Genomic DNA, 458020 nt, shown 5'->3' on the forward strand with positions numbered 1-458020 from the left:
AGGCTGATCTATGGACATCTCAGCACGTTTTGCAGAGCAGTCTGCAGTTTTCCAGTTCTAACTGCCCAAGCATATATAAGACATGCACACATGGGCTCTATATTGAGCAGTACCCTATCTCCATGATTGAAAAAGGAATCAAAAGCAAGGAAATAGCAATAAATCCTAGAAAGAATAAATATTGAAATGAAGTAGTTACATTAGAAAATAGGAGACATGATTAGAGGCTGGGTTTCTTATGCCAGAAAGCCATGAGATAGCAAACCTTAAATTCACTAGTTCAAGAGTGTATCGGCCATCCAATACCTTGGGCAGGCGGACCAGAGAAGGAAGGAAACATTCCCCTGCTCTGTTGCTGCGTTAGACTGCCTAGCAGGCAAAAGGCAGGTGGGATGAAATATGTGGGGGAAAGCCAAAGCTGTAAAATAAGTGAGTTGTCAGTGTACTGTTTACCTCAGCTCTTCACTTCATATAAATATCATTAATATTTATTTATTAATATTAGGCAGCACAAATGTGCCGCTAGAGATGGAGTGGATGTAGCTTTGAACTAAACGGGGGCCCAAAGAGGAGCAAACTGCAGCCATATAACCAGGGCAGGAGCTCACACCACATCCACAAGGGCTAAGCCTTTCTCCCTGCCACCTTCCCATCTCTAGAAACCCACACCCAAAGGAAGAAACGCTGCACATCTCTACTTATTCCCTAGACACATGAACTAACCTCCATGGAAACAGCTCCCCATTCCACAGCCCAGCTCACACTTTTGAGGGATGGTTCTGTTCTGCCTTCATCACTACAAAAGCTGGAAATTTTGTTGGAAAGAAATCTAAAATTTTGGCACAGGTTTCTGTGGCAATGGGTGAGCTATCACATGACATTGCAGCTTCTGAGTACAGATGGTAATATCTTCACTGCACTTCTGCAGTACCTGGTCTCCATCCAAACCTCTAATTTTGTTCAGATGAAATTTCATTTCTTTAGGGCTGTAGGAAGCCACAACTGCTGCTGGGGGCCTGGTAGAGGTGTAGGAGGAACCCAGCTGGGGGTGGCGAACACCGTCCAAGCAGCATGTAAGCATCCAGTGGCACTGATTGCCACTCAGGCAGGTTTCTAGCAGAAGGTGGTGACCCAACCTTGTGGCCTGAACCGCTGGTGATGAGGAATTAGGAGCCCCTGCAGTGACCAGCTTTGCTCTGAAATGCAGCTGGGATGACGGAAGAGGTCATTAGCAACAGCTATTATTTAACACCTCATGGAAAATAATATCCTTCTCTGCCTGTTTCATATGCTATGCATGTGAATTTTGGGGCTCCCCAAATCACTTTAGGGCTGACAAGCGCTAGGCATGCTGCAAGTGGGGCCAGGCAAACCCTTCCACACCCCAGGCCGTTAGCATCGTCTCATTCTATTTACTGCCTCCATTCTGGCTTCAGGACTCTGCCAACCCCTTTTAGCCCCTCCCTCTGGCTCCCACCCATCCCCAAACACACCACTGAAGTCAAGTAATCCTTTGGCTCATGAGCAGCCATTAATCAAAGATTTCACTGAAAAACCATTGACCTGGGCAGCTGAACATCATCGATCCAGGCTACATGCCGTCGAGTCCCTTTTGGCTGCTGCAGGTGTGGTTAGCACAGTGTGCTTTTAAATAGTCCATCATTCAAATATCCCGTCAGCCTGAAGTCTCTGTGTCAGCCCTCAGTTTAGCAAGAACAGTGCCCGAGTTTGCTGTGCACGGCCTCTCTGTGCACTGGGAGAGCCTCGGTGTCCGGACCAAGGCAGGACATGAGCTCTGGGATCAAAGAGATGTGGGAAGGAGAAGCCGTCTCACTGCAAGGATGGCTAGACCTTGTGGCACCCCACCAGTCTCCTCTGCTTGTTTGTAAGAGCTGTTTTCACAGCCCTTGGCGAAAAAGAACAGTTTGGCCACATCTGCCCATACAGGATCCCCCGCCTCCATTTATGGAGCTAAAGCATACAACCTCCATATATAGTTTTTGCTGCTTCACCCCATTATTGCTGTTTTAGGACCAGAGAAATAAATCCTACGATTTGCCAGTCGAGACCCCTTTCCTCGCTGTGTTCACCAAACACTCTTTACATCTAAAACAGCGTTATCGATCTCACGGTCAGAGTCTCCTGGCCGTCAGCCAGCATTTTTTCATTTCTCCCCATCTCATCTCTGCAGTGCTGGTTGCACCCTTCAGCAGCTGCTCCCTGTCTCGGGCTGCGTGCGACCCCATCCCTTCAGGACATCCTCCCAGGTGTCTGTCAGGTTCTCAACATATAAATGATCAGCTCTATTAATCTTTCCCTGTGTCAGTCCTTTCAGCTATCCAAACTCTTGTTGCCATCTTCCTGCAGATGAAGGCTTCTTTTTTGGGGGGCAAAATATATATTTTTATTTTTAGTGCTCTAGTGTTCTTTCCCCAAGTTGTTTTTTTGTCAGAGTTTAGCATTAAAGTTGCTATTGCATGTTTTTAAGTCACATTCTGACATCCTTGCATTATGGTACTGGCAGATTGTCCTAAAACATTTTTTCTCCAGTAACAAGGAATAATGCTTTGTGGAGAGCTGTTGTTTCATGCTATTACCATGGGGCAAACTTACCTGGAGTCAGGCTGACCTGGACCACGCTTGCCGAGGGTCCATGCTCAGGGATGTAGCAGACGGACGAGTGCCATGGGCCAGCTGCGAAGACAAGACTTTGTTGTTTGAGCTTGTTCCAGCTCATAGACAGCCCCAAGGAGCAGCTGTGGTGTCTCTGCCAGATAATTGGAAAGGAGATTTTTTTTGATGCCTTAAAATCTAGAAAGAAACTGTGTGCAGTGGCTGGGTGAGCTGTGCTGGTGGGGATTTTAGAAAGAGGGAGCGCGAGGGCAGGTAATGGCATCACCGCTGCAACCAAAACACCTTCCCAGGGACAGGCTGAACCACAGGAGCAGGAGGAAAACCGCATCCATGTCACCTGCCCGGACACTCATCTGTGACCCCGCTTCTGCTGCGTGCCTCCAGCCACGGCTCTGCTATAGTCCTGTCGCAAATAAACTGCTATTCTTCCCCCTGTCCCACCACCTGGTTTCCTGTGTGGTAGGAGAGCAGCTACATTTGATTTTGCCCTCAAAGATGCAGAATCGTGCAGTTTCTAACAGGACCACACAACAGAGCAGATAACCAGGCTTTTCTGAGACTGGGCTTCGTCCCCAAGCCAGTGTCACAGGCACGAGGCTGCCCAGCTCTCCTGGGCTGGGCTGCACGCCGATTCCTGCTGGGGTACTTGAACAGCCTGTTCCCTTGTTTCATTCAAAATTGCACCCTGGTATCTGTCTGGAAAGCTACATGTCTAAAACAAAAAAAGAGCTTTTTCTAGCTAAAACAAGCTTCTGGCAGCCTGAGCGCAGCCCCCCCAGCAGCACTGCCCCGGGGGCCGGGGAAAGCTGTGCTGGAGGGAGGTCTGGCCAGCAGACGGAAGCTCCTGGCATGGTCAAACCTCCCTCCAGCAGCACCCGAGTCCCCTCATTTCCCGGTGCCCTTCTGTAAAGTGACCTGCAAAGCAAAGAAAAAGAGCTTCAGGATTTTCCCGCTCTTTTTCTGATGTTGCCTTACCTGGTTATTCTTGTGCTGCAAATTCAGTCCTCCATCCCAGGACTGTAGCTCTTGGCAGGGCTAGGACATAATCCGCAGTTGAAAATACAATCAAGTGAGAAAGCAAGTCATTTTTACTCTGATTTCTTTAATGTTTTTTAAATCAGGAATAAAAAAATCCAAGATGATCAGGCATTGAGATTCTTCAAGCACAAAATAACAAAACACTCATCTGTGCCCTCTCTGTTGGGAAAAAGAGGTAAAAAGGCCTCAGACTTCTTTTACATCCCAGGAGACCCTTGTGTGAAGTTGCTGTATGCTTCAATATACTCTAAGTCACCTTTCAGGCACTGTGAGAAAAATGAGAATGTGGTCCTCTTGATGGTGGAGAAAATAAAACCTGTTTTTGCTGGGTTGTTTCCCAAGCTACCCATTAGATAAATGCTGCAGGAGGGTATTAGCTTTACAAATAGCCCCTTTGTAGCTTGAGAGGCTGGGAAGGGAATCTGCCAGAGTGATTTGCTCAGAGGGGCTGGTGCAAAAAAGAAGGCAGGGTATGAAATTATAAGGTTTTCATTTGGCTGGTGTATGGACGTATCATACAGACACTTTGTGATCAGGTTTTTTGCATCCACTTTCTGCTCTTTCTTGCAAGTTGGACGTCAATTTTTGCTCCTCTAATCAGGGCTTCCCCCATTACCCAGCTGGGACAGATTAGTTTTCACCTAAAGGCTGTTTTCAACCCCGGGCTGCAACATTTTCTGCCCCCATCCACACGATCAGAGGTTTCTGTTTGCTGCTGAGGGCTGGCTCAGCTTGCAAACTCCTTGGTGTTATCATGGAAGAGAGTTTCATGAGCAGCCTTCTTCCTTCGCACTTTATTTAACATTGACCCTCAACTCAGCTCTTTGTGCTGAGCAACCTGGGGAAATCTAGAGCCTCTGTGTCTGGGGAAGGAAAATACCTAGGAATGTCACGTTCCCCATAATTACATTGCAGAGCAGCTCCCTCCCTGTTAATGCGCTGGCATTAGAGAAGAGCTCTGAGAGCAGAGTGCGGCACCCAGGATAAGCAGCAGCCCATGTATCAAGTAGAAGGGGTAATAAATCAACAGCCTGCGTTTGATCACTCAGCAGATAAGCAAGAGAAGCTACTTAGGATGAAAAAACATCCCCAAGCAAGTAGATTTCCAGATCTATCTCAGACTTTGCCTGACAGGTCAGGAGAGGAGAGACTGGGTTCTCATTTATATGCAGTGAAAAACAAGATTATTTTTCCACTCTCCATTAGCTCCCTCCAAAGCTGAGTGCCACTTGGCCTGCCTGAAGCCAGCACTAGGTGCTTGTTTCCCAGAATCCGCCTAATTTCAGGATGTCCAATTTAAGATGGCATGGCACAGCTTGATTTATATACAACATGACACTCCCTATATCCCTGGGAGCTGGAAGTCCAGATCATCTTCACTACAAGGCAAAGGGATCCAGAAATCATTTTTGGATCAGTTTTGGTGTGTTTTTCTGCAACACCAACATTTTGGCTCTTGGCCTACCTGGAGGGAAGGGTACAGAGAACAACCAGCCAAGGTGACAAGGAGAAAGAGTCAAAGTAGGCTTGGAAGGACACTATCACCAGTTACCCAATTTGCCCTTTTTGAGGAGCATCGCCAAGAAAAGCCCTGCTTTCACAGCTGAGGAATACAAGCCCTGCACAGCGCAAGGGTGAAGCAAGCCCTACGGGGCAAGGTCCCCCTCTCCAGGCTCTGGTCTTGGCACAGCTATGTTATTTAGCTGATTGCAATCACCATTTGAGCACCGCCATCAAAACTAGGGACACAGGGGAAATGAGAGCTCTTCCAGGATTATCCCAAGTACTCCTTACCTGTGGAGGTGCCACCTTTGCCCAGTTTTCGCCCCAAGCGTGGCTTTCCATCCTCCCCCGGTGCTGTCAGGGTGCTGCTTTCCAGCAGCAGCCGGTGGGATCATGGAGGTCTGTGCCCTCAGCCCCCGCCACGCAGCCTCGGATGGGCTCGGGGACCACCGCAGCCACATGATGGGGAGCCCAGTGGACACTCAGCTGGCAACGGGGCAGCAGGAGCCCTGCCGACAGCCACGGTGGGATGGGGATGGAGCCCTATCCTCTGAAAAAGAGAGAGGAAGAGCCCAAAGGGAAACACAGAAATAATATTCGCATTTAAACAGCGAGCAGCTGCTTCAGCGCACAACCTTTTATGCTGCCGGGAGAAGAAACAGCTTGCTTCAAAACCTTTTGGATTTATCAAACTGCAATGAAAGTCCTGAAGTGCTGGGAGCTGGGTTTGTCTTCTGTTCCCAGCTCTGCTTCGGTGTTAAACCATCTTCAGCTGAAACAGCCTCTCTGTGAGTCCCAGCTCGCAGGGGCAGTTGGGGTCTGAGATAAATAGAGCTTGGGGCTGAGCCAGCCTGGCAATTTTATGTCCCTGTGCTGGCACAAACCTGTGATCTCGGCAGCAGAATTAAGTGTTGCTCTGTTAAAAGGTGAGGGCAGCTGGTTTATGTTCAATACATCTAAAAATAGGTTTGTGACAAGGAATTGTTTGGAAGGGAAGCCATGGGGGGGCTTCAGGCAGGGTATGAGGTGCAGCCGGAATGGTGCCAGAGAAAGTGGGAGATCACTGGGGCGGCGCTGGGCACAGCTGGGGTGGCAGAAGATTTTGCGACCCACGTAACCCCATTACCTGCAGACGGGTGGGTCACAGGGCCCGGGGAGGGGCTGGCACTGCCGAGTCCTCCCGCGGGACCCTCGCTCTCCTCTCTCAGCAAAGCCGAAGGGATCCCAGCATCCAGCTTCATCGCCTGGTGGGAACCCCAGCCAGGCCAAGCCGGCACGATCGCAAGGAGAAGACGAGCAATAGCAGGGACATGCCTCATCTGGAAATAACCCTTTTCTTGTAACTACCTTTTTCTATTGCAAAAATACACTCAACTGTGAAATTGAGCCTAGAGGAAACTATTCCTCCTAGATGAACTCAGCATCGCTCCCAGCAGCTGTCTGCGCTGTGGCCATGCCACCTGCCTCTGTCTGGAGCGTACGGCGGAGGTAGGGAGACCTTATAACCTCTCTGCTGTTGAAGCAAAAGCTATTGCACGGCAATTATTATGGGATTTGGGGAATTATTATCCCCCCTCAGTTAGGTAACGAGGATCTCTGGCTCCCTGGGCAAGAGATAGATGGTTTTCTCTGCAGGCTGGGTGCCTTCATTGGCCGTTAAGCTGTTGGAAGATCTCTGATCACATCGGAAAAAAAAGCTCATGATGAGAATGTCTGTGCCTCTTTATGAGCAGAGGTGATATGCACATCCCGAAATCTCTCTTTGCTGGAGCTCCAGAAAATACATCACGTTGCCAGTGAGCCCAGGACCCAGCTTCAGGTTTCATTAACTAAAAGAGAAGTGAATGCCCCTCAAAACGTAGTCCAAAGCCTGTTGAATCACAGGAGGATGGCCTCCAGGGTGGGAGAGCTGCAGAGCAGGAGTCTGGGGTCATGCCTGCCTGCACCCCATCAGTAAATGGGTTTGCTAACACCCCAGCACTGCACATGGGTGCTCCGCTGTGTGCAGCACCCTCCAGTGAGTTGTGCAAGCCCCTGGTGCTGGTGATGCCCAGCAGAAAGGAGCCCAGCCAGTATCTGAGAGCTAAAAATCTTCTCTGTTCTACGGGGAAGCAAAGCTCCTTGAAGACAGAAATTGCCGAGGCAGAAGGTGTGGAGTCCGTACTGCTGCTCCTGGAGAGCCTCCCTGCAACAGCGAGAAATAAGAACAAAATAGGAGCAATAACCAGGGAACTACGCAGCCTCGACTTTTTATACCGATTAACTGGCCCTTCTATCATCAGAGGGAAAGTCACACACAGGCAGCCCTGGATTACACATAAAAATCCAAGGGGCTGTTTTGAGCCCAGCTCATGGGATCTATTGATACCTTTAGATACACACAACCCCAAACCCCCACATTTTTGTGAAGATTTTGTACATAAGCAGAAATCCCATGCCAGAAAGAGCCCAGAACAACAGCGTGTGCCGAGCTGCCCAGGCTTTTCATGTTCGAGCCTCAAAGGAGAGCTGCATTTGAGCAGAGGAGCCATCTCCCTGCAAACAGCAAGTGAAGAGAAGCACAGCGAACAGCAGCCGCTCCACTAACCCCAGCGTGCAGCCCAGCCTCAGCTCTGCCCGCTCCACCAGCTAACTGGGAAGCTCATGCAGTAACACATGCAAGGAACTGCTAAGAAGCCAGCAAGTCCATTTCTTACTTTATTTTCCCCAAAGCGAGGAGAAGGGGGGAGTTCTCCCAGCAAGCTGAAGTTAAAAGAGCCAAGTGTGCTGCGATACAGCATCGTGCCCAGCAGGCTGCAGCCTCAGAAACCTGTGGGCTTTGGTCAGGATGCTGGAGGAGATGCATCCTGACATCTCAACCAGTAGCTGGGATTCCAGGGTCCATCAACCCCACCTCAGGTGACCTGCCCCATGACACAACACAGCTTCCACAGGCTCAGTGCCTCTGTTTCCCCAGCTGTAAGCTCTCTTACATATCACAAGTGGGGTTGGCAACCTTGCATTATGTTTTTAAAGCCCCTTCAGGTCTGCTGACAAGAAGGAAATGCAGAGCATGCCTCACCCTGCAGTTCCAAGTGGCTTGAACCCTTGTGTGAGCATAACAGAGTCATGCAGATTACAGTCCTGACTAAAAATACATTTTATTCCATCCCACTATATCATAAGGTGGCAAAGACCCAACACCTGGGACAGCTGGAAGGCTGGGAAGGACCCAGAACACATCGCAAGACAAGGCAGCTTCTTAAGCTCCTAGTTATTTGTCTCTGTTTTGCAAAACGGAATGTCGAAGCTATAGAAAACACCTCTGTCTCAAAACAGCTGAGGGCCAGCACCACTTTTGGGGCATGCACACGTTACCCTGCCGCAGGAGCCCGCGCAGCATGCCCACCTTTGCTCCTCTGCTTGCACAGGGGGGCTTCGGAGATGCCCTCGGGCTGGAGGGAGCCAGGCAGCAGCAGCCTGCATGCCTTCACGGGCAGGACCTAGCCACTAGTCCTCAAAGCGACAGCAAATGTGCATTTTGGCAAGTAACGAAGAAGATATCTCCAGACTGCCCAGCTTCCCCCTGAACATTTTGGAGAACAACGTGCCTTCTGATCTGGTACAGCATTGCCTTAGCCCTGCAGAGCACATAAGTAGTTGGTGGGAGGCCCTGCTGAAGATGCCTTTAAGAGGTTACACCGGGGGTTAGCCCAGACCCTACCCAGCTGAATGACAATTAAGCTTAATGACTTTGAGCAGTGGTTTCGCCTGGAGTGGGGTCAGTAGGGATGGAGGTTGAAGACACAGGTCCTTGCTATGCCCAGGACCAGTGGTGGCTGCAGGGGACAGTCCCTGGCAGAGCCACCGCTGCAAGGAGCACAGCTTTGTCCTCCTCCATGTCCACAAGACCCCGTCTGTCCCGGGTATCGTGGTGGCCACTGGTCTGCAAAACACATCACAGGCGCTGGCTCATTTGTAGCCAAGGGGCTCCCGGCGGACATCTGGGAGGTGGGGTGGGATGGGGCCATGTCCATGTGTCCCCAGGCGTGCCCGGCTCTGATGACCGATGGGGAAAGGTGTCTCACCAGGACCGGCGGCTGCCCCGAATTGCTATCTCTCCCTGTTGGGAAATGCCAGAAATTGTCAATTTTCATCCCAGCTGGGTGCAAAGGTGTAATAGCATCATTTGGGAGTATAAAAAAATGTGAATGCTAAGACGTTTGGGAGACAACCACGCAGACACCGTATTTGTAGAGTGCTTTGAACCACACACTTCTCCAGGAGGACTGCCAGTACATTACTGGGGTCATCCGTTTATTACTAATGCCCTCGTAGAGGCAGGTGTTCCTGCCATGAGCACCACTGCCCCGCAGCGCAGGATCCAGCATTACCAGCTGCCTTTTTAACGGCTAGACCTGGCCTTTTTGAACAGGAACTGGAAAAAGAAATCAGAAAAATCCAGATGATGATGTGAACACAAGTCTATGGAAAGATCAGAAACCAATCCCAGCTGCCGGTCGGAGGAGATGATCTGGGAGAGATGCGATCAGAGGGAGGCCAGCAGCTGCCGTTTCCACTTCATCCACGTTGTCTCAGCTACTCGGAAATACGTTTTCGTGCACTGGCCGAAGAATTTGCATTTGATTTAAAATTGATTCATTGGGAGAAAACTTCTGGGTTTGCCTTCCCTGCATTTCAGTGGGACAAAATGAAACTCAGGGAGAGCGGACCCAGAGCCAAATGGTTTCTGATGTTTCAGAAAACAGCCTTAGCCTCTGCTGGTGCTGGAGCTCTTTGCAATTTGGCCACAAAGGCCCGCAAAGCCTCCCAAGAGGATTGCAGCAATGGGGAGCCTGTGATTTTGCAGACCCAGCAAATCGAGGCATGACGGAGGGAGAGGTTTTCAGAGGTCAGGTCCAGCCATCGATGAAAGAAGCAGCTTTGGTGCAGGACGTCCGTACAGGAACATCACCACCCCGGCTGCTCTCCTCCGGCCAGCCTGAGCCCCTCCAGCCATCGCTCACGGCTGACGGGGAGGACAAGCGGTGGGGTGCAGGGATGCCTCGGCTCACGCCCCACATTAAAAGGCGAGTGAAAGAGCAGGGCAGAACGTGCTGGCAGGGGGGACTGTCCTGCTCCAAACCCACCTGTAGCTGCCCTGCCGGGGACAGAGCGGGGTTTAGCTGGTGGGACATAGCCACAGCAGCCCCAGCAAACCCCACCTGCAGCGGCCACTGTTTAATCTTTTATTCCTGGCACTGCCAGCCTGGAAACCTGCTCGTGTCCCCTCTATTTCTGGCAAGCAGCTGTGCCCTGTCCACAGGGCACACGGCGGGAGGCCATGCCTCTGCCCAGAGGATGACAAAGATGCTGCCCCTTGCTCAAAGCGGGGGGCAAAGGGATTTTTTTTTTTTTCCCAAAAGGATTTTTCCAAAGTCAGCTTCAGGGCTGTGTTTCACCTTTGGAAAGTCATCTGCATTTCTGCCCCGGGGGCTGTAAATGCACCTGGGCGCAGAGCAAAGCACAGCTCCAGCCCCAGCCTCAGCCCCTCGTTCGTCACGCCCACGCGGGAAGGTGTCGACCGCCCTTATTTCCATGCCAGCGGGTGAAAAGGAGATGCTGCTTTCCCAGGATGTGGCTACACCGTCAGCCTGGCCAGAAAGAGAAGACAGTCAAGTGATAGATCAGGCACAATTCTGCTTAAATAGGTGGTAATAGAAGAAGTTGCAACCAGGCTCCTAATAGGCAGGAAGGAAATAAAAGATGCAGCCTCGTATCTGTTCCTTGAATTCCTGATGCGGGGTGTACAGTGACCCTGACGTGGAATATGGATGCTGCGCTGCGGGCCGAGGCTTTACATATGGAGGAGGGCAAGCTGTGCCCTTCAGCAGAGGACGGGTACAAAGAGTCCAGCTCCGGGGCAGGATGTGAATATAGATGATTTTCAGAGAAGTTCTTGATCTTATCGTTTAAGCCTTCCTGCTTGAATAAGGTGAGAAACACAAAGGAAACTAAAGGGACTTGGTCAGCGTTGAATACAGACCTAGCAACCTGCGTGCCTGGGGGCTCTCTAGAAGGACGACATCTGCTGAGGGTTTCTCTGAGTAAGTGCCAAATTCAATAGTGCCTTTATGAGCTGGGAACAGTCATTTATCACGAGCATGTGGCAACGCTGCGCTGAAGCACCGGCTTGGAAGTGACCTTTGCTGTGAAACAGTGTGGATGGAGTGGGATCCCTGGGCTGTCACTGCCCGAGGGGATGAAAACGGGGTGGAAATGGCATGGAAACGCTGTGCAAAACCCCGAGCTCAGAGCTCCAGGTTCCGTACGACCCCTGCAAGGTGCTGGATTGGGGCACCCTCCAAGGCCTCTCTTAGGATGTGACTTGCAAGCTTCTTCCTTCTCTGCTCAAAAGAGCATCTCTCCCTGCCCCTCCAAAGTCCTTTGTCCCCCAGTATCTCTTGAAACCAGCATTTATTGGGAATAAATGTCCAAGCAGCTGATTCTCTACAAAATCCCCTAACTGGTCCGAAATGGGTGGGATGGCAGCGGTGTTTGGCTGATTTCTGGCTATGGACAGGTTGACATATCATCAATCTCTTTATAATCATATTGTAACAGAGACTGTAGCAATCAGGCAAATGCTCAGGCGTATAATATAGTATTAAATGTTACATTTCTCCTGGTCTTTACAGGAATAAACCCCAAAGCAGCGAATCTCCTGGAGGTGAGGTGTGATGGTCCAGCCCCGTGGTGATGCCCTTGCTGACTGGAGAGACTCTATGTTTCCCAGAAGGTAACTGGGCTGTTTCTCTGTGTCAGAAAGGCCAGACCCACCCCAAACCACCGCCCTGCAGAAAGAGGAAGCGCTCTGTGCCTGGGCAAAGCTCGGGGTCCTTTCTCTCCTGCATCAGAGTTTCAAGCAAGAAACAGCTTTTGCTTGGGTGCAGGCAACAGCTTCCGAAAAGAGCAAACCCTGGGGCAAGCCGCTCCACGCTTGCGTGGGTCTGCCTCTGCATCTCGTCGGGCTGCACTTTTGCAGCTATCTTTAATAGCACCATCTGCTGATATTAAAAATACTTTGCTTTTTAGTATATACAAAAGCCTTTGGTGCACCTGAGCTTACAGCAGCCTCCCAAGTCCGGCAGCAAGCGGTGCAGAATTGATCAGCTGCAATGAGTAATGTCCCTCCTCACACGGGTTTGTGGGCATTCACATGCTGATGAATTTCTCTACCTGGTAACCATCCGGCAGGCTTTTCTGAGAAGTTCACTGAATAATTGCAAGTCAGGATGTGTTGATTAGTATTTCTGTTCTGCGAATTACTTCTGTGTGGGAAGCAAAGCAGCATGATTAGCAAAGTCTACAAGAATACACACGTATGAATTTCCCCATCGGTAATGGCTAGATAAAATGAAACCTGCTTTCAGGACGTGTTTCTGCTGGTAAGCCTGGTAACTGTCCTTGGAGAAAGGGACTTAGCCCTGCGTGGTTGTCTGGTTCGGCATCTAGCCTGTGGTGGCACTGATGGGGGATGCTGGAGGATGCTCTCCTCTTCCTGAGCACCCCTGCAGCTCTCAGGTTGCCCAAGAGGCCCCAATACCTTCAGTGCATGAGACAGGTTGGGGCACTTTTCCCATCTCTAACAGAAAACCCTGCCTGTAACATATACATTTATTAACCGTCTCTCCTCGGTGACAGCCATGCAGCACAGCCAGCATCCCAAAACCCGCCCCAGCAGGACAGCAGCTGTTGGAGAGAGGGTTGGTGGTGGTCTCATAGGGTCTTACCCATTGCACAAGGAATTGGGAAGGTGTTTCAAGCAGCCGTGTCTCTTGCAGAGCTGCTGGGGCCTGGCCGAGCGCAGACAGGTGCTAAAATCCCCATCACGTGCTGATGGGCTGCCAGGATCACAGCCAAGAGGAGGATGCGGATGCACGTGGTCTGACTGCCAAACTGCCGATGGGAAATGCCCGTGCATCTCCCCCAAATGCAGGGCAGCAGTGAGGGGTTGTCCCTGGGTGGGGATGGGGGGGGACACACGGCTGTCCTGATGGTGGGCAGCTCAGCCCTGGGGAATGGAGCACCAGGCTTCAGCACCACGTCCATCCCAGCGATGCTTGGACCTAGATGCTGTCCCAGCCACACTCCCCATGCCTGCGACCGGCTCTGCAGCACCCCACGCTCAGGATCCGGCCCAGGCTGAGCCACAAGTGCTGCAGTCGCTATGGAGACCCTGCCTGAGATGCATCAATATGGAGAGGAACAGCTTGTTCCTCACGTCCCCATTCAAAGGACCAGTGAGCAAATCTCCTCCAGATGGACCCTCCACCTCAGCATGGTCCCCGCCGACCCCGCAGAGCCCTGCAGGGGTCGGCGGGGACCATGCCAGGTGATGATGCCAGGATGTTTGTGGTCCCTCTCTGGGGAATTGCAGCTCTGGCTCGCATACCTGCATGCTGGAGCCTTGGGCTGTCCCCCAAATTCAGCATCGCTGCAGGATGAGCCCAGCCCATGGTCCTGCTGGCATTAGATGGGTTCACGTAGGAACACAGGAAGGTCTACGGGGCAGCATGGCAAAGACACAGGGTGCCCGGGTCTGGGGAGGGGGACATGGCTGGCAGCATCCTCCATAGATGCTCCAGGACCACGTTATGGCTGTGTGGGGCAGGATGCGGCCCTGGGAGAGCCAGCACCAGCTCCGGCCCCGTGGCAAGGTGACATATGGGAGCAGCAGAGGACTCCCTCACACAATTCACCCCGAGACAAGAGTCCTAATCCCTCCAGGAGACCTTGTACAGGAGCTTTCTGACCCGCTGAGCATCCTCCTTGCTCCACATCCATTTGCAGCAGAGGACGAGGCCCAGAGCACAGCAGCCGAGTGATGCCTCTCCACTTTCCCCATCCACACTAAAGCCACCACGTGGCGACGTCAGCCCACAGGGAGAGGGACAAAGCCAGGACACGGCCAGCCGCAGCCCAGCGAGCGATGCCCGAGTGATGCCTGCCGCCTGCCCGGCGGGAACAGGTAGGACAAGAGGTGGAGGAGAAAGAGGAGAATCGGTTCTTTACCTGGAGCGACAAGCAGCCGGGGGAAGAGGAGCCAGGCTGCAAGCGGCAGCGAGGTGGCAGCTACCGACCGGGGCAGGGCGAGCCGGGGAGACCATCTGGAGCTCGGTCTGCAAAATGAGCCACGGAGCTCCGGTGAGTCACACTCGGCTGCCCGCTGTAACGGGGAAATAATAATTAAAAAAATCGCAGCAAAAAAGCAAAGTTTAAGTGCCACCATCTGCAAGGGGCAGCCCCGGACAGTGGTACGGGGGGGATCGGGCCGGGCTCGAGTCCTCATCCCTCTTTGTTTCCACAGGTGCTGCGGGAGGTTCAAAATCTTTGGGCAAAGTCACTTCTCATTTGGGAATTATATGCTTATGCAGAAAGCACTTGTCACTCTGAGAAAAATTTAACTGCCCACCAAGGAGGAAAACCACCAAATCTCCAGAAAAACTCCTTCAGCAGCATGGCTGGGTGACACCTCCTTCTCGTCCCCCTCTATCTCTGCTACTCGGCCATCGTTAGGGATGCTGAGTGATGCCAGCCGTTCTCCCTGTTAATAGTTGTTACATCTTCTTCCAGCAAGGCTGTTATGGGGGGAGAGCGTCTCTGTCCGCACCAGCTAAAGCTGCCTGCAGGCACACATGCTTATTTCTCATCACCCTTCGTGGCTTGTCACCCTTCCAAGGTTTCTCATCACCCTTCCAAGGTTTCCTTGGGGGCTAGCCATGGCACTGGGCTGTGCCCCGTCCCATGCACTTGATGATGCTTGTGCAGAGAAACCCATGGGAAACCCTCTTCTTTTGGGCTGTCTGCTGTCTGGAGGCTTGAGAGATTTCGGTCATGGTCCATCTTCCATCTCCATCCTTGGGGGCTGTCAAGACCAGACTGGGTAAAGCCCTGAGCCAGGTCCGACCGCAGAGCTCACCCTGCTGTGACAAGGGCTGGACTAGAGACCTCCCGAGGTCCCTCCTAGCTGGGATTACCCTACCATCCCATCATCTCCACCTCCAGCAGTGTTCCTCTGTCCTAATCTCAGTGGCATCACTCCCGTGTGAGACCAGCTGCCTCCTGCCACTGTTTCCCCACCTTACACTGAGGCTTGGGCCAGCCAGACCTTCCACAGCCCCTGTCCTTCAGCCAGACCTCGCCGGCTGTCCATCTTCAGTACCACGCACAGACATCCTCCTGCAAGCTCTGCCAGCACCTCCTCATCCCCGGTACCTGGATGGGGCTCCTGTCCCCTCTGCCCACCAGCCTGCCTTTCCTCAAGCCCCCGAGCAGGGACCCAGATGCATGGGTCCACCTAGAAATGTCCTGCACAGGGTTAATACAGGTGCCTAGGGCTTTTCATTAGGAGTTACCAGTTCTGGAGCATAATTCAGCCCAGCTCCCTCAGCAGGAGCTGGTGTCCATGTCCGAGGATTTTGCTACCTTCTGCCCAGGTGTTTCCATGACCTGCCGGGGCCACGCCAGCCTTGGGGTCACACCAACCTTGGGGCCACGCCAGCCTTGGGGCCACGCCAGCCTTGGGGTCACACCAACCTTGGGGCCACGCCAGCCTTGGGGTCACACCAACCTTGGGGTCACACCAACTTTGGGGTCACGCCAGCCTCGTGCCGGGACTTGGCAGGCTGTGGCCTCCCCCTATAGGAACCATATCAATAGGTGCTGAAGGAAACATTGCCATCCTTGGTATCTCTCCTGCAGCCACCCCTGTCTCCAAAGCCCTCCCTCCCAGACCGATTTCTCCCCCCGTTGCTGCTGGCCCAGGCTCCCACGAGTTTTGGCGGGAGGAGGTTGCCTTCTGCTGGGTACAGATGGACACAGCCCTGGGGAACGCAGTAGCTGGGGGCAGATGGCCCTGAAAGAGGGGGGACACAAGGGTCTGCACTGCAGAGTCTGAGAGTTCATCGCTCACAGCTCCTGGACCCCCCAGCACGAGCCCTGCCCACCCTGGGAGGACACTAGAGGGGTCCCAGCACCCAGGGGCTCCCCAGCACCCCGGCCCGCTGTGGAGCCTGCCGGGGGCCAGCAAGCGCAGCAGCGTCCCCGCTGAATGACTCTGCTGGCCCCGGGCACAGGGGAGGAGAGGGCTCAGCCGGGGGTGTCACCCTGGGAGCAGCAGGACAGGTTTGGGCTGTGTCACAGCCGAGCCAAGGCCACGGCCGCCGCACACCCGGGGACACGCGCAAGCTCCCGCAGGAGAACTGGCTCCTGGCACTCGTGCGTTACGTGCTTCCTCAGGCAGAGGCTGCTCGAATCCTGCCAGAAAACTGATTTATTCTCCCAGTCCCCTCAGAAACGCCGAAGAGGCGCATTCCCTGCCTGCACCTACCGGGCAGCTTCCCGGTGCCTGCCCCTGGCCCTGCTGCTGGCGACGGGGACCCTCCGCAGTGCAGCCGCAGGCTGGTGGCTGGGCTGCGGCCCCCGACACCGCCGCGCTGGAGGGCGGGAGGGCAGCCAGTGCCGAGCCCGACGGCGGGTTTGCAGCGGAGATGCAGCCCGTCGCAGCGCGGCATCACCCCAGCACCTGCTTCCCAGTATGAACCCGTGTTGCTGTGAGCACACCAGTGCCCAGATGGGGTGCAGAACCCACGCCTCTCTGCTGCACCCGGGAGAGCCCTCACGGGCTTGGGGCCACTCTCCAGCTCAGCTTTCCAAGCAGGAGGAGCTGCCGGGGTGGAAGGGCCTGCTCCCCATGCACGGCCGTCACACCGCTGAGGGGTGCAAGGGGCTAACTTGCCCTCAAACACCGTCCCCCAGCTCGCCTCCCCTTCCCTAACGGGGCTTTGGGACCCTGCGGACAGACCCGCACCTCACCCGGGGACCTTCCAGCACCAGGGAGTCTCGGAGCAGGCACATCTGGCCAAAACCCACCCAGGCTCCACTCTTTAAATCTCAAGTGCATTATTTTTAGCTGTCCATCTGTACGCGTTGAGCAGGCTCACAAAAGCGCGATAATCTGCTTATAAGCAAACGCACGGGGTGGGGAGGCCCCAGAAAGAGCCCGGTGCCAGCTCGTGCTGAGAAAGGCAGCCGAGGGCTCGGCTTCCCCCAAAACAGCGCAACATTACCACGGGCTGCTCTGCTAACGGGTTATTTTTCACTCAGAATAACTAGACACCGCTCGCTTCGCTAGAGCAACAGATGCCACTCCTGACCCATCTGAATCGCTGTATCTGCTCTGAGCCCCCTGGAACGGTTGCGGGGTAAACATCCCATTTTTGCAAAATAAGTGCATTTTCTGATGCGTTCAGCCAGCAGCAGTTTCCGGGTATAAAGCGGGCATCCCGGGCATCCCACTGCGGGCAGGGCCAGCGCGGCCTCGTGGCACACGGCGGCTCCAGGCGCTTTTGCCCGCTGTGGCAGAGGGAGGCACGGCCGCGCTGGAAGGGAGCTGGGAGTCTGGAGGGGCTCCGCTGCTGGACTCTGGAGGGTCCCCAGGGGCTCTCAGGGAGGGCTCGCCCATCCTTTAAACCCCCTCCACCGGCTCCACTGATAGGAAAACCTCCTTCCCGGCCCGTCACCAGGCTGGACCTGAGCCCTGCCCTGCGCGGCGGCGGTGGGTCGGCACAGGCCCGCTCCCTCCCTGCTGCATGGACGTGGGGCAGCCGGGGAGGCAGCGGGACCAGGGCCACCAGGCTTGTCCCGCGGCTTGTCCCTGCCCTTGTGGTTTCCCCGCTGTCGGGGCCGGAGAATGGGACCCGTGTCACGGGCTGTGTCCCTGTGCCGGATCCAGCGCTGTCCCCAGGGCCACCTGCTCCTTGTCCCCAGGGGAGGGTGGCCCCCGGCAGCCCGTCCGGCCTGTGCAGGGCTCTGCACGGTGCGGGGCTGCCACCGTGCCGGCACCCCACAGCACCCAGCCCGGGGGACAGCCACCAGGATGCCAGACCTGGAAGGTGAAGGACCCCCGCGACTCTCCCTGGGGCTGCACGGCGGAGGGGTGCGGGGGGGGCTCTGGGAGAGACCGGGGGGCTCTGGAGCCGTGTTCCCATCCCTGTGACCCACAGTTTGCGGGCTGGCCCCTCATCCCCGTCCCCGTCCCCGTGTGATGCAGCCGGGGACCCCCAGTGGGGCTGGACCCGGACCCTCGTCCCCGTCCTTCTGTGGTGCCACGGGGGTCTCCGCGGGGGCCGTGCCGGAGCTCCGCGGGGGCGGGAGCGGCGGCGCCCGGGACCCCCCGGGCCCGTCGGGGCGGCCCGAGCCCCGGGAGGCGGTGCCGGCCCAGGCCCCCCCGGCGGGGCACGGCGCTGGCGGGAGGCGGCCGCGCCGCAGACGCCGCTCGCTCGCCGCCGCGCTCAGGTCGCGGAGCCGGGGCTGCCGGTAATAGCGGGGCTGCCGGTAGTACCGGCGCTGCCGGGGCTGCGGAGCCGCCGCCGCGCAGGGTAAGCGGGCGGAGGGAGGCGGCGGCACAGCCCGGACGGAGCGGGACCCCCGCGGGCACCGAGCGGGACCGGCCGGGGAGCCCCGGAGGGGCAGGGAGCGGGGAGCATCCGTGCTGGCCGGGGAGCACGGGTGGGCACAGACCGGGGGGTGTCCGTGCTGGAAGGGGGGGCCCGGGCTGGGCCGTCCAGCCTGGAGCGATGGGGAGAGCCCCGGGGGGCCCGGGCTGGGGCCGTCCGTGCTGCCCGGGGGGGCCCGGGGGGCCCGGGCTGCTTCTCCCTCCGGAGCCCCCCGGCTGGGCTGTGCGGGGCGGGGGACTGCGGCGGTGGTCTCTGCGAGCAGGAATGGGGCCGGGAGGTGATGGGGCGCGGCTGATTTGGGGGGTCCCCTCCTGGCTGGCAGGCAGCGGGGCGGGGGGAGGCACGGCGGGTCCCAGGGGAGCCCCCGGAGGGGTCCCTGCCTTCCCCGGGGTTGTCCCCGCAGCCCTGGCCCCTTCCCGGGGCTTGGTGGCACCCATGGGGTGCCGGGTGTCTGCCAGGGGGAGCAGCGGTGGCATGGGGGCTGTCACATCGGTTACCGGGATGGCTTTTGCTCCTCTCCGACTTCAGCGTCACGGGCCCTTCGCTTGCCAGCTGCGCGGGGGGCTGGCAGCGGTGGCGTGGAAGCTGGCAAGGCTCGGGCGAGAGGTGTGATCCAGTTATGCCCCCGCTCCCGGCTGCTCTGCCTGCTGCTTCCCGAGGTTTTGGCTCTGGCAGGGAAGTGACCCAGGGCTGTGGCAGCCCAGGACGTGCCTCTGGCTGGCACTCACACCCCAGTTCTCCACTGCCTCGGGGAGCACGCTCCTCATCCACACCGGCGTGGGCAGCCAGCAGAGCCATGCCATCCTCAGTTCTACACCTCTCGCCCAGGATCCAGGTCCCCGGCGCAGCCTGGAGACGCACCCTGGCACTGGGAGCACTGGCTGCAGGCCGGCGGGGGCAGCTATGAGGGACGTGCTCTGGTCTGGGTCCCGGCGGAGCCTCATCCATCTCGCCTGGATGTGCTTGTTCTCCTCGGTGCCGGTAAGGGGCAAGCTGGGTCCAGCCTATGGGGCAGTGGGGTTGGCACTACCGGCTTGGACCCATTGCGAACAGGCTCGGTCCTGGCTTCGTCGCGTGTTCATATCTGTCTCGAGGAAGCCGGCACACAGCAGTTCATCGGGGGGATGCAGGCAGCTGGCTTGGGGAGACGCCGGGTGCCGCGGTGGGGCGGGCAGGCCAGCACGGGCTCCGTGCCCTGGTGTGCAGCAGCCAGCCGGAGGCTCTGACCCAGCTCTGGGCTTGCAGCACGGCGGGGCCAAGGTGCTGGAGAAGACCTTTGAGGAGTGGATGCGGTACCGTGACGAGTGCTTGAGGAGGATGGCGAGTGAGCCCTACCCAGCAGGTACCTGGCTGTGCCCTGGCTCGGGATCAGACGTGGGGACATGCAGAGGCGGGCGACGGCCAGGGCTGGGGCTGGGGCTGGGTTTCATCCCTCCTCCAGCATCCTCTATGTTGGTCACCTGCAGAGGGATGAGTCGGGGGCTGCTGCGTGTCTCCACATCTCAGGTGGGATGCCCAGGGCGGGGATGCCCTAGGGGGCCGAGGCTGGCATGGGGCACCAGGGCCCCGTTCAGGGTGATGCCAGCCCCCTTGGAGGTGCTGGCAGCTGGCTGGGATGGCGGGGATGGATGTGGCCGTGCTGCGAGCGTCTGAGCATCGGCTTTTCCCCCCCTTGCTGCTGTTGGAAGGGCTCTTCTGCAACCGGACGTTCGACATGTATGCCTGCTGGCCCGACGGGAGCCCCGGCACTACCGTCAATGTCTCCTGCCCCTTCTACCTGCCCTGGTTTGAGAAAGGTGATGATGACCCTCTGCCACCCCGGAGCTGGAAGCCAGGGCTGAGCCATGCTGGGGTGGGGGGAGAGGCTCTCAGGGTTTTCCCTCCTGCCTGCTGCCAGGGGGGGAGGGACCCACGAGCAGACCGGGGGGTAAGGGGACATGTGGGGCATGGAGCAGACCCAGCTCATGCCCCGCTCACGCCTGCCCTGGAAGAGGGTCTTTGGGGCTGGGCAGAGTCCGACCCATCGTCCCAGGAGAGGGGTTTGGGGGAGCCCAAGGGGAACGTGCCGGTGCTTCGTGTCCGCAGTAAAACACGGGCTGGTGAGCCGCAGGTGCGGTGCCGACGGGCAGTGGGTGACGGTGAATGGCAGCCAGCCCTGGCGGGACTACTCGCAGTGTGAGGAGGCGATGGAGTCCGCCGTCGAGGAGGTGGGATGCCCCGGCCTGGCTGCTGGGCAGGGACGGGCAGGGGCACCCCGGCCGCGCGGGTGGGTGCTGGTCACCTGGGCTCACCGGCACAGCGATCGCCTGCAGGAGGGTGCCCGCCGGCTGATGGTGAGCTTCAAGGTGCTCTACACCGTGGGGTACTCGCTGTCGCTCCTGACCCTCGTCTCTGCCCTGCTCGTCCTCACCGTCTTCAGGTAGGAGAGCTGGGGGGGACGCAGTCCTGCCCCTCACCCTTCCTGGCTGGTGATGGCTGAGCCGAGGGGTGCCTCCGCCACCCTCCCGGCCCCCCGACACCCTCACTCTTGGCAGGAAGCTCCGCTGCACCAGGAATTACATCCATGCCAACCTCTTCGCCTCCTTCGGGCTGCGGGCAACCTCGGTGATGGTGAAGGACGCGCTGCTGGAGAAGCGCTGGGGCATGGAGGTGGTGCAGGTGGCCGACTGGGAGGCTCTGCTGAGCCACGAGGCAAGCGCTGGCCCCTGGGGGGGCCCTGCTCGATGCTGGGCTGGAATCAGGGGGCACCCTCGTCCCGGGGAGGGGTGTGCAGCCGGGTGCCGGTGCCCATGCAGCCCCAGGCACCCAGGGGGCAAGCTCCTGGGGTGCCCGTACACCTGCTGGGCAAGCTCTTGGGGTGCCTGTGCAACCTGTGGATGAGCTCTTGGGGTGCCTGTGCTGCCCATGCACCTGATGGACGGCGTCTCGGGGTGCCTGTGCAGCACTGCACCCAGTGGGCAAGCTCTTGGGGTGCCCATGCACCCACTGGACAAGCTCTCGGGGTGCCCGTGGGCGCAGTAGATGAGCTCTTGGGGTGTCTGTGCTGCACCATACGCCTGATGGGCAAGCTTTGGGGTGCCCGTGCGTGTGCTTCTGGCCTCACGGCGGGTCTCCCTCTCGCAGGCGGCGCTGGGCTGCCGGGCGGCGCAGGTGCTGATGCAGTACTGCATCCTGGCCAACCACTACTGGTTCCTGGTGGAAGCCATCTACCTCTACAAGCTGCTGATCGGGGCCGTCTTCTCCGAGAAGAATTACTACAGGCTCTACCTCTACCTGGGCTGGGGTAGGGGCCACCCAGGCGTGCGATCGGGACGGTGCCCGGTGTCGGCCCGAAGCAGCCCCAGGAGGGTGCGGGGTGGGGGCTCTGCTGACCCTGGGCGTCCCCACGGTGTCCCCCGCCCCGGGGCCGGTTTCTCAGCTCAGGCGGGTGCTTGGTTTTACAGGGTTTGCTGTGTGACTTGCAGGGACCCCCGTGGTGTTCGTGGTACCCTGGATGGCTGCCAAGTACCTGAAGGAGAACGTGGAGTAAGAGGGGAGGGATGGGGGGGTTCCACCGGGATGCTCAGCCCCGGGCTGGGGCTCGGGCGAGGCTGGGGAGTGGGACAGAGACTGCTTTGGGTCCCTGACCCACCTGGCTGGGGCTGGCAGGCTCTTGGCCACATCCTGCACCCCCTGGCACGGCGTGATGGTGTTCCTCTCCCTGTGTCCCTGGGCAGGTGCTGGGCGCTGAACGAGAACATGGCTTACTGGTGGATCATCCGCATCCCCATCCTGCTCGCCTCCCTGGTAGGGGGGCACCCGCCAGCCCCACACCTTTTCGGAGAAGAGCAGCTCAGGCCCTGGCTCCCGGCCCTGGGGGGGAAGGGGCAGCGAGCCCCAGGGCGGCTCCCAGCAGAGCCCAGGAGGCAGGGCTCGGCCCCCAAGGCACCATGCTAAATGCACCTGGGGGGGCTGTTTCTGCACCAGCTTGCTAACCCCCGGGCTCCGGGGGTCCATGCGGGGGGGGCTGTGCTGAGCCCCAGAGAAGGGGGCTGAGGGTGGCCCCCGCTGCTTCCTAGCCGGGATTTTGGGATGGCGGGAGGGGAGGAAGGGCAGCTCTGGGCACCCAGCGCCGTTGGGCTGCTGCAGCCTTGGCAGTACAGGGGGGTGTCATCTCTTGCAGCCCCCGAGGGTGTGTATCACGGCCAGGGTGGGCTGCAAGGGGTGGGGGTGCTGGGCTATGTGTGCCCCTGCACTGTCTCCCCCTCAGATCAACCTGCTGATCTTCATGCGGATCCTCAAGGTGATCCTGGCCAAGCTCCGTGCCAACCAGAAGGGCTACGCAGACTACAAGCTGCGGTGAGCTGGGAGGGAGAGGGGGGCCGGTCGTGGGTCCTCCCTGGTCCTGGGGCTGCTCTACTGCCACATCCACCCCACGCATCATTAAACGACCACCCTGAGATTAACTAAGAGCTCGTCCCTGCCTGCACCCGTGCCCCAGCCCTTTAGTGCTTGCTGCCGGAGGGGTCCCCTTATACTCTTTCAGGCTGGCCAAAGCCACACTCACCCTCATCCCCCTCTTTGGGATCCATGAGGTCGTCTTCATCTTCGCCACCGATGAGCAAACCACGGGCATCCTGCGCTACATCAAGGTGTTCTTCACCCTCTTCCTCAACTCCTTCCAGGTGAGGTGGGAGCGTGACATGTCCGTGCTCTGCCCTGAGCACAGCATGGAGCAAGAATTAGGGGGTCCCTCTTCCAGCTCGCTCTCCCCACCACGCCCCAGCCTGCGGCTGGGCTCAGGGAGGGGGACGCCGGCTCTCCCACCCCCAGCCCTGTTGCTGAGTGCGTGATGGTGCCTCCTGTGCTCTATGAGGCAGTGGTGGCAGGGGGACCTCGGCCCTAAAAGCGCCCAGAAATTGCCTGGCGAGACTAAGCCCAGCCCAGCCCCGGGAGAGGGGGTGGCGGTGGGGGCTCACTCCCCTGCTCTCCCTCCAGGGCTTCCTGGTGGCCGTGCTGTACTGCTTCGCCAATAAGGAGGTACGTACCGTGCCCGCTGCAGCTTCTCCTGCCCAGCGCTGGGGCTCAGCCCTGCCTCGGCCGGTGGCTTTGCCATCCCACCCCTTGCCTGCTCGGTCTGCAGGGAGCGCACGGCCAGGGAAAAGCCCACGCTCTCTCCTCCACCATGGCAGGTGAAGTCAGAGATGAAGAAGAAGTGGCAGCTCTGGAAGCTCGACCACCCAGTGCTCTGCTGCACCCAATGATGCGGCGACCGGCCCCGCAGAGCCAGAGGAGAGGGGCTACTGGCTGCGACGGGCACGGAGGCCCAGCCTGGAGGGCAGGGGGCTGCGGGGAAGCCGTGCTGCGGCAGCACCCACCCGGGATGGCCAGGCTGGGACCAGCGCCTCAGCTGTGCCGCAACTGAGAGCACTGGAGCTGCTGGAGGGAACGTCCCCCGGCTGCGGTCCGAGGGGGAGGCAGGCACCCTTGGCTCTTGCCAGACATCGCTGCCCCCTCCGAAGAGCCTCGCCTCGCGTGGGCGTGGTGAGCTGCATGGGGAGGTGTGCTCGCTGCTTTCTGCCGCTGCCTGAGCTGCCTGTACACCGTCAGCTACCGCTGTTGGCATCCACCAGACGCGCTCATGGGAAACCCCCTTCCTGCCCACACCAACCTGGGCATCTGCAGGAGGGGATCACGGTGGCTGGGGAGGGAGCCTGGCCATCACCATCAGCAGAGGTCAAGCAGCGGGGAACGGGAGACACTGCTCAGCCCGGCACCGCTGCACAGACCTGCTGCCCCACGGCCCAGAGGAACAAGCCCACCTCCTGCTGCGCCCGGGGCCATGCCAGCACTGCTCCCATCCAGGGCATCACCTTCACGCTCTCCTTGCCCTAGGCAAGGACCATCTCACCAACATCCTGAGAGCTCCGAGACATCCATCCCAGAGTTGTCCCGCAAAGCTCCTCTTCGTGGCGAGGTGCTGCTTCTGCACCTTCTCACCACCCTCATCACTGATAGAGAACATGGCAGCAGCACCTGCCGCCCTCCTCGCCGCTCTCCAGCTGCACAGAACACCAGCGTTCCTCCTCTCCGAGCTCCTCCTGCAGTGCATCCCCCCAGAGCCCCCCTTCGCAGTGGGCAGAGGCACACGTGTAGTCTCCCGCAGCGCTTGAGCACTTTGACTGCTGTATTTACCCTATGCGTTAAGGGCAGCATTGCTTCTCCTTTGGTGGCGGGGGGGGGGAAATCATAAGGGAGAGCGAAGGACTTGGGAGCATCAGCCAGCCTACAGCTGAGCTGGGAGCTGAGCCCAGCCTCCCACGTCCCAGGCCCCGCGTAGAGCCCAGCCACCTCCCCCTTCGCAGCAGGGAGAGCTGTGAAGTCCCAGGCGGGAACCACCCTCGGCTCAGGAACCGTTTTGCTGACAAAAGGCTGGGCATTTCTAAGCCCGGCTGTGGTTCGAGATGTTTGCTTTCCAGCAGGGTGCCTAATCACCAGCTGCCCGCCCTGGCCAAGCGGCCTGGTGAACCCTAGGAAGCCCAGGAGCATCTACACCTCTGCCGTTGCAAGCGAAGCATCCGAGGCTGCGCGGTTCAAGCAGGGCTGTTCACCCATGGCTGCGTGCATCTGGCTTACTGCTCCCGCGCTGGGCCTGGTGCTCTCCAGCAAGAGCCGAGCGCAGCAGCAGGTGCCACCACCACCCCGGCCCCCTTGCTCTTACCTTCGCTAGCAGGACAGACATACTGCCGAGTCTTGTTCCTACCGCGCAATGCTTTACCTTGCAGAAAAGGCCTCTCCAGGAGGGAGAAAGCAGCTTTTACTCTCCGCTACATGCGAGCGGACACAGGTGGTTCTCCATCTCCAGCACCCTTCGCTTACGGGCTGGGGGAGAGCCTCTTGCAGATGCAGCGTCTCAAGGAGGGTGGCCTTGAGCACAGAAAGGAAAGAGGCTGCGCCAGGCTCAGCGGCAGCTGGGTCCAAGGCTGGAGATTCATGCAGGAGTTTTCCTGGATCGATGCAACCCCTGTGAGACCATTTTGCACATTAACACTCTCTTCAGATGTAAATAAACATCTATTTTTCAGCAAGCAGAGCATGCTGCTTCTGTCTGCTCTGAGGGAGGGAAACAGCTCTCCGGCTGCGTATGTGAGGGTACTAATTTGCGCTTGAGCACATACACTCCCAGTTACAGGGGCATTAAACAGGTACCCAGAGCCCCTGGCGTGGATAGCACCGTGTTCCCCTCCCTAGGATTACATTACAGGTTACACAAGGAGGGAAGTAGCAAAATAAAACACTTAACATGATACTGATAAGTAGAAACAGTGACCCAAATCACAGGCCAGCTCTGGCACCAGCAGAGCCGTCACACACAGACCAAGGGAGCAGGCAGTTTCTCCTGGGCAGGAGTCGGATTGCTGTCTGGATTCTCCTCTGCTTTTCCCTGGGTGCTGCAGGCTCCAGCCTAGCACCGGTGTGTGCGCTTGGGGCACTGCTACAGCAGCTGATGTCAAAGCTGTAAGAGGCCACACTACCTTGGGAGGAGAAAGCAGGCCCTCTTCTCCAGATCCAAGCTACTCTCCCTGATGGATCAGTGGTTCCTGTGCTTCCAGGTACGCTCTGAAGTGCTGCTGCGTGTAAGATGGAGCTGAGAAAAGACAAGTAACAGTTCTCAACACAGGGACCTTGAATCGCAGCATGAAAGGGGAGCCGTTTCCAGTTCTCTCCCGGCAGTTTCAAAACTGGGTACAGAGACAGAAAGCCCTGGCTGCACCCTGGCCCACCGCTGCTGTAGGACACAGCAGGACTGAGATGGCAGGGATCCGAGAGTGACTCTGCTCCACTCCCACCAGTCCAAACCCCAACTCAGCTTAATTTGTGTTGAGATACACCAAGAGCTTTAGTTTTGACCAGAAAGAGATTTTTGTGTTGCCCTATTTAAGCTTTGTGATAGCTGCTGAATGCTGCCCTCTTGACCACCTGACTCTAGCAACAGATCAGAGGTTGGCTGAAGGTTTAGAAGAGCACAGTCACACCAACAGCTCACAACAGCCTCAGACCAGAGCTGGGCACAAGATCAGTACTTCATCCCGAGAGGAAAATACCAGCACACAGCTCAACGAGGCCTAAACTCATTTCTGAATTAGTGCAGAGACAACTTTTGTCATGCAACCGGGACCTTTTAGGGGCAAAAGTAGCAAACCCCAACCAGGAAGGAAAGAGCTGAGCCCTCAGAGGAACACACACTTTGCTACCTATGCATGCTCTTCCTGTGCAGCTCTGGCACTGCCTGACCACACGAGTTCCCACATCAACTACCCAGCTAGTGCTGCAAGGTGCCACCTCCGCCAGGAGCCGGGCAGGGCTGGGAAGCTGTGGATAAGGCAGCCCCAGACCTCTCAGCATGCGACCACCTGGGAGAGGAAGCTGGAAGGCACTGTATGTATTCCTGATTGTCCTGAAATAAATCAGTGAGGTTATTCATGATTCTACAACCCCAGCTCCCTCCAGAGAAACCCACACGCCAGAAACAGGTTTTCAGTTTTTATTATTTTATCCAAGTCAGCAAATACTATTTTATTCAGACAGCTTGCCTTAGGGTAGCACCAGACTCCCTGCTGCCTGCACAGCCACCCTTTCAGCAATGAATGCTGTTTTAAGTCCTTCATTTAAGGGATTGCCTCCTCAGGGAAACACTATTCTATAAAATCCCCTCCCTGGTGTCCCCCTTGGGCTGCCCTAGCACCCCTTTAAGCCTTTACATCTGGGCTCCTGCAGCACCTTTTCTGTGGGGCTCTCCTTTTCCTTCATATGTACACTGCTGTATCTCAAAGGATGGAGCCAGAATGGATTTTTGTATTTTGGCATCTGTGATCAAGGTCCAAAAAATTAAAGTCAGAAGGAACACGCAGTTTCTTCCCCTTCCCAGCAAAGAGAAGAACACTTTTCCAGACTCATCAAGGCCATCACTTGCAGAGTTCAGGGTTTTTGTTTGGGTTTTTTTCCCCACAGGACTCAGCAATACCCAGGAACAGAGAGTCACTGGAAACTATTTTACATCAATGTAACTGTCACCAGAGCCCTTGCGGCTGCTCGCCCAGCTCCAAGAGATGGAGCAGTCTCTCTGGGGAGGCAGCCTCTGCCTGCACCATTTGTCTGCCCTTTGAAGACACCCACACTGCCAACACAAGAATGCCTTGGCAGAACTATTTCCAAACGCTAAAGCCCGGAAACCAAAGGCAGGCAGTGGTTGAGGACCAAAGCTTTGCACTGCAGCTACATCTGGGATGTGATTTCTTTTGCCCGGCTCCCACTGCGGGACAGATCTGTCCCTCAGTTCTTGTTCTGCCTGCCTTGGCACTCTGCTGCCTGCCAGAGGCACAGGAGACTGAACAGTTCGAGCTCTTCCTTCTCTCTCATGTCCTTCCAGGGGAACATCTGCCTTGCAACCACTGTCAGTGTTGGGATCTTGGCACTGACAAACCAGACTGAGAGTCTCTGCCATAAAGCATTTACCACAAAAATGAGTTCTTTGGGACTGAATAACGTGATCACAAACAACCCTGGGGGTGGGGGCAAGAACGTGAACCGAACCAGGGTGGGCTGGTTGGAGGGAGAGGTTTCTGAAGCACACATTTGGGATAGCAGTAGGGCAGACATTCCTGCTAGAGATTAGGGCTGCATGAGTTTCGCTGCAGCTCAGTGAGCAGAATATTACAAACTCTACTCATCCACAATAAACCTGCCTTCCTTATTGCCTCAGATACATTTTCTGGGTCAGCTCCTGAGCAATCCACATGGCACAGAAGGGGCCAGGGCAGCCTTGGGGAGGGTAGGATGTGGAAAAGGGTAATTGATTGCTGTGAGTAACTGTCAACTTTCTAACACCACACAGCCCTGAATGACAAGGGCTGTGGATGCATAAGGCAGATAAACCTTTTGGGCTTGATGCTCCTCCTCTTAACCTAACCTTTTGGTATGAACAACAATGATCCTGGGAACCCAGACAACAGTCAGGCCCAAAGAGCTGCTGGGTCCTTGTCTTCTGCTGTCCCTCGTTCTCCCAGGGACGTTCTCTGATGGCTGAGACCTTCCACGCATCCACCAGCTGCTGCGGCACTCTCAGCAGAGCTGCGGTGCTGCCAGCACAGCCCTTGCGCTCATTCTCCCAGGCACACTCAGCTTCCGGGTGGAACAGTCACCCGACGTCAGTATTCCTGCAGCCACCAGGAAGAGAGAGGACAGTCACTCTTTCAGTGGGGCACAGGGACAAGGGGACTAAGGATTTTCCAAAGGGAAAACCAAGCAGAGGGCGCATAAGGACTAGTTAGAGTACAGCCTCAGTGTGCAGGCTATGAGCGAGCACTGGGCACAAGCAGCAGATGGCTGCTACTTGCTGTGAGGAATGATGCCCCCCTCAATGCCACAGCCCTCCGTGGCTGTCATTAGTTCCCACTCACCCTCCTGCTTTGTTACGGCTCTAGCCAGCTCTGCCCACTCTGCCCCGGGGCTTGGAGCCTTTGGAGGTTTTGAGTCACAGCCTGCAGAGCTTTCCCTGAGGACAAATCAAAAGGAAAAAAACAGTGTTAGCAATAGGCCAGCAAGCGGTAAAGACCAGGCTGCAGTCTGCATTCAGCCACTGTTTTCCTGCCTCCTCCCCTGCAGCTTCTTCCAGCACCCTGAAAACAGGAGCATCTCTACTCTCTGACTGCCTGTTGCTGGCATCAGGAGAACAGGACACAGGCTTTGGGAACCACTTCACAAGCAGCTCTGACCACTGAGCAGGAGAGATGCAGGGGAGCACATACCCCCTGCTCTCAGCCTGGACCTGACAGCAGAGGATGAGGCAGAGCCCAAGATCTGCAGTGAGATTAAGTGCAAGAAAATGCCAGAACCAACTTCAGAGCCTGGAGACTCCCCTGAATGAGGGGGAATCGTTAGGTCCCTCCAACCTACCACTGCCAAATCATCAAAAACCTGCCCAGCCATGCCTCCCCTCCAGCACAACAGTCACTTCATGTGGCCAGGGTCCTCCCCCACCTTACCCATTTCTCCCACACACTCCTCTAGGACAGCTGACAGCTCAGGCAAGCTCAGAGACTTCAAAGAAGGTGGCCAACCTTCCAGCACTGCAAGAAAGAGGAACCACACGTTTAATCAATCTGCATGCTCTCTGTGACAAAGCAGAGACAAGGGTTTGGTGTTGCTGTGAAGCACTCACACCCAAAGCGGGTCCAGTTAGGGGTTCTGAGTCACACAGGAAGAGAGCTGGAACTGCTTGTGACAAACTGAGGGGTTTTTCTGGCAATGCTACCACTTAGGAATTTTTTTATACTGGCTGGGTCATATATTAAGAGAATCTCAAAAAGATTAAGTGTAGTGGACAGAAATCAACAGGATCTCTACTTGTCTCACTTTTAAAACACACGCAGCAAAGAGCACATTTCTGGAAGCGTGTCATGGGCAGCAGGATCATTTGCTAACTCCTCGTGATAAGGAGCTGGTGGACCAAGCCTGCCCAGCCATGTACAGCAGTTTGCCCCACGGGCCAAACAGCACAATCCCCCAGAGTGGGTTAGGGAACCAACCATGGCCTGCGATTCAGACCTTGCTCTAGTGCACAATGCAGTAACACACCCGAGGTGCCCACACGCCGCAGCATGGGAAGGGGAAGCCACAGGCCCATGAAGCAGGGCTGTCACTGGGTGCCTGTGCCACAGCTTTGCATTTTTAGCCACAAACACCTGCCAGACCCCAAAGCTTCCCACTTGCTAAGAATCAAGAGTTGCTGAGAAATTCTGCTGCAGTTAAAGTCCAAACGCCCCAAGTGCTTTAAATGCTTTCCCCGAGCAAGAATTTTTGCACTAAATTTAAGGGTTTGGCTGCTCATCTGTTTCCAAATCAGTAACTTCATCCTTTCAGCAATGAAAGGCAAGCACGTGGCTTGCTCTGGGGTGTCCTGCTGTTTACCCACCCCTTGCACCCATTTGTGTAGTTTGATAAGCTCTTCCTCACCCGGACGCTCACCAGGCCGCCTGCTCTCACCGGTTCCCAGCTGCACCTTTGTGTCCAGCACTCTGCTGACTGCCTGCTCTTGGGTTAGCCGGGAGGACAGCTCTGCTTGACAAGATCTGCCAAACAAGAAAGCCCATCAGAAGTGCACAGGGACACTTCTTGGAACAACATGCCGGTCTGTGCACTCCTACATCCTGCAAGTACCTGCTTGGGGTGCCGAGGGACCGCATCTAACGCCCTGGGTTACAAACTGCTCCTTGTTCCTTCCCAGGAAGAGGAAGACGTGCCCCAGACAAAGCTCAGGGCGCTCTCCACTGTGCCCCATCTCCACAGCAATCTCTGCCCCTGTCCACAGAGGAGCTGCGGGGGGAGAAGAGAAGGAGGGGGCGGGGTGAGCAGGAGAAAGCCCAAGCCAGGGGCTGCACCTGGTTTATATGAGAATCAAGCCTGATCCAAGGTGTCTAACGGGCAAATGAAGCTACCTCAGGACCAGCATCAGGTTAAAGAGAGGCACGCAAAGTTCTCTGGCTAACATCATCACACCATCAGTTCAAACAGTGTATCCTCAGAGCATGGCAGGGCCCTTCTACCAGACAGTCTCAGCTCCTCAGTCAGGGGGAAGAGACAAGTGCTCTGCCCCTCGCAGCTGGGAGTATTGCTCTGCTGTCCTTCTGGAAGCCAATCCCAGTTCACCCTGGCTTGGTAGTGAGCAGGCCCCATTCTCTGTTGGGCCAGGAACTGTAGCAGTAGGATTAATGCCACCTTCAAGGACGTGTCTGTTCTATCAGGGGACAGAACAGGGCCCATGACAGGAGTCCAACTGGGGCAGGGAGAAAAGCACCACAAAGGCAACAAAAGATATATTAGGAGGTGGGGGAAGACAGAACTCAAAGGCAGTGGTGTGAATGAACAGGGCAGGTTTTTCTGTTAGGTGTCAGAGTTGCCCTGACTAGTGAAGAATACTTTTCTTGCAAGACATTGCAAGTCCTTTGATATGGTTTGGAAGGTAGAAACTCTTTCCTGCATTCACCCCATCACCAAGTTATACCCTGGTCACTGGGTCTCATGTAAGCACAAAGCAAGCACTTAGCCTTTTGGTTCCAAAGGAGCTGAGTGCCTTCACCTTCTAGTTGAAACAGGAGCGCTCAGCATCTCTGAAAAGTCAGGCCATTTATAGCTCATGCATCTGATTAAGGCTTCACATCTGCTCACGTGGCTGTAGCTTTCCACTAGAGAAAGTCAGGCAGGATCCAAATGGGTTCAGATGCCTGGCGAGCTCTCCTGCCTTACCCTAAGCATCACCTGTAAGACTGCCAGTATGACCTCTGATCTCTGTATGGCCCAAATCCCATTTCCCAGTAGCCTCAGTGCCATTTCCTGGGAATGACTTACTTGATCTGATCCAGTAGGACTCCAGCATCCTTGGTGATGGCCTGCGCCTCTCTGAGCTGGCACTGGATAGCATTCCAGGTCTCATCCCGCTCCATCAAACAGCTCTCAGCCACTGCACGCAGCTTCTGCTCCTGGCATACCTGGCCCTTCATCACCTCCACCTCTTCACACCTCTACAGAGGAGCAGAACAGAGGATTAGGCTGGGAGCACTGTACATCACTCTCATAAGTGCCTGCTCTGACACGTCCCTGGAGTCCCTGCTATTTTAATGGCTTAGGCAGCCAGAGGGTTCCTGCAAACTTGCACCCAACCCAGTGGGAAAGGAAGCTGGATAAGGCTTGTACACTGAATATAGTTTCTCTCCACACCAAGACCAGCCCCCCAGTTACAATTCCCTCTTCCTCTCCATTTGCAAAGATACTCAGTAGGCCCAATTTCCCAAATCAACGGAAGTCTGTTCACTAATGGCTGCACAACTTCACCATAAAAATTACACTACTGAAAAAGAGTAGGTATTCAATTCCTCCCACTCGCCCTTTTAGTTCTCGGGTGGATGGGAAAGAGACATAAAGGCTTCACAAGCATGGAGCACAGATGATGAGGAGTGGATAAGCTGCACTTATGGTGATCCTGATCTACTTGACACCAAGCGTGTCCACTGAAAGTTTTGTCTTCCCCTTTACCTCAGGCCATTAGAGGCACAACATAAAAATATGCTACCCACCACTTATTGCAGTGTGATAAGGCATGGAGCAGCTCATGGCAGACGACTTCTTACCTTGTGCAGCTGAATGGCCAATTCCTGCATCTCAGCCTCCAGCCGATCTGCATAGGCCAGCTCCAGGGCATCACTGGGCGGCCGAGCATTGCTGTGCCATCGGGCAATGGCAGAAGTCATCTTCCTCTTTGGTCCAAAGAGACTGGTGGGAGAATGGCAAACTGTCAGGGACCAAGCACTACACCATCTGTCCCTAGGCCCAATGGGATGCCATGAGGACCTCTGCAGTCTCCTGGATCCTTCAAGGCACCTCCAAAAACAGGAGCCTGTTGCAGCCAAGAACTAGGGGATATAAAAATTGTGTGGGAGACTGCCAGAACAGAAAAACATGCACTAGCTAAACTTTCCTGACCAGGTTGTGTGCATGGTTTATAAGAGGAAAGATGAGAACTACATTACAGACACTCACGTGATGCCTATTTCCTTCAGATCACTCTCTGTGAGCGTCAGGAAGATCCGGAGGTCAACATCTTGCTCCTCAAACACTTGCAGATACTTCAGGCACCCAATCTGCTCAAGGAATGTTGCCAGGTCCTGCAGCCCATCCAAAACAAACTTATTTATAACTTCACAAACAAAAGCACTGCCATGCCTCTTCATCATAAACATCTACTCCCTCATGTTGCTGTTATGCCTTCCTGGGTTCTAGCAGCAGCCATGACTTCCCCTGGTTAACTGCCCTTCTCCAGAGTCACACAACACAACAGGACTGGCCTGTCTGCTGCAGCCATTACCTCTCGTGACAAACACAGAGCAGACAGACACACCAACATCTACCCTAGCCCCCACCACGGACATGTTTGGTAGCACATCCACAGGCCTGAGGGTCTAGAATACACCTCCAAGCAACAGCAACACCTAAGCAGACAGTTCTTTGTACAAGAAATTGCTGTTTCACAAGCATTTAAGTTTGGGTGGAGGTCTGGAATCAAAGGTGTTTTGGTGACAACTTCCCTTTTATCTCAGAATGCCAAGAAAGCAGCTTAGGCAACCTTAGAAAAGCCCCCAAGCTTGATACAGCGACACGGTCTGCATTACTTCAGAGACAACCTTCTGTGCATAGTTACCTGGGGCCCTGTATAGGCAGGGGGCTCAGGAAGGATAAGGTGCTGACCAGAGCCCCCAGCTTTCCCTGGGCAGTGGGTCCACTGGCTATCACTGTTGCTGTAGCGATTCTTGATCTTAAAGCTCTTGGCTTGTTTCCGACTAGGGGGACTGTTTGCATGGTCAGAATCCTGAAACAGAAAGAAAAAACCCACAAAATGTAAAGGTCAAGGATGATCACGCAAAGATGCCAGGATCACTACGGCTAACAAGTGCAGACTCCTCCAAGTCCCAAGCTCTAAATCCAGGTAGTGGTCCACAAACACAAGCAAAGACTAACAAAGCCCTTATTAGGAAGGGCTCAGTCAAGTCACTCCCAAGATGGCAGCTTTGTACCATGAAATGGTATCAGGCTCTTGCAATCCCAGTTAGGAAGCAACATGCCAGAGCAAGCCAGAGCGAAGAGCAATGCTGAATCCTCCCTGAACCAATACAATGCACTGAGATTCCACCTGTGAAAAGCGCCTCAAGATAGAGGACTTTTGCTCATGTTCAGCTATATCACCCTTCTGTACATCAGCCCCAGAGCTATGTCTTGAACCACACAAGCTGTGACTTGAACTATTGAGTAACCTCCAACCTCTTCCCCTTTCTGTACTTCAGAAATGCCAATACAGCACTGCTGTGCTTTCCTAAATCTTACTATACTGCCTGCTATCTCACCAAGCTCAAGGACTGACCCAGCTCTAGCAAGTCACATCCTTTCTTGTCCACCACCTAGCTAGAAGTCTGCAAAGAGTTTGGAAGCTGGAGAGAACTTAAAAATTACTGACTAGCCATCAACAACCTGTTCTAGAGTGAATGTGCTCTGAGAGCTGGCTACTAGCCAGAGATCAAACAAGCCAATCCATAATCTTCAAAAATGGAAATTGGTTTTCTTGTCCCTGTAATACTACCTTTCCTCACCCAGCCTGGTACTACAGCCTCCTGTGGAGGCAGAGTCATAGCAGGCTGTGGAAGGGTGACAGCACTGGCCAAGCTGAAGGCAGAGAAAGGAAAATTGAAAACCCCACCTCATTGCTTTCCAAGGAGCCTTCACTGCTGACCCCCAGGGCTTTGGTCAGGCATTCACTGCTGCTGCTGCTGCTCCTGACAGCAGCTAAGTTGTTGGTAAAGAAAACATTATCCTCTGGAAAGGAATATGGAAAAAAAAAATTGAGGTTCAACTTCCTTACACTCAGTGCTGGTTTTGCTACACAATTACCAGCAAAACCTGCTGGAGGAGAAAGGAAGGAGAAACCCAGAGCAAGGCTTCATATGCAGCACTCATGACACAAGACGGTTCTGAGACAGAAATACCACATGTCTGATCCCAGGCACTAATCTTTCTCCAAGTCTGTTTAGTACCACAGAGAGCAGGAAGGCTGGGTGTGTGCGTTTCTGTGAGACTCTTGGTTATGGGGTGGAAAAGTGGGTTATTACTACCAAGCCTGTACTCCCCTTAAAGTTCAGGAAAGGCCTTTCCTTGCGCCCAGAGCCAATACAGAGCCACATTATCCTTTATTAACTTAGGAACTGTTGACAGATCCTTCCTTTGTGCTGCTTCACAGAATCACAGAATGGTGAGGTTGGAAGGGACCTCTGGAGGTCATCTTGTCCAAAACACTGCTCAAGCAGGGTCACCTACAGCAGGTTGCCCAGGACCATCTCCAAGGATGGAGACTCCACAACCTCTGACACCCTGCCCCAGTGTGCGGTCACCCTCACAGTAAAAAAAAAAAGGCACTTCCTTATGTTCAGGGGAAACCTCCTGTCTTTCAGTTTGTGCCCACTGTCTCCTGTCCTCTCACTGGACACCACTGAAAACAGGCTTGCTCTGTCTTCTTTACAACCTCCCTTCAGATTATTTGTATAAATTGATGAGATCTCCATTGAGCTTTCTCTGCTGGAGGCTAAACCATCCCAGCTCTCTCAGCCTTTCCTCATGAGAAATACTCCAATCCTCAACATCTTAGTGGGAAAGGAACATGCAAGCCAGGGAGTTGGTCTCACATCCAGGTGTGCACTGCAAGCCAGACTATTTTCTGAGACAGTACTTACCCCTGCTGCTGCTGCTCTCCACATCCTGCTCATTAATTGGAGAGGTAACATCCCTGTTCCGGATATCATCTGCTTCACAGCTGCCATCATCATTGAAGGTAACATAGCCCTGAGGAGGGACCTGCTCTGTGTGCAAGAGGAAGGGAGAACCAGTAAAGATTAGGATGCAAGTTACCAGAGAGGCTCCAGCAGGAAAAGCAACCACTCATGAATTTGAAAATAATCAAAAGAAGAGACTGTCTTCTCAACTAGCAGGTTCCATTCTAAAAAGCCCACAGAAAAACTGAGAAATGCATATGCCTACAGTCTCCCTCACACAAACACACATCAGCTGTACTTGATTTAGATGGTTGCATTGAAAAAAGTCAGAGGAAACAGCCTCATAGCAGAGATGCACCTTAAATAGCAGCTTTCAGCACTTCCTCTCCTCTTCATACCCAAATTATCAAAGGGGAAAAACATCTGCTTAAGAGAGCAAGGTGCCAGCTATGTCCCATCCCCAGCCAAGCACACCCTGTAAAACCAACCCCTCTGCATCTGTGTTAAAACACTGGTAGCATCCCACTATTGTTTCAGAAGCTGACAGTATTATTTCAATACAGCCACTGCCTGTGGGATAGTATGTATCTGTATTAAGAGAATGAACCGAACTTGGAACATGCTTTTCAGTCTATATTCTTGGCTATTCTAGACAACTAGGGAATCAGCCTGAGAAATACTTACAGCTAGGACACACGCACAAGAAAACAAGACTCATACCACTGCAGCCAGGGGCTGATGTCTGAACTGGGATGATCTTTCTCTTGGCCTATTGCAAGGGTTTTATAATCTCATTTTCAGTAGTATTTCAAGCATCAGGGAAGACAAAACTGACAGGTCTAGGAGCAGCGAGTTCACTTTCACGATCAATGACTTCTTGGCCTGTGTGACCACTTCCTCTGTCATCAGCTTGAGAAGGGTTCTCAAACTTTTGAGCCTACCTCAAAAAGGGAAGCTGGACTGTTCTCAAGAGTCAGGGGAACAGTAGTTGAGGTAAGAGCAGTATTTGTTCCACAGAAATGTTCCACGCATCAGTATCCTGCCCCAACAAGAGAGTTCAGGGGGTTTTCTTTTTAAACCAGAGATTGGATAGCTTTGTATGATGGTGTTCACTATCTTTGTTTCTGTACAAGTCACACATGAATCCCAAATCAAAAGAAAAAAAATGTTGGCACAGAAATAGCTGCAAAGCATTTGAAAAACCTCAAAGGACTCTCAATTAGACTTCTAACTATTCTCACCATAGCGAGACTGCTTCTTTCCCCCAATTCCAACCGCTGTTATCTTAGCCAAAGCCTGGGGTCCATCATGGATGCTGGGACCCTTGGTCCTACGAACTGGTCTCTGTCTCTGGGGAGTAGGACATGATTCATCTGAGGAACTCAGCTCTTCATATTTCCCTGTAGTTTAAACAAAGATTGTTAGCAGCATAGTAATTAATTTACCTACTTTATTTGCTACTGGTCCTATAAATGCAGTGGAAAAAAAAAAGGAAGTGTTAAAAGAGGGAGGGTGAAACAGTTTAACCAGGTCAGAAAAGGGCCAGCAGACAAAAAAAGTGTTGGATCCATGCCTCTTCCATCCTCAGAAATGCTGGAATTTCCAGGACAGACCAGCTAGTACTACCCCACACACATAGTAACATACTTTCAAAATATCAAGCACCTCTCTTCAGATTCTATCTTAAAATGAACAAGCTAAAACATCTGGTACCTGGACCCCTGCAGAAGACCTTGGGCACTGGGGCTGCATGCAAATCTATCAGCCCCACAATCTTCGTATGTCCATACTTCATAGCCAGCATCCGTGCTGTGGCTCCAGTGTTATCTCTGACATCGGCCTTCACTCCCTATAGAAAAACACATGTTTAAAATGTACATAGCAGAGGGCACTACATACAAAAACTCAAGGGAGCCAAAGAATTGTCTTAGTTCCTCCAAGCCTATCAGAAATACAGGCTCACCTTTGATAGACCGTTCAAGCTCCACTAATACTTTGTTGCCTTTCTAGTTATCCACAGTCTCTCCAATCCCTGAATGCCAAGTAGCCCAGGGACATGGCTTTTGTGCATTGCCACAGGGAACTAGTTTGTTTTATCTGAAAAATGTTTTACATTGCTGCCTCCTTCTGGAAGTAAGCTGGACCAACTAAATGGGATAAACCAAATTGTTTAACATCGGTAGACATGCACGCTCATAAGCTTCTGGAGGTAGAAAATGCCCACTAGCCCAAGTATGCAAGCCTGTGAACAATATGGAGATTACTGCATTACCTGTTTTCTAATTCAGTCATTATTCAGTTAAATCTGGACAGTGAGACCGCACTCCTATTCATGCAAGGCCGGTGTAAAATCAGAGTACTAGCCTTCAGAAAGCAGATACTTTGAGAACAGTCCTTGGGAAGTCTGGGACTTCAGAGGTGACTGTCATCAAGGATCAAACATAACACTGTAAAAAGTCTGGTGTCAAACTTGCAGGTCTTCCTCTCTAAGGGCTGGAACCACAGATTTTCAGCTTTACAGAGAACTGTCTAGACACTTACATGATTGAGAAGGTACTGAACAATTATCTCATGGCCAGAAGCAGCTGCTTCCATGAGAGGTGTATATCCATACACAGGCTCCCTAGAGAGAGAACAAACATGCACACATGGACTAATCAAAGCTGAAATATGCTGCAGGCTTTGCCATACCCTAATAGGGCATCTCTAGCCTCTACCCTCAGCTGATCACCAACTGTTCCATGTATTGGCTGTTCTTCTGTGCTCTGGTCTATCTCAGTAAAACTCCCCGTGGAGATTTAGTAAGTGTTACTCTATTGGCTGCACAGCCACAGATTACTCTTCCAGTTGCAGATCTGCCTTTCAGTAGCAAAATCAGTTTTGCAGGAGCTAACAAAGCAAGAACCTCTTGTTGACCTCAGGCAATTCAATATGCATAAATGTATAGGCAGTTCCCAAGGCACGGGAATGCACTGCACACTTCAAAAAACCAAAGTGAATTCCAAGTACACAGAAAATTCAATAGAAAGACTTACAAAGTGCACTTGAGTTCAGAAGGCATTGCACCTGCTTGCTTTCAGAGTTTAGCCCATGATTAAACAAGTAGTAAATCTAATTTCTCTTGATCTTAGTTAAATAAGCAGTGACAACACGGGCAGACTTCACTGTTCAGTTTGCAGGTCACCTACCCTTGTATTAGCTAATAGAGTGTGCCATACTTCCTAAGGTACAGGAGGAAAAAGACAAAAGCAGGCATCTTCTCCCTGACCAAGTTCAAACGCGTTCATAAGCCAACTGCTCCTTCTATATCTGAAATAAGAGGTATCTTTTGAGAAATGAAATGACAGATTCCTCCTTACTTGCAGTTGGCATTTGCTCCATTGTCCAGTAAGAACTTGACCATCTGCTGATGTCCGGCACTGGTGCAGTGAAATAAGGCAGTCCAGCCATGAATGTCCTTCATCTCCAGCTCTGCGCCTTGCTTCAAGAGAACAGAGAATGTTCTTTACTGTCCCCCCTCTGCTGGGTCTCTTAGCCACTGCCCCTCTGCACTGTGATACCAAGAGTTTAAATCCCTGTCAGAAAGCTGAACTCACAACAGAACATGAATTGCACACTTTGGTTGCAACTGGTGGAGAATTTAAACTATGTGGTGTGGCTTTACCTATTTATTATGGGATACACACCTGTAGAAGAAAGTAAGCAACACTTTCATTTCCACAGCTGGAGGCCAGCATGAGCGGCGTCTGCCCTTCTGGTGTTGGGATGTTCACATTCACTCCCGCTTCCAGCAGCAGGTGCACAATGGTGTCATGGCCAATGTACGAGGCATACATCAGTGGAGTCCAGCCACCACAATTCCTCTTATTTAAATCCAGATCTCCACTAAATAACAGAGAAAATAATTCAGCTGAACTACTGTCCTGGAGCTGTAGATCACAGTAGATTCCTGCAGCCTCTTGCTACCATCACTGTATTGAAAGAAGGCTGAAAAAAATTCTAGCACTGAAGCCTGCATAGGAATTCCTACCAGCTCGAGAACAACTTCCACCGAATCACTAAGGAGATAAGTTTTATCAGCAGACTTTTCCTTTGAAACTTTGTGCTTAAGAACACTTTAGGAGTTCCAGTGATGTGCCCCCATTGCAATGTTAGACCGACCTGTATAGCAGCCAGTGAAAAAACATAACTGGCAGTAACCATAGACCTGTGCCCTCCCCAGCCCCTCCTTACCGCTGAATACACTCCTGCACCACTTCATACTGGCCAACGGAGGAGGCTGTATGCAAGTCCAGGGGAACATCCAACTCTTCCCAACAGATCATCTGACCAACCCCATGCCACATGGAAAGACTGCGGCTCAGCAGCTCCGACTCACTGGCTTCATCACTCAGCTCCGACATCCCGCCCTGAGTAACCAAAGCAAAGCAGAACTTTTAGCTGATCTCCATTTTCTACAGAATATGGCATCACCCATTGGCGCTACAGCTCCAAGGTGCCACGGGCTTGGAAGGTGAGGTCATCTCGGAGGTATAGTGTTTCAAATTCCTACCTCGACTTTGATCGCCTCCTTAGCCTGAAGCAGTAAGACTTGCTGAGGAGTTTTTGCTGGCAGTTCTTTCTTGCTGCAGTGGACTCTGGGATTTGAATACACTGGAAAAATAAAAGCCAATAATGCTAAAAACACATCTTTCAAATCTCATTTTAAGACTTCAGAAGCACCGGCTTTATTTCCTCCCCTTCTAATCAAAACATGCCTAAGGCAGCTTTGGATACCCTCGTCAAGAGAAGACTAAACACCTATTTAAGTGCTGATGGCACGCTTAGTGTTATACAAAAGGATGTAATTCTTTGTCTGCATGTTTTATAATTCAGAGAGAGAATTAAGAATTCATGTGTCGGATGTTCCTGGTCTTTCTCCATCTGTCTTAATTTAAGCAGGGCCATCCTGTAATATAAGACACAGGCATTAATAATGACAACCATCCACTGCTCTCAAAAGTGGCTAATATCACCTGAATAGAGGGCACACTTCGTTATGTCATCAGGTTGTAAGTAGGTTGTTTCTACCATTTATTGTTTCAGCACTTCAGAAGCAGCCCAGTCCTGTCTCTGTGAATCTTTGAAATTGCTGAAACACTTTGAGCAGCAGTGCACCTGCCCATTCATTATCTGAGCATGTCCACCATCCTGCAGACAGTAACTTAATTACAAAGCTAGTACAGTTTCATGACTGTCTGAAAGGTTTATTTCCCATCCCTAGCCTTAGGGAGCAATTGCATATTAATCATTTTAACCACTCACAGGAGAGTGATCTTGTTCAGCACTTCATAAAAAGCTGTTTGACACAGCTGCATCTATCATCTGAGGTCTTCAGCTGCAGTTTCAGGCTACATCCAAGTCAATCCAACAAGAAGCACTTTCCCCTCCCTGTAGTCTCATTGCCCACCAAACTTCTGGTGTTTGCCTGGTCCCACTACATATTATGTTGGGCAGCTAAGGCAACATAAGGTATTCTTTCTTTTTCCTGATAATTTCTTGCCAGTTTCATTCCTCAGACTGATTCATTCTGGGGCCATGCAAATGCCAAATTTGTCATTGGTGAAGAATAAAAGAGAGCAGGAACACGCTCTTCAGCAGCAGTTGCTCTTTAGATTGCCTCAGCTGTAACATTTCAAAACAGTACTTGTATTTTCTAAAGAACTGGGAGTCTTTGTCTTGCAAGCACCAGCCCCTTTTCTTATAACATAAGCAAAATACCTTTAATTCCTACATCTGCACTCCCCATCTGGATCCTTTCTCCCACACCTTGCTTTTTTTCCACTCCTCCTTCTTCGGTTTAAGACTACAAAAGCACCATCCATTCTACCTAATCAGCGTGTGCTTGTAATAAATGATTCCTTTCTTAAGATATCTGCAAAAGCACCTATTTTACCTAATAGCAGCAATTTGTATTACACTGGCAACCCAGAGGCCTCAGGCAAGAATATGCAGGGCAGAACACAAATGAAAGACCTGAACACCTCACAATCAAAATACAAGGCAATATAAATAGATTTAAGTGGATCATAAGGGGGAAAAGTAGGAGTGTTTCTCACTACAACAGATTAAAGCTGCCCCTGGAAGGCAAAAAGGCATGTTCACAGTTAAAGGGGGTAAAATCCAGGACAGTCTGTAGAAGCACATTCAGATGAAAGCAAAGCTCACTGTTCTCTCTGCAGATCTCCTTGTTAATTGGATACATTAACCATAAAACACACAGACGTTTGGTCTTTGTCAGAATGAGCCCCACATCAGGTACTAGTTACCAACACAACTTTGGCAAGTTGATCCACAGTCAACAGGGCAATATTGACATGACAGAAAGGTTATGCTTGACTCCAGAATATTCAAGACTCCCAGCCTCATTCCTACCACCTGCACCGTGCTCTAACTGCCTACATCTTTGGGGTTTTTTGTTTTGGTTTGGGGGGGGGGGTTGTTTGTTTGTTCTTCACCCTGAGATTTTACCACAGACTGAACTGGAGCATGATGTCAGCTCTGCACCTGAGAAAACAGAGAGGACAGCTGATCACACTCTACAGGAGAACAATAAAAGTGATCAGAGCCCTAAGGATTGAAGTGAAAAGACTGGGTGAAATGAAATCAGGGTTGTCTGGTCTGAAGTGGAGATGCCTGGAGGGGACACGGTAACAGCCTTCAAACACATAAATAGTTGCTGCAGAGGGGATGACAAATAATCTGTTCCTTGTGGCCATGGCAAATATGACAGGACATAACAGGCTTAAGTTGCAGCATGGCAGATTTTTGTTAAAGACCAGAAAAAATCCTTGTAAAAGTAAAACCAAGAGTACTGTGATGGATTACCAGCAGAGGTTCAGTTGCTAAAAGTAAGCTAGACAAAGACCTCCTGAATATTTACAGGCTGTTCTCTTGCTTTGAGGCAGAGCAATTAAGCTAACATTTGTTAGAGACCTTCCTCAGCCCCGAGAGGCTGTTATTAATTATATTTACTACATCAACACCTAGTAATTTCTCAGGATCAGAACTCTACAGTGCTGAGACTCAGAGCAGGTAGCAAACACCACACTGTCCTGGACTCAGAGTTTGCTATCTGAACAGATGAGAAAACCAGGAAGCAGAAAAAAGAAAGATACCATAAAAACTTAGTATGAAAACTGCAGCAAAAAGCACCTTAGTATATCTTGTTGGAGGATAAGCCTAAGGAACAAATGACAGTAGATGAAAGAGTGACAAAAGAGCCATACTAAAATAAATGGGAGGCAATTTGAGAAGCAACTGAGGCAACCAGTCCCCAACACAGAACAAATCCAACACCGCTCATTAATCACCACTCCTCAGGCACCATCAAGCTGCACTGGCTCTGCTAAATTCATTCTCTCGCATCCTCTTCCACAAGCACAGGTAACATCCACACAGGTCCTTCTGTCCCAAAAGACACAAGACACCCAAGACAGCACAAGTGTGGAGGTTGTTGGAGGTTCCAACTGAGCCATCAAGCTGATAACATGCTTCACTGACTTAGTTCTATCTCCACTAGATTCAGCAACAACCTATTGGAGGAAATAAGAAGCCTTGTTACATCCTTGTATAGGTACAAAGAGTTGTTACCAGCTCAGTCACAACAACAAGCACTCCCAGAGACAGAATATCTCATCTTCACACTACTGTTGTCTGCTGACTGACCAGAGATGGACACACGTTACAGCTGTAGGAACCACATCAGGTTCCACAGGATAGCGATGTGTAAGAGAAAGTATTCCTGCAGCACGAGCTCCAGCTGAGGACCTGCAACACCTAGATTCAATCCTACACATGCCTGTTGAAAAGACATCAAGCTCTTCATCTGTACCGCGAGCCTGGCACTCTCAGGCATGTTAAAGCACATAATATGCTCCCCAAAAAAACAAGATAAGAGGCACAAAAGCACTTCAACAGCCACATTAGGGAGCGCATTTCCCAGGACAGGGGCTATGCCAGACAAGGCACAGCACTCCAAGGCAGCCAGACACCACAGCCGCCAGGGCTCAGTGCCGGGCAGGCTCCAGTCGCACAACGATGCGCCTGAAGAGAAGCGAGCCTGGTTGTAGCTGTCAAACCGGTAACTACATGGCTGTTACCAGAAGTCTCACAGCAAAAGGGTTTCGAGGCACGTTATCCCTGCACCTCACCGGGCCACAGTTCCCCTAAGGCCCTCCTAGGAACTCGGTCTCGACCCCGCGGCGGGGTAGGCCGGGGCACGCCAGAGGCGCGGGACCCGCGCCGCCTCGGGTGCCCCGGCCTACCCCGCCGCGGAGCCGGCAGACCTCGGCTAGCGGACTGGAACCGCTCCGGCCGTGGGCCCACCATCAGCGGCGACCGCCGGGGGACAGCACCGTAGGCGGCTGCGCCCAAGCCAGCCCTCCCCACAGCCGCCGGCCCGACCCGCCACAGGCCCCGCCACCCCTCACCTGCACACCCGGTGAGCTCCGCTACCGGAAGTCGCCCCGCCCGCGCAAGGAATGCTGGGAACCCTCCGCCCATCCGAGCCTCCAGACTACAAAGCCCAAGAGACCTCGCGGCGGAAAGGACGGCTCCGCCCCCTGAGGCGCCAGGCCAATAACAGGTGCCTCTGTGAGGAGGCGGAGCGAAGGTCAGCCAATGGGATTCGGGCCCCGCGGGAGGGCGGGCGGTTCTAGCAGGCGGGGCGGACCCGAGCCGGTGGCTGAGGTACGGGGGAAAATAAAGAGTACCAGAAGTGATGCGGGCGGGCGGAGCGACGATCGCGGAGGTCTCAGAGCTGCGTTCTTGCTGACTGGCCCCTCCTGTTTTATTCTTCGTCTTATAAGTCACGTCGGTTCGCTTTACCCCGCTGCCAGGACCGCAGGCCGGGGCTGAGGGCGGTGGGGGGGGCTCGGAGGCGCCCGGGTGGGCGCTGTGAGGGAGGGGAAGGGGCGGTGCAGGGGCGGGGGGGCCGCGGCGGGGAGCGGCAGCGGGCCGGGAGCGCGGGCTGCCGCTGGCCGCGTTGCCATGGCGACGGGGGGCTGCCCGGGCCGCCATTTTGGTGGCTGTCAGGGAGTTCCCTCAGCGGTTTCCCTCAGGGTGTCTGTCTCGCACTGCGGGTCCCCAAACCTGTCGGTGTGGTGTGAGAAGTGCCGAGGGCAGGGGTTAGCGCGTCCCCCGGTCTGCGGCGGGCTGCGCGCCCGTGAATACCGCCCCGAAGCGAAGGTGTGTTTCCCGCCGTTGCCTTCGTCTTCTTGGCTTCTCCCTCGTTGCCATCGCCCCCAAACAGCGAGGCTCCTGAGATGGACGTGACAGGAAATGTCAATTCTAGTGACAGGGAGAAGCTCAGGATTTCATGTCTCGATTGGCCCAAGCTCTCCAGAAAGCGCCTGTTGTGTTACAGCTGTCTAACAAGTCTGCACTTTGTGTTAAACATAGAGTACTGCTTGCTCCCAGAGAAGATGCTGGATTAGATGACTGATAAGTCAGGTCCAGTATAACATTCTTCACCTTGGGAGACACCTCTCCAACCTTCTCTCAGGTTGGCAGAGGGAGCCACAGTAGCCAGTTTGTTGTTATCCCCATGGGAGTCCTCTTGCCCATAGCAACCTCTGCTTACTGTCAGAGCATAGTACTCCAACCTTTTGGTTTTCCCTCCACTTTACCTAAATCAGATTCAGGGGTTGTCTCGCATGAACAAAGCCGCCACTGTATGGATATAGCATATGACGAACTATTTGCAAAGGCTCTTTGGAAGTCGTAAACTTCCCAGGTCATGAAATGAGTTTCACTTTATGCTTAGAGGAGTGTTGTTGATCCACGCCAATGCAAATAATAGTGACAGTGTAATCATATGAACAGTTATTTCAGTACTGAACAACATACAGTCACAAACCTCTTAACCGTTCTTGCTGCACAGAAATTATTTACTCTCACATTTAATTCCCGGAGAAACCATGCAATTGTAGCATAAAATTTAAAAAGCAAAGGTTTTCCGTGAGGATTAATTATGTGACTTGTCAGTACAGCAGTAGTCCCTACTGTGTTGTCTCAACTCCTCATGCACATCAAGGAAATCATGAGGAAAGAGTACACATTATAAACACTTTTAGAGGTCAAAATCCAAGAGTGCACCTACTGTCAACTGTTTTTATACAAATCCAGTGGAAAAAAGCAAACATAAATAATTTTATCTATTGTTGGAGCAGTGAGGAGGAGAAAGTGAGGCAAATAGGAAAGAGGAGAAAAGACTGGCTGAGAGCAGAGGTGTCAGCCCTGCCTTCGCTGCGTACCTTCCCTCTCCCTGCAGGCAGTGAGAACGTGCTTTTCTGAGAACACAGTTACAAGTCAGTCAGACTAAGAATCCCAAAAATGCTTTATAAATGAGGGGCTAAACTGGCCCTGGCGTGGCCCCAATTGTGGGTGTATATGGTGAGCAGGGCAGAAAGCTCTCAGCCTTCTGCACTCAGGTGGGAAGGAACGACTTCAAAAGTGCAGATTTTATCATTCACTGCTGACAGTGAAAACCCTGGGAGTGCTAAGAATTATGCTGACCCTGAATGCGTATGCTTTGTTCTTGCTTTGTACTGATGTTATCCCTTGTGTTCTTTCGTGAGGTGTATTTAAGCTCATCTTTCATTTGATTGAAGGGAAGCTGTTCAAATGGCCTCAGAAGGGCAAGGTGAGGATACAGAGCATCCATCTGAGCCTCCTGCAGCTCCTGTTCAGAGTAACAGAACATTTCAATGGGGAGCCATACTTGCTGCAGTGAAAGATCAGCTCCCATCTCTGGACTCTGACACCTCCACAGTAAGCACTGGAACCTGCCATTCTTTCTCACTGTGTTTTAGAAAAATCTCTCAAGAGCAAGAGAAAGTCACCTTAGCCAGGCATTTCTGAGGAGCTAGGATGGTATCCTTGATGGGCTACTTGTTCTGACTATTGTAACACTGCATATTAATCCACAGCCTTCTGGATTATCTCTAATTGTCAGAGTATAATTGCTATTGCCTCTCGCTGTATTCTTTGGAGCCTGAAAATGGGAGTCATTTTTCCAGATGATAAGTATTCATAGGTTGGGAAGGGGAGGGTAGTGGGCATCCTGCAGAATGAGCCCGCATTTTTTCTTCGTTTGTTCAGTCAAAAATACAGTATGAAAGAAGCATACTGCTGATTTAAAAATGAAACGATAAGGTTTTATGCTTGAGAGTATTATGCTATTTGTTCCAATGATGTACTTGCCAGACAGTAGGCCTGTTAGTATGTTTTTCTGTGTATGAGGATCACAGGAAAGTCATATTCCGGAAGACTTTGTGGTCCACTGGAAAAAGGATTTGTCAGATATTTCAATCTTGGATTCCGCATTTTTCCCTATCTGCAATTCTCTGCAAGCCATGTTGCCTTTTTGTGCTTCAATTCTACCTGCAAAGAAGCATAATGCCACTGACCCTTTTAATATAAAGCATAAGATTGATAGATATTGTGCAGTACTCTTCACCGTTACAGGTTTTTTACATGTTAGTGTCTGGGACAGGCTGCCTCTTGGCTGCTGAAGATCTCTGTTCACAGGACAGCAACAATCTGGTGGAAATAATAAAACCACCTGCCTCTCTAGTCCAAGATGCTAGCTCTGGCATTGACTTTTCCAAGGTGATAATGTGTGTCAAGACTCGATTATTAGTGGCCTTTTGTCCAAATCAGAATATTTTGTTACTTTTCAAACTTGTATAAACTTGAAAAAATATTTTTGAACACTTAGAGAATATATTTTATTCTTAGTGTGGCCCTTAATGATACAAAGGGAGTCTTGTGAGCAGTGAAGGAGCCAGAAATGCCTCCATGGGGTACTTATTATTTATTATGAATCAATCATCAGAAGCAGTGTGATCTAGTGAATAAAGTGTTGATATGGATTCCGTGACTTGTTTTCTGCACCTGGCTCTATTACTAACATTTTGGACAAGTTATATTGCCTCACTGTTTCTCAGTTCCCTTCTACCTACATTCTGTTGCAGTTACTTAAAACAACCACTGCATTTTAATATTTGTATATATAGTATAGATTAAGGCCCAACACTCAGAAGTTATTTTTAGGCATTCTTGTTGTATAAGTGTACAATAAGATTAAGACAGAGAGATAGCTTTGTACTTTGGTGCCAAATGCCATTCTATAACTCTAAATCATGTTGAATATTTTTTAACTTATAAACATTCTCCAAATTCTCTGTTTCTACTACGTGTGGAAAAGATTTCCTGCTGAAGGAACTGAGGCAATCTATTTGGCTCTTACATTTGCATTCAAAAGACCTGGCTGTATAATCCCTCTCCTGCTTAATGTTAAACAGTAGCCTGCTGAGCCTGCAGTTTCACTGCTGCACCTTTGTTCGAGCGGTTTCCACTTGTGTGAAGATACATGTATGCATTTGAGATCTGTAACCTCAGCGGGCTGTGCTCCTGCATTCAAAAAGGGCACTGACAAATGTGTTTTATGCCCTGAAGTACTTTCATTACGCTGATACGCAATTTATTAGGAGGAAAGAAGTTCTGTTGCAGTTTGCTTCATGTTAAGAAAAATTAATTACACCAGACAGAGAGAATTCTCCGAAGTGTGAGTTACTGAAAATGTACACTTGCAAAGCAAAGGGACAAGCAGGATGTCCTGACTGCTGAGGAGGTGCCTAATCTCACTTTGGTGTCTGTGCATAAGGATTCATCTTAAATGCATATATTATGTTCAGAAAAGAGATTTTCAAAGCTATTTAAACTCTGTACAGCCAAATATAGATACTGCTTTGCATTCTGAATAGTGAATGTCAGGGTCCTGATTTCAATAATAAGTCTTCATGGCCCTGCCCAGCGTCAGCTGAGGCTCCCACCCACATGCCCAGCAGCTCTATTTAAGCTCAGCTCTGGACCTTCACTCTTTGTCTGAGCTATGTTGGAGGAGTATTGGTTTCTAGCTATGGCCCTGCTTGATCCAGACTTTCACCTGTGATTTGACTTCCAGGCTTGATCTCTGACCTGCTTCATCACCACAATATTGCCTTATGATCTGGATTCTTGACTCAACCTGGTCACTACCTCTGGTCTGTCCTGCTTACTCCTCTTAGGTACTGTGGGACAGGGCTTTGGCTGGTGAGGCCCTTGCCTTTCCAGTTAAGTGCTTCCCCTCCCAGCTCCCCTTCCCTTAGGGAGCAGCCCTGCTCTTGCTATTCTGTGATGGTGAATGAGGTAGTACAAAGAATCACTTGGGAGTTAGAGAACTTGCCCACTCTTGTCATCACTTTGCTCAGAGGGGTGTTAGTCATCAACCTCCATGGTAATTCAGTGTTTTACATGGTTTTTATAATTGTAGCTTGCTCAAATGTTAGGCCACTGTAAGACCGCCTAGGTTGCTGAGTGTTGGGCTATCAGACTGTCTAGTGAAGATGCGACTGCAGAGAAAATTCTTGTCTCTGAACTTCAGTCAGTGGTGACAACATAGGATTTGTCACTGCAAAACAGATAGTTAGGTGAGTATTATAGTCTCTCATTTAATTTCTCTTTTTTTTTTTTGTTTGCAGTCTGATTGTGAGAGTGACGGGGAGCTTTTCATCTTCCAGCGGGAACAGCCAAACTTAATTCCTGACCTGTCAGAAGAACTGATGGAGTTTTCCCTGGAAGACTCAAACATGCAGGTTGTTGACTGTTGTGTGCAGGCTGTACTACTGTAACCCCACTCTTCTGGTTGTCTCCAGTGTGGGTAGCTGCTGTTATTTGACCTATTTGACTGAATTGTGTGATGGAAGAGCATAGTCCCCAGTACTTTCTCCCGCTAGAGACTAGATTTTTCTTTCTCTTTATACAGTGACCCTTTAAAGTTTTCTCTGTTCTTGAGATTTTTAGACCTTTTTTGTCCCATCTCCTTGCAGTTTTTATTATTGTCCTTTTACTGTTTTTTTCCTGTGCACTAACAGTAACGCTGTGCAGTGACTCCTAAACTTTTCAGGTTCGAAATAGTTTCAGCCACCATTTTATGTATCTAGACAATGCAGAATTAGTTAGCACAGTGGGTCCTAAGTAAGGAGGATGAGTATGAAGTTTATCCCTTGAACAGCTTTTCTGAGATAAAATGATTACATTGTGTCTGCATTGATGAAGACTAGCCATCACAGGAAGCTGGCAGAGAAGCCCCCTGACCCTATTGTTTCATTATGGGAAGACTAACTTACTGTCCTGCTTTTCCATTTGTTTATCTCGGTGTAAGAAATGTCATATGATGGGCAGATGTAAGGGAAATTAATTTCAAGGATGTTTAATACTTCCTGAAGTTAGACTTTGAAAAGTAAACAGTCTTACTGTTTTCCATGATGGATATGGTGTGTGCTGGTTACAAGATGGTGTCTGAGTTGGAGCTGCTATCTGCCAATCACTTTGTTTTGCTTTACTCTCAGTTTCTAAAGCTTAAGGAGATGTGACTTTCTGCATGTGTGTATTTTCTCTACCTGTAGCAACCCCAGGAAATAGAAAGACACCCATGGGAGATCTGGAATGAAGATCTGGAAAGTTTTGGTGTTCAGAAAAAAACAGATGGTGCTCAAATCATTGCAAAAGATGATGTACAAATGATTAAAGATGAGGCTCCCAGTCTCGCCAGCCATACTGAAGACATTCCAAGCCAAAAGGGAGCTGTTCTTGAAGAGTCTCTTGCAGATTCCACAGATCACCTTGAAGAGAAAGAACTGGGCAGGAAGCAGGCCAGGGAAAGAGGTAACTCTTGGCTTAATACAGCATTGCCTGTGGAAGTGCTGGACAGTCAAAAAGAGAGAAGAAAGCTGATAGAGACAAAGATACTCTCCAAAATAATTCTGGAGCCGTCACCAGGCCACCCAGAGCTAGATGTGAAGCCTCCCTCACATGGCATTAGCAACAGTCTAGAAAGAATTGCTAAGGAAGAAACCTCCTCAGATGATCATCTTCAAGAACTAACCCATTTGTCATTGCAGGTAAGTGGCCCAAATAAATGGTTTTTGGGAGTGCTGCTTGTGGGGTAGAGGACACAGTGCATTGCTCACAGAATCCTACTAAAATAAAGAACTGAAGTGCCAAATTCTGCACGTACTGCAGCTGCCTTTGTTGCTTTCATTGTTGTCCTGAGTTTGGGTTTTGTTGGATCATGTGCTATACGAGCTACCAACAAACTATCTTTGTCTTGTAGAACTGTCATTAAAAGCCCATAATGGTAGCAAAAGCCATGGGTCAGCAGCATGGTTCATGGTCTCATTCAGGGAAGCTAACCACAACATCTGTCCCCGGGAAGGCAGGGAACTCTTTTGGTCCCAGACAGACTGTGCATTAAAACAGTGAGCTTTCCAGCCTTCCAGCATCTTTGTCTTTTCTGTAGCACTGTGGTAATGCTGGAGGTGAGAAGAGAAGGTGGTTAGGGTTGTTCCTGAAATCTTGAATCTCTTCCACCTCAGGCAGGTGCTTAGGTCTGTGGGATGACCAGCTCATGTGTGCTTAGCTGGAACATGGCCCCAGCATGGAGAGGTTGTTCTCTTCAGAACTGTAGTTATAGATCTCTACTTCCTGTATTGATTTTTAAGGTCATTAGGACTTAATCAGCACAGAACATAAGCCTGATATTTCTGTTCAAAGCCTTCTATAGAATCAGAGTACAGATGTTTCCTTTCCCCTTTCATCCACACTCACAAAAATAAACTTTTTGGTGTTAGAGCAGTTCTAGCGTAGGCAAAGAATGCAGGTGCTTGCCTGTTTTTTTTTAAATTGTGCTGCATCATTTAATCATGCCATGATTGGAGGGGATCTTTTTCAAGTGGTTCTAGGTTTAATTCCCATCTCGCCTCGTATAAGTCAGTTGCTGTATTAATTCAGGAGGCATGATTTTCCTTTCAGAACTTGGTTGATATCGCTGACTTCAATGAACTGAAGTCTGATCCTTTGGGGTGAGCACTGAGACCAAGCTCAGTGTATTCTCACTTTCATAAAGTGAAGGCAAAGCTGTATCCTTTGTGTGCATGGTGCGTGTGTCTAGATTTGAGAGCTGGTTATTACTTCCCAGCTCAGCACGGTGCCTCAGTTTATGTCAAGTAAAGATGTTAAAACTAATACACGGTTTCTTCTTGATTCTAATCATATCATAGTTCATTTGAAAATGATTTTTTTCTTAAAGTATATTTAAGTCTCTTTCTGTGTTAGAAATGGAATTGTGCAAATCTTCGTTTCTTTTTCTTCTGGACACTGTATAGTACCTTATGACAGTGCTGTTCCTGTTAAGGGTTAGGAGGATAAAGCCTTAATACAGCAGGTTAGATGGTAGTTTGATCTTTTTATTATAATGGTTTGTATTTAAGCGCTATTATTGAAAAAGAAGCTTAGCACCAACTGCATCATAATTAAAGCAAATGCATATGTTGTCTTTCTTTTCAGGGTGTTTGATAAAACAGCATCTGTACTGGCCTGTGACATGGTTCTCATTGTAGTAAGCTCAGTTGTCACTCATTCTTCACTTTTCCAGACCAATACATTTCAATGACATTGTTGAACCAGTATTAGCTTTGTGTTGGTGTGAGGGACTTCAGTTTATGACTCTCATCAGGCTTTTACCTTTCATCAGCTGCAGCTTGTAATATTAGAAAAGATCTAATCATGGTTCAGGTATGTGTGAAAATGTATTTATTGCCCTGGAAAGAGTGACAGCCTTCTCTCAAATGGGGCAGATGGCAGACGGGCAGATGGCAGAGGTTTTTACAAGGTGAAACAGCATGTTTTGGAGGCTGTATCTGCTTTTCTAAAACTCTTGAGTGGTCAAATGAAATGCATGTTAGTTGTAGTTGTGACGTAATTGTCATAACTGACAGTCACCTTCCTTTAAAAAAAAAAAAAGAGTAATTCTAAGTTCTGGTGATGATATTTCAGATGGATGTGGATATTTTTCATTAAAACTTTCATTTCAAATAATATTCAGAGGGGAAAGCAATCAGTGTTTTAAATGCATGTGAACTTTTGTCATCACAGACTGATTCTCATACCGAAGTTAGCAGCGTGCAGTGCAAGCATACCCTCAGCCAGTGCATGTGTGATTCATAGCAACGAAATTGATGATCCTATCTTCAGTGTGGGATAGATTGCAGCTGATTCTGACTGTACCTAGAGGAATGGGAATGTGCCATGGTCGGAAGTTGGAGGGGGAGGAAAAGGCTGTGGGCCTCATCTCAAAGAACTGAAAAGCCAAAAGTCCTTCTCATTTTAGTGGCAGTAAGAAATTCTTGGCATTATTCAGGATCAGAATATGTATGCTTGGTCTTGTATCAGTCCATCTTTTAATCTGTTTTACTATCTCCAGTGGTTTTCTGTAGCTTATATCAAAAGGGTTCATGATTCTCAGAGAAAAAGCCTCAGCAGAGGTAGATGAAGCAGCTGGATAGATGCACTGTCCACAGAGATACAGTAAATGCATTCCTTCCATGACAGCACTTCCTTGTAGAACTGCTTAAAGCAAGTTGGCCATATAGTTAGGGGCATCATATTTTGGAAATGGTGAAAGGGTGAGGAAAGGTACTTGGAGGGATGGACAGAGGGAAATAAAATATGTGGGGATCTTGTACTGTTAGTGAGTTGGAGGGATGAAGGGGAGTACTTGCTGTTGGAAAGACTCCACCATGTGAATGCATGTGAAGGACATAACATGAGTTAGGTCCCTGCTTATGGAGGGAAGGGTCAGGTGCATATTTAGGATGGGCTTATGTTTCTCCTTTAAGGAGCTGTCAGTTCAGTCCATTTGAGAAACATCTTCTATACTTTGCAGTTTAAGTGGGGAAGAAGAAGGTACTCTACCTTTGTTATATTTGAATGAACATCAGTTAATCCTTCACTGGTTTCTCTTAGTAATTACACTGCACTTGCCTATGCTAGATGTGCAGAACCTTGGAAATGACATGAGGCAAACAGTGTTCAAACAGTAAATACCTTTTTGTTAGTCATGCCAATTGTTGAGGCTCACGCTGAAGCAACTGTGTCCAGAGTGGCACACTGGTTCATCTACTGGCAAGTAACAGTGGCGTAGTACTGGAGATAAGTAAGGTGAACTTCCATGCCATTTGTGTATTTCTATGTGCCTGAAGAATCTGATGGAGTTACTAGAATGTGAGTCAAAGGGACTTTATTTTGTAGCAGTCTCTTGAGAGTGAATTTTCCATCACAGTTCAACTGTCTTCTTTCAGAATATTGGGAAATGGGATCTAGACAAGACTCTTGAGGAGCTGGAGCAGCAGAAAGATAACACTCATGCAGAAGTTGCTTTCTCCTCAGCAGATCATGGTAACACTGCTAAATTAATAACTTTGCTGAAAGTGTATAAAAATAAATAAAACTCAGGTTCCCGTGTTTAAGTCATTCCCTGCAGCATCATCTTGAATGTTGAAATCATAGTGGGTTTTTTAATGCCTCTGTAAAACACATTTTTAATTAATTAGTTTCCCTCAAGATTTCATCTTGCTTTTGTAGCTTGAAACTAGTGCTCTGTGGCCTGTCATGGCCTAAGGGTGAATCAGACAAGACGAATGAAGGTTTGAAGTCAGTTTGTCAGAGCCAGATGACAATAGTATCTTTATCCTTCCCCTTTGACAGGCTGTAAAGAAAGGGACAATGTGAAAATGGGGAAAGGGTATATTGGGTGATCCCATGGCAGAAGACCACAACTGGTGATTCTTTTTGTTGCTCTTCCATAGAGACCTTCAGGGGTAGGTCTGAAAATCAGCTCATGGAAAAGCTAGAAGAGCTGTGTGCCAGGCAGTCCAGGACAGTGTCTCCACACTGCAGGTGGCCATCAGCCAAGCTCTTCTCCTTTCAAGAACAGCAAGAGAATAAGAAGTAGGTCCTTTTCTGTCATATACACTAGGGAATCATGACTGCCAGTAGGGATATCTGGAAACTCGTGGTGTTGTATAGGTGCTTTTCTCTGTAGCCTCTGCAGAAAGCTGATAGTGTAGTTGGAATATGCTACAGGGATGTTAAAGGGAAAAACTAAGACTCAGTCATTCCTGTACATTTGATGATAAACAGTCAGTATCCTGCCGCCTTAGCATTCTCCATCAGCCACCACCTTTGTCTAGACCTTACCAGACACTTGGGACAAATGGGAAAGGCAGGAAAACAAGGCTAAGCAAATTATTATGGCCACATTTTTTTGTCATCTAGGGTACCAGGTTCTCTTACTGGTACCTCAGTTTAGCTAAAGTATACAGGATGATTTTTTTTTTTGTGGGTATCAGTGGAGGTGTCTGTGCATCTTGGAGGGTTCTGTGTGAAGGAAGTGGATTTCCAGACTGTTCAGAGGGAACAACATCAGTGGTGGCAGCACAGAGGAAACAATAGTGAAACAAGTCTGTAAAGGGGAAAGTGCAATGAGGATACTTTTCCAGAGCAGGGAGAGCCATGAAGATGATTTGCACTTTGGATGCTCTGAAGGATAAAATACAAATGCCAAAGGAGGCAGAGAGGAAAAAAGGGACCTGTTTTAACTGATTGACACTGGGCTTTTAAAACTTGCAAGCTCTTTGGTACCATAACTGCCTACCATTGTTCTACAGGATGATTTGACATTGTCAGTTTTTAAGAACTAAATATCCCTCCTCATGCTTGCCTGTGATCTGTGTTCCTTGGGGGAAGATGAATCTTTGAGCTCAGCTTTTAAGGTGGTGGATAGTAGGCAGAAGCAGAGTTTGAATCTGTACAGTAGCCAAGCACAAGGCTCCTTTCAATCCAGTTTTGATCATAATCCACACCCTGCAGGAATTCTTGTCTGGATAAGGCGGAGGACATGCTGAAACAGTGTTTTCTATACTTAGGGATGTTGCCTTCCGATCATCTTCACGAAGTCCTCTAAGGATGGATATGATGAGATTACAGTGCCCGCCAGAGCCTGTAACTGTGTACATAGATTTAAGAGATGCTAAACCACAGAAGTCAGTAACATCCCCTGATGAGAAACAAAGGTAAATTCTGGCTTTGTTAGTGAGAAGTAAGTAACAAAAAGTAGGAAACGGAAACCTTCTCTCTACATCTCATACTTGTGCAATATAACTTTTAAAAGTGTTCTCTTCTTCCACACCTCTGTGACCTTAGTAGGAAGGCATAGCCCCTATCTGAGCACAGACATATTCTCAGGAGAGAATAACTTGTCTCAGGACAAGTAAATGTGTGGGGATGCAGGCAGCACAGAAAGGACATGCAAATCATCCAGGGAAATAACATTTAGAAAGTTTCCACCTATAAAGGAGTGGGCAGTGACTGCAAAGCAATGCTTGCAGCTGTCTGAGTTGCTAGCAGCTGTCTGAGTTGGGCTAGCATTCTGACAGCACTGTGTACCAAATGGACATCCTTGACTACATTCCTGGCAAGAAACTGTAGGTGCTGATTTCTGTCTCCTGTGTGATAAGAGTGCCTTATATAGTCAGTTATGGGAGGCTAAATTCTTCTCAATCTGCAACAGATTCTGGCAAACATGTCCTTTCCCTGAGAGCTAATGGTGTCTGAGGTAGCTGTTTGCTCCCTTCTCAGGATTTGTATTTGCTGCAGCAAGGGGTTGAAGAAAACAGTCACCAGAAGAAACCTTGTAGTTAATAAACAGCTAACACATCTTGATGTAGTTCCTTGAATTTTTTTTCCTAGAGTAATAGTGTGAAGAGCTATCCATAACACCAGGAAGTATCTCTCCCTTTTTCATAATGGTTCTAAATTTGCATCCTAGAAATGACAAAACCCAGTTGGAACAGAGTTAACTAATATGCTCTAATTTGTTTCACAGTGCAAGCGACAGCTCCACTGAAGAAGAGGAGACAATGACAATTAAGGACCAAGCAGAAAGGAGAATGTAAGATTCTTTACCAGGACCCTAGTTCAAATGATACGATGTTCATTTTTTCTGAAACTAAAATAATTGCCTTAACAGTGATTAGAGTGAGAGCTCGTGTACTGAAATATCTCCATTCCTGGTCTTCACAGCAAAAAAGCCCAATAATGAAAGTGCTTCAATCTGGCCCCAGGAGATCACTCTTTTCTGTTGCGTGGTGAAGATACTAGAAAGTAGTTGTTGATCCTGGAGGCAGTATAGCACCTTGCTCCTGTACAGCTGCGTGGAAACAGCTCAAAAGACGAATAGAGTAGACCTGGGTGGCTGGGAAACCTGACTCTTTCTCCAGATGTGTTTGAGTGACATGAGAACTGTTTTTTAAATGACTCAAACTTTGAAAATGTTGTAGGGACTTGACTCAGACAAACCTTTATTTTTAGAAATAACAAAATAGGCTACAATGGATGTTGATTTAAAGAGAATATTGAATATACTGTGTGGGCAGGGATGCTCTCAATTCTTCTTAATTGGGGGGGAGAGGAAGAGGGGAAAGGGGGGAGATTGTGATGGATGGAATCCTAAACTGTAAATTCTTCAATAGGCGCAGATGCCAGCCTTTTCCTGTTGCTAAACTCGGGGCTTGATTCATACCCATAGGTTGTTAGACATTTGTTTAATGTGAAGCAGATATGTCAAGCTTTAAACACCTTACTGCATTTATGCTCTGGATTATATTTAGAAGTCTGATGCATATAAGTTCACATTACAGCAGTGCAGAGGACAAGCAGAACATTTGTACTGTTGTGCCAGCCAATTACTTTTTTTTTTTTAATGGTTTGAAAGAATAAATGATTTGACAAGGAACAGAGCCTCAACGCTCAATATAATTTAGAACATCTAATCCAAAGCCAGCATAAAGCAGGGACAAGATGATGCCTGGGGAACTCTCACTGGCACTGATACAAATGCAGAAGTTGCATCAGTGTAAATCTGGAGTGATAGAGAGCAGAGCTTAGCTGATTGGATTTTGATTCGTTTTAATGTTGCTAAAGAACATACACAAATGAAATGCCTGGCAAATGTTATTCAGTTCTGTTTTTAAATAAGAAAATCTCATAGTCTCAGCAGGGTAAGATTGTGATCTCATTCACGAGGGGTCAATGCCAGTTTCACTCTTATCTGGATGGAATTATTAAACAGGGCTACATATTCTGTACTACAATTATTAAACAGGGCTAAGTATTCTGTAGTACAATATACCTACATATTAGGGCCTTGGTGGTTAGTTGTCTTGATCTCCAGGCACTTCACTTAGAAAATACGCTGTTGGTTTATCCCTGGAGTGCTCAGGTAGCCATCTCTAGCACTATACCATAAGGCTGCTCTCCAATACATGGCGCTCTCCTAAAATTGCCACTACTTAGGCATACTCCTTAGTAGTCCAGCCATCAATGTTAAATGTTGATTTGATGGTTCTGGACATGATGGCAGGAGATGTGAGATCCTTAAGGAGAAAGAATCCTGAAGCATAGGTTTAGTTTAGATAAGTACAGCAGTTTGATGCTGTGTACTCATACACACCACCTAACCACATCACTAATATCCAACTCAAACAATCTGTTACTCAGTCCATGTACTTTTCAGCTGCCACTAAAATAAGGTATATTATTTGCTCATAATCACCAGATGAGCTACAAATTGATGGTAGTCTTCCTGTAGCAGGTGGCTTGGGAGGCTCCTCATTGAAGAGAACTGCAAAACAAAATAACAATATCTGCCCATTATGTCATGATAGGACATTTCACAACAGAATACTGTCACAATATATTGGGGTGGCTGACAGTTTATCAGTCTCATTAACCTGGAGGAGACATGGGTGAAATTAAGCCAAATACTCAAAAATCCTAAAAATTATTAGAAGAACTTTTCTTCTGTACATATTTTAATCCTAGCCCCTGTATCCAAAGGGGACAAAAATCTGTAGACTCTAATTTCCATGCTGACGTTACATTTGTTCAGGGCTCTTCTAGTAGGTGTGTGTTGTGCTTGAAATGTGCAAGAGGTAAGTAAATTACAAGTAGGATCGGTTTCATTTTCTGTCACTGTAGTGTTTTATGTGTTGCCTGTGTGCTAGTGCTGCTATTACTAATAGCTATTATTTGTGTAGGTGCCCAGTCCTTGTTTTGAGCTGTCGCTCATATGAGAAGTTCCTCAGAGTCTGAATTTATTCATATAATGCTCTATCTTGATTAAATCAGGTTTTTATTTTCTTTGCAGGAGGAATTGCTCAGGGAAAAGCCTGCTACTGCAACAACTCCATACAGCCCGAAAAGAAGCCTCAGAGCTTCTTCATAAAACGTCTACCCCGGCTGAAAAACTTGAAGGCATAAAACAGGATTCAGAAAGTCTGGAGGAGATAGGTTCCTCTAAAATAAATCAAAACCAATATTTTAAAGTGAGGCAAGAGACAAATAAGGTGATTCCCAGGAAACGGATGAGATTGAAACCAGAGAAAAGAAATACCCCCTTGTCAAACCGTGGGGGCAATGGAGCTGACACAGAAAAAGAAGGCAGAATGGAAGCTGAGAAAGTTCAACATTCAGGAAATGCTCCAGAGTCTCCTCTACCTACCACTGAATTGCCAAGGTATCACACAAAAAAATAAAAATAGTATCGATTGAGGAAATAGCAGAGTTATTTGGGCCTCTGCCTCCTTGGGCTTAGTTCAATGTAGTGTATTCTGCATAAGGTCTAATTTTAAAGTGAAATCAGGTGGTTGCCTTATGCACCTACCCAGCTATTTGGGAGAGCTCCATTATAGTGCCTGTTCAAAGGTTATGTTCTGCCTGCTATTTTCAGAGTGAAATTTAACATTTTGACTTTGACATATGAGCCCTTGAAAGAATTAGAATCTGCTTGCTCTAGAGACTATTACTTTTTCAGTGTTAAACAGTTGCCTACCCTGACACTTAGACACTTCAGCTACCGTGTACTTGGTTTAAATGGCAGATGGTTGGTTGCAGGTTTTTTTTCTCTATGGGATTCCTGACATTAAAGCTCGTTGCTTCCATCAGTTCTATAAAACTCCATTTTTGTCTGCCTATTAGCCTGCAACATAGATGGCAGACCATGGCTTGGCAAGAATCTGGGTTATTTATTGTTGCTGAGTAATAGCTCACAATGATTTTAACAAATTTCAGTTTTCTTTCTTGCTATTCGATTTATTGTTGGGGCACCTGCAGCTTGAAGAATTCAGAAGAAATTGAACTTAATATTTGCCATGGAAATGGCAGATGAAATGTTTCTGCAGACATCAAAATGTAGAAAGATGGAAGGCCTTGGATCAGGGGGAAACTTGTCACTGTATTATAGCAGATAAGAAAGGAAACGGAGTTCATCTGAGAATTTTTGTGTGGAAATGGGGAGTGAAACATCACAAACACACCTCTGCTTAATAGAGTTCTGGCCTCCAAATAGGTTGTCACCACTTGTCAGAAGTTTGAGGTCTGCTCCTTTTGTTTTTTTAGAGATGATTTCATCCAATGACAACTTCTTGTGTGTCCCCCCAAACACTGTAAGCGTTTTCTAAATCTATTTTAGCCTTTCATGTCATGATTCACCCTCAAGTGTGTGGTATAAATATAAGAAAAAATAAATGCAAACAGATGAACAAGGGTGCTTTTTCTCCCAAGTGAAAAGCTTAAGTGAAGCAGAATCTGTATATTTTTCAGGACAGAAGAAAGTAAAAGAGAGCTATCCCAAAAGGAAGAACAGATGAAGGAGAGACACAGGAGACACAGATTCCAGGAGCAGCTGGAGAGATTGCAGCCTCAGCGGTCAGTTACTGGAAAGCAGCCCATGGCAGAGAAAACCCCCGTTTTGTTCCACATGGTTAGTAGTTCAGTGTAGGACTGTCCCTTTCAGAATGGCTTCCTGGCCAAATGCATATGTGATCCTAGAAGCAAAAAGCAATTTTCATTGCATTATTTAAAATGTATTTGTTATGGAGCACCATTACCTGATGCAGTCCTACAGCTCTTGTTTCATGCTAATAATATTTTTCTCCCTTTCCTGTATGGGGAGTACTCCCCTTACAGCTGCCCACCAGGCTTGATGTGTCAGGGTATGGCAGGAGTCCTGGCTTGCTGAAGTCAGTGGGCTCAGTGTCATCTGGTTCACAGGAGCCAGATTTTCACACATGATTTTTCATAACTTTTTCTAAAAAGTGAAATATTTTTACTGCCATACTTCTAAAGCAAAGCCTATGCTGAGTCCTGTCTAGTTGTCTGCCCCTAGCAGCTTTATATTTCAGTTTTGTGGGTAGGTTTTGAGGATTGTGGTTTTAGTAATAGGTTTTGCTTTTGGCTGATGCTCTGATTAAGGGAGTATGAAATTATCCTGATTTTTCCCAGAGCCTAAAATATGGCTCAGAAGACAGGGCTGTTTTTCCTCCTGAGAGGATTTGTATATGTAGTGCTAATTCATCCTTGCACTGATTTCACTGAACACAAGGCCAGCTGAGAAGGTAAGAGGAGATGAGAAACTCCAGAATTTGTCCATGGGTCCACCGTCATGACTTATTTGCGCTAATAGCAGTAACAAAGCTCTTCTGTCAGTACAAAAGTTGAAAGACCTTACAGCCCTAACTTGGGGGATGGACCATTCAATTTGTTTGTTTTGTAAGCAATTGACTAGTGTGTTTCTGCAGATTGAAAGCTCACTTTTGTAACACTGGATTAATCACTGATGAGAAGTAAAGGACTAACAAACTCACAGCTGAATTTCCCTCTGTCAGCCTGCTCTGGCAAGGACAGTGCACTGCACAGAGCTCTGTTTTGAAGGTTGCAAAGGTTGTGATTCTAGTCTTCAGACTTGCTCCTTTCTCAGTCTGCTGGGAGGTACCACCAAATTCCAGTTAGCCCTTATTAAGATGCAGGCACTTCCTTGCTCATCAAAAATATACCTGAGCCTTGCTAACTCACCCCTGACAATGCACCAAGTGATTGCTGAATTGTTCCGTATCTTGGTCATTTCCCGTATTTGCTGCGCTGAAGCCAATAAGATGAAGATAATGCCTTGGTAACGTGGTTTCTCTCAAGTACAGCTCAGGGTGTATCTACACTGTAGTCTTGCTGTAACTGAATCACAGTGCAAACATGCCTGTAATAGCTTTAATGATATGCTAGTCATGGCATATCATAAAGCATAATAGCTTTAATACTGCCAGCTAGTCATGGCAGCATGGACATTGGCATAAGCTAACCAGTCCAGGGTTTACTCAGCTTCTGATGCTTGTAGAAACAGCTAACAGGTACCTAAACTGACAGCCTGCTTGAGGGAAACCTGCCCCAACTTACAAGGCAATATTGGTAGAAACAAAATCAGCACAATGTGTAATAACTGTGTTCTGTGGGCAACTTTGCTCTTAGTTCTTCTTCAGAAATATTCATTATTAAAATTAAGAATGAAAAATGTATCAGCATCATCTATCAAATACAACAGTCAGTTATAAGATTACTTGAAATTCATCTTGACAGCAGCATTTTTTCTTTGAATTAGAACAGGTTTTTCTTTTCTTTCTTTTTTCCTTTGCTTCACATAGGAAGATAGAAAAACTCGAATGTTTTGACATTTAAAACTAAAGAAGCTGTAATTTGGCAGCTGTGTCTCTCAGTGAAAATATCTGGTATCTATATATAAACATGTATATTCAAAGAACAAGCCACAGTGTTTGACAGAGTAGCACACTTTCAAATTCGTTTTTAAGTCCTTTGTTTTGGCAATGATAGATGTTCAAATCTGGAACACTTGTCATAGTTTCCAGAATTCCTCTGACCATTTATAATGCACATAAATAATTGAATTGAATAATAATCAGAGGGAAAGTTTAGAAACTCTGCAATTACTGTAACTGAGGTGCTAGGAAAGAAACACAAAGGAAATTTAAAAAGCTTTAGGGTGCATTAGGGTTACATTAGAGTTCTTGTCTAAAATTTAAAAGCAGTGAAATTCAGACTTAATGCTGCTGCCTTTTTTTTCTTAACCTAGTTCAGTCAAACTCTGTACTCAGCTTCACTCTGTGGGAAGCACTACTATAAATGAGAATCAGGTTTGGGAAGAACACTTTCAAAACTGCAGGTAACTTAGGAGACTAAGAACTAACTTTCACAGGTACTTAAGCATCTAAAGAAGGGGCTGATATCCAGTAGTATTTTCAAGACATGCAAGTACCAAGTTCCCCTGGAAATCAGTGGGTTCATTCTAAGAATTCTGCCTGTCAAGTCTGTGTCTTTAGGTGTCTGAACACTTTTGCAGTCTGGCCCACCTCTTAATTTTAAAAACGCATGGAAGAACCTGATTTCTTTATGATTTTTTTTTTTTCCTGCTCCCCTACACCACCCAAACTTTCAGTAAAACTTAAGACTGGCATGAGTTGATCTCTTCTGAAAATAGGCCCCTTAACCACGTTTTAACCTTTGGATCGAATTCAGAACTGATTCAAGCACCTATGGTTCTGCTGAAAGCCAGCAGAGTGGGGATGTGATCCATGCTGTAAGGTCAGGAATTAATAGTTTAGAGTAACATGCATAGGGTTTGTTTCAGTATTTGAGCAGAGTAAGTGTTATTGACAAGGGAGACAGAGCAGGAATGCTGTGCAGTATTTAAAAGAGTTAAGTGGAGGATATAAAATGAAGTGGGTTTGAAATGGGATGGTCAGTTCATTCATCTTGTGTATTATGATAGAGTAACTTAGTACTAATGTTGATTTCCATATTACATTCCCATTAGATGGGATCCAGATAATAGTTGTTACTTTTGCCAGGCTCATATCTGAGTTTTATGTCAGGGAGCAGCATGAGCAGGTTATTCCATAAGGGAAGACAAGCCAGGAGCTACAGGTCACAGCAAGGCAGGCAGGGGCAGAGACCTCACCAGCAAGGAGTGCAGTCTCACAGTACCCATACAAGAAAAGCAGAGCAGGTCTGTTGAGGGTAACCAGCTGGCAAGTCTGTGGTAATGAGGTAGGTCCAAGATCAAGGCCAGAAAGTCAAGTCAGGGACAGGACTGGGTTCAGTGACACTACGCAGGGTCAGCCAGCAGCCCAGTGATCACCCAGGAAGTCTGTAGTGATGAAGCAGGTCTGAGGTGAAGCCACAAAGTCAAATCGGTTAAGAGCAGGGTTCAGATGAGTGAGGTACGTGGCCAGGCAGAGGTATAGCTGCAGTGTAGCTCAGTCAAGGACCAAGGGCAAGTGTCTCAGCTTAAATGCAGCTCCCAAGCAGAGGGGGAAGGGCCCAGCAGAGGCTTCACACAGCTCTTTTCACAGCAGTCTCATCTGAAGTTATGTGCCTGAGCTCGTGTCAGAACTGGCCTTGAACACAAGCAGCTAAACCAGTGCAGGGGGTGGTGCTCATGGCCCTGATACTTTACATCCAGCTATGGAATTAATTTAACAGACAGCAAGCAGCATTTAGCTTTTATTAAGCTCTTGTATTATTGGGACAAAATAGGTGTTTTCAACAGGGCTTCAGCTTGCTTCTCTCTTTACCTTTATTGCTTTATCGTGATATGGCAGAACAAGATAATGTAGTTTGAAAGCTATTGCAAACCACCTTGTTACCAGTACCTTATAAACATTGTTTTATCTACCTTGTGCAGCCAAACTGTTTGGAAAATGAATGTGTTGACTCATACTGAGGCGTCTAATTTTTCTTGGCTACACAATCACTTTGGCTAGCCTTGTATTAGTAATTATATTACCACAATCATCATCTTATTGCAGCTTAGCCTTACAGCTGGCTTACAAAACAAAAACATTCAGGCATGCAACCGAGTCATTCTAGCTTAACAAATATATTATGTGGATACTTTCTTTCCTATCTTGTAAACATAGACTCTATAACCTTTCTGTCAAAATGGGTAGGTTTTTTATATTAATATACCGTTGACTCAGCTTATTGATGTCAGGTAAAATTCTCAACCAAAAGATTTTCTGCTTGTATTCTCACAACGCTAAAATTAGCAATATACTACGGTCAAAATCTTCCTTGCCCTTTTACTGCCTTGTTCTCACTTCGATCTGCTATCAGTTCTATACAAAAAATCCCTGACAAAATTCCTGGGTTGTACTTACCATCAAGAGTAGTGCTGAAGCATTGTATGTTCAGTTACTGTGACAGCTACCCTGGATTAACACAGTATGACTGAAAGTAGGGATTGATTTCCAAAACTTGTAGAAATCTTTTTAGTTCAATTACTGGTCCCATATGGATTTTTTATGTAGTAGGTGCCTTGATCTGCACAGTTGTCAGTGAAATGCTTTTGATTCTTTACCTGTCTTACTAAAATAGGTGTCTGTGATTCCCATTGCTATTGTATGGGTGTCTTGATCTTTTTAAGGCAGTATGGGTGTCTTGATCTTTTTAAGGCAGTAGTGCTGGCATCAACATTAGAAATTGCCTTTTTCTTACATCTTACCAGAGCACCAAGGGTTGTTCAAGGACATTGACTGTGGGTCCCAGAATCCCAACCTAACCAGCTGGACCATACTCTTGGGCATCTCACCAACTCCATTGTAGAGCTGCTTACGTGAATGCACCTAGGTGACATCCTAAGCAGTATTTAAAAATTCTCCATTTTTATTGCTGTGTGGAAAATGCATAAAGGAAAAGAATTGTAAGAAAGTGAAATTCATGTCTCAGTAGAAAGAAGGTACAAGGCCTGATCCACCAGTTATGAAAGGACTGGTTTTGTGCTAGTTCTGTACAGAAATGCCAGTTTATCTCTAACAAAGTGGTGCAATATACATATTTGGAGAAGCTGAGGAAAACAGTTAAATCTTCTTTCAGTTATAATGATCTTGTAATACAGTAACTAAATTTTTCTATATCTGTATTACTCTAAAACTGATCTTGTAAGTATAAATCACCCTGTGACCAAATGTTTTCAATTACACTGAAAGAAAGCAACCGCTGCATTTGCATGCATGTGAACATAACTGAACCCACCATTTATCCCTTACTATTATTTGACTATAGTTAAAAAAAATTAATTGTAAAAATTGCAAAATATTTCCTACACTAAATCTTATTCTGGCATCAGAGCTGAATTTGGCTTGTGCTTCACTCTAGGCCTTCTCACTCTCTTGGACTGACTCTGCGGGGTTGTGGCCAGCAGTGATGTGCCAAACAGCCAGCAGATGGCCCCTGAATTCCTCCCTTTTTTTACAGTGAGGTATTTAATGAGTTCCTGAAACAAGATTAAAATCTCTTGTACTTAATGAACCTGCTGCCTCAACTCAAGAAAGGCTTAAAAATAAACTAAGGCAATTAGAGATTGTAGTTAAATTTAGCGTGCAAAAACAGAAGGCCAAGATTCCTGTTTGTACCACCAGTCCAGCACACAGGATTCAGAATAGCATGGAAGTTCCCAAGAAAATGTTTTTCTAGCATAGGCGACTTGACTGGCACAGAGCCTGTATTTCTGGCCTCCTCTTCATCTTCCCACTTGGTACCAGTGAAAGCAAATGGGGGGGATTTGCTGGCACAGTACTTTATGCTCAGGTTGAGTTTAGGTGGTTTATGGTCTCCTTGGCTGTAGTCAGCAAGCCAGAGGAGCTGAGGCTGATACTGCCTCTGCCATGGCCCAGGATGGCACAGATCTATCCTAAGGATTTGCCTTAATAGGCAAAGCAGAGAATCTAGGCCTTAAATGTCTCTGTTACAAACAACTTCCTTTACACAAGCAGAGTCTGCTTGCTTGCTTGCTCTCCATGTTCTCTGTGTAAGAGATGTTATGGAAGTGTATGCTTTGGCACTCTTAGGGCACAGATTAAAGCAAGTCAGGAACTTCACAGACTGATGACCCTTCCTGGTAGTTCTGCTCACACAACCAGAGTAGTTAAAAAACAGCATACAGTAATCCTGCTTTAATAACCTGTTGTCTGCTTCAATAGGTTTCTTGGCCAAATTGCTGCATATACACTCAGAACCAGGAAACTCACCTTCCGTACTGAATGCATCAGGACCACCAAAAAGCCATAGAGAAACTTCCATTTAAACTTCTGCATCGAGACCCAGCCTGATGGTTTCACAGGGGCTCCCACCTTTGTCCATTGCACCTTCCAGCTATGGAACAAATCGAATGGTCAGGTCTTTACAAAGAAATGACTGCTTTCAGTGCCGTTTCTTTGATTGGAGTTTGAAATGGCCCCAGGAAAATGTGAAATATTTAATCCTTTATATTCCTTGGCATATCTTGGAAGTGATTAAAATGAGTTTAGGCTTATTCTTGAATGTACTTATGCATGATCTTGACAGATGGGAACATTCGTTGCTGTTGCTTAAGGGAAAGGTTAATATAAGTAAAAAGAATATAGTTTCCAGAATTACATGCATGAACTTGCTGCCAGTAGAGGTCCTAAATAATCCTCCATTCACATTAGAGGGATGGTTTAGGTTGAACTCAAAGAGAAGATAATAACATAAAATGTCTATGGGCTAACTTCTATTTCTCATTTACAAGAGGGCAGGAGGACAAAAAAACATTTCTGTACCTTTTGTCTCCTTGGCTCTTGCTCTTTGACAGGTCCTCTGTGTGTTGGCAGCAGGAATAGCTACCATAAGTTTGCAATGCATATGAACAAGTGCTGGTCACATTTAATTATATAGAGAAATACTTTCTGCCATGCGTCTCTTTCTTGGAATCAGAATAGAATTCACAGCTCCTGGCCTTACCTCAGAGCTGTGATCAGTGATGCTATTTGTAGATGAAAGGAGGCTGAATCTGTCCCTCTGTTTTTTGAAGGGGCTGTACAGGCTTATCTGACACAGCCACGCTACCGTTAAAAAAGCCATATAATTTAAACTGTATTCCTAGTTTTTCTCATGCCTTCTTGTTTAACATTGACTTAGGCTGGACTACAGTTCCAAATCTTAACACACTGGGGGATAAGCTTGGTCTCAACTGGTAAACACATTATTACACAAATAATCATAGAAGCATTATTCTAGTGGCAGGGGAATGGAATTCAAGGCTTTATCTGAAATTGTGGAGAGGAAGTATCGTGCAGTTATTTTTATTTTAAAAACATAGGGATCTGTCCAGCTATGGGCCGAGCACCTGGAGTTCCCACAAGCTTCAGTCAACATTGTAAGCATTTAGCAGTTCTCTGAATCACAAAACCCCCATATTTACTGCCTTGCAGAATTCACAGGTCTGAAAGGTTATCCGCATAGTATTTTGCAGCTGGACACAAGATCACAGAGCCTGTATGACAAACTGGATACAATCCATTCTTAAACTGGAAGATGATAGTTTGAAAAGCAAGCCACTTGAGCTCTGGTAAAACTTCCTGATAAAGCAGCTGAGCATAGTTTGTACCCCCCACCCCTTTTTTTTTTTTCTTGGGGGATTTCCATAGAGTATCAGGGGAAATACATTAAAAGATAAATAGATTAAAGACTAGAAAAAATAAGGCTTTATCCAAGTTGATAAGTATATGGTGAATCTCCTGGACTATCAACTAGAGCCATTTCAACAGTATTTAAAGCCAACTAGGAGTATGTGCCAAATGCCAGCCTAGTTTTCAGATGGCTGAAGGCCAATTCCATGCTCTATCGCAGCATTTCAAAGTGACCGTGTACAATTTCCTTCCCTGCTGTGGGTCTGGAAATCATGGCACGTTTTATTTGTGAGGCAGTTGGAAATTAATTGAAGAACAATGCTATGGAAGATACAGATACTACTTGTTGGGGTTTGGAGGACATGGTACTGTTTCAGGAATGTCAAGAAAGGGAACAGATTAATATTGAAAGTTTATTGATAATCTTAGATTGTTCCTCTTCAGAGTGTTTTACAGGCTTTTGATAATTAATCCAGCTACTCAGGGACTAGGATAAGGAAATATTATCCTTACTTTACAGTTTCACAGAGAAATACTCCATTCCAGAGCCAGGACTGAAGCACAAGTTCCTGATTCCCAGTCTTGTGTTCACATTAAATGTGTAATTAAACTTCCTTTACTTATTTCAGCTGCTTCTTGTTACCCAGAGTATGAACTCATTAGAGAAGGAACTTTTTGTTACACGTGCTCAGAACACCAGCACAATGAGGCTATGAAAATCCTTCTAAGCCTCTCTAAGCGTTACTGTAGTGTAAACACCAATCATGGAAAAGGCACTTCTCCCTTTTAATTATTATGTCTCAGAAAGCAAACAAAATCAAATAGGACGTAATGTTACTTTGATTTAAATTTTTAAATTTTAGTGCAATTTTCAGAGCAGTTCTTTGTTTACCTGAGGAGTTGAGCCTTTGTCAGAAAATTTTCCCACTTCTAACAAATAAAGAAGAAATGGTTCCCACTTCTAACAAATAAAGAAGCTGCTTGTTACCAGTTATTCATGCCAGTTATTTGAATGGGGTTTTAGCTGCACTCAGACTTGTTGCTAAATAGCCTCAATTAACACAATTTTTCTTGAATGTATTTGTGTGCAAATACCCATTTTCAAACATTTGTGGTTTGTTAACATAGATCACAACCATGTGACCATTCTGTGTTCTAATGAACATTAGAATTATGTTGGGATTGGTCCTTAGTCATCTTAAAGCTAGGCTGATATTTGACACATGCTCCTAGCTGGCTTTAAATACTAATTAGAACTTTCTGTGTCCTAATGAAGTAATTCCAGAGCAATTCTATCAAGTAAGTCAGCATTGCTTTAACTGTACATGCCTATCAGTGCTGACTGATAGATATTCTTGTTTCATTCATAGTATTCTGGTCTAGTGAACTCAGACTGACTAGAAAGATAGTGTCCAAAAAAGAACATTAGCTGGTTGTGTAGGACTCTCTAATAGTAATGATGTTCCAGGCCCAGGACAGGAGAAAGCAAGAGGTCACAGTAAGACACACTGGCATATACAAGAGAGACAGAGTGGCAGGGGCAGTGCTGTGTACTCATGTCAGGAGTACTAGCAGGACAAGCAGAAGTGAGCAGGTTAGGAGAGGGAGAACACTCTAGGGTACAAGATTCTTCTTATTCAGGGGAAAATGTTTGATGCTGTGGAGGTGTCTTTTTCACTGGAGATAGCAGAATAAATATATGTTGAACTTTGGGCCAAAAATACTTTCTGCCTGTGTGATCCTGAGTGATCACACAGTGTCTCTCTGCTAACATATTCTATGGGCCAGATCCTTGACTCTTGCCAGATGGGTTATGCATATCTCTGATAGCACAGATGAGCCATTAACTCTAGTGAAGCAGTTGAGAATTCCCTTAATGCTGGCTAAAGCAGAAGTGGCTTAGAACAGTGTAATTCACACTACATGGCATCTCTTTCTTGTCTTCATTTGTGTTGAGAGGGATTATGGATAGGATGGAGAGGGATTGCTGTAGAACACTGACTGTCCTGAGCCAGAAATGTAACTGATCCTAGCTATCGTTAACTGCCTGCCAGTGTTGTGGTGGTCATAAAGCTACTTTAAATTGCACTTGGGGTTGACCGTGGTCAGCTGGCAACAACATGAAAAGGTATACAAAGTGAATTTTGCTGTCCTTGGTTCCTGTGCTGAGCAGAGCTCAGTTCCTTTCTGTGCGTCACATCTGAACTGCACTCCCATATTCAGTAATTTCTGGTGACGAGCTGACGTTTCTCTTTGTCACTTGCCCTCTTTACGCTCCAGCAGAGACGCTGTCTAGCTTTAGCACACTCATGCTGCCAGAGATGGAAAAGTGGTTTCTTCTGAATCAGGAGAGGTTATCTTCTTCATGCCCAAGACTAAGACTAACTGTGCAGAACAAGAAGATACCTTTCAGCAAAGAAATTTTCTTTATTGGTTTTTTTTTTTAATTTAAACTCACATGATAGGTAACGCCCTAAATGAATTGGGGAATTACAGAGTTCATAGCAAATAATGCTTCCATTACACAGCTCTTTGAATTCCTGCAATCTTACTTTGGCAGAGTTATCTGCTTTGGAGGATCGTAACTCCCCCATTTTAGTAATCTGAAGCTCAGTTCAGATCAGAAAATTTCAATAACATCTTGCCACCATCATATTTTTCAGATCCATAACCTCGGCATGCTTGATACTCAGAAAGCCATTGGTGCTATAGAGAGTGAATCTAGTACAAAAATGCATTAACAGAAAGACCATTCAGACCATTAACATCAATTGTACTCTCCTTTTTGTTACTAAATTTTGCCTTCCTAATTACAGTACGTTCTGTCAGTTGCATGCAGGAAATGCAGATACTTTCCTCATTCTTATCCGTTGCTCCCACTTTGCAATGATAAAACAGTTCTTTGAATGGTTTCAGGGTTTATTCCACAATTTAATGTGGAATTTCAAATAATCTAACAGATGGTATTGTCATCATTTCTCCTTCCCCACAGAATGAAAATGAACAAACACTTGACATTTCCAATATGTCTTCATCTAATGCAAGAATTTTTAGAAGCCATGAAAGAGTGTTATCTGCTCTGCCTTAGATGGACAGACTTGTTAAATGTGTCCTAACCATCTCCTCTCCTACATTAGCAACATGAATGCATGGAAAATAGATGTATAACCTCATAATCAACATGCTTGCATTTTGTACTGTGAGCTCTGTCTATAATGAAGCATGAACATGCAATGCTAGAGCTATTTCAGCATAAGAGTATAGAATTTTCATTAGAGAAATTAGCTAGAGCTGCTAGAAATCAGTAAGTACCTAGAAATCAGCTCACATTTACAAGTGTACAGCAGATGCATCATTTGGCAAAAGATTTCTGCAGTCAGTAACTTGCCATTCATCAGGGATTGCCTCTTAAATCTGTGATCCAAGCTAGGGTGCAGATGACACAGAAGGATAAATTTAGGCATGGCTGAAAACAATTATTTTGATTGAGCCTCTAGCCAATGAGAGTAAGATTCTTCCTATTCCTCCCCTTCCCCCTCACCCCCTCCAGTAAAGAAGGAGGAGACTGTGTGAGTATAACTTATCTTCATTTTACATGTGGTGGATGTTTTGATTTAGCTCTCACTGTTGCAGAATCTGCTCAATGTAGTAGAGAGTGTTTTTTGATTGAATGTGATACCTTGCTTCAGTGTTAGTGTCAGTTTAGTTAGTATTGGAAAAGGTGCTAGAAGGGAAATATCAAAGTTTTTTTTTTACCTGCAAAAGAGAGACCATATCTAGGAAAAAAAAAAAATTGGCTTTTCCCTAACCTATATCCTTCCATGGGGAGAAACCCTCAGGCTGGGTGAGCTGATTCTGCTCGGAAATATTAACTGCTTTCTTGGGTCTATGTGGTGACGTGAACTTTCCAAACATGTAATGTAGTGTGGTTCCTAAACAGCAGTTGATAGCAACTGCTCTCACTTGCTATTGGCCTTGTACCTAGCTGGAAACCAGTAGCAAAGTTGTCACCTGGCCCTCCTGGCTCCTGAGCTGCTACTCGATCATCCCAGCCTCTAACAGTTTTGATGATGTTTCCCAGTTTTAGGGCAACAGAGCTGTTTGTCCAATCTAGTATGCAGGCATAGTAAAAGCAATGCCAACTAGTCTTTTAAAAAAATATCAACAAAAGCATCATTTAACCAATTAGAGCTATTTTATTAGAAACAAAATGACAGTAATCGTGGCTGACAAACTTGTATCCGCTAAGCTTTGGCTTGCTGTGATCATAAACAGCTATGTTTTTTTTTTTTAAATAATAATATGGAGGTAAAATGCCACTTTTTTAATGATTGTCTGTAGGGATGCCTTCACACTACGGGGTTTTTTATGAGTAGTTGTTTCCTTTGGGGCTATGCCTCTGTGTGTATAACTTCAATCCTGCTATAGCTGAAGGCTAGAATATATGGCTATCCTTAAGTTGTCTTGAAATTCTTTTTTCCTCATTTCTTTTTTGGTGTGGATTTGGGGGGAGGTTATTCCTTGGCTGCTTAGTGTGGTTACTGCTTCTACTTGCACTGTCATTACGTTAGAGTGGAGAAAGATGGCCAGGACTGGGGGTGGAGAGGTGGTTGGAAAATTGAGCTGAAGGGCTGCAAGTTGCAATATTGTAAACTAGAATGGCAAAACAAAATAGCAAGCACTTTGGAAATAGGACATTTTATCTTATTTACTCTATCGTAATTGTTGGCGTTTGACTACAATCAGTTGCAAGCCTGTCTGTGATTGACAGCACAATTCTAGCCAGAGCAACTGAAAATAGCCCAGCATTTGAGTAATTTTAGTCTTTTTATAACCTAATACCATCACAAATAAAAGCCAGCATAACATGTACGCACATTGAACTCTCTTCATAGGTAGACTAGGGTAAGTTGGGCAGTGCTGTGGGAAGGCATACTAAGAAAGCATTGAATGTGTCTTACTTCAGCAATTCTTTCCCAGAATTAAATAGGATTAGCTCCTTTTTTGTTCATTAGCCTTAATATTTCTGAAATCAGTTAAGTTCTATGCCTAGATTCTTGTTGGGGTAAGGAGGCTGGCAGAGGGAGGAGAGGGAAGGACCAACATTGATCAAAACCTCGCTCATTCTCAGAAGGAACTTTAATAAGTAAAATCCTAGCTGATCTTGGTCAGAAAACCTATTGAGCCCTCCCCCCAGCTGCTGGGCCAAGCACATTTGGAATAGTTGGAAATTTCCTGCTGAAGCATTAGTAGATACTGGTTTAATCTTTAGCTTTTGAGTTACCTCCTGTCATTGATCCCCACACCCTTGTTAAAAGAGGAAGAAAGAATATTTTCCCCAATGTAGGGTATAGAAGAAGGTAATCTTTTCCTGAAAGTCTCCAAGTTTCTCTTAAGGCCTCTTCCTCAGAGAATTATGATGGTAGGGTCAAAGCCCTGATCAATTCTGTTGGCTCCCCAGGACTACAGTAACATTAGTAATGCAGATCTGCAGCATCAGAAACTTTTGCGTGACTACTTTTCCTTTATTACTAATTGCAGTTTTTATTTGGTACTTGCAGACAATGCTGTGTCTGTGGCAGATATTTCAGCACCAAAACACTGGATGACGCAATAGATCTGCTTGGGGCTTTCTATTAGTATATTTTTTTGAAAACCATTTTAAGGAATTGTCTGGTTTGAGGACTGGCACGGCAGTCAAGCTACATTAACTTGTCAAGTGGATTAGTCATTAACCACCTTTGTGGACATTTTAATTAAGAATTAAAGTGGCTTTAATTGGATTTAGCTTACTTTGCTTCCAAAGTAAATTCAGGTAAATCAAATTAAGGTTAATTCGGTGTAAAGGCATGGGCAGACATCCTCATTTAGGGCTACCTGGAGCAACTGAAAACATAACTGCTTATCTGTTCCTCAACACCCTCCTGCTCCCATTGTGTTCCTATGGTGTTCCACAGCTCAGCTCACAGAAAGGGGTGCTTGCTAGTCTCATACTACATTAGGTTATTTCAGATTAATTCTGCTCACCTTAATTAGCAGTTTAGTCTGTTGGCTGATTGCGTTGACATGTACGGGGAAATGCAGTCATGTTGCACTTTGCGGACTCTGCAGTGGGGAGCGTAGCCCTCAGCTGATGCTGTAACAAGTAGCTTGGCAAAGTTAACCCCATAAACAGCTCCAGCTATTTGCAAAATGAATGTGCATCCATGCCTGTAGAATATATGCACTCAGGCTGCCTTGCGGGGAGGGCCCTGAGGGTCTTTAGTAAAGGATCATAACTGTTGAGGAGTGATACTCTTATGTCTACTGAGAGAATCTTTGCGATTTTAGGGACTAGCTTCCTAATTGCCAAAAGAAATGTCAAGGGCAGCAAATTGAATATAGATAGGAATAGCAAGCCAGCTAATAATTACAGCTGTGGCTACTGCATCTTTGGAAAAACAACAGATATCCCATAAACTATAACCCCACAGTTCAAGCTTGGAGTTGTTTCTTAAAGAACAGATCTCTTAAAGGAGGGGGAACTTGCATCCTAAATAATCAAGATTCAATACTAAAGTGAAGAAAGGAGATGACTTCGCTTAAATCTAACATCATCTATGAATGATGTATGTTAGATGAAGCAGAAAATAATGAAAGTTTTGACACTTCTATCAGGCTTGTTTTGAAGACATTTCACTGATTTAAAAAAATAATAATAATGCTGAATCTTAAAGAATACAGAACAAATTCCATCATACTATTTCCAGCTGTGACCACGTAATCTTCATTCACTAAGCAGTGTTTGACTAAATGAAGACCCAGGTGACAGCTCTCCAAGAGAAACTGAAGTGCTCCAGAAGGTGTCACTGATATAATGACCTAGCTTTTATGGCTCATGCTTCCTCTTTGATAAATGCTTGCTAGATATTAATTGCCCCTCCTGTGACGGCAATGAATGTAATTCATTCATTCATGATGATGAATACAGTTCCAGTAATCTACATGACTTCCATTTTCATACTTTTTTTTTTTGACAGGAAGCCTCTTATTTGCCAGATATTGACACATTGCCTAGGCCACACAGTATGAAAAATGAGGTGCTGCTTATGACCATTTGGCTGTCAAGTTGTGGCCAAGTAGCTACAGATCAGTGTGGTGGGCAGGTGCCTAACGTGGTGCTGAGAGCAGCCAACATCTACCAGGCCCTTGTGACGTGGCTTCTCTCTCTGGTGAGTATGTGCAGTGACAGTGCACAAAAGGTTCTTCATGATTAAGGCTGTGTTTTGCCCTCCAGTGAATATATAATCATTCTTGAACATTCTTCCAACAGCTGTAAAACAGTGGCTGAACAAAGGGGAAATTATGTTCTAACTCACCTTAAAGTCAGTAAATAAAAGTCTTGCTGAAGTCAGTGGGAGCTGGATTGTGCCAGTAGTTTGCGAAGAACATGGCACAGAAAGTAAAAAATTGTTGACCCAGACTCACAGTAGTCAGAAGTGACTACTGGAAGTAGAGGGCTAAGTATTATACTTTGTCCTTGGCAAAAGAAGTGAACGGACACAGGTGCCTATTTCTTACCACTTGTTCTAATTAAGAACAGATCCTTTCTGATAGTCAAGGGGGCTATAAACAAGTGGCGGTCTGTTTTATCTTAATTGCCCTTTGCATCATATATTTTTCTCCTCTAAAGAAAACACCTTTTTCTCACTCTTCTCATTCATCCCATATTAGCCTTTTCCTCTAGGAAAACAGGCAATGTGTATTTTTTCTCCCCACCCCGCATGTTGGCCTCATTCTTTTCCCTGGTTAAAGACATTGGCATACCAATAGCAATCTGCACACTCAAGGTAGATTTCGCCCCAAGTGGACAGCCTGCACAAGGCTTTTAAATCACTTAACTCCTCTTAAACAGTATTAATTGTTAATGATGTTCACACTTCCATTAAAACATTGCTAACATTCTTTAATGTTAGTTCAATGCTAATGAAAATTGCTACTTGAACAGGCCCAGAGTCTGAATCTTCCATTCAGAAACTAGTTAGCTCATGACCAGCTGCAGTGTGAGCTTTCTTCCCTTATGTTATTCCCATTTAAAAAAAACTGAGCTCTGACTTGTAGCAGCTCTCTCCAAGCCTGAAAGTTTATCTCAGCTCCCAGGGCTCAGTGTCGCTCTACTGAGACTCTAGAGTCAAATGTTGTGGTGGACTTTGTGCCCAATAGAAACTGGGGTAAAATCCACCAGTTTATTTCGCACAGGTTCTCAAACAGGTGTTGGATAGCAATGAAAAAGTCTGCATTTCTTTAATTTAAAAAAGTGAAAAGGTTGAGGCATTTTTAGACCAAATTCTCATCTGGTCATAATCTATGTAATTCCACTGATGCGCTGGCTTCCTGGCTTGTGTAAATCAGCATATCTTTACTGATTTCATTGGAGATATGCTGATTTCTACCAGTGGAGAACATGATGCTCCAGATGCGAGCATTCCCCTGTGGCAGAGCTGCTACAAAATTTCCCATGTGAAACCAGTGTTCAAAGCAGTCAAAGACTTGGTAGTGCTATTTTGAGTGATACAGCTGACCTATGCAACAGTGTGAAAATCCACTTGGGGCCTGTGTTGAGAACATATTTCTAAAGGCATTTGTCTCACTGTAAATAGTTTTGGTTTATATATGCAGTAAATAGCAGAGCTGTTAATCCATCTAGAGATCGTGGTGATGGTATAAACCATGAGAACAAGACTTAGTGGTTTCTGTATTCACCAGAATCCTGGGAAGGAATTATAGTCCTGTAATTCAAACTTGCCTGTCTCTTCATCTAGTGTGTGGTCTGGTTCAGGTGTCTCTGCCTCACGTGGCTGCTATTCCTTTCTCTTGGCTTTGCTGGTTGCCTGTGTCTGACATTCCTATAGCCTTTTGCCCTCTTTCACAGCTACCCAGGTTTCAGGATGCTTTGCAGCACTACAGTGCCTTCACAGTCTGTTTCACGTATCTTTCCTGTCTCTTTTCTACCTTGTAATAAGGTTTCTCCTGTATTCTGTATGCTAAAATGCATCACGTTTCAGCATACTTTGAGCAGCCTTATGAACCAATGAGTGAGCTATCCTACTGGAACCCTACCTCTGGAACTAAACTGATATTCACGATAAAAGATGTCCAGTGTTCATCTTGAGGTTGGCAGAAGTCACTTTTTACCCTTCTTGTTTTGGATCAGATATGTATATTGGAAAATAGAATGTTTGTCTCCCACACACGTGTGCACACAAAAGAATCCATCAAAAAGAAATCACCTCAGCCTAACTAAAAGGTGGATTCACTGGAGAGGGATTGATGGGGTTTTGGCTATTAGTGATCTATTGGTTTTGGCTATTACTGACTATTATAGAGAAGACAAAAGCTTATTAAAGAAGCCTGCACTGGCTCCTCAGAATGGTGTAATCACTTAGCATTGATTTTTGAACTGAGATTGGATTGATCTCATTATCATTAATAAAGGCAGCACACGGTGCCACTGTGACAAGAACATGCAGTGCAGCGTTGACAGGGATTCTGTTCTCATTTCTTGCTAGACTAGGAAAGTAACGCAAGTTCTTGCTTTTACATAGTGAGACTGGTGGAAGTCAGAGCTTGCAAGTCCTCACTAAGAAAATAAATCCTATGACTTATCAAAACCTACATGTTATTCCTATTTAATTTGGTCTATTGATTTTTCTACTGACTGAACCACATCTAATCCACTAATCAAGCAAGAGTGCTTCCTGGATTATTGTATGTTATGGGGCTCTACTCAAAAGCAACAGAGCAAGATAAAGGGTTATTTTCAGTCTCTAAATACAGCCTTCTAAAAATGAAATTATGTTCAAATGGATTTACAGGTGCCTCCTGTGAAAATGAAAGGTGGACCCACAGCTCCGTTTCAGGTGGTAGGGCTGCAGCAGGCCTGGCGAGAGGATGGCTTGGCCCTATATGCTTGTCTAATGCCAGCAGATGAGCCTTCAGGCCAGAACAGCACCAAGATCCAGAAGATAAAAGTGAGTAGCAGCATTTACTCTTGCTAGTCGTGCACAAGTGCCATAGGCAGTTATCACTGTCTTTTACTAAGGACCAGGCTTGGATATGCCAATGCAAGCTCAAATTTCAGCAAGCCAGGATAGAGCAGCATAAGTGCTGCTCTGAATTAGAATGGGGGAACAGCCCAGTACTGTGGGAACTGAAAGATTGCTTACAGCTAATTGCCAACTCAAGCTGTCCTCAGTTATGCTGAATTTAGATTATGTGCAGATGAGAAACTAGCTCTCTGTGGTGTAGTCTTTTGTCTGTGCTGCTCATTAGCTGTTAATATATTTTTGGTGGCTGTAACCCCACAGTGCAGAAATTTGACTGGATTCAGAGGATACATGTCTTTGGTCTATATTATGGTTTTTGCTCTTATGTTTTATCCATGTGAAGAGTGTGGCCCACGAGAGGGAATGTCATCTTGCTATTTGGCTCCCAGGAGTCAGGGCCTGGAGGCAGGACCTGAGATTCCGTTCCCTCAACTCTGGTAGACTACAGAGTCTGTGTTGTGCAATAAAACGCCAAGCTGAAAGGTCTAGCGCGCAAGCTGAAAATCTAGCACATGTAGGTGGCACAGTGTAATGTAGGGCATGATATGAGCTTGTGTCCTGAAAACAGCAGAGCTATGAAAGAGCAGCTCTGGGCCCTGGTTTGTTGGCTTTGTCTCTTCACAGAGCTAATATGGTACAGATTGATACTCTGAGCATCTTGTTCTGTTTTCATTTTTGGAGACAGCCTGTTAGGTGGTATTGCTACTCTTGCCTGGTATAAATACCTATCCTACCTATGCAGTATAGCTGACTCTTGCTGGAAAATGTACCCAGGTATATCTGGGGAACAGTGGTCCTTGTGCACCCCAGATCTTCTGTGGGCCACTTGCTTGAATAACTATCCTGTTATTGAATGACCTTTGAGATGCCTGCCCTGTGCTCCGTTGAGGCTGGTGAGTTTCTCTTGGGTTGCTCAAAGCAACGCTTGTGGCTTTAGCGAGCTGGTAGTGGATTTTCTACTCTTTTTGCCTGCCTCGCTCCTGGTAACGTTCACAGGAATGTGATGATAGACATGCTCATTCTTGACACTTCCTCTGTGCTGAAAAGACCCCATAGGACCCAGTAGCAGGTGGTCTTAGGGGGCTCCCCAGGTATCTAAGTCGCACCTGCTGGACATGTCATGTGAACTATAGATGGAAGAGGGGGTGTAAACACGTTTTAAAAAGATGCTTAAGCTTCCCCTACTCAGCTGCAGCAAGCATTTTTTACTTGCAGCTGCCTGCCTACGAGCAGTAAAGATTAAATTTCCCATGATGTATCATAAAGCCTGGAGTATGACAGCTGTGGCTCCAGTGCTCCTGCAAGTAAATGATTGATGCTGGCAACAAATGTCATGATTAAAACACCACCAAAAAAATTCAACCCCAAAACAGTAAGCAACCTTTCCGTTAGTGTTTGGGTACCCGTCAGCAGAAGCAGCATGGCTAATGAGATGAAGCAGTCTGCTAGACTGGACAAGGGCTTAATGTTGATTTCTGTCTAAGGCAACTGAGTTCAAGATGTTTGCACTATGGAGCAAAGAAAATGGAAGAAGAGAGACTGACCTGCCTTCTGTCCACTTGCCTTGTTGCTCTCTGCTGATTTCAGCTGAAGAGTTGGCCAAAGCATCAAAATTGCTGAGCACTGAGTGTGCTCAAAATATGTATCCAGTGTCATGTAATTGAATGAACTTTGGACGCTGCGGGCTCAGGCTGCTCTGAATATTTGGTTGGAGCTGGGAAGGGTTGCATCACAGGTTGGCGGGACAAGCCATACAGAGTTTCCAGTCCGCATATAAACTGCAAATGCTATTCTGCTGCCCCATTTACAGTTGCTGTAATGACACTGACATTGACACTGCTGTTGAGTTCAGCTAGTGTGCACAGCAGTGAACATACAAGGCATTTGGACATGTTCCTCAAAGCGAGACTATGTGTAACTGAGATTTCCTCTCCTTAGAGGCTCTACCGTATGTCTTTGTGGTAACAATGGCTTTTGTCAATTTTGCTTTCCTCAGGCATTTGTAAAGCGGCTGCTCTTTCCCCAACAGAGATCTAAGCTGATAGGAACAACAAAAGTCTTTCAGAAATATCAGCCACAGCAGAGACAAGGAAAACAGCAGCTAGTCCTATCTCCCCATTCCTCCCCTTGAGCAGTTTCAACTATTGTTGGAGAGAAATGTGGTAGATTTTACTCTTCACGCTTAAGTCTTAGTTTCTTGCTGTAGTGTTAATGTACAGTATTTTAATGGTTGAATCAGATAACAGAATTCTGTTGTGGCACTTATTGGTTCTTGTTCCAGTTGTCTCCTATGGGCACAAAGAGAACCACTTGTCAGGGCTTACCCTCAAAATATGACTGTGTTTCCAGGCATTTTTGTTGCATCTATTTGCTATAAGAATGTAGGGAAATCTTAGGTACTTTTTTTGGATTATGTAAAAAAGACATACCAAGTAGTGTAAATGTTAACCAGAAGCATTGTGACAAATTGATATTTTAATGTTCTTAATGTGTAAAGTCCAGAGTCCATTTTCAGTGCCAAAGATGGGTATGTACAAAACTACACAACATATTAGGTACAGACTTGTGCCTGCTTGATGCTGGGAGGGAAATGCCCATCTTTCTCTGTGTATCTGTACTCGTATCTCATAATAGCAGCAGAATGACAGTCATCCATGGATTTTCTGCAGATTGTAACATGAATATGATTTTTGCAGCAGACATTGGATTGCTAGTCTAAGAGGCTGAGGACCTGTCTGTATCAACAAGGCAAGGTTTCACTTTCCCCAGCTTGCCCCCCTGTTAATTCCCAGCCCTGGTGAGATCGAACATGCTGAGTGCATTTGTCTCGTTGGCTTTGATGTTATTTGATCCTGTGGCTTGTTGCCTGCTATGGAGTCACAGCTCTAATGATGGGGTACAGTTCATCACCAAGAACTGGACCAAGGCAGCCTGCTAGTTTCATGTTACTATAGGTTGTTGCTGGGGGGGTTTGTTGTTTCAGTTTGGGGTTTTTTTCCCCAGTTGTTATTAAATGGAGCTGAGCTATATTCCAGACCTCGAAGCCATCAACTTTTATTTACTGACCACTTCACTGTCATCTCTGTGTCTTTTATTGTTTGTCACATTTTATTTCTCCATCCCAAGGTCTAATGGTTATGAATACAAACATAATAGTGGTTTCTCAAGGCAAAATCTCCTGCTCGTAGCAGATCAATAAGCCTTTTGGCTTATTCAACTAGGATGGCATCTATTTCTATATCAAGTGGTTCTGCTATGTTTCCTGCTAATTTTGTCAGGTTTTTGGGGTTTAGTTTGGGTTTTTTATTTCTGTTCTCCTCCAAACAACTGATAGAAGTGAGGCAAATTTGAACATCCCTGCATGGTTTTGGTTTCTTGACTTGTTGTCAGAACAAATGCTTATACACTCACCTCTTCTAATTCCTGCATGCTGATAGACAAGCTGCACTTACAAGCATGTCTGATGGGAATTAGATTTGTACGGAGTATGCTTTCTAAGAATCTACTAAGCATTCCCAATTAGGCACACTAGCACTGTGCAGAGTAACGTGGTTCTTGTCTGTGTGCTTCGATCACTTAACAATTCTTTGGTGGCTCAGAAGAGCTTGCAATCTCTGTCATTAGATTTGGGGCTTTTCTGCAGACCTTTCCTGCTTGAGCTCTGCTTTCTAGGTGCAATAATAGCTGGTGTAGAGAAGATGCTTTGCATAATTGTTGATTCTGTTCATTTTGAATTGGGTCTCATTGAGGTCACCAATTTTGTTCTCTGAAAGTCCTGCTAATTAAGAACTGACTTGGAAGAACAAAGGGGCTTAGTGGGGAGGTTAAATGATGGAAAACTGTAAATTAGCAGTGCAGTATTCAATATTAACATATCAATATTAGTCTCAATCTTAAAAAACCTTGGAATTAATAAATCTTTTCATTTATATCCCTATGAAACCCTTTGCAAATTAATGTTTCATTGTATTGAGCTGTTTTATGGTCCTGTTTATGGCATTTTCTCCCTCTTTAAGTGTGGTATGTAATCTGCTTTGGAGTAATAGTTGTGGGCTGATGGATGTTATGAGCCAGTTATTTTATACCAGCGTCTTGCAACCAACTGACGATTGCTAATAACTTGCCAGTCGTCATCTGTGGTGGAGTTTTGTAGCTGAGCAGTCTGAGTGTGTCGAGAGCTCTGGTGGAAGGGCAATGCTGCTAATCTCCCTAGTGCCTTCACCAAGGGGCACTTTGAGTTAAGTCTATGTGGACGCATGTCCCCAAGTCATGGAGTGAGCCCTTCCACGCAGCTGATGGGCGTAACTGACTGTTGCAGACAGCATCTGCTCTCAAGTCCCACCTCCTAGGTCAGGAACCCCAACAGTATCAGAACCTTCAATTCTGTCTTTGGACCTGGGAGTAGAGATTTTGTGGGGTGATACCAGATTGTGGGAGGAGTGTGCTTTCTGTGGGTGAGAGGACAAGTTTAGAACTCTGGTTGCAGGGATGGAGGGTGTGATGGTTTGGGAGGATGAGAGGTGTTACATTAGGGGTTTGGTTTGGAGAATCTGAAGTGCAGCTGTATGGCAGATGTGTGAAGCATGAGGCTGGGATGGTTGCAGACAGAGAAAGAGCTGCTGCAGGTGAATGGTACAGAACAGAAAGTTTCTGAGGCCATCATCAATGCTTTTTAACCATTGACTCTTTGCAGACTAAAGATGATCTACGAGGAACATCCATTTCTTACCAGAAGATTTCTGCATTTCTAGCCCATACATGGCTTCCAGATGTTATCTGGTGGAGGGCAGAACTGGCCAATCACTTCCAAAACCAGCTGTGTCCACTCCTTCCTGAAACTCCCTCTGTCCTGCTCAGTGACATCACTGCTGTTAATCCTGATCCTCAGGTACTGTACAGAATTACTTGGACTTCTGGTAATTTTTTTTCTTATTAGGTCCAGTAAAAGTTGTTGTTCTTCCCATGTTAACAGGTATTCTCATTTGCTTTAGCTAAGGATTTAAACAGAGTTTTAAAACAAATGCTTCTAAGCAGTGTAGATTTGCACCAAAGTGTATGAGATTATAAGGACATAGCACCTCTTAAAATCAAGTGCTTAAAATCACTTGCCTGCCTAGAGACATCTGCAAGAACATTCACCTCATGCTGTCATAAGTAGAATGATAATTAACTTTTGCACTTCTGTCAGGTTAGCAAGTGCTCCATAACAAATATTCAAGTGAATTAAATGTTACAAGAATTCATTATACTTATTGGGGGAGTTTATTCCTTGAGGGCATCTAACGTTGCTTTTAGGCCTTTAACAGCCTATCCTACCTTAGTGTAAATATTTAGACCAGGTTTTCAAAGAAGCACTGAATGTGACCTGATTTCCATACCTTCTGAGGGAATGTTCTACTTATTTCTTTCCTATGACATCAGCAGCCTTTGGAAAATCATGGTCTTTTCCCAATATTTCTAAATCAACAAAAACCTTGAGACACAATTCCAGGGAATGGTGAAGACTGCAATTCTGGTTCACAACGAAGTTTAGTTCTGAAAATAATGTAGCATGAGAACTTTTCTGCAATTTCAACCAGATTTGGGGATTACTATTACTCTGTGAGAATCAATGCCATGAAAGCTTAGGGGCTTAGCAGTGCACTAAAGGTTTATCCCACTTCTGTGGAGGAAAAGGAGGCTTAATGCTGTTGATTTGCAGTCACCGTAGCTTTCAAGTAGAAGCAAGTGCTATAAAGCAGTCTGACGTACTTGTAAAAGATAAATCTGCTGTACGCTTTTAAGGCATAAAATAAGGCATCATTTAAAACAGTCAGGGCTTTTATGCAAATCCCTTATTAGGGGAATTATAAATCATTAGAAATTGAACAGCAAGATAGCAGGCACTTACTGGGGGTGGATCTTTGCCTTGATGCCATAGAAAAACTGGAGTCAATTTAAAGAGCACGTTCTCTTCCTAAGTTCAAATGCTCTGTGCCACCCAGGTTCTCAGGCCTGAATTGAACCGAGACCACTATGTATCATGGCTCTTTGATAGATGTATCTTGTAGTTAAACAGAAAGGCTGATTTTGCAAAGCAAGGCTCAATGAGCCAGACTCTCAGCAGGCAGCAGCTAACCCTGTTGTCTGCCCTGAAGCTTTACAAAGTGGTACCAACTGAGAATGTTCCCAAGTGTCATTAAAATACAACCAAAAAGTGCTGCATAGAAAATTCAATATCATATTCTTTTAACTTCATAGGTTTGAAGATTTTGTACAAGGCCAGTGATCCATGCTTGCTTTTTATATATTTATATTTATATTTTTGAGGTGGTGTATACAAAACTAAGTAGATCAAAGAACCTGCTACTACGTGTTGGAAAAGCGTGCAGTGAATACCTATTTTTGCTCCAGGTAGCTTACAGTCTGAGACAAAAACCCTGACAGGTTGATGAAACAAATGGGTAGGAGTGGAGGGAGAGGGAACATCAGGTAAAATTGCTGTCTGCTGGTGTACTGACTAGCTCTGTGTATGACTTTATGAGCAGTTGTTAGCAGTAATTGTGATAACCTTTAGGCACGTTGTTTGTTAGTGCATGAGCCAATGTCTTGTTTTCAGTCAGCTGGTCTAGTGTTTTTTCAGTCTGTTCTGGATCCCAAACAGATTGCTTCTCTCTTGCTATTTTTCTTTGAGGCTTTCTTATTAATGCTATGCATACAGCCTATTAACCTGTAGTAATTCATTTTTGATATGAAGAGTAAACTCACAATGCAGTCATTAAAACCCCAGGTTAGGTTAAGAGTGACATAATCCCTGTGGAAGTTATTAACTGCAATGTCCCTTGTCAGCAAAAAGAGGATTGCTTCATTTTAACATAAAATAAAAGTACTTTCTCCTGTTAAGCCTTAGGATGCAAGCATTAACCTTAGGGATACGGACAACATACATAGCCAGTGTTGATGCTTCTTTTCCTGTGCCTGTGTGTTCCATTAAGGCACTCTGACTTTCTCTTGCCCTCTCTCAGTTGTTCTGGGCACTGGGACATTTGCCCGAAGGGTGCAACCCCTAATGCTCACCATCTTTTTGGTCACCTTCTAGAGCATCTTCTTGAACTCCCAACCTATACAGGTGCCCGCCATGACAGAGGAGTCAGGGCATAGCAGTAGTGCATGGGTGATCGTGTCAGTGAAGTTTCAAGGAAGAAGGGGAACCTCCATCCCTAAGTCAAGGTGAATGAGATTTTTTTTTTTCTTTTAGTTCCAGAAAATTGATTTTGTTGCACCTCTTAGTGATCAGTTACCTACTTGCTGCTCCTTTAGTTCCTTTCCTTGCTGACTTCCAGCGCAAAGGTTGTGTTTTCTTTTTTGAGACCATAGTACTGATTAAGGGCAGGTCTACACGAAGTTCTCTCCTTGCTTTTCACTTAAGCAAAGAACCTTTTTTTTTTAATGCAGTTTTGCCTAAGCATAGATAAGAATTCCAGAACTGGGTCCAGGGAGCTAAATTTGCCCCAATGTTGTAACTCAATGCTGCCAAAAACTTCAAACAGCACAGACTGAACTAACAGGAAGTTTGATTCGCAGAAAGTACAGCAGTTCTTTAATGTGGTATTTCAAACTTTTGGGATTTCCCTGCTAGAGAGTTGATGGCAACTGTTACCAGAAGAGCTCTACACGTACACAAATACATACAAGGTTTGAAAGTTGCAAACTTTTTTCCAAAGACTGAAATAACCATGTAGCAGAAGAGCTATGCATTGCTGATGAAATTAGACATCGCTGTTTCATGCTATGGAAAAGCAGTCCGGATGCATCACTTGTTACTTTGTGCACTTAAGGCACCTAATTTAGATACGTGATTGCCCTAGCTCTGTGTATAGTCTCTGAAGAGAGAGAGGCATTTCCAGAGGATCTTTCAGATCTGTGAATCTGTGTTTTAGTGTGGGCTCAACAAGAAGACTGTGAGCTTTAGAGTTTGAATGCTGTGATGTTATTTCATTGACAAGCATCATGGCCTTAGCCCTGCTGAGTGGCTTCAGCATCTTTCACTATCTTTTACTCTAGCTTCTTAACCTCAATGCTAATGAGAGGCTTGCTCAGAGAATTGCTGCTTAGTACCACATCAGCTTTTCACCTAACTCTCTTCAGGCCCTTGGCTGTGTGGGCATTGCCTTTCACACATCTCAAATTGTAATAACTGGCAGTATGCTGTGGTTCAGTGCCTCATGGTGTTGGCAACTATGCTGTTTTGATTTTAAGTTATTGCCCCATGTGTTCTCTCTTTCCGTTCATGCTGCGTGAGAAGAAGCAAACTAGCAGCTTTAAGCAGTACCTAAGCTCGGCCATGTAATGTTTTGTGGGTGGAGAGCACAGACTGAGCTACCTGGAGTGCACGGAATTTGTCCAGCTGTTAGACCTGATCCACATGTTGCTGTAAGCTCTCAGATTTAGTGTATGGCTCAGGGCTGTGCTTTTCTCCTCTGAAGCTTCTGCTGAGCCTGATGCCAAAGTGTGAAAGACTTGATTGTTGAGCAGCTGAAATGGGTATTAGGGTGGGATAAAACACCCAGAACAGCACCTCTGCATCTGCTTCCCCAAACCAGAGCCAGTAGGATGTTGAGACTTGCAGCATGGCAGGTGCCGGCCCCTAAGACCAGAAGCTTGACAGTTTGAAATCCAGGCTAAAATTTTAAAACAGGAGGTTCAAAAGGACAGGTTCATCCGCCCTTTGCTTTCCAAATCTTGCTCGTGTCTTGTCTTTGTCTGAGTTGGTGCTGTGGGCCAGGCCTCACATGTCTGGCACCCTGAGTCTGCTGTGCAGCCTGATAAAGCTGTATCAACAGCTTTGACGAGAGCATGTCATCTGACTGATGATTCCACATGGATACGACTCATCTATTGGTGAGACGTTTGTCCTGGGGCCTCATCTATATGCATTTACAGAAATTAATCCATAGCTGCAGACACAGAATAGCTGCGTGGCTGTATCTTCATGAAGCAGAAGGGAGAAGGTGACATCCTGGCCCTAGCTGAGTCCCATTGGAGTTTGTAATTTATTTTAGTGGGGCCAGGAGTTCAGGCTGTCATTGGTATTTGTAACTAAAACCCCCTAACCTTTAAAAGGAGAAAGGACTAAAATGATGCCTACCAGAGTTGGCACAAAGATGAAGGCATAGCTTGGGGAGGATTAAACCATTATAGTTTTTCATTCTTCCTAAAATTTGATAGCTCACATTTAAATTGTGGCCATTGCTAATTATTCCAGAAAAGACCAGCTTAAAAGAACTATCAAGCTAATGGGCTTAGCCATTAGTATTGTGCATCATGGGCAGAAAGGGTGGAAGTTTTTGTCTCATCCTTTCTCCTCTGTGTTTTAAGATATCCCTATCCAGAAGGGGGCCAAGGGAAAGTGAGATACATCTTCAAACCACCTGAAATACAGTCACCAGAATTGCACATCTTCAGTGGCAAAGCTCTTAATTAGCCCCCTCTATCCCCAGCCTTTTTGCTGCCTGGGATCTTCCTACTGTGCTTCCATGTTTCCTACACTAAATTCTGCAACCATCTGAAGTGAGCACGCATGATGGGGAGGGAAGATGTGCAGGAAACATTCAAATTTGTGTTAATCTGGATTCCACAAGGAATACTACACTAACGCATTGGGATTCATGACATCGGGGAGAGGAGAGAGTTTGAGGATAATGCTGCCTAATTTAGGGGCATGATTCAGTGAATCACAACAGGCATGAGCCTTGCCTGTGTGTTAGCATCGAGGCCTTTGCTAGAGTGAGAATAGTGCTTCCTCTGCTGCCACCGATGTGGTCAGTGGAGTTGAAGGGGAGAAGTTATATACATACAGAATTTACAGTCTGTCTTACAGAGGTAGTGGAGGATGCAGCACCTTTCTCCAAGGGATTTAGGTGTTGTCTCATAGTGATAATGGCTGAGCAGATCTTTGCATTGGAAAGTACCTTGCACGTGAGGAGATGAGATTGTGGAGTACATAGAAATTCTTCCTGCAGTTTCTGTTTTCCTGCTGTGGCTGGGAAGCAGTCTAGAAGACTTGTTGCAACTTAAAAGACTCTCTTAGATCATCTGACAGCAAAAGCTATTTCTTTGTTGTCGGAAATGAGAACAGAATACACTGTAAGCAAGAAGAAGAGATATTGGATTTGGTCATATTTCTGTATGACAGTTAAAGATTCATGGCTTTGCTGCATGCAGCTCCAGTCTTCTCTAAAATGTGCTTATTCTTGTTTCTGCTCAGTATTTTACAACACATTTTTGTTCTGCTGTGAATTTCCTTCCCATAACTGTCTGCTTTCATCTTGGTAATATTGTCTGAAACAAAGCAGTAGCTCTGGGTTTCTTTTCAACACTTTTTGAAAAAATGGTGTGCATTCAATCCTAGCTATGGTACAAATTGGTCTTTTCCAGTGTCTTAAGGTAGCAGAAATCATAATTTGTCTCCCAAAACAAATAAGAAAAAGGATAATTGACAAAAAAGAATAACTACAAACGGAAGGTTATGGACATGCCCTCCCTTCCTGCTCTTTCTGGTCATGGCAATATGGATGAAGAGGATATCAGTGCTGTAAGAAACCCTGCTTTCTTACAGTGGGGGCATGGGGGAGACAGTCATGGGCATGGTTATGGTTAAATGATTCTGGGTGTTGAAGCCTGTCACAGCATAAGTCAGAGTATCCTGGGGGCTGCTGTAGCTGCCATTGACCGACTGTAGGGTACCTTTCCTCCCTGGTATAATGCCTTTACCATGAGATGTGAGATTATTGCAGTGCTCTGAGTCTGCAGAGCCTTGGAGAAGAATTTTTAGACAGGTATCGAAGGTTGGACTGCCTCTTCACCATTCTGTGCAGCGCATGGGGAGGGAGTCTCCTCTTCTCCCCGCCAAGAGACAGGTCAGCATTCAGAGATGATGTATCAGCTATCCTGGAAGAGACTTTCTGAACTGCTGTGTTTGCACAGAAGCTTTATGGCTACTGTAATGTTGGAGGCGTAAGAGAGGAAGCAGCTCTGAGGTGAAACCAATACAATTCTCACGCCTACCCTCTCTCTCATTGTGGAACATTAAAAGTAGCACCAAAGTAGCACAAAGATAAATAGTGTCAAAATCACTGAAATTATTTCAGTAAGAGTGGGGTCGTGCAGCTGCCTGCAGAGACTCACTCTGCATTATATGTCAGATAGGGCTCATCTCAATGTTATTACAACTGACTCGATGCAATTCTCTCCTGCATGCATGGGAAAGTTGCTTTCTTCCTATTTTTCCTGTGCATTGCACAGGAAGGCAGTGTCGGGAGTTCTCTTCCACTAGTACATTTTAGCTAGACTGGAAAAAGCAGGGGCTGTCATACTGCAGCCATCTATGTGTATTTTCTTACCCATGAGGAAAAGGACTTTCTAGGAGGACTAAGACTTTTCAAGCTTCATTTTCTGTTGCTTTGTGAAATCACTCAGGTTGGCTGCTAGAAAATAGAATCTGACAGGTCACAGTAACAATTTTCCACAGGCCTTGATTCCCTGATAGGTGTGGACAGATCCCTGCTCTGGTGGGGAGGGAGGCCGACCACACAGCAGCGTGCCTGGGATCACAGCTGATCCACAGCTTACGCTATGGTACTTCCTAAAGGTCAGCTTTTTACCTTGGATTTCCCAACTTGTGTCCTCTGTGTCCTAACTGGGGCTGCACGATTTAATGAAGGTTTCTATGGAAATGTAGGCTGGAGTTGGTTTGACCACATTTGTCCGTTCTCTTTTCCTTCTTCTTGAAAGTTCATAGAGTTGAGGATTGTTCAAGGAACAGCTTGAACCCCAGATGACTGGGGTCTTGCTGCGTTTCCGTTTTATAGGGCTTGTCTGTGCTCACTGCATTGTGCTAGTGCTGTATGTAGGAGCTGGCAGCAAATATTGGAAATGGAGAAGATCTTCTGTTTTCTTATATCAACGATTTCTTGCTTTTCCTCTGACTATATTTTCCACAGCAACCAAGTGTAATATCACACGTGGAGGCTGCTGAATGATGAATTGCAGGATAAAATGGACAAATCTCTTGAGAGACGTCCAAGCTCTTGGTTTGATGTAGTTGTGTTGACTGAAACCGGGTGAAAAGTGAAATCCCCAGTTCTGCTTTTAGGCAAATATCTCATGAAGCACAGGAAACAGAGGAAGGGGAAAACACAAAAGGTTGTTGAAGCAGAAAGGCAGATGTCAGAGGGGTCTTAACATTATTCAAATTAATTTCACTTTCTGGTTGTTGTTTTTGAACATCTGTAGAATGATATTAAGGGCCTATCATTTGCCAAGCAGTGCAAAAAAACCCAAACCTCTCAGGTGATTACACAATTAAACAGCATTATATGTACCTCAATCCAGAATGGATGCTTCTTCATGCAGTGTTAGTCCATTTTCTATCCATAATAAAAGTCCTGATGAGGCCATGTTGAAATTTAATTCCTTTTTTTCTTTTTTGAAAGGTTCTGTCTATATGAGATGAGGACAGATTAATGACTGCTTTGAATCAAAGTAGGGTCTTTAGAAATAGTGAAGCTACTCTGATTTACACCACCTGAGCCTATGTCTCAAAAGTGACAGTTGGGTTTTCTTGTGTTTTGTGTTGTGGTGTTTTTGTTTGGTTTTTCCCCCCCCCCCCCAATATTAGAATGAATCCTGTCCAATGTGAACTCTGCCTAAATGCATCTGTATTTCTGGAATGCTCAATTGTGGCATGGCTACGAACATCACTTCTTCCCAAACCAGAACTTGACAAACATGACTTAAAAGCTGCGTGTGTTCCTGGACTATGGCCTTGCTTACTGAGCATGCAGTCACAGCAAATTCTCATGAGTGACACGTCCTTAAACTTGCACTTGTAAAAGTTGCTTGCTTGGCTGCCCGGAAAATGTATGAGAAACAAAATAAGGTGCTGAGATTGGGAAATGCTACACTTCTGTAAAGCTGTGACCTAAATGCCAGAGTCTTTTTGCCTATCCATGAGTATGTGGCACAATAAGACTTACAGATATGTGTCACTTGTGGTGACATGAGCACAGGAGAAATGTCCTATTTTGGTTACAGGCATGTAGAAGTTCATGCAGTTCTTTCCCTACCCTTCCGTTTGATTAGTTAATTAGAGCGTTCCTTTAACAAAGCCCTTTTCTGCTGGATGCTTAGCACAATCATGGACAATCAAGGTCTCGAGCTGCTCAGCCTGATCCTGCAGTGCCTTTGCATGCAACTTCTGTTCATGTCAGGGGGTATTCTGCATGTTGGAGGGTCACTGGATTGGATCCTGGGAATGTTCAGTCTCTCAGGAAGCAGTGGCAGATTCATATTCTTGGGATATCACTTAATTGGAGGTAGCGGTACAGTTGTAAGAAAGCAAATGATAGATTAACGACACTGGACTAATAGGTTTAATCCATTAATGTGCATCCTTATGTGCTCTCTGGCCATAAAATACTTTTTTTTTTTTTTCTAGCCCTTTATTTTGAGGGATCAAGATAACATGCAGGTAAAAGATGTCCTTTTGTGCATTTCAGGCAGTGGAGAAGGTGTTTGCGGTGCCAAATGGATTTTACTGGCAGACAGTTGAAACTGATGAAAAATACTTCCCTAATAGCAGCGACATTGAGGCTTGCAGAGATGTAGACACTGAGGTAAAAAAAAAACCCAAACCACTCCTTTCTGACTTGTGGGATGATGTGGGAAGTTGAGAGGCGATTAAGTGACCTGGAATATTTCAGTCTTGAGGTTTGGTACAAATACTGATCTTGACGTATTTCTCGTTCAGACCTAAATATATCATCTGAGTATTTTGTCTCATCAGTATTGATGTGCTGATTGCTCTGAGCCACAGAAGATTAAACTATGAAATGTGCGGGTTGAAGAAATTGCTACCAACCAGGTGCAAATCAGTGACAGTAGACAAAATTTTGATAACCCAAAACAACTTGACTGCAAGCCAGTATACAACACAACTTTTTTTTTTAAACTTGTGCTCAGAGACATTAAAAAAAATTTCTGAAGCTTCTGGTACTACCTACCTGACCTACAGTAACTGTGTGTGTGTGTTGTATGAACAAGTAGGAAGTAATTCTACTTAGTTTGCCCCAGAAGGAGAAGGTTAAGGTAACTCAAATTAGCTGATTAGGAGTGCATACCAAAATGTACTGGACCTCCACCCATGTATGATAACTCATTAACTATGGTAACTCACCTTTCTTAGCTCTCGTGTAACACAAAACATAGCATGTTTGGTCTGACAGAGTTCAGTTTCCTGTTAGCATTGATTCAGGGAGATGCAGATATATTAAGTTCTTTCTGAACATGCAGCAAGCCTGACCAGTTGCTGAGAGTATACCAGGCTCGCTCCTGGAAGATGCTTGAAGTCCACAATTGGGAGCTGAAGATACCTGACACTCGGTGCAGTCAGGAAATGCCTCATGTCTCCATTACAGTTCCTCAACTTGCCTCAGGAGTGCTGTTAGTGGGTCCATACAGCCCTTCTCACAGCAAGGGCAGGATGCTCTGGAAGGGAAGGCAAGCCGGGAGCCGAGACTGACAGCAAGGTGGGCAGGGTGCAGTCCCACATTACCCAAGCAAGAAGAGCAGAGCAGGTCCAGCAGCAGTAACCAGGGTCAGCCAAGAGGTCAGAGTGACAAGGCCAAGCCAGAAAGTCAAGTCAGCAGGTTAGGGTAACAGCCAGGATCAGTGACACATGAGACTGGGCCAAGGCATACCTGCAACAACGCTCAGATGGAGACCAAAGCCAAGCAAAGGAGAGACAGGCAGTTACTGAGGTTTCTCAATGCTGGACAGCTGCATTATCAAAGTTGGCTCTGAGCCCAGGCAGCCAAGCCTCAGGGACTCTCATAGCAGCTACAGAAAAATACTTCCTTTACTGGCTGCTGTGAATATTGGGTTAATATCAGGAGAGCTTGAGCTAGACGAACATAAAGAAATAGAGCTTTTATTCCTAATTAGACCACTTTTTTATGATTTGACTAAATTTATATCTTCATTTATCATGATGGTATAAGCCTCATAATGTGTTTATGGGGGAGTAGCATTTCATTTAAAGTGTCCAATAGTGATGAATTCATTTGGCGTTCACTGCAGCCATAAAGCTTGCTGCTGGGGATAGCGTTGTGTTGCTTTACATCCAGGAGAACCATGCACAAATTTGAGGCCAGTACAATCATGCTTGTCTGATCTACAGCTAGACAATTTATTACCCACAGCACCACACAACTTACTGTTGTAAAGCACCTGCTTTTTGAAACAATATGTTTCTTCTGATGGGAAAGTAATAGTAATTTGCTTCCCTTTTGGGTATAGACGTTCAGTATGTGTTGGTGTATGTCTTCCTACGTGCCAGGATGGGCTGAACTGGATTAGTCTGGTAAAGAAGACTTCAAAATGTAAATCTGGGACAGTACCAGTGATGTGTCTGCCTTTTGATATATTTTTTTTTAATGTTGATTTTGGCACTTTTGTAGGTATAAAGAAACAACCAGTTGGTCTATTATTATTTAACCATCTTTCTGTAGTATGTGAAGTCAAACAGCAGGAGTGATACGCTTCAGTCTCTGCCCCAGAGAACTTGCAGGTTTTTACTAGTAGGTTTATGTGACAAAAGGCACAATTATATGAGCAGAAATAGATTCAATCATAATTATCTTAGGTAGTCATGATTCAATCTGAAGCTAAGAGCCTACTGTGCTGAACTGTATGTAAACATAAAATAAAGCCTCTTTGTAGCTCTTACAATGTAGATAAAGCATGGGAATTAAAGGTGAGTAGAAGAGATACAGCTGTGTGGTCACTGAGGGCTTGGAAGCATTTGGCTCATTTCTGCAATGTGCTCTTGCTGTTCAGGTTGCCATGGTATTGCTGTTTGAAACTCTCTTCCAAAGTCCCCTAGCTACCCATCACACGTTGCAGCTGGTACTGAGTTCTGGTCTGGATATCTGTGGACTCCGCCTGCTCTATCCTCAGCAGGATGTGCTGCTCTCTAGCTCAGGTGAGATCTAGTTTTCCTTCAGAGATTCCATCATGTGATGATACTGAGGTGAAGGCAAAGACTTGTAAATGTACTGAGGTGAAGAGTGACGTGGTGCTGTGGGCATGGGGGAGAGGGTATCAGATTTACATGAGTGTTGCTTTATCAGTTCTTGTATCTTTCCCAAAAGAAATTATAAAAGATCTTGGGCTGTTTCTTCCCTTCTATACCCAGTGTTCAATATCCATGAGTTGAATTTTTAACCCTTGATACGTTTTTGTGTCTCAAACCACTCTAGTTGTTGTTCCTTTGCAGCGATCTTTCCCAGATTGTAATGCTCTAAGCCCCAGGGTTAGAGTCGTGTTAGTTAAATATACTAAATTAGTTCCCACTGATTTTCCTGAAGGTTTTAGCTGCAGAAAATTCAGTGTCCCCCTTCTACAATTCCCCCCATCCCATTGCCTATGGCACTTCAGAAGCATGGGCAAAAGTACTGATCTAACCGTCCTGTAATTGCATTGGCTGATAAGCCATTATCAAAATGTCACATTTGCTAACAGAGGATGATCTGAGATGGGAGACCAAGAAGATAAGGTAAACAAAACCAATATGGGTCTCTGAACTCAAGTCACTAAGTCTTTAACATTAGACACCAATGTTTTAAAATATTGGCATGTACCACTTAAGTCTTTATTTTTTCCATTCGTGAAACAGAAATAGTGAAGCCTGTCTTAAAGCGTGTATGGAATATTATTAGTTGCTAATGCAAAATAACTCTAGAACAACAGGCGTTACATTAGCTGCAAAGTATAGAGATTGCCTCTGCAGTATAGTATGGCTTGTAGTTTCTTTTAAGCCAAGAAGTTCTCCTGGAAGGTTGTATGTGACACCATCACGAATACAGGCAATCCATTTCTCTTGGGGAAAGGTATAGGCAGGCTGAGAGTGAGAGAAATGGGTTTCCTTTTCCTCAGGCAGAAGGTGAGTGAAGACCAACTTAATTGGAGAAAAATTCTCCAGTCTCTCTGCCCCGTTTTTACATTTGAAAACAATAGGAGCGGACTGTCTTAGAAATGGGATTGCAGTTGCAGTTGTCTCAGTGCTGTGCATGTTATACATTCATACTGATAGCTGGAGAAATGAAGAAGGACTCCAGAAATGAATAAGAAAACCATAAAATCACCAGTCATTAGGAGATGACAGGCAGCAGATCTGCTTCAATGCTCTGTACCATGCACCATTATTTAGGAACATTTTGTATGAAGAGACAATTCATTTGAGCTGAGAACTGCTATGCAAGTTTGTAAATTAGGTTTTTACCCTTAGCTTGAAAACTTTAAAATTATTATTTTAAATATTTACAGCCTGTTTCTCCATTATCTACCTGCTCTCGAGACTTATGTTCTGGCTTCTGATTCTTCTGCAACAAATAATGTAATTGAATATGTTTTTAAACCTCAGGGAAGATAATGACACACTTCTTTTTCTACCATCTGCAGTAAGAACTGCAGAGGAGCCAAATTTGCTCTTTTTCTGGGGTTACTTACTGCACCCCAACTATGCTGACAGTAGACATGGAGAAAGGTTTTCCAGGGACATAGGGAACAGTTGTTGCAGGAAATAAGGAAAGCCACAGTTCAAGTCCTGGCAGGGAAATAAGGGCAGCTAATCAAATACTTGCCTGGATATGTTATCTTACAACATGGTACAAAATCTATATTTGATGCAGAAGGAAATAATCTAGAAAAGAAGTCTATGGATTTCCAGTTTGTGATCCCCTTCCCAGTTTTCCCATATCTGATAAAAATTACAGAAAACCTCTCTCTCCTCAGGCCCATGTTCTTGTCCTGTCTCCCCTTCAATGCCCCCAGCCTTCCTTGTGGGCATGAACAACATACTGCACAAGAAGTTAAAGTGCTGACTTCTCGGGTATCAGCTGCTCCGTAGTAACTAACCCTGTGCACACTCCTTTCCACAGCAAATATGAGGCAACCAACTCTTCTTTCTTTAACAGACCACCTTGACTAATCTCAGATTTACTATTGCATAAAAATGTGAAGATGGTTGCTAGCATGTCACCCACAGGACAGGTAGCCAGTAGGTTACTTTGTCTAAGTCTGGCTATGACAGATCTGAAAAGAGCACTTGAGTGGAATGAATGACCTTGGGGCGGGTTGTTTCATGGTTTAGTCACACGTATGTTTGTCTTTCACAGAAAAGCTGCCTTCTTCCTATACTTCAAAGACTGACAAGGTGCCACCAGTGCTGGCATTAGGCGTGAGAGGGCCTAAAGCACGTAGCACCTTGCAGAATATCATTGGGCCATCTGATCCGCAGCTGGCGAGCGTGACAGACTGCCGTTCCATCAATGCCATCTACTGCAGGAGCCAAGCAGAGCCTCTTGTCTACCTGCCCCACCTGGACAGCCGTGTGCACAGGGAGCTGTGCCTCTGGTTTGGAGGGAGGGCTGCAGATGCAGCACTGCATGCTGGTGTCCTGAATCCAGCTTCCCTATGCAACAACAGAGCAAGGTGATGGCCCTGGATGTTTTTGAACTATGGTTGTTCTCACAGGCAAAGTGTGACATGGAGGCCAGGCAGGCATGCAGCTAGCATGCTTTGTCTTTACATATCAGTCTTCTGCTAAAGGTTTTAGCGAACAAGAGCGCAGGGTGGGAGCAATCTGCCTACTTTTATATTGCCAAATCAGTTACTAGAGTCTGCAAAAGTCCCTCTCTCACAGGACTGTCTCCTCTGCAGCACATAATAGATGTGTCAAGGTGTCAGGTGTGGGACTTTTGCAGTTGCTTCCCATCTTGTTCCCTGGTAGCTAGGCCTGTGATTCATACACTTGCAGCACCTGCTCTTGGGCCCTCTGTGCCTGAAACCTCTGATCAGACTGTTTTGAGACCTCTTCCAGCTATGCCTGGTGCTGGAGAAGGGCTGCAAGTGTGTGCCACTGAGTGGCCCTTTGCTAGAAAGCCTGGTCTAGCTTTGCCCTATGTCCCTTCCATATCAACTGATTAGAGATAAGGGGCTTCAGATGGAAAAGGTTCTTTGGAGGATTATGACAGAAGTGTGTGAAAATGAAGGGCGGCTTATGAACTTTTAACTGTAGCAAACAGCATGAGAAAAGCAATTTAGGAAATGATGGCTTAGCAATGGGGTGCCAAAAAGTGGTGGGAACAAGTGACATTCAGGAGTCTGGAATCTCACTCTCAGATGGGTCTGGATATGGCTGCAGAGGGAACTGGGCTTTTAAGCATCTATTAATCCATCATGCAACCTAGCCTGTCTGGGCTCTGCTGTGTAGTGCTACAGGGAGGGGGGACTACAGCTCCCAAAGACTCGCTTAGACTGTCTTGGACAGAAATGGATTTACCTAATGTTTTTTAATCTTAAAGTTGCTTGGTTCATAACATTGATGTTAGGCTGTTAGAACGCCTGCTATTGGCCTTACTCAGCAGAGCAGAGGTGTGTGAGGGAAAGGGGTGGGGGGCAGGGAGCAAAGCTTCCAAAGTCGGCACTGAGCAGCCCTTGCACACCACCTGCACCTGCAGGGAGGCAGAGGGAAGGCTGGATCAGCAGCCTGGACTCTCTTGCACTCCTTCTCAGCACTCTGTTCCCAAACCTCTCTGCAGCTTTTCCTTGAAGAAGATGAGTACTTTCCTCAGCACAAAACAATCACTTCCCTTTCTGACAATCTTGCAACTTCCTAGACAGAGACTCAAGCCTAAGGGTGCAGGAAGCACATTTAATCCTGTGTGTGTAAACGAAGGGCTCTGCTGCACTCAGAGGTCCCTTTCCTCTGGAGGAGCAGAGTAGACTGGCCTGCAGAGGGAAGAAGAGAGGCACATGTCTTTTTTGGCTGCTGAAAGACATCCCTGTGGTTGTTCCGAGCATAGGTAGATCTGTGGCTTGAAGCATTTGTTTTACAGTACTTTATCAAAAGATTTGGCTGCAAGGAATTTCCACCAACCAGGACAATATCAAACGACAGATCTCCTCTCCCTGGCTGTCATGCTTGTCACACAGGCCTGTGTAATCACATGGGATGCCAGCCTCTACACGGGGGCTTTCGGGCCCAGGGCATCTCCTTTTAATGTTGCTGAACTAAATAAATGATGCTGTGGTGAAACTCCCCTGCAGAAAGCTCAGATAAGGCGCTGCACCTGCAAGTTCTGGACAGGTTTTTAAAGATCCCTTCTGATCCTGGATGCTGGGTGCAGTGTGGCACACTGCGTCAGTGGCAGCAGGCTAGAGGTGAGGTAATCTGCAGTCCTGGCAAAGTGCACCCATGTAGAATTAATCTGATGCTCGTGGAGGGACTGTGTGTCAGAGTTCAGTCCTGCTTGGCCAGGAACAGTAACTCTCATCGTTTTTACTTTTAAGATTTGAAAAAAATCAATTTGGCAAAGTTTCATTCTCTTTATTTATTTGTTTATTTTCCTTAGGGATGCTTTGTTCTTCTTAAAAATATGATGAATTCTGTTCCTCTGGTATAACTTAGCCAGTCCAGAGCAATGCTACATTCTAAATAATGCACTTGTCCTTCTCCTAATGCTGGTAATTTGGTCCATTGGGAGACAAGAATACAAACTGCAACTCAGATTGCGGTTTTCAGATTATACTTGCAAATTCCATGGGCCCCTGGGAGTGAACAAGCAGGATGTATTCCAGCCAACTCAGTGGTGGCAGGGGATGAGGCAGGCACGTTTGCCTGAGCAGCCTGCACTTCACAGACCTAGCCAAACTGTTTCACAGACTGCAGTTTGTGTTGCTGTCAGTCCCTGGCTTTCAGAACCACACCTTATGTTCACCGCCCGTGATTTGGTCCTTTTGGGTATGCAGGAATGTTGTAGAGGTTTCACTGCCATGAACATCTCTGCCAGACTTGATTGTGCTTGTTGCCCAACATGAACCTTTAAAACTGGTTAAACTCTGGCTAAAGAACCAAAAGTGAATAGCAACTATGATGTATCTGTGGGTAGGAAAGGCTCTGGTAATACAGCCTGACGTATTTCTTGATTCCCAGATTTCCTTGCCAAGCTGGCTACTTTGCATTAGCTACTTTTAATTGAACACAGAGAGCCTCAGGGGAGTAATATAAAAAGATGTTCAGTCAGAGAGACCTTGATGCAGCTCATGCCACGGACAAGGGATTAAAATGGCTTTTCCAGTAAGGCAGTTTTACCAGAGAAGCTTCTGTGGCCCTGGGTTTGCTGCAGAAACTAGATTTGAGTCAGAACCTGGCATAACAGCTTTTAATATTTATTGTTTTTCTGTAGCTCTTGGAGTCCTTCATCAACTAGGGCAGAAGCAGATGAAGAAAAGGTTGATCTCCAGGGCATGATGCTGTCTCGACCTCCAGCAATGCTTGTCTCAACTACCAAAGGTCAATGTTAGGGAATGAATCTTGACGTTTTATGGTTCTCCTTTACTGACAATATTATGTTACTCCAGCCCACCTGTTTCAGGAAGTTCTGCCTCCCTGGATTGCTCAGTGCTGTGACCTGGCCAGCTCTAGAGCCAGGAATTAATTTCTAGTGCAACACTGTTGCCTAAAATGAAGTGACAGAGGAATGTTATCACCTCATCCTCCTCACAGGAGTAGCTGCTAGAGTCCTGTAGGTTGCTTAGATTTCACTGAAGGGTAAAAAGAAAAAAAAAAAAACAACCACCCCATGGGAAGTCTCTGTACACAGGGGTCTGTTCATCAGAGAAACAGTCATGTGAAGACCTAACAGTGTCCTTAAACTGCATGTTTTTCTGATTAGAGATCATCTACCTCTACTGGTGAAGAATTGAATATAATAATCGTGGGTGTGAAATGGTTAAAACTTCATTCAGGGCAGGACTGACCACACAATCAGAAAAGAAAGCACTTCATGGAGCTAATAGTAACTGGCTATCACCTGGCTCCACCCCAATCCCTCTTTTCCCTTTGTAGGAGTAGTCTTCCAGCTTCTGAAGTTGTACCTAGCCAGCAGCAAGCTTACTGTGTTCAAGGGAAACCTGCCAAGGCATGCAGGCCTTATAAGCGGCTAAGAAGGATCTGTGTGGTATAGGGGTGTCTGCTGTAGCAGGCCAACATGCTGACAATCTTCTGTAGTGGGGCCTGGCACCGCAGATCTCAGGCACAAGTGGTTTTTAGACAATGCTGTTAGAGCATTGCTATCTGGCTTCTACTCCCACAATTGAAGATAGTTTCACAGGAAAAAAACCTGGGGGGTGTGGAAGCCTAGCAGCTGTCAGGGACAAGATGGCAGAAGGAAAGCAGGGTTGTACTGATATAGAAAGAAGGCATGGAAAATTATAATGCCAAAGGAAAGAACGTATGAGAAAAGAATGAAAGCATAAGCCAAAAAGATGAAAGGAGCAGAAAGTGACAGAGCGGGTGACAGAAAGAAAATGGGAAATGGGGAAGGGAGAAAGGGGAAAAAAAAAGTCTCGCCTTTGAGATACACTCTTTCGTATAACTGGGCATGTTAACTCAAGTAGCTTGGCAGACAGCCATTGGCTCTGTTATTTGGGATTGGTATTGATGGCAGCTGGTTGCTGCTGATGGAATGAGTCACATTTTCTGCCTCCCCTTCCTTTTATGGCCATTAATGATTCACATTTGATGTGGGCTGCTGAGTTACACCACACCACGTTCCATCTGTATTTGGGCTCAGGAAGTCACTTTCAAGCTTTGCTCCTCAGATAGATGACTGTATCATGACTCTCAGAAGAGAAGCTGAATATCTACTGTGGGAGCAGACACCCTATGGGGTTTTAAGGAAAGGAAGCATTCACTGACTCCTTCCCTCAGGTCTCCAGCAGCTTCTCTTGGAGACAGGAAGATAAACCCCCTGCAGAGCATGCAGAACAAATATACTGCTGCTCCCCCCAGGTATATCTGCTCCTTCTCAGTAATCAAAGTTTTCTTGACCCTAGCAGGTATTCTTGGTGATTTGGGATAGGTGCATGTGAAAAATGTTTTTTTAAAAGTGTTATCAAGTAGAGAGGAACCAAAATCTTGCCACTTGCAACCCTAAATTTTGACAGTTCACATAAAATGAATGTGGCACTCACTAATGTCAGTCTGGTTCAAAGTCTGCAAATTTAAAGCCATAAAGCCAAATAGAAATTTTAGGCAAAGAAACACTCTGCCTGTCCCATCCTTAGTAATGAACACAAGCTTTCCCTTGTTTTGTTGCCATTGCTTTGAATTACCAGGCTGAGCCTTGGTCAGATTCTTGGGGGGGACAGATATCCATATCACAAAGTCTAGAACCAAAAGAAATATTCACCCCCAAAGTCCTACCCCCAAAACCAAGTGTAATTGGGCACAGAGACTAAAATACTTCTAACCCCATTATATCATTCGGTTGGAGCTAAGAGAAGTTAACAGGGCAGTGTAGAGGAAACTGATGTAGAAGCAATACTGAGGATTTGTCTTCCGAGCTCACCCTTGGCAGGTTATGGAGATCTGAATGTACATTGTGTACAGGAAAAAAAAGCTGTATTAGGACTAGGACAGTGTAATAATGAAGGTTATGGTAAAAGCAGAGACCCAAGATAAGATCGGAACAAAGCAAAGACCTTAAGCAGATCAGAGACTTCAGGGAAGAGTCTTGAGCTTGTCCTGTAGTACCCAAGATGGGGCTTAGACACTGCTCAGGTGGTCTTGTAGGCTTTCTCCTGAGCTTGCTCATAGCATGTGTTTCCACCCTCTTGGCAGTGAGCTTGGGGTTCAACTTAGAAAACAGGAGTCTAAAAACTCAAGGTTCTAACCCAACATAAATTCCAGTTGCTTCTACAAGCTTATCTACAGGGTTGAGGTATACAAGGAGAGCACCAGCAGCCAGACCTAGTGAGTGAGAATCAGGTAGGAGAGAGCAGGCTGATACCATTATGATGATAGCCAAGGACAGGAACCTGTGAAGCCACAAATGGTACCAAACCAAAGAGTGAAGTCAGGTCATGATCACAGGCTGGTCCGAAGATTCAGGAGCCCGTGCCACAAGGCAAGCTCTGGGATGAAGTTTAGACAGGACTGAAGAAGGGAGAAGAGGAAGCAGAAGGTAGTGCTGAACAAGATTGTAGAAGCTAACTACAGGCTAGGACCACCAATAACAGCAGAGAGGAATGGCTGGAGTTGCTTCATACGCTTTTATAGTCGACAAATCGCTAATTGGTCTTGTTGACCTTATTTAGTTACTCATCAGTGTGGCCAGGCTTATCAGGTCCTTAGCCCTTGAGGGAAGTGACTGCTGTTGGATTGCCAGCTGTAAGGGTAACAGCTCAAACACAGCCTGGCAGGGGCTGACACACAACTAGCACGTGAACTGAGAGTGTAGATATCTCAAAGATAGATAAATAGCTCATAGATAGCTAGATAGGCCTGATGAGACAGACTATCCTGGGGTAGATGACTCATAAAGATATTACCGATGATGCCATAAGCTTTTCCATTCTAGGTTGGCCTCCAATAGCAGTCATTATGAGCTGGATAGAGCAAATAAACCGTAAAATACAGTGTCACTATTTGGGATGCGCTTCAAGTTGGAACTAACCACTGTGAGAGTTGCCTTGCATTGATACCACAGCTTCTGTGGAAATAATACGCTGCTTTTCTTACCTTCTTTTTCATCTAGGGGACATCATTTTGATGGTGTCACCTGTGGTAACTCCTCATGCCTACGGTAATGTGATTTCAGTCTGTACTCATCGGGGGTTTGTTCTGCAAGGAATCAGACAGCTGCAGCTTTCACCCAAGCAAGCCGTTGTGCTGAGCTTGACAAGAAGTCAGGTACTGGACAGAACCCACAGCTCAGTTGTATACCTCAGGTTACCAGTTGTTCTGAAACTAATTATGCTGTGAGCCTATGGATGTGTGAGCCGACACTCCTCTAGTAAGTGTTCTCAAGGACACTCATTCTCTCTGTACTAGTTAGCCAGCACTTATGTTCTCTGTATTCCTGTGAGTGGTAGTCCGGTTGCTTTCAGTCATTTTTGGGTTTTTTGTTTTGTTTTGGTTGGTTGGTTTTTTTTTTCTTTAGTAGGAAAATCCCACCAGGCCTCAGCCTCTCACTGAGAACGGAAATGGAAATTCATAATCAAGCCTCCTCCTACTAAGGCAAACATGAATTTTACCATTGATCTCAAAATAAGCAAGAGCAGGCAGTAGCCACATAAACCAAAATAACAATTTCTGATCTGCAAACCTGTATTCAGGAGAATAGTCTTCATCTAACAGACTGATGTTTGATTATGTACTTCGCAGTCCCTCTGGGATTGCTTATGGCCTTTCAGCATGAAGTCCCCTGGTTTAATGCATTCCAGATGGGTTGCAAAAAGAGCTTTCCTATTGTCAAAAACAACAACTTTTTTTTTTTCTTTTCTCTAAAGCTCTGTCTAACATGATGATAGATTTGAGTTAGAGTGCAGTTGGCATTTTGATAAGTCAGCCTAAGGAAACAGCAATAATCATAAATGCAAGATTTCAGGCAAACTTACATATGCAAAAAATCCAGTTCTGCACTTCTTACATGATAAATCACCCAGGAATCGTATGACACTTTCTCTTACAAAGGAGTGGACCCCTTACTTTGAATTGTCATGCTTAGGATCGTTTGCTATGTCAATCAGGCAATGTGTCATTTTGCAAATTAAACTGTGTACAAAGCCCCTCTTTTCTGCTTGTTCTGTGATCAAGCCTAAGGAATAACACTTTCCCTGCCCATAATATTTTGTAGAATAAACATAACTTACTTATGGAATACTGCAGCCCAAATAGCCAAATATTTGGCGCATGGTCCTAAATGGCCACTTAAGAAGTTAGTAGCAACTATTGCTTCGATGTGCTGTTTGGAGCTAAACATTTCTGAAAAATCATCTCTTTGTTTGGGACTCAAGATCATTTTTGCATGAGTGACTTAGGATGGTACCACATATCAGCTGACTTACAACTGTTGTGGTCTTAGTCCAGCCCAGTTGCAGGGCAGAACGTGTTTATGTTAAGCCTCTTCCCTGAGGTTTAAATTAAGTTCCTTTGTCTCATGAATAGATGATGCATGAACACCCAGTTACTGGAAGTTACTGTGGCTCAGCTGGTGAGCTGTATCTTGTTATGCTATCGTAACTTAACTGTTTGAGCCCTATAGTGATTACATCTGGATTTAGTAGTCTAATCTGGCCCTCATTATTTCAGATTGCTGTATTTTGCCCTAGCAAGATGTCAAGTTCACCTGATACCAGTTCTGCAAGAGGAGAGCTCTCTGCTGAACCACGCATGCACTGTCTCATTTTGTTGCTGAGAAAGGAGAACGCTAGTCATCACATTCCTGCATTGGTAAAAGGTAATGCCTTCACTGCTCAACAGCCTCAGAAAAGAAGGTTTGCATTTCAGTGCGTGTGAGCTAAACATTAACAGTCTAACCACAGCTGTTACATTGCAGGAAAAATTTATTGAGAATATCAGGGCCTGATAGTTTTGCTATATGTATCTCCAGACCCACGTGTAAATCAGTCACTACTACATATCCAAGGGAGCAGGTTGATCTTTGTCAGTTGTTTGATCTTTAGCACTGGAGTCCTCTTGAACTTAGAATCATAGAGCAATTCATGTTGGAAGGGACCTCAGAAGGTGTCTCATCCAACATCCTGCTCAAGACAGCATCAGCAACAAATTCAGATCAGGATGCTCAGGGCTTTTTTCAGTCAGGTCTTGAAAATCTGCAAGGATGGAGGTTCCCCTGCCTCTCTGGGCCTTTGTTCCAATGCTTGACCATCCTTATGGGGAACTGTTTTTCCTTTATGTCAAGTTGGAACCTCCTCTGTTTGAATTTGTGAGCCTTGTCTCTTGGCTTCCTAGTGTACACCTCCATAATGGGCCTGACTTCATCATCTCCATAACCTCCTCTTAGGTATTCTTAATGCACGGAGCGGTAGGGTAGCAAAAATACGTATGTGCCACTGAGCCTGAGGATAGCATCTGATCCTATCAACCTCAGCCCTGAGTTCTGCATACTTGTGACTTCCAAGCATCTGAACTGTAACTCATTTTATATGTAGGGACTGCCAAAAACCAGATGAGGTGCTGCCCCAAATCTTCTTACTTGAGTCAGACTCTGTTCTGTGGCTCTGGTTCAGGAAAAGCATTATTTGGTTTTCTTAAGGATGAGCTGACATTGGTCTCAAGTGGGGAAGATCACAGGCAACAACAGTGATCAGTAGGGAACAAAGAACCTGCCCTGCCTGCTGCTTTCTGCTCTGGCAGTGGGCGTATTGCCTGCAGCAGGAGAGTCCATTCCTGCATCTGTTTTCCTGCAACCTCCCCTTCAGACATCACCACTGAGAGAAGAGGATCACTGTTGCTGACCCCTCCATTAACACCACCACAAATAGCTCTTGATGGAGACATGCATCCACTGCCCGGTTGCTTCCTTTAATCCATCCACAATAGCAATGAACATTTAGAGGCTTGGAAAAAAAATGACAATTCAAAAAGTCCTCTGCTTTTTCTACTGAGACTATCACAGAATGTTCTGAAAACATGTACAGACACAGTGGATTAATCATGGCAGACTAATTACAGCACCGTGTCACCTGCTGCCTGTAGACTCAAGGAAAGTTGCTCATTAAAGAAGTACAGTTTCTGCTGCTTTTCTCACAGAGTGCCACAGATTATGTTTACAGTGTTCATGTTTTGCACGGGGAAATTTCCACTAGAAATATATAGGTGGGCACTGGAACAAAGGATATTCCAGAAAGGTAAAATGTTTTCCCTCATTGTAGTGAACTCTTTTTTTTTCTCTTTGTTTGTAGACAGATTTTGTGAATACCTCTTGCCATGTGTTCTGTGATTGCTTCAGAACTGATCCAGAGAGATACCTTATTCCATATTCCAGAGCCCTGGAGAGGGGAAGCTGACATTCTTGCCACATAAGCTTTGGTTTGGCCTCTCAGAAGTGTAGAATAGCACTAGGATTGGAGTAGGGTAAATACCATGCTAAGAAGTTTTGCATTTGTAATCAATACCCCTGAAAAGCAGTTACCCCTTCAAGGTCTTGAACACTGTTCAATTTTCAAAGCAAGAAAAAGTTCAACAATCATTCCTGAAATAGAGCAGGTAGACAGGTGTCCTTGGGTAATGGATCTCTGTCTTGAGGACCAAACACCATAAACTTTTGTCCAAGTTTTACTTTTTGCCATGCATTGAGTTTGAATAAACAGCAAGTAATGCTGCTGTGGCAGTGATGGCACATTTTTTGGTTACTCATGCCACCTGAATTTTGAAAAGCAGATAGGTGATTGTCAGTGCTACAAGCTCGAATCTCTTGTCAGTGCCACGTTTGATGTCTGAGGTTTGCCATCAGCCTCTAGCGCTAATAATCCATTTCCCATGCTACACTACAGTGAATTTTTGACAGGCTTGTATGGTAGAAAGCAATGAAATGTATACTAAGTAATTTAAAAAATAACAAGCCTTTAAAACTGTGGTCTGAAATATTATTACAGAAGGCTGAACCAATTGTTGTGGAAGTGTACCGTATGCCAGTACCTTAATGCACTGCCTGTGCATAGCCCAGCCTTTTGGAGGAAGAATGGTAACTGAGAGATTGCTAGTTTCAAGCACTTAGTCTCTGTAAAAGTGGCATGGAATCGGATATTTTCCAGACTGGGAGTTACATGAGCAGAACATGATGTTTCTGTTCAGGTCTTTAATCTAGCAACGCCTCTGTGGCCACATGGTGCTGTGTAGCATGCAGGACACTGGTCTTGCTGCTCACCTTGAGGGCCTGCACTCGAGCACTGGGCTCAGGATTTGTGACTTCTCTTCCTTCTGGACACCAACTTATTTAAGACGCTTATTATAATTCAAGAGCTGCGTAGCATCTTCTACGCATATGTGCCACATTTCAGTTCACAGCAGGAGTTAGAAGGTAATAGAAAGAACTGGGGTGCTGGTCCCAAAACAGAGATGTCTCCAGAGAAAGCTGTGGCCAAGCTTCATTTTTCAATAGCTACTTGCCCCACTGTAAGTGAATATGATTTGGGGGGAGAGGGGATGATTGAGTTGCATTTCATGTCTCTTGGGTAAGTTCAGCATGGCCCACATTAATGTCTCTGTAATAGGACTGTGGTCAGATGAATCAAAACATTTGATAAGAAGAGTGTTTTCGTGTCAGACTGCATCACAGAGTTCTGTATTCCTCACGTTTTCCTTTGTTCTGTGCACAGGACTGATGAACGAACTGGCAAAGCAAGGCCTTTTTGGCAACCGGCAGAGCAACGTGCCCGCCATTGCTGGGCTGGACCCCTCACTGTGTTTTCATGTGGCTCCTTACACCGAGACCTTGCTGCAAACACTGGGTAGGTCAAAGCTATGGGGAATGCTTTGTTCTGGCTTTTATAAGGTCTGACAACCTTATTAGGGGATTTTCCTGAATAAGAACATCAGGAATATGCATGTTGTGTATAGTAACTCATTTAGTGTTCTGCTGTCCGTCAATCATATTAATGGTCATTGGATGTCTTCTGCTGCTGGGTGATGAATGGAAGAATTGATAGAAAAGTGAAATGGAAATACCTTTTTCGAAGAAAATTTTAAAAATATATGAAAAAATAAATTATTTAAATGTGGCATGATAACAACGAATTAAGCCTTAAACCTACCATAATTAAAAGATTAATATTCAATCAATACATATTTATTGCCATCGTTTCAAGAGAAGTCAAAATATTAAAATGAGATAAATTGGTGGTTAAGCATGTAAAACTAGAATTTGCTGAAGTGATAAATGTTGGCAGCTGTAGTTTCTTCTGTAGGTGCAGAGAAGGCACTTTTTCATTTCACTTTACTGAAATGTTCTTATTTTCAGTTTATACAGTTGAATTCACTTCAGTAACTCATTCATTCAAAGCTGGGAAATTGATAGGACTTGAAAAAGCAAGTAAACATGTTTTCACATTCACTATGACTCAAATGGGTAGGAGAGTTTAAACCTACTAGTTCTATACACTTGGAGGTCATGGTAATCAGATGTTTATTTCACTAACTACAGGTAGTGTTTTCTTATGTATTCAGGAGGTTAAGATAATTTTATTTAATTAAATTATTTTAAATGTTGGATATCAGGATTTTTAAGTGAAGTATATTGCTCTCCAAAACCAAATTCACACTAAATCATAAGGAAAAATAATAATCAAAATGCATGTCATTCACCATTTTCTAGCATTATGAAATGTTAAGATGTAGGAATAACTAAGTAAATCAATGTTAATCTGTACAATTGCTTGAATAATCACATAGTGAAACAGCATGGAATTGAACCTAGATTTCTGATGGGCCAGGGATTCTGCAGGCCTATGCTGTTCCAGATAGGACTGTGGATATATGCATGGTATTATAACAGTCCCCCATTTAGCCCTCAATTGTATGCTGTGTGATCTCCTAGAAAGTAAAATGAAGTATCAATTTAATGTGAAGTCAGTCATTAGTTATCAATCTGAAATTGATGCCTTAAATCACTTTGGTATAGGTCCACCAACTCTGCTTAATGGTGTGAATAAGGATATAAAAATTAGGATTGAATATGTTTGCTTTACATGGCAAAAAGTAATTCCAGTTAAGGAGTGTGACTAATTAGCAAGGTTTTGCTGTGATACTGCTCCTCGTGCATGATTCTTTCTGGCCATGCTGAGCTGCAGTGTGAGGAGCAGTATCACAGCAAGGCACTGGCCTTTGCTTGATCAAGAATTAGTCAATTCCTTCACACTAAAAAGATTTGAGATTTGTTTTCGTGGGGAAACTAGTTTTATTTTTATGATCTCCCTGGCTAGGAGGAAACCTCAGTGCAGTGCCAGACCGCCGTAACATTCCTCTGGATCTTTTCTGCAATCGAACATATGCTTCTGATCCTGAAATGGAGCAAGTCGTCATGCTGACACTGGTCGGAGTGGATGCTATGAAGAGTGCTGGAGAGCTCCTTCACCAGATTATTCTTCCTGGGCACAATAATCAATTTGAGAGTGCAGGTGATCCCAGCTCTTGGGGAAGGCAGCAGAAGTTGGTCAGGAAAGTTTACCCTGTCTAGCTATTTTTTATCATAGCAGGAACATTATGAAAAATGTGGTGAAAGGGGCTTCAGGAAGGAGGACAGGTTTCTTTGCTTACCTGCCTAAAGAACTGAAGAATTTATCATAGCTAGTTAGTCATGGGCAAAGCCACTTTTCATATTGCAAACAGCTCAGGTGGGCATAATTTTCTTCAGAGAGTGTCAAATTAGTTCAAAGATGTGTTTAGGCTTACTAAGCCTTTTATGTAATCCAGCGCATTGTGTCTTTCTTTAAGTACTGGGAGTTAAAGCAGCTGTGTAACTGGGGCACAGCAATAGGAATTCAGAAATCACAAACTCTCTTCTGTCCACTGCCATCCTTTGTGATCAGAAGCAAGACATTTCACCACTTCATGCTTTGTTTCCTCACGCGTGCAGGAGGAATAATGACACTATCCCCCATATTAAATGCTTACAAATGCATGAAGACTGCTGTCAAGTGCTAAGCAGGGTGATGATTTTATATAATTTCATGATACAGATTGCACTGAAGTTTAATAATACAGGAAGTGTACTAACAAAGGGTAGAAGTCTGGCACCCTGTCTTACACTATGTTGTTTCCTACTGTCTTGAAACAATACTAAGGAGTAAGTTCTGTATCACAGTAGGTGAGGAGAAGAATCATGGATCGAGCCCCTAAATATTGGAAGTAAGACCACTTTACAAACACAACAACATTTAAGCTACTTTAGAGACAAGTCGGCATTAAATTGTAGCTTATTACTATAATGAATATAGCTTAAAATGGAATGCTATGAGAGGTGGTAAAGGATCTGTAATTATGGGCTATACTGTGTCAAACCACATTGTTATCAGTGTATTCTCAGTATTTCCCTTTCAGCTCCTCTCTATTAGCTGTGTTCTCTAATCAAATCATGGCACTTATTCTCTGTGGCTCCCTGTTGATTTCCCAGATAGGCCATTTTTTGTTTTCACTGTAATATAATTTCCTAGCATTTGTATCTTGTGGTTTTTCCCAGTATATTCTATATCTGCATTACAGTCCATTTTGGATGCAACAGGGGGCAAAGTCAAAGAAGCTTTGGAACTTGTTGTCTTGTAAAAAAATCAATGTGGATTTAGAACACTTGTCTCCAGAAGAAAACACAGCTTCTATGAAACACATGCTGTCAACTGATGCTAAACAGATTTCTCTTGACTTGCAGAAGAACCCGATTCGGGATTTGAGCTCCTAGGTCTCAAGTGGTTGCCCCGTCTCACTCGATGTCAGGCCAGAGAAATAACCCCTTTTGAGGTTGGAGATACTTCCTGGCAAAGAAGCCTTGATACACTAATGTCAAACCCAGTCCTTGTGTGCGCATTGCGGCGGATCAATGCCTTCAAAGTTCTTGCAGATGCATTGAAGAGATTAACACAATGCAGGGAGAAGCTAAGCAAAAGTGGCAGTCTTCTACAGACAGTAATGGCTTTGACCCCAGAGGTGACAATCAGACAAGCCATCCTCTTCTTCACAGAGACGGATTTTGTAACTGGTAAGACTTGTTTTTACTGTTTATAATGTCCTCAGGTATAAGGTGTTTGGGAATTTATTGAACTTGGACAAAGGAATACAGTGCTATGGGTTTTTCTCAGGCACAGAAAAACTTAATAATTTGGGGTTAAATTCTGTGCTTGGCTGAATAATGATGAGGGATATGAAATCAGCAGGAGCCAGTTGAGGTCATCTACAAGTTGGCCTATTAATTTAATGTGGCTATGCATGGCCTGGTGCCCTTTCTGAAGATCTTAAAGTACTCCATATATGCTAAATAGATATTACAGCAGTTGTCAGGACCAGTAAATAATGCTATGCATTTTGCCTCTGTATATAAGAGAAACTGAGAAACAGAGGCCAAGATCTATCTCACCTAAATGTGGGCACCTAATTGCAGTGCCTAGCTTGTTGAGGCTAGATGCCCTGGCCTTGCCCTGTGCTCAGGGAGATGAAGGTATGACCAATCTGCAAGAGCTGAAGCTGCCTTTTTATCCTGGAAGAGAATGAACAGTTCATGAGGAACGGAGACCTTTGTTGTCAAAAGCTTCTCAGACTTCAGTGATCTATGCTAGCACTGATCTTTCAGCATAGTAAACTTGCTAGTTTCCTCCTGTAGCAAGAAATGTATAGCCATGCCAATTTAAACTAAATCACTGTGCAGATTATGGTGTTATTGATATTGGATGCTTTGGAGCAGCAGAGTATGAGCTCCTGCTGTTTTCTGCTAATGTGAAATATATTGGCATATCACCTCTGTTCTTGGGGATGCCTGACTCCTCAAACCTAAAGATAAACAGTTCTGAGCCTGATAATTTCTGATTATTCAGAAACAGAGAGAAATCAAGGTTGTGGTAACACCATGTATCAACTGAGGAGGAGTGATGCAGTTCCATAAGTGCATTCATGCTTTGTAATTTACAGCTATCTTTTCGTGGGGAAGGAAGGTCCTTTGTTGTCAACGCAAACTTGGACGCTTATGTCAAACACACAGCGCTTATGTAGTGCGGAGTAACAAATTGGCTTTACTGAACAGAAGGAAGAAAATGTGATGGTGTCTGGAAAAAGACACTCATTTTAGTCTCACAAAAAGTTAGATTTGACAGTGAACTACAGGGATGTTTTATGTGAGATTGGAGAGCAAGAAGAGGAGGCCTTCAAAAAAGAAGGCATCAGACATCCCAAATTAGTGTATAAGACTGTAAGAATTCATGCATTGCTGGCCTTCATTAAAGTTATCTTGAGACCAAAAGGCAGGATAAGAGGAAAGCAGAACTGTGAGATCAGTTTATTGAGGGAGGTTGTAATCACAGTGCCAGCCTTTCCCACCAAAGGCATTGTCAAGAACAAAGGAGCATAGCTGAAGCATGACTTCAGCATCCTGCACTACCTCTTTTATCAGGTCATTACGGTTTTTCCTCCTGTTTTTGTTGTTGTGGGAGGAATGGAGATGTCTTTGTGCTAGAGAACAGCTTTTCAATATTTTGCAGCTGGTCAAATGTCTGCCATTTCCCCTGCTAAATGAAATTACCTTTGCCACCCCCGCCCCCTCAAAACAGTGAAGGTCCCCCATCTGTGAATCCATAAAAATACATCTCCTTCCTTTTACAGATGCAGAACACCGTCCTGCTATGAAATACCTACCACCACCTGGCAAGAGGTCCAGGGCTGAAGGTAAGACCAGAAGTATGCACCAGTTGCATCTTAGATAGAAACAAATAATTTTATAATCTTAAAATAGATTGAAGAAAACTATAACTCTATGTCCTCTGTCAGAGTCATTAAAATGGGATTAGTAAACCTTTGGTTAGACATCATAATTGCAGGCAATTAGGAAGAAAAGGCCAGATGGGTCCTCTTGGTACTGGGGGAAGGTGGTAGTATTGCCAGATGACCTTTCTTCTACACAGTTCTTCTGTGCATGCCTGGGTGACCTCTCTAGCGCTGGTGTGGAATGTAGGCTAGAAGAGTAATTAATGCCAGCTCTTCTGTAGCCCTTTTCAGTTGTAGATCTCAAAGAAGGTGAGTTTCATTATGTTTTACAGAGGGGGTAATTGAAGCCTAGAGAAGTGAAATGTTTTGATCACCATTGCCTGACAGGTGGGTGACAGAAATCAGAGCAGAATGCACATTTCCTAAGTCTCAGACAGGGGCTCTGTCATTTGCATTACAGTGCCACCCAAGTCACCACGGAATTCACAGATCCTAGAAGTTCTTTCAAATAACCCCAATACTAAAGAATAAAATTGGTACTGTGAGGAGGTGAGTTTAAAAGTTACAAGGCAAGGACCTCAGAGCTGGTTCCACCTTTTATAGGTACTCTTATTCCAGCAAAATAAAAGACAGACATGTGGAAAGAGAAAGAGGTCTCACTTAAAAGAAAATAACACTGTGGCTAGATACCTTCCAGATACATTGCCCTGGGAATTAGAAACACATGGATTTCAGACAGGAATAAATACAAAAGAAGGGTAATGATTTTGTTTTGATGAACAGATTTTAGTTTTCTATTATCTATCTTGCATGTCACACTGGTTAAACTTGCCAGTCACTGGAAAAGGAAGTCCTTTATCAATCTGATGCAAGCTTCTCCTCATTGTGCCCCAGTCCTAGATAACTTCTCAATGCACATGTGCCTTGATGTGCCTTAAATTTTCCTCATCTCTCCCGGTCACTGCAGGTTTTACATTTTTATATAGGCTTTTGTCATTGTCGTGGTTTAAGCTGGCAGGCAGCTAAACACCACACAGCCGTTCACTCAATTCCCCACGCAGTGGGATGGGGGAGAGAATCAGGGTGGGCAGGGGAAGTAAGATTCGTGGGTTGATATAAAGACAGTGTAATAGGACAGAAAAGGAAGGCAAAATAGTAATAATAATAATGATAAAAGAGTAAGTGACGCACAATGCAATTGCTCACCACCTGCTGACCAGCCAGTTCCTGAGCAGCGGCCCCCCGGCCAGCTTTCCCCTAGTTTCTCTACTGAGCATGATGCCATATGGTATGGAATAGCCCTTTGGCCAGTTTGGCTCAGCTGTCCTGGCTGTGCCCCCTCCCAGCTTCTTGTGCATCTCCAGCCTTCTCAGTCGGCAGAGCATGGGAAGCTGGAAAGTCCTTGACTTAGCGTAGGCGCTACTTAGCAACTACTAAAACATCAGTAGGTTATCAACAGTATTCTCATCCTAAATCCAAAACACAGCACTATACCAGCTACTGGAAAGAAAATTAACTCTATCCCAGACAAAACAAGGACAGTCATAAGTTCTGACTCACCAGACTCCTTTTATACTGCTCTGCTCTTCTGAAGAACCACTGAAGTGACCATTCCTGGCTGCTTGGGGAATGTCAGTGAGGTTTTATCAGCAGAGCTGAGGAAAGAATTGAACAACAGATCTGGGCTCAGTAGATGTGCAGTCAGAATACACAGCCCTTCTTTGCTTCCAAGGGCACAAGAGAGGACATCAAACAAAACACCTGAGATTCTGGGACTTACACCAGAAACAAGGCAGCTTCTAACTTGACTGTGAAATATTGGGAGCACAAAGGTAGCTTAAAACCACCATTAGCCACTCCCTGAAATACACAGAAAAGGTAACCAAGAATCCACATGATTTAGTACTTGCAGTCCTTTTCAGCATATGCTATTGGGCTGACTGGAGGAGTGGTAAGTACGACATCTCCCAGGGTGTCCCAATACATCTGAATGTCTGAAATCAAGCCATGCATGTCCCAGTGTAACACTTTAAAATAAGTGTGTCATGGCAATGTTGGCTGCATTATGTAGAGATGATGGCAACGTTCTCAAATTATTGTCCCAGAACATGCATACTGCTTACTCAAATCTATCTGCTTTTCTTATTTAGTGGGAGAGAGCCAGAGATGCCATGCAGAATCACTGTTTAGCTACTTGCAAACAGGTGAGAGAAGAGCAAATGGAAAAATGTGGTTTGATAAGGACTTTGTGGAACTAACTCGTCTAGGTGTACTAGCCAAAAATAAGCAAACGGATTATACCAACTTTTTCCTTAGGCTTCAATACAGGCAGTGATATACACTTTCATTTCTAAGCATGCCAGGAAATGTGGTATTTGCTTCTCTTGAGTTTACACTTATTTTAAGCCACACACGTATCTAAAGTATTGTATATAAATAGTATATAAAATAAACAGTAGTTTGCACAGTTACACTATGAAATCAAAACCTATGTAATAATTTTTTTGGGAAAAAAAATCATTGGCTGTGAGGAAGGGATCTAAAAATATTACAAAGCAGAAAAACGTAACAAAGACCAGGTAACTTGGGCAAAACTGGAAAGGCCACTAAACAGCTAGAACTGGAGATGGAAATCAGGCATGTTTGAGGGCTGCCAAAGAGGTGCCTCTGGTAATTCATGATCAATAGACACTGTTCCATTGACAGATAGTGGTATTTTCTCTAACTGTTGTCATTTATAATCACTGAGGAGAGAAAACCAACTCTAGGTGGCAAGGTGTCCCACCTGTTTTCAACACTTGTCTTTGACCAAACCAAGATAGCAAAGTGACGTAAGACACATCCCTCCTGAAGTGTCTAAAGTACATAAATATGCAGCATGTAGTGATTCACATACCACAAGAATGAGAATGTTTGCCCAGAAACATAGCAGATGGTGAGTAAAACATCTGGAGGACAATGAACGCTTATGTAACAGTATACAGGCGAGATTGCTGTTCTGTATGTGAGCAGCTGAGTGGATCCGAGTGGCTTGCTTCTGCACTTGCCGGCTGTTGCTATGGCATTTAAACCTTTCTGTTCAAGAATGATGGGAAGAAAATAGCAGATCTTTAATAGGAGGGCTCCCTGCACGATAAGGGTCAAGTTTCCATATCAAGTCAGGGGGCAGTAATCTTGCTTTTTATTTTTGATCCCATATTTCTCTGTCATCAATCAGCAACATGCTTCTTGCCATTTGAAAATAACAGTATGCATTAAATTATATGTAGCCTTGTTGACGCTTCGTTGCATTGACATCTGTATAATTAGTAGTGGGGTGTACAGGAAACATTAAATGACATTTTATGTACACAAACAGATAATCATGGATCAATTTTAGCAGCCTGCAGTACTGTTACCTCATGCTTCATGCTAATTGACATAGTTAGGCACCACCAGTTAATGGGTCCTAGCTGACTGGTTCCAACACTACAGTTGCCAATAAATCTTCAAAGGATGTTATTAGGATAAAATCTTAACTATATTCCTAGTAATAAGGTACTTTAGATTAACAAAACTAATAATTTGAAAATGCTGTCATTTAAAAATGAAATTCATGTATTTTCTGCCTTTTAATACATTTTGTATCATCAGACAGCAAAACTATGTTGGTCTGTTTTGTTTTCTGTTTCTCGTAGCACACCGAGTGCTGCACCTAGCTGGCAGCTCTGCTGGGAGAGCTTTGTCAGAAGCAAAAAGTTTTTGCTGAAATTTCAATTTTAGTAAACACAACTCTATTCGTAATAGGTTTATAACATTAATTGGGACCTGTCATACTTGTTAGTGCCTCTCTGAAACATAGTTCTTACAGAGAGATACAGAACACTGAGAGATAAACTGTGAGGAATAAGAATTTAATAGCTGTCTTAAGGATTATATCACATAATCACTACAGTTCACATGAAAAATGTAAAAGGGAGTATTTTATCCCTCTTAAAACATTCATATATAATATAAAGGATTGAGTCTTATCCTACAGACCTGCCACATAAACTTTTTGGACTCAGAGCAGATTTCGGGGGGGGGGGGGGGGGAGCGGAATCTACAAGCCTAGACTGTTTTAGATATATCTTTAAACTAAAAATCAAACAAAACAAAAATCCTATATGTACAGGGTTTTTTATGGCCTTGTTTTGTTCAAATTTTTATGAACTTCATGCCAGCTTTTAGATAACCCTCTTCTACAGATGTCTGTCCAGGCTGGTAAACAAATATTGCTGTATGTTTTACCTCCTTTTTTAGGAGCGGCTTTGGGTTTCACTAGTGTGCTTTGTTACAGGAGCCCAGATTCTATGCACAGTGCTGCTGATCAAACCTGGTGCCTGGAGCCATAGTCTTGCAAGGATCCTCCGAAAACTAGACCTAGAAAAATTCAGTGTGGTTGGAATGAAACACATAAACCTGGAACCAGACATTGCCTTAGGACTCCTTTCTTCTGAAGTGAAACAGGTTTGTTAAGAAACTGGCAGATCTGTGGCTACGCTTAGGTTTAGAGCAGGGAAATATGTTAGCTAGTGAATAATCCATTCCTGAAAAAAACAAAAATTCCCATCCGGGATTTCCGAGTTGTTAGAAGTGAGCTATATAGAACAATCAGATCTGTACCTGTATCAGACACAAAGAAAGCTGACATGCTGACTGTTTCTTTTATCGCATGCCATAAAGAAGCAGACCTGGTTTCTCTAAAACAAAAGTTTGGAGGATATGGGCAATACTGACCTCCTAGGAATCTGTTTAGTTGCTAATTTATAATGTTGACTCTTTAACTGCAAAACAGGTGTCCTCTCTTTCTTCCCCAAGGTCATTCCAGGTAGGGCACATCTAAGGAGCATACCACACCACCTGCATGTGTGCCTGGTTTTCCTTCCATGTGTTTAAACCTGGGAGCTGGGAAACAATCATTGCACTGCCAGAGAATACATACCTCTGGAGCCCTGTTACCTTATATTACATTACATATACAGCAGAATCTCTGTTCCAGGAGCATGTGTTCAAGAGTCTGTAAAAATGGCCTGCAAAGAGAGAAAATTGAGTTACTGTCATTTCTAATGTCTAACAGACAATAAAGAGGGTTCTTAAATCTTGGGGTGTTACAGGTTTTTGTTAGTTAAAAATAGATTTATGTTTTAGCTAAAAATAGATTTATGTTTCTGCTCTTTTATAGCAGTAGAAATTATTTTTTTCCCAACCTGAAATATCCTGAGATGAGTGTAAAGATATTGTGAAAGCCAGGAAACTGAAAGCTGAGCATTTTAGAGGAGTTAGATTTTTTTTTTTTTTTTTCCCCCTCTTGGGGGGGGAATCCTTGTTGTTTGATTGCTTTCATGAAGACATTTAACGATTTAAATTTTAGAGAAAACAAGCCCTTATAGTCGATATTGCTCTTGGGTTAAGTTGGGGGAGTTTATAGCGCTCTCTTGTAGAAATTCTTAATAGAGTCTTCCAGAAGAAGACAAGAACATGCCAGGACAGTGCTCTAACATAAACATCAGTCAGGAACAATTAATACCTTCTGCGTGACAGCAAAGCAATGGAGCACAAGCATGTGATTTTTAAATATTTACAGACCATTGGTAAGAGGGATATAGTGGCTATTAGAGTTGATGGGGAAGTGCTTTCCAAAATGGTTTTTAATCATACAGCTAAATACAAAAATGCTTGGTTGATCATCTGAAACAGAAAACATTTCAAAAAATCCAAATCTCTGCCTCGGGGAAGTAATGTAGATACATGTGGGGTCAATTTGAAGAGAGGTTGTTTCATTAAAATTTTTGCTTGTTTTTGGCATTCTCTAACACACTAGAGCAGCTGTTGAGCATTGATTTAGTTTCCTTGAAGAGCTGGTGACTAATGAGTTTAAAAATTACAGACTATTGGGTTTTTGTTCATGGGGAAAAAAAAAGCAGGTTTTCAAAGTGAGAAAGCAGAGATAATGGACTGCCTTTGGCAAGGGGGAATGGACAGTAGGAAATGCTTTCTGTTGTATGGGGGCTCCTTCTCATTTTTAGAACACATCTGAAAGTCTTTCACTCAGGAGGGCTGAAAAAGGCTGAGCTCCCAAGTAGGTAGATTTTCAAAAAGCCTCAGCATGCTTCAGGGACTGGGTTATTTTGAAAATCTGGCTTGTAAGTGTTACAACGGCAGCTGGTGGGGGCAGAACTATTTTTCACAGCTGAATTTCATATAAAGCATTTGAATTGGAGGGATGTTCGGTTTTGATCAGTTTCTCAGTTTAGGGGACAACAGGATACAGTGCTGTATTTAAAATGAGGCTCTGAATATGGGAGCAAATTGCTGAAATTTAGTATCTCCTGTTGAAGAATGCGGAGCCAGTGTGTCTGACCCTTCTAGAAATTCTGTACAGGGCTTTTTATCTCCTTCTCACCTGCAGCCTGATCCAAAATCCATCCCCAAAAATCTCTAGAAAACTCCTATGTGCTCTGCAATGTGCCAGTTTGTTTTGTGTACCTGGTACTTGATAGCAGATTTGGGTTTTATTCACTGGTAGCAAGACTACCTAGCATGTCCTTCCTCTTTCAAATGTATTATTTACATGTATGTTGACAAATATCCTCAGCAACGTGATTTCAGACACATGATTGCTTTTTTCAACTTAAATACTAACATTCAGCTTCTAAGTAGCTTTTGGCCTTTGGCATACAATAAATAATGCATTGGTCTGCCATTTGCTGAGGTTATCTAATCACAGGAGCCATGGTAATACTTTTTATCTGAAGTTTAATAATAATTTAAAAAAATAAAGGTCAGGTAAATAGATCTGACATTGTCTTCTCAGTTCCTAGCATGACCTGATCGTGTGGAGACTGTGAGAAGCGACTGCTCCCAGAGGGAGTTCTGCCTGTGGAGGCTGTATCTCCTTTCTGTGCTTATCCAGCAGATCCAGTCCTGCAGAGATTCGTGGTTTTGGATGCTAGCTAGAAAGCTTGATTTTACAGTGAGACCTGATCATTCTGTTGGGGATTACCTGATATGATTGCCTGCAGTAGCGGGTCACTGGACTCAATAACTTGACAGATTCCCTCCAGTCCTATCTTGTGATTCTAATGGTAGAGGCAGAAGGAGAATTTTGCTGCTTTTTAATCCTGTTAGTCCTCAGAGCCCGTGCACAGCTGGAACTTCCTCTCCGTGTGCATCAACAAAATTGCTCACTGAATTCAAGTCAGCTGCACATGTGCAATCTCACCGCAGCTGCTCGGGTATCAGCAAGGACGTGGTTTGAAGACGGTGAGGAGGCAGGATGTAAATAACGGCATCATTTGGCTGGCAGAGTCTAGAGCGGATGTGAGGATCTATCAGAAGGGAAGAAGTCACCTTGACTCACTGACACTGTTGGTGGCAATTAGAAACAATGTTGTCTTTAACCCACAGTCTGCACGTTTGGTGGGGAACGACTGAAAGACAGAAACCAAGATGTAAGAGTTCTGTTATGTAGATCTAAAAGCACTCTTTAGAAGCTCTGGAACAAAATCATTTCATTTATTATGGTCTGCTTAATAGAAACTATGTCTTTGAACAGTTTCTTTTGCAGATGTTTCTGACATGGATGAATGTTGATATGTTATATCCAGTCCTTTTGAAAGTTTTCATTAAGTCATCATCACTGTTTTTCATCTCCCAAAGAGAAGGCCCTTAGAAAAGTAGATTATATACATATTTTTTAAACTAACAAAAATTTTCAAGCAAAAAAGGTTTATTTTGTATTATACAGAACTGAATCCATTTCAGAATTTTGCAGTATACTGTGACATGCTGAAACTCTTCATCCTCATCTAAACAGAGCTCTCTTATCACAGGAGAGCCTGTGAAACTTTCCTGTACATTTTGCATGTGCAGTCATGCGATGGGACTGACATCCCAGGGTTTCCTTTGCCCTGTATTTCCGTGGGGTGGCAGGACTGACAAATATCACAACTTGTATCAAATCCCTTACATAACTAACCAATTTAAAAATAGGGGAGCTTTCTCATGGATCATTTTGCATTTTCAAATACAGGGGAGAATATCAGGATTGAGCCCATGGTTTTCAATTTATAGCCTACTTCTTAGAAATGCAGTTTAGGAGGAACGCGAGTGAGAGAAGATTTGGGTCAAAATCAGTGAATGGTTTCATATGATAGAAAAGCAAAAGAGGCCTTGAAGTATTTTATCTCTGTACTTTTAAATGAAATGATGGGATTTTCTTTTGGAAATGTTTTAGCTAGAGAATTGCCATACTCTGGTGCTTTTAGAAGATTAAAAAATAGAGGAATTAAAACCTTTAGGGGTCTGAATGATGCGATTCAGCTGAATCAAACGGTGTTTTTCCCCCTTGTTTTCACTTCCTCAGAAACTGGAAAAAAGTAAATAACCATGGGTTGGTTCAGCCAGCGAGCTGAAAATGCTGTTGTTTGTAAGCTGTACAGAACATACAGCGCTGGCATGGAACCCCTCTGCAGCACGGGTGTTGCTGCGCTGTGGAGTGCAGGGAGGCAGAGCTGGGTGCTCCTGCCACTTTATGAAGATGAAGGAGGCAGGAGCAGACAGCCTGCAGCTGCTGTGGGCACGCTGACCTCATGCTCAGTGGAGACATCTGCAACAAGCCTGGCTTTCCAAGGTTTTGCTTAATTAAAACAGTCAGCAAGGCTGTGAGTTTACAAAGTAAAGCAGAGCAGAGCAGCAAGGCTGCTCTGCTGCCCCTTGGTAGTCTTCTGCCCCAGGCACTTGCTACCTTTCCCCCTGCTTCTCAATCATTATGTCTGTCTCCAGCCTACAAATCGGACTCTTCTCACTGGTGCAGTGGTTGCTAGTTATCATTACCACTCATCCTTAGTTAAAATAAAGATCCCAGGGTGTTGTGACCTGCATAGCTACAAGAGGAATATCTCTGCTCAAGAGTGCTCACAGGCTGAACTGACAACACTTGGAAAAGAAGCAAAGGTAGAGAAATTTGTCATGGAGCACAATGCATCAGTGGCAAAGCCAGGAGGGCAAACTGTCTTCTTTCAGCCCCCCTCTAGTGCCCTGTCCTGAGCCTCCTTGTTTTAAGCTTGCTATTTCTGTAGTCCTGATCCTAACTAGTGTATGAAATTCTACCAGCCTCTGGGAGAAGCTGGGCTGTAGCAGCAGGGTGGGTGTGGGGGTCCTTCCTTTTGTAAATTCAAAAAGAAAAGTTCTAGTATTTGTAATCCCTCATTTTATATCAGCAGAAGAATTCAATGTGGCTCCTTATCCCAGAGCATTTATGACCCTGTTGATATTGCTAATGTCTGTTGGTTCCACCCTATCCATATTGTCATACTGAAGGTATTGTGAAAAGGGTATTGCATAAATCAAAAGTTCAGCAGTAGACAAGTAAACTGCCAAGTAGCAATTTGTTTTTGTCCTTGCCCCTAAAAATGAACTCCACCTCCGGTACCTAGTGTGTACAGATATGCAGAACAAGTCACAGCACATGGCTTTTCTGTCTTTTAGAAATAGGATTTTGTTTCCTTTCTTACTGAAAGATGTTAGGAAATTACTGCTAAAGTTGTCTGTATGTGTAAAAACTACCACTGGCTGATCTATGACCATGGGGACTAAAACCACGAGCTGCTATGTCTTAAGCTCAGTGCTTAACTTTTTCATTAGCTCTGTGTGGACTCAGGGTGAGAACTAGACCTCGTATTACCTGGTGGATGTCACAACAAATACTGCCTTGGTGGCCACGGTACATACTCTTGAAGCTGTGCCTGCAGAGACCACTAGCACATATATTACAAAGAGGAGAAAAAGCAAGGGTAATGGCAGATCTGTTTGCTTCAAACAGAGATGGGTCTAACCAAAGGAAAGCTGGGATGTACCCAGCGCTCACCAACACTGTTCATTATAACCTGTTCCCTCCCTGTTATTTCTTTTCAGGATCCTGCTGTTTTAGAAGCTCATTGTACCTACCTTACCTCAGGCACTGCCCTCGTGCTGTGTCTTCAGAGGCCAAATGCTGTGAAGAAGCTGATAGATTTACTGGGGCCAGAGGATCCTAAGCTAGCCCAAGCGCTAGATCCATTCCTCTGGAGGGCTCAGTATGGCATCAGCACAGTCCAAAATGGATTTTATGGTAGGTTTTTGTAAAATAAAAGTCTGAAGGCTCAGATATGCCAATGGAAAAAAAATATATTATGTACCGTTACCTCCTGCATTGTCAATACAGATCCAGCCTTGGCAGGCAGTAGAGACCATTATTCCTTAGAAAGCTTTCATTGTTTTCTTGGTGGCTGAGCTGAGTATGTCTCAAGTTATGAAATATTCTCCCAGAAGATATATTAAAGAAAGGTTTCTTCCCAGAACAGCCTTAGATCTGTCTTCCATGAGAACAGATTTCCTTTGATCTCTTCACTGCTTGGTCATTTTGTACTTTTAGCTTGGTTATTTTGTAATTATCCCCAAGAACCCATTTGTCTTCTGTCTGCTTGTGGGTGCCCTCCTGATAACTTCATAACCCACTGGCCAACTGCAACCAGATTTCACAGAGGGATAAAAGACTCCAAGATACAGAGTTCCTGTAATGTCTCAAAATGTTAATGACTGGCTAGAGAGAGGTGATCAAAAGTTGCTCTCACTGAGGAAAGCAGTTTTCCTCAGCTGTTTTCCATTCAGAAAGGCTCTTGCCAGCAGAGGCACACCAGCTAGTCAGCATCCTCAGTGTGCTGAACCAGTCACAGTTCATCTGCCAGCAGGGAGGGAACTAGGATGTTGCAGTGTGTATGTTGGGTGGGATGGGAGATAGCCAAGAGTGTGGGTGAAGGATGGGAAAATGGGAAGTATTGCTGGAGAGAGTGGCCTATAGGGAACCAAGGGTATTGCTGGAGGGGGCCTGGGCTATTGCCACAAGGAGGGAAGGATGTAATTCAAAAATTCCTGAGGAATTAAGCATCATTAGTTCACTACCCATGAATAGTGTTTTTTAGTACCTCAGTGTGGTACTGATTGCGCTGTATGTAGTTAAGGGAATATAAAAATAACAAAAGTAATAGTTTCTATAAACACAGGTGAGCTAGCAGGCACTGAATGCCTTCAGGTTCCAAAAGAACTTTCCTGACAAGATCCACTGCACTATTTGGCTCTTTCTATTGTATTCTGTGTGGTCAAATCACTCTGCACTATTTGGCTCTTTCTATTGTATTCTGTGCGGTCAAATCACTCCCTCTTTTCATCCATATCAAGTGGTCTTTTGAGGAAGAACTGGTAGGGAATGAAGTAGCCACCATGTACATCTTGGAGAGGAGAATCTACCCCTTGATGTAGAATCTTTTTTTATCAGATATGATCATAATCCTTAGGACCAAGACTAAACCAAGAGAGATCTGTCATCATGATTACTCACAGGATCCCCATTTGTGGGAGTGACTGAAGAGCAGGATCTACCTACACAAAAGAAATGGTCAGGGCTCTTCAGCCAATATTTTTCCACTATCAGCCTCTGCTTCCTCTTAAGATTAATGGATTGTGTATCCAGCTTGCCTTGAGAATGAGAACTCATCGGTCATGGCTAAGGACGGGTAATATATACCCATGATACAGTTAGAGCACCCCTGGCATAACTCAGTTAAAGATTAGCTTATATTAGCAGGAGAGGCTGAGTCCCATCCTACCTTTTGTTGGGAGTCACAGAGAACTCGCTGTGTTAGAGAAACCCTCAGACGTCTGCTTAGGGATTCCCTTCAGATCCCTGCTTCCTTCTGAGACTGGGCTGAGCACAGAGCTGAACTAGCTGGCCCACCACCTGCCCTCTGAGACCAGACTGTGTATTATGTTGGAGCCACCTATGTAGTTGGCTCACAAAGCCATCCTTGCAGACATTCAAGGAAAATGGATGCAGCTGTAGCTAATGTACTTAGTAATTCTGACTCAAGAATCTGATCCAGCTCTTGTGCCAGGGAGGTGTCTGTCCATAAGGAAAGGAGTGTTCATAGCCCCTTGCACCTCCAAGAGCTTGCCCTCCAATAAGGGTGAAACATTTACCTACAAGTTAAGCAGGAAGAGCTCAATCATTGCATGAGTAATCCTTTAGAGGACTGTGGAAGACCATCTTAATTTCCTAGGAGGGAATACCAAGTTTTCTCAGTTTTGTTCCAGCTGAGGAAGATTTCTAGTTAATGCTATATTGCTAAAGTAGAGTAAACTCCAGCTATGCATTTCCTCCCGAAGTGACTGGGGAAATTCAAGAAAAATGAAGACCAGGTTCTAGTGATACAGTCGAACCAAATAATGCAGTTTTAATACTCTGAGGCTCAGCTACAGAGGTAAACCTGCACTCCTCTCATCTCTTCTGGGTCTTATGAAGTCATTGTATAGTGCTTTTTCTTGAACCCAAAGAGCTCTTGCACATGCATCTTATACAGTCTTACACCTTGAGCAAAGTGAGAGTAAAATGTTGCTAGCTTTGGGGGCATTTGTGTCCTCTGTAATGGCATCAATGATTTAAACAAGGAAGATTCGACATAAGGGATGCACATAAGGGATACAGCACGACTTACACGCTGGTGACTTATGCAGTCTTAGGACCGTAAACTACTGCATTAAGGACTCTGGCTATACAATACCTAGCATTATGAAGTTCAAACAGGGTTGAGTGCTTTAAGAGCAGTAAGACATGATTTGTTGAATGGGTAGCCTGCAAAGGTGGTAATATTTCAGAGGATATTTGCATTTTGTGTATTTATCCCAGGAGTATGGATCTGTGCCAGCACATTGACAATCTATCTGAACTCCAGTTATATAATAATAGCTTTTCCTTCGCTAACATTTTCCACCCACAAATCTCAAAACATTCTGAGCAGTGCTTTATAACACTGTTGCTTTATAGGGAAATATGTAGATGCTAAGCCTGGAGGGACCTCTCAAGTCACTGAGTTCAGTTAATTCTCTCACAGATAACCCCATCATGTATTCTCTTTCATAAGCATCCACCCCAGTTGGATAGTCGTTGCAGAACTTCACTGCTCTGATAGCTAGAAATCTTCTTACATTTTCAAATTTAAATATAGCCATATACAGATTGTATCCATTTGTTCTTGTGCCAGTACCTGTACTTTAATTTTAAGTAGTTCTTTTTTCTTCTCTGACCTTTTCCACCCTGATGTGTTTATCAGAAATCAGATTCCTTCTCTGTGTCATGTTGGGTCAAACAAGCCAAGGTCTTTTAGTTTTAACTCTTCAGATGATTCTCTGTTCCTTCTGTGATCCTCACGTTCTTTCTCTGTACCTGTTCCAGTCTCAATTTAGCTTTCGTGACTGCAGGTGAACAGGAAAATATATTGCTATCAGCAATGTCTCATACTAATCCTGATTTCTGTTGTAATTGGAGCCCCCAGCACATTTGAGACTTACGTTATTGTTACTAAGCACAGTTGTTTTACTAACTAGTAGCTCCTTCCCATTCAGTAAGACCAGACTGATGCAATCCAGGAGCAAGGAAACAACAATGGGGGATTGCAGCTGGTATTGAAGAGTTTCACAGGCTCCTTAAATGATTCCCTTGACTACACTGTTAGGAAATAGAAGGAGTCTTGTTTACATGAAGAACAAGCTGAGCGATAATAGGACAGAATCAAAATACCAAGAAGGCAATGGAACTATTCTAAATATAATGGTTTTAAATGTTTGCTATTACTGTACAGAACAGCTAGCCTTTAAAGCAATTACTTCAGCGAGTTGCACATCATCAGTCTCTCAGAAAGATGAGTGTGAGTCTAGAGAATGTTTAATTCATGGCCTGAGAGAATCTTCTCATTGTATTTATCTCTCAGGCTCCAAATCCTATCAAATAGCTGTCCGGGATATGAAGCTGTTATTCCCAGAAGGGCTGTGCTGCGCTGAGTGTCAGACATTAGAGGAGGAAGAGGTAAGATTCTGCCCTTTCCTGAGAAGTATCCTGCTGTGTCAGAGCAATGGCTTTGGCCCCGCTATGGCATGACTTCTTTCCTATTACGCTTTAGATAATGCTTTTTTTGCTGTGTTTCACCAGCTGCCGAGTTTTCCTTCTCCTGTGGATGTTCCTACCACAATGTGCTAACTTTGTATTGACCCAGACAGTCTCGGTGGAAGAGTGCTTTTTCAGATATGTTTGTTCAGTAACCTGTGCTGTAAATGCAGGAGGGCTCAGGGCTCATACTTCAGAAGCAAAGTTCTCAGATAGTCAACACTGCTTTGGAAGCAGGTCACAGGGAGGGATAGCAACCATCGATGATTGCTAAGACACAGTTGGCCTAGAGGCTGGTTTTTTACCAGCTTTTCTCATGTAGTGTTCAGAAATGGAGATGAAGTGGGATGGCTGATAACGTAACTCGCTGGTTGCCGAATGTCTCCCACAGAGTCTGTATACATCCACGTGCGCACAGTGTGGAGCACTGCCCTATTTGTGTGACAAGGGTGTTGTCCCTTGTGCCCTGCCAGCAGAGGTACCAGTCCACAGCAATGAAAAGGGTGGGGCTGTCTCGTGTAAGACATCTCATGCTATAAAGTACAGGCAGTTTACGGAGCTGCTGGGTGCCTGCATTGTTCCCTGCCCACACACAGAGGCCTAAAGACTCGGACTCTTGCCTCTTGGCTTGCATTGTAGGCAGTGCCGAAAAGCCTGTCAGTACTAGTGTGGTCTGCTCCAGCTCATCTGGCCCTTCACACGATGTAGCTGCTGGTCTCTGATTCAAACCACTGTAATTTGCCAATGACTAAAATGGAACAATAAGTCTTTCCTGTTCAACTAGTTTTGTATGTCATTTCTACTCTGATCATTTTCTTCTCAGAACCAGAGTTTGAAATGATTGGGTTATGCCCAACGAAGGGACAGAAATTTTTGAGCCTTGCTATGTCCACATGGCACAGAGGTGACCCAGCTGAGTTAGTGCAAGGAGATTAGCTCTGGAACTGGAAGCAGCTGGCCACATCTGTAATATGCTTCACTAATGTGGATGCCCTCCCTGTGCAACTCAGTCTGCATCATGACTGCACTGTGCTGGGACGCGTGGATGTGCCGGTTCATCAGAGCCAGAAGGGAGCCGCTACACACCATTGTGGCACTGCATAAAGTTGTCAGAAGCTCACAGTCCTTGAGTTTCTGGCCTTGAAAATCTGGGAGCACAGACCTTAGAAAGATGTCTGGATGTAGGACCTTTAAAAGGATGACAAGCTGCCATACTGAATTAAGCCTCAATAAAAAAAGAATGCATGCAAAATGTTCTTGCATCTCCAGACAAGCAGGTGTTTCTAGGCTGGCAATTACAGAAGTACACAACACCAACAAAAGCTTCACAGCTTGCCTGAATCAATACTTAGGAAGTGTTACCCTTCCTGATTAGGTAATGGTGTTCACATGACTTGCCTCTCTGTTCCTCCCTTCTCTCCTGCAGATCTATAACCTGAAACGTGACCCCATAGTCAGTTTGGAAATCCACAAGCAGCGCAAGATCATAAAACGTGAAAGAGGAGGGCAACTCAATTTATTGGGCTCTGAGCAACCATGCAATCTTGGTAAGGAAATGCGTAACTCTTGTTATAGATTGAGACTGTTATTGATTAAATGGACAGCAAGACAAACCATCTGGTGGCAGCAAGATTTGGTATTGATGTCCTTTCAGAAAGGAGAGACAACTCTGAGCTGCAAACAGCTCCAGTGGAGTCCAGCCATTTAACTGTTTACCTGCCAGGCCTTTCCACTGCCAGTGCTTTCATGGGTGTAAATATAGGGCTGTTCAGAAGTGCTGACCTTATCACCAGCAGAAGAACAAACACTGTTAATACAGCTAGCGTAAGCAACAGTGCACATTTCTCTGCTGAACTTTTACAATGCATTTCAACACCAACTTGGCCACGGTGGTTTGCATGTCCATTCAAAGCCTGCCACAGGAGAGGCCAAGACACCGTGGTGATGGGCGATTGTGAGACATTTTGTTTTGTGAGTAGATAAATAACAATTTATGTAGGGAGTGCTTTTGGCAGTGTGGACATCTAATTCTCAGAACTGGTCTGAGATCTCATTCAGTTCCCACTAGCTGCTGAACAGCTGCCAGCTCAAAATGACTTCCAGTTATTACTGGTCTGACTTTGGTTTGAAGTCGAAGCTTCAGCAAGCCTGTTGGTTCCCTCAGATGCCTACCGTTTCTCTGGGCCTTTTCTGTTGATTTTACTTGATAGGCATATATACAACACAGGCTGTGATGCAGTGTCATATATGTCAGATGTAACTAACACATGAGGATGCTTCCATTTTGGGGTATTGTGGATTGATCCCAAGCCTTTACAAACACGCAGTGACCGACCAGGTAAAGCATCCCTGTGGTGTTCACTGGGGAGCAGACATGTTTGGAACTGGGTCATTCTCATTCCTGTAGCTTGGGTTCTGATGTGATTGGCGAGCAGGAGGGTGGGCAGCTGAGAAAATGTTCCTGCGCTACACCCGATTGCTGCAGTTGTTAATCCCAGCAGTAAAACCACAAGATTGTTGTGGACTGGCAGACAAGTATGATAAAATGCTACAGAATTACAGACTGTCACCTCCCACCTTAAACCCTTACTGATACAGGACTTTTGGGCATTGACCCCATACCAACAGGTGCAAGAAGGATGGTGGTAAGTCAAGCCTTTGCCTTAATGACAGTATAGCTGCTTGGTAGGCACCAAATCATTTTTGTGTAGGGTGTCTCTGAAGGAGGATTTTTCCTAAGGTAATTATCAATGAATGCTTTCCACTGTCTTTTATGTTGGCTTTGGCCTATGCCCTACACATGCTTCGTGATAATTACAAAAATCACAAATCCTCAGGCAGGCAAACTCCTTTTCTTATATTGCACACTAATACATCAGAGACTGACTGCATGAAGGTTTAAGACTTAACTGATGCCTGCGGTGAGGGGTGAGGCCTATCTCTAAACGTTACTGACATTCCCAAGCCATTGTACGAGTCCTGAAACGAGATCGGCAAATGTGTGTATGTAACAGCAGCTTTTTGAGATGACCAGACTGTTCTGCACGTAGCTCTCTGACCTTCTCGTCTGCGTAGCTGCAGATATGCGATCACATCATTGTGTTTCCTGTGGGGTATGTCAGCTCAAGCTGTGTTCAGAGCACAAAGCTGCAGTGAGAGGAGACTTGCAGGTGTTCCTAGTCCAAAATATCCTGTGTTGCTATTGCCAACAGGCAGGGTATTTCTCCCAGCAACTTGCTGCATGATGAGAAAGGACCAGGCCTGTACCACAGGTCTGCTGTGACTGAAGTGCTTCTTGGTTTTTCCAAGAGATTGCAGAAAATAAAATAAAATAAACAGCTTCTTGTGGACAGAGCACAAGTATTCTGCAAGCTTTGTACAGCCCAGTGTTGGGAGCAAATCTCAAAATATGTGCCCCTAATTTCCTGCTGCATGAGGATCTCTTTGCTTTGAAGATGTCTAAGCAGAGTAAAAAGGAAACCAATGTACAGCACTGATGTGTTTGTGTCTCAGAAAATGTATTTCAAAGAGTGACTGTCCTGGAAAAGCAAGTACACGTGATCTCTGAACTGTCAGGCACAATATAGTAAGCGCCTCCAGCAAGCCAGACACATCATTCACTTTATGGTCTCATCTTGAACACTAGAGGTAGCTCTTGCACACAAAGAAACCTCTCCTTTCAGCAAATAATTATCACAAAGCTGCTGCCTAATGGACAGACAGATTTATCATGAGGAAAATATGAAATACATTAAGTCTTATGTATGCTGATCAGAATTACATTTTGGATTATAAAAGCAGCTGCATTAACAGATTTCTTTGCTTGGAAGAAATTAAATGGAATAGTATCTCCTGTAGCAAACCAGCAGCTGTCCTTGTCTGACTCCTGAAATGGGGTCACTACTGCTGTCTTGTGATCTCCAGACACATACACGTAGGCATACGCAGCTTGACAGTTCAGGATGAACAATTGCTTCTGTGAACATCCCAAATGATATAACAATGCCTGAGTGCCTCTGATCTTCCAGTTACTTCTCTGTGGCAGGGAAGAATTACTTAGAGGACTAGCAGGTGAGGGGGGTAGATACAAAATAAGCATCTGTTGTGTTTTGATCTTTTCCCATCAGATCGGCCATTGCTTGATAACCTCTGCCAAACCACTTGCCTCGTATTGCCTGGGATAATCCTTCGGGGTTCAGAGCACCCACCTTATGTCGAACTGCTTGATCAGCTTATTGGCAAAGATTTCACAGTGACTGGAGTACGCCTCACTGTCCTGGATGCACCACAAGCTCACTGCATCTCTGAGACACTAAGCAGGGCAAAGTGCAGTGTTGCAGCAAAGGTATGAAACAGCTGGAGTTGTGCTTTGCTTCTTTTGCACAAAAGAAGAGCCTTTTAATGCCACGCTGTGCTAACATATCCAGGCTAGCTCTGAGCAAACTTGCTTTGGTAGCAGTGTTAGCACAGCACTGCATCTGAGCTCTAATACCACTGGTAAGTAATGTGGGCGACGGTGCCTTGCTAGCTAGTCCCTACCTTGTGTTCCTGTATCTCCGCTAGCTGACTGACACCTAACCTTGACATCAGTATGTGTGAATGGATCCTTAATGTGAACGGCACATCCCCGTTAAATATTTTATTCCATTCGCCTATCAGTGCACAGTTGCTGCTATTATGTATGTTCTGCTGCTGTATCCTGTCTTGTTTTTCCAGATAAATAGTTTCTATTTCCCTTTCTCTAATCGCACCCCATTAATCCTCTCCTACAATGCTAAATAACCCTTCCACTTTTTGGACAGTGCCCTGGAGTCCTGGGCAGAGATTTCATTTTGCTTCTAATTTAGTTGGTGCTGACAGCTCAAGCCGCACTCCAGCATGGGGTTTGAGTAAGTGCTCCCGGGGCTTAAGCATGAGATGTGCTTCTGGGTGAGCGGGTACATTGCTTTACATCAGCAGAGTATCTGGCCCAAACTGTTTCTCTCTTTGCACTTGATGTAGGAGAAGCCAGGAACCTTACTAGGGCAAAGCAGTAAGGTAGAATATGCAAGAAAGTGCTGTCAGGAGCACAGAATAAACAAGGGGGGAAAGTACTTATACTGGAAGTAGCAATCAAGAAAGGGCTGTCAAGAGCCACACAGCAGTCCCTCTGAAAAAATACAGACAAACATTTGTGCTTCCAGCCTTTCAGTTATAAGAGTGTTATCTGTAATAAGAACAGGTAAGATCTTTTCAGGTTGCAATTTTTTAAACTGACAGCATCCCTTTGAAGTACATCTGTATAGAATAGCAATTACATCTAGCATCCAGTTAGTCTAAGCACTACTTTCTTCTCCTGCGGTTCCCCTGAGGGTGCCACCCCTCTGCACACGGGAATGTGCAGAGCTATCTAGGAAGGACAAAGCGAATCAGCGTGTGGGAAGGAGAGCCATGGCAGTGGCACTGCTCTCCTGGCGATGGAAACACTTCCTCCTGTCAGAGATGAATTACTCTGGGCAGAGCTGGCATGTTTCCAGAAGGGTCTGGCACTGCTGAGCCAAAGGTGAACATTACAGCATTTGCTTTTCCTTGCCAGAAGGGAGATGGGCTCCTTCAAGTAATAAGTGTTTCTGCTACAATATCTCAACATTTACCGTTATCTCCGTATTCCTGCTTCCAGCAGACTTAGTGACTGAATAACACACCTAAGCAACCTGCTTATTTTCACTCTGGGAGAAGGGAACAGGAATAATAGTATGCCATAGGAGTGGGATAACTAACAGTTCAGACATGATACTCTTTCAATTTGAAAGAGTCTGTTACTTTGTGACTTTCATCCCCTCACACAGCACACAAGCAGTTATCTGTGCTGTCAGCGGTTCATCAGTGAGGCTTACAGACTTATTTCAGTGGATAGCAACACCAAAGCTCTGTTCTTCCCTCTCTTGTAGTGTTCCCTCTTAATGGATGGTTTGTGTCTGGTGCTAGCAGCGCAGCGAGACAATGCAGTCATTTGCTTTGACTCCCTGCTGGACAGGTAAGTGAGGACAATATCGCTTTAACAGCACTGTCTCAGCCCCCTGCTAGAGAGCTTGTGATCTGAAGGAGGGCAGCTGACTTTCTTCCCTGTAATTCACTTCCAGTTCAGACTCCCGTGAGGTCAGGTGCCACTCAAAGGCAACCCATTCTTCCTAAGTCATGTTGTTGTTAATGGGTCAATACCTCAGAGTGTTGCCCAGTTTCAAAATCATGTGTCCTATACTCAAGACCTTAAATACTGAGTTGTGTTGTTTGTTAAGGACTTGGAGTGTCTGTGAGGCCTGACGGCATGGTTCCGCTAATACAGGGAATTCTTTGAAATAAGGGCTCACATTGGGAATAGATCTGCTGAATCAATAAAATTCCTAGGAGAAATATCTTAGCAGATTCTATGTTTGCTATGAAAAAAATATTTAAAATAAATGCCAGAGAGCAAAATAAAAAATTAGCCTTTTAAATAAATCACCAGAAATGCTGGGTAGAGGATGTATAAGCCTGGTAAAACAAACAGAACCCCTCTACAGGGACTGATTAGTGAAATAGAATGATTATCAGGCCAATTAACCCACTGTTCCCCAGAGGGAAAGTTTCCTCGCACAGGGGCTGGTATTTGGCAATGCAATGTGTAGTTCATGCACATGGTTTCCTCTGGGAAAGGAAGCCAAGAGAGTCTTTTTTCTGACACGTTCGGTATAGAGCAGTCCAGCAGCCACACTGATAAGGCTGTCGTGACTTTGGCTGTACCATCTGGAGGACTTCCAGATAACACTGTCAATGGGACAGGAATAAGGGATTCAAGGATGGTGGCGTTTACAAGCATCAAGGGGATCAAATCTGAACACCCAAGTTGGTAGACACCTTGGAGTTCTCATACTTTGATGAAACGTTATGGTGCTCAGTCACGAGGCCACACCTGGGAAGAACAGTTGGAACAAATTTCATCAGTAACTTTTCAAAAATGTTTTTAAGCTGATGACAAAATTTAGACATTGCTCCCATTCATTTAAAATCACACCCTTAGGAGCCACATCCCAAACCTTTAACCTGCAAGGTACAGCACTAAGGGGAAGCAAAGATCAAGTTACCCAAGACCTTTCTAGTGAGTTTTCTCCCACTCTTTCCCTGGTTTACAGGAAACAAGTGAGCTGTTGGGAACCCCAGAGATCACTGCTGAAGGTAGTTCTGGGAGAGTGGCTGCCAGCTCTGCTGACAGCCAATACAAGATCCCCCACCTCTTTATTTTCCCTAGGCTTTTGCTCATCAGAGTCATGGGTGCTGCATAATAAGATCAGTTGCAACCCAATGCTTCCCTCTTCTGTAGGCTTAACTCGATATGTTTTAAGATTGCCTGTCTCAAGGCAGCATCCCAGAGCAAACCTCGCAGTGGCTTCTCACTGCCATTCACAGTGAGCCAAGGGGCTGAGAAGGAAGCAGGGAGGAATAGGTGCCAGTCTCAGCTGCGTGTTTCACCCCTCATCCTGGTCTGTGCCAGTATGGCTGTCTGTACAAAGGATGAACTTCCTTGCCGGACTGCAAAATACATCTGCATAAATTATGGCTGTTAGGAGGCACTCCCAAATGGCAGGATCCACTCTGCCTCTTACCCTAGTGCCAGAACTAGTGATCGTGCAGCCATTTAAAACCAGCTCTACAAAAAAAATATTTGCCTTCATGATCGATGATGCTTGTGGAAGGGAGGGGCAGCAAGGTGTGCCCAAGGATGGGGAGGAGGGGAGGCAGTGATCCTCGGGTAGATCAGCTTTAGCCAACAGTAAACTCATACCCTTATTGTATCATAAGCCATGATACTGTTTAAAATCAGCTTTGCAAATATCTTTGGAAACCTAGCCTGACTTAACTAGTGTCTCATAAGGACACTTCATGCTAAGACATCTTCATTGCCTAGTTTATAAACATTTCAGAATAACATCTGAGGTTAACTTATGACTTATGAGGTTAACTTATGACTCCATCAGCAGGAGCCACGTGACCTTTCTTGTACTGAGTAAATCACTGTATATTTATTTCACTCTTACTGCCATGGCCCAGGATTCCAATACCTGCACAGGTTCTGGCCTGCATTTCAGCTGCACTGCTGAAGCTCCATGGTGTAAAAGATTATTTTACGGCCCTGGGAGTTGATTCACAGCTGAGCCACATTACTTAGGCTTCATGCCATGGGGAGAAACATTGCCATCTCTATGGAAGCCTGGGATATGATGTCAGAGATGGGCTGTAATAAGAAGGAGGAATCAGGTGTTGAGAGGAACAATGCAGGCTTTGCTAGTGTAACTGCTCCCAGTTCAGAGCCTATTAAAGCTTCCCTAAGCCAGCTCTAGCAGTGGCACATCAAGGAGAGACATGCAATCACTGGAGGATGTGCTGTGCAGAGTAGTTGCCTTAAAGACAGACACAGACCCTCATAACTGGTAGTGATTATTGTTCAGCAGCAGCAGTGCCCACTCTGTCTGTTCTCTGGACATCTATGAAGGCATTATTTCTGCACCAAAGGGCAGGAAGAACAGAGAAGTGGGAAAAATTTATGCAGGTGGGGGCACAAAAGCAGCCTGTGAGCTTGATTGACTGCAAAGAGCGGAGCCAAAGTAGGAATCTGGGAGGATGCCAAGGGCAACTCATAGGGCAGAGTGAAGTAAGTGTTTGGAAGAGGTGAGGGGAAGCTGAAGCACAGCCGAAGAGCAGTGGGGACTGGGGGGAGAATCCAGAGGAGGAAGTGACACAATCCTATTCACAGACAAGGAAAAATGATGTGAGACTTACCTTTCTTGTTCTGTCAGCATCTGGTTGCCTGGATCTCCAGTATAAAGCATTTGAATTTTCCCTGTCATAACTTGTTTTTACAGCCAGATTTCCTAGCTGCAGGGTGGCAGAGGGAAGAATTTACAAGTAGATTCAAAGCAGCTCCTGGAAGAAAGGCAGGCTCTGCTTTTTATGCATGACAAACTAGATTTAGCTACTTTAATAGGTGATACTGATTTAATAGTGATTACTCCTCTATGGTTATTTGAGCTTTTAAAAAGTACTTTCAGATGCCCATAAGGTTGTTAGGACCTAACTATATTGTGCACGGTCTTTAGGAACTCACGTAGTTAACGTTGTACTGAACTCGGTAAGCAGTGTTTGACTAAAGCACGTCAAAAACCTTGCTGCATCAGAAGAAAACTGGGGTGTAGACTAGGCCTTACACCTTCCTGGTTTTAGACAATGTAGTGCAATCAGAACAACAGTCGAGTATTAAGGAACTTAGCTGGATGTTATTCTCTCTGATGAAACATTCTTACCAAGTGTTAATTGCTGTTAGCAGGGAGTGATGTTATCCCTATAGGAAGCTCATCTCTGGGAGCTTCAGAGGGAAAGGAGGTGCAGAAATCAAAAAATGAACACACGAGATGTAAAATGTTGGAGCTGTTGAAAACCACTGAAGGGAAAACTGTTGCCAAGCACAATACCTGGATATGGGGGCAGGGAGCAGGGAGTGGTTTCCAAAGCCTCTGGAGAGTTTTCAAGCCTAAGACTCCGAGCATAGAGTTAGTTTAAAAGGCAATTTTGAAATTTGTATCTTGCCTTTGAATTTCTCTTGAATATGTCTTGTGGTCAACTCATGTGCGGCTTGAGGTGGACCAGAGCAAAACAGGGTCTAGTGAAGCAGACCCTGTTGCTGAAGGCAGCTTAGAAAGTCCCGGGTTTTGGGGAAAACACACACATTATCTTTGTTGAGAAAAAGACCCCTGCACAGAGCTACCTATCTACATTTATGTGTATTTCCCACTGCCCCAGAGACCCCATTATGCAACAGGTCATTACGGTTTGTTTGAAGGCTTATATTTTAAGAATCCAAATCCATTTATACAAAGCTTTGTAAAACCCAGGATTTATCTGTGTAAAGAAGTTCAGTAACAGATGCACATGGCCAGAGCTGCTGGCACAGAGCATAGTCCTCCTCAAAGCTAGGTCATCTGCAGTCTCTGACAGCTTAGATGGCAAAGTAATGCTGGCTTCTGTTTTTCTTTACCCCCAGTGTCTGTTGGCAGAAGCAGTCAGTCCTGGACACTGCGCAGCATCTCCTTTATCCCCAGAATGAGAAACAGGCAAGTAGAGGAGTTTATGGTACAGATATGTGTCCTTTGTGCCCCTGTGATGAATGAAACTTGTTGAAATTGTTTGAATTTTAGAAGGAAATTTCAATTTGTATGAGACAGAGGTGGTGCCTCATGACAGCCCCAAGCCTTGGCTTATACTGAGACCCCAGCACATGGTGGAAGGTGGGACCAAAACCCTATCAAACTGTCTTCCACATTACACCAGTGGCACTACTTCGAATCAAAATATTTTGAGACTTTGATAAAGATTCAATATTTTCTGTAGATGTCAGTTACTTTTTATGAAGAATCAACACTTAGTAAGATATCTGTGATACTTGTCAAAAATAAGTGACAGGAAATGTTCATTCAGCCCTACTGCCAAGCTGGCACATGTCCTATGTTTGAGAAGTTATGTTTCAGAAGCCCAAGTCCAAATGGAAGATGAGAAATTAAGCCATCAGCCATTCCAGGGATGGGCTAGCTAAATATTTTCTCAGTAGCTCATCCCAAGAAAGGAAACACTAAGCTCTAGGTTTTTAAAGACATGTGGGCACCTAATGGAATAAACTGCACAAACACCTTTAAAACTCTGGCTGTAACCATCAAAATTTAGTACAAAACAAACAAGAGATTTGGATACAGGAGGCAGTGCTTGAAGAGTTAGAACTAGGAGGTGTAAAAGAATTGGGGAGAATGAGAAACAGTAGCAAGTGGACAAGCCTCTCCTGTGGATCCCTTTTGCTTCCCAAGAAAACCCAGCCCGGGAGGGAGCATACTGTTACAAACAGTAACCTCATGTAACATATCAGAGCTGCTGCCTCCAGTACCAGTACTCTAAGGACTGAGCCTTAAAAGCCACAGAGCCCTCTTTGAAGTCTGTGTTCCTGCTTTTAACACAGGCAAAACTACCCCAAACTTCCCAAAAGTCGTACAGCTGCTGTTTTCAGCAGCTTTCCCTAAGGCGCAGTAAAATTCTCCCCGGGCGTAGCTGGGATTGTATGCGCTGCAGTGCCTGGGAAGGTCTGCCTGCACAGCTCTGCGATAGCTGCAAGGCTGTCATAGCACAGTGCTTACGGCTGCCAGGGTGCCAGGCTGTTGCCAAGTAATGTGACAGGGCAGCAAGTCCAGGCTGTCTTCTGATTTGCTTTGAAAAGGACATTACATATCTCTGGCTGACATAAAATCCCTTCTGCTTCTCAGCTATGGGGAATCAGCCTATCAGAAAGAGGCTTATAGTACTTTCTGTGATAGATAAGAGAAAAAGCAAATACGCTCAGCCCTCCTCCCTGCTTCTGGCAGCCTGGGCCACTGAATCAAATCCCTCTGGTGCTGGTGGGAGCAGGGGCTACTCACAGCAGTTCAGAGTTTAGACCATGAGTCTAGTCCTGGGACAGTGGTGGGTGCTGTGGGTTACAAGAAGTCACTGTGGATTACAAGAAGCACAACAGCAAGTAATGTTTATTTTCAAATGGGCCTTTTGCTCCAAAGTTCAGGGTAGGTTTAGAAATCACAGAGCAAGATCTGTGGAGCAAGCTCACCAGGGAATGACTGTACCTCAAAGGATGTCCCTAGAAACGATGTTTGATCCTCTGATCTCTTGCTAATGAGTTTACGAAATGTCAGCCAGGCTTTCCAGGTCAAAGCTAATGAGCAACAACATGATATCAGACAAAGTTCAGGAGGGTTAAATGAACATGGATTTCAAATCCTCACAGTCTGAGCGGAGCTGCAGCGTTTACTGGTGGAGTCGAGCCATGGAAGTGAAAAGGAATTTCATACTTGCTCCTTGTGTGATTTGGGACTAGGTAATAAGATGAGAAATCAGCTTTCCAAATGTGGACTATTTGAGTGCTGACATCTGTGTCTGGGCTAGTTGTCTTGCCTCCTTCTGCAGTCACTGAGAGAAGCAAGCATTTCTACAGCACTTTTCACCTGCCCTGTTTGAAAGATCTGCCTTAGGAGCAGATGAATTAGTGCTTTGGAAGTTCCTTATTCTCAGTCAGTGACCCTGCAGATGCCTGCTCCCCATGCAGGCTTCTCTTGGGCACACACAGAGCAGCTCACACTGGAAGTGATAGAGCCACATTTTGTTGATACCACCATGAGGGGCTGTTGAACTTCCAGAGGGCCTCTGTGAGGCGGTCCCAGCTGCCCCTGCACCTGGTCCATACCCAGGCTGGAACCTCCCCAGCAATGAGGGAGCTGTCAGGGAGTGCTGTGCTCAGCCTCGTGACTGGGATGTCCAGTGGCCGAACAGTTTCTCCCCACATGCAGCTCTGCACTGTGGCTGGGATGAGATCATGAGGCTGGGATGGCCGTCCCACCATTAGCGGGTCAGAGCAGGGAGACGGCACGGTCTCTGCACAGCCGTTCCTCAGTAAGAGCCCACGGATGTGCAGCTGAACCTCCACTGGCAGGCAGCGCTAATCCCTCCACTCTGCCTGGAGCCCTGAAGCTGTTCCCAGCAGCCGCAATGGCTGCTCCAGCATCTCCCTCCTTGCAGAGACAGCTGAAACCTGGGACTGGAGCAGAGCAACACAGGGAAAACACATCCCAGCCATTCCTGGCATGATCCTTAGCCCCTCAGCAGCAGGCAGAAGGGCTGGAGTCCTATAAGAGAGACCTAAAAACGTATGAGGAGAAGCAGAGTGCTGACAGGAGGAGGGCCCCAAGAGCTGTGTGGGGTGGACTGTCAGCACGGCATGTATAATGCTTTAGAGGAACACAGTGTTCACTAGCGCAGCCAGAATTACAGACTGGTCCTGAGGCCCTTGGCGCGAAGCTGGCCTCCCCATCTCTGAAGCAGTCACGCCAACAGCACTGCACAGGAATGAGGTTTGGGAAGGAGAGGCAGAGCAGCCAGGGGAGGGAGTTAGATTTCCCACTTGGCACTTTGCATGTTGTTGGTTTTCTTCAGTTCCTTGAAAATGTGAATCTTGAGAACGCCCAAACAATGGTTACAACTAGCAGACATTTCCCTGCTGTGGGACACTCATAGCCACCTCTGTGCTGGGATTAATTCAACCTGGTAAACGTCCTCACTATGCTGCCTGCCTGCAGCATGCATGAAAAACCTACCTCTGAAAAGAAGTTTCTTTGCAATACAGAGAAATCACAGCTCTCCCCCAATCCCTTCCTTCTTTTCTCCCCAGGCCGAAGAGCTGCTCTGTTGCCTTTTTGAATCCCTGACATCTGAGAGCATCCACCAAATTGAATCCCAGGATTGCTAACCAAGATGGTCAAGGGCCCCAAGCAGCCCATGGGTGGATGCCGCTGCGGGTATCTGTGCGGATGGACACACAGGGGACTCCCAGCCTCTAAGAGCACTGATATTTGTTTGTCATTAAAACATAAAGTCTGAAGTATGGTATTAGCATCAGTAAGATAAATGAGAGCAGTGGGAGGAAGGATCAGTGCCCAGAACAAATCTTTCTGAACTGTAGTTGTGGTTTCTAGTGGAATGCATTCAGAGACAATCTGCTTGCGTTCATGGAGCAAGGTTTGGAGCATTCATCTGGCTGGGAAAAACTCGGCAAGTAAATAGGGTCAGGGGTTTGCTGCTGTCTTTCTCTCAGGTGCTTGGGGACTCCATCTTCCCCAGGCCCCAAAGACATTATGGAGAGACTCCATTTTCTGCTGCTACTATGTTCTTTGAACCAAAGACAAAACCACAGTAAATAAAATGGAAATAGTCTGAGGGAAGGTTGGATCCCTGGAGAGTTCAGTACACCAGGTAGAACCGTTGAATAAGATTAAAAGCTGGACAGCTTAATGTTCACTTGCCTCTGCTCCGGCAGCCCTGTTACCACTGTCTCTGCCCAGCCCCAGCTCACTGCCCTCCCATGGGCACACAACCCTGCCTCTTGTTCCTCCTTCTACAGCAGCCGCTGATCCTAGTGCAGTTCCTCCTTGGCCAAGTCCTTTCTGTGAGCTCTCTGGCAAGTAAGCTGGCCTTAATACAAAGGTCCTCAGTCTTCCTGGGACTCACTGGGCAAATTCAGCTCCTTTGGAGAAGACTCTTCTCAGCCCAGGAGGCCTCATGTTCCTGTCTGCCCTGCTAAGGCAAAGACTTAGACATGCGCGTGCATCCAGTTCCAGACATCACAGACGTGGCAAGAACGGTCTCTGTGCATTCACCAAGTGGTATTAAGGCAGAGCAGTGTGCAGCTGGCTGGCCAGCCCACCTCTGGGTGCTGCTGGCAGGGTGAACCCCTTCTGCGCACGGCCTTTCCCTCCATGAGAGCCTGGTATGAGTCCTTCTTCTCCCCAGCCATTAGCTCACACAAACTGTGAGAATTCAACACCTCTCAGATCTCTGTCCCCTTTCAGACTAGGCTGAAAGTGTCCAGTAAGTCCAAAAGCTGTTAGAGGTCTGGCCTGCAAGGTCTGCTTGCTCAGCTGGTAATAGTCCTGCCTCAGTCTCTCCCCTTCTCTAAGCTACCTTGAAACAGCAAAAAGAGATTGTCGTGGTCAGCTGGGTGCATGGGGGACACAGACAACCTGCCCCAACCTCGCACAGCAGTTCGGTGTCAGAACTTGGAAGGACCCTCCAAACCTCTGCTCCCCAGCACTGTTCTGCCTGGACAGGCTGTTTGGGCTTTATGGTGGGACCGAGCATCTCCTGAAGAGAAGCTCCAGAAATGTGTGCCCGTGAGGGAAGCAGGCAGCTGCCCTGGTCCCCCGGGAGGATGGGGTCCCAGGAGTCAGCATGATGGAAAAGCCTGCTCTGCTCCTGCAGCTAAGTAGGCCATTTCCTGCACTCCAGGCGCATTTCTGTCATGCTTGTAAGCCATGTACGGCTTTGAAACAAATGAAAATTAAAAGGATCCACCCCCAGCACTCAGGGAATTTGATCTGGAGAAGGAGCGTGTTGGAATAAAATGCAGCTGAAACACAAGGCCTGCAGAGCTACGTGCAAGAAGGGGGCACACAGGGCCAGCAGCAGCCCTGCACCCAGCCAGCGTAGCAGCACGTGGGCTACCAGTGCTGTGTCCAACTCGCCTGGGCCCTTGGATCTGTGAAAAATGGGATCACAGGGAGCTGGACATCAGGAGGTGATGCTCTGGTGACTGGCAGCAGTCAGCCTGGCCAGGTGACATCCCGTTCGGGCACCCCTGGCCCAGTCTGTGCTTGCCAGCAGGCAGGAGCTCTCCAAGCTTCGCAGCAGGAGCTGAGGCTACGACTCAATTCGCCATGTAATAAACCAGGGCCTGGCACAAAAGGCACCCCGTACCACGTCCCCTGGCAGACAGCCCCACCGCTGAGGCTTGTCCTTTGTGAACCTCCATCCCCCAACAAGCAAAGACCCATGCCTCAGTTCCCTATGCATGAAATAGAGGTAACAGCTCTGCCACGTCCCCCAGGTGCACCAGCAGCGTCATAAAAATGGGGCAGCACCCAGATATTTTTGAATGAGAAGCTGCTGCAGTGTCTCCCATTCCTATTTTAAAGCCCAGCTAATTAGTCTCGGCATAACAAACCAGCACGCCCTGCACAGAGCAGGGGAAAGAATCATCCTCTGATATTTCCAAAATGCCAGGATTCCATAAATAACCTCGCCAGCCTTTCCTCCCAGAGCACCCCACTCCTCTCCGGAGAGCTGACAACCAGGAGCACCACAGACCCTGCAGAAATCAATCCCGTCACCCCGCTGCCAGCTCCAGCTCTGTCAAAGGGAGCTGCAGCTCACACACTGTTTTTCCCTGCAAACTGCCACAAGGCAGCCAGGATTAGCTAATCAGAGCTGAGGAGCAAATTAATGATTGCTAGAACTAGGAGAAAGGCAGATTTGATCGGAGATTGCCAGCTTTGCAGCTGGCTCCTACTTGCAAACAATTCATTTAGATTATAAAAGCAAGAAATTGAGTACAAAACCCCCTAGATTGTTTGCTTCCTAGAGAAAGAAAAGAAAAGAAATGGAATTTAGATTTAAAATTATGCAGAATAGTATTAATTCCCCACCCTCTTGTGCCTCCCCTCTTGCTGGAAAACCAGAGCTAATCAGAATCTAGCATTGTTCTGCTGCCAGTGTCAGAGCTGCCTCAATGGAGGAGAGATAAAATACAGTAGGTGGCATTTTGTGTTAACTCCTTGGGGTCCTGTGGTAAGAAAGATAGGAGCGCAGCGCCCAGTGCCGATCTCCCATTTTCCTGGCATGCTCCGGCCCGATCATCACCTCCCTTCCATAGGCCTGTGCCTCGGGGTGCAGAGCAGCTCCTCATCCCGTGCAGAGCTCATTGCTGCACCCCAGCACCAGGGTGCGGGCACGTTGTATTTATTTGCTGCACGGAGAGCTCCGTAGCTCTCACACGAGCCCTTCGCTCCGACTTAGAGCAAATTAGTGTCCCGAGGGATGCAGAGGTGCTGGGTGCTCTTCCCTATCACAGGCAGCGGAGAGCCACACTCACGTCATGGCTTTCTAGCTCACTGTGTTCTCCTTTGTGCCAAGGACAGATTTAACTAATTATCAATTAGGCCTAGAAATCGCTACCTGGCTGCCGCCAGCAGCAGCAGGACACTGATATCAAGCCGGGTGAGCAGAGGAAGGCCATAACAGTTCCCTTATCAGCACTAAGCCAGGCACACGCACGTGACCGTGCGATTCACAGGTGGAGGAGCTCAACTGGCAGCTGATCCGCTCTCCCGCTCCGCTCTGCCAGAGCAGCTCCCGCCCGGTGAGCGTGCACCGGCTGTGCCCTTCTCCAGGCGTCCCTGGGTCAGCATCAGCATCCAGCCGCTGCCAGGAGAGGTGGGTGACATCTCTCTGCTGACCCTCTTTTCAGCCATCAGTGCAGACTCAGCAGCTGCTCAGAGGTTTTGCAGTCTGGCCAAACCAACTCTTCCACACAGACCCCCCCAAATTAAAACAAGGAAAACCCCAAAATAAAATTAATCACCTCAGAGCAAAACTTGTGGGTATTTCACTTTGATGTCCCACATCAACCTTACTCCTCCTGTATTAAGCAGATTTGAAAACGTGCGACACCTGGAATTGAAACAACCCCCTAACACCAACATGTGGATTTGATTTGGGCCAGAATAGGTCTTTTCCTTTTTTATTTTTTTTCTTAACATCTACATTCACCCCAAAAAATTGTTTCTGCTCCAGCCCTATGCACATGAGCCCTGCTGAGCACCGGGGGTGTCTCACATCACTGCTCAGACCTGCCAGCCCAAAAACCGCTGCACAGCAAACAGGATTTACTGCCCTCCCCGTGAACTGCATAGGCATAGCCTAGAAATTGGGCGCTGGTTTTCATCTCTGGAGGCCCATGGCTGGCTCAGGAAGCAGGAGGAGCTGACGGACCTGCTGGAGCTGTCACCGGATCGGCCGTCCTTGCCAGGCTGAATGATCTTGGTCCACACAGATCCCATGCTCACAAATATTTGCCTTGCTCTAGCTGGCATAGCCATAAGCACCTCTCCCTTGGCCGAGAGCTGCCACTGTTGGATTTCCAGGTGTCTCTGCACCTAGAGGGCTTGCTGGACCACCACACAAGAGACCTGGCCATGCCCGAGAGCTGAAATGCTCTTGGGCATTAGTGAGGGCAGCGGCCAGGATGCGGGATGGCAGGGGTAGTGGCTGGTCCCCGCCGGGAGAAGCACGTGCCTCCCTGTCACCGTCCTGGGGTGGGATCAGGACCCAGGCTCTAGTCCCAGCTCTGTCCCATCAGGCGGGCAGCGGCCCCTCTCGTTCCTTGATCTCCATCTTCCTGGAGCACCATCTCCCAGGCCCGTCACAGCAGGAGCCGCTAATTAATTGGTACTTGGCAATTCCCCATTGACAGGGGCTGGAGGAGGACAAAGGGCGGTTTGTCTGCAAGGCTGCAAGCTTTGATAAAGCGGGGCTGGGGATGACTCAGATGTGGGTAATTAAACTGCTTGGAACAGCGGATGGTGCAGGCAGAAACACCAGCCCGGTGCACCAGGAGCTCTTTGAGCTGCTCTAACTGGGTCATGCAGGAGACCGGCGCTGGCAGCGCCTTGTGCAGGTTCACCTGGCCCCAGCATGGCCACGACCCAACAGCAACACTGCTCCCCGTCCCAAAGAGCGGTCGGGTTTGCTCCGTTAAAGCAGGGCAGAGGCTCTGGACGCTTTCACACGGTGCAGGGTTAAGCTGGGGGCTGCTGGTACTGCAAGTGTTCCGGGGAGCTCAGCGGAGGGGCTGCAGGGTCGGTTGGTCGGTCTCCATCCATCCATCCATTCAGGTCCTGCAGGAGAAGACCAGCCGGGCTCTTCCTCCCTGTGGCTCAAGACCCGTCGCAGGCTGGGATTGGCCTGGGACGCAGGGACTCCTGACCAATCCCCCGCTGCCCAGCTGTCTCTGGCCAATCCCAGATGTCCCTGCTCCTGCCCTGGCCAATCGCATGCAGCTGCTGCTGCCAGCAGGGGTATATAAAGGCGCAGGGCGGGCCAGGGCTGTGCTGGTGGGGCTCTGCTGGGCCCAGGGGTCCTGGGCCTGCCTCTACCTCGGGGCTGTGCCTGGCAGCTCTGCCAGGTGAATGGATGCATCTGGAGGTTACCTTGTACACTGACCCCCTGGAGTCCGCCTTCTTGAAGACCTATGTGATGTTTGCTATCTGCAAGCCATCAGGAACCTCCTGAGATCTTTGTGAGCTTTCAAAGATGATTTTGAAGATGAAGACTCTTGTCTCCAGCAAGATCACCAAGTTGCCACAGCTGATCAGGATCCTCACGTGGTTCCAGTGGACCTGCTTGTGACCAGTTTGCCCAAGACCTTCCTCCGCTGTGAGTGATGCTCCATGTTTGTTGTCCACATGCCTGTGCACTGTGGCAGACCCTGTTATGCTGCTAGTGCTGATCTAATAGAGGAGATCTCAGTGCTGCGGTGTCCTGGCTGACCTGTCTGCGGCTGAAATCTGGGTGACTTCTTCAACTGACTTAGGGAAGGAGGGAGCAGGGCAGGGCAGAATGGATGTCCCTGCCCCTCTGCCTCAGCTGAATGTTACCCTCAGCTGGCAGCCACTGCTTGGGGCCTGGAGAATGCATTTAGCTCATGCTATGCAGCTGCAGGTACTCACATGGCTGTGAAGCTCTTACTGGAAGACAGCTGCATTTCCATGCTCTGAGCAGTGACTTTGGGTGTGGGACTCATCCTTTCCAGAGCTCTGGCAGAAGATCCTGAGCTGTTTGTGGCTGTGCACTGAGATGCTGACATCCTCTCAAAGCAGACTGGCCAGTGAATGTCTACCTGAGAGCTGTGGAGCAGCTGTTCAGACCTGCAGATCTGGTCTGCAGTGGACTGGGCTTACTCCATGGTAGAGCAGAGAACGCTTTGCCATGAACAAGTGGCTCCCAAGAATGGCTGTGGGTTGTCTCCAGTCGAAAGCTGGGTAATGACTCAGAGCTGGATACTTCATGCTGCAGGGGGTTCACTATAAGACTAATGTGACTGTTGTGCTGGTTCCAGTCTCTGACCCCATGCCTGTCCTTCCACAAGATCCAGCCTCCCTTGGGAAGCCTGGAAGCCAGCCAAGATGATGTTCAGTTCCTGATCCTGCAAGCAGACAGAGAATCCTGGTCTGCTTCAGCCAGCTAGAGCTGATGCCAACCAAAGTGCCCCAGGTCCTGCAGAGCTGCTCCTCTCCCCCAAAGGGAGATATCCAGACACATTGACCTGAACATACTGAACAATGGTGCTATGAAGCAAATTAAAGACCACCAGGAAGCTCCTGGCCACTAAACTACCGCTGTCTTCTGGATATCTGCTGCTGAACTTCTCAAACACCCATAGACTGTATTCTGATGCCCAGCCTCCAGAGTGTGTCAGGCAGCATGTCTGGCAGCCTCCAAATATTGAAGTCCACTTGGACTTGAAGCCAAGCAAGTGTCCCAGGCATCTTGTGGGTCAGCCAGTCAGTCCTGCTCCATACAAGTTATCCTGGCCAGCCTCAACAAGCAATGCCCACGAGGGCAGATGTGACCAAGGAGCTCTGCAGAGCAGTACACCATGGTGCCCTGTCTGGAGCAGGCAGGTCTTTGTAACTAGGGAAAAAGATCAAGAGTGGAGGAAACATCTGGAAAGAGAACAAGAACATCCTGTGGACGCTGGGTCAGGCATAGGAGGAGGACTGCGGTCCCATTATTGAAGGGTGACTTCAGATTGGATAACATCTGAAAAACTGCCCATTCTTCAGGGAATCTTTGAAAAGGTGCTTGAAGGAGAGGAAGATCCATCAAGTTTGATCGATGAGGCAGCGGAGGACTACTATTCGTGCCTGTTTATGAGGTCCACTGAGTTGCAAGCCAGCCAAGGTCAGAAGCACCAAGGGGCCTGCAGGGCTGCTCCTTCAGAACAACCAAAGGAGTGGATGAAGAAGAGGGCCAAGAAGCAGGGGCAATTCCTACAATTCCAGCAGCTGTTTTACCTGGATAGAGGGAAACTTGCCAGTATCATCCTGGATGACGTGGAATCCCTGAGGTGCGGTATACCGCTTGACAAGGTGCACAAAGTGTTCAAGTTGAGATGGGAATCGCCGGGAACATTCAAGGGCCTAGGTGCTTTTCGAACTGTTGGTCAAGCGGACAACTCCATATTCGAAGCCACAGTCATGGCAAAAGAGATCTCCAAAAACATCAAGGAGATGAGTAAGAATGCAGCACCAGGACTGGATGGGCTTAGTTTGAGAGAGCTCATTGAGAGAGAGCCTCACTACACCCAAATAATGGAAGTCTTCAATCTATGGTTGGTATCTGGTACCATACCGGACATGGTAAGAGAATGTCAGACTGTATTAATATAAAACTCTGCATTACCAGAGCACCAGAATGACATCAACAATTGGCGGCCAATTGCCATTGGATCAACCACTTTAAGGTTGTTCTCAAGGATTTTAACAGCGAGGTTGACTAAGGCATGTCCCATTAATCCATGACAAAGGGGGTTTATTAAGTCATCAGGATGTGCAGAAAATTTGAAGCCATTACAGCTTTTAATTCGTAATGCTGAAAAGGAGCATCAGCCCCTGGGGGTAGTCTTCGCTGATTTAGCGAAAGCCTTGACACCGTGAGCCATTCTTGCATCATTTTGGCTCTTAAACAGAAGGGCATGGACAATCATATGATTGCCCTGATTATGAATCTGCATCATAACATCAGTACTCGTATTGACCTGAAGAATGAACAGTCGGATCCCATTGGGATTCGGATGGGTGTGAAACAGGGCGATCCAATGTCCCCAGTTTTATTTAACTTCTCTGTGGACCCCTACTATGCAAGTTGGAGGAGGAGGGTAGTGGGTTTCAACACTGTTTGAAAAGCATAACAACTACAGCCTTCGCAGACGATTTGGTACTGCTGAGTGGGTCATGGGAAGGAATGCAGAAAAACATCGAAATTTTGGAGGTCTTTAGTGAACTAACTGGCCTCAAGACACAAGGGGAGAAGGGCCACGGATTTTACATCCGTCCAACAAGACTCATATACAATCAATGACTGTCCTCCATGGACAATTAACAGCACCCCCTCAATATGATTGAACCCGGTAGCTCTGAGAAGTACCTGGGCCTGCATATTGACCCATGGACTGGAATATCGAAACTGGAACTACTGGAGAAAGTGAACGGATGGTTACAGTGAATTGGGAAGGCTGCACTAAAGCCATTTTGGGAGGTTGACATCTTGACAGGGTGTACTATTCCATGATTGATCTACTTGGCAGACCAGGCTGATGTGAAAGCAACACACCTGGAACCTCTTGACTCAGGAATTTGAGCAGCAGTCAAGGAATGGTTACACCTTCCAGCAAGTACTTGTGATGCCATCCTGTATTCCAGCAGTCGGGATGGAGGTCTAGGTATTACCGGGCTGTCGGGTTTGATTCCCAGTGTACAAGCCCGAAGACTACACAGAATTGCGCAGTCCCCAGATGAAACAGTAAGAGCGGTGGCTCGGCAGGAAGGTATCAAGAAGAAATTTGAAAGGTTGTGGATTGCAGCAGGAGGAGATAAGGACAAAATTCCATCTATATGGGACCTGAGAGCAGTTATGGTGATATCAGAGGGACCGGGCAGGGAGGAACCAGTCTCAGAATGGGAGATGCCCAATCCAAAAGTCATCTTTCCGAGGCCCTGTAACTGGTGAAGACAAGAATTTGTCAACTGGACCAAGTTGGTTTCCCAGGGCCGTGGTATTTCCAACTTTGAGAATGATAAGATCAGTAACAGCTGGCTGGAATTTTAAAGGGGGCATTCCCCATAGAAAGCTCATCGAGGCATTACAACTGAGAGCTGATGTCTACCCTATGAGAGAATTTTTAGCAAGGAGAAGACAAGAAACTCAAATCAAATTGTGCTGACATTGTCAGGTGGAAAACGAGACCTGTTCCCATATCATTGGATATTATCCAGTGGTACAGGACGCCAGGATAAAGAGACACAGTCAGTTACGCGAACTATTGACAGAGGAGGCCAAAAAGACTGGATGGTATTCCAGGAGCTGCCAGTGAGAGATGAACAGAATGAGTTATATAAGCCGGATTTGGTATTGGTGAAGGAAAATTGAGCTATAGTTGTGGATGTCACAGTGAGGTATGAAAGCAAATTAACATCATTGGCTGATGCAGTGGTGGAGAAAGTAAAAAAAAATCAACATTTAAAAGGCTGAATTCAAGAACTGACAAACACTGGTACTATGAAATTTATAGGATTTCCATTAGGGGCACGTGGAAAATGTGCATAGAGCACAAGTCCTGTGAGGAGCGGCTGAGGGACCTGGGGCTGTTCAGCCTGGAGAAAAGGAGGCTGAGGGGAGACCTTATCGCTCTCTACAACTGCCTAAAAGGAGGCTGTAGAGAGGTGGGGTCGGTCTCTTCTCCCAGGTAACAAGAGATAGGATGAGAGGAAATGGCCTCAGGTTGTGCCAGGGGAGGTTTAGACTGGATATTAGGAAATTTTACTTCACTGAAAGGGTTATCAAGCATTGGAACAGGCTGCCCAGGGAAGTGGTTGAGTCGCCATCCCTGGAGGTATTTGAAAGATGTTTGGATGAGGTGCTTAGGGACAGGGTGTAGTGGTGGTCTTGGTAGTGTTAGGTTTACGGTTGGACTCAATGGTCTTAAAGGTCTTTTCCAACCTGTGCGATTCTGTGAAAATGGTATCCAGGCAATTACGAGTTGTTAACAGAACTGGGACTCTTCTCTTCCCAACAAGATAAAGTCGCCTGGCATCTATCGAACTGGGTGTTATTTTCTTTGGTAGATATTATACATATGTTTCTTAGTCAGAAAAGGACTATTGTAAGATCTTAAGGAATTACTGAATTGTAACTGTTATTTAAAGACCTGTTAATAAATTGATCTCTCCTATCTAAGGCAAGAGCTGAACCCCCCCAGGAGTGCCAGTGGTAATAAAAAAAGGTGCCAAGAACTGCTGAGGGTCACAAAAGCTTGTATTAGGGTGGTGATCATATGTAGGGATGTTAGGGGCTCGGAGTCATGATGTGCCATCTGTCTTGCCTAAAGGCATTAATTGCCAGTCTTTACCTTGGTCCTTGGGACAGGGTCCTTGCAGGGCTCCTCAAACCGGGCTGGGGAAGGGTCAGTCCCTCGAGTGACTGCAGATGTGTCACAAGCTGGAGTGAGTCCAGCAGAGGCTGAGGGAGCTGGACCTCCTTCACTCTGGAGAAGAGGAGGTTGAGGGAGGGGATCTAAATTGCTCTCTGGGATTATCCAGTGCTGGGAGCAGAGAAGATGGGGAGGTGCAAAGCAGGGGGATGGAGCGGTGGGTGCAGGCTTCAGCAGGGGAAGTGCTGATGGGCACAAGGACAAGCTGTTTGGGCGGAGTGTGATGTAGCCCTAGGTGAGGGACCTGAGGCCAGCTTTGGTGTTTGCCCTGCTCTGAGCAGTGTCCTGCTACCCCTCCAGCCCCTGCTCCCTGGCCAGGACAGGTGCCCTCTCGTGGGGGTGGGATGGGGCTGTCCCTGATAAACTGGCCTTGCTTTTTTGTGGGGTTCTGACCCAGCTTCAGCCTTGGGGGGGCACAAGGATGACCCAAATTCCTCTGCCTGCCTTCATGCCAGTGCTTGGACCGGGGCAATGCTTGTAAATTAAACCATCTCTAAAGCGGCTGGAGGGATGAGGCAGTCCTCCTGTCTCATCTGCAACCTTTTATCCTAAAGTTTCTTTCCGGTGTGGTGTCTTCAGGGCTACAAGGTGATTAACATCCATTTTAAGCATGTTCCAGACATGTTCTGGATGCCTTTAAGCCCCTGAGGTGTTACAGATGGCTTACAAGTTGGGCTCCATTAGCGGTTGATTCACTGTTTATTAAAGCCTCTATTAATCTTGTATTAATGCTTTTCAAATGAGACCTTTCTGGAGCTGTAGCAGCATCTGAGATGAGGAGCTTAGTTTCTCCCCAGCCTGGTGCCACCGATGTCAGTGAGGGTTTAGCTCAGGATCTCGTCAGGCTGAGAGCTGAGGTCTTGTGAGGCTGCTGAGAGCAAGAGCCGCCCGTGGTGAGGCTCTAATTAGCGTGGGGTAACATGGGTCCGTGGTGAGGCTCTAATTAGCGTGGGGTAACACGGGTCCCAAGGCCCCGGCGGCTCTGCTGCCTCAGAAGCTGGGGGAGCAGGGTCTGTGATCCAGGAGCCGACCACCCACCCTGTTCCCCCCAGGGAGGACGGGAGGGGTTTGGGGGAAGCCTGGGGACATTGTGTCTCGCAGAAGGATGCTCTGCCAGCCGGGAGCCAGTGAAGCCAGAGCGGGCAGGAGCTGCCGCTCTGCAGCTGGGCGGCTGGGGGAGAGACCTGCCCGCAGCGGTGCGAGTTGTGCACCGGCTCAGTTAGGGCACACGCTGCCTGGCTGCGGAGGGGTTTTGAGTGGGCAGATCCTCATGTGAGAAGCAAAAGCCTCTCCTGCCCCCGCCAGCCCTGTGGCTTTCAGAGGGATGTGAAGGAAGGTCTAAATCCAGAGGAGTGTGGACCAGCACCTAGGAGCCAGCCTAAACAGCACCTTACGCTCGGCCGTGCACTTGGGGTGCTGCCCATGCTGGCATCCTGAGCCGTGTCTGGGCGAGGCAGTGCTGGGGATGGCGGAGATCTCCTGTCCTTGCCGAGGCTGGGATGCTGCAGTTGTCATGGCAACGTGGGATGCCTGCGGAGCCAGAGCCTGTAACCCAACTGTTTGGGTGGCGGGGGGGTATGCAGGGTTGGGTGTGCTCCCCGTACCCCAAAATTGTGATCAAAAAGCTGACAAACCCACCCGTTTTTCAGCAAAAATACCCTGGTGAAAAAAACTGGGTTTTCCACGGGAAGAAACACCTTTGTGTGAAAAAAAAAATGAGTCCAAACCCGTTGCAGGGAGCATGCAGCCAAGTCGGAGACACCAGCAGCCTCCTGCCTTCCTCTGCCCCATGCCGAAATCCTCCCAGCCGGCTGAGGCTGGAGTAAAGGCATTTGGCACCCGGCAGAGTTTGGCCCTGGAGCCGTTCCCTGTGGGATGCTCGTGGGGTTGTTTCCACCGAGCAGGGACCTGCCCAGGAGATGGGCTGCAGACCATCTGGATGGGGATGGAGGTGCAGCGAGGTGCAGCCAGCTCCGCTCTCCCTTTGTCCGAAGGTGGCCGGATCTGCCACACAAGGTCACCTCTCCCTTCTGCCACCAGCCGTGGCCCTGCTGAACCATCCCATGTGGCACTGGGCTGGATTTTTTTTCCCCACCTCAGGACAGCTTTTGCTGCCTGGCTCTGGCACCTTGTCCCCACAGGGGCCCTCTCAGGCCATCAGGCTTTGACTGACATGTGTCCATCATCTCCCTGGCAGCTGGAAATACAGACAGCGGAGGGGCCCTGCGGGAAGGACAGGCAGGGGACAAGCCCAAGCTGCATCCCCGCCATATGCAGCTCCACAGCCGCCGGAAAGGGCATCAGGTGCCCTTGCGCGTCCTAAAGCAGACCCCCTTCTCGGCAGCACCCCTGCGCAGCAGCTCCTGCTCTCGCTGGGGTTGCTCACTTTGCACGGCGGCCTCGAGCTCGTCCGATTTTGCTCAGGTGCTGGGTAGTACATGAGTCACATTTCCTTCCAACGCCCATCTCAGCTTGGTGCTGTCGCTATTTTTGGAAACTCTTGAAAGCGGATCAGCCCTAAGCAGCACATTTAATGAATACTCTCGCCACACCGGGCTCGCATCCCCCTGACGTCTCTGTGTGGTGGCTGGGGAAGCTGCTGGCAGCCCAGACCCTGCGCTCCCCCCTCTGCTTGGGGATGCACAGGAATGCCTGCGGTGGGCCTCATCCTGCAGCCCCTCCTGAATCACTGGGGAGCTGAAGCGGCATCTTCGCGGCAAAACATTTCCTTTTAAAGGGCTTGTTTGGGGTTGGGATTTTTTTTTTTTTTTGGCAATGCCAGCTTGGCATTGATCATTTGTGCTCCAAACGAGCAGATCATTCACAGTTATTTTTACTCTCAACCTCCAGTATTTTAGCTGGGACTGCTGTGGCTCACTTAGCATCTCTAAGCAAAACCAGGCAAAATTCAGCTCCAGAAATCGAGAGTTGGATGAAATCAGAGGCGGGCAGGCTTTGCTGTCACAGCCAGGACCTCCTGGCCTTCCCAGCTCAGGAAGGACCTGGTTTTACGGGACACTGGTGGGGTCAGACCTGCCGCACCCATCCTGCATCCAGCACCCACGCCATTTTCACACCTGCCACCCTGTGCCTCTTCCCTCCAGCCTCGCGGCCGGCTCGAGGATCTGCACAAATCTATTAGTTATTTTCTTTCGGAGCAGTGCCCGCGCTGCTCATCCATCGCTCGGGGACTGCCCAAGGTCAGCAGCCGTGGCACCGGGGCGGCCGCCTTCCCAGCCAGACCCAGGAGCGGGGAGAGGGGACGCGGGCAGGCGATGGCTTTGCTGAGCCGCTGCTTTTGCCACGTTTTTTGGGTCTGAAGGTTTCACCCGGAGACAAGCAGCCCCCACCCGCCCGGCACTGACGGGCTCTCAGCATCCCCGACCTTGCTGGGATAAAATTAGCCATTTCACTTTGAATTAAAGACAGTTCAGCTGAAAGCAGCCCGAGTGGTTCATTTTGAAGACGTCAAATGGCAGCGTTTCCTTTTTTGTCTGCGATCAGGGAGGGGAGGGTCCTTCCAGCCAGCGCCTGGTGACAATGACATTGATTTCCCAGACCTTTTGGCGTGGCCAAATCTGTATTTTTAGCTGGGGGAAGAAAAAATAAATCACGTGTCAAAGAAATGCTTTCCCTGCCCTGATGAGAAGGGAAATGAGATGAAAGCCTTCGCTGCTGAAGTCGGCAGCTGAACAGGGCTCGCTGCCTGCTGCCCTCGTCCCCGGAGCGGGGATGGAGGTGATGGAGATGCACTGGAGGAGCCGCTGCCCCATCTTCCCGCGGTCTATCCCGGGATCTATCCCGGGCGCTGCCCCGGCCACGCCGCGCGCCTGCCCCACGCAGCCCCCGCCTCTGGGCTGGGGACCCTGAGCCCTCCCGCGATGGGGGCCGTGGCAGGGAGCAGGCGGGGCCCCTGCTCCCGAGGGATGGGATCCCATCCCACTGGCATCCCCTGCAGCCATTCATCTTCCAGGGCAGGCAGTGCCTTCATCTCGCCTTCCTCGCCACCTCCTCCTCCTCGCTCTCCCCCACCCTGTTCTCATTTCCCCAAGAAGACTTTAATGAAATCTGCCCTTAATTAAATCCACATTCATTTGCATAATTACCAGGAAATTGAAATTAGCCTGCGGACGTGGCTGGAATACATTTGGCGGCAGGCAGCCCTGTCTGTTTGGAGGGGGCTGCACCGAGGGCGGTTGGGTCCCCCCCACCCATGGGTGCTGCCACCCCGCCCCACAGCCCCTCCCCTCCCGCCCCGGGGGCCACGGCAGCCGGGCATGGGGGGACAGGGTGAAAGTGGGGGGAGAGCGAGCCCCAGGGCCGCGGCAGGGCAAAGGCAGGCCGTGCCCCTGCCCGCCCGCAGCTGCACAAGCAGCATCACGTTTGTTTTATTTTAAAAAAAAAAGTCTTCGCCATTGAGAATTTTTTTTGTTGCTTTTATAACTATGTATTTTGTCATTTTTTACGGTTTTAGTTGTGTTTGGTTTTTTTTTTTTTTTTTATCCTTTTCAACAGTGACAAACTGAGGTAACGTCTGTGACACTACAGCCTCTCCTACGGGAAGAAGGTCCGAAACCCGACAGCCGAGGGAATTGGAAATAAAAACCCGACAACCTACCGACACAGCGACCTCGACGGGAACAGAAATCACACCCGGGCACCCCCCGCGGGACAGACACCCGGGGAGGTACAACCGAGCCCTCCCAGGGGCGGCCGGGATCCCTTATCTACATTATTGCACGAAAGATCGAGGACATCGAGGGACCTAAGGCAAAAAGGAGAAAAAACCGCGCCTAGCATCTCTACATCGGGGCAATGCTACTTCTAAAACCGGCCCTCGGCCCTGGCACCGTGGGCGGGTGGTGGGCAGGGGTGGGTGCCGTGGGGACGGGGGGCAGCGGCGGTGGCGGGGGGTCCGGCCGGGCGCCCGCCTGCTGTGTAAACTGCTGCTGCTGCTGCTGAATAGCGTTATAGCCCTTTGTGCGGGAATTGGGGGGCCAGAGGGGACGGGGGGGGTCCCCACGGCACCCACCCGATGGGAGGGAAGCCCGAACCGTGCCAGGGCTTGGGTGCCGCCGCCTCGGGGTGCCCCCCAGCCTCCCCGCCCCAGCAGCGGGGTGAGCACCCCGCCGCTCTGGGTGCCCCAAAGCAGGAGGGGGTTGTGACCCCCACCCCATGACCTTGTCACTAAGGGGCCACCAGCGGCCGCTGCCACCACCTCCCGCCTCGCTGCAGCCAGCCCCGGGGAGATCTACCCAGCTGCCTCCTCCCCGCCAGCCCCAGGGGAGGGGAACCGGGGTTTGGGGAAGGGGTGACAGCAAGGAGGGTGATGGGGACAGCGCAGGGAGCCATGGGGACCTTCAGGAGGCCACGTGAAGCCCCCTCCCCTGCTCCCCTGCTCCCGCCCTGGGGATGTGCCACCACCACCTTTTCCAGTCCCTGGATACAAAAAGTCTGCAGAGGGGACGAGGGGACACCACCACGGCAGAGCCAACCCGTCCCCGAGCTTCCGACCTGCCGGACAGCTGGCACCGCGGCTGCCGGCCGAAGCCTGGAGCACAGCTCCCGGCTGGCAGGGGACCGGTCCCTCCTCCGGGGCTCTGGGGCCAGCCCGGCGGGGCAGGGCAGGGGGACAGGGGCTGCCAGCGGCTGCGGCTGGGACACACGACGACACACAGACAGGGACACTTGCTACATCGATGGCTGCCAGCACCTCCCGCGGCAGGGAGGCAGCCGGGGCCGCCGGGGGTCCTGGGCTGCCGGCAACCCCCCGGCTCCCCATCACCGGCCCGGCGCCCACCTCCCCATCCCCTCCCGGTCCCCACCAGCGCGGCAGGGACCGGTGGAAGGGGGAAAACCACCACCCACCCAAACCTCCCCGAAGGCCTCCTCCACGGTGCGGGGTCATCGGCCTTCCCTCGCCCCAGCCGGCGGCCGAGCGCGGGGCGGGGAAGAGCCGGTGGGCACTGGCTGCCCGGGACCCTCCCACCCCTGGGCAGCGGCCCCCGCCCACGCAGCCCCCCTGGCTCTTCCTCCCCGTGTTGGGAGACCCCTCTTCATGCCACCACGGCGGGAGCCTTGGAGGGGGCAGCGCGGCCATGGCAGGGGCCAGGGACACCGACGTCCGCCCTGGCAGCGAGTGGTGCCCTCGGCCGGGCTCCTGCCACCGCCCTCACCCGGGCGGGGCGGGGGGATCAGCATCCTCGGCGCTACGGAGCGCAACCAGTTTTGTCCTTTTCCTCTTCGTTTTTGTTTCTTTTCTTTTTTTGCTTTGGGAGACCCGGGGCCTGGTCCCAGCTCGCGCCACCACCACGAGCAACCCCCCCATCCCTGTCCCTGGGGCGGGGGGACGGGACAGGCGGCCGCCATGTGCCGCCCCGGCGCCGTCAGACGCAGATCTCTATTGCTGTGGCCAGGACCATCTGGCCTTTGCCTTTGTCCTGCCGTCCGTCTGTCCTGCTCGCCGTCCCCGGGGGGGCCGCGCTCGGCTCGGGGCCGCGGGGTCCGCTCCCTTCGGTCAGGACGGTCCTCTTGAGCGGGGCGGGGGTGCAGGAGCCGGCCGCCTCGTGGCGATGGGGACCGGCCGGGAGCTTGTCCCCAGCGTGCTTGCGGGAGCGGTAGGAGGGTCGGCGCCGCACCTCGGCCATCAAGTCGCACTTGATGAAGTAGAAGACCTCCTTGACGGGACAGCGCTTCTCGGGGTCGAGGGCCAGCAGGCGCTGGAACATGCGCAGGGCACTGTCCGTGAAGCGCCGCCACTGCGAGGGCAGCCCCCCCAGCCGCCCCTTCTGCCACCGCACAAACTCCTCGAAGAAGGCGTCGGAAGCCGCCGCCGCCTCCCAGGGGAAGTTACCGGTGAGGACGCAGAAGATGAGCACCCCGAAAGCCCACACGTCGATGCTGGTGTCCACGGCGAAGCCCTCCACCCGGCCGGCTTGGCAGACCTCAGGCGCCGTGTAGGGAATGGTGCCGCTGATGCGCTTGACCCGGCAGCCCACCTTGCGGGTCATGCCGAAGTCGGCCAGTTTGACGCGGCGGCAGTCGCGGTCGAAGAGCAGGACGTTCTCCGGTTTGATGTCCCGGTGCACCAGGCTCTTGCTGTGCATGTAGTCGAGGGCCAGGCCCAGCTGCTGCACGCAGCGCTTCACCAGCTCCTCGGGGAGCCCCACCTGCGGGCACGGGGACACGGCGTCAGCCACCCACCACCGAACCCCGTGGTGATCCCACCCAGCTCGGGGACCACCATATCTGTATGTCGTTGCACATCCGACGCAGTCGCGGCTGCTTTTATCTGGGGTGCTCTCTGCAGCAGGTAGACAGGTGGTGGGTCCTGGGCCACCCTAGGGATAGGTGATGGGTCTCAGGACCTCCAGGGGATGCGTGATGGGTCCAAGGCCACCCCAGGGATGGGTGATGGGTCCCAGGCCTCCCAGGGGATGGGCAATGAGTCTCAGGCCACCCAAAGGATGGGTGATGGGTCCCAGACCACTCTAGGGACACGTGATGGGTCCCAAGCCACCCCAGGGATGGGTGATGGGTCCCCGGCCACCCCAGGGATGGGTGATGGGTCTCAGGCCACCCTAGGGATGCGTGATGAGTCCCAGACCACTCTAGGGACAGGTGATGGGTCCTCCCAGGCCACCCCACGGATGGGTGATGGGTCTCAGGGCACCCAGGGGATGGGTGATGGGTCCCAGACTTGCTTGTAGGTGCTTGTGGTTGGAGTCGACCCATACAGGGATGCCCAGTCTCCGTGCATGGAGCCCCCTCCCACACCGAAGCACAGCAGCAGCTTTGCTCAGCACCCTGGCGATGCTGAGCCCCCACAAGGCTCCCACGGGAGGGGCAGGGGCTCCCACCTGTGGCGGGATGATGTCGAAGAGGTCCCCGCCGGGGGCATACTCCTGAGCGAAGACATAGCAGTCCTCGGTCTCGAAGACCACGTCAAAGACCTTGATGATGAAGGGGCTGGAGGAGAGCGTGTTGGTGATGCTGAACTCCCGCAGGAAGTTCTTCAGCTTCGTCTTGCTCTTGTTGACGAACTTCAGGGCCATCTTGGTGCCTGCAGTGGGCAGGGGATGGGGGTGAGCCCGGAGCACAGTTGGGACATGCCGGGCACCCTGCTCCCAGCGCGGCCACGTCCCCCGCGCCCCCCCCGCTCCCCTCACCTGTGCTTTTGTGGGACACCAGGTCCACCTTGCCGTAGGTGCCCTTGCCGAGCTCGCGGATGAGGTCGTAGTGCTTGCTGATGTCGGTGCCCGAGAGGGTGCGGATGGCCAGGGACTGCATGTCCTCGGTGATGAGGGGCACCCCGCAGCAGGCCAGCTTGCGCGACGGCTCTTGCTCAATCGAACCCGCGCTCATGGCTGCGCTGCAAGGCAGAGGCGCGTCACTGCTTTTGGTGGGTGCTGCAAAGCCACCGCGCCCCGTCCCATCCCAACCCGTCCCATCCCCAGGGCTGGGAGCCACGGTGCCTTGTAAAGGGGCACGCGGCTGCTCGGAGCAGTGCTGAGCAGCACCCGCTGGGTGCCACCCTCTGTCCCCAGGGGCCACCAACCCAATGGCTCTGGAGAAGATGCTCCAGACTCCGCAGGGGCTGCAGCCGTGCGGGGCAGGGCTGGGAGGTGCAGTGGCCCCCAGGCCTCCAACTCGGGGGGATGTCTGGGGACAAAGTGAGGGCTCGGGGCATGGCCGAGCCGGGAGGGCAGGGCCATGGACACACACACGCTTCCTCAGCCCTCCTGCATTCACAGCCACCACGCAGGACGGGAGCTGAGACTCTTTGGGGCTCCCCACTGCTGCCACGGTCGCCAGTGGAGACCACAGGAGCTGGCCCTGTCCCCTCCACCCTCCCATCTTTGCAGAGCACTGGAGCCCCCTCCAGAGCCGAGTCCGCCTGCGAGCCAGCGATGCTCTGGAGCGGGGCCGGGGCCATGCCAAGGCACCGAGCGGGACGCAACAAATCGCTCCACCATAACCCTCTGACCATCTGTCAGCACCAACTCTCGGCATTCCCCTACCACGGTGCGGGACACCCTGGTGCAGAGCCCAGCCTGCGGTGCAGACGACGGCGCCGACGTTCGTCACTCCCAACAAACCGGTGGCAGTCTTTCCTCGCCCCTGCCGTCCCCGCAACGAGAGCCGAGCTTGGACTCACCCACCACGCCGCCGTGGCAGCGAAACCACCCCGGGATCTCCTCTGATGTCTTCAGGGTGCTGCATCGCCCTCCATCATCCCCCAAGAGCACGAACCCAGCGCCCCACCGAGCCGCCCCATGCTGCAAGCGCGCACGAGAGCGCAGCACAATCGCCCTGCGCAGAGCGAGCCCCAAGCGGGGACACGAGCCCCGGGCAGAGCTGGTGGGTACCTCGGCAGATAAATCCGGCTGCTTTTGATTTTGTAGCAGATTGACAAAAATCATGGGACAGCAGCCGAGCGGGCACTGGTTTATATTTAGATTTTTAATGCGGTGCCTCACCGGAGGGGAAAAAAACTCCCGCTCAAAATGAATCCCACTTGCCTCTGGGACCAACGGCGCCCGGGGGTCTGATCAGCACCAGGACGGAGCCGGGAGTGCGGGCGGCCAGGAACGCAGCGCAGGTGCTTGGCGGCTGCAGCCGTGGGCTCTCCGCCTGCGAAACACCCGTACGGGCGTTTCATGGGCGGCGAGCCCACGGCTGCAAAAGACGGAGGCTGAGAGCAGCGTTGCCGGAGGGTGTGCACAAGCCGCCCTGCCGCAGGAGGGAGCCCAGGCGATGCTCGCGGGCTGAGCCCCGTGCCATGGCCATGCAGGGGCTGTGACAGCCACCCCAAATGGTGCCGGACACCCCACGAGCACCCACGAAGCACCCGCAGCACCCTGGGGTCAGGATCCTGCCCAATGCACGAGCATCCTCCCAGCCCTTTCCCAACAAGGCTGAGCCTGGTCTCCAACCTCTCCCTCCTTTCTTTCCACCACTGTGCTGCCTCTCATCCCAAAGCAGAGCTCAGCTTCTTAATTTATTATTTTTTTTTTCCTGGGAAGTTGGGCAAAAAATAGAAAAGGAACTTCAACATCATGATGTTCCAAAAATGTAACGGCTTGACTCATAAGATCTCCAAAGCAGCTCATCTCCATAGTGTTTTATTGGCCTCCTGGAAGAGGAGCACCATTTCAGCGTCTGGGTGCTGGAGGTGGAGGTGGATCAGCGCAGCAGCTCGATGGATACATGACTAAAAACAGCTCCCAGCATCCTGCAAGAAGAATTCTGTCTACACTTGAATTTACAATCATGCTCGTCAATGTCTCTTAATTAACTGGTGTTGAAATGCAATTATTCAAGTCGGCAAAGTTGGGGTTTGAGAAAAAAAAACCTGCTGGTGGGATGGGAGAGAGGAGGTGAAGGGCTGATGGCTGCTTTAAAGGGCTCTCCAAGTCAAGGGCTATTTGCTTTTTCCCTTGGCTAAACCTGTTGGGTTTTCCAGGCAGCTCCTTTCTGACCGGCAACCGAGAAATGCCCATCAGACACGGGTGTCCCACCACACAAGGTCCCCTGCCTGCTGCCTGCTGCCTGCCTGCTGCCTGCCTGCTGGGCTTTCACAGCCGCCCCAGGGCTGTGCCTGCTGCGTCTGCCGTGCTTTACGGAGCAGGCAAACCTGCTGCGGCGCAGGTCGGCAGGGCAGGTGCGGGGACGCAGGCGCTGCCGGGATCCTGCCGCAGTGCCTCCATTCCTGCCGGCTCGGTGCGACGCACCCCACTCTGTCAAGGTTAATGGGAGCACGGAGCCAATGTTGATCCCAGGGAAAACCAAACAGCGACGGTGGCCAAAATACCAACAGGCTGAGGCCAAAAAAAGCGTAAACACATAAGTTTTCATTAAAAATTGAAATGCTTTTGAAAACATGTTGGTTTTGATGTAAGCAGCAAAGCGGGGCAGCAGCGGGGAGAGGGCTCGAGGGCTCGTTTCCAGCACGCTCACAGGGGACGGGGGGACAGTGGGACATGGGGGGGATGGTGCCAATGCACCAAGAGATGCCGCCAGCCTGGCGTGGGGTCGAGGTCCCACGTCGTTGGCTGCTTCCTGTGCCCATGCCAGTCATGCCGACACAACCGCCCGTGCAGCCGCCTGCCAGATCAGGTCAAACCAGAGCAGAAATGGGGCCTTTTCCCGGCACACCAGCTCCTCTCCTGGCACACCAGCTCCTCTCCCGCCTCCATGGCGTGGCCCTGAAGCACCGGAGGAGAGGAGCCAGCGCCACGCCCGAAGGAAGCCAAAGCCGCCCTCCCAGCACACAGCCCCCCGGCTCAGTTGTTTCGGGTGTTCTTGAAGAAGGAGCTTTTAAAAGCAGGGAGGGACGACGCGCACCCTGGCTGAGTCCCGGCAACGGCCCCCGTGGCACAAGACCCCGGGCAACGGCAAAGGGGCAGCAAAGATGCTGCCAAGCGGCACCAGGACCCCGCCGCTCACCGCAGGCGGTTCATGCCGTCATCTCCGCATCCTGAACCGTTTCTCCTACTATTCAGACTAAAATTGTTCTCTGTTTAAGCTTCAGAACCATTTATCTCATTGAGTGAGGAGGATAATCCACCCACCTCTTCCTCGCTCCCTGGCAGGTATTTATAGGCAGCCACTCGTCTCCCGTCGGCAACTGCCGCTCCTCTCCCCAAACCCCCCCGGCTCCGTCCCCAACACCGCGGAGCAGCTCCCGGGAGGATGGCATCCGTACCCGCAGCCCAGCGTCCCACTGGGCACCGGGGCTGGCACCGCCAACCCGCTCCCACCCCGACGCCGCTCCCTGCAAGGGGATGCTTTCCCCTGCTCCGCATCCCGCTCTGCTGCACGCCCAGCCCTGGGCGCATCGGCTCTGCCAATAAGTAATTGCAAACTCATTAAGAGCTCGTTGAGAGGAGCAAAGGCTGCCCGGGAGAGCTGCCCCAGGCACCCGGCAGAGGAGGCTGCTGGGGCAGCGGCTGCTTGGAAATTAAGAGGGGAAGAGGGGAAAAAAAACCCTCCAGCCACATCAGAGACCGACAGGTCAGGAAAACAACCCAGTTATTGAGTGGGGTCAAAGGAAAAGGGTTTCAGGCTGAGCCCAACACAGGGGTCTCTACGGTGAGGTGGCATGCTGGAAGCCCGGCGAGGGGCCAGGACTGGCACCATGGGCTGCTCTGGGGCAAGGAATTGGGAAGACGAAGGGAAAAACCGCGCGGGGCAGGGTTAGGGTCTCTACAAGATAGATTTCTCTTTAGAGAGGGGAGAAATGAGAAACACCCGGCAGCGGGGCGGGCGCAGGCACACGCTGCTCTGCCCCTGCGGGTGCCCTGGCCGCACCACGTGTATTTTGCAGAGCTTTGATTTCTCCCCATCCCCAAACCCTCCTGCCGCTGCGACGCTCACTACAACAGCAGCGTGCTCATTAATTATGGTGTAATTGGCATTAGCAGGTAACACTGACTCCCCCCAGCCGGGCAGGCAGGAGGCCAGGGCACCCGTCGGGAGGGAGCTCACTCCCTCCACACCCCAGCCAGCTCCCAAACGTCCCCGGTTTTCTCCAAATCACCCGCTGAGCCAGCAAAGTCATTTCCAAGAGAGCGCTTGGCCCTGCTGGGGCCATCCCCGCTCCCGGTCCCCCACCTCCCGCACCGCCCCGGTGCTGCCCGCGCAGCGGCCGGGTGCCGCTGGGGCGAGGCGGGCAGGCGGTGCCTCGGCCGTGCCCTGCGCCAAGCCGCTCCCTCCCAGCGCCCCGCTCCATTTCCAGCCTCCGCCGCCTCCGTTCCTGCCTGACCCCGTTCTGGGGACATCCTCTCATCTCCTCCGTGCCACTGGGACCAGCGCACCGGTGCGAGGCGTTATTAGCTGCGCTTCCCCGGGGCAGTGGCACGCCGGCGCCCAGGGAGGGCTCGCAAAGGCACCTTCACCTAACGAGGCCGACATCTCCACGGGCACGGGGGAAACAGGCATCTCGCAGGGGCTCAAAGCCATGGGTACCCACCGCATCCAGACATCCTCTGGCCAGGCAAGGGGGCTGCCTGCAGGAAGCGCTGCCCTCCACCCAGGCCAGCCACTGCCTCCCACCCCACCCAAGAGCAGTGAAACGCAGGCGGGGAGAGGGTCCCTTCACCCACGCATTGCCCTAGGGCCGTCCAAAGCCGCTCAAGACAAGCCGAGCGTGTCCGGGAGGCGGCTGGTCACGCACGGCACAGGGAAACCGGCCAGCGGCTGCAGGCGGGCAGCATTTCGGGAACAGCCCCTCTGCCAGCACCCCGCGACCCAGGAGGAACGGCCATCCCCCACAGAGGCGATGGATGGGGCACGTCTCCAAGTCCTCTCGCCTCTTGCCGGCTCCGTGCCAGTGGGAAGGCACTGGGAAATGCTCGAGTGCCACTTGCACCACAAGCCTGAACCAGCACCAAACCTCCGCCGAAGCGCCCGCAGCAACGGCGACTTCCCAGTGCTCCCAGTTTGGGACACTTCTCCGCACGATGGCACTGAATTCCTAGTTATCCGGAGTTTCTCATACCGGCTCCTTGCCCGGACCAGAGCAGACTGCCCAGCACCAGGATCGGCTTGGGCAAAGCCAACAAACACCCAGAAGCGTGTGGGCTCCCAGCACGCAGGAGCCGCCCTTCCAGCGGGGACATCTCAGCTGCAGGGCAGGGTCAGGCCCTGTCACACCCATCAGTAGCATCCCCCGTAGCAGGAACCATCTCCCATCGCAGCCGTGAGCCCGTGACAAGCTTCTTCAGCCTTTGGTCCCAGGATCTGGGTTTCACGGACAGCCTCCGCAAGAAAAATCTGGGAAGCGCAGATAAAGCGGCGCCTGGGCTCCCTTCTCCAACAGCCCTCGCCGGGAGGGCCACCGCTCTCCCCTCCCGCCGCCATCCTCCGAGCCCTCCGCACCGCTCTCCCGAGCTGCCAGCGGCATTGTCCCTGCCCTCGTCTGCACCGCGCCGTCTCCGTCCATCGGCCCCCAACGGCAGGACCTTGGCCGCCTTTCAGCGCTCGGGCCTCCCAGGATTTTTCCTGACGAGCGGGATGGCTTCGTTAGGACCTCAGCTCCTCCAGCCTCCAGCTCCTCCCGCCTTCGCCGCGCCTCGCTGCCGGCACCGGGGATTTATGATTACTTCATTGTTTGATTGGTTTCATCAGCCCGTCATCATCTCCCTCCCAAAACTCTTCCACCAGCGCCGGCAGCACCGCACGGTTGGGATCTGCAAAGACAAACGCCCCGAGCGGGGAAGGCCGGCCGGCCCCTCGGCCCCCCTCGCTCTCGGGGGCGGCGGGGCGCGTCCCCCTGCTGCGGAAGCCAGCCCCGGCTCCCCTCCCAGGGGCTCCACGGCCTCCCACGGCGGGGCTGCCGCGACCCCGCAGGCCGGGCATCGCCCCGGCGGCCCCCGCCCCGGCCCCGGCCGCCGCCGAGGGGGACGCTCCCCGCGCCCCCCGGCCGCCTCCTCCCGCAGCCCCCGGGCCGGGCTGCGGAAACACCCCGCGCACGGCCACGCCGGGAGCCGGGCGGGGCAGGGGGCCGGGCGGGCGGGCGCACCCGGCCCCAGGCTTCGCCGCCCGGCGGCCGACGGCCCCGCGCCCGACCCGGCGCAGGGGGTGCCCACACCGAACCGCCCCGGCCCCCCGCGCCGCTCACCCGGCCCCGGGCTGCGGCAGGGCTCCGGGCTGGCGTCGCCCGACCGCGGCCACAGCGCGGCGGGGCCGGAGCCGGAGGAAAGTGGGTCAGCTCCCCCTTCCCGAGCCGCAGCCGGCGAGAGGCGGGCGCGGGCTGGAGGCCGGCTCCCGCGCCCGCACCGCGCCGGCGACCAGGGGAGGTGACGGGGGAGGCGACAGGGGAGATGGCCTCAGCTGCCCCCGCGGCCGCCGCCCGCCCGCCCCTGCCTCCGGCCGCTTTCCGTCTCAGCGCATCCCCCCGGAGCCCCCCCCCGCACCCACCGGCACCCCCTTTCTGCCTCGGGAACCGGCCCCGCCGGCGGCCCCGGAACAAGTGCAGGCACAAGCCCCCCCCCGCCGCCGCCGCCGCCCCAGCCCCAGCCCCCGGCTCCGGCACAAACTCCTTTCAAGTGCGACTCACGCCGCTTCCGTGTCCGGCCCCGAGTTCGTCCCCGCAGCCGCAGGGCCGGGGGCCGGCCCGGGGCGCAGGTGGCAGCGGCGGCCGGCGGGACCCCGCGCTCCTGCCGGGGAGGCGGCCGAGCCCCCGGGGGCAGCGCCCGGCGACCCCCCCCCCCCCGGCTCTGCGGGGAGCGGCGGGAGGCGACCCCCCCGCCCCCATTCACCCCGGAGCCCCGGTTGTACCGCGATGGTTATTTTGGCTGGCGGGCACCCGCCGCCGCCGCCGCCGCCGCGGTCCCACGCCCCCCGCGCCGTGCGGGCAGACAAAGGGCGGCCCCGCCACAAAGGCGCGGGCCGGTACCGGAGCGGGCGGCGCCCCCGCGCCCCCTCCTCCCCACCGCCGCCGCTTACCGGTGGGGCGAGCCGCCGCGCCCCGTCCTCGGCGGGGGAGGAGCCGCCGCCGCCGCCCGCCCCCCGCGCGGGGCCGCGCCGCGCCGCTCGCCGCCCGCACCGCCGGGCTCATGCCGCGGCCCCGCCGCCGCCGGAGGAGCGGAGGAGCGGAGGGAGCGCGGCGCCCCCCGCAGCCCCCGGCAGGGCCGCCCCGCCCCGCCCCGCGCTCCGCCCGGCACCGGCGCCGCCCCGCAGCCCCCGGGGGGGGGGGGGGGTGTCTCCGCCGCCGTTGCCCCGGGCGCTGGGGCGGGCGCGGGGCGCTCCCCATCCCGGCCGCTCGGACAGTGCCGCCGCTTCCCCCCCACCCCCGGCACCGGCACCCCTCCGGCCCGTGGGCCCAGGCCCACGCGGGGGTTGCGGGTGGGTTTGCCCCGGGTGGAGCCGGGGATGCTCGGTGCGGGGAGCAGCGGTCTGTCCCGGGGCAGGAGCCGGGAGCCACAGCAGAGCCTTCCTCCTCCTCCTCCTCCTCCTCCTCCCCGGCGGCCTTCGGAGCTCCAAGCACCACGGGGTTCAGCCCGGCGGAGCCACCCCACGGGCGGGATGTGGTGCTGAGCAGAGGCTGGGAGAGGTACCTCGGCGGTTACCCACGCAGGGATCGGGCTCCTCACCCCTTCCCCACCCCACTCGCCATTGCACACGGCAAAAAAGATTCCGACAGCCCCAGCTTGGAACGCCTGGGGTTCCCCGCCATCAGCGCCGTGGGTCGGCAACGTCCTCCCCCAGGACCGCATCCCGCCGTCGGCAGGTTCCCCGTCTCCTGCTCCCCCGAGACTTCGTATTTCTCCTCCGCCAGCGCGGGCGATGCCCACCGTGGCGCGGGCAGCGCCCGCCTCGCCCCTCCAAAGTGCCGCTCCTAAACACCTGCAGGACACGTGGCTTCCCCCCACGCGCTCACGAATGGCGGGGCCGTTCGGACCCAGCCGGGGAAAGCCGGCCGAGGCAGACACGCCGCACGGGCTTCCTTTCAGCCTCGTTAAAGTTTGGCAACACGTTCAGCAAGCGATGCCAGAGGTGGGCACCTCCAGCCCAGGGGCCGGCGGCAGCTCTCCCGGAGGAAGGCGAGGGGCAGGCACCGCGCTCCTCCTCGCAGCATCCCTGGCCCCATCCAGTCTTTCCGGATTTCCTTCTGTGCTCGCCGGGGCTGAGCAGGGACGTTTTAACACAGGTCATGGTTTGCTTTGGGGCTTCCTTGGCTCTTTGCTGGGCGCCGGGTCCCTTCGCTCCCACGATGCCACTTTGAGGCGACCCACAGCCGTGGGGCTGCCCCACGCTCTGAGGGGTGACAGGGGGTTGTTCCCATGCACCGCGTGGGCTGTGCGAGCCGGCTGTGCCCGCTCCGCTGGGACCGGGGCCGTCCCGCTGCCACCCGAGCCCCCCGCTGCCAGGGCGGGCCGGGCTGGGGAGCCATCACCACGGGCTCACTGGCGGCTCTAGTCAGCTTCCAGTTTAGCACGCGGAGCAATTAGGCTTTTAATGAATGACTCTAAAGCAAGAGGCTGAATCACATTCGGACGCTTCTCTTTAATTCGGTGCCAGGCGCTGCCGTGACATTGCCACCCTTCTCCCGTCCGGCAGCCGCGCGGGGCATGGCCGGCCTGGGCTCTGGGCAGCGGGAGAGGCTGCTGTGGCTGACGGTCCCCTCAATCTCCGCTCACCGGTCCCTGCCACAGCTCCTGGCACCCGTGACTTGGATGCTCCGAGTATGGACGATCCCCACCAGGATGGGAGCATCCGCGTGGCACAAGAGGAGAAATGCCACCCCCTGCGTCACCGGAGCCCAGTGACCCAGCAAGCCAGGGCAGGCTGGATGGGTGCTGGATGGGTGCTCAGACCAGCCGTTGTGGGGCTGGGAAAGGGGTGGCACAGGGCAGGGGAGCATCTTAGGGGCGAAGGCGCTGGGAACGGGCACAGTGTGGGAGATGGGGCAGAGCTGGGGTGCTCCCTGTGCTGCCACGTCAGCGGGACACGGGCTGGTAAGAGCCACCGCAGCCTTCCTCGCATGCCCCACTCCATCAGCCGCTGGGGACAGAGTGGGTCCAGCCTCGTCCCTTCCCATAGTACCCACACACGGCACCCGTCCCTCCGTGTCCCCTGCCTGCCCTTGCCTTGCCGTCCCCCGGGTGCGGCTCCCCGGCTCCCGCAGCCTCCCGCTTGCGGCGTTTCAAGCTGCGCCTCTGAGCTCTCCTTCGGCTCGCCCTTTTTATAGCTCGGGGCTGTTTCTAGGTCAGGCGTGAGGCGCCGGTGCCCGGGGACCCTGCGCAGGGTCCACGGGGGGCTGCAGGGACGGCGTCGCATGCCCTGCACGCGGCTCGGCTCCTGGTGTCACCGCCCCGGTGTTGGAGGATGGGGCTGTGCCGTGCCCCAGGTACACAGAGGCCGAGCTGTCGGTGAAGGACCAGCCAGGCTGCGGCAGGGCTCCATGGGGCTCCGTGGGGCTCAGCAGGGCTCCGTGGGGCTCTGTGGGGCTCGGCAGGGCTCTGTGGGGCTCCGTGGGGCTCGGCGCCTCACTTTGCGGCTGCCAGGCTGCAGACCAGCACATTGCCGGCACATGGGTCACACACAGATTGAATAATAGTAACACCAATAGCACCAGTCAGTGTTTGCATCGAGCTCGTGGTCTTCAAACCACTTAGAGAATATTAATAACTATTTAAGATTAGCGAGATGAAAGGAGCTGGATCAAACATGTTTATCACCTAGCTCGATCCCAAACCACGCGATGAGCCCACAGCTCCCCAAAGGACCGTGAACGCCCCCGGGATTTCTGCCCGGAAAGGAAATACCCTGGCTTGTGCCACAAGGGATGTGCTCAGACAGGGTGAGCGGCGGGGAAATGACCTGAAAAGCCCCAAATATTTCTAGCAAGCCCAGTCCCCTCCAAATTCAGTGAGAAGGTCGCTCATCCCTTCGCCATCACTTGGTCCCCCCCAGCAGAGTGGGAGCCAAGGGGCTGTGCCCCGCATAGCACACGGGTCGGGGTGCCACGGCCACCTGCAGCCTGTCACGCTCCGGTGACATGAGCTAAAACCTGCCTTAAGATGCTGGCAGGGATGCTGGGAAGGAGCAGGCGGGGAGGAAGGAGGGAGGGCGACGCGGGAGCAGAGCACGCCGGGAGCCGCAGTGCCAGCGGAGGGGACGCGCTCAGCCCGGGGGGCTGCCGGCGGCGTCCCCCAGCTGTGTTTGGATGTTCCCCCCCACCCCACAGCATCCACCAGGCTCCGAAATCTCCTGCCCCTGCAGTCGGGCCGGCCCTTCGCTCTGCCTCGCCGCTCGGTGCAGGCGCTGGCACGACCTTCGCTGCCCGCCGTCCGTCCCGTGCAGCCAGGGCTGCTCGGCCGGCACCCCTCCGCACCACCAGCCCGGGACGCACGGCCCATGTTGGAGGGGCTGGGCGTCCCCTCGGTTCCCGGGGACAGCGCCCAGCCAGGGGGATTTCAAGGGGAAAGGGGGCCGGTGGGAGCTGGTTCCCAGAGCACTGGCGTGGGGGTTAAGTGCCCCCACCTCGGTGTTCAGCCGCATGCTGCCATCCCCTGCTGGGGCTGCCGGGACAAGGTTCCCAGCGGCTGCTCTCAAGGTCAGGGAGGAGACACAGCCCAGGTGCCGGGGGGCACAATCTGCAGCTCAGCTACGTGGTGGGGACATGCCAAGCCGCTGCCAGCGGCCGCTGGGGTGCTGCCTGCCCTCCCGCAGCCCCCCCGGCCCCATCCCGAGCTCCTGGGGGCACAGGATAGACCCAAGCCAGCCGGGCCGGGGGCACGGCGTGCTGTGTGCTGGCCCCCCCAGCACAGGCTGGGTCAGGACCTAGAGCACCATCTGCCTGCGGCCACTTGCAGGGACGTGGACATGGCGTTGACTCTGGAGCATAATGATGACTATTCCGCTATTGGGTTGAAAGGAAACAGAATGGTTTTCTTTTGAATGGGTTTCTTCTGAAAAGAAGCAGAACGGGTTTCTTCATGGGAGAGGTGGGATTTGGGGGTGTAGCGGGCTCACGGCACCGTCCCACTCCCACCCCCCATCTGGGTCTGCAGCCACAGACACCGGCTGAATCGCTGCTTGGGGCCGCGGCACAGCTGTGCCCACAGCTCCCGCTTGTGGCATTTCCTGTCCCATCACCAGCCGGGGCCAAAGCAGCAAGCGGGAGTGAACTGGGAGTACGGGGAGAGCCATGGGGCCTGCCCCGGCACCCCGGCCAGCCTGGCACCATCCGGCACCGCACGCCCGCCGGCCGCCTCCGCTCGCAGCCCGTTCTCCTGGCACCATCTAGCGAGGCTGCGGGGACAGGCACGCTGCCTCCGGCACCCATGTGCGTGGGCCCACGCGCTCCCTCCGGCTCAGGGTGACAGGCCCAGGGCCGGGTGGGAGATCGGTGGCGGAGTGGGGAGCAGCCGGTGGGTCGCTCTGCCGGTACCCCCCCTGCCCGGGGCGAGCCCACCCTGGTGGCTGCTGTGCCGGCGGTGGCAGGCAATGACAGCTCTGTCCCCACGGGCTGGAGGCAGGCTCAAGGAAAGGCGGCCAGGGACAGGCTGGTGACAACTAGGGGAGTGTTCGGGGACGGGGAACCCCACCCAGTGCAGCCCCCCTTGAAGCAGGGCAGGACAGGGAGAGGTCTCTGGGGACAAGCCACAGGTGTGCATCCCTCGCCATCACCCCGCACAGGGAGGGGTGGTCCCCGCAGCCACCACGCAGGACCTCGGGCCACCGCACTGCCACTCCGGGCACTCCCCTCCCTGGCTGAGAACGGCAAACTCGTGCCACCTGCGGCCCAGCACAGGCTGGATGCAGCCGGTCAGCTCCAACCCTGGGCTGGGCTGCGAGACGGGAGCCCCGGGGATGCTCCACACCCCTCTCCAGCCAGCAGCACCCACATCCAAGGCCCCTCTCTCATCCCCGGTCCCCCGGTCCCCCCCGCCTCCTGGCGCCTCCTCAGCCAGCACCGAGCTCGTGGGCGGCGACTCACGGGAATCAAGGCTCCAAAAAACGTGATTTACACCAAAACAAATCCTACGGCTTCTTGTGCACCTGGAGGAAGGACAGACTGCCTGGACTGGCACGTGCCCACAGCCCAGCCGATAGCCCTACCTGGCCACCAGCTCGGCACCGCTGCCCCCCAGACCTTGCCGTGGGCAGCCAGTGCTTGTGGGGGGCTCCCGGCCGCGGCGGGGCAGGAGCTTTGCTCCAGGGATGGCGGCGCGGGACAGGAGCCGGCAGTGGCTCGGTGCCACGGAGGAGCAGTTGGGCACCACATGTGCTGGCGTTCACACCTCGCATCCCTGCTGGCTGCCTGGCTAATTCCGGCACCGACACATTCGCCTTGGCTGCCACTCAGCAGCACGGATGGGAGAGGAGCTTTTGGGGAGGGGGGGAGGCGAGCGCCGGTGCTGCTGCCGATAGGGCTAGGCCTTGGGGAGCCTCGTGGCCCTCCTTGGGGACCCCCCAGCTGCCCTGGCCCCCGGATCCCCCAGCCAGCCCCTGCTCCAGGGGCGGCAGCAAGGGCCTGGGAGCAGAGTCTGGCCAGGGACCCCGTTCAGGTGAGCAGGAGCGGGCGGGACGGCTCCAGGATGCCGTGGGTTTGCACACCGCTGCCAACAGCCCCACTCCCACGGGCACACCGGCACCACTCGGCACGGCACAGCATGGGACGGGACACCCACCCCATGCCCTGGAGAGCTGCTGCCGGGGAAGCACATGCCAGATGCACACACGTGCTGTGCACGCAGCCTCTCCCTGGCGTGGCACAGCACGGCACGGCACGGCACAGCACGGCATGGCACAGCACCGGGCCCTGGTCTCCTCCAACCAGGAGAGGATGCACCTGCTCCAAGGGAAACTTTGGCACAGCCAAGGCAGGCGGCTCTCATGGCAGGCATCGTCCCCCAGCCCGGCTCGGTGCCGTGCTCCCATGCCTCTCACGGGCTCACGCTGTGTCCCCACCAGCGGCATGCCGCCCAGCCAGACACCGTGGCACTGACCTGTGCAGGTGCAGGGGCTGCAGCTCCTCTTTCTGGAAGCAGACGAAGCAGAAGGAATCCATTGCTCAGCTCCGGCGGCCGCCGTGCCCGGGCGAGGGGGACCGCAGGCCAGGCAGAGCCGGATGGGTGTTGGCATCTTCCTCCCCCTCACCAGTGCCACCGGCAGCCGGAGGCTCACGCTCGCCCGCCCGGGGCCATGGTGTCGGGGAGCCGTTCACGCGGCCGGGCTGAGTGCTGGGGCCCGCTGCTCACCGCGCACGGAGGCAGCGCCAGGCTGTGCTGTGTCCCGCGTTGCCCTCGCTCCGGGGCCAGCAATGCCCAATGCCACCCCGGCACCCATCATGCAGCCCGGCCGGAGGCAGCACCCGTCCTCAGGGGGTGTGGGCAGGGACCTGGGGTGGCATTGCCCGGGCTGAGGGGTTCGGCAGGGCAGGATGAGGCCCCGGGCAAGCCCTGCAGTGCTTCAGAGGCCGGGAGAAGCGGCTAGCCCTCTTCGGTGCCCAGCGCCCATGTGGCACCGGGCGGCAGAGGACGGTGCCCGCGGTGCTGCCAGGGAAAGTGTCCCCTGCGCAGGGGCTTGCAGCAGGTGGGGTCCGGCAGGGTCTGGCAGGATCTGGCAGGGTCTGGCAGGGTCTGGCAGGCAGGCGGCCGGGCCGGGAGCCCTGTGCGCTCACGGAGGAAAGTTGTGTCGTCGGCGAGCTGCGGCTCCGCGGGGCTTGTCTCACCGGCAGAGCAGCCGCTCGCTCTGACAGCTAAACCAGCGTGCGAGTATTAATAGCTCCAGATTCATGCGGCGAGGCTGGAAAGTTAACTCCTCGCCTGCCGCCGCCAGCCCTGCCCAGGCTCCAGCCGCCCTCTCCCAGCTCTGGGCTGCTGCCTCGGGGGTCACCAGCGCCGCAGCTGAGACCTGACAAACTCAGCCCACCCACCCGGCACGCCTGGCACCCCATCCTTCCCCTTCCCCCATGTGCCCCTTAGCACGGGGCGCATGGCACAACCAGGGCGGGGATTTGTCTTAGCCTGGGTGCCCGTGGGTGCCCAGGGGTGCCCTGAGCCACAACGGTGGTGGAGAAGGTGGCCTGGGAGCCATTCCTGGGGGGCTGCTCCCCGCTGCACGGCTGGGCACGGTGGGGCACGGCAGGGCACAGCATGCCAGTCCCGGCCGGGCACGGCAGGAGCACCATGGTGCCTTGGGAGGGGTGTCCCTGCCCCACAACACATGTCCCAGCTCCACAAGTGGTGTCCCTGCCCCACGAGTAGCATCTTTTCCCTACAATGGGTGTCCCTGCCCCACAAGGGGTGGCTCTGCATCATTGGTGCCAGCCAGGGCAGCCATGCCAGTCATGTCAGGCTACTCCCAGGGTGCAAGCCATGGCAACCATGCCTGTCATGTCAGGCTACTCCCGGGGGACGAGCCAGGCCACCTCGGGGGCAGCATGCTGGGTCAGGAGCCCCCTCGCCCATGTGGCCACATGCCCTCGCCAAGCAGCTCTGGAGTCTTGCCGTTCCCCATCTGTTGGGACCAGCTCCGGGACCAGCGCAGGCCCCCCACGTCCCTGAGACCAAGAGCTGTGCCAGCCCCTCGCCCCAGCCCACGTCCGACGCCCTGGGGCAGAAGCAAAGGCCGTGTCCTTGGGAGGCAGCAGCAGGAGGACACGCAGAGGCTTCCCCAGCCTGGCCACGGGCTTCGTCATCTCTCCCTGTGAATTATTCAGTGCGTGGCTCCGCTTGCAGTGCATCTGCTCCAGCCACACCCCCTCTAATGGCAAAAATTGATGGCTTTTTAATTTCTTATAGCCAGAAAGCTCCTGGCCATGCTGCTTGAGGGTCCCGTCCTCGCTGCAGAGCTGCCCCTGGAGAGAGGGGACCGAACTTGGAGGGTGGTTTATCCCAAACTCCTTTCCATCACCTTCTTCCATGCACCTAGAAGGGTGCTGGGCTAGATGGTCCCACACGTGAGGCTGCGAGGTGCCCGCACTTCGCAGCTCTGGCGGGATTCAGCCACCCCACACTGGTCCTGATCCAGGATGGGGGCTGGGGCTCAGCAGAGACCCCAGCCCCACGGCCAAGTCCTTGGCCCTGCCTCCAGCGGACCTGCCTCCAGCGCCTGCGGCCGGCCGGAACGGGGCAGACATGCCCCCAGGGGTGCACAGGGAGGAAACCCAGCCGCCTGTGCTCTCTTGCCATGGTTGCGGGTGTGCTTACACGCGGGGCTGGCTGGAGTCGGTGTACGTCTACACGTGCGCGTGGCGGTGCTCAGTGCACGCCCAGCTCTGCTCCGTGTGTTTGCACGTGCACAGCTGAGCTCCGTGTACACGCGTGTGCACGGCCGTGCGAGGCAAGCGCATGTTGCCCAAAGCCAGGAGTGGCGGGAGCTTCTTGATTCAGAGCAGGGCTCGTCCTCGAGCCATCCACTTCCTTCAGCTATTCCAAGCCTGGACATTTCTCCTGCCATTAAGCGGAGCCCGTTACCCCAGGGCACTTCAAGGACTCACGTTCTCCTTGGACGTGCCCATGGCGAGTGCAGCTCACCCCGTGGGGCACGCGCTGGAGACCCACAGCAAAGAGGGGCTGGGGACGGCTTGTGGGGCAGGGTGGGGAGAGCGGGTCCCCTTTGCACGCTCCTTGGGGTGGTTTGCACCAAGGGAGCCGTGGGGCAGCGAAAACCCCCCGGGGATCAGCAGCCGTGGGCTGTGCCTGCAAGCAGAGCTTGCTGTTTACTGGTTCCCTACCTACGCTGGGCATTTGGCGAGGGCTGGGGGCATCGGCAGGGGCACAGGGTGAAGCTGGTGGGCGGTCAGGGTCAGGGACTGCTCCTGCGGGGCACGGGGAATGGCAGGGCCGGGCAACAGGACGGTAGCCCATCCCAGAGGTGATGTGGGAGCAGGCAGGGTTGCAGGCAGCATCACCCGTGGGCTGGCCATGCTGTGGGTGCTCGCCTGGCTGCCCTTGCTGGCTGGGCTGATGGGGGGGGGTGCCGTCTTGTCACCCACTGCCACCGTGGGGAGCTGGCAGGGACGTCTGTCCAGGACAATGGGCTGTGCAGTGTGCCTGCAGGGATGCTGCTGCCATGCCGGTCCTTGGGAGCTGGGAGAAGCATCAGCATCCCGCAGGCATCTGGCACTGGGGGAGCCCTCTCCAGCCCGGGGGTGCAGGTGGGCACCCCTGCCACAGCCAGACTCCCATGGTCCCCCAAGCCCCCTGGGTGCGGCGCTAGGGCCCTGGCACCCACCCAGGCACCCACTCACCAGGAACACACTGCAAGGAGCAACAAAAAATGTTAAAATTTAATGCCTCGGCTAATGGGCCGAGCGGAGAGCAGCAGAAACCCGGAGAAAAAGGGCTGCTCTCCCACAGAAGGAAAGAGCCGAGTGCGCCCAGCCCCGGGGAGCCCCTAATGGCTTCTCGCTTCGCAGCCCCCTCCACACCCACCCTTCCTGGAAGAAGGGGCGACCTTGCTGGTCCACGGCGGCACCTGGCTGATGGGACCCCACTCCCCCCTCACTGCACTCAGCTCGATAAAAACCCATTAGCTGCCTTGCAGCGCCCGCCAAAGCGTGGGACCGAGTGGTTGGTCACGAATCCATGTGGCTCCTGGTGGATGCCCCACAGGAGCTCATGGTGGGTGACAGACCCCTTGGGGTGGGACCTCGCCCATGGGAGCCTGAGCTCCACCGTCCTCCTCTGCCACCACCTGCACCTCTGCCAGTCCCCTCCCAAAATCGTGGGAGGCTGAGAACAGGGAGAGGCGCAGAACGGCAGGTCGGGACATCTTGTTGCATTGCCTGTGTGGTTTTTTGAGGTCTAGGAAGATGGCAGGGACAGACTCTGAACTTTGTGTAGGCTTAAAAAAAGCCACAGCCCGAAACTGGTCCTTTCTCCCTCGCCTGTAACAGAAGTGGGGTCTCTTATCTGAGAGAGCGAGCTGCCTTGGCTGCCTGCTGCCCCTCTCCCACCCTGCTCCTCTGGGTCTGAGGCTGTTGGAAGGGGCGACTTGGACACCGGGATGAATATCCAGGCCTCCCTTTCAAATACACTCAAAACACCAGACCTGCAAGGCCTCTCTGAAGCATGGTCTTGTCTGCGCTCCCCCCCATGCCTGCTTATTTGGGGACCTCCTGTTGTGTCTCGGATCCCTGGTCCCATGGGCTTGTTTTGTCCCAGCCTAAAGCAGCTGCCCTTCAATGGGAATTGGGAAGCCATTCCCAGCGATATAATCGGTCTGCTGAAAACACAGCACCCAAGAACCCAAACAGTCCCAGATGAATCCCAACATGGTGCGGAGCACAGCAGGAGTGGAGGCAGGAGGACCTGTCCAGGAGCCACAGTGGCCACAAAAGACCCTTGCCCACCACAGCCACCCTGGCCGGGACAGATGGTCCCGACCGGGCCGCCCAGCACGGGGATGCGGGACGGTGCGGGATGACAGCCCCAGCTGATGGCCCTGCTCCCCTGGGACACCAGGCTATGGGTGCCCACACCCAGCACCGAGCGATGGCAAGCGGAGGAGGGACACCCATCATGGGGAAAGGTGTCTCGGGAGCACCCCTTCCCTGGAGCAGCGGGCTGCAGTGGTTTTTTAAAATTAATTACGCATATCTGTACCTTCCACAGGTATTTGTAGTCAGGGCCTTTACCTGCTGTATTTTTTGTAGCTTGCTAAATAAGCAAACTTATTGCCAAGCCACTTGCGAGACACAGGGAGTGGTTGGGGTTTGCTGCACAAAACTTTCCCTTGCATTTCAAAGTTGCTTTACTGTACTTATAAAACACAATTTAACCCTTTTAATCAAATTACTTTATCCTAGGTGGCAAGGCAGTGAGATGCTCATTTGTACATCGCATTCGGAATGAGTTACAGCTCAATTTGTGGTAGGAACAATAAAAGGAGATGGAAACAGATACGCAGCAAAGCGTTGCCAGCTGCTGAGCGTTAGGCTCAGACTAACCCTGGAGGCAAAACCCAAACTCTGCAAAACTGGAATAAAGCAATTAAATGTGGTGAATATTTGAATGTGTGATTGAACGGGCTGGAATCAAGGCTGGAGCTGTGCAGGATGCTTTGATAAAAGGGCTTCAAATCATGTTCCAGTGCATTTCTGTGCGTGTTTACAATAAAAATTGAGGGATAAACCATGCAGTAACTAATGATTTTCATAAATTCTGTTCCCTTGGTCTCCCAATGCAGCCGTTCAGCTCCATGGTATTTCCCTTCCTTCTGTTTTTTTAAAACATAAAGTTACAAAAAAAAAAAAGGTTGATGGCTTCTCTCATCTCAGGGTTGATTCAGGCGTAGTCTGAGCCTTGCTGCCTTCCCCTTTAGGAAACAGATGGAGCAGCCCCACATGAAGACATAAGGGCTGCAGCCAGTCGGGGTGACTATTTATTGTCTCTAACAACCAGCCCTTCCAGCAATGGGCAGAGCCCCAGAAATCGGATAAAGGAGGCAGGGGGTCTGGCACAGCAGCATTCCCGAACACGCTCCTCCTTACACTCCAGTGATGCTGGTGGCAGCCGCGGCCCTCACACCCGGTTTTCTCCCGGATCAACACCACGAGGTCCCAGCCGGGGCTGTGTGAGACCCCTTATTTCCACAGCAGTGCGAGGCACAAGGACGCCTTCCTTTGCCTTGGGGCACATGTTTCCAAAGCGGAGGAAGGCTTGCAAAGCTTGGAGCTCACTCTCAGCCCCAGACCCCGTGCTAAAAGGAGTTGCACCCCCTTGGGTTTTGCAGGGGAAATAGGAATAGAGGAGAAAAGCTCCCTGTAAGGATCCAGCAGTTTGGTGGAAGGTTCCTCTTCTTTCTTTTGGTCCTCGTCAGCTTGCCCTGTGCCTGCAGCACCCCAGACCCCTCCCGCCCCAGCCCAGGGAGCTGGAGCTGCTTCTGTTTTGGAGAGCCAAAAAAAATTCACCCTGAAAAACACAGCGGTGGAAGAAGCAGGTCTCCACGGCTTTGGAGGCAAGGTGTGCATGGCTCAGCAGATCCGTGTCCAGCAGCTGGTTTTTCCCTGCCTGGCTGGCAATGTGCACCTCGGAGCACGTGTCAACAAACAATCCCGTTGGAATAACAAATGGCGATAATAAGATTATCCTTTTAATAGTCACCATGGTAACCTGCCTTCTGCCAGCGCAGCTGCAATATCTTGATGTAACCATCGCTGAGGTGGCGTCTCAAGGCAGTTCCAGCCTCTGGTAAACACACTGGCGGGCACGGCACGTAGCTCGGCTTGGCCTGGCGTTTTGGAGGTGTGGGAGGGGTTTTGGAGGTGTTGGAAGGGGGTTTTGGAGATGTTGGGGAGATTTTGGAGGTGGTGGAGAGGCTTTGGAAATGTGGGAGACTTTTGGAGATGTTGGGGAGATTTCGGAGGGGTTTGGAGGGGTTTTGGAGATGTTGGAGAGGTTTTGGAGGTGTTGGAGAGGTAGGTTTTGGAGTCGGTGCTCTGCCTGGGGGTGCATACAGTCATTCACGAGCACATGGCAGCAAACAGACGTACCTCCCACGCGTCCAGGCAGCGTCTGCTTGGCTGCAAGCTGCTCGTCTCCTTCTTGGTGAGTTTTTATCAGTCTGCGTGGCCCAGGAACAGCGTTTCCACCCACAGGGAAAGGCTGATTGGGGCGAGCGGGACAGGGGCCCATGGGGTCAGCGCTCTGCTGAAAGCGTGGAAGTGGAAGAAAATCTGCCGTGGAAAAGACACGGGACTGCTCAACCATAATCTTCTTGCTGAGCCTCGTGGTTAGTTACAACCCCATGGAGGGTTTATTTTCTTCCCTCTCTTGTTTTGTTTAATCCTCTAATGTCACTGCAAGCATTTGCAATATCCCCATATGTATATTGTCCCCTCTAAAGCCTATTAAGCTGCCGGTTTCAGCAATCTCTTGTAACTGTGACTGTCACAGGAGAGTTTGGGAACCGTAAGAAGTATTTTGATCTGTATTAACTTCATTGGTTTGGGTCTCCGGTTGGTCCCGGCTCCTTCATTTTGTCAGGCAGCAGTTAGGGGCTGGATTTCCTTTTTTCACATTCACCCGCTGTTCTGGATCTCTCCGTTAGCGTCTTCTGTCCCGGTCACGTCAGGCATTGGAAAACCGCAGGCCACAAAGAGCCCCAGGTTGAGTTAAAACTGGGGGATGGGAATAGGTGTTTAGGAACGGGTTTCTACGCCATGTAGCTTCATTATCGTTGCCGACGAGGACTTGCAGGGTTGGGGGTCTCCCGCAGTTCATTTTAATTATTTAATTAGTTACACGAGCCTGAAGCCAGTAAACGCAGATAGTGCCCTTGTACCTCTGTAACTCTCTTGGGAGGTCGGGAGGAGCCGGGAGGCTGTACGGGCGTACAGGTCAAGGCCCAGGCCCAGGCCCGGGCCCGGGCCCGGGCCCGGGCCCAGGCCCGCGGCTGCCCCACCGCGTTGCCAGGCAACGCCTGCCCCTCTGCCATGGCCGGCAGCGGACAACCGAGCGCGCCCAAGCCCCGCCTTCAAGAGGCGTGGTCAAACAGAGCCCCGCCCCCAGGGTGTCTCTCTCCCCCCCCGCCACGCGCGGGCAAAGGGCGGGCACACACACACCGCCCCGACCGCCGCTTCCTGCCGGGCGGGAAGCGCCCTTCGCGCATGCGCAGCCGCGCCGGGGCGGGACGAGGCGCACCTCCGGGCGTGCACCTTCCCTCCCTGCCCCCCGCCCCCCACCGCGAGGCACCGCGCCCTTCTCCAAGATGGCGGCCGGCGGCGTGCCGCGGCGAGGTGCGCATGCGCCGGCGCCACCGCCTCGGCTCTGATTGGCCGCGGGGGCCCGGCGACCGCTTCCGGCGGGAGGGCGGGGCGGGGCCGGCAGAGCCGCCTCCCCGGTGCGCGGCAGGATGCGCCTGGCGTAGCCACCGGCCGTACCGACAGCCGCCGCGCCCCGCCGCGCTCCCCGCCCGTCCCTTCCCTTCCGCCGGCGAGCGCCGCGCCCTCCCGGCCCGCGCGGGCCTGCCCTCCGGCGGCCCTCCCCAGCGCCCCGGGGCTCCCCGTCCCCGCCGGCCGGGGGAGGCCCGGGGGCTGGGAGGCAGCGGCAGCGGCGGCGGCTCTCTCTCTCACCTCCCACCGCCTGCGGTGCCCGGGGCTCTGCGGCCGGCGGGGGCTCGCCGGTGCATGGGCGGGGAGGCCCCGCCGCCGGCAGCCGCCGGCCATGACATGAGCGGAGCGCGGCGCCCTGCCTAGAGCCGCCCCGCGGGAGCCGCCGGCAGCCATGGTGAGTGCGGGCGGGGAGCGGGGCCGCCTCGCCGCCGCGGAGCCCCCCCCAGGGCGGGGGGGCAGGGAGGCTCTGCTGCGCTCCGGCGGGGCCTGCGGCCTGTCCCGGGCCCGCCGGCCCTCAGGGCCTGCCCCCAGCACGGGCACCGAGCGGCCCGGGGTCTGCTGCGTCCTGGGCAGCGTCCCGGCCGGGGCCGCGGGCCCTGGGGACCCTGAGGGGCCTGCGGGTGTTGAGGGCGGCCTTCAGCCCCAGAGCCGCCGTGGGAGCGAATGGTAAAGGCTGCGGAGGCCGGCGTTCTTCCGGGCAGCGTTCGTGCCGGGGCGTGCTGAGAGGCACCGGTCTTCTGCAGCGCCGGCCCTGGGCGCGCCCCGCTCGCCTCCAGTTCGGCCTTGGATAAGCGGCAGAAGCGGCCCGGGTTCCCTTCTGTGCGGAGCGTTGTTTCATTCTGCCGTAGATCCTGGTCTTCCGGCAGCAGCGGTCGCAGCTATGCGCAATGCTACCGAGAGATACAGAGCTGAGATGCGGCATGCTTTGATTTGCGTGATCTTTTTTTCCCTTGATAAGAAGCAAGAGAAGACATTTTCAATTCACTGGGTGCACGCAGTCAGGCCTGCGGGGCTGGTAGGTGGAGATCCGTCTTCAGGGGATCGTGATGTTGCTCACTGTCGCCGTACCAAGCGCTGGCAGTGGTGTGCTAAGTAACAACTGCTTTTCTTATTTTTCCCTTGTTTTACCTGCAAGGAAACCTTATGTCCCACAATTTACTGGGTTGACAAAGGAAAGCCACAAACATGTACTTTGCACTTGATCAGTAAGTAGAGATGTGTTTGGCAGCCCTGGATCTGCTCATGGAAAACTGCCTCCTGTCCTGTCTCGCCCAGAGAGTCCCACTGGGTGCAGGCAGTAGTCACTGATCTACTTTTCAACCACTTTCTAGCTTAAGCTGTCTTAGATAAGGGGTGCAAGGCCTGAGCCTGCATTTTCTTCGGGAAGTTGGGATCTTGGTTTGCAGTTGTGAATTTCTTCACTCAAGAGCTGAAATAATCACACCTGCACATTGTTTGCTGTATTCCTGGTACCATCTATTGCTAGTTTAGTGAAACCTTGCTTTCTGTAGCCCTTTTACACTGAATTTCATTAGTCCCTTTGAGAGGCTTTGCTACTCCATACAGTGTCTGCTGGGGTGGGATGTGATCTCCTCGATAAATACAAGTAGCAGCCTGCTACTACGGGGTCTGCACGCACGTTGATTAGTTGGAGGGATGTACCTGCGTGCTCAGGATGGACTCCTGACCTGTCTGCCAAATGCCACAGGTCCTTCTGAATTTACCTTCAGCCAAAGCTAGAACAAAGGGTGATATTCTTGAGGTGGATTCTTTTTAGTGAATACCCCTGGCTCACAAAGGTGAATAAATACTGTGGTTAAGTTCAGAGAATTTGGTAGACCAGTCGTATATAACAAGCTGTAGCTCTGCATGTGGAAAGAGGTTACAGGGTTTTGTAAAGGGTGTGCAGTAATAATTGCAGGTGGCAAAAGGATTTCTTAGTTCTTCCCTTGCCTTCATACAGATATGCACATTTAGCCTCCTGAATTACATCTTGTTTTCTTTTTCTCCTTGAACATCCAATATTTGGTTCAGCTACAAGCCGAGTACTGGCTTTGGAAGTTGAGAAGCAGTTATCAGGCTATACTGCAGAATTTACTGTTGTAACTCATCATGTGACTACTGTGCAAGATTTTCCTTATGCTCCCATTTCCTTGGAGCTTACAGATGGGCATGTTCTGCTGCTAGTGTACCCTCCTTCCTGGAAACAGTTGGAAAAGTGTGAAGATGAGATGCTGTAAGGCATACTGGGAATCAGTAAAACATAATTAAACTCTGCTGTCAAAAATAGAGTTGTGGGAGCAGATTTTATTAGTTGAAGTTGAATTGGGTTGATATGGAAGGGAGTGAGCAATGGGAGCAGTAATGAGTTAGAGCTTGATTAACTGGGAAGGAATGTTGAGAACAACAAGTTGTAAAGTCAGAGCACCCATCAAGGGAGGAGGGGAAACCAGTGATGTGCAATGTGCTCAGAAACTGCACATGTTGTAAAACAGGTGCCAGTTCAGTGTGCTTAGATGCCACTAATGGCTCAGAAATCTTAAGCCACCATTAAAATACTATTTAGTTTCACGGGAAGCTTGAATCATTCTTTTGCTTTCTGAGGTATTCGTTAAAGAGCAGCCCTGCTGTGTCAAGCTTTCTGGTCGTCGTACCTTGCGTGGTGGTTATTACATGCTTGTGGCCTGTCAGACTATTAATGCACGTTGCACGTCTGCTAAATAGTTCTTGTACAGCACCCAGTTTGTGGCTTTCTGTGAAGAAGATGTGTCAATGTTGATGATGTCGTGATATCTTTGTAGAGAAAATAGAGTATTGTAAAATACAGGCTTCTCAAGCAGATTTCTGTGGAGTCAAGTTAACCTCTAAACACAGAGTAACTAGCTCCAACTGACGCGCTCGTGTGGCACTCTTCAAGCTTTTCTCTTCTTTAATAGAGCAGAAAGTATTAATATGGTTTCCTGGTCAACCTTTAGGATCCTTCTAGATGATTTTAGTGAACAGCTTCAAAATAAATATTGTTCGTGGAACTAGTCCTTGAATGCGTGTTTGTTTTGCATCCTAATAAGCTATGGATTTGTCTCATCACTCATTCTTTCACCTTTTTTTCTGCTTCCACTAGCAAAGATGGAGCGCCTCTGAAGCCATCAGAGCTCAGTTATGATCTCCTGAGCCATATCAGTCACCTGGCAAGTGCATTCGTAACTCCCATGTGGGGTTGGAAGTCAGGTGATTACCTCCTAGTGAATGTATTCTTCAATTATCTGGGATTTGTATCCTGCCAGCAACTAGAAGAACAGCTTAGGAAAAGGGACTTCTTCCAGGAAATGCTATTGTGTTAGGCAGCAGATTTAAAGATGAAGTCAACCCTTCAGTCAGAGAACTGCAAACAGGCTTCTCAAACGTGTTGGCTTTAGTTACAAAACAAGTCACTCTTCTTTCAGGTTATCACTAGGCCTCATAAGTGTGTAGCAAAGTGGGAAGCAGACAATAGAAGCAGCAACATTAGATCCAAAGAAGCTTGTGTCCCTGTTCTGCATGAAGCAAATATAGCTTGCAGAAATGGAAGTAGGCAGTGGGCGTGTGTAGCTTGAATCTTTCTAAGTTTTCCACAGCAGCATCCCAGCTTTTATTTTATAGCCCCTATTATCACCTTCCAATTTTTTCTAGCAGTAAGTGCTGTCATTTTCTTGTGCTTAAAGCTTCCTTTGGAGACCTGACGATGGTTTAAGCCTTCCATTTGCTAAGGAATAAAGTATGTCTGGACTGCACCGTATCTAGCCAGGTATTGCCAGTGAGCCATAGGTTGCTCTGGCGCTCTTGGTTACCAAGGAGCTTGCTGCTGAATTACCAAAATAGCTCACGTTTATCACGTATGTCGGTGTGGCTAGCTGGTGGCCCGAAGGCTAGATCAGTTCTGTGGGCTGTGAACTGTGTTTGTGGGCCCGCTCCTGATGCCCACTGCACAGGTGGCTGAGGACATTGTTATGGCAGGAGGCAGCAGCAGCTTCTTGCTTTTGCAAAACCACTCTGCCTGGCTGTCCCGTCGTGCTAGGGACGCTTAAATCACCTTTGGGCTGCTGCCGCCTGATGCTGAAGCAGGTGAGCTATGAGGATGTCTACCCGTAACAAGGGATGGAGAAGATGGTAAAGCTCCCTGTCGCAGAGCGTGCTGCCTGTGCTGCGGCGGGCAGGAAGCGCTCGCGCATGGCGAGGTGGCCTCTGCTTGTGGAGGTTTTTGAGGCCAAGAGGGAGCTGGAGCGTGTCGTCCCCTCCCCCAGGCAGCTCCGACACTGCCAGCTGATGTGCAGCATCAAAACTAGACTGCTGTGGTGTAGTCCGAAGTTCTGTCAGCTTTCTGTATATCCCCTTAAAGTGCATAGTTTAAAAATAAAAGTAAACCCTTTTTAAAACCATTCTGACTCACTCTACTGACTAGAGAAACAAGAGAATAGGAACTTCGAAGTTCTAGCCTCAGCTCCAACATCTGGCTTCCTTTTTTGGCCTTCAAGTCACGTCGTAACTTTCTGTGCCCCTTCGTTATCCCTGCTTTATTAAATCATGAAACGGGAGCTGAGACTTAATGCTGGTGAACTGTTTCACATATTTACTAGTTCTGCAACAAAGCCCGTGTGGCTGCGGAGCGCGGCACGGTGTGGTGCGTGGCCGGGTGGGCAGCTCTGCCTGCTGTGACACCCTCGGCAGTAGCATCTGCCTGCGGTGGCCCTGGCTGAAGGCTGAACCTGTGCGTCCCTTTTGGCAGAGTTAGAAGAAAGAGGAATCGGAACTGAGTTTGTAGCAGGAAAGCTGGTCTCAACTGTGGCTGTTAAGGATCCTTCCCCCAGGAAGAAAGCTTTTTCTCTGAAGAAAATAGCTAATTTAGCGGAATGGTTATACATAATACCTTTCAGGATCTATAACTACAGTACATATGCCATATTTCAAGCTAAATGTAGGCTGTACTGTCTCCAGACGGACTAAAAGGTATTAAGGCAAAATTGTTGAGCCTCAAGGTCTACTAAACTAGCTCGAAAAGCCTCTTTCTGCTAGATGATGATTGTGGCAATCTACTGATAGATGAGTGTTGGTTGTTGGGATTATTACAGTAGAAAAGCATTAAAACCTGGCATGTAGGACTGAGCTCATGCAGTGGCGTTCGGCACTGCAAAGAGATCGCTCAGTGTGCGGATACCTAAAAGCTCCAAGGAATTTGTGTTCTGTTTGGTTATTTTAATGCACATTGTTAGGTGTTGCCATTCAGATCAGGGAGAAGGAGCTGCTGTTGTTATTTCTTAACGGATGTTGATATATGCAAAATAAAAAAATGTAGCTTTTATGTGTATAGACTGATACCTGGTGGGTAGAATAATATGTCCTAAAAGCCTTACAAATCATTATCCTCTATCAGTCAGCAGATATTTCCTGTTAGTAACTATATTTGTATTTGGGTCACTGCTGCGTCCCAGGTGTTAACCTGGCAATCTTCTACTTTTGGACAAAAAATAAAGTGTTTGCCTGCTTTGTTTTGTCAAAATGAAATGCTTGGAATACCATTTATAGAGGTGAAGTGTGTAGCAATTGGCTTTTTCCCCTACTGATGACGATGTTCAAGAAGTTGCTTACTCATCCAGGCAGCCCCTGGGGTTTCTTTCCGTGGTCAGAAATGGAGTGGTCCTCTGCTGAGAGCCTCTGCCCTCTGGAAGGTCGGGGACAGTGCAGCTTCTCTGAGCCTGGGCTCAGGACCACCTAACGGTGGTGAAAGGTGTTTCTGCGGTGAAGCAACTTTTTTCCAACCATACCCCCTACGCACACACACGTCTCTTACTGCTTTCTTGATCTAGTTTTCTGTTTTCTATTTACAATCAGGATAGGAAGCTTTCACTCCTCCTGAAGTGTTTCAGGCTCTTCTAGCAACATTACAAACTCCTTATTTTTTTTTTCCCCCTAATCTTCCCTGATCCCTCTCCTATGGTGATCATGCCCAGAAAGAAATTTCTTTTACCATTTCCCAGAACTTTGCATTCATGCTCCAAATTATCTTTTATTTGTTTCAGCATCTCCAAGTTTGTGGCTGGGTCTGCAAGTCTGTGTGTATTTTTAGCAGTTTGACTTAATATTTTATTACAGCTTTAATTGCAGCATGAATTTCTTCCCGAGAGGGATTGTTGTGATTTGTTTTTGTCCCTTCTTTTGAGAAAGGAGCGTACTCATCTGTTTTGTATACTGGCTTGTCAGGATGCCAAAGTCAGCACTGAATGCAGGGGATGCAGCCTTCCAGAGGAAAGAGTGGGGTTTTTTTTTCCTTACAAGAGATAATTTTGTCTGAAAAATCTGTGTTGTGCTTGGTTGATTCTCTCCTGCTTCAATGGGTAGAAACAGCACAGATTTCTTCTGCGTTGCAATACCACTAGTCCTTTTCTTTGGGATTGAGCGCGGTTTCTTCCACTGAAGTTTGTCTCAGTGGTTGTTTTCTTGGAGTAGTAGCTGGTGTCAAAGAACAATGTGTTTAAAATCAAGGTCTAGAAGGGATACAGTAGAGAGCACTACGCTGTAGTGATTAATTTGTCATTCCCCCCCATACCATTGCCCAGTTCCTTTGCTTATGGAGAGAAGATTGAATTTTCTACAATTCCTTGGCTTTCCTTTTGCAAACGTAGAGGAGAAAAAAAGAAAGAGGAGGACGATGCGATCCATAGCCTATAATCTCTGTTGTGCAATTGCGAGGTAGGTGCTCAGCAGCAAGGCTGTTCTGCTCCCATCCGTGTCTGAGGGCTGCACCAGCTGCTCCTCTGCTCCCGCCAGGAGACCGGGAGAAATAATTTGTGATGGGGGAAAGGTGAAGGAGGAGAAGGCTGCTTTGCAGCAGCTTGCAGCAGAGTTTCAGCTGCTTTTTCTTGTTTCCTGCTGGCACTTGATGAAGCGGGCCAGGTCGTGTTGACTGAAGTCTGGTTGTGTGTTGGCCTGTCGGAGCCCACCGGTCCTGGGGAGGAAAGCCCCGCAGCCTTCCCCGCGGGCGGCATGCGAGGCTTGCCCCAGAGCTGCAGGAGATGCAAGGGTGAGAAACAGACTGCTGTTGTGAAATACCCCAAAGTGCAGAAGCATCGCAGGTACCAACATCTTGTTTTTCTTTAAGTGGACTAGAAGTTCTTCCTGCATGTGCTGTCCTTTGGAAACATTTAAAATTTAAAAAAAAAAAAAAGACGACTTGCAGAGTTATTCCCATGGTACATGTTATCCGTGATAGTTTCATTATACACTCTTAAATGCCCAACACAAGTTTTAATGCTCTTGCCAGGAATTAAACTTGCAATATCGCAGTCTTTTTTCCTTCTCTTTGACAGGGGGTGAGGGTCTTATAAAATACTGTATTTTTGTGTAGTGTAATCGTACCTCCCTGGAAATCGGGTCTGGCTGGTGTAATATATTGGGTAAGGTATAATCCTTCTCCCAAGTTTACCATGAACCTTTCACTGATGTCACTTTGCATAGTCTGGGGCTGGGAGAGTTTTTCCCCAAGGTAATGGGCTTAATCCTGCCAGGCAGCAGTGGATGTCGGAGAACTACCTGGAAAATGAGCAGCTGGGATGTGTCAGTGCAGTTAAAATCTCAGCGGGGGTTTGCCTTTCTGTAGATGGAGCTGCATCTGAATAGAAGTGCCACTTTAAGAAATATGCTGAATAATTGTTTTCTTCTTGCATTTGCTTTCTTTTTTGCTTGTCCTAGTGCTTTCCATTTCCAACTCTGCATATGTGCATACTTTCAGAGACTCCTTAAGTTAGGATTGCAAACAACTGCAGTTCAGAGTGTTTGTCCGGGTATTATTGTGAGTTGTCTGCAGGTTGAGATAAATAAGGGCTTATTTATGGCTCTGCAGACAGTAAAGTATTTGAAGTGTTTTTAAAAATCTGTTAATGCATCTTGGATGGCTTAGTGCTGATATGCCAGCATGCCAGGTTTATGACTCCTATCACTTATGCGTCTTTTCTAGTCTCCTCTCTGGTCAAAGGAGCTGCCACATTTGAACAAGTGGTGAGGAGCAAGCTTTTTAGCATTTTTAATTGTCAAATAACCATCTGTAAGAGCAAGAATAGTGTTCTTTGTAGAAAGACTTGGTTAAAACATGAAGATAGGTGTGTTGGGTTTTTTTAAAACTGACTTCAAATAAAAAGGCCATGCTGCTGCTCATCTCTTGATTGTTCTGGACCATTTGAGTAAGAAGATGCAAGCATTTTCCTTATACCTTTTTCATTTTATGAATAATTTTTATAAGGAGTTTTTTATTCCCTCCACAAATACCCTCCCCCCAACATACTTGTGTCCAAACTAGTATGGCCTTGGGATCTTTTTCCCACCTGCCTTTTTAAAACTCAGGTTACTTCACCTAAAATGGCAGGGGAAGTGTTATCTCAAAATTAGTTAAGTTGCATGCATTTGTTTGGGCTAGCTCTGTGGTCCTGTTTGTGCAAGCCTAGATTTGCTTATGCAGAGAAAAGGGAAGTGACTTGTACCCTGTGACCGTGGTCCCGCAGCTCCTGCACGAGCATCGCCTTACAAGAAGGGATGGGATCTCCCTCCAAGGGGTCGCAGGCTCATTTGAAGTGTGGCACATCCCAGGGAACCCAGCAAAGGGGGAGGGGGTGAGGTGAAAGGATGGACCCGAACACTGAGATTGCAAAACTGTTCCCTTTAGAGATGAGTTTCTAGACTTCACCGGAAGAGTTTAAGTTAATTCTGTACTCTGGAAGAGAGCCAGAGTCACCTTGCAGTGTTTTAGCATTCAGAAAGGGGCATGTGCCCAGCTGACCAGCCTTGGCAAGTGGTCAACCTTGTGTGGTGTCCATCTGAAGAGCGTACTATGACTTTATGGCTTGTTTTTTCTGATAACACCCAAACTGAAAAATTGTTATCAGTTTTGGCTGAAAAAGTGGTGTACAGCAGCTGAGAACTGCCTGAGCAGAGTGTCTACTGAGGAAAGTCTGATGACTGTAGCTGGATTGTCAAATTTAAGTCGTAAGTCCAAAAAATGGCTCTAGTGCCAGCTGTACCCACCTGGGACCCCCGTGCTATGGTGATGTGCAGTCGTATGATGCAGAGTATCGATCTCGAGTGGTCTGCTTTGGATACTTCTACGCTTCTCGTCCGTAGATCATTATTTTAGCAATTACTTTTTTGGGGAAATAATGTGTTGCTAAGTCTCTTCCAGCAGCTAAACCACAATAAATCAATTGGCAAGTCATCAGCACGTGACCTGCCTGCCATCCCCGGGCAGCGGTGCCCTATAAATCGCAGTTTGATGGTGGCTGCTCTTGGGCTCATCCTCAGCGGTACTGCGTCTAAATCTTACTTTGCTTATGCCAGCTTGCTATGATTATTTTATTCCCTTGGTGGGTTTCTAAGAGAATTTGTAGATGTTGAATTTTAATGCTCTATGGTTGCTGTGTTTCCATGTAATGAGTGTTTTGTAAAAAGCAAAGCAAATGCAAAATGCTTGGTAGAGGACATGCTGGCTGCTGGACTTGATTATGTCAGTTAAGAGTTATCGGTTTAGAAAGAATCAGACTCGGACACTTGAGCCTGTTAGTCAAAGTTCAGCCTTAAAACCTGAAGCCTGGTTAACTGAACCTGCCTGTACAAGAAGATTTAAGAAATAAGATCCCTTAGGTATTCAAAAAGGTGCCTGGTTATTTGTGTAGCAGGCTGTTTACAGGTAAGATGATCTCTTTATCCTGTTCGAGAAATCAGATTATCGCTGCTGGCTCTCCATAGCCTGTTCCACGCAGTAGTGTTCAGCCTGTGGTCATTTTTAGTCCTTTTTAGTTTAGTCCTTTAGTCATTTTTAGTTTAAATAAAATACCTTGATTCCTGAAGTGCAGTCTGGGGTGATGGGTTGTATAGGCAGAAGGGCCTTGAGCAGCTCTGGTGCCGGACATGAGCTTCATCACAGCAGGGAGATGGAGAGTAGCGTAGTGCCTTTATTCCTCCATCGATTGCCTTGAGGTAGAACAGTAATTCGTTACTTTTATAGTAGATTTTTTGCTTAAATTGTAGTATAACAGAAATGGGTTTGCAAAATCTACGTCTCATTAGTGAACTGTCAAAGTTGTGGCTCTTGAAACAAATGAACCAGATAAGCAGGCTGTATTCTGCAGCCAGGAGATCTCTTGAAATGGCACCAGGAGCCTGAGCTGTTCTCAAAGCACAGACTGAAGCCGAGTCTAGTTTCTATTCATTAAACCACAAAAACATCTCTGAAATGCAACAAGGAAACTGAGAATAAAGGCTGAGCTGTGTCTTGATACCATCAGCAGCGTACTGCCAGGGAGCACGTATGTCGCAGGGTCTGCGTGCTGTCTCCTAATTTAAGACCTCTGTGTGAGTTATACTGGTAAGGAGACCCTGGGAATAAGTGTGAAACCCCAGACATCTAAAATCATTAGTTGGAAATGATTAAATGTAGTAAGTAATACTGCCTTTGAGCTGCCAGGCTCTGCCTCTCGGTAGTGTGCATTCATCCTTTCTAGAGGATGCATTGGGTGTCGTACAACCTTTAAAACACTTCATCATTCTGCTTTTGTTGCTAAAAATAATACTGTGCTTCAGTTCTTTCGTGAGCTTCACTGCATCGAGTGACCCAAGGCTGTTCCAGGGGTTCGCTGAAGTGGCTGGTAATATCTGTGCTTCGCTGACAGCTACAAAAGGAGGGCTTTTGTGTCCCACACAAGTAGGCTTGAAATGACCCACCATCTTTCTGAGAGTGTAATTACTAATTTACACGTTCATTATGTTATGTTAGGGCTTGGGCAGGGAGGGGCTTTGAAAGACAGCCTAGTAATTCTTAAATGAGTAAATTACTACCTTAGTACATATGTACGTTAGGTATATGTGTTATTAAATTAGCCTCGACTGAGTTTCCTTAAAAATTATCTGCAACGCTAAAAAAAAAAAAGATAAAATAATAGGAGGAAGAAAATTCAGCAGCTAAGTGTAGTGGTTTGTATTTGTATGTATGTAATTCTACTATTAAGTAACTGCACAAAATTGGAAGCAGAAGGCTCTGGGTTGGAAGAGGATGGGGCAGTGTAATTTAGCAAAGGCAGGGTCATGATGAGTTATTTTATACTAGCAGCTGCCGTTGTGGTGTGGGCATGATTTTTCTTTTCTCTTCTTAACCCTACGCGCTGGCTTCTTGGGGGCATTATAGCAATTCCTGCTGGGAACACTTCAAACAAGGGGGTTGCACGTTGTGTGCTCTCCTGCAGGAGTTGCCAGTTAAGAGCACAAGCTGGTAGATGCAGCTGATAACTCATTTTAGCAGAGCTGGGTAAATGAGATCCAAACCTTGATAACCAGAGGGAGGCTGAATTGTGCTGGGCTGTGTGTCTTGTGCTGCTGATGGTAGGAGACATGGTGGGTAGGAAGGGGATGTAGAAGGAGGCCCCAAAACATTAGGAGGTCAGGGCTGCGCTGGAAAAATACCTATGTTTGCTGTCAATATATGGTGTAGGGAGGCTTTATGGGCTGGTAGGTGTGAGATACAGGGTAAAAAGTGCTTCAGCAGTGCAGGCATTGAAGGGAGGGATGGAACAAGAGTGGGTGTCTGAGTTAAAAACATGATGGGGTGCAGAGGGGTGGTGAATAACAGCTCCCTAACAGAGAGAGATCCCATCTTCAAATAACGAGTAGAGACGTTGCAGTGAAGGCTTCTGGGTTCAGCGGTGCAAGTGTGTTTCCTACCTGCCACTGTGGAAGAGGTGTTTTTAAGATTCAGCTCTCCTGGTGTAAAATCCATTCTTTGTTGGAGGAAGGTGCTTCCACTGCTGCCTGAAGGATGGTTGGAGTCACCTTTGTCACACTGCAGCTGCAATTAACATCTTACTAAAAAAGCCTTTGTAGAGGGATTACCTTAATTTTGTCTGGGAGTGATACCCATTTCCAAACACATTAGAAAAAAAATCAACAGACATAACCCTCCTCTTGCAGTTGTCATCAGCCTGAGTTGCCATATTTAGAGCACCGTTTGTATGATCGATACTCTACTGAGCTGTTAATAGCAAGCATTAAAAGGTTAACAGCTTGTGTTTTTATGGCAAAGCATTAGAGGAAAGCTTTCCTCTAAAAGAAACAATCGCTTTAGAGAACGTAAAATGAAATAAAAAGATAGGAAGTGAGCTCTAAATGAAAGCACTTCTGGAGAAAATGGAAATGGCTTTTATAAAGCACTTTCATATCTTCCAGAACGATCAGGTACTTTTTTAAGGGGGTGGGGGGTTGTCTTTGGTTATATGCAAACTAAAATTAGTGTTGTATCTTCTATTAAAGTAAATGTGCAATGTCTAAATTGCAATCCAAAAATCATTGCTCTGTTATTCGCCAGAGTTGGATGAGTAACTCATCCTACCCGAATGCTTTAGTCATAGGCTACAGGCTAAACCGAACTTGTTATGGAGTCCTAGTTTAAGCAGCAAGGGGCAAAGATTTTGCTTTTCCGGAGCCTTATTGAGGTGCAGTGAACTGGATTTTGAACAGCCTAAAATGCAGTGAGTTAGCTATTAATATTTTTTCTTTAATCAACAGGAATCAGTTAATGGCTCATACATCTTAAAGTGTAATTGAACCATAGCCCTGAAATCAGCTGGTACATCCGGGTTTTGTAGATCCTTCTTTTGGTACTTTGGGGGATGGAGAGTGTCTTTGAACATGCAAGTTCTTGGTAGCAAATCTCTTAATTTCTGTTAAAATAGGAAGCTGTAGTCTCAGCTGTGAATCTGTCATTTTTCTGGTTGTATGAGACTGCTATTAAAGGTTGGAGTTCAAAGATAAATGGTATGAGTAAGCAGCTACACGCCTCTAGCTTGATAACGGTTAATGGAACACCTTTAGCAAACTTAATGACACAAACATGGGGATGGTAAGGACGTAGATTGACAGTGGCTCTCTCCCACCCTGATCCATGTCAAGTCAGGCTCAGATCAGACGGGGCAGTTCCAGGAGCAGCAGACTTGGGGCAGACCTGACGCTTGCCCGATCCATGCAGCGCGGACCCAACATAGCACAGCAGCAGTTAACAGCACCTATTTGGGGGAGAATCAGCTATGACGCATCTCCTGAGATGCTATCTTGGAAACAATTTCTAGGTTGAAGTATGGATGTCCTACTGGAACACAGGAATCTGTAGCTGTCGGTGCACTGGCGTTTAGACTCACTTGCTTACTTTCACGTATCACTAACTTGTTCACCTAACCAAGCTGTGACTGAGGACATTGTCTTTGGCTGGAGGATCTGCTGAATCTGGCAGCTGAGATCCTCCCCGCAGCAGCCTGCGGGCCTGAGCTCAACCATAGCATTTGGGCAATCGGAAGCAGTGGAGCTAGTGTAGATGGTGGCATGTCAGATCTTACCTTGACTGTTTTTAGTGAATTGCAGAGATTTTCATGGTAAAAAGCTCACATTACCTGCTCTCCAAACGGGGTTCATAGAATTGAGTATTTTTTTTCTTAAATGGTTGACAGAACAGAGCAAACTGCATTTCCTGGCAGTTTGATCCAGCCCTGAGTAGCCTGAGACGTTGGGGGTGTTTTTTTACAGCGGTCAGATTCTATAACTCGTGAAAATGAGTGGGAAGTATTCCTGGTTTAATAGTTGAATATTTTGTAATGCCTCAGGAAGGTGAGGCAAACTGCCAGCCCTTACCCAGAAAGTCTGTAGTAAATTCTGCTAATGATGGTCCAGACGTCATGACTTTCCTTGAAAACCTTTAAAAATGAAATTTGCATATGACTCAAATGGCTGAATTCCAGACCAGACAGAAAGTGAAGTGAGTGCTGCTGGTTCTGACTGCCTGTGGGGTTTGATCTTGTCCTGACCGTGCAGGACTGAGGCAGTCGTTAAAGTCCATGCATTGCTGGTCGGTATCAGGATTCATTGGCATTTGTCTTTGCAGACCCTGGTGATGCTTTCCTGTTCTTTTCTTCAGTGCAGAGTAACCACCGAGCCCTAGAAGAAAGCAAACTGCATATTAATGTGAGCAGTAATACTGAGGTGCAGCTGGAAATATTACAGACATGTACAGCCGCCGGTCCTACAAACAGCCTACTTTTATTATAGCCTCACTAGATAATCTACTTTCTGGGGTGTCTGGATATAGGTACAGTAAATTTCCTCCACAGCTCTCCAACAGCATGTGTCCTCTTTATCTCAATGACCTAGTTATCAGAGCCTTTGCTTGAAAGGTGGGTGATTACTGCATGCTCCAGGAACTTGAGGAATACCCAAAGGCATTAGCAAATGCAGAACGCTGCTCTCTACCTTTTTAAGTCCTGCCAGCAGCTAGAAGGGGGTGCGCTTGGTGTGGCCATCAGATAGCACCTGGTAGAAGACCTGGGAGGCTCTCCTGTTTGTGGAGCCTGTCTGGGCTGGGTTTTGATTACTTCAGACAATTTGTGCTACTCCACCTTCCTTTGGCCAAACCCCTGGAACAGCCAGGAGAAGTCAAACAGGAGAAGAAAACAATCTCGGAGGTCACGCTGTTTCTTTCTGCCCAAGTTGGCCTTGGATACTGGCCAGCCTGGGCTTTTTACATAAAATGCTTGCGTTTTGCTCTCTGTTTTCTGTTTTGCTTTTGACACGTTGAACATTGTGATGGTGGTGTTTTTATATAAAAGACTAAGCATGTTCCTAGGAGTAGGCGCTCTCATGTTCAAAATCTCAGTGCTGAGGCAGTTTGAAGTCAGTGGAGGACATGTCAGATGTTCAAGATTTATGAAAACTCTGCAATTTATTTCCAAAAGTAGGAAATAAATCTTGAATCTTGGAAAAAATTGACTTATCTCAACTACTCTTCCTAAAGGATTGAATTAACTATCCGAAAACGATTGAGCCCTGCCATTCCTGTGTGAAGAGCTAATGCTTCTCTGTGAATTGAGGTCATCTTGATCTTGGCTGGTGGAGGGGTGGAGTGGGAGAACAGTGCTTCTTGCAGAGGAATTTGCATCAAATTGATCTGTCCAACGTTCAGAAACTCCTCTTTGGGGGTTTGGCATCAGAAACTGCTGGTGAGACTTACTCCGTGTTGAGCAGCAGGGAAGTAAACTGCAGGGATTTACGAAAATGTTGGATATGCACGTCTGGCTCTGGTTGGGAGGAACTTGCAACAATGTGCAATGTCCCAGAAAGAAATGCATAGAAATGGCAGTGTGGCTATATGCTCATGTCATTAAGGACTCCGCTTAATCAAATTTTTTTTTTCAAGTGAGGCTCTTATCCGCAGTGTTGCTGTTATCTGGGAAATGGTGACTGGCAGGAGGAGGAGACTGTTCTTGAAGCAAGGAGGAGACTGACTTGAAGCCGGCTAAAGGGCCAGCTTCAAGGGGAAGTTTACGGTGCAAGGGACTGTTTGCAGAGGCCATGTATAAATGGATTAAAGAGGTGATAATGGGTGCTTGATTTTGCTTAAGCTGACAAAGTGGCTTTGATTTGATTGTAGGTTATTTTAAGCCAATTTCCCACTAACAGTGTTTCTTGCTAAAATAGTCCTTGCTTTCTAGAGCAGGTCTTTAAAAAGAAAAAAAAAAGAAGAAAGGGGGGGAAGGAATAGGAAAGGTAGGATGAAATTCAGTATTCCTTTGCTAAGTAACTGAAAATGCACAGTGTCCTAGAGAGCATCCATTTCCACTTGTTTGGAGAACAGAGCAGAATTTCTGTTCCCACACTGTTGTGTTGAGCTGTCGGTTCTCCTGGGGGGTTAATCCAACCCCCGGCTGTTTGAGGAGGGTCTCCTGCTGCTTGGCCCTGTGGTGGTCCTTGGGGAAGCTGCTGTACGTGGAAATAGGAACTAGCAGAAGCCCGTAGTGTTTCTGCAAGTTGTCTCGCTTGTCGCTTTGCAGAAGACTGCCAGTCATAATTTTTGTTTCAGTTTTTATTTTTTTGAGGCAGAACTTTCAGTTTTCTTTAATAGTTTACTTTGTTTCTGTGCAGAGGAAGGTCGGGGCTTGAATCTTGATGCATTTATTATTGATAGCATGCGCTGAAAACGTTGGAGGAATGACTAATAGCATGGTCTGTACTGTTTTCTAAGGCAATCCATTATCAGGCTTAGACCGTAAGGGAAGTGTGGCGCAGCTAGAGAGGCTAAGCTCAGTGGTGAGCTGTTATAGAATAAAATCATCCCAACTCCAGAGAGTTGCAAAACTATAGTGACCTTGCAAGGGCTGTATACTAATTCTGGTAATTTTTTTTAGGACTTGGAAACAATGAGCTATAACTGATGAATTCCAATAATAAAAGCTAAATGTGGAGGTGGGGGGATGTTCTTCTGGAATCAAATAGCTGAATACTTGTATATTGCTTTTCAAAGTGCTGGAAATTCTTTAATCTTTCAAGCTGCTGCTTCCTGAGCACCATCAGTGTTGCAGGTGGCAATGTGGTGCAGTGTGGCACCGAGACAAAGACAGGAATAGGTGTCAGGAGTCCTCTCATGCTCCCTGTGCTATTGCTGTATGTATTATCTCTAAACATCTGAAAGCATCTTCACTTGAACTTGCTGTCTTTGTGAGAATTATTTGACAAGGATGAGCTAACTTAAAATTACTAAATGCCACCAAAAAAAAAGGAAACTTCTCGTACTGTTTTTGTTAGTTAATGCAGCTGAGCAAGTGGTCCTTCATGTCCAAAGCTTTCACTTGCAGAGTACAAATCTTGTTGCTACTTGGCACCAATGAGCAGTTAAAATTCCAGATTATTTTGCCCTCCACCTGGACTTCATGCTCTTGTTGGTTTTTGGGTGCATCTGTGATGTGAATGATGCTGACCTCCTGTGTGCAACTCAGAGGGGAAGTTAGTTTTAACTCTTTCCTTTAAATGTCGTTCCCAGGCATCTGAAGAGGCCTCGCTACGGGCTTTGGAGAGTCTCATGACAGAGTTTTTCCACAATTGCACAACGAATGAGCGGAAACGCGAGATAGGTGAGTTCATGCCACTTCTAAAAGGTGGTCCCCTTTGGTTTCTGCTGCCTGCAGGACCTCAGCAGAGGTGACTTGGTTATGTTAAACAAATATAGCAGATGAAAGTGCTCTAGCTGATAGCGAACTGGCATCCTAGCCTCTCCTGCTTACGTATGAACTTGAAGTAAAGGCTTCTGTAGTTGGAGTTTCAGAGATCCCATGGCGGGTCCTATAGATGATTAATATGTCAGTAACTGTCTGCTGCTGTGAGCATGGAGATGCAGTTTTTTATCAAGGGTAGTAAGTTGGTTAGGGTGGGAGAAGGATGTTACGTTTTTCTCTGTCTGTACATGGTTGAATTGCACGTCCTGGAAAACCTCTACCTTCTGCCTCGAGATGGAGCATGGACTTCCGATTTGTTCAGCATTAAGAAGGGAAAGCAGAAGACTGTCCTAGTTAATGTGAAATGACAAATGGGAGTGTGGTTTCATTTTGGCTGGTATTATTAAATATGTCCTTCTGAAAACCAGCAGAGATCTTACAGGTGCTCTAGATGAGCTTCTTGCATCTGTGGTTAACGGGTGTAAATAGGCTGTTTGCTTTTATTCTCAAAATTCTGTTGTCTCTAACTTCAGTGCCAAAAGTATGATCAGCATGAAAGACTTCTCCCAGAAATCTGGTAAAATAACAAATAAGCAACTAGGCAAGTTTTTCTTTTTTTTTTTTTTTTTTTCTCCTGTTGTGGAGATCTCCTGCTGTGGAAAAGGTAAAAGCCTTCAGCATCCCCTGTTTTCCTGCTTAAGTTGCAGGAAATAAACCAACTGAATAAGGCTTAAATTTGACTAGCCTGTAAAACAGCCCTTGCAGCTTTTCCCTTTGCCACATTTGGTACATAGTCACTTGATCCTGTACCCGAGTGTTTGGAGAGGTTTTTGATATGCTGACCTACAGCAAAGTCAATGGCTCTTGGAGCAATTGCAGTAAGCCACGGGTGTGTTATAACGCTGTGTGTGATCTGAAGTACTCCTAGTCTTTCACAGTGACCTGGTATCCCAACATTTGGCTTTTATAGATAAAATGGTAATGCTCGTAATATAATTTGTGATTTGTTTTAATATTCAGCTATTAGTCTGGTGTAGGATTTATGTCAAAACTGTATTTGAAAATGACATACCTATTTTGTTTTCATTAAAGCCTATTGTTAGATGGCTTTTAATGCTTTGGAGTGTGATTTTATTTTTTTTCCCTCCTCCAGATTGAGTCATTCCCTGAACATGGGGTTTCTTCCATGCTCAGTGTGTTATTGTGCTATCAGTATATGTTGTTACGGATTTGTTTACAGCTTAAGAATTTTAATGTAGTTTTTTAATTCTTTATTTTTTCAGAGGAGCTTTTAAATAACTTCGCCCAGCAGATAGGAGCCTGGAGATTCTGCCTCTATTTCCTGTCAAGTACAAGAAACGACTATGTAATGATGTACAGTTTGACCGTGTTTGAGGTAAGATGTGTAGTGTTGCCTGCTTAGTGCATTTTCTGTCTGGTGCAGTTGTATATGGCAATCGATTTTATTTGAAAATGTTTGTCTAAAATGACAGTCCTAGTAAGTACGGTGATAAAGGATGCTTTTATTGCTGTCTCCTAGAGAGGTTGCTTAATGGCAGGCTAAGAGTAGGAGAATATGAATCTTTGTACACAAATTGAAGAATTAATTTCCTGGCATCTCTAAGTACAAATTACCTACAGTTTCAGAGGCTGCTTGAGTTTTCTGCACAATGCTTTTAAGAGTGCTATTGCTTTTATACTCTTTTTATGGTCAGAAATACGTGCACAATTACCTGATACTAGCTACTGCAAACTTTAATGCTAAGAGGGAGGACAAAGTTGCTTTTATTTTTCTGACATCTCGTGGTTATGGTTGATGCTCTTGAGCTACATCCTGCAAGCTTATGTGCTAGTTGTAGACGTAAGGTCTCTTTTAGAAGACCACATCCCACTCTTTACCTATTTATAAAAGAACAAAGTTATGGTTAAAAGCCTAAATATTGATTTGTGTATCTACTGGAAGAAACAAAAGTATTCTGTGAACAGCTCTGTTTTATCAACTGATTTCTCTGTGACCAGTGCAGTGTCTTTCCCTGTCTTCTGGGGCTTGGTCAATGTCACGCCTCACCCGGGTCCATTTGTGGCCTCTGTATTGTGTTCTTGGCCAGGTTGGCAGTCTGAGCTGTGCTCCTAAATCAGAGGGGGTTTATATCCTTTGCAGTGGGCCACTTTTTAGATAGAGCAAACAATGCTGTTCTTAAAAGTTATGTTGTTTTGACAAATTTTCCGCACCGTTGTTGTTGACTTCTTCACTTAAAATATTCCCTTTATTTATCTGGGGTTGCATAGGGAGTCTGGACTCGATCTGCAAACTGAATCTGGTTTGCCTTCCTCTCAAAAAGGGGTAATGGTGACAAATGGTGTGGGAGTTGTTCCCTGCTCTGGGGATGGGTGTCACGCAGCAGCAGCTTGCAATAATCAAACTGATTTTTATGAAGAGGAAAACACGTTTGAATACTGAGCCTCTGCTTGGGGGGGGGGGGGGAGTAGTACTGAAAAAACAATTGTGCCCAGAACTAAGCAAACAAAGAAATCACTGTCCAAGTGTAAAGTGAGGGACGTGAGTCCACAGCTCAGCTGAGAGATTAGGATCTCTCCCCTGAGGAGCTTGAATTTTCAAAGTTAACTGCTGTAGTCCTGTGCATTTGACTGGTCCTCTTAGCCGTAGTCTGTCGTAATCTGCAACTTCATCAGTCTTCAGCTGTCTGAATGTCAGTAAAAGCGTGTATATAAACACAAGGATCATTCCCAAAAGTTCCTGAGAAGGTTGTATTTTCTAGAATGTCTAGGAAGTTAAAAGTGGATCTGGAATAAAAATCCTCATGGCCCCCTTCCAGATGAACCGTTTTCACTTCTTGCCTTTGGAAGAGAGAAAATCTTCCCAAAAACATTTCACAGGTGGAGAAAGCTGCCACATTCAGGTCAAATAAGTAGGACAAAACTCGGTGGGCATTAAAGCATGAATATTTAAGCTAAAGCATCTTCCAGTTTTATTGGGGCTTCTGAAATTCTCATTCTAGATTTGCATTGAGGAACTCTCATTTGGTTGGGTCATCGTTGTTTTTAAGCAATATTTCTGGATCTTCTCTGCAAAAAAAACCCAAAAGCAGCCTCTTTGAGGCACTTAAGGTGTAAATATACCTCTGTACCTCTCCACTGTGAACCGTACTCTGTACAGTACGTCTGTACTGTGAATTGGATCTGCTTTGACCATAAATAATCTTCCATTTTCTGCAACAAACCACTTTGCAGTATCTCCTGCTTTTCAGTTCTCTAAGCTATATGCCTGCAGATGGGTACAGACATTGCCTCAGTAGCAGGCCTCCTCAGTAAGTTATCCTGAGAGGCTCAGCTCCTAATGCTCCAGAGCCCCTAAATGGGATCGTAGTGTGGCAGGAAAGCAATTTGCACCTCTGCCTTCTTATGGATTTTGTCTGGCTTTAAGTGGACTAAAAGCTTTCTCTTAAAGTGGTGCCCTGTCACTGCAAGGCAGTCACTCCGACAGCAACCTTCCAGCTTGGCTTCAGGAGACCCAGGTAGCATCAGAGTCATCAAAAAACAAACTTGCTTCCCCTCTTTTTTTTTTTCCTGCTTCATACAGGCTATGCTTCCCCTTTAAAGAGGAAAATTTAGGTGTCCAGGGTTAAAAGATAGTGGAAATACTTTATATGCATGCCAACTAGTTGTGCTTGACCCAAACCCAGTTAAAATGGTAATGTGCTGGTTGCTGTCACTTGTCAGTTAATAGAAATGCTGGTGTGTTCAAAGAGATATTGGTAGCAATTTCTGGGGCGTTGAAACCCATCCTTTGTGAAAGTCTGATATTGGAGGGCTTCTACAAATCTGATGCTATTGTGGTGGGGGTGGGGTTTTGGTTTTTTTTGTTAGAACTCATCCCTGTACACTATGTGGCTTGTAGGAGACAAGTTCAGTGAGTTTTGTTCAGCAGCTTGAGCCATCCCTGTCTTCGATTGCCCGAGTATCCCATTAGGTAGCAAAGCTTATTCGAAGTTAGTTACTGATGCGGGGTTTGCCCTCCAAGCTGCTCTTGTTCTGCCGAGCTTAGTTTGCACACACTCACCTCTACGTGTTGTTAAAGATGTCGGGGGTGGTACTGGACTGCTGAGCAGTTAAAGCATCTTAAATTTCAGCTCTTTGCCCAGCGAGCTTGTGTCAGAGCTCTAACGAGAGAAACATCTTCTATTTAGCCTGCTAATACCTGCTTCTTTCCTTATCTACAGGTCTGCCCATGGTAGCAGAGAAGGTTGAACTACATCAAATGTAGATGCTTAAGTTGTTAACTGACCATGCTTGGTCAGTGGGAGGCCTGGATAGGTTTGAAAGCTATGGCCTTTTTCCTGTCTGTGCATTGTCAGCCCTGGGGCTTAAGATGCAACAGCTCTGCCTGGTGCTCTATCCCTCCATTACGTGTCCATGTTCTCTCGCTGTTTAACTTCAGTGAAGCACGTTTAAGATGAGCTCATTTGGGAGGTCTGTTTCTTTTCCAGAACCTAATCAATAAGATGTGGCTTGGGGTCCCATCACAAGACAAAATGGAGATCCGCAGCTGCCTGCCCAAGCTCCTTTTAGCTCACCATAAAACTCTGCCTTACTTCATCAGGAACAAACTCTGCAAAGTCATTGTGGATATTGGCCGGCAAGACTGGCCAATGTTCTACCATGACTTTTTCACTAACATCTTGCAGGTAAGAAGTTTCTGAAGGGAAAACTTGGTTTCATTCAGAGACACATTATTTTGTTTCCTTGAGTAGTGACTTCCCTTGACGAAGATTAAATAAATACATGAAAAACAGAGTTGCTTTTTAAATTCCTTTTTCTTTAACTTTGCAGATAACCCCTAGCTTCCTACATGTTACATTTCTTCCTGGTGTTATACCTTTTTTGACAAAGGAACAATACTGTGCAACAAGTATCAACTGCACTTTGAATTTTAAATATTTAGGAGTAATTGTTGAAAATGTATGGGTTGTAGGTTGTTCTTTAAAGAAAAAAGTCAGTAAAACTCTGGATTAATCACAGAGTGATTGAATGGGATGATTCTTAAAAGCGAAGTTTCTGAATGTAGCTGTTGGAGATTTTTCACCTAATAGCCAAAGATACCCTAAAATCTTTGGTACCTCATCATGTAAAGTCACTAATGGAATGTTGTTGGGGTGTTTAAGAGGGCTCTTGCAGGAAGACTAGAGTATGTATTTGAGGATCCTGGCTGAGACAGTGCCCTTAGTTTGAATGTTGGTTGTAATTCAGCACCTTCACAGTGAAGCCTGAGCCAGGCTAACAGCTCACTGCTGCTGGAGCCTAACTAGGCTGGTGCAAACCTCCTCTTTTGGTTTGAGTGCTTTGTTTCCAGTTCTCTCAAAGTTGTTCATAATTGGCTTAAAGAGGCTGCGTGTAAACTGAAGTGCTGCACGGTCTTTTTCTGCTGACATAATTACATGATTTGAATGCAGCTATGCCCACAGGCAAGCCACAAGGCAGTTATTTAAGTAAAAGTCCTTGAGTGTCAGGAGTTTATTTGTTAAGACAAATAGATCTAGTATTAATTACAGAATTTAAAAAATGACAACTTGACCTACAGAGCTTGTTACTAACTGGTGTAACCTCTTTTCAGATAGCTTTCTGTAGTGATGTAGTGTGACATGCTGCAATTTTTTCCTGAATTGTCAATTTGACAATAAGTACTCTGAGACAACTGTCTACACTTACAGTTTGGGCTTTCATTTCACCTGGATCTGAACTGAAATGCTTTCTGAGCTTCTTCTTGCTTTTCTAGCACTTTGGAGGTTATCTTAATTGATTGCAGAGCCCACTTGGGGTATCTCTTTTTCCTTAAGCCTCTCCTTGTGAACTCAGCTGCGGATGGAAATGTTCCTATAAATTAATTTCTATAGCAGACACCTTCCAAAAATGTTCAGAGAAAGTGGAAGAAAAACACTTAATACTGAACTTCAGGACCTCAAAATAATGAAGAGTAGCACAGGAGCAGAATGACTTGCTTTCAGAGTTGCAGATGAGTCCTGTCTCAAGACTTTCTTCTGAGATCATTTGAAGCAACTGTTTGATTATTTAGCATTAAATTGTATCCCAGTACTCTAAGTAGTCTCTAAAACTTTTACTGAACCATTGGAGGGGTGAAGAAGAAAAGTAACTTGAACTATTGTATTGTTATTATGCAAAAACAGTAATTCTACATAGAAAGCGCTACTTCCTTAGAGGTATAAAATTTTTTAACATTACCAAAGTGCCGGTGCATGGTATTGCTAAACTTCCTGGTATTGTCAGAAAATATTCTGAGAGATGTTCAGTCTCTTTGCAACTTGTTAATAAGTTCTGTATTTCATTTAATTCTTTAGCTGTCTGCTCCTGTGCCATTGTGCTTCCTTTCTGAAAGCCAAGCTCACGTACATTTAGACTGAGAGCTTTTGGATGGGCTTTTTTACCCATGTATTTCACCAAACTGTGTGGCCTTAGCAGTGTTAACTCAGCCTGTCTCTCATTTGGTGGGTCAGGGAGATTAGGACCAAAGTCAGCCTGTATTACAGAATTTATGACTTCAAGGATTAGTTGTAGTAATTGTGATTGGCTTTAGACTTTTTTTCTCCCAGAGGGAGTAGTGCATAAATCGTTTTGGATGTTCCAGGTCAACAGTGAAGAGCAGTGTTGTCTTTCAGCTGAAAATAAAACTTTGTTCCACTTGAATGTGTCTTTAAAATATCCCAGTGGCTAATGAAGGCAAAAATCATTGCTTTCTCCAGTCCTATTCCTGCATGTGGTGGAAGTTACTCTCTTTAGGGTAAATGTGATTTGCAGTTTGAGATGCAATACAGATGCAAGGAGAGGTAGGATCCCTTAGCTGTGTTCTGGTGTCATCTGATACTGGCTGCAGCTTTTTGTCTGTGTGGGGAGGGATGGGCTTTTTAATGGGAAACTGCTTGGCTGGTGGTGCAGGCTCCCTACCTGAGCGTGGCTGCAGTGGCAGCCCTGTTACATGGTGAAACTGCTGGTGCTGAGGCAATTCTGAGAAGTGATGATGTCAGCAGAAAGCAGTAAACAGAAGGAACAAACTATTACTGGTAAACATGCTGCTGGAACAGAGAATGTGTGCAATGACATTATGAAAGCTCTCTTGAAACTCCAAGGATTCCCGTGGTACTTGAACTGTTGCAACATCGTAGAGTAATGTCTCGGGAAATCAAATATTTGCAGTTCTCTTCCCTCAACATGCAGCACCGCAGACTGTGGGAACTGATATTCCCTCAGTCTTGAAGCACTTGTAAACTGCTAATAGTGTTACTAATCCCCTGTTTGTCAGCTGATAGCTTTGCAGGATGTTATCATCACATGTTACATTCATGTCTTTTCCTCTCAGTTAATTCAGTCTCCTGTGACCACTCCTCTGGGACTGATCATGTTGAAAACTACTTCGGAAGAACTGGCATGTCCACGGGAAGATCTTAGTGTAGCCCGGAAAGAAGAGCTACGCAAGCTGCTCCTAGACCAGGTGCAAACAGTGCTTGGGCTCCTCACAGGTATGAGTTACAGCACTTGCAGGATTGAAACAAACGTCCTCCTTCACCATCCCTACCATGCTAGCAAGCTTGCACATTCTGGGTTCAGTGAAGCAACGTGTGGGCGATGTAGTGGCTGCTTCTGCAGTTTGAACGCTCAGCTCTACCCTTAAGTTTACTATGAAACAAGCTTGTGTAGCAGAGCAGCTGTATAGCTACATATGTCCTCCTCTTTATGAAGAGGAATTGGGATTGTGTGGATAAGCACTTGGTAATTTCTTTGGGCTCACTAAGAGAAGACAGTGTTCCTTGTCAGTGCACTAAAGATGTGTTCTACTGAAGTTCCCTTGCAGTCTCCAGTATGTTTGTTAGATCAATCTGTCTTTTAGCAGACTGTTCTGAAAAATATCTCTTTGGCCAGGTATTTTGGAGAGCATCTGGGACAAACACAGCGTTACTGCTGCCACTCCACCACCATCCCCAACCTCAGGAGAAAGTGGTAAGGATGGCTAAAGCTACAAGATATTATTTCCATATACTTAAACTTGCAATATCAGATGTAGATTCCTTCCTTTACTGTCTAACCTCTTGTAATAACCCTTTCCTAGAGCTTTTCATAGGCCAAGAAATTTCTGGTTTGAAAGACAAACCTTACATGAAGAAGCAATTTCCACTGCAGGGGCTGCCTCACTGAAAATGCCACCTCACTGAAGAGTGCACATATAGCTTCTTGTTGTCCTCAGATGGCAAAAAGCTTTCTAAAACATCAATGCAAAATGCTCTAATGTCAGTGAGTTGGCATTGTCCTTTATGAATTTCAGCTGTAAGCACATCAAAAGCCAGAGTGGAGCAAAACTGAAGCCCTAACTAAAAAAAAAAAAGGTGGCTAGGGCCTTGTGCATATATATTGTGAAAGTTTGTTTTCTACCTATTCCTGTTAGTCTTTTGCGTGGGTGTTTATCTGATCTAAACTCATTTACATATACATTTCTTAGTTACCTTCAAAATATTTCTATGTCCTTGCACTTTGCATACATTTCGCTTATCCTGTTATGGCTAAATAGGGGATACACGTATAGGGTCACCCCAGGCATAAAGCTGATCTTGATGACTACCAGTTTCTCTTGTGCCTTGATGTAACACGGGTCGCTGTTACATTCAGCTCGCCCAAGCATTGTCCAGCAGATTGTGGTGCCCTTGTTCTTGCTTCTTGGAAAACAAAGTGAGAAGAAATACCATGATGCAGTGAAATCAATGTGTTGTCTGATCTTGGCTCTGTCTGCTTTTAACAAGGAAAAAGAAGGGCTTAGGCTCTGGGAACCCGTAATACGTGGTTTTACCTGCATAGGGAGAAGGTGAAGCACTTGTGGATCCAATATTTCTTTCTCCAGGGTCATACTGGTATCGAGTTGTGCTTGGTGCAGTGTGTTCTGTGAGTTAACGCAGTTGTATCATGTACCTGTGTCTCACTTGTCTTTGGGACCTTAAACAGTTAATTGAGAGTTGTAGATCACTTCCTTGTGGCCAGATTGCCCTAGTCAGCTTAAGACAGCTGCCTGTGATAAGCTTTTGTTAATGTTTTGGTTAGTGTTAAAACTTTCAAGTTTAAGTTTGAGTTGGAGCAGAATTTCAAGTGCTGCTTTCCTGTAGAAGAGCTTAAGACACTTTCATGTTTATATACAAAACAAACTTAAATGGGAAGAAATATTTCCTTAGTTTTAGGTGGGGGGTGGATTTTGCTGCAGCTAGCACAAGGTTGGGGCGAAAAAATGGATATTAACAGAAAAGAACAAAACTTGTAGTATCACTTGGCAAGAGTGAACGTGCTGTTTGGAGAGGGCAGGAGTGCCAGCTTCACCCACCCTGGCAGCAAGAGCCTCAGTACTCTGGTGTGACGTTGAGTAAGATTGGGGTCTTCCACGGTAAAAAGCTGATTTATGTTAGTATCAACTGTTGGTAGCAAGTGCCTCCATGGCCAAGAATGATGCTGTGTTTGTACAAAACAGCTTGAATTGCTCGGGGAGCCCAGGTGCACACTAGCAGATGCTGGTTAATGCCGGCACATTTGAGGACATGCCTGCAGCAGGGGCTACTGCACTGGGAACAGCAGGTTCCAGAATTATCCTGGAAAAAACTAACACTGGTTTGTTCTGAGGTGCTAGCAGCTTAAACTGATACAACCCAGAAAATCTGTGGTGTTATCTAGAGTTGTAATAAAAAAAAATGACCAGTGGAACAAATTCTGGGCTGATTGTCAGTGGAAGCCTGTTTGAGATGTCCTCTCAGTTCCTTGGTGAGTTGCTGGATGGTCCTTGTGCTGAGGCAGCTTTTCATCCACCTCTGTATTCACCTCATGACTTCAGATCATATTTCTCAAAGTGAAAGTATGCTGCATTTCTGTTCTGGGTCTTTCCTTTCTCCGCTTTCAGGGAAAACAAACAAACTTCTTACACAGCGTATTTTCAAGATAATTGCTAGTAATTAAGACTACACTGACTCTTCCTTTAGAAGTTCAGGCTTAATTTCACTGGGTCCTGCCTGTGCAAACTTGTTTATATGAAACTTGCTCTGTTTTTTTTTTCTGTGCTCTGCCTTAACTACTCTCTCCATGTTAAAACTGGTTGTGCTTCAAGTTCTTGACGTCGAAAAGGAAGAGCACTGAGTGCTTCCCTCTTGACCACGGCTTGCTCGCTTTCTGTGTTTTGTGAAGGACTCTTTTCTTTACTTTCTTTGTTAACCACATGTCCCTTGGGTCACAATTTGGCGGTACGATCAGTCGAAAGATTCGCAGAGTGGAGTAAGAGCACTGATAGGGTTGCTAACGTAGAGAACCTATGGGGCTTAAAGCTGGACACACAAGTCGGTAGCAGTGAGTGGCAGTCTGGGCGTTGCACATCTACTGGTCTTTCTTTGCAGGCAGAGGTGAATGCATGATTGGAAGGTGAACTATGGGACAAACACGGGTTTAGTGAAACCCTGCCATTAAATTCTACACTGGAGATGTTAATTGTTTCTCTGTCCTTAAAATTTGTGAAATCTGTAAGCTGACTAAATCTTTTTACCCACATATTGTTATATTTGAGTCTCATTCATGCAGCAAAGTATTCCTGTTTATTGCTGATGCTTAAACTTTTTTGTTGCTTAGATGAGGCCACCACCATTTTCTCTTTACGTTCAGGTGAAATCAAATGTGTTCCAAAAAGCAAAATAAGCTTCAGAGTCCCTATAAATGTTTAATATCTTCAGTCAGAGCCAAAATCTCTTTAGGAACTTGGAAAACCTATGCTTCCTTTTTTTGTACAGGGAAGCAGAGTAAAATGGTTACTTGCAAGTCTTGCATAGTTTTTAAATAGCACTTGAAGACAATGTTAAACTCGTTTCTCATACCACTTAGGCAAAGGAACTCTGATAATGTCCTGTGTTGGGAAACATTTGAGTTACTGCATCAATATAGAATTTACTCAGCAATAATCTCTCAGCCTCCAAATGTTGTCTTTGTGTGATTTATCGCTTTTTACTTGATGAATCCCTTCCTTAGGCATATTCACTCATGTATGGTAAACAAATGAGTAAGAGAAATGTTTGATGCTTACTACTGCAGAGCTAGTCTGATCCCAGCCCCTCCCCGAGAGTTTTCTCCTTCTGCCTGAATGCAGTTGATCCTGTGAACTTATCACCTGTTTGCAAAGACACCAAATAAAACTCAGAGTTTAAGGGATTTTAAGCTATAGTCATTTAACTGGGTGCAAAGCACTCAGACCAACTGCTCTGAGTTACAGGGACCTAATTTACAGTTTCTGGTGTTGATGGATTAAAAGATGAGAATCTTTGATTCTCATTGATTTTTGTGGAGTTTGCTGGACTGGACATTTGAAAGAAGCATGTCTGCTTCTGTAAAAGCACAATGCAAGCAGCTCTTGCCCTGCAGCATATGTATAGTTGTGAATGTTACCATGGGGGCTGCTTTAGTATTAAGACTAAGTGCAGGGTTATCTAATTCAGCTGAAGTAGCATGATGCCTTAAATTCCTGGTGCAAAGGAGAAAGAAACAGTGATAAGGTATGACAGGGAGTTATGAATTTAGTGATGCAAGACACTGATCTTGATGAAAAATGGGGACTTAAGAGGAATCTGTTCATCATGCATCCTTTTGAGTACTTTGGAAATGGCTCAGTAAATCCCATCTGTTATTTTTGTATTCCTAGTATGTTGGGTCATTTCACTTTAAAAAAAAAAAAAAAATTACTCAGATTTTCTGGGGAGAACTTTAAATTCTGTAATGTAGCAAGTGCCTGTGGATTTCTAAAGGTGAGGAGATAATCTGTACTCAAGGAAGAGAAGTGTATTGAATAATCTGGGGAAGGTGAATAGGTTTTCAGCATGTGGTCTGTGGAAGCATGGGAGTTAGTGAGCAGCTTCTGTGGGAAGGGCAGCCTAGCTGGTGGTGTCTGCTTGGATTTCCATAAAGCTGTCAAGAATGCTTCCTGCTAAAAGCTTTTGAGAAAGCGAAGGCCATCAGAGATAAGGGGAGTCTCTGCATTGTTGAAAAATTGGCTAGGAGGTAAAAGGAAATGGTCCCCTCTTGCCATGAGGGGGGAGGTCACCTGCGGAATACTGCTTGGGGCTGTGCTCGTGGACATGCTTGTTAGAGACCTGGGAAAAGGGCTCAGTAAAGAGACAAGGAGGCTTGCTGGCGGCACCAAGACGGTCAGAATAGTGAAAAGGAGGTATGACTGAAGACTTGCAGGAAGATCTTGCATGTCTCTGGGCAAATGGGAGGTGAAATGCAATGCGGATAAGTGTAACCTGCGTTTGGGCAAGGAGAGCAATACTCATCTCATGACAAATCATGGGCTCCAAACTCACCCTCGGTATGCAGGATTAACTTCTGAGCGTTAGGCCAGATCATTCTACAAAAATTTCGATTGGTAGCAGTCAAAACCAGATAACTGCTATGGTGCTGTATGGAATTAAGGTTCATCTGCGCCTGAATAGTGGCTGCAGTTCTGGCCTTCCTGTATCAAGAGGTGTAGAGTACAAACAAAAGCTTTGCAGAAAGGCAGTAAAGATGATTGAGGGTATTGAATGGCTTCCATGTTTAAGTAATAAGAAAAATAGTACTCTTCATTCTCTCAAAGAAATTGAGAGTGAGGAGCTGCAATAGAAAGCTATTGAGTGACGTGGAGGAAGTGAATGGAAAGAGATTATTTCTTTTCCCTGTTTGGGTACTGGAGGTAGGTAATGAAACTAGCAGCTGCCAGGCCCCAAACGAAAACCATCTTTATACAATGTATAGCTAAGCTGTGGAATGCTGTCACAGGATGTTGCAAATACTAAGTTTATGTGGCTGTAGTTGGAGACTGGATAAAGTCATGGAAGATAAATCCTGAGGCTGTGCAGAATTCTTCAAACCCCACCTGGCTCGGGAAGCCTTTGTAATGTGAGTGGTTGGAGGCTGAGGAATGTGATCTGTGCCTACTGTGGGCTTTTGATCACTGAGAAAAGGTGCCGTACCATGTAGGCTTCTTGGTGTGACTCAGTACCTCTGCTTTTACATCATCCACAAGCTGTCACATACAAGCAGAAGCAGCTCTGCCAAGGTTCAGTGTAACATGGATGTGCCGGAGAACTTGTACAAGCTTACATCAAGGATACTCAACCTTGTGAGGGGAGTGAATTTTATAATAAGTTCCTAAAATGCACCCCATAGCATTGCTGTTATCATCTGAATAAAAGTTCAGAAAATTCCGCAGTACAAAAATCACTAGTTCATCTTGGACAAATCTTTGTACTAACCTGCTGAGTGCCAGAGGCTCTGATGGCCTTTGCTTTATAGCCAGGGCTGGCAGTTGCACCATTTGAAGGTCATTACCTTGATTTATAATGCAGATGTGTCCTTTGTTTCCTAGGTGACCTGTTAAGTAGCCTGTTGCAGAGTCCCAGTGCGGCCAAATTATTGAACCAGCCAATCCCCATCCTCGATACAGAAAGTGAATATATATGTTCCCTGGCACTGGAGTGCCTGGCACACCTCTTCAGCTGGATCCCTTTGTCTACCAGTATCACCCCATCACTCCTCACCACCATTTTCCACTTTGCTCGCTTTGGCTGCGACACCCGCGTTCGGAAGATGTCTTCTGTCAACGGCAGCAGCCAGAACTCGGTGTTGGGACAGGAGCGTGGCCGACTTGGCGTCTTGGCTATGTCTTGCATCAATGAACTGATGTCTAAGAACTGCGTGCCAATGGAGTTTGAAGAGTATTTGCTACGGATGTTCCAGCAGACTTTCTACCTCCTGCAGAAGATTACCAAGGAGAACAACGCCCATACGGTGAAGAGCCGGCTAGAGGAACTGGATGAAAGGTAAGAGCAATCAAGCAGCTAAGTAGCTGTGCTAGGGCCTCTTGCTTTCTAAAGGACTGTCTTTATTATTTTGTGGTCATGCATGGTGTGTCTAATCACCTTTTTTTCAGAGTACTGTGCTGGGGGAGACAGGCAGAAAGGTAGGTGCCCACAGGTAAGGTTCTGGTAAGGGGCTGAGTTTGCTAAGGGACCGTGGTGGCACAGGTTTGTATTCTTTCCTGTCCTCTTCCTCCCCTTTCCCCCGTTCGTTACTGTTTGACTGCAGGTCTGAGGTGGCACAAGAGCTGAACCTGCCCTTCATTCAGTTGTAACAGAAAACAGAAGAGGCTCAGTGAGGTAAAGGCATTGCAGTATTCCCTTTCCTGGTCGGTATCTGCCTTCTCTGCTTAAACTCAAACATACAAAGAGTGGGTAGATATTCTGCGAGTCATGACTTGAAAGAAAATAGAAGTAGTTTCCTACCCTTCATTGAGACATGACGATTTCTGATTGCTTTTTGGTTTTTTTAAACAACACCAAAAGACAGCTTGGGCAGCTCCATTCACAGCAGCCGTGAATGGCTCCACCGCAGAGGCTGTCTGGCATGCTTGACTGGAGGCAGCAGGGAAGTGGCAGCATCTCGGGAGGCTGCGTATTGCCATTTTCCAGAAAGTTACTACCATCCTGGTTGCCTAAAACAGCTCGACTCTTTTCTGTCGGATATTCCTACTTGTAGGAGAGAAAGTGAGACTTGTCTTGCTGTTGTGTTGAGTGGTTGAATCCATGTGTTGGCAGGGTGGTGGAAGAGGTGATGACTTGATGCTGCCTCTCGTTGCAGGCCCGCTGTGCGAGCGTGTGCCGTGGGGTGGCGGGCAGACTGGTGCTAATGTTGGCAAATAGGTTGCAACTGTGTGAATGTGCTCAGTATCTTGCTACGGATACCTGATGATGGAAATAAATTTCTGGTGCTGCTGTATAAAATATTTCTATTCCCAGATGCGGCAGCAAGGCTTTTGAGCTTTTGGGGGGTTTTGTTGTTTTTCTTTGATGTCCACTTGGGAGAAAAAACAAGTTTAGGAAGAAACTGTGGGTCCATTTGTAGAGATGACTTGCATGTTTCTTTTGTAAAATTCCCTTTTTCCATATCTTTAGATACATGTGTAACTTTGGGATAGTAAATCTAGATTAATCATTACTTCTGTTTAACAGTGAATTCTACTTGCTCATTTTTTTACTAACTCGCTCTGACTTCAGTATCGCTTGCTTCCTAAAAATAAGACGCATTCTAGGACGGTAGAAATCTGCCACCTTTGCGTACAAGATATGTGCCCAGAGAGCCAGGGGTTACACTCTGGATTTCAGAAAAGCTCTCCTGGAAGCCCCCAATCCCTTTTTTAACTTTGTTCTTTCTTTTACGGAAAACATCAGCGAGCAGCCTTCACTGGCAAGGCTGTGGAAGGTCTGTAGCTGTGTTGGCCTTCACAGAGATGGTATTGCTGTATCATTATGTTCTGCTCCTTAGACGTGTTGTACACAGAGATTGTTGGTGTCTGTAATTGTGAGACCCCTCTATTCAGTGCTAAGGTCTGAAATAGGGATGGAACTAAGATGTTCTGAAGACTGGGAAAATCTAGCTGGCTTCTGGAGGAGTGGAGCTTTCTCTGAGCTGACTGTGTCCTCTCCATGAAAAGGATGTGAGGATTTTCCTTTTGTCACTTAAGGGCATAGCTATACTTTTATGTCCAAAACTGAAGAACTTACCGCATGGGAGTGTCGTCCTGGCTTGGACTAACAAAATCCTAAACAAAAATGGCACTGAAGAAACTACCTTCAGTAGATTGTCATCTTCAGAACCTGCTTGCCCTGCATCTGTCCTTTCTCTTCCTCTCGTGGTGCTGGTTATTTTTGTTCTGTTACAAAATCAGTGTGGTTTTGAATGGTTGGTACTGCCACACTAGTCCAGAAAGAGTAAGCTTAAACTGTCTTTTGCTTTATTTGTGTTTGGCTTTAACTTGAAGATCCCAAAATGTGGGAAATGGCTAGTAAGGACGCAAGAGATGACACGGTGGTTGCAGAAGGGGCTTTGGGGTAGGAGCCAAGTAAGAATTTCACAGGTCTTGGATCAGAGCCTCTTTATAAAATAAAAATGAAAAAAAATTGAAGGCAGTGTTTGGGTCTGGACTCTTATTTTTTGCTAGCTTTGCTTTGAAGTGTTTGGTCAGTGATCAGACATTTAGTGATTTCTTGTCAAGTTGGCAGTTCCAAATAAAAAGGAGATGTAATCTTTTTGCATATTCAAAGTATTGTGTGGGTTTTGTAGGTTTGTAAATAACCAACAGTGCTCTCTGTTAGCTGGCAATGCTTCTGGTCTTGAGTGTGTTTTCTTTAGAAAGAGTGGTTTTCCCCCCAAAAAAAAAAAAAAATCAAGAGTTTGCAGAGGGAGAGAGCAAAGCAGCATGGTAAAACCAGACTGCTCAAGGGTGTCTGAAACTTTGTGAAGCCTAACTTTTTATTTTGAAGAAAAACTTGAAGTACTCTGTACTTTAGAGCTCTTGCCATATGGGAAGGATGGGCACACACACCCCCTTGTCACTGGATCACCAGAGCTCTTGCTGTTTGTGTATGATGTTGGAACGTATGGGTCCTGTATACTGATGGAGTATTTAACACTTTTCTGTATAGATATGAAGATGATTTGTAACCTTGATGAAGCTCATGTTGCGTAGGGCGTGATCTTATTCCACAATAAAAGCTTACTCCACTGTGGTCTTTGTAATTTTTCCCCAGTCGCGTACTCAAGAACCCACCAGTGCTTGCACCGAGGTCATTGCTCGTGCTGGACTCCCTGAAGTCTTGGTAGCAGGCTCCTTTTTGGATCTTCACTTTGCATGGTTCCAAGCATTGAGTAGTCCCATGCTTTAGTGGAAGATTTGTCTTCATAGTCTAATACAGTCACAAAAGCCTGGGCTCAGTTCAGAAACTTTTAGATAGTTCATCTGCACTGCAGAAGAAACGGTCCTTTCCAGCTCTCAACTCCATGGCTCTCCCACTACCTTGTGTAAATTTTTACATGTGTATCGCTAACTCCTGCATTAACTTCTTGCTTCCAGCTGAATTCCTCAGTGGTACAGTTCATTTCACTAATCCTATCTACATCAGTAAGATGACCCTTGCTATTAAATACTTATTTCTCTGGGGTGGGGGGGGATTGTGCTTATTTGCAGGTCTGACTGAACTCAGTTATATTTATGTGAATATTAAAGTTGCTTTTGACTAGACTGTCTTTTCTGCTGTTTCAGGTATTAATGGAATGAAGGGTTGCCCGTCCTGTAGGTAATTGTTGCAGGGCTTTATTTTAATTGTTCTACTGGCTGTTAATTGTAACTTCTTAATGAAAGGATTTTGAGCGAATTTTATCACTGTTTCAGTGAAATTGCTTTCCCTTGTGGCATCCTTCGTGTTTTCTCAATTGTGTTTTCTTCTTTCCCTTGTAGCTACATTGAGAAGTTTACGGACTTTCTCCGTCTCTTTGTGAGCGTCCACCTACGAAGAATTGAATCCTACTCCCAGTTCCCCGTGGTTGAATTTCTGGCACTGTTGTTCAAATACACTTTTCATCAGGTACAGCCCTGCGACATTGTTTTTCCTCGGTCTGTTCTGTTGTCTTGTACAGCAAGGGTTGCTTGTTTTCCCCAGTGAAGTTGATACCTAAAGTTAGCCCAGAAAAAAACAATTAACTTGTCTTACTGGCACTTCCCGGTAGTGCTAGGGACTTGGAAATGGCTTAATGTGCTCTTGGATTTAGTTGGAGACAGTGCTCACATGTAGTCACCTTGCAAGAACAAACTTGTCTGGTGTTTAACTTTGCTTCTGCTTTTTTTTTTTTGCTAGTCCTTGGAAGGGACAATGTTATCTGGAAAAATTTTTCTAGCTTGCTTGTTTTGTGTTTGGGGATGCTTTTCTTTCTCCTGAATCTGCTGCTTTTACTGTATCTGAGGCTTTCCTTGTAACTTTTAGTTTTAGTATTAAAAAATCCAACCCTGTGGCTTTTGGTACATGTTACCTTGCCATAGAAGCTGTCACAATGCAACTCAGCCCTTTTTACCACCATATGTCAATAATGACGAGGAAGCAGATTTATAAAATGCTAGAAGCAGCAAGCCATGAGACAGGTTAACACTGAGACCAGCCTTGTAATTCCTGGGTTCCCACCCTTGTGCTGAAGGGCTTGTTCATCTTTTAACAGCTATAAATCTCTCCAGTGACCTCCTAGAAATTTTCCAATAAAGCAAGAAGTTCTTCTCATGGATTGAAGTGCACACTAACTCATATTTTCATTGTGTGAAAATGATCTTACCATATCTTGCGATATTCATTGTGAATTTTGGTGTATTTCAGCCTACCCATGAAGGTTACTTTTCTTGCTTAGACATCTGGACGCTCTTCTTGGACTATCTGACTAGCAAAATTAAAAGTCGTCTGGCAGACAAAGAAGCAGTACTCAACAGGTAAGCAGTCAGGAAGCTGTCAGGATGTGACAGCTGCAAAGAGACTTCATGATCACCATGTTCTCGGTACTCAAGACTGTGAGAAGCTATTGCCTACTCCAACTTCACATGTGGTTGAGTCCTTTCTTCTTCTAAAATTGTAAAGTATAAAAAGTATAAACTTCAGTGTTTCACACTCATGCAAAAGAATTCAAACTGAGCAAGTTAGGGTAGAAGAACTGTCACTTACATATGTTGTGTGTGAACCTAGCAGCCAGAGGAAGAAAGCTTTGCAGTCTAAAATAGAACTGTAACACATTTTAGCAAATTTTAGAGCACGCTTTAGCACATATTAGAGGAGGAGACCACAGAGTAAGTTGCCTAGTAAGTGTTCAGACAGCTCATGCAACTAATTAATGAATTAGGAAAAATTTTTTGTTTAATTAGGATTTTAAAATTGCTGTTTAAATGGAGGATATGTTTCTGAGAAATATTGATGAGACTGTGTTTGGAAGTTAAAAGTTCCACTTGCTTACCTCTGATGCTAATCATGTGTATCAATTGCAACAGTGGTTGGCAGCTCTTCCTTTGTAGATGCTGTATCCTGAAATGGGTGTCTCTCTTTTGATAAAAGTCCCTTTGCTGCCATTTTAAAAATCTGGTGAATAGACTGGCATCTCGTTCAAGTTTTGGAGGCTTAAAAGTGCCATGGCTTGTGCCATATTACATTCCACTAAGGGCAGAAGGCGGCTTCCTTCCCTTGAGCACACTAAATAAAGTGGTTGGGTTTTGAAAGACAGCCTGGCATCATAACCACAAGGTACAAATGTGGAACTAGCTTACACCAGACAGCTCTCTTCCTTTCAGCATGGGAACTGTGGGTTTTTTAATTTCTCAAGTAGTAGGTATTTGCATTTGAACTCTGTTATCATTTGTTCCTAATTTGCTGCTCTCTGCCTAATGCTGTTGAACTCTGCCTTGGCATTCTGCTCCTCTTCATCTGGCTAACGTGCATGTAATGTGCGTTATCTTCGTGTTGAATAGTTTGTTATGGGGAAAACTGAAACTAACAATATCTGTGTCTCTAGGAGATATGTCAGACTACAAACAAACAAAAAAAATCATAAGTGGTTGAAGCCTGTACTGTTTTGTCAGAACTACCTATCCTTAGTGACGATTTCTATAGCTACAACTTCCTGCGTGCTCTCAGACGTGTAAACACTGCAGTTTGACAGTCTGGGAGTGGTTACACCACAGGAGCACAGATGAAGTTTCCTGTTCTGCGGTTTATAAACTTTGCATTTTGTACACATTCAACTTTTACTACTGGATAAATTGCCAAATCCAGAGTTACGTCATGTGGTTATGGAAAAGATGGTAATTCAGCCACCTTGCACAGACAGCTTTCAGCTGCTTAGCTAGTGACACAGCTGACAGTCTCACACTTGGATTGCATCATGCTCTGAAACTCTGTCACTGTATGCTAATGCCTAATTTTCCAACCTGATCTCACCTAGAAAGGAGCATGACTTCTGCATCAGACTCCAGCTGTTTTGAGAAAGGAGGTTTTTAAAACAATCAAGCAAATGAAACCCCCTCGAAATCCCCAAACTGTGGCACTGTGTCACCAGGAATGATTGCATGCTCAGGTGGCTCTGTGCTGATTTTGCAGCTTGGCATTATTTTTAGGTGATCAATGAGAAGAAGGATACTCTGTGCTCTGTACCAGCTGCATAGGTTCTGAGAGGTGAAAAGATATCTTTCAGTGACATGCCTTTAGTGTCACAGTGCAAGTGGGAAAAGTGCGGGCTTTGTTTCAGAGGACAAGGGCCTGAATTCATTTACCAACAGTGTTGGGAAAGAGGATAGCAGAACAAATAGCCTTAGGGGAGGTCCCCTTTTGAGGTAGGCAGCAATAACTCTGCCCTGTTTCATCTGTTCCTCATTTGCTGCCCAAAAAGCAGAGCACCAGACAGGCTGCTGAGGAGCAGTTTAGCAACAAGAGGCTGTTGGTGCCTCCTGTTCATGTACATCTGCTATTATTCCTGGCAAGCCACTCCTACCTTTCCTGTTTTGAACTCTTGGGCTGCTTCTATTGCTAACAGTTCTCTCTTTCCCTTTCACAGGTAGAGGGTTATCAGATATTGCCAGGGCTCTCTCCTTGCAGGTAGCTTGTGACCTGAAATGACATGATACTCTTAATCACAGGATCTGCTTGGTGTTTCCTCAACAAACCTATAAAGCTGTGCTTTTGCAGGCTCTTTGCGGTGGCGCGCTTTAAACTGTCATCTGTTTTACATATCTTCTTCGCTGGAAGGCCTGTGGGCGCAGCAGTCTCTGCAGAATTGTTTTATCAAACTCTTGCTCTGTTTTCTCCATGGTCGTAGGTACGAAGATGCTTTGGTTCTGTTGCTGACAGAGGTGTTGAATCGAATCCAGTTCAGGTATAACCAGGCACAGCTGGAGGAGCTGGATGACGAGACACTGGATGATGATGTAAGGAGCAGAGTTGAACAAGGACAGCTGCAGGTCCAGATATTAACTCTTGCACTGGTAACACCTAAAATGGCTTTCCCGGAGCTTGTACTTTGGAGTACAAGCTAGACAGCTGCTTCTTTACTCCATTCTGTGTGGGGTTTGAGGTTTAAAGCAGCACAAAATGCTTTTAACAAAAATGTACCTAGTCACACTGGAAGGATATGACCTTTGTTTTTAACTTGGTTCTTATGGGGAAAGAATATAGGTACTTATGTTCTGATTATCAGAGGCATTAGGTGTCCACGTCTGGTTGTGTTGGAATTTAAATGCTGAAACATCTCTGAGACACAAGCTTTAAGCTTATTTCTCCTAAGTCAGTACTGGTAAACATCATCCCAATACTGATAAATGTAAAAGTGGAGTAGGTGGCCAAAATGGATGAGGCCAGAGCACTGGAAGGGCAGGCTGCTCTGTGTAACGGATGCTTGTCATCTGAGCAGTGCCTGTGCTTTAGGAGTGAACGCTTGTGGCTTATCACTCCAGGGAAACATGCATGCATGCCCAAAGCATGGGTTGGCAAAATTATTATCCATCAGGTGTCTGGCAGCATATGAGAATCATAAGAGCAGTATCTCTTCTGTATCTGTGTGTCTGCAAAAGCCAAGCTCTAGAAAGGAGCTAGCTGGTCCCAAGCATCAATTAAGACCTACTAGTCTACAGAAAGCCATCTGTTTCCCTCTGGAAGTGCTGTGCTTACCTTGGTGTTTCTTCCCATAGCAGCAGACCGAGTGGCAGCGGTACTTGCGCCAGAGCTTGGAAGTGGTTGCAAAAGTCATGGAGCTCTTGCCAACTCATGCCTTCTCCACACTAGTAAGTAGTTATGCAGACCAAAAGTGCAATGTGAAATGAACACCAGCTGCTGGAGCTTGTTACAAGCTGTTTGATAGTGGCCTCAGTGCCAAACAAGTAGGGAGATTTGGTTTTGGATGCAACAACTTGGCAAAGAGGAGACCAGAAATTGAAGGAAAAAGCTTGGGTTTTTGGCTTTGTCAAATTTCTTGGTGTGTTTTAAAGCGGGTACTTCAGTGAGCATCTGAGTCCTACTTGCTGGACACTAAGCTCTTTAGAAATTCCCATCTGTCAAAGTGTAAATATTTGGCAGCAATCCTTCACTGCTGTTTACCTCGGCATTTATATTAGGAGGCTGTGCTGCGAATTGGCCAGGTGAGTGTCATTATTAGGGTTTTAAGGAGAGTGAAATCTTTGTTTAAAAGAAAGGCTAGATACAGATGCTGAGAAGGGCGCCTTGGACAATTGGAAATTATCTGATAAACACAGATAAGTGCTTCTCTCCAGCTAGTGCCACTGCTGTTGCTAGAATTGGTGTTGTAAAAGTTGCCTGGGTTTGTAGCACTGTAATGGTTTTTGAGGAGGACATCTTGAGGCTGTAAGCCAGTGGATCCCAAAACTCAGAGCAGTTGGTGCTTTTTCTCTGGGTGAGAAGAAAGGCAAGTATAGCAGTGGGATCTCAAAAGCAAGTCTATTAATTCTGCTGGAGATACCACATACCTCTGAACCATATTCCCAAGAAGCAGAGAAAATTGAGCTGCTGCAGAGGCAGGCAGAAGATCCCTGACCCGAACTGCTTTTTTAATTGATATTTTTATTTAAGAAACTTTATGGCTGAGCTAAGCACTAGAAGCATGTTACTAAAATTCTGAAGTAGTGAGCAAAATAGTCCTCATACGAAAGTAGAAGTTCCTCTGCAGTGTGGTGGCATGGCATGAGTCGGCAAGAGGCAAACAAATGGAATAGTTCGGTGAGCACAGTGAGCATGTGGGTCATATGGTGAAGAGCATGTGGCTTCCTTAAAGTGACACATTAATGTGAGGAAGACTATCTGTTTTTTTAAATAGTTCTCCTCCTGCAGTTATACAAAGGTGCTCAACTGTTAATTAGGCACAGCCTGTTAGAAACTTGATAGTGAGTGCTTTTCTTCAGCCCTGTGTTAGCTCATTTTTGTAGACTGGATAATCTGGGAGGTGCTCAGGCAGTGTGTGCTTTTCAGAGCAGTCTGCAGTGCTGTTGAATGCAGTGGCTAGTCTATCAGTAGCAAATAATGAAAACAGTGTAGAGCAGCTGCCATTACTCTGTCCCATGCTGGAAAACAAAAGGCTGCACTTCCCTGTGCTGATGAACGAGTGAACTTCCATAAAACCAACCACTTCAAATGTGGAGACTTTGCCAACAGAAATTAAGTAGAACTATGCCAGACTGAAAGGGTTGGAAAATATTTTTTCAGGTGGGATATCTGCAAGGAAAAGGTCAGTATGCAGTTTTGTCCTGTATGTATACAAATGCATTCAGGCACAAGGCAAATAACGCCCTAATAGATACCACTGAAGTACCTTGGCTGGCCGAATGTTGCTTAGAAGGCTTTCTGGTCTCACTTTATAACACACTCCCCCGTGGTAGTGTAACCTGTTGCTCAGCTGAAGTATCACCAGGATCAGGCATGTTTGCTGTCGGTCCTGAGCAATGGAGTTAGGCTAACACTCTGTTCCCGGACCAGGATGCGTGACGACTGCGGTGTTTGCTCCCTTGGCTGTTTTCCCCATGGGGCTTCAGCTGTTCTTGATGCAGCCTGCAGCTTGCTGGCAGAGTGCTGCAGCACTTCCCTTCTGTACTCTGTTAGAGGCACATCTTCTTTGGTTGAATAATATTTTGATAGCTGCATTTTGAGAAGCTGATACTTACGGGTGAGGTGGATGCAGCACAGGCTTCCTGCGCTCCAGGCTCTGCCTTTCCCTGCTGTTTGGTCTGGGTTATACATCCATCTGCATATTCATACTGGTGGCATGCTGTGCCATCACTTATACTTGACAGACGATTATCTTGTTAGGCTGATTGCTGGTATTTGTGGGAAAAGGAGAGCTACCACAGAGAAGTGCCTTCAGGGTGATGATCTTTGTTTCCGTGACAACTATCAAGACATGAGAAGCTGTGGCATGCAGGATCAGCCCAGAACCTAGCAACTTGCCTTTTCTCCAAATGTCTTTTTGAAGGCGCTAGGGAGAAATAAGAAAAGTGGGCTCTAACTGAGTAATTAGTAGTTGGGTGTTAACTGTCTGCCAGGCCCCAAAATCATGCTCATTTCTTGTGTCTTCTAGTTTCCAGTTCTGCAGGATAACTTGGAAGTGTATCTGGGACTCCAGCAGTTTGTGGTCACTTCAGGGACAGGTAATAAGCACCATCCAGCACTGCAGTCCTCACTCTTTGAATAGCTGATTGTAAAAACACTCTAGACCTGCTTTGGTGTTGCTTCTTCTGTATTCTGTTGAGGATCTGAACACATGTATGGTGTGAAATGGCTCAGTAGTAAAACTCCAGTAGCAGACAAATCTTAATGTGATTTATTTTTTTTATTGGTATGGTTCTTGCGTTGTTCTGGTACTTGAAATGAAGATACCGTATGTGTTAAGAACAAGTATGCAATGTCAAATACTACAGTAACGTGGAGTTAACATAATCGTTACTTTTTTCCTCCCACTAAAACTTATTTCAAGAAAGGTTGCACTCCTTTTTGCTTTGGGCTCAAATCTGGTGTGAAGTTGTCCACCATAGGAGCATTTTTATTTAGGCTTGAATTAAAACCGTTGTGAGTCAATGAGAAGATGAAGTACTTAGGATGTAGTAGTAGTTCCTGAAGACTTATCTAGCTGGCATTTCAGGAGCTTTCATGTATAAGGTAGTTTACAAAGATACCAGTGCTCTCAACTGAATAAAAAGCATGAGCATAGCTTTGTTGCTCTTTCCTGAGAAATAAGGAGAGTAGCAGTAGTGAGATCTGTATGAGGGAAGATTGTAGCTAAGGTTATACTTAAGTTTTCTGCTATGACCAGTAAAGGAATCTGTTACATATTCATTCTGCCATGTATAGCAGTATTGGCTATTGTTGTATAGACCGTTCAGGAAAAAATACTTCCAGTTTTAGGATCATTTCAGACCTAGGATAAGCAATGTGTAAGGTTTTAATGCTGTAGCAACAGTCTGTATTAGAAGCTGTCATGTGGACTGGCTGTTTAGATGATGGGTCAGAAGAAGTAGCTCAGATGCAACTGGGCATTCAGAACAGGATGATAGTATGCTGGTGCCGATGGTACAAAATGGCAAGCTTGTTGATGAAAACTTAATCCAAGATTAATTACGGGCAGTGGAAAGAAAAACAGATTTCCTTTGAAATGTGGTGTTGGAGAACATGTTTGCTTTTTTAGTAAAAGGTCTGGAATGTTTGGAGAGCAGTGCACAACCAATGCACAACCGAGCGGTAGGACAATTGCATAGGTAATAAGACTGGCAAATCTAGTTATCAGAGCGTTTCTTGTATCTGAGAAACAGGAAAGTAAATAACGAGACTTCACATCAAAAGCAAATGCAGTCTTGTTCCCAGGGAGCTTCTGCTGCTGGAACACTTACTGCACTATAGCCAGCAGAGGGAGTCCGGGTAATGACCTTCTCTGCAGAGCTGGCATTGCTTTTTGATGTCAACAGATAACCAGAAGGGCTCCTGTTTATATAGGTATTAGTACCAAATAGAGGAAAACAAATGTGTAAAAGACTGAAAGGGTTGGTAACATCTGTTTCAGTCTTTAAAGAGGAATTTGAACTGTGGTGGTCGGAACAGTTGAACTTGTCTTACTCAGTTTGAGTATTTCAGTCACTTGGCCAGTGCTCCGATTTGAACTGTGACCCACTGCTGAGCTGATTTAAGAAGAATGCTTGTAATGTAATTAGAATAAACTTTGCGTTTCCTGTAGCTTTGTAATTAGGTTTCCCAGCCCAAAGAGCTATATTTATTAGTCATGAGGTGACGTGTGTGTTCTTGCATGAGGTTTTTAAAGTATGAGGTTTTCAAACTGCTAGGCTCTTAGTAGCTGTTAGCGCAAGCGATTATTTACGCTTAGGTCTTTTGGCTTCATTGCTAATGAACCATAATGTCATTCCAGGTCACAGGCTGAACATCACTGCAGAGAATGATTGCCGCCGTTTGCACTGCTCCTTGAGGGACCTGAGCTCCTTGCTGCAGGCTGTTGGTCGTTTAGCAGAATACTTCATTGGGGATGTGTTTGCTGCCAGGTTCAATGATGCTCTTACAGTGGTGGAGAGGTAGGTACAGGAGGGGGAGTTTGCTGTCCCTTCACCAGTACAAGGAACAATTGTCACCACTGCAGTGAGTGTGAAAACCAAGGTTTCTTTCTGCCTGCCCTTGTTATGATTAAACTGATATGCAAAGAACTCAGTGGGCAGTACCTTAAGTGTTACATTCATCAGTGCTAAGTTTCCCAGATGGCTTTCTAAACCCTTAACCAAAGAAATAACTAATAGGAGGGATTAAATAAAATCAATCACTTGAAAAGATTGAGGTACTTGTTTTCCAGCATCTGTGTGTTTGATGCAAGGAAATGGGATGTACAGTCTGATTACTTCAGAGTTGTATATCTCGAAGCTAAATCACCAAAATCTCTTTTCTTAAATTAAAAGCTCTGTGAAAACTGAAAGGCAGACGTCATTTGATTCTTCACATCCAAGAAACTTAACTAGCTCATAGTTGTAAGTTACAGAATTTCAGGGCTTTACACAGCTGCCTTGATTATGTATTTTCATTTCCATGCAGGAACATCGTACTTGTTCCATCTTATCACAAACAGTGAAATAGGCTCTAAATTATTTTCAACTAAATCGTCTAAATCTTGTCTACATATTAGCTAAATATTAACACAGACTTGCCAAGAGTTGCATTCAGATAAGATGTTCAAGTGGATTTGTACATGCGTATATCCATCTCACACTCCCTTTATACTACCATATATGTATTCACTTTCAGGTTGGTAAAAGTAACGCTATATGGATCCCAGATTAAACTATACAACATCGAAACTGCAGTACCATCTGTACTGAAACCTGACCTTATCGATGTGTGAGTATGATAGAGATACATACATATATATATACACACACACACTGCAAATGACTGTATCCAGATTCGGTACCTACGTGGGGTGGTGGAAGCATTAGACCTCCTAGATCTGGTGCTCTAACCACTTGCTGGGCAAATGTTCTGAAAAGCACATCTCTCCAGTGATTACTAGCTAACCAGGAGGGCGCTTTCTTTTAACTCTTGAAGGTCAAGGCTGCTGCCAGCATTTTGGACCACTGTTTCCTCCAACTGATGTACTGAGGTTATTTAAAGAAAAATAAAAATGCGATGAGAAGTAAAAATACTAGTTATATTAGCTCTAAAAGCAAACTGTTATTTTGCCCTGTACTAATGGCTGTAAAAGCTTAGTTCTTCTGCAGTATAATTAAACGGCAAAATAAGTGTTACAATAGTGGTATTAAGAAATGGATCCACTGTCGGTATGTAGTTCCAGTTTATGGATTTTTTGTTACCAAAGTCAGATCTGTGGCTCAGGTAAAAGATGTTTTTCCTAGTACAGGGTTTTGAGTCCTTGGCTTCCAAGACAAACATATGCCTTCCAGCTGTGCAAGCCGTTTCTGAAACAAACAAATGCCTTCGATCCAGAAGTTGACATTAAGTGTGAAATCTTGATGCTGCTAGCAATAGAACACCACTCTGTGACAGCCTTTTAGAGACCTTCCATTCTTAATGGTTGTGTAGTACAAACCTGTTTTCCTGCCAGCTGGCGTTTGTGAGCAGAATTTAAGGTTATCCTTTTGAACGCATCAAGATTGCATGTGTAGCCGCTCCTTGAAAACCCACACTAGATTTTATTGTATAGGTCCCTGGATTCTCCTAATAACCCCAAGTTACTAGCTCTGAGTTTTGTTCAGATGATGTTCTTTTAATGATCTCTTTCCTTTTCTGTCTTAAAGTATTTTGAGAGGCTTTTTCCATGATCTGTTAGTGAGGGGTTTTCATCCTTTTCTCTGTCCCATGTCCCTGAAGAAACTTGTGATCCATTTTCTAATGCTAGTGTAACAAAGGTACATCGTCAAAGATTTGGAGGACACCTGTCTGTGTGATCCCAAAGAAATGTCCTGACTCAAAAATCTTGATACGGTGCTGTGCCAAAAGTATAATTATGAAGTATAATACAGTCAACTGGTAGGCTGACTAAAAAATTGACCTTATCGGTTTATACCTTTGAATTAATACTGTTGCGTACTAGATGAGTCCAGTTACAGAACACCTTTAAATATGCCTCGAATGTACAGGGTCCAGGACAAAGAAAAAAATTTAGGCCACGTAGCTAACATAATCACAAGGAATGCGCCTGTTCTCAGTTAATGGAAGAATGGGGAGAGTTTAGGCAATAAATATACTAAGGGGGGGAAGACAAGATATTAAGGCAAAGTGATTCAAAAAAACCCCTTCAACCTGCTGTTAAAGGTAAGATCTTTTTTTAATAGGCTTTCTTATTTTTCCCCACTGTGCATAAACCCGCTGGACTTGCTGGCAGAAGCAGAGGTGTTCAGGAGGTGGTTGATGCAGAGTGGGAGTCGCCAGCTGTAGGCAACTGAGATCTTAAATGCAGTCACTATGGTGGGGACATGCGCATGTGGGAGAGCCTTTATTTTTGGAGGGAATATCAGTGTTCACAGACTACTCTTGTCAATAAAATCTGCAGAATAGGGATTAGTTAGATAGCGTCCTTGTGATGGGGCAATGTGTTTTACAGACTGACAGCGGTGTGCAACTAGATTCCAAAAGAGTTCTATAAGGCAATTACCCTCTGTCCCCCCTTGCCCGTAATCAAGCGGGCATGTGAAATGAATCTTGTGCTGCAAGACTAGAGAATACTAGAAGTGATTGTCATGGCATTTGCCATTCTGCAGTCTTTCCAACTGTGTGAATTCGGGATTGATTTCCATCTTTCTGCCTGTTTCTGTGGAGAGCTGAGAAGTCTGCAGAATCAGAATGCCACCATACGTTGCTTTTAGCTTTAATAACAGCACAAGACTTTGAGTCTAAACAGAGATCCCAGACCTCTTCAGGTGCTCAAATGCAATGTCAAAGGGTTCTGAAAAGAACTAAGGGTGCCATTTTGCAGTCTTTACCTAATGTTCCCTGGCACAACAGTCCTCCCAAGCCAATGTGGTATACAACTTTAAAACTAACTTCTCATCACTGTCAGTGAAACTTGGGTTATGATTAAGTTAGACTACTAAACGATTTCTAAAGAAAAATCTGCCAGCTTTGAGAATACTAGTGTTCTTTCCCAGTGTGCTGTTGAAACTACCCACCGTGCTCAGGACTTGTGCCCTTCCGCAGCTGTCCTGCTTGTGTACCTTTTGTCCCGTGTATGTATCTTACCCTTGCTCTGCTCCTCTGCAGCCATGCACAGTCCCTGGCAGCGCTGCAAGCCTACGCGCACTGGCTCGCACAGTTCTACAGCGAAGTTCACCGGCAGAACCCGGAGCAGTTCATCTCTCTCGTCTCCACTGCTCTGGAGGCTATCACACCCCTCATCAGCTCTAAGGTACCTTCGTCAGTGCTGGGCTGAAGCTGGGCTTCCACCTAGAGCAGGAGACTGCTGTTGTGTTCAGGTGTTTAACAGTCTGCTCTGGACCACATTGTGGCTCCTGATGTGAACCAGTCTGAGAGAGCTGGATGTCTGTCTTCCAGAGCCACAGCAAATGTCTCATGTAAGGTGAGACCAAGAGCAATTCTAAATAATAGCACTGTAGGGCAAGCTAATACGAGAGTAAGCAACTTATAGGCATATAAACTCAGTCTAATGGCTTGAAAGTGGGGAAATGTCTCTCTCCTGCAGTATTAAGGGAAAGGACCTGTGCTTTGATTGGCAAATAAATACTATAAACTGTCTTGCTTGCAAAAAACCTGGTAGTGGCAGCTTGCTGTGCTGTCTGACACCAGTGTTGCACCGTATGGTTCTGTGCGGTGGTGTTACTGGGCAGCCTGACTGTGTGCCGCCTCTTTTGCAGGTGCAGGAGAAGCTGCTGCTGTCTGCATGCCACCTGCTAGTCTCTTTAGCCACCACAGTGCGACCGGTGTTCTTGATCAGCATCCCAGCAGTACAGAAGGTGTTCAACAGGATCACGGACACTTCTGCTCAGCGGCTTCCTGATAAGGTAATCTGTCTCAAACATGATGAATGTAGATTAGATGCTTGGGAAGCTGTGCCTCAGTTCTTACTGTAGTGAGGTATAACCTCAAAAGAAAAAAAAAAAGAGGGAGTAGGGGGCAGCAGTTATCTCTGTACTGTGGATATCCAGGAATCCCAGTGATACAGTTTGTCAGTAATGATCTATTTCGAGCAACAGCATAAGGAAAAAAAAACATGATTGCAACTCTTATGAGATCTTATTCCTTTCTCATTTGCTGACACAGTCCCTGACTCTGTGTTGTCTTTACAGTACGGGCATGTTGATTCTGACATACAGAAAGAGTTTTCTGTGAAACTTGTGTTAGCATTCCATGTACCTCAGTCCAAGTTAGTATTTATGTTACAGAAATACTGAAGAGCCACAGTGGAGGTTGGGATGCAGTTGTATTGTGTGCTGTCATGGAGGCATAAAGTGCCGTACAAGCACAGAAGCTTAGTGTGTAAACCAGACAAGGAGTAATGAAAGTGGCGGCATCTTTGTTTTATGGATATGAAGAATAGAGTCTTACTGTTGCAGGGAAGGGCTGACAGAGCTGGGACCTGGTTCCAGCCTTTAAGTGATGGAGCTTTGCTTCTCTCTTACCTTGCGGAGCTGCTAGGTTTCGCTTGGGCTCAACTTGTGCTATTGAACTCTTTCCTCAAATAGTGAGCACTGCTGGATGTCTTGCACAGCTGTAAAATGTCACGCCAGGGTTGTGCTCTAGCATAAAGCGAATAGCAAACACGGTAAAACTTTGCCTCTTTGCTTAATGTCACGTTGCTTCTAGGCCCAGGTGTTGGTGTGCAGGGCGCTGTCGAACGTATTGTTGCTGCCCTGGCCCAATCTTCCAGAGGGCGAACAGCAGTGGGCAGTTCGCTCCACCAACCACGCCAGCCTAATCTCTGCCCTCACGAGAGAATACCGCCAACTAAAATCCAACGCTATCTTGCCACAGAGGAAAGTACAGCTGGAGGACAGTAAGTACCAAGTTTCTCGGTGTGTGCTGTTTTCTGACAGCTGCAGTGCAAATGGTAGATAGGTGTCATTAAGCTGGTTTTCTAATAGCTATTTTGGCTGAGAAACTGTATTTAGCGTATGGGGAGGACAGGAAAGGAGCAATTTGTTTTCTTTCTTTTTTTAGAGACCCTTTTTCTGTGGGTGTGTAAAGGGCACTCTCACCCCCAGTTGCCTGTAAACTCTTCCATCAAAGTACTGTCTTCCTCAGTCGTGCAGGGAAGGTGGGATCAAGTTTGTGATAAAACTTTGAGTAGTGGTGATTGCATTAGGAATACTTCACAGCCTAATGCTGGGACTACCACACTATAGTATTAGAAACATTGACTGGAGGCAGCGTTAATTAAGATTATGGTTATAAAAACTTAAGGGGAAAATAAGAATTTCTTCCAGACTTGAAGTACTGTAGGTGTATATATTTAGGAGAGCCCTGAACTGATGGAGTCCAGGGGCCTTTGGAAGTTTGTGTTATGTTTTGGGATTGCTTTTGGGTGTGTCTTTTTTGAGAATCACTTTAAAAATTGTTTAGAAGTATGCAGTGTCACAGCTTCTGACAAACCTGACGTGCTGGTCAGCTGTGTGCAGGGAGGGAGCATGGGAGAGGGTGGTTTGCTCCTCACGAGAAGAATATCAGCAGACTGCTCACGTGGGTTGAACCGAGGCAGTTAAGTTCTCCCAGATTTGGGTTAGCTTCTACAGCGATTGTGTGTCACTCCAGTTATTACTTTCAGAAATAGAAGTCTGTAGTATATTTTGGTGTCATAATGTGCTGCTTTTTTCTTGGCTAGTGTTTCTTTAGCATTAGTATATTGTGAATAATATTGTTTACAGCTCCCCTCAGCCTCTGCACCTGAGTAGTTGAGCAGTGGGTGCATCTGTAGGGCAGTAAACCGGTATATAACTTAAGAAAGTGAGTAGCCACAGTGACCTAATTGAACCTGTTTAAATGTTTAAAATGTGAACACGCTCTTGGGAACACTTTTGACTCCAACCTGAGTTTGGTGTGTATGCCGCCTTGTACTTTGTTTTAGTTACAGTGTGTGTGAACTTGACTTCTCTTCATTTCTTGCCTCTGATTAGTAGTTTTGACACATGCAGGAAGTATCACCTCTCTTATTTTGCAGCCAAAGTGATCATCCATCAGACACTCAGCGTTTTAGAAGATATTGTAGAAAGTATCTCTGGAGAATCCACCAAGTCTCGACAGATCTGTTATCAGTCGCTGCAAGAATCCGTGCAGGTCTCACTAGCCCTCTTCCCAGCTTTCATTCATCAGTCAGGTATAACCATAGGACAGGCTTTAATGCTGTGAGTAGCTTTATGACCTACTGATAGCGTCCAAAGCCCATCAGCGTAGAATCGTGGTGGTGTTCAAGTGAAGTGTGTGGGTTTGCTGTGCCTAAGTGTAATGCGAGTCTGTACTTCTGGGTGGGCTGGGCTGAATCAGAACAGGAAAGGGAGATCTGCTCTGCCATCTAGGATACAGGCATGAAGGTTTGTCATGCTTCCAGAAGATGGAGATGCCTTGTGTTGTGTTCAGCAGTGAAATAAGAATGGAACTGACCCTGAGCACAAAAAAAAGCTTTAAAATACCCTGTCTGGCTATGTTTGCCACTTACATTCTTTCCAGAAGCTTGAAGACAAAGAGTAGATCTCATCAGATTAGGTCAAATGATGGGGCGGGGGTTGTTCCCCTGTAAAGGAAAGGCTCCTGAGATGTAACCAGGACTGTTGCTTGGCAATCTTGTGGCCAGCGACTTACATTTTGTATCACATCAGGGTAGCTCAAATGCCCAGGGGTAGCTTCTCTCATGAAGAGCAAGGCATTCCAGGAAAACTTTTGGAGCTAGGTGGGATTTTGTCAGTGAAGCAGGTGTGGGGGAGGCAAAACAAAGTTGAAATGCAGAGAGGATCCAAGACAGCAAGCTGATCCTGTGACTCCAGTGAACTGCTGTCTTCAGAACAGGCTAGCAGCCTCATGCAGTTGCTATTTATTGGCTATAAACGGCTGTATGAAGGAGGAGTTGAGCAGCTTCAGCTTACGGTGGTTATTCAGTACGGCATGTTGGGACTGATGAAGAATTAGCTGCGGTGCTGATCAGCTAACTGCACAACCATGTGCTGAAAATGACTTCTGAAGTCAGAAGGTTCTCTTCAGTTCCTGCCAAAAAAATCTGGATTCTGTCTCCTAACCACCCCAAGCTGTGTAGCTGTTTTGGATTTCCTTGTATTTCCTGTTAACCCTGTACGAGCAGTGAACAACTGGAGATCGGCCCAGACCATCGCCAGAGCTTTCTCCAAGCAGTCTGTGTAGGCAGACCAGACTACAGGCCTTGCTGATAGTATCGTATTTGTTCCGAGTTGTTTGGTGCTGCCTGTACTTGTCATCCCTGGCAGTTTTCAGAAGTGGATGAACATTTTTTAAGCCATGTAGTACCAGCTGTTGGTTTCAGATTCTAATGGCAACCCTGCTGCTAAATTTCCAAGAGTAAATAGGGTTCCCTGTACAGGAGGAGCAAATTTCACATAAAAGACTTACTGATGCATTTGAATGTTACCTTAGCACGTTATTTTGGCTTTCCTGTTCTTATCTTAGATGTGACAGATGAGATGCTGAGCTTCTTCCTCACCCTGTTTCAAGGACTGAGGGTGCAAATGGGAGTGCCTTTCACCGAGCAAATCATACAGACCTTCCTAAACATGTTCACCAGGTATTGTCCTGTGTTGGTCACTTCTTTCGTATCCCTCGGGACGATTTATCTTGGTAAGCTGCTCGCACAATGGGTCCCTGCCCCTAAAGAGTGTAGTGTTTCCAGCTCCTTTGTGTCCGGACTTTTGTCATGTCCCAGGGCTAAATCTAAGGAAAATGCTTCTGGGTCTGAAGTCACCCAGCCCATGCACATCAATCATACAGGCCACTGTGCAATTCCAGCTCTCCCACGGGCTTTCTGGAAGTGTGTGGTACTGAATTAGTCTTGCATTGCCTATTAGCTCCTCCCCAGGATCTGAGGGTACCCCAACAATCTCTCAAGCTTTTGTTGGGGAAGGGGGTCTATCAAAACCTAGCTCCCTTCTGTGGCTTAATGGACTTGGTCTGTATTAGCTGAGCGAGTTTAGAGGCACTACCTGCTTTCCTTTAAATTAGGTAAATGTGCAGATCTCTGGGAAGGTTCCTTATGCAATGACTTTGTTTTTGTCGTAGGGAGCAGTTGGCAGAGAGCATCCTCCATGAGGGCAGCACTGGCTGTCGGGTGGTGGAGAAGTTTCTGAAAATATTGCAAGTGGTGGTACAAGAGCCAGGCCAAGTATTCAAGCCTTTTCTACCCAGCGTCATCTCACTGTGCATGGAGCAGGTCTACCCCATCATTGCAGAGGTAGGGCTGTTCTCACACGAGGTGAAGGAAGGGGGAGATGGGAAGGGAAGGCATTGCTGGGGGTGTGGGAGCAATGAAGCTTTTTTCTTTTCAAGAGCTGTAAACATCCAGTCCCTGTGCAGGGAAAAACTGGGTGACTAGGCAGTGGGAACTGGAAGCAGCATGGGTAGACGATTTTGTCAGGAATTGTCAAAGAGGCTAAAACTACAGACATGCTCAAAGCAGGAGGTAAAACTCAAAACTCAGTGATGTGTTCTTAGCATCATCCAACAGTTGCTGAGTTTGGTGCCTTCCTTAGGAGGAAATGCTTTGATGCTCTGGTACCTTGGCTGCAAAGCGCTGCCCTGGGTGGCCACCTGATGTGATGCTGCTAGAGTGGGATCCAGGGGATGAGTGGGATTCCAGCACAGAGTTTGTTCTCCTCTCCTCCTAGCGCTCATCTCCTGATGTGAAAGCAGAGTTGTTCGAGCTGCTTTTCCGGGTCCTCCACCATAATTGGCGGTACTTCTTCAAATCTAGTGTGTTGGCTAGTGTCCAAAGAGGAGTAGCAGAAGAGCAGATGGAGAACGAAGCACAGTTCAGTGCCATTATGCAGGTAACTCACCTATTCCCGCGGTTGTCCAGAACCCTTTCTGCAATGGAGCATACCCTGCTTGTGGCAGTGCATTAAACGTGGGTGATGGGGCCAGACCACGTCTTGAGTGGGGTCTTGCCTTCAGGAACTGCTGAAGGTCAAAGTACTTGCAGAGTGGTCTTGCTGATGTGCTCACAAGGCACAGAGTCTCACTGTGCAGGGAAGCAAGCAGTGAGGAAGGAATGTTAATTCCTTTCCATGCTTCATCCTGCATCTGGACCTAAGAATACATTACTGATGCTGACCCACTTACATCTGTTACAAGTCTTGCGGTTAGCACTAGGATAAATTGTCAGTGCAAGAAAGTTTTCCTGAGACCAAGATGTCTTTTGGTTTATACGGACTTGTTCTATGCTGTACCATTGGATCTGGTAGGGAAGGGTCGGTGGGGTAATATCCTATAGGCTTCGGCCTGAGGAATAGAGAAGGCAGAGGCAGTGTGCCAGCACGTACACAAAGCCAGCACCAATCTTCTCAGGTTGGGAATTTTGAAATTTTAAGAATAACAGACTGTATTCCACGTTACTTAGGTCAGAGCTGGCCAAATGAGTCCCTGTGCAGTTTTTAGATGTAAGAACTGTCCCCAAAACAGGTAGTGCAACTTAAAGTAAAACAAAAAAAAAAGCCTCCTAATCTGCTATCAGAATACCTGGTGTGGAGCCCTTCACCTCCAGCCCACGTCAGTGTAAACAGCAGCATGCTTGCACCGTGTTCTGCAACCCCAGGGTAGGGCTTGCTCCTCCGAGGGCAGTGAACGCCAGAGCAGAGGGCCATGTGCTTAGACTTCATTTGGGGGGACTTCTTGCAGAGCTGCCCCATCATGGAGTGCTTCTGGAGACTGGGTCCCTTCTGATACCTCAGTGAAGAGGGAGCTCTTTCACTGACATAAACTGTATTGGTGTTTCTCTCTGGCCTTCCTTATCTTAGCATCTTTTGATGTGAATGAGGCCAAAACTGGTCCCTATGTAGGGCTGTCCAAGCATCTCTTTTTCACCTGTAGCAGTGTAACACTTCCAAACTCACCTGAGTGCCTTGTTTTGGAAGATAGGACAAGAGGAAATGGCCTCAGGTTGCACCAGGGGAGGTTTAGATTGGATATTAGGAAAAATTTCTTTGCTGAAAGGGTTGTCAAGCATTGGAACAGGCTGCCCAGCGAAGTGGTTGAGTCGCCGTCCTTGGAGGTATTTAAAAGACGTGTAGAGGTGGTGCTTAGGGACGTGGTGTAGTGGTGGACTGGGCAGTGTTAGGTTAATGGTTGGTCTTTTCCAACCTAAATGATTCTGTGATTCTCTGATACTTACATGATAATCTCAGTATTAACTTGAGGCTGGCTGACAATACTGAACTACTTGTATCAAAATGGCAGGAGCCAAGTAGTAAAACAAAACTCTTATTTAACGTTCTGTAAATGTTCTCCACACAGCCAGTGTTTTCTGTTGAGGATATTAATAGTTTGTGTGCTGGCTTCCACCAGAGATCCCAGTCCAGAACTGGCTCAGTCTTGAAGGGACTTGGGCCATTTTTGTCCGTTTAACAATAAATGGCTGGTATGGGGGAATAAACTCTTCTGTTCGTGATGCCTTGAGGCAGCAACTGGTAAAATTCTGCTGCCTATCTCTGTACAGAGCTTACCTCATCTGCCTACATCATCTGTACAGTGTTTCAGAGGAGCTCAAGGTGTAAAAGATGTTTTAGCACAGAGTCTGTGCAGGCCTACCAGGCTAGTTCAGCAGGGTCCAGCAAATTTTGTTCCTAGGCTCTTTACTGCTTCTGTAATACCCAGGTCAGCCTCCCAGCTCCCATCACTAACTTCTTTCTAATTTAGTGCAGTAACACATTAAACACATCTGCCAGTCACCTTGGTCTTTTGTCTTGGATTGAGAACAAAACCTGTGCGTGTGTTCTGGTTTTGCTCACGCTTGCCATGCTACCTTAGGTAACGTCCCTGAGAAACAGCCAAATCCTTCATGAGCAAACTGCCTGCCAAGGGAGCTGTGCTCAGCATCTGTGTTCCTCTTCAGTGCAAGCTTGGCCCACGTCTTCCCAATGGACCCAGCTTAGCAACTGTTCTGCCAGGATTTGACCATGTTTCCACTAAAATTTATTCATTCCGATTGGTCTGGCAGCAGCACGGTTGACTTAACCGCCTCTCTTATTAGTTTGCACCGAGAAGCAGCAGAGGCTCCCAGGGGTTTGTTCCGGTGTCAGGGTGAAAATGATGTTGTTCTGCCTGGCAGGTCTGACATTGTGTGCTGGTTTGGCTGCGGTGGAGTTAATTTTCTCCGCAGTAGCTGGTATGGGGCTATGTTGTGGGTTTGTGCTGGAAACAGTGTTGATAACCCAGGGATGTTTCCGTTCCTGCTGAGCAGCGCTGACACAGAGTCAAGGCCTTTGCTGCTTCTCACCCCACCCCACCAGCAAAGAGGCTGGGGGGGCACAAGAAGCTGGGAGGGGACACGGCTGGGACAGCTGACCCCAACTGCCCAAAGGGATATCCCACCCCATATGGCCTCATGCTCACCATATAGCGCTGGGGGGAGAAGGAGGAAGGGGGGGACGTTCAGAGTGATGGCGTTTGTCTTCCCAAGTCACCGTTACGCGTGATGGAGCCCTGCTTTCCTGGAGATGGCTGAACACCTGCCTGCCCATGGGAAGGAGGGAAGGAATTCCTCGTTTTGCTTTGCTTGCATGTGTGGCTCTTGCTTTACCTGTTAAACTGTCTTTATCTCAACCCATGAGTTTTTCTCACTTTTACCCTTCCGATTCTCTCCCCCATCCCACCGGAGGGGGAGCTTAGTTGCTGGCTGGGGTTAAACCACAACACGTTGTAATACCAGTCCCCTTCCTTCAATTCTGCTTTGTTCGTAGGCATTTGGCCAGTCTTTCCTGCAACCTGACATTCACCTGTTCAAGCAGAATCTCTTCTACTTGGAGACACTGAACACCAAGCAGAAGCTGTACCACAAGGTGGGTCCTAGTTGACCATTGTGCGCACTGTGCATGTTCTGAGACTTGTTTGAAATGGCTCAGGAACTGAAGGTCAGGATCTGGGGGCTTGTATGCCACACCTTTGGTTGGTTGCTGTGATCCTGATGGATACGTTGCTGGTCAGAGTGCCATTGCCACCTCCCTGATACTGCTGCGGTGGGCACAGGAGGGATCCCAACTCTAGGCAGTCAAAGCAAAGCCTTGATGTGTTGTGACAGTGAGGGAAAGCACAGGACAGGCACAGTGACAGTGCGGTTTGTCTGAGGAAGTAGAAACTGGGATCATCAGTGGGACAGTGGCAGAGTCCCTCCATACCCTGCGGCTGACCCAGATGGGAATCTAGTATTTACAGTCGGTCACTGCCAGGTGGTTGTCTCCATCGCTGTCATGTAGGACCCACCCTCCAGACCTGCTAATTTAGGCCTGTTAGCTGCTGTCATGAAGGATTAAAGTTGGAATCCAGGGTCCTGCCCTTCTGGTTAGCCTGTGAAAGCAGAGCTTTCAGGTTCGCATCTGTGGTCGCAACTCAAGGACAGCCCATCATGGTAACAGCTGCCTGTGGCAGACTTTCAGGCAGCTAGCCAGATCCCCTGGCTTTCAGGAGCACTGTGCAGGGCTAAAACTGGCTGGAGTTTGAATGGAACTCGATGCTGTTTGCTTGAATGCCAGTGCTTAAAACTTGGGTCAGATGCATGAGGTAAGTGTGGCAAAATTCACTGTTAACTTTAAAGCTGATATTAATGTGCTTATTGTAGCCATTTGTGATCTTGGCTTGGCTTGGAGAATTATCTCTGTGCTCGCAAGAGTTTGCAGACCCCGCTGATAGCTCAGAAGCTGCTGGTGTTGAAGTGGCCCTGTGCAGCCATGCTCACTTGCCTGGTCTGACCTCGATGAGTTTGTACTTCTGAAGCAATGTGTTGGCTGCTGTGGTCCCTCTTGTGAGAGGATTGCTGGTGTGAAGACTCCTAACTGTACGCTTCTCTCACTGTGCAGAAGATCTTCCGGACAACCATGCTGTTCCAGTTTGTGAATGTGCTACTTCAGGTGCTTGTCCACAAGTCACATGACTTGTTGCAGGAGGAGATCGGCATTGCCACCTACAATATGGCCTCAGTGGACTTTGATGGCTTCTACTCGGCCTTTCTCCCCGAGTTCCTGGCCAGTTGTGATGGTGTGGACTCGAACCAGAAAAACGTGCTGGGAAGGAATTTCAAAATGGACAGGGTAAGAAGGGGAAACGCTGCAGCAGAGTGCCAGTATTCCCAGGATGCGCAGTTTTTCTCCTAGAACACACTGGCGGGCGGCTGTGAGCTTCTCAGGGCAGTGTTTTGAGGCAGTACCTTTTGTTCCAAACACTTTCATACTCAGCAATGCCTAGCCAAGGATTTTTCACTGTCGGTAGCAGAACTGCCATCTCATCTCGGACTGCTGAATGCTGTGGGAGTTAGGATGACTGCTGAATGCTGTGGGAGTTTAGGGACTGTTTCCTGGAGGAAGTTTTCATAGGGGTAGACTGACATTTTCTAGAGTGGGACACTCAGATCCTTGCCAAAATCTTGCTCCAGCTGCTGGCCAGATGTCTGAGGGTTACAGTGAAGACAACAGCAGAGTAGCTGCAATGGCTCTCAATTCTTTCAAACCCCTCGTATGTGTGTGAAGCAAATGGGAGGTCTGTAACCTCCCTATGGGGAACATCATGGCAGTGCAGCAGGCTGTGGCTTCCATCTGCTAAAGCTTGCTTGTCCACTGAGTGCTTCCTCTCCCGTGGGAGATGATGGGGATTTGAGACCAAGGGTGTAAGGGTAGGAGAGGAGCCTTGAGAGAATCACGGGACTCTAGAAGGCCATTGCTCTTCAGGAGAATTAGCCCTTGTTATGGGGTATGTGGCAGCCCGGAGCCTTGGCAGGAATGCAGTGAGCAGTTGCCACTGCAGATGGCCCTGTCGTGACCATTTGGGCAGTGCCTGACTGCACGCCGAGAAGCCGGTGCTGTGAGCAGAGCCCAGATGTCTGTAGTCAGCTCTCTGCATGGAGCAGCTCTGGAGCCGTCTCTGCTCCCTGCACGGGGGCTGCAGAAACTCGGGTTTCCTGGGCTTGGACTCTGGAGGAAGGGGTCTGGTGTTCTCGTGTCTGAAAATACACGTGGGTGTTTGGCCCTCTCGGTTCCTTTCTGTTCTCTGCCGTAAGGCAGTGCTTGTAGGTATTATTCTGTTTGCAGTACAATGTGCTGTTTGATCTTTTCCAGGATCTGCCATCGTTTACCCAGAATGTGCACAGACTGGTGAATGACCTGCGTTACTACAGACTCTGCAATGACAGTTTGCCCCCTGGAACTGTGAAACTATAGTTACTGCACTGGACTCGTGTTCTGATCACTGTAGGGAACGGATCCATGTTTCGTTTTGCCACCACCTTCTCTCCTCCCTGGTTTTGTCAGTACTGCAGGACGCGGTGTCTTGCACATGGGCACATCTTCCTGGATTCACGCACCACGCTTCCTTTTTTTTCTCTCCCAACCCAAAGGCCCCCAGCTGGAGTCAGCACTGTCTGCAGGATGTGTCTTAACGCCCAACCGCAGGGCATCTCAACTGTACGGAAAGTCTTCTTGCTGGGGTTTTGTTCTACTAACGTAGCACTTTGTTGCGTCCAGAAATTTCTGTGGAGTTGTCTTGAGAGATCATGTACGTATCAACCATGAGGCAGAAGCGCCAAAGACTACTTCAGACATTCGTACCTTCGTGTCATTCCACCTTCCTGCCCCTGCCCAGCTCTCGGAGGAGGAGTCTCGTGATGTTGGGACTGTTTTGGCACTTCTGTCACTCCCTTTGTTTTTAAATTGCCTTGAAAACCTCCCTGCTGTTTGTGGGGATTAGAGACTTTTTTGGGTTTTTTTAAACGTTTTCTCATCATTCCATTGTGATACTAAAACAACATGCTTAATGGAAATAAAGTGCTTACTTGTTGTTTTAAATAACTTGTAACTTGTTTTAGTTCCCTTGTAGGCCTGTCTGTCACCAAGCTGTTCCGCGAGATGAAAATGCATTTTGTGCTGCAGGCAGCGATCTGCAGCCTTTCCCCGTGATGAGGCAAGAGGACAGGCAGCAGGTGTCTGCGTTGCCCGTGCTGCGCCCTGGGTGCAGAAACGCCGTGTCGGGGCTCTGTGCGAGTGGGATGGTGCTCTGGGAGCACTCCAGCAGCTCTTGAAAGGTGCTGTACTGAACGGGTGCAGATCGGTGTTGACTTCTTTCTCCACTCACTGTGTTTACCGCCTGTGTTGCCTGATGTTTTCTGTTACCTCTTGTGGTGATCTGTTCATTCCCTCCAGCAGACTGTTGCCTGAATTTATCAAGAGCTGCCTAACATTCATGGTGTTGCATCATAGGAGACCTGAGCTGAAGGCCAGCCGCTGGCCAGAATGACCCGATAGTCGCATCTGAGCATAAGGTTAAAATCCCAGTCCCCAGTCAGATAGGACCAGATGTTGTGGGGCTTGTGAATATCTGATCATGCAGCTGGGAAGGAATTTTTTCCCTGAAGTCTCTAGTCAGGTGGCTAGTGTAGAGCATTAAATCAGTCTTAGTTCTCTGCGGTTACAAGGGCAGCTGCAGTAAGGGCTGGGTGGTGGGAACAGGACCTGACACTGTGAAGAGAGCAGGCCTGGAGGAGGTGTTAAGGTTAGCATGGATTCTCCCATAAACATTTGTAGACATGGACTTGAAGTGAGGTGGCTGCGTGTGGCCAGCTGGGAGGTATCGGGGTGAGATGGAGTGTAGGGAGCGCTTGCTCCACAGTTCCTTTAGTTATAGCTTTGTAAAAAACCAACATCCTGCGATGTGCACGTTTGCTGTTTGGAGATAACGTATGCTGTGTGGATAACCTGTGTACAGACAGAGCCTTGCGTCCGGGCTGTCTGAACTGGGACCAGTTGGATGCTTGGGCTTCATACCCTGCCATGAGCAGCTTGAGTTGGAAGTTGCACGTGAACCAGAGTCCAGCCTGCCGAGGACACGCCTCACCGGGTACAGTCCTTGCAACGGGGGGCTGTGAACCACTGTCTGCAGAGGTCATGGATGCGTGAAGACCAGCGTGGAGGTGGGTGGTGATGTGGCACCCGACTGCAGAGCTCTGAGCTCCACTGCGAGAGAAAGGCACTGAGCTCCCTGCAAGCCAGGACCTGCACCAGGACCATGTGGCTCAGAGCAGCCAGCTCTGGAGTAACTCGGTGTCACTGCCTGCGCTTGAAAGGTTGAGTCCTTGTTTTTCCTGGGAGTTATTAGGTGTGAAAATGCAGTGCAGGGTCCCAGCCTGTCCACAGACCCTCTCCCTGCCACCCCAGGACCTCACAGCACTTACTCAGGCCGCAGTGGGGGACAGTGGTGGCTGGCTGCTGCCACCCCCACCTGGAGGATAAGGTGAAGGTAACGCCTCCACCAAGCACCCTGGCTGTGGCTTTCTTCAGAGATGGGCCAAGGGGGGACTTCATCTGCTGCTGGCACAGCTCCCCTCCCCGCATGGCTCTCGGGGCTGGTGCTGCTTCTGTTTCTTGCAAAACATTTAGTTGACAGAGGGTGAAAGGGCATGTTTTTCCCTTGATCAAGGGCATCAGATGGCAGGTGGCCAAAGCCCAGGCTGGAGCCCAGCTCCTTCTCCTTTGCCAGCCGTCACCTAAAGTGCAGGGCTGGCTGCAGCACCCTGGCCCTCTGCGTGAGCAGGGCAGCTCACTGGATAAATATCGAAGGGCACCTGATTTCTATGTATGTGACTGCCTTCATCTTCCCCAAAGAAGCCTCCTCCTCTGTACCGTCACCCCTGGCGCAGCAGCCGCTGGAGCCTTTTACCCCCTCGCCCCCATCTTTGGGCGGGTGTCACCAGCTCCTGCCCAGCAAAAACTCTGTTGGGCAGGAGCTGGTGCTCTCTCTGCCCCCAGGGAAGCCATGCCAGATGTTTTTGCAGCCATGCTGAGCACAGCAGCCCCTGGGAGCCCCCATCTGCCCCCCAGGCTGTGGCTATTGGGAGCCCCTGCACTTTGGGGGGCCAGCAAGGAAATAAGAAAGGAGATGGGGATCAAGGAGCCAAAGGTGTGTTTGGGACAGGCTCAAGTCCAGCCTCCCCTCACAGCCCCATTAATCGCTTCGCCCCAGTGTGTGTTGGGTGTATTCCTTGCCTTATCATTCAGATTATCACAGGTTTAGAAAAGAGGCTGGGAGTGACCAGGATTTCCCATGAACTTGCAGATACTCTACTAGCAATGTTTGTGTCACGCTGCTCTCCCAAGAGGCATCTTGGGCGTTGGGGATGTATGGGAAGCCCAGTAAAGAGCGATTTCCCAGCCTGGGGTCTGGGATGGGGCTGTCTGTACAAACCAGACCCCGGAGAACCGAGCCCCCCACCACCCCCTGCCTGCAGGGCTGCCCCTGCCCTTCGGGAGCGCCAATTTAATTCAACCCTAAAGAAAACTCGAATCTGAGCTGGAGCGATGCTGAATGCTCTGCGCCCGGAGCTCTGCCTGTCGCTGCTTTGCAAACTCCCCGTCTTTTCTGCCTCCTTCGGCACAAGCTGGGGTGAAGGAAGGGGCCCTGGTGGCTCCGTCCCTGTCACCGCTGCGTGCGCAGGGCTTGTCCCCCTCCCTGCTTCCCGCAGCCCTCGGTGATGCAGAGGGGCTCCCGCCCGGGCACTGCTGCGGGTGAGCAGGGCAGGGGAAGCCTCTGCGCCCCCCCCCCCCCCGGCCTTGCACCCCTTTTCCCGCACCTGCTGCGGGTCCAGGGCAGCCCCGTGTCCCCCCGAGGGAAGGGCTCGCTCCGTCCCGGGATGCTCCGTCCCGGGATGCTCCGTGCGGGCGCGGCGGCCGCCCGCTCCCGGCGGCTGCTTTAAGGGGAGGGACGGAAACCCGACCCGTCCCCGGGCTCGGCCGGGCTCTTAAAGCCTCCGCGGGGCGGCCGAGTCCCGCCGCGGCCAGGTCCGACCCGCCGGCCCCGCCATGGGCTCCCTGGGGCGCTGCCTGGCCCGGAGCCTGCTGCGGGGGCAGCCGGGCCCGAGCCGCCTCCCCGGGCCCCGCTGCCACGGCTCCGGTGAGAGACGGCCCCGTCCTGCCCCCGACCCCTTCCCCGTCCTGTCCCTGGGGACCCTGTCCCCATCCCCGTCCTGTCCCTGGGGACGCTGTCCCCACCCCCGTGCTGCCCTCAGCCCCTTCGCTGTCCTGCCCCTGGGGACCCTGTCCCGATCCCCGTCCTGCTCCTGGGCACCCTGTCCCCATCCTCGTCCTGCCCCTGGCTCCTGTCCCCGTCCCCGTCCTGCCCTCAGTCCCCTGCCCATCCTGCCCCCATGGTGCCCCCTGCCCCGTCCCCTCCCAGTGCCCCCAGCGCCCCGTCCCTCCGCCCCGGGGGAAGCCCCCAGGCAGGGGGTCTGCCTCACGGGGTCCTTCACTTCTCTGTGGTGTGGGTCAGCGCTGGGGTCCCATCCCACGTGTCGGGACGGGGCAGAGGCTGGAGCTGGTGGCTGCCCTGGCACCGTCCTGCGGGTCCCGCGGGGCTCGGTGTCCCCAGGGCCGGGATGGGGCAACCCGGCACCGTCCCCAGGGTGGGAGCCACGCGAAGCCAGGCCGCATCCGGCAGCTCCCAGAGAAGCGGGTGGAACTGTGGGGTCTGCCCCCACCGGCACTGGGGCCGGCCTGGCCTCGCAGCCCAGGGCAGGACCCCGGCAGCCTGGGGCTGGCAGTGAAGCGCCCCGGCTTGGCGTCCTCTCCCTCTCCCTTCCTCTCCTTCCTGTGCTGTTCCTCCAGCGGACAGGACGCACTGTCCCGTGGGGGACTTCTGTCACCTCCTGCCAGCGCAGCTCTGGCAGGGCCAGCAGCGGGGTGAGGGGGATGGCGGCGATGCCAGACCCTGGCATCCCTCGGTGCCACGGGTGACAGTGATGCCAGGCCCTGCCATCCCATGGTGCTCGATTCTGCTCTCTGCAGTGGAGGGCTGCGATCAGGGACCCGCTTTGTGCCAGGGCTGGTGCCCGGCTGCCTCTGGGCAGGGGAAAACACCCAAGGGCAGGCAGGAGCGATGGCACACGGGGTGGCACCCACAGCCCCGGCACCGGGACACGGCAGTGCAGTGCGCTCGGCCGAAACCAGAGCCAGCCTGTCCCATGCTGGGTTAAAGGGTGTTTCCCGGCCATGGACGTGTCCCCAACACCCATCAGGGCTTTGCAGCGCGTCCCTTGGGTCCCTGCTGAGACCCCACCAGTCTGTGAGGCACAGCTTGGCTGAGGGACATGGCCCTGGCGTGGGGACAGGGATGGGGACAGGGGTGGGGACAGGTTCACCCTGTGGCAGCTGCTGCACCCTGGGACCAAGCAGCAACTCATGACAGCCCGGGAGCAGCTTGGGGTCCCGCTGCCACAACCTGTGCCTGCGTCCCACGTCTGGTGATGACCTGTGTCGCATGCCCGGCGGTGACACTGGCCCCTCCGTCCCCGCGCAGCCCCCCCGGAGCTGCAGGAGAAGACGCTGGTGCTGGTGAAGCCGGACGCGGTGCAGCGGCGGCTGGTGGGGAACGTCATCCAGCGCTTCGAGCGGCGCGGCTTCAAGCTGGTGGCCATGAAGCTGCTCCAGGTACCCGTCCCCACCTAGCTGCCACCCGTCCCCCCGGGGGACCCTGCTCCCTGCGCCCCGCAGCCGGCTCAGGGGGGTGCCGGGAGGGGGGTGCCAGCGGGGGCCACCGGCCAGGTGTCCCTGCGGTCACCCTGCGCTGCCGTCAGGCAGACCAGGGTCTCCTGGACAAGCATTACCAGCAGCTGCGGCAGAAGCCCTTCTACCCTGCGCTCCTCGCCTACATGACCTCGGGGCCGCTGGTGGCCATGGTGAGGGGCCGGGACGGGGGGTTTGGGGGTCCCGGGGGGGTCCGGGAGGCTCAGGTGTCCCCTGTCCCACAGGTGTGGGAGGGCTACAATGTGGTCAGGTCCACACGGGCCATGGTGGGGGACACCGACTCGGCGGCGGCGGCAGCGGGCACCATCCGGGGGGACTTCAGCATGCACGTCAGCAGGTAGGGGCGTGGGGCGGGCGGCGGGGCGGGTGGCGGGGCCCCACAGCCACGGCACCGGCCCCATCCCCACACAGGAACGTGGTCCACGCCAGCGACTCGGTGGAGACGGCCCGGCGGGAGATCGGCTTCTGGTTCCAGCGGGACGAGCTGGTGGCCTGGGAGAGCGGAGACCGGGACTACACCTACGGGCCCTAGGGTGGCCCTGGCCGGAACGGACCCCGGCCCCGGGCAGGACCCCCCGACCCCACAATAAACCCCAGTGCCGCCAGCCGTGGCTCCGGCCTCCTCCCTTGGACGCCTCTGGGCAGTGGGGGCACGGGGGGGTACTGGGATGTCCCTAGAGGTCACTGGGGCGGTACTGGGAAGCTCTAGGAGGCACTGGGATGTCACTGTGAAGTGCTGGGGTGTCTTTGGGGAGCACTAGGGTGGTACTGGGAAGCACTGGGGTGCCCCCACGGGGCATTGGGACAGTACTGGGAAGCTCTGGGAGGCACTGGGATGTCCATGGGGGGCACTGGGGCGGTACTGGAAGCTCGGGGGGGCACTGGGAAGCTCTGGGAGGCACTGGTTCAGTACTGGGAAGCTCTGGAAGGCACTGGGCTGTCCCTGGGAGGCACTGGGGCGGTACTGGAAGCTCTGGGAGGCACTGGGGCGGTACTGGGAAGCTCTGGGAGGCACTGGGCTGTCCCTGCGGGGCACTGGGGTGGTACTGGAAGCTCTGGGAGGCACTGGGGCGGTACTGGGAAGCTCTAGGAGACACTGGGATGTCCCTGGGAGGCACTGGGGCGGTACTGGGAAGCTCTGGGGGGCACTGGGAGGCACCGGGGCGGTACTGGAAGCTGTGGGAGGCACTGGGAGGCACGGGGCTGTCCCTGGGGGCAGCAGGAGGCTCTGCAGGTCCCTGGAAGAGCCGGGGGGCCTGGGCTGGCGAGGGGCGCTGCGGGGGCTCCGGGCTGTCGCCGGGCTGTCCCGGCACCCCCGCACGTCCCCGGGGACGCTGGGCGGCACTGTGGGACGCCGCTCCGGCCCCGCGCCGTTGCCGGGCAACGCCTGCCGACGCCTGCGCATGCGCAGGGCGGGCGGTGTCCCGGCGAGGACTACATCTCCCGGCAGGCTGCGCGGGCCGCGCTGTCCCGGCGTGCTCTGCGGCGCGGCCGCAGCGGGTCCCGGTGCCGGCGGGAGATCGCGCCGCCATGGCGGAGTCCGCAGCGGCCTCCCGGCCGCCGCCGGACGTGGACGGCGACGACTGCCTCCGCGAGTACCGCCACCTCTTCAGCCCCGACATCCTGGCGTGAGTGCCGGGGCGCTGAGGGCTCGGGGCGCCGGGTGAAGGGCCGCGGCCTGGGGGGCACGGCCTCTCCCGCCCGCGGCCTGCGCGCTGACCGGGGCCGCCTCGGCCGGGGGCTGTGCCGGGCGCTGGGCTCTGACTGTCCCTTTGTTCCCCAGGGGCCAGGTGGCCTTCATCACCGGCGGCGGCTCGGGCATCGGCTTCCGCATCGCCGAGGTCTTCATGAGGTGGGGGAGCCCGGCGGGGCTGCGGCCCGTGGGGTGGCGGCAGTGCCCGGGGAGGGCTCGCCCGGCCTCCGTGGGCGCCCGTGGGACAGCGGGGGTAGAAGCTTCCCTTGCCTTGAGGCGGCTGTGGTAACGGGGCCTAGAAGAGGTGGGGTGCGAAGGCGGGGGCAACAGAGCCGTCATGAGAGCTGCGGGCAGGAGATGTGGGCAGCCCTGCCTGCTGCAGGCTCTGAGGGCTCATGGGGGTGTGGGAGGCAGGGGCTGGCCCTGTCACAGGGCTGGCATAGGTCTCTAGTGCGCTGTGACTCTCCCCCTCTTTGAGTCCTGCAAGCCTGCAGGAGCAGCAGTTCCTCCCCTCCAAGGGCGTTGTGCCACCTCCCACCGCTCACCAGCCGAACCCCTGGTAATCCCCAGGAGTCTGAGGTGACCGTGAGGAGCCGGCACTGTGTGGTCCTTCTTACCAGCCCTTTCTTTGCAGGCACGGCTGCCGGACGGTCATCGCAAGCCGGAACCTGCAGCGAGTGTCGGAGGTGAGTCCGTGGGCTCCAGCGTCACAGGCGGCAGCAGGGAGAGCTCTGAATGCCTGGAAATCCTTCTGCCCTCTCCTCTGGATGGAGCTGGGAGCCCTGGGGGTAGTGCAACATGAGAAATGGCTCACCTGTGCTACCCTGGCCGCTCCCAGCTCCAAGTGCTCCAGCAGCAGCAGGGAGCGGTGATGGGTAGGACGGGTGCGGGTTTAGGGTGGGCTGCACCTACCGCGCCTCACAGTAGGGCTCAGTTCCCCCCGCCAGCTTTGGGAGTGTCTGTTCCAGGTATCGCATCGTCTTTTTGTTGATGAGACGGAGAGAAACAAACCGTGGTGAAGGTTTGTCAGCAGGGAAGCGGCAGGTCAAACTTAAATCTCAAGCCCAAGGTCAAACTTAAATCTCAGCCTCGAGTAGGGCAAGACCCCCTTGTCCAAGGGTTACGTGGGTTGAGGTGGGCACGCTGAGCCCCAGAATTTCAGTTATAGTGCATCTTGAGATGGAGGGTAGGATGCAGGTCTGGAGAGCAGTGACTGAAGAAGCTGTATTGGACTGTAGCTACCCTGCGGGTGGCTGGGCAGAACAAACAACCCCTGCGTGTCTGACCCCGGGCTGGAGTTTGGCTGATGGCAGTTTCCGTTCTTCACCGTGGCTTGTGCCATGGTCTGAGGCTGAAAGCAGCCAAGAGAGCGCTTTGTGGTAGCTGTGTGTGGAGTTCACTGAAATACAGTAAAGATCAAAATCGATGCTTGGGAGTGAGCTGGCATGACACAGCTGCCTCCTGGAGGGGGTTAGCGCTGTCATTTCATATTCCCTCATGCTCACGTGCCAGAAAACAAGCTGCGAAGCTCAGCAGCTTTTTAGTTCTCAGGGGCTGGGGTCTTCCGAGTACACAGGGACTGCTTTCCCAGGCTCTTGATGCTCGGTGTACGTGTGTGCTAGTCGGGGCTCAAAGCTTCTCGCAGAAGGGCCCGATGAGCCTGAGCAGGAACATGGAGCGTCGCTGGGCGTTGTGCAGCGTTGCTGCTGAGTTTGCACGTCCCCTGTGCTTAATTTGCCGAGGGGAGTCATGTTCTTAACAAGCGCCTCGGGGGTGGTTTGTGGCAGACGCTGAGCTGCAGAGCTGGCCCGCTCTGCCTCCTAGGCAGAGGCCCTGGCAACTGCTGGTCTGCGTTTGCCCTCTTGCCTGCTGACGTTTTTTGGATCTAAAGGTTAATTATGTCTGGGCTCATGCCAAAAATGCCTTGTTAGGGTCCGACCTTTGTATTTGCCCTGCAGAGATGTTGCTCAGGATGTGCTGTGTCAATGAGGTGACTGGGCTTAGCGAGTTGTGGCCTCAGGGCCAGCCTGGCATTCGGTTGGGATATGACTTGCAGGAGCTTTCTCTGGCTACCCCAGGGCTTTAGCTGCAGGTCTCTCCCCTGCCCACAGCGCTTGCTGTGTGCTGACAGGGACGTCGCTCCTGCCTGACTTCTTGCTCGCCTGTTACGAGGTCTGGGTCTAACCCTTGCTGAAGGAGAGAGTCCCAGGAAGAATCTCACCTCTTTTTTTTTTTTTTCCAGGCATCTGAAAAGCTGGTGGCAGCCACAGGCCAGCAGTGCCTGCCTCTGTCCATAGATGTCAGGCAGCCCCAAACCATTGCGGCAGCGGTGGATGAGGCACTGAAGGATTTCAAGCGGATTGACATCCTCGTTAACGGTGAGCTGCTGGAGTGGGCAGAGGGAAGATTTGGCACAGACTCACTGCTAGGAAGGGCATTTTCCTGCGTGGGGGTTGTGTTTGCCTGGTGTCTGGCTTCTGCTGCTTTGGCCTGGGAGCATCTGGGCAGCCCCTGGGAGCACAGAGGGGATGGGCTCAGAGGACGCAAAGACCTGTTCTTAATGCCTGGCCATCCGGTCACCCCTGCTCTCACTGCACCAGCACCCTCCTGCCCTCAGGCCGGCCGTGCTGCTAGGCACCCTGAGCCACAAGCTGTTTATCCCCTTATCAGGGCTGTTTCCACATGCTCTCCAGTCTACCCAAACCATATCGTTCACCGTCCCTCTCGCAGAAGTGCCCTGAACCTGCCTGATCTTTCCTGGCCCAGTCCTGACTCTGCCCCTGGCTGCTTTTTCTTCAGGTGCTGCGGGAAACTTTCTGTGCCCAGCCAGCGCCCTGTCCTTCAATGCCTTCAAGACAGTGATAGATATTGACACCATTGGCACCTTCAACACCTCCAAAGTCCTCTTTGAGAAATATTTCCGGGTAAGTGGAACCAGAGCCAGCGGACTTAGTGGAGAGGCTCCTGTAGGCAGGGGGTTAGTGTCAAACAAACTACACTTTGCTCCCGAGAAATGCAGGGAAGCGTGGAGGGCAGAAGGGAGCACAGCACCCGTGTACCCAGGGCTGTGCTGCCGGGCCTCTGCCACCCACCCTGCTCAGGTTTGGTCCCTTCCCTCCCAGGGATGGCAGTCCCTGTGCAGGAACTGGGAATCCTGCCTGTCCCTAGCCCTGGGGCTTTTGACTGTTGTGGCACCTTTCCATGCTCTGCCACCTGCTGTGGAAGAAGCTGTGATGTGCTGCTCCTTTTCCAGCTCCTCTGCTTTCTCTTGGCCTTTGCTTGTCCCCTGCATCTCCCGCCTCTCTGGAAGGGCCCCGCTGGCTGCCCCGGCTCAGTGAGGCTGGGTGGGCAGTGCTGCCCCGGTGATGGGTTAGCAATGCAGAGGTGGCAGCGCCCATGGGTGACCATCCCTCCTAGCCCAGCTCTCCTGTCCCACCACTCCCCTACCTGACCCCTTGTGCTGCTCCCTGTCTAACGCCACGTCTCCTTTCCTTCCCCAGGACCACGGTGGGGTCATCGTTAACATCACGGCAACCCTGAGCTACCGAGGGCAGGCCCTCCAGGTGCATGCTGGTACTGCTAAGGCTGCCATAGGTACCTAAATACCCCTTGCTGGGCCTCTGTGAGCTGTGTGGGGCCAGTAAGGAAGACGGTTCTTCCTGAATATTGGGATGGGAAGATGTCTTTGGGAGAGGTGAATATGAATCGGTGTGGTTACTATGCGCCTGGGTTTGGGATGAGGCTCTTCTGTCCCTCAGGGCTCTTCTAGGGCCCTTTGCTCTTGGCCAGAGTCTCCCGTGGCTTTTTGCGCCCCCCCCCCCAAGTTACTGGAATGGCTCTGCTCTCCATTTCTCATTCCTGTTGTAATCCCTTCCCAGAGGCCATGACTCGTCACCTTGCTGTGGAGTGGGGACCCAACAACGTCCGAGTGAACAGCTTGGCGCCGGGCCCCATTACAGGCACCGAGGGCTACCGGCGGCTGGGTAGGGCAACCTGGGGCTCCTGTGTCTGCCTTGGCGGTGGCTTGCTGACATCTGTCTGGGAGGGGACTGTGATGGACCACCAGTGCCATGCAGCTCGTGGGGCATGTGATGCGGCTGGGGCCGTTGCTGCTGGGCACGGCTGTCCTTTGACTCAGGTGGCACCTCTCTTTGGGGGAGCAGCCCTTCCCGCATCCTCGGTACCCTGCAGGGCACTGATTTTTCTCTGTCGAGTGGCAGCTTTTTGTGCTCTCTGACACCATGGCATAACATGCTCCCCCAGAGCTCAGCCTGGCCAGCTGCCTTGCCTGATGGTTTAGCTCTTGCAGTCCATCAGCGGAGTGCCGGTTCAGCCCTGAAGGCTGGGAAAGCTCTTGAGGTCCTGTCTTGAACTCACTGTTGCAGTACAAATCCCACTGCTGGGCTTGAGCTCCCCTCGTTTAACTCTCTTCTCAGGCCTTTGTCCCTGGGCTGTCCCCAGGGCTGTGCCAGGATCCCATCTAGGTTCCCTGGGGCTCTCAGCAAAGCCCCATGCAAGCAGTGCTGCAGTGTCTGGCAGGCAGCGGTGGTGGGCAGGTGGTCCCATGGTCCTAGCTGACTCTTCTGCCACTCTTAGGTGGGAAATTTGCTGAGGAAGCAAGCCAGTTCGACATGATCCCCCTCCAGCGCGCAGGGAACAAGACAGAGATCGCCCACAGCACGCTGTACCTGGCGAGCCCCCTCTCCTCCTACGTGACGGGCACCACCCTGGTCGTGGATGGCGGGAGCTGGCTGACCTCTGCCAACAACTTCCCCGCCTTGCTGGGTATTGCTTCATCCTCTGCTAAACTCTAGGTGACGTGCATTTCCCCCTCCGTGGGATTAGAGCAGGGCTCGTGTCAGAAACCCTGTTGCCCTGAGGGATAGGGGCATGGCTGCCATAGCAGTGGGTATGGCATTGCCTTCTCCAAGCGCCTTGGCCATCTTGTACCAGTACCAGGCTCTGCCCCTCCTGAGGCAGCTGCGTGGCCCATGCTTGTGGGGGAAGAGGGGGCAGATGCTGGGTGTCAGGGTCTCTGGGTGAGGGCAGCCAGCCCAGGTCCGGACTCGGCAGCACTTGTTCTCAAACCTTCCTCTGCTTTTGGGAAGGTGGAGCAGGGTCACCCCCCATGCTGTTGCCAGAGCAGGCACAGAGCAACATGGGGAGCGTCTCCGAGTCCTCGTGGACAGTCCTAGGGATGACTTGGGAAGGGCAGGAGAACTTGCTGGGTTTTTCCTCTGAGCCTGTGGCTGACGTGGTATCTCTTGTCGTTCCTGCTGGAGGATGCTTGTCTGCACACCTCTGAGTGTCCCCTGAAGCAAAGTGATGCCCCTCTTCTGTGCCCCACCAGCAGGACTGGGCACAGAGAGTCCTGACAGCTTCTGCCTCCCCTTTCTTCCTTGCATGAGTTATGGCAGCGTGTCTTGTCTTGCGGTTGAATTGCACGCAGGACTCGTGGTGGCTGCGTATGTCTGCAGAGGTGGGAAGGGAGCTAGCGCTGGTTTACTGGGGCCTGGCGCGTTCTGGGAGAGGGGTCTCCTTTCTTCCCCTCTCCCCCTGCTTGGGTCCCGCCTGGCAGCCTCCGTGAGCAGGGCAGGCCCTGGCAGGACTGTGTACCCACCTCCATGCTGTTTTGCAGATTTCTGGGCTGCAGGAGTAAACAAAAATCAATGATGGACAGCCTGGGATTGACTGATGGACAGAAATGTGACTGAACACTGCTGCTGTGGGACATCTTGGGGTGACGTCTCCCAAAGTCGGAGCCGATAGCTGCCGCCTCTGATCAGCGACTGATGGTGGTGGTGACGCTGCCGATCCTGCGTCGGCCTGGAGGAGGGAGCACCGGGGGTGCTGGGTGGGGAGCAAGCCCACCCCCATTCTGTGCTGTTGCTTTCTTCTGAGCTGACGTGGCTGACGGCGCAGGGGCAGTGCGGGGTGTGCAGGCTGTGATGTTCACTGTCCGTTTGTGCCCCTCCGAGTTGCTCTCCTGGCCTTTCCCGAATCCCAGGCAGTGCTGCCCATGGATATCCGTCCTCTTCCTCCCCTCTCCCCTGTCTCAGCCTGAGAGCTGCCCAAGACCCCCAGCAGCAGCTCCTTTTTGGGAGGGGGGAGTAGTTCAGCCCGTCTGGGGTTGAGATCAGCCTTCGTGCTGGGGGCAGCTCTGGCTTGGCAGCAGTAGCTCGCAGCTCTTGGAGGGGAAACAAGGACCAAGCTGGTCCCTGGCAGGGGGAATGGCCCCGTCCCCTCCAGGGGGGGTTCCCGGATGGGGCAGTGGTCCCCGGAGGCTGATGCAGCTGGGATGGCCCTCTCCCAGGAGCAGAGGTGGCGTGAGGTCAAATCCCACCGGAGCTGGCTCTGTACTGCTGTGGACCATAGCACTGCATCTGTTGGGAGCCCGAGATGTCCGGTTGTCTGTCCGGCACCCGTCTGTCTGTCACACCAGTCTCATGCTGTCTCCTTTCTTCCTACAGACACTACAGCTGAGGGTAAATCAAGGGCTAGCTGAAATTCAATGCTTTCCGAGCAGGGCGCTGAGCTGACAAGCCGCAGGGGCCGCACCGGGTCTGCACTGGGCTGCTGGAGCCAAACGTGTCCCTGGTGCCAGCGCCTCAGGGGACGCACACCGCTCGCGTGCAGCAGCCTCCTGCTGCTGACGGCAATTTTTAAGCTTATCCTGAATTCCGTGAAGCTTGTTTTCCTACTTGATTGCATTTCCTACTTGACAGTAGACTCGCCAGGTTTTGCTCCTTCCTCCAGGCCACGAATAAAGAACTGCCACCCTGAGCCGTGGCACTTCTCATCTGTCTGCCTGCGCAGGGGGTTGATCCTGCAGCCTCTGACTGCTTGGGGGCTCGGGAAGGTTTGCTTGTGCTCCTTGTCCTCTTGTGAGCTGGCAGCGGCAGGAGCTTTAGGAGGCTAATGCCCGTCTTTGGGCAGAGCATCGCTGCAGTAGCTCGCTGCTGCGTGAGCAAAGCCAGCCCCTGTGCCCTGCCGTGCTGACTGATCTGGGTGGTCCGAATTGGGCCCTGAGGGAGGACGGAAAACCACTGTTCCCACTAGCGGAGCCTTGTGCAGCCCCGGTCCTTGGTGGCTGTTGTGTCCCAGCGCTCAGGCCAGCAGTGCCTGGGGACCTGCCGCCTCCTTGGCCCCACCTGGCTCTGGGGTGGCTCCAGCAGCCGTTGGGTCCATCAGCAGAGGTGATGGGGAGGTGCTGAGGAGCTCTGAGAGACACGCCGACCCCTTCAGAGGGCTGGGGATGTGGTGCTTGGACGGGGGTCTGGGCTTTGTCCTTTGTCTGGGTGTCTCCTGGGATTTGCCTCCAGCCACAATATCCCTCTTCCCAGATAACAGGACAAGTATTTTCTCCTGGAGAAGGTACTTGTGTGATGTCTGTTGGTCCTGGCTGCCCAGCTGCAGTCTTCTGCTCTCTGACCTGCATCCCTTGTTCTGGGAGGGTCCACACATTTAACTGCGTCTTGTTTAACCATGACCAAGCGCGTTGAGGACTGTCCCTGCACGTAGTAACAAGACGTTACTGGACGTTAACAGACGTGGTCCCCCCTGGAGGCTTAGCTCTAGCCAAACCCCTGGCAGCCCCTCGGTGAGTGTGGGGGACGCAGAGATGCTTCACGGGCTCCAGGGGTGAATCTGTGCTGTGACGTGCTGACCTCGGGGGTGACACAGGGCAGAGGTGGAGGGAGAGCCCTGAGCCCACGGGGAGCAAGGTGAGGCTCCCACCCTCCCTGCAGCAAGGAGAGATGCACAAAGGAAAGGTGCTGCAGGAGAGGCGGCCCTGGAGCCGCTGCCAAGCCCAGGCTGTGCCACGCTGCTCCAGGCTCGGTGCTGAGCTGGGCTCCTGGCCCAGCTGGCACGGGTGCCACCCCATACGGTGAGGACGGAACTAGGCAGAGCTGCCTGCGTTGCCTGCTGGTGTGTGGAAACCTCCGTGGTGGCCACGGCCTGAGCGGAGGCTGGGGGTGTCGGAAGCAGGGAGAGCTCCTGCGCAGGGGCTCGGGGCTGTCCTGGCTCCATGGCCACCGAGGGAAGGGGGAACGCTGTGGGGCGGCAGCCTGGCCACGTGCCTCCAGCGCCAGGGGAAGAAAGGAGCTCTGAGCCCGGCCTTGATCGTGTCCTGGAGCTGCAGAAAGCCACGGAGGTGTGCAGAGCCGCAGCTCACAGGGTCAGGCTTGCCCCTCCAGCCCTGAGGGCACGTTGTCCCCCTGCCCGGCCCGGGCGGCAGCGAGCGCAGGCAGGAAACCTGGTCGCTTGAGCTGTCTGGAAGCTGGGGGAATTACAATGCCGAGGGGATTTTGCAGGGGACAGTTTAGGCAGATGTCACCCGGGGAGGGCAGCCAGTGCAGCCGTGAGCTTTCCTCCTGTGGGACTGACAAACGAGCCCCCTCCCACCCCAGAGAGCTTTGGGGATGACTAAGTTGAGAAAAAGGATTTGGAGTGAAGGTTTCAATCCTTCCCAGCGCCAGCCTGATCAGACAGGGTTTTTTTTTTCCTCCCTCCCATCCAGGGATGCTGCTGAAGCCCAGCTTTTGTGGCTGAATAAGCTGGGGCTCCCCAGCTTTGGGAAAGCCACGTGGGGTGACGCTTCATGCCCGCACAGCGTGTCCTGAGACGTCACGCGCAGCCTGGGCAGCCTGGCGACGAGGGGCCCTGGGCAGGGTCACTGCGGCCAGGGATGCTCTTGCTCGTCAGGGTTGCTGCTAATTATACCCAGGGGCTGTAATTCTGTCTGCTCGACCGGCTCACGGGCATGTTAGCAGGGTCGCCCCAGTGTGTCCCGCGGGGCTGATGGCTCGATGGTCCAGGCAGCGCCGAGCCCAGCAACGCGCAGGCAGCGCGGGAGCGAGCAGAGGAGAGCACGGCGGCTGCTGGGCACGGGCAGCCCAGGAACCTGCCGTCACCCCTGCACGGGAGGTGAAGGTGCAAACGCCGACGGGCCCCGCTGGCACGTGCACGTGCATGGGCGTGCAGAAATTGCCGGTGCCCTGAGCCTGCAGGCTGTAAGCCCCAAACTTGTTAATTAATTCATTAAAAGGACAACGCGCAGGCGGTGGTTTGCGCAGGCGCCCCGGGCGGAGCGAGGGGTGTGCGCTGTGGACCCTCACCGGCGGCCAACGCCCTGAACCCTCTGCTCGCTCTTTCCCCGTGTCGTGGCACCTGTTTCCACATGGTGGATGCTGGTGGTGGCCGGTTGCGCCGTGGCGGCCGAGGCCGGGCACACGCGGCGGCTTTCGGTGATGCCGAGCTCCCGTAACGGGCTGGAAACGTCAACTGCCGCGCTGCCAAAAGCCGGGGGTTCGTGCCGGTTACCGGCGGCCGTGCTGGCCAAGGGGGAGCGGGGCTGGCAGCCCCCCGGGGCGGGGGTCCGAGGGGCGGCCCGGCAGGGCGGCTGGCGCTGGGGCGGTGTGGGGCTGGGGGACGCGAGGGGCGCGGGCGGGCCGGTGCGGGTGGGGCGCGCAGGGCCTGCCGCGCGGTGACCCCCGGTGGGGCCGTGGGGCCCGGTGTGCGGTGGCCCCTGCCGCGCGGTGACCCCCGGTGGGGGCCCGGCCCCGGTTACCCCCCGCGGCTGTGCAGGCCCCGCCGCCCGGTGCCCTCCCCCCCGGAGGGGGGCGCGGGGGGCACGTGCTCGCGCGCCGCGTGGCCCTTCCCCGCCCGCCCCGCGCCGCGCACGACCGGGGCGGGGGAAGGGGCGGGGCCTCCGCACGGCCTCGCGCCGCGGCGGGGGGGGAGGGGGCCGCACTGGCAGACGGGTGACGTCACCGCCCCGGCTACTGCGGCGGCTACCGGCTGCGGCCCGGCGGTTCGCCACGGGCTGCCCCGCAGCGGCGGCGCGGGCGGGCGCAGGTTGTTTCTCGGCGCCGCCGCCTCTCCCCGCCCCCCCCGCCCCCGGCCGCGGGGAGAACCGCGTCCCCCCGGCGCTCGCAGCCGCCGCTCCCGGGCGGGCGGGGCGGGCCGGGCCGGCGGGGCCGCCCCCGGTGGCGGCGCGGCGGGCGGGGCCGACGCCGCCTCGCACAAAGCCGTGTGCCCGGGCGCGGGCGGAGCTACGGCTGGGATCGCACCGGCACCGGCATCGCCGCACCGGTACCGGCACCGCCCCGCCGGGCGGCCGCGATGTGAGGGGGGGATGGCCGCGGGGCATGGCCGCCGGGCAGCGGCGGGGCGGGCGGCGGCGGCGGGCGCTGAGGGCCGCCGGTGAAAATGGAGCCGCATCCGCCGGCGGCCGTGCCCGAGCCCCCGCTCCCCCAGGGGCCGCGGCGGGACGGGCCGGGGCCGGAGCCGGAGCCGGAGCTGGAGCCGGGCCTCTGGGCACCTGAGGCCGCCGAGCCCGCCCCGGGGCCGCCGCCGTGGTCCCCGCCGGAGCAGGGGGGCTGCCCGGCGCTGGAGGGCCCCGCCGAGCCCCCGGCCCGGCCGGAGGAGGAGGAGCCGCGCCTCCGCCCCGTCTTCGACGCCCTGGACCGCGACGGCGACGGCTTCGTGCGCGTGGAGGAGTTCGTCCAGTTCGCCACGGCCTACGGCGCCGAGCAGGTGAGGCCGGCGGCTGCCCCGGCACCGCGCCCGGGCCCACCTCGGCCCCCGGCCCTGTGGGGCCCTGTCAGGCCGGGGCCTCCCCTCGCACCTGCCCGGTGCTTCCCGGCCGGTGTCCACGGGGCTCCGTGCCCCGGGTGCCCCCCAGGGAAGGAGCCGCGGCCCTGGGTGCGAGGCGAGTCGACGGCTCCCTGCCGCGGGGCCCCGCGGTTGGTGTCACCCACTGGGGAGCCTCCACGCGAGGCCTTCGGTGATCTCCTGTGCGCTGAGGCGGTGATGGGCGAAGGTGGCTCACGTCGGCGGCGGCAGCCCTCGGAAGAGCTTTTAACACGAGCGAGGGCAGCGTCTGCATCGCCGGCCTCTGGGTCGTCCCTGGTGAAGGGCACGCGTGGGCTTAAATGGATGCAGGAGGTACGGAGGGAGCCGTGCGAAGCTGCAGCTCACGTTTTCCAGGTCCCAGCCCGCTGGGAAGAGAGCATCTCGGGAGCGCTGCTGGGAGCCCGCGTCCCCTCTCTTTGTTCTCCATCAGTAACACATTTGGGTTTGTCTGAGCAGCTCCCGTGTGTAAGGGACCAGCAGCGAGGTCCCGGGATCTCAGGCTGCTCCTTGCTCCCCTGGCTGCTGAGGGTCCCTGCGTGGGCTCGCTGGCAGTGCGCTGAGCATGGAGTAGCTCCCTTATCTTGGGTTTGACAATCCTGAATGCGCTTTTTTCTCCTTTCTGCTGCTTTGTACCACGGTGAGCTTGTGTTTCCTTGCAGCACATCAGATGCAATGTAATTTGAAGCTGCCTGGTATGACCCAAAATGGAGAGAGCTCTAGCAGCCTACCAGGGGATGGAAATGAATTTGTTGACCCTTTGTATGTTGGCCTCTGCTGGCATTGCTACAAGAAAAAAACATTTATTTTTTAAGGCGTGCAGGTATTGTTATGAAGTTTCTATGTGCTCACCCAGGAGATCGGCTTTAATTCTCTAGCTGTAGCTGCTGTGCGTGCATTCAAGTGGCATGACAAAGCAAATCATCGCGTGTGAAGGAGTGTTTTGGTGGAGGAGGGTGTTTTTATCTCTGTCCTTATGGTAAAAACATCTCTTACAGATAAAACAGAGGCATTTCTTTTAGAAAATACCTCTATAAAGTAACTTCTTTGTCAGATCGTTGCTAGTAAGAGGCACTGTGTGTGCAGACGGTACTGCTTACTGCCTCGTTGCATGATTAACCAGGTAGCGTCATGGCACCGGGGGGGAGTTACAAGATCATCTCGGCAACGCGCTCCTGCATCTGCCGGGTGAGAGAAGCTTTATTCAGCGTAAAGCCTCTGACCTGCATCTTCCCACTGTGGTCCGGGCGCTCTGTGCTGCTGCGCGTCCCACCCCGTTGCTGTTGCCGGCAGAGAAGGCAGAAGCAGACGGTCTGTTCACGTCGGTGTGCGAGTCGCTCTGCGGAGGCTCACAGACCCTGTGTGTGATGGCCATCGCTTCGGGGCGCGGTGGGAACTTACCAGGGGACCGTTCGCCTTAGCATGCCTCTCCCTGCGCGTTTGGTACGGAGCAGCCCAAGTACGTGGGAAATAAGGGCAGGCAGACCGTGTGTGCGTGGCAGGGGATTGTGGTAGGTGAGTCCGGCATTCGTTAGTGCCGGCAGCATGTGCGGCTCAGCCCAGGCCTGCCGCTCCGGCCCCACACAGCGCCTTGTGCCTTGGTTCTGACATGGGAATTGTGCCAGAGCTTCAAAGGTGTGACAATAAGCCTGTAAAGGGCTTTGAGATCTTGGCCTGAGGAGTGGTTGCAAACTGTTAAGGTCTCTCCTAAATTGAAGCAGGATGTCCAGGGAGGTTTTGTGCCACTAACAGCTGTCTGTTTGTATGGACGCAGCTTAGAAGTGGTTGTCTGCAGGCTTCTTGCCTTGGCTGTCCCTTTAAAGTCGCTTGTTCCTTCCCACCGAACACAGCTACTAGTAACGCTGTCCATGCTGACATACATTATGCTTTTTAGACACATTTATCTTCAGCAAGAGACTTGTATAGCTAGCTCTTGGCGTGCAGAACAACTGTCTCTCGGCACAGCAAGTGCTGAACACCCTGGTGAGGTTGATGTGATGACGGCTGAGCCAACAGGTAATGGGCACCCCAGGGAATGCAGCCTGGTACCTTTTGCAGAGGCATGCCAGAAGAGAAAAAGGAATGTTTGTGATGCCCCTGCGTGCATTATTGCTAGCCTGCAGCTTAGAAAAGCAAGAAGGTGCACTGAGCGTGAAGAAGGGGTTGGTGATGGGGTCTGTAAGCTCCCAGCAGGTGTGCAGAGTAAGAAAGGGGGGAGTTCTGGGGAAGTTTCTTGACCTATTTTGTTTTAAGCAGATGTAACTTGGGGGTCTTTTGAAAACTGGAAATCCAGCTCAGGTGAAAGTTAAAGGGTAGGAACATCGCCAGGTGGGTAAAGTGGTGTTAAGATGGCTAAAAGGAAACTTAAAGATGCAAACAAAGGTTGTGCTGCAACTGTGAAGCTTGCAAGGGAGGTGCCAGGGTTTGATGGCTCATGAAGGTATCGGGTAGCAATCGGCAGGGAGTTAACTAGGAGCAAATTCCAGTCCTCTTACTATCCCTCTTGCCTAGCAAGAGGAGGAGGTACCTGCTTCCTTTTCTTCTCCCCCTCCTTCCTCCTGGCTTCTGCCCGCACGGGTGGATGCTCGGAAGGTATGCACGGGGTGGTGGTGGAACAAACTGCTAAATTTAAGCACAGCGAGTCACTGCAGCCAGCTGATTCATCTCAGGGTTCGGAGAGGGCTGAAGGGTTAAGGAGAGCGTGTGTGTGTGACCACATGTACTGGCGAGCTGGAGAGCAGCAAGTGTCTTTAGCGTTCAGTAAAACACCAGAGGCATTTATGGGCTACTGAGCTCAGTGCTGTCAGATTATTTGGCTGAAACAATTATTAGCTAAATGTCAAAGGGAAGAGACCAACTGGCATTTATTCCATAAAAATATCATGATTGTGATTTTCTGTTGTGATTTTTTTTTTCTCTGCGTGATGAAAACCATGGGTAGAAAAACTGGGGGGCCTGGGAGGTGGTGGTTTGTTTTTTTGCTTAAGTAGCTTGGGTTGTTGAAAGACTGCCTTAAAGAGCATCATGGTTGTGGTATTGGCATTGAAGTGCTGGTGCTGCCTAGGAGAGATCAAGGCATGGAAATCTAAAGACAGCTTGTTCTTCTCTGAAACGATAGAAGTTGATAGGGATTGAGGCTATTGCTAGTACCTTCATAGTAAAAGGTGCATGGAAGGGATGAAGTAAAGGGTGCATGGAAAGGATGTGCATGAGGTCCCAGCAGCTGGGGGTGACACCCCTAGATAGGGGTAGCCTTGAGCAGAGAAGATGCAGCCATGTGATGGTCCTCCAGCGATCTGTAACGGGTGGCCGTTTGCCAGACACGGACTGTTGTGGCACTTGAACAGCTTGCTAGGACCCGTTACATGCTCTGTGGAGTTGTAAACAAGCTGCGGGGGGGAAAGGTCTTGAGGACGGCTTGACTTTTCATGCAAAACCTCTGGTCCGCTCACCAGCAGCTTGCGAGGCAGTTTATAACAGCGTTGTGTTTTTATTGTCTCCTTTCCCTCCCCTTTATCGCTACACTTCACCGGGGATCTGATGCTCCCTTGGAGCTGCTGTGCGTGCTGTAGCAGCAAAGGGGGCTCCCGCTGGCTGGTACCCAAGGCTGGAGTAAGGCTGGTTTAGACGGCGAGGCAGGAGGTAGAGGCACATCTTGCATAACTTTTATGTCACCTTGTAAAGCGAGGGGGGCTGTATCTTGCAGTTCTGTGGCTTATACAGAATCTAAGGCCATTGTGCAATATTTTTAGAACAGCAAATACATAATTTGTTTTGCCTGTTGCACTGTGTCTGTCCGATTGCAGTGACAGAGGCCAAGCCTTTTGTCACTCGATTTGTTACTAGCTAGGAACGTAGGGTTGCGTCGGGACGGAGGAGAAGCCATCCTGCTGGTCTTTGGGGTTTTTTCCTTTTTTGTTTTGATCCAGAAGACAATTGGAGGTGGGAAAGCCTCTTGCACCACATAATCTCGCTGCCTCTGCTCAATTAAGAGAAGTCCCAGAGTTTGTCAAACCTATTTTCAAATGCTCCAAGCCCTACGGCATCTCTGCCCTCTGTGCTCTGACAGAGATCTTCTGCCTTTTTTCTTCTCTTGATGGTCATTCAAGCTTCACTTCAGTGTGCTTTGTTTTGCTTTCTTTAACATTTACATCTTTCAAGTATCTGTGCTTGACTACCAGCCTTCCTCTGCCCTCACATCAGCTATCCTCAGCTGAGCTCTCCCTATTCAGCTTTTAACTTTTCCTTGTGTGATGACTTGTGAAGCTTTTTATCAGGTTTCTTGTGCTTTTCTGACCTTTTCAGCTTCTTGTAATGAGGTGCCCAGCCTGAGCTGAGTGCTGCAGAAGAAATTGCACTTTGGCGATAGCAGGTGTCACTCCAGACAGTGGCTGCAGAGAATTGTGGGGTTTATTTTTATTTTTAAATAGAACAACCTACAAGATTTGGCAATTACTTTCTGGAATGGAGTCTGGATAGTGTCAAACTACAGCTTTTTAGTGGCTCCCCCCCAGTGAATCCAGGCTTGCTTTTCCTGCTCACCTCTGATGGATCCCTTGGGAATTGCACACAGACCCTGGATCAGATGCTTCTTACCTCCGGCATAGTCCTCTCGGAGTTGCTGACATCGCATCTGATCTTGGACACCCTCCCTGTTCCCCTTAGTCTGCTCCCACTTCCCTGTGAAATGTAATAGTTTGGATCACTGTCATGAGGAAACCTCAATTTTTTTTTTTTATTTTTTGAGGCTTCTTACACCCTTTGAGCAGAGGAAATACTAGCTTCGCTTATAAAGAGATTTCTAAAATGATCTTGCATGGATTTGCAGGCCATGTAAATGTGAGTGAAGCTTAAATTGCCTCCAACTGTGTTGCCACTGCTGTACCTTTCGGGGGCTTTAATTGCTGTTTAACTTTGGGGTCTGCTATTGAGAGTGGAGCTGGGATTTGCAGTGAGGGTGATACTGTATATAATAGGTTTGAGCGTGCCTGTGGATACGCTCATGCATATGTGTCTTGGAAGAGGAGTGGATCTGAAATATTTTGCTTTCTTTGACTAAGGGCCCAGTTTTTCACCATAGAAATTCATGGCAAAGCTGCTTGTTTTGCTGGTTCAGGCATGAGCCCTTCCTCGCCTCAAATACCGGGCTGGCTTGGCTGGGAGCAGACCGCAGGGCTCAGTCTGCCTCTCTCCGCCTCCCTCTTCAAAGGATGTTTTATCGTCATTAATAACACATCTGTATTCTGCGGGAGCTCGAAGATGGGAGTTTTTCTTTCTCCCTCTGAGAGGAAAACACTTCCAAGCCAACATATTTCATGTAATGTATTTTGGGTGAGGCGGTTGCCGGTTAGCTGAAAATGGAATTTGCAAAGAAGTTTATTCATTTGTAAATGTCCCAAAGACTCCAATAAAGAGATAATTTCTGTGCTCCTGGGTTTTTGCTGCTCCTCTTAAGTTTTGGCTTGAAGCTTCTTGAAGGCGTCTCTTCTTGGAGTGGCTGGGAAGGCCTAGGAGCGTATCATACCACAGACAGATCTTTTCAGTGATATGTTTCGTACTTACATTTGCGGCCGTAATCAGATTGATGGCTTATCTGGGCTGGATCAAGTCTGGCAGGACCGTGAGTACTCAAAGGCATGGTTTGTCTGCACGGGCTGGGAGGAGGGCGGCGACGGTAATTTTATCCCAGCTACCAGTTTATTTAAGAAACCTTTTTATTCTTCCTTTCTCCTTCAGATTGAGAATACAGCTGTTGCTGAGCGGGGTGTTGATTTATTTTAATTACAGATTTTGATAAAAGTTAGATGTGTTCCTCTGGAATTTGAGATCATTTCTGCAAATAAAGAAATGTTCTCCCCCTCCACTTCCCAGAAGAAAGAAAAAGCGTCAGTGCCACCTTTGTAGAGTTGGCAAATGCTGTGGGCCAGGAGGCAAAGGCTGGATTTCTAGGGAATTGGGGTGTGGATGCGGTACCCAGTAATCCCCAGCTGGGAGGCCAGTTTGTACTGGGTAAGTGCTGCTGAAGGCTGGGTCAGGAGCCTTAGCAAGTAAAAAGGACCCGATCTAAATGTTTTCAGTGTTTGGGTTTTTTTTAATTATTTGTTAAAAATACTTGCAAGGGCTTTTCCTGAGGTTGGTTGTTTATGCAATAAAAATTCTTCCAAAGTTTTGCTTAATGATTGCCACACTGTGTGGGGCAGCTTTGTGTAAGATAGAGGTGGATTCACGAGAGGCTTTCTCCCTTCTTAGGAGCAGGATATTTTCTAAGGCTATGACTAATAAAAATTGGATTGGGGTCATCATAATTAACAGCCTGGAATATGATACTGCACCACAACATGGTGATTCGGCTCTTTTGGAGTCATTTTGACCTGATATTGCTTATAACTGAATGCTCTCAAAGCATTTCAGAGTTGCTTATATCATTATGTAACTCAATACAGCCAGTAATTGATAGTCATTACAACAATTGCCTACATAATTTCTCTCAATTTTGTTCTTGTTTTGACTTTCATTTGCTGCTTGTTGTCAGATGAGATCCGCTTTGAACCCAGCGTTTTTTTTTTTCTCCTGGCTTTCGATTTTTGCAAAACAAATGACTTCCCATTAGCCACAGCCTACAGCCCTGCTTGGGCAGGGTGATCTGCTTCTGTGGGCCGCCCTCGGCTTCCGCTCTCCCCTGGGACCATCGGGTTCCCAGCACTAGAAAGCTGCTGGTACAGTCCCCGTGAGAGCAGGCAATGGGATGGGGGTGGACCATGGCTTGCTTTTCCCTATTTCTCCTGCCTGGCTCCATCCTTCCAAAATTCTGCTTGGGTTTCTGGTGTAGGGCACAGGACTGGTTCCTCCACGTGAGCCTGGAGTGAGCAACACCAGCCTTTCCTTCAGCTTGTTTGCTTAAATTCAAACACCCGTGGAAAATGTGGATACAACGCTGCCAGACTGGTTCTGGTGAGCTTCTCCTTAGCAGCAGCAGTACTTCTCTGGAAGCACATTTTATCTGGCGTGCTGGGGTCAGGGGAGCGCGGTGCCAGTTAGGGATGCGGCAGAAAGAGTTCCAACAACTTGAAGCTTAAAATGCCATCTGACTCATCAGGTCCCAGCCGATGGTTTGGCAGGAAGGCACATTCACAGGGATGAATAGGATTAGGTAGTGATTGAGATCTTGCTACTGTGTTCACATCGTGAAATGTGCCTGCTGACACAGATAGTGAATTTGTCCTTGGGGAATTGTGCATTTTGTACTTTCAATGACTCTTGCGGTCCCACATGCCAAAAGCATTTTCCACCTCCTCTTGGACTATAATGTGTGTTTTCAGTGCTGCATTAAGCTGCCTGGAACCGCTCTCCTCACGGTGCTTTTTCGTGACATCTGCAGTACAGCTGTTTGCGTAACTAGCCAAACCAAGTCTGCAAGACAGTCATGCTTCTCTAGTTGTGCAAGTCTGGCAGACCCCCCAAAGCTCCCCTCAGCCTTCATTTTCCACTTTAAAAGCATTGCATCTTTCATTCCCCTCTCAAATTGATCTTTAACAGGATGCTTCTGCCTAGAGGAGGTCTGTGCTGAGCTGTGCGGCCGCGTTGCTGGTGGCAGCAGGGCTGTGATGGCCTTGAGCATCACTGGTGATGCAGGTGGAGGCAGGTCCACGCACGGCCGGGTTGTGATGATGGTGAAGCACGCGTGGGATGCTGCTGAAGGCCGATGCTTGCCACTGGTGCTGCTGAGCTGTAGGTCCAGGTCTGAGGCTTCCCAGCAGAGACAGGACTTTAACTGAACACAGTGGGAGAGACATCATGGATTTCAGAAGGCATAAAAATCACTGTTTCTTAATACCTTTGTGTGTTTCTGTTTGATAGCACGAAGATACTGGAATACCTACAGGCTCAAAGGGAGCTCATCCTCCATACGTGTGACGGGTCACAGTTAATATCAGTGGTGCCTGGCACAAACCTTGTTTTGGGACCCCAAAACATTCAAGCCCAAGGAACAGCCCTGAAGATGTAATGGGGCAGTGGAAATGCCAGCTCGGGCCTTTGGCATTGCTCTGATTTGGACAGAAATAGTTTCTTCTTCCCAAACTTTGGTTCGTGATGAGGCTTCCCCTCCTCTGTAGAGTCACTGCTGGAGTTGGTGTGGGGCAGAGAGTAAGTTATTAACGGCCTTGTGGGTTGTGGGGGAGGAGGGAAGAGGAGGAAACATGACCAAGGGCAGCCTTGGGCACAGCTTCCTTGCAAGCTGCTGCTGTGGCCAAGCTCGAGCAGATGGTGTCTGCCCCGCAAGGGGAAAGCAGGCTGAAAGTGAGTTTAAGCAGAACTCAAATCAATGTAAGTGGCAGTAGGTACTTCAGCAGTACTCTGCTGTGGCGGTTTTGGGGCTGGGCTGGGGTTTTTCTCAATGGAGGTGAGGAAGAGTGAGCCCTGGTGAGCTACGGGTCTGGGACGGGGCTCTACCGCTCCTGGTGTGAGGCTTCCTTATGGCTGTGAACATCCTGGCATTGAAGCCTGCTTTGGCCCTCATTTTGGTTAGGGTCTTTCCCCTTCTCTAGGGATAAAACGGTTCTTAAAGCAGACATACACGTGGAGGCTGCCTGGGAGAAGGTCTAGGCTGCCTGGTGCTCGGCGTGCTCTGAGCACTGCTTCACCCCGGCCGGCTCCTTACGTTGTAACAGCAAAAAACCCTTGTAGTAGAAAGAAATACCAGCGATACCAAACTGCTGAATTTGGTTACTGAGTGTTACTTTGAGGTGACTAATTTATCTGAAACAAGCAATTGAGTGGCAGTGGTATTTGATGCAAATTTGAGTGCTTGCTTAAATGACACCAATTCTGGTGTTGCTTGTGTGGGTCCTGGCTCTGGTGTGTCCCCAGCACTGCAGAGGCCACTGGGGTCCTGGTATGGGACAGTGACAGCGCTGGGGATGTCCCGTGGTGCTGTACGGGAAGAGCAGTGCTGCTGTCTGCGTTACAAGGGTTGGTTGCAGCCAGTGGCCGGGGTTTGTTTGCAGGCTGAATGTCCCTCTGTTAGGCAATGTTGTGCACAGCCTGGTAGTCTTCTGATTGTTTTAATAATGCATTGTAGTTCTTCAGAAGAAAGAGCTACTGTTCCCTCTGCTACAATATCCCTTGGTGAAATACCAGTAGTGTTATGTTGAGTTTGAGTCACTGCTACTTCTGAGAAGGAGGAAGACTGAAGGGAGAGGACCTGGTGCTGGGAGCTCTGGCAAGACTCAGCAGAGCCGACTGCCGACAGCCCTGTGGAAAATCCATTTGCCAGAGTCCAGTAGGAAACCGGGCTCAAGCAAAATGCGCAGGAGGTAAAAGGAGCCCAAACCAACAGTTTTTAGAGAACAGAAGCTGTCAAGGGCAGGAAACAAATGGGGAGTGTTTGCTGCGGCGGGGCGCAGGGCATGGTGCCGGACCAGGATGCACGCAGCTGCTTCGTGGTTGTGTGGTCCCGAGCAAATGCGGCATGAAACAGGGGGCTGCTTGAGGGGCCCTTCTCCTGTGTGGGGAAAGTATAGCTATGTTGTAAGTGAAACTCTTCTAATGGGAAAATAATGTTCAGTTCCACTTCGGCTTTCAAAGCTGATCAGGACCTTGTGGCTTTTGCCATCGCCTTTGGCTGCAGAGGGATTAAAAGGCATCTGCTGCCTCCCTTTTGTATGGCCAAATTCCTTATTTTTTTCCAGGGGAGTGGCAGTTCTTCACCATGCTCAGTCTGTGTGTGTGAGGAGATTACAGCTGGGGGAAAAAATAAAATTTGGATATCCTTGTGGAATATTTTTTTTCCTATGCCTGCTAAATGGATGCAACAGCTAGCTAATCCTCTCCTGGCTACTTGCAGCGCTGGGACTACTGTGCTGGCAGGAGCACAGCAGAAGGATGCAGAAGCAAGGCTTGCGGGAGGCTACTTGTCCTGAAAGGTCCAAGGGAGATGCTGGAGACCTTGGTGTGCAACAGGGAATTTGCTCTTGGACTTTGTGCTGCACCTCTTTGGGTTCTGTGGAGCATCTGTCCCTTGATGGCGTCGTGGGGACAGGCTGGCAGCATGGGTGGCGTGGCAGAGGTATGGCGGATGAAGGAGGCATGCTGGCAGGAGAGGTAGGAGTGAAAGCACGGAGCACAGAGGCAGGTCCCTTGTGAAGGGCAGGTGACTTGGCTGCCAGCCTGGCAGAGACCTGCAAAGCCGTGGTGGAGCGTGGGGAGCAAAATCCAGACCTCTTGCTGCTCCTTTGCTTGGAGGACCTGATGTGTGCTGGGCATGGTGAGATAGCTGGGCACGTGGTGGTCACTGGAGAAGCATTAACGTTGTCCTGGGTGTGGTTTTTGTTGTTGTTTTGTGAGGCTTGTAAGCCCGGTGCTCACAATCCCACCCTGAAGTTCTGGGATTCTGAAGCTATGCATTGCATCTCAGCCTCTTCTCCCTTCTGAGAATCTACCTCTCAACCTAGAAACCGTTCTGGGCTTCCCCCTGCCAGCATGTCTTTGTGTACTTGCCTTTGCACAAACAGCTCTTTCTGAAGGCTGCATGAAGGGTTGCCAAAAGGAGGAAAATAATTTGAAGCAGTTCTAAAAAAGAAATGAGTCTTTATGCTTTGCTGGTGTCCTGGTTTCAGCTGAGATAGAGTTAATTTTCTTTAGAGTGGCTGGTATGGGGCTATGTTTTGGATTTGTGCTGAAAACAGTGTTGATAACAGAGATGTCTTAGGTGTTGCTGCACTGGTCAAGGACTTTTCAGCTTCCCATGCTCTGCCAGGTGCAGAAGAAGCTGGGAGGGGACACAGCCAGGACAGTTGATCCAAACTGCCCAAAGGGCTATTCCACACCATATGGCCTCATGCTCAGTATATAAAGCTGGGGAAGAAGAAGGAAGGGGGGGACATTTGGAGTGATGGCGTTTGTCTTCCCAAGTAACCATTACGCGTGACAGAGCCCTGCTTTCCTGGAGATGGCTGAACACCTGCCTGCCCATGGGAAGTGGTGAAGGAATTGCTTTGCTTTGCTTGCGTGCACGGCTTTTGCTTCCCCTATTAAACTGTCTTTACCTCAACCCTCGAGTTTTCTCACTTTTACTCTTCCGATTCTCTCCCCCATCCCACCGGGGGGGAGTGAGCGAGCGGCTGCGTGGTGCTTAGTTCCCGGCTGGGGCTAAACCACGACAGCTGGTCTCTGAATCAGGCTTGCTTGTATTATGATAAACTTAGTTTTGACAGTCTGGCAGGCTCAGTCTGGCTGGGGAAGGCGAGTTAGTTGTCTCACACTTGGCTCTCTAATATTTAGCTGCCTGGTCAGGGACTGGCTTGTGTCTTGCACTCACCTGGGCTTCATCTCTGCAGCCCGAGAGGCTTCTTGGGCTTGCCAAATTCCCAGGGTTTGCAAGTTGAGAGATGCACCTCTCTGCCCCCTGCTTTCATGGTGTGCTTGTTTGTGCATTGGCAGCAATAGGATTCTCCTGTTTCTGGTTATGACGATCTTGTTTTAGAGCTCATAGCATGTACGTTGTATTTTGGAGAGGATGCGTTAGTAAAAGCGAGTCCTGAGCCAGTGAGAGGATTTATTCTGGGATATGCCATGGGGTTTTTGTGCTGCTTTCTAACCTGGTTGGGATGAAATGGAAGCAAAAGCTGCAGTGTTGGATTTGTAAGCCCAGACAGTCTGTTCTGTAACCGAACAGCCCCCATCACAGAAATACCTGGGTTGGTTGCAGGGGACTTCACATGAAACTAGACCAGGCACTGCAAAATGTTCAGCATCTTAAAATGCCTAGTCCTCAGTATGTGCCCTCCTGGCGTGTTTTATTGAGTTACTTGTTGTCTGTTCAGATCAGCTCTAAAATCCTGCGTAGGCTTTCTGCCCCAGTTCTGTGCTCCGGCAGGATGCGGCCGTCCCGCCTCGAGCCCGGGGTGACTTCAGTCGTGGTGCTTGGCTCTTCCCCCAGGGGTGGCTCCAGCCTACATTAACGCATGTGTTTTATGTAAGAAGTAACCTGGCACTAAAGCTTTCTTTTAAATCTAGTCTCCTGCCTCTGAGCTGTGTGTTTGGAAGGGTGAGAACAGGTTTCCCGTGTCATTAGAGGAACAAAAGCTAGAAACAAAGCCTTGGATGTTTTGGAGGGTGGAGGAAGAATGCTTTTCAAGTTTCATTAAAGAAATGAATATGTTTATAGTAGAGCGTTGCTGCTGAAGCCTTTGAGCACTCAGGTAGTGACAGGAAATCTGGAACACTGGAGACAAACGCAATTAAATCTGGATAAAACCATTTCAGTGTAACTTACGTTCCTGTTAATGTTTCCAAACCATCCTTGAAGTTGTTTCTTTAAATATGTTTTTACGCTTCGGTGACAACAATCGATGGACAATTTGGAAATACGCATACTTGACGTTTGTGAACACACTTAAAAATAGACAAAGTGAGGCTCCTGAAGCTGTGGTGAGTGTAGAGGTATTACGGCTGCCTGCAGATAAGCCTTGGAGCTGGTAGGGTTAGTCCAAAAAGGTCCTGTACTCACGCCTGTTGCGTAGTACAGACCAGAGGAATTTCTACCAGCAGGTAAAAAACCCAAAACTGCCGAATGTGAGTGATCTGGGCTGGTGAAGACATCCTGCGGTTTGGCTCCGCGCTATGTGCCGAGGGCCTGGCTGGCTGGACTGATTTGTTCTGGTTTCTTGTGAGGGTGGGCAGGAAGGGTCTGGGTCCTCAGGCTTTTCTGGCTGCCAGCTCTTTAAAACAAATTCTGGCTTCTCTTTCTTCTTCCTGTTGAATTTTGAGCATTGGAAGGAAAGTCTTTTCCTTTGCACGCTCCCGATGTGTATGGCACTCAGTGGCTTTGGGAGCGAAACGCAGGAGACTTGCTCCTCTCTGTCAACTTTGGGTCTCTTCTTGGTTCCCAGTTGACTTGGAGACTTCTTCCTTCCCCTTCCAAAAAGGGAAAGTAATAGTTTGCTGGGGAGGGAATTCTCTCCGGTTCGTTATGTATTCACATCTCTCTCCTCAGTATTTCCTGTGCCTGCAGAAAGAGCCCGCTGACCCTGGGAGAGGCTGGCGGGCAGCATCGTGCCTCGGGGTTCAGGGCCAAAGTCGACTGGGTGCAAGACTGGTGTAGAAACTGCCCAAAGGAGGTGATATGCATCAAAAGTTGATGACATGCCAGCTTTTCTTTTGGATAAATAGGGGGAAGGAGGATTTGTAAGGCAAGTGGATGTGTTAAAAGGTGAGGATATCGTCGTCTTGGGAAGGCAGGAGAGGAGGGGAGCTTGTTCCCATTGGGGAACTTGCTCGGTTTGTTTCAAGGAAGCAGTCAGACTGGGGCTTCTCTCGCTTGCTTTGTGGGTGATCCCTCTCCCATTGCAGTTCTTCACATACTTGCAGGCTGATAGAGAACCATGGGAGGCTTATTCCCCTTTTGCCTTATGTAGTAGGTTTGATTATTTATTCTGTAGCACAAGAGATGAGAGTAAACCAAGCTGAATCTTTTTCTTTGTCTCCTTCTCAGAAAGATGTCTTTATTATTGGTTTCAAATACTAGACTGATAGCAGAGGGCCCTGCAGCGTATGAAGCCTCTGGGACTAAAGTGACAACAAGGACAGGTGGACCCATGTGGGCGCAAGATTAGGGATGCACGTTGCACAAAGCATCTTCACCGAGTGGTGCTTATGATGGACCTTTAAACAGAGACTTGACCAGCCACAATCTGCCTGCTGATCTCCTCCTGGAGCTTCTGAGAAGGCTCAGAGAGCAACACGCTCGCAGCAGCCCTGGATAAGTGCCACCACTTGCGAAATAAATAATGCAGCTCTTGCGCTGCTTACTCACAATTGACCAGTGCTTCTCCCTGTAATGAGATCTGCCCCCTCGAGGGTATTTTAAAGGTTAGTTAATTAGGTGTAATTGCAGCAGAATAGAAACCTGCTCTGGGGTTCTGCCCGCTTTCTGTAGCGCCAGATCCTTTAACAAATTACAGAGTCAGTTCCTATAAACATTGCTGGAGCCGGTGTAATCCTGAGTTATCAGCCTTCCACTCAGCCTGCTTGTTTACGTTGTCGAAGCAGCAGAAGTGAAGTGCTGGAAAGGGTGTTCCTGGCTTTGGGATCGGTGCGACTGTGGTTCAGGTCACAACAGCGTTCTGGGAAATGCGTGGCATGAAGCAACATGAAGTTATGCTCACGTTGTCAGCATGTTAACGTTCTCTCAGCACCCGGCACGGGGGGGATAGATGTGGTCTTAACCCAGACAAATGCTGCATTAACAGGGATCAATTCATTTCAGCTGATCATGTTGCAACCTATTGATTTAGCGACTGCGCGATCTAAAGGGAACGGCTGTATAGGGACAGCTATGTCTTTGGCAAGTTGCACAGCTGCTCTGGTATTTGGTTGCAGGAGGTTCAGCAGTTCCGGCATGTTTGCACATTTCCCAAAGATTAAAAAATACAACTACTGACTTCTGTAATTAGCACTTAAAAATATAATTCTTTTTTTCTTGAAAGGATGGGTTTAGCCTTGAGAGACAAAGTGGGTTTTTACAGACAAATGAGTACATTGGCTCATACCTTCGATTAAATGCAGAGGGTAGAGATGCTGCATCCACCTTTGCATAACCATGAGAGATTTTTATATCACATATGCTTGCTCTGTTAAATTCCCGTGTACCACTTCAGGCCAAAGGTCTGGCTAAACATAAAGAGGAGAGCATCTGGCATGAGCCCTCTCCTGCACTTTAGAGTATCACTAGCTGAAAATCCCCTCTATTCGGCAGTTACACCAAAGCAGCACACAGCTTTCTCTCCACTTGAGTTCGGGGATTGTGTGACTTGCAATACTGTTTTCCCCCTCAAGATAAAAGATGTTCAGAGCAGATTTGGGCTTGTTGCAGACAGAATAGGGTAGTTGGAGTTACGTGAGAGGTGCTTGGATTTTCGTGTCCTGTCTTGGTCAAGCAGGCTTTTTGGGCCCCTGTATACCCAGAATTGTTCTGGGCCTGGTTATTCAATGTAAATGAGTTTTCTATGCTAAACGCTCCAAGACCCACTGGATTTTAGGACATTTTTGGTCCTCTATTTTGCTTGAAACTCCCCAAGTTGTAAACTGGCAGAGAAAGTGTGCTGGCACACGCAGTGGCTGCTGGCTGGCAGGGGTCTGCTCCTGCTGTCCCCTGTGTTCTCCCTTCTTGAGACCCTTCTTACTGGCAGTACGAAGTAAGCAAACCTGGTGCTGCTGGACACGGCAGGGTGTTTGCAAACAGGTCCTTGTAAACCAGACACTGCTACAATCCAAAGACTTTGAATGAGGAGAGGTGGTTTGAGCAGCCTTTAAGGCCAAACAGAAGATACAGGCTGGCTTTGGGCATGTTTAACGTGGTGTGGAGCCTTGCACCAAGTCGGGCAGAGATCCAAGCAGCAGAGTGGGTGGGCAGCGAGGGGGAGCATGGTCCAGCTGGAGAAAATGAAAAGTAGATGCTGATAGAGAAAGCTCAGCAATTGGATTAAAAGCGAAGTTTTATTTTCTGTTTGTAATACTTCAGTGTCCATGTCCAAGCCGAACATCCAGCTGCCTGGGGAACGACGTCTGCATGCACTGTGTGTGCTTAACCATGCAAAGCTGATTAAACAGCTACATAAATGTTTTGGAAACCTTTCTGGCCTGTTAACAGGGACGGTGAAAGGCTGCAGTTACTTGCTTCCCCTTGTGCGTACCCAGGGTCCTTGCCCACTGAAGGGTTGGCTGCTTTCCTTCCGTAGACTTTCCTCAAAGGTACCAGGTAGGAACTGGCCCTTTGGAAGCTGATGCTGAAGCTGCAGCTTGTCTAGTGTGGACCCTGCTTCCTTGCCTGGTCCTGCCTCGCTCTGTGCTTAAATTTGGCCACAAAGGTTCCTATTTCTTCTGGAGGGGAAGACACAAGGGTAAGGTCCTCAAACCTATTAGTGTCCTGTAATATTCCATTGAGGAGAGAAAAATTTCCTATTGATAAATAGTTTGGGAAGAGGTGGTGGTAGGAAGTGCATGGGACTGGTGTGGGTTTGTGGGAGGGGGCTGTGTAGGTGTCGGGGGCCCAGGGTCTCCCTGTTCCAATTTCATCCCTCTGTAGCAGAGCTCTGCTCCTTTTGAGCCATGCAGTGGGATGGTCTTTCCCTGCCCCGGTCCCTGCCTTGCAGCCTGCTGACAACTGCACATTCGTGTCGAGGGGGCTTGGTAAGCCGGGCTGTGCATGTGAGCCCGGCAGTCAGCGGCAGAGGGGCCGGTCGGGATGTACCTGTGCGGCCACGTATTTTCTCTGCCCACCACAACCTCGTTGGTGGAATGCCTGCCTGAGGTGGGGGTACCCAACCCGCCCTCGCACTGAGCAGTTGCTTTCAAAGCTCCAGTCTGAGTGCCTCAATGCTCACTCTTTAGGCTAAACCTTTACCTTTCTGTAGAAATAGTTTTTAAGACGTGAAATGCGAATACGTGTTGAACTGCTCACAGGTAGCTGCTGCTTTTTGCAACAGTCCCCAGCCAGTGCTGGCTGCTGCCATCAGGTCAAAGTATGGCAATGAGTCCTCCGATGAAGGTCTTCCTCTGGTAGTTAACAGTTCATCTGATGTTTTGGGCTAAAGTCAAGGCCCAGCCAGCAATAAGCATGCTGTGTCACCCAGTCAGAATCTGGACTGGTCGTACTGGTTTTGCAGACTTTTTCCTGGATGGGTTGGTCTGTCCCTGTTGATTGCTCAAGTGGCCGAAACATGCCAAGCCAGACGCCCAGTTCAACCAGACTCTTGGTAAGTCTCCGGCATGCTGTTCCTTATCTGGACAGGTCTCTTGGTGTCTTTCTAACAGCCCTCTGGGTTCTCTAGGGTCTCTTAACATCTCTCTAGGTTCTTTTTGCACATAAGCCATGTGGTTGGACCCTTTGGGGCCCTGAGAGCAGAAGTCATCTATTAAGCAGACCAGATCTTCACCCTTGTTCAGTTTCCCGTGGCTACCTTGGCGCTTGTCCCATTGCTCAGAAGACTGAGACCACACGTCGAATCCTTTCCAAGGAAAGGAGGGAGCAACTTCAAGGCAAAAGCATCTGTCTTTGTTTATCGCAGCGTGTGTGAGACTGCAGGTGCACACGTTCTTGGTGGGAGCTGCAGCCTGCTCGCTGGCCTGCCTCGAGTATTTGGGCATATTATATCAGGAATATCTCAGTATTGATTCCTCCTCTTTGTCTCCTTTGGATTTGCTTCCAGAGTCTGTGTAGAGTAAAGCAGTACTGAAATGCTGACTTATTACTCCCACCATGGTATCATCACATAACTAGCTTATGTGGTGTGGAGGACAAGACGTGGCCCTGGTTGTGGCTAGGCTGGAAGCGTCATCTGTATGAGACACCATACGACCGTAGGAGCCGAGCTCTGCCGGCTCTTCCTTGTGGGGTGCCCGACTGCTGTGGCCACTGGAAAACTCCCGCCCTCGTTTCACCCCTCGGAAGAATTTCTTTTTGGAAGCTGATTCATCCCCAGTCTCTGCCAGAATATGAAGGAAAACTTCTGGCAAGCTCAGGGGTTACAAGGAGAGCGTCGGCTGACCGGCGCAGCCCTCGCTTCCTTGGGAGATCAGCGCTTAAAAGAAGCACAGTGGATATTTTGTTCCGCTGAATCCATCTGCGACGTGGTGGAGACATGGAGCATCCTGAAGGTAAACAGAAAAGGCCTGGAGCTTCCTTTTCCTTTTCCTCCAGCCTGCTTAACAGGGCCACTCACAGCTGGGGAATCCCTCACCTCCCTGGGAAACTTCCATTGTGTGGCTGTCAAGCCTTTGTGTTAGTTTGAATTTGGAGTTGTCACTGTTGGCTTAGCTGAGGCTCGAAATCACTTACTGCACTGATTTCACTTCGTCAAAGCAAGGAAGCTCTTTTTGTGCTCCGCATCGTGGGGAAGCTGTTAACAGCCGGTACAGCTGGCATATGTACTCGGAGGTGGCTTGGTTGGAGGGAGTTGTTGGAGATGGGTGTTGGTTGGCAGCAAATCTTGTTGGTTTTGGAAGGCGAGACGCCCTGCCCATGTGCGAAGCTCTTTAATACAGGAGGAGACGTGGTGGTGTGGTTGGTGCAATGAGTAGTTCTTGCTCTGTTGCTGAGGTGCCAGATGACCGCCCTCCTCCTCCCCAGTCTGTTTCCCTCTCCATGTCCCTAACCAGGAGAAATCCCTTACAGACTCATGCCAGGAGCTCGTTCGGCTTTGGTCCGGGCTGTGCCTCGTCCCCAGCACAGGGGCCAGCAGGGCCCCTTTGGCAGTTCTCACCACCGGTTCTGCTGCTGCGGGCTTGTGTCTGTGTTCAGCTTAAGGGAGATTGACTTACAGCGGTTTAAACCTTTCACTTTCCATCAGGACTTAAATCAGCTATTTAAACCACGTCATCCTCTGACTCTAATGCTCTGCATTTCTAGCTGTTCTTTCTTCTTTGAGAAGAGTTTGTAACCAGCTACAAAGACATATATTAAGTAAAACCTCTATTTTTAATATTTCTTGCTGGCCAAAAGAAGGTACCTCCCTGTGACTGTGGCTTATGTCTGCATGTGTTCAGCTTAACATTGCAATTTGGTAGAATGTTAACCTTTGCTTTTGTGTTAATAGGAGTGTGGTGTTAACTACTCCTGTTCTTGCAGTTTAGTCTTCAGCTAAAAGCAAGAAATCTGTGACTTCAGAACTGCTAAGATTTGCTAATCTAAACCAGCTTGAGCCATAATTCTTGGGGTTTTTTCCAACTGTCCTAATAAGGTAGGGTTTTTTAGCCTAGTCATCAAAGTGAAGAAATGGTGAAAACTGGCAGTTAGAACCCAGGAGCGAGATGCTGGAGCTGTCGTTGGCCGTTCCCGATGCGGGTGGCTCAGTGCCGTGACGTCCCGGGTGTGAACAAGAGGGTGGCCTTGGGGGAGGGGGAGGTGTATCAGAGTAACGCCAAGGACCTGTTTGGCACTGGTCAAGATCTTGATGTACCCTTTCTCGAATAGTGTGTGGAGTTCTGGCCTTCATCTCCAAAAAGGATGGGGGGGCTGGAGAGGGAACAGGAAACGTGATGTGAATGGCCAAGGGGCTGGAGCAGCTGCCTTGTGAGGGAAGGGTGGGCACGCTGGGACCCCTCGGAGAGGAGAGTGTGGTCCAGGGGCATCACACTTGCACCTTACCATGTGTTGCGGTGGTAGGACTGGGAGGCAGTTGATGAAATAGCAGAAAATGGGTGCAGAAGAGTTAAAAGATGATGTTCCTGTACAGAGCAGGTAGTGAGCTTCTGGAGCTTGCAGCCCCAGGGGTGGCAGAGGCAGGTTCGGACACCTGTGGGCAGTGAAGGGCCTGGGTAGGGGTGTCCCCCTGAGCATCCCCGGCTCCGTCGCTGTGGGTGCTGGGGGGTGCTGGGAGATGCTGGGTGCTGGCCCACAGGAAGCAGCCTCTGCTCTCCCTGGGCAACATCTCGCAGGGGCTGGGGGGGACCAGGCAGGCACTGATGATGTTCTTGTCCTCTGCCTGTTGTCAGCTGCTCTTAGTGTCAGTGGCCACTCTCACTCAGTCTGGTGATGGGAGCATTGTCTTGATCAGTTATTTAATGGTCAGAGTTCCTTTTAAGCCTGGTTGGCAAATACAGGTGGGTTTGGATCAGCACATACTACCGTGGGCTTGAGCTTCATCAGTTGCATGGCTTTTGTTTGCATCCCTAATGTCAGGGTTGTGAACTTTTAAGAAACACTTCCACTCATTTCCCCCTGCCCACAGCTTATTTTAAATACATAGGTGGCTCTTTTGCATAAACAAAATACTTGTCCGGCTTCTCTGTCTCTCTTGCACAAGCACCGGCGTGGGAGAGGTGCCTTGCTGGGGTATTGGCACGAGGGCTTGAAACCCTCCTTGGTCCTGAGAAGCTGCCCGCACTGCAGCAGCGCTGTGAGCAGCCCTGCCTGGCCTGTCCCATGGGCCATCACGGCTGCATCTTTACAGAAACTATGCTTTAGAGTGTGTCATGATAATCACTTACAGGCTTATCAAGTCGGATTAAATGTCACTTGCATTTCTGTTATCTATATACACAGATAACAAATTAAGCTACAGCTTTTGAACTCAAAGAAGCTGCCAGATGCATTAACTGGAACCGACACATTCCTGAGAGTTGTTTTTATTAGTCTAAAATACTTTTGTTTAATGTACAAGAAGCCTGACTCATCCAAGTCAGTGTGCCATGTGAGTTCAGCAGTTTTGTTATCTGTCTACCGAAAAAATTCCCAGAAAACTGGAAGAGGTGCTTGTGTTATCTTCTCCCCGTTCACGATGGAGTAAGCCGGCAGGCGGGCAAGCCTGTGCCGTGCTGGGGCTTGGGGGTTGATCTCGTGATAGAGCCACAGCCGAGTGTTTTTATGGTCTCAGCCCTGTGGTTTCCCCCGTGCCGGCAGTGTGCTCGCCGCTGTTGCGGGGAGGTGGGGTGTCCAAAGCAGAGACTTCTCCTGCCTCCCCCAAACGTGTTAGAAACCGCACGGACATGTGGGTGAACAGCTCTGAGCGTGTCGCAGATGTGATTTTCCTGTATAAACATGAACCTGGATTTAAGACGAACAAAACAAAAAGAAAGCAAACAAACCCCCCTGCTGATGCGTAATGAGTCCGGCAGCTCTGAGCACCACGGCTGGGCTCGGTTGTCCTCCGCACGGTCAGACGTTAAGTCTCCTTTTAGATGCGAGGTTTCCTTCCGTGGCAGGAGAGGTTTGGTGATTCACCATCCTTTTTCCCCAAGAACAAACCAAAACGGAGAGATTGCCCGAGCGAGTCAAAAGGCAACCGGTTGTGCTCATGAGAGCCGAACAAATCCAGCGCTGCAGACTGCCTGAAGGCTTCCTCCTGTGTGTCAGGAGGAAGGAGGAGCAGGAGGAGGCGGCGAGGCCAATGTGTTTCGCAGGGCGCGGGCAGCTTTTGAGTACGGAGCTAATGGTGCAATTCCTTCTTCCACCTCTTACACCCTGCTTCCTCCTGGGCTTGTTCCTCAGCTGAAGGATGTGGCTCTAAAATACAGGAAGGTGCCTCAGTATCTTTTAAAATGAGGGTCTGCGTGTTTGTTTCAAAGCAGAAAAAATGTCTGGTTGTCTCAGCTTGAAAAGCATCGGTGGTGTAAAGGGTTTTCTGAAGGGCAGGCTTGTGGCAGCCTGGAAGGAGGGAACCAAATGCACCTTTTTGAAGGCTTTGTTCGGACCATGAGGAATGACTGTGGTTTTGCCCTCAAACTGCAGCCTGTTCTGTTTGAAGTGCCCAGATCATCCTCGCCGGGTCTGTGCCTGCTCCACGTGTGTGCCGGCTCTGGCACCCGCATCCTAATCCTCGCTAGCTGACGTGATTCCTTCCCCCTTGGGCATTGTCTAATTGTGAAAATGTTTCAATTATATGGCCTAAATTTGTAACATGGAGCAGTTCATTATCACTGAATCCTCTTAATTGGGCCCTCCTACTGGGCAGCCTATTACTGAGTTTCCCCAATTAAGATAGGACCTCTTTAAAAAACGTAAAAATAAACAAATCCCTGGCAGAGAAGGACCACATTGCAAGGAACACTGCCCTATCCTATGTTTCAAAACGAAGCAATAGTTTCAGCACCAGCCAAGTACTGATTAACCCTTTGGTACTGATTGCTTATGTTCCATTCAAGGAGGATGGCCACAGTTTGGTGTCAGTTTAAGAAATTCACTGCCATTAGCTCAAATCTTTGTCTTGTAAGGAGCTAAAATTTGTTACAAGATGCTTCTCTGGTGGAAAATACTGTTTCCCCAAAGGGCTCTGGGTAACACTGCTTTTGTGGTTGCAGGTAAAGGACCTAACAAAGTACCTCGATCCGAGCGGACTTGGAGTCATCAGCTTTGAAGATTTCCACCGGGGGATCAGAGCTATCAAAAATGGAGGTGAGTTTGCTGCTGTGCTGCGAGGGAGGACAGGGAGACACCAAATTTAGTGCCACAGGGGTTAACTGAGCTGAGAAGTTGCTTGGTGAAAACAAATGGGGTTTGGTTTTCTGAAAGTCACTACTCTGTGTTGGGTGGAGGGGAAGGGGGAGAGGTTGGGTGCTTTTAATAATTGAGTTGGAAAAGATGGTACAGCAGTTGTGGTGGTGGTTGCATGTTTTCCTGTTTATCAGGAAATTTCCTTCCTAGTGTATGCTGGAAACAGAAAAGCCGTGGAGGGACAATCCCTTCTGGTTTGGTGTCTGCTCTCACCTGTGGTTTTGTGGGGTTTTGCCGCTCTGACAGAGGAGCGACTCTTGGCTGATGCACCGCTGGAGGTGTCTGTCTGTCTGCTGCAGAGTGTAACGTCTTCCGAACGCTGGGCACTAATGCGTTTGCCTTCACTCCAACTATGTGGAGGATCAACATGCTCAGATGATTTCTAGCAAGAAGCACATTAAACAAGAGCTTTGAACTCACTGACTGGTAGGTAGTCTTTAAACAGACCCCCAAAACAGGCCTGTGACAATCCCCATGTTGCTCTTGATGGGCTTGTTGCGAGTACTTCCAGAGCAATAGCTTGGTGAAATGCGAAGTATCTTTCTGGCTGGTTGGCATTTGAACTTCTTTGCTGAAGAAAAGATGTTGTTTTTTTCAATTTGGGATTCATCTCTAGTATATGAGTGTTAGAGGGCCATTTTGGGGCAAGCATGTTGTTAAGGGCAGGGTGTGAAAAATACTGGACGCCTCCTGCTGAGCAGATGTAACTTTAAATGTGCAAATATGAATTATCATACTTGCGCATTAATCAATTCTGTTCACAGCAATGCTTATCTTAAACTTAAGTGTTGCTTTCATGCAGCAATGAACGTGCACCATGTTGTCAGCCCTGCACACTGAGCATGCTTTTGACACAAGCAAAGATGTGAAAAGATGAATTATTCCTATACAACCCATGTTGTTTCATGAGTAGAAAACCCTCAAAGTAGAATTGACTTCTGTCTCTGTTGGTTGTCCATCCCTCCTTCTGCTTCCCCCTCCCACTCCCAGCTTATTTGTGCTCAGGATTGTAGTGTTTTATGGCAGCTCCGAAGTTTTCGTGGCTAGCATAGCTTGACAGTGTAGCTGATTCCCAGTTCTCGTGATGCAGGAGGAAACGCAGCATTCTATTAATTTGTAATAAATTGCTATTGGAGCAGAGCATGTTTATGAATGCTCTGGCTTGTATTTCTCTTCAATAATTCAGTGCTCTGGTATTGTGTTATATTAATTGAATGGAAAAAAGCAGATCCAGACAAAGCTTTTAGGATCCCTATTTACTGAACTTGAAAGAGATTGATATGTATTTATTACAGTGGCTAAGAAAGGCAGAGCTCTCTAATGTTGCACAGCATTAAACGGCTATAAAAGAAACCCAGGACAGGGTACAGAGAGAGTTTCTTTGAGTCTTACCAGCTGAGCAGTTGCTCACGTTGAAGTGATCTTGAGGATTGCTGCTGCTGCTGAGACGGTCAATATTGATCATCCCTTTGTAAAGAAAGAAGAGGTTATGCTTGCTGCTGGGTGTCCCTTTTAACGAGGTTTTGTTAATTAGCTTGGCCTATTTTTAGCCAGAGATAGTTCTGTTGCATTTCCTGGTACTCTGTAGTTCTTTGGTCAGTCACTGAAGTGAGACTTGATGTAAGCTCGTACCTTGCAATGCCTGTCTTAACGTTAGGTGAGGGTTTATTTCTGAAGATGCTCTACTTTCCCTCTCCGCCCTCTCTTGGAGACTCTCTGTAGGAGAATAGCTGTGATTTTACTCAAGCTCTTATGGTCTAACTTGGCAAACTGAAGGTGCGGTTACAAAACCAGCAAAACTTGCATAGTCGGCTGCTTTCCTTACAACTGCTTTCGTGTTCAGTTGGCCTTTACGTCCAGGGATGATACTAAACTCCTCGGTCCTATTCCTGTGCCAGCTGTTTGAGGTATGTTCCGACTGGCTGAGGAACATGCTGATCTAGGACTCCTCAAACTTGCCTCTGCCTTCAGTGCAGAGCAAGGCACCATTTAATCACTCAGACAGCAGTGAAAGCCACAGTGCCATCTCTCCGCTGCTGTGAAACAATTCTGGTCTCTCTGCCACTGTAACCTTGTGTCTGGCCAGGTAATGTTGACTGGCGGGGAGGAAGAGCAAAGTGACTTGCATGCTACAGAAGCTGCATTTGAGACTGTAAGGAGAGTCTTTAGCCTGTTGTGGCTGCCTTATCTTCTACCCTTCCCAAAGAGAAGACTTAAGATGAAAATGTGGTCATCATGTGTGTATATATCTGTGCCTGCTGCATGTATATATGATTGCCATTAGAGTGCTGCGGTGGTGGTGGAGTCCGGAGGGTCCCTGGGGTCTCACCTTTGCGGGAGATGGTGAGCCTGTGGCTCTCAGGCGCTTGGGCTCAGTTCTCAGGCCCAGCTCCGAGCGTTCATCAGGAGCAGGCTGGCACGGGGACCGTGGGGGTCTGCCCGGCCTCGGGCACGGGGAGGCAGCTCAGAGACACTGCTGGGACAGATTCAGCTCCTCACAACCTGCTGTGTCTCAGCCCTTCTTGCTCGTGGGGTGGTGTGGCTGCTGGGACACCCTTGTCCTCCCCCCACTCCCTGAAGCGTGTGGTTTGCCTGCTTTTAAAGTTTGTGTGAACGGTGCCCGGACGACTCTCCTGTCCTGCAACATGTCAATAGCAAAGCAGAAGGGGAAACTGTGGAACAAATGTTGGTGGTGAGCCAGGGATGATAAATAACTCTGAAAAGTAGAATTTTAGGGCCTTGTATTGTAAAACTTGAGAACCTGATTATATAGTGGAGGCAGTAATGTTACTGATGTGAAAGAGGAGAGTGTGTAATAGAGCATGCTTAAAGAAGCCAGATAAGGTGTATAATGCCTGGGGAATCCACAGCCAGAGGAAAACCTGGTGCACCTGGCTACCAACAGTGAGATCCAACGGGACATCTTTCTAGTCTGCAGGGGAAAAGAAATGGGGAGCCAGTGTGACTGCTGCATTCATCGTGCTCAGAAGCTACAGCTCATGGGGGATCTTCTCTGTAAGAACCAGGTATGAGGCATTGTATGCAAGCCACTTAGAAAACATGGACCACGAGTAAGGTCTCTGTCTATCTGTACGGCAAGGAGCTGGCCATGGCACAGAGGGTAGTGAGATGAAGTCTATGATTTAAAGCCAAGATGCCTAGACCAAAGAGCAATGCTAGTCTGCTGTGTGTTGGATGCAGGAGCTGCTGGAGGGGCAGTTAGCTGGCAAACACAAAATCTGGGTAGTATCAGACACAGCTGGATGCAAACAAACAACAAGGGTTGTGCTCACAAGCAGATTCCTCTCTTTGTCAGGGTACTTAAGAACCCTTTAAGCTTCAGACACCTGTTTTTTCTAGAGGCCTCTGCATCTAGGAGGACATATTTAATGTCTCCTCTTTGTAGCAGACCAATGCTCTTACTCAAATGTTCTTACTCAAACTCAAAAGCAGTAATGAACAGGTCGCATAATTCATGCACGTGCTCTGAACTGAAACATCTGTAACATCTGTCTCCCAAAGAAAAGCCTGCTGGGAATGGCTCTGTGCAGGTACCCTCCTGCATGCGGGGGGATTGCTGTTGGTGTCAGTTCAAATGCGTGCTGTGACAGGCAGGGGAAGGTGCGTCCCTGGAGCTCACAGCCTCGTCCATCCCTTCTGCCTTGGCTTCTGATCCCTGAACAAAGGGGCCCCTGTGCATCGAGAACAGACGGTGCATCCACTGAGAAATAGATGTGTTCATGAGCTCAGGGGAGGGCCTGAGGATGGAAGTAGTCAAATCCTTTTTCAAATGCTTCAACTAAAAGCTCTTTGGATTTGGGAAGATGGAAAATCCAGCTCCAGAGCCAACACCCAAACCTGGAAGCTATAACTGAGTTCCTGTTTGCAGGGACGGCAGGCCGCTGGCAGGAGCGAGCGGGGAGCAGGACTGGGGGAGACCCCTGGCACTGCCAGCTTCGGGGGGTAGCTGGTTCAGGAGTCGGCTGCCGTGCCAAACGGACGAGCCGCAGCTCAGTGGAGATACCCCTGTGGGGTTGAATAAGAAGCGTTCAGCAGGAGGAGTGTGTTCAGCTTACCCAAGGCATTTGACAGGTTTCCAAACGACAGGCTGGAAGGGAAAAGCGCGGAGCTGCAGAGCAAGGCAGGGCTGGGGCGGGTGCAGGGCAGGGTGCTGAATAGCAAATAAAGGGCTGGCCAGCGGTCAGGGCTTCGGCTGGGCTGGCTGGCTTGCTTTGGCAGCGCGCAGGCAGGCTGCTGCAAAAAGCCTGTGTAGAAGCGCTGTGCCACTGCTAATTGGAACTGGCAGCAGTGCGAACTCGAGTCGGTCGGAGTCTTTGTGGGGCTGCATCGCTCGGTTCCCGAGAGCAGCCCTGGGAGGATTTCGATGGGTGTATCCTTGGAGCAGAGGCTGCAGTTCCTGCAACTGGCATTTCATGTCCCAAAATGGTTGGTGTGCTCCTGGTAGCTGAATACCGATTTGGGAATTTCCTGAAAGAAAAGCATATACCCAGCCCTCCCCTGGGATGAAGGCTGTGAGCATTAACGTCTTAAAAGCTTATAGAGAACTGCACGTCGTTCTCAAAACCAGATCTGAGTAATTATCCCTGTGTTGCTCACCCCACGTGCAGGTTGTGCTCGGCAGCCTTGCTGCCAGCGGAGCAGCAATGCTCCCCGCTCCCGCGGCTGCACTGCTCATTGCTGATCTGGTGTCTCAGAGACGCCTCTGGATCTGATAGTGCTTAGATGATGTCTCTGAGATCACGGCTCTGGGTGCCCGTGAACCACTTAGAGCTTGTGTGAGCCTGCTAGATAGCACACGGTGGCTCTGAATTAATTTCTGGAGAGCCAGGCTGGCTGCTGCCCTGGTGACATGGATCTGCTCTGGCTCTGCAGAGCGTTTGAAGGTGCAGAGCGTGTTGGATATCTGGCTCTGTCTGGTAAAGTAAACCGCTGTTTGGTTTGTGTGTAGTTTTTTTTCCCTCTGTAGGATCTGCATTGCAGATGGCTTTTGCTACGCAAAATGAAAACTTTCCTTGCACAGGGATAATTCCAGAAGCCAAAGCTTACGTTCCCTTACACACTCCCAATCCAGTAATTATTTCTGAGGCTGTGTTTGTGCATCTTCAGTGGTCTCTCTTCCAGATTGATGCTGGAAATACGGCAGTATTTGCAACAGGCTACTGCTGACATCTAAGCATGCTTTCTCAGTGGGAGTACCCAGGCCCAATTTAATATTCAAGGTGTTTTCTTTTTAAAAGGAAAGTCTTCACTGAAGCTTAGCAGATGGAAGGAGAGCTTGTGTGCACGTTTGACTAAACTCGGTGAGTATCTGGCGCTGGTATGAGCACTTCCTACGTTGTCATCAGATCTGCTGATCTCTTTATTCATGCAGCATTGCTGCAGTGAAGACTTTCCCGCTGATCTTGCCTGTTCCTGACCCTGGCTAAACCATCACTGATTAGGGAGACAGCTCATTTGATGGCTGAAGGTAGGACAGATGCCTCTTTGTGTACAGCTGTTGTTCAGGGAATAGGGGCTGCCGTGAATGGGAAATCAAGATTGATTCATGAGCAAGAATAAAATCAAAATTGCTCTAATTATGTCTTCTGCAATTTTTTGCATTGCATCTTGCTCTGCTCTGGCATATATATACATATGTACTATATGTACTGCCCCCCCGAAAGGAGTGAAGACTTAAATGCCGTTTTAAAATTTATATGTATACTTGGAAAAAAAAAAAATCCCTTGGTGTTCTTTGTAGTGCTGTTCTTTGTAGATGAGAGAATTCCTCATCCCTGTAGTGCAGAGGGATGCTTGTAGCACCATTACTGTGCTTGTTAAGTTTGGAGTCCATGTGCTTGTTGTCCGTGACCCTTTCTGCTAGGGACAGAAGCAGCCAAGCCTTTCTTGGAAGTACTGAACTTGGTCTTTCTATTGAAATAGTGGTACTTAAACACTTGTCTTGGAAACCACTGGGCCTGCCCATGAAAACGTGTGAGGGTTGTCTATTGAGTTTGTGTAACTCTCCCCGCTCGCAGGGGATGGGGAATTAGGAGTATATGTGCTAGTCTGTGATGGAGGTGAGCTGCTTTGGTGGTGTCCTGTGGTCAAAATAGCCTGAGGTCTCTCTCCATCCCTCTCCTGCAGAGGCATCTCTATCAGGAGAGGGTCAGGTGTATCTGGGGGCCCAGAGGCACTCTCCTGTGAAGGGCTGGGGCTCAGGGTGTGAGGGGGATAGGGGTGGGACGGAGGTCCTCCTCATGAAGGCACAAATAGATTAAGAACTGAGCAGGTGTGAGGCCAGCCCAACTTTCATCCCTAGAAGCTGTTCCTAAGTGAGGGGATGACACAGGAGAAGGCCTCAGGGCAGGTGGCACTGGGGTGTTTGCTCTCTTCCTCCAGCCCACATCACACGGTTGTCTTTGGAGAAGAAAAGTCAGTTTTCTGCTCCCAGGAGCCCCAAAATGTTGTACAGCGTAGGCAGCTGCTAGCCCAGCCTCAAAGAGAGGGATGCTCTCTGGGATGCCTGCCGCCAGATCCTCTTGAAACAAGGGGACGCCTACCTTTGCAAATGTAGCTTTGTTCTCCATGCTTGTTTTTAATAGCTGCTTGTACCCCCGCTGTGGCTCCTGCATTGCTGCCGCTGAGCGAACCGCAGCCTGCGTGGCTGGAGGGCGAGGATGCTCCTTGGCTTGCCCACAGCCGGTGCGGGGCAGGGAGCAGCTCTGCTTCCTCCGTGATAACAGCGGAGAGGTGGGAGGTCAGTGCATGGCACTCCTGACGCACATGCTTATCCTCTGTTTTGGAATACTTTCACACTGGAAAGGATAACTCCAAACTGGCTCAACTGGGAGGAAGGATATTTACTTCTTAAAAGCAAAACCAGGAACAAAAACACCACCTGCGAAACTGTTTCTCTCCAGTCGTGCACCTGCCAGGATTCAACAAGGTTAACTCCGACTACAGACTTTCCCCGCATTAGTGTAAGCAGGAGATCTGGATGAGCATGGGTAACTGCTTGTTCCCCTTCAAAGCAGGAGCAGTGGCTGGGGAGGCAGGGAGCGAGGAGATGCTCCTCAGCTGTGAAACCTGTCCTGCTGCCGAGCTTTGGAGCAGTGGTGAGCAGAACCGAACAGCCCACATTGCCGTCAAGCTCTTTTAAGTCACTATTTATTTCTGCTATAATACACTAGGGAAGGGACTTGGATGGTGATGGGGGCGGGGGGGGGGGCACTTCTGGCTCACCATGGCTTTTTGTGGTTTGCAATTCTCTTTTAATTTACGTAAACAATTGGGTTTATTCATTTTTGTAGCTTGGCAGCTGGGTGAAGGGTTACATCAGGGCTGAGGCTGGCCTGCTCGATGCGCGCCATGCCTGAGCAGGGAGCGCGTCTTCCCAAAAACAGCCTGGCAGATGACATACTGCATTGACCTACTTTCGGGAGAAGCGCAGAAGTGTTGTAGAAACTGTGTCCGTAGGCCTCCTGGCAGCTCTGGGATAGAACGGCGGGGAATTACTCAAATGTGCTGCCGTAGAAGTGCTGCTAAGGCTCAGCAGCCCTCGGGGTCCCGGGGAACGGGAGATTGGCACGAGCATCGCTCCCATTTTGAGAATTCTTTCTTTATGAATATTTTGAGGCATATGCCAGAGAAATCTTGTTGCATCCCGTCACCGTCATGGATTGTAACAGGCTGCAGGTCCAAAATACACACGCAGTCTGAGGGAAATCTAGTTCATGGCGAAGCCGCCCCTCGCTTACTGCGGCAAGCAGCTGACCTGGGGTTAAATGCCCGCAGCATCACATTTGCACACAGCTCCTGGTGAGGGGAAAGCACTACTGCGTAGCCAGATTTCTTGTGAATCGCAGTAAATTACGGGGTGGGGGGGCTGACCAGGGACTTCCCTGTGTCCTCATGAAATACCAGTAAAGGAAACGTGGGGTGGCTGCTTAGGCCCTCGGACCATAACCCAGGCCTGATAAAGGCAAGCTGGGGTGAGTTTAAATTGCAAAAGAAAGGCCTAAGTTTGGCACCTAAAGAAAACTAATTTCTCTGGCAAAGGAGAAGAAAAAACACTGCAGGGACTCCCTGTTTTCTTGGGGAGACGGTCAATATAAAAATGGAGAGCAGTGTTTCATTAGAGCCTCGGGGTGATTCTTAGCGCACTCTCTCCTATGGAGGTGATGACTAAAAGGAAAACAAAGGCAACTTCTGTTAGAAAATAGACATTTCTCATCATCCATCTGTTGTCTCAGTATTTCGCCATCATATGTTTTATTTTCTGTGTCGGGAGTATGCTGTTTTGTTCCACATCTGTTGCTGCTAATACTTTTGGGAGGCTGGGCTAGCCTGTGGTTTGGGGAGTGCGTGGGAGGAGGCTGGGCTGGTGGCTCCAGGTGGGTGGTGGTGGTGGTTTCGGTCCTGCCTGTTTTGATTTCTCAGGTTTGGGTGTTAGCTCTGGAGTGAGGGATTGTTAATGCTCGGCTCGACCCAGGAAGCTGGGGCACGTCTCCTCCGTCCTCACCAGAACTGTCTGGCCAGGGATCAGGTAGGGTTGGCTTCCCAAGCTTAGGTAAAGGAAAGTAAGTAGCCCACCGTCCTGCCTGTGCACCAGCAGGCAAGCCAGAGCTGTCAGACCATTTCTTGTTAGGAATCCAGTCAATCTGGTGTTATTAATGGAGGGATAATTACTCACCTATGACTTCTGCTCCTCTGAGAGCCCTGATCGGCTCTGTCACGGCCTGGAGGCTTGTGACTGTGCGGTGAGTGTACCCTTGTGACGCCTTGACAAGTTGATGTGGCAAAAGCTTGTTTCTTCTGAGTGTTTCCTGGTCTCGCTCTTAGACAGGAGAGGCTGCGTGTGATGTGGCTTTGCTGGGGAAATTGGTCCTAATTGCAGAGCTGCTGAGTTGGGCTGTGATGGGTGAGCAGCAGGCGGGCTGGCTCCGGTGGGCAGCGCGTCCCCCGCGTCGAGAGAGACCTTTCCCTGGTGTGCTGACTAACCACGGCTCACTTCTTCATCTCGATCCTGTCCTGCCTGTACCAAGCCATGGCACCTCCTGGGTTGGTGCGTGTGTCCCTCAGATGTCTTTCTCCTCGATGATCATCTTTTCCAAGTGCATACAGTTTGATTGCTCCTGTAAATCTGTTTAGCCACTGCACAGCTTATTTCTGCTTCAGATAGGAAAGACTCCTGCTAACGAGGTGACCAGTGCTGAATTTGCCAATTAGAGATTCAGAGGACGACAGTGAAGGACCACTGTTGCCCGTTGCAGCCCGACGTGTGCACGGCAGAGCAGCTTTGCTCCCGTGCTGCTCTTGCAACTTTGAGAGCAGAGCTGCACTGAGTCGGCGACTCACGTTCTCCCATCGCTTCTCCACTTGTTTGTTTTTGAAGCCTTTTTTGTTTTGCATGGGGTTTTATTAATGCAGTCTATACTTAGAGAGAGGTCGGCAGAGATAATGCAACAACTTCTAATAAAAACGCTCCTGTTGAGGCGGTAGGAACTGGGCAACATCATGTTTGTAACCTCTCAGCCCCTGGGTTCCCTTCCCAAAGATCTTGTAGTCTGGGTTGAAAAGGTCTAACGCTTCCAATAGTCGTGTTTCTCAACTGTCTCCCTTCCACCTGCAAGAGAATGGTCAGGCACAAATAACGGTGGTGGATTTTCTTCCAGCCAACGAAATGTTACCAAAACCTTTGAAAACAGTCCAAATGAGGTTTATTAAAAGTTTATTTCCCTAGTAATTCAACTAGCTTTGAATGAAGCACCGGTGATCCCTGCTGGTGTCTGCATTGCGTAGTTTGTGGTTTCTGGATGCTGCATTCAGTCACCTGTTTGTCTGCATTCTCTCAATAACGGCAGGAAGGAAGGGTTGTCAGCCGGTGCGATGTCTCTGACGCCATCCTCCTCACTTTGGGGAATCTTATGCTGGAAAAAAGACTAAAACCCAAGCTTATAGGACCCTCCTCCCTTACCTTGTTTTTCTCTGGGCAATATTTTATTTTACAGAAGCCAGTTTGAGCAAAAGCAGTTTTTACAGTACAGCTCCCCTCTTCTCCAGTGATGCTTGGGACACAGTTTGGTTCATTTCAGAAGGGATTTTTTGGCAATGTTGAGAGGTGGGGGGAGAAAAAGGGAAGGGTATTCAATCGTGAGCTTTAAGGAGCGTTTTCCTTTTAATCTATGTAACTTTCAAGGGACTTTGGAGGACAGGGGCTCCAAACTGCTCTACTATGGCCAGCAGCAGGAGGACAAACTGGCTGCTTGACACTCACTGTAACAGACAGGACGTTTTTGAGCAACACAACCATCGCTTCTAAGAGATGGCTCAGAACTGTGAAATGCCACATTGGGTAGAATTCTCCCTGGACGTGTAGTTTCATGTCTCCTCTTATGTATTTTATTTCCCCAATTTCCCCCCCAAACTCAGGCTGAGTTCTGATTGAGACCTAGCCTCTGATCTCAGACTTGCCCACTTCATAAATAACTGTATTTAGTTTTTACTAATGGTTTTGCAACCAGGCACTGCGTTGGTAACGGTATTTAGCTGTGCTTGAAGGTAAGTACATTGCAAGCATTTCTCAGGCACAAGGTTGGAAGCTATGAGCTGGGGAGGATTGAACTGGTTTTAACTGCTATCTTGATTTCTCCATGTGGGAGCTTTGAGCTGGAGCCGGTGTGGAGGGCTGAAGTGCTTCATGGTGGGACGGTGCCCTCCAGCCACTGCCCCAGCTGATGTGCGTGGCCTCTGAGTGGGCTGAGAAACATCTTTGGCTTTGCCTATGTCATCTGATATGTCAAAAGCTCTGATGCATCTGGGCTTCTGAGCCAGGGTTCTCTTTACTTTTATTTTGCTGGCGGGTCCCTCATGTCTAAGAGGTGCCACTTGTCTTCTGTGTGCTCCTGCCCAAATCAGGCTGGATGTGGAGCATCTAGAAGAGTTTCCACTTGCATGTACTTAGGCACTTGACAAGAGACCAGCTGCTGGATGTCCCAGAGGTTGCATCTACATTGAGTGTGCCCTGGGAAGCTAAATTAGGACCTTCTCTTTGCATAGTTGCATGTACCCTTGAAAGAGGTCCTGCCTCATTCTCTTCACAGAACAGGGAATAAAGCTGTTGGCTGCAAATCCAGCTTTGTTTCCTGAAATATAGAGTTGTTGGAAGTAGAAGCTAGAGTGAAGGAGATGGAGGACATCAGGAGCTCTCCTCACCAGGGAAGCTTGTGCTATTTTGGAGGCTCAGTCTCAGCCTTTTCTGCTGGTATGTCATGAAGTGGCTCTGAACCATTTGCTGGTGGCCACAAGCCTGCTCCTCATTTTCCACACCTCCAGCAGTGAGCCTTTGTTCCAGGCTGACACAAGTCTGGAGGAATTTGAGCTGGTCTTGATGACTAGCACACACTGAAAAGACAGCTCAGATTGCTGAGAATTAAAAACGAGGACACATGTTAAACTCAATACCAAATCCCACATATGTGAGTGGTGGCTTCTTGTCTCTGGTCCATCGCTGCAGCGGAGGCAGCAGTGTTTACCTGGTCTTTGAGATGAATTGAAGGCAGCTAGACTTATGCTTGCAAAGTGCTTGGATACCATGAAGTTAATTCTTTTTATTATGCCTTTAGATGGTATGTCTAAACAAAGCTTGAGGGCCTGCACTGTATAAAGAGGATCAAAAGGAATATGTGATAAGTACCAATCCATGAGCAATGATATTCAGGAAACGAAGGACTGCTAAAGTACATTAGCTGAGAGGGGCTCGGATGAGGGTTGTGTAAGCAACCTTAATTCTGACACTGCCTGCTTGGGAGCCTGAGCTTGCCACTCACTTATTCCATTGTGTAATTTTTGTTGTAAAATTATAGTCTTCAGTACGTGCTCCTGGCCCGTTGTCTCATCTCTGGAGGGGTCAGCAGGTTGAGCTACAGGAAATGCAGATAGCAGAAAGCAGCTCTTTCCAGCTCCGATCAGTGCTACCACTTTGTACGTGAGCATCGGATTATAAACGTAGTCCTGGATCACTTATGGGAAGCAAAAGGGTGGATGGTTGGACTGGTGTTAGCTTTATCCTGCAGGGACTAACAACACATGGGTGCTCGAGCTTTGGTGAAAGCACAAGACCCTGAGCTGCCTCTGGAAGAACTGGACAGTGGCTTCCCCTCTGTCTCTTTGCTCTGGATGCAAGATCCTCCTAAATGCCTGTAATTTTTTAATACTTGGCTTTGTCTCTTTTTTGCCACCCTGTTTTCAAGCAGCCTGCCCCGTAAGGGAGTTCGCTTTATATGAGTTGTCCTCTTAAGCCAGCCATAACTTCGTCTTGCCTTTTTTTGGGTCTGTTCTGTTTTGTGCCGTTCATGCAGGTTCCTAGCCTTATTCCTGCGCTGAATAATTCAGGTCTGTTAGCTGCACATAATCCATACTGTTCGAATCACTTTGAGTTTGTGGCTCTGTGGCTTGCAGCAGTATGTACAGTGTGTGTTGGCAGATGACTTAAATACTTCTGAAAGGCTCTGTTTTTCTAGGTCATTCCTGTATGAAGCCAATAAAACTGGCTCTGTTTCTGACCTGCGTGTCACTGCTGTACCCACAGCTCTTCACTCAAGGTGCCTTTTCACTGAAATCCTGTCTTCTGAAAGCAGTTTTTAGAATCTTATTTCAGGAGCCTTCTGTACCCCGGGACTTCTGTTCCTGTAGCCCTATGCTGTGTTGCATTTCTTGAAAAGCCCAGGTTACTATTGCACGTCGGAGCCCTCTTGAAGCTCTGCGATTCTCCTGTCAGGACAAGGAGATGGCGAAGGGTGCATCTCTGGCCACTGCAAGAGCTCAGCGTGCATTTACCCCCACGAAGAGCCCAGGACCTGTCCTGCTTGTTCTCTACCTGCACGTCCAGGAGAAATCTCCGTGCAGCTGGCTGTGTGTCTGCTGCTGGCAGTGCTGCTCCTCGGAGTTGGCAGTGCCTCTAGAGGTTTGATGGATACTGGACAGAGGTTGCCCTTGGCTTGTAGTTGGCATAAAAGGCGAGGGTGAATACTCCATCAGTGGGAGAGCGTGCAGATGCGTTCAGACAGAGATGGTCCTTGTCAGAAGCTTTACATAGCAGTTTGGACAATGATTTTTTGAAACTCTGGGAGGAATGAGGGCATCTTAAGAGTAGAGGGAGATGCAGGATTTGGTGCAGAGGCAGAAGCCAGCAAGAAACAGGGCAGCACTGCGGAAAATCAAATGTGGGGGAGAAAAAGTGCTGTGGCTGACTGGCCAGAGCTGGACCCGTGGCAAAATCTCCATCTCCCATGTGAGTGGTGTGGTTGATGCGATGAGCTTGGCAGGTGGTGATCTCAGTGGGGTTTGAATGAGCGCATGCTGGGCAACAGAAAGCTTCAAGGCAGGGATAGGAGAAGGTGTCTAAAGGATGCTGCAGGTGCCTCATAGTAGACTTAATTTGCTTTTTATATTTTTTTTTCCAAATTCACCTTAGCTTCACTGGATTATATAGTACATGTGCCTGGTCTTACTGGTTACAATTACTTATGTAAATTCTACATCAGCCGCATAACCCTGGTAAAACAGTGCTGCCACAACAGTTTAACTAAAGCTTTATCCAGATGCCTGGTACCCTGCCCACATAGTGCAGTCAAATAAATTAGTGCAGTTAATCTGGGAGAAAGACCTAGCATATAGCTTATAGTCTCTTTGCAGGGAGGTTGTTGGGCATTAGGGCTCCCTGGAGGGTCTCTTGGAGCCTGATTTTTAGCTTTGAGATTTTTGGCTGTGCACGGATGTAATGGGACTAGCAGTGGGAGTGACAGATAGAGATGAAACCACAGGAGAAGCTGGTCATGGACGCTCAGGTGCGAGGACAAAAGGCAGTCCCTAATGACATCCACATCTCTGGGCGAAAGCTGTGATTTTGAGCAATGTTGGAAAGAGGCGACTCCAAGTATGCTGATCACATCAACTCTCAAAGAGGAGGAAGGAAAGAGGTGAAGTGAAATCAGGGATGAATGTAAGAGGTGAAAGTATGCTTTATGGTGTGAGGGGCATGGAGAAGGGGATGTGAAGGAGAGTAGGATGTCAGCTGGGATTTGGCTTTGAGGTCCAAGGCGGAGAGTGGAGGGAATCTGAGCATTTGTGCCCATCATGTGCCGCTGGAGCAGGGTTGTGCAGTGCTACTGCTGGCGGCCATGGCCATCCTCCTGCACTCTTAACGGTGCAGTGGGGGAGAACAGCGAGCGGAGCCCTCCGGCTCCCACCACATGCCTCTTTCTGTGCCTGGAAGATGGTGCTCTTCACATAGGGAGTGCCAGTGGAGCAGCAAGGCTCTCTTGGGTTTTTTGGCTCTTTTGGGCAGGAATTTGAAAGCTTAGTGCAGCCTATTGTGCTGGAAGACTTGCAGGCAAGCTCTCCATGGCAACTCTCCCTATACACAAAGCACCATATGGCTTTTTCAGAGGGGGAGGGAATGAATCGAGCAGAAAAGTCAACCTTTGCTTTTGGTGGTGTTTGTCTTTGCTCTCTGACATGGAGCATGGGGAGGTGGAAACACAGAGCGCAGTCTCTTGGGCATGGCTTCTGCTGGCCGTGCCACCAGCAAGGGTGCAGGTGACCTCTCAAATGGTCTTTCCTTGCTTTTTACAGTGGAGCTTGCTGTAAAAATAAACCTTGCCTGTGCAGAGACCCCCTCTTTGGGCTGGGTGCTCTGCAGACAGATGGAGCAACCAGTCTCATGTTTGCCCCTACACCAAGAAACACCCGAAGGGCTGGGAAGGCTCCAGGAGCACTCAGTTTGGGCAAGAGCTGTACAGGAGGCAGCTGATGTTGGGGAGCTGTTTGTGCGTTGTCTGCCCACGCTTTATACCCCTGCTTCTGAAGAGAACTGGAAGCCTTCACTTGACTGTAAATCCTCCCTTTTCAAGTCCCTTTGGAAGGAAGGAGCGGAATAAATGTCTTTATCTGTGTCTGTAGAAAAGCAGGAAGCTTTTCTGTGTGTACTTGGGAGGAGGAGGAAAATAAATGGTATGGGAATAAGCAGAAGGGAGCAGCCTGTGCCTGGCTCCGCTGCCTTCAGGGCACTCTGTGGTTCCCAGGGCTGCCATGGGGTGCCACCAGCAGCACTGGAGATGGCCTTGCAGGGTGGGCACCGGTAAGGCTGGCTGGATTGCCCAGCTGTGTCCAGCAGAGGTGTGAGATCAGGCAGCTGGAAGCGCTGGCAGCTGCCCAGCACCCAGCTGTTTGGCTGGAGTCCTGCCGCTGTCGACTTGGGGATTCAGATGTGCTGCAGATGAAGCATTTGTGCTGTGCCAGGGCATGCTCGGAGGCTGCGGAGAGCAGAGCTGTCACCGGGGCTCGTGCTGGGACGTGGGCACTATATTTCAGGACGGGGGCACTGTGCCTGCAGCCTGTGTCCCGGTGAGGTGATCTGGCTCTTTGGATGCTCCCATGTACATCACAGCCACCTCTCTGGAGGTGGCCATTGCCTGCGTGCTGTGATCTGTAGTCAGGAAGAGACGTGGCTGGCTGCCTCCTCTGTTTCGATGATGTGACATGGGTTGCCTTTCAGGAGCACTGTTTGGTTTTCTCAGAAGTGGGCAGAGGTTCCTCCTGGTGAGACCCACTCTCAGGTGCTCCCATGGCTTTGCAGCAAGCAGATTGCTGTCCCCATCCCCTCGGTCCTCCCTGCTGTCAGCAAGGAGGCTTGCAAATTTTGGAGTAGAGACAGGGATAACTATTGGGAAAAGCCTTCCCAATTGTAGGCTCAGACCCATAGGTGGAGCTGTGCAGGTGGGGACAGGATAACGTTTGAGGAGAGGGAGAATACTGTCTTAAGATAATTCAGTGCTAAACCCATTAGTTAAAGTAAGAGGTGGCCTGAGGCTGCTTTGCCTTGAGCAACGTGCTTGGGCAGCAGCATTTTCACATGCATCTCGCTGCCTTGCTCAGGGTTACATGCAGGAGCCCCAGCAGCTGGAAGCACAGCTCATAGCAGCACCGCTGCCCAGTGCCGGAGCGGGGAGAGCAGCAGGGGTAATGAAGTCATAAATTGTGAACAAGAGCACCCTTCATCCCGTGAAGCCGTGTGCTTACTGTAGAGCACGGTGTCGTATGCTGGTTTCTGGAAAAGCAATTTGGCTTATTCCTGGTTTTGATTTACAGTTTAACCCCTGGGAGCCCCAGACCCAGGTTAGGGGAGGGCTCGTTTCTCAGTGCCGCGTGCTCAGCTTCTGCCACCCCCGTGGGCTGCTGGTACCCATCGGGGTGGTGGCTCCAGTATCTCCTGGGGCCCTGACTGTGTTTGCATTTAATGGTCAGCTAAAACAGGCACTGGGGAGGGTGTTTGGGTGGGAGGGGTGTTGCTGCAAGCCTGACTTCTTACGCTGTCCTGTGCCCTCATCCCTTGACTTCGTACTAGCTGTACGAAGCTAGTACTTAATGAAAAATGGCCCTTCTTGATATCTGGAGATGGACCCAAATCGGGAGCCCTGGCTGTGACTATAAAAGGGATATGCCCTTTGAGGGAGGACGTATGATCCCATCCGGGTGGCTCTGCCGCTCGGCTGCAGCACAGCGTCATGCGACTTATGTGCCCCTTCGGTTTGGACTCGAGCTGGGGAGGCACTTGAATTGGCTGTGCTGGCAGCCTGCTGGGAAGCCACCAGCCTGAAGGATGCAGAAAGCAGACCCTGCTTTGTAGCTCTTCTCGCATCGTCTGCCTCGAGCAGCTGTAAAAGGAAAGCCTGTCCCTCCCCAAATCTGGACCATTGCTGAGCTTTTCTAGGAGCACTGACATAAATGACTCCCTCTGCCCGGCCAAGTTTATCGACATCAGACAAACCTAGTGCCGCAACGCTTGCAGCTCCAAGGCATGTGGGTTTGAGCCTGCTATTTATTTTGGGACTGCAGCATCTGATCTTGATTTGGTGTTTCCAGCCTGTGATCTAGGTCGTGTGCTGGATCAGGCATTAGCTGTTGCTTGAGGGAGCACGGGGAATTTACGCTCCCTTCCTCGGTCGAAGGGCTCGGAGAAATGCTGCTCCACTCTGCTGCAGATGGGTGTTTGGGGGTGGGAGGAGTCACTTTTTTTTTTAAGAAATCTCCTTGAAAACCTCCTATTTTCCTGTCCCCCTGTGAGGATGGCTCCTGATGTGGCTGGCCACGGGAGGAGCAGTAGAAGATAAAAGCTTCAGTGCAGCCTGCTTTCTCTGCGGTTCCCATGGTAGTTGGCTGTCACACATAGATCTAATGTATTCCCTGCCCACAGCAGGATTAAAGCCTTCTGGGAGAAGAATAAGAGGATGCAGGAAACAGAGATAGGGAAGAAACCAGGAAAAGGAATGGAGACCATGGTGGGGTAGGGATGAATCCAGGTGCTAGCCCCATCCGAGCAGGAAGGGGCCTCGTAGGACCTCTGCCCGGGAGCAGCCATCCCAGTTGCCTTCCACCCGAGGTGGCGGTGGGATGCCTGGAAGCAGAGGTCCCTTCTGAAAGCTGAAGGCACCGGTGCGTGCAAGAAGAAGTTCTTGTCCTTCTGCCGTCGTGTCTCCCAAAGCCAGCCTTCGTTTGAGGGTGCGTGTTTCCTTTTGGTGATTCTCTTTCTTTTTTATTTTCCTCTGCAGATCCTGACAGCCAGTTGTATGATATGGGATACACCCCTGAGGAGGAAGCCCCGGCCTGTCCTGATGAGTTTGATGACTTCGTCACGTTTGAGGCAAGTATGAGTGCTGTTAACTCCCGCAAATGTCAGCTGTATACGGTGTGAGACTTGAGCATGGAGCGTTTGGCTGGGGGAGAAAGCATTTGCTGTGGTAGGGCTCAGAGATGCTCAACATGCAGTAAAGACAAATCCTTTAATCTGTGGGCGACTGACCCAGAGAATTTGTACCAAGCATTTGGTGCTGTTTAAGTTAAAATTGGTATTAAAACAAAAACCCACAGCTAGTCCTGTCTTAGCTCGCAGAATGCTGGAGCATGTTGCCCTGGGTGAAAGAGGGAGATCTTTTTTGTGGTGAAACACCAGCAATGTGGGAAGGGTGCCTGCTGCTGTCGTGTTTGTCTCATTGCTGGGGTTTCTGAGGTTGGAGAACCTGAGCCTGATTTTGAGATGTACCAGCTGGGAGCCTACCTGAGAGGCATGGCAGAGCGGTCAGATGTTGGCACCTAGTGCTGTTTGGCCAGTAAAAGGCAGAGCAGAAGACAAAATTTAGGTTTTTCTCTCTATTCTTGGGCTTGATCAAGGATGCTTGACTGACATGATTTTTTTTCCTTTTGTTAAAGTTATGGCCTCCATCCCTCAGTTCCCTTCTGTCTTCCTTAGCACAGGAGCATACTGCAGTAGCATCCTGTGTCTGCTCTCGCCAGCTAGAAAGGAGGCTGCTGTTACTGTGACCTGTTGTCTGTGTTTGTGGGCTTTTGGGCTTTGCTTGGTAGGCTTCCTCTGTTCCTGCTCCGTGCCTTCCAGCTTGGAGCAGAAGGTGCTGCAGGTGCCTTCAGAACAAAGGGCCAGCTGGCTCCCTAGTCCCATGTGGGGACTGAATAGCTTCCTTCTGCTTTTCCTTTTCCAAACTTTCCTCTCCAGGTTTTTGACTCTTGTGTCTTGGTACCCTGGATGTTTTTATCACACAAATTGCTACTTGCAAAGGGACTCACAGCCTCCTTTATATTTGCCTGCACATATATGTCTTTGCTTTGTATAGTCTGTAATATGTTATTTTGGCCTTGTCACTTCTTGATAAAAGGCTTAAGCTATTCTTTTGAGTTTCCTAATGATAAACTGGGTGTTGGGCAACCGGTCTTCCCCATGTTAGTGAGAAGCACAGGTCCATCGCTTAAGATGGCTTGAAGCTCGCACTTTGATGACTTAGGCTTGACAGTCGACCAGGTCATCATCCCATTTCCCAGCCAAGCACAGGTTTTCTCTTGAGCTGGTTTGCTGGCTCCTGTTCTCAATCAAGTCAACAGACTTGCACTGTCACCCTGAGCAAGTCGCTTATTCCCTTAGGACTGCTCGGATGAACACAGCCTTAAGAGCGTGAGATCCTGGATTCCTCCCCCAGAAGGCTTTCAGGGGTGTGTTGAATATTAGATTATTTTTCCTTTTTGAAAGATGGTTATAAAAGCCCGTGATAGCTGGGTAGAAGGGGGACAAGAAGGCAGGAAGGGAGATGGGTTTTCATATTCTTTCTCTATCTGGTACAAGGTCACAAATGTGCTTTTTAACCGCTGGACTGAGCGGTTTAGAGGCTGTGACAGTCTGCGTCGCAGTGCTCGTGCAGGCAAGGGCTTGCGCTTGTTGCTCCTCAGACCTGTGTCAAGGGACAATCTTCTCTGAGATTCAGAGCAGGGATGTTTTCTAAGGGCTAATTTAACATAGATGAGCTCTGTCAGTGCTGCAAGCTATTCTGGGCAGGAATACCAACAAGCCGGGTATGTGCCCCGCTGGGATGAAATACTTCTGCTGCTGGGCCATCGTTTCCTTGAAACGACAAGGTGACCCAAAGGAAAAAGGTGATGAATCCTGAAATCGCCTTTTCAGAAAGATGTAAATGGATTCTTGTACTGAATTCAGGGTAATCGTCTAAAGATCAGAGCTCTGTCGGCATCTATGTTTAATATGCCGGGGAAGAATTACCCTTGTTGTCTTGGATACATGATTCAAAATAATTTCCAGCCTGCAAGGATTTCGTAGAGGTTCAGCAAATGAGAACAAGATCAAGAAATACCGCTCAGCATTGCAAGTGTAAAAATAAATTGGTGTCTTGGGGCGCATGGTTTTTTGTTCTTGTTTAGCTGAGCAGCGAGTTCCCAACGTGCGTTTTATTGCACATGTCCTGTAGTGCTGTACCTTGGAAAGCCTCAGCTGTTTCAGGGAGGGGGAAGAGAGAAGCCATCGCACAAAGCAACCTGCTGAGAGCAGCAAATGAGTGTTTTTCACCGGAGCACCATGCTGCCCTGCCTGGCAGAGCTGTCGGCTGGCGGGAGGGCTCTGGCAGGCCCTTCTTCGTTAGGTGCAGCAGGCAGCTGCTCTGGAAGTCGCAAGACAGAAAACAGAATAAAGGGCCTTTCCCAGTACATATTCCACCTTGCTTGGATTCATCTGGAAGAGAGGAGGGGGAGAAGGCACCCTACCAAAAGTGAAGGCATTGCCTTTCCTCCGAGTAGACCTCCCACACCACCAAAAAGCAGTTTGTATTCTCAAATGTCCCTGTTTCAGACCTGGGAAGATGGTGCACAGCGAGCACGCAGCTCTCAAACTTGCCGCTACGTGGGACCACCAGGCAGCTCAACAGCTTCTTTAACATGACAGCTTTGTTCTCAGCCCCCAAAATGCAACTGGTGGACAACGGGCGAGCCCCTCTTGCTTTGGCAGGGCCATGGGGCGAGGGAGCGCAGCTAGCTTTTCTCCTCTCATGTCACGTCAGAGGACGTTTGAAAGGCGAGCTGAAGAAGTGGTGCTGCATTTGCCATGGTGCTGAGAGTAATCGTGGTTGCTGGATTTGGAGTATCGGCACTGGTCCCCCTTAAACAGCACAGAATCACAGTGGTTTGAGTACTTGGCTCTTACAAGTGTTAGGGCCTTGACAGAGAGCTTTTCTACTAAATGTTTGTTCAACCAAGTGTAAACAAGTGCTTTAAGTAGTCTAAATGAAAAATGTCTTCTCTTTGTTAATAAGGTTGCTTTTCTTGGTGACTCATCCCCTCTTCTGGTGGCTGTCATTAGAGAGAGCTGAAGATGTGGAAAACCCTGAGTACCCAGTTTTGGTGTCTTTCAGCGAGTGTTTGCTCTACAGAGAAAACCACCAACACACGCATCTTCCAGTAAGGGCATAAAAGCCTCTCGAAGGGGGCAAGGTTTGAACTTTGACACTTCACGCAGGGACCTTTGTAATGTCAGATACTTCCACAATTCAGCCACTGGTGTTGCTCCTGGTATGGCGTGGAGCTTCTGGCTCTTGTGCCTTGCCAGATCTGTTCAGACGGGCCTGACTGTTAAACTGTTTTCAGAGAGGACTTCTAGTTGTGTGGCTCTGCTGAGACAGCGGCTCACAGGGGATTGGAAATGCAGGAGCCTGGGTTCCTGCAGCCACATGGCTTCTTGTGCATCCAGCTGTGCTTGCAGGGGGCTCATAGCAATCCCTAGCACTCTGCTGTCACACATGCAAGAGGAATCTCATCCCCTGTACACCCGCTCCAGAGCAGGGAGAGCATCACCTCGCCGGGGTTACCTGCCTGCCTGCAGCCCCAGGTAGTGAGTTTCTTCCTGACCGAGGTGGAAGTGTGGTTGTTGCAGGGCAGCTGCGTGACAAGCTTACTGCTTTCTACTTCTGCAGGGAAACATCACTGAAAAATAATTACAGCGGTTTTGGCTATCCTGCTTTGTAAAAGCCATGTAAAGGGAGCTTGGAGCCTGTCTGTCCAGACACCTGAGTCCTCACCTGTGTTCCCCCAGGCTGGGCTAGTGCAGCTTTGCTGCTGACTTAACTGGAAGGTGGGAGTTATCCTCACCTCCCTTGCAAGCTCCTATGAAGCTTGTGACTCAGTTCTGAGGTACACAGACTCATTTGCAGTGCCCTGCGGGGGGAAAGGTGAATTTGGAGTTAGCTTTCTTGATGCCTGCTGTGCCTTGCCTTAGAACAAGGGCTCTCTGTCCCCTCTGGCCTGACTCCTGGGGGCAGATGAGCCCACTTGAGCAATGCAGAGCGGGAAGGCTGACTGTCCCAAAACAAAAGCAAGCCACAAAAATTGCGCTGGGATTGTGCATGGAGATGTATAACCTTAGGTGGGCTGGAGGAGACAGAGGCGGTGCAAGGCTGTCCTCCATAAAGGCTGACCAAGAGCATGATAAACAGCACAAATGTCTATTTTAGCCATGGGAACCTGGGCCGGCAAGGCTGTAGATGGGCCCTTTTTGAGATCTGCAAAGCAGGGCAGCCGAAACTCCTGTGGGTGAGAGGTGTGGGGGCAGCAGGGCAGGTGGGGGTGCGGTGCTGTGAGCCTTGTGCAGGGCTGTTGCCATCTGCTGGGCGGCTGCCATGGCTCCTCTCGGTAGTAGCCAGGAAAACGCGTTACGCTGAGCCGTGCGCAGCCGTGAGCAGTATTTTGCTTTCTCAGAACAGCAGCACTAACCAGGCATGCAGCAATGCTAACCAGGCACGCAGGTGGGCACCCTGCAAGCCTTACCCTCAGCCAGGCATGTCCTCTCTGGCTAAATGTTCAGCAGCAAGTTGTACAGCACAGTAGGAGTGGATCTGGGGAGTAAAATGGTCCTTGGTGAGGTCCCACATCTAGTTTTGTGCATTCTGAGAGGAGGGGATACTCCTGGCTTGCCCATCCGGAGGTGTAGCTGGCAGCTGCTGAAAGAACTGTTGCCTCTGTTAAAGTTGGAATTTCTTTTCATGTGGAACAATTGAATTTAATGCTTCTTGAAGGGCAAAAATCAGAGTGAGGCAATTTAAATCCACATTGCTGGATTTCTCCAGCTGCTCAGAGTTCCTGCAAAGGGGACCAAAGACTTGTAGGATTCCAGCTGTACACTGGAAACACAGAAGCTGTTGCTGAGAGTGCGTGGTGTGTGCAGGAGTCATTCCCTGGAGGCATCAGCTATCATTCCTTGTGGCTTGTGTTTTGTAACAAGCCCGAGTGGAGTGGTTGTACAAGTCTGCTGTAGGCTCGCTGTCTTTCCTCCTGGTAGCCCAGTGGACCTTCTGAGCCCTCCTTTCTTATTACAGACTCCCTGGGAAATTATTTGCCTTCCCCCAAGGCAGAGAGAGCTGTGCCACATGAGCAGAGAGAGTATTTGGAGTACGTGTTTTCTGCCTTGGTGGTGGACCTGCTTTGCAGCTCTCATCAGTTTTATGTGAGGTTTTTCCTCCTCTGCCTCTCCATACCACTCTTACCAGCAGATGCATGTCTGGTAGAGGCGAGCCAGTCTGAAAAGACGGGTTAAGCTTTGCAGCCTTCGAAGGCAACCTGCCTCTGAGCTGCCTGCTGCCCGGGGGGCTTGCAGCACCAGGGCAGACCCGGGGTTCAGCTCACCAGCTCTGCCGGGGACCCTGTGGGCTGTTCCCTGACTACCCTGACGCAAGGACGAAGGTCTGCGGTCCTTTGCTACGCTGGCACTGCTGTACCACTGCAGCGGCGGTGGGGATGGGAAGATGGAGATCAGACAGCGGCGTGTGAAGGCTGCAACTCTGCACCCCTCAGCTCAGACTTTCTTTACCAGTGCCGTTCCCCTGTCTGGAAGGACTGCCCTCAACGGGCTTCTCTTCACAGCGTTGACCCAAAGGCATTGTGTCCCAACAAAAGAAAATCACAAATCCCTCTCCACGTCAGCTGCTGGAATCGGTGTTAATTTTGTCATAAACAGCTGCTGCACTCAAAGTCTCGTAGGTGGCCGGAACTGCAGGGCTGTGAAATGTGATGGATGCAGTTTTATGCCTGTTCATCTGTCCCTTGGGGAAGCATGCAGAGCCCTGAGCAATGTCCCCGCTGTCCCTGAAGCCTTTCTGTTCCCCTGCACGGAGAGGCGAAGGGAGCTGCCCATCCCATTCACACATGCGGAGCACACTTTCACAGCCAACAAGTGAATAGTCTGTATTGTATTGGTGTTGATTAGGCACAAGAAAATACAGTAATCAAATTACTAAAACTGCTGGACTGAACTCCAAAATCAGTCCGTGGTGATAACTTGGTAACAAAGCCTGAAAATACCAAGGATGGATATTCATATATTGTATAGACTCAGTACTGCTTAGAGGAAAGGATGGGAGTGTAAATCGGACACGGTCTCTGAAGGCAGGACTCGAGTTCAGGGTTGTGGTGAGAAATTTCTTTGCTGGTCGGAAAAGATCCTAGTTGGAGTGTTTGCCTTGCACAAAATAGGCTGGAAGGAGTTTGGAAAACTCAGACCTTGAAGCCTTATCTCAAACCATGAGCGCAGTGCATGGGACTGAGAAACGTGGGAGCTGGACTGCAGCACACTGGGCGGGCTGGGGTGTGTGGGGTAACAACGGCATCAGGAGGCTGTGAGCGGGCCAAGCAGCGTTGGAAGCAAAGGTGTCTCAAGAGTTTGAAAAGTAAAACTGGCGGTGATTGGGGTTTCCTAATTAGCTTTATTGCAGGTGATCTGACTTTGGGCTCCTTGCAGCGGTGCTAGACCTTCCCTGAGGTCTTGCAGCACACACAGAGCAGCTGGGAGAGCAAAAGGGCCGCGATCTGCTCAGTTGAGTAGCAGATCCAGACAGAGCCAGGAAGGGAGCTCGGGTTAAAGCATAACTGCCCTGCTGCCGTGCTCGTTACCAGGAGCCCTTGCTTTTTTTGGACTCCGCGCAGAAGGTCAACTGGTTATCAAGGTGCAAGAAGCTTCCAGTCAGTGTTGCTGAGTACTAGGTCCTGCTCAGGGCACTGTGCTTCAGGAAGGATGTGGCCCAGAGGAGAGCAAGGATAACCCGGAGAAAATGTGATTTGTGAAGGTAATGGAAATAAGTTTGTTTATGCTAGACAGGCATGGCTAAGGGAGACTGAGGTTTGAAGTATGTGAAGTTTCGGTAGAGAGGAAACAAAAACAGACAAAACCCTCAAAGTTTCTGGGTTTGAGCGGTGCATTACAAACTGCGCACTGTGGAGGACTTTGTATGCCAACGGCTGCCGTGGGGAGGGAGGATCCTGTGGATCAGGTCACCCTGCAGCGCTGGCTCGACGGGCTCCTGTGTTTGCAGAAAGCAGCTGCTTGGGTGAGGGCGATGCAGAGCTCGGGGCAGTGGTGGGGTTGGTGTGTTTGTAAACTTGGTTATCACCAATGACCAAAGCACCAGCCCTTCTTTGAGGGCAATATTGTCATTGCGTATCATAAATTGCCGTTTGAGCCACCCAAACGGTGATTGTGCTTGCTTATCAGTAGGAAAGTGCTCCGGATCTTCCCCTAGTGAGCAAGGCAAGCTTTATTCATTTTTCTATTTGTGGTTATAGGGAAGGGATTTGTCATTTAGTGCTTAAATATTCACCAGAAATATCAGGAAGGATGAGATAAGCCCTGGAATTCTCTCCAGGTCCTCCTTCAAAACCAATCTTTTTAATTGGTGATGGTTTCATGGGAAAAGAAGGCGCGTGCACCTGGAGCAGGGCTGGCCGTTGTGTGGGGCTTCGAAGGCGTGCTTTTATTTTGGTATTCACGTAACCAGGAGGGCTGCAGTCACATGGCAGGGAAGTGTGCATTAGCTTGCCTCTCCTTATCGCGGAGGCTGGGAGGTCGGGAACAAAAGGCACTCTGTTTGGGACCGGTGCTGAGTCAGTAAGCCTTGTGCCCAGCGTCTCCTGGACTTTGCTTCCGTCCTGCCTTGCAGAAGCAGCCGATGGTGTGTGCTCCTGGAGCTGGGTTTGACTTGGGTGAGGAGGCGATGTGTCCGCAGGTGGGTTTTGAGTGCTAACACAAAATGAGGAAGGATCGAGTTTCTAGGAGGCAGGTCTCCGGTCCCAGGACCGCTCTCAGCCTGGAGGTGCTGGGAAGAGGCAGGGTGGGCACCCACCCAACTCAGTGCAGCATATTTAGGAATAGTCTTTCCTCCCTATAGTCCACGGGGTGCGTGCATATGATGGTATCTTCGTAGTCCTCTCTGCCTGGCTGTTCTTGGGCGAGCTGGACTAGGAGGGACGGTGGCTGCAGGCTTTCAGGGTGCTGAGGACAGCCTGCGAGATCTGATGTCTTGTGAGTTGTTCTTTGGTTTGGGGGTTTTCTTGGTGGGTGTCTTCAATTTGCTCCAACACGTGCAGCATGCTTCTCTTGCCCAGCCTCGAAGGGTATTATCAAGTATAGCAGCCTTGAAACCTGATTTCAGGGGCTGTGTTGTAAAAAGGGAGCAGTTGTCTTTGCCTTAGGCTGAGTGTGGGCTCCCCGGCTTCTCTGAAAAGCAGACTTTGCCTACATACACAGGAAGAAGCAAATATTGTGGCCAAGAGGTCGGTGCCTTGCTGCTGGTGGCAGCCTCTGATGTGGGATCACTCGGTGGCATGATGGGTTTCTGGCTGCTGGTGCTCAGAGGCTGAGCTGCCATGGGGTGTTTCCGGGCTTGGGGCTGGTTGTGTTAACGTAGACTCAGGTGGGACTATAAACACAACGTACCTCCCTTCTCCCTGGCTTTAAGTTGGTTTAAAGCCAATTTAAGCACGGGTTGTGTGCTGCGAGACTGGGCAGGCGTGTGTCCCCAGCAGGCTGATGCCACAGCGCCGATAGCCATGCTGGGCTCAGCGTCGCTGGCCGGGCTGCTGCTATGGGATGGGATGCTGCACCCAGCAGGTGGGACGCTCTTCATCTCTTCTCCTTTCGGATGGAGCCTGTCCCACAGCCGTGGTGTGCGGGTCTCCGGGCGTTCGCAGGGCTGGCGTTGGCTTGGTTCCAGACAGGGCAGCGTTGCCAGCCTGGCGCCGGCACTGGGGCCCTGGCTGCAGTCAGCAGGCAAGGGTGTCCTTGGAGGGTGGTTTTCGTAGCCAGTCCGTCTCCGCCATCCATCCTGTGTGCAATCAGAGATGGTGTTCATCAGAAATAGGCTCACGCTTGCTGGGAAAACAGAGTTGTTTTTCCTCTTCCTCTCCCCCCGCTTCCCTTCCTGAGCCTCTGAGTGTTTGTGGCCAAGGACAGCAGAGCGTCGGGATGCCAGGATGGCTCTGGGAACAAGTGGGGGACCAGCCCTGCAGAAAAAGCCTGGGAGGAGCTTTCCTGAGAGCCAGACTTTTGCTCTTCTCTGAGGCAGCACCTTACCAAAGCTTGGGCTAAAGCTTCTGTCCATCACAGATCAAAGCTTAACTTGTCCCTGCCTAGACTTTGCAGGTGACTCCCAATAGTCTTGTTTCCTCTCCTCATACTCAAGCGGCTTTTTTTAATCAGTGTGGTTTTTATAGCCCTTTACAACATTTAATCAAATGGTATTTACTCCACTGTGTAATCAAATGCCTGGAATAGATGAACTGCTGCTGGAGAAGTCTCCTAAAGGTGCTTCATCGTCTCGCCCGTTTTATCAGGGCACACTATGTCACCCTGATGCTGATTTCATCCATTTATTTCCTTTTAGAAGGAGGAGGGCTCACTGCTGGGCTTTCAAATCCCCGGCATTTTGCCGAACACCTTTGAACAGGCAGAGACGTGTCCAGATGGCCAATGTCATGCTCAGCCAGGGCAAACAGGTCTGGCACCGAGGGAAATACCTCGTGGAGGAGTTGGAGCTGGGGATGGGAACTTCAGGAGAACCATGATCCTGTTGCAGTTCAGGGGCTCTGTGTGTGTGCATGTGTCCCAGTTTTAAGGTCTGAGGTTTACCTGAAGTGTTTAAAGGTATGTTTTATTTGATTAAAAACTTAAAATACACTGATACTGGTGACACCAACTCCATTCTGAATGTGGTGGGGACATTCCTGGCAAGTCCTCCAGGGCACTTGTAGCCTAGCCTGGCTGTCCCAAGCCCATGGACGTCTCTAAGTGTGTTGTGGTTTGTTTTTTTTAATCTGGAAAAAGTGCTTACTTTCTGCCCGCTCACAGAAAGGGAAACTTGGCCGAACGAGAGATGTGGCAGGAGCGTTTAAAGGGTCAGCGCACAAACCAGCTGCTCGTGAGGCCATAAAAAAGAGCTTTCTGTGACCTGCGGCTGCACCTTTGCCTGGGGCACAGGGGCTAGGTTTTGCTTTGCTTTATCAGGCATTTGGTAATACCTTACCTAAGTCCCCTTGTTTGTCTGTCTCTTCCATGCATCTCTTCTTGAGGCTTAGTTACTTAATCTGTGATGAAATGTAAAGCAAAGTTCTCCACGCTCATGCTCAGGAGAAGGACTGTTTACAGTTTCAGCTGCTTCTTAACTCATTGACTGTGTAGGTTTAATTTTAATAGGGCTCTTGCGTTTGAAATCTCATCTAGGCTAGTATTACCAGAGAAAAATTCTTCTCCTTTGCTAAATACAAAGAAAGTTTGCAAATTGTGTTACAGGTCATCTTTTTAAAAAAATAAATAAATTGCTGTACATACTCGGTGTGGCTGAAGGAGTACGGTTAGTGTACTCTTCTGGTGGCTACCTCTAGCTCTAAAGGGTTGCTCCCTCATTCAGCCTGTCTGTACCGGTATTTCCCGTCTATAAGATGTTTTGTAACAATTTGATAGATAAATCATCTAAGGGCACTGAGATGTTCTGATGCCCTGAGCTGTTCAGCTCCTGGTTATGCTCCATGTTGTGAGGGCCAGCAATGGTAACCACGACAGGGTGTGCTTTAATCAATTTACTTGTGGGTTGGGGTTCTTTGGTTTTGTGGGTTTGGGGTTGGTTTGTTTGTTTGTTTGTTTTTTTTTTTGCAATAGTTGTCTTTACTTTGTGCTCATTATAATACTTCAATGTATACTTAAAGCTTTTCCAGTGGGAAGGGAAAAAAAACTAGCAGCATTTACATTGGAGTCTGCAAGCAAAGTTATTTCCAGTTTGGCGTTAAATCTTTTTCAAACAGGCAAAAAGTATCCCTTTGAAGCACGCAGGTCAATCTGCAGACAGGGATGGCTGCTGGCATCTCTCAGGCCCTCTCTGCTGCATCGGATCCCCGCTGCTTCCCACCCAGCAGAGCCATGCCAGTCCAGCACGAAGCACCACCGCTGCTGTGAGCACTGGGGACATGCGGTGTGGGCTGGAGATGGGGGTGTTTTCCCCCAAAGCAAAACATAACCAGTGTTGCAACACAACATTGTCCAATACGCCGAAGCCTGGCCTCTCCTAAACTTGGCGTACACTGAAGATAGCTTGGAAAAGCACTCAGATTGCCCGAGCACGCCTTCCTCTGGAGACTGGGGAGCTGCTGGGCTCGGCTCAGGGATGGTGCAATGTCCTCGTGTGTCCGGGAGCCAGCTGGCAGACCAAGCCTCCTCTTCCAAATCTCCCTCGGCCACTTTCTGCTCAAGCATTAAGAGCCTGACTGGTGTTTCTAGGAAGTGCTGCATAAATCCACTAAAGCACTTAAGCAAGTCCCCAGCTTTAGGTATATAAGTAGTCTTGCTGTATTTATGCTTTTTAAAGTGGGTGGGGGTTTTAGGAGGCTTTTGTTTTTATCTCGAAGGCTAGTGAAAGCCGCTTTCTCCCATGCTAGGGATGACGTTCGCTGCAGCAGCCTCTCCTCTGTTTGAATCAAGTTCACTTGAATAGCCCCATCTTCTCCTGATCCTGACTTTAGACTCCGGATCTGTGAAGGTTTATGTCATGTTTAACTTCAGGGTGGTGTCCTCGAGAGATGCTAGTGTCTGTAGGTCAGCGTGGGTCCATGAAAGCTGAGCCAAGCTTACAAGAGGGGCTCCTGTCTGTCTGTCTCCGTCTATCATTCTGCTGAGCGTGCTCAGTTGGCACAGGGGCTGATGAGAGCCCTCAGCAGGGACCAAAGCAAGGGTGTTGACTTGGTCGCTTTGCTCTGCTCCCCAGTGTCCATGGAGAATAGAAACCGCTGTTGAGCAATTCTCCATCCATTCAAGGTTTTCAGAGCACCTGTACAAGTTCTTGCTGTCCCTTTTTGGCCTCACACATGTTGAGGCAGCCTGGGAATTTGTGGGTGAAACAAAATGAGGCATTGACTGTGTCTTGAGCCACTTTGCACCAGTGAAAGCTGCAGAAGTTCTTTCGTCTGCAGAGTATTTATGCAAAAGAAGAAAATCAGGCCAGCAAGAGCAGCATTTGCGAAGTCTAGGCAACATGATGGCAGCGGGACGCTTGTGTCTCTTGGTCTGGTGCTCTCCTGCTGTACAAATATGGCACATGCCCTAAAAGCTGCTCTTCTACCAGAGGGCAACGTCTGCAGCAATGAGCAGGGCTCTTCCACCCTGCTGTATACATACCCTGCTTTGAATGAGCAGCTCTAATGTAATTTTTCATTCTGCTGTCGCAAGGACAGTATGTCTGTGTATTTTCTTTCCAGCTGCTGTAATACAGGGCTCTGAGAAATCTCGTTTTCTTGAAAATCCTTGGAAGAAGCACTGAAAGCTGCTCTGTGTGCTCTCTGGCAGAGGAAGAGAGGTTTGCTTCAATGTTGGTGCCTGCGTTCAAAATGCTGCTGCTTTGCCCTGCCGCCGTGCTGGAGGGGGTGCAGCCAGCAGCTGAGCAACTTTGATCCCGTTGGGTGAACTTCAGGTGGAGCAAATAGCTTTTCACGAGCATCTTTTCCTCTTGAGGCCAGGCAGGAGGGCTCCCATCCCTCTGCCTGTCACTTCTGGTGACAGGGGATCAGCTGGAGCTCAGCACCAGCACTGACAGATCCCACCACGACTGAGATCCCAGAGCCAGAAATGATTTGATTTGTTCTGAGGTACGCTGGGGAAATCCCGTAAATGCTGGGAAATGAGCTGGCACTTTGATGGGTTACAAGAGCTTTTGCTTTAGGAGGATGTTTCTTCTAGTGCTCCCATGGCTCTCCTCCGAACATCGGGATGGTTCTAGGCTCAGCACCGTGTGTGTCCAGGGAGGACCATCCCCACCCACGTGTACAAGCGAGTGGGCACGACTGAAGATGAATGCCTGCCCAAGGGGCAGAACTGGGAGGAAAACCCAGTCCTCCGTGCTCGTAGTGTGGTCTTAAAAACCAAATCGTGCTTCTTTCCTAAGCCTGCTGCAGGTAACAGATGTGGTGAAGTAGTGCAAAAGATTTGAGACGCTGTTCCAGCTGAAGTGCGGAGATTTGAGTGTCCTGCTGATGCAGTCCCTGCAAATTAGGCACTGTAATGATTTATAAACCAGCTTATTTTCTGTTGAGGGATGGAAGGTGCCCTCCTATTACTAGACGGGGGGAAAAGTGCTTTAAGGACTAACTGGTAGTTTTGAATGGTGGTTTTTGCAGAGAATTTAGATTAATAATGTGTCCTCTTAAAATGGAGTGGGTGAAAGCAACAGTGATCAGAACCACGGAGTAAGCAGTGGGTCATCCCTCCTGGACTCAACAAATCCATACTTGCGCACAACAAAATCTCCCTCCAACTCTTATTTAGTATATATTTCTATAATCTGCTTTCCAAACTCTACTGTCGCAAAGCATGTCTAGCTCGAAGGCCATGGTGCACCCCGGGGTGGCACTTGGTCCTTGGACCTGGAGACAAAGCAGCACTTGGACGTGGGGTAGGGCTCAGGCTGGTTTTTGGAGGTTGGATTTCTGTGCTTAGAAATGCAATGCAGCGGTAATTAGCTGCCCCATACATGTTTTGTCCTGCTCTGCAATGAAACCGCATAGCTATACTATCTTATTTTTTTTCTCTTGTGTTTCTTTACAGGCAAATGAGGTGACTGACAGTGCTTACATGGGCTCAGAGAGCACGTACAGTGAGTGCGAAACCTTCACGGATGAAGACACCAGCACACTAGTACATCACGAGATGCACGACGAAGTAGAAACAGACAGTGCCATCGACTCCACCGTGCACTCGGAATTCACGGATCCCATCGAGGAGCCGGAGCATGGGTGAGTGGGAACGGCAAGGAGCAAAACTCACCATGCAGGGCTGGAAACTCTGGCAAAATGGGAGCGGATGAGGACTGAGGGAGACGCAGCCTGAGGATTTAAAATAAAGTGGGCGAGTCTGTCTTGCTGAAACTGGTTGGTTTGTTCTTTGTATTTGTAACTTCATGCAAGACCAAAATAGCTCTTCTTTAAGAATAATAATAATAATAATTAGACTGCACCATGTGTAGGCTGTTTTGGAGCTCAGCCTGGCAATCTCTTTGAGTTAATCGTTGCTTGCCTTGGGAGAACCCTGTACCCTCATTAGCATCTTTAACGTCTAAAATAAGTTCTCAGATGATCCAAACACCTGAAATACTTGCAGTTTTTAATCTATCACTTAAGCCAGAAACGCAACATATAATTTTCAAGTCAGGAGGGGAACTTACCGTGTTCTTGTTTTTCCTAAACATGCATGCACCCTTTGATGTGCAACCACCTCCTGTAATAACTAGTTTTAAACTTCTGCCTGAAGCACAGAAGTGTGAGCTAAGATCTTTGTCCCCGTGTCTGAACCGCTGCTGGCAAAACTGCTCCTGGGCCCGCCTCACTTCCTAGATTTTGCAGGAAAAGTTGTTTTTTGGGGTGAAACTGGGATGCTGGGAAGGCAGGAGAGGAAGGAATAACTCCTTTAATAGTGACCCAAGAGCACCAGTCTGCGCTGAAACCTCTGGAAATGTCATCGCTTAAGGTCTGCTAATGCACAGGATTTTTTTGGCCAAAAACACACCACCCAGGCCTGGTGCTCTGGTGAGTACTCTACAGTTCCCGTTGCTCTTAGAAAGCACCGGGCTTCCCTCCCACCCCAAAGTCACATCTGGGGGCATCAGAGGTGCTGTGAGCAGTCAGTGCTGCAGGGTGCTCGGTGCTGGGGCTGAAAGGGTGCTGTGGATTAGGGAAGAAATGAGATTAGCTGGCTAGGCTCTCCTCGCCCGAGCGTGTTCAGCTCAGTGACAGTTAAATCGGGATATAATCAGTTGCTGAGCTCCCTGACCACTGAGCAGCCATGGCAGCCTGCGTGCGCTCTCGTCCTCTGGGAAAAATGACATGCCTCAGATTCACCTGCCTGTAGGTACAAAATACTTTGCTTGGGAATCTTTTTAAGATTAGGTCATTCTTGAGGCTTCCCTGCTACTCCCAGTGTGGGCCTGGGAAGGTCGGGTGTCCTTTGAGTGCTCTGTCCAAGCGCAGTGGTGCCTGTTGCCAGGTGTGTTAAATGTGTGCAAATTCCAGGTAGCCAAAAAATCAAGGAAAAAGTTAATTTGGCTTAAAGATTTGGAAGGCTTGAGACAGGAACCTCTGGGATTCTATTCCCAAGTTGTTGAGGGCTGGTTTTGGTGCCGTTAAACCCCAGGCAGGACAACAGTTTTACATCTCTAGTGCCCAGAGCTCTTCCAGGGGACACACAGTAAGTACAATCCGACCAGTGCAGCTGGTGGACTGAATCCAAGCTTCAACACTGCTTTTCGGTAGCTGTTAAAGCTCAACATAGCTTAGATAGTTTGAACTGCAGTGGTTATTTAGGCTGTGTGTAGTAAAAATTAGTTGGATTCTGGATCTCAAAACTGCTAGAGCTCCCAATAGGTGTGTATGAAATACTAGTGCTATTTATTGCTGAGGGTTTCCAGGTGCCTGATGAGATCTGCTTCTGTATGGTGCTTGTCAAATTTAGAGATTTGGGGATGGGTTTTGCTTGTGAGTTAAAAATTCCACCCCCTGCCTTCTGTTCCTGGAGAGATTTCCAATGCTTTTGGCAATGGTCTGCTGGGTGCAGCGTCTGACTCACCGCTGGGGAGGGTGGGTTTCTGACGGATCCTGCTGCGGGAATAACAGTGCTTCTCAAGGAAGATGTGCGGGTGCCCACAAGCTGGACTGGACTTGTCTGCGGTTAAATAGAGATCTGCTGCTGTTTTGGCTGGAGGGTTGACATGTTTTTATTAGCAGGATAAGGGCAAATCCTTCAGATGGTGCAGGTTTTTGTCATAAATGGCTTATCTGTAATCTCTTTTTCTTTCTGATTTAGTACAGCAATCTAGTCATACCCCCATTTTCCACCTTCTAGCAAGTGGATGAAGAAGAGGGCATAGCCTGAAATAGCAGTTTTTATAATAATGCAATCCTTTTTTTTAGCATTGAGTTTTGGAGAGGAGAGCGGTGCTAGTCTCCCCAAAACACATACCTGTGGCTCATAGACACGTGGGCTGCTTTCACAGCCTGGTTCTTGCAAACCCCCCCTGCCTTTTCCCTCCAGCTTAATTTTAAAACCTCTGCAGTCCTGGGCAGGAAAGTCCTCTGAGAGTGGGCACATATTGCTGTGGTGGCTTGACTTCATACAACACTGCATATGTGAAAAGACGCTTACAGAAACGATGACTTCTGCGCTGAGCTGTGTCCCCTTCGAAGCAAGGGACGTCCCAGGACCTGTGCTGGGTCTGTTCAGGGTTTAGGCTGAAGCTTAACACACTACAGCTTTTCTGGATCCAGTGTTAAAACCACATGAAATGGCATTCCCCCCTCCAAGACTGTCATGAGCACATACAGCGTTTTCCCAGCAGGAGCAGGGAAAGGGCTCCTTTGTCTTGCCCGGGGGCCTGTTGCTGCTGGGTTTGGCAGCTGCCTGTAAACCGCCGGGATTTGTGCCATGGGGGGCGTTACAGTGTTAAACCCCGGTGCTGGGCTCTTGATAGGATTATACAGCAATAAGCGAGCGTGAGCCTGGCACATAGGCTGATGATGTAACTCAAAACACATTTAGGGTGTGTTTGGGACATGCCGAGCTTTTTCTCTGCCGCGCTTTTGGTTGCGCCCGTGCCGTGCAAGGGCCTGCCACCAACCCTGGGTACTGTCTTGCAAGTCTGACGGCCCCCAGATCCTATGTTGCAGCTGCCAGGGGAGCTTGCGTGAAAAAGCATTGGTTTGTTGTGAAAAAAATTGCTGCAAAGTTCCCGGTGGTGCCTGGGCTGCCCTTTTCAGTGTTCAAGGCACAGGGTGACTTGCACTGTAAGGAAGAGCTAGCCTGATCTACCGACATGGGAGGTGTGACTTGCAAAGCGGATGTATTGGATGCAATTGGAAAGGCTGCTGCGGTGGCCACCCTCTAACGTCTTCCTCTGCTCCCACAGATCCCATCCACATGACCTGCCCCTGGGCTCGGACCTCAGCCACTCCATCGTTACAGTCATTAGCGGAGAGGAGCATTTTGAGGATTATGGAGAAGGGAATGAAGCAGATTTGTTCTCGGACAGCTTGTGTAATGGGGAAAGCAGCTTTAATAGCTCCTCATTCCTCTCTCCCAGGTAATGCCCAGCACAGCGCTGGCAATGTTTTAACTGGTTTCAGTTGCTTAGTGTTTGCCTATGCTTTGTGTGTGAGAGTTGTTCCCTTTGGGTTTGCACACTAATCGGCCTGCAAGAGGGGGTTCCTGGCAAACTTTGGATTCAACAGGATAACTGGCTCGGAAGTGGAAGAGGAGTGGCCTCCCTCAGTCTTTCCTTTTCCTGAACAGTGTCCATCCTCCCATCCAGAGGCACTAATGCCTGGCAGCAGGTGGAAGAGCAATCTGCATTTCACATGTGTCCAGGACAGCGTCACGTTCCCACTCCTCTTAGGGATGTGGCTCCTCGCAGAACCTTCCGGTAGAGAAAACCACTGTGCAGCTTTACCCCTGGTCCTGTTGGATGACATTTTTTTTCTTTCTCTCTTCTACTTGTATTTTTTGGCTTTGATATGATGCTTGGTTGGATTTGCACAAGCTGTGGCAGCCTTCCTTCTCTAGGCAGCCTAAGGGATACGTGGAGCAAGAAGCAGGCTGTAGCGTTGTCCTGCACTCCTTGCATTAGGGTCTGAAGCCAGGCAAACGTTGGTTTTCCAGCCCGTGCAGGGTGGACTGAGGAGCTGGTATGACAGTACAAAACACGTCAATACTTACTTTCTAAGGAAAAAAAGTAAAAGCTGGAATGATCATCCGCTGCTGCAGCCCACAAAGTCTCTGTGATGACAGATAACACCGGGGACGTGTTCCTCCATCGGGCAGTGCATCTCTGCGCAAGGCAGGAGTGGTCCCTGCCAGCCACATGCTTGTGTTGAAGACAAGAACATACTTTTTTCCTTTGGGACGATACATGTTTGTGACTTTCTGCAGCAGTATAAACTTGTCATCACTTTTTTTCCTGTCTGCCTGTTTTGTACCAGCTTCCCAAAGCCCTTCATAGAGTTTGGGCAATTCTGCTTGCACAGGCTGACGGGGAAGAACTGCTGTCAAATCTCCACATGTGTGCTTTGCTGCAGGTCAGGGCTGACTTTCTATTTTGCTGGTGCAGCAGCAATTTTGAAGATGTTAACTAAACCTGCAATAAGAAAGCATTGCTGTAAAGCATGCCTAACCCATTACTTCAGGAAACCAGTGCTCCAGTGCTTGATGTGATGGGATACCCTGCAGTGGAAGGGACATGTCACTCATCCATGCTTGTCCTTTGATTGCACCGTGCAGAAACGCAGAGTATGGCTGGCTGTACTGGTGCTGCAGCATAGGAAGTGCTCTCGGATAAAAACCAGCCTTGGTGTTTGTTTTGAGTTTCTCTAAGTGTGGGCCTCCAACCTAGGCTGGAAGGCTCCTGGCAAGAAAACACTCGGCTAAAGAGCTTTGCAATCAGTTAAACTTTCTCTTTAATATCAGTCCGGAGCTCCCAAGTTGCCTACGCTCCCAGTGTTCAAATCTTGCTGTCAGGGCACCGTCTCCCCTCTACTGCTCTGTCTCTTTGGATCTTATCCACAAGATCATGCTCTGCAGTATCTTTCCTGTGCCGGGAGGGCTTCACTCGGCACGTGGCCACACAGCTTGTGGTGGTTATGCTGGGGCTTGCTAGGGAGGCAGGCTGCAGATAAACCCTGCAAAACCTCCAGAGTTAAGAATGTGGTTCTGTTTGAAACAGCGGATTTCCTCATGCCTTTCAGGTCTAGCCCTTACCTTGGATTATCGTTGTGTGTGTGAAGGTCCTTAGCTCATCGTTCTCTGAGATTGTGCTGTTAAAAACAGCCCTGCCTCCCCAGTGTGTTTAAACATAGTGAAACCTTAAAGAACTACGGGATATCTCTGGTTCAGGCTGAACTCTTTTGGTTCGTTTTTTTTTGGCTGTGGTTTGAATATGAGGAACAGTATTGCTTGTAAATGGTCACATCGCCACACACCCTTTCCATGTTACAAAAGTCTCTAAGTGGGAATAACGTCAACAAATTTTCCTGCCACAGCTCCAGATCTTCACCAGAGAACTAATGCAAGAACCAAGAGCCTTCAGGGAACACTGTGGGGTATTGCATTTTCCCCGCTTAGTCCTTGCGTGTGTGTTTGCGATGCCTCCTCTTGGGCTGCCACCTCTTCCTTGGCATGTCCCTCCGGTAAAAGAAGTCTCTGCCACGCTTGGTGGGAAATGAAAGGCAACTGAAGGGAAAGGCTCCTCGCGTGCACCCATTTCGGCTGCCAACGTGCTGTGTCATAAGCACCGATGGCCTATGGAAGGTTACTCCAGGAGATGGAGGGAGGAGGCAGGAAGGCTGCGTATGGCGCAGAGCGTGGCGGCTTGCCACAAGGGGTAGGTGGGGATGCCCCGAGGCGCAGTGCGGTTGAGCTCTCACCCACTCAACAGGCAAGCAACCAACGCAGCCAGAGGCCAAGTATATCAGTACGTACCTGAAGAGTTGCCAGGCTGGCCTGTGGGTTCTCCTCTATGCTGCTTTTCCCATTTTGATTAATGCTTGTTAGGTTCAGGTTCACACCTTGCCCAGGGATGCACCCAGCCGGGTGAGCTGTTTCTGCCTCACTGAGGACTCACTGAATGGGGCTCATGTGCAGCCAGACGCGGGGGCAGAGCCCAGAAAAGGGCACATCACTTCTTCCGAGTGCCACAAAGCTTCTGTCACCTCTTACCCTGCGCAGAGCCTGAGCAACTGAACTGGCTGCTGGTGGATAATGATTATCCTGGGTTCAAACCTGCCCTAGAGGGTAGGGGGAATGTTTTTCAATTTTTTTTTTTCCAGGAATGGGAAGAGATGAGCAATTCGGCATTTACTGTTGTCCAGTAGCCTGTTCTAAGGGGGCTCGGAAATACTGTACAGACAGCACAGACTCAGAGGCCTGGCCCTGGGGGTAGCTGGGCTGCTGGCACCCCACTGCCACCAAAAAACATCAATGAGGGGTTATGCAAAGGTGCTGAGCCAGGGGACCCCTCCTGGGGTGTCCCGTGCACTCAGCATCTCCCGGGCCAGGACTTGCCAGTGTGTATCTGTATCACGGGGTTGACTAGCCCTTTCCAGATGCCTTTTGGTTTCAAGCTTGCTTGTGTTCACTCACACCTTTACCTGTCTGTTATTGAACTGCTTTGTTTTTTCACTATTAACCTTTCTTTGATTAAAGTCCGTGGCTTCCAGAAGCATGTTTTCCTGCAGAAAGGATTTGTGGCGTATATTTGGTCCCAAAGTAACACAAACTCTTTGCTGTTCAGAATCCCTTGTCCAAACTCTGTCCTGCCCAAGTCATGTCAGGTGGGGGAAATGGCTCCCTGGTTTGCCAAGTGCCAATGGATGCCTCGGCAGCTTGTTTTCCACGTCAGCAGCTGAAAATTAAAAGCTGGTCAGACCCATTAGCTCCCCAGGCTGTTAAAGTCCTGTAGACCCCCATGTCCCCTGGCTGAGTGATGTTCCCTACAACGAGGCAAAGCTGCTGCTTCAGCTGCTGTGTGCTTCACTTTGTAGGAGGCAGCAGTTGAGTCACAACCACCTTTTTGAGCTTAGCTTCAAAGGGGAGCTCTTTGCAATGAAAGTCTGACTCTGTGCATTACTAATGGTGCGTCCGCACCTGCACAGCTAATATATTTTTAGAGCATCCCATTGGAAAATGGTGCAAATGACCAAAGGATGTGGCTCTCGCCCATGGCACCCCATCCAGCGGTGTGTGAGTTTGGGATGCATTTACCGAGGCAAACCAGGGCCATTGCTAGAGCCTCCTGAGACAGGTTGCTTGGAAAATCATGTTGGAAAATAAACTTTGTAGTCGTGTAGGTTTGTGGAAAGCACGCACCTCACCTTCCCTGGGCTCTCAGGGGGTCCTCCACAAGAGCCAGCTGGCACAGGGGTTTGGAAACACGGGCCAAGCTGAGCTGCTGTAAGTCTTTGGGAGGAGAGTGATTCAAGTCCTCTAATTTATAGCAACTCCATATTGACTGCGATTTGGCTTCTAAAATGAAGAGGGAAGGTGACCCAATCTGCCTTGAAGTTTTTAATTGCAAGTCTTGTATCTCACACCAAAAGCTCCCCTGCCTAAACGTACGCTCAGCTTGTGGAAGCCACGGACAAAAATCAGCCCTGTCTGTTCTGTCCTGATAAAATGACCCTTCTGATTTCTCTAGCACCAATCCGCTCGCTGCGAAACTGCACAGCATTATCGCAGATGAAGCATTTGAGTTTTACTGTAGCCAGTGCCACAAACAAATCAACCGCCTCGAGGATCTTTCTGCTCGCCTGAATGATCTTGAAATGAATAGGTAATTGGGCTTGTGTGTGGCCATTTCAGTGTCGGGAATGATGTTCTTGAAGGGAAGACTCTCCTTGTCTTGCGCAGCTTTCCTTTGCTGATGTGTTGCTTGATTCCCGGTTGCAAAAGGGGATGAATTTCACTGAATGAGGTGAGCCTCTCCAGGTGGTAAAGGCTGTAATAACATTATGGAGGGTGAGCAGCAGTTTCCTTTAATCTGAGCCACGGAGGCTGGCAGACGATGAGAGTCTTCCCTTCTCCTCTGGGCAGCCTCTTTGCATGTCCTGCTGAGTGGTGGGTGCTTCTCCACGCACCGAGCGATGCAGTCCTTCCATCAGGACTGGAAGCTGATCGCGTACAGTATTTCTGTCACCAAGGAAAAGACTGCCAGGTCTTCTGGCTGATAACGCCCAGCGTGGAGGCACGCCCGAGTTGCTGGTTCAGCCTGGAAGGGCAGATATGGCCCGTCCTCCCACTGCAGCAGTAACCTGAAAACATCAGCTTGCTCCCTGTAGCTTGGGACCTCTCCTGTAGACGCTTGCTTTGCAGCAGTAAAATCATATTTCACCCAGCTTCGCCAGCTGCCTGCCCACCTATGTGCCACCACCAGCCAGGCAGATGTGATAAACACTGGTGCCTTCGCATAGGAACTTCATGAGCTTTTGAATGTAACGTTCGAGGTCTACCAGCCGGCAGCTGGACTTGCGGATTTGACAAGTAGGGAGGGATTTCTATTTGTTTGTTTATTTTTTCAGACCTGTTTGCAGTCCACTGGGTGGAAGGATGGCGGCATTAATACTAATCATTCTGCTCGCATCTGGTGTGCTATTTCAAGCCTGGGTTTTGGTCATGCTCTTGGTCTCTGTCTGTCCTCTGCAGGGACAGAGTGATATGGGAGCTCTCCTGGGCTGTATAGCTATGGGAAGAGAACTGGAAAACAAATAGGAGCTTGACCTTAATTTTTTTTAGTGGAAAAAGTACTTCTCTCCCTCTGTCTTTCTCAGGCAAATAGTTGCCTTTGCGTTTGGAGTCCTTGAGGGTCAGTGATGGGTCTCAGGGTATGCAGTTATTAAGGAGAATGCTGGACTTCCCTGAATGCACCAGTAGCCCCACTCCATTTCAGGCTTTCCTCCCCAAATTTACCTGCAAAGCTGAACTAACACTTCTGAGCCTCCCGTGACAGACGGGATTTCCAGAGGAGGCTTCCCTGTCCCATGGTGTCATGGTGGGAATTTCATAGCCCCTTTGGGCTCAGGGCGAGTAGGTATGGTTCCTCCATCTGTGTTCGGGGTTTCCTGTGCACAAATCTGCTGGAAACTTCTTCCAAGTGCCCCTGTGCACCAACTGATGGAAGGGGCATCGCCCACCCTTTCTGCAGTGAGGACATGAGAGGGGTCCCCATGCAGCACGCGGGACGTAGCAGGACCTGTTTGCTCCCAGCATCACCAGCAATGTGAAGCCCTCAGTGCAGGGGGCAAGTAGGTGAAGAGAGCAGCAGAAACTGGACCAAAATCTGGACCAAGCAGCCTCGTACCATGCCCCTGGCAGGCGAAGCTTGAAGACACCCGCTCCAGAGCATGCTAGCAGCTGGGGTGAAGCCCAAGCTGCCGTGTAACAGCCTCGCTCTTAAAGGCTGTGAGTGTATGTGCAGCATTTTACACTTGGAATAAGGTGGGGAGCCTGGTCCTGGCATCAGGGCACTGCTGCCCGAGCCCGTGGTACGGGAGGGTGGGGAGGAAATCCACCAGGAGCTTGGGATGAACCAGTTCTGTAAAAGTATGCTTTGTTTTAGTGCCCTTGAAGCAGCAGTGGTGTGTCTCATCCCCTCCAGAGAGACCGGCGGGTGCCAGCACTGCTGTCCCATAAGCTGTTTGCAGAGAAAAATATTTTTTCCCCCTCCGGTGCTGGGGAGATACGTGACTCATTACAATTGCTGGCAAACTCGAGGAGGGCCTGACCTCCTCTCCTCGGGCGGGTGCCGAGCGTCCTTGAAGCCTGGCCAGCAGCGGCTCTTGCACTCCGTGGAAATCTGGGGTTTGAGGATGCATTTTTGACACGAGGGCTGGTAACCCTGACAACAACCCCTGGTCAGTCATTGTTGTGGGTTTTTTTCAAAAGAAAATTGTCCTGAGCTATTTTTAATTCCTCCTTCCAAGAACTAATGTAATTGTTGCAGCTCAAGGCAGGAATGGACTCCCAGATGATTTATTTTTTTTCTTTAAACTGAGCTAAGCACCAGGGAATGCAATTGCTGCTTCTCTGCTCGGGCTAGAGCTGTGTTTGCTGTCATCATTCAGTGATGATTTGGTATCAGTGATGTGTCCCAGTGGCATCTGTTTGACAACAGTGTGTGTTTGGGTGGAAGATGAGGAGCGAGATCCAAGCCCCGCTTGCTTCACTAGCATGCAGCTGCATCGATCACGACCGAATGACTGGAAGGAGCATATTAGCAAGCAGCCGTTTCTGAAAAAGGCTTTTTTCCTCAGCGGGGAGAGCCCGCAGCCCTGTCCCAAGGGACAGGGGCAGGGTAACGCAGACCTTGGCTGTTTGTACCGAGGGTCATGCTGAGCACTAGCTAAACCCTGACCGCTGTGGTATGGTGGCAGCTGGCTCGGGCATATACGGAGCCCGGGTGTGTGATCTCTGTCAGTTATCTGTGCAAAGGAGAGCTTGTACCCGTCCCCAGCCATTATAACAGTGCCCATGCTTAAAATCCAGAAAGGGACATGATCAACAGCTCCTAAAATCTCTGAGCTACCTGTAGGCAGCAATTCTCCGGTGACCCAGAGCCAAAGAGTGAGAATAATCTTTGTGAGAAGTGCAAACCAGCATGCAGAAGGATGGAGGTGCCTGTTTGCAGGCAGGAGGTGCGCCCTGTCCCCCAGTTGCTGGGCAGGGAGCTCCCGGGGGGCCAGCAGGGGAGGGAGGGCTGGGGTGCTGCGGGGTGCAGGAGATGTAGCTCAGTCTGCCATCAGCGCCGGGCTGAAGCCCACCAAACTCACTGCTATTATTAGCACTTTTCTTGGGGATCAACTTTCAGGATCAGCTGGTGAGAGGATACCGTTGCCGGAGGCGGTGAGGTTTTCTGCAGCATTATTCCATTTGGTTTGTTATCAATGGGTCGTTAAATACGTGAGCGGTTTCCTCACCTGCCTTTTACCGAGGGTGGCTGGGCTGTGCGGGTGGTGCATGCCGTGTGGGCGCTCCCCGGCCATAGCAAAGGATGTGCCCCGGAGTGCTTGCAGTTTCCTGTTTCCCTTGCTCTCCACTGTCAGCTTTCCTAACTCTTTCCTGTTTTTTCTTCATTTTGCAGTCCAAATAAAAGACTCTCAAGCAAGAAGGTGGCAAGGTAAGCTCATACTCCTATTACTGCTTGGTGAGAGGGGTGCCCGTGCTAGCTGCTGGGCCCGCGGAAGGAAGGCTGTCAAAATAAGTTTGTAGCGTCGTACTTCTGGATGTGTTGCATAGCGCTGGGGAAAAGCGGGTTTAATTCTGATATAGTTTGTAATAGCTATTTTTCTGAAATGGGGGTTTCTCACTCCTGCACGCAGCTGGAGGCTGGTGTCAACCTGATTTCTTCCAGGATAAAAATAGGGGTGCTTCCCCCCTCCATCCTGCCAGTGCCCTAGCAGGGAGTATGTGGAGCGGGGAAGGAGTGTCTAGAAGGGCAAGTCCCTCTGGACTGCTTGACGGGGCTGTCTCCTCCCCAGCGTCACTGTGGTGGGTCTCTAGAGTCTCTAGAAGACCAGACCAGTCAGTACACCTGCTCGGAGGGAATTCTTCAGCACTGCAAAAAAACTAGTCATCTCGGACAACTCTCTTGGCTCTGTTTTACTTTGCTCGGTGTAATCCTTGGTACTTGACTTTGCTGGAGCAGCCCTCCCAGCGCGATCAGGGGCTTTGGGGAGTTCCCAGGGGGGTGACTGCAAGTAACCCCACCCTGGGGTTTAACGCTGTGCCGCTTCTGTCCTGCGGGACCATCCCATGTGATGCCAGTCACCCTTTCTTTGTGGGCACTTTCATCCCTGCCTGCACAGGAAAAGCTGCACTTTGCTCTGAATCGCTGGGGCAGAGGGTCCATCCCGTCTCAGTGTTCATCTTTCCCTGTCCCAGCTTCGCCATCCCTCCTGTTCCTGTGTCATCATGCTTTTAAGAATATACTGAGGCTTACCTTGGCTGTCCTGCCTGCCTCTGCCCCGCTCGGGAGGGAGATTGCCCTCTGCAGTCCTTGGCTTTCTCTTTGCTCGTTTCCAGCAGGGCAGGGAAGCCACAGAGGAATAAGCAGCTTGATTTGGGTGATGCTTGTACTCCCATGCCCTGGCACTCAATCTGCTCCCTGCGCTGACCTGAGCAGCTTCTGTCTGCCTCTCCCTCCCGGCTGTGCTCTCGCACCTTTGCCTTCTCCATTTTTACTGCGGTCAGCAAGTCTCCCCTGGCACGACTCTCCCTCCTGGCGAGGAAGCGGGTCCTTGATATTACATTTCCTAGTTCCGGTCATCTTACTTTCTAGATCTTTGTTAAAAACACTGGCAGGAAAGAAGGCTGAAGGGAGCAGCCTGTCCCTAGGTTTCCTGTTTTAGGTCTAGTTTTTGTCCCGTGTCTGGCAGAGCAAATTTGGGGAGGATTTGAGTTAAACTTTTGGGAATGGAGATGCCCTGTCTATGGGGGATTGAGCCCTCCTGGCCCTTTGCATTTGTAAGATGCTTGTCCAAGGCTGGGACTTGTGGGCGTAGGTAAATATTGATTAATTCAAGAGCGGTCGAGTTTAGTTTGTGATAATGACAGAGGTAACAGGGTTTTGCTGCAGAGTAGAGCCAGATCCTTAAAATCAGCCCAAAGAAAGCCCTTTGTTGCAGATACTGTAATTACTGAATAATACCAAAACATTTGCTTTTAGAAAATTGATTTTATTTTGGTAAGGGCTCTTTCCTGACTGCAGTTATCCAGGTTCTGCTTGTGCCAAGAAATCTCAGCTGCTTAGGCCCTGTTGTGCTTGGCATGATTTAAATGACAAATGTGCCCGAGACTTCAGGGTCTAAATATATATTCAGGGTGAGGATGCAAAATAAGGCTGGTGCTCAGCTGTGGTCTCTTTGGTAAATGCCAGTTATGCTTCATGAATATTTGCATGAGCATATTGTGTAGCAGGGTGAATTTGAGAGCCCACGTTACAAATTCCTCAGGAAAACCGAGGTTCAAAGAGACCTCTCCAATTTTCTCGTTCACCTCCTGCTCAAAGCAGTGCTGGCTTCAAACGTAGATCAGGCTGCTCATCGTTTGTGCTGCAGTGGGAGAGCAGAGGGGTTTTCTCCAGGCGGTATCTGCCTGGGGTTCACAGAGCTGGAATACAACCACCCCTCCCCGTGGCAATAGCGGTTTCTTGTGCCATGAGACGATGGAGCTGATCTGCAGCGATAACAGGAGGATTAAGTGCAGATCAGCCCCTCCACGGGGTGTCCTTTAGATCGCCACAAAGCTGTGGACACCAATGTCACAAGGCCTTGCTAATGATTAGCTCGCTCTCGGCTGTCGCGGCCGGTGCAGGGAGGTGGGCTGGGGTGTTTCACAACAGGTTCAGGGCTTTTTCTCCCCTTACACCTGCTGCCCCCCACTTGTTATTAACCTTACCAGTGGCTAGAGCAGAGTACTCTGTCCTTTGCTGGATAATACATGGCCTTGGTATGTTCATAAAGAAAGTGAAAAGTGAGGTCTTATCTCTTCCCATTCCAAAGAGCAAGAACAAATGATCATGGTATGAAGTCCCAGCAGTATGTGTCCACGTCTGCACTTCCCTCGCAGGGCACATCTGTTCAGCCGGTAAGCAGCCACCCGCTCAGCCCTGTTATCCGGGCACCCGAGGTGGTGAGCTTCATTCTCTGTTGGAGCTTGTGGTGGTGAGAAGGACCTGGCCCACACCGTCCTTTGCTATAAATCCTGCAGCCCAAGAAGGAGCAGTGCTATTAGATCCGCTTGGAAAAGGAGGTGGCAGCTGAGGAGGGGAGAGAGGGGACAGTATCCTGCAAGAGCAGTTGTCATCTGAAAATGCTATGTCCTGTGATGTTCGCTCTAATGTTTGTGTTGCTGTGGCTTGGGGTGGTTTGTCTCTGTTATAGACAGTTGCATCAGACGAGCGCGCTGTCCGTGGGGGTGATGGAGGGGTCTTACCGGGATACGCTGGAGTGTACAGAAGAGGACATCACAGACAAGGTAAGAGCAGTGCTCTCTCTGCTATCCTGGAGCATGTAGCGGCTTGCAATGCTCTGAGATCCCCAGGCCGGAGCTAGGCTGAAGCTTGTCTTACTGCGCAGCGGGCGCTGGGTAGATCAGTGCAGGTGGGACGTGCGAAGCTCTCCGAATCGAGGGGATGGAGGACGCGAGCGCTCTGAGTCGAACTGCAGAGGTCCTGTGTTGAGTCAGGAGGTGGCACTGGTGCCTCCTCCCAGAGGTGGGGATGTGCTGCCCCGCTTGCAGGGAGGGTGCTTCCCTCCAGCTCGCCGGGAGGAGCAGGGAGCTGTTTGCAGGCTGTATTTTCACTTCTGCTTCACATACTCAGATGTTCTCAAATTCTGCTTTTCTGAGATGAGCAAAGTCGCAAAACAAGGACTTCCTTTCCTTGGCACACTCTTACCAATGCTGCTCGTGCCGTGAGGATATAAAGCTGATTTTGTGTTGGTCCTGTTGGGTTTTACTGAGGTGTTATGAGAAAAGCATTATAGGACAAGATGGGAGCGGGGCAGGAGCACAAGAAAGCTTTTGTTTGAACACCCCTAGCTAAAAATAGCTAAGGGAAAGCAGGAAGGTTAAAGATGGGTGAGTTGTGGCTTGTATAAGCATTTGCTGCAGTCCTGAAACTCCTTGAAAACGGCTCTTTAATTCTGGAATCACAAATAGCTGCACGGAGCAGCATGTGAAAGAGAAATACATATGTGTGTAGCTGCACTCTGCTATAATTATAATGCGTAGAAGACCTTTAAAAAATGTTTGAAACATCAACATTTTTCCAAGTCTGAAAGTTGAATAAAACACTCACGTTCCTGAAGGCATGTGGCTTGGGAAACCGTGTAAGTACTTCTGGAAAAGGCCTTGTATCTCTGCATGTTTCTTTTTTTAATACACTTGCATGTCACTTGCCCTTCTCCCCAGAGCGATGGTTCGGGCTTTGCAGACATGCTCCTAATTGCCTCTTTCGTGATTGTTCTTGTATGGGTATAAATGGGATTTTTGGGACCACGAACTCTGTCCTCCTGCGGTTCCCCACCCACCCGCACTCCTGCATGGGTGGGAAGTAGAGAGGCACTCCCGGCCCCCTTTGCTCTTCAAAGTTGTGCACTATTTAGGGAAAGTGAATGAAAATGCAAATACAGCTGAAGTAAGGCCGTATAGGTACAGGGAGAAAATACTCATCTCTGATGCTTTCCCGCCAGCTAGCGTTGTTTCCTCCTATGTGACTTTATTTACACGTAGCTGTGAACCCAGGGTCTTTCTGCCCTGTTTCAGGCAGCGGGTGGCTGTCCCAGCCTCCGGGCTGCGCTCGGATGCAGCAGAGCTCTGGTGGCCCAGCTGGGGTCTTTCCCTCTAGATCTCCATGTAGGATATCATCATGAAGGGGATGAAGAAAGGAAAGAGTGAAGCATTTGGCCCCGTATTGGTACATGGGAGCCATCAAAATCTGAGAAACCAGGGTGTAAAAGGATGTTTTAAAAGGATGCTTCAAATCAAGGCATGGCTACCTGATTCCAGTGGCAACCATCCATTTTTAAGTAGCTCACCCAGGAGCAAGCCCCAGTGATGGCTCCTGCAGCTCAGGCTGCCTTGTGTGGTGAAGAGCAGGACGGAGGTAATGCCAGGAGCTGCGTCGGGGTGACAGGCTCTGAATCAGTGCAACAAACTGAGGCAACCCCAAAGCGAGCGGGGAGCACCTGCACGGTGTGCTGGAGGTGGTGGGAGTTGCTCTGGCACTTGGTGCTGCTTTGTCAGCAGGTTTAAGCACGGGCAGCTGATCCTCCCCTCTCCTGTCACATAGGTGGTCTTTCTGGAGAAGCGAGTGACAGAGCTGGAGAAGGACACGGCTGCTAACGGTGAGCAGCACAGCCGCCTCAAGCAGGAAAACCTGCAGCTCGTGCACAGGTAAGGGAGCCCGGCTTGTGCTGTAGCCAAAATGCAGCTTTGCATCGCCTGCCTTTTCTTTTCTCCCTCCATGTACTGCAGCACCCCGTGCCTTCCCCACGGGCCAGCTGCCTGCCTGCGCGCAGGCAGGAGCCGCTCAGGAGCTGCCAGAGCGTGTGGGGAAAGGAGGCAGCAGGAGAGGAGGGAGACGGACAGAAAGCAGCAGGAAAGCTTCACAACTCTGCCCTTGACGATCTGATCCCGCCCTGGCAGAGGGCAGCTGTGGTTAAATCTAGCCGGGGTTCAGGCTGCCTTCTCTGCACGAGGGCCGTGTGTGGGATCGCAGCATCCTGGACACGCTTTTCTGGGTCTCTAGCAAATTCCCAGGAGCCCAGGAAACGGCTTGCAGCTCAGCTGCGACAAATGGCAGATATCTCTTTTGCAATGTTCTGCTTGGATGCATGTAACTAACAGTGCTTTTTAGATATTTTTTAAATATATTTTTTATGTGCTTCCCCACCCCACATGTCCATCCTGAAAGGTCCCTGGAGCTCCAGGAGTTGGCTCAGAGGACTGCAGGGGGATCATGCTTCTTGGAAAGCTTCCCATTCAGGGAGGATATATACTACATACTCGCTCTGTATGGACTCTTTCTGGCCCTTATTTCAGCCATTAGGTCTGGGTGGAAGGTACAGCAGGGTCCCTAGTACCCATCTCTACCCTCCCCACAGCCAGCCTTGATCCTGTTGCTTTCGGATCCTGGCTGGGGTGTAGCCCTTTGGATCCCATTTGATGTAATCGTTTTCTCTACTAATCTGGTAGGCTTCTCTCTTCCAGCAGCGTATTTACCCTCGGCAGATAAACCTGGCAGGAGTTTATCTATAGGGCTGTAAGACTGTTAAGTAACAATCGTGTCAGGGAACCAAGCGATTCAAACAAAGGTTTCTCTAAGCCCTGATAAACTTTGCAGCGAGGCAAATGTTTTCACTTGAGCGGCTTGGCCCAGAAGTGTCAGTCAGCTTTTAATCAAGTAAAGCCCCGAGTGTACTCATTGCTGGTTGAAGAATAGGTTCATCTGGCAAAAGCCTTCCCCACCTGCCTATGCAAAGCGATTGCATAAACCCCAGCACACCAGCCTCCTAGTGAACCTCCGCTCTCGGACCGCTGCTGGGGCTGCGTGATTTACTGCAGCGCAGGGGTGTGCTAAGGTGCAGGTAGGCGTGTGGCAAATACCGCTGCCCTGCCTGAGCAAACGCGGCCACTGCCTGCACTGCCACAGCCTCAGGACCACGTGGAAGTTGCTGTTATGCTGGCACACAGAGAAGGTTGACCTGCAGATCCCATATTTTTTGTTGGGGATATGAGAGAGCGAAAAGGAGGAGGATTGGGGCTGTTGTCATCTTTTCTCTGGGCAACAAGACTACTTCAGGGCAGAGTAAAGGAGCCCAAAATGCTAGAAACAGCTGAAGGAGGATTCATCTGCCATGGCCACTACAGGTGAAACCACAACCCTGGGATTTACCGTTGGTTTCGATGATCTTAAAGGTCTTTTCCAACCTAAATGATTCTGTGAGATTCCGATTAAGTAGCTTGTTCTGGGTGATGCTGTGACTGTGACCCACAGGCTGTGGGTTATAAAATGGTTACTGTGCTTTCACCCTCACCTCAGCCCCTTGTTGGCCACCTCCTTAAAAAGGATTCTGATGCAGCCTGGAGACTTAAAAAAAAAACTAGACAGAGACAATACCAGCATGTACCACCTGGCTTATTTTATTTGACTGTCCTGTTGGTCAGCAGTAGTGTCCTTGGGGGTTTCATGGACCATGTTGCTTTCCCACTGCATCTGCTGGGATGAAGTGAAGCCCTCATACACCTGCTGCTTGAGACGGCGATAGATGTACTTTCTCTGAAAGCTTGCTCTATTTTACAGTCTGCTTCTCCTAGCTCTCCTGTGCAGCGGGAGAAAGGCTGGGAGGAGAGTCTGATCCCGCCCTCGGGATGGCAGCACGATGGGGGTGAGCCATCAGGAACGGCTAATCCTCTCTCTCTCTCCTCTCCACAGAGCAAATGCTCTCGAGGAACAGTTGAAGGAGCAGGAGCTGAAAGCTGACCAAACACTTCTGGAGGAGATCAAGAAACAGAGGGAGCTGCTGAGCAAAATGGAGAGGGAGAAGAGCATTGAGATTGAGAACCTGCAGGCCAGGTGGGGCTGGGGCAGGGCTGGGTGGTGGCAGGTCTCCTGGACCCACATGTACACACTGGAATACGTGTACAGGCTTCTGCTTTGCAACTGCAGCCTTTGGGGCGACAAAGTGCGGTAGACAGTGAGTTTAACTTGGTTAAAGGTGTAACTGAAGTCGTCATAAACCCTGAGTTTTGGCCACTTCTCCTACCTTCCTTCCACAATCAAGCCCCTCCATGAACCCAGTCTCAGACTCTTTATTTGAATTTCCCTGGTGTGGTTTAAATTTAGCGCGCTCATTCTCTATCCGTGCACCTGCCACACAGTGTGCAAATGAAGAGGTGGTTTGTTAGTGCTCGTTCCCATGAATGACCCATGGAAGTATGTTTGCTCAGATGTTTTCCACCTTCATGGAAACAGGCAAATATCTGGGAAGGAAGAATTGTCCAAGGGGCAGTGTCCTGGACTGGGTGCTTCATTCTGCCTGTTGGCTTCTAGAGGAAAAAGTGGTGTGGGAGAGGTTTCATTTATTTGACAAGTTTTTTGCTGCTTTTCCAGAATGTGTTTTGCTGTTGTTCAACCCTTGCAGTAAATGAAAGGTGAAGGCAGTGGGTTTTTTTACCAAGCTTGTAGTAGGACAGTTACCATGACAAATGGGTGTTACTTTACCTGGAGAATGCAAAGCTGAAGCCCTCTCTGAACCCCTGCTCTGACTCTGCCCAGGTGGTGTGTCTGCTTTTTGGTGCCTGGTGCTGAGGCTTGCCCATGGACTGATGAAGCCCTTGGCCTAAAGAATAGCGTTGGACCTGATTGAGAAGGGCATGGCACTGGACAGCGGACTTGCCAGAAGTCGTGTGGCTGCCCCGCTTTTTCCCCTGGGGTAGAAATAGTGGAAGTCTCAGGGTTTGCTTTGAAAAGATAAATCCCTGCTGGCTTGCCTTCAGCAGGTCCTGGTTTAATGTTCCTAATGATGTTTCAACCAAGTCTCCTGTACTTGGGATGCTTGGGTGAGTTTCTCACATATCTCTCTACTGTTGCAGGCTGCAGCAACTGGATGATGAGAACAGCGAGCTGAGATCCTGCGTCCCTTGTTTAAAAGCTAACATTGAAAGACTAGAGGAGGTGAGGACTGCGTCTGCTTGGGGTGCCCAAGCTGGAGCTGTGTTTCTGGGTTCCCACCTGCTGCCTCACGTGGCTGGAGCTGAAGTTCTCATTTACACGAGGGGCTACATGAGATCTGCTTAATGCAACGAGCAAATCAGCTGCTTCTGCCTTCCAGTCCCGGCAGACCTCGCCTCGGACTGGAGCTATCCCATGCCGCTATCCGTGCAGGTTCCCAGTGTTTGGCTTGGAAGCTGGGATTAACAAACCCCTAATAAATCTGTCTGTGACAGCGCAGCCTGCGTGAAGCCACAGCGTGCAGCGGTGGCAGCCCTGTCCTGGCTGGTTAGGAGGGGACTTGTGCCCTCTTGTGGAAGCTTGTCCCCATCCCTGCGGCTGCAGCCCGCAGCGGGACAGTCCGGTGCAAGGGAGGAAGAGGAGCAGGCGTGCTTCATCTCCGCGCCCTGCCTGGGCAGATACACCCTCACTGGGATTTGCGAGTTGAGTCTTCAAAGCGCTGTGTTATCTCCCGGATCCTCTCCCCTCCCACCCTGCTCAGGACTGAAGGCTGCGCAGCTGCCGACAGGGCTGGGGTGGGAGGCTTGCCGAGGCACCGCAGTCTCCATGGGATGGACAAGATCCTCATTTTTGGAGAGAACCCACGTTACAGATGTAACATCTGGTACAAAGGCTGCGTTTTGTTTCTCTTCAAGCTTGTGGCAGATGTAAGATTAAAATTTAAGTGATATCAAACCTCTCTGCCCAGCTGAAGGCCCTCAAGCATTTCATCCACACACAATCTTTGAGCCTGTGGCAGAGTGCAGCTCCCTCTCTGCCTGACGTGGCCACGATGAAGTGGTCTTTGTCTGCCAAGACCTTGTAAGCACAGTGCATCGAAGCTGGGGGCAGGAAAAGCACTGTGGGTCTGAGGGTAAATTTCCTGCCTAGGTATGCTTCGGCCATGCAAAGTTGGTTTTGATCCTTAATCTCTCTGTAGAGTTGGTGCTGCTTTTCTCCACAGTTAATGGGATTAACGAGGAGCGAGAGGTGGAATTGCTGCCCCTCCCTGCTGAGGAGAGAAGCCCTGCTGACAAACTGCTGTCTTGTCCAGTGCCCAAAATCAGGCTTTCCTTGTCAGCGTTGTGTTTCCTGCTGGTGTGGTGCTTTTGGTGCTCTGCTCCATGGAGCAGGACACCCCAGACCCAGCAGCTGGAGCTCCCCTCGGAGCTGCTCCTCACTGCTTCATGGCATGGGCCATCCAGCACCGGTGTTGGCTGGGGTCTTGTGGCATTTTTGGCTTTCTGAAAGCCAAAACCTTCCTCACGGGGAGAGCCAGGCTGGAAGCTGTGAGCCTGGGGAGGGGTGAATTGGCCATAGACAGAAGGGTGCTGCTGTACAGGGAAGTGTCCTGCGCAGGGCTGTTGTCATCACCAAGTGACAAGTTTTACCTGCCATCTCAAGCGTTCAGCCAAGGCTTTGGGTATGAGAAGGGGACAGAGCAGGAGAGCTGGGCTGTATGTCTTACATCCTGGCTTGAACTGGTCATGTTCCTTCTTGGGTCAGTCCTCAATTTAAATTCTTTCATATCTGAAACCAAGAATGAGCATCCCCACAGTGGCTTAAGATCTTAGATTCCTGGCTTTTCTGAAATTCAGACCTAAGGAGCCTTATGATTTAATGTCTCTTCTTGGCCTGTAGCCTCTGTGCTGGCCCCAGTCCTGCCCAAGCCGTCCTGCCCATGCCAGCACCATGCTGCCCAGAAAGCCGCACAAGTGCGGATATTTGCCTGTCTGCAATTATTCTTGAGTCATCTCTTATTGCCTCTCTCTTAGCCGTGCTATTTTGGTGTGTGGCTCTTCTTGCTGCTGCCAAAGCACTCAGGCTCTGAAGTCCTCAGACAGCAAATGAAATCCCAGAAGGCAGAGCATCCAAATGCGTCAGTGAGAAGAGCCTTCCCTGCGGTGCTCAGCGTGTGCCGTGTCCTTGAGCAAGTGGGAAGAGCCCTGGCAGCGCCGAGTGAAAACGGGCCTTGTGACTGTTGCCTTTTGTGTGATTACAGGAGAAGCAGAAGCTGCTGGATGAGATCGAAGACCTCACTGTGCAGCTCACAGAGGAGCAGGAGAAAAAGAGGAAGATGGGGGACAAGCTGAGTCAGGAGAGGCACCAGTTTCAGAAGGAGAAGGAGTCGACGCAGGAGGTAAGTAGAGTCGGGGCTGCCTGCCACAGCCCTGTCCTGCTAGACCCCAAGTTAGGGCTACGTGGGGGAGCTGGCCTTGGCAGCTTCTCCAAAAATAGGGATAACTGGAGCATTTGGTCCTGCCTGGGCAGAGAAAGGTAGTACAGCAGCTTAACTATAGAACATCTGTCACTTTTGCCTGCCTTAAAATTCAGCCGAGCGTGTCTCCATCTGCAAACGCAGTGGGGCTGTGCCACCCTGGCCTGTTCCTGCAGGGCCCGTTTCCCTTCTGCATCGAAGGAGCAGTGGCAGAAGCATGGTGACAATGGCACATGGAGCCAGCAGGCGTTAGCAGGCGGGAGGAGAGGGTTGTGAGGCTGCTTGGGGGCGAGCTGCCAGCTCTGTGTGCTTGGGGGCAGAAACGCAGCCCCCCTGATCCCTTCCAGGTGTCTGTGTCATTGGTAATTCCAGCTGGAGGCTCAAGCAGGGCTTGCTGTTGTGGTAGAAAAGGAGCTTTGGACCTCAAAGGGGAAATTACTGTCATTTTGGCAATGCAAAGAGCGCTCGGGTGAGACTGGGATTCATAGCACTGTGGCAGGAGGGAGCTGCCCACGTTGCCGGAGGGGGGTCTGTCTGCTGCTGCAGACCCGGAGCCAGCATCTTTGGTGCTCCAACAAAGTCCTTCCAGGGCTGCTCTCATGTATTTAAGTAGCTCCCCCTCTCCTGTTCGTTAGAGGCGTGGGGGAGGAAGGGGAAGCCATGTGCACCTCCAGAAAGGGTCTGTTAATCCTGCAATCGATGGGGTTGCTCCCAGCTGGGGGACAGCCTATCTGTCACACCAGCCATGACCAGTGCGAGCTGTTGGACTTGCAGGGGATGCAGCACTCAGTTGTCCCCTTCCCTTGTGCTGCAGCTCATTGAGGACCTCAGGAAGCAGCTCGAGCACTTGCAGCTCTTCAAACTGGAAGCCGAGCAGCGAAGAGGCAGGAGCAGCAGCATGGGGCTCCAGGAGTACAACAGCAGGACACGGGAGACGGAGCTGGAGCAAGAGATCAAGCAGCTCAAGCAGGTATGCAGGGCTGGGCAGGGAGGGAAGTGTCTTGGCTACTTGGTCTGCAGAAGGGGATGCTGATTCCCTGACACCGAGGAGACGTCAGTGGGGGCCCTGGGGCTCCCTCCCGAGGAGCTGACCGTGGATCTGGCAGCCCACCGCTTTCTTGCTCTCCTGTCCTGGGACAGGAGAGGTTGGCTCCTTCCTCTGAAGGACGGCATGTACACTCAAGACCCCCTCTCTGCTGTGTCCCCTGAATCTCCCCAGCACATTGTGTGTTTCCAGAGGTTCTCCAGGCTCTGTCAAATCAGAGTCAGGAGACAGAGTGCTGTTCCCAGCGCTGTGTGAGCTGCTGGTTAGGACGAAAGCCCCTGCCTTCCCTGGCCGGTTCTGCTCTGGGGGCACCATGTGCTTCAGCACCATCTGATGTTTTTTTGTTGTGAACAGGATAACAGGAACCTGAAGGAGCAGAACGATGAACTGAACGGGCAGATCATTAACTTGAGCATCCAGGGAGCCAAGAACCTCTTCTCAGCCTCCTTCTCTGAATCCCTGGCAGCGGAGATCAGCTCGGTCTCCAGAGATGAGGTACATGCCACAGGGTACTGCTTACCTCAGACTGCATCTTCCCGGGGTGCCTGGTGCATCTCCTCTCCTCTCAGCCAACCAAGGGCCTGGGAGGAGCTGATGTGGCCCTGTCTGTGGTACAGGTCACTCCCAAAATTCACTCAAAAGCTGTCGTGAGCAAAGAAATACCCATGCGACTATTTGAAGAGCTTGCAGGACTTACCCTGCCTGCCAGCCCTCCTTCCTGGGAATAGGGGAAGCTGCTCCCTTCCAATTTGCTGATACTGGCAGCTCCACTTTGCCTGTCCTGTGATTGCCTTCCTCTTCCTGGGACAGACCAGCGAGCACGGGGTTTGTCTGTCTGTAGATGTCTTAAAACAGATCTTAAAGATCTTGGCTTCTCTGGCATTTGCTCTCCCTGCTCCGTGGCTGTACCCCAGATACTAGTGTGCAAGCCTGCGTAAGTGTCAGAATTACATCTTTCAGACCCTGAGAAGTGTAATGGGAAAAGACACATGTTTTGGGGGCCAAAGGGTAGATGGGATGCTCCCTGCTTTCTTCAAGTTCCCATCTGGCTGAGAAATTGAGGAAGGACAGGAGTGAGCAGGGCCAGCAGCTGAGGGCATCTCCTCATCTTGGGCCAGAGCCTGCTCAAGGAGGGAGAAAGGTTGGGGGGAGCCCCAGAGATACCAGTATATATTCCTCTAGCAGTGGGGCACCTGGGTGCCAGGCTCAGCCTGCCATGCCTGTGCTCCCCACCTGCGGCTCTGGCTTCTGTGGCCGAGCACCCACTTGCATGGTTTGGAGATCTGGGGACGTAGGAACATCTGTTGGGGAGACCCATCAGGGGTAAGGGCAGGAGCAGGGAGTTCAGCTGGGTGTTACAGAGCCTGCAGCAGTCACTGGCGATCTGTCTGGTCCCTGGCAGTCACCCTGTGAAACACTTGTACGTGGCCAGGAACAGCCTAAGCCAGAATGAAGAAGGGGGAAAACCTCTGTGGGTGCACAGAGCCACAAGAAGCCTCGCTTCTGTCCCTGGGCAGCAGCAGGCGGTGACCACTCATTTGCTTTCTCCCTCCCTTGCAGCTCATGGAAGCAATTCAGAAGCAAGAGGAGATCAACTTCCGCCTGCAGGATTACATTGACAGGATCATCGTGGCCATCATGGAGACGAATCCCTCCATCCTGGAAGTGAAGTAAGGGCGGCCGACAGCCGCTGACTGTGCGCTCGTCAATGGGTGTGGATTTGGTGCTCTGAGAGGATAAAGAGGGACTCAAAACGTCTTTGCTCTTGATGAAGGCACAAGGAAGCATCGTGTCAGATCAGTGGGTGAATTAGCCAGCGGACCAGGGAAAAAGAAAACCAGCAGAAAGGCTTTGTTGTCTGACTTTGTAATTTTGAAACCCTTCTGCTTTTGAGGGGTAAAAGGGAACCTGGAGAAGAAACACAGGCACTGGACAGCTGGAGGAAGGACCTGAATTGGCCCTGCTACCCGTGAAGCTGGGAACTGTCCTGACAGCGGCGTCAGACCCTCTGGCGCGCGGGGTGCGAACAGGAGCTGTGAGGAGAGGGTTTCTCTGAACTGCAGGATAACGGGACGGAGAAGGAAGCGACGGAGCTGACGTTTTTCCTTGCCGCCCTGTCCAGCCCAAGTATCTGCTTTGCCAAAGTGTCTCCGACACACTCACTCACTGGGGCAGATCTGGGAAAGAGGGAAATGTGTCCCAGACTTGTAGAGGTGTTTTGGTTTGGTGTGTTTTTTTTCTTTTTTAATTAACTTAATGCAAATGTCCCCATTCAGCTGGCACAGTTAATCCTTGCCCTGCCGCTTCTGCTTGGGAAGGGTTTGCGTGCAGAGAGCTAGCTGGCTCCTCTCTCGCTTGCCGGTGGCAGAAAGAGGCAGGGGAGCGGCTGTTTTCGGGACAGGGCGTAAGCGCACTTTGTCACCTGCCTCCTTATTTATTTTTGCTGTCTGTAGCTCACTACCGTCGGCACGCCTTGGCGTTCACGGCTCCGCTGCCCTCCTCCCGCTTCCCGGCTCTTCTGCCGGCCGCTGCAGGGTCTGCGGGTGTCTCTTGAGCTAGGCTGGCTCTGGGAGGAGAGGTCCCCTCGGCCCCAGCTGCAGGCACATGGGTGCTGTCTGTCCAGCCTGCAGGGACTGGGGGAAAGGCTGTGACTCTTCGACTGGCGCTGGAGGCTGGTCCTGGCCACCTCTCCCCATCCTGGCTTGGCTCGCCTGGCCCGGTGCGGGGGCACGCAGTGGCCGAGGGACCCCCGTGGGAGGCCCAGCAGAGAGGGCTGAGCTCTCCACATTGCCTCCCAAGGTCCCTGGACTGTGCCATTCCCACCCGGAGCAGGGCTCTGCTGGTGATAGCTGCAGTCCTGGAGGGAGAGCCCGCTCCACCTGCCTTTCCCCGCTGTTTCCCTGTGCTGTGGCGGGGGACGGAGCCGCTGCTCTCATTTCTCAGCCCCTGGCATCAGCCTGGGCTGAAATCTCTATGCTGTTGGGGAGAGGAGACCAGAGGATACAGCAGCAGCTCCCTGGGAAACAAAAGCCATGTTTACATCAGACAGCTCTTGGCTTGCTGGCACAAGCGGCCGTGGTGTAGCGTGACCCCAGGGAGCAGCCACTTTAACTGACCTGCTCCTCTCCGGCTCCCGGGAGGAGGCAGCCAGCGGACTCCCAAGGATCCGGCTTCGTTTAGTACATCGGGCCCCAAAAAGCACTTCTCTTTCCTGCTTGTCAGGTTTTAGAAATGCCGGAGTGGCCTGAAAGCAGAAGCCACAGCGCTCCCTTGGCCGCCGGTGGGGGGGTGCCTGCTCTTCCCCAAAACGCTTCCACGCACGCGGCACATCTCTCTTCCCATGCTGGGGCAGGGGCAGGGCAGCCCGCTTGCCGTTTGTCCCTGGAGGGGGCCGCTGGCTGGGAGATGTGGCAGCTGCTGCAGCCTTAGTCCCTCCTGGGGGGTCCCTGGTGGCTCACGGGTCCCCTGCGCTGCCAGCCCAGGGGAACTGGCCGAGACCCGGAGCTGGCTGAGCCACCACCGCCATGACCCTCCCTCTTCCACCCCTTCTTTAAACGCATCGCCTCTGGGTGCTCAACCCCCCGTGGCCTTGTGCGAGGCGCAGCGGGGTGGGGGTAAGCCCCAAAAACCTTGGGCGAGAGGGGCACCCAGTGCTCCTGCACCCCGTCCCGAACACCCAGCTCTCCCCAGCATCCACTCCCCTCCCTGCCCCGAGTCTGTGGGAAGAAGCCACGTAATGTACATTTCCAGAGAAGCTTTGGGTGTAAATCAGTGTATACTTGGAGAGGGAAAAATTTTTCTATCTTGTAGAGTAGGTATTTTTATAGAACGAAGGTTGATCATTTTTTTAATACTTTAAAGAAGAGAGAAATGTATCTGTGTATACACAAAAGCATATATATATATATATGTATAAATATATAAATATCGGAGATCTGCCTTTCTCGACTTGGGATCACGGATCCCCAGTTCAAACAATCGTCTTTTTTCCTGTCGCTCACAAAGAGGTACTGTAACTGTAAATAAGCACCGGGAAAAAGTTTTAAGCAAACAAAGCACTGACTTGCACATTCACCATGCTTTAAAGTCCCTATGGAAAAAAAAGAAACACAAACAAAAACTGTACTTCCCGAAAATGTTCCTCTTTCCCCACCGGTATGTGAAGGAAGTCCCAAAAAAGAGGCAAAAACAGTATTGTCTTAAATGATGTATCAATTCTTGTCAGATTAAAAGCTGTTACTGTTCCTGCCCGGAGCCTGTCTTTCTGCAGGGAGCATCGGAGCGTCCCGAGCATCCCCGTGCCAGCTCCCCAGCAGGGCCGGATGGGAGTGGAAATGCCCCTGCCCTGAGGAGTGCCCTGATTTTGGGGGGATGAGGATGGGGGAGGCTGGCCGCGGCTGGCCCTGGAGGGGCCAAGGTCAAAGGGAGCCAAAACCTCCCCTGCAGCCAAGCCCTGCGGGTGGGAACTGGGGGGCTTTGCCCTTGGCTGTCCAGGTGGGGTGAGGGACCTTTGGAGCCGGCTTTGTCCCCCCCTGCGTGTCCTGCTGCTCTGGAGGGTTTGGGGAGGCTGAGACAGGGCCAGGCTGTGGCTCGGCACTTGGGGTCTGCTCCAGGTGAGAACACGGAGGCTTTCCCTTCTCTGTACTGTGCTAAACCCCTCCGAGCACTCAGCTGCTCTGAACCACTCTAAAAATCCCTTAAACGCTCTAAATCACCCTGCTAAGCTGCTCCACACCCCTCTAAGCTTCCCTCCACCTCCTCCCAGCCCCGGTAAGCTGCCCCAAAGGGCTCTAACGTGCAAAATACCCTCTCAGCTCCTGAGTGCCTCCGGATGCCTCCAGACTGTTGCTCTGAACTCCTCCGAGCAGCCCTGGAGCACCCGGAGCTGCTGCAAAGAGCTCTTGAGTGCCTCTGCGTGCTGGGAAATGCCTCTAACATGCTCTGAGCTCTCTAAAACACCCCAAATTATTTCAGACTGCTCCACGCTCCTCTGAACAGCACCGAGCTGCTCTAAAACATCTGAGCATCTCTAAAACACCTCTGTAGCACTCTAAACTGCTCTACACCCCTCTAAGCAGCTCTAGTGGGCACCAAGAGTTCTCTAAACGCCTCTAAAAAATCCTTTAAAAATTCCTCTGAGAAGCTCAACCTCCGGCAGCTTGAAGCTGCTCTAGAAATCGGGTAAGTAAACGGCTCCGGGGGTGCTGGGTCGCTTCAAGGAGCCTCTGAACAGCTCGGAGCTCTGGAGGGACGGACCTCTGGGCAGTCTGAAGCACTTAAATTGCTCAAATAGCTCTCAGGCTCCTCAAGCCAGCCCTAAAAGGCACCAAAATGCTAGAACTGCTTGTAGCAGCTCGAAATAGCCTCTAAACTCTTCTAAAACTCCTTGAAATAGCTCAAAATGGAGCATAAAAAAGATCTTGTAGCAGCTCTGAAGCACTCTAAGCCTCTTCTGCGTGGCTGTGAAACACCTCAAGTGCTCTAACACCCTCCGAAAGGCCCCTGAAATTCCTCCGGACCTTTGTAATGTACCTCTCAACAGCATTGAAACTTTTGAGTAATGTCTCTAAACTTCTCCAAACAGCTCACAACCACCCTAGATCCTCTCCAAATGACACCGAAGAGGCATAAGCAACCCTGAAACAGCTCCATGCTGCTCCAAAGCTGCTCTAAAACTCATAAAAAAATACTTGTAGCTGCTTCCAAGAGCACTCAAGCTCTTCTGCACATCCTCTGAAAAGGTCTCTAAAAGTCTTCAAACCTCTCCAGCCTCTTGGAAGCTGCTCCAGAAAAGCCGTAAAGCTCTGAAGATCTCCGCATCCTTCAGAACAGCTCCAGAGCTGCTCCCAACTGCTCTTCCGCAGCACGGCGGGGGCTTGGCACCGTGCTAGCGAGCCTCTCGGCAGCTGCAGGCAGCTCTGAGTTATTATTTATTATACAAAATTAAATGGGTTTAAATAAAAATATTTGCAATAGGGTTAGAGATTTGTGGAGCTTTTGTAGCTCCAAAACTCCTCGGGGAAGCTGAGCTGTTTCTGAAACACTGCTCCAAACACCACTGAAGAGCTCCAGCTTCTCCCTTCGTTACGGTGGGATGCTCTGGCCGCGGACGGGGGAAACCAGCAGACGCCGAGCACGGGTCGGACCCCAGTCACGGTGCCCGGGGTGCCCGCCCGGGGTGTGCCCGCGGGGTCCGGCCGTGCTGCTCCTGCCTCCCCTGCCCGCTCTCCCTCCCCCCTTTTTTGGGTCAGGCCAGCTTGGCTGGCCAAGGCAGTGCCGTAAATCATCCCCGACTTCATTGAATACAACAGTGCCGGAGCCTGGCAGCTCCAGATCTGGCTTGGCCGTGCACAGCGACCGCCTGGCTCTGGCTGGGATGTGTGCTTCGCGGGAAGGGTGCCGGGCCCGGGATGCCCTCCAGTCACTTGGGATTCTCCACGTGGCCCCCGGTGCCTCCCCACTGCTCTCGGCCTCAGCGGCAGGACCGTGGTGCTCAGTGCTCGCAGCCCCTGGGTGCTCTGCCGGTGCAGGCAGGGTGCCAGGGGCAGGCAGGGCTGCCACGAGCACCCGGCCCAGCTCCCTGCCACCCAGCTTGGCGGGCTGGTCACTGCGCCGGCACGAGCCACAAAAGGACAAAGCTGCGGGGAAAGCAGAGCCGCTCTTTCCCAGCTCGCCCTGCATCGGGCCCTCGCCCGGCCTGACCCCGAGGGCAGCAGCGCTCTCCCGACCCAGCGCCCACCGCACCCGAAAAGCCCAGGGGCAGCCGGTGAGAGCCCGCCCAGCCCCTTCCCCAGCGAGCCCGCGGGCACCTTCGAACGCCCCCGAAACCCGGCCACGGCCGGGCCCACCGTGGCCGTGTCCCGCATCCCCCGGCGAGGAAGCCAGAGCGGGGGCCGGATCCGGCGGGGGCCGGGGCCCGGGGCTCGGCTGCGCCCCCGGCCCGGGCCCCGCGCAGGGCCGCGCTGCAGCCGCGGGTGCTCGCTGCCGGCCGGGCGGGTGGCGCGGAGCGGAGCGGAGCGGAGCGGAGCTTGCGCTGCGGGCCCTGCCTGGGGAAGGGATTTGCAGCCCCTTCCCCTTCCCCGTCTGCTGCCGATCCCGGGACGGGGGATGGGGTTAACCCTTGGCAGCCGGGGTGGGAGGGGGACGGATGATGCCCCCCGCCCTGGGCAGCCCGCAGGGCTAAGGGGGGCGGCCCCGGGGCAGCGCCTCACCCTGGGGTGCTGCCGGCGTCACCCCACGGGGCTTGCCGTGGGCAGGACCACCCGGGATGCTCACGGGGAGCGCAGTCCCCCGCAGCTGGTCCCCAGGGGTGCCCCGGGAGCTCGGGCATGGGACGCAACCCCTGGCAGGGCCATCCAGGGCCAGCCACCCCAGGGGCCGGTAACACCCCAGCAAACAGCCCGCGCACCCAGGCGGCAACGGCACCGGCGCGTCTTCCTCCTCTTGCTCCAAGCTGGAAATCCCTGGGGGAGCAAGGCCTGTGGTGCGCAGCCTGGCCGGGCCCCCCAGCCCGTCCGGGAGCCCCCAGCCCGTCCGGGAGCCCCCAGCGACAGTGGGGGCACAGGCAGCACCCAGAGCGAGCAGGGCCAAGGCAGAAGCCGGGGGCACCCCTGGAAGGGGGAGCGCCGTGGGGGGACAGGGAGGCGACCCCCCCCCCCTTGCCCTGCGCAGGGGCCGTGGAGCCGGGCCTGGGGTCCCCAGCTCCGGCCATGGCTGCCGGGGAGCCGGGGGGGGGTCCGGCCGGGGCGGGGGCGCGGGCAGCACCTCCCCCTCCCCTCCCCTCCCCTCCCCTCCTCTCCCCTCCCCTCCCGCTCTGCCTCCCCTCCCCCCGCGCCGGTCCCCTCCTCCTTCCCCTCCCGCCGAGGGCGGCCGGCGCCGTCCCGTCCCGTCCCGTCCCGTCGCGGGGCTCGGCGGGCTGAGCCGCGGCTCCGCTCCGCTCCGCTCCGCCCGGCGCTGCCGCCGCCCCCCCATGCGGGTGCCCCGGGTGGGCGGCAGCCGCCGGCCCCCCCCGCCCCGGCATGGCCCGGCTCTCCGTCAGGGAGCACCTGGACGGGATCCTCTCCGACTTCGAAGGTGCGGCCGGGGCTGCGACCCCCCCCCGCGGGTGACCCCCGGGGGCTGCGAGACCCCCACTCGGGGCTGGGTGCCGGGGGGGGGGGGATGCTGCTGGGGCTGGGCGTCTTGGCGGGATGGGATGCCCCCCCGGGGCTGAGCATCGCGGGGGGCTGCGCTCCCCCCGGGGGCTGGGTCGCGTATGGGGGGATGCCCCCCGGGGCTGCGCGTCGTGGGGGCTGCGCATCGGGAGGGGGCTAGGATGTCCCCAGGGACCGGCTGTCGTGGGGGGCCGCTCTCCCCCCCCCCGGGGGCTGCGCACGGCGGGGTGCGCTCGGGTTGTGCCCGACGGGGCGCACCCTCGGGGAGCCTGGCGGCGTGCGCCCGTGGGGGGCGTGGGTGCACTGGGGGTGCGCCCGTGGGGTGGGCGGGGGGGGCCAGGGGGGACTGCAGAGCGCTCCGGGGGGGGGCTGTGCGTGTGTGTGCGTGCGTGTGCGCACTCCACCCGCGTTCGCGTGTGCCTGTGCGCAATCCCCGCGTGTGCGGGCTGCGGCCCGCGGCTGCGCTGCCCCCCGGGGCCGCCCGGGCGGGCCGGGGCTGCGGGGGGGCCGGGAGCCGCGTCCCGGTTGCTCCCCCCGGGGCGGCCCGGCCGCAGGAGGCAGCGGGACGGGTTTGTCTTTCTCTCGCCCGCGATTATCCCCGGCCGCTTCCCGGAGGCCGCGGCGGGAGGGGCCGGGGCCGGGGCCGGGGCCGGGGCCGGGCGGGGAGGGGCGGGCGGCGAAACCCGACCCCGGGGCTGCTGCTGCCCTCGCCGGGGAGGAATGTGTGCACCTTCCCTGGGCACCTTAACCCCGCCGCTGCTGGGCCGCCCCCACCCCCTGCCACCCGCCCAGACCCCCCGTCTCCCCCCATCCCCCTAAGCCCCCTGCTCCCCCCGCTGCTGCCCCCCCCCCGCTCTGCCCCGTCACTCCGGACACGGCTTCGGGCAGCCAAAGCCGCGGGTGGGGACATGACCTGTAACCAGGGGCAGGTTTGGGGTGGAAGGAGGCATTTTGGCGTGTCCCCGGTGGTGCCGAATCAGGGAGAGGGATGTGGGGAGGGGGATGCCGTCCCCGTGGCCCCCGGCACTGTGCCCCGCTGGAGAGGGGCAGGGCCAGCCGGAGGAATAACCTGCCTGGCCCAGAGCTGTTATTAGCAGCGCCCGCGCCCCGGCCCCTGACCCCGGCCCAGCCGCGGGCACCGAGGTGAGCTGGGGAGGGGACGGGACCCCCACCGCCCCGCGGCCCCCGGCACTGGTGGCCAAGCCGGGGCAGCGGCCGCGGGGCCGAGGAAGAGGAGGGCGAGGGCGGCCTCGTGCCAGCGGGTGCCGTGCCGCGGCAGGCCGGCGCACGTGCCGGGATGAAGGGGTGCAGCGTGGGCCGCCCCCCCAGCCTCCCTGCCGGAGGCAGCCACCCGCCGCTTGGCAGCGGGGCGCGGCGGGGGCGAGGAAGGCTGCCCGGGCCCCCCGTGCTCTCCTGGGGGCCGGGGAACCGGCTGCCAGCGCCGCTTCGGCAGAGCTGGCAGGAGCACGGCTCCCGGGGGGGCCCCGCGCTGCGGCGGGAGGGAGAGAGGGAGGGGGCGGCTGCCCCGTGAAGGTGCTGCCTGCCCGCGGGGGCTTCGCGGGGGTCCCGGCTGCTCAGACCTGCCGTGGCAGTGCCTGGCCGGGCCGTGGTGCCTAGGGGGAGAGGGCCCGCCACTGCTGCCCGGCAGCTGCTCCGGCAAGAGGCTTTGCACCGGAGCCAGGTGCCGCGATGCCCACGGGGTGGTCGGGGGGTCTGTGTGGGGAGCGTGTTCGCACCACCAGCAGCCCTGGGGCCACGGCGTGGGCTCGTGGTTGCCGTCAGGGCTGCAAAGCTGCGTGGGAGGCATGGCTGCGGCCTCCCGCATGGACTGTAACGTTACTGCTGCGTGTAGCGATAGCTCTGGCCTGCCTCGCCATCAGTAGGCTTCAGGGTTAATGCCCTGTCAGGGGACAGGAATCCTCCCAGCATGGCTGTTTGGATGGACGGAGGGGGAGAGGGTCGGGCGGGGGGGATCCGGTTACTCGGGCTGGATCCCTTACAGGGGGAATAAAGCAGGCAGTGTGCTGTGTGGGGAGCTGACGGCACCGGCCGGCTGGGCGCAGATAAACCGCGGGGAACAATGGTAAAAACCGTGGGGAACAATGCGCAGGGCCATGGGGCCACCAGTGCCGAGCTGGTTTCCCATGCGGGACGGGCTCACAAACGGCCCTTTGGCACCCAGCTGCGCGGGGGGCACCTCTGGGTGCTGGCATGGTGCAGCGTGACACGGCACGGCTGGGGGTCCGTGCACGGGGGTGGCCGTGGGGTCAGCCGGGGAGGGGGCAGAGCCCGGCGGGTGCCTGGCCACAGGTGCCATCGGGTGCCACTCTCATGCCACCATTTCTCTCTCTCTGTCCCCAGCGCTCAAGAAATCGTTTGAGGCGGAGGATGGGGACGAGGTGCCCGGCTCCCCGCCAGCGTCCCCGCTGCCCTCGGGCACCGGCGAGTGCCACCAGCCGCTGCAGCCCGGCCACCAGCCCCACTCGGGCACTGCTGCCAGCCCCAGCCCGGCTCCCAGCCCTGTGCTGCACAGCCGGCTCGGCACCAGCCTCTCCGCCAGCCGAGCCAACGGCACCACCGGCACTGGCATCGCCCGCGTCGCCTCCTTCCAGACCCGCGGGGGCTCTGCCGCGGGGCCGGGCAGTGACGGCGAGAGCCTCCGCAGCTCGTCCTCCAGCCTGGAGAGCCCTGCGCCCCCCCAGCCGCCGGGCACCCCCCCGGCCGCTGGCCCCGGCCTGAAGAAGGTCCCATCCCACAGCAGCGTCTTCCCAGCAGAGCTGGAGCATCCCCTCCGAGGGGCCGCTGCCAGCCACGGCTCGCTGCCGGCGCTGGACCTGCACATCGCCGAGGAGCCGGGGATGGGGACCCCCCCACCGGACCCCCCGCCGTGGGGCACCTGGAGCCCTGCAAGCCAGCCGCACACCCGCCAGCCTTCCTCCTCCTCCTCCTCCTCCTCCCTGGCCCCATGCGATGGCACTGGGGTGGCCCCAGGGCTGCCCACGCTCCCCAGGGGGCCAGGGGGACGGCTGCTGGGGGGGTGGGATGTGGCCCCCTGCACGCTGCCTCGGCCGCAGCTGAGGGTCAGCCTCGGCGCCAGCCCTGGCCCGGCCCGAAGGCCCCCGCCACTCCCCCGGGGCCAGGGGGAGGCAGCCCCGGCCCCCGCCGTCCCTTCCCCGGGGAGGGCTGAGGGGCTGCCGCCGCCGCCAGCCCCCCAGGCCGCCCCCTTCAAGCTGGTGTCCCAGCCACAGACGGTGCAAGTGACCTCCCAGCCCGCCTTCCTGGGGGGGCTGGTGCTGGTGCCAGCCCTGGGGACCCCGGCAGCGCCTGGTGGAGCCGGGGCAAACCCCCCCAGTGCCAGGCTGGCGGGGCCGCAGGGACCCTGCGTGGCCGCGGTGGCGGCGGCTCCCGGCGAGGCTGCAGACGGCGGCTGGGCTGCGGTGACGCCGGAGCACGGTAGGACTCGCTCCTGTCCCCTCTCCTCTCCCCAGCAGGACCCCCTTGCTGGGCGCAGCGTTGCCAGAACCTCCCAGTTGAGCCCCGCTGCCTCCAGCCTCCCCGGCGCTGCCAATGCCGGCGAGGGTGTTGATGCGGGGCTGTGGTGACGCTGGGGACAACACGGCCAAGGTGACCCCCGCCGGCACCCTCCTCCCCACCGGTGCCAGGGGGCCGCGGGGCGCGTCGGATGCCGCCCGGCACGGCGTGGCGCGTAGCGGCCGGGGGCCACGCCATGAGGAGCCGAGCACGGCGCTGGCAGGGCTCCCGTCCCGCCCAGCCCCCAGGTGCCTGGCCAGCTTCCCACGCCGCCCCAGCGCTGATCGTTTTCCCCGGTGCGGGGAGACAGGTCGGGACACATGTGCCCCATCGGCGGCAACGCTGAGCACCGGGGCCCCGCGCGTGCCGGCTATCGCCGCGATCTTGTCCCGCATCCAGCGCTTTCTTCCCCTCTCATCCCTCCTTGCCTTGGCACGGGGATGGATCCTGTTCCTCCCTTCCCGCGGGGAGGTGGCGGGGGGCCAAGGTGCGCTCGGGCGTGCTCGGCGCGTGCCTCGTGCTGGGGGGAGGATGTGGGGCTCCCCGGCACAGCCATGCCCCCGGCTCCCACCACGCCGGTGTGGGCACCACTGAGCCCGTGCCCGTCCCCAGGCATGGGGCAGGGGACCCCCAGTGTCCCGCCTTCCCAGCGGCTGCCCCAGGGAAGGTTGGAGGGCGCCAGGGTGGCCGGGAGGCGGCCGCCACCGCTGGTGCTCCCTGTTTAGGTGCTTGGGGCTCATTGTCCGTCTCGCTGGGGTGTCATGAGAGCCGCCGTCGCCGGGCTCTAAGTACTGACGCCAGCGAAGGCATCCATACATCTGCTCCGGGCTGCGGTGAATCATCCCCCAGCAATGCCCGTGGCCACACTGCCCAGCCAGCCCGGCTGCCCCGCCGACCTGCCGCTGCCCGCAGGGCTGGCCAGGGCGGAGGGGACAGTGCTCGGGGCCGAGCTGGGGTGATGGGGACACGGGGGGACAGTGCTCGGGGCCGAGCTGGGGTGATGGGGACACGGGGGGACAGTGCTTGGGTCCGAGGCAGGGTTTGGCAGGGTGGCGTGCCAAGGCTGCGGAGCGGGGCGCGAGCTGGCGGGCAGCGTGTGGGCGCCCGCTGTCCTGCAGATGGCACGGGACTGGCAGGCGCTGCTCGGGCACAGCGGTTTCTGTGCCAGGAAGAGGTGGGGACGCACTGTTTCCTCTCCTGGGAGGCCACTGCGGCCCTCAGCTGGTGGCACCCGTGGGTGGCCGTGGGGCAGCATGGCGTGCTCAGTCCCACACCCCGTGGGAGGAAGCACCAAGCGAGCCGGTGGCCGCCGTGTTTCACTTCCACGCTGAAGGGAGCAAGCGAGCGCCCGGGTCGCTCACACAGGGCCCCGGGCGAGGAGGAGGAGGAGGAGCGGAGGAGGAGCTGTGGGCTGCAGCCTCCCTCCCTGCCTTGCACCCCAGGAGCCATTTGGCCCCGGTGACCAGCTCTTGGCGGCAGCAGCCCCGGCTCCGGCCGGCTCGCCCAGGTAGGGATGGCCGGGGCGGCAGCGGGCAGGGTGGCCGTGGGCAGGGGGGTGCTGCTGCCAGGGCAGGGTGAGCCCCCCCGGTCCTCAGCGGGCAGGCGGTGCTGCGGGGTGCAGGGTTTCGCTTGATGGTTCACTTCTGATGGTTCACTTCTGCTTCTGCTCACTGCCGGTACCCAGCGGCCCCCAGCCCTGTGCCGTGGCTCCCGCCCATGCCACAGCCAGCCGGGCAGGCTGGCTCCAGGTCTGGCTGCAGATGGGGTTTGTCACCACTGTCCCCCTGGGTCGTGTTTGGCACTGGGAGAGGCACCGGCATTTCTGGATCATGCTCGGCCGGGCGGGTAGAGCTGCAGTGAGCTCCTCGCCGGTGTGGTGGGCGCCTCTCCCTCCGCATCCCTAAAATCCTCCATCCCTTTGCCGAGGGGGCCAGCTCCCTCCTGCCCACCCGCCCTCGAGCCTTTGGGACCCGGCGCTGCGCTCTCCCCATCTGGCTGCGCTTCCTGGCTGAGGCGATGCCCGGTTCGGCACGGCGGCGAGCAGCCGGGCCGGGAGCTCCTCTCCTGGCTTGTCCTCTCCCAGCACCCTCCATCCCCAGAGCCTTATTACAGGCTTCCCCCGGGGAGCCGGCCAATTAGCCCTGCATCAGTAATTAAATCTGTGGAGGAGACCATGGACCCAGGATTACTCGTCCCTGCCTGGAAAATAAGAGCATCTTTAATGAGTCCTCGAACAGGTCTGGCTGCAGGAGCCATTAGCCCCGGAGGTGCGCGGTGATGCCGAAGAGCTTCCAAGTGGCCACCCGGCCACTGGCCATCGCCAACGGGTCTTTTCGGCAGCAAGGGCAGGGACACGGGCGGCTCTGGCCCTGCGGGGGAGGTGGATGTGGGTGCAGCACCCAGCGCCGCCACGCACCCCACGGCTCCGCCCGCCGCCCCTCCGGCTGTTTGTGTCTGCTCGGCGCCGCTGCTGGCACGGCACGAGGCGGTGGGCAACGGCCGAGCCCCTGCGTGGGTGCTGCGCCCCAGAGAGTACTCGGGGAGCTGGGGGTGCAGGCACCACATCCTGCCTGCGCCCTGCCTGCGGTGGCCGGCCACCCCGGGTGGCTCCAGGCAGCGGCTGCATCGCTTGGTTCTGGATCTGTCCCAGCAACGGCTGGGGGCTGGCAGGGACCGGGGTGGGGGTGCAGGGGGGCCGGCGTCCCCCAGGAGCGGTGGGGTGCCCAGGTGAGCGTCGGGGGGGGTCCCACCTCCCTGCCTGCCTGCAGAGCACCCTGGCTCTGCTGCGGGCAGCACCCTGCCTGCCCTCGGCCCCCCTGGCCGGGTGGCACCGCTGTCAACAGGAAGCCCCGAGCTGTTTCGCCACTTCCAAGGAACACCCCGACCCGTGGGGTGCGGGGGAGCTGGGACACGCAGCGCTGCTGTCCCAACCCCGCCGCCTTCCTGGGCATCGCCGCCTGGCCGCGCTCCTGCCGTCGCCCCGGCCAGGTTTGCACCCGCCGGTGGGCACAGGGTGCTGGGTGCCCCTGCTGCCGGGCCGCTGTTGCCACGGCAACAAGTGATTTCGGCTCCACCATCTCCTGGTACCCCAGGGCTGGCTCGGGCTGGACCCTGCCCGTGTGTCCCTCATCCCCAGGCCGTGTGGCACGTGGCTGCGGCCTCAGCAGGGTGGCTCGGCTCCCTCGGCAGCCTCGGCCATCAGCAAGCTGCCGCTCGAGCCTGCCGACGCCAAGAACCGGCTGGCACATATGTGGCAGGCGGGGATGCTGCGGCACGGGGGGACGCAGGCGCCGTGGGGCACTGCGGCAGCGGGGCTGGCGGCAGGGCCACCACCCCTCACCTCGCCCCACTGTGCCCGGGCCGTGGCTGGGCATGGGTGCTGCTCGGGGGGGCACGGGGCAGGGCGGTCCCCGGTGCCAGGGAGACGGTGGGTGCCAGCAGGCGTGGTACCCGCAGTCGAGCATTCCCACTCCCCTTTGGTGCCACCGCAGCCACCCATGGGGGTGATGGGTGCCGTGACGGGGGGACCGTCCCTGTGCTGGGGTCCCCGTACGCGCCAGCCTGGCTGGAGGCCGGCGGTGCCGTGTGCCGGGTGGGCACAGCCAGGCAGGCGCCTTCCCCGCCCCGCTGGGCGACTGGCAAACTCGGCACAGGGTTCGGCTGTGGCGGGGAGGGGGCTGCGGGGGGGGAGGGAGGGATGTTGCCATGCTGGTCATGTGTGGGAGCGGCAGCTTTGCCGGAGCTGGGTTTGGTGCCAGCCGGGGGCTGGCGGAGCGGGGGGGGGGGGCCAGGCTGCGGCACTGATGGGGATGGGGACGCTGATGGCGCCTGGGGGACCATCCTGACCGTAGTGGGGTGCTGAGCAAGGGCACCGCGGCACTGAGGTAGGACCCGAACAATGGCCGTGCCGGGGAGGAGAAGGAGGAGGAGGAAGAAAGGGCTCGGGGGCCCCCAAGCTGCCGCACAAAGGGCTGGGGCGGGTGCGGGGCTGCAGTGGCCCCCAAGCTGGGGCACGCTCTGGGCCTGGTCCCCGGCCAAACCCCACACGTCCCTGGGGCTCGGGGTCGTGCCGGTGCCTGTGCTGCCCTCCCCAGCACCCCCCGGGGCCGCAGGCGCGTGCCCCTCACCCCAGCAGGGGCCGATGCCTGGGTACGATGTGGGGTGGCACGTCCTGCCCCGTGCCCGGAGCCCCCCGGGTGCCCTGGGGCCGGAGCAGGTGCTGCAGGAGGTGGCCTCGCCGTGGGTGGCAGCGTGGGCTGGGCGAAGGGTGCCGGCGGTGGCCGCGGTGCCCGATGCGACCGCCTCACAGAGCAACCGGTGGCACCGAGGGGGACGGGCAGGGCTGCCCGGTGGCGTGGCCACTCCGAGGATGCGGGGATGGCACTAGGCACCTCCCCGTCCCCCTCCGCCCACGGGGTGCCGGGGAGGGGGCGGCGTGCCCCGTTGCCATGCCGAGCCTCACCGGCTGCCAGGAATGTGCCGGGGCTGCGTGCCCGCCGGGGCGGCTGCTGCTGGGGCAACGGTGCCGGCAGAGTGGTGGGCACGGGGGGGTCTGGACTCACCCGCCTTTGCCCACCCGTGCAGGGAGCAGCCTGGAGCCCGAGGAGCGCAGCATGGAGCCGCCGGCCATGCCGGAGGAGGAGGTGTCCCTCACCGTGGCGTCTGGCCCAGCGGGTTGCCAGCTCTTCGGTTACGTGGGAATCGAGGCCGTGCTCGACCAGATGAAAATCAAAACCATGAAGACGGGCTTCGAGTTCAACATCATGGTTGTGGGTGAGCGCCGGCCGCGGGGTTTGCTCCCAGCTGGGGCAGGAATCCTGGCTCCAGTCCCGCGTGCCGGGGGAGATCGTGCTTTTAAGGGATTTTAAGGGGTTTAAGCAGCAAGAAATTAAAGAGGAGCAACATCCCGTGCCCCATAACGTAGCAATGCTGATGGGTGAGCTCATCCCAACCTCTGGGGTGCTCCCAAATGGGTACCAAGGTGTTATCATCCTGGGGAATAAATTTATTGGGGGGATAAACCAGAGCTATCCCAACCTTTGGGACGCTCCCGAATGGATACTGAGCTGTTATCACCTTGGGGGAATAAACTTATTGGGGGGACAGACCAGAGCTGTCCCAACCTCCGGGATGCTCCCGAATGGGTACCAAGGTGTTACCACCTTGGGGAAGAAAATTCATTGCGGGGGGACAAACCGGAGCTATCCCAACCTCGGGGATGCTCCCAAATGGATACCGAGGTGTTATTGCCCTGGGGGAATTAATTTATTGGGGGAGGATAAACCGGAGCTGTCGGCATCCCCGCAGGGCAGAGCGGGCTGGGGAAGTCGACGATGGTGAACACCCTCTTCAAGTCCAAGGTGAGCCGCAAAGCCTCGCAGCCCAGCCAGGAGGAACGCATCCCCAAGACGGTGCAGCTGCAGTCCATCACCCATGGTAAGGTCACCACCATGGGGTCGTGTCCCACCAACCCCCACCCCCTGCTTCTCCCCATCGCTTGGTCCCCGCTGACCCACATCCCTGCCCCATAGTCATCGAGGAGAAGGGTGTGAAGATGAAGCTGACGGTGACAGACACGCCGGGGTTTGGGGACCAGATCAACAACGAGAACTGGTAGGACGCAACTGGATGCAGCATCCCAGCTTGGTGGGTGGCAGTTTGGGGCGGAGGTTTGAGCTCAGATGCCATCCCCCAACTCCTCGTCCCCAGCTGGGACCCCATCATCAAATACATCAACGAGCAGTACGAGAGGTACCTACGCGAGGAGATCCTCATCACCCGCAAGAGGAAGATCCCGGACACCCGGGTCCATGGGTGCGTCTACTTTGTCCCCCCGACGGGTCACTGGTGAGTCCCCACTTGCAGCACCCATGGGTGCTCCCTGCTTGGTGGTGGGGTCACCCCACAGTGGTGGTGGTGGGGTTACCCTGGGGGGGTGGTTGTGGGGTCACCCCGGGATGATGGTGGTCCCTGGCAGGCTGCGCCCACTGGACCTGGAGTTCATGCGGCGGCTCAGTAAGATCGTCAACGTGGTGCCGGTGATCGCCAAAGCTGACACGCTCACCCTGGAGGAACGGGCAGAGTTCAAGCAACGGGTGAGGGCAGGTCCCTGAGGGGCTCCCGGGGTGCCCCATGCGTCCCCCACCCCCAGCTCAAGCCCCGTATCCCACAGATCCAGGAGGACCTGAAGACCCACGCCATCAGCGTGTACCCGCAGGAGGACTTTGACCAGGACCCGGACGACAGGGCACTGAACGACAGGATTCGGGTGAGTGCCGGGATGCTGGGATTGGGGATACCGGCCCCTGGGCCCCACGGTGGGGGAGAGGCAGCCCCGGGGGAGCCCAGCAGCACCCTGGGGCGAGCGTGCTCCTCTGCGCTGGCAGGAGAAGATCCCCTTCGCCGTGGTGGGGGCGGACCAGGAGCACCAGGTGAACGGCAAGCGGGTGCTGGGCCGCAAGACCAAGTGGGGCATCATTGAAGGTGAGCGGAGCCCCTTGCACCCCCAGCTCTCCCCAGCTATGGCGGGGGGTCTGCCGGGGGCACAGGGAGCAGCACCCATGGGTGCATTCCTGCCTGGGTGGGTGCTGGGGGGTGCTGAGCTGGCGGGGTGCGGCGCGGAGCCATGCCGGTGCACCGGTGGTACCCGGAGCCTGCTGGGATGTGCTTCCTGGGCACCGCTCCGCCGCCCTGCCCTCCTGCCCGCACCCTGCCAGCCCCGCTGCCCGCTCTGCCTTGCTTTGCAGTAGAGAACCCGGCGCACTGCGAGTTCCCCCTCCTGCGGGACCTGCTGATCCGGTGAGCGGCGGGCAGGGCGGGGGGTGCCGGCACCCCGCGGGGGGGGCGGGGGGGCGGGGGGACAGTGATTTGATGCCCTTCCTCCCCGCTGCCGCCCTGGGCAGGTCCCACCTGCAGGACCTGAAGGACATCACCCACAACGTCCATTACGAGAGCTACCGTGTGCGGCGGCTGAACGAGAGCAACCGGCCGGCACTGAACCCCCTCAACGGGCTGCCCAGCAAGGGCGAGGGCGGCAGCGACCCCTGAGCCGCCGCGTCCCCCCCCGGGGCCACCACTGGACCCCCATGGCAGTGCCTGTCCCCTGCCTTCCAGTGGCTGTGCCTGGACTCTGCTTGGGGTGAGGAGCCCACACCGGTTTGGGGCGAGGAGCCCCCCAAGAGTGCCATGCTGCCCCAGGTTGGGACCCCGGGTCCCTCATCCCCACGCTCCGCCATGGGCACAGACCCTCTGGTCCCTGCGCGGCATTAAAGGTCAACCCGGAGCCTTCAGCCTTTGCCATCATCATCAACCCGTTGGACCCCCCCCTTTCCGATCTGCCACCACCCTCCCGTGCTGCTCCGGCCGCTGGGGCCATGGGGAGAGACACCCCCCAGTGCTGTCAGGGTGCCCAGTGCCAGCACCGGCCAGGCACCCCGGGGAAGTGGTGGTGCTGCCAGCGGCAATGCTGCTGGTGCCGTGGGTGGCCGGGGTGGGCAGGGTGTGGGTCCCCTCCCCGCAGTCACCCCACCCGCCCTGCCCAGTGACGGCAGCTGGCACAGCCGGACTTTGAGCTGCTTATCAGGTGGCGGAGGTGCCGGGAGGGGAGCGGAGGTGCTGGGATGGGAGGTGCTGCCTGGAGGGGGGGGATACACCCAGCTGCTCCCCGCTGTGGCACCCCCCTGCCAGGGGCACCCGGCACTGGGTGCAGCCCCCCCCAAACCCCTCGGGCGGACCCTGCGGGTGCCGCCCCGCTGGCTGCCAGCCCCAGCACAATGTGGCGATGGGGGTGTCGGGGCGGCTCCCCCGGTGCTCCAGGGGTGCCTCCCACTGCAGGCAGGGCTGGGGCGCGGTACCGGGTCGGTGGCACACGGTGGCCCCCCGCCCCCCCCCCGCCCCAGCCCCGCCGCAGGGCTCGGCGTCACGGCAAGCGCAGGCACCCTTCGCCCAGCCCCGCGTTAATGATCCACCCGCCCGTGCCGCTGCCACCAGCCCCCAGCAGCCGCCCCGGCGAGCTGTGCCTGGCAGTGGTGGCAGTGGCGGCAGAGCCGGGGGTCCTCGGCACGGGCAGCTTGGGGGGCCGGCGGCTCCCTGCCCCGTGCCCCACCCCTCCGTCCTGGCACCCAGATAAGAGCGGCTGCCGGCAGCACCCATTTCCTGGCGTGCGGTGTGGGTGGGAGAGCTGGCCGGGACCATGGCCGTGGCGACGGTGAACCTCCGCGCCGTGACCTCCTTGGTGGGCATTGCCCGGCTCTTTGCCGTTGTGCTGTCCTGCCTTGCCTTCAGCTTGGTGGCCTCCACCGGGAACTTCAAGGGTTCCTACGGGACGTGGTGCATGTTCACCTGGTGCTTCTGCTTCGCTGTGACGCTGCTGGTGCTGGTGCTGGAGCTGCTGGAGCTCTACCCCAAGCTGCCGCTCTCCTGGGACGACTTCACTTCGGCTTTCTCCATGCTGGCAGCGTTGATGATCTTCACCACCTCGGTGGTCTTCCCCTCCACCTTCATCAGCAGCCCCTGCAGCAGCAACGAGTGTGCCCGGCAGGCCGTGGCCACCGCCGTCTCCTGCCTCTGCTTCCTCGCCTACGCCCTCGAGGTGGGGCTCACCCGCGCCAAGCCAGGGGACATCAGCAGCTTCCTCTCCACTGTGCCCGGGCTCCTCAAGGTGTTTGAAGCCTACGTGGCCTGTCTCATTTTCTCCTTGCTGGATACCTACAATTTGAAAGCTGGCCTGCAGTGGTGCGTGGCAGTCTACTCCATCTGCTTCATCGTCACCCTCATCATCATCATCTCCACCATTGGCCGGTGCCTCACCTACATGTCCTGCCCGCTGGAGAAGATGCTGGTGGGCTACAACGCCCTGGCCCTGGTGATGTACATCACCGCCACCGTCCTCTGGCCCCTCTACAGCTTCAGCGAGGGGACCCGCCCCAACTCCTGCGGCAGGAACTGCTGGTGGGACAGGCGCCTGGGGGTCACCTTCCTCACCATCTTCAACCTCATCGCCTACTTGGTGGACCTGGTCTACTCCACCAGGATGGTCTTCATCAGGGCACCTTCCTAAGGGCTGCGGGTGGCCCACTGGGGCAAGGGGTGGTGGGACATGGCTGGGTGCCGGTGCGGGGCTGCTGGCGGAGCTGAGGAAGAGGTCGGATGCCTCGGAAAGCTCCTTCTCCCCGCGCCAGAGCGGAGAGCCGTGGGGCGCTCCCGGGGGGGTGCTCAGCCCCGCGCCCCACGGGGTGCCCGGCTGGGGGGGCTGGGGGCCAGGCTGGGGGGGAACAGGGTGCTCCCAAAACCTTGGAGCTGGGGGGGGGCTTTGGGATTAAATTGAGTCATTTTTCAGTTGCTTCTGCCTCCTCTTTCTTCCCCTTCCCAGCTTTCTGCGGGATCTTCCCCAGCGGCACGGGGGGCTCGGGGGTGAGAAACTGGGGGGCACCGGCAGCAGCGGGGGGGCACTGGGCTTCAGCAAATCTTTTTTCTCCTCCCTGTTGACTCGGCACCAGAGTGAAGCAGGGCATGACCAGGAAAAAACCCAACCCAGATGCCTTTGCCTTGGCACCCGCACAGGACCCTGCGGAACGGGTTTGGGAGGAATGTGGCTGCTGGGGGGGTGAGACCGCCAGGTCCTGTCACCAGCGCCGCCAGGTCCTCGTCACCAGCACTGTCACCCCAGCGGGAGCCCCGCTGGGTTTGGTCCCAGCCGTGCTAGCAGGAGCCACGCGCATGCTGCTTTACCCTTTGGGGGCTGCCAGGCAGTCCCCTGCCTGGGGGGAAACAGGCTGGGGGGTGGCTGTCACCCAGTGCCACCAGAGCTGGGGGTGCTGAGACATGTCATCGGGAGGACGGTGGCACCGCAGGCCGGTATACCAGGAAGAAAGCAGCAGAGGGCTGCAGGCAGATAGGCAGCGGTGCAGGCAGAGGAAGGTGTGCCCAGCAGGCAGAGCTCCTGGCACGGCGCTCCCGGATGTGGGATGGGTGCCCCGCGGGGCACCCAGGCAGGTTTTGGGGCCACTGTCCCTGTCTGCCGCTGCTTGCCCTTGCCCTAGCCACAGCCTGGGGCCATCCCCGCCACCTCGGGGCTGCTGGGGCCGCGGGGCAGCTGGAGTCCATCCCTGCTGCCTCGGGGCTGCTGGGGCCGCAGGCCAAGCCAGGCATGGCCCAAGGCCCATTCCCGCCGCCTCGGGGCTCGCTGGGGGCTGTGGAGCGGGGTCCCCACCACCACGAGATGGCGCAGACCGGCTGCCGCAGCGGCTGCACCGGGGGAAGGTGGCGAAAGAGCCGGGACCCAACCTTGGACGCTGCATGGCACCCATGGGTGCCACGGTTCCCCGGGCTACTGGAACCTCCTGTGCCAGGGCCACTACAGCGAGGGGTCCCAGCACCGCCGGTGACGGCAACGCCACAGGCTGCAGGGTGGCCTGGTGGGTGTCCCCTTCGCCTGGTCCATGTCCCCATGGTGGCCATCACCCCGTGACCGTGGCACCCTGGCACCAGACCGGCTGCTCCCCTGCACCCCGAGCAGCGAGGCCGGAGCATGCCGCGATGCCACGCTCACAGCGAGTGGCATGGCTTGGCCTTCACGCTTCCGGCAGTGCCACGGGAGCCACTGGCAGCCTCCGAGGCAGAATTTTTGGAACAAATAAACTGCAAACCACACCGGCCGGGCACAGCCCTGCCCGGCACCCGAGCGCGGCTATTTTTAGTGCCCGGGTTGATTGAAATTCATGGAGGAAAGAGGCAGGGGAAGCGTGGTGATGGCGGTGGCTGTCGCCCGTTATGAGTTGTGGCGCTTCGTGCTGGTAACGTGTTCGGCTCCGGATGGCATGCGGGCAGTGCCGGCACATGGGGTGCGGTGAGGGTGGGGTGCAGGGGGCCGGGCTGGCGGTAGGGTGCAGGTGAGCGGGTGGAGGAGTGGGGGTGCAGGAGGAGGTTTGGGTGGCTCCCAGCTCCCTGCACCCGGCTGGGGGGAACAGCCCAGGGCGAGAGCCCGGGCCAGGGGGCCTCGTCGGGGTCGGGGCCCTGTGCCTGGGGGAGACCCCGGGGTGTCCCAGCCGGGGCACACGGCGACTGCCGAGGGTCCCCGGGAGCAGCCGCGACCCCGGTGCCGGTCTGTGCCGTGCTGGGGGAGCGCCGGTGACGTGCCGAGGGACTCCCAGTGCCACGCCGTGCCGGGCAGCCCCGGTGCCGGTGCGGTGCCGGTGCCGGTGCCGGTGCCGGTGCGGTGCCGCTGTCGGTGCAGCGCGGTGCAGGTGTGGTGCCGGTGCCGGTGCCGGCGCGGTGCAATGCCGGTGCGGTGCGGCGCGGTGCGGCGCGGTGCCGGTGCCGGTGCCGGTGCATTCCTCCCCCTAGGGGTCGGTGTGCCGCGGCGCGGGAGGCGGTGCGGGAGGCGGCGCGCTCCTGCGCACGGCCCGGGGCGGCCGGGGCACGGCGGCGGCGGCGGGGAGCGGGCACCGCCGCGGGCCCGGGTGAGTGCGGCCGGGGCGGGGGGCGGCGGGAGCCCCGGCCCCGCGGGGGATGCGGCGGGGCGGACCGGGCGGGCGGGCGGGAGGGGAGCGGCGGGGAGGGGGCGGCGCAGCCCGGGCCGGGGGGGAGCGGTGCCGGTGCCGGTGCTGCCGGTCCCGGCCCCGCGGTGCCCCGAGCCCGCCGCGGCTCGGGCATCGCCCGCTCGTCCCGGCGGCGCGGCCGGCCGGCCCCCCCCGGGCAGCCCCGGAGCCCGCTCCCGCCCCGGCCGGGACGTGTGTGTGTGTGTGTGTGTGTGTCCCCGGGGCAGCCCCGGCCCACCCGTGCCGGGATGGGGCAGGGACGCGGTGCCCCTGGGGGCCGGGCGGCCCGGGGTGCCCCGTGCATCCCGGGTGTCCCCGGGTGTCCCCTCCCTCGCCGCGCCCTGCCGCATGCCGGGGCTGCCTCTGCCCCCCGGCCCGGCGCAGCGGGGTCCCGGGGCTGGGTGAGGAGCCCCCGGGGGGGCTCACGGCTTCCCGCAACCCGGCACCAGCACCCAGCCCTCTTCCCTGTCAGCAGGGTGCCCCTGTGTCCCCCAAGGACGCTCCTGTGTCCCCCAGTGCCCCCAGGGATGCCTCTGCGTCCCCCAATGCCTCTGGGCCCCCAGGGATGCCCCTGTGTCCCCAGCTGGACGAGCTGCCCCCCAGACAAGACCCCCTGTGAGCCCCCATCTGCCCCCTCTAAGGCCCGATCCCCCATTCAGGGTGCTGCCGGGGGGGCTCACGTCCCCTCCCTGCCCCGCGGGGCTGGGGGCCACGGCCAGGAGCCCCCTGAGCTGCTCCGTCACCCACCGTGAGCACCCCCAGCCCCGGCTGGAGTGGGCTGGGGGGCGAGCGGGGCAGCCCGGCAGTGCCGCTGGCTGGGATGGGTGCTGGGGGGCAGCCCCAGCGTGGGTGCTGGCTGGGATGGGTGCTGGGGGGCAGCCCCAGCGTGGGTGCTGGCTGGGACGGGTGCTGGGGGCAGCCTCGGGGTGGGTGCTCCGGCCCAGGGAAGGGACGTCCCACGCCAGGGACATGAACTGGGAGCAGGCCCCCGGGCAGGCCAGGGCGTGGGTGCCCAGGAGTGGGTCCCCGTGAGCATCGGCAGGTCTGATCCCATCCCGGTGTCCCTGCAACCCTCCCGCCGCACTGGCCACTGCGGTCGGGTGTGGATGTGGCACCCCAAAGGGATGGCACTGTATTTTGGGGGGACACGTGTGCTCCAAGAGAGCTGCCTAGGGGTGTGGATGTCCGCCTGACAGGGAAGGGGTTAACACCACGGGGGTTTTGGGGTGCCGGGGTGTCCCCAGCCGGGTACACCCAGGCTGCTCCTCGCACCGGTGACCTCACGCCACTGCCATGGCAACGGCTCATGAAGTCACCGGTGCCGAGAGCGGGGTGGCCGCCTCAAGCGTGGGGTGATGGGATGGGAGCGTGGGAGGCTGCCGAGCTCTCACCGCGCCCCCGGGTCCCCCCAGAATGAGCTGTGCCCCCGCCAGCGCCCACGCCTCCGCCTGACCCCCGCCCTGCCCGCGCCACCATGCTCATCAAGGAGTACCGCATCTGCATGCCGCTCACCACCGAGGAGGTGAGTGGGGGGCAGTGGGGCACAGGGGCTGCCTGTGCCCCGAGGCCGGGCAGGAAACGGGGGTGTCGGTTGGGAAGAGGGGTGCAGAGGCGAGGGGAGCCCCGAGTCCCTGGCCACGGGTGCCAGGGACAGCTTGCCTGCAGGGACTCACCGATGGAGGGGGCTGTGGGTGGGGGTCCCGTACCCACAGCGGTGGGGTGCCAGGGGATCGGGTCCCTGCCCAGAGAGGGGCTGGGGGACACCGCGGCCCCCTTTGCCGTCCCCTCGTGGCACGGCTCGTGGCAGGGACCGTCTGCCTTGGCCGAGCCGCCGAGGTGTGCTTTCGCCACAGCCGTTGGGCTCGGGATGCTCCGTGTGAGTGCTGAGCTGCTTTTTGGGGCGCAGGCAGGGGGGACATCCCATCCCTGGGCACGGTGACCTTGGGGCACGGAGCCCAACGGCAGCATCGAGGGCTTCTCGGGAGCAGCCCAGTCCCAGGACCACGGGATGAGCCGGTGGGCAAAGGGCACCAGGGGTTTGGGTGCCCGTGGCACCGCAGCGCTCGGGGCGGCTGCTCCGATGGGGAGCCCAGGCTCAATCCCTGCTCCGGCAGGGAGCCCGAATCCCCATCAGCAAACAGCGGTGATAGCCGGCAGCCAGCGGCATCCCCGGCCAAAGGTCGCTCGTGAGTGCCTGGTGCTGGTGGGGCCGTTTCAAGGAGCGGGGATCTGCCGCGGAGGTGCCCACGCCGGGCAGCACCAGCCCTCCCTGGGCACCGGTTTTGTGTTTGCACCTGGGGAAGGTTTTCAATTAGGCAGAGAGGGGCGATAAGATCGTGCTGGCGGTTAGGGCGATGGATGGGATCTTCAGCAGAACAATAAAGCACTTATTGTGCAGCCGCATCATCAAATACACACACACACACATATATATACATATACTACCTCTCTCTCTCTCTATGTATAGTTTTCCCTAGCTCCCGGGTTGCTTCCTGAGCAGAAAGCCTCCAGGCACTCTGCAAGGCACTCGGACACCAGGGAAGAGCAGGGAGGGCAGGATCCGGCCCTCGCCTGGGCGCTGGAGCAGCCCCGGGGCAGGGGGGTTGGAACAGGGTGCCCTGGGAGACCCCTGCCCGCTGCACAGCTCGGGGTCTGTCACCCCTTTGCTCCGTGCCTCAGTTTCCCCTCTCAGTGTGGTGTAGCTGGAAACCCGTTAGCCCAGCAAAGAGGAGCCCATCCCGGCGCTGTGCCGGCAGCCGGCTCAGCCAGGAGGGCGCCGGGGCAGGGGACGGCAGCGCTGAGGCCGGGCGCTGTGGTTGCAGTACCGCGTGGGGCAGCTCTACACCATCAGCAAGCACAGTCACCAGGAGAGCGAGAAGGGCGAGGGCGTGGAGGTGGTGAAGAACGAGCCCCACGAGGACCCCGTCCACGGCCCCGGCCAGTTCACCGAGAAGCGCGTCCACCTCTCCAGGTGAGGCTGCGGCTCCGGCAAGGGGTGCTGGGTGGGGAGGGGGCCCTGGCTCCGTGGGGCAGCACCGCGGTGGGGAGCACGGGCAGGCATCGAGGCGGCCGCATCCCTCCCTCCAAAATTCCCGGGCAAGATCCTTTCCGGGTCCTTGACACCCTACAGTGTGGCTGCACCCAGCTCCCAGGGGTGCATCCATCTTCGGGGGCTGCAGCTGTCTCTCAGGGGTGCACCCATCTTTGGGGGCTGCACTCAACTTTGGGGGCTGCACCTATCTCTCAGGGTGTACCCATCTCCTGGGGCGCGCTTATCTTGGGGGGGCTGCACCCATCTCCCAGGCATGCACCCATCTTCAGGGGCTGCACCTGTCTCCCAGGGTGAACCCATCACCCAGGGTGCACCCATCTTCAGGGCCCTCCCAGTGGGTACCGGTGGGTGCCTCGGCTGCGGTGTGGGGCTCGGTGGGGATGCCCAGGCTGCTGCTCAGCCCGTCCCTGGGGTCTCCCCACGTCCCCGTGCGCAGCTCCGGGTGCCCGTTGGGCAGCCGCTGGCACCTGGCGCTGCTGTCCCCACGTCCCCGCCGCCCGCCGGCTGCAGCGTGCCGCGGTGCGGGCATCGGCTGCTCCCCCGCCGGGGAGTCGCTGGCGTGAGACGGGCTATTTTTAGCCGCTGCACTCACGATTCCCCTCTCAGGGATGGTATTTATAACGCCTGCAAATTAATCAAAACCCACCTCCCGGTTCTCCTGGGGGCCTGATCCTGCCCTGGGAGCGTGGGCAGCCATGGGATGCTGGGCAGGGGTGCCTGGGGGCAATGGGGGTACCATGGGGTCCTAGCCCTGGGGAGGTTGGGGGTCCTGGGGAAGGGGTGTGGGTCCCTGGGGAAGGGGGTAGGGGTGCCTGGGGAGAGGATGGGGACACTGGGGTAGAGGTGGGAGTCCTGGGGAGGTGGCATGGGTCCTTGGGGGGTCCTGGGGTGCAGGTGATGGTCCTGGGGTGCAGATGAGGGTCCTGGGGAGGTGGCGGGGGTCCTGGGGTGCAGATGATGGTCCTGGGGTGCAGATGAGTGTCCTGGGGAGGTGTCAGGGGCCCTTGGGGGGGATGCTAGGGTGCAGATGAAGGTCCTGGGGAGGTGGCACGGGTCCTTAGGGAGGGTGCTGGGGTGCAGATAAGGGTTCTGGAGAGGTGGCAGGGGTCCCTGGGGTGGAGGTGAGGGTGCATGGGGAGGTGCTGGGGTGGAAGGTCCTGGGGAGCAGTGGGCTCCCTGGGGAGGGGATGGGGGTCCGGGAGCCGGGGCTGTGCTGTGGCCACTGGGAGGGCTGGGCAGCACTGGGCAGGGCTGTGCCCGCTGGCCGTATCCTGCCCTGAGCAGGGCCCCCCCCGCCACGGTCCCCCACAGCAAACTGCCAAGCTGGGCGCGGGCGGTGACCCCCCGCATCTTCTACATCACGGAGAAGGCCTGGAACTACTACCCCTACACCATCACCGGTGAGCCCCGGGCAGGGCGCGGGGACGGGCACCGCTGGGCACCCCTCTGCGGTGGCGGCGGCAGTGGGCTGCTGGGAGAGCCTGGCCACGGCCGCTTCCCGGTCTCACCGCTCCCTCTCTCCCCCGTGATGCCACCCGGCGATGCCACCCCCTGATGCTGACGTGCCATGGTGTCCCTGCAGAGTACACGGTAAGGAGGTGGCATGGGGGGGGCTGGCCCCTTCCCCAGCACCTGGCATGGCTGGGGAGGGGGCACTGGGGTGGGCGTCCCCTGGGGGTGGGTGTCCCTTGGGGTCGGCATCTATAGGGCTGGGCGTCCCTCGGGGTGGGTGTCCCTTGGGGCTTGGCGTCCCTCAGGGTGGGCACCCCTCAGAGCGGGTGTCCTGGGGGCCGGGCATCCCTCGGGGCCAGCTGACGGCCGCTCCCTGCAGTGCTCCTTCCTGCCCAAGTTCTCCATCTACATCGAGACCAAGTACGAGGACAACTGCGGGGACAGCGAAAACGTGAGTCCGCGCTGCAGCTGAGACCTGGCAAACTCATCGCGGGACATACACACACCCTCACCCTCCCTCCCCTCCCCAGATCTTCCGCAGCGATAAAATCCTGGGCGACCACGAGGTCTCCTTCCTGGACATTGCCTTCGACGAGATCCCCGAGCGTTACTACCGCAGCCTGGAGGTAGCAGGAGCGGGGATGGGGGAAGCTCCCCGGGGCCACCCCCTCGTCCCCCATCCCCGGGGGAGCTCACGGCCCTGCTCTGCCCCCCCCCCCCAGGACCCCCGTTTCTTCAGCTCGGCCAAGACGGGCCGGGGGCCGCTACGGGAGGGCTGGCGCCAGCACACCAAGCCCATCATGTGCTCCTACAAGCTGGTGAGCGTCAAGTTCGAGGTGTGGGGGCTGCAGACACGGGTGGAGCAGTTTGTGCACAAGGTGAGGGGGGGCCGAGGCCGAGGGGGGGGACTGGGGGCAGCGACGGGGCGCTGACCCCCATGGTGCGTCGCAGGTGATCCGGGACATCCTGCTGATCGGGCACCGGCAGGCTTTCGCCTGGGTGGACGAGTGGTGCGGTGAGTCCACGGGGCCGCCCCGGCGCTGCCAGTGAGGGGGGGACGCGGTCCCCGGGGTGGCCCTGGCCCCCTGGGGCGGGAGGGGGCTGCGGGCTTAACTGCCGATGCCACTAACCCCACGGGCAGCTCCCGCTCTTCCCCCAGCTCCCCTGCTGCCTGCGCTGCCTGCGCTGCTCGCTCCCCCTGCCCTCACGCCTGCCTGCACCCCCACATGCTGCCCGCTGCGCTGCACGCCTGGGGAAGGCTTGGCCGAAGCACGGGGCGGGGGAGAGGAGCCCCAGCATCCCTGCCTGCGCTGCCTGCACCCCGGCCTGGCAGGGAGACACGCTGCGGGTGGCTGCCACGTGCGGGCACGGGGACGGGAGCCCTGGGTGTGGCGATGGCCAGCAGCGGGGGCCGTCCCGGTGAGCGGCTCTCTGCCTTCCAGACATGTCCCTGGAAGAGGTCCGGGCCTTCGAGACTCAGATGCAAGTGGCCACAAACCAAAAGCTGGGGAGCCAGCACCCCTAATCCCCGCCGCGGGGACAGCCCTGCCGCACGCTGCTTGCAGGGGACGGAGACCCCAGACCCCGCCACGCTGCCGGCAGGCGGGTGCAGGCAGGGGGGCTTGTGCACGGTGCAGGCTGAGCCCCCCCTGCACCCCGCGGCGGAGGGTCCCCCCCTGCCCGGCTGCCTTCCCCTCGTGTCCCCTGCCTGTGCTGCCTGCGCTGCCTGCGCTGCCTGTCCGTCCCTTCCCTGCTGCTGGCTGGGCTGGTGCCGGAGCGGGGGGCCAGCTGCACTGCCCAGCGTCCCCTTCCGTGCCAGTCCCTCTGTCCCCAGCCCCTGTCCCCTTCCTGGCACCCAGCTCGGGGGGGAGCCGGTGCGCGGGGCACGGGCTGCCCTGGGATGCCGGGGTGCAGGATGCGGCCGTGCCGAGCGGCCCCAAGCCCGGCTGTGCTCGGCAGGGATGACAATGGAGGAGGTGCGGTGCTACGAGCGGGAGACGCAGGAGGCCACCAACGAGCTCATCGGCCTGGTGGCACCCACCATCTCGGTCAGCGAGGTGGGGCAGCCCACAGCCCCGCACTCGGCCCCTGCCAGCGCTCCCTCCACCCCCCTCAGCGACGAGGCCCCCGATTTCCTCGCTCCCCCCAAGACTCGCCCACGCAAGAAGTCGGCACCGGAGACCCTGACGCTGCCCGCGCTGCGAGAACGCGCTGGCGCCGAGTGACGCCAGCAGTGCCGTGCCGTGCCGCCTCCCCGGCTGGACCGTGCCAGCCCCGCCGCCCGCCACGGCCCCTCCAACAGGCGTGGACCCCAGGGAGGTACCCGCCGTTGGGGCGCGGGGAGCCCTGGGGGCGTACCGGCCTCCCCGAGCCATTGCGGGTGCCCACGTGGGACATCGCCATCATCGCTGTGCCGGACCCGCTGGCTGCACGGGGAGGGGACACTAGGCTGGCGCGGGTCCCCGGCAGCACGGGGTGATGCTGCAAGGGCCGGTTCGCTCAGCACCTCCCACCCAGGTTTCCACAGGGGCTGGCGAGCAGTGGGGTGGCAGCAGCCGGTGCCCACATGCTGCAACCGGGCAGCGGTGCCGGGCCGAGCAGCTGCAGGTCTCGGCAAGCGACGCTGGGAGCACCACCGGTGCAGGGGCACGGCGCGTGTGCCAGTGACAGCCGGGTGCCTGTGCTGGGGCTCCCCGGGGGCCACACAGCCCCGTGCACGGCAGGTCCCGCAGTCGGGGTCCCCTTGGCTGACCCTCCGGGGGGCTGTGGCCACCTGAGGGCGGCTGGGGCAGGCTCAGCCCTCCGTTTTCTTTGGGAAAACAAAGGCCTTTTCGGAAATAAAAGCTCGAGACACGGTGGCCGGCTGCTGGCGGTGGTTTATTCAGCTTTGTGGAGGGGTGCCGTGCCCGTGCCGTCCCTGTGCCCGCGTCCTGCGTCCCCTGGGACTGGATGTGTGCGGCAAGGGATGGCCGGATCGCCGATCCCGGGATGGGGAGACGGGGTCCTGGCACGGGGCAGTGAGGGGCCGGGGGTCAGGTGGGCAGGGCAGGCAGGACGGCACTGCCTGCAGGGGGTCAGCCCAGCCCCGAGGCGATGGCCCCAGCCGCACCGGCGGCACCGGGCTCCCCTCCCTGCCAGCCATCACCATCCTCCAGCTCCTCGGCACCCGGCACAGCTGATGCCGCCGGCCCCAGCAGGGCGATGTAGTAGGAGCTGCAGTAGACGGGCGCCTTGTTGGGGCTGGAGTAGACCTGCTCGGGCCGGAGCGAGGCGAAGGGGTTGGCGGCGTAGCACATGATGTGCGTCTCGAGCTTCACCAGGATCTGCAGGGAGGACTTCAGCTCCTGCTCACTGCGGGGAGAGGGGGAGGACGGGCCCCGTTACAAGCCGGCTGTGTTGGCACATGGCGGGGGGGAGCGGGACCACGCTCACCTGTAGACGGTGAAGAGGACGGGCAGGCGGTAGTCCCGCAGCAGCAGCAGGGTGGGCAGCCAGCCCGCCAGCAGGTCCGGGCAGGCATGGAAACCTACAGGGACATGGCGGTGACGGTCCCACCTCCCTCCCATCCCGTCCTGTCCCCGGGGAAAGCCAGCTCTAATGGCACCCACTCTGCGCCGCAGACCCCCGGGGTGCGTGGTGAAGCTGGCAGCGGGGCTTGACAGCCCTTAGCAAGGTGGGTCCCGTCTCCCCACCAGCATGGGGGGCAGCCCCGGTTCTGGGTCCCTGGGCTGAGCCACTGCACCGAGACCTGAAGGCAGGGACCCCTTTGGGTGCTGCTTGCACCCCCTGACGGGCAGATGGGTGACACAGGCAGGACGCTGAGTGCCTGGGGGGGTGAGGCAGCCGAGCCCCGGGGGCTCACCCTGGCTGCTCTGGCTGTGCAGGGTGGCCCATGGTGGCTTGGTGCACAGCTGTGGCAAGACCCGAGCGTGTGCTGAGCCCCCAGCGGTGCTGGGGCACTCGGCGTCTGCCCTGCACCCTGCCGGGGACGTCCCGCTCCAGGCAGCAGGGTGGCAAGGGTCCGGGCCCCTCCACGGCACAGGCACTCACCTGGGTGAAAGCCCACCACCAGGTCGGGGCGAGCAGCCAGCTTGGTCTCCACGTGGCTTTCCCAGAAGTCGTGGTACAGCCCCTTGTAGCTGCTAAGGTAGACCCTTCCCCGGGGCGCTGGCACGGCCAGGGGTGGCCTCATGATGGATCCATCAACCACATCCACCCCCACCATCACCACCTCCATGCCCCGGTGCCCCGGGAACATCCGCGTCAGCTCGTCGTAGTCCGTCAGCCGGGTGTTGAGGGTCTCGACGTGGGACGCCCCCACCACATGCACGGTGAGGCCCTTGGCAAGGGGGTCGATGCCGAAAAGCCGCAGCCCCAAGCCGATGGTGAGCGGCCGCGAGTGGAAGTCGGTGACCAGCCGCCGGATGGATTCGCGCAGCTCCCCGTCCTCCGGCCGGGGCTTCCCCGCGTTGGCCCAGAGGAGGGTCATGTACCGCCCGGCCAGGATGGCACCCAGCTTCTCCTCCAGCTGCCCCTGCATGGAGAACCAGTCCTCCCAGCCCTCCACGTCCTGGGCGGGCTTTGTCCAGGTCTCCGTGGGGAAGGGGATGTCTCCTGGGGGGGGTAGGGAGAAGCGTTGAGGGTCACAGCGGTGGCCCCACATCCCAGGCTGCCCGTCCCACCTGGGCTGCGGGGATACTGGACCGGGTCTGGAGCCAGGAGGAAGGACCCCACATCCCTCCCCGGGACCCGTGCAGTGCCGGGGGGGGGGTCAGGCAGGCGGGGGGAGGGACACACAGGGTGGGAGCAGTGTCCCCTGCCCCACCTGTGAAGACGAGCCACTCCACCAGCCGATCCAGGGCCACCAGCTTCAGCTTTTTGCAGAACTTCTTGTGCAGCGGCCAGTTGGCACGCTGGCACGCCACGCCGCAGTAGTACACGTTCTGGCACCTGGGGAGAGGGGCAGCGTGCCCAGCCGGGGGGGCCAGGGTCCGGCCTGCTGACCCTGGCTCCCTGCCACTCTCTCCGGGGCTGTGACGCTGTTTTGGGGGTGCCCTGCGGCTGGAGGTGGGTGTCGGGGCCAGACACCCCTGGCTTCACCCCAGGGGACGGATCCAGCCCTGTGCCATCAGACCATCTCCTCCCCCCCCCCCCAATACCTCTTGCATCGCCGGAGGCTTTTGGGGTCAGGGAGGGCATCGGGGAGCTTCTTGCACTCAGCGCAAAACTTGAAGGTGTCCTCCATCTTCTGGAACATGTCGAAGTAAGTCCGGATGCCAAAATCGCTGGCGCTCTTCCTCCCGTCCATGGCAGACCTGCAGACGTCGGGGGGGGGGGTGAGCAGGATCCAGCCCACGCTGCTCCGCCATCACGACGGGGCTGATGTCCTCCCCCCGAGGCTGCCGGGGTTTTAGCTCCAGCCCAGAGCACCCTGCCCCGGGCTGGCTGGGGACGGGGAGCCGGGGAGCGGGCTGGTGGAGGGGAGTCCCCAGGAGCCCTGTCAGAGCACCCTGCCTGCGGGCTGAGCCAGGGGAGACGCTGCGGCTGGGGGGACGTGCGGGATGTGCTGGCTGGGGCGGGGGGAGACACACGCAGCCGTGGCAGCACCCGTGGGTGCTCACTCACTTGTAGTCCTCATAGCTCTTCATGTTGAGCTTCTGGAGGATGACGTGGGACAGCCCGGGCACGTTGCGGTCCATGGCCTGGAAGCCCAGCGAGTCCACATCGGGGCCCCTTGCCGCCGGCTCCTCCGCAGGCTTCCTGGAGCGGCCGGTTTTGGGGCCAGCACCTGCGTTTCGCTGGGCCACGGCGGCTGCGGGAGAGAGGGGTGCAGGCGAGGGGGCCGGGTCGTGGGTCCCTGGGTGCTGCCGGGGTCCCCCGCGCCGCCCGCTGCCCCCGCGCCGCCTCCCGCCCGCCATCCCGCTGCTCGTCCCCAGCCGTGCTGGCGGGAGGACAGAGGAGCTGGGTGATGCCGGGCAGCCCCGGCACACGTCCCGCTGCCGGGAAGGGCGAGCTGGGCTCAAATGTCAGCCCCGAGAGGATAGCGGCAGCGGAGAGCGGCCGCGGCTCTTCCGACAGGAATCGGATAGCGGAGCTATTCTGGTCATCCCCTCCCAGGGAACCGGCCAACCCGCTCCGGTGGCCCAGCACCCGCCCCGAAAGCCGGCAGCAGCACTGGGGTCCCCCAAAACACCTTCTGTCCTGGAACCACCCCCCCCCCACGCACCCCGGGGCAAGCAGGGGTGGCTGCCCCCCACCCCCAGGACCTTGCCCCACACCTCTCCCCTCTGTCCCTGTGGGGCCCGCCAGCACCCCACCACGGGGGGCCTGGCCTGCGGGGACCCCCCCTCTTCCTCTGGACCCTCAGTGACGTGCAGGCGAGCGGCTGGGTGGGCACCACAGCCTCTGCCAGGAGGGGGAAGGGGGCTGGGAGTGGGGCTGGGGCAGCAGCTGGGCTCCCCAGGGGCACAGCAGGGAGGGCACGGTGCCCCTGCAGCCCCACCCCCGCCGAGCCGGGTGGGCTCGGGGGGACCCCCCACCCCACGGGGCACCCCACGGGGGCCTGGTAAGGCCTGCCCACACCCATCATGGCGGCGGCGGCTGCTTCATGGGCTCGCCCCCCGAGCACGTGGTGCAGAGCTGGGGTCTCGCGAGGCTTCGGGGCCTCGCGGGAGCAGCCGCGTCGCCGTGGTTACGTGACGCGGGCCCTCCCCCGAGGCAGGTAGGCCGCGGGTTCGCGCCCCGCCGCCGCCGCCGCCGCCGCCGGATCCAGCTCCCGCTGCGGGGCCGGTGCGGTGAGGGCTGAGGGGCTGCGGGCCGCACCCCGAGGCGTGAGGCCCCCCCCGGGCCCGTCGGTCGCGGCAGGAGGCCGTGCCGAGGGGGCTGCCAGCCTCGGGGCTGGCGCCGGTACCCAGCTGGGGTGGCTGGAGCCGGGGGAGCTGGAGGCAGCGGGGTGCGGCGGGGTCACCGGCCCAGCCGTGTCTCCAGAGGGAGTTCACGCCCGCCGGGGCGGAGGTGCCGCAGAGAAACCTGTGGCGCTGGATGGAGCCGGGTCCCCTGGGCGTGCGTGGGAAGGGCTGGCAGCCGCAGGCCTTCGGCCCCGTGAAGTTAAAGAGGAAGAACGGAGAGCCCCCGCGCCATACCCTGCGGTGCGGAGAGCCCGCCGAGAGCAGCCTGACGCACTGAACCCTTCCCATGGGCGCAGAGGAGCTGAGAGCCGCAGCTGGGTTAAATTTACGGAACCGGATAGTTTTCACATTACATTTCTCCCTGTCCGCCCCCTGCTCCTCACGAGAGATTTGTCACTGACAAAGCCCTGTGCTTTCAGTGGTGTTTTGACAGCCAAGCCCCGAATAATGCTAGCGGCCACGGCTGCTCTGTCCTGCAGACGTTTCTGGGAGAGGAACAGAGCAGTTTCATGTTTCTTTCCTCATTCTTTTTCCTGCAGAGCCATGGAGGTCCCTGTGGGGCTGTCTGCCGGAAAGGACGACTCCACCTTGCCCGCTGCTGCAGCTCTTCCCAGCGAGTCACGACCGACACCAGCGAAGCCAGTACAGATCACGGTACTGAACGCACAGGACCTGGTAAAGTTCTTCTGAAAACGTCTCTGCTGGTTTAATAAACGAGGCCAGAGCGATTCAGTGTGCTGTGATCCCATTCGAGACCAGGCGTGAGATGATAAGGCTATAGGAAGGAGCGGTGAGAATATGAGAGACTCCGCGATGCCACACTGTGGCTTCCTCCTCCCCACTGAGGGCTCGTTGGCACAGAGTAAAGGCTTGTGATTCACGTAGATCGGGGAACGCACCTCCTCAGCAACAGCCCAGAGATGCTGTGTTGAAATGTATCCCTGCCTTCTCTGCCTAACTGTATGTAAATGGCAGCTTTTTAAGCAAAACACAGTGAAAATGTGTATCAGTGAGACAAATCCCTCTAAAAAGATCCGACCTTGGATATAAGGCCAGATTTTCATCTGTGCTACAGCAGTTTAAATCATATTGAAACCAATAGGGTGGCCCTAGTTTTAAAAAGGCAGTGGTTCCAGTGCAGTTACAGGGCAGGACTATGAGCTGGTTCCGATCAAACCATGACTACTGTGCCATTCCACCACTTCCATGTGCTGCGTGATACACCCAGCTGTCCTTAAAGTCTTCTAGAGGAACTGGCATTTAGGAGGGAACGCGGAGGAGAAGCTCAGCTACTGCTGCAAGCAGAAAAATGCAAATCCCTGCTTCTGCCCTAGCAGCAGACAAAAAAAGCAAGACAGAAACACCTGCCTGTTTTTTCTGAGGTTTTTATGTTGTAGTATTTGAGTACCTCTCACACCAATAGATTCAGCAATCAGCATCTTAGACAAGAGGTATAAGGTAAGAGGAGGGAAAACAATGCTGAAAATAATAGACTGGTGGACTGATTGCATCCAGAATATTGCTTTGTGGTTCTCATTGCTCCATCTTAGAAAAGGCTATGGCAAAAGGAGGGAGGGTCACAAAAGTGCAATAATAAGAACAACAGTATGAAAAAAATTCCAGCTATAAGAAGTGTGGAATCTGCTTAATTAGAGGTGATGTAGAGAAGGATGAGAGAGGAGTCTAGGATAATTAATGGTACAGAGAAAGGTTAATTGGATTCCTCTGTTTAGCCATTCATAGAATATATGCTCAAGGAAACAGTCAGAAGGACTGAAAATTAAAACCAAGTGAATGAAAACTCTTTTTGTGCAAGAAACAATATGGAACTAATTACCCCAGTGACATGGGGAGAGGGAGCTGAGGGAGAGGCCTGTGGAGGTTAGGCATCCCTGTGGCTCAGGACTAAAGAAAAGCTGGGTTTGGGTACAACAGTCCTCGTGTTCAGGGCGGCCGCGGCTCTTCCCTGGACGGAGAAGTAAACCGTGTTTCTCCTGCAGGGAGGCTCTTCGGTAACTGCCTGTCTCAGCTCTTCTTGCGCTGCTGTGGAGGTGCCCGGTGCTGCCCGCTTGGCCAGGGCTGCCCGGGCATGCAGCTCCTCGCTGCCATGTGCTGCGCTCTCATCCCTGTTCACCTGTGTTTAAGCCCCTCCGCGGAGACATTTTAAAATTCGAACCTCCTCATCTCTGCTTAAAGCAAGTGGTATGCAAGTGGTGTGACAACAAATTGCAGAGCTCCCCAAAGAGCTTGCTGGAGCCCTTCTTTGATTTCAGAGCATTCTGCAGCCACGCGATATACACCAGTGTCCTGTGAGCTCAGCCATGTAGCTCAGGAGCTACTTTCTTAGGAGACAACAAAAGTCTCAAGCTTCCTGGAAGCACAAAAATATCAATGGGGTATTTTGGGATTTGCTCTAGATGTGTCTTTCATTGCCTTTCCTGGGGTGAAGCCTGGACCTCTCCACCTCCCCTGCTGCAGCTCTTGATAATTCCTGGGGCATCACAGCATGGTGGAGCAGGAAATTCCCCCACTAAAGACAGGGAAGGGTGAGGTCTCAGCACGGCCAAGCTCTGCTCCTCTTCCCCATTCCTGTAGTGGAACAGCCAAAGACCCCCAGCAGTGAACCCTGTCCTGGGCGCTGAACTGAGCTGCCTGCCAGAGGCAACTTTGATCCTGGGCCTGTTGCTTTAGAGACAACTGCTTAATGTGCTGTTTGTTTGACAGAAAACTATGAAAAGTGACGTGTCAGTTACTTTGGTGCGTGTGGAGTACAACGGAGCGATCTTGGGAGACTCCTCCAAGACTGACGTCTTGCCAAACGGGACAGCAAACTATAATTTCACGACCAGCTTTGAGTGCAGCCCCGATGGGCCCAACTCCTTGGATGACATTGTGCAAAAACCTGTGCTCCGTAAGTACCTGACGCTGAATCTCCCTCCTTGGAGGTGGGTGCTGTCAGCTGCTCCGCTCTGCCTGCCTGCTGCAGGAGTCACTCGTTCGAGAATAGCACTTCAGCAGCAGCGGTGGGAGGGTCTCAGCACTTCTGTTGCCATCTCTGCCAGCTGGAAGAATCCCCTTTCACGTTGGCCTGTGCTCCTTGGCTTCGCTGTTCTTGTTGGCCTTGGGAGATGAGTAGGAGCATGTGCCGGAGCTGACACAGACCCTTTGCAGCCCCTGAACTGCTGGTCTGAAGCTGTCTGAGAAACTCTGCCAGCTCCTTTCTTTTTATCTCTCTAGTGACAGTGATAGAAGCGTTGCAAAGGGAGAAGAGACAGAAGGAGAAGACCGTGCCTCTTGGCCAAGCTGTGGTGGACCTTCTGCCTCTGCTGCAAGGTACAACATTGACTTCCACAGCCTCCGTAACCACTTCTTACTCCCTGGCACTTTTTGATCTTTGCTTATGGACCCCTGACTAAAACTTACCTCCTTTTGACAAAATGCACGTCATAGCATCGGTAGAAAGCTGGGTCCAGGGGAAGAGGGGGTGACATCAGCAGCTCAGCGTTAGGAGTTAGGCCATGATTTCTCTGCAGAGGGTCTCACTTCATGCTGTTCTCATTCCTGTTTCTTCCCAGGACAGCGTTCATTTAAGGTCTCGGCTCCTTTGTATGCAGTGCCTACCTCTCCATTAGAGAGCCTTCAGCCGGAGGCCAAGGTATGTGGAATTTGGAAGCGTTCCTTCGCTCATTTGGCTCTCTGCTGCTTTTTAATGGGAAGGTGAGCATGACTCAGCCACCTAGCTCATCACGGATACGTTATGGCCCTATATGTTACAAGCTTGGAGGCCTTTCCTACTCCCATTGACGTCTGTCCCTAGTTGCCTATGATAGGTGAGGTCGTGCTAGGAAATGTTAATGTGTGCAGCTACCAAATTGCTCTGGAAAAATATTCAAGATGGAAAGCATAGTGCTGAAAAGCCAGAAAAAGGCAAAGGCAGGATTACCTGCCCGACTTTATTAGCCTTCCTTTCTGTGGATAAAATGTCTCAGAGTCCATTATTGTACAAGCTCTGACTGCCTTTCCTGCAAGGTTATTCATTTAGCCGGTTGAAAAGTACCCAGTGAATAAAGCAGGGAATGAAGTATGAGACTGGGAAAATGCGTCTAATTTTGCTCCTGAGTCTGCCTGCAGTTAGCACTGCAAGTGAATTGGAGGGGTGGATATTGCATTAACTTTTCTGTATTTAAGAGGTGTTACATAGTAAGCAAGGCAGGGGGGCACTCATCAGGGAGGAGAGATAACAAATGCTGACCAGCTGGTTTCTCGTTGCACACCATCCATCCAGAGCTGGGACAGGTAATTAAAGACCGCACACGGCGCGTGGAGATAGGGCAGAGTCAAAGTGTGGCCCTAGCTTGGCATGCTCTGAATCACCAGGGGAAAATAATTATTTTCCATCCCTGATGTTCTTTCTCTGTGGCTGGTTTTATGAGACCCTGACTCTTTATCCCTGGCTCGTTTTATGAGACCCTTGGGGCATATGCCATGCCTTAAGCAGGCTCTGATTTAAACAAACAAATATCTCAATTCAGACAAATTGATAATGAAATTCCTTTCCTGTGCTGGTCTGTTTTCTTTTACATCGGAGGTGAGGAATAAGATAACATTATACATTCTGGCCTTGGGTTTCTGCTTGCTTCTCCCTCAAGAGCAGGAGAGTTCTAATTGTCTAGCTACTGGCTCTACTTCATCCTTGTCTCACAGGGTGGCCTTGAAGTGACAGTGTGCACTGAAGAGCCCCTGCTTTCTGCAACGCAGCTTTCAGATGGCAACCTCCTGAGCGTCACGCTGGAGGCAGCTTATTCTGTCCCCGAAACGTTTGCTCCCACCGGACCCCTGCAAAACTACATGGCTTGCTTGCAAGTTCCAGCACCTGGGGAGGTGAGCATTGGTCCAGGCATGGTGAGAGGGGTTTTGGCTGCTGCAACGTGGATCGTTCTCCCACACTACACACTGTGGAACGAGCGTCCAGGCCCGTGGGGTGTACAGCTCCTGTGCTTTTGCAACAGCAGCGTTTGTTGCGAGTGCTCAGGGTCTCTGTGGCATGGTGTGTTTCTTTAACACAAACGAAGGGCTGTTCGGCAAGATTTGGATTGAGGCTGGCAGGTTTTTTTCCATGTGGCTATTTATTTTTCCTCCATTCTTTGTATGAGTGTGTTTTCCAAGCCAGGTCCCCGCACTGCTGCTTTGCTTTGTTCGACCCAGCTCAGAGCAGCTGGCACTTGCTCCTGCTCCTGTTGGAAATGCAAGTCCTTTCATTCTCATGTCTCTCTAGAAGGAATTCCCCTTGCTCTTCAAGAATGGCATCCTGAAGCTTGCTGGTGAAAAAGAGCCATTACCCCGGCCCAAAAAATGGCCCCTTGCTAACATCATGGCCCCTGGCGCTCTGAGCATACCCAACTCCTTCATCGTTGGTGGTCCCTATGAGGATGAGGATGGAGAGCTCAACAAAAGAGAGGTGAGGAAGGACTGGCAGTGTCATGGCTGGAAGAGAACCAGCAGGTCTCACTGAAGGGACTGACAAAGACTTGCAGAGACTTGTTATGGGAGGAAGGCGGGTGGTCGGTCCTCTGCACAGTGTCCAGACACGGAGATGGTTCCCCTGGGACAGTGGGTGTGCTAACTCGCCGCAGGAGAGTTCCCTGGGGTGCATGTGGCAGGTCTGGTCCCCAGAAAGCTACCCACTCCTGAGCTGCTGGGCTGGGAGTTGTATTATCTCCTTGTGAGCCAGGCTCTTAACGCTCCAGGGCTCTGGCGTCTGCAGGGAGGGCTGCTAACTTACTCTGCCAGGATGGCCTGGGTATGGTGAGTTGGACACCTCTGTCTGACTCATGTTCTCTCCCAGGGAACATTTTTGGGGATGATTTGGGGACGATGCAGGCTGTGGAGATTGCTGTCCTGGCTCTGACTGTGTGCTGTTTCTCACAGGACAGGGAGTTTAGGATCCAAGCAGAAAGCATGAAGAGAATCGTATGGGACACGGAAAGGCGTTGTTACCTGGATCCTGCTGCAGTAGTCACGTAAGGGACCCGAGAACTTCCCTTCCAGCACAGAGCAGTGGGGAGAAACCACCCCAGAACGCACTCAGCTGAGTGACCTAAGGCAGGGAGCAGCAACATGCAGGCGCTCTCAGACCTCTTATGTGGTCAAACCGTGGCTCTGCCTCCCCTCCCATGGCTCCTATGGCTGTCTGTTGGCCAAAGGTGTTCACAGGAGCAAGTGAGCAGCTAACTGCCTTTACTTGCTGGCAGCAGCTTAGTTCTGCTGTGCTGTGAGAAGATGAATTGGCTGTAGTTGCTGTCTCCAGGCTGTAAATGCTTGCTCATGCTGCCAGCAACTGGAGCTGGTGACTGTTCCCTCCACGGTTTGAAGGAAGGGGCAGCAGAGTTATGGTGAGCAGACATGGAGTAGGGTGGCCCTGACAGCTCTCCTCTGAGCTGCTAATTTTGTTTTGCTGAATGCCCAATACATTAAAATCCTTTCACTCCATGTGGGCACTCCTCATTTGCTTTTTTATTGGACAAACGTTACCTTTAGCAGCTCCGGATATGCTCAAGATCAGGATAAGTATCCCATTTCTCTTTGAATCCTGCTATGTTCTTGGCCTCAGCTGCATCATGGTTGTGACTTTCACAGCCAAATTACTCCTCATGTGGAAATACTCCCTTCTATCTGGTTTGATTTTTAAAATTTTTTTTCCCCTACACTTTCATCAGCCTGCATGCTGGTTTCAGAGTTACCAGGCACGTTGAATGGGAGCTCAGGGTCTGCTTGCTCTGTGCAATTCAGGATTTATACCAAAGTTAATCATGTTCCTTCTTATTTGTTTCATTTCTGAAGTAACCAGGGGAGCGAGAAAACCTAGTGTGTCGCTCTCACAATCGTTTTATAGCTGGTTGTGCCATAAATGTCCGCAGTGGTGGATAGAGAAGAAAACGTACCCAGCCTGCCCCAAAGCACGCACGTTCCAGCGGCCCAAGCGTGCTTGCTGTATCTCATGGGAGCGGGCAGGAGCAAACCCAAGGGGCGATGCTTTGGGGCTGCTGGGCAGAAAGGAGGGCAGCGTGGCTCTCCAGCTGGGTTTCTGCATCTTCTCAGTGCCCTCCTTTGTGTTCAGCCTGCAGAAGCGCATTGCGGAGTGCCGGTACTGGCCCGTGGAGGTCTGCAGGATGTCTGTGGCCTCACCCAGCAAAGGGAAAACTAGCAAAGCTGACAAGGTAAAAGTGGGGAGGGATATGTTGTTCTGGCTTGTGGAGCAGCATTGCATTATCGAGCATTTTCCTTTCAATGCCTTTGTAATACCAAAACCAGCCTTGAACCAGCCAAAGCGAGTCAGAGAGCTAGAGGCTTTGTAAAGGGATTAATCAGCCTTATAGAGCTGTTAAATAGACAAAGGATAATATTTTTTCCTTATAGCATACAGAGCTCTCGCTGACTGTCTGTGGTAGCTTGGTGGAAAGGGGTCGGGGAGAGGGTGCTTTTTGAGAATTGAGGTAATTCACTGTGCTTATCTTCGGCCAATGGGTTTCTGGAGCATCTTGAAGAAATTCATGCCTTCTTTCTCGGGGTGTAAATAAGTTATACTTTGCACATAAACTGGGGTGGTTTAACAAAGAAACAGCCCCTTAGCTAATCATTCTGTTCCTGGCTCCTGAGAGCTCTGAGAGCTCCTAATCTGCTCCAGGGCAAAGTCATGGTGCCAGCATTTTGCAGCTCTGACAGAGATCCTTCTGCCTTACCCTCACCTGCTGCTAGCCCAGACTCTCAGACCTCCTTAGCTACCTGATTTCTCTCAGACCCGAGATGCACAGCTCTGGTAGGGTCGCTTGGATTTCTAACTACACAGTTGATAATTTTGCAGCTGTATCTCAAAAAGACCATCCTGAGGAACGGCACAGTGTGGGCATTAGAGAGAAGAGCCACCCTGCAGGGACTGGGATAAAATTGATATTCTACATATCAGATTACTCCAGTGTATTTGTCCAGGTTGTCTCGGCTCTGTGCCAGTGACAGAGAGCCACTGGCTCATCAGGTCCATCAGTTTGCTGTGTGGCCTCTTCTTAATGGGATCGGTGACCTTGTTTCCTTCCAGAGAATAACAGTCCGTTCAGTATCTCAGTCCCTTGCTCTGTGTTTCCAGGGAGATGAGGACAAGCAGATTTTCTTCCATGGCGTGGCGTATGTCAACATGGTGCCTTTGCTGTGCCCCGGTGTGAAGCAGGTCCGAGGCGCTTTTCGTGTCTTTACCTATGAAGACAGTGAGGTGTTTGAGAAGGTGAGAGCAGGCCAGGCGGCCAGGCTCTGCTCCAGCTCCGCAGCTGTGTTTGTGCAGAGTGGGGTTGGGAGCAGAGAGCATGGGCAGCATGGTATTTGGGAGCAGGCAGCACAGGCAGCGTGGTATCTGGGAGCAGGAGCGTGGGCAGCGTCGTCTTTGGGAGCAGGCAGCATGGGCAGCACGGTACTTGGAGGCTGGCTCTGAAACTTCACTGCCCTTCTGGTGATGGAGAAAAATAATGAGACAAGCTTTTATGTACAGACTTCTCAAAGGCAGGGGATTTCTGGGCATGCAGGAGCAGGTTTGGGGGCTGAGAGAGGCTCTGAATCTCACTCCACTCCCTTCTCTGCCAGCAGCTGAGTAGAAGGCTCCTCTCTCCCCAGCCTGGAACACGGGCAAATGAACTGCGTTGCTGGGAAGAGCAAACAGTGGCTCTAAAAGGATAGCGTTACCCCAGGCAACAACCAAAAAAGCTGTCACTGGAGCTCTTTCAGCTGTAGCTCATGGAGGTTTATTTGCCTTTGCATTTCTCCCTGCTCTGTTACTAAGAGTGACAGTTACATCTCCATTTTCCCACAGTACTCTCAGAACAGACCTGAGTTTGTTTCAGGAGGGCAGAAGCACAGCCTGGTTTTTCTGCCCACGGCTCCCGTAGCGCTGCTGTCCAGGCTGCAGGAGCCGGGTGAATTACAGCCCTTCTCCCTGCCTCCATGCTCCCGCTGGCTGTTGCAAAGCAGGGCTAGGCAGCCAGCTGTTCGCTGGTCTCTGCTTCGCTGCCGTGATTAATGGCCTCTTGGCTGCATGGTACTCCTTGTCCTGGAGCATTTATCTGTTGCGAGTGAAGTGACCACATGCTCTCTCTGTTGTTCTCATTCTCTGGTTTTGTGGATGCTTTGGGCTGCTCCTTGGCCTTCATCTAGATGGTCTTGGCATAGCTGCTCCGTCCTCTCCCCAGCATCCCCTCAGTTCTTGCTAGCCCATATAACAGTGACAGCTGGGAGGGAACCGCCGGTCTAGGTGGTCAAGCAGTGTGTAAACAGACAATACGAAAAACCTGTTCCTTGCGATTCACTGACGTGTGTCAGGGAAGCTGCTCACACCAGAAGGTGAGCCAGGAGCCAAGAGTCACTGCAGGGCAGGTGGGGGCACCCAAAAAATTGCAGAGCAGACCTAGCGAGGGTAGCCAGATTCATCTAGCAGTCCACATCACCAGGCAAGTCCCGGATCAAGCCAGGAATTCAGGCCAGTGGGTTTGGCCAGGATTGGGGCAGCATGGGGCTGGGCTCCAGCAAATCTACCACATAGCTCGGGCAAGAATCAAGGGCCAGCATCTCAGTGCAAATGCAGCTCTCGAGAGAAGACAGGGAGACCCCACTGAGGCTTTCTCAGGCAGCTCTTTTCTTAGCAGTCTAACCTGAGGCTACACAGCTATACGGTATCAGAGCTGGCCTTGAGTACCAGCAGCTAAACTCCTAGGAGGGGAGGACGAGGTTGCAGAGCTTCTTAATGCATTTAGGACCCTGACAATGTGTTTTGTGATGTGAGAGGTTAAGGCAAAGGGGTGGGGAAGCCTCGTTTGTCCCTTGATTCCCTCTGTTCCCTGTTTTTTTCAGACTGGAAGTCAGCACAGCGTTTTCCGGGATCTCAGGTCGCAGCTCAGTCTGACTAAGGAAGGGCCGTGGACACCAGGAATCGGTACTCCCCTTTCTAGAGCTGTTCCCAGCAAGACTCAGAAGGAAGACAGAGAGAAAATCACCAAAGATAAGGATTCCAACAGAAGGGTAAGGTCTAGAGAGGCATACTGCAACATGGTTGCTCCATTTCCACATCAGAGGTAGTTGGGGCATGCAGAAACCAGGCTGATGCTGTGTTGCCTCAGCCAACTGAGAGATACTAATTATCTTGAAATTTTAGTACATGCTGCCTGAACAAGTGTACAACTCACATCCTGAATTTGCGAAGGTGTGAGGTTTATTGAATCGGAAATGAGACGTCTTTTCTTTTTCTTCAATAGATGTCCAACGCGCCCAAAATCCAGTTGTCAGATGCCACTGTAGAAGCTGAAAATGTCCCATATCTCAGCCTCGATGGACAGGTAATTATGTATCTCCAAAGAGAAGGAAAGACTGCTATTCCGTCACTGCGCCAGTGTCTTGCACCTTTCACGCAATTAAATTCTTCAAGAGTGAGTTGGACAAGGGATGTTTTACGTAGATGCTGTCCTGGAGTTCTTCCAGTGACGTCCAGCTGGAGGGCAGTCTAGCATTGGGCTAGAAGGTCTCTGTAAATAATCAGGAGTTTATTTAGAAATGTTCCTTCATATTTTGGCTTCTTCCTCAAAACATCTAGAATGCATATTCATTCTGCAAGCAGATTGATTATCTGGGCTTTCTCCATTTTCCTAGACTGGTTTCTTGAGCTGAATTTTGCTGCTGTAAATCATTCTGAGGGCAGGTTATAAAAGAAGCTGTATCTCTGCGGTTTGAAGAAGATTTGCTGAAGATCTGTAGCTATATGCTCAGTCTTTCATCATGCCAGTAATGGCTCTAGACAGCACGACATTGAGAGAGCAATGTTTATCTTCACAGCAATACGTTGAAGCAGGAACGTTCCTGGTGATGGAGATAAAGCTGGACAAGGCCTTGGTACCCAAGCGACTGCGAGAGGAGCTCACCGGACGGTGCGTAAAGACGTGCTGTAATTCTGGGGCTGACAACTCATTTCTGCAGGATAGAAACAGGGCTGTACGGCGAGCCACTCCCTTGGAGTGCTCTGCAAGGACCAGCTGAGGGCCTGAGCCAAAGCCCACTGGAATCAGGGGGAGGATTTGGCCAGACTGCTTAAGAGATGGCATCTGGTGTGTTGGGAAAACACTTGCGTTCATCCGAGCTGGCATCTCCCTGCCATTCCTCTCAAGAAGAGAGACACCAGAGCAGCACAACAGGGTCTGCGTTCCCATCCGGGCTTTGTTTCCCATTAATGTCTGTGGGCTTGCCTCTTGCACGTGATGTTCAGCTGCTTGGTCAGGACTGGCCACCGGTGTGGACTGCCCTGGGTAGCGCTGCTGTAACTTCAACATAGCATTCTGTGGGTTTTTTCCTTTTCAGAAGTTTTCTCACAATCTTCTACCCATGCCTCGGCTCTTACATTAGTTTCCGTATCATTCTGCTGTAGTGCTGCTCTCTCTTCTCTGCTGCTTCGAGTCTTTCACTGTCTGTTTGATTTGAGGCAGTTGCTTCCTGTCCAGTGGTAGCCTTGCTGCGTTACAGTCTAGGAAAGGCCTAGCATGTATAATTTATTGAATAAAAAAGAGAAAATGTAGCAAATGAATAAAGTATAACATGCACAGGTGGTATGTCTCTCTCAAACAGAAATATGACGGCAGCCGTTCTTTGAAGGGAAAGTATGTGTGTTGTCTTCTGTTCTGCCTGCTGTCTTCTAGGAAGAAGAGGTTGAGGAAGGTGAACCCCCCTTTACAACACACCTTCTCCTGGCCCTTTTTATACCATTCCTACTCTACTGCAACTTGCGTGAATTCAGTGTAGTTCCTCCTCATTCACCTGCCATGCGCAGCTGCAGATGTCAGGCCTGAAAATTCAGCCCTCCTGAGTCGTGGGAAAGGCCCTGTCTGGGGGGGCTCCAGCTGACGCCACATACATGTGTCCTAGCAGACGAGATCAACAGTGGATCTTTTCCTGGAAGGACGTTTAAATACTTATCTTAGTAGCAAACCATAGCTCTCTTTCTTGAGCTCCATCCAAAATTCTCTGTCAGCCTCCGCCTGGCCCTCATCGCTCACGTGCTTTCCCCAGGTTGTTGCTGGTTTTCTTTTTCTCATCTGAAAGTGAAGCAGTTCGGTTTTCATCTGTACCACTGGCGGAGGTAACACGTCAGTGACGGGTGCTGTTCTGAGGCTGGGCGAGGGTGGGACTGTGAGCGTGGGAGCTGCACTACCCACTTGTTTGGGCTTTGTGGCTTCCCAAGGAGCGGTGACGGGCCTCTGCAGAGCACGGGGACCACTCAGGGCCACGGCACTAGACCGCAGAGCAGAGAGTGCGAGAGGGGTTTGTGTGGGAGAAGTGGCCGGGGCTCGGGACCTAGAGAAAGCAGCTGGCCAGGGGCTCTGTAAGCTGGCAGAACAGTTACAGGAGTGGTTTATATTTGGCGGGGAATAAGCAATTTGCTTTGCTAATTGGGTAGGAGCCATCACAGGGATGCGACACCTTTGCTTGGTGGGCTGAATTGTGTTCTAAGGACCAAAGGTGTTTTGGTACCAGCAAGCAGGAAATCTTGATAAAAATCCAAATGAATGTAGGCTGATTTGACACCAAGGATTTTAGTAAAATCTTAGTAAAAATTATGGTAATCCTAAGGGCTTTTGATCCATATTTGAAAGGTCATTTTAACCCTAGTAGTGGTACAAACAGGGTTGGTACAGTGTCTAGGAGTCAGTGCATGGCCAAGGGATGAGGTGCCACAGCTGTACGGTGGGATGGCAGGAACTGATGAACCGGGTGGCCTGGGGTTTACAGCGATAAAATTCTTCAGAGCTGTCCTCAGGTTGGTACCTTTCCTACAGCTGTTCTGGCAGACCCAGGAGGTTGTGAGTTAAAGGAATAGCAGCTTGATAAGAAGATCTCCTTCTCTAGGAGAGTGGTTTTGATTGCTAGAAATAACAAATGTTAACCCTACCTGCTGGGCTGAGCTTCTACAATAGTTTTTGTGTGATGGACCAGTCAAACCCAGTGAAAAGAACAACTAAATAAATCTTATCTAATCCCCATGGACTGTAATCATCAGCAGGGAGCGAGGCAGCAGCTAGTTCTCTCATTATGATGAGCTCCAAGCATTGAATGTAGGTTGCCTGGTCTTTACAGTTCATTCTTGGTCTGAGACTTCAGTTTCCCCCCCTCCCCGGGTCCCCGCGAGGTGTCTCAGGGATACGGCAACAGGCTGGAGCCCTCGCACTACAGGCTGCCTGCGCCCGAGACAAGCCAGCGTTGCTGGCAGTGCGTCTGCCTGATCTCTTCCGTCCTCTCGCTGACAGGGTCAAGCAGATGATTCCTCCTCGCCCTCCGCTGCCTCCCCGGACTGCAGGAGCCAAGAAGGTATGTGCAAGAGCCTGTGGCCTTGCCACCACTCTGCCACCTCATCCTGCCCTCATCCCTCTCACACAGGAAAATCTTCATGCTCAATCTCAGCCCCGCAGCAACATGTAGATGAGGTTTGAAGAGGAAATACACAGAAAAGAAAACTTGGGAAGTGTTATCTTCACAGTAGTATGCCTTGGGAAAGCATTCCTGGGCTGCGTCACCTATGTTCACAGCCCGTACGAAGGGGAGAGATCTAGCAAAGGCAGGGAAGGTGGCAGTGTGGGGGTGTTTGGAAGGAAACAGGATGCTGGGGAAAGAGGTTACCAGAACCTTATGTTTACCCTGGGCAGTCCCAACAGTTTCTTGTCTCAGACTAGCCCATGTGCTTCATCAGACCCAGACAAATGCGAACAGAATCAGCCCCGACCACTCTCAGGTCACCCAGAATTTTTGAGGACTTTTGTGGGTCTGACATCTTCAGAAAACGGTCTGAGAGCGCTGGCTCGTCTTCTGTGGGTACAGAGCAGCTGTCGAAGGAGAATGTCCTCGGATGGCCCCTGGCCGATGGTAAATTCAAAGCAACGGTGGGGGAAGAAGCAGCACTTCAATAACTGACCCCAGTGCTGCTGCAGAATTGATTTGTGTTGGACTGTCTGGAGTGCACAGTGATACATTTTGATTATCGCGGCACATGGAAGCTTCTGCCACCAAGATTATGGATATTACAGACTCTGCTGAAGAGGGCTGGGCCATGGGTTTAAAAGGCTCCCAGCAAATGAGATATATTTTACTTACAGCCAATTATACTGCTATAGAAGAGACGACGATGACTGAAATACTGGGTTCTGATTGAAAAATATAGCAGGAGCAATATCTAATTATGAAGGAGCTCTTTTGTATTTACATGTAGATGGTTCACAGCCCTCAGGCATGGACAGGAAGGGATGCATGACAGACTAATTGAGACTTGAGTCAGGTGGAGTTTATGGGAGACGTGGGATCTGGCAAATAAAATACATTTCAAGGTTGGTGGCATAAGTGACTTGTGAAGTTTGATTATTTATTTATTTCCTAGGCCGTGGAAGATTATCACAACCACGTCACGAGCATTGCTGTTGCCCTCTTAAGTGAATACCATGAGCTCTTTGGGAAGCAGCCGCCTGACCGGGGAGCAATAGACCACCAAACCCTGGAGGAACAGAAGCGTCAGCTCAACTTCGAGCTCAACAGCTCTGGGAAATATTTTGCTTTTAAGGAACAGCTAAAGGTAAAGAGTCCATTGTGCTTTTCGCTTCCCTACTTGTTTTGTCCTGGCAGTTTCTCAGTGAGGAACTGCTGCTCCACGGTGGTAACTTAGGGCGATGCGTTGCTCCAGAATCCCTTCCTGCCAGTCGGGGCTGTTGCAGTGGGCATGAGGAGGGACAGGTTTTTCCTCTAACGGAGCGGGCACCAAGCTGCTTTGGTCACACACCAGGAGAACCATTCCTGTTAAAGAGGGGAGACTCCAAAGCTGATGACATCCATTTGCCCCACGCTCATAGCCTGAGGAAGGCAAAGCTGACTGCTCTTGCACACTCGCAGCTGGTGCTGGCAGAAAGAGGGTTCCCCTCTCTCAGCTGGTCGGCCTCGGCCACGCTCTGCCCAGAGACCCCCTCTCTGTGCTGAGGGGACCAGCCTTCCCACACGTTGTTCCTAAAGGGGCACCAGTGTGTTAGGGAGAGCCAGGGCTGGGAGGTGGGAAAGGAATTCACGCCTGCTTGCTTTTCTTCCTTTTATCAGTGCTGGGCTAGATTTCTTCCTCAGAACTAAGTTGGAGCTTTAGGCAAAATCGGTGTGTTCTGGCTCCGTATTATACTTGTGGAGCTGGTAGGGGGCGTGGGGGGGTCTGCCTTGTCCAACAGTAGCATGTCTCTACAGTACGCTGTAGTGAAGATTGTGAGGGAGAAATACCTGAAGACCACGGCATTTGAGACCCAGGAGCAGTTCCAGGCATTTCTCAGTGAGCTCTACGTGTACCTCGTGGACCAGATGCATGTTGCCCTGAACCAGGTAGGGAGAAACCCTGACATGTGTCCGGTCAGCTGGGATGGGTGATTTAGGACACAGCTTCACTGTGGATCCAGGGCTCGACACTGCGTCTAGTGAAGGCGGGGGACTTTTGCCTTCAAGACAGAAGCAGACTCAAGCTTTCATTTGCTGCAGTTATCACACGTGGGCCCCGAGCCACACTCAGAGGCAAGATCTGGTGTATCTGTATCCCACTGCTACAAAATCCTGATGGTGGGATATGTGTGAGATGCCACTAGTAAAAGCTGCGGTAGCTGGCTTGTGGGGAGGGCGGCTGGGTCTGTGCCACCTGCCCCTCACCTGGGCAGAGCACAGACCTTCCAGCATGAGCTGGGGTCACCAGTAAGTGACACCACGGAGGAAGCCTGAAACGGTCTTGATCTAGGGGATGCTTTTACTTGTCACAACTTGAAATAATGGATGTTGCCCCATCCCTGTGCAGCCGAGGTACCTGTGAATGACAGGAGTGTGTCCAACCACGACCAGGAGCGGGGACAGCTTGCCTTTCCAACCCGCCCAGCCCCAGCCGTACCAGGCTGTACTCGGCGCAGTGCTGGACTGGGGACTGCTGCTGTACTGGGATTACATGAACCGTTCTTACCCTCCCGAGGCTAACACTCTGTCTCACTCCTTACCAGCTACTGTCCGAGGAAGCTGCTCCCCCTGCCCCTCTGTCCCGCACGACCGGGGAGCAGCTCTGGCTCTTTGCTCATGAAGCTGAAGTCAACAAGGACTACAAGCTGGCATCTCTCTACCACCAGCAGGTAAAGGAGCCCCTGTCCTTTCCTGCCCGTCTCCCGTGTGTCTGGGCTGGCAGCCAGCACGCCATCGTGGCGGCTTGGGGCCTGTCTTGCTGACAGCTCAGCCAGCCCTGACTGTTGTGTAGCGAGGAAGGGGGCGAACGTGACCAGGATGCTCAGGCTGGATGTGTGAGGGATTTTCTAGGGAGATGCTGCTCTCTGGAGGATGTGAGACAGAGGCTGGCCAGGTCACTGAGGACTTCAGCCTGGAGGCCAGGGGAAATGGGATGAGCTGGTCCAAAAGGCGTGCTGGGTCAGCACTGGGGACACTGGGCCCTCTAACAGGAGGCTAGGAGGAGCTCAGCTGAAGCTGGAGGACGTGTTAGGTGAAGGAGGCTTCGAGGAAGCCCAGCATATCCCAGTTAGGGAAACCCTAGCACGTGATAGACAAGGGTTTGATTGTTGCTAAACTGGGCTGGGGTGGCCAGAGGAAAGCTGTGGTCAGTCCGGAGTTGAATCCCCAGCCCATTGTGCGTGCTGCGTGTGATTGCAGCAGTCCTCACTCCAGCAGTGATCTCTTGTGTCTAGAGGGTAGCTCAGGACCAGTGCAACATCCAGTCCTGGCTGGACTATGGGGCGTTCTGCCTCCTTCTTGAGGAGACAACCAAAGCCCAGGAGTGCTTCCAGCAGGCTCTTTCTCTGGACCCCCATCACATCCAAAGGTGCTGCGTGCTCCCGGTGGGTGGGAGGGTGGGGGGTGTCCCCCCCACTGCTGCCTGGGGCCTGCAAGGCCAACCTGTCCGACCCTGTCCCCAGCTTGCTGCTCTGTGGGGTTGTGGCTGTCGTGCTGCAGCACTACGAAGAGGCAGAGATTTTCTTTGAGGATGCCTGCTGCTTGGAGCCATCCAGCGTTGTAGCCTGGACGCTTTCAGGTACAAAAGCAACCCAGCCTATGTGCTCAAGGCATTCCCGTAGAGCCAAGCATTGCTTCTGCCCCTGCTCCTCTTCTCCCTGCTCTAACGTGAGGGCTAAGGGAAGGATTTTGCTAAGGCTCAGATGTCTGCTTATGCTGCTCTTTCTGTCTCCCATAGGTTTGTTTTATGAGCTGCAGAATAATAATATTCAGGCGGAAATGGCCTTCCGTGAGGCTAAGAAGCTACTGCAAGCACAGCTCACCAAGGAGAGGAGCGTCCCTGAGGCTGCTGAGGGAGAAGGAGGGAAAAAGCACATTGCTGCTGCGTGTGTGAGGTCTCCCAGCCCCGGCCCAGAAGAGTGCTTGCCAGGTAACGCCGGGCAAAACCAGGAGGTGCCCTAGCACCAGCAAGGAGGGGGCTCGGAGCAGTGTGGGAGATGGTGAACAGTGGCAGGAGAGGAGAAATGTCTAAGTATATCTAAGAGGAGAAATACAAAGTGTAAAGGAAGAAGATGTGGACCGTGAGCTAGAATAGGCTGACCAGGAACTACGCCAGCAGGAGACAACAGCAGCAAGCATGCTGCTTTAACTGATGAAGCTTTCCGAAAGCAGCACAGCCGATGCCTTGTCTTACCTGCAGCCTAGCAGAGGGACTGATCTTCGCATTTATTTTTCTGCCCCAGCCCAGTGCCGCTGATATACCGATGTGGAGAAAGCGAGCGTACTTTTTGAGGCTTTGGGAGGGCAGAGCTGCCCCTGTGACAGTCACACATTAGGGTCATCCAGGTTTAGCTTCCATGAAAGCTCTGGCTGTGACTTCCCCACACAGCTTGGAAAGCACTGCCTCACCAATTCAAAGAGCAAAACAGCTGCTCGGTGGTGACCCTGAACCAAAAGCTTCCTTTGGAGCCTCACTGCATCCAGCCTCACCCTGAGCCAAGACTTTCTGTCCTGAGTCCCAAATATTTGGCCAGGCTGCGGGAAATGTCGGCCGGCTTTATTTTTAACGTTATCACCTCTTCATGCAGAGTGCCTCAGGCAGGCAGGCCTCATGTCATATGCCCTTTTTTGCCCCTTCTGATTATGTGGGAAGGGATATTGCTCATTTATACCTGTTTCTAGCTTCACGTGGTAATCTTGTACTCAAAACCCCAGACCCAGGTACTGCCTCCTGCAAAGAAAATTCTTCCCCGTTCTGAAAATCTGAGAGGTCTTTTATATTTTCTCTCTTCCCCATTTCTGCAGAACCATGCTCCAAACTGGGCAGTTTATGGCAAACTCTTTGTTTGCACCTAATGGTTCTTGGGGGTTTCATTCCAGAGAGGGTTCCAGATGGCTCAGCTGACAAACTGACAGAGGTGGCGGAGCCTGCCCTGGCCTGCACGGCACCCGAGGAAGAGGCTACTGCACCGGAGGCAGCCCCGAAAGGTTAGGGGATGGGGGCCTGGTGTGTAAGGGAGAGCCCAGTGCTGGGAGATGTCCTCGTGCGATCAGCGGGGAGGGGAGTAACTTGGGAGGACTGAGCCATGGCCATCCTGATGCCAAGGCAAGACATCAAGGCTTGTTCTCTCTCCCTAGCCAGGGAATCTCCAGGCAAAGCAGGTTCATCCTGATTTTCAGAGCAGCACATCTCAGGATGGACAGCCAGCGGGCGAATGCAGCTCTCTCCCTACATGTCACTGCACCCAGCTGCCTTCATCGGCTGCTCGGGTGTCTCCCTCCTGAGATGCCAACTCTTAAACTGTCCCTACGGATCTCCTCCGGTTGTGTGTTGTGTGATCTGCCTCCTCTACAGCTGCACTCTCCAGTGGGTGGCACAGGGATGGCAGTGCTGGGTGCTTGAGGCCCTGCTGGGTTGGTCTGGGGAGGCAGGGGCCTCACTGTAGTTAACTCTGAGAAGCTTCAATCATAAATTCCTACCTTTTCTTCCTCTGAGTTTGGCCTGGAAAATTAGTGGGTCAAGAGCATTGTTTCTTTTCACATCTTTTACAAAAACTTGAGCCCTTCAGAAAGAAATGCTGAGTTAATCTCTGCTTCAGCCTCCTCTGCCACCTCCCGGGTTTTACACCATGTTGCTGGGATTCCTCTGTCCCCACCAGGGTCTCAGCCTCTGCTCTTGCTTCAGAAATAAAAAGCCCACTTTGGGACTGATGGAGACATGTTTTCTTGCAGCACCATCCCCTGTTTCAGGACTTAGCCAGCCTCCCTGCACAATCTTCATGAAGGCAGTGGAATTCCTGATGAAAGTCAATGCCATCCAGGTCAGCTCAACTTGGAGTGGAGGAGTGGGAAGGGAGGTTTGGTCTCCTTCCCTGGGTTATTATCAAAGAGCTGGTGGCAAACTCCAGCAAGCCCCCTTTTTGGGCCCAGAGAACAAGCTGTGGCTACCCCAGATGCCAAGCACAAGAGGGAGCAAAACCACCACTGCCCAGAAATGCAAAACTGTGGCCAGGCAGAGTATTCAGACCAAAATGCTGGTTGGGGACACAGTCATCTCAGGCAGGCGAGGTTCTCAGGGTGCCTCAGCTCAGCACTGCTTGCTGCAGAGGGAACAGCCAAGTCAACAACGGTGCAGATGTGCTCTTCTCTGTACATTCGGAGATGAGATGCATTATTGTGATGCTTCCGAGACGCCAGTACTCCTTTCTTGTTTCAGTCGCTTGTGTATGTCAGAGTAATTTTTCTGTTGCCTGTGGAATGTCCCTGTCCCACACAGTTGTCTCTGTGGGATGTCTCTGACTGCCACATTATGCTGCCTGCCTTAATTTTACATGGCAGAAAGAGTTGCTTAAAGCAAAACAGAACTAGAAGTAATGGAAGTAAATATTCAAAGGAGGGGAAAAAAATCTCCTGTCTGTTTTCTGTTCATGGAAGTCCAATAGGTGCAAGTCAGTCCTCCTGCCGTGTCCTTCTGGGGGTGCCTGTGGTTTGCCCCCTCTCCTAACCGCGACGGTATGCCGTTCCTCCACAGTTTGTTCACATGGCGCTTGCCCACGAGCTGCTGAGCCTTCGGGGAGGTCCCTCCTGTGCCTACTACCTGGCGCTGGCCCAGACTTACTTGCTGAAGGAAGATTTCTCCAAATGCGAAGAATGTCTCTGCGAGGCCGTTAGGATTGACTACATGGTAATTCTGCGTGCGTTCCTGGGGTGCAGCACGGTGTCCCGAAGCAGGACACTGGCCAAACACGGCAGCAGACTCTGCCTGTGTCGTTGCTGCGTGTGAACCTAGAGCCAATGCTTCATTTCCACTTGAGCAATTCTAATGGCAGTCTGCAGCAAGTTCTGCAGGGGAGGACAATCACAGCTGATGAACCACATCAGGCTCTGGCTGCAGCACTGCCCTCCTCATTATCCTGCTTATTACTTGCCTTCTGTCATCTTCTGCACAGACAGGCGGCATTTCTGAGCGAGGACTCCTCTCTCTGCAGCATCTGCCTTTCTTTTCCCTTTGAACGTGTATATCCTGATCCTCTTTCCCTCTGTTGGTGAGTCAGGCTCTGTTTCATGAGAAACAAGGTTGCTATTCAGCGGAGAGGAAAGGCGGCTTTGGAGAGGCAGGTTGAATGGAAGGCAGGGAGGGCTGTGAAGCTGATATCTCCGAATGCTGTTTGCATACTCATGATACCGGGGAGCCTTGCACGGGCCAGATACTGTGCAAGGAAAGGCTGGAGGGGGCCCCAGTGCTGGTGTTATGCCAGCAGCCCACTGACTTGATTTTAATTCTGTATTAAAATCTGTCCTGCTATAGTCAAACACCAGCCAGCTCTTCCTTTCTGCTGATTACAGGGGTCCCTGCCCCTCTCCCAGGTCTCTCTCCCTCCCGTCTCCCAGTCACGTCTCACTCCTGGTTTTGTGTGCACAGAATCCCAATGTCTGGGCTCAGAAAGGGCACCTGTGCTACCTGAAGAGGGACTTTGGCGAGGCAAAGGAGTGCTACGAGCGAACCATCAGTTTTGTGGAGGATGCTGCGGATATGCACTTCGTCTACCTGCGCCTGGGCTCCATCTACCTGGAAGAGAAAGAGGTGAGGAGCCGGCAGGAGTGGTGGAAGGGAATTTGCCACAAAGCAAATAGCAGGAGATTCCAGACCCTAAGTACAGGACACCATTATCTGTAGCTATAGCCGAGATCTCACGACACAGCAAACCCTTCTGGAGTGCTCAGCTCCTCGGAGCATGGACCTGCCCTGTTCCCTTTGTGCTGGCTCCAAGTTCCAGTCGCAGTGTCTCAGGGTGCTGCCGAGCCACTTCTCATCATCCTAGCAAGGAGGGTGGCTTCTACACTAGTGGTGGTCGGCACAGAGCCACCGCATCGGGGGCAGCGGGCAGGCTCTCAGCCCCCCCAGCAGCGGTGGGGTCAGTGGGTGTCTGAGCCCTGCCAGAGATGGGGTGTTTGGCAAATTCCTGAGGAGGGGGGGCTGTCTGCGGAGCGGTGCGTTTGTTGCGGAGAGAAATACGATCGTCTCTCTCCTGGCAGTATGGCCGGGCGAAGCAGATCTACCTGCTCGCCTGCAAGAACTCTGCGTCCTGTCTCACCTGGCTGGGGGTGGGAATCGCCTGCTACAGGGTAAGTGCAATTACCTTCGAGTCATCTGCGCTTTAGTTGGCTCTGTGGCACGGGATGCAGGGCTTGCTTTTGCACGATGCCCTTTAACAAAGTAAAGCTTGGCTGCCTGTGAAACCAATGCTCCTGAAGGCCATCACGTGCCGTGTGCTGTCACAGTCCCAGCGTGGCACCCCAGGCTGCTCGTACGGGAGGTGTCAGGAGACAGTCACCCTCAGCGGCGGCTCTGGGAGCAGCAATCCTTCCCCCCCTCGTCCTGCTGCCAGGGCCTGCCAGCACCTCCTTCCCCAGGATGTCATGGCAAGCATGTAATCTGGGCCTGGGCTTTGCTCTGGGTGCCTGCCTGCACGACCTGCATGTCACCACAACGGAATTGAGCAGAATGTCAGCAGGGAGGAATCTCGGTGCTTTCCCTGCCCAAAGGAATCCAGCGCCTCTGAAGGGCTGCCAAGGACACCCAGGCACCGGCAGCGCGGTACCTCCCAGAGGTACACCTCGCGAGGTTCCTCCCAGGGAGTTTGGCTGAGGGAAGCAAACAGGGAAGGAACTCAAACTTCTGTTTCCCCCTTGGCCAAATGTACACCTCCGGGGATGCTGCAGGCTTGAGCCGGGGAGGTGAGTGGTGGCCTGGGATCTGGCTGCAGCCCACCGGGCACCAGCTACCCCTGCCTCCCAGCAGCACGGCGCAGCAGGGACAGGGATCGGGACCGGGGTCATGTTTCCCCGTGGAGCTGGACCACTTGTTTCCCAGAGGCGGAGGTGAGGGTGTTTGTGCTGCTTTCCTTACAGCTGGGGGCTGATTTGTAAATACAGCGTGTGCTCCCACGGGCGCCGTGCCCTCCAGGCCGGAGAGCTGGACGCTGGCACTGAGGATAACTGGTTGTCTCCGCCCTAAATCCTTTCCCTGCATCCCTGTCAGGGAAGCCCTGCTAGACGCTTTTGTTGCACTGATTTCTTTGGCTGTTAGAGCAGACGCCTGTTCGGTTCTGAAGGCCCGTCTGCCTGCTGCTTGCCTTTTGTCCACGTCTCTCCTTCTCTCTCTCAAGCTGGAAGAGATGGTGGAGGCAGAGGATGCTCTCTCTGAAGCCAATGCCCTAAATAACACCAACGCTGAAGTGTGGGGATATCTCGCCCTCGTCTGCCTGCGAGTGAGTGCCTGGCCAGCCAGCTACTCCCAGCGCCAGCCTGTAGAGCGGGGGGGTTCATCGGCGTCTGTTCACGAGCCTGAAGAACACGGTGTAGATCTCAGTGGTAAAAATAGTTTGGGGGCTGTGCTTGGCTGGCAAAAGCAGCGCCCGTCCTCACTGCCTGTCATCGCCTGATGCACATATTCCTCTGCGGCGCGTCCTTCGTGCTGAGCTTTCTTAGACTGCGTTATTTCACTGAGCGCCTGCGCGTTCCCTGCGGGACGATTTCCTCACTAGCTGCTCTCGTGTCGTTCCTGCAGGGAGGACGGCAGCTGGAGGCAGAGCAGTGCTACAAATACACCGTCAAGGTTTGTGGCTGCACTGCTGCGGGGCCGGCAGGGCAGGCAGGGCAGGCCACGGGCTGCCGGCCAGCGGGACGGAAGCCGGCCCAGTGGTCCCGCTCGGCGGAGCGCTCGCCCTTTTAACCTGCAAGTTTAATTGCATGGAGCGGCGTACGAAGACACGACATATGAGGAGGAAAGGCCGCCCTTGCTGAGCTCCTGCCCTGCCCTTGGCGCCCCAGCTCATGGCCGACAGCGGCAGAGCTCGGACGCGGCCGTTCGCCTCCTGGGCGGGCCCCGGGGGGGCCGGCGGGCGCGGCGCGGCACCGGGCTGTGCGCGGGCGCCCTCGGCCTCCCCTGACCGCCGCTCTCTCCCGCAGCTGGGCCTGAGGGACGACGCGTTGCTGCGGGAGATCCGCGCCGCCCAGCAGCGGCTCGGCTTCGGCAACCCGGCCCTCTGAGCCCCCGCCCCGCCGCTCCCGGCCCCCCGCGCCTCCCCCGTTCCGCATAAACTCCCGGCGCCCCGAGCGCTCGTTTCCGCCTCTGCCGCGATCGCCCCGCGGCCCCAGAGCGCCGGGAGCCGCCGCCGGCGGGGGCACCCCCGGGCAGACCCACCCGGGACGGCGGCCGCGGGGGCGGGGGGGGGGCGTGAGGGGACGGGACACTCTCCCCGCGCGTCCGAGGGGGCGGGGCGGGGTCACGTGGCGCGGGGCGTGGCGGCGGGCGGCGCGCGCGGATTGGCGGCGGGCGCGCGGGACGGTTGAGCCGGCGGCGCGCGCCATGGCGGCAGGTAGCGGCGGGGCGGGGGCTCGGGGGCCTCGGGACACGGAGGTACCGGGGTCGTCACCGGGGCTGGTGGGGGCTCCGGGGACGCGGGGGCTCGAGCACGGGGGTAACGGGGGCGTCACCGGGGCTGGGGGGGGGGTCAGGGCGTGAGGGGCTTCGGAGCACGGCGGTAACGGCGGCGATACCGGATCCGGGGGACTCGGAGCACGAAGATACCGGGGGGGACTCGGGTCATGGGGGCTCGGGACACGGAGATAACGGGGTGCCACCGGGGCTGGGGGGCTCGGAGCAGGGGGTTACCGGGTCCGTCACCGGGCTCGGGGGCGACCCCGTAGCTGGGGAGACTCGGGGCACGGAGGTAATGGGGCTGTCACCGGGGCTGGAGGGGCCCGGAGCACGGGGGTAACGGGGCCGTCAGCGAGGCGCGGGGGCACGGAGGTACCGGGGGCATCACCGGGCTCGGGGCACGAGGGCGACACCGGGGCTGGGGGGGACTCGGGACACGGAGGTGACGGGGCGCCAGCAGGGCAGGGGACCTTGGGACACGGGGCCATCGGTGGGGTCCCCGGCACGGGGGGCAACGGGGGGCGTCCGGGCGGGGGTACGGGCACCCGCCGATCCCGGTACCGGCAGCCTGGCAGCGCCCCTACCTGAACGTCTTCAAGCACTTCCGCGTGGAGGAGTGGAAGCGCTCCGCCAGGGAGGGGGACGTGGCCGCCCTCACGGTAACGGGGGCACCGGCACCGCGGGGCGGGGGGACACTGGCCGCGGGTGGGCAGCGCCGACCCCCCATCACCCCTTTCCCCGGTTTTGGAAGGACGCGAGGCTGAAGGGAACCGTCTACCGGATCCGGGGCTCCGTCCCCACCGGCAGCTACCTGCAGCTGCCCCGGACGGGGACGCAGTCGCTGGGGCTGGCTGGGCGCTACCTCTACCTGCTCTTCAGGCCCATGCCCCGCAAGCACTTCGTCGTCCACCTGGACGTCGCCACCGAGGTACGAGACACGGGGTGGCCTCGTTAAACCGCCGCCGTCAGCGTCGCGGCCCGATTGAAGGACCGAGGGGCGGCAGCGGTGGCCTTCTGCGCTTGGGAGTGCAGAACTTGGCTGGTCTTTGTTGCTGCTGTGGGTTACCCCGCGCCAGAGATGGTTTCCATCCTTGTGGCGTCGCTACTGGGGACAGGGGACACGGCCACCTGCCTTCTCCTCCGCAGCATTTCCCTGCCGAAGCCACCAGGGTGACTAAAGCTCTGTGTGTGTCTCTGTCTTCTCAGGAAAACCAGGTGATTCGCATCTCTTTCTCCAACCTCTTTAAGGAGTTCAAATCTACAGCCACCTGGCTGCAGTTCCCCTTCATCTGCGGAGCAGCCAAGGGCTCGGTGTACGACCGCACGGCCGGGACGTCCAGGCGCGGTGAGGAGCGTGTGTCGCGGTGCTGCTGCTGCTCGCGGTGCTGCTGCTCCTCGCGGCGCGGTCAGGATTGGGCTGGCGCATCACCACCGAAATAAATTGTTAGAAAGTAAATTGAGTTCAGAAGTTGACTTGATGCCTTTGAGGAGGGTGAAGAGTGGTGGTCCTGAGCAGGAGACCCTCAGCAGCTGGAAGGTCGGAGCTGTAGCTCCTGGGAGGGATGTCCCCCGTCCCCGTTCTCCCGAGCAGTGGGGCGCAGCGTCAGGCTGGGCACGAGGCCGCGGAGGCGGTGGGGCTGCTTGTGCGTCCTTCCCCACCCCTGCGCTGCGGCAGCGAGCTACGAGGCGCGTTTTCCTATCTCCCATCTTGGCACAGGCAAGCCGAGCCTGGTGGGAGTCTTGCATGGTGCATACTTCTTACTCAGCTGCGTTAACCTTGCATCTCCCGTTCTGCGAGGTCCACGGTCCAAGGCCTGCAGCATCTTTTCCCATCTTCCCTTTTGCCACCTGCCGCTCTCCTCCCCAGATCTCGGAGCAGCCCCTGCTGATGTGCGCTGGACCTGCCTGGTGCTTGACCTCCACTCCATCCTCTCCCTCTACCTCAACCGCCGTTACAGCCACCTGAAGAGCGTCAAGCTCTGCTCCAACCTGCTGGTGAAAAACCTCTGCACCAGCGACTTGGTGTTTGACCCAGGTGAGGAGCTGAGGCCTCGGGGTGGCCTCCGGTTTCTCTTGTGACTGCAGCCCAGCCTGGATGGAACCCACGGGGGTTGAAAGCCGCTCTGGCAGGCGTGATGCCGGCAGGGCTGTTAGCCCTGGCAGAGCGCTGGGCTGCCGGTACTGTAGCAGGGGGATACGAAGCAGAAAGGGCAAAATACTCTGTGTGATGTCAAGTTTCACGTGCACCGGTGAACACAATCTCCCGACCTCTGGAGGAAAGTGTCCTCTCATTTTCCAGCTGTAAAAGTGAATGATAAGAGCAAAGTTAAATATCTTACCAAGGTTAGAATTTTTTTCAGGTGTTACCAAGCCTCACTTCTCCAAGGCCTGTGCTTTTATCTGCTGGAAGAGCCTGTGGGTTTTTTTGTCTCAGAAATCTTCCAACCTACTTTTTTTTTTAATCCACCTGCTCAGTGTGGCAGAGATACTTTGGTCAAAAGCTTTGTTTCTGCCTTTCTTTTTTTGTGCTGGAAATCTGCCCGAACCGACTGGCCTGCTGGAAGGCATCGGTGAGGAGGAAGTTAAAGATGCTGCTTTCAGATTCCTGAAACTGGTTTTATCTTTAAGGCTTTCGTGAATTTACAAATGCATGAAGGAAAGAAGACAAGAAAATGAGAAAAAAGCCTTAACACAAATCATATGAAACTGCTGAATCACTGAATAGAAAACTAAGTGAATCTTGGGCCTGGGGGATTCATAACCCGATACCAAGGGTTTATGCTCTGGGGTCTTTTGTGGAGGTTGAGAGTTTCAGGAATATTCCTGTGCAAAGGTGTGTTAGTTTGTTCCAGACCTCGGGGTTGTAATCTTTGTTTTTCAGATGCTCTCAAAGAGGGAAGCAGTTTGCGCCTGTGTCCCACGGGAAACACGTGATTTCGGTCAGCTCCACAGGCCTTGGAGAACTCACTCTCTTTATCTCTGTGCTGCCAGGTGTGACCTTCTCCGAGGCCCGGCAAGCCGACCTGGCCTGCCGTGGGGTCGCTCCCATGCCGCGGGAAATGGCTTTCCCCGTGCCGAAGGGAGAGAAGTGGCACGACCTCTACGACTACATCAGGTACGGCTGCTCCCGGCTGCGCTTGAACCCCCCGCAGCTCTGAGACCTCCCCATTCTCCAGAGGAAGGCAGGACGGGTAATGCCACTTAAGGAATGACAGATCCACACAAACCTGGGGCTCAAATGGAGACATTTTGGTCACCCCAACTCCAGCATTTAGGTGGTGTTAACACATCTGCCCTGGTCTAAGCTTAATTGCTGATTGGTGATATTTTGGGGCAGGAAAAAGGCTGCAGAGCACTCCCGTGCCTGGCGATAACACCAGTCCTCTCGATGATCTCTTGCTGGGATTGCTCCCGTGGCTAACAGCGTAATGCAAGCCTTTCTTCTGCGCTTGCTGTTCTTAGGGAGCGCTTCAGCCTTTTGCTAGTTACAGGGTAGCCTGACAGGGGCTGCTGAGCTGTCATCGGCCCTAACGCCTCGTTGGGGGGCAGACATAAGCGTACCTGCCTCAGCTTCGGGGCTGGGCTCCCATCGGGGGTGAGGTTTTTGCCAGAGAACTGTGTCAGCCATAAGCGGCTGCTTGTCACGGTCATCGGCTTAATGGTGTGCAGTGCCAAGTTAACCCCTGGAAAGTAACGGTGTAGATCAGACCTGGGAGATGCTTTAGTATCCCTGTATTTGGGAGAAGAAGGGGAAAATGGGGGAATCTTATAGGAGTCAGTGAAGAGGCTTTTGTGCCAGGCGGTGAGTTATCACGCGAGATTCCGGGGTGCCAGTGCAGCAGCCCAGTTACATGGCACCTTCCTCTGATTTTGCTCAGGTTCCCATCCGAGGGGTCCAAGCTGCCGTACGACTCTATCCAGAAGAGCTGTTCGGGTCCTGCGGCAGGTGGGAAGGCTGGGGACAGCAGCCCAGGCTGTGCCACCCCGGGTGGATGCCTTGGGTTTCTGAAAGAGCCCAACCCGCTCCTCATGTCACCCAGGTGGCCAGGTCTCGGAGGACCCCGTCCGGCAGCTGCCCCAGCCGGTGACGCTCACCAAAGCAGTCCGTGACCGACTGTCCCTCATCCATCAGATAACCAGTCCCAAAGCTGTAAGTGCACCGTGGAGGAGGCTGCAACTTCTTCCTTTCTGCCTCCCATGGAGTTTTTCCCCACGTCTTGTCTTTGAGTTCCTTTATTTAGGACGTAAAAGCTGCTTGTTGTCGTTCGCAGCTGATCCGGGCAGGTCAGAGCCCTGATCTGGGCATGGTCTGTTGACTGCAGCCCCGCAGTTAATGACTGGGTGGTTCAGTCTGGCATAGCACAGAGCAGAGACAAGATAAATGCCAAGTACCTCGTAATCTCCAGACATCTATCCTCCCTGCCTCAGCTGAGGCAGCAAAGAGTTGTGTCTTCAAATTATAGGTAGGAAATGAGGACTAAAGAACTTGACTGGGTGCCCTCAGGCAGCAGAGCAGTGTGTGGAGTCCGGGTTGCAGGCAGCTGCCCTCACCACTGATTTCCCCTTCCCTGCTGGTGGTGACGGGGGAGCTGGTGCTCAGACTGGCTTACCAGACAGCGTGGTGATGGGCTTTTGGAGAGGGACTGGGGGAAGCCATCCTTCTCGTGTGGTGGAGAGGGAGAAAATGAGGAGCGCGACCACTTTGCTGTTCTGAACGGGGATGTGCCGAGCTGGCTGGCCAGGCGCTTGTAGCCTCCTCTGCTCACTGGAGAGAGGGCAGCTCTTCCAGAGACTGTTCAGGGCTGGATCTTTCCTGGGGCTCTGGTTTGCTGTCTGGAGGAGGTGAACTGTGCACAGACAACACCAGGAGCGTAGGGAGAGTGGCTGGTTAACATACCTGGCCAAGTCAGGTACCCGCAGGGATGCTCTCCCGCCATGTTGCTTGGTCCTTGTTTGTATCACTCGGGAGAGATGTGGGTGTCTCCCTGTCTCTGCCTTTGCGGTGGGTGGAAGGCGCTGGGAGGAGGGCTGATCTCTGAGGCTTTGCTCTTTTTCAGATGCCGCGTCAGTGTCCTGTAATTACGAAAAGCATCCCTGAGGTTCACCTGACAGCCCCAGGGCCTCCAAGAGCTGTGCCTGCTGTGGACCAGGAGCTAGAGAAGAACCAGAGACCACACAGTGCAGGGGACGCTGGGCGATCGCTGTCAGTCAGTGATGGTGGCATCCATGTGTACGCTCACCAGAGGAGCAAACGAGCCATCCGAGCCATCCACACCGGCTCAGAGGAGGTGGGTGAAGTGCTGAGGAGTCACAGCAGCCCAAAGGTGGCTTTGGGATGCTTACAGCTGATGTTTGTGAGCCCGGCAGAGGCAGCAGAGGGAACACAAGCTTCAGGCTGGAGTTTCAGTTAATCCTACGGAGTCCTTTTGCTGGCATTAGTTTTTCTGACTAGCAGTTCTCCTTTCTGCTAGTATCATACTTGCCTTGAAAGAGGGACCCTGTGTTCGAATGCGCTGACCTTGAGCCAATAATGTATGTTTACTAATTTGCCCAGAGCGTGTACAGGAAGGGCCCTGGACCAGGCGTGCCGTCCGGCAGGAGAGCCTCTGCCTGCAGGGTAAGAGGACAGCCCTTCCCGCAGCCGCCGGCGGCTCTCTGGGCATCGCCAGGGCGCTGGGAAGGGCTGGCTGTAACCCCCAAGCGTGGGTGGGAGAGCTGCTTAACCCTGGGAAATCCCAGCTCCTCCTTCCTTCCAGATCTGACTTCTGCCACGTTAAATACTTTAAAGCCATCCCCTTGAACAGGAGAGAACCCAAAGCTGCCTCTGTGCTTTAGAGAGAAAGGAGCAATGGGGACAGAGGGGCCCCGTGGGCGGAGGACCTCAGCCCAGCTCTAAGTGCGACGGTGCTGTCTTGCCTTTTTTTTTTTTTCAGAGGCTCTTACCAGATCCCATCCTGAAGCTGAGAACCATTATCGGCTTTGGAGGCTGCAGCACCAAATGGGTCAGTAGCTCGGATGGTTTGGGGAGCTGATGTGTAATCACAGATTGATTTTTTTTTTTTTTTTTTTTTTCTTGAGGCAGCTGAGTGCCACCCTTCCTGCACTTTTTGATGGCGAAAATGTCCCCAAAGCAGATGGGCATGAGCTTATGTTTGTGCGTGGGTCTTCTGCTGTTACGATGGTGAATTAGAAATTATGGGGGCCTTTTACATCTCATGGCTTCTGCATTTTAACATGTTAAAATTAGAGCTGCTTTGTAGGAGTCTGGAAAGGAAGGGCTGTGTTTTGGATTGTTTCCGTGGGGCACTGTGCCTTGCAGGAGCCCGGCTTGCGGTCTGTGTTAGGGTAAAGAAAGGGTCGTTTTGGTTCAGCCAGTTCAAAGCCCTGCCAACAACACAATTTTTCTTGTATCTGCTGTTCATGTAGTAGAGATGATTGGTACAGTAAATCCACTGAAATAAGTAGGATGTTGGCGGGCTCTTAGTTTTCCTTTGCGAGTTAGAAGAGTACTTGTATGGAAGAGCATCCTCTCACCTGCACATGTGCAGCAGCTCTCCTGTTGAAGAAATCTCTGCAGGTCCAGCCTAGGACCTTGGGCACCTCTGGAGGATCTGCAGCCCTCTCATTCCTGTCTCGGTCCTGCAGGCACTGTGGACTCAGAACAACGCTGCGGTGGTCTACCCATGCCACGCTGTTATAGTGACCCTGCAGATCCAGACCGGAGAGCAGAGGTTCTTTATTGGACACACAGATAAGGTGAGCGTAACTCTCTTTACACAGCCGTACAGCAACCCTGTCCTTGTACCCCAGATGTACCCCCCGGTCCCAGCTCTCCTCAAAAGCCTCTACCCTGGCGCTTCCTGCAGGTGTCGGCGCTGGCCTTCAACGGGAACAGCACCTTGCTGGCTTCCGCGCAGGCTGGTCCCCTGAGCGTGGTGCGCCTCTGGGACTTCCCGACGGGCAGCTGCCTCTCGGTGTTTAAAACCCACGTCCGCTCCCTCCTGTCCCTGAGGTGGGTTTCAGCCTGGGCGCAGGGATGTGTTCAGGTGGGCTAAGTGTTGCAGCACGGCAGCTTTTCTGTGCTATCTGTGTGTGATAAACCAGGGGTGAATTATAGGTCTCCTTCAGCTGCCTGTTTTTATCACTGAGACCTGCTGGCAGCTGGCCCGCAACAGCCAATATGCTGCCAGCTCCCTCCTGAGCTTATCCCCCAGGTCTTGCTGTCTCCCCTTACTCTGAACTTGTCTCCTTTTATTCCCCGCTGAGATGCACTCGGGGTACAAGGAGCTGCATTTCACCAGGTGGCCTCTTCTTGCAGCTTTTCCTACAGCGGAGCTGTTCTGTGCGGCGTCGGAAAGGATGGGCATGGCAAAACGGTGAGGACTGAAACTTGCTTTTGGAGGTTTCCCCACCCTGTGAACAAGCAACATGAGGTGGCTGTTCTCCCAGATTACACAGTTATTTTGCAGACAAACCTCTGCTCTGGGCTTTCCTAGACATGTTCTTCACTGTAGTCAGAGAGAGATCCGTTTCTCACGAGCTGCTTAGAAAATACTTCCCTTCTACTTGATGCTTGCAAGTGTTTGCATGCACAATCCTCTGCTGCAAGCGAACAAATCCTTTCGGAAGCAGCCCGAGAGACCTGCTCGGGTTGAGCTTTGGGGCTGTTTCTGTCCCTGGTGTGGTCCCAGGTAGGAGCCCAGCTGGGGTGATGAAGGCGGCTGTGTTATTCTGTCCGCACCCTGTGGGGATCGCCGCAGGCTCACACGCAGCGTTGCCGCCCACCTCCGCAGCCGTTCTGGCCCACCAGGTTGAGGGTGACATGTGTTTGTGTGGTATTTCGAGCTGGAAGGCTTGCAAGCACGTAGTGGAAGAATGGGAATTGAAATGGGAGGTTCAGCACTGACTAGAGCCCCCAAAAAACTTTTTATAGCATTTAGGGCAAGATGCGAGGTTTGATCTTTCAGTTCTGAGCATCGCAGGCATCGCTTGTTGGAAGGCATGCTGGGCACTGAAGCTGCCACCCACTGATGTAGCTAGGGGATGACGCAGATCCCACGTGTAGCAGTCAAAAATAAAATTGTTTCATGGGACTGGGGGTTTTGCTTTATCGGTGGAACTGTTTTCATCCACTGATCCCTTATTGACAACCACCAGCAATTAGCTGTGCCATCGCTAACTGCACACTGCCTGCAGGAAAAAACAAACAACGCTCCGGTTTTTTTTCCTGGCACGTGGCAACGTTCCGTGATCCGGGTGGGAGCTGGCGAGCTGAAACTGGGGAGGGGGGATCAATAGGGTGAAAGCAGGATGGGAGAACGGGGGCTGCCGGAGGGCTGGCCAGGAGCACCTCTCCCAGGGTGATGCCTCAGCCCATCCCAGCCTCTGAGGTCTTTTTTTAACGCTGTTGTGAAATGCAAGATCATCAAATCACCTGCATTTCTTCACCTGTCTCCTCCTTTCCTTTGGGGAAAGGGTTGGACTCTCTTGCCCCTCGGATGGGCACTGCGAGCACACAAACCTGCATCAGAGCAAAGTGCTGCGAGAGCCAGTGCCGCTGGACACGTGCTACCTTCAGCTCTCGCGGACTGGCTCAGCCCTGGTACAGCTCTTATATCTCAGCAGGCAGAATTCCCACTCCTCTGTGGATTTTCTTTCCAAGTCTGAGCCCTGTTGCCAGGCAGCCCTGGGATTTAGAACCTATAATTATGGAAGCCAGGGAAGTATATTGCCATGAAGCTTTGCAAAGCTGTTGGACTGTCCTAAACCCTCTGTGTGAGAGAATTTTTTTCCCCTGCTTCAATTCTGTTATCGATACTTTGTGCCCAGCTCCTGTATGTGCAGCTGGTCAGCTGCTGCGATGAAAAGCTCTTTTCCTGCCAAAGTTTCCACGTTTAAGCAGCTCTGTCATCATGTCTTCTTGCTTCAGATGGTGGTGGTGTGGAACGCTGCTCAGGTGACCCGTGGTGGAGAGGTGGCCGTGCTGGCCAAAGCGCACACCGATGTGGACATCCAGGCCTTGAAGATTGCTTTTTTTGATGATACCAGGTAGTGTGCAAAAAAAAAAAAATCAAAAGCATTGGTTCTGGCACAGCTGCAGGGGGAATCATGGTGCTGCAGCCATCCTGTTGCCGTTCCTGTTCTCTGTCCTCGCGGTCAGCCGGTGGCCCTCGGGGCACTGACCTTTCACCAGGGGCTTGGAGAGTCCTGCCCTCGTCCTCACGCAGTCTCTCCCGGGACAGGATGGTGTCGTGCGGCCGGGACAATGTCAGGCTGTGGCGAGTGCGGAGCGGAGCGCTGCGCTCGTGTCCCGTCAGTCTGGGCGAGTACCATTCCCTGGAGTTCACCGACCTGGCCTTCGAGGAGGGGCACGCGGCCGAGCGGGAGCCGGAGGACCGCACGCTGTAAGGGGCTGCAGGGCTCCACCGTCACCCGTCCTCGGGGCAGCCTGCTGGGAGGGAGCTCTACGGCTCTCGGCTGCCTTCAGCATCCTTCTTCTCCCTCCTTTGCATGAGCATGGCATTTTGCGGGGTTTTCCCTGCAAAATATAGGTGCCTCCTAGAGCTGGGAGAGCCTCTCCCCTCCTCAGCACACTTTGTTTCCCAAGGGAGATTTGGCTGCTTGCAGAATAGCCCAAGAAATGGGTCTTTCCTCTTGCCATACCAATGTTTTGCCGTATTTAGTGACTCTCTCCCCAACCTGAGGCTTGTGGTTAGCTTTCTGTTGGCAGGGGGAGGAGTGCGGTACACACCCTCTTGCATATAGACAGATACACGCTTTTTTTTGTTGTTTTATTTTAATTGTCAAAGCCAGTCCTTTGTTGCTATCCCATGCTGTTCCATAAAGGCAGAGCTGTCGGCTCAGCTGGCCCTGCCTTCCCCCGGGCTGTGTCCTGTGGCAGAGAGAGGTTTCTTTCTGAAGTCTATGCCGAGTTTTTAGCTCTTTTTGCTAATTAATGTTTCAAAGGGACAAGAAATAAAATAGGAAGCTCTGACTTGGTTGTAGATTTGTAGGGCAGCGCAGGGAAAGGTGCCCTTGGACACCTCGTTAACCTGTTAGGTTACTGTGAACCAGAATTGCTTTCCATCAGGCAAACAGTTTAACAGGTAAACCAAGCTGGGTTTTTACGAAATCATGCGAGCACAGCTCCTCTTAACCCTGGGGTGCCAGAGCAGGGGTCTCTCTCCTCTACAGCTTTGTCTGCAGCAAGAGTGGCCATGTCTTGGAGGTGGACTACAAGAACGTCTGCATGAGGAGCGCGCGGCGGCTGCTGCCCGCGCAGCCCCGGGGCTGCCAGCGGCAGGACAAGGCAGGCAGCGGCACAGGTAGGAGAATCTGCAGGCGGGGAGGAGGGGACCAGCCAGGGAGCACCTCAACCATCATCAGGGTCAGAAAGGGCAAACAAATCCCTGGTAAAATAAACCAGCTATTTACCTACTGCTAAGGAGTATTTTGGGTTGATTAGATCATTGCTAGCTATTTGCCTCTTAAGTACTGCAAATAATCTTCCTTAGTACAGCAAAGTATCATTTTAAGAAAGAATTTTAGCATTTTAAATGCTGATTGCACTTTCAGAGAAACACTACTTTTAGAAACATGAAACAAGGTCTTAATTTGCTGATGGGAATCTTCATGTAGAGATGGAAAAAGAACTAAGCAGACCAACGAAAAAGATGAATTTGGGGATTTTTTCATTATTCAGCCTGTGCAGAGTGTTTGGGAAATCTTTGTTGCTGTATACTAAGTAGTACAGCTTTCAGCTCTTCCATTAATTTTAACAGCGGGAAGAATTCACTTTCAAGTGTGATTGCTCTGATATCTTAAAACTTAGTGCATAGTTTACTTTGGCAAATTGAGCTAATTAATCTAGAGCATGCCCCTTTGAGAGGTATGTAATTCCGGTTCTCACTTCATGGGTGAGAAAACGCCCAAGAGGAGATGAAACGATGTCCTTGGGTGTCCTCCTGGTAGCAGTGCTGGCTTGTGCCAGTGCTTTGACCAACGGACTTTATACCTGAATCAAAAAGTCCCGGTTTCTGTAGATCTGTATTCTCTCTCCCTTCTCACTACACTGCAGAGAGGATTTGAGACACAGAAATTAAAGGGCTTTGTATCTCAGGCAGTTAATCCAGGACATTCCTTGCCACAAGATCCTGTTCAAGTCAAAATATGGCAGGGTTTAACAAGCGGTAAGAATTTTCTGTGCCTGGTGAGAGTTGCACGATGGTAAAGAGGAGTGCTGGAAAGGGATGGGGACTGAACGTGTTTTGAGTCCGGAGAAGGGCTAGCTGAGACTCTTCAGCCTATACTGTCGGTCACCGTGGGATTCCTGGTGTCGTCTTCTGAGACTTCAGCTGCTGGCGTGGGTGGACCATTGGACTCGGCTCTTGGAAGGGGGAACCCTCAGTTTGAGTTTTCTTGTTTCAAGTGTACAAGGTAGTGTTGTTTTTTGGGTTTTCAGGCCCTGGGATTGCTATAAACAGTATTAGCCTCTCCTCAACCTTCTGTGCCACGGGTTCAGAAGATGGCTACCTACGGCTATGGCCACTGGACTTCTCAGCCGTTGTCTTAGAGGCAGGTGAGTACAGCTGGGACCGGTGCTTCTGAGCTCCACATCTCCATCAGCCTGCTGCTGTGAAGCCAAAGCTCCACTGCCATGTCTCCTAAAGCAATTCTCGTGAACGAGGGCATCTTTTATGCCTGCTGTCTCTAGGGGTGGCTGGCTTGGAAGTCTTCTACTTCAACAGCAATTATTCATGTTCATTCTTGGAGGAGAAAGGCAGGATGTCCTGGGTGAGAGCAGGCATTCAGTCTTGATTTCTGTGCCCTTGTACCCATGGCTCTTCTGTCCATGAAAAACTAGGGGAGAAGTTGAGCAGTTCTTTACTCTTTTTGAAACAACCACCATAACAGCAGAGCCCAGGGACTTCTAGAAAGGGCAGAGAGTAATTTGTCACTAAAAAACCTGCGAGCATTCAATCCTGAGGTCATGTGGGATGCTCATTCCTGTCTGCGTTACTTTCCTAAATGTGAACCTGGTTCAGCAGCTGTGCTCCAGCTGCTGCTGCTCCTTTTCCAGGGGGGTTTGCTGACTCCTGTGTCTTTCTCCAGAGCATGAAGCTCCGGTGAGTTCTGTCTGCATCAGCCCGGACAACCGCAAAGTCTTGTGCACGACCGCTGCTGGGAATCTGGGCTACCTGGATATCCAGTCCCGGGACTATAACACCCTCATGCGCTCTCATGAGGACTCCGTTTTGGCGTTCTCGGTGGAGGGGATTTGGAAGCAGATGGCAACAGTGTCTCAGGACAATACCATCCGAGTCTGGGACCTCGTCTCCATGCAGCAGGTAGGTGAGACGAGAGTCAGTAGGTGTCTCGCATTAATAAATGTGAGATTATTAATAAATTAATAATAAAAAATATTAATAAATAGCCTGCCTAGTCTCTGTTTAGTCTAGTTATCAAAGCTCCACAGTTCTAGAGCCATTAAATGTCCTCCCTGAAGCATGGGGGGTACCATGGGCAAGAAATCCTTCTGGAGTATGGAGTTCTGAGAGTTTTAGCTTAATGCCTAATTTGGCCTTAACTTCTGAAGGTATTGTTAAACAAAAATATTTTCTTTTCCTCCATCTTTTGAATATTGCTTTTTAACACAAAACATAATACCCAAGGGCTTTATCTAAATGCCCAAAGACCCAGGACTTCGCTGGGCTTTAGGTCCATCCAGGCAGGATGAGATTTCTTTTGTGGGATACACTCTCAGTGGAGGTCTGAGGCTGTTTTGGTGTGAGGTGCGGCTGCCAGGTACAGCTTTATCCAGCTTTGTGCCTGCGGTGTGTCTCTCTCCCGCAGCTGTATGACTTCACAGCTGCAGAGGAAATGCCGTCTGCTGTGGCCTTTCACCCTACCCATCAGATCCTGGCCTGCGGCTTTGACAGCGGGGTGGTGCGGACCTTCAGCTTGGCTGCCTCTGATCTGCTGGTGGAGCACAAGTAAGCGCTTGCAGTGGGAGCTGTACTGGGGCAGGTACGGGTCTAACTGTGGGTGTCCTGGCAAGAGCCACGGTGGTAATCGTGGAGGTGGGAAAAGTGCTTTTCTTGAGCTCGACAATCCTCACGCCCCAGCTGAGTGGTTTTCAGGCAGATAGCCTGCTGTGCCAAGGCTCTGGGTGGTAAAAGTCCAACCTGTGAAGGCTGTGAGGGCTTTCTTTATGGCTTCCCGGTGGACAGTTGGCCAACAGTAGGAAAAGGCTTGTCCTAGAGAGCAGCTGAACAGGGAGCCCTTGCGAGCCTTGGCATGGAAAGCGGAGGATGCTCCAAAGGGAGAGGGAGCATGTCCCATCCAGGGACAGCTGGAGTGCTGTGCTTGCTGCTCGGCTTTCCAAAAAGTTGGAGTGTTGATTGTCCTGGGCTGCTGCAGGCATGAGCACAGTGGGGTCCTCTGCCTGCTCCTGGTTATTTTGCTCTCCTGGGTTCTTCACATTGCTACTGTTTTCTGGGGTTTTGTTTCTTTGTTCTCCTCCCCTTTTTCATGTTTTCTGCCTTCTTTCAGGCAGCACCGCACTGTGATCACTGGACTGACCTTCTCTCCAGATGGCAATTTCATGTTCAGCTCCTGTTTGCAGGGAACTCTGGCTCTTTACAGCTGTATGGCACAGAAAAGCCACGTCCTGAGAGTCCTGGGTAAGACTTTAGGCTTGTGGGTTGCCTTTGTTCTTTTTTTATTAGCATAGACATCCTGGCACCAAAGCCAAACCAGACTCAGCCTACTCGGAGAGATATTTCTGATGAACCTTCTGAGCTGTGTCATTTGTGTTTATGCCGTATGTGTGAGCAAACCCTAGTGACTGCCAACCCTTTCCTACCAGTCCCGATTCAAACGCTCTCAGCTTGCTCGGTGTTTTGATTTTGTGAATGGGCTGGAATCGCAGAGACCTGCCCTTTCAGGTCTAGATTCAACGGTGCATTGCCTAGAAGCAACACAAGTGTAGAGTCTTCCTACTTATTCATGCCCAAGCCCTAAATCTTTCAATTTTGTGGATGTACAGTTTAATTTGTTTAAACTGGATCGTTTCCCTAATCCTGCCTGCAGCACAGCTGTGCAAGAGCTGTGCTGGTGAACGGAGAAGGCGGAGAGCTGCAGGCAGGGGAAGCACTGCAGGGGCAAGGCAGTTTGGAAACATTAATGTCACATTTAATGTACGCTTTTGAAATGAGCTGTGGCAGCACAAGCTTGGGCAGGCAAAGGGAGCTCTGTTATGCAATATCGTACAAAGAGGAGGATCCTGCCCCAAGAAGTGTGCAGTTGAAGTAGGTGGAGAAGGAATAGGGGCTCGGAGAGATCAGGGAATTTGTCCAAAATAAGCCAGGTTTGGTGTCAGTGCTGCAGCTGGACCTTCGCATGCTGACTCCACTCTGAAACAGTGTTCATTGCCTGGCCATGTTCCAGGGACAGAACAGTGGATTTTTGGTAGTGGAATAAATACAGAGAATTGCTTTGATGTCTATTTTTACACCTCTGGGTCTATCTGCCCACTTGACTGACGTCAGCGTGGTGGGGTTCGGCACTGACTTCATTCTGCGCAGGGTTCAGACACCCAGGCTGCAGCTGAGATCTCACTTCATAGCTCCTTGTCGCAGCTTCCTGTAACATTAAAAAAATAAACACTAAAATCGATTTTATTCCCTTGACTTTGTTCTGCTCTCCTGAAAACACTGCATGTTCAGTCAGGTGACAAGCCATGTATCTAGACCTTGCCTTTGAGGTGGCTCACTGCACGCTTTGGGTGTTGCAGATAAAATTTGTAGCACTGTCTACAACAGAGGTTGCTTATTTCTCAGGCCAGAACATTAACCCAGGGCTGATTCGGAGGCAGGAGAAGCTGCAGCTGCCAGTCAGCAGCACCATCACAGAGCGAGCTGGCTGCAGTGTGGGCTTTGCTCCTCTCTTCACTCTCTCTCTTGCTGTGGCCCTCAGGCAATGTGGTGGCTCGGGATGCTGGGAGCGGTTCGGATGCTTTGGTGGTCAGTGGGGACAGCCGCCTCTTGGCCTTCGTGGGTCCCTCCAAGTACGTTGTGACCGTGATGGAGGCCTGCTCTCTAGATGAGGTACCCAGCAGGTTCCCCTTGTTCCCGGGGGAGGGTGGGGAGGGGAGCACGTGCCATAGGGGAAATTCCCATAGGCTGCATCAGATGAGATGGATCAAGGGCCTTGGGCACCAGCAATGTTGGAGAGGGCCCTTCCCTGCACAGCAGACGCTTGCTCAGGGTGCTTACAATGAGGTTGGTTTTCCATTTGGTGAGATAGAAACAACAAAGTCAAGGTTTCTTCTTGTCCTGCTTCATTCCCCTCTAGAAAGATAATTTAGAGAAGTTTTGTGTAGACTGTCAGCTCCAACTCATCTTTGTGAGCTGCCCTCCTGGGCAGCAGGGACATTGTCTGGACCCTGCAGCCTCTCATTAGGTGGGAAGGGAAGGGTCTGGGGGGCTCCATAGCCTTGTGTTAGGAGAGCCACGAGAGGCTCCTGAGGCTTCTGCAGTATTTGCTCCAGGACGTTTTTCAGTAGCTCCTTGTTTCACAGCTCCTGAGGGTGGACATCAGCATCCTCGATTTGAACGGCACGGCCTTGGACTCTGCAGCGAGAGTCTGCTTTGCTCCGGTGCCTCGAGGCGAGCTCCTGGTGTCCACTTCTTCCAATAAAATCCTTGTACTTGATGCAAAAACGGGACGACTGGTGCGAGAGGTAGGACACTATGAAATTCATGCACTGAGGTCTGGGGTCATGTGGGGCTTGGGCACTTCATGTCACTGTAGGAGGGTAAATGAGAGAAGAGCTCATCCTGCAGTTCACAGGCTTCAAAGAAACACGAGTGGCAAGCGCGTAGCTATCCTGGTGTGGTCGTGCTCAGGGTGAGCCTGAGCTTGTCCTTGCTTTCTGTGCTGTCGCACTCCTGTCATCTTGCTGAAGCATAAGGACAGGAACTAGCTCAGTTAATGCTGCTGGTGCGGTTTCTTGTCCTCAGGTGTCTCCCGTGCACAAGCTGTCCTGTTCTTCCTTGGCGCTGAGCAAGGATGGCAGGTACCTGCTCACTGCTGGCGACAAAGTTATCAAAGTGTGGGACTATCAGATGCGCTTCGATATCAACTTCCAGGTACTGCCCACAGAGGGAGGGAAGGGGGTTGGTGTTGCCCTGATCAAGGTTTCTGAACCCCTGCAGAAGAGAGCAGGAAATGCCCTCTGTGTGACTTGGCCCAGTGTCCCTAGTCCCAGTTTGCCCAGCAGCTGAGAAATGCAGCCCTATTCCCACGTTGTAATAACGCCCTGCACTGAGCACGGGCTGGGGCTGCCAAAGACGCCGCACCCAGTGAGACCCTCTGCGAAGGACAGAGGTAGGTGTTACCTCTGTGCTAGGGACAGAGCCAGCCAGAGAAGAAAATGGCTCACCTGGGGTTTCAGAGGTATCGAGAGCTAGGATAAGACCTTGGGGGTTTTCAGCTTCTGCTTGTTTCTCCAGATCAGTGTGCGAAGGTCAACCTCAGGTTGATCAACCCTAGGTCTGAGCACTGCAGGGTGTGGTGCTGGCCTCTGAGGGGATCTTCCGCTGAGGAGCGTAGACGCTGGCTATGCAGGGCAGGGAGTGCCATAACCACCATCCTGACAGGACAGGTGTGGTGACGGAGAAGTTCAAGGCGTGCTCTCTCCCAGGTGTACATTGGCCACTCGGAGCCAGTGCGCCAGGTGGCCTTCACCCCAGACCAACGGCACGTCATCAGCGTTGGAGATGCCATCTTCCTCTGGGACTTCCTGGCTGTGCCTGCGGAGGGGTCACCCCCAGCCAGGTAAGCGCACGGTGCTGAGCAGTGCCTTCCCCTGCTTCCCATCCCCTCTTGGTGTAACGCCGGTCTCCTTACCTTTCCAGGGCTTGTTCCTCCGAGTCCGCTCTGCTGCCGGGAGCAGGTGAGTTTGCCTCCTCCCGTGAATTGTGCTGGCCAGCAGGTTGGCAGCTCTTCCACAGCTGCTCTTCATGGCAGAGGGTAGGGGTTGGGGGTCTTTGGCTCCTTCCCTCAGTGGGTCAGATAGCAGGGGGCTAACCAGCTAATTAACCCCAAGGGACAGTCTTCACTTAACTAGCACCTCTCAGGGGGAGTCTGCCAAGGAGGGGATGTTCGGAGCAGAGCCGCTCTGGGTTTCTTGGTAGGTCTTTCAGCTTTTGCCTTCTGTCTTTCCCTGCCTCCATCTCTTCTGTCTTCTTTTTCTCTGCCCTCGCTGTCCCTCTCTCTATCTGTCCCTCCCTTTCTTGAAGGACACAGTGGCTTCGCCTGTGTAGGAGGACACTGGAGAAATAAGCTTGGAGGTATCACCATCAATCAACTCAGGAGGACGAGAGGATCTAAGGGATGAAGGAAGTTACATAAACCCTCTTTTTTCACAGAAGGGAGCTCTGAGAAGCTAAAGGATGCCTCTGAGACACCTCGGCAGACAGTTCCTCTTCCATTGTTGTCCTCACCACCATGTTTGGATGTCAGCTCTGTCCACCAAGCGGGATGTCAAAGTAAGAGGAACTGCTTGCAGGAAAGGGGAAAATTAATCTTGTTTTAGGGAAAACTCCTTGCCTAGTTCAGCAGCATCCCTGGAGCCATCCCTGCCCGTGATCCCCTTCCTGCAGACCGATAGACCAGTCTGCACTTTCCTTCCCCTAACTTGGACAAAGCCAGCCAGAAGTGTTGGGGTTCAGCACCGCTTTATCCTCTGCTCTCCTCCGTAGACTAAGCTGCTGGCACAGCTTCTCCGAGGGCTATGGTAAATATCTTGCTGGACATACCCAGGAGGAAGTGACTGCTTTGCCCTCCACCCTAACAGATGGGCTGTTACACAGAGCAGAATGACACTGCCAGAATCAAAGGGTCGGTCACACATGAAGCAGTCCTGAACGACACGGATGGCTCTGTCCTTCCACTAATTTTTCTCTTCAGGTATTTTCTCCGAGTCGGACAAAGAGGAGGAAGCAGGTCTGCCAGGCAGCAGCGGGATGGTGGTGAACGGAGACAAAGATTCCTCGGTCCTTGTGGTGGAGTCAGTCAGAAATGAGGACCTTCTTGTTGTGAGGCCCAAAGTGAGGCAGGAGAGCTCGAGGTCTCCTGGAGAATCAGCAAATGGTAAACAGGAGTATTCCCATCTTGTACAGAGCTTGGCTACTTAGGGGCACGATGTGTGCAGGCCTCCATGGCAGCTTGGTCTATCCCTGAAAAATAAAGAAAGATCATTATTAATATGGTACAGATAGACCTGGACACATGCTCCGAGTTGTGAGATGAAGGGCAGCGATGTGTTCCTCGGGGCTCTTCCCTTGGGTGTGATTTACCAAGGGAAGTCAGTATTGAGGGAAGCTCACGTTGGTCCCTAGCACTGCTTGTTTGTCTGGCTCTTTCCCTGCTGCTGCTTCTAGGCACACCAGAAGCCCCTCTTCAGCTTGGAGCCAGTATCATCTCTAAGTGGCACGTTCTATTAAAGCCAGCTGAAATTAAAGCTCCCAATGTCTCTATTAATAGATGCACAGCCTCAAAGCTGCAGCAGTTCGTGGCGACCTGCCAGAAGCAGGCAGCTGCCAGCGCTCAGCCCCAGGCAGGACTTGTTGGAAAGCTTCAACATAAAACTGTGCCTCCGCCGCTCTCGTTAAAGACCTCTTTCTAGCTGCGTGGCTTACGCTTTCACAGCGATGCCCAGGGCACGAAGCGTGGATGCCCTTAGGCTGTTTGCAGTGTGGTGTGGCTGAGCGGGATGATGGGGGGAGGTGGATGTTCCTCCTCTGCTCCTGGAAAGCTGGTGCTTTTCCTATGGCCAGTCATGTAGGAGTGCATGTGACACTGCAGTCTGATTTTTTTGCCTCATACGTGTGTGCGTATGCACGCACATACACAGCATCTGAACGGACAGCAAGCCACAGCCTAACTGCTGCTCCCAAACCGTTCCCAGGAGCAGCATCCCATAGGTACTGTTTTCTTCTTTGTGTGGCAGAACCCAGAAAGGAGACCAAAATTCCCAAGTCCCAGTGCTCCGTCCGCCCAGATTCCTACCGGCATTTCACTGCTCGCTTTAAGGCATCGGTGCTCCCCCAGGTGAGAGTTGTGCCAGGGCTGGTTACCTGGGCAGGTGATGAACAGGCATTTTAGGGCTGGGATAGGTGGATTTTCCAAATTGTTTCCATTTTGTTCTCTGTTTGAAAGCAATTTGTGAAATATACCCCTGGGCCTGATGTTTAATTAGAAACTCCTAACATTAGTTCCCCTTTCTCCTCTACATGCAGCTCTTTCCAGACTAGTAAAAAGTGAGTTGTGACCAACTCTTCTTCTGTTCAGCAAATCTGCATACATTTTTATTCAAAAGAATGGAAATGGCATGTGCTATTGAAGTGAAAGACGAGTGAGCAATGGAGTGATTCATCATGCACCCATATTTGCGAGCAGATGTGTTGGCAGAGCAGGCTGGGGAAGGCAATCCATCGAGTGTAGTGAAGATAGTCAAGGCACAGCTCTCGCTCTGTTAACAAACAGAGCAATAATAAAACAGAAACTTAACCTTTTCCTAAGCTCTGCTGTCTGCAGTGCTGGGAGAAAAGCTACATTCAGCTTGCACCCTCAATTCTCTCCTCTGCCCCTCCACCTGGTAGCATTTTTTCCCCCCACTGTCTTCCTATTGAAACATCTACATCCCCAAGTCAGCAAAACCCATTGAACTCTTTCCCAGCAGGATTAGCAGCTGCTCATCGGCTGGGCAGTTGCCGCCAGCCCGTTTTGTGCCCCATCTGAAAGCATCTGCGCCTCATTTTGCTGGTGCAGTTTCTCCTTTGTCTGTATAAGTGTGCACTTTGGTATTCATCCGTTGATGTGTTGTTGAACTTGAATTGTGTGAGCATTGGCATAAATTTGCGTGTCGTGTGTGTGAGGACGTGTGTGTGCTTGTACGCACGCTTTTTCTTACGTGGGTGTTGAATGTACCTGACTGGGCCATCCTTCTAGAGCTTATTTTAAGCCAGTATCTATTTTTCTTGTAGAGTTTCTTATTTCCTCCAGCTGGCAGTGAGGTCTTGAAGCTGAAAGCAGTGATTGGCTACAACGGGAACGGCAGAGGGAATATGGTGTGGAACCCAGACACAGGTATGCCGGGAAGGCTCTGGAGGGGCGGGAGGTGTGTCTACTGAGCCAAGTTACGATCTTCTAGCTGTTGGCTTCGGAACTTTGCTTTAGCACAGGGATTCTTTGTGTTGGTAAAATCCAGTAACCCTTCTTCTTTGCTATTGGCAAACATTAGTCAATATGGGCAGACTCAGGCTTCAGTTGTTGAGTGGATAGAGCAGAAGGGAAGACTCTCACAAAGGCCATCTCGCCTCCTTTCTCCAGGCTGGAGTGATGCCCAACAGCTTTGCTTTGCTCAGGTTAGGGGAAGTGAGATTTGTCCTTACTCCACTCTCAACCTGATGGGAAGGATGCTGACAGGCTGTGTAAAGAGTCAGCTTTTATGTATTACTGAAAAAAAAGAAGTTTCCTGAATTGCGATGTAGGTTTTAGTGGGTGCTGTATGTGAAAGCTTTACATGAAAACATCCCATCTCCTCCTCCTCCTCTGCTAGGCTTCTTCGCCTACACCTGTGGCTGCGTCATTGTGGTTGAAGACCTGCACTCAGGATCACAGAATCACTGGCTTGGCCATGCAGAGGAGATCTCTACGCTCGCCGTCAGCCACGATGCCCAGGTGGGAAAGGCTTCTGCTGCCCCGGGCTGGGTTTTGTCTGTGTCGCTTTGGGCTAAAGGAATGTTGCAGACTAAAATCCCATTTATCTGTTTCTTCTTCTGCCTGCTGCATGGAGACCTGGGGTTATGGAAATAAAATACATGTTTTTGGAGCCTAGCTATCCATTGTGCTGGCTCAGTGTGGCAGTAAAGGCTGCTCCCTTCCTCTGGGTGATGCTGCCACTCCTCCTGCCATCAGCTGATGGTTGTTCTCACAGAATTTTTCATTTGCCAACCACATCACTTTAATTTGAGACTTAACAGTTGCTAAGATTAACTAACTAATGAAGTGTTCTCTAATTATTTACCAAGATCTCAGTGACGACATATTGTTCTGTTAGGTTCTTGCCTCTGCCTCGGGAAAGAGGAATGGAGACTCCCATTGTCAGATCTGCATCTGGAACATCCAGGATGGGGTTTGCACAGCAAGTCTCTTCCATCACGAGACACAAGTACAAGCCATGGCATTCTCTCGGGATGACAGGTTCCTTGTTACCCTAGGTGAGTATACCTGTAACACCAGGTGTGGGTGCAGGAGTACACCCTAGAGCAGACAGCTCATGGGAGGAAGATGTGCAATACCTGCAAGATGCATACCAGGCTCGTGGCTATGAAGCTGTTGCTTGGTAGCTGCAGGACAATGGATAATGCAGTGTGTAAAACTGCACGTGATCTCGGGTCCTCCTGGCAGTGACTACCTGCAGAGGTACTCTTTGCAGCTGAGCGTGCTTCCAGGGTGCTGTTGGCAGCGTTTTGAGGGGAAGCACGCACCCTGTGCATCTCAGCCACAGGCATGAACGCTGGGCTCCCTCCAGCTCCCCTTCAGTTTTCTCATTGCCCCAGCTGGCTCATTTTTCTTGAAGTTACAGCGTTCTTCTCCTGGCTCACTAGTGCTTGTTAAGCCCATGTAAATAGTTTGCAGTTACTATATATAGTATCCAAAGGGAAAAGCCGCCTTCTGGAATTCTTATTGCTGCTTAGGTGGAATTGCATAGAAGTAGCCAGGCTTCAAACTGTGCACCTCCTGCCAGGCAGCGATGCCAGCGCAAGATGGACACTCAAGCTGTCTGTTTTGTTTAGGCAGGGGACATTTAAAGGACAAATACGCAATTAGTAAGTTTTTGTTTTGCATGAGAGAGGACCTGTGCAGCAGGCACTACTCTCTCTCTGGGCGGGTGAGTCTGCCCTTGGAAAAAAGCAAGCTTTGCTGGAGAGGAAGAGAGCTTTGTGCTCTCCACGGAGCAGCGTGGGAGAGGAGTCCTCCTCCAGCTCCGGTCTGGGCTGCAGAAGAGAGAAAAACTGAAAGTCTCCACTGAGTTTATGGAGCCTGGGAAAGGCAGCAGGAGAGCACCGTCCTCCAGAGCTGTCTGGGAGCTGGCGATGTTTGCCATCACCAAGGCCAGTGCCTTCTGCTGCCACCCAGATATGGTGGCTTCCATTAAGATCGGTTCCCACCTCAGCTTTGACCTCAGCAGTGGTGATATCCCTTTCTTATTTCAAGACTGTTGTTAGCCCTGGGTGCACAGTATCACTGAAGGGCTTGTGCAGAGCAGGTGCTGGAGCGTGTCCAGAGAAGGGCAACGAAGCTGGTGAAGGGTCTGGAGCACAAGTCCTATGAGGAGCGGCTGAGGGACCTGGGGTTGTTTAGCCTGGAGAAAAGGAGGCTGAGGGGAGACCTTATCACTCTCTACAACTGCCTGAAAGGAGGCTGTAGACAGGCAGGGGTAGGTCTCTTCTCCCAGGTAGCAAGTGATAGGACGAGAGGAAATGGCCTCAAGTTGCACCAGGGGAGGTTTAGACTGGATATTAGGAAATTTTACTTCACTGAAAGGGTTATCAAGCATTGGAACAGGCTGCCCAGGGAAGTGGTTGAGTCGCCATCTCTGGAGGTATTTAAAAGACGTTTGGATGAGGTGCTTAGGGACAGGGTGTAGTGGTGGTCTTGGTAGTGTTAGGTTTACGGTTGGACTCAGTGATCTTAAAGGTCTTTTCCAACCTATACGATTCTGTGATTCTGTGATACGTTGAGGTGTGCGGTAGCTCCTAAGGAGGTAGAAACAGCAGAAAACCTGCTCTGCCTGCTGAAATCCCTACCATGCCAGCCGTTGGCCGGTTCAAATGCCGGCTGCAGACCCCACTGCAGGGCCAGGTTTGCTACAACCTCCAGCATGAAGTGTTGGGCCAGTTCTGTCTGTCCTCAACTTGGATGAGGACCCATCGTGTCGTGCAACTTTTGCTGCACACGCAAGGAGCTGTGTCCATGCCTGGGACAGTGTTTGCAGCAGTTGTCTCTGAACAACTGGACAAGGGAGTGACACTGTTGATGCATGTGTGCAGTGTGTATGCTTGTGAGCATCCTGAAGAAACACTGAGGCTGCAGACTTTCCTCCTACTGTCTTTCATGTTCTACCTAGGGGACTACAGCGATCAAACCATTGCTTTGTGGAATACCTACACTTATGAACTCATGTCGTCGACTTGTATCTCGGAGCCAGTCCATGATGTGGCTTTTAGTCCTCTTTCTCACAGAGAACTGGCCTGCGTGGGGAAGGGAGCCGTGACGTTTTGGCTGTTGGAGCAGCAAGGAGCTGATGTCAACCTCAAGGTAAACCTCAGTTTTACCTTCTTTTAAAATTTCTGTTCAGCATCTCTGACTTCTTTTCCAAGCCCCTGGTGAGTGCGATGGAGGCTCTGCCCCCACAAATCTGGGAGAGATGATGATTTCTCTTAGTGAGATGATGTTGGTGGGCCATGAGTGGCTTTCAGTTGTACTTGAGGCATTAACTGAGTGAATTGAGGGTAGGGTGAGGGGTTTTTTGTTTCGTTTTGGGGTTTTTTTTATGTAGGTAAGCACCATATTCTCTTTGACGTGTCTGTTTTATGCGCTCTGGCAGGTTCATCGGGCCCCTGCCCCAGACGTGTTAGGGCCGGTGGAGCTGACCTCTCTCTGCTACGGTGCCGACACTCTTCTTTATAGTGGGACCAACTCAGGCCAGATCTGTGTGTGGGACACTGAGACTAATCGCTGCTTCATGACATGGGAGGCCGACGAGGGCGAGATCGGTGGGTGCAGATGCCCCGGGCGTCTGTCAGGGCTGTAACGAATTCTATGGGAACTCGTTAGGAAAGAAGAGCAATGAGCTTGCAGGTTTCTGATTTCAGCTGTGCTTGGAAAAACAGTTTGCTGTATCGGATACAAGATGTGTGGGGTGGCAACGGATCTGTGACCTGGGTTTCCTGAAGGGTTCACTTCTAGTCTGTAAAAACGCTGGATATTGGGCTGTAGAAGACCCCCGCTGCCATGCCCGAATGAATCGGTGGCCTGGCTGTCAGGAGCACACCTTGGGTGATGGCCGAGAGCGGTGGATATTCACGAGTGCCCTTTGTTCCCCTGTGGCCTCCCAGGTGTGCTGGTGTGTCGGCGCAACAGGCTGGTGAGCGGCAGCAACACGAAACGCATCCGTCTGTGGGCAGTGGCCGCTGTGCAGGAGCTGAGGCTGAAAGGTCCTGATGCCAGGTAGGAGGTTGTGGCCTCAGCGTCCCCGCTGTGCTCGTGCCTGTCTCGCCATGCTCTTGAGATGCTCTTCTGGCAGCTCCCAAGACCTGTCTGAGAGGTGGCTTTTCAGAGACAGACATCGGCTCTGCCTGCAACCACGCTGCTCCTGTTGCTCTTCATCCTTAGCTTTTCCTCTCCATCCCGTGACTACTGATTCTTTCTGTCTGGATCTTTTTACTGAATTTTTGCCACAGGTAGCTGAACCCTCTTAATACTGGAAGTGGGTGCAGTTTATCATGCCTGAAGTTTGTGTTGGTGATCTGTAGGAACTTCTTTAAGAGAATTAGTGAAATACATTGCCTTTGTTTCTTCTCTCATGCTGTTGCATCCCCTATTTTCTTTGTTTCTTATAAAAGATGGTTGCAGTGCAAATGCAACGGTAGTCACTGTTCAATGTACAGGAGCCCCTCACTGAACCATTTAGCTGCAAATACATGACTGGGGTCATTAGAAAATTGCATTTAAAGGAGACAGAGTGGCTGTTCCAACAGTTGAGCCAGTCCTTCTCGCATCCTCCTTTCCTCCAGGTCTAGCTCGGTCCTGCTAGAACATGAGATTACCCTCGACGGGACGATAGTCAGTGCAGCCTTTGATGACTCTCTAGAAATGGGAATTGTGGGCACCACGGCAGGAACCCTGTGGTACATCAACTGGACAGAGAGCACAAGCATCCGACTAATCAGCGGCCACAAGAACAAGGTTAGAGGGGCTGGGCTGGAGTGGTTTGTCCTGCAGAGCAGCGAGTGCTGTGTGTGCTGTCTGTGCCCTGGGAAGCGTTCCCTGGTCTGGCCGTGGGAGAGGTCAGGGAGCTGCAGGGCTCACTAGTGCTGACAGGACAACACGGAGGAGTCGAGAGAAATGTGCACACTGAGGAGTCCAACATCAAGAAGTCTGAGCTCATCTGCTCTAGCCCTAGGTGTTTAACAGCCACAGCCTGGGAGCAGCTGTGGGCCTTTCTGCTGGAGCGGAAGAACGTAGTTTGCAATCACTAAGGCTTCGATCCTGCGTGCTGTGACTTCTGCCTGCCTTCTGTTTGGTAGCTGGACGTCCATATTGGATAACGTTTTCTTTGCCTAAAACGTTAAAAAAAAAAAAAAGTGAATTTTGCTGTTGCTTTGGGGTATCTTTATGCTGCAGACAAAAGATTTCAAATGGTAGAAGAAACGGTATTTTACTTACACCTATGTTGTGTAGTGCCTGGTCCTAGCTTTGGAGTTAGGTTTACTGGTTTCCATTACAAGCCTAGTTCTCAGCCCGAGATTGAAGCAGAAAACCAAACCTTTACATCTTACACCTTTCTTCCCGTCTGGGGCTTCTTATCTGGTGTCTCCCATGAGAGGAGTCCTGGGGGATGAGAGGGGCAGAGGAGCTGATGCCCTCTAGGCTGCAGCATTTGTAGGGCCCCTGTTCCCCATCTCCATTCTCGCTGCAGGTGACCGAAGTGTGCTTCAGTCCTGACGAGACTCACTGCGCAACGTGCGGGGAAGATGGCAGCGTGAGGATTTGGTCTCTGGGCAGCATGGAGCTGGTGGTACAGTTCCAGGTGCTCAATCAGGTAATCGTTTGTGGTACGTCAATCTCTTCCTCTTGGTAGAGGGCACAGTCCACTGCTTGGGATGGCAAGGACTGCTGTGTCCTCATGGAGTAGACTAAAGCTGGAGAAATACTTGCAGGTGGAGCTTTTAGTGCACTCAATTGCACAGTCCTGCTGTCTTCACTGTGTCATCGGGGGTCTCTGCCCTGGTTCCTTTGCAGAGCTGCCAGTGCCTGGCCTGGAAGCCTTGTCCAGTCATTGTGTGGGGAGCTGAGAGCCAGCATGTAGTGGCAGGGTACAGCGATGGCACCATCCGCGTGTTCAGCATTTCCAGGACAGAGATGGAGCTGAAAATGCACCCCCATGCTGTTGCACTGACGGCAATCACCTACTCCACAGACGGTGAGGCTGCCTGTTATAACAGTGGGGAGATGTTGCCTCGGGGAGCATGGCTTGGTTGTGCCTGGGTTACCCTGACCTCCAGCCGCTCTGCATACTGGCGACCTGCCCAAAAACCTGGGGCCAGGGAGAGCCAGAGAATTTATATCAATGAGCTTTGGTAGCTCTGCCAGCTGAGCATGTGGGAAATGGGACACAGGAGCTATATTGGCAGTGGGTTTGGGTATAAGAAGCATTCCTTTGTGTCCTCTTGCTTACAATCTGCAGTGGCTCCTCTTCAGTGTGGTGTTTTAGTGCGTGTCTCTGAGACATCTCCTCTTACGCAGCCCTTGACTTAGATGTTCCCAGCCTTTCACGGTGTTTTGGAACACCGGTTTGGACCTTTCTCCTATGGGCTTTTTCTTCTCCTACAAGAAGTGTCCCATTCTTTTCTGTCCTCTGCCCACAGGAGAAATGATCTTATCGGGGGGCAAGGACGGGCTTGTGGCTGTCAGCAGCCCTCGCACCGGAATGACTATCCGTGTCCTCGCTGACCACAAAGGCTCCCCCATCACTGTTCTCCAGTGCACCAGGAAGCAGGTGAGACCTCACCCTCTGCCCCGGTGCTGTGCGGGAGCGAGTCCCCTGTGAGTCGCTGCATAGCTGTGGGAAGCAGCAGCAGTGTGGCTGTGTCAGTCAGCAAGCTTGCTTTGTTGTCCCTCGCCTTTCTTCTTCAGGCCCCCATCCCCTCCAGTAACTTCTGTTCAGTTTTTCTAGGGATGTCTTCAGGGGGCTAAAGCCGCAGGTGTTGCACGTGCAATCCCGAGCGAGGCTGTGCCTGCAGGCAGGGGGACGTTTGGTGGCTGTTGTAGACACACTGCACCCAGATGTGATGTGTGCCCACACTGCAGGCTCTTGGAGAGCAGCACGCCTTGAGAGCAGCCCGGGCTGTGAGCGTTCAGCCCCTGTGCTCCCGAGAAAGGGCTCAGTATGCTTTCCCCGCATCGCTCCTTGGCAGCCTGGCCTCCTGTGTGTAGCTGGCTCTTTGTACCGTTCCTCTGTGGAGCTAGGAAGACTCGGTTGTGCAGCAGTGTGATGGTTTTAGCATCGCCTTCGTCCTTCTCTTCATGGACAGTCTTATTCCTTTGTGCAGTGGAAATGAGAGTAATTTTGCCTAACTTCTCAGGCTTTAGAATCATCCACACTGCAAGGCTGTGTTCCCTGGTTATTCTAGAATTAGGAGATCTTCCTTGGTTTTAGGTGAAGGATGTTGTCAGGAGACACATGGTATCTGCAAGTACTCCCCTAGCAGATGTGCAGATCCGGAGTGCGTCCCAGGGAAGAGATCTGTGTCATTCAGGCCAGGCGCTCACCCCTCCTCCAGCAGCCTCTTCTGCTGGGGCTTTCAGCCCGGAGCATGCCGCCAGTTCTGATACCATGGCTTTCTTGTTCTATTTCATTCTAAGTGACTTTAAGCACTACCCAAATGAAGGTTAATCCTGGCGTTGATCCCCTACAGCATAAGGCCTGTGTTCCCACGAGCTCCTGCCCCACGCTAGCTCTAGTGGCAGCTTTCTGTAAAGCTCCTGTACTGCCAGAGTCACAGCGTTGCTTTTATCTTCTGTAGTACCGTGACTTTGGGGTGGAAGGAGGTGAGCTCTGGCTGGCCACCAGCTCGGACCGACGAGTCAGCATCTGGGCCTCCGACTGGCTGAAGGATAAATGCGAGCTCCTCGACTGGCTCAGCTTCCCGGCTCCTGCCGGCCCCGAGGTGAGCGTGGCACCTGCCAGCCCCTGCCTGCTCGTGGCGTGGGTCTCGGCAGCAGCCAAGCTGGAGGAGGGATGCCTCAAGGCTCTGAGTGGGACGGGGCCAAAGAGAACGTGTGCTTAGGAAAGTCATCTTCGTTAGTTCTGCTGCTCGTAGAGTTTCTTGTTAATGCACCTTCTTGCGTGTCGAAAGGCAGTGGGAACTGTAGCAGTGCCTAACCACCAGGAAGCACTGACTTTGTAAGCGTGAGGAGTCAAAAACTGCATCTGCAAAGAGCTGACACCCCTGTGCTATGCAAAACAGAGCACAGGCAGCAGTGAGCACAGCGCACAGAAGAGAGACCTAATTCTGAGCATGCTGCTAACTTTGACACGCCCAAAGAGCATGAATATTCAGAGCCAGGAGCCCAGGGATGGGTTCATAGAGGCAAGTACTCTAGCCCTGTGTGTCTGTGACGCTTTGCAGAACACTTTTTGGCTCCAACCCAGGTGTGAGATTTGGGCAGCAGGACACCTGCTAGAAAGGGGGGGAGGGTCTGTATTGGGAGGATGTGGAGATGGTCCCTGGTACATGCAACATTGGCATGCAGAAGGGAGCTGGGTCTTTTCAGGGGGCAAGTGGTGGTGCCTCAGCCTGCCACCCTCAGGGCCGAGCACCGTCCAGGCCCATACAGCAGCTGGGTTCTGTCAACGTTTCTCCTGTTTGTTTCCGAAATGATGGATTTCCTCTCCATGAAGGAAACTCACTACAGGTCTCCCCACAGTGAACGGGGGAAGGATTGATCTTGCATCCGCTACTAAAGATCTATCTTCTGAGCCCTATTTTCTTGTGTTAAACTGATCCATAACCCAATCCCACCTTCAAGCCCACGTAGCAATAATGCCTCAGTGGAAATTCAACCTGTTGGACCCTCATGTATCTTGCTCCTATGACAGTAAACAATTTTCTTCAGGTTTCCATGGCAGTATGTGGTTGCTCCTGCTTTGCCGTGAGCACATCTGAGGTGGCAATGCAAGAGGGAGGAAACAGCCTCCATCATACTAATTTCCTGCTGCTCAGACACCTGCAGCCCAAGGGCTGGTGTCCCTCCATGTCCTCCTTTTGTCCCCTGCTGTGTTGGGTTGGGCTGGAGAAGCTAGCCCCGATTTTGTTGCCTTTGGTTTCCCCTGCCAGGGTCTCGACAGCCTCCCGCCCAGCCTGGCTGCGTTCTGCCCTTGGGAACCCGGTACCCTGGTCTACGTCGGCTTTGGGATGCAGAAGGAAGCCTTGTTTTACAGTCTGCGCAAGAAGCAGGTACTCATGGCCTGCCAGGGTGGCACAGGCGCTCCTCTGCCACTGCGGGGCCGTGGCCATGTCGAACGAGGTGCGGTGGTGGGAGGCAGTGCTGCCCTGCGCGTAAAGCCAAGTCTGAGGGTGTGGGGTGGGCTCAGGCGAGCAGCTGCTCAGGGCGACAGCTTTTCATCTCAGAAACTCCGAGTCTGGCCCAGGTAACCGGTGAGTGGCAGGGCCCTGCCCCTGCCTCGGGCTGTGTCTGGGCAGGCTGCCAGTGCCTGCTGCTGCCCTGCTGCCTTTCGATCGGACAGGAGGGGAAGGCGTTTGCTTTCAGGAGCGCTAACGGTCTCTAAATTGTTGAGTCAAGTCTCCTCTGGAAAGTTGCTGCCTTTGGCCGGTTTCCAGGCTCTGAGAGGTGCTGTGCATCTGTCAGCCTCCCCTTTGAGTGGAGCCCTTTATCCAAACGACTGTCACTGCAGCAGCCCTGGTCTCTTGCCTGCTCATTTCTGAGGTGTTGGTGTGTTTCTCTTGCTGGAGCGCAGGTAGTTGAGAAGATTTCCTTGCCGTACTTCGCCACATCACTCAGCCTGTCTCCTGCAGCACGCTTCATGGCCATCGGCTTCGGCGGTGAGTACCGGAGAGTGCCGTGGGCTCTGCTGCCCAGGCTGCCTTCTCCTCGTGTTACCCTCCGTGGGGAGGGATCTCCTGTTCTTCCTGTGGTTGAGGGGAACCATGTGTCCTTTTTTCCTTTAAACAAGAGGACACGCCAGCCCGTGTCCTCAGACCCTGGGAGCTATGGTCCTGGGACTGCAGGTAGCTGCCCCGCTCCTGGGCAGGGTATGCGTCAGGCAAGGAGAAAGCTCTGAGGGACACATAGGTCAGAAACAAGATGCATGAGCTCAGTCCTGTTTGTCAATGAGCAGGATTTGTCACTCGAATGACTCCTTAGGGTTACGGGCTGTCTTCATCTCCGCTGACGAGCAAACAGCTCTGTGGCTCTGGGAGGCAGAAGGGACCTTACCCCAGGACGGGGATGATCAGCACCCTTCTCCAGTCAAGGGCACCTTGCTCCTGTAGCTGTTTGTATCTGCCTGGGGAGGCACTACTTATATCCATCCTGCTCTGACAACAGCTCCCACGAGTGGGTGAGCTCCATTCCCTTCCTCGAGCTGCGGGGCATCTGCTGAGCCCAGGGCCAGGCGCATTGGCGGGGGGGTGAGACAGCAGCGTTGCACTAAAGCGTGCTACTGCATCCATTACTGCACTGTGACGGTCTGGCACGCAGCAAAGAGCTGCTATGTCACGCTCTCTCCCCATTACCCGCCGTTAATTGCCTGCTTGCTTCGGCAAGAAGCTGTCCCCTGTCACTCAGCTTATTGACTCGCAGCTCAGCAGGGGGGAGAGGTCCCGCAGGGGGGGTGACTGGGAACCGTGCTCCTGGCAGCGACAAGCCCCATGGCAGCGGGGCCTCCTTCTGCCGGCACTGAGCCCCCTTCTTTCCCCGCAGAACGGTTCCTGAGGCTGCTGTGCTGCCCCGCCAGCGATGCGCAGGACTACGCCGGCCATGACGACGCCGTCCACCTCTGCCGCTTCGCCCCCTCCGGCCGTCGCCTCCTCACAGCCTCCTACAGCGCTGTCCTCGTCTGGGAGCTCACGGGCGGCTGAGCCGGGAGCCCCCTGGACCAGTGGCGCTTCTCCAGCAGGGGAGGAATGCCGGCCGCGGGCCCTGGGCCAGGCCCCAGCTCCCCTGGGCCAGGCCCCGGCTTAGGCCTCAACCAGGCCCCAGCCCCAGACTCTGCTCCGCCCGCGGGTTGCTGGGGCCGGACGCGGCGGCGGGCCCGCAGGCCGGGCCCGGGCGGTTGCGGGATGTGTTCTACGGCCCCGTTTGCCCTTTGTTTTTGTTAATAAAACATCGAAAGCTGAAGCCAGGAGGTCTGGGGGTGCCGCCCGCCACCCCTGCCCGCCAGGGGGCGCCGCTCTGCCCGCGCCGCTCTGCGCTGCCGCTCGCTGGTGTGGCCGGAAGCGCGGGGGGAGGCGGCGGCGGCGGCGGCGGCCCCGGGAGCGGCGGCGGTGCCGCCATGAAGCGGGACGTGCGCATCCTCCTGCTGGGGGAGGGTAAGGCGGCGGCGGGCCCTCGGGGCGGGCCGGGGCCCGTGGGGTGCCACCCGGCACCGGGAGGGCCTCGCCTGCGGGGGAGGCCGGGGGGAGCGGCCGGGCCTGCCCGCGGGGGGGCGGGGGGGGAGGAGGGGGGCTGGCGGGGTCCCCCGCCGTGACGGCCCCGGCAGCGGTGCCCTCCGGCCGCTGTTGCCAGCCCCGCGGGCCCCCGTTTCTGGCGGCTCCTGCGGGCGGAGCCCTTCCCGTAGGCTCCCTCCAGCAGCCTCGGGCGAGCCGCGCTCCCCGCCGCCGGCGAGGCGGGCTGAAGCGCTGCACCGCTTTACCGGCCTCCGCCCCGAGGTCCCCCGCAGGGCAGAGACACCGGCGGCCCCTTCGCCCGCGGGCCGAGCCGCCCCGGGCCCCGCGGGTGTGATTGCCGCCGGCCGCTGCCCCCGGCCCGTGTCCAGCTCGGGCTCCGCCGGGCCGGTGCCAGTGTCTTCCCTTTCTTTCCTAGCCCAGGTGGGGAAGACATCTCTGATCATGGCTCTGGTGGGCGAGGAGTTCCCCGAAGAGGTGAGCGGGGGGGGGAGCCTCTGGGCCCCCTCGCTGGGTGCCCTGCCAGGCGGCGGTGGGACGGCTCTGTCGGAGCTGGGCTGAGGCGGGTGTCTGGGAGGTGCCCCCAGCTCCCTGGGGCAGGTGACAGCCACGGGGCTCGTTTGGGTGAGCCCAAGCCTGTGAGGACCGCACGGAGCTCCAGCTGGAGTGGCGTTCTCTCCAGTTTGTGCTCTAATCCCTGACCTGGGGCCCCGTCTGCCCTGGGGAGGGGTGTAGGTACCTCCCAGGGCGCTGCTCCCCGCTGCTGCGGCCAGCACGCTGCTGCTGGGGGTCTCTGTGTCCACCAGCGCAGCAGGCCGGGGGGCCCAGCCTCACCCTCTGTGGCAGGGCCCTTTGCTCCCCAGCTCCAGCCTTGCTGCGGCGGCACTGGCACAGAGCCCTTGGAAGGGGCTGAGCCGCGTTCCCTCCCCTTCTGTGCCTATCTGGAGAAGGGCTTGGTGCTTTGATCTGGGTCATCTGCAAGGAGCAGCATCCAGCCTGCCTGCGTGTACCCTTCGGAGCCTCCGGCTCGGTGGCTCACTGTCCCGTCGTGGTTTGGATGGGGAAACAGGATTGGTCTGGCTGTCAGGTGGCTTCTCCCGCTGCCTGCGAGCAGATGGTGTCCTCTGCGATGTTTGCACTGGGAAGCATCAGCTCCGGGGGCTCGGGGGAGGACCAGCTCCGCGGACCTTCCCATGCTCTCGCAGCAAAGCCCCGGCAATCAGCTTAGCGCTTCTCCCAGCTGCCAAGAGGTCAGGCCGGAGAGCTGGGGGAGTGCTGAGGGCTTATCTCCGGAGCGGTAGCAGGGGAAGCAGCACTGGCTTGTCTGAAAGCCGACTTCCCTGGCAGGACTCAGCACCGTCAGGAGCTGTGCCTTGAGGCAGGGCTCGGGGCCAGGAGGTGATCGGGGGTTTCACCTGGGGGACACTGGCTGTGCGAGGGCTGAACTGTAGCGAGCAAAGCCGCAGCTGCAGCCCGGTGGGCCAAGAGCAATCTGTGGTCTGGAGCTCATCCCACCCTGGCAGGGAGGGTGCTGGGCAGCAGCCATGTGAGGATCTGAAGTCCCTTGTCACCCGTCCTCTCAGTTGTGTTCAGCACAGCTGGCTGGAACGGAGCGTGCTGGCTTTGCAGGTGCCTCCTCGCGCAGAGGAGATCACGATCCCGGCTGATGTCACGCCTGAGAAGGTCCCCACGCACATAGTGGACTACTCAGGTAGGGCCCCGTCCCTCCTCACTCCCTGCTGACCTCGCTTCTCCCCTTCTCTGCCTGGCTGAGGGGAGTGGGAAGGGGTCCCTGCTGCCGTGGGCGGTTGGTGATGGCTCTCTTCCCCGTCCAGAGTCGGAGCAGACGGAGGATGAGCTGCAGGAGGAGATCGCTAAGGTGAGCGGGGCTGGGCAGGGCTGTTGCAGGACAGGAGCCTGCAGTGCCTATAGCACCGCAGCCGGCAAGTGACACATGGCTGCTCACTCTCCCTGTTAGCCACCCGGAGATGCACAGGCAGTTGGTTATCTGTGGATTAATGCTATCGGTTTGTTTAGGGTTTTGTTTAATCCTTCTCTGTCTTGTAAGCTGTTGTGTGTGGCTTGTGCTAGCCCTCCGGGGAGCCTCCAGAAGGAGAGCAGTGGGGGGCCACTCACTGCCCACCAGGAGGTGGAGGAGGTTGCTGAGCAGATGATGTACTCTTAGCCTCAGGGTGTTCCCAACAGACTCAGAAGAGGGGAGAAGCAGTTGCTGAGCTTGGGCGAGACCCCCCTGCTCCCTACATTAGGTCCCTGTGGCTGCCTGATGAAGCAGTGGCACAGAGGAGTTGGTTTGGGAGCTGCAGTCCAGGAGAGCGCTGGGCAGGGAGGGACGAGGGCTCCTGTGTCCCTCAGAGCAGCCATGGAGGAATAGTCCAGCCGGCTGGCTGGGGTGGGCCCAGCTGCTCTTCTCTGCCCTGGGATTAACTTCAGCTCTGCACAGAGGAGGACCTCTTGATTATGGATAATAAAACTGTCTCTCCTCTGTGCATCTCACGTGAGCAAAGCTATTTAATCTTTCCACCTCGGTGGCTAACAGCTAAGGAGGTGGGCTGGTGGGCATAGGGGTCCTGCTCCCTCCACCCAGACAGCAAGAGTATACAGAGGCTTAAAATAGCTCCAGGAAATCCTGCCTAAACCGTTGTGTGTCCTCGGGATTAGCACTAAACTCTCTCCTGAAAGAGCCAGTGATCCCTCCTGTCTGCTTCAAATAAAGCGTTGGTGTCAGCGCTGTCTGCACGGGGCTGGGGAGGGGAGGAGGGCAGCGGCCACCGGCCCGGCATGGGGTACAGGCAGAGCCGTCGTGGGGGGGACAGTGAGGTGTGGGAGCAGGGAACTGGGGCGTTGGGCATGGAGGCAGATGTGCTCGTGGCAGCTCCTGAAGCAGAGGAGCCAGTCTTTGCCCCGAGCAGGCCGTTGTAGAGCTCGTATTGACAGCGGGCGAGCCGTTGTGTCGGAGGGCTGCATGTACGCGTGCACGCTCACGCATGCTCAACCGCTGCTGCCGGGTTTCGTGACACGGTGACTGCAGTGTGTGGGGCTGGAGCTGCCTGGCCGCAGGGCCGGCCTGTGGCTATGGCAAGGCTGTGCCTCGGGCTCAGGCTGCCTCCCCGCTGCGGTGGGTGCACCGCAGGGACCCTCACTGACCACCCTCTGCCCGCTTCTCTCTTGCAGGCCAACGTGGTCTGCGTGGTGTACGATGTCACCAAGGAGGCCACGATCGAGAAGGTAACAGATCCCCGCAGGAGCCCTGAGCGGCCCTGCTCCGGCGGCAGCACCAGAGGGGAAGGGGTTCCCAGCGCTGGGTCCTTCCCAGCTGCCCTGTTTTTTTGGTGTGGGTGGGTAGTGATGCCCCCCAGCCCTACGGGGATTTGGGGTTTGAGACCCCTGCAAGCAGAGGCAGGCTGAGCACAGTCCAGGCTTGCTCCCACACTGGCTGTGGTCCTCACGTGCTGGGGGGCAACAGGCTTGTTGCATCCTTCTGCTGGCAGCCAGCATCCCTGGGTCTGCTCTGCCTGCTGGTGCGGGGGAATGCCGGGGAGCAGATGGCTGCAGGGCCCTGCTGACTGCCGCGGCGCCTGTGCTGGGAGCTGCCTCTCCCTCCCCAGGCTGTGCTGACAGGCCTTTCCCTGTGCTCGCCTTTCAGATTCGCACAAAGTGGATCCCCATGGTGAACGGGGGAGTTGAAAAGGGCTCCAGGTACTGTGTGTGGCGTGGTCCACGGGTGCAGAATTGGGGGATTCTGCAGGCTGCGGCGTCCCCACCACCTTTGCATCATGCAGAGATTGCTCAGATCAAACCAGCTTTGTGGCTTGTGGCCAGACTACTTGTAGCAGAAGGACGTGGGGGCTTTTCTCCCTCACAGATCTAGCTGAGGCACAGGGCCATGGGAGAGGGTTCCTTCCCCTCTTTGATCTCTTCTCCGGGTAGGGAGAGGAGGCTGCCAAGGGAGTAAGGGAGCACAGAAACCACAATCTGTGTGTGGATCACTTAGGCAGAAGGCTGCTGTGCTGGATTAAAGGCTCCTGAACATATTGTTGCTGGGTGAAAGCATAAGCGGGATCAGGCAGTCTGTTTCTCCAGATGGATGCTCCTAGCCGTGGGAGGCAGGAAAGCTGCAGTGGACCTCGTGGAGGAGGGTGGGGAGGCTCCCCGGCTTGCTGCCTGGGAGCACGCGTGGCTGGGGCAGGGCTGAGACCAAGAGAGGGGTGGCCTCGCTCATGCTCTCTGACACTCCATCTTTCTTCCCCAGGATCCCCATTATTTTAGTGGGAAACAAGTCTGACCTGCAGGTGGGGAGCTCCATGGATGTCATCCTGCCCATCATGAACCAGTTCTCGGAGATCGAGACCTGTGTGGAGGTGAGGGAACTGGAGGGTTTCTGCAAAGCCTCCCTGAGGGGTAGGAGTACTTGTGTGGCATAAGCCAGGGAACCTTCGTGCTTGTGGAGATCTGTCCTGCTAATGTTGCTCTGCAGAAGTACCCCTATCTGGGTCTTGAGGCTTTCTGTCCTTTGCCTTCCTTGCAGGGAGTGGGTTTCGGTGTCTGCCCACTCTCTAGCTGTAACTGGTGTTGGAGCTGCAGGCAGCCCCTGTTGGCTCTGGGGCTGTGGAATGGGCACAGCCAAACCAGAGCATGAGCAGGAGGTTTCCCTTTGTTTTTTTTCCTAATGGTGGACAGAGCATTAGGTCTGTTGCTGTGTGCTTTGATGCACAACTTGTCTGGCTCAGGGAACTTGTGTCATCCTCCTTCTGCCCCTTGTCACCAGCCCATCGCCTGTCCCCGCTCACAGGGTTGTCTCTTCCTTTGAATCCCCAGTGCTCTGCCAAGAACCTCAAGAACATATCTGAGCTCTTCTACTATGCCCAGAAAGCTGTGCTGCACCCCACCGCCCCGCTCTATGACCCAGAGGAGAAGCAGGTAGGAAGCACTGCTCGCAGCCCCTGGAGGAGTCTCCTTCCCGTCACAGCGCTCTGGTCTGGTGCTGTACTTTTGTCCCTGGGTAGGAGGGTGGAAAGTTTGGGCCAAGGCAGCCAGAACAAGGGGAGAGCGGTACCCCTGGGGGGAGCTGACAGAGGGGAAAATACCGATCTCCCATGCTCAGCACAGCCAGCTGAGTACATCGAGGCCAGAGATCTGCAAGGACCAGGGGCATGTTGGGGTAGAAGTCCTCGTGCTCCAGACCATGTGGCAGCCATGGTGGGAAGCATCCAGGAGAAAAGTTCCCCGTGGGCTGTCCTGCTTCTGACTCCCACCTCCAAGGTGGCTGTGGTACTGGCCTAGCTGGACCGCATTCCCAGCCAGTGCAGGAAGGGAACCCCTCTGTGCACAGGGTTTCAGGAAGCAGGAGGAGGGGCCAGGCTGAAGGTGGTGACCTGTTTTTGTCATTGTGGTTGGTACCTTGCAGCTGAAACCTGCGTGTGCACGAGCGCTGACCCGGATTTTCAACCTCTCGGACCAGGATAACAACCAGATCCTTAGTGATGATGAACTCAACTACTTCCAGGTAGGGCTGGCTGCAGAGCTGAGGTATTCCCCAGGCCCTTACAGAAAGCCGCTGGGGTCCCCTTTCTGTCCAATACAAGGCAGAAACGCTGCCCCTCTCCTGACACAGCCGTCCCGTTTGTATTCAGTACTTCTGCTGTTGCACAGCTAAAGCACCGCAGGGTGCATCTCGGAGCACATGGGGATCCACGGGTCTTCCATCTTCACTAAGCTGGGGCTGAGTTTGCTCTGCAGCGGGAAGAGCAGGAGGCTCTGGAGATGTTGAGAGTCGTACGTTATTGGGATGCTGAAGAAAGGGGGTTTGGTCAAGGTCTAAGGCAGTAATCTCTGAGCTGGGTGGATTTTCTCTCCTAGAAGCACCGTCTCCTTGCCAAGGGAGAGGGATGCTGGCAAGACAGAGGGTTGTGCTGTCTGTGTGCTCTGCTGACGATGACCTTCTTTCTCTTGGGAGGTAGAAGTCCTGTTTTGGAAACCCACTGGCTCCCCAGGCCCTGGAAGACGTGAAGATGGTTGTGTGGAAGAACACCACAGATGGGGTGCAGGACAACGGCCTGACGTTGAACGGTAACAGCACAAGGGCTCCACATCACTTCCCAGATGGAGGGACCCATCTACTTCAGCACATTGTAAGGGGCCCTGTCCTCGAGCTGAACCTCCCGTCTCTCGTTCCAAGCTTAATTAGTCCCTCTTGTCAAAGCAAGCCTGAGCCTGCTGTGGCTACTAGAGCTCTCTGTCCAAGCAGCCTGTTTTCCCAGGGAAAGCGTGGTCCCAAGGAGTGGATCCCTGAGGCTGAGTGCTCAGTTGGCCCCGCTGTGTCTGAGCCACCTGATCTCTCCTGCAGGCTTCCTCTTCCTCAACACACTCTTCATCCAGAGGGGCCGGCACGAGACCACTTGGACCATCCTTCGCCGCTTTGGGTACGACGACGAGCTGGAGCTGACGGATGACTATCTCTACCCACAGTGCGTATCCTGCCGTGGAGTGGGGCGGGCAGGGTGCGACATCCCCGTGGTGTGCAACTCGGGCTCCCCAGCACCTTTGCTGGCTCCTTTCTGTGCCCTGGAGTCTACCCCACTGCTCAGCTGAGGCTGAATCCCAACCCTTAGCTCATGGTCAGGTTCATGCTCCTCACCTTGCCCCGCGGGCAGGAGCTGACACACGGGGTTGGCGATGAATACAATGGTCCTTGGAGCTGCTGACAGTGCTGCTGGCTCTGATGTAGGCGGGCAAGGAGGTGGGGAATGAAGGCCTGTCCCTGACTTCCCTTGACATCAGCAAGGGGTTTTTGAAGGCTGTTCTGCCTCTTCCTGAGCTGAGGCAGAACGGCTCTGTCGGGAGCAGCGAGCTGTCAGCGTAGCCCTCCCGGCTGATTCTGCAGCTGCTGTCTCTTCTCTGCTCCCTGCCACCCCGGAGGTGTTGATCTGGCAGTAATGAAAGGGTTTGGCTTGTGAGCTGCCTCGTCCTCTCCCCAGACAGCAGGCTGCGCGGGGAGGCGACAGGGCCTGTGCTGGTGGAAAGCACCCCGGGGTAGTGCTGTGGCCTACTGAAGCCCTGGGCACGAGGCAGAGCAAGGGCTACATCGTCTCCCTGGCGGCTTGGGCAGCACGGATGTGTCGAGGAGAGGCCACTGTGCACCCTCGAGGGCTTCTCCCCAAAACAAGGGGGCTGTGTCAAGGAATAGCCAGGCCTGGAGACAACCACTGGCCTTGAGCAGGGAGGGAGCAGGGAGCTGTGTGCTCTGGGTGAGATCTGGCTTGGCTGAAGACCTGCTCGCATGCTGCCCTTCATTCAGGGGTTGAGGAGGCTCACTTGGGTCTCTTCCGACAGGTTCCGCCTTCCCCCTGGCTGCTCCACGGAGCTCAACCACTTGGGCTACCAGTTCCTGCAGCGGCTGTTTGAGAAGCACGACAAGGTGAGCAGCGCGTGGTGGAGCTGCCTGGGGAGGGGATGCTCTCTGCTAGGCCTGCACGTTTGGGCGTAGCTGCTCTCCTGTCTACCCCTCTGTTCCAGGGAGCAGACGTGGCACCAGTGAAGGGCTTTCCTCTGCCACAGCGCTCCATTCACAGCTTCTTGCCGAGGCTTTGGGAGCAGGAGGTGGTCACAGCGAGCTGTAGGTAGTCTGATGGCAGCAGCATGTCAAGGGCATGGGGTTATGGTCACTACCCTTGACCAAAGGGCAGCCAGTAAAGTTTGGGTCTTCAGGGGGTGGGGCTGAGTTAACATCAAACTGGCATAGCCCCTCGTAGCGCCTGGCTGCAGCATGCAGGGTGGCAGGGAAAGCGGACACAGCTGCTGGCCTGCAGCCACGGACCAAGCACAAGCATCTGCACAGCTGCCAGCCCTGTGGAGGGGGTGCCAGGCCGGAGAGAGGGAGAGGAAGGAACCGGTTTGTGCCATACTCTGGCTCTTTGGAGAGTGGGAGAAGGGGATGTACTGGATCTGCGTGCACCTGCTCGGGCTAGTTATTCGGATGTTGGCGTGCACCTGGGCTATGGCAGCTCTGTGGCCACAGCGAATTGCAGCACGGAGTCAATGCATGTCCCCGCGTGCCTGGACGCTGGCAGGTTCTCTGTGGCGTGGCCCTGTGGCACACCAGCCTGAAGGCGCTGCTGTGGCATGTGGTTAGCTGGTGGACAGTGGCCTGGCAGCCGCATGCAGACCTTGGGTTGGTTACCCTGCAGCATGGAAGGCCAGGCTGGGTCGATGCAGGCTGCTGCGGGGTGGCTGGCCCCAGGGAAGCTCAGGGCTGCACGCTGTGGATGGGTCCTGCCCGGTAGCAGGGCTGGCACCGGTTCCAGCTGCAGTCACGGAGCAGAACGGGCCTGTCTCTTGTGCAGTGATGGGAGTCCCTGGGGCACAGGCTCGCGCAGCTCTGGCCTTGCTTGCAATTGATTTCTGCCATTGAAAGCATCCCAGTGTCATTCTGCAGCAGCAAGCAGAGTGGCTTGTGTGCCAGGGACCCTCTCTGGACCCCGACAGTGCTTGGTGTGGCTGCAGAGAGCTGCTGGTGTGTGCATGGGCTGTGTCCTGCCTCAGCTGCTGACTCCCCTTTGTTTCGGCAGGACCAGGACGGAGCCCTCTCCCCCACGGAGCTGCAGAACTTCTTCAACGTCTTCCCCTGCGTGCCCTGGGGCCCCAAGCTCTACAACACGGTATGCACCACTGATAAAGGCCTGCTTTCCCTGCATGGATTCCTCTGCCAGTGGACGTAAGCTCAGTCCCTTTCCCCCACCTTTGGTCACATAGCTTAGCCCTTGCTGACCTTGTCGGCTTCCCGGTGTGCTCTGTCTCTCCAGGCTTGTGGCTTACCTGGATGTGCGGCACTGCCTGGAGTGCCTGGGCTACCTGGGCTACCCCATCCTCTCGGAGCAGGACTCCCAGACACAAGCCCTCACTGGTACGTCCATGCCCTCCCCTCCTGTCACAGCTCAGGTCCCTCCTCTCGCTCACCAAGCCTCTCTCCTGCCAGTGACCCGGGAGAAGAGGATTGACCTGGAGAAAGGCCAGACCCAGAGAAACGTCTTCCTCTGCAAGGTGCTGGGAGCCAGGGGCGCAGGCAAGTCCGCCTTCCTGCAGGCCTTCCTCGGCAGGAGCCTCGCGGTGAGTGGCTGCTCTCCTCTCCGGCCGTGCTGCGGCAGGGCGTCCCAGCGGAGCAGGAGGCAGAGCCGTGAGGCTGTTGCGTGACAGCACCTCCCTGCCCGTGGCCAGGCCCCAGCGTCCCGGCAAAGGGCTTCACACCCCGCTCCACGCCAGCGGTGCCGCTTGCTGTGGCTCTTGCATCCTTAATTTTGCCTAAGGCAGCGGGCCCACTCCCTCTGCTTGTCCCGAGGATCTGGAGGGGCTGTGCCTTTCCCAGGCAGCTGTATCTCCCCAAGGTGATGCCGGCTTTCCCTGCGTGTTACAAACGGCCCCCGTCTCGTGGCAGGCGCCGGCTGGCCTTCCAGTGGCTGTTACACCACGGGGTTCGGGCAGTGTGAAACGCTCTCCCTCCCCCACGCACTGCTCTTGCTCCCTGCTGTCTGAGACAGTGTTCTCATCCGTGGCAGGCCCAGAGGGAGAACCCAGGAGAGCCATCCCTCTACGCGATCAACACGGTGCAGGTCAACGGCCAGGAGAAGTACCTAATAGTAAGTCAGGGAGCAGAGGGAATCACTGCTGTGTCTGGCTCGCAGCAGGGCTGGGCTGCGTCCCCCCATATTGCTGCAGCGCCATCCCGGCACCCCTGGGCTGGGCTGTGGCTGTGGTCACGCTGGCACAGTCCACGTGCTGGTGTGAGAACCAGCCGATCCCCTTGAGACGGGGCTGTGCCACGCGTCCTTTCGCCTTCTGCCCCAGCTGTATGAGGTCAGCGCCGACACAAAGTTCGTGAAGCTGTCGGACGCAGCCTGCGATGTCGCCTGCTTCATCTACGACCTGAGCGACCCCAGATCCTTCAGCTACTGTGCCAGTATTTATAAGGTAACTGGCAGGGGCCCTGTGGGACTTCAGTGGCAGCCCCACATCTGCCAGGGGTTGGTCGCTTACCCCTCACTGTGACTTCTCTCTGACTCTGCAGCAACACTACATGGACAGCCAGATCCCCTGTGTCTTCGTGGCCTCCAAGACAGACCTGCCAGAAGCGAGTCAGCAGCCCGGGCTCTCCCCCGCCGAGTTCTGCTACAAGCATTGCCTCCCGCCACCCTTCCTTTTCTCCTGCCACGGCGAAGGCCCACCCGGCACCGCCATCTACACCAAGCTGGCCACCGCCGCTACCTTCCCGTTAGTATCCTTCCTGCGGAGGGGGCTCTCACCTGGGAGCAGAGCTTGGGGAGGGGGGCTGCGTCCGAACCCTGCCTCTGCCGCATTGCTTTTGGTTTCAGTTCTCGCTAGCTCTTGCTGTCATCTGCTCGTACAAGTAATTGAAACAAAAGGGCCGCTTCTTCCCCTGCTCGGAGAGGATGGAGGCTCTCTTGTGCCTTGTGTGTGTCTCTGGCAGTTTTATTAGATAGATCCTGCCACAGGAGTTTTTATTTTTGAAGCCTAAGATAAAAAGTGCTGAAGGGGAGTAGCCAGCCTAGTTTGCCAAGGCCCGCAGAGGGGGCAGCTATTTTCTTCTGATGAGGTGGATGAGACTGAAAAAGAGGTCAGTGAAGTGAGACCTCTGTTCACACAGCCTCCCTTTGGGAAGGAACTGCACCTGAAAGGGGCTGGGTAACGGGGTGGCGCGGCAGCCAGGCGGGTCACAGGCAGTGAGGGGGATCTGGGAAGGAGAACGTGTCTGCGTGTGGCCTCGCTCCGCTCGCGCGGCGGAGGGGGCTGAAAGCTGAGGGTCGGCGCAACGCCGGGGGCAGAGCCCTTCCAGGGAGAATGTGTGGGTGCGTTGGAAGACAGGATGGGATTACTAGTGAGTGGTTTTCCCTCTAGCTTCTTTTCAATAAACAACTTTATTTTTAGAGCTGACACTTTTTTTTCCCTCTCTGCAGTATTAAAATTTAAATATTCTTAATATATCTTAGGGTGAGTGGTATAAATAAATAACGGCGTAATGGAGGGCCAGGGATTGGCTGTTCTCCCCTGATTTAGTGGAGAATGAATAATGGATATGTCTTCCCTCTTCGGAGAGGAGCACATTGATGCAGGATAGCACGTGTTTAGGAAGGGAATGTGTACGCTTGGGCAGGACCGGGCCCCTTCCCTCGCTGCCCTTAGGTCAGTGTCACCGGCTGTGCCAGCGTCTCCGCCTGCATCCGCTTCTGGGCCTCTGTGCACTTGGAGTTGTAAAAGCAGCTTGACCTAGAAAGGAAGATACATACCTCCTTGCTCGTACTAATTATTTAGGTGTTGGTGTGCTATTTCCAGACCATGGGAGGGTAAAGCCACGTCTGTCCCACCAGCGGGGCGGGGAGCCATCATTTGGCTTGATGATGATGCCAGGCAGTGGGTGCTCTGCCTCACGGGGCCGGGGAGCCGCTCGCCGCTCTCTGCCTTCAGCTGGGCTGTATCCCCCAGCCTGGAGCTGCGCTGTGGTCGCTGTCCAGTCCCCCAGCGACACCCCAACCTCCCTGCTTGGAGGGGAAGCTTGGCCTTTGTACAGCTGTCTCTGTGCACCTCACTTACTGGCCTCTTCTCTCTTTCCTTGCAGCCACTTGAACGCCGTGGAGCTGGGAGCCGCATCCTTCTGGCTCCGGGTGGCTCTGGGGGCCGCGGTGACTGCTCTGGTAGGGTTCACGCTGTACCGTGTGCTAGCCAAGAACAAATGAGAGTCACTCTCCACCCCGTCCTCCCCGTGACACCAGCCTCCCCCTCCTGAATGACGCCCTGGTGAGGGGCCCTGCCTCACACTGGTCGCTGGTGGGAAATCCTCTTTTCCCACCAGCCTGGATTGCAGGACCAGTGAAACCGGACTTCCCAGCACCAGCAGGATAGATCCCCCAGCACCAGCCAGCCTAACCCTGCCGGCCTTTGCTGCCGCCTCCTCGCCCATGTGGCTCCTGCCCAGCCGCAGCAGCCAGGGCCAGGCAGCTCTGCCTGGGGGCTCCGCCTCACCGGCAGCTGGAGGATCACCCTCATCTTTTATTCTGTTAATTGTTTTTTTAACGTTCGTTTTTAAGCTCAAACACGAGTGTTTCAGTATCTGTTGGGCTGGGCACATCCCTTCCCCAGAGGGCTGTGCTGGTGCCCTCAATTCTGGGGGCAACACTCCCAGAGCCCCTGGGGCCTCCAGCAGCAGCAGAGCTGTTGAATGGGCTCACGGCTTCGGCCCCGGGGGCACACCTCCATCCCCAGGCCCTGTTTCCCTCTGCCAGCGCTGGGAAAGCAGCTGTGGAGGGCCAGGTGCTCACACCCCCCAAGCCCCTGTGTTTTGGGGTCACTCCTGGCCGTTGCTGGGATGCTGTGGCTGCAGCCCACAGCCCCGGGCTGCAAGGGGAGGGAGGGATACCTGGGACCTGTCCCAGGCCCCTTCTCTCTCTTGTTTCTGCACAAAAATACTCTTGAGTCCTGCAGCATGGCAGCCTCTCGGCCCATCTGCCCTCCTGCCCTGCCTGGCTGGGTGGCCCGTCCCCTCCCCACCCCTGCCCTGGCCACCAGTATTCATGGCCACCAGTATTTGCAGGGTCCCAGGAGCCCTGGCAAGCTCGGGAGGGCCACGAGGGCGTAGGGTGCTCGCTGCGCTCCCGAGGGCAGGCTGCAGCCCTTTCCTGGCAGTGCCATGGCTGAGTTGGTGCCACGCTGTGCCATACAGCCCTCGTCCTGCTGTCCTCTCCGTGGGGCCCTGGCCTCGCTGAGGCTGTCCCAGAGTGCGAGGCTCTGGGCGCTGCATCTCCTGGTACAACTGGAAGCTCTTTCCTCCCCTGTCCCCTGCCCTCACCTGAGCCGGCCTTAGCTGCCGGGCAGCTGCCATGACTTCAGCCCAGCGCAAATCCGGGGCCAGTCCCACGGCGTCGCTCTCTCCGAGTCCCAAAGAGCGAGGCCAGCCTGTGCTGACCTCCACACTCAGCTCACACCCGTCCCTGGGCTCCCGTCCTGCCTGGGGGGAGCCTGGGTCAGCTCCTGGCTCGGGGACACTAGCTCTTAGGCTTTTTGAGCACACTCAGGGTAGGTTTATTTGCAGGCAGCTGGTGGGGTAGCACCGAGGTACAGCTGGAGCTGCTTTTCTGTATGTTTTGTCTATTTAAACTTTTTATTGTGGCCTGGAGCCAGTGAGGGGGTTGAGATGTCGCCGGGCAGCAGCCAGTGTCTCTTACGGGGGCAGTCCCAGGGTGGTGCCCCCATCCTGCCGGTGCCCGGTCCCCAGCGCTGGCCGAACAGGGGGTCTCTGCCTGTGCCGGAGCTGTTCTGCCAGTCGGGCACCCGCTGCCATCACGCTCGCTGCTGGCCTGGGGTTCACGGCACCACGGGTGCCATGGTGTTTCCTTATCCCCTCTCCGTGCCCGAGCCCACTGCGCGTGGCTCTGCTAGCCAGGCCTGTGTCTGGTGGTCTGACCCTGCTCCCGGCACTGGTCCAGGTCTGGCAAAGCCATACTGTTTTAGGAGGTTTGTTCTCTACATGAAAATAAATTTTTACACACCTTCTGCTTGCACACCGTGTCCTGCGTCTCCTGGGGAGCAGGACCCCTCGCCCCTGCCAGGGCTGTGTGAAGCCTGGGGCCTCCCTTGGCTGCCGTGTGAGCGAGGAGACCCCAAGGACCTGGGCTGCCCACCCCGTTCGGGGGCAGTTACAGGGATTTTGGGCAAGAGCTGAAGCCCAGCTCTGTGGGACAAGGCTCGGGGCTGGCCCAGGGCTCCTCGATGCTTGGGGACATGGTTGCCTCTGCAACAAGTGTCAGCCAGCGGGGAGAGACGGGGAAGGAGGTGGTGGGTCCCCGTATCGCTCTGGCAGGATCTCCGGGGTGGAGGGAAGCAGGAGACTTGGCTGTCCCGGTGCCCCTGGGAGCCGTGGCTCTGCGTGCCCGTCCCCACGCAGCATTAGGGGCTCCCCGCTTCCCTGCAGCCGCCTTTCCCCCGCACGCCTGTAGCTCCCGGGGCTGCGCTGCCTCCCCTGCCTGCTCCCATTTCCCCGTGGCAGCTTTTCCCTCGGCTATTTCTGTCTCTGCAGGCTCAGCCGCGGGCGCTGGCCGCCGGGAACGCGGGCGCAGCTGGGGAAAAGGCTTTTCCAGGCCTCTGCTCTGAGGGTGGATGAGACCGGACGGCTCCCCCACGTGCGAGGGGTCCCTCTGGGCTGCGGGGGTGGAGAGGAGACCCTTCCCACCACGGCAAACCAGGGTGCCTGAGCGGGGACGAGGAGGGAGCACGGCCAGTGGCACCGTGCAGGGCGGAGGAGGCGATGCCAAGGTGGATGGGACGCACGGTGCTCCCTGGTGAGTCCAAAGCAGACTGGGCCCCGTGGGAGCAGCAGGCCCACGTGCCACGGCGCGTATTAATAGCGCTGGTGTGCCGGAGCTGTGCGCGCCGTGCCGGGGCAGGCGTGGGGCAGGGGGTGCACGTGGCAGGGCTGCGGGAGCTCACCCTTGGGCGCGCGCAGTCCCTGAGGAAGGAGCCTGGGCATTGCCCCGCTGCCTGGCGTCTCTGCCTGCCCCGTGTCAGCCGGCATCACCGCGGCATCGCCGGCCTGCGCAGCCCCCTGCCTGCTGCCTCAGCGGGGCTGAGCTGCAGCCCAGGGGAGCGGGGACGCTGCCGGGGCTGGGTGCTGGGGATGTGCCACCCTGCGGGACAGGGCGCATGGGGGTCCGGGGAAGCAGGCCTGGCCCGGGTGCGGCTGTGCGCGTCATGTGAAGGGTGCCAGTTCAAGGGTAGCCGGTGCCAGGCGGCCCTGCGTGCTCTGTGCCGGGGCGGGTGCCAGTGCTGGAGGCAGCGTGTGCCCCGTGCCAGGTGGAGCACCCGGGGGGACGCACCCGGACCTGTGCTGGCCTGTGGGTGCCAGGGTCAGGATGGAGACAAAGTTTGCAGGCACCTGTGCCAGATTCCGCAGGTACCTGCTGCTGGCATGCTGGTACCCATACTGGGATGCAGAAACCTGTACCAGTACGCAGGTACTGTGCTGGGATGCAGGTACCGTACAGGATGTGGGTACCTGTACTGGAATACATGTACCTGTACTGGGATGCAGGTAATGTAAATGGAATGTGGGTTCCAGTACCGGGGTGCAGATACTGTACTGGGATGTGGGTGCTCGTACTGGGATGCAGGTACCGTACCAGGAGGTGGCTACCAGTACGGGGACACAGGTATCCATATCAGGATGCAGGTACTGTACTGGGATGCGGGATGCAGGTACTGTACCAGGATTCAGGTCCCTGTACTGGGATGCGGGTACCATACTGGGATGCAGGTACCCGTAGCAGGGTGCAGGTCCCTGTAGTGAGATGCAGGTACCGTACCGGGATGCACGTATCCATACCGGGATGCAGGTACTGTAGCGGGACGCGGGTCCCCATACCGGGATGCAGGTACCGTAGTGGGGTGCAGGTACCGTACTGGGATGCAGGTACTGTACCGGGATGCTGGGCCCCGTACCGGGATGCGGGTCCCTGTACCGGGAGGCAGGCGCCCGTAGCAGGCTGCCGGTGCCCGCTGCCGGCTCCCTCCCCGCGCCGTGTCTCGGGGCCGGGGCCGCCGGCGGGGCGGGGCGGGGCGGGTCCCGGTTCCCCGCGCGCCGGGGGGGTGCGCTGCGCCGCGCGCTGCGGCGGGGGCGGCTCCGCTCGGCTCCGCTCCCGCCCCCGCCGCCGCCCCGCTGCCATCGGCGGCTCCCGGCGCCGCCGCTCGCAGCTCGCTCCCGGGCCCGCCGCAACGCGGGGCTGGCGGGGAGAGCCGCCCCCCCCGCCGCCCCCGCCGCCCGCGCCGCTCCCCTGCCCGGCTCGCCGGCCCCGGGCGCGGGGGAGCGGCGGAGCCCGCCGCCCGCCGGGTGCATGGACAGGAGCTCCCTGCTCCAGCTCATCCAGGAGCAGGTGAGAGCGGGGGGGAGGGGGGGGGCGGGCCGCCGGGCACCGGGCAGCGCTGCCGGGGGGCGGGCGGGCACCGGGCTCCGCTCCGGGGGCGGGGGGGTGCCGCCGCGCACCGGGCATCGCTCCCGGGGGGGACGCTCGCACGCACCGCGCACGGCTGCCGCGCAGCGGGCAGCGCTGCCCGCGGGTCTGGGCAGGCACCGGGCAGCGCTGCCCGCCCAGGGCGGCTACCGCGCCCGCTGCTCCCCCCGCCCCGCGCCGAGCGTCCCCCGGTGCCCGCCATCCCCGCCCCGGGGGACCCGGGCCTCCCTTGCGCCGCCGAGACCGCGCAACTCAGCTCACTTGTGGCCTCCTCCTCGCCCCAGCGCTCCCCGCTCCGCCTGCCCCGGGCCGGATCCTGCCGGGCGCACCCTCAAGGACGAGGGGTGCCGGGCAGCCAAGCCCCAGCGCCTGCGGCGGGGCCGAGTCCCAGCCCCGGGTGCAGGATGGGGCCCCCAGGCCCCGGGGCTGCCGCGGGGCTCGGCCGGCCCGGTGGGGCTGGCCTTGGCGGGGGGCTGCATCCAGCCCCGTGACCTGATTGCAGGATCAGGCCGTGGAGCATTAACGCTGCGTGGCGGTGGGCTCCGCGCCGCTGGCAGGATCAGGCCCCGGCGCGTTGCCGCCCCGCTGCACCCCGGCCCCGTCCCTGCCCGCCGCTCGGCCCCGAGCAGCTCCCCCGGCGCTCGGCCGCCTCGCCCCTCCGTCCCCACCCAGCCCGGGCCGAGCCGGCGGCTCTCCCCCGGGGTCGGGGAGGGAATTTATCGGGGGTCAGGAAGCCGAACGGTCCCCCCTGGCCCCCGGCCGGCTTCGTGACCTTGGCCGAGTCCCCCGGCCTCCCCGGCCCAGGAGCTGCCGTGCCGCCCCCCGCCTCACCCCGCCATCGGGCGCTGGGGCTCCGTGCGGCTCCGTGCGGCTCCGAGCCCTGCGGGGCCGAGCGGCGTCTTCCCCGGGCGAGGGCAGGACCTGGGAGAGCCCGGCAGGGCCGAGGGGCTGGGGGGGCTGGGGATCGGGACCCCCCGGGGGGGGCCGCGGGGGGCCAGTGGGGCTGGGGTGGGGCGGAGATGCACCCCCGAAGTGGAGAGGGGTTTCTGGCCGCTGCCGGGGCTCTCCGGGGGCCGGGGAGCCCGGGGTGCCCCGGCGCGTGGGGACAGCGCGTGCCGGGTCCCGGCGGGGCACGCGCACGTGGCGGCTGTGGGGTGCAGGGGACGGGCGGTACCGGGGTGCTCCCGCACCCCGATGGCTGGGACGGCTCCCGTGGGCTGGCGGCTGCTGCGAGGCTGCAAGCACTGCCCGCACCCCGCACCCCGCACCCGTGCCCACCTCGGGCAGGGACTCGAGGCGGCTGGACCCCCCTTGGAAAGCGGCTTTGGCTGTTCCCCGCCAGGGCCAGAGGGACGAGGTGCACGCCGGGGTGGGGGTACGATCCCATGCCCCAGCCCCCCCTCTCCTGCCTGTCCCACGAGGACGAGTTTCCTCTTCTGCATTTCATGCCCTGGCGCAGAAAGGAGCAAACCCAACACTATTTGCAGGGTAATTCTGCGGGGCGCGGGGTCCCGGCCACCCTTGGCAGGGCTCGAGCCGCGCTCCGGCCATCGGTGCCCTCTCGCCGTCTCCATCGTCCTCGTGCCATCCTGGGCTCCTCGTCTCCACGAGCGGGACCACGTCGGGTGCCCCATGGTGCTGGGTGCCCCATGGTGCTGGGTGCCCCGACGGTGCTGGGTGCCCCGACGGTGCGGGGTGCCTGGTGGGTTCAGGGTGCCCGGTCAGTGCCGGGAGCCCTGGGGACGGTGCGAGGTGCCCGGCACAGGGTGCCCGGCGTGGCAGAGCCCAGCGGCCGGCAGTGAGGGCACGCGGGAGGAGCGGGAGGAGGAGGAGGAGACTGGTGCCAGGGCTGCGCGTGTGTTTAGCTTCGTGGCTTCCTGGCTGGCAGGCTGCTGGCGGCGAGAAGTAACTGAGTGGGAGAGTGTTGGCTGTGCCGCGGGGAGACGGGGATGGGGGCACCCACACGGCACGGGGCACCCACGTGGCACGGGGCACCCACACGGTGCGGGGTACAGGGTGGGCGCAGGTTGTAGCCTCCCTCACAGAGGCAGGGGCTGGTGTCATGGAGTGCCACACGATGCCACCAGGCTCGAGGCCAGGGTGAGGGGCACCGGAAGGTCTCCCCGGCCGATCAGGGAGCCGCAGCCCCGGCATCCTGGTGACGCCCCGTGCCGTGCCCCACAGCTCGACCCCGAAAACACCGGCTTCATCGGGGTGGAGACATTCACCAGCCTCGTGCACAGCCATGAGCTGCCCCTGGACCCCGCCAAGCTGGACATGCTGGTGGCCCTGGCACAGGGCAACGACGAGGGGCAGGTCTGCTATCAGGAGCTGGTAGACCTGGTCAGTGCTGGGGGGCCACGGGGATGGGGGTGAGCGGCTGGGTGCCAGCCTGGGGTGGGCACTGGGCACCTCCGGGAGGGGGGCAGACACCGGTGGTCCCCAGGGGCTCCCCTGGCACGGGATGATGGCACGACCTTGGGGTGGCTTGTTTGGCCAGTCCCACCGGGGCGGTGGCGATGGGCAGGGGGTGGCCACAAGCCCACCGGCCCGAGCTGCCCGTGCGGCCCCCGTGGGCACGGCCTCTCTCCGCAGATCAGCAGCAAGCGCTCGAGCAGCTTCAAGCGCGCCATCGCCAACGGGCAGCGAGCCCTGCCCCGCGACGTGCTGCTGGACGAGACCGGCCTGGGCTTCTACAAGCGCTTCGTCCGCTACGTGGCCTATGAGATCCTGCCCTGCGAGATGGACCGGCGCTGGTACTTCTACCAGCACCGCACGTGTCCGCCCCCTGTCTTCATGGCAGCCGTCACCCTCACCCAGGTATGGGGCTGGCACCAAGGCTGAGCCTGGCCAGAGTGTCCTGGTGCCCATGGGGGGCACAGACCTGGGGTGGAGGGGATGGGTGACACCGGTTGTGATGTCCTGGTGCCAATATGGGGGGGCTCAGACGCAGGGCAGAGGCCGTAGGTGACCCTGGTTGTGATGTGCCGGTGGCTCTATGGGGTCTCAGACCTGGGGTGGAGGGGATGGGTGACCCTGGCTGTGATGTCCTGGTGACCATGGCAGGGGGCTCAGACCTGGGGCAGAGGTGCTGGGTGCCCCACATCCCAGCGCCCTGCCCCAGGCCAGACGGACGGGTGGGTGTCTCGGCAGTACCGGGGCTGATGGCCGTGGGGTTTGGCGCAGATCATCGTGTTCCTCTGCTACGGGGCCCGCCTGAACAAATGGGTGCTGCAGACCTACCACCCCGAGTACATGAAGAGCCCCCTGGTCTACCACCCCGGGCACCGGGCGCGCGCCTGGCGCTTCCTCACCTACATGTTCATGCACGTGGGGTAGGTGCCTGCCGGGGGGGGACACCGGGGACTGCGTGGGCTGAGCCACCGCGTGTCCCCTCCTGTGCCCGGGCAGGCTGGAGCAGCTGGGGTTCAACGCCCTCCTGCAGCTGATGATCGGGGTGCCCCTGGAGATGGTGCACGGCATCCTGCGCATCAGCTTCCTCTACCTGGCCGGCGTCCTGGCAGGTGGGTGCGTGCCCGGGGGGGCTGCCCCCGTCACCGGGCTGCTCCCCGCCTGGCTGGGGCTGCGGTCCCTGTCACCAGCCCTGGGGAGGGCACAGGGAGCTGCACCCCGGGTTTGAAGGGGATGCAGGGCTTGGCTCGCCGCCCGCTCTTGGCTGCTGGGTACCACCCTGCACCGGCGCAGGCGCTGCCAGCATCACTCGCCCCGGGGGGCTGGGGGGCAATGCAGCCCGTAATTAATGAATGTGGATGTAATTAATTAATGCTATGGAGGGCGAGGCCCCACGCTGAGCCCTGCCCATGCCCGCAGGCTCCCTCACTGTCTCCATCACGGACATGCGGGCCCCTCTGGTCGGGGGCTCGGGGGGTCTACGCGCTCTGCTCGGCCCACCTCGCTAACGTCGTCATGGTCAGCGCCGCCAGTGTCGGGGGCATTGGGGGTGTGGAGGGTGGGCGGCATGGGGTGATGGCGCGGGGACGCTGTGGGGTGGGTGCCATTGGGTGCCATTGTAGGGTGGGCAGCATGGTGTGATACTGGGTGGAGGATGCTGTGGGGTGGCATTGGGGGTGGGTGGCATTGGGGGTGGGTGCCGTTGTAGGGTGGGCAGCATGGTGTGACATTGGGGGGATGCTGGGGGGGCATCATGGACTGGGCACCATCGCGGGGGGGAGCACCTTGGGTGGCAGCATGGGGTGGGGGTGGGTGGGGAGGAGTGGGGACCTGGGGTGGGCTCTATGGGGAGAGGGCACAGCTCCCCTGGGGCACGCTGGGGACGTTCATCTGTCCCTCCGTCCGTCCGCAGAACTGGGCCGGGATGCGCTGCCCCTACAAGCTGCTGCGGATGGTGCTGGCGCTGGTGTGCAGTGAGTACCCGGCCGTGCGCCCCACCCGGGGGTGCCCATGGGGGGGTGTGGGGGGGGGACGGGGCGCTGAGCACCTCCCGGCCCTGTCTTACAGTGAGCTCGGAGGTGGGTCGCGCCGTCTGGCTCCGCTTCTCCCCCCCGCTGCCGGCCTCGGGCCCCCAGCCCAGCTTCATGGCCCACCTGGCCGGGGCCATCGTGGGCATCAGCATGGGGCTGACCATCCTGCGCAGCTACGAGGAGAGCCTGCAGGACCAGTGCGGCTGGTGGGTCCTGCTCCTCTCCTACGGCACCTTCCTCCTCTTCGCCGTCTTCTGGAACATCTTCGCCTACGACCTGCTGGGGGCACAGATCCCCCCCCCGCCATAACCCGCCCCCCCTCACCCCAGCCCTTTTTTTTCCTATCGCTGGCCAAGCCCGGTGGAGGGGGGGTCCCCGCGCGTGACATGGGGACAGGCCACCCCCCTGCCCGCCTGCCCCCTCGGTGCTAGCAAGCGCGCCGCCCCCCCATGGGCTGCGTCCCCCCTCCCCAAATGTACCCTGGCAACCCCCCGCTCTGCCCCCCCCCCAGGATGCTTCAGCCCTACCCCGGCATCGCCAACCCCTGGGGGCCTGCGGGTCGGGATGTGCCCCCTGGGAAGGAGCCAAGCAGGGGGACCCCACACTTGCTCCCGTACCCCCTTTCCGGGGTGGGGGCCGACTCGTTGTCCCCCCCCCCCAAGACCTGCACTTTCACATGAAGGACTGGTGCCAAAATAGGAGCGATTTATTTTTCTATGCCAAAATAAATATAAATAAAGGAGAGAGAATAATAATATGGGGAGAGCCCAGCAGGAAGGCGAATCAGCAGCTGAGACCGGCACAACTCGGTTCGGCAGTGCCCTCGGCGGCGCAGCCCCCCCTCCCCGCGCCCCGGCCCCCCGCTTTGCTGCCAGCCGCCCTCCCCGCGGCGGGGGGCTGGCCCCGGGATGGGGGCATGGGGGGGCCCCCGCTCCACCCCCCCCCCCCCCCGGACCTTTTTGGAGTATAAATAAATATTTTGCACACTGCCAGGGCCCGCGTCTCTCTGGGGGGGGCGATGGGGGTTTTGGGGGTGTGCGGGGGTGCCCCCCCATCCCTGCTGGGTTCCTGCTGATTCAGGGAGGACAGCGGGGCTGGCTGGCCCTGGGGGGAGGCGGGGGGGGGGGCAGCCGGGGCCGGGACTTACTGGAGCAGAAAACTCTGGGATGCGTGAAGCGGCACCGGCTCAGCCCCGCCGTGCCGGCTGCCCGGGGGCGGGGGTGCGGGGCTGTGGGTGGCTGCAGCACGGGCGGGGCACTGAAGCCCCCATCCAGCCCCACATGCGCCAGCGCACCCGCCATCGCAACTGCCCCCCGCGCCCCTCTGCATCCCCCCCCCGCACCCCCACACCCCCATCCAGCCCCACACCCCTATACAGCCCCCAAACTCCCCTTCACCCCACCCAGCCCCACCCCCGCACCCCACAACCCTCTACTCAGTCCCCCCAATCCAGCCCCACATGCCCCTGCACCCCCACCCCTCCACACCCAATCCCCACCCAGCCCCGCTCCCCCTGCACCCCGTACCCCCCATCCAGCCCTGCAAACCCCGCCCCTCCGCTCCCACGCCCCGCCTCTCCTCCCCACGCCCCGCCCTCCGCTCCCACGCCCCGCCTCTCCTCCCCACGCCCCGCCTCTCCCCAGGCCCCGCCCCTCCCGGCCCGGCCCCGCCCCGCGGCGGCCCGGCCCCGGAAGCGGCGGCTGTCGCAGTGCGCGGCCGGAGCCAGCGGAGCCGCCGGCCCCAGCGGCCGGGCCGGGCCGGGCGGCGCCATGAAGGGGAAGGAGGAGCGGGAGGGCGGCGCGGCGGGGCCCGGGGCGGCGGGGCCGGGCGCGGGGGGCGGCAGCCCCGAGAAGAGCCACAGCGCGCAGGAGCACAAGGAGCAGGGAAACCGGCTCTTCGGCGGCCGCAAGTACCCCGAGGCCGCCGCCTGCTACGGCCGCGCCATCGTGAGTCCTGGCGGCACCCCCACCCCGCGCGGGGACCCGCCCCCGGGACGGGAACCCCTGGGACGGGACCCCCCCCCCGGGCCTGGCCTGGACACCCCCCGGGACAGGACCCATCCCCGCCCCCTCCCCGGGCCAGGCCCACTACCCCCGGGCCTGACCCGGATACCCCGGGACAGGACCGCCCGGGCCTGGACCGACCCCCGGGCCTGGACCCCCCGGGCCTGGACACACCCCGGGCCTGGACCCCCCGGGCCTGGACCCCCCGGGCCTGGACCCCCCGGGCCTGGACCCCTGTCCCCTGGGCCTGGCCTGACCCCTCCACCTCAGCCTGGACTACTCCCGCCAGGCCTGGCCTGGCCCCTCCCGCTTTCAGGCTTGGACACCCCTTTTCAGGCCTAGATCACACACACACACACCCCCCGGCCCGGCCTGCACCCCTTCCCCCGTGCTTGGACACCTCTCTGAGCTTGGACACCCCCAGCCGGGCATGTCCTGCCACCAGGCCCTGAGCTGCCCTCCTGTGTCCACCCCCCAGGGTGCCTCCAGCCCGGCCCCGTCCCCCCCCACCCCACCACATCCCCAGGCTGGGCTTGGTAGTGCAGACCCCCCCCCCGGGGTAGAGGGCTCCAGCCCCCCGGCCAGAGCATGGTGCCGGGAGGGGCTGTCCCCTCTGGGGCAGGGTGACAGGCTGCCCCATGGGGACTGGCCCCAGCTTGTCCTCCATCCATCCCGGCAGCTCCCCACGGGCTGCAAGCCCATGCCGGCACTCCTGGCACTCACCAGGGTGACGGCATTGCGCAGCCGGCTCACCGAGTCACCCAGTTGTTACCCTGTTGTTACCACGTCTTGCCCTTGCCAGCGGTTGCCGTCACCGGCCATAACATGGGTCTCGCCTTGCAGAACCGCAACCCCTTGGTGGCCGTCTACTACACCAACCGAGCCCTCTGCTACCTGAAGATGCAGCAGCACGACAAGGCGCTGGCGGACTGCAAGCGAGCCCTGGAGCTGGACGGCCAGTCGGTGAAGGCTCACTTCTTCCTGGGCCAGTGCCAGATGGAGATGGAGAACTACGACGAGGCCATCGCTAACCTGCAGAGAGGTGAGCAGGCACGGTGTTGGTGTTACCCCCCCTGCCCGTCTGCCGGAAAAGGGCCAGGGATAGTGAGAAGAAAGCCACCGCCAGCTCTGAGATGCCCTTTCCCTCCCCAGCCTACAACCTCGCCAAGGAGCAGCGGCTGAATTTTGGGGACGACATCCCCAGCGCGCTGCGCATCGCCAAGAAGAAACGCTGGAACAGCATTGAGGAGAAGCGCATCAACCAGGAGAACGAGCTGCACTCCTACCTGACCAAGCTGATCATGGCGGAGAAGGAGAGGTAACGCGGGGTGGTGGCGGTGGCACCCGTAAAGGTTTTTTTAGTGCCGTGAAGCTGTCACAGCTCCGCATGGTGCCTCTGCCTCTGCAGGCAGAGCCCCGCAGCTAGGGCGGCAGCAGCAGCAGCAGGGAAGGGAGCGATAGCGTCCCTCCATCGCTTCTGATCTCCCCGCTCTGTCCTAGGGAGCTGGCCGAGTGCCGAAAGACTCAGCAGGAAGAAAATGTGGACGAGAGCCGGAGCCGAGTTCAGCTGGCCAGCATCGAGGCCAAACACGTGAGCGGGGGCCCGGGGCTGCTCACGGAGGCTGGCAGACGAGCCGGGGCTTCCTCATCCCATCCTCGTCCCCATGCCCTGCTGCGGTTGAGGAAGCCACAGGGCTGCGGCTGTGCAGGCGAAAGCCAGCAGATCCTGGGGCAGAGCATGGCTTCTCAGCCTTCATTCTGTGGCTCGAGCTGCTGTTGCAGGGCACCCCGTGACGGCTTCCCCTGCTCTGTCACCTCTCGTCCCAGCCTGGCAGTAGTGACGCCTGTTTGCGCTCCCCCAGCTGCTATAGCTGTTGTTCTCTGAGGGCCGTGCAACGCGAGCGGCTGCGTGTGGGTCTGGGTGCTGTCCCGGCACAGGAGACTAATCCCGGGATAAAAATAGCCCCACAAAGGCAGGTTATTTTTAAGCTGGATCACTCCTGCCACACGGTTCAGCCCGGAGCCACACGAACACTGGCCAGGGGCTGTGAAGGCAGAGGGGCCACCGAGGACCTGCCACTTCGTCTCTGCCTCCCACAGCACCTGTGGGGTGGGAAGCTTCAGGGCTCTCTCCCTGGGGACCCGCAGCCCCCGTACACCGGGGTCCCCTCATCCTCACAGCCTTCTCTTTCAGGACAAATACCTGGCAGACATGGACGAGCTCTTCTCTCAAGTGGATGAGAAGAGGAAGGTGAGTGTGCCCTAGCGTGCGTGCCCCAGCACGCGCTCCCGTCTCTCCCCATCTAGAGCTGCTCGCCATAAACCTGCTTTCGTCCATGCTGCCAACTCTTCCATCTTCCCCGCTGCCCCCTCTGAGCCAGTGCCACCTCCCAGCCCTTTTTTTTTTTTTGACACCGGGCTTGCCCAGCCCCTTCCTGACCCAGCTCTGCTTCTCTCGAGCCAGAAGCGGGACATCCCTGACTACCTGTGTGGGAAGATCAGTTTTGAGCTGATGAGAGAGCCCTGCATCACGCCCAGCGGGATCACCTACGACAGGAAGGACATAGAGGAACATCTCCAGGTACCACCAGGCCGAGGGCAGCAGGGGCTTCCCAGGACCTTGCCCACAGTTTCTCTGCCCGTCTCCTGCCTGCCCTTCCTGGGCGTGAAGGCAGCTGCCTGCCCGACTAAGGGCTCAAAAGCCTCCTTGGGTTTGGTCCCAGGTACCTGCCTGGGCGGCTCCCTGTGGAGGTGCCGGGGCAGGCAGGAAGGCGGCAGGCGCTGCCTGGCCCTGCCTGAAGCGGAGGCGGCTGTTGGCAGGGTTCTTGTGCCTTGGCCTGCTCTCATCCTGCTGGGAGGCACCTTCAGGGGGGGGCTCTCCCTCCGCCCCGCGCTCTCCTCCCCCTGGCAGGCGTGGGGATGCCTGGCTGCTGTGCTGGATGCCAGCACTGCCGGAACGGCGCTGGCCTCATGGCTGCCTGCGCCCCAAGGCAGAGGCCAGGCGCGTGGAGTAACCGGTTGATGGCCTCTCCTCCCTTGCAGCGCGTGGGTCATTTCGATCCGGTGACGCGGAGTCCCCTGACCCAGGACCAGCTGATCCCCAACCTCGCCATGAAGGAAGTGATAGACGCGTTCATCTCCGAGAACGGCTGGGTGGAGGATTACTGAGGGGCCGAGGGGGCAGCGCTGGCCCGCCCAGCCCCCCCCGGCCGCACAGACGGCTCTCGCTGGGCTGGCACCATGCCTTACTCGCTCTCCGGCTGTTCCCCCTGGGTGCCCAGAGACCCAGCAGCAGCGCTGGGCAAGGGCACATCGCCATCTCCCCTTCCTGAGGAGCCGCAGCGGCTGGGCGGGCACGAAGGCTCCCCAGGCTCCCCTCTCCACCAGCTCCTCGTGGACCACAGCGCTTGGAGGAAGACCTGCCCGGCGGTTTGGAGAAGGCTGGCTTGTCGCGGTGTCCTGGAAGGTCTCACCATGTCTTCATCGCCTGGAGAGAAGGGTCCCCCTCGGCTACAGCAGCTGACAATCCCCAGAGATCGTGTCCTGCTCTGGGGAGGTGCTGCGAGGAGCTTGCCGGGACGGGTGCCTGGTGCTGGTCCGGCCCGGTCCCCTCCCCATGTACATAGTTGTTTCCTCCTCCTTCCATCTCCTGCGTGGCCGGGGTCGTGTTCGCCTCATTCCTGTAAATAGCCACTCGCCGGAGTGGGAGACCAACATTCCCGCTGCGGACGCTGACTCGCTCTCCGGCTTTTCCTGGGAAACAACTGCCCCTGGGCTGGAAGGGGCTGGCTTGCGTGTCCCCTCGCCAGCCGGGAGCGTGGTTCCCTGTGAACAACCGCCCAGGTTAAAGTTCTTCTTCCTTTTATTGAAATCCCTTTAAAAAAACAAAACAAAACAAAAAACCAACCAACAAATCCATGCTTGACTGAGCTCCAGCGTTTTGGTCAGCCGACAGCCTGCCTGGCTTTTGAGCGTCCTCTGGAAGTTTGCCAATGTCAATTAAAAAAAAAAAAATTCAGCAATAAACGTGGAAAAAGAGCCGGAGTGGTTCACAGCAGCGATCTCCGCACGGGGCAGGCCACGTCCTGGCTTGGGAACCGGTGCCATCCTACGAGGAGCGGGTTTGCCTGTCCCCGCGGGCTGGGGCTCACCCCTGCCTGCCTGCGCGCCGGTGGCAGCGGGGATGTAGCAATACGCGAGGCGCTACGGCGGAACAACAACTTTAATCCAAGGGGGAGGGAAAAGACCAGTAAAAACCAGAGCTTCTTCGGGCACTCGGTCCCGACACCAGTAGTTGAGTGGGCGGCCGCTGGCGCTGCCCTTCCCTGGTGGCGGCAGGAGCCGGAGCTGCCGCCCCGGCACGCTCCCGCCGCGGCCGGGATGGTGGCGGCGCGTCCTCAGCCTTCCCGCCTCTACCCCAGGAAGGTGGAGATGAAGACGCTGGTGTCCAGGTTGAGCGTGGCGTGCCACCAGCGGTCGGGGAAGTACAGGACCTGCTGGGAGAGAGCAGGGGGGTCCCACGGGCTCCGGGGGCTACACCCTGTGTCCTCCCGCAGCCCCGAGGGAGCTGGCTGGGCGGCGTGGGTGTCCCCTCCACCCTCCCGACAGGAGCGGAGAGCCGGGGTGGCACACAGGCTGGCCAGGGCCGGGCCGGACTCACCTCCCCGGGGCGCAGGGTACACTCCAGCGGCCGCTCGGCCGGTGGCAGCGTGGGGTACGTGCGGTGGAGCCAGGCCAGCGTTGTCTCGTTGGGGTGGAAGTGGGGTGTTTTATCCGGCGGGTACAGAAACCAGCGCTGGAAGACACCGGGGGAGGGGGACACCCCTATTTCCCCTCCAGCCCCTTGGGCTCAGCCCCAGGGAGGGCTTCTCCATCCCACCACGCTCAGAGATGCCCCTTGGGGGTCTTTCTTTCTTCCTCCCCCACCCAGGGCTCAATTCTCACCTTCCTGCCGAAGATCACCTCGGAGAAACCGGGGCCGTGCCAGTGAAAGGGAACGCCAGAGCCCGAGCCTACGGGGGGGGGGGGGGGGGTTGGTGCTGGGGAGACCCGTCCCCATCCCCATCCCTGTCCCCATCCCACCGCGGGGCCGCCCGCGCCCACCGCCACCTCTGCCGGCACCCACCTGCGATCCCAAAGCTGTAGGCAGGGCTGGTGCCCGGGATGCGGAAGGCGGGGGGCACGTACCGCTGGAAGAGGGGGCCCCACTCGGTGAAGTTGTTGTCCCCGAAGAAGTAGAGGGTGTCTGGGGAGAGACGGGGAGGATGAGGCCGGTGCGGGGGGTGCCGGCTGCGGAGAGCGGGACACGGTACCCACCGCTGCCCAGCCTGGCCGGATCCTGCGGCTTCAGCAGCTGCTCCACGTACTCCCGGAAGGGCACGGCCACTGCGGGCAGGGAGCGCTGGGGCCAGGCCGGCAGCCCCGGGCAGGCCCTGCCCGCCGGGCGGGCTGCGGGGCGCGGCCCCCGCCCTCACCCTCACCTTTGCGGTAGGAGTAGGTGTTGGCCGTGCTCAGCCGCACCGGGCGGGCCCCGAAGGCCGCCAGCAGCTTCTCCCGGGTGCAGAGGGCGCGGAAGGCCTGGGGGCACAGCGGGGCCGGGATGGGCCGGGATGCCGCCGGTGTGCCCCGCCCCCGGCCCTCCCTGACCCCCCCCCCCCCGGTCCCTGCCGGCACTCACCGAGTTGTCCGTGACCCCGCGGAGGATGACCGGCCGGGAGAAGGCGAACCTGGGGGAGAGCACCGCAGCGGCGTCGGCCGCAACCACCTTCCCCCGGGACCCGCCCCACAGCCTCCCCCGGAACCCCGGGCCTGCCCCCCTCGTCCTGCCCGGGGCACCGAGGACGGTCCCCGGCCCTCCCCACCGGCTCTGCCCCTACCCCCGCCCCGGGTCAGCGGCCGCCCGGGCCGCCCGTACCGCTGCAGGAAGACGGAGTAGGAGAGGGAGGCGTCGGCCCGCTCCACGGTGCAGCGCTCCTCCTCCGGCACCGTGCCCGCCAGCCTGCAACGGGAGGCAACGGGAGGCTCCGCTCGGCACCGGCGCCAGGCCCAGCACCGGGTCCGGCGCCGGGCCAGCCCCCCCGCCCTTACCAGCCGCCGTCCGGAGGGTCGGTGCAGCCCGCGGGCCGGGCCCAGGCCAGCGCCAGCAGCAGCGAGAGCAGCCGCCGCGCCGCCGCCATCGGGGAGCGGGACCGGCGCCGGTACCGGGGCGGCCGGCGGACTACGCTTCCCGGCAGGCACCGCGGCCCGCGCTGACGCCACGCACCGCCGTTAGCTGGGCGCGTCGCTACGGATCCCGGCAGGGGCCGCGCCTTAAAGGGGCCGCGCCTTAAAGGGGCCGCGCCTTAAAGGGGAGCAGGACCGGGGCCGAGCCCCCCCTGGGGCTCCAAACCTGCGCCGGGGGCCGCTGCAGGCAGGTTAAGCACAGACAAGAGGCAGGGCTCAGTTCAGCTGCTGTTTTGTTTTAATCCAGTACAAAAGGGCCGGGCAGGGGGCTGGGGGGACATGCACAGCCCCTATTTATACAAAAATAAATACAGGGAGGGAGGCGTGGGGAGAGCAGGCAGGAGGCCCTGCCTGCCCTGCCCCCCACCGCCTGCCCCACCTGGCCGCCACCTCCCCCGGCCAGCGAGGGCTCAGGTGTACTCGCAGAGGTGGCCGCAGCCGGCAGGGCAGTGGGAGCTGGTCTCCAGCCACTTCATGATGTGCTGGAGGTGGCCGCCGTGGCTGCAGCCCTGGCACCAGACGAAGAGCCCCTTCACCACGTGGTGACAGACGGCACACATGCTGGCACACTGCCGACACCTGCACCGGAAAGAAGAAGGTGAACGTGAGAGCCCTTGGGGTGCAACGAGGGGGGACCGGGGGGGGCACCAACTCCATCCTCCCGCCCCTGCAGCCCCTTTGGGACTCTCCTTGGTGGTCAGAGCACGGTCCCCTCCTCCCTGCCCGCTCCCTGCCTGCAGTGCTGCCCTCACCTGTCGCAGATCCAGCCCCTGTTGCTCATGGGCCGCTTGCAGTTGCTGCAGTTGACGTGCAGGGTGGTGGAGGCCTGGTTGAGGCAGTTGATGGCGCGGCACGTGCTCAGCTTGATCACCTCGTTGGAGATGTTCCAGAGCTGGAAGCGCTGCAGCAGGTCGATGTAGGACGTGTACCAGTGCTCCTGGGAACGGCCGCAGACAGCTGAGCCTCAACACCCCCCAAAAGCCCCTCAGGATCCCAGCCCTGCATCCCAAAGGCAATATCTGGAGGAAATCTGGAGGAACAGCTGGAAGAACTGCTCTGTGGGGCTGGGGAAGAGGTGTCCTTCCCCAAATCAACAGGCCAAGGCCACTTCCCCACCTGGCCCTGCGGACACCACCTCGGTCCCTGCCAGGACTGGTGGTAGGGCAGCCAGGCGGGTACCAGGGGGCCTGGAGCTGCCCACCCCGGGTTAGAGTGGGCCGGCAGGGGCTGGAGGAGAAGGGAGGTACCCAGAGCCCAGGCGGGATCCCATCGCGCTGGAATACGCCACCTCTGGGTCCCACCAAGGTGTCCTACTGCATCTTGTGGGGTTGCTGCACCAGCCCTGAAGGGAGGGTTCAGTTCCTACGCAGGCGGGAAGGGGCGTCCCGGGGTCTTACCTGGGTCTGCTCATCGATCTCCTTGCGGATGCGGTCTCCCAGCACGATGAGGACGGACACGGCTGTCTGCACGTCTCCCTGCTCGGCATAGAAGAGAAGCGTGTCCCGCACAATGGGATTGAAGAAGTCGGAGGGCAGACGGTTCTCGTAGAGCGAGTGGGAGATGGAGATGAGGGAGAAGGACTCCACGGGTGTCAGTGACACCGTCTCGGCCTCGTTGCCGCTGACATGAGGGGAGTCAGCCTTGTCTTGCAGGTGGTCCAAGGCCGACGGGTTGTCCACGATTTCGTGGCGCAGGGGGAAGGCTTCTTGGGGAAGGCTGTATTCCTGCTCTTCAGCTGTGAGGAGAGATGTCTGATCAAGAACGAGTAGGGAAGGCCAGGAGAAAATCCAGCTGCATGTCTGGGACAGGCAACAGCTCCCAGGGCCAGCCGTGCGCTCACCATGCGGGTTCTCGTGGTCCATCATGTACAGGTCATCCTCATCCGCTTCCACGTCTCCCAGCAGGTAGTCTGCAGGGACGTCGCTGCCCTCCGTCTCCTCGTTGTCTGCGTGCCCAGGGAGAGAGAAATCAGCTCAACCCCCTCAGGCACACGGCTGGATCCACATCCCCTGTGCCACATGCCCGGTGTGCCAGGCTGTGTCTGAGCCAGACGGCGCAGCTCCCCACTGCAGTCGCGTTCCTGGCACCCACAGCCACCACTGTGTGGGTTACAGGGTTAAACTGTCCTGCAATGCCCTGGGGCTCAGCGTGCTTCACCTGGGGGCTGCAGCAGGTCCAATCACCCCAATTTACAGGATAAATTTACTGGTTTATCCCACATCAGGGCCACCTACAGCTGAGGAGGGAAGAACTGTAGGACTGGGACTGTGCCTGCCCCAGAAGCATTACCCTCATTGTTGATCAGGGTGGAGGAGGAATCCATGAGGATGTTTTCTGTGCGGCTTTCTCCTTTGCTGCGGTCCAGTCTCGACTCGCTGCCCAGCCCAGAGGGGATGTCCTTCAGGTTAAAGCTGGGAAAGAAGCCAAATTTAATAGTCACAGAAGTTTACAGCTTCCGTTCTAGCCAGCAAACAGCCTGGATATAAGTCTCCAGTTGCGATTTGAACAGTGAAACACAAGATACGGCGACTGCGATTTCCCTGAGCGCTCAGAAGTCAGCTGCCCGCACCTCGTAACTTAAAAATAAAGATACATTGCAATTGTTAACACAGCCCTTTCTCCAAGCCTGGCATCTCTGGGCATGCACTGCAAAGGTGCCCGCAAAGGTCTTCCTGAAGGATTTCAGAGCTGAGCGCAGGCTCTTGACTCCATCTCTTAGTATTTACCTTCTCCTCAGAGGCAGGTAAACAGGAGCTGCCTTGCTACAAGGTGCTTTGCTGTTTGTTATGCATCACCACTCTCAGGCTTCACCCAGACGGAAAAGGAAGGGAACGGGGTTGAAGGAGAGCAGAGCTCTTCAGCTTGCCGCCTGCGGTGTTTAAGTCGGCGACAGACAGCGACCTGTCTGGATGCAGAGCTTGGTCGAGGAGAGTGTTTCCTTTGATGTTACTTGAGGATTTGCCACTCACCCCGGGAACCCAGCCCTGCAAGGTCTGACAGCTAATTTGGAGTCCTCACCCCTTGCTTTTGTATGTCATTGAGAAGAGGAAAAACAAGTTTTCCTGCTTCATCAGCCCACAATGGGGCTCCCCATGCCAGCGAGCTGCTCACAGAGCTGGGCTGTCCTCTCCCTTTGAAAGGGAGAACACAACCTCTCCACGCTAGCAGCTCTGGCTCCAGGGGCGAGACAGAGATTCTCCATCCCCAGCCCTCGGTCACAGTCAGTAATTAAATAACTGCAAAGATGGTACCAGCCCCGTGCCCCACCACAGCTCCAAACTTCATTTCAAAGAGGGAGGGGAGCAGCGTACAAGGCTGCACGGCTCAAGGCCAGGCCGGCCGCTCGCTTCTCACACCCACACGGAAAACGGCTGCATTCAAACGATGCCAACCTGCAAAGCAGCGTGGCCTGAGGCTGGGGGAGAGCCATCCCTGCTCCCTACCCCACGACTCCAGCCAGCCAAGGAGCCGTATCCGCCCTCCTCCTCACGGAGCCGCCCCAGCCATCACGTCGTTCGCTGCAGCTCCGGCACCCCTTACCTGTTCATGAGCGGGAGGGCCATGCTGCCTTTCCCCATGCTGTGGTTGAGGTTGGCGGACGACACGGTGCCGAGGCTGGAATAGATAATTCGCAGCATCGTCCACGTTTGAGCCACCTGCGTGAGACAGCCGCGGTCAGACCTCACCAGGCTAAAAACCAGGCCCCGTGCAGCCACGTGCCTGACTGCAAACGCCCATCATCGGCCCATCTAGAGCGCTGGGCAGGTTCTCAAGGGGGTCAAGTTTCTGGGCAACAATCTGCACTTGCCGTAGGCAACAGTGCTGTGGGTTTGGTGGCAGGCAGAGGTACACCTTCTGGGGACAGCCAGAGGGCACAGCTGGACAGAGAGCGGCCACCCAGCTCAGGTGGTGGGCCTCCTCCTCACAGCACCAGCCTAGGCCTCACCTGGTTGCGGTCCAAGCCCTTGGCCACCTTGGCGTTGTGGTCGCAGAGCTCGGCCAGCGGCCTGCCGGCCAGCGCGTACTGCTTGGCAGTGTGCACGAACCAGTCCATGCTGCCGCTCTCCACGTCCGTCTCGAAGACGCTGAGGGTGCTGGAGGAGGAGATGTACTCGAATTGCTCCGTGGGGTCCAGCTTGCGCTTGAAGAAGATGGGGTGACGCCGGTCCCCGATGTAGGGCTTGCGGTTGGAGTCGGAGGAGATGAGGCTCTCCTTGGCAGCGAAGGCCAGGTCTCCATAGAGGCTGTAGCACAGCCCCTCGGGGTTGGCCCGGTCAATGGGCTGGCTGGCGTCCTTGAAGATGTGCTGGTAGAGGGTGCTGTCCTTAGAGCCCGACAGGAGGAAATAGGGGTCGTGGAGGTGACGCCACACGATGCCCGTGGTGACGTCCTTGTGCTCCTCGAACATGGCGGAGGGGATGAAGGGACGCCGCACGTCCCAGACGTAGATGTTGTGGTCCACCATCATGGAGCAGGTGGCAATGTGGTGCTTGCACTCCGGGCGCCACTTCACCCGGGCCACAGAAGCGATGGTCTGCACGCAGTAAATCTCCTTCGCCCGCGTGGTGTTCATGTCCCACACCTTCACCATCTTATCCCGGCCACCTGTTGCCAGCCAGCCCCTGGGAGGATGGGGAAAGATGGTGAGATGCCAGCTTGGGCCAGGATCCATGCCCATTCACCTCTCCTTTCCCGCCCCAGCACAGAAATGCTCACAGCACGGATGTGACCACGTCCACGCCAAGGGGAAGCGGCCAGGCTGCAATTGCATCCTCCCACATGCTACCCTAACGCCTCTACTCTCCAATAAGTGGGTCAGACAACACCCCTCCTTCCCGTTCCTGTTTAAGGCCCTGCATCTTTAGAGCCACACTCATATGAAGGGCTCCCAGCCAGACCAGTTCCTTCTACCTCTGGTTTCCACTTCCCAGGGACAGCAGAGAGAAAAAAGGCCAGTTTGAGCATATTTCAGTGCCTCTCTAAGCTTGTGAGGAGTCGCAGCACTGCCTGGCAGGGAGCAAGGAGGGACCCGCACCCCACAACAACTGTTTCCAGATGCACCCCAACTGCCTCCAGGGAAAGGCAGGAGGGAAACGTGATGAAACGCAAGCAAGCCGTGTCCCAGAGCAGCCACGCAGCGTCTGTTCCCGAGCTGAGCACCGGAGCGAGAGGCTGCCCTGACAAGAGGGGCAAGACAGCAGCTTGCTATACCCCACCATTAGCAGTCCAGTGCCTCAGGATCCCCAGACTTGTCAAAAAACAAACCCAAAACACCTCAACGCACCCCCAAATCCTCAAAGTGATAATTGCTCCCACCTTCCAGCAATGGCCCAGCCCCTGACACAAGGGGCCAGGGTATCAGAGACCCTGCTTTCCCCCCTCCTGAAAGGTCCCAGTGCCGTTTTTAGAGCCTCCCTCGTCTCTGCCAAGGCCGGGTGGCTGGCAAGGTCCAGCCCCGCACAAACCTGTCCTCCGGGTGCCAGTCGCAGCAGAAGACGGGCCCATTGTGGGCCGTGAACATCCTCTCGTAGCGATCCGGCCGGCGGATATCCCACAGCTGCACGTTCCCATTCTCAAAGGTGGCAGCAAAGGTGAAGTAGTCCCGGATGCTGAACTGGACGTCACGCACACTCTCCGACTGGCCTGAGTGGGGACAGAAGTTGAGATCCGGTGAGACAGAGCTCCAGCAAGTCTAAAAACCCTACTGGAAGAGCCATGGGGGTCACCAGCCCAGACAGAAGGGGAAGCAGGGAGCGATGCGGCCACCTTCTACCTCCTGCGCAGACCCAGCCCACTGCCAAGTGGCCAAAAAAGCAGCAAAACGCCTCTCAGCTCCCTCCCTGCCTGCTCCAGACATCATGTCCTGAGCAAACCCTCCTCCCAGGCACGGGGAAAGGGCAAAGCCCCCAACCTCTGCCTCTCATCAGGGTAGGGAGGCAAGCAACAGTCCGTGTTCGTACCAGAGAAGGTGCTGACAGAGTCCTTCTTGCGCAGGTCAAAGCATTTCATGTAGCCGTCCTGGGAGCCGCTGAGGAGCATGTAGACCTCGGTGGGGTGGAAGCAGACCTTGTTGACGGTGCGCTTGTGCTCAGTGAAGAGCTGGTCCTGCTTGTTGCGGGATGGCTTGCCCAGGTTCCAGGTGACGACCACGCCGTTGGTGGCGGCGGTGGCCAGCAAGTTCTCGTCCATCTGGTGCCACACCACGTCCGCGCAGCTGAAGTTCAAGGAGGGTTTGCGGCCGACGCGAAGGTTCAGTTTCTCCACAAACTGGTCCTCCTCGATGGAGTAGATCTTGAAGATGTTGCGGCCGGCCACCACCACCTGGGCAGCATCGCGGCACACGCTGATGGCATTGGCGGGGGCATCCAGGTGGCAGAACATGGTCCGTCCCGTGAGGGCGTTGCCCCCCAGGGCAGTGGTGACCCTGGCCATTTTCTCCATGGCCGTCCTCGGGGCACACTCCCCTCTCCAGGAGCAGGCTCGGAGGCTCGCGTCCCCGCGGGCTGCATTCACGCTCGCGTGGCCGCCCTGCTCCACCTCAGCCAGAGCTGGGAAGGGACAGGCTCAGCTCCCGCAGCTCCTGGCAGGCCCAGGTGGCTTCGACCACAGCTTTTTGTGGCCACATCAATGGGCTGCGGAGGTGAGAGGCTACAGCCCGGTTGCTACCTGTGGGGAGAGAGATGAAGCCCCAAGCCAGGCCTCTCCTCCTCCTGCCGTTTGTAACCCCCTCTCAGGGAGTTCTCGAAAACCGTTTCTGGGTTTCTTGTTCCCTCCTCAGTTCAACCCCCCGAGACGCTCCGCTGATGAGAGCGGCTGTTGGCGATGCTACGGGAGGTCGACTACAGCGACGTGGACCGAGGCAAGCAGAGTCTCCAGTGAGAGGTCGGGTGAAACGAGGCCGCAGTCATCTCCGCGGGGCACTCCCTGCGCCCCAAACCCCTGCAAGCACCACAGGCAGGGGATCACTCTGCTTCTCCAGCTGGGGGGAGGCAGCAGCTCCCCCCGCCACGCAGAGGAGTAGCTCTTCCCATCCCTGTCCCAGGCCGGGGTGGCAGGGGCTGGCAGCTACTCTGAGGGAACCCTGGGGCCAGCAAAGCTGCCTGGGGGTTGCAGGGTCTCTGGGGGCACCCGCAGGCCGGCTCCCCCGGAGCCAGGCCCTCCTGCTCCTACACCCTTCCCTCGCCAGCCTCCCTCACACCCCGCGTTCCCCCCTCCTCAGGCCCGCTCCTCACCCACAGACACCTCAGGGCCCTCTCCTCACCCACAGACACCTCAGGGCCTCCTCAGGGCCCGCTCCCACCCCTCAGGGCCTCCTCAGGGCCCCCTGCCACCCCGCAGTCCCTCAGGGCCCCCGCCCCCTTCTGCCCCTCAGAGCCCTCCTCCCGCCCCTCAGCCGCCCCTGCCGCTGCCGGCCAGGCCCTCCGCCGCCGCCGCCGCCGCGGTGCCGGTGCCGTACCCGGAGCCGTACCCGGGGCCGTACCGGGTGCCGGCGCAGCCCCACCGGCAGCTCGGGCCCAGCAGGCCCCGCCACGGAAACGGCCGCCGAGCCCCGCCCCCTTCCGCCGCCGAGCCCCGTCCGCCCCGCCCCCGGAACCCGCCCCACCTCCAGAACACGAGCCCGCCCCCCGGGAGGCCCCGCCCCGGGATCAAACCCCGCCCCTGCGTCAGACCCCGCCCCCGGCATGGCGCGGGGAGGTGGGGCGCGGTGGGCGGGGCTGGCTGGGCGAAGCGGGGAGATGTGGGGGTGCCGGGGGGATGTGGGGTGCATTGGGGTGGGGGTGCGGGGAGATGCGGGGTGCCGGGGGATATGGGGGTGCCGGGGAGATGTGGGGTGCATTGGGGTGGGGGTGCCGGGGGGATATGGGGTGCCGGGGGATATGGGGTGCATTGGGGTGGGGGTGCGGGGAGATGTGGGGCTCGGGGGCTGGGGGTGCAAGGGGAAAATGGGGGTATCGGGGGGGACATGGGGTGAATTGGGGTGGGGATGCCAGGGGGCGTGGGGTGCAGTGTGTGGGGTGCGATGGAAAAATGGGGTGCCACGGGGATGTAGGGTGCATTGGGGGTGGGGGTGCCGGGGAGATATGGGGTGCCCTGGGGGTGAGGGTGCAGGGGGAAGATGGGGTGTCAGGGGGATACGGGGTGCGTTGGGGGTATAGGGATGCACTGGGGGATAGGAGGGTGCACTGAGGTGTGGGGCTGCCTGGGGGTGTGGGGGAGCACTGGGGTTTAGGGGTACATGGCAGGTGGCTATACAGGGCTACACGGGGAATGGGGGTGCGGGGGGTGGGGTGCACTGCCACGGGGGGTGGGGAGGAGGTACGGGGACGCCCCAGCCCCGGGGCTGTGGCTGTGCTGGGGCTGCCCCTGCGAGGGGGGGCCGTGGGGGCGCGCAGGGCTGATGGCACCCCCAGGTCCGCTGCCGTCCCCGGCAGGGGCGGGGGGACCCTCGCGTGCCATCGCCCTGCCTGTCCCCGGCCTGCCCGGACGCCCCGTCCCCTGGCGCCCGTGTCCCGCGGCAGCTCGTGGCAGCACGCCGGGGGGCGCGGGGGTGCAGGCAGCCCCCACCCTTGCTGCTGCTGTGCCGGGGTGCTCCGTGCCGCAGCGGTGCCACCCCGTCCCGCGGCCCCGCTGGCTCCTGCTGCACCCCAAGCCCCCTTCCAGGGCCACGAGGGTCCCCGTGCCGTTTTGGGGCCAGAAAGGGGCGTTTTGGACAAAGGAGGGCGCGGAGGCGGCGGGTGGTGCAGCAGTTCCTTCCCGGCCGGTACAAAGGCAAAACAAACCGAAAGCGTGTCCGTGTCCGTGTCCGTGTCCGTGTCCGTGTCCGTG

General features: G+C 52.6%; 17 protein-coding genes and 1 pseudogene across 59 annotated transcripts; 13 read left to right on the forward strand and 5 right to left on the reverse strand.

The window, feature by feature from the left end:
* Positions 1-19577: 19577 nt before the first annotated feature.
* LOC140659027 (glucagon receptor-like) lies at positions 19578-23917 on the forward strand. The gene is made up of 13 exons (XM_072878204.1): positions 19578-19655; positions 19920-20016; positions 20363-20470; positions 20760-20881; positions 20987-21093; positions 21209-21365; positions 21798-21957; positions 22139-22199; positions 22391-22460; positions 22924-23012; positions 23200-23338; positions 23652-23693; positions 23846-23917. Exons 1-13 carry the CDS (start codon positions 19578-19580, stop codon positions 23915-23917), a joined length of 1302 nt encoding a protein of 433 aa, XP_072734305.1.
* A 3273-nt stretch (positions 23918-27190) lies between these two features.
* ANKS3 (ankyrin repeat and sterile alpha motif domain containing 3) lies at positions 27191-44524 on the reverse strand. 5 transcript variants are annotated; one of them, XM_072878210.1, is made up of 18 exons: positions 44494-44524; positions 40575-40675; positions 40256-40431; positions 39709-39907; positions 39382-39503; positions 38564-38645; positions 37736-37871; positions 37264-37422; positions 35984-36109; positions 34957-35072; positions 33907-34074; positions 33249-33373; positions 32840-32981; positions 32061-32233; positions 30669-30784; positions 29699-29782; positions 29114-29208; positions 27191-28870 (listed from the first exon to the last, which is right to left on the reverse strand). In XM_072878210.1, the coding sequence occupies exons 3-17, from the start codon at positions 40423-40425 to the stop codon at positions 29126-29128; spliced, it is 2001 nt and encodes a 666-aa protein (XP_072734311.1). In that variant the 5' UTR covers positions 40426-40431; positions 40575-40675; positions 44494-44524; the 3' UTR covers positions 27191-28870; positions 29114-29125. The 5 variants fall into 5 exon arrangements, 4 of the variants coding, with proteins under 4 accessions (XP_072734311.1, XP_072734310.1, XP_072734309.1 ...); XM_072878209.1 differs by lacking the exon at positions 44494-44524 and adding an exon at positions 43565-43584 and having other exon boundaries at positions 30681-30784; XM_072878208.1 differs by lacking the exon at positions 44494-44524 and adding an exon at positions 43565-43583.
* A 223-nt stretch (positions 44525-44747) lies between these two features.
* DNAAF8 (dynein axonemal assembly factor 8) lies at positions 44748-140477 on the forward strand. 3 transcript variants are annotated; one of them, XM_072877981.1, is made up of 32 exons: positions 44748-44752; positions 46675-46834; positions 49588-49701; positions 50515-51009; positions 54247-54343; positions 54754-54895; positions 55873-56019; positions 56832-56897; positions 59154-59522; positions 60608-60767; positions 75300-75491; positions 78135-78290; positions 83059-83253; positions 91904-92020; positions 94242-94386; positions 96581-96896; positions 99653-99759; positions 103007-103161; positions 104563-104710; positions 107595-107726; positions 109197-109391; positions 110639-110965; positions 112576-112638; positions 114828-114881; positions 116996-117165; positions 122614-122809; positions 126501-126595; positions 128100-128220; positions 130801-131018; positions 132604-132689; positions 136728-136797; positions 139944-140477. In XM_072877981.1, exons 2-32 carry the CDS (start codon positions 46688-46690, stop codon positions 140019-140021), a joined length of 5073 nt encoding a protein of 1690 aa, XP_072734082.1. In that variant the 5' UTR covers positions 44748-44752; positions 46675-46687; the 3' UTR covers positions 140022-140477. The 3 variants fall into 3 exon arrangements, with proteins under 3 accessions (XP_072734082.1, XP_072734081.1, XP_072734083.1); XM_072877980.1 differs by lacking the exon at positions 44748-44752 and adding an exon at positions 44778-44875; XM_072877982.1 differs by lacking the exons at positions 44748-44752; positions 91904-92020; positions 94242-94386; ... (1 more) ...; positions 99653-99759; positions 103007-103161 and adding an exon at positions 44778-44875.
* A 14306-nt stretch (positions 140478-154783) lies between these two features.
* On the reverse strand, positions 154784-166018 carry SBK1 (SH3 domain binding kinase 1). Of its 6 annotated transcripts, XM_072878074.1 has the most exons (5): positions 165825-166017; positions 164256-164452; positions 158543-158740; positions 158234-158436; positions 154784-157543 (listed from the first exon to the last, which is right to left on the reverse strand). In XM_072878074.1, the coding sequence occupies exons 2-5, from the start codon at positions 164317-164319 to the stop codon at positions 156761-156763; spliced, it is 1248 nt and encodes a 415-aa protein (XP_072734175.1). In that variant the 5' UTR covers positions 164320-164452; positions 165825-166017; the 3' UTR covers positions 154784-156760. The 6 variants fall into 6 exon arrangements, with proteins under 6 accessions (XP_072734175.1, XP_072734170.1, XP_072734171.1 ...); XM_072878069.1 differs by lacking the exon at positions 164256-164452 and having other exon boundaries at positions 165825-166018; XM_072878070.1 differs by lacking the exons at positions 164256-164452; positions 165825-166017 and adding an exon at positions 159532-160896 and having other exon boundaries at positions 158543-158745.
* A 13618-nt stretch (positions 166019-179636) lies between these two features.
* On the forward strand, positions 179637-237648 carry XPO6 (exportin 6). 3 transcript variants are annotated; one of them, XM_072877844.1, is made up of 24 exons: positions 179637-180064; positions 196538-196628; positions 197993-198105; positions 201218-201415; positions 204100-204259; positions 204660-204737; positions 210148-210601; positions 214075-214201; positions 214979-215088; positions 217455-217596; positions 218326-218415; positions 220716-220785; positions 222552-222711; positions 223430-223522; positions 225902-226046; positions 226513-226659; positions 227462-227651; positions 228813-228968; positions 230285-230399; positions 230891-231062; positions 231496-231657; positions 234565-234663; positions 235678-235908; positions 236929-237648. In XM_072877844.1, the coding sequence occupies exons 1-24, from the start codon at positions 180062-180064 to the stop codon at positions 237028-237030; spliced, it is 3408 nt and encodes a 1135-aa protein (XP_072733945.1). In that variant the 5' UTR covers positions 179637-180061; the 3' UTR covers positions 237031-237648. The 3 variants fall into 3 exon arrangements, with proteins under 3 accessions (XP_072733945.1, XP_072733946.1, XP_072733947.1); XM_072877845.1 differs by having other exon boundaries at positions 179638-180064; positions 217455-217563; positions 218323-218415; XM_072877846.1 differs by having other exon boundaries at positions 179638-180064; positions 217455-217563.
* Positions 237649-240587: 2939 nt separating this feature from the next.
* Positions 240588-242950, forward strand: NME4 (NME/NM23 nucleoside diphosphate kinase 4). Its single transcript, XM_072878622.1, has 5 exons — positions 240588-240751; positions 242153-242283; positions 242430-242531; positions 242604-242716; positions 242791-242950. Exons 1-5 carry the CDS (start codon positions 240661-240663, stop codon positions 242909-242911), a joined length of 558 nt encoding a protein of 185 aa, XP_072734723.1. The 5' UTR covers positions 240588-240660; the 3' UTR covers positions 242912-242950.
* An 897-nt stretch (positions 242951-243847) lies between these two features.
* Positions 243848-250855, forward strand: DECR2 (2,4-dienoyl-CoA reductase 2). Of its 3 annotated transcripts, XR_012045055.1 has the most exons (10): positions 243848-244007; positions 244163-244231; positions 244707-244758; positions 246315-246450; positions 246872-246996; positions 247573-247666; positions 247951-248055; positions 248669-248857; positions 249711-249926; positions 250543-250855. XR_012045055.1 is itself a non-coding variant. In XM_072878621.1 (9 exons), the coding sequence occupies exons 1-8, from the start codon at positions 243910-243912 to the stop codon at positions 248884-248886; spliced, it is 897 nt and encodes a 298-aa protein (XP_072734722.1). In that variant the 5' UTR covers positions 243848-243909; the 3' UTR covers positions 249711-250855. The 3 variants fall into 3 exon arrangements, 2 of the variants coding, with proteins under 2 accessions (XP_072734722.1, XP_072734721.1); XM_072878621.1 differs by having other exon boundaries at positions 248669-248886; positions 249711-250855; XM_072878620.1 differs by having other exon boundaries at positions 249711-250855.
* A 2992-nt stretch (positions 250856-253847) lies between these two features.
* RAB11FIP3 (RAB11 family interacting protein 3) lies at positions 253848-334668 on the forward strand. 4 transcript variants are annotated; one of them, XM_072878612.1, is made up of 15 exons: positions 253848-254611; positions 276503-276596; positions 294308-294399; positions 307954-308141; positions 311303-311476; positions 315581-315715; positions 319019-319054; positions 321819-321912; positions 323729-323832; positions 325874-326014; positions 327034-327115; positions 329154-329291; positions 330184-330339; positions 330769-330909; positions 331975-334668. In XM_072878612.1, the coding sequence occupies exons 1-15, from the start codon at positions 254285-254287 to the stop codon at positions 332086-332088; spliced, it is 2016 nt and encodes a 671-aa protein (XP_072734713.1). In that variant the 5' UTR covers positions 253848-254284; the 3' UTR covers positions 332089-334668. The 4 variants fall into 4 exon arrangements, with proteins under 4 accessions (XP_072734713.1, XP_072734715.1, XP_072734714.1 ...); XM_072878613.1 differs by lacking the exon at positions 315581-315715 and having other exon boundaries at positions 253850-254611; XM_072878614.1 differs by lacking the exons at positions 311303-311476; positions 315581-315715 and having other exon boundaries at positions 253849-254611.
* Positions 334669-338277: 3609 nt separating this feature from the next.
* On the forward strand, positions 338278-350115 carry LOC140659100 (septin-12-like). 3 transcript variants are annotated; one of them, XM_072878339.1, is made up of 11 exons: positions 338278-338487; positions 340929-342020; positions 346683-346871; positions 347406-347534; positions 347630-347711; positions 347808-347945; positions 348076-348193; positions 348271-348366; positions 348485-348581; positions 348845-348896; positions 349001-350115. In XM_072878339.1, exons 1-11 carry the CDS (start codon positions 338433-338435, stop codon positions 349143-349145), a joined length of 2193 nt encoding a protein of 730 aa, XP_072734440.1. In that variant the 5' UTR covers positions 338278-338432; the 3' UTR covers positions 349146-350115. The 3 variants fall into 3 exon arrangements, with proteins under 3 accessions (XP_072734440.1, XP_072734441.1, XP_072734442.1); XM_072878340.1 differs by having other exon boundaries at positions 348848-348896; XM_072878341.1 differs by lacking the exons at positions 338278-338487; positions 340929-342020 and adding an exon at positions 343455-343605.
* Positions 350116-350158: 43 nt separating this feature from the next.
* Positions 350159-351278, forward strand: LOC140659101 (myeloid-associated differentiation marker-like). The gene has a single exon (XM_072878343.1). The coding sequence runs from the start codon at positions 350290-350292 to the stop codon at positions 351154-351156; it is 867 nt and encodes a 288-aa protein (XP_072734444.1). The 5' UTR covers positions 350159-350289; the 3' UTR covers positions 351157-351278.
* A 2405-nt stretch (positions 351279-353683) lies between these two features.
* On the forward strand, positions 353684-360995 carry LOC140659241 (cytoplasmic phosphatidylinositol transfer protein 1-like; annotated as a pseudogene).
* Positions 360996-361004: 9 nt separating this feature from the next.
* Positions 361005-364289, reverse strand: MSS51 (MSS51 mitochondrial translational activator). The gene is made up of 6 exons (XM_072878616.1): positions 363765-364289; positions 363299-363454; positions 362965-363089; positions 362190-362753; positions 361572-361665; positions 361005-361490 (listed from the first exon to the last, which is right to left on the reverse strand). The coding sequence occupies exons 1-6, from the start codon at positions 364055-364057 to the stop codon at positions 361214-361216; spliced, it is 1509 nt and encodes a 502-aa protein (XP_072734717.1). The 5' UTR covers positions 364058-364289; the 3' UTR covers positions 361005-361213.
* A 557-nt stretch (positions 364290-364846) lies between these two features.
* Positions 364847-388841, forward strand: CFAP70 (cilia and flagella associated protein 70). Of its 8 annotated transcripts, XM_072878604.1 has the most exons (28): positions 364870-364933; positions 365587-365722; positions 367772-367958; positions 368285-368380; positions 368623-368702; positions 369752-369928; positions 370323-370505; positions 370976-371067; positions 372165-372264; positions 373188-373322; positions 374936-375103; positions 375337-375417; positions 375911-376002; positions 378370-378430; positions 379491-379682; positions 380333-380464; positions 381121-381246; positions 381811-381944; positions 382039-382154; positions 382314-382505; positions 383381-383563; positions 384308-384396; positions 385107-385259; positions 385998-386159; positions 386612-386701; positions 387745-387846; positions 388146-388193; positions 388547-388841. In XM_072878604.1, the coding sequence occupies exons 2-28, from the start codon at positions 365591-365593 to the stop codon at positions 388625-388627; spliced, it is 3384 nt and encodes a 1127-aa protein (XP_072734705.1). In that variant the 5' UTR covers positions 364870-364933; positions 365587-365590; the 3' UTR covers positions 388628-388841. The 8 variants fall into 8 exon arrangements, with proteins under 8 accessions (XP_072734700.1, XP_072734705.1, XP_072734703.1 ...); XM_072878599.1 differs by having other exon boundaries at positions 364847-365722; XM_072878602.1 differs by having other exon boundaries at positions 364871-365722; positions 383456-383563.
* Positions 388842-388903: 62 nt separating this feature from the next.
* LOC140658877 (mitochondrial Rho GTPase 2) lies at positions 388904-434077 on the forward strand. 2 transcript variants are annotated; one of them, XM_072877867.1, is made up of 59 exons: positions 388904-388956; positions 389586-389677; positions 389770-389946; positions 390225-390363; positions 390886-391053; positions 392010-392133; positions 392897-392964; positions 393059-393168; positions 394076-394306; positions 394952-395020; positions 395664-395774; positions 395885-396030; positions 396337-396394; positions 397948-398066; positions 398261-398422; positions 399213-399343; positions 400480-400596; positions 401130-401365; positions 401871-402010; positions 402570-402700; positions 403995-404125; positions 404599-404760; positions 405041-405169; positions 405724-405857; positions 405938-405975; positions 406451-406570; positions 406992-407174; positions 408034-408134; positions 409070-409172; positions 409645-409766; positions 410146-410305; positions 412219-412409; positions 412699-412867; positions 413210-413321; positions 413888-414059; positions 414793-414915; positions 415116-415296; positions 415742-415872; positions 416900-417043; positions 418214-418333; positions 418855-418939; positions 420921-420979; positions 422132-422213; positions 422338-422381; positions 423695-423748; positions 424167-424219; positions 424773-424881; positions 425339-425440; positions 425928-426026; positions 426481-426589; positions 426867-426987; positions 427853-427937; positions 429088-429233; positions 429322-429422; positions 429495-429625; positions 430072-430152; positions 430361-430483; positions 430581-430783; positions 432147-434077. In XM_072877867.1, the coding sequence occupies exons 1-59, from the start codon at positions 388947-388949 to the stop codon at positions 432262-432264; spliced, it is 7170 nt and encodes a 2389-aa protein (XP_072733968.1). In that variant the 5' UTR covers positions 388904-388946; the 3' UTR covers positions 432265-434077. The 2 variants fall into 2 exon arrangements, with proteins under 2 accessions (XP_072733968.1, XP_072733967.1); XM_072877866.1 differs by lacking the exons at positions 388904-388956; positions 389586-389677; positions 389770-389946; ... (36 more) ...; positions 418214-418333; positions 418855-418939 and adding an exon at positions 419975-420427.
* A 2222-nt stretch (positions 434078-436299) lies between these two features.
* Positions 436300-441355, forward strand: RHBDL1 (rhomboid like 1). Its single transcript, XM_072878156.1, is given in 9 exon segments — positions 436300-436449; positions 438712-438870; positions 439123-439347; positions 439714-439862; positions 439939-440051; positions 440359-440416; positions 440418-440457; positions 440852-440912; positions 441007-441355. Coding segments are annotated over 9 exon segments (1116 nt in total). The 5' UTR covers positions 436300-436410; the 3' UTR covers positions 441279-441355.
* A 1314-nt stretch (positions 441356-442669) lies between these two features.
* Positions 442670-447010, forward strand: STUB1 (STIP1 homology and U-box containing protein 1). The gene is made up of 7 exons (XM_072877637.1): positions 442670-442915; positions 443816-444014; positions 444125-444290; positions 444473-444563; positions 445167-445223; positions 445437-445553; positions 446015-447010. The coding sequence occupies exons 1-7, from the start codon at positions 442739-442741 to the stop codon at positions 446138-446140; spliced, it is 933 nt and encodes a 310-aa protein (XP_072733738.1). The 5' UTR covers positions 442670-442738; the 3' UTR covers positions 446141-447010.
* Positions 447011-447162: 152 nt separating this feature from the next.
* Positions 447163-449276, reverse strand: JMJD8 (jumonji domain containing 8). 13 transcript variants are annotated; one of them, XM_072877624.1, is made up of 9 exons: positions 449060-449273; positions 448887-448970; positions 448650-448698; positions 448453-448549; positions 448289-448357; positions 448098-448217; positions 447917-447984; positions 447633-447796; positions 447177-447468 (listed from the first exon to the last, which is right to left on the reverse strand). In XM_072877624.1, the coding sequence occupies exons 1-9, from the start codon at positions 449146-449148 to the stop codon at positions 447195-447197; spliced, it is 1014 nt and encodes a 337-aa protein (XP_072733725.1). In that variant the 5' UTR covers positions 449149-449273; the 3' UTR covers positions 447177-447194. The 13 variants fall into 13 exon arrangements, with proteins under 13 accessions (XP_072733732.1, XP_072733736.1, XP_072733725.1 ...); XM_072877632.1 differs by having other exon boundaries at positions 447633-447767; positions 449060-449272; XM_072877625.1 differs by having other exon boundaries at positions 447177-447465; positions 449060-449271.
* Positions 449277-449413: 137 nt separating this feature from the next.
* On the reverse strand, positions 449414-456763 carry WDR24 (WD repeat domain 24). Of its 3 annotated transcripts, none has more exons than XM_072877621.1 (10): positions 456651-456763; positions 455155-456133; positions 454660-454837; positions 453141-453816; positions 452735-452850; positions 451484-451605; positions 451035-451139; positions 450592-450929; positions 449947-450131; positions 449414-449773 (listed from the first exon to the last, which is right to left on the reverse strand). In XM_072877621.1, exons 2-10 carry the CDS (start codon positions 455633-455635, stop codon positions 449605-449607), a joined length of 2370 nt encoding a protein of 789 aa, XP_072733722.1. In that variant the 5' UTR covers positions 455636-456133; positions 456651-456763; the 3' UTR covers positions 449414-449604. The 3 variants fall into 3 exon arrangements, with proteins under 3 accessions (XP_072733722.1, XP_072733723.1, XP_072733724.1); XM_072877622.1 differs by having other exon boundaries at positions 456675-456737; XM_072877623.1 differs by lacking the exons at positions 449414-449773; positions 449947-450131 and adding an exon at positions 450165-450224.
* Positions 456764-458020: the final 1257 nt, after the last annotated feature.

This window comes from Ciconia boyciana, chromosome 13 (assembly GCF_034638445.1).
Source record: "Ciconia boyciana chromosome 13, ASM3463844v1, whole genome shotgun sequence".
NCBI lineage: Eukaryota > Metazoa > Chordata > Aves > Ciconiiformes > Ciconiidae > Ciconia > Ciconia boyciana.

What these genes read in the sequence shown, in the direction of transcription:
- CFAP70 (XM_072878599.1), top strand. Translation starts at nt 365,495, where the DNA reads ATGCTAGCGGCCACGGCTGCTCTGTCCTGCAGACGTTTCTGGGAGAGG. An exon ending in GACCCCCATCACATCCAAAG is followed by an intron (nt 381,945 to 382,038) that starts GTGCTGCGTGCT and finishes CCCTGTCCCCAG; the next exon opens with CTTGCTGCTCTGTGGGGTTG. An exon ending in CCGTTAGGATTGACTACATG is followed by an intron (nt 385,260 to 385,997) that starts GTAATTCTGCGT and finishes TTGTGTGCACAG; the next exon opens with AATCCCAATGTCTGGGCTCA.
- JMJD8 (XM_072877624.1), bottom strand. Translation starts at nt 449,148, where the DNA reads ATGGCGGCGGCGCGGCGGCTGCTCTCGCTGCTGCTGGCGCTGGCCTGG. An exon ending in CACCTACTCCTACCGCAAAG is followed by an intron (nt 448,358 to 448,452) that starts GTGAGGGTGAGG and finishes CCCTGCCCGCAG; the next exon opens with TGGCCGTGCCCTTCCGGGAG. An exon ending in GTACCCTGCGCCCCGGGGAG is followed by an intron (nt 447,469 to 447,632) that starts GTGAGTCCGGCC and finishes GCTCTCTCCCAG; the next exon opens with CAGGTCCTGTACTTCCCCGA.
- LOC140659027 (XM_072878204.1), top strand. Translation starts at nt 19,578, where the DNA reads ATGAGGGACGTGCTCTGGTCTGGGTCCCGGCGGAGCCTCATCCATCTC. An exon ending in GCTTGTTCTCCTCGGTGCCG is followed by an intron (nt 19,656 to 19,919) that starts GTAAGGGGCAAG and finishes CTGGGCTTGCAG; the next exon opens with CACGGCGGGGCCAAGGTGCT. An exon ending in TACCTGAAGGAGAACGTGGA is followed by an intron (nt 22,200 to 22,390) that starts GTAAGAGGGGAG and finishes GTCCCTGGGCAG; the next exon opens with GTGCTGGGCGCTGAACGAGA.
- XPO6 (XM_072877844.1), top strand. An exon ending in CTCATGCCTTCTCCACACTA is followed by an intron (nt 218,416 to 220,715) that starts GTAAGTAGTTAT and finishes TGTGTCTTCTAG; the next exon opens with TTTCCAGTTCTGCAGGATAA. An exon ending in GCTCTTACAGTGGTGGAGAG is followed by an intron (nt 222,712 to 223,429) that starts GTAGGTACAGGA and finishes ATTCACTTTCAG; the next exon opens with GTTGGTAAAAGTAACGCTAT.
- DNAAF8 (XM_072877981.1), top strand. Translation starts at nt 46,688, where the DNA reads ATGGCCTCAGAAGGGCAAGGTGAGGATACAGAGCATCCATCTGAGCCT. An exon ending in TAATCAATTTGAGAGTGCAG is followed by an intron (nt 109,392 to 110,638) that starts GTGATCCCAGCT and finishes CTTGACTTGCAG; the next exon opens with AAGAACCCGATTCGGGATTT. An exon ending in AGAGACGGATTTTGTAACTG is followed by an intron (nt 110,966 to 112,575) that starts GTAAGACTTGTT and finishes TTCCTTTTACAG; the next exon opens with ATGCAGAACACCGTCCTGCT.
- LOC140659101 (XM_072878343.1), top strand. Translation starts at nt 350,290, where the DNA reads ATGGCCGTGGCGACGGTGAACCTCCGCGCCGTGACCTCCTTGGTGGGC.
- LOC140659100 (XM_072878339.1), top strand. Translation starts at nt 338,433, where the DNA reads ATGGCCCGGCTCTCCGTCAGGGAGCACCTGGACGGGATCCTCTCCGAC. An exon ending in GCTGCAGTCCATCACCCATG is followed by an intron (nt 347,535 to 347,629) that starts GTAAGGTCACCA and finishes CCTGCCCCATAG; the next exon opens with TCATCGAGGAGAAGGGTGTG. An exon ending in GTCCCCCCGACGGGTCACTG is followed by an intron (nt 347,946 to 348,075) that starts GTGAGTCCCCAC and finishes GGTCCCTGGCAG; the next exon opens with GCTGCGCCCACTGGACCTGG.
- DECR2 (XM_072878620.1), top strand. Translation starts at nt 243,910, where the DNA reads ATGGCGGAGTCCGCAGCGGCCTCCCGGCCGCCGCCGGACGTGGACGGC. An exon ending in TTCAGCCCCGACATCCTGGC is followed by an intron (nt 244,008 to 244,162) that starts GTGAGTGCCGGG and finishes TTTGTTCCCCAG; the next exon opens with GGGCCAGGTGGCCTTCATCA. An exon ending in TACTGCTAAGGCTGCCATAG is followed by an intron (nt 247,667 to 247,950) that starts GTACCTAAATAC and finishes ATCCCTTCCCAG; the next exon opens with AGGCCATGACTCGTCACCTT.
- LOC140658877 (XM_072877867.1), top strand. An exon ending in TCCAGTGCACCAGGAAGCAG is followed by an intron (nt 415,873 to 416,899) that starts GTGAGACCTCAC and finishes TATCTTCTGTAG; the next exon opens with TACCGTGACTTTGGGGTGGA. An exon ending in ATGAACTCAACTACTTCCAG is followed by an intron (nt 426,027 to 426,480) that starts GTAGGGCTGGCT and finishes CTTGGGAGGTAG; the next exon opens with AAGTCCTGTTTTGGAAACCC.
- RAB11FIP3 (XM_072878612.1), top strand. Translation starts at nt 254,285, where the DNA reads ATGGAGCCGCATCCGCCGGCGGCCGTGCCCGAGCCCCCGCTCCCCCAG. An exon ending in CAGAGCTATCAAAAATGGAG is followed by an intron (nt 276,597 to 294,307) that starts GTGAGTTTGCTG and finishes TTTCCTCTGCAG; the next exon opens with ATCCTGACAGCCAGTTGTAT. An exon ending in AGATCAAGCAGCTCAAGCAG is followed by an intron (nt 330,340 to 330,768) that starts GTATGCAGGGCT and finishes TGTTGTGAACAG; the next exon opens with GATAACAGGAACCTGAAGGA.
- WDR24 (XM_072877621.1), bottom strand. Translation starts at nt 455,635, where the DNA reads ATGGAGAAAATGGCCAGGGTCACCACTGCCCTGGGGGGCAACGCCCTC. An exon ending in GACTGGCACCCGGAGGACAG is followed by an intron (nt 453,817 to 454,659) that starts GTTTGTGCGGGG and finishes CCATCCTCCCAG; the next exon opens with GGGCTGGCTGGCAACAGGTG. An exon ending in GGACCACGAGAACCCGCATG is followed by an intron (nt 450,930 to 451,034) that starts GTGAGCGCACGG and finishes CTCTCCTCACAG; the next exon opens with CTGAAGAGCAGGAATACAGC.
- STUB1 (XM_072877637.1), top strand. Translation starts at nt 442,739, where the DNA reads ATGAAGGGGAAGGAGGAGCGGGAGGGCGGCGCGGCGGGGCCCGGGGCG. An exon ending in CCAGCATCGAGGCCAAACAC is followed by an intron (nt 444,564 to 445,166) that starts GTGAGCGGGGGC and finishes CTTCTCTTTCAG; the next exon opens with GACAAATACCTGGCAGACAT. An exon ending in AAGTGGATGAGAAGAGGAAG is followed by an intron (nt 445,224 to 445,436) that starts GTGAGTGTGCCC and finishes CTCTCGAGCCAG; the next exon opens with AAGCGGGACATCCCTGACTA.
- ANKS3 (XM_072878208.1), bottom strand. An exon ending in GGTCTTCTGCAGGGGTCCAG is followed by an intron (nt 37,423 to 37,735) that starts GTACCAGATGTT and finishes TTTAAACTACAG; the next exon opens with GGAAATATGAAGAGCTGAGT. An exon ending in CTGCCTATACAGGGCCCCAG is followed by an intron (nt 33,374 to 33,906) that starts GTAACTATGCAC and finishes GATGGGCTGCAG; the next exon opens with GACCTGGCAACATTCCTTGA.
- SBK1 (XM_072878069.1), bottom strand. Translation starts at nt 165,936, where the DNA reads ATGAGCCCGGCGGTGCGGGCGGCGAGCGGCGCGGCGCGGCCCCGCGCG. An exon ending in GGTGTCCCACAAAAGCACAG is followed by an intron (nt 158,437 to 158,542) that starts GTGAGGGGAGCG and finishes TGCCCACTGCAG; the next exon opens with GCACCAAGATGGCCCTGAAG. An exon ending in TCGACATCATCCCGCCACAG is followed by an intron (nt 157,544 to 158,233) that starts GTGGGAGCCCCT and finishes CCGTGCCCGCAG; the next exon opens with GTGGGGCTCCCCGAGGAGCT.
- MSS51 (XM_072878616.1), bottom strand. Translation starts at nt 364,057, where the DNA reads ATGGCGGGCGGGAGGCGGCGCGGGGGCAGCGGGCGGCGCGGGGGACCC. An exon ending in GGTGGTGGGCTTTCACCCAG is followed by an intron (nt 361,666 to 362,189) that starts GTGAGTGCCTGT and finishes ATGTCCCTGTAG; the next exon opens with GTTTCCATGCCTGCCCGGAC. An exon ending in GTCCTCTTCACCGTCTACAG is followed by an intron (nt 361,491 to 361,571) that starts GTGAGCGTGGTC and finishes CTCTCCCCGCAG; the next exon opens with TGAGCAGGAGCTGAAGTCCT.
- NME4 (XM_072878622.1), top strand. Translation starts at nt 240,661, where the DNA reads ATGGGCTCCCTGGGGCGCTGCCTGGCCCGGAGCCTGCTGCGGGGGCAG. An exon ending in GCCCCGCTGCCACGGCTCCG is followed by an intron (nt 240,752 to 242,152) that starts GTGAGAGACGGC and finishes GTCCCCGCGCAG; the next exon opens with CCCCCCCGGAGCTGCAGGAG. An exon ending in TTCAGCATGCACGTCAGCAG is followed by an intron (nt 242,717 to 242,790) that starts GTAGGGGCGTGG and finishes ATCCCCACACAG; the next exon opens with GAACGTGGTCCACGCCAGCG.